The 526,744-nt window shown below is 35.8% G+C and overlaps 1 protein-coding gene, 4 long non-coding RNA genes and 1 pseudogene across 20 annotated transcripts; 2 read left to right on the forward strand and 4 right to left on the reverse strand.

Annotated features, from left to right (window-relative positions):
* Nucleotides 1-279: 279 nt before the first annotated feature.
* LOC309666711 (ubiquitin-conjugating enzyme E2 R1 pseudogene) lies at nt 280-29,122 on the reverse strand (annotated as a pseudogene). The gene is made up of 2 exons: nt 29,076-29,122; nt 280-28,318 (listed from the first exon to the last, which is right to left on the reverse strand). The product of its transcript is annotated as a ubiquitin-conjugating enzyme E2 R1 pseudogene (transcript).
* A 56,366-nt stretch (nt 29,123-85,488) lies between these two features.
* LOC309666976 lies at nt 85,489-113,746 on the reverse strand. The gene is made up of 3 exons (XR_014267441.1): nt 101,403-113,746; nt 100,981-101,187; nt 85,489-89,513 (listed from the first exon to the last, which is right to left on the reverse strand). It is a non-coding gene; the product is annotated as an uncharacterized lncRNA (long non-coding RNA).
* On the forward strand, nt 99,122-475,438 carry TRDN (triadin). 14 transcript variants are annotated; one of them, XM_082474624.1, is made up of 42 exons: nt 99,135-99,361; nt 155,522-155,731; nt 186,955-187,119; nt 188,179-188,211; nt 205,229-205,288; nt 215,316-215,369; nt 218,554-218,613; nt 226,932-227,114; nt 233,358-233,417; nt 269,086-269,163; nt 287,447-287,506; nt 288,314-288,373; nt 331,220-331,273; nt 337,838-337,867; nt 346,885-346,914; nt 347,640-347,657; nt 351,485-351,517; nt 351,637-351,663; nt 356,765-356,791; nt 365,919-365,966; nt 375,613-375,660; nt 391,423-391,599; nt 400,727-400,777; nt 406,149-406,199; nt 416,724-416,762; nt 437,499-437,525; nt 437,955-437,984; nt 439,548-439,577; nt 440,994-441,020; nt 441,405-441,452; nt 443,177-443,224; nt 444,474-444,491; nt 446,518-446,562; nt 448,314-448,334; nt 450,125-450,151; nt 450,894-450,932; nt 451,315-451,350; nt 452,088-452,132; nt 454,757-454,780; nt 467,799-467,840; nt 469,647-469,682; nt 472,497-475,438. In XM_082474624.1, exons 1-42 carry the CDS (start codon nt 99,340-99,342, stop codon nt 472,634-472,636), a joined length of 2,361 nt encoding a protein of 786 aa, XP_082330750.1. In that variant the 5' UTR covers nt 99,135-99,339; the 3' UTR covers nt 472,637-475,438. The 14 variants fall into 14 exon arrangements, 12 of the variants coding, with proteins under 12 accessions (XP_082330756.1, XP_082330755.1, XP_082330750.1 ...); XM_082474619.1 differs by having other exon boundaries at nt 454,760-454,780; nt 469,644-469,682; XM_082474625.1 differs by having other exon boundaries at nt 454,760-454,780.
* On the forward strand, nt 113,758-125,475 carry LOC309667017. Its single transcript, XR_014267479.1, has 2 exons — nt 113,758-119,935; nt 120,242-125,475. It is a non-coding gene; the product is annotated as an uncharacterized lncRNA (long non-coding RNA).
* LOC309666977 lies at nt 188,223-204,501 on the reverse strand. Its single transcript, XR_014267442.1, has 3 exons — nt 196,114-204,501; nt 192,051-195,801; nt 188,223-191,748 (listed from the first exon to the last, which is right to left on the reverse strand). It is a non-coding gene; the product is annotated as an uncharacterized lncRNA (long non-coding RNA).
* On the reverse strand, nt 240,065-299,931 carry LOC309666923. Of its 2 annotated transcripts, XR_014267344.1 has the most exons (6): nt 296,770-299,931; nt 286,651-286,962; nt 265,503-265,563; nt 245,147-245,316; nt 243,858-243,922; nt 240,065-241,840 (listed from the first exon to the last, which is right to left on the reverse strand). It is a non-coding gene; the product is annotated as an uncharacterized lncRNA (long non-coding RNA). The 2 variants fall into 2 exon arrangements; XR_014267343.1 differs by lacking the exon at nt 265,503-265,563.
* Nucleotides 475,439-526,744: the final 51,306 nt, after the last annotated feature.

The following is a 526,744-nucleotide window of genomic DNA, read 5'->3' on the forward strand; positions in this document are numbered from 1 at the left end:
CCCTCACTCCTTTAGAAGTGTTTTTGTGGAGTGCCCTCCCCAATAAACCTCCTTCACACAAACCTCAGTGTCAGAGTCTGTTTTCTCGGGGACACAACGTGAGACAGTAATCTTGTATGGTATTTTCTCAATTGCTTGATTTTTCATTGTAAAATAAATTAATAGTATTTTTAAAGAATCGATTTCAAATACAAAAAAATGTAGAGACATAGTTGGCAAAATCATTCCCAAACAATGCGAACAGATTCTCATAGCAAAGCATAGATTTTACTGTGTTACTTTTGGTTTTGGTTCCCCTTCTGATGCCACAAGGAAGTTCTGCTTCCCACCAGCCAATTTCCTTTCTTTCCAGGTAGAGTTCCTTGTGAGACTTAGTTCTTCTGATTTTTTCTTTTCTAATTTAGATTTTACCCCAAAATGCAAGCTACATAAAAAGGTATTAGCACAATAGAAGGAGAAAAAAAAAACAACTTTTGTTTATTTCTAAATACCCTATAGGAAGTTGTAAAAAGATTCATGCATAACAATAGGATGTAAATTTAGGTAATGATTTGGATCTTCTCCAACCGCAGCCTCAGCTTGGCAAACAACAGATTTCCTTAGAAATTCATTGTAGCTCAAACATAAAATTCTTATTTCACCATGGCTAATTGACATCGCACAAGCATATGTAATGAGTTTTTCAATAAAGAAAGAAATACCTTTTGTGTAGAGGGAGAAAAAAGGCCAACATGGAAGAATATTTTAAGTCTTTTCATTTATATTTGCATTTATATCACTGATCTGAAAAATTTCCAAATGAAAAAGTGGCAGCACTCTGTGACAGAGGCATTGTAGAGTAATTATGGGGGGGGAAACCCCAAGGTCCCCACGTTTAATTATTATAAAAACATTAGCCTTGCAAATTTACATAGTTTCATTTCTTCTTTTGTTTTTTTGACCCAGGGATATGGGGAAAATAATAACTAACATATAATATACAGATAGGATGAGTTCAAAACCACTGCTTTCTTAGCCCATGTGATTTACTCAGCTTGCTATTTTTAAACCATTTTTTGAAAATCTGCTAGCTTCTAGAAAAGACTTAACATGGCTTTAAAAACTAAAGCAAACAAAATAAGAGGGTAGGTAAGAGAGTAAATGGATATGAAGAGAGAGCAATATGAGAGTGGAGTTAATAAACTAGGAATTAGATTAGCAAACAACTTCCTTATGCTGGGCAGTACATTTAATGGAGGATTGCTAATTTGGCCTAAACTTTCTAGCAGCCATCAAAAAGAGTAATGATGATAGGGATTCGATTGACAACCTCTACAATGTAAGGAAAAGCAACATTAAACATTACAATGAAAGGAAAAGCAACATTAACATTAAAATAAGTATAATATTCCTTGTTGCTGAGACCTTTTTCCTGAGACTTACCAAAGATGCCACCATATTGTAATTTTAAAAACTTCAATTACATTTTGTATGAAAATTGTTAAGAAGCAAAAGTTTTCAGGGGAAACCTTTTGCTTCTTTAGCAATTTGTTGTTTTCATAATGTCCCTCAATTTAAGCCAAAGACACAATACCGAAAAGCAAAGTCAGCAAATAAAATTTAAATAAAGTTTACCCCAGATATTGTTAAAGAGAAAATTATTCTGACACTTGTTCAAATGGTCAGGAAGACTTCATTCAAGACTATTGCAATGGAGTATTGTAATAGGGAAAGAGATCAGGCTGAAGTCCAAATACAATTAGGCCAAATGGGGATTTACAGGAAAGGTGCAGGGTGATGGGGATCAGTGGACGGAAACTTAGTAAGAGGAAACATCAAGGGTAGGAAGATTCTTGCTAAACTGCCTTTATAGAATTCTTGCTAAAGGCAGGTCAAGGACTTATACAAGGAGGTGAGGGGATGTGGAACTTGATCAGATATTAAGAGTGGGGGAATTCTTGACAAACTGACTTAGCAGAATTCTTGCTAAGACTGGGCAATGCAGGTCTGGCAAACAAAGGATGGACACAGAAGCCCATCTGTGAGACCTAGTCAAGAAGAGAGCTCAAAGGAGACTAGAGTTTGGTCAAGGATAGAGTCTTAGTCAATAGCTACCATGAGCTAACATTGAAGACTACCAAGATCTGTTCAAAAAGAAGTTTGGCAAATACTTATACTTTTGGTTAGGACATCTGCATCTAAAACAATAGCCTGCGATGAAGCAAATACCCCTGTTTAATACCTCAGGCTAAGAAAAAGGAACAAAGGATAGTTATTTCCCACTCCTCATGCTCCCAAATGGAGGATCTTCCATTAGAGCAATGGTTCTCAAATGTTTTATCTCAGGATAACTTTTTACTTTTTTAAAAAAATTAATTTATTTTATTTAATTTATTTATTTTTGGCTGCGTTGGGTCTTCGTTGCTGCGCACAGGCTTTCTCTAGTTGCCGTGAGCGGGGGCTACTCTTCCTTGTGGTGTGCGTGGTTCTCATTGTGGTGGCTTCTCTTATTGCAGAGCACGGGCTCTAGGCGCGCAGGCTTCAATAGTTGTGGCACGGGCTCAGTAGTTGTGGCTTGCGGGCTCTAGAGCGCAGGCTCAGTAGTTGTGGCGCACGGGCTTAGTTGCTCCACGGCATGTGGGATCTTCCAGGACCAGGGATCAAACCCGTGTCCCCTGCATTGGCAGGAGGATTCTTAACCACTGCGCCACCAGGGAAGTCCCAACTTTTTATTTTTAAATACTACTGAGGACACCAAAAAACTTTTGTTTACTTGAGTTATATTTTCTATATAAGGGACTGAGAAGTTTTTTAAAATTTAGTTATTAATTCATTTAAAATAGCAATAATAAACTTTTTCTATGTTAATATAAATAACATAGTTTCATAAAATAACTGTATTTTTCAAACCAACAAAATTAGCGAGGTGAGATGCATCATTTTACATTTTTTGCAAATCTCTTTTATGTCTGAACTTAATAGAAGATAGCTGGGTCTTCAGATTTGCTTCTCATTCCCTTGGATGCAATATATTGTTTTGGTGGAAGTACATGAAGAGGATCCAGTCTCACACAGACTTGTAGTTGTAAAGGACCTAGTAGCTGCAGACCTCTAAAAGAAAGGCCTCAGGGATCTTCTGACCACACTTTGAGAACCACTCCTAGTCTTTGTATGTCCATTTATTCCCCTCCAGGGAGGAGCTGTGAATTTCCTGATAGATTACATAGAAAAGAAAGTGGGCTGCTTTCCATGTCATAACCAGGAGTGGTTTGGGATTGTCTAGTGCAACTTCTGGGTCTGCTGAATTCTGGGGTACCACTGTCCATTTTGTACAGAGTTAAAGACACATTTTTCAAATGAGCATTTATCAGAGAAATAAAAAGTTAAATATTTATCTCCATCTGTCTGACTGCTGTGCTGATCTCTCAACCAGTTTTGAACACAAGAGAAGACATTAGTGTTATTTATTGATCCCCTTAAATGCCAGCAAATGGAAGGACATATGTTGGGCTGTCCAAAGCCATATTGCCTTGAAAATACAATGTCAGATATAACAAGGGAGTAAATTTTAAAGGTTCCTCATTTGGGATGTTAAGTAAGACTTTACTTTTAGGAATATGTGTAATTATGTATATCAATAATCTAGAATATGCATAAAAATTAGAAGAAACTGGAAAGAAGGCATATACACAAGCAAACAATTTTGAATAGTTTGGATTTATAAACTATAGGAATATAGTTAGTGAAAAGAACACCTGTTCCTTAAATACATAACTCTTCTACACAGATTATGTACCTAGGTAGAGCAGCTCAGAATGAGAATCATAAAAGTATCAAATCTGCTGATCCAAGTTTGACTTGTAATATAGTTATTAAACACCAAAATATATTCTAGTGAAATACTTAATACAGGTAAGCAAAATGAAAATAAACAGCTCAAAATACTGTTAAAAGGACCTCAGCAAAAAAGTTTGTACTTTGAGGCTTCATGAAATGCAAAATCATGTGCTAAGGAAAAATGCATATGTACAATTACTGTGTTTTGTGCACCAAAGAAATAATCAAGCATCTACCACTGTCGTAAGATGGAATTTTATTGACATGACTCAAAATTAATAATAAAATGACACTGAATTATAGCCTTCCACCCAAACTTAGTGTACGTGCTAATTAATTTACACTAAAAGTCAGTCCTTTTTCTGACTTGAGACTATGCTGTAACTTGAGGTTTTTCAACTCACGGAAGTATGACTTCTTACCTACAAAGTGTGGGAGCAAAATACATTTAATTAGACCACAGGATTCCTTAGAAAAAGAATTGTGTCATAAAGTAAATATGGAGGTTTTAAAATGCAAGTTAGTGTTTTGAATAATTAAAATGTTTTCTGCTTGAATGAACAAATGAATGTTCCTTTAATTTATGCTTTCCTGTTAGCTATATCATCACTATTTACAGCTGTTTTCTAAGGACTGTCTGCACTTAACATACTTCCTAAATTGTCATGAGTAGTCCCAACACCATTATCGCCACTATTAATCATAATTGTTAGACCAGATGTTCTTCCCTTTCGACTAGGATCAGTGTGAAAGTGAGGCCATAACGGCAGTCAATTCAGGTGCAAACTTTAAAGGGGTGTCAAAAACTCAGTAATCAACATAAACGATATTTTAATGTACTATTTTAAAAATCATAATAAACAAAAAATCAAAATTTTAAATAAAGATAGGCTGTTTGTTTTATGACTTTGTGTTATTGTGCAACACAAATAACAATCTTCCAACCAGCTGGAGTTTCCCAAGTTCCCGTGCAGGGTGGGTTTGTGCGGATTCACAATGATGTGTAACCAGACTGGGAATTATGGAGCTTTATATGTAGTCATTATATTTTATTGTAAAGCTTCTATTAACTCTTAACCCTTGGTTCAAAATATGGGAGGATATTTTTGCTAAGTGTGCTAGGGATGCACATTTTTGCTTTTGTTTCAGACCAATACGGCTCTGCTGGGCACTGATGGACATCACAACTTAATGTCTTCTTTTCTTACATCAACTGTGTTCCTTGAGAGCAAAATTTCTCTCTCTCCCCTTTTCTTCATGGTTCAACTTCTTCTATGTTGTTTTTCCTTTTTCTCCTTTTCCTCATCTCAAACTTACTCCCCAACCCACTCTTCACTTTCTACTCCATGGGAAAACTACCCACTAATGCCCTTAAATGACATTCATATTGCTAAATCCAATGGGTCCTTTTCAGTCTTCATTTCACTTCACTGCTCAGCATCTCTCAACGTTGTGGATTACTCTGTTCTTCCAGAAACAATCTTTCTGGCAGCCACCATGACACTATACTCTTTGTTTTCCTTCTTCCTTTCTAGCTACTTTTTTTTTTTTAATACTTTTTTTAAAAATTAATTAATTAATTAATTTATTTATTTATTGGCTGTGTTAGGTCTTAGTTTTTCTGTGCGAGGGCTTTCTCTAGTTGCAGCAAGCGGGGGCCACTCTTCATCGCGGTGCGCGGGCCTCTCACCATCGCGGCCTCTCTTGTTGCGGAGCACAGGCTCCAGACGCGCAGGCTCAGTAGTTGTGGTTCACGGGCCCAGTTGCTCCGCGGCATGTGGGATCTTCCCAGACCAGGGCTCGAACCCGTGTCCCCTGCATTGGCAGGCAGATTCTCAACCACTGCGCCACCAGGGAAGCCCTCTAGCTACTTTTTATTGCAGATTCCTCCTCTTCTATTTACCATTAAATATTGGCACTTCTACCAATAAATTTTTTTTTAATATCGGCATTTCAAATGTCATAGTCTGTTGATATTCCCATTCTATACTCACTATTTGACAATCTAGTACTCATCTATAAATTCACAGGTACCTATATACTCGTGACACTACATGTATAGCTCTAACTCAGAATCAGACTCAATTGCTTTCTCTGTACATCCACTTAAATCTCTCATGGTGAAATCATCTCATGGTGAAAGTCATGTCACCATCAATTTATCCAAGACCAAACTCAACTTCCTGTCCCACTTAGTCCTTTTCCATTCAGCAGCTCAAATGAGAAATCAAGGAGTAATCTCTCACACATCTCTCCCTTCCCATATCATCCAGAACTCTCTTCCAAATCCATCCTCATTGCACACCTCTATGGCCTCCTCTCTAATCTAATGGTTTCTGCATCATCAAGCCACTTCTAGAATATTCTAGTAACCCCAACTAGTTTCCCTGGAAAAGTGTTGTCTCCCTTTACAAACTGTCCACACTGAAGCCAGAGTTCTTTAAATAAAATTGTTATCTTTCTTTATTTTTCAAGAGATTAGAGGCCAAAAATACCGGTTAAGAGCATTCTGGAGTTCAAGCAAGATGTAATAAAGGGACAGAAAGGCTAATAAGTTACAGATTCAAACTGTTTTTAAGAAATAGAAGTGAGAGCTCACAGGAACTGACTGGAAGGCATTAAGAAAGGGGATAAAGAAACCCTGGCTTGTAGGATTTAAGTATCTTGCACATGATCTTATGATTTAGAAACTGGAGTCATGATTTGAGCTTAGGTGTGCCAAATTCCATAGCAGAGTGTTTTCAGTACTTCTTGCATTTTAGCATGTAAGTATAAAAGTTTTGCTCTCTTAAAATCTTTTCTTTGATCCTACATCCTCCTTCTGTTTTGGGTTTCCATCAGTTAATTCTCTAAGTCAAAATGCTTCTTCCTCCTAAGAGTTCTTGAATCTTCTCTCACTTCTCTATCCCAATTGCCAGTATCTTAGTGCAGTTGCTTATTATTTTCCATGTGCATATGGTTTCTCTCTCTCAATTAATTTTCTACATTGCTGTAAAATATAAATGTTTACAAACAGCCACTAGCATTTAACAATTCTGTAACAGGATATATGAAGCCATCTATAATGTGATCATCTTTATCTCTCTTACTCTTCCCCCTAAGAAATTTCCGTTTCCCCAGTGCTTTCTTTCTCAGGTTCATACTTTTATAACAGATATTTTTATCTCCTTGCCTAAAATGCCTTTCCAAACCTGATCTTCTTATGGTGAACTTCCATTTGCTGTTCAAGTCTCAATTCTTACTCTACTTTCTTCTTCAGGAATCCATTCTGACAAGTTCCTCTCTTAGCTAGCTTACTCCTCCCAAATGCCCCTGTAGCACCCTATGGAATATATATTTTTATAACGTACTGTCATTTTTCATTTGTCTGACTTCTCCATTAATTTGAATACCTTGAGATCAGAAACTAATAATATTATAGAATGAGGAAATATTACCTGGTCATAAAGAATGGATTCTGGATTCAGATAACCTGCACTCAAATTCCTACCCAGCCATTTTTAATGGTTGGTTAGTTTCATCATCTGAAAACAAAAGTGAGTAATAGTAATATGTACCTAAAAAGCATTTTGTGGACCTTAAATTAGATTAAGTATACAAAATTAGCACAGTGTTCAGTATATAGTTAGTGTTCAATGAAGGTTTGTGCAATAAATGAACTTACACTTTTTTATTCCTCGTATAGGTCAAGCTCTCTTATAGTGTTATAAACAACACAAAGAATTCACAGAAAAATTTTATTTTAAATGAATGCAGAATATGATTACTTTCATGATATATTTTTGATCATGTCTTTGTCATACATTAAGTTATTATTAAATCTCAAATTAAAACAGCGCTAGATAAAAAAGCTGATCCACGGCTGGATGCTGTTTCCAAGAATATGTTAGGAAGGAGTGATTACTATCTATAGATAGGATTGATAGGAGTGGCCTCTATCTATCATGATACACAGCATTCTAAATATGATTGATTATTCTTAATAATTTTGAATTTGTTTTTTATCTTGTTTCTATTATCAATCCCTTCAGTTCTTTGGATCATTTTGTTTTTCTAGGATGCTAAGGGTTTTTGTTTGTTTGTTTGTTTTTTGTCCTTTTAAAAATACAAATTTCCCTTGTCTCACAGCCCTGCTTACTCTCATTTGTACCTAAGTGGTATGGTCCTCTTAAAAGCCACTTGAAATTCACTCATCCTTCAAAAAAACCATTGTGGTAACAAGGTCTGCTCTGAAGGTTAATTTCAGCAGGTCTGAAATAGGTTGGTGCTGGTGTGCTGAAGTCAGATAAACCAACCTGGCCCCTGGTAAAGAGGCATGTACTGATTAACAGTGTTGCTTTGTACCATGGCTGTGAGGCAAGTTACACTCAAGCCCCATTGACCTTCTTTCCTTTTCCTTAAACTCAGCAAGTTCAAAACCACCTCAGGCCATAGGATTTCTGAGGCCCTTCTGGAAGTCTACTGATTAAGCCACATATACACCCCCAATCACTGTATATACCATTGTCTTATTCTTTCTGATAGCACTTACTATATCTGAAATTAGATTATTTGTGTGTGCTTATTTTTTATATTCTGCACTAGAAATATAAACTCTCCATTGCAAAATTTTAAAATACACATAAACTTCCCTTCCTCTGCTTTAATGTCTATACAGGAGCAAGTGGTGACCAGTCAAAGTAGCTCTACAATGGCTGAGCTCTGTGTGGGTAGGAGGGTTGAGGAGGTTGGAAAGGGAGCAGGGCTTCCTTTCCTAAGTACTCCAAAGGTCCTTTCCTAAGTACTCCAGTGGCAAAATCACAAGAAAACTAGAATAAAATGAAGAAAAATAAAACATGAAAAAAAAAAGAAGTGAAAACAAGAAAGAAGGTATTTCTAGGGGAAAGATTCTTCCATATGACTGAGCTTGTGGCTCCTATTCCTGTAATCTTGGGGAACTATATACTGACCCATTTTGCCAGGAGTCAAGAAAATATTTATATCTCACACCTTAATAGACCTGAGACTTCCCTCACCCACGAGGAGACCACAGGCAGCTCCAGCTAGGGAAATCCCTTCCTAAACCACAGTCAGCACCAGCAGGAACAAGTGGTAACCCAAGGCCACAAGATAAACCAAGCAAACCAAAATAAAATGGTCAAGGCTTTGTCATTGGAACCACAGCCCACAAAAGTAGACCAAGACCTGTATGCTAAACCTAAAGAAAAGTGTTTGCCTGAAACAATAAAAGATCTAACTAGGACCCAGAGTTTCCTAAAATAATAAATACCCAGGATGCAAGTGAAATTCACCCATCATTCCAAGAACAAGGAAAATCACAACTTGAATTAGAAAAGAAAACAAAATGACAAACACTGAGATAAATCAGATGTTGGAATTATTTGACAAAGATTTTAAATCAATCAACATGACCATGCTTCAAGAATTAATTACAATATTATCGTAGAGCAAATGGAAAATCTCAGCAAAGAAACAGTGCAGAGATAAACATATAGATCAATGGAACAGAATTGAGAACCGAGAAATAGAACCACATAAGTATGCACAATCAATTTTTTGCAAAGGTGCAAAATCAATTCAGTGGAGGAAGGATATGCTTCCCCCAAAATGATGCTGGAACTACTGAACATCCACAGGCAAAAAGAAAAAAAAAAAAAAATCCTTGACCTAAACCTCACTCCTTATACAAAAATTAATTCTATGTTGATCATGGACTTAAGTGTAAAACATAAACTATAAGACTTTTAGAAGAACAAGAGAGGAGAATCTTCTGCACCTAGAACTGAGCAAAGAATTTTTAGAATTGACACCAAATGAAAAATCCATTAAAAAAAATTGAGAAATGGAACCTCATCAAAATTAAAACTTTTGTTCTCTGTAAGGCCGGGTGAAGAGGATGAAAAGATAAACTACAGGTTGGGAGAAGATACTTTCAAGATGTATCTGATACAGGACTAGTATCTAGAATATAGAAAGAATTCTTAAAACTCAACATTATAATAAATCCAATTGGAAAATGAGCAAAGGAGATGAACAAACATGCCACCAAAAAAGACATACAGTTGACAAATGTTATAGACTGAATAACTATGTCCCCCCACATTTCATATGTTGAAACCTATTCCCCAAATGTAATTGTATTCAGAAGTGGGGTCTTTGCAAGGTAATTGGCTCATGAAGGTGGAGCCCACATAAATAGGATTAATACCCTTACAGAAGAGACCCTAGAGAGCTCCCTAACCCTTCTACCATGTGAGGATACACCAAGGAGAAGACAGCTGCTTATGAACAGGAAGTGGGCCCTCACTAGACACTGAATCTGCTAGTACCTTGATCTTGGACTTCCCAGCCTCTAGAACTATGAGAAATAAATGTTTGTTGCTTAAGCTACCCATTCTATGGTATTTTGTTACAGGAGCCCTGAATGGGCTAAGACAACAAAAAGCATATGAAAAGATATTCTCCTCCATTAGTTATCAGGGAAATGCAAATTAAAACCACAATATCACTATACATCTATCAGACAGGCTAATATTAAAAAATAGCAAGAACAATAAATGCTGGTGAGAATACAAAGAAACTGGACCATTCATACATTGTTGATGGGAATGTAAAATGGTACACCCACTCTGAAAAACAGTTTGGCAGTTTCACAACAAACTAAAAATGCAATTATCATATGACACAATAATTATACTCTTGAACGCTTGTTCCAGATGAGTTAAAACTTACCTTTGTAAAAAATCCTATATGCAGTGTTCATAGCAGCTTTATTCGTAATAGCTAAAAACAGGAAACAGGTCAGATGTCCCTCAATGGTAGATGGTTAAACATATGGTGATACATCCATTCTACTCAGCAATAAAATAGAAGGAACTCTTGACAGATGCGGCAACTTAGATGAATCTTCAGGGAATTATGCTGAGCAAAAAAAAAAAATCCAATCACAAATGTATACATATTGTACAACTCCATTTATATAACACTTTTGAAGTGACAAAATTTTGGAAATGAACAGATTACTGATTACCAGGGGTTAGTGATGGTTATAAAAGGATCCTTGTGATGGAGCTATTCTTATCTTGGTTCTTGTGGTAGATATATAAACTCATAAAATTGTACAGAGCGAAATATACACAGAGAGCGAGAACAATGAGTACAACAAGTAAAACCTGGGAAATCTGAACAAAATTTGTGGATTATATCGATGTTATAATATCAATATCTTGGTTGTGATATTGTACTAGTTTTGCAAGACAACTGTCATGAGGAGAAATGGTAACAGGTACAGGATGTCTCTCTATTATTTTTTACAACTGCATTAGACTTTACAATTGTTTCAATAAAAATTTAAATAAAAAAAGAAAGGTGAAATGTTTCCTCTAAAGGGATCCTTGGATACTTTCTTGCTTTAATGTGCAAGAAACGTTCTATATACAATGTAAGTGTTGCTGATGAGGACAACTGAAGGGCAAGAGGACTGTTCCCCATTTGCATCTTCTTTCTATCCCTTCAGTATAGAGGCCCCATGACAAGGTTATCCTCTGATCTTCCTTCTCCCTTATTGATCCCTTTTTCTCAGGCTCTTCAGTGAGATCTTTTTTCTCCTCCTCTAAATTCAGGTGGTCCCTAAGGCTTTGTTCTCAGATTATTCTCATTCACATTCATCCTCTAAGATGTCTCCTACAGCTTTAAATGTCACTGATTCCCTAACGTATATCTCCAGGCCTGAACATCCCCCAGAACCCCAGACTTTTAGATATAGCTGCCTTCTTGGCATACCCATTTGGATACTTAACCATCTTCATCTCATGATGGCCATCCTCCTCTACCAAACATGCTCCTTCCCAAGTGTTCTCATATCAGGGAACTGCATTATTAATCTCAGTTTAAAAATATTATTTTGGACTTACATTTCTCTCTCTTTTCTCCTTTTTATATTTCTCTCACTTACGCTTAAGCAGCAAATCCTATTGGCTCCACCTTCAAAATGTATTCTACACCTGACCAATTTTCACAGCCTTCCCTACTACCACCCTGGTCTAAACTGTTTTTATCCCTGACTGGTCTAACCACGAAATAGTCTCCCAACTGGTTCCTTACTTTCCATTTTTGCTCTTCTAGAGCTTATTTCAATTTTTTTTCTATTGTAACAGTTTATTCAAGGATATTGCTTAGAAAAGTCAGACTTGTGTAATTTAGGAATATGAACTCTAGACCTACTTTGATTCCTATCTCTGTCATTTACCACCTGTCTGGTTTTGATGAAGTAACAATCTTGCTGAGCCTCAATTTCTTCATCAATAAAACAATACTTACAAGGTTTCTGTAAGGATCATCTGTGATTATATCTAGCACATGGTATCCCTTCAATAAATGTCAACTATAATTGTTATCATTTGTGGTTAACTCATAACTTACGTCAGAGTAAGAGCTCATTCCACATAGAGTTTAGTTAGATTTTCTCTCTGCCAATAGTATTAAAAGGAATGGATAAAACTAAGATTTAAAACAAACTTGTTTTTTATGATAAATAAAAACTTAATGTTTTCTGAATCTTTTTTTTCTTTTTGCAAAAGATTAAATTATAAAATAATTTGTTCTCAAAGATTTTGTTGTTATATGCATCATGGCACTGATCTTTCTGTTCTTTCATCTTTTTAAGCTCATTATTATTACATTTTCAGCTTATAAATCTCTTATTATCTCATAAAGTTTTCTATTTCAAAACACTGATTTTTTTTCCACTAATGTTACTCCATCATTATTGAGCTAGGCTCCAAAATGCAAAAGAAATCCATGGTTAATCTTAGTGCTTATGGAAAATTATTAACTTTTGATGGGATCCAATGGTTAAACAAGTATCAAATTCTAACCTCTATATATCAGAAAAGAAAATATTTTATACCTCCACCTCCATCCCCACAACCAGTCTTGACAAATTTTCTTGATTCTGCTGAATAAAAAATGCACAATCTTTTTAGCGGCTAACATCATCCCCGGGATCAGGAAAACCACACTCTTTATGCCCTGAGCTGTTTCCATAGATATTTATGAAGGTGACTCTAGTAAACAGTAAAGATCCTGTTTCAAAATCATCTTTGGAGTTTACAGAGTTTATGAAGAGACCTATGTACTAGCTCAGCTGGGTCACTAAGAACTTGAAGAAATCATACAGAATATCAACAAATATATAAATATTTTAACTAAAATCTCATCTATATATTCTGGCTAGCTTATTTTATAATTAATTGCCATTCCCTTTCTCTGCTTCGTTTATTCTCTATAAGGTAGCCATTTTACTTATTTATCTTTATTTTGTATTACCTCCCAGGAATATAAATAAGTACAAAGATAGGAATTTTAAATGTTTTTTTCACTGCCATTTCCTCAAGACCTAAAACAGCGCCCAGTACATAGTAGACACTTAATATATTTTTGTATATTGAATGAATTTGACATCACCCTACTTTAAATGTTATAAACATAAATAACATTTTTATCTTTAATAACTAGACAATTCACTTAGACATTGCTTCAATTAAGAAAAATTGGTTATTTTTTCTCCTCCTGCTAATTGGCCATCTAAAATACTTTGCCACTAGAACTTTGTATATATCAAACTTCTTGACCTACTGAAGCAATAATTGACAAAACACTTATAAGACCAAACATAAAGTTATATACATATTATAAATTTTATAGTGGTACAAAATTGATTTCCCACTCCCAATTTCTATCATCCATGAAAATTATGTTGTTAGTGCATGTATTCTTTTTTTCTTATTACTACCAATCTTGAAAATGAAGGCTTTAGGAAAGTATTTCTGAAAATAACCAAATATATTTTAACCCTTTTAGAACCAGAATGTGCTCACTAGTCATTATTTCATAGCCGAGAAGAACATAAGTTGAAAATAGTTCAAAGAAAGAAATGACAGATATGCTGATTCTCATGAGGGTTTACAAGAAAAACGGCAAAAGTCTTCCTGTTTGTGTGGCATTATATCAATATTTAGTATAATTTGGTGTGACACAAATTCAGATCTTCATATTTTCCTTTTCTGAAAAGCCTCTATATTGTTTAAATATCATGTTGAATTAGACTGTACAACTCTCTAAATTAGCTAAGTGGTTCTACAATAGTGCCACTGCATCTAGGCTGCCAAGCAAGTGCCAACTCAGCAGGATTTCTGAATAGTTGGTAAATGAAGCGTCAAAATTCTGGAGTTTAAAATGAAAGCATTTTCTTAACAAAACATCATCTCGGAATTACGTGTCTGTTACAATAAAAATTTTAGGGAAAATCCTTTGATATTTGAAAAAGGGCAAATATTTCATTAATTGATGAAAAGGTAATTATCAAATTTTTTCAATTAGTGTAACACTATGCTACTTGCTATGATAACTATAAAAGAAAAGTATACTGAAAAGAGATCACTTGGAGCCCTTCTTCTTGATGCTTTAAAAATAACCAAATGGCACAGTTAATCAGCACAGGAGGACAGGAAAGATAAGGCTGAACTGCAACAGTCATGCACTCCTCTGGTGACAAGTCCTTTGAGGAAGTTCTAAGATTCCTTCAATCCAGAAAGGAAGTGATCTGATCAATTCCTGCATAGTACGAATTCCTCCCTGATGAGTAGTTTTATTTTGAAAAACTAGAAGATATCATTAAATCATGAAAATGAACCTCTAGTGATAAAGGATCTGGTGCCAGGACTTGGTAGTAGAGAGTGTGTCTAACCCGTGTGCCCCAATAGGTCCAAATCATCACTCCTTCCTAGCAATCAGAAGCTACTGGTAGAGGGGGTTGGATCATGGTGAGGGATAATCAAAATGCTTCCTGCTATCACAACTTGACATACGGAAGTTGCAGAAGGGATAAAATATAACTGAATCATGACAGAAAATGAAATATAATACATAAATACACAGTGAATAATGAAATATGTCACAGTACCATGTCTTTTGTGAAAGTATAAACACACAAACCTTTCATCTAAAGAGAAACCAGAAAACAAAGATAAACTATCAGTATCTCCTCTTGAAGGGAATCTTCTACTGCCACATCAACATATACCTTTCTGATCATAATACTTCTACATGTCATCTCTCTGTGTATCTGTGTGCACGGTGTCCAGAGTATGTGATAAATCTCACATAAATGTACTTAAATGCTACCATTCATACTCTGAATCCACAGACAACACCTGATTAAGTATCTTCTTGGACCAAATAGGGACGGGACAATTATTCGTGCCCAGTAACCCATGCCTAGTAGAGCTTCCAGTGAATGACTTAATCTGATAGACAGTGATATATTTCAGGCAATGTGCTAGGAAATACAAACATGAATATGACATTTCAGTGTTGTCTGACATTCTCAAGTTCTAGCTGAGGGTAGACACAATAAGAAAAAAAATATGAAACAGATACTGAGAAATTCTAAATAAACATATTCAGACTGGAAGAAGTGGTTAATTTGTTTAGAGAAGTCAGGAACACTTAACAGAGGAGGTGATTTTTAAGAAAACTCTTATAGGAGAAATAGAACCATTTAATGTGTACTATATTTTTGTAGTAATTCAGATTCTGTTTGTTTTGAGTGCTTCATGAAATTCTTCTTTCTGCCAACTAAATTATTTATGCTCAGAAAAGATATCATTTTTCTGCTGGAACTGTCTCAATTACAAACATATATTTGGCATATGACAGTTTACCACTTAGAGTTTCTATTCCTGTGAATAGTAGGCCAGTGATATGTACTCACTTGTGATTTTGATGAGGCACAGATTTGAATCACAGTTTTGTGAGATGGGTGCATGGGAATGACTCATACAGCTAATGGGTGCGCCTGGGGACCTCCCACTATCCACAGTCTGACGTGGATTTGTAGTACTTTATTATCTGCGACATCAGCAGTCAATCTTGGGCTGTGAAAAAAAATTTTGTAACTTCATCTAGATATGCTAATAATATAATGAGGCATATAGTAGTGCTTATTTTTAGTAGTGAAATTAACCTTAATAATAACATTATAATTTCTGTCCTGTATTTATTGAATCAGTTAAACATTTGAAGTCATTCCATTAACATGTTCAATTGCATTTTAACGTGTTTTATAGGGAATATTATATATTAAAATCTCATTGGCAAATTTGAGGAGTCACAATAGTCTATATTATTTTCTCAGACAATGGTAAGTGTATCCCATACTTCCCAAACCATAAGGAATCAATATATTCTTGCTAAATGGGCAGGATAAAAGCAGAAACATTTTCATACTAATCACTCCTTTCTGAAGAATCTTCATAATTTAACTAATTGCAATACCGTATAAGGATTGTATGGGCATAAGCAACCAAAATTTTTAAAAAAACCAAAATGCTAAGTAAAGAACTAGTTGTTAAAAATGACAAATTGCTCATTTGGGAGTTTTAATACTTACATATCAGTGAGGACTAATTTGTAAAATGTTTCATAGACTTTGACACTTAGTAACTGGCTAGCCTATTACTTCACTAATGATAAGACAATCACAGCACTCTCTAAAGTATTTATTATGTAAGTACTAAAAAGAGTTCCCATTTGCAATTATTTCACTGTGAGATTAAGGATTCTGAATCTTAGTATTTGAGTTATCAAATTCACTATTATGCATGTTGCTGTAATTAAATTTTATAAATATATTTAATATCAGTAAAAAGGCATTTATTACATTTTGTTCTAATACACTAATTTTCTTCTTAAATATGGCTTAATAATTATGCTGCTAGGATATATACTAATCTAATCATGAGCACAGAGTAAACAAATACCCTTAAATAAATGCGGGATAAGCCATCCCTGTAAGGAAGGCTATTTTAATGGTGTTCTGTTATTTTAATGCCATGAAATATACTGCAGAATCAAAAATTATTAGTTATGTATGATTATTATTGACTTAAACCTAAAATTTAAAACAACATGAAAATGTATTTAAAGTATTTCTATTAAATATATCTGCTAGAGTCACAAGCCAGCTGCTCAGTTCCTCTGGTTCACATATGACCCCTATAACTGCTTTTCTTTCCCAGTCAGAACCACTGTATCTTTCTGGAGTAGACCGTTCTACTAGATTGGGATGATATATAGGCTTTCTTGGTTTGTTTGTTTTGATGTTTTAAAATGTGGACATCAGTTTCAGTTGCTCCTATTTTACACATACAGAAACACACACACACATACAATGCCAGACTTTTGAACCACTTCATGGGTAAGGTTACTTCTGAGGTATTTATTAGAGACCAAATTAAGGTATTCTAATATTCTTCTTTCCTCCTTCTGTTAATCACATGAAAAAGTTAATTTCTCAGCCCTCTGAAGCTATGCAATGTTACACTTTCATTTTTTCTTAATTTTAAAAGGACTATTGTAATCAGACAGAAAATTTCCTATAACATGTAAAGGCTGACTTCCATAGGTTTCTCAATAGTGAAAAGTCATTCCTTTTACTTTCAAACAAAATTTTAAAAAAAGAAATGCTAAGTGTTGAACTAGTTGTTAATAATGGCAAGCTGCTCATTTGGGGTTTTAATCTTTATATGTCAGTGATACATAACTAATATCGTATATAATCACTGATCATATATCAGTGATCTATAACAATATAGCAGGTAACAATGGCTCCCTTTAGTCTCCTGGCACATGAATAAAAATAATAAATGCTATATTTTGTGTATTATAATATATATTTGATATTTGGAAAGGACAAATATGATAAACGTATGACACAGGCGAGTCCAGTCTGAAGGCTATAACTGTAACAAGCAGTTAGAACTAGCCAGTTTTACTTCCCCACTAGCCAGGTAGAGGACACTAATTTTACATTCAAGTCGAAGAAGACCATGAGCTGTGATGGAGTGCTTCCTAGATTTAGAATCAGAAAACAAAGTCTTGCTCCATTTCTGCCATTTGATAACTATGTAACATTGGTGGTACTTGACTTCTTTGAGCCTTTAATTTTGGTTCCATAAATTGAGAATAAAAATACTTCAGATCAGCAGTATAGCATTATATAGTTAAGAGTGTGGATATTGGAGTCACCATCTCTGAATCTGATTCCGCCCTAACTGCGTGACATCAGCTAAATTGCTTCATTTCTCTGTGCCTTGGTTTCATCATCCATAAAATGAAGATAAGAATAATAATCTACTTCTTAGTATTACCGTGAGGACTAAATGAGTTAGTGTATGTATAATTGTGTTTGTGACATAGTAAGTCCTCAATGAACGTTATTATTTTTTTAATATTATTTTTATTCAGAGGGTTTTTGTAAGAATTAAGAAAAAAACAGATATTTTAAAATAAAAACATTTCACGGACTTGAAATGGTAGCATACAACAAAGTAAATTTGACATAGCTATTCTGCAACTATTATTAAGAATCTTTGACTGGGTTTATTTATATACTTACAATATCACATACAGATCCCTTAGCAATTTGTTACACTTTATATTTAATTTTCACTTGGCCCCAAAGAGTTAAAATAGCTTTCAAAGCAGCAACTTTCTGATTTTGGCAACATTTTTCAAAACTTATTATTAATTCACAAAAGTTGGCATTAGACCACGAACTTCTTCAGAAATAATTACAAAGCAGGAGCATTCAGCTGCCTCAAAAAATAAATTCAGCTTTCTTCCTAAAGGGGCGGATTTTAAAATAAAACGCTTTCCTTTTATCTTTAAATTGACTTGGGGACATTATAAATCCTGTTTTTTAAGAATCAATCAAACATAATCTCAATTAACTATACACAGAAATCCCAATAAATAGGGATAAGCTTTTCAAAATTACCATGTTGGGCACCACAGAAAAAGAATCTCCATAGAATTAGATATGTCCCTGCACAATATTACAGGTTTAAATATACAACTCAGATTCTAGAGCTATTATTACGGTCTCAAAGTCTGTGACTGAAACTGAAAGATGCACTTCAGCTGCAAATATGTAGCAATTATCATGAAATGAACTTCATTCCACATTTTTGCTAATCACCATGGTAACCTACATTCAATGGATTCTTTCTGGGAAATATTCCAGACTCTGTCAGACATTTTTAGTTTGGAAGGTTAGAATATTTTTACTTACTTGGTTGCTTATATTGTTTTTAGCAATGTATAATGGCATTATAAAAACAATGCTCTAGAATATTGAAACTGTTTGAAATAATAATAAAATTCTTAGGTTATAAAGGCAAGAAGAATAATTGACTACTAATATTTACTAATAATACTTCATAAATGTTAATGAAGCCATGAGCTTACAATTTTATAAATTTTAAGTGACCTAAATTCAACATATATTTTGACTATTGAAAAAACATACAACTTCACTTACACACTATATATTAAATATATAGGATATGACATTGAGTCCTATCAATAAAATATAAAGAATTTCCCATTCAGACACAGGAAAAATGTCCATTTTGGCAATTAAGTTGTTTGAGAAATGTATTATCCTAGGATACATATCAAAAGAATGATGAATATTGGCACTGGAACGGTATCACCATTCTCAGGCCTATGTATACGGTTTGGGAGGTAACCTATATGTCAGAATCAGAAAACAAAGATGTCAAGAGAGAAGTATAAACTGGGAATTCATGTTTCATATTTTCCATAATGCAGGTAGTAGCAGAAAATATATGCCTGTATATCAGACTGAGTAGTTCTACTTTAAGTGGCTAGTCAACAAACTGATTGTGACCAGTCCATGACAGGGCAGAGGACTTGTGCGAGAATGTGCAACAACACTCTGCCTCTACGTCAAGGAAGTCTTGCTATTAAAAAAAAAAAAAAAAAAAAAAAAAGTCAGCTGAGCTAAACATGTGCTTACTGATGTAGTAGATTTACATTCTGGTACAAGCTTCTTATCCCAGACTGGGAATAGTTTATACACTGGCAATGGAAGAGGAAATGATCATCTAAGGAAAGCCCCAGAGATATTAAGGAAGATGAAGACTGATAAGTGACCTCTGAATTGTAAATAAAAAGTTAATTAGGGGATTTCGTTTCTGTTTTAACATGTAAGGTGTTCAGAAATCATCAGTTCTGTCTTTATAACAAGAAAAAGCCAGACACACTGAAATTGATTTTTCTTAAACCCATCAAAGGATTGAGGTTACAGGACACTAACCCAAAATCTGGAGAGAAGGGCAAATCCAGAGAATCACAGCTGGAATCTGCTTATCTGGACAGAAGTGGCTAGAGCTATAAACATGTAGAAACTCTGAAATGGTAATGTTGACAAATTGCTTGAAGCTGAGTATGGATTAGTGTGAGAGCAAGAAACTCCTGGAGCCCCAGTCTTGGTGGCGGGGGCGGGGCCTTCATATATTCGTAGACTTTAACTCCAAAAAACCCCACCAGTTATTCACAGTGAAAGTCAGAGGAATATCCCCTCTTAGTTCCAGCAGAGGTAGAGGAAGAATAACCTTTGTGAAATAGACCCATGTTTTTTTCTGTAACAGAGTTCTGCTCTCTTGGGGGAAATGATTTTTTTGGAGCCTTCCTTTTAAGGAGCCATGGGAACGGGGTATTCCTCTCATTTCAGCCCTCTCTAGCTTTCCCGTTTCATCGAAAGAGGAGGGAGCTACATAAGAAGAAATACTTGTGATGGTCACAGACCAGAGACAGAGACTCATTAAAAGACTGAGGCTTGATCAGAAGATTATAGAACACTGTTCCTCTTCCACACCTTACCACACACCAATAGGGTCTAGTCTAGTAACAGTGGATTGCAGCTGAACAAGCTGCAAGGCACAGACTGTCTCTGGTGGTATGTAGGGAAAACCAAAGTCAAGAGGGAAGTTAAAGGCTGAATTGTGTCCTCAACCAAATGTATACGTTGAAGTCCTAACCCCAGTACCGCAGGATGTGACTGATTCAAAGATAATATAAGCCTATGCATATCATATGGAAACTTCAGAAAACCAAAGATAAAGGCAATTTTTGAAGAAAGCCAAAGGAAAACATCTTATCTATAGAGGAATAACAGTAGTAATTACAGCAGACTTTGTATCAGAAACTGTTTAAACAAGAATAAAGCACAGTGGAATATTTAAAGTGCTGAGAGAAAAAAATTCACCAACCTGGAATTTCATATCCAGTGAACTTAACCTTCAAAATTGTGAAGAAACAGTCTTCTCACACAAACAAAAACTGAAGTAACTCATCACCAGCAGACCTGTCCTGTACAAAATGTTAAAGTTTTTCAAGCAGAAAGAAAATAATATAGGAGAAGAAATAAATCAAAAAAATATATTTATATTTCTTACTATTAATTGATCTAAAGATAACTGCTTAAATAGTAGTTGCTAAAAATAGTAGCAACTTACTTTGTGATAAAGACATATTGATAAGTGAAATGAAAGAAAACAATATCATACAGGATGAGAGGGAGCCATTAAGTATACTCTGCAATTGAGAACCCTCTGGTATAGAGTTCTTCGAAGGCAGAATTAGATTAGTTAAACATGTATATTGTAAACTCTAGAACAATCACTATAAACTTTTTAAAAAAAAGTATAATTGATATGAAAAGAAATAAAAATAGAGTTCAGAAATAGAACCATGCAGAGATAGCCAACGGATCTTTGACAAAGGAGCAAAGGTAATTCAATGGAGAAAGGACAGTCTTTCAACAAATGGTACTGGAATAACTAGACATCTACTGCAAAAAAGAGTATCTAATTGTGATATGAATGAAGCCTCTCTAAAAAAGCTACATACTGTATAATCCCAATTATATGACATTCTGGAAAAGGTAAAAATACAGAGATCGTAAAGAGACAAGTGGATGTTAGAGGTTTGGCAGAGGATAGGATGACGTCAGCAGGTAATGCCCAGAGTATTTTTAGGTGCAAAATTATTCAGCATGACACTGTAATGGTGAATACAAGACATAAGACTGTAGTATTAAAATACATAGAACTTTACAACATAAAGAGCAAACCTTATGTATCAAATTTAAAAAATCATTTAGGAGGTTGGAGGATCTCAGGATGTAATGCAGAATGTGACAAAAATAATGTAACGGTATCACAAATGAATAAACCAATCTCACTGAAGAGGGTGGGAGAATAAGGGGTTGACTTAAGCAACTTTGGAAATAAGTGGAGACTTCATGGCTAAAGGCAAAATGAACTGTGATGCGACTGTACACTACCTGATAAATTTGTTTCCCGTGGGGGGTATGAGTTAACAATTCTGAAATAATTATTTGCATATGCTGGAATTGAACAATTAAGTAAATGGGTGGCAGATAGTGGAAGCCAAGTTTCTCACTATTGGGTTGGGAGGTTACAGATAAGCAAGTGAGGAAGCTAAAATTAGCCATTTGATAATGGATTTGGGTTAGAGATATCAGTATAAACTCATGCTTAGCTTAATATAGATAGAGATGGTTATTATATAAATATATATAGACATGTGTATGTACACAGGTTAGTATACATACATATATTTCATCTGAAAGGGCCTAGAAGCAACAACACCCTAACAAGCAATAAGAAAACCCAGTGCCCAGATTTTGGTTTCTAATACCATGCTCCAGTTGAAGAAATTATGACTCCTTGGAGAGGTAACTGGTTCTAGGACTGGTTCAGGAAACATAAAAATGCACCTGGGGCATCTACTGGTGTCAGAAAGTAAGGAAGTACTTGGAGAAAAAAAGCTACATTAATGGGGATATGTCTAAAAGACACAGGAGCCAACTGAAGGAGCTCCCAATGGCCACAGCTGAAAAATTGTTAGCAACAAAATAAATAAAGTAGTATTGGATTATAACCCAAAGTATGAAATAAATATCCATAATGATATAAATAAATGAATTAATAAATGAATGGGGGAGAATAGACACATCTACCCCTACAGCAGAATTCCAATTAATTTGTGTAGACTTACTGTACTTAGCACAACTGTCCACTCCTTAAGATCTGGACTGTGCATACTGACTTACTTCTAAAGGGAGAAAGAAAAAGTAACTTAGCAGTGGAGAAACCTGACAAATATTATCAGCCACGTGATCTAGGTTAACATCAACAGTGAGAAGTCATGTTGATACTCTGTGATGATAATGGCACTTTACCTCTGTGATCTTCCTCCCCAAAATCCATAATCCCAGTCTAACCATGAGAAAAACATTATACAGACATCACGTGAAGGACATTATACAATATACCTGACCAGTAACCTTTAAAACTATCAAGTTCATTAAAATCAAAGTCCGATAAACTTTCACAACCAAGCAAAGCAAAAAGAGACATGATGACTAAATGCAATATGGAATCCTGGATGGAAACCTAAAGCAGAAAAAGGAAATTAGGGAAAAGCTGAAGAACTCTGAATAAAGGATGGGGTTTAGTTGATGGCAATGTATCAGCACTGTTTTACTATGATGAATGGACCATATTAATGTAAGATGTTTTTAATAGGCACTTGCTGATGCTAAAATATTTTAGTAGACAATTCAGCAACCAGACTGGAGAAAGTCCAGATTTTTTCAATGGGACTGAACACTGACATATCATAGGGCAGAATTTTGAACTATGAAACTGCTTGCATGAAGCTTGGTGCTTTTAGGATTGTTATACTCGTGCTACAGGAGATTGTATTCTATCTATTTATCTATCTACCTTCCTATTTAAAATTAGAGACTGAAAATATACCTTAAGTAGACATTTTAATAAGTAAAGATCTTTACCCATGAAGAGGGAGAGGAAATTTTTTAAAAGTGTTTTTGTTTTGTTTTGTTTATAATTCTGTTATTATATATTTCAGTGAGTATTACTGGTACAACAGCTAAAGAAAATAATCAGGCAGGGTTTAATGTTGAACCACTCTAGATATTTAAACATGATGTATTATTATAAAATACAGAGATTTAAGTGCTTGCAAAATTGTTGGATGGGGTAAACCAGCAGTTCCTAGGCTGGGGCTCTTGGAATGGCTCCAAGAACAATACAAAACTGACCCACTAGGGAGCTACCATGTTTGACGTCACCATCAGTTGTACCAGTCTAGGTCTGAAGTTGTGGTCACCCTCACAACAGTCTCTAGACACAAGGGAATTAGAGAATAGACAACACCTGAACCTGGAAACTACGGATTAGAGGTTAGGTCAAGTCACTGCTACTGCTACTGTTTCTTGAAAAAGAACAATGGAACAAGGGAAAGCATGGCCTTCCTAACAGGTGATGAGAGCCAGAAATCACAGGATGACCTCCGCCTCATTTGCACTTTCCAGTTTTTGTGGAAGTGCATCTATTTAGTAGTAATTGAGCTACGTGAAAGTCTGGGAAATATAACTTTTAGCTTTCCAACCTCTTCAAATAGAAGACGGGTGAAATAAAGGCTGAGAAAGCCAATCTAAGTATCTGCCATTGCAGATTAAAGACATTAGAACAAATTACAAAGACTACCACAATAAATTCTCAAATATATTTTAAATCAAAGTCAACCAAAAATCTAGAGAATTTAGTTTTGATATACAGCAACTGGAATATAGTAGGAGGTCAATACACATTTCTGGAATAATTTATTTTATAAGTTGTTAGAGAACAGAGGAGCAAGATGTCATAGATTAAAAATAGCTCATTTTTACATTCAATTTTACTTTTGATGATTTTAGAAAATTCTCATGCTCCTTGAAGCACAGAAGCGAGAGGTATTTAAAAGTTTTAAGCGAATAAAGTGCTAAAGATATCATTTCAAATGAAAATAGATAAATTGATTGTCAAAATGGCATCATAAAAATAAAGCAGAAGTTTTGATTAACTTGTGCACATCACAAATTGATGAATTTTCCTCAAGATGTTAAGGAAATGAAGACTGAAAAATAAAATTGAGAAAAATCTAAATTGAATAAAAAAGAAAATAAAAACTTTTGATAATTTCACTGCCATTTTTGGTGTATTTCCTCACAGTCACTCTTCTATATCATAAATATTTTTTAAAATTATGGAATATCCTGTATTATAGTTTTGTATCCATACTTTTTACATAGTAACATATTTAAGCATTTTATAGAATTACAATGTAAAAAATAAGCAACTTAATAGCTGCACAGCAATTTTTATATGCACAAAACGTCATTCATTTTTACTCTTTTGTCACCTATTTGGGTTTATTGCAACTTTTCACTATTATAAAAAAAGTGCTCTCTTATGAACATTTATTTTATCCAAATCTTTTAGTGCAATTAGTATAACATTTCTCACAAATTGCTTCTCAAAGATTTCTTCCTTTCTTATACTTTTAAAGACCATGCTTTTTTTTAAACTTTAGAACTTTATGTACGTTAATCAAATTATCCCTCATCCCATATCACTAAATATTATCCAATTAAATTAATTTTGAGAAAGAAAATGATAGACTTTATAGAGACATGCTGGTCCAAGGCCTGAAGTGAAAGAAGCCAAGGATTTTATATTTGGGAACCTGAATGTAAAAGGTATGGGTTTGAAGAACTGTTGAAGTTTTTCACAGAACTGAGGATACATTTTTCTGAGAGAAGTAAAATTTTTATGGGACTATTGGTAGATAGTTTAAAGCATTAGTCCTGTAGCCAACTGCTAAATTCTGTATTTGATTTTGACTTATGTCAGATAACAACTTTCTTACATCAGATAATGACCTCAAACTTTCAAATGATGAATTTACTCTCATTTCCACCTTTGTGCTAGCATATGCAAATCATTGCCTTTTTATGTCTTTCAAATATATCTTGGAAATATGCAAATAAAAAGCTAGCCACTGCGTGTGTGTATTATATCAGCAGTTCTATCTGCTCAGTTAGTTCAAGATTAAATATGATTTTATGTTGTTTACTTAAACAGTAACTATATAATCAGAACCCTTGCATAATAATTTATGATTGAGGATTTACAGCTTTACAACCATTAACTTATTAATCTTTACAACTTGCTCTGAAGGCTTAACTTGGTAACTCTAAGCATTTGTGATTTATAGATGGAGAAAATGAAATAGGCAGGTGAGATTATTCATTTGTAATAGATATTGACTGAGTTGGGAATGAAGCCAGGATTCTGGAGTGTTCATTCTCTAGTCCTGTATATTGGCTATAGAATCTAATGATTCATTATTTTAATTGGGTTACAATAACATTGCAAATTATCCAACACCTCACAGTCTATCAAATGGAGCACATACCTACAAGTCCTAAAATCAATGCTGTTAACAGTGGTATCTCTAACATACTTTAAATTGAGGGCTTTCTGAAACTAAACTTAATCTATTAAATTAAAACACTAAATGGTAGTGTTACCATTATGTATATTTTACTTCATTATAATAATTGTAAAATTGATAAACTTAGAATACCTCCTTTAAAGACTCTCAAACAGGCCTTTTTATTTATACAATACTATGATACGTAAACACCACAAATCCATGTTGAATAAGAGTTAGTTGACAGTACCAGCATTTTATTCAATATGTAACTAATTAATTGTGACATAGTATAAGACCAAGGCATGGAAGGCTGTTAGATGGGGTCGATCAGAAAATGCCAGATCTAGTGGAGTTATCAGGCTGTGTCATGGGATAAATATTGGGCTGTGTCCAGTAGGTAAGTCTTGTGTCTGAAAGGTGGATATGTGACTTGCAGTATGGAGTTAAAACAACTGATTCAAAATATAGATTGTAATTATCAATAGCTTCCGGAGGAACAGACAAATCTAGAGATAAGTACTAAAAACAGGAGAACCAGAGACAATGTTCCAGATTTAATACAGTCAATGATATATCAGCAGGACAACATATTTGAACCACTTATCTAAAAACGAAGGTTAGATTCTCTGCTGTCTTCTGGACTAATTGATGTTTGGCAGACAAGCATTTGCAGATGTGTTCTATAAATCAGTTCTCAAGGCACTGAACTAATGAGAGAGGCTATTACTATGTTAGTTGCTTCTAGACCAAATATTACTATATAAAACATTAACTTCTGTATCAGTCAGTTTGCTCCAAGAAATAGAACCAATAATACAAAACAAGTAGAAGCAGAACCAACACACACACACACACACACACACACACACACATATACATATAGCGATTTATTTCAAGCATTTGGCTCATATGATTGCAGGGGCTGGAAAGTTCGAAATCTGTAAGGCCAGCTCACAGGCTGGAAACTACAGTCTCGTGACAATTTCTTCTTCCTCAGGGAGATTTCAGTTTTGCTCTTATGGTCTTTCAACTGATTGGATCAGGCCCACCCAGATTATTGAGGATAATCTTCTTTATTTAAAGTTAACTAATTGCAGATCTTACCCACATTTACAAAATGTCTTCACAGCAACACCTAATTTAGTTTTTAACTGAATAACTGGGTACTATAGCCCAGCCCAGCCAAGTTGACATGTAAACTTAACCATCACAACTTGCTACAATCAATTGTAAAATTTATAGTTCCAAAACTAGATGCATGAAAACCTGTCTGTAAACGATTTCTAAATACACGTAGTTTATTGAGGATGTGTGCGAAAGAACTGAGGGGTATATCCTTTTGTAGAGAATATACAAGTGAGAGCGGGGCCTTGCATGGGTTTAATCCAGAGGTTTTAAACCAACGACTCACAGAAACTGTGATAATCGCTAAGCAGTAGCTGGAGACCGTAAGAGATTGCTCTAAGATTTCGCAACAGCATTCTGAGGCATAAATTATTTAATATGACTAAGATATTTATATTACCTTTTTTTTTTTTTTGAGGTAAAATCTGTGAGGCTATACGTGGGGACGCGGTGTCAGGACCCCTCGTTGCCCGGGTCGTCCTCGTCGTGCCGGAAGCAGCCGTGTCTCGGCCTCGCCGTCCTCCCTCGTACTCGTCGTCCTGTGCAAGAGCTCTGAGACCTGGTGGGCGCCGGGGCCTCGGTCGTCACGCGGGACTCGGCCAGTCGTGGGCACCTGCGCGCCGCGCCGCTCCGCCTCCGCCTCGGTCCCCAGAACCTGCTTGCGGGTGATGTCCGCGTGCTCCCGGTCCTGCCTTCGCTCGCTTCCCGCTTCCTGCTTCCTGCGCACCACGGAGGCGTCCACGTTGGCCGGTGAGGTGCTGCGTCGGTGGAGGAGGGAGGTGGCGCCGAGGAGGATGGTCCTGACGTTCTGGGTGGGGGTCCCACCGCGCCGAGGGCAGCTCACCGCGCCGGGGGGGGTCACAAACTGAGTGACGGACATGGAGATGCACAGTCCCCAGTCTCTAGATGTTGGGGTGCCATATCTTGGTCAGGAACCGAAAGGCCGGAGGGAGTAAGGAAGTCGATGGGGCTCTTGAGGCGCGCCTGGAAGTAACCGCCCTCGTCGTAGGTGTTGGGAGGCCCGCAGGTGGCCACCTCCCAGTTGTACCGGTCGCCCCCGTCCAGCAGGGTCACCCGGAAGCCCTCCACCGGCTCCTCTTGCAGTCCCTCGAGCTCCAGCAGCAGCGCCTTCTGTGAACTTGGGCACCAGCGGCCGGGCTAGGGCGGTGGCGGCCGGGCCCGGCGCCGGGGTGCGCGGGGCCGCGGGCCGAGGGCCAGGTTGGCGGCCCGGGTGGGGCCGCCTTCCTAATCCGCGCCGCCTGGGGCCCCCGGGCGCTCCACCTGCCTATGTTACTTTTACAGTAGTTTGTTTCTGTGTTTATAATTCACTCATTTTTTAAGTAATTTTTGTATACTTTTGTTGTATATATGTCCAGTGGCACTGACTCTCTTTAGTGTAAACCCCTGGAAAATTGTGGAGTAGAGAAAATTCGCCTTCCGTCTGCCTGCCTTCACTCTGCTCCTTTGGTTCCTCGTTTGCTCAGACTCCTATTATGTTAATTTTGTTCCCAAGCCTTACAGGTCAGGTTGCCTAGAAGCAAAGCTTGATACAGGGATTCTTACACATGTGTTTATTGTGGGAACGCTCTCAGGAGAAAGTGAGGGAAGCAGGATATGGTGCGGGGAAAAGAATTGGGTCTGGAGAGTGCCTAGTGTGATATCACTGTGAAGTTTTTCGGGAAAGGTACTATAGACTTAGTCCAGCTAGAGGCGGGCAGAGCAGTCGATTGAAAGTCTTTGGCCAGGTTCTACCTCAGGGAGATGGATGGGGCTGGCATGTAGCCTCCCAGTCAAACTGGCTTCCGTTTGGCTGAGAGAAATTCTCCAGATAGGGGAGCAGGTGTGAGTTGATATTTGCCAACACTCACATAAGTTAGGGAATATGTACTCCTCACCTTAAGGGGTATTTGGGCAGGGTACCAATAGCACCGCTAGCATACATTACAATCTTCTCCCTGCACTACTCAGGTCCACTTGCTGATTACATTAAATTTTTTCTATCCCAGGACCAGGTGGCTTCACTGGTCAAGTCTACCCAACATTTAAAGAAAAATTAACACCAGTCCTTCTCAAACTCTTCCAAACAAATTGAAGAAGAGGGACCGCTTTCAAATTCATTTCTTGAGGCCTGCATTAGCCTGATACCAAAACCAGATAAGAACACTACCAGAAACAAAAGCTGTAGGCTAATGTCCTTGATGAACACAGATGCAAAAATTCTCAACAAAACATTAGCAGACTGAATTCGACAATAAATTAAGATACGTACACCATGATAAGTGGCATTCATCCCTTGGATGCAAGGATGGTTCAACAACCACTACATTAATAAAAGAAAAGATAAAAATCGTATGATCATCTTAATACATGCAGAAAAAGCATTTGATGAGTAATGCCTGGGACACAAGCATGTGTAAATCTTTTAACTTCTTTCTGTTCATGACCTCATCCAAAGGGAATTTCTTTATTTAATCCCTGTTGGTCTGTCTGTCTCCATGTTGGTCCCATGAACACACTGCCTTATTTATTAAGTTAGATAGGGCTGTTTAAAAAAAGAGTTAATGGGAATCAGTACTCTAGTTGCAACCATTTTCTTATTCAAAGTAGTGATCTCTTGCTACCATCTTAATATTTACTACCAAAAAGGTAATTGTTGTTGCTTATTATTTATTACCACGAAGGACTCAAGCAATACTAACTGTGTCCAGTTAAAACCTGGTAACAGGCAGACATTGCTCTATACCTTATCTGATCCTGAAATAGGCAAATCTGAATTTATCCAAGCTGCAATATATGGAGTGAATTTGAAGGGGCCTTTTGTGAGGAGCAAGGGTCGAATTTAGCTTTGAAGATGCTCTCTTAGCTCCCAAAAGATGACAATATGTTATGAGTTTTTGGGTAGGGATTCTGTCAATTTCCCCCTTCTTCTTTACACTGTTCAACGGCCTTCTAAAAGCCCACCCAATAAAGCTGGTTATTGTTCTTTTTATTCTTTTGTAATTCCCTCCACCTATGTAGTACCACCTTTCTTTTGGATAGCACAGATCTTCTCATTATTTAGTACCATGAATGATAACAGGTCTAGTAAATCAGGTGTGTCACCTGAATAATTTCTTGGCATCCAAGAGCATAGCTACATAAGATGCTTGAGATTGGAGAACTCCCCTTCACAGCTTCTGTCATGGTCAGTTACTAGCATTAAATTGGGTATCTCTTTTTGATCATCATACGACAACCTAAGAATACATATTCCTGTGCTTCAGAGGGAGGGTTCTATTTCTTAGTCAAGGAAGGAGTGGGACTATAAGAGTTGTGCTCTCAGAGTAAGTCTGGCAAACTCTCACCTTTACCCACTGCATCAATTTAGTTGATTTGCCATCTAGATGAGACTGCTTACAAATGTTTGCAGATAATTGGGCATCTGTGGTCAACCCAAATAATCCCTTCCATTCATCAGTATCTACAATTAGTGATAAGACACCCTTATTTAATCTGAGGATCTATGTAGCAGGGATCACCAGCCTCTGCAGAACTTTTCCATAAAGTGTCCTAGCTTTTTAACAAACAGACTACTCTCTGGATGTCCTGGACATCTGGTCATGGCCCTTGACTACTTCTATAGTCTTTTCGATGATCAATGGTCATAAGCAAGTTACTTTGTGAATAAATATATCTGCTCAGGTGACGACAGGAACAAGAAGAAAAGGCATTCCAGTAATTTTAAAAAGGTTTGATTTCTTTCTGTTCCAATTTTCTAGTTGGCCCTTTAGAGGTTTAGTTTTCGTAAATGATGCCAATAGAAGCTTGGAATTCTCTGTCTATCCACTTAGCTACTTCCCCTAGGGATAAGTCTATTTCCTCCAAAGACAATTGGTAAGACTTGTCCCCAGAACCTTCTATAAGGATTTTACCACTTCTTACCAAAGATGTGTAGCAAGAGACCTAGGCCTCAATTTCTTACCAAGTTTTCTTCCCTCTTTCTTAACAAAAACATTCTTAACACTTACAAGTTTGAAAGATAATCTTGCCACTGGTATCAGTCTGTGCCATAAAATGTTGAATTGTCAAAGCTGACGTATAAATGAAAAATCTTACCCAGCGCCAAACTTTTCTAATATTTAACTATACAAGCAAGCCACAAGCTGCATGTGGAGAGAGTGAGTTACTCACACATTGCTCCTTCCTTCTACCAGGTTATTGCTCTGTTCCATCTAAGTCTACTGCCCTTAGGCGTGGCACTTCAGATCCAGACCTAAGACAAAGTCTGCCTCTCCCAAATACCCTGTACTTGTAGCTGCCCTCTTACATTCCTTACTGTGTCCAGAGGATTCTCATTGTATTTCATGGGGATTGGCTACTTTCCTATTAAGTGGCACATATAAATTCCCTGGTTGAAGCAACTCTTTTGTTTAGCTAGCATTGCTACAGGTGGTTTGCATCTATTTTCCTTCTTTCTTTGTTAGTTCTTTAGTATTCCTAATTCCTGACTCCTTGGAGCTTGTTTGTCAGTGTTGATGGCAGGGAATAGAATCACTCAGTGTTTTTAAGCAGAAAGGAATTCAGTACCAGAATTAAGGTGCTTACAAAATTGTTCTGGAGTGAGAAGTTAGAGGTCAAGAAATGCTACTGCCACCTCGTGGTCAGGAAAGTGCTGCACCACTGCCAACCTCACAGAGGCATTTCACCCACATCTATTTCAATGGTGCAGACAGACAAGGAGGCTCTTGCACGTGGCACATCTGCTGCATTCTGCTTATTGGCCTGCTCCACTAAATAAGGAAGAATGACCCCCACATCCTTCATTTTCTAAACTCTAATGAGGACATCTCAATGGTGGAAGCTAATCTCATCTGGAAAACTAGTTGCAAGGGCATCTGGGAAATGTAGTTTTTAGCCATACAGCCCCTGTGATTTAGGAGGTTTTAAGGAGGATTTAGGGGGGATTAAACAGGAAGAGAGTAGAACAGAGTAGAACATTCCACAGAGGTGCCAGATGACAATACCTAACACAGATTTATTTGTTACACTTTCGCAATCTCAGAAGCTATTTCAGTATCCTGGGTCCACACCTGACCTGACACATTCTTTCTGCATTTCCCTTTCATGTCTTTTCAATAAATTCATATATTTTAAGAAGTGGCAGCTAGCTATTTAAAATTTTTAAAATTAATAATAGTAGATTAGTATTTTCACTGCTGGTGAAATATTTGCATTGTTATTGAGGCTTTCTGGAATCCTTAATTTTGACAGTGACTCTACTGAGAATTTCAGGTCCCATGGCCAGCCGACATGGGAAATGTATTCATTAGTAAGATTTTGGAGCCTCTTCCCTTAGGGCACCCGTAAAACCTGCCCTCTTTGCTCAGTCCCTAGAGCTGGTCCCAATCCATTATAGTGTAATACAAATTAATTTATTATTTTGTGGTCACGAAATTATAAGCACTACTTTTCTATCCTGAAAATAATAATGTACAAAATAAAAGGAAATTAATTTATTCTTTTAATATTTCTGAAAGAGGAGTGGATTATTTATAAAAATGATAATAAAACCATCCATTTCAAAAGTGACAAAAAAGTTTAAAAATTCTTTGGAGTCAGCCTCCAAAAACCTTTTGTCCTGTCCCCTTCTATGTTTTAGTCAGTAGGAACAATCTCGGAACTGCATCCCTTCCAAACTCCAAACCAATAATTGAGAAAATAGTTTAAAGTTCCATTTTTGGAACTTGCTATTTATATGCTAAGTTTGAACTATAACATGGAATAAAAGTTCTTTGAAAATGTCCCCAACATTGTATATCTCATAATAATTATGTTCTGATTTCCTATTGTTTCTTCCCTTGCCCATTCTTTTATCCTTCTTCCTCTGACTCTCCTTGTCTCACCTTTTCACTGTAAAGATTTAAGATGTTTATTTCTATTCTTCAACTGGTATTTTTTTGTTTAGAGGAGATTTTTCATTGCTCAAATAGTCTTTTTTTTTTTCAGTAAATTAAACACTGCTACAAAGCTGGTTTTTTTAAATAAGAATAGAGCTTTTACTGTAATTGTACAGAATACCATGGTAGGAATGTTATTTAAAGCAAAATATTCAAAATATTCAAGATATTGTGACAGGACCAAGAGAGAGACCAAAGAAAAAAGTATAATTTTCTTTTTTTTTTTTGCTTCTGGGGAATGAGAATTTGGTGTTACTAATGGTACTGATTTTTCACTGAGATATACTATACACTCTTTTTTAATGAATTCTTGCTAATTAATATCAGACAGTGTAAACCACAGAGGATATAAAGTGAAAAGTTTTAATCAGCCACTGAAATTAAAAAATCCCATATTTTTAATACAGAAAGTTTCAGGAAGATGAATACTTGTTTGCTTTATTAAATATCCAAAATATGAGTAACATCTAGATGCAAATTTAAACATCCATTATGAACTAGTTGAAAACTGTGCTACTTACCAAACTACAAACAATATAATGAAATGACTCTGGGGTAATGCATTTTTTGTTAATTTCTCCTGAAAAAAAACAAATGCCCTCATTTCAATAATAGTATGTTCAAATGTTCAAGGATATTTTAACTTTTTGTTAAGTGGTAAGGTCTAAGTTATTTGTGTAAGACAGGGGCCACCATGGCATGTTTATAGACTGAGTATAAAAGAGAGACACGGACTTCCCTGGTGGTGCAGTGGTTGAGAGTCCGCCTGCCAATGCAGGGGACACGGGTTCGAGCCCTGGTCTGTGAGGATCCCACATGCCGCAGAGCGACTGGGCCCGTGAGCCACAATTGCTGAGCCTGCGCGTCTGGAGCCTGTGCTCTGCAACAGGAGAGGCTGCGATAGTGAGAGGCCCGCGCACCGCGATGAAGAGTGGCCCCCGCTCGCCGCAACTGGGGAGAGCCCTGGCACAGAAACGAAGACCCAACACAGCCAAAAATAAATAAATTAATTAATTAAAAAAAAAAAAAAAAAAGAGAGACACAAGAACACAGAGTTCAACGCTAAATGTTTTAAAGGCAACCCCTTCCTTTTCATGCTCATGCCAAGCGCTGTGTGTGACACAAATTGGCTTTTTATTGTTATTATTGTGTGTTAAATGAAAAACTGATGCTACAATAGCAATATTAAATACAGTGTTCATTATAAATATAGCTTATCATCGGGAAAGATTTGGATAAACATTCAATATTTATTTAGTCCTACTTTGTGTCAAGCACTAATCTCTTTTACATGCATTATTTCATTTATTTCTTTCAACTATCTGAGTGTGCATTGGAAGGAGGGAAAATTATAGCTCATTCCAAGGTGATTTTATGGCATTAGGATTCCAATGAAAAAGAAAAAGTCCGAAAGATATCACAAAAGTAATACTTGTTATCACACCAGAACTTGTTGTCTCATCTAGCAAGAAGCAATAGATTCTGACTGGGGAGATGCTGTTCCCATGCCTCCTAATGGCAGTTATATACTGTGGGCACCATCGAGGTACAAGCTGTGTTTGCTGCCTGGGCACTTTGGATTCTTTGCTCCCAGGGCCCAGAGGAAAGAAGAGGAGTCACGAGCATGGGAAATTGACACTGATCCCAGGATGAGGTAGGGCTGCTCTTACAAATGGGAGTCAGCCCCGCTGTAACTGTGAATGGACAAGTGCAGCAACACCAGACCAAGAGGGTAATTGTCAAGAGCTTACTGCCTTCAGAAATGAAGGTTTAGGTCATACCATCATGTATACAGCACCATTAACTGGCAAGGTGATAGCCCGGGATGAGGGGATTTTGAAACAAATAATGGAGGAGGGAGAGAATGGGGAACAATGGTGGCCCCCAGATCAACTGCGGAGGCTGGGGCTATCTATTCTTCTTCTCACAAACTTCCCTATTCAAAATTCAAATTGTTGACATTATTTAAAATTTTCCTGGGGAAGAGAGGCCCGTGGGGACAATGGAGGAGATTTCCTTGAATCTGTGGGGTGGAGCAAGTGTGGGCTGTGGAGGCCATGAGGGCGCACAGTCGGGCCTGGCCCGCGAGGAGCAGAGTTCACAGAGAGCCCCAGCTGCTGTGTTCTGACATCTGTTGCCCCATTTTAATGGAAGCCACACTCCCCACAGGCTGCTCCTACCAATGAGAGAGAGTGGCAGGGACTCAAAGGCAGGCCTGTTCCTTAGAGAAGCAGGAATCCTGGGACAGCAGCCTTTGGCTCCTCAACAGCCTTGTGGAAATGAACTTTCCTTTGAACTTCAATCTAAGATGTTTCCACCCAATTGCTTCCTTCCTGTCCTCTCTCCTCACTCAGGGTCAGATTTGAATCCTGATCTGATGGCTCTCCCAGCCTCCCTTGGATCCCTCCCCATTTTCTCTCATAGCTTGCTTCTCACAAGGCCCGGACAAACACAGACACTTACTGGATGAAAACTGCCCACTTTTACATTGAGCAGCTTTTGCTCACGTTGTGTAACGAGCTGACAGCACAACAACCTTATCTTATAAGGCTGACAAGCCTCATATCTCCCAGAAATTAATCAACATTTCAGGCCTGTTGATAAGACCTTTATAGTTTTTGCTGCTCCTGCAGATAATTGTCTTAAATTCTGGCTCATTTCTTTGTTCAGTTCATTGTGATGTTGAGAGGAAGAAGCAGGTAACAGCGTTTAGGGAGGAAAGAAGAGGTAATAGCATGTTGAAACTGAACACTGCTCTTTTAAATCTTTACCATTAGTTCCAGCAATAAGTTAAACTTTGTTTGATTTTAATTCTCTTCTTGACTTACCATAACCATTTTTTACACATGCTTGTTATATGTTTTCTTTTATTTCTATTACCAAATATATGTTTATTAATATCAGTACTATTCTTCCCTAAATTTGGACTCTTCTCCCCCTTTAACTTTCTGATTACCAATTATATCAGTCATTCATTTAACCACATTTATTGAAAATCAATCTCATACCAAGCAAGGAAGTGGGAAGAAGAAATGAATATCAGGTGGATTTTAATCCCAAACATTCTAGAGCTTTTTCATAGCTAGGAGAGACTTCAGGAGAATAATTCTGCCCATTTTTCAGCATGCCTCCTGTTTCTGCCTTTGTTTATCTATGCTCTGTTACCCAGGTCATGTGACCCTTCAGAGAAGGACATGCAACCACATAAGAAGCATAGAAAGCTAACAATTTTGTATATTGGATGAGAAATGAAGGACAATTTATGTAACTGCTACATAGAGCTTGCTATAGTAAGCATATTTTCCCAATCAGAACTTTTTTTTTTGTAATCATGGAAAACTGCTTATTGTGAGCACTTATTACCCAATTGAAATGATTTCTTTTAAGGATAGAGTGTGATTTTGAGTTTTATCCAATTGGAAGCTTATCATGAAGCATGATTGCCTATCTTGATGCATTATATACAATCAGAAAATATATGTTAATTAGGAAATTTTGTTCAAGTATGTTTATGAAATGCTTGGTTTAGAAGACCTTGCATTCAAAATTGAGAAAAACATGCTCTCGGGGACAAGGTCTAAGGCAAAAAGAAAAAAAAAAGTAACATCTATCCATCAGTGTTCCTGTGAACCTGTGAACTTCTGTCTTTGCTTTTTGATCAACATTTATTGGCTTCAAACCCAGATTTTTATCTTGGAATCTGATTTTCACATTCATCTTATAGATAGGATAATTCTTCTTTGCCAAATTGGTACCAGACTTAAGTCTCTTTGTTGTATTTTATTGAGCTTTATTTTATGATAGCTCCCCTTAGCCCCCACTCTTGACCTGGCTGGTCCCTTTTTTTTCTAAATTAAATTATTAAAATGTATAACGTACAGTAATAGTCTCCCATTAAGATTCTACAGTTACTCTTTTACTATACTGGATTTACCACATACATGTCCCTGTACCCATCCTACAATTTATCTTATTTTGGGATGCATTTCAAAGTTAGTTGCAAACATGACACTTCAGCATGCATATCATTAACTAGAGTTCAATAATTATTGTTCTATTTAATTCTTTAGAGATAAAATTTATATACAAGGAAATGTTCAGATCATCAGTGTTTCATTCCAGGAAAATTTTGACAAATGCTTTGACCTCTTTACCTAAATCCCTGTGGGCATATTTCTTTCTTAAATTTCTAGTAGCTAACAGCTCATAGCTCACAGACACATTGACATATGACTAAATTTAGCTGGGGCAAGAAAACACCTTATTGGGAGATAAACTTGGTTTAAAACCAGGGTCACCTTATGGCATCTTGACGGCTAGCCCTAACTATATATGACTATGAAATATTGTCATTTGCCCTTCAACATGGCAGTCAGCAACCTCTTACTCCAGACTGTGAGCTCAACATTTACAGAAAAAATCTCACTCATCTTTAATTCCAAACATTTAAGAAGAGATAAATAAATATTTTATACTTTAATAATAAACATAAGTTGCATATTGATCTACACAAGAAATCTGTCCAAACTGATAATGTATAAAAGTATTGTTTGCTTTCCAAATATTTTTAGTTCCTGAGATCAGATAGCGAGAGTTTTTAGGCCTCAGCATTTTATATATATAAATTTCCAAAATCTGTATGCTCCTTAGTTCCTGAATACATATTCTACCTGTCCAAATGCTTAATTTTTTGACCTATTTTGACCTCTAATATAGATCAGAGAATCAAAGGCTCACCCAGATGAGAGTATCTGCAAAATACTGGTCTAAAGTGGTTTGTCAGCCTAATAACGACAGGTAAGAGAATCTTATGAGAAAATGACTATATTCTCCCACTGAAGGATAGCAGAGCTGCTGCAGGATAAAAATGCAATTCCAAATTTCTGTGGACTACAGTTTATTCAACAGGAAAGGATCAAATGATGGTAGAAAGAAATAGACTCTTAGTACGTCTGGGAGTTTCCGTGAGAGCCGCTTCCTTCATCCCAGCAAAGGCTTTTCTTGACATGTCCTTAGCAGAGGTGTCACTGGGGGTAACAAACACCTCCTGAGAGTCACTTCTGGATTTTCTTAAGCACATGAACTAAAATACACCATTTCATGTTTTCAGAATCACATATGTTGCAATTACTCAGCTCCTGAAGTGCTCTGCCTCTTCACTGTACCACATGCTCACTAGTTCGCAGTTTTGCACCTGCATCGTAACATTGTATCATGCCCTCAGGTGATCCATCACTAGCCTCTACTGGCAGTAACCTCCCTAAGCCTCCTGCAACTGTTCAGAAACATAAAACAAGGTCATACCTAGAGACTGAAATAAAGGTGAAGGCAGATCTTGGCACTCTACACATTCATGATAAGAACCAACCAAACTTTTCTAAGAGGCAAATGAGGCTGTCAAGCCTTAAGTTGACCAATTCTAACTTAAACCAAGTTAATAAAGCTAGTAAGGCTGAGAGCCTGGGTTACTCAGCAGGCTTATGGAAACAGACTCTCGCAAAGCCTTTTTGCAGTCTGATTCTGATGTACTGGATTCTGTTTAGTTGCCTATAGTAGTCTGTTAAGGGTCTTTCCTTCTACCTGCTGTGATATCTGACACTTACATCATCACTAATCCATCACTGAAGTTCCTGGCCTCTTGCAGATTCCAGCTTCTAAGAGGAGCAGGTCCTATTGTACTGATTGACTTTACATGCTCTGATATTCCAGATAACTTCTTTCTGTGGTGCTTCTTTAGTCTTGGTATTTTAATAGTTACCAGCCAGGATTGAAGTGAACCATAATAGATTCCTATATCCATTCAGTCATTCCAATATTTATTGAGCATCTATCACATGTCATGCCCTGAACTAAGATCTGGGACATAATATTAAATACAATTTGGCTTCTATTCAATGACATAATATGAGAGGAGAAGAATATTCAAAAAATAATTACAATATTGTGTGATTAGTGCAAAAATGGAGATATGTATTAAAGAAGAGTGGGAATTAATCTCCTTCACTTGGATAGCAGTGGAAAATGGTAGAGAAGGCCTACAGAGAAGACATACAAACTCTGTCTTTAATGATGAGAAGTTTGTACTGCTGGGAATTGTGGGTAAGATGATAAAGCGCATTCCAAGAAGTTAAGTATTAAAGACATGGTATGAAATTATAGGATGGATTAGAGGAATCTTAAATAATTAGAATATCTAGATTCATGCTACCACATGGCATTGGTGGGTGATGAGGTTGGAAAATTAATAATAATAGCAAATATTTAAGTGGTAGTTTGTTCTATGTATATTACATGTTTTGACTCTTTGCAGGAACTCTGTGAGGTAGGTATCCTGTCTTCATTGTTTTCCCTATTTTGTAGATGTAGGAATGCAGGCAGAGAAAGGCTACATAAGTTGATAAGGTTGTATAGTTAATAGGTTGTAGAGTCAGATTCAAAACCAGGAAGACAGAAATTTTCCCCTGATTTTATTTTCAAGTTCAGCTTTTTATGAGGTAAAATGTACATGTTATAAAATTCACCTTTTAAGTGTTGACAGTCTAGGAATTTCGACAAATGCGTTTGATATTCATCCATATGGTGGCATATATCCGAAGTTCTTTCTTTTCTATTGCTTCAATAGCTTCCATTATGTGAGTTCCATAATCAGTTTATCTGTTCACTGGTGGGTAGACATTTTTCTTGCTGTTTTACTTTTTGATTATTATAAATAATATTATGTTAAATATTACGTCTGATAGTTCTAACATCTGGGTCATTTTAAGTCTGGTTCTTCTGATTGCTATGTCTCTTGACAATGACTATATTTTTTCCCCTTGCTTTTTTGTGTGTCTCATAATTATTTATTCCATGAGGGACATAATGTGTAAACCAGTAGAGATTCAGGTAAATAACATTTAGACCTGAGAAATGTTATATGTGAAGAAGAAATGGGCACTCTTCTCTCAGGCCATTAGTGTGGGTATTGAGTCAATCCAGTAAGAAGCTGAGCCAAATTTGGATTTTGTTTTGGCTTTGATTATTGTCAGTGTACCACAGGCTTCAATTTCCTCTAGCATTGCCTTCTGCTTAGGGTGAGGGCTAGAGTACCACAAGGTTTTATTTCCTCCCTCAGTGATTTTGTTCTACCCTCATTCTCTGAATGCCTGTACAACAAAGGGAGTGCACACGCTCTCTCTCTCTGTCTCTCTCCACATGCTCTTCCCCTACTGCAGCAACAGAATTTTGTAGCCTGTTACTTGGTGTAGTTTAGGCTTCCAGTAGGGATAGACATATTCTCTGTCGTTCCAGTCCAGTCTCGATCTTAAGCAGATCCTCTGTGCCTGAGCCCAGGGCAGGATTTATGCCCCTTCTCCCCACGTCAGCCAAAGTCTAACTTCTCCCCGCGTCAGCCAAAGTCTAACTTGTATCTGTTAGGAGTGTTTTCTCCCCCTTCGCTAGTGGTATTACAATAGGATGCTGGGTCTCAGACTCTTTTCTGCTGCTTTCTCTAATGTAGAGGGATTTTTTCCCTTTATCCTTCCTGTAGCATCAATGGGTGTTCACCTGTACCCTAAAGGTGACAGGGTTTGCTGGCCTTCCCCAGTGGCTTTAGACTTTTGCTCCATATGTGAGAAGGCTGAGGGTAGGGGTGTAGGGTTCCATACCTTTCCTTCAGTGATGGCCAATCTCCTTCATGTCTGCACTACCTTGGGGGGCTCTTTTTGGTCTCCCAGTCTTTCTTACAAGCAATGAATGAAGGTCCATGGAAAAGAAACTATGATGTGTGCAAATTCCACTTGGGTCTAGAACTTCCAGAGATTCTATATTGTCACAGTAGTCCACACTTAATTAGAGAAACTCACTGATTTTCTTTTAACCTAATTTCTTCTTATCTTCTTATACGGTAGATAATGCTTCTTCCTCCCATGCTATCCTCATGTGAGAAAGTCCTTACGTTCCATCTCTTCTTGGATTTCTTCTTGCCTCTCTTTGGGATTCAGATTACGTCATTGCCTCATAACCTCAGCAATCTGATGGAGTCAATAAAAGCTATGACTTTATAGTTAATCCAGATTTTTCTAACTGTTGGGAGAAAACAGTGCTCATTCTAGCTTTCTGCAATCTAGGCACACACCGGGCTCTGTTTTTAAACTATTATGCAACCTATTGTTCAAAAGTAGCTGGGAATTAGATAATTTAGGGCTTACATGTATATATTATATTAAAGAGGTACAATATTATCCTGAAAGGCAGGTAGGAGACAGCAAAGGATTTTAAACAAGGGATAACATAATCAGATTTAGGATCTAGAAAATTAACCTCAACAGCAATGTTAAAAGCACTTATTGTTAGAAGCAGAAAGATGAGTTAAGCCTGAAATAGTCTAGAGATGAGATAATGAGGACCTGAATAAGAGGAAATGGGCTTGAAAAATATCAAGAAGTTTTCCAGACTAAATGACCAATTAGTTTAAGTAAAGGGAGGACAATTCTAGTGTAACTGAACATCCTAATTGACCAACATATTTACTGAGTTCCCATTTCATTATCAAACATATCCTAGTTTGAATGAAAAATTAAATTATATGGTCAACTTCAGCATACGGTGACTGCAAGATTTTCACCTTGGGAAACTGGATTACAGTCATTAATATGATTGAGATATGCTTTAAGTGGAGCCAATATTGGAGGAAAGAGGATGTGCTCAAAGAAATATTACTGAATTCCACATCAGGTGCTGATGTTCAACAGAGAACTGGATATGTGGGTCTGGAGATAGAAGAGAGGCCTAGAGTGGAGATATAGATTTGATGATCATTAGTGGTAGTGGAATTTATTGATATAAATGATATTGCCCACAAAATGCAAAGTTAGAAAAATCAGGAAGGAGACTGATAGAGAATGGCCAGAGAAGAAAAATGGGTGTCAGTGTAAAGAACTGCCATGAAACACAAGAAAGTAAAGAGTTTAAGAATGGAGTGGTCAGTAGTGCCAAATAGTCATTGTGTGAAGTAGAAGGTGGACTTAAAATGACCCAGTGGTTTTTCTAAACCCAGGCAAGAGAGGAAATGGAGAACAAAGCCCCAGAAGGCATATTAGACACACTAAGGAATTCAAAACAAGCACTTTTCCACATACATTTGCCCTACTCATCCCATATATTTGATATCTCAAGCAAAAACGTTATATTTGGAAGACTAAAACTGTATGTGGTAATGGTATATTTCTTCATTTTTTCATTTATTTCTTTTTTCTTACATTTTTAGCTTGATGAAAAAGTTTTACAAAATCACCTAACAAATGGAACTGTAACTTATGTAACACAATTTTATTCAGCTGATTTGATGCATTATTGAATTTTATTTTTTATTACATTTCATACTGTTACAAATACTATCTTTTCAAAACGTCAAACTGTGAATAAAGGGCTAAGGGTGGTGAAGAGCAGGAAAATAAAAGGTTTTAATAGATGGGCAAAGGGGTGTGTTTGTGTGTGTGTGTGTGTCTGTGTGTGCACACTAGTTTCATTGCATTAAAGAGTGTAATTAATTTAGAATTAAAAGTTCTATTCTGGGAGAGTCATCTCAAATTGACCTGTTCATAAGAGTTGATTTTTCAGAATTGAAAAGTCAATATTTGTCCTCAGTGTCCTCTCTTATGAGTGAATTTAAAAATTAGTCGTCTTGCCTTCCTGCATAAGGCAAAATAATTTGATTTCCCTGGATTCATGGATTCTCCTAACTGCATTTTTTCCAAGAATGAGGTTGCTCTTCTGGGGTTTTTTTTGCAGATTTTAAACAATATTTGTCCTTTCTCTATCTTTTTATACTTAATAATGTCCACCAATTTAGAAATATCTCTATTGTTGAAACAAAGAATATTTGTGCAATGTTATTTCTGCATGTCCTTCCAAAACAATAGGCACTAACCTCCCATTACTCTGGCAATGCAAACCTTTCTATTCATTTTCTCCTTTTGTTTTGTTTCTGATTATGTTTAATGTAAACCTTCTATGACCTTTTCTAGAGGCCTCTCAAGCCTAATACTATTGACAGTGATTTTTCTTACCCTTAATTGTGCTCTTGACTTTGGTTTAGTTTGTCCCTCTCTGCTCCAAGCTTCAAGGTTTATTATTGCAAAGTATTTATCCATATGCTGGTCACTTTTTTTCACATTTTGCATAGGCATTCATAAAAACATCTCTAGTTATGCTCTGACTTTTGTTCTTTTTCTCTCTGGGTCTTAGTCTGGAAGGAGAAATGGACTCTAATCTTTCCATTATTTTTGGAGTGGGAAGCAATAAATGTTCCTTTTACCTCCTCTGTAATCCATCTAAAATACTTTACCCTCAATTGCACTTAAACTCTCCTGATTTTTTAGCTGGTATTAAGGAAGGACTGCTCATTTTCATTGATTTCTTTCTCTCTTTGCCCTGACAACCCTTCTTTCTCTCTATTTTCCTCTCCATCAGTTATATATAATTATATCTTTTTCTTCCTTTTCATTAAAGTCCCTTTCTCCCTCCATTGTTTTTAGATCTCAGAGGTATATCTTTCCTTGCCATTACCTTTGCATAGGCTTCCACTGAACCTAATTTGGGAGTTCTAAGCTCTTCCTGCACATTGGAATTACCTGGGAACTTAAAAGACCGTACCAATTTCTGGTACCATACCCAACCAAATAAATCTGAATCTCTGGGGGTGGGTTTAAAAGCTTCTCAAATGATTTTAATGTGCAGCTAAGAATGAGAGCCTTTGATATACTATTCTTAGCCAGTTTGTTTTCATTTGTTTTCCTGTTTCAAGTAAGGGAAATCATTGAGGATATCCTTTCAATGCTTTTTATTTTGCTGGTGATAAAACCAAAGAGCATTTGCAAACAGTACTGATAATCTCCACCCAAACATATATGACATTTAGGTGTTACATCATATTTTCTGTCACTTAATTAGAACTAGATAAGGCAGGAAAAGCAGAGGAGAAAATAAGGTGAAAAAAGATAAATAAGTGGTAGGAGGAGGAGGAGGAGGCTGGGAGACACATAGAAAGTAAGAGGAGGATGCAAGTGTGCCTGAAAGTGATAACATCACCTAGGATTGCTTGTTGCATATGTAGATTCCATCTGTTCCTAACAGACAGGATCAGAGACTCTGGGGGGCCTGGGCATCTCTACTTTAATCATTTTGAGATGATTCTATGCCTCATGAAGTTTGAGCACAATAATAATGGTTAACAAAAGAATTGAAATCTAAATTTAAATTCTAAATCCCTCTAGAAGTTATCACTCCTACTTTTTAAACACTTTATACCATTAATAAACTGCAGACATGAAAAAATTCACTGAAGGTTGGTTTCTCTACAGCAGAAATGCTGTGTATAGGTATGTGACGGGCAGGTGAATAGGTTTGCTTGTGGTTGTACATAGTACCATATTTTGCAGTATTCCCCAAATTTATAAGATCACAGGATTACCTGGACCACTTATTTAAAATTTAGATTTCTGAACCCCTCAATGGGCTCAAAATGAAGATTTTAGTAGGTCGGGAGTGGACTCCAGGAGTGTGTGTGTGTGTGTGTGTGTGTTCCTACAAGTTCCATACATGATTACTGAGATAAGGCAAATCTAGAAAACATTGATCTTGGGCAATTTCAGAAGAATTGGGAAGATCCCTTTGAGCGTTAAATAGATTTAAACCTGTTTTTTAATGCCAGAAACTCTTCTACAACAGGTCATTCATTCAATAGTTAGATATAAAGTATAGATAACTGGTATCAGATTACATACAAACACTACAAAGACATGTTATGCTTTCTTTGGACTTGTGCTTGGCTAAATGGATTAGCTTCAACAGCCAGATCGATGTTCTGGGTGGGACGAAGAACTAACTATGGGCTTTGGGTAACTGGATGGGGAATATTGACAGTCCGGCTTCATTTTCAGGGGACTGTGTGGAGGAAGCGGAAAAGCTATCTCCCCGCTGTGCTTTCAGCTTGAGTCTGTAATATGTTTCCCTCTGTGGAGGCCCAGCGTTCTGCCAGCCTCTCCTCTGCTCCTCTCCCAGCCCCCACATGCCTAAGAAGCCCTCTCCAGACGGGGAGTTCACTTCCTCTAGACTGCGGGTCTGATTGTTTAGCCTGGGGATGAACGCAACTCCTAACAGCTAGTGTTTCATATATGAGGAAGGGGAGGGAATACTGCTTGGCCTACCAGTTTTGCTGTGGATAATGCAGTTATTAATTGCTCAGATGATTGTACTCAAAAGCCAGTTCTCTTTCCACTTGTACTCTTAACTATGAACATCTTTGAATCTGCTCTTACCATGAACGTTTCTAATGGTTTCCTCCTGAGCATCATTTAAGCTGATGGGTTCTTCTACTCTTACCAACCCAACGCCATTTAATTATCTCTCTTCTAAGAATATTTCCTAATTTATTTTATGTTGGTTACATCCTTTATTTTTTTTTTAAATTTATTTGTTTATTTATTTATGGCTTGTGTTGGGTCTTCGTTTCTGTGCGAGGGCTTTCTCTAGTTGCGGCAAGTGGGGGCCACTCTTCTTCGCGGTGCGCGGGCCTCTCACTATCGCGGCCTCTCTTGTTGCGGAGCACAGGCTCCAGACGCGCAGGCTCAGTAATTGTGGCTCACGGGCCTAGTCGCTCCGCAGCATGTGGGATCCTCCCAGACCAGGGCTCGAACCCGTGTCCCCTGCATTGGCAGGCAGACTCTCAACCACTGCGCCACCAGGGAAGCCCTACATCCTTTATTGATTGTAAATACTTTCTGTAATTTTAAGGGATTAGGATGAGAGGAAGGGCAGAAAAAAATAAAACCAAAATTGATCAAATACTGTATTAGTCAATAAGAGAAAGGAAACAAACCCACAGACTTCTGATTAATTTAAGCTGAAGTGAAACCTATTGAGAAGATATCAGGAAGCTTGCAGAATTGCCCTAAATCCTGCAGAACCAGTTTCAGAAATCTCCATTGCATCTTGTGCTCTAGAATCCAAAGAGGCTAAGAAAATGAAAATTGGATATTTTGAGCTTCGATAGTGGGAAGACGGCAGTAAAAGCTTTTTCAAACTCTTATAGTCTATCAGTCACCTTGTAGATTGACCTTCCTCTGTGCAAACATAGACTAACTTTCCAGGGATGCACTCGTTACCACCTTAAAAAAATCCTTGTATATTTAACCTTGCTTTGTGGCAACTGGCTGATCTTCAACAGTAAATCACTCCACTATCTGTTTTTCAGATTTTATTCCCAGGTTGCCAGACTTTGCTGGATAAACTCTCAAAATTATGCTGACTGAAAATTCATGCTAACTTAATTCTGAGTCATGAATTTGTCCATGTTTTTTCCCTTGACCTTCCTTTCTTTCTCTTCATTCTTTGTCCCCATCAGCTGTAACGTAAATGAAGGAGCAGCAAACTGGAATGGGAAGGCCTGATTTTAACTCTAGGTTCTGTTAGTTATTAGTTGTGTGATTTAGGGAAGGACTCTTCATTTCATTCTGTCCCAGTTTTGTCTGTGACATGGGGATAATACTTAAATTACAGGATGCTTTTGATGATTAAAAGAGGTATTGAAATTAGCTTCCAACTTACACTATGCTCACATATGGTAGCTATGATATGCTTAATATGCAAAGCAATCCAAAAATCTTTATTAAAAATACTTACTTGCTGATTTTGTTCTGTGGATGTTCATTTCCAGCTCTTCCTGGACAAACAGTTTGAAATCTCCACTTGACACAAGTAAGATGATCACCTCAAACTAAAATTATCTGTAACAAGTCACCTCATTGTCTACCAAAACTTCTCTTCTTCATGACTTAGGGTAATACTGGTTAGTTAAAAGAGATTCTTCAGTATTACATCACCTTGTTATTTCATTCCCATCAAACTTGTATCATGACATTTTTAAACATCTTTCCCTCCACTTCACTTTGACCAAGGGCATAATATTGTGTCCCGTCCGTTTGGTGCTACCAAGCAGAAGCTAGGAACCTTGTTTTGTGCACTAATTCACCACTCAAGATCTGCTACAATTCCTGGAATAAGCAGAAAAATCTAAGTAATCCAAGCTACCTAATCACTTTATTCATTTATTTTTAATTTCAATAAATCCTACAATTCAACTCACAAGCCCATTTGATTATATTTGTATAACAAATATTTTTATATCTCAGAACAGATAATAGATCATTTTACTTGTGTTTTCTTCATATCATTATTGGAATATCCATCTTCTATTGCTTCATTCTAATAACTGTATCTAAAATTCTGTGATCTTTATTATTAAAGGCTCTCTGGTGCTGACATTACTGTATACTTGCAGAAGACCCCTCTACCCCTTGGGATCCTTGCTTCAGTATGCTAAATTGTATTAAATGTCTGATACTTCCTCCCTAAAATCCTCTCATTAAAATCAGAAAGAATGATTCTTATAAACCAACTATAGAAGCAGGATTTGCTTTTCTTGTGTTCATAATTGAGAGGTAAAAAATTCTGCTGCAATGTAGTGTTTAGAGTTTTCTCTTGTGAGAGTACAGATGGAAGATGCAGCTGCTTTGCTTCAAATCAGTTTCCTCCCATTGGTCCTCTGTTATTCTTTTTCCTGGAGAAATTTCTTGTTTTCTAACAGTGTATTTTTCCACACAATCTAAATTATTTTTGTACAATCAATTCTTGAGTTTTAATTTTAACACTTAGTGATTATACATTTGACATAAGCATTTAGCCAAGAATGGAGGTAACTTGTTAGGTCAGGGACACAGAATCACTGAGATCCATCTGGTTTGTGTCACAGACTTCCATATAACATTTAAGAGAACATACAGTATTTTTACTTCTCCTACTAAAAGTGAGACCACATGTATTTTAAAGTAATTATTTGGTTAAAAAATAAGTGTAAGGGCAGAAGAGATGGTAAAGGTCAGAAGGAGCCTGGGCTTCAATGATGTCATAGCACCAGCAGTGAGCAGCCATCAGTCTCAGGCTCTTGGTACCTGGGGTCGACCAGTCAGGCTACAAATATGTATTGTTTCTAGGTGTTGGAGATACAGAAATAAAACAGACTGAGCTCTCTTTCCAAGCTTCTTAACTAATTGAAGGGAACAGATAGTGAACCTGAAAATAAATAAGATGATTTCAGGTAGTGAAAAGTGTTACGAAGAAGATAAATAATAATAGGGAATGATGCTTTAGCTAGGATGATAAGGAATGGCCTCTCCGACAAGGTACAACTAAGAGTTTGAATAATGGGAAATGGGTAGCTGCGTGAAGATCTGGGAGAGAGAATTCCAGGTAGGAAGAACAGCAAATGCAAAAGCCCTGATCCAGGAAACAGCATGATGTGTTCCAAAGATGAGGGAAAGGGCCAGTGGCTGGAGAGAAGTAGGTAAGGAAGAGTGTGGAAGGGCATGAGGCCAGAAAAATGGCAATGAAAAGATTGCAGAGGACCTGGTAGGACATGACACAGAGTTCAGATTTTTATTGAATAGTAATTGGTAGCCACTTCAGTTTAAAAAAAGGTAGTGAAATGATATAATTTATACTTTAGAAAGATCATTCAGGCTGCTGTGTGGCAGACATACTCTGGGGGCAAGAATAGTCAAGAAGATCAGTTAAGTGGTGCTACTGAAATCCAGGGAGAAATGATGAAGGTGTGGGCCAGAGAAATAGTAACAAAGATAGTGGGAAACCACATATGTGGAATCTATTCAGAGGAAGAGCTGACAGGACATACTGATGGGTAGAAAATAGAGTGTACAAGAAAAGAATCACGACTATTCACCTCTCTTTCCTCACTTTTTTTTTCAGAAGTATTATATTAAATATAGAGAAGTAGCTTTTTCTTTCCTCCTCCCCACTTTTCATTTCTTCCCTAACTGGTTCCATGACCTGTTTTCTTAGCTTTGTTTTTGGACATCACAGTACAAGAATTCAACATTTTTAAAAAAAGCAAATTTTAAAAAAACATGCTTTTTGTACTATCAGCAAAGAAAACCATTTGTGTTTATCAACATTTTTTCTCCTTGAAAGCTTATTTTGGCTCTCCTCTTCCACAATGAATGAATAATGAAGCTTGAGGACAGAACAGTTGCATGCTTAGCATCTCCTATCTACACTGACATTTCTAATATTAAGACTGGAGGTAGGATATTACATTCCTTTTTCAAGTGAAAGCTAATTGTTGGCTTGAGGCTAAGAAAACTACAAGAGAGATAATAACGGCGATTATATTTTGTGTGCTTGCTTTGTGCCTGGGATGGTTATTCATGCTTTATGTATGTTAACTAATTTAACCCCAAACAATACTATGATGTATTTTAGAGATGAGAAACTGAGGCACTGAGGTGGAGAAACTTGCCCAAAGTCACAGAGTTAACACATGATAGAGCTGGTAATCAGTTCCAGGCAGCCAACTCTAGAGACTGTGTACTTTACCACTCTGTACTGATGTCCCTTCTCATCTTGGTGCAGTTTTAGAAATCATGGAAGAATGGCTGCTATTTCTACACCTCTCTAATGATAAGGAGACAAACAACACAGCCTCTTAATCTTTGAGACAAGAGGAAAAAACCCAAATGCTCATTGACTTCTCATGATGTATAATATAGCTAACTGTACATGCTGGCCTTCCTAGAGTCTCTAAAAATAAGTTTATTCTAATTCTCTAGCATAAAAAACTCCTCAACAAATATTCTAAAAACATAAATCTGAGTTCTGGGTGTAGGAAGTGACTCTGGTAGACTTTTGGTATGTTATCACCTTAAAATTTCACAACACATCTCATAATATAAGTAGTATTATCCTGAGGTTATGAATGGGATTCAAAAAATATGAATTTGCATTGAGTCATCAAACAATGAACTTCAGAATTAAAATGACTACTTTGTATACATCTAAATCCCCATGCACTTTCCAAAACAATGTGCTATGTTAGTAGTTAATTATAAGAGACCAAACGCTTTCACCCAGTTTCAAGTATCATACTAAAATGATACTGTGCTTAACTGATGTAAAATAATACTTCAGTAATACTTTGAAGCCAATAACTTTGGTGTAAAAACATCTGTGAGAATAGGGTTATTCCTTTGTTTTTTTTTCCCATTTATATTAAATCTTGTAATAAGAAACTTGAATGGTTCTTTCAAAACAAGACCACAGTAGCATAAAATGATATAAAAGCATGAAATCATTGTTCTGAAGACAGAAAACCACAGAAACAATACATGATCTACCATTTTTCATGATTCATCAATCTAGAGTTCTATTTTTATTTTTACCTTTTTATCCACTCTGATCTCTGATATGTATGTTTTCTTTCCACATGACTGATTTTTCTATATTTCATCCCATAATTTTGTTCTACGGAATTTTCTTTGATTGAGTGGCTTTTGTTTTGTGTATGTGTGTTTTCATTGCAAAGATAGAACCCTGCAGTAATAGTAAACTGATAAATCTAGTGTAATCCTACTGAAAATGGAATTTTCCAAAGACTTGGAAAATAACTTTAACCCAAAAGAATGAGTGTTCTGTATCTGAGGGCGAAGAAAAGTCATACAGTGGTGAAATGTGAAGCTGAACTAGAACTAGACAGAAGTCAGCTTCAGACAGGACTCTGCAAGGTGTGCTGCTTATCTGGTCTCACCATTTTGACCATTAGATTCTTAATTTCAGTTGACCCGTTGGGTTAAGTCCATCAGATCCAGACATCAACATAACTCAGTATTTTATAAAATAAAAATAACAATTAGAAATAAAGTAACACTTTAGATTGAAAAACTATATATAGTTTATATATAATTTGTTTTATATATTAGTTTTATATAGGACCCCTTGTTCCAAGTTTGGAATGCTCTAGCCTGTCCCGGTTTGGCCCTAATATATAGGTAATTCAGGCTTTCTCTGCCACCACCCTGATATGTGCCTGATGATTCCCACAGTATTTCTGAGCATCCTGGGTTGTGATTGAAAAATAATGACATCTTAGACCCAGAGAACCAGTCAAGTGGTTATTTACTCATACTATAGCTGAGTGAAATTTCAAGGCTCTAGTAGCTCCCTGGTTCCACTGTGTGACAGGCAGCTGGGTCAGACTAGTTGTTTCCGTGTTTGGGGACGTAAGTGGTTTCTCTGGATGCACACAGCTCCTGGGAACTTGAACACTGACTCCTCACAGAATTCTCCTGATCTATGATCTCTGGCAATTTTTCATCCACAGACTGAATTTAGGATGGCTTTCAGAGATGGGGCCAAATTATCAGAATCCTACAATTTTTCCTGTCCTCTTTACCCAAATCTCTTCTGTATTCCTTCTCTTCCACGTCTTCCTGGAATGTGTCCCAGCCTTCTCTGCAGAAATGGAGTTCCAGTGCTTTCTCAAAGAGCCACTTTAAATCACATTACTCTCTCAATTCTGCTCCGACTTTCCAGCCCCTAACCAACTTCTCCAAAAACCCTTTTTATGCCTTAAAGAAGAAAGGGGAAAACATCTGTAAGGTTTTCTACTTCATATACATGAACTACATATTTTAGTAGTTTTAATCTTAATTTCTAATTCATCATCAGAAGGAGATAAAAGATGGGCCGAGTTTTCCTAAAGACATTTTTTAATACATTTAATCTGGTAGCTCTTGTGGAATTGTCAAATAATTGTCATATAACCTGAATTTTATGGTAGAATTGTCATATAATAAATGCACATATGTAAGTTATACAATTTGGTGAGTTTTGACAAATACAGGCACCCATGAATTCATTACCACAATCAAGTGAACATTTTGTCACCCTCCCCAAACTTTCCTCTACTTCCAGTTCTGAGGGAACTACTGATCTAATTTCTGTCACTATAGGTAGTTTACATCTTCTAGTATCTTATGAAAGCTAGCCATGCACTATATACTCTTTTTTGTCTAGCTTCTTTCAATGAGCATGATGATTTTGAGGTTCATCCACATTGTTGCATGTATCAATATAGTTAGTTCTTTTATTTCTGAGTAGTATTCCACTGAATGAATATACCACAATTTGTTTATCTACTTACCTATTGATGGATATTTGGGTCATTTCCTGTTTGGGACTCTTTCAAATAAAGCTTCTGTGAACATTAATGCACAAGTTTTTGTATGAACCTATATTTATACAATAGGTTTATTTTTAACTTTTCAAGAAACTGACAAACTATTTTCCAAAGTGCCTGTGACAGTTTGCATTCTGACCACAAGTGCCTAAGAATTTCAGTCTTCACTGGCTGAATGTATACAAAAACAAGACCCGTATATATGCTGTCTACAAGAGACCCACTTCAGACCTAGGGACACATACAGACTGAAAGTGAGGGGATGGAAAAAGATATTCCATGCAAATGGAAATCAAAAGAAAGCTGGATTAGTAATTCTCATATCAGACAAAATAGACTTTAAAATCAAGACTATTACAAGAGACAAAGAAGGACACTACATAATGATCAAGGGATCAATCCAAGAAGAAGATATAACAATTGTAAATATTTATGCACCCAACATAGGAGCACCTCAATACTTAAGGCAAATGCTGACAGCCATAAAAGGGGAAATCGACAGTAACACAGTCATAGTAGGGGACTTTAACACCCCACTTTCACCAATGGACGGATCATCCAAACTGAAAATAAATAAGGAAACACAAGCTTTAAATGATACATTAAACAAGACGGACTTAATTGATATTTATAGGACATTCCATCCAAAAACAACGGAATACACTTTCTTCTCAAGTGCTTCTGGAACATTCTCCAGGATAGATCATATCTTGGGTCACAAATCAAGCCTTGGTAAATTTAAGAAAATTGAAATTGTATCAAGTATCTTTTCTGACCACAACGCTATGAGACTAGACATCAATTACAGGAAAAAAATCTGTAAAAAATACAAACACATGGAGGCTAAACAATACACTACTAAATAACCAAGAGATCACTGAAGAAATCAAAAAATACCTAGAAGCAAATGACAGTGAAAACATGACAACCCAAGACTTATGGGATGCAGCAAAAGCAGTTCTATGAAGGAAGTTTATAGCAATACAGTCCTACCTTAAGAAACAAGAAACATCTCAAATAAACAACCTAACCTTACACCTAAAACAATTAGAGAAAGAAGAACAAAAAACCCCCAAAGTTAGCAGAAGGAAAGAAATCATAAAGATCAGCTCAGAAATAAATGAAAAGGAAATGAGGGAAATGATAGCTGTCGGAGTCCAGCTCCAACAGGATCCAGGATACCCCAAAAGGATGGACAGCGTCGGCGATGAACAACAGGAAGGAGACTGAGACTCGTGGACTCAGCCAAGTCAACAGGAAGGAGACTGAGACTCGTGGACTCAGCCAAGTAAAAATAGCACCATCTCGTGCTTTCTTTATTTCATATACTCATATATAGATTACAGTAGAATTACATAAATCATTAACATACATTGTAATATTATTGTTTTGAGTCGAAAGAATGAATCATTTTGAACCCACAAAGATTTCCTTAAAAGATTACGTAAACCATACCTTTTAGTTTCTAGATTTTCTCATAAGATAAATTCCAAGGTTACCATTACGTACAGCACATGTTCTAAGAATTATTCTTGGTGGTTAACCAACCTTAACACCTAAGTCTAAATATATCCTTATATTCTATATATCCTTAGCCCCCACATAGCTTTTCCTACATGGACATTCCTTTTTTATAATGCCATAAAAATATCTAAAATATATTTTACAATTTCTATTTTGAATATTGCTACTCAAAGGCAATTTAATATAGCAACAAACAATATTAGGATCCCAATAATCTATTAAAGAATAACTTTCCAAATCATTTCTATTTGTCCCTAATCTAGAACATATCTGTTCACCAGTTAATTGATCAAATATCATTAAACTACCATTAATATTGAACCACAAATTATTATTACCATCATAAACACCCTCATATGGCCATATCTCTAGGGAGGATGGTGTTTTCCAAAGAAACATTTCCCTATGTCCAGATTTAGTCACTGTTTCCCAATGTCCCTCTTTAGGCACCGGGCCTTGCCAAACAGTACTCAAAGGGGAAGTCAGGAAATCTAAGATTTTTCCTCGGGGCAAATCCTGCCACACTTAAATTTACATATATAGAAATTATAAGTATTGCTTTTACGAGGAGTGTAGTCCACCTTCCACGTGTGGTTCTGCCTTGCAGTTCCGCACTGGAGCGCCCCATGACCTTGTCATGGCGTTGCAGCGTCTGGATGGCTTCCAACAGATAGCAAAGATCAATAAAACTAAAAGCTGGTTCTTCGAGAAGATAAACAAAATTGATAAACCATTAGCCAGACTCATCAAGAAAAAAGGTGAGAAGACTCAAATCAATAGAATTAGAAATGAAAAAGGGGAAATAACAACTGACACTGCAGAAATACAAAGGATCATGAGAGATTACTACAAGCAACTATATGCCAATAAAATGGACAACCTGGAAGAAATGGACAAATCCTTAGAAAAGCACAAGCTTCCAAGACTGAAGCAGGAAGAAATAGAAAATATAAACAGACCAATCACAAGCACTGAAACTGAAACTGTGATTAAAAATCTTCCAACAAACAAAAGCCCAGGACCAGATGGCTTCTTCTCCTGGTTAGAGACAATGAGTACAATTGATGGACAGAGACTTGATAAGAGTTAGAACATCTTGGACATCACCTTGTGGTCTGTGCTCTGAATTCCTTAAAAAACTTTGGAGAAAAAGAGGATTGGACAAAAGCGTACAACTAGAGTTGTTGGAAGCCAAGAACAGGAGCTAAATGTGCCATCAAAGAAGATTTAAGTGGGATATAGGCCCTGGGAACCAAGAAGCAAGATTAATAAGACACCACAGAAAGAGAATAAGCAGAGAACCAATCTAAAGCAAATACCTGGAATATTGATCATGGAACTGCTTTGTGTTTTTAGGGCAGTATATGGAAGGAACAGTACATTTAAAGTAGCAAGATAGACACTGTAACTTATAGTTATTGAGTGCTCACTCCACATGCCAGATACTGCCCTAAGCACATAAAATGTGTGGTTCTGAAGTGTTTTAACTGGTAGATTTCAAGGTAAGCTTCAGGCTATCTGTTACAAGTATCACAAGCTGTGTGAAACCCTCCATGCTTTGTGAATCTCACTCTTTCCTTTCTAAGAGGTCTCATAAGTTTTATGAGCACATATTTACCTGTGGCCCTTTTGACAATATTGAAGCTTGGAAATGCAAAATTCTATATTGGATTTGACCTGGGTAAGGTGTCTTTCATTATACAATAGTCACATATATTCTTATACTTTCTCTGCATCACTCCTAAGCTGAAGACAACTTAAAGCTTTACTATTTTAAAAATACTTTATGCCAATTTTCTAAGAAAGCTTATTTAGAACTGAACTGATCTTCCTTAATGGAAAAATGCTGGGAAATGCTGGGAAAGAACTGCTCTGGACCTCAATGAAATTTATGAATACATAGAGATTCAAGAAAACCTCTTCAGCAGCAGTGCAGTATCTGAATTTTCACTAAGCATGTCTACAGCCATATTTTCTTGGTATTTAAAATTGCTTTGGTTGATGAATCGAGAACGCAAATTGGCAATATCTTCTCTAGGGTTTAGTTCTTTGAAACTATTTACACAGAAACAAAGGAGAGTGCTAAAAAACCACACTGTTTTGGTTTCTGTTTAAATTTTTAGATATTTTCAGAAGATCCACTTCCACTCTGAGTTCTGAAGAGAGGAGAGTATTGTATCATGATGAAGAGCATGGAGTTTGCAGTCAAATTTGGGACTGCATCTGCTTGAATCTTATTTTTTTTTTTAGCTTTGCAATTATTTTAATTGCACTAGATTTCAAAAATTTATAAAATTTGATTTTACTTACTCTTTATAAGGATGGTGGTCAAATTTCATAATTTTCCCTGCTTGTAAGTAAAATGATAAAAACTATTAATAATCAATGATAAAAACTATTAAATAACTATTAATAATAATAGGTATGATGATTAAGCTTACTTATCAATTACTATGTATATATTACTATGTGTATAAAATGTATTTTCAACGTCACTACAGCAGAGTTACCTGGGCATCACTGTGAAAGAATGAAATTAGGCTCAAGAGGAAAAGAAAAGAAAGAAAGAAACTTGCCCAGATTGATAGAGCTCATATATGGAACCAGGATATGGACTGAAGCTGTTTGATTTCGTATCATTTGCTATAGCGTCTTCTTCATTGACTTGGGCATATAGTAAGCAGGCTGAAGTGGATTTACCAAGAAGCTAAGAAAGCTAAGCTTCAGGACCCCTCAATTGCATGGACTGCTTTCAAAGCTCTGTCCCTAAACCTGTACTTATACCTTTGCATTTCTTTTCTTACAAATCGTTCCACAAATATGCAAGCTTTTGGCCTCACTAAACCTGGATCTGCCTCAGCTAGGCATTCAATAAATGTTAGCTCTTATTATTGTAAGCATTCACTTACTATTATAATAATCCCACTTACTACTTATAATATTCATGGAGTTTGTGCTGATGTTGTAACTTCCCAGATACTCATCTCTTTTCTGCTTCTTGTTTGCCAGCCCCATGTACCTTCTGTTGATTCTCTGTTTACCCAGTGTTCTCCATAAGTCTCCTAGCTATACACTAACTTAAACAGAGATATATACATAAAAGGCTTTGTCAAATGTGAGTTGCAAAACATATATGAATTTTTATTCCTGCTATCAGTAGGCACATGCTTTTGAGAAGTGAGCAGACATTCTGGAGAAATAGGTCCTCTAGTTGCCTTTCTCATTTCACCCCTCACTGCTTCTACAGTCTACCATTTGTGATACGAAATAAAATACTTAGTGTTCTATGAATTTAACATGACCTTGAAATATATATAATTTCCATGATAAAAACATTGAACATCATTGTCATGACAGTAATTATACCAGAAAAGGATTATTGCTTCAGTCATAGGCTTAGTGTATAGCCTACATTAATGATGTTATTTGATAATTATAAAACCTTGTGAGTTTGGAATTTTATTCCCAAATTACAGCTAAGGAAACAATGTCTTGGAGAGATTAAACGACTTGTCCAAAATCACAAAGTAGATGATAGAGTCAAGACTGGAACTCAGATCTGTGACCCCAAAGCTCTTGATCTAGCCTCTACTCTCTCTGGGTTCCCTCTACCCAGCATTGCTCAGACCACTAGCACCTTGGTTCAGCTACATTAAGTATGGGTATAAGTAGTAAATTGATTCATGGGGGGGAAAAACCTCAAAAAACTGAAATCTTTATGTCTGAAGTATTCAGACAAATCATGGAGTTAATTATATATTCTAAAATTATGCAAAGGATCTTTTTAGTTGTGAATTAATCAATGTTAATCACTTGAAAAATAGTTTTTAAGTTCTTTTTTTTTTCTTAGAGATGTGTCAGAGTAGTTGAAATTCTCTTAGTAGGCTTCCTTTTTAAAAATTCCTCTTTTTTTCCTGGAAGATGAAGACTACTTGAGTTATTTTGGTGTTGAGCAACAGTCACAGTAGGTGATTAAATTAGAGGCAGGTGTAAAGCCCTAAGAGTTACCAGGGCTCTGTTTTCTGATCCCTGGGTTATGGATCAGCAGTAAATTTCTGACACTTCAATCCCTTTCTTTTGTGTAAGGGCAAAAGGTACGAATTTGACCTGCTATTTAGAAAGAGGAGTCAATAAAGGAATATAATGAATATTGGATGAGGAAGATATGGTTCCTCCTCTTATTTGAATTCGAAAGCAACACATTCTCAGCTGTGGGTATTTCAAGTGCACCAGTTAAGAAAAATGCAAATAGAGCAAATGAAATGGCAATCCTCTTTTCTTATCAGCAAACAGTAAACCTAGTAACTGTCTGTTCTTTTTCAAAAGACCTTAATCTAGTGATATTAAGTAAAGTTTCTGAAGGTCCTCTAGTGAATGAAGCTCGTTCCAATTTGTTATTTACCTTCTTAGTTTTCTAAAAACAATAGAACTGCAAGAATACCATTATAACGTGGGGGAAACGCTCCAAACCCATCGTGAAAGGGATATTTGACTCCTGAACTACAGGACATCTCAAGTTGTTATCATTTATTTATTTTCAGGTATGGTTAGAGATGCATTTTCAATCTGCATTTTGCTCCATGGATATATATTTTTTCCTCCTAACTAATATATCAAAGTACTGTTTGTAACCTGAAAATTCTTAAAATTTATTGCTTATAGTCATCTGATGGTTTTTGACAAGTCTATGATTTTTCCTTTTCACTTCCAAATACTGCATTAACTTTTTTTTGTAAAAAATGTTCTTAAATGTAAATCTTTGTTTCTTTTGATGGTTTTTACATTCTATGATTCTTAATTTCAGCAGCTTTATATGGTTTGAAAGGCAGATTGTTACTCAGATACGGTGTGATTTCTCCACGGAGAAAAGGATATGTGGTGGCTTATTTAAATCCCCTAGTTTCATCTTACTTTCTTAGCTTCCCAAGTGTCTCCATCCCTGAGTTCAAATAGACTGACTAGATCTGCCTCTTGCTGAACTTGGCAGATACTCTGTCTCAAGCACATTGTGATTTTTGAGGTTTCATAGAATATTTGCAAGAAACGGTAGCAGATAGATCATGTGGGCTAAAATTTTTTTTAAAATGTATGATTTTGGCTAAGGAATATGTGCAGTCAAGCATACATCTTAGTAGAAAGTTACTGCCAGTCAAAAGGAACAGGTATATTGGTTCATGATTTTAGTACTTTTCTATGTATGAGAAGATGCAAGAAATCCAGGTTCATTAAATTTTTTCCTGAAATTTATTTAACTGTCTAAGGAGCCTATTTTGCCTGTTTTCCCAAAGCACAGAGTACCTCATCCTGTTCTTCATCCTGAATTCCTTTCAGGGTATACTGTAGGTCAGGGACTGCAGGGGGTAATGACTTAATCCTTGTAGAACTAGCCAGATGGTAGGCAATATTCTTTGTCTTACAGCATTTTACAAGGTATGTTGAAGGATCCTCCAGTTGACTTCAACTTTGCTTCCTCTATCTGTTGTGGCAGGTCTCCTCCTCATGGTTTAGATAGTTCCGTAACCATTCAAAAGCCCCACTCCTAATATAGAACCCTCCTTGCTATATAAATAATTCTAGAATTTGTAGTCAAGCTATGCACTGCAATTGATTCCCCCTAGAGACAACTTGGCAGCCAGAAGGATTTTTCAAATGTCCACATTCTTCACTCATCTCCAGGGAATCCTAGTGAGTAAACTTTTCTCAATCTCTTTACAAAATAACTAACCATCGAACATGTTGTCTTAGAAAAGTCAGAGTGTTTTCCAATATTTTGAATAGACCGTTTACATTGCAGAAATCCAATGTTAAAGAAACAGTGAACTAGAGACCCACAATGTGGTGTGATTTAAAATTTTAATACTTTTTCTGATTTATGTCAAAATACATTGCATGTCAAAAGACCAGCTTCTGGATTGTGTTACTTTTATCATGATGAAAAATGCCATTAAATGAGTCATTGAAAATTAAGTAATGAAATGATTTGACATATGAAAGAAAATTTTAAAACAGTAGTTTTTCTTCTAGCTGTCACAACTCATTTAGATACCAGTTGTCTGCAATTCCAAATCTCTGAGTTGATATGTCAGCAAATGGCTGCCTGTGGTGGGGAAAATGTCTCTAAGTTGAATATGAATATTAATTGCCAGAGCTGTATCAAGAAATACTTATGATTGGTTTATTCTTTTATTAGAATTATAACTATGCACAGACATTGGAGAACTTGGCAGAAATAAAGTCCCAAATTCAAATCATCCCCAAGAATATTTTAAGTGTGATACTACTCTGAAAAATTTTTCCTTGCCCAAATGTTACATGACATATGCTCCATAAAGTTTCCCAATACACTCCTTGAGACATCAGTATGTCAGGGAGAAGGGGGGAAAGCTAGAAGAGAAATACTCACTTCTTCAAATTGCCCTGCCTTTGTCACTATGTCACAGTCTTATTATCTCAGACACAGGCTATTATGTGTTTAAAATGGCATATTTGGGGCATAGTGTTTGTAGAAGAAAACTACTGTAGTGTTTGAGAATGTGGTCTTGACACATTTTGACAAGCTCTTTTGTAACTATTATGGGCTACTAAGATACCCAAAGGATAAGCCTTTGAGACAGAGGTACTTGAATTTCTTACAATAAAAAACACTACAGCTCTATTAGTTAAATAAAGATATGGAAAGTATTACACATATACACAAAAAGGGATAAATATTCCTTCATAAGCTTTTTAAAAATAATAAAATAGGAAAAATATGAGATTATAGAAATGGAGGCTAAGCTAGTTTTAGAAGTTTTCGTATTTTATGATATAAATTAATTGAATACCTAGATGAAAATAGTTTGCTATTATTTTCAAGCATAGAAAAGCATTTGAGATAATCATACTTATTTTTTATTGTGAAATGAGTGATTAATATATATAAACTACATAATGTTGGATTTTCATAGTATGCATTTAAATCTTTTATCAGATGATTACAATTCCAAGCTGGCTGTCAAGGGCATTATTTCACATTGGAAAAAATATTCCCTTTTCAGAAACAAACATTTCACATTTACAAGGGAAATAGAATATTCTTTAGTACTAACGTTTCCTCCTCCTATCTTACCCTAGCTCCGGAAAGCAGTAAATTTTATTAGCTATCAATAGTTCAAGATAAAAGAAAACTGTCTCTGTTGCTTTGTCTCTCTCTTTCTCTGTGTAGCACCCCAGGGTCTTACACCAGACCTACCCTCCAAAACATAAGACCATTAGAGAGTTTTGCCTAAATCCTTTCTTCCTTGACACAAGGATAATTGGAAGTTCGAATATACTGGAAGGTCAGTTGGGATATGGTTGTAGTGGGTTGAAAGATGGCCTCCCATGGATGTCAGATCCTAGTCACTGGAACCTGTGACTGTTTCCTTATATGGTAACGTGCTTTTGCAGATAGGATTAAATTAAGGAATTTGAGATAAGTAATTATGGATTATCCAGCTAGGCCCTAAATGCAATCACATGTTTCCTAAAAGTGACGCAGGGGGAGATTGATACATACATGGAAGGAAAGGTGAAATGCAGATGGAGGCAGTGAATGGAGTGATATAACCGTAAGTCAGAGAATGTGGGCTTCCACCAGCAGCTGGAAGAGCCTCCAGAAGGGGCCTGCCCTGCCAACATTTGTTTTGGTTTAGTGGAATTGATTTGGGACTATTATCCTCCAGAATGGTGAGAGAATAAATTTCTGTGGTTTCAGGTTACCGAGTTTGTGGCCATTTGTTACTGCAATCTCAGGAAACTAATATACTTGCCATCTATCAAAATATGATATAATAAATATATCATGAGCTCATATTTTACTAATCAAATTTCTGAAAGCAATCTACTGTTATTCAGAATTTTTTTTTCAGAATTTTTTTTTGAACCTCTTTGCCAGTAAGATAGAGAAATGAACAAGAAAATAGAATATTACATGATTAAAATGTACCAAAATGTGATTCCTTTAGAATGTTAAATTAGCGACATAGGAACAGCCATCTCAAAATAAAGTCAGACTACTACTAGAGTCTACTATAAAATTACATAAATATCATATCATCCAGACCAATTTAACTTATCATTCATCATAAGTTCTTGGATTACATAGAAAAAAAAAAGCTTTATCTTTTCATAGCATAAAATATATGTATTCAAGGTTGTAATTTTAGACATAATCTTCAAAACAGTAAAAAATAGTATAATTTATCTCCTCCAATATATATTCTCAAAAAGTTATCTGAAATAAATCGGATTTCCAAATAATTTTTAAAAATAACTTTATAGTTTCTTTAAAATAGATCTGGCAGAAAGATAATGAGAATTTTATTTATAAATGTATAAAAATTTAAAAACATTTATAGAGTATATATCACTTTTTGAAAGATGTTACACAAAATAATATTTGGTAAGGTAAGTTGATAATAATTATTAAAATACTTAAAGAAAAAAATATCAGTTACAGTAGAATTGTGAAACTGAATAAATAACACTAGAATAAAATTCCATTCAGCTTTTATCAAACCTAATCTTCAGTAGTTTTAAGAATTTTGGATATAAATCTTTGCTTTGGCTCAGGCCATGTTTTAATATATTGCAGAAGATTTGATTGATATGAAATGATGGGGTGAGAAAAAAAATACAAAAATTCATTATCATACCAGAATATTTACTGCATTCACAAATACAGAGACTTCAAAATAAAGTACTACTAAATAGGATTAATTGGTTTATTATTACAAGAATAATTATACATGGACAAAATATTTTGCTAGAAATTCTCAGATGATTTCATTCTAAATGAGAAAAAAATGTTAAGAAATCAATGACAGTTAAAAACCATAAATATACAACTTGGGGGAAAAAGAAACAGTTAAAAAATGAAAGGAATAATCACTGTAATTATTCTTCAAGAAAATATCAACTAAAACAACATCTCTTCTCATTTATCCTAGCAAGTTAGCTATAATTTTTGTCTTTTAATTGCAAAGACTCAGTGACAGCAAGTGTGTCATGAGATAAACTCTCTCATACTCTACTTATGGGAATATCATTTAGAACAACATATTGGGAAAGTTATTTGGCAATAGTGCTTAAGAATAATAAAATATTTATATCCTTTGACCCAATAATTCTAGAAATCTCTCCTAAGAGAATAATTTAAAATGCAGATGCTTTTTGCTCAAAGACATTCATCACAGCATTATTTGAAATATTTGAACTTTGGAAATAGTTTTATGTGTTCTAAAACAGGGAGATAGGTATAGTATATTACATTCTTTTTTTTTTTTCTTTTTTTGGTAGTTGTTGGGTGTGGTGTATGAATTAAAATTTGCATTTGGTAGAACAAAATGAATAGTTGGGGTAAAGATATGGATATTACCAAAAGAGAAATCAATGTATTAACAGCAGAAAGAGTCCATAAATGTACTATAGGAATTAGCTAAGAGAATAAGTCACTAAAATATGTGGTTGGTTAAAGAAAGGCCCCCTTCCTAATAGGTTCACTTCCTAATTCCCAGAACCTGTGGAAGTTATCTTTAAGGCAAAAAGTTCTTTGCAGATGTGATTAAGGATCTTGAGGTGGGGGATTATCTTGGATTATGCAGAAGGACCAATCTAATCACAGAGGTCATTATAAGAGGGATGTGAAAGGAGTCACAGAGAAGAAGATACAGGATAACAGAAAAAATGTTTAGAATGATGTGCTTTGGAGATGGAGGAGGACCCCAAGTCCAGGACAAAAGACAGCCATTAAAAACTGATAAAGGCAAGGAAACAAATTCTCCTCTCAAAACTTCTGGAAGAAAGCAGCTCTACTGACTTCTTGACTTTAACCCCTAAGAACTGATTTTGGAATTCTGTCTCCCAGAACTGTAGAAAAATAATTTTTGTTGTTTTAAGCCTCCAAGTTTGTAGTAATTTGTTATAGGAATAATAGGAAACTAATACAACATATACCCAAGCATGTCAGTGAAGTCTTAAATATGAAGATTTCTACTCTTCTAACCAACTGTCCTCTCACACAGGAATATCTTGGGATAACTGAGTATGTGTAAAATTAATATTTGTGCAAGAATTCATTGGGGAGATCATCAGTATTCTGTTTACAAAATATGTGTAATAATGTCTTAGAAAGTCAGGAAGCAGTAGGAAGGGTGAGGGATATCTTGTATAGAAGTCTTTGGGGAACCTCTGAGAATGTGAATAAGCTAAGTCTAGTAGCATAAAGTACTCTTGTAGGCTCTCTGGATTAGGTATTGAATAAATAACTGCTTAAAGTGTATAAATATTTTCATTACTTTCATGAACCCTCAAATAGCCTAGAAAGCGCCTAGAAACTAAACAATTCATTAATTGGACTGTTTACAAATCCATGAAAAATATGATTATAAGGTAATTATATAAATCATTATTCTACTTTATTAAATCATTATTAACATTAAGTGAAAATGCAAGAGACAAAATTATATGTACAAATGATCTCAACGAAATTATAAACATGTATAGATGAAAGACTAAATGGAAAATGTAACAGTAATTCTCTCTGAGGATTGAGATTATCAGTGACCTGCTTTGCTCCCTAATTTTATACTATTTCTCAAATTATCTAAAATTAGTATGAGTTTTAAGAGTCAGAAATTATGATTCAGTAAAGCATTTAATAAATAATTTAGTTTTATTTGTGCTGCAAATTTCTATATATATACTTGCTTTACAATTAATATTTATATTGAGACTGAAGATAATTACAGAATTTATTTTATTAAACAATTTCCATGAAATCAACTTTATAGCCACAAGCAATGGACATGTTAGTAGTCCATATCTAAAGAAAGTTGAGATCACAGGCATCTGAAAAGAAAGTATACAGCAAAATTTTAATAATTAAAATGTACTAAATTCCTGTGTGCCAGATGGGAGAGTCTAAGTATTTCATATAGTCACTTGTTTAATCCTCAGGACAATCCTGTGACTGTCAACTACCCTCATTTAGCAAATGAGGAAATTGAGGGGCAGAGAGGTTAAGTAATTTATTGAAGGTTTATACAGCACATTAATGATAGAGTCAGGATTCAAACTCTGGCAGTGTAACTGTAGAGACGCATTTTAACTGCCCGTACCTCTTAACTCTAAAATCTTTGCAAGTACAATTTAGAGCAAAAATTTAGAAAAATATTTTTTTTTCAATTATGAAATTTTATGATGTACATTAATTTTTGGTGCTTTTGTTTGCATATAAAGTATATAAGAATTGTACAAGAGTTGGTTTTGTTCTTGTCAATAATAAATTATATAAATCCTATATACATGTTTTATATGTACATACATACAAACATACACGTAATATATTTATTGTATCTGCTTTTGGCTATTGGTCATCATTTCATAGCAAATATCATAAAAATATTCTGCAGAGGTAGAAATATCCTGCAAGCTCCACCTGTTTTGTGAACTAATTCTGTACATGAGTGTGTCCCTGGGGCAACCTTACCCATGCAGTGCAAATCAGTTTCTCAGCCCAAGAATTTTTTTTTTTTTTTTTTTTTTGCATTTTGGAAAAGCTTTATCTTAAAAATGTGCCTTTGGACCCAGCTGAGGTCCCATAATAGATAAGACACAGAAGGAGCTGGAAATGCACTTGAGGCTCTGCCCCTGGATCATCATAGCTGGAGGGTGGTTCTTGGTTTTGACTCCTCTGTCTTGATGGATTTTCCAGTCTGTGTGGGCTTCATTGGCCCCTAGACAACGGGGATGCTTCACTCTGTGTCTTTGATCTTGAGAATATTCTCTGCATGGCTGATTTGCTGGTTCTGAGCTAAGTTAAAGCAAAAACAATCTTTTTTTTTTTTTAATTTTATTTATTTATTTTTATACAACAGGCTCTTATTAGTTATCTCTTTTATAGATATTGGTGTATATATGTCAATCCCAGTCTCCCAGCTCATCCCACCACCCGCCCCCCTGCTTTCCCCCCTTGGTGTCCATAGGTTTGTTCTCTACATCTGTGTCTCTATTTCTGCCTTGCAAACCGGTTCATCTGTACCATTTTTCTAGATTCCACATATATGCGTTAATATACGATATTTGTTTTTCTCTTTCTGACTTACTTCACTCTGTATGACAGTCTCTAGGTCCATCCACGTCTCTACAAATGACCCAATTTCGTTCCTTTTTATGGCTGAGTAATATTCCATTGTATATACGTACCACATCTTCTTTATCCATTCGTCTGTTAGTGGACATTTAGGTTGCTTCCATGACCTTGCTATTGTAAATAGTGCTGAAGTGAACATCGGGGTGCATGTGTCTTTTTGAATTATGGACTTCTCTGGGTATATGCCCAGTAGTGGGATTGATGGGTCATATGGTAATTCTACTGTTAGTTTTTTAAGGAACCTCCATACCGTTCTCCTTAGTGGCTGTATCAATTTACATTCCCACCAACAGTGCAAGAGGACCTAAGAATTTGAGATTGGAACTCAGTATACATGAGAATTTAAAATCTAAGAACATGTCGGGCCATTTGAGGCTACTGTACTTAGAAAAGCAGATACCGTCAATCTGCTGGCAGAGAAAGAATCAAGAGGTAGGTGTGCAGAGAACCAGAGATCAGAGGCTTTTGGGAAGCAGATGGGCTGAGAGTTCTGCACTCCCAATTCCTCCAAACTTGCCCTCTCCCTCCATCTTAAACAGACCTCTGCTTTCTGCTCTAGACTCTCAGAAAGTGACTTAAAATCTTTCGGATAAATACCACTCTTTCAAGCTGTGTGGGGTTCTTGTTGCTTGCATCTAAATGATCCCAGATTGAAACAATTATATTTTGGATAAGAAATGTTTATTTTAAAGAACTATAAAAAGAATTTGAAATAATTCTGTCTTGCCAGCAATCTTGAGAATTCTACATTCTGTTTTAAACTATTATAACAAAAAGTTAAATAATATGTCTAAAGATACCTTAGAGGGGTTTTCTGTTGGCTAGTTCTTATTAAGGAAAGTCACAGGTATATGTTTTGTTTTTAGTACATTTTAACATGTATATAGCAGATAATGAATGGTATTTTCACCCATTTTTTTGAGAGGGGGTGGATTTAGAAGTGCTTTCATTGATGTTATTTTTGAGTGTAATGAAAGGTTTTGTGTCATAAGGGAAAACTGATTTAAAAGATAGATTTTTTTTAGACCTAAGGTTATTTGAGAAGTAGTTTAATACATTTTTATGTACTATATATAAACCTTATTATAGAGGTATAACATTTAGGAGTTAAAATTGAAAGAATTTATTTGCTTTATAATGTCCTCTGTAGTTTTCACATCACAAAATTACATTCATATAGAAAATTAGGAAAATATTAGAAATAAAATGAAAGTCATATACATCCCATTCACAGAGAGATGTGTTTATTTTAAATAATTATTATTTTAGTTATTTAATGTATTTCCCATCAGCCTTTATTCCTAAGTAAATGTGTAATCTATTTAATAAATACTGGTAGTGTAGAAATTGTTTTAATCATGCTTTTTTTTCACTTAATATAATTGTGAATGTTTTCTCATATTATTATTTTTTCCTGTACCACATATGTTATTAAAAGTTCTTAAAGATTCAATTCTACAAATGCATATAGTTTTGAACATTTATCTGGTCCAAAACTGGTATTCATGCTGCAATTAACATCACTATATATGAAGAACCATCAACATAAGATACTTTGCTTTTAACTGCTTCCACTGTAATTTTTGTTGTTGTTGTTTTGGCAAGTTTTGTTTTGCTAAAAATTGGGAATGTGTATATCAGAATCCTTTGTCTTATATCATCTAATCCTAGGAAAATTCATACCTATTTTAGACCACTGTAATGTTTAATATTTTCCTGAAAATCATGCCATAATGAACATTTGCAAAATTTGGCATGGGTTTCTATTTATTTTTATATTTAAAAATATGTTTATTCCCTTACCAGTAAGTGTCAAATGCTGTCATCTGGTACAATTTGTGGTAGGCTTTAAGATCCTACTGACTAGATACCCTAATGTTTGCAAGGTAAAAAGATAAGATTAACCATAGTCTACAATTAAAATGAATCTTTTATAAGTATCATATTACTTTAAAAATAGGCTAAAACATATGGAAAATCACAACGCATCTAATCCATTCAGTTGCATTTTATACATGAAACATTGGGACTGTGTACGATAACAAAATAAACTATTGCACGTGAAAAATTAAATTGATATTAGAACCCTAGTGCCTAAGTTTGGCTTACCTCTTCTTTTTTGTTTCTTGGAAAAGATGGTTCAATCAGATAAGTTTTATCGTGTGGCTATAAACTGAATGTCTTGAGTTTAATTGATAGACTTATGGACTATCAAAGGGAAAGTTGCATGAGGAAAATTGGAGAGAATCTGAGAGGTCCCTAACATACCTTTATATTTTAAATAATTTAAGTAGTATTTGATGATAATAGACAATCTATAGGACATTCAATACTGGGAATGAATTAAGTTACCTATACTACCATTGAGTACTTTGATCAGGAAAGTATTCAGTGGCACTTGTTGGAAGTGCTATGGTATTGGCAAGTGGTACATTTACTTTTAAACCTGGAATTCAACAATGGAAACGAATGTTCTACTAAAATAAAGATTGTTAAATGATTTACCCATACTACCAGGAATGCTAAATTATTGATCATAGGTTGCTCAGGCTAGAAAAAAAGAGCTGTAGCATCGCATATCCATTTTTGTTAAGAAATAAAGCAAGTACCTAGCAATTCATAATGGACTGGAAAGAAGAAAATCTTTTCATGCACTTCAATTCATAATGATCCAGTATTTAAATAAATTGTGGTGAAAGACCATGATCTTAGCAACTGGCCTCAGAAGAGAATGATATCCAATTGTAAAACAAAAGGGGACTCAATGTTGATAATACACTGAAAATGACCAGCAAACAAAGGCAAAGAAAAAGGACTAGGAGTCCAAATTGAACCAGAGTAGAGAACCCTGATGCACTTTGGTTAACAGCTATCATCTAGTTATTAGTAAAGGAGAATAAAAGTTTCTATCAGAATTCCATTAAAGAATATTTATGCTGATTTATAGATGCATAATTTTGTAAAATATTTATATACAGAATTATATGTGTGCATGTGTGTATACACACACATACGCAGCTCCGTAATTTCCTTTGCTAAAAAATGTAGAATGTATAAAGCCAGAATTTTGTTTCACTCATTATCAAGACATTTATTTGTCATTTTCATAAAAACTGCAAGTTAAGGAAATATGCCAAACCTTTTTATATCTGAGAGTTGAGCTGCTTGAAACCCACCTTAGTGAGAAAATCAAGATTCCGATGTCCAGAGAAAGCAATACTTGTTAAGCTGCAAATTGTGAAGAGTGCTATATTATGGCAATTGACTCATTAACAAGAACTGTGAGTTCCATGAGAATGGTGAACATTCATTGTTTTTGATCATGCAATGGCCTTCTCCCTTTTTTCAGGCGCTGCATCCCCATATAATTTTGGGGTCTTTATTGTGAGCAGTCTGTGCCCTGTTCTTTTCAAGCATGGCGGACAACTAACCAAAGCTTGGACAAATGGCACCTGTGTTCTGGGACTTCAACTTTTGATTCGAGAGACATAAGCATATGAAAAAAAATCAGAGCACATTCATTCTAACCACAGTCAGAGTTCAGGAAGCTGACTTTCAATAGCACTGGCATAAAGATGTTAGGGAGTTACTGTCAGAATTATAGATTTTATATCACTGTAATACTAAGCGTGCATTCAATGCCTGACCGTTAATTAGATAGCCTTCAGGAAAATGAACTATTCAAAGAAGAAAATAGTAACAACACAGAAAAATGGAGACATAATTAACAAATCCCTAGTTTCAAGGCATTTAAAAATGTTAAATATTTCCTGCCAATTGACATTTTAGTTCAAGAACACTGGAAAGACCCATTATGCAAGCAGATGTTCTGAGCTGGTAACTTTGTAAAAAGTTAATAGGTAAGAAGAGGAAATTTTACTTACTCAAATTGCTTGTTAACATTAATGGACAGATTCAAATAATTTTTGTATGATTCTTATAGTTTCAAGTGTCCCTTTTCTCTTCTTAAATAATTCCCCAATTTATCTATTATGTTAGCTAGCTATTTGTGGTGTCTTTAATACTTTGAAAACAATTTTTCTGCCTATTGTGGACTGTGAACAACAAAGTGGAGTCACTTATGTCAAAGGGATCAAAAATGAAGCTAGAAGGCCATTAGAGAGATGGAGCCTACACACATCCACCAGTGGATGCAATATAAACTTTTGACCTGGTCATCCTCAGGCCATCTGGAACTCATTTTCTTTACTGCCTAGAAACTGCAGCTTAGCAACCAGTCTGCTACTGACAAGTGACAGTATGCCTGCCAGCACCAACTGTTGTTCTGTAAATGTACCCTCCTATGTAATTTCTCCAGAATGTTTTTGTCTGTTAACAGTCTTTATAAACCTCTGTCATTTTCTACACCCTTCAGAGCATATTTGAGTTGGTTTTTGAATGGTCCCTTCTTAATTGCAATTCTTAAGACCCCAAATAAATTCTTTTTTCTTATTAGCAGTTTTCTGTATTTTTAGTTGACAATACATGGTGTCAGAAGTGGGATACAAAGCAACCTGTGTAGTCTCTGCCTCCCCCCCAACCCTGCCTCCAACCTCTGGCAACTCCACGGATTCAAGTAAGGTATCTACAATAATCCATTGTTCCCTATCATTTCCTTGGTGGTCCCAGATTGTGGAATGAACCCTCTGTCTTGGTAGAGGTTCTACTTTATTTGGGTGTCCTCTGTGCTGGCTTCTGTTTTTGGAACTTTGTTTCCCATTTTGGCCTGGTGATTAATTACTCTTGGAAAAAGGAAAGTTCACTCTCTAAGGGTAGGGCTGTGGAGCAGCCTCCTTCTGGAACTCCTACTGGTTTTACGTATAAGAACTATGGGCCCCTGTTCTACGAGTATTTGTCTCACTGGACTGTAGTATCCAGAATGATTTACAATTAAATTGGCCAAGTTAGGCCTCCTTGAAATTCCTTAATTAGTTTATCTGCACAGACAATTATAAAAAAGTGTAAGATGAAGCAGCCTGAATGGGAAGCTTATTTCAGTTGGCATTTTGAGCGCTCAAAAAAGTTGCAATTCCAAAATTGCTTCCCTCCAGGATATTAATTCCAAATTATCTGAGGCTAATTCTGAATTGTCTCAGTGACTGACTAAACTAAAAGAAACTTCTAAATGTTCTCCTAATGCTCCCCTGCTGCTACTTTCTACTCCTGCCAGTGCTGCACCTGCCTTGCTCCTCTAAGCCCCTTCCCCCTCTGACCTACTCTTGCCAGACTTCCCTTTTATAACTCCTATCCAGATGATTCTGAAGCCAGTCTAGACCCTCCTGCCCTAACCAAGCCAGTCTACAGCCCTAATCAGAGTCACCAACTTGTTTCTTACATTGCCTGGACTAAAGCTGAACTCCAATGCAATTGCTAAGGACTTCCTAAGCCCCAAGGAAGATCCAGTGGGTTTTTGCACAGGAATTCCTTCTTATGGCTCGGGCTTATGAGCCAGGATTTTCTGATCTTTATCAATATTAGTAGGGAAGGTCTTGCTAAAAAATGGATTTTGTTAGGTGGTGGGGATGAACCAAATATTTTTACCTGTAAGGGACAAACTGCTATGCGTGAGCCTCTAAATTAACAAAACAGCTTCATGATAAAATTTCCGAGGGCTTCTCTCAAATTATTGACTGAAAAAAAATCCAAAAGTTATTCACAAACCTGATGAATCCGTCTTTATTATAATACAATTGAGTAAGGCTTTAAACACTATTCTGGCATAGATAAAATTAATGATAAAACCTCAACACTTTTAAATTCTGCCCTTGAAGGTTTATAGGAAGACCTTGGACAACAAATTAGAAAATTATGCCTTAATTGGGCCACCATGCAACCTCATGATTTAGTAAACTATGTTGAACTGCTCTCCTACACTTGATCTTAGCCAAAAGGCCAAGAAGCGATTGAACTGCTCTCCTGAGCTATTCAGAAAGATACAAAAAAGAAAGCTGAAAAAGCTTGAAATGCTCAAGTTCAGGCAACCCAAATAATGCATTTACAACTACAACTTTCTGCTAAATCAAACCCTCATTGTCCCCAAAATAAATGACAAATAAAGGAGGTTTGCAATTACTGTAAAAGTCTCAGCCAATGGAAAAAAGACTGTTTTAAACTCAAACAATTACTGGAAAATCAATAGCCTAAAAATGACAGACATTCTCACAAGTTCCTACCTGGCTGTTCTCAACAATAGGGCTTCTCCCAGGACAAGGGGGAGTTTCCCCATGCTCCTAACAAATTCTTTGGGAAAAATTGACTTAACCATTGGGAATGAGGTTACTAAGACCTTAGTAAATACAGGGGCCACCTTGTCAGTTCTTAACCCCATCAACCTGTCTGTTCCCCTTCCTTGGAATACCGAAACTGTGAAAATGGTGGCAGTATCTAACAAACCAATGACTGTTTTCAAGTCTCTTCGAGTCCCTTTTCAATTAGAGACTATTGAAGGGACTCATCCATTCCTCTTAGTCCCTTCTGTCTCCATCCACCTATTGGAGAGAGATTTCTTAGAGGCTCATAAAGCCTACATTTCCTTCTTTCAAAAGGGGGAAATATTTTTACATATTGAAGGAGACCCCGATTCTCACAATTCTCCGGGAGACTCATCTATTAAAATTCCAGTTTTCTTAGTCTCTATGGCTGATTCTAACCCTCTCTTAGATACCATCCTTGATGATCTGGTCTAAGAATGCTATTGCCATTGGTTGCATTTACTCTGTAACACCCATAAAGATTCAGGTAGATGAAAGAAAGCCTCTGCTAAATATTCACCAGTATCCCATGAATGCAGAAGCTATTCAAGGATTCAAACCCATAATTAAAAAATATATTAAACAAGGTTTGATTGTTCCACGTACAAGCTGTTTTACCACTCTCATCCTCTCTTAAGTTTGTTCAGGACTTAAGAGCCATTAACACAGTTATACCCTGATGCTCAGTTGTGTCAAATCCTCATATCCTACTTTCAGCCATACCTCCAAAGAGCACAACCTTTACAGTGATAGACCTCCATAGTGCCTTCTTTAGCATCCCTGTTGACCCCGAGAGTCAATACTTGTTTGCCTTTACCTGGGAAAACCAACAATTCACTTGGACTGTTATATCTCAAGGCTGCACTGAAAGCCCAACTTATTTTTTGCAAGTTTTAAAGGCTGATACTGCTGATGTCACCATCCCTCAAAAATCTTCTCTTTTATAATATGTGGATGATCTTCTTCTCTGCTCTCCTTCAAGGGAAGCATCCTTGGAGGATAGCCTCCATTACCTCTGAGAACTAGCAAAAAAGGACAGAAGTTGTCAAAGAAAAACTCCACTTTTATAAACATAAAGTCAGATATTTAGGCCATTCAATTACTGAGCAAGATCTCCTTTTAGATCCAGATATGATTCAAAGTATTTGAACTTTTCCTTGCCCCAAAACCAAAAGATAAATCAGAGGTTTTTTAGGACTGGCAGGACACTGTAGAAACTGCATCTCCAATTTTTCTGCCATGGCTCAGTCCTTATACTCCCTCCTTATGGCTGATCAGACCAAACCTCTTATTTGGACAAAAGAAATCCAAGGAGCTTTTACCTTATTAAAGGCAGCCTTCATTACCCATCTGCCTTAGGTCACCCTAATAACTGCCCTTTTTTCTTTTTTGTCCATGAAAGAAAAGGTAATACCCTCAGTGTACTTACTCAATGCCATGGGGACCACCATAAACCTATAGGATATTACAGTCAACAAATAAACCCAGTAGCTAAAGGTCTCCTGTCTTGCATGAGAGCCATTGTGGCCACTGCCAATTTATTACAACATGTAGAAGAAATTGTAATGGGGTCTCCACTGACTATTTATGTACCTTATTGCATGGAAGTCTTGCTTAATTCTCACCATACTCAGCATCTTTCCACTAGCAGACTAACCTCCTGTGAATTCTTCTACTGTTTCCTTTTAATGTGACTATGCCCCACTGCAATACCCTGAATCCCACTACCCTTCTACACTCTCCAGAGGATGAAGCCCCTCATGGCTGATGCTGACTGACCAGCTCCTGATGATATGCAGGAGAAGCCTCTTGAAAACACGGAACTGATCTAGTTTACTGATGCTTCCTATTTAAAAGATAGTAGTCAAGACTATGGTACTGGGACAAAAACAGAAATATAGATCAATGGAACAAGATAGAAAGCCCAGAGATAAACCCACCCATATCTGGTCACCTTATATTTGACAAAGGAGGCAAGAATATACAATGGAGAAAAGACAGCCTCTTCAATAAGTGGTGCTGGGAACACTGGACAGCTACATGTAAAAGAATGAACTTAGAACACTTTCTAACACCATACACAAAAATAAACTCAAAATGGATTAAAAACCTAAATGTAAGGCCAGACACTGTAAAACTCTTAGAGGAAAACATAGGAAGAACACTCTTTGACATAAATCACAGCAAGATCTTTTTTGACCCACTTCGTAGAGTAATGGAAATAAAAACAAAAATAAACAAATGGGACCTAATGAAACTTAAAAGTTTTGCACAACAAAGGAAACCATAAACAAGATGAAAAGACAACCCTCAGAATGGGAGAAAATATTTGCAAATGAAACAACGGACAAAGGACTAATCTCCAAAATATATAAACAGCTTACGCAGCTCAATATAAAAAAAAAAAAAAACCCAATCAAAGGATGTGAGTAATAAGTTTGATTTTTAGCAAAAGATAAAACTATTAATATATATACTGACAGTAGGTACAAGTTTGGTGTTGCCCATGATTTTGGCATACTTTGGAAACAAAGAGGTTTTTACCTCCTGAGGACAGAAACTCACAACAGTTCTTATGTGGTAAAACTCTTAGATGCCATGCAACCGCCTAAATCCTTGGCAGTAATTAAAACTCATGGACAGTTTTAAAAATTAAAACTCAACAGACATGGAGGAAAGTAAAGGAAACCATTTGGCTGACACTGCTGCCAAAATAGCAGCCCTCCAAAAGTCCAAAACCATAACTTGTTTACCTGTAAATTCAGAATATGAATTAATTACTAAAATATTAGAAGCAAAACAACTCTCCATTTGGAAAGATTGAAAAAATTGGATCAAACAGAATTTTACACATGACTCCAAGAGAAACCTTTGGTTAGGACCAAATGGTAGACCTCTTCTATAAAGGACCTATAAAGGATGTGAGTAATAAGAAATAAACTGGAAATTTAATTCATAGGAGTCAAATTGATAAATCATTTATGCACACTTTTTCTCATTTATTTCTTTTTTTTTAATTGGGTTATAGTTGTTTTAAAATGTTGTGTTAGTTTCTATTGTACAGCGAAGTGAAGTAGGGTTCCCTGTGTGCTATACAGCAGGTTCTCATTGGTCATCTATTTTCATAATATGATTCCCTAGACCACTAATATGATCATTCAATGGGGAAAACAATTTTTTTTCCAGTCAAAAGAACATAGTTTTATATTTTCACAAAAAATAAAACACCTCAACTTGGTTCCCAGTACAGAGAGAGAAACCATTGGAAACCATCTCTTAAAAGGGTTTGCCACATATACCAAAGTTGTCAAGTTTGTCCGAAACGTAACCCAGGAAAACCCATCCAACTTCCATGGGTTATTTTTCCTTACCATCCAGACCTTTTGAGGTGTGACAAATGGGTTTTATCCAGTTGCCACCATCTCAGGGTTATAAATATGTATTGGTAATGATTTGTATGTTTTCTCATTGGATGGAAGATTTTCCTTGTCACAAAACCATGGCCACAGCAGTAATTAAAGTCTTACTGGGAAAAGTTATTACCACTTGAGGAATACCCTCTGAACTCCACAGTGAAAGAGGTTCCCATTTTACTGGACAGGTGATTCAATCAGTTTGTAAAATTTGGCCTTCTTTACAACATTTCCATGTGCCTACCATCTCCAGTCGTCAGGACTGATGGAACACCCTAATGGAATTATAAAAGTTCAGTTAGCTAAATTTGTTGAGTCATTTAAGCTGTCTTGGCCTAGAGCACTGCCTTTAGTTTTACTTAACCTGAGATATATTCCCTTTGGGAAAATTAGGTTAACACCATTTGAAATCTTTACTGGCAGACCCATGAGATTAGATGAAGGTGTATATGAACTTGTTAAAAGGAAACCTCTTACCCTACTATATGGAACTTATCAAGGCCTTAAAGTTAACTCACAGCTTATAGAGCAATCTTTCCACACTGTGCTCCTGGGAGATAAAGACATACAGCATCATGGTCTCCAACCTGGAGGCTATGTCTATTGGAAATGACATCTTCATAAAGATGCCCTCCAACCTTGTTGGAAGGGACTTTACCAGGTATTGTTAACTAACTCTTGCACCACTAAATCAAGGGACCTTGACTCATAGATTCACGTTTTTCATTTAAAGAAGGTGCCACCTCCTACTTGGACTTCACAATCATCTAGAGACCTGAAACTAAAATTAACCAGACAAAAGCCAGGATAATGAAGCAGATGATATCTGTTGTGGATAGCTTTCCCAAGATTTGGGACTAGGACTGTATAATCCTTCTTTTTATTTCCCTCTTTCCACATACCAATGCTTTTGATTCAAATGTTTTTCTCCTATGGGCACAGTCATATTCTAATTTAAAAAATGAATCCAACTGTTGAATTTGTGGACAATTGCTCTTGTTCAGTACTTCTGGGCTACCTTGGTTAATGTCTCCACTATAAGGATCCAACTGATGAGCTTTAGCATATTTCATTTTAGAGGAAAGAAATGCCAGTGGAACTTCAGAAACTGCAGCTATCACTTTGGAACCCACATGAATGGCCCATCAACCAAACCTTAAATGACTCTGGACATCGGTATTTGTTTTCTCTTAGGGTTACCAAGGTCCAATCTCAGGGAAGAACTAAACCAGAATTGAAAAATGTCACGTTTTATATTTTAGGGGGTACCATTCCCCAATATAAGGCAAGTTCACATGGTTAACTCTGGGTTATGGACATCTAAATACCAAAGCCCCTTTATGTTGGGAACAGTTTAACCATATAAAAATGAACTCATTGAATAGTGCCTGACACCTTGGATGGGCACCACATGTTTCTTAATACATATTGCTGGAAAGACCAATATTATATGATGATGGTTTGGATATGAGATGTGGGAGAAAGAGAAGATTCAAAGATGACGTGCTAAGTTTTTAGTGTGAGCAACTTGGTAATTGGTGTGCTATTTATTAAATTGGAAAAACTGAAGGAGGAATGGGGTTGGTGGTAAGGATTGAGAATTTGTTTTACATAGCTTAAGTTTGAGATGCTTTTTAAACATCTAAATAGGTTCAAGTGTTGGGAGAGTGAGAATAAAATAAATTGGTGCTAAAGATGTAAATTTGGGAGCTATCAGAAAATAGGTGGTATCTAAACCCTTAAGATTTGTTAACATCACGTAAGGAATAAGAAAAGAGAAGTTTAATCATTCAGCTCTGGATGCTTCCAAAATTCTCATTCAGATAGAGGTGATAGAGTGGGAAATTGATGCTGATAAGGTAGGAGCAAATCTAAAGATGTGTGGAGTTCTGGAATGCAAGTAAAAAAAGAATTTCGAGAAAGAGAGAATGATCAACATGTGTCAAACGCTGCAGAGGGATCAAGGAAAATGACTGAGAATTATTCATTGATACTTGGCAAGATGTAAATCATGAGTGTTTTCACAGGGAAAATTTTTATGGAGTGATGAGGATGAAACCTTATTGGAAGGAATTAAAAAGAGAATGAGAAGTAAGATAAGTCAGAATATTCAGCTCTTTGGAATTTTGCCAGCCTGTTAACTGCCTTCAACTTTACATTAACATTTACTTTATTCCTTACTTTATTTTCAGTCACCATATGATCACAGTTTCCAACCAGTTTTAATTAGCTTGCTATCTTGCTTTTTCATTTGAATACTCAAAAACCCCCAAATCTTGTCCAATATAACTACCATTTTTTATTTCTATATTAAGGCAGATGAGCCCTACTGAAGGAAGCCACAGACCTACATAGGCTGGTGCCTTGAAAAATTCATATCATCAATACCATCATTCTCCCTGTGTTCTTCTGGTTATTTTTCTCTCCTATTCTACACATGTATAATTTACTTGGTCTACACATATTCTTTCCTTTTATAATCCTCTCATGAGAAACAAGTGTCCCTTCTTATAATTTATCTGTCTCAGTCTTACATAGCCATTCCTTCCACCTCCTCAGTAATCTTACCCCATTAATTATCTTTTGCCTATATCTTCAAAACCACTCTCCTCGCTGGTTCTCTTCTATCAGCATTTAAATATTCTAAGTTACTTTCCAACATAAACGAAATATTTCACCATCTCTCTTTCTACTCCAATCTTTCACTTGCCTCACAACAATGGCTAAATTTCTTTAAAGTATTTTCTCCACTCATTATGGCCGTATTCTGCCTCCCATTTCCTAGTCAGGTTTCTGGAATCACTTCCTGGAACCCACTTTCATTTTTACCACTCCATTAAAACGTTCTTGTGATTGTAACCAGCAACTTTACTAAATACCATGGGCACTTTGGAAACCTAATCTAATTTGAGATTTTCCCTACCACTTGACACTGTTGAATAGTTACTCTTAGTGAAATGTTCTCCTTCATTGGCTCTTGTAATTCACACAGTTTGTTTTCCGCCTATCTTTCTGGCTGCTCTAACTAGACATCATAACTGGCCCTTTCTCCTTTTAAAAAAAATATATATTACATATTGGTATTTTATAGGGTTCCACCTGAGTTTGCCTTCTTTTATCCCTTTGTTTACTATTGCTATATGACCTCATCAACTCCCATGCCTTTTATTATCATTTCTGCGCCAACTCACAAATGCATCTTCCCAGACATGTACGTCCAATAGCCCCCTTGGCTCCACTTGGCTGTTCCTCTGACAAATTAAGCTCAACAAGAACATTATCTTGTCCATTGAAACCTGCCTCTCCTCCAAGGTCCTCTGTCAGTTACTGAAGCCACGATGCATCCAAATGCTTAGTAAGGAAAATTGGGTAAAAAATATTCCCTTTGTTCATTCTCATGCCTATTCAACCAAGTCCTATTGATTCTATAACACCTTTAAATCTCCTGGTTTATCCAATTCCACCCATCCCCTGTGGATCTACCCCAGTTGAAGAATGCTGTTATCTCTCCCCTGGATTTCTTCAACAGCTCTCTAACTCAATTCCCGGCTTTCAGTCTCAACCCTTCCATTTATTTGTCATGCAAATATGATGCCATTACTCTGTGTTTCACTGTCTCATTTTTTTCTTTTTAAATGTCAAACCTCTTTGAGCTTTATATATTCAGTTTAATTGGGGGGAGGGGCTGGGATTGGCTTTTCCCCTTCATCTCTTATTCTTCCAGAATCTGGCTATATCTTACTTATCTTTGAAATATCAGCTAAGATGTCATTATTTCCTGGGTATTTCTCACTTCTCAAAATTTGAATTTATTCCCTTTGTAGCACGTATCATAGTGAGTTGCGTGAGTTTCTTTAGGCTGTTTACAGTGAAGTTATAGTGACATTAATATACATTTCTTGTTTCTGCCCAACACTTGTACCCATAGAAACTCTCCTGCTCATTCTTCTCTCATAAACGAGTCAGCGCATCAATCAGCAAATATTTTTTGGAAGACCCACTATGAGAACAGGCAATACTTGAAGCTCTAGGAATAGAGAAGTGAAGAAGATGGAATGCCTACAGGATTATGAGACACTCAGTAAGCACACAAACATGTGCATAATTTCAGGTACAGCTGAATGCTAAGAGCAGTCAAACAAGAAAATGAGAGGGTGTTATTTTAGTTTGGGGTATTGTGAATTGAGGCCTGAATGGTGAGGAGAGGGCAACCATACAATGATTTGGAGGAAGAGAATTCCAAGCCAAAAGAACACACTAGTATCTTGGCATGAGAACAAGGCAGGCATATTTGAAGGCAGAAAGGAAACTCTCGTGACAACAGCATTAGTCATAGGGATAAAAAAGAGGAGTACAGAGAGGTATTCAGGCCATGTCATGCAGAGCCTTATAGTCAGGGAAAGAATTTGGACTTTATTCTGGTTGCAGTGAGAAACCATCGAGGGCTTTGGGCTGGACAGTGATCTAGTTTGATCCAGTTCATTAGTTTCTGTGGGGTAAGGGGACCCCCATGTTCTCACACACTAACCTCTCCCATGTAGTCAATGTGTGGGTAAAACTCTAAGTCTTTCTGAGCCTTCAAAATGAAACAGCTGCAAGACTTTGAATTTCTAATTGCTTCTCAAAAACGGACTTTTTTTTTTGTTATATGTTAATGGACTCCTGCCCTCTAGGAGTGAATGTGGGGTAATGGCACAGGGAACCTCACAGGTTTCACCAGTGTTAGTCTAGTGCTTCTTCACAGGCCCTCATCTCTTTGAAGCTGGAACTGTGACTTGTTCACCGTTTTATCCCCAGGCCTAGCACAATACCTGAATAGGACTCAACTACTCTTTGCTGAAGGAAGGAGAATCTGTGGAAGTAGAACGGTGGGAAATTTTAATGTCTCTCCATAGGACTCTTGGATCTTCATGGTGGTTCATATTTGTACGCCCCAGTGACCATCACCCATTTCCTGGAAAGAGAGGTCACAGCTCATTACAGTCTCCCAACATTCAGGACAAATTACCATATCTCCTTGGAAGATTTGAGCTCTCATTTTCTGAACCAGAACTAGGTAACTACTTGCTTTTGTTTGTATGTACTTAGATCTCAATGCGGGGATGAAAAACAAAAACCAAACCTAGAACTAATTAAAATGAACTTGAAGATTGGATGTTTTTTCATTTGCATTTGGAAAAGTGAGTGACAGGATCTAGCGTTCTAGGATAGGATGGTGATTGACAGTAATGAGTAACAATTCGGAAAAGAGAAACATATTGCTAGAGTCACAAAACCTCTTATGCACCAAACATTTTCCCTCTTTTAAAAATTGGCCCTTTTTGCATTATCTTTTTTTGTCAGAAGAGTTGTAGCTGCCATTCTTAGCTCAGTTTCTTTTGCATTCATGCTCATGAAAAATCAGAATTGAAAACCACAAAAGGTCTACATTTATATGTTCAGATGGATGAAAGGCTGAAATCCCAAACACAGAAAGATATTGACAGCTCTGACAGACCCATCTCTGCTTTAACAGTCAAAGATGGTTGCGTGGAAACACTAACAGTCAAAGATAACTCCTTTTGTTAACAGAAAAATAATGAGGAGGAGATGAATTGAAAGGCTTTGTGGCCCAACTGAGTATCACCAAGATTTTTCTAAAGTTTTGGACCTGACATTTTGTCTACTAATTTTCATTCTAAAATTTTTCAAAATGAGCCTCAGAGAAATTTGCTTCACAGGTTGCTAATTTAAGTTTAGAATAGAAAACTGTGACTTTTTCACAATGGTACTTTAAAACATTTAATTATAATTTTTCCTGCTGTGATTGATACCCTGAGTCTTACCTTAACTCTGTCACCACCTTTCTAGATGGAGTGCAGAGAGTTTCAAATCAGCTTTTCAGTTCACTTTCTCAACTCTACTCCCATCATTGTCATAGAGAGAGTATTTCTGCAACAGAACTCTCATTTTTTTGCAGTGATACTTTATGCCATAGTTTGATTAAAACAGAAAGCAGGATGGCTAAAGACTTAATGGCAATTTTTAAGTTTCTGGATGTAGGCTCAGAGTTATGGTTCTGTGAAACCATCAAACTGACTATTTAGAAAAGATTTTTAAAAGTGGTTGTTTAATGGAATTTTTTATGTTCTAGTGAGATATATTGGTAGCCTATAGCAAGCTTTATTTCTCAAAAAGTTTGACTTGTTTGAAAAAAATGGACATTGTCACAGCTTAAGAAGGATTGAAATTCAGCAAAACTCATTTCCCCATATCTATAAATAACTGTTTACTGAAATGTACTCTCTTACAAATTCTATTTCCTTTCTACCTACAAAGCTCTGCCTGAAAAGTGCCCATCTTTCATTAATATTCATTGGAATTATTTAGTTCCCTAATTTTTTTTTTTTTCTGTTTCTTTCTCTGTTCTCAAAGCATACTGTTGCACCTTGAGGGAACTAAGAGTCATTAATTTTTGAGCTACCTTTGAAATTTAAGCTGCTTTGTGCACTTTCACCAAACTGATTCTGTGACTTGTTTTTCTCTGGCTCAAACTGAGCTTACTTCAACAGAAAACAACAGTCTAAATGATGACATTTGTTTAATGAGTTAGCATTTCAGAAGGTAAATAAAACCTGACACCACGTACTCCCCACGCTGGCCCTCATGCTTATTTTAAAAGGCCTGAAAAATTGTACAGTTCTAAGCTGCTTTTAAAGTGTAGCAACGTACTGTGGTATAATTTTCAAATTAATTGATATAAATCTGTATTTTTTATTCAACTATGTTTATCAGATACTAAGTTTACTCGATCTAACCCTCACAGGAGTCCTAGAGTAGCGTGAATTACAGTAGTGCGACGGAATCATTTGAGTGCGAGAACTCTAGGAGGTTTTATTGGCTGCTTGGCATATCCCACACCATAGGAATCACACTTAAGAAAAGAGAGGTTTCATGACAATTTTGTAAGGTCCCCAATTATACTGATTTCCCTAATCTTCCTTTAATTATATCTGTCCTCTGAACACAATAATCACAATTATGTGGAGGGCATATGCTCAGTAGAAGGAGTCAGAGCTAATATCACCCATGGGAGATCACCAGCTGTCATGATCTGACTACCTTCACTTACTCTCGCAAACGGGCAGGTGGAGTGTAGTTCTGTCTCTAAGAGCATGGCTTCTGAGTTTGAACTGGGTTTGAACTCAGGCTTTACCATGGGTTGGCTGGATGACCTTGGGAAAATACTTTCCTCTGTGCCACAGGTTCCTTCTTAGTAAAATAAGGGATAATTATAGAGTCTACCTCATAGAGTTTGTTTTTTTAAAAAATTATTTTATTTATTTATTTTTGACAGCGTTGGGTCTTTGTTGCTGCACGCGGGCAGCGAGCGGGGGCTACCCTTGTTGCGGTGCGCGGGCTTCTCATTGCGGTGGCTTCTCTTGTTGCAGAGCATGGGCTCTAGGCACGCAGGCTTTAGTAGTCGTGGCACACGGGCTCAATAGTTGTGGCTTGCGGGCTCTAGAGCGCAGGCTCGGTAGTTGTGGCGCACGGGCTTAGTTGCTCCATGGCATGTGGGATCGTCCCAGAATAGGGCTCGAACCCATGTTCCCTACATGAGCAGGCGGATTCTTAACCACTGCGCCACCAGGGAAGCCCCCTCATAGAGTTCTATGTGGATTAGATCAGTTAATATAGGTCAAAGCACAAAACAGTGCCTGGTCTGTATTGATCCTGTCTTCATATTTGTTCTTTGTTATCAGTCCTTTTGATATTTCATTCATCCTGAATTTTTTGCATTGATATTAATTCTTTAATACATTAAAAGATTATTTACTTACAGTTAGTCAGTTTTTTGCCCTCTCTTAAAGTTTGCACCCAAGGTGAGTGCCTTGCTCATCTCATCCTAATCCTGGTCCTGTCCTTAAATCATTACCATTACTAGCTTTCTTGATGCCCCTGGTCCAGTTTGAAAAATTCTCATTTATTTTGTTTTAAATATTATAATTATTATACAACCACTATGGAAAACATTATGGAGTTTCCTTAAGAAACTAAAAATAGAACTGCCATATGACCCAGCAATCCCACTAGTGGGCATATACACTGAGAAAAACATAATTCAAAAAGACACATGCACTCCAATGTTCATTGCAGCACTATTTACAATAGCCAGGACATGGAAGCAACCTAAATGTCCATCAACAGAGGAATGGATAAAGAAGATGTGGTACATATATACAAAGGAATATTACTCAGCCCTAAAAAGGAATGAAATTGGGTCATTTGTAGAGACATGGATGGATCTAGAGAGTGTCATACAGAGTGAATTAAGTCAGAAAGGAAAACAAACATCATATATTAATGCATATATGTGGAATCTAGAAAAATGGTATAGATGATGATGTTATTTGCAAAGCAGAAATAGAGACACAGACGTAGAGAACAAATGTATGGATACCAAGGGGGAAGGAGGGGGTGGGAGGACTTGGGAGATGGGCTTGACATATATACTCTATTGATACTATGTATAAAATTGACAACTAATGAGAATATACTGTATAGCACAGGGAACTCTACTTAATGCACCATGGAGACCTAAATGGGAAGGAAATCCAAAAAAGAGGGATATATGTATATGTATAGCTGATTCATTTTGCTATACAGTAGAAACTAACACAACATTGTAAAGCAACTATACTCCAATAAAAATTAATAAAAATATTATAATTATAAAATACATAGTACATGTAGAAAATATATATATGTGATTTAACACAAAGCAAATAAATGCTCATGCAATGATCACCCAGATCAAAAAACAGAACATTGCCAGCATCTCATACCCCACCCCGCATTGTCCATAGTAATCCTTTTCTCTTTCTAAAAGATAGACTCCTTCTAAATGGCAATTGCTTCCTTGATTTATTTGATAGTTGTCCATCTAAGCATGCATTCTCAAGTGTTATAATTTACACTTGCCCAGTTTTAAAATTTATACAAATAGAATGATGCCCATATGCTATGTAGTCTTTTCTGTCTGGCTTCTTTTACTCAGTGTTAGGCTATGAAATTTATTCATGTTGTTGCACATAGTTGTAGTTTGTTCAGTTTCCTTACTGAACAGTAATCCATTGTATAAATATACCACAGTTTTTCCATTCTACTGTTCGTGAGTATTGGGTTTGTTTTGTGTTTGGCTATTACTAACAATACTGCTAGGACCACTTATAGAAATCTCTTGTGGCAGATATGGTACATGTGCTTGCATTTATATTGGGTATGTGCTTCAGAGTAGAATTAGTAATAATATTGGTTTGCCAAAGTGATTTTATACGTTTTTACCTATTAAACTCACTTGTTCATTCTAATAGTTTATCTGCAGATTATTGTATATTTTCTATGTGCACAATCATGTCAGTGATGATTAATGACAGCTATATTTCTTCCTTTCAAATCTTTTAACATTTTGTTATTTATTTCCTTATTATTTATGATACGCTCCAGTACAATATTAAATAGAAATGTATGTGTTTTATTCCCACTTTTGCAAGGAAAACTTTCAACATTTCACAGTTAGATGAGTTGGTTGCTGTAGGTTTTGTGTAATGGTCATTTGTTAGATTAAAGAAGATTCTTAATATTATAAACTCCCACACATACATCAAAGAATATTGTATTACATAAAATAATTTTTCTATATTTATTGAGATGGTCATATACTTTTTCTCCTTTATTTGGTTATAAATTATATCAATGATTTTCAAATGTTAAACCAAATTTATATTCCTGGAGTCAATCCAAATGGGATATGGATGTATTATCCTTTTATATATTGTGGGATTGTTTATTAATTTTTGTTTAGAATTTTTGCATCTATATTTATAAAGAAATTGGCTAACTTGTAATTTTTCTTTCTTGTAATGTTCATGTCTGGTTTGATATCATGGTTATCATGAAATTTTTTATACATAAAAATCACCTGTTAGTCTCAGCTGATGCATCTTTCAAGGTAAACTTTCTAGTCTTCTCTTGCTATATTTAAAACTATTTTTCCATTTTTATCTCTGGTTTTACTGATGTGCCTGAGAGTGGTTTATTTACTTTTTTTTCAGGAAATAACTTTTTATTTTATATTGAAGTATAGTTGATTAACAATGTTGTGTTAGTTTCAGGTGTACAGCAAAGTGATTCAGTTACATATACATGTAACTATTCTTTTTCAAATTCTTTTCCCATTTAGGTAGTTACATAATATTGAGCAGAGTTCCCTGTGCTATACAGTAGGTCCTGTTACTTAGCCATTAAAGAGAGTGGTTTATTTGCATTCATTCTGCCTGAGGTTCTTCAAGCTTCTTGAATTTATGGCTTGATGACATTCTTCAAGTTTGGAAAGTTATCATTCATTATCTCTTATATTATTATCTGTCTTTTGAGAATTCCATTTGTACACCTGATAGACATTCTCTCAATCATCATAGTCTTATACACCATCATTTATGTTTTCCAGTCTTTTCTCCAGACTTCAGCCTTTGGCTGTGCCTAATCTGCTCTAAAACCTATCAAATGAGTCCTTAGTTTCAGTTACTGTGTTTTTTCAGTTCTCTGATTTCCATTTTTATAGTTATTTGTTCTCTTTCAAAATTCTCCATCTTGTCTTTTATCTCCTTGAACATAGTAATCACAATTATCTTAAAGTCAATATCTGATATCTCTAATATCAGAGGTTTTGTAGACTTTTACTGATGCCTGTTGTTTCTGCTTCTGCTGGTTTGTGCTGTGTTCTTTTTACCTGGATATTTTTAACTGTGTCTTCCAACTATCTTTGCAAACACTTGGTAGAAATAATCTATGCCCTAGGATATTACTTTCTTCCAGAAAGGATTTATTACTTATTATTACTTTCGCCAGGTATCTTGGGGAAATAGCTTTTCAGAATTATCTTAATGTAATTTTTAGATTTAATATTATGTGAGGCTGAGCTGCAGTCCCTGTGGAAGACTATTTTGGATTCACCCTTTGGTGAATTTTGGATTCACAGGTACTGCCTTTCAGTGAGGGGTGTTCATCAAGTCTATTTTCTTTCGTGAGAGCCTGTGCTCCAAATCTCCATTTTCCTAGTGCCTGAAGACTGTCAAAAGTGGAGCTCAGCCTAAGCTTCAGTTACCCCTTCTGAAATAACAAATAACCTCAAGGAAAGAGAAGCTCATACGCTGAGCCTCTATCCTCACTGTATTATACCAATCTTCATTGTTTTATTAGTTCTAAAATATAAGCTTTTAAAAATACTTTGTCCAGCTTTTCTTGTTGTCTTGGTGGGAGAATTGGTACAAATTACCTCATCTGACATTACTAGAAGTGGAATTACTTTTCATATATAAACCCATTATAACAGATAAGGAAGAAAACCACTGAAACTGAATGCAATTTCTTGAGGCATGTTTGTTTAACAGTAATATTCTAATTCAATTAAGGAAGCCTTTTGACAAACATAAAACCATTCAAAATAATCCAAGCTTAAAAGGTTCAAGTAAATATTGGGAAAGAGATGTCATTTTATATTTTTAACCCAAGTTCATTTTCAGTTCTATTTCAATCCTTATGTTATTTCCATTATTACTCATATCAAGGCCCTGGCACTATGATAGGTATTAGAGATACAATATGACTATGTGAGCAAGATAGACAGAGCCCTTGCTCTAATGAACCTTAGAGCAAAGTGGAGAAGACACCTGGGATAAAATGAGGTAATCTCTGAAAAGCTCTCAGCACAGTTCTTGCTGCATAATACATGTTCAAATACTATTTCTATTAATACACACAGTCTTTTCCCAACAGCCTGCATTTCCTAGGCCTCTGTGGGCATCTCCTACTGGGTGGAATTTTTGGGGTAAGCAATGGTGTGCAAATAGATGAGGCAGTGGGGGCTTTATAGATAGTCCTGTTTTCTTGAGGAAGCTTACTGGGACATAAAATGATGGTAATGACAAGAAAAGGGATAGTAAAAGCATGCATTTTGGAGTAAGGAGGAGAAAACTTTTGGAAAAAATAATGAGAAGTAAGAAGGACACCCAAAACCCCTCCAGGCCTTGAGGTCCAAGAGAAAATCCTGCCCCTACTTGACAGACTGTGTGAGAAGAGGTGTCTTCAAAGGAAAACCAATCCTTGGGAAAGCACAAAGGTAAGGGGAATACAGAGAAGAGGTTGAGGGTTTTGCTAAGGAGAGACTACAATTTTAAGATGGTATGATGGCACCATTAGTGTGTTATTTTCAAGGAAAATGGAAACAACAGATGAGTCCTTCTTCCCTTCCAAAGTATGCGAGATATTCTGGACCAGGGACAAACTACGTTACTTATTTTCATTTTAAGGAGATTATTCTCTTCCCATCATTATACATTGAGTATAGATTATTTAAATTTATTATTTAACGTTAGACTCATAATTATTAAAAACATATATAGACCAGGTTAAGATATTTCTCATCACCCGGAGATGAATCCAGTGACATGCTTTTTTTTTAAAGGTGATGATCCACTTATTTATGTATTTATTTATTTATGGCTGTGTTGGGTCTTCGTCTCTGTGCGAGGGCTTTCTCTAGTTATGGCAAGTGGGGGCCACTCTTCATCATGGTACACAGTCTGAGGAGGATTCCCGGATGTGACATTCTGGGAAGGCTCATGTCTTCTGAAGTCAGTAATGCAGCCAAGATCCAGAGGACCCACTTCACTTCAGCAACTGCTGAGACAGTCCTAAATAACCCTCAACACCCAGGCTGCTGAGGACTTTTAGAACTTTTCGATCATTTTCATCAGCAAAAGGAAAAACAGCAGAGCTAACAGTAGGAATATCCAGGGGATCCTCTATCATCCTTAAGAACTTGGCTTGAGTTTTCTTAGGTCAGTTATTGTGTAACCTTGTCAGTCATGCATTTTTGGAAGCAGCTATAGCATGACTTTTACAGAATGACAGATGCAGAATGGGTTCAGAAAGCATCATTGAGAGCTCAATTTTGTTGGCCGAGAAACTGTTGGATATTCCTAGCAGATAGTGGGCAAATTCCGTAGTAGATGAGGTGGGAGTGTCAATTAGCCTGCTGTGATTTTAGGAGTATTTGTCTACTAACATCTGCATCTGTAGCTATCCAGTTTTGCTCTGTTTCCCTACCTCCAAAGTGGTAAAATAATGCTGACAAGACAAACTTTATTCGACTTATTTTGAGATGTTATACAAAAAAATTAATTTTGGTATATGTATTAGTCTGTGTGGGCTGCCATAACAAAACCCAGAAGGTGTGGCTTAAACAACAGAATTTATTTCTCACCATTCTAGAGGCTGGAAAGTCCAGGATCAATGTGCCAACTGACCTGGTTCCTGGTGAGTGTTCTCTTCCTGATTTGCAAATACCTCGTCACACTGTGTCCTCAGTGGTGGAGAGAGAGCTCTGGTGTATCTTTCTCTTCCTATAAGGGCACTAACCCTTTCAGACTAGGGCCCCACCCCTATGATCTCATTTAACTTGTATCACCTCCTCAGGGGCCCTACTGTTACCGAACCAGATTTGTTTGCCTGACACACAGCAAGCCAAATGCTGAGACACTGAGGTTTACAGCAGAGAAAGGGTTTATTCATGAGGTTGGCAAGTGAGGAGAGGGGAGAACTAATATCAGATCTGCTTCCCTGATTGTGAGGGGCTTGAGATATTTATGGGATAAAGAAGCAGGGTGGGCTTAGGTGTGGGGAAAGGTGAATGGAAGTAGGGAAAAGGTGAAGTCATTGGTGTTCTGTGCAGGCATATCTGAGTTAAATGCTTCTTCATGGGATGCATGTTCAAAAACGGAGGCTCTTTTGCATGATCTGCGAGGGTAAGGTTTTTGGCCCTCTGGCATCTAAAAGGTCATTTATCAGACACAGGCCCTGTTTTAGGGTTGGTGGTCCCAAACAGTCTTAGCTGGCTTGAACTGGACAGGGATCAACTCCAAATTCCTGGAAAACAACATAAGCCTCCCATTACAATAGTGACTCTTTTGTCAGAGACATTATCTATAGGGGTTGTTAAGGAGTCAAAAAAATAAGGTGAACTTGGTCAGTGAAGGCAAGTTACAAGTGGAGGGTTTTTTTTGTTTGTTTGTTTTGCTTTTTAAAATTTTTTATTATTATTATTTTAATTAATTTATTTATTTAATTTTGGCTGTGTTGGGTCTTCGTTTCTGTGCGAGGGCTTTCTCTAGTTGCGGCAAGTGGGGGCCACTCTTTATCGTGGTGCTCAGGCCTCTCACTATCGCGGCCTCTCCCATTGCGGAGCACAGGCTCCAGACGCGCAGGCTCAGTAGTTGTGGCTCACGGGCCCAGTTGCTTCGCGGCATGTGGGATCTTCCCGGACCAGGGCTCGAACCCGTGCCCCCTGCATTGGCAGGCGGATTCTCAACCACTGCACACCAGGGAAGCCCCACATGCTTTTTTTTGTTTAGAGAAAGGGGTGGGTGTATTTTTACTTGTACATGGGATAGTTGTATTGGTATACATATCTGGGAAGAAGTATGTATGACTGCGTGTGTGTGTGTGTGTGTGTGTGTGTGTGTGTGTGTATTTGCAGTCAGAGTCACAATCAAGAGGAGACATTTATTTTGGTTAGCTTAGTATTCCTCGCTGTCTTCTGACATAGCCTCCTCCTCCTCGGGCAGCTGCTCCTCTCTGTCCCCTCCCCTCCCATATCCTGGAGGTTTCTGATGAGGCTGCCAATTAGTGTACTAAGCCACTCCAACCACAAAAGATTGCTTTGGGGCAATCAAAGTGTCTCATTCTCCTGGTCACAAAGATTAATTGAGGATGTGATTAAACCAGACCAATAAGAGCCTTTCCCTATAATATTTATATGCACACATTGGGAAAAGACAACTATCTCTCTTCTGGGGTCATAATCTTGATTGACCTGAGTGAAGTGGGGACTATTTGCAGCCATGCCCATGTGGAAAATGCCCATTTGATCACATGGGAATGAAGTAAATATGTATTTAACAACAGAACTGAAAACTGGAGAAAGTATTGGTGATACTGTTACATTCCTGGATTCAAAGATATGTAAGACCATCCACCTCTTTTTTAGGATTCGGAATAGACAGAGGAAATTAGGATTTATGGTAAATGGGGTTCTAGTTCAAATCCCAAAAGACTAGATATGGAAAAAAACCTGGATAAGGAATAATGTAGGTAGCTCTGGGCTGAGAGGGCAACTGGATCCTAGTTCAGGTTTTCAGTAATAAAATATGTGAATGTAAACAAGTTATTTAGTCTTTCCAACACTCAGTTCTCTCCTCTGTAAAATGATAAAATTAGCTTCAACTATTTCTAAGATCCTTAAAACTACAAACTTGCATGTCCTAGACACCACTAAACTAATCACACTTTGAAATAAGTGCCCTGCCTGTGAATAGCTGCTTAATAATTTTTTTCTTACAATAACATTTTTTTCTTTTCCATTCCTTTGCTTTTAAGCTTTCTGTTAAAAATAAAAAGTATGATGCTACTAGATTAATCCAGTGGAATGTAAATGCAATCAGTGACTAAATCAAACGTGTCTGTAGTCCACATTTCCAAAGCAAAAACAAAATTATATATCCTTCTAATTTGAACCAGCTGAAGTAACTGCTGATTTTTATAGTTCCAATGAAATAGTGAATTGTCAGAATTGATTGTCTCTGCAGATTATAATGCTGAACACTTATGTACAGCAGCTCCTAAACCAAATTTAGAGGTTCTTGAAGTTTGGCATTGGAAATGCCCCTGTTTGTCCTTCCAGTGGGGTCTCAACCCTCTCAGTCCATCCCTCTGAATCCCTTGCCATGCTCATGGCATGGCTATTAAGTTCATAAGCGGGGCCAACTAGGATAAACTCTAGTGGTTACATGGAATGCTGTATTGGAGAGGGTTACAAGACTGTATCCAGGCTTGTGGGAAAAGATGCTCTGATAAATAAGCAGTGCTGCAAAATGGCACAATTGTCAAAAAATGTGGCTTTTCTGACCATGATGGATATGTGTCTTCCAATTGCTAACTCAATTTTGTATTCCAAATGTTATTTGCCTTTTAATAGAAAACTTTAAATTCAATTTTAAATGATAGGACTGAACCTTTGATTTGTATATAACAGGCTTCCCTACCGGGTGATACATTTTGGGACCAGGATACTTTCTATGTTATTCTTTATATCCAGCCATATATTCAACTTACTGACTATGCCAAGACAGCATGAATTTATACCCCTGGTGTCTTTCACAACTCCAATTTGTTCCCAGCATGAAATACCACTTACATTGGTTTGAAATTCTATTCTAAACTTAGAGCCCACGATTTCTGTGTGGGGTGTAAAGTTGACAAAACACATACTTTTTTCCTAATGCAAATCCTACATGAGTTGGTTTTCAGGTAGTCAGGCTGACACTGGTGGGCGTGTGTAAGACAGAAAATAACTCCTGTTAAATAAAAGGGTATGGAGTGAAGAAAGAGGAACGTATCTATTTTGTTAAATGGAATTTTTAGAGACACAGAGCAAATGTGTTCTGTTTTGTTTTGAAGGAGATTAAGAATAAAAATAAAATATTTAAAATGAGAGCGAATGCACGTTAGGAGGTCAAGGAAAGCTGACAATCTGCTATTTGTGACAACATTTAATAATATTCAGATTAATTATAATATTGGAAATGGAAAACTCTGACTTCAAATGAATAATGAATAGCAAAACCAGACACGGCTCTGAGGTGAAATGTGATTTTCATGAGGATGGGAACATTTAACATTTATACAGCAGTTCATATTCTCAAAGTCATATATCAGTGACAACTGTAAAATACATCTTTAATTTGAATTGATGAAATACTCTGCAGGGGCACATTTGGATGGTAGTACTCTCCCTTCCCCAAATAAAAAGAGAAGAGATTTGGATAAACAAATGCTTAAAAACTGCTTATCAAAATGGAAGTCAAATGCCCTGATATACAATCTTTTGAAATGATTTAATTCTTGGTAGGTATGTCTTTGTAATTCATTCACATGAATATTCATAGTATGTCACAACTCTTCATGTATTTAGCAGTTAAGGGTAATACACATTCTGAATGCAAAAAGATAGATTTATAAACATGTACTGTAATCCTTAGACACTACTTAAAATAAAAGCCTTTTCAATCATGTATTTTCTCCCAAACTGTCATCTCTGTACTGCTCTTCCCATATCCTTGCTTTGGCTTAACTGTAGCTAAAATTTTCCTTAAAGGCCACACTTGCCCAGAGATTTCAGTCCAACTACCTACCTCTCTAATCCAATGCTCAACTATTAACATGGCTCTGGAGAACTCAAAAATAGTCCTGTGGTGGAGATCCAATCCAAGGAATAGGGTTTTAGAAGGATGTCATGGCCAGCCCCAGTTCTACCCCCTTGCAGTTAGGTGTGACCAAGAATTAAGTTCTCACCATGGAGTAGAAGCAGCAGTGCCCCATGCTACTTCCAGCCTTGACCCATATAGCCTTGCAAGCCTTTTCTCTCATTGCCCGCTGGAGTACCAAGAACCAGAACAATTATGGAAGCCACATAAAGGTGACAGAGCTGCCATTATAGATGCCCACTAACCTGGAACTGTTAACCTGAGAGGGATACGTTTTTATTTTTATTTTAGAGGAGGTGTATTTGGAACTCTTTTTGTTTTTCCCTCTTTGATTACACTAATATAAACAGATTTGTTACTACAAACTTATGGTCTATAAACCTCGCTGGCCTCTCAGTAGAACGCTGCACTTCTTTTTTTTTTTTTTTTAACATCTTTATTGGAGTATAATTGCTTTACAGTGGTGTGTTAGTTTCTGCTTTATAACAAAGTGAATCAGTTATACATATACATATGTTCCCATATCTCTTCCCTCTTGCATCTCCCTCCCTCCCACCCTCCCTATCCCACCCCTCTAGGTGGTCACAAAGCACCGAGCTGATCTCCCTGTGCTATACGGCTGCTTCCCACTAGCTCTCTATTTTACGTTTGGTAGTGTATATGTGTCCATGCCACTCTGCACTTCTTAAGAAGCTGCCTCTCTCTTTACTTCTGCAGCTTTCTGAAACCTTTAGAACTTTCTTCAAGATGTCATTCTAACCTCTAACCCTTTGTTTCTCAGCAGATGACATTGGCTCACAGAGAAAATAATGCCATCAGGCATGAATTCCTTTCATTTTTCCCCTTTCATAAGTCAAAAATTATCCGTATTTGTCCCATTTTAATTATTTTTACTTTACCAAGAATTTTATTTCTTTTCAAAAGTACTGTCCACATGAGCTCTAACTTTACCCTTCCATTTGCTTGAAGATTTTTCTGTATTCCTTATCTTTCCTCTCTCCTAGATCATTAATCACTCCTCCCTCATTCTTATATTCCTTCCTTTAAAGGAAAATATGATTGAAGCTTTTTGATCTTAAAATAAATCTCCTACTGTACCTAGTGTCCCCCTCTAATTCCTAATCCATCTCACTCCTTTACTTTTTATATAAGCTTCTGTGAAGTATATTCCAGATTCTCTCTTCATTTTATGATCTCTCATTTGCCCCACATTCTGTAATCTGGCTGCTATTTCTAAGGCTCGTTTGAAATTGTCTTAAGGAAGCTGTAATCATCACTGTTGTTGACCAGTATTTCTAAAAGGTAAATTTGATTATTTCATGTTCTTGCTTAAATACTTCAGTGTCATACTAAATTAGAGTTAAGTCCAAAAATCTTAGTGTGGCTTATAAGACACTTAAGTATCTGGCTCTTTTTTATTCTCTTGTTTTTTCTTGCGGAGCTCCCTCCTAAGTACCCTGTGAAGGGATTACTGAAGTATTTAAAGTTCATTATGTTTAAACCTTTATAATATTTTTGGAGTTGTTCCCTCTTCTTGGAAAGTATTGATATGTCCTCAACTGATCATTTATTTAAATAATTTCTTACACTTTAAGACCCAATTCTAGTATTTCTTACTCTTAAAGCCTTTCCTGTTGCATTAAAACTCCTTTTGTGTCATCCAATGCATAGTGTTTACTGTACTTAGAACTTACCAGGCTGCATTATAATTTTTGGTATACCTTTTTTACTCTCCTACTAGACTGTGAGTTCCTTGAGGACAAAACCTTGTCTTGCTTATCTTTATATCACTAGAACCTAGCCTAGTGCTGAGGACAGAGTAAAGAGTGTGTGTGTGTGTGTGTGTGTGTGTGTAGAGAGAGAGAGTGCACAATGGAATTAATGAGTATGTTATTTCCTTACTTATAAGTAAGCTCACAAAGTTAGTGACTCTAGTTGGTATTCAGTTGTGATATACTGGTATAACAGATTATATCATTGATAATGCAAAACATCAAAATGTAAAGAACAAGATGATGATATTGTGAATTTTTTCAAAATTAGCAAATAGAAATATGCATTTATATTATTTTTAGAGAAAAATTTGTATCTAAGAACTGATCAGCAAATAATTTACCTTTTATAAGAAAAGTATTGATGCTTTTATAAGAAAACAAAAAAAACATAAATCACAAATTGCTTTTGAATAGCAACCAGGACCACAGAGTGAAGGTCATGTGTGATAGACAGACTACAGAGCAGAGAGCAGTAATCTGAGTTATGGACTCCACAGGGGCCACCTACTACAGGATATTGTCAGTCCTCATAAAGAGGACAGTGGTAGTGGACAGAAGCCAGCTCTCAGAGAAAGGAGTCTTTAAGAATAAAGGAGCATCCATGCCTTTCCTAATTGAAGACTGGATTGACGTAGGCAAATTTCTGAGAGAAATGTTTGACAAAGTCAAATGTGTGTGAAGCCTGATATTGGAGACTCAGCTATTCGTGAGTCAGAGTTAAAGACAGGAAAGTTTTTAATTGCACTGGAAGGCCTTCTGTCATTTGAAACGAGCTGGATTACACAGTTTCTAAATAATCAGTTGGTAAAGCCAAACCTATGGAATGACTTTCAGCCTTTGGTTAAAGAAACGAGCACAGGCGAGTTAGAGAAAGTAATGAGGACAGAATGAGATTTTCCATGACACAAATGGAACACAAAACAATTTAAAATAAAGTGAACAGCAACGCTGAGATGAAGTAAGATTAATGAACTAATAGTTCAATTGAGGCTTTTCTTGTGATTCTGAAGACTGTTTATCAAGTGAGCTTCAGAGGAATTTCTAGGTCATGTGATGGGATTTCAAGGTCAGATGAAAGTAAATACAATCCAATGGTCCCTAAGTTCATTTTCAATGTTCCTAGTTTCTTCTATATTTGTTCATTCTAAAGTTTAATAAGCCAGTATTTATTCTTTCCATACGTAGTTTGTTTTTGCTGTTTTTCTTCGCCTACAAAGCTAAAGAAAGGATTTCTCTTTTCTATATTTCCCCTGTAAGCTACTTCAACCAAGGCAGTGTAACAGTAGCTTACATTTGTTAGCTCATGTATAAAACTTTCTTATATTATGACACTCTGTCCCCTACTCCCCCCTTTTTTCCCAAAAGCATTCTAGTTGCTTATTTATTTTTGTCTTCTGTTAAAATGAACCTGAAAACTTAGGCACACATAAAAGTTACACCTGTCATTATTTTAAGATCCAAGGAATGAGCACTTTCTATCCTAATTAAATACCCATAAATTTACTCTCACTCAGTTTAAACATATAATATTATACACATTTCTTACTGTTTTATTTCTATTTAACACCAGTTTAGGTATAGGCTTTTCAAGTATAAGCTGTTCATGTCTGTAAATTAATAAACAGAAGATCTTGAGAAGTAACCCTAAAACTTCGCTTTCTTTCAAAAATCCCTAGTCCTTGAGCAATAGGTGACTGATGATAAATAGCTATTTACCTCTATTTATATCTCTCTTCACTGCTCTATAAAACACACAAATTGGCACTGAACAAAACAATGTAGTATGGTCTTAAAATAATTAAATTTTTTTTAAATTTTGTTTTATTTTATGATTTTTTTTTGGTGGAAACCAAAAATCATCAAAAAACTTCTCTCCTTGCCTCCTGAATCATTTTACATTCTGAAATTCAGTTTGGATGAAAATATCTTGTTCATAGTCAAATACAGAATATGTCTTACTGATTGTTAGTTTATGATTATAGTTGACAGAGCAGCCAGATTTTTTTTTAAATGCTCTAAGAATGAATGTTTTTGGCTGCTAACTTGAATATTTAGAATATCTAGTGAAAATCACAAGGCGTAATGATCAGTATCATCAGGTTGGAGAAGCGGCTTGGACAAAATGAAACATTTTCTAGGAGAACAAGCTTTCATGGTTTGCCATTGACTTATAAAGACCAGGCCAGTTAATAATGCATACAGGAACAAGTGTCCCTATATGCAAAACCAGGATAAGCCTATCTGTGCTGATCCTACAGCAATGGAAAATGTGAAAATACATCAGAAGCTATCACTGAGAAGAGAAAACCACCACTTTTAGGTCACGTTGAAAGATTCCAGTGAACTGGTGTCCCTTTAAAGTGAATACCTGTTTAAAATGAAGAAGACCAAAAAAAATGAAGAAAGGCAAATGTATTATTTGTACTATTTTGTTCTTTGTCCTGAAGAATGAGATGTGTAGCCTTAGAAGAATGTCAGTTGCTTCGCTTTGGAAGGCTTCTCAGAGTTCCCTTTGAAACGCAAAGACATTTTATGAATTGGATTTCAAATAATTTGAAAGAGTTCTAGTAACTTTTCAAAATGAGAAATATACTGATTTCTTAATGTCTAAGAAAATTCATAAACTCATCCAATAAATGGGTTAAAAAGCTTGTTATCCTATAAACATGTTTAGCTAGAATATTTTTACTCTTCGTTTTCCTTCTAGTACGTATGACATGAAATTAGTGATTGGGAATTTAAGAGTAACATCAATCACTGGTCTTGCTCTCTAGTCTTGTTTCAACTTTTTCGTGTGAGTTCTTAATGAGTTACATAAGGAATTACTATTTCATCAGTTAACTACAGTGAAAGACTATGAAAGTGACTGCCAAATGGAGATTCAAAGCACAATGTTTTCTTCAAATTGGAAGCACTGTGGTGATATTGAATGGAGACGCCTTCGGGGGCAAAGTGAGGAGAGCTCTGCTTTTGGGAGCTCCTCTTCCCCACCTTAAAAAGTAGGCACCAACCCAGGGCTCCAGGGGGATGCTACTAGGAGTTTGCATCTTTCCATCCATTGGTGGACCTAATTTGTTGTGGTCCTCCCTTTGCCTACAAATGTCATTGTCTGCAACAAAGTCTCACTTCTCTGGAAAGTTATCAGATTTGTAGTCAAAAGCCCCAAGCCCAGCCCTAGGTGTAGAATCTTGTATAAATCATGAGAGTTACCTGGAATTATTTCCTCTTTTGTGAATTAAGATTGCTTACTTCCTAACCCATTTATTCAGCTGGTATATGAGCACTTTCTATTGTAGGAATTGGGGCAGCAAATACAGAGCTGCCAACACGGAGGCAAAGGAAATAGCTGTTGTAGCACTCTTCTGTGTCTCAAATATTAAAACAACATGTGTGACTTTGTTTTCTGATCTCTGAAGTACCATGCAAATTCAAGAGGTTCTGACAATAAAAGCCAGCGAGTTAAGGCTAAAAGTTTAAACCACAAACATTTGTTAGGTTGAATATGAGAATAAAATAAAAGGTAAGTGTAGTCAACCCCTGATTATTCACAGATTGGCTAGAGTGTGTGATTATCAATGCCCTTTGATTCTCCTCCTTCTAACTGCCAGCTATTGAATATTTCTCTGCTCATTAACACCTGTCTAGTAGTGGGAAGGTGAAATGCTAATCAGCCAATTTGGCTAATTGTTAGCTGCTATGATCCTTTTTATTTTATTTTTTTGAAGTTGAAATAGAGAAAAGTTGAAATCTTTTACTAAAATATGAGCTGTAGGCTTCTAAACTTTATGTCACCTTCCCTTTCTTTTACTTCATAGATAAATTCAGGTACTTCGTTTTCGTGAAAGTATTAAAAAGAATGAAGAATCTAGTAATTCATCAGTTCTCAAGTGTCAATATAACTTCACATTACATATTTCTTATTAGCCAGTGTGTGGACAATCTTAATCTCCTACAGGAAAGCCTTAGGATTTAATAGTTGGAACTTTAAGTGTAGCCCAGTATAAATAACTGCACTTGCCAAACGGATTTAGACCAATAGGGAATCAACTTGGAGAAAATGACAAGACTACCCTCCCCTTTGCCTTGGGTAGACATTACAGGATCCTCCCCACACCAAATAAGGGGATGAGGAATGTTCTGAGCTTTAAGGGCACTAAGAATAAATCTGAGCTATCACGGATAAGATTACTTTCAACTCTTTATTTCATGTTTTCTGACATAGACCCCCAAATCTGTAATTATCTTAGGGAAACCGTAGGGGCTTAGACGGTACTTTCTGGTTCCTTTGCCTTTTCTTGGCCTATCTCTCTTTGGGGCTGGAGAGCTGGTGTGTGTGTGTTTCCCTTAGAGTGCCAAAAAAAAAAAAAGTGCTGAAGAGTCCTAGGGAGATGAAGCTATTTTTGTTCGAAGCTGATACTTCTGCCTGAGCCACAAGTGCTGCTTGGAAAGGGCTCAGGTTGTTTCCAGGGGGTAGGACTCTGCAGAGAAGAGAAAAAGTTCAACAGGACAACAAAGGAGCAGCAGAAACAGCCAGGAAAAGGAAGAGCCCTCACGCTTTCACACAGAGCCCCCTTTCAGAGTTCTCCAAACCTAAATTATTCTGCAAAGGGCCACTTGACCGGAATTTTTGCCTGCCTTTTCCTTTCTCCAACCACCATGACTGAGATCACGGCTGAAGGTATTGCTAGCATTTTCCAATAGTATCAACTAGGAAAACAAAAAAGAAAAAGGTGGAAATTGACAGTCCCATTGATGGTCAATGTGTCCTCTTAAAATGTTGCTTTTAGATAGTTATCTTGATGGATGTTTCTATATGGGATGAGAGAAGTGGGTTTGGGAGCTGAGAGGCTGGCAGATGTGTGTGTTGGGGAGTGAAAAGAAGTTTCTCTGAAATTTTGCATGTGGAAACTGCTATTTGCGATGCCAAAGGCCCCACTAGTTAACAGTTGTCACCCACACCTCTATAAATAGCTATGGTCATGCAACGTTAGGGCTGATATCTTACCTAGCAAAAATTACAAGGTTTGCATGCAAGGCTGGAGACCACGATGAACTTAAAATGTTGCATTTAATGTTTAAACTTAGGGAACTGATTTTGAGCATTTTGCTTTATGACATATCAAATTGGAGATCTTAAATTTGTTTTCCTTTCTAACTCGAGTGTATAAATATGCACACATACACATATAAGATTTATATACCTACAAATTTTGTATGTATGTTGGTGGGTATTCAGAGACAAGGTTTGGAATTGCACAAAATCACTTTAAATCAGTATGGTTTTAAAAATAGAGTAATTAAGCTTTTGATTCTGATTCTTTTCATGCCCTCATGTCTTTTACCTCTACATGATGAATCTATATTAAATATTTTCTGTTTTCATGCTTATTCTGAAAAGGTATATGCTTTTCTGTTTTAAAGCTTATTCTGAAAAGGTATGTGCCACACCTTAAAACATTTTTATTATTCGACCATGATAGCAATCATTTCGCCCAAATATAATATATGCAAAATATATGTACATATGTAATTATATATATATTTTTTGCTATCTTTAAGACAACTAAAGCATTTTGAATACAGGCACAGTCCGGTTCTAGCTGGGGTAAAAATTTGGGAGGTGGATCTAAAATTTGCTTCTGACAGCTGTAAGCAAATCAGACAGGTGGTGCTCTCCACAGCTTCCAAGTCTAATGCCGAGCTGGTTTGTTTTTAATCAGACAACTGAAAAAAGAGAATGTGTGGTTTTGGCTCTTTGGGTAGACATTAGTATGGGCACATGGTCATTTCAGAGTTTAAGATTTTCCGTCACTACTTACAAGGAGAATTGTCTTACTTGCATCTTCCACTAAGAAATTTAGTCTAGTACCCAAAATTAATAGAAATAATTACTGAGAGATTTCTATGTATCAGGTATTTTGCTCAGGACTTTATGTGTATGTACTTATTTAAACCTCACAGAATTCAATTAAGTTAGCATTATTATCTCCATTTTGCAAAAATAGAAACTGTAACTCTGATATTTGGAGACTTGCTCAAAACCACAGCATTGCCAAGATTAGAAGCCAGCTCCCTTAAATCTAGTTTGTGTTTTTTCATTTCTCTAAGAGGATATCAGGTTTCCTCTTTACCAATTTTAGTTCAGAATTTGCTAACTAAATATAAATAACATTTTTTCTTATTCCTTAGATATTCTGCATCATGTGACCTTTAGATGGTCTTAAAGACAGCTATCTATAAAAATGTCTGACTTAGCCCTGCACAAGTTATTAAGATACCTGTGAATATGTTCCCTACCTCTGCATGGGGCGTGAACTGCCAGCTGATTCGGGTCACTTGGCCAAAACATTTTTCACTTGCCTGTGGGTTATGCTCTGTAGACCTTCGCACTTGATTCATAAATGTTTTTACAGGAAAATTCCAGATTATGGAATAGAATTTATGTTTCTGTCTTCTCCCCATGGAGAGTTTAAAGGGTGCTTGGAAGACCTCTTGTTGTCACTTCTAAAAAAAAATCATTGAATTAGTAATGAATTAAAAATGTAAAAATGCCATCTAGTTCCTAGGTGATGGGCATTTCCTACTCCCTGGCCTTAACAGTTCATAGGATCTATGTCATCTGAACATCGCATTAGTTATGTACTTTTTTCCTTTTCTGGAATGATTTATTAATCATATTTCTCAAATGATAATTAGACTGACAACTCAGATGAGCTTACCTTTTAAGGTTAGTACCACAGCCATTCTCTGTGTTCATCCAAAGTTTCTTGCATGCTGCTCTACTGCACACCTTTCATTTTGTCTTCATGATTCTCACTTTTTGTGCCCCAGCTACAATAGCCTTCTTTCAGTCTTTTATAAGAGGTGTACTTTTGTGCAGAGCCTTGGTACAAGTTGTTCCGTCAGCCTGGAATATTCTTTCCTCTCATCTGTTATATTTCTTTTGCTGCCACTTCTGGACACGTTATTGAAATGTAAGCACTGCATCAGTAGCCTGAGACATATACTGATTATTCTTCTCATCCATTGATCACAAAGCAAGCAGACACCTTGTAGTACTCAAGACAGAGCTGGAGTAGCCCCTTAGAAAGCTTAAGTCCACCATCCTCACCTCAATTTTTATAAAACTGAAGGTCATGGAGATTATACAACTCTCTCATGGTCACTGATAATTGGGGGAGGTCTGAGGATAGAGTTCATGTTTCTTGTGGTGCTTACTCAACTATAATGCACGGCATATCTGTAAACCTTACTGAATTCCTCATATAGATTTTCAGTGCATATTCCAAGCTGGCTTACTTCATCTGACAGAAGAAAGGAAGTAACGTTAGATATGGAATTGTGTTTCAGGTACAGAGCAACAGATGAACTAAAATTAGAACAAAGTTGAACCCCAGAGGATTTTAGGGAAACAATATCTTTGATTCTAGCTATGATAAATTAATAATTATAATTATAATGATAATAACCACTGATATTTATTCAGAAGACATTATATGTCAAATGTAACATGACCATTTAATCCTCAGGACAGCAAAATGAGATAGATACTTTTATTATTGCTATTTATGGAATAGGAAGCTGAGGTTTAGAGAGGTTAGAAATTTGCCTGAATTCACACAGCTATTTATGGTGTAGCTAGGATTCACACTCAGATCTCTGACTCCAGAGGCATGTTAAATACTTCCTTTTGCTGTGTGAGACTAATAGTCAGCCTGGTGTTAATTCAGAGGTTGGGAGGGACCTGTACTAGAACCCTGTTCTGGTTTGGCCCCAGCTACATTGGGTAGGTTAGTTAGATCAGGCCCCAGACTGGGTCTGACTCAAACAGTGCTAAGGTTTAGAGTTATAAATAGCCTTCTGCCTTCTCTCCAGAGGCCCAGTTATTCCTAGACAAATGCCAAAGTTAGCTTCCCCTTCTGAGGTTCATATGAACTTTCAACTACCAATTTCATCATCTATTTGACAGAATATATCACTATGTAAAAATACTTTTTGAGTAATTTGGATGACCGTAAAGTTTAGTTAATTCTTAATAGCTTTGTTAAAAACATGGAGACTTTTTAAAAGTTGGTAAAATAGATAATGTTTTCAAATTGCCAATTGACTAACACACAGTCAAGTTATGTTTTACAATAACATTCATATAATTGTGTTCTCTGGGTCCAACTACCTCCAGAATATAGGAAAATACAAATTTTTCTGCAATAGATTAAAGTTGGTAGAGAGCCTATATACAATTAAATTAGCGTTTACTAGAATACGTAGTTAAAGGAAATTCTTTTTTTTTCAAGTTAGAGAAGGGATGTCAAACTCTCAACTTCTAAACTGTTATACAACCTCAGGGTTCAGAAGGGTTATTGTACTATGTAAGGAATTCTTTCCTATTAGTTTAACCACATTTTACTGCTTCTGTCACAAACATTTGAGAGGGTTTGACGTTCAAAATTTAGAGCAAAAATGGTCATTTATTTTATGCACTGCTCTGCTTTGCGTAAGAGTACCCATTGTTGCTCTCAAGAAAAAAAAATTTTTAAATTCACAGCCAGAATGTTTAATAACTGTGCACACGAGTTAGATAACCCAGAGCAACAGATGATGAAATTAAGACAAGGAGAGGATGCAACCTCCATATCTGTGTTTATCTTGCCAAAACCAGAAGTGGCTACTCTGGCCTAAGTGGAGATGACTTGGGGGTGGGGGAGGAGGAAGAGGATGAAGCACTAGGTTCAAAGCTTCATCACTTCTGGGTTACGTTCTCCTGATCAAGAGGAGCAATGACCACATACAGAATATCATTTTTAGCTCCAGGAACACATTTTAAAATTGACATTGACAAACCAGTACATTCAGAGGAGGAGGACCATGATGGTAAGAGGCACAGTGAAATGAAAAGACTTGTGCTCAGGTCCTTGAAGGTTTGGATTTTCTCATTATGTAGCACTAGAGGACAATGAAGAGACCCACGGATAAAAGTCTGGAAGCCACAAAGAGGCAAAATGTTGGTGAAATATAAGGCAAAACATAACCAACCATTGAAATGATATCTAGAACTGACTCTTCTGACTCAAAACAAAGCAGGGAAAAAAAAGAAAAATAGAAAAGAAAACCAATGAAAGAAAAATAACACGGCCTTGGATTTTCAAGCAATAGAAGGATGAGGACTATGTTACACACTACACCATATTATGCAGTCAGCAAAATCTGGGCTGTGGTATCCTCTACAGCACAAACAACCCAGTTCCTTCAGATAAGTTACTACGAGCATAAGGAGATGCCAAGGAATCCTGCAGATGAAAAGAAACATAAGAACAGAGCAACCCATTACAAGGTATAGAATTGTTAGATCATGATTCAAACAAACTTTAAAAAGATCTATGAAATAATTGGAAATTTAATAGGCTCTGGATGTTGGGTGATATTAATAAATTATCATATTTATGGTGGGATAATAATATTGTGGTTATATTTTATTTTATTTTTTTAATAGAATGATTTATTATCTTTTTGAAAAATACCAACGTGTTCCAAAATGAGCATATATGTTTCTAACAAGCAAACACATTTTCAATTTATTCATATTTTGTCAGGTTTTGACAAGACTTCTTATTTGGCAGAGTAATTTCAAATAATGTCAAAAGAAGGATTTTAGCCAGATTCTTATATTCCTTTTTTTTTGAATTTTTGAATTTTATTCTATTTATTTTTTTATACAGCAGGTTCTTATTAGTTATCCATTTTATACATACTAGTGTATATATGTGGTTATATTTTAAAACTGCTTATTATTTGGATATACACATACTCAAATATGGATGAGATGATATGATGCTTGAAATCTGCTTCTACAGAGTATGCCAGAGAATAATGAGGTGTGGGTGGGGTAGGATTGGCCAGGAATTGATTACATTGGGACTGATGATGGGTACATGGAGTTTCATTATAATTTTCTGTCTACTTCTGCAAATATTCAAGCTTCTCCATAATAGTTAGAAGGGAAAAGAACAGAGCTGACGTTTTTAGTGAAGTAAATAACTTTAAGAAAAAAAATTTTTGTAATGCATATAAGGTCAGTGACTCTACTGGCCACCAAATTTATTCATAAGTGCAAATTACCCCCTAATTGAACAGTCTGCAGTTATTGAAATGGAAACCAAAAAATGCTCATATTAGACAGAGGGGTCCAGATATCTACATTTGTAACAACAGACCAGGAAATAATGATTTTCAAATATGTTCATTATAATGTGGGAATCTGTTGCTTAGTTTCATAACATCTCTCAACATTATTAGTGACATGAATTAGAGAAATTAGTGAGCAACAGATCATTTCCGAGATGGTCCATGTGAAAACCTGAGGAAAAGTTAAAAACCTAAGGAGTCAATATGATGCAAGAAAAATAGTCCTAAAAATTGCTATGGTCAGGAACATCATGTTTATTATCAGGGTCTTAAGTGCCAAAGTCTTGCAAGAATATGTCTTTTAAATATCACAGAAATTCTGAAAGGCTGAAAGGCAGATATTACATAAACCTGATCAGTCTGACTCTAAACATCATCTTCTTTACTGCTCAAGTTGAATTTAGAAAAGAGAAGAAAGAGTGTGAAAACCAGTGTCTTATATAGTTAATTAAAAATCAGAGAGAAAAAGTAGTGCAGAACTGAGGGAAGTCAGCATTAAAATAATTAAAGGCAGTGTGATAAAGTAGGAAGTGTGTGGAGTTTCAAGTCAGAAATCCTGTTTAAGCACTAGCTTCACTACTTAACCATAGGTGGTCTGGGAGGGGCCATACACTAGTTGGCTAACCTCGGTTAATAGTGAATAATATGACCAGAGGAAACTTTCCAACTTTTACACGGTCGTGCTAATTTGCAAATTATATATATATTTTTAGCTGTTCAAAGCATCCATGATGCAAAATAGGTAGTGAAAGTGGACAGAAAATATATCTTTGTAGTGTTATCTCTAGTTGGGTTTCATTACGAAGCTTTTCCTTATAGCTTTTGTTATTATTTGTAATATTGACTCTTTCCCCCTCCTCCCGGCCCATCCCTAAGCACACAGTACCCATGGAAAATGTTCTGTTTGTTAGCTTAAATACTTCTTAATTTTTTTCCTATTTATTTTTGGTCATCACTGGGACTGTAATTTAAAAATCATTCTACTTTTACAATACAAAAATGAATTGAGGCTATTCCAGCTATTATTCTAAAGGCTTAGGAATCCTTAGAGTTAAAGCCTCCAATGCTGTTTGCATTAATTTTTAATCAGTTAACAATGTTAAAGATGAGAGAAACCTAAAATGGTACAACTAAGCAATTTTAAAATCATCTACATTGACCTTTGGGTTGAATATATCAGTTTGAAAGAAAATGCATAGATAGTTTAGATTTTCCAGCTAAGTTTCTGGTTTTATATTTGCAGAGTTTAAAGCATTATTATTTTCTTTTCTTCCTTCAAATAAAAAGAAACCCTTTGGGGACATGCTTGATGTATTTTAAAAATGTATATTATCTAAAGTAACACATTTTAGAAAGAGCAAATTAGGGGAAAAATTTCATCTGGTAACTATGCATTATCATCATACAATAATTCCAAGTTTATGGAGTTTAGGTTCTATTCAACTTAAAAGTTCTAGGAAGATCCATCAAAGTTAAGTTTTTTGCTCTCCCCAGTTCCTATTTTCTCTGGATAATATGAGTACCATGCATAATTTCTGATAGGAAGCACTTATTTGAATGTCACATAATAATGTATTGCCCCAAGTGAGGGTTATGCAGAGATAGATGAACTTCCTAGTCCAAAATGATAGTATTTTCCATCTTCAAAGGAAGTTGAAAAGAATATCCTTGGCAAATGTGTAATGAATAAAGTCCTGCTTCTTTCTCTACAAGTTATGCTCTCAAAAGATCTAAAGATCTCCACATCTCCATGCCCGAAGTCAAGCTGTCAAAGGCTCGTGGAATTTATGATTTTGAGAGATCCTTTGGGATGTAAATGAGCTGTTTCCTCATAAACCACAGAATCTGTCTCTCTTATAAAGTAGTTGAATATTACATTTAAATATATATCGTTTAGATAGTTTCTAACTTAGTTTCTGTGACAGGGGCTGGGGCATGTGGTCTTTCCTTAAACAAGTTAAAGATACAATCTTTTGGGCTTCCCTGGTGGCGCAGTGGTTGAGAATCTGCCTGCCAATGCAGGGGACACGGGTTCGAGCCCTGGTCTGGGAAGATCCCACATGCCGCGGAGCAACTGGGCCCGTGAGCCACAACTACTGAGCCTGCATGTCTGGAGCTTGTGCTCCACAACAAGAGAGGCCGCGAGAGTGAGAGGCCCGCGCACCGCGATGAAGAGTGGGCCCCACTTGCCGCAACTAGAGAAAGCCCTCGCACAGAAACGAAGACCCAACACAGCCAAAAATAAATAAATTAATTAATAAAAAAAAATACAATCTTTTAACCTAGAAGAGCAAAGATAATTATTGTTTGGCAACCTGCTTTGTACAGGGGAAACTTGGTTTGTTTTTCACACAGCATGAGGCTAAAGCTCACTGTGATAGACCTGTTTTATCCTTGCTACTCATTTGTTGCATCATTTCCTCTCCGTGACACAGGTTACTGAAATGTTGAGAAAAATTAAAGAAAGAAAGAGCTCTTAATATTTAAAATTTTGTTTTAAAAATGTTTGAGGGCATTAGTGAGCTTGCGGATGTGAAAGAATCAGTTTCCACTTATTTATACTACTTTCAAAATACATTTTTAGCAAGGTTTCCTTGGAAAATTTATTGTTGCCTTTTAAAATAAAATCATCATGTGATTAAGAGAATTTTCTGTTTGTGGTAGACATTTGATACAATGTCACGACAAAAATGGCAAATATTAAGTGACACTCTTTGACATTCAGTGCTAGAGCTATTATTTTTGTCTGTGGTTATTCTTATTTAACTTATGTATAATTGGCTGGGGGAAAAAGAGTGTACTATAAAATCTATAAGTTGCCAAAGGATGGTAAAACTCCATGCTTATGAATTTAAATCTGGAGAAGTATTAGGGGTTGCATTTAGAGAAAAGCAAACAAAGTACATTCATTTGAAATATGACAAAATTTTAGACTCTATGGTATTAACTATCAACCTATAACTAGATGTATAAAGCAGTAGGTCATATAGAAAGCTCAGTTGTAGTTGATATTTTAGCACATGTTACATACCAGGCTGAATGCCAGACAATGGGAACATGAAGAAGAATAACACAAGGTCGCTGACTCTAATATAGTAGATTAAAAAACAAGCAGGAAAGAGGAAAACTAAGAGTAGACAGATTTAAAAACGTATGACTTCAGTAAGGATTTATGAATGATGAGTGTTTAATTTGGTTTAACAAAGTCATGCTGTTGTTCATATATCTTATGATTAGTGAGCACACCTTGAAACTTGCTGAAAATAACTTTAGAATGATAGCGTCCTGTTCTTGACTCTGATCATTTACAGCGCACATGCCGTTGTTGGGAAGGTGAAATGGCTGGCCAAGGGGTAAGGAGATCAAGAGTAGGTTTGCTCAATGTAGAGATGAAGAAAAAAAGAAATGGGTGGTAGGTGAGAATTGGTGGTTTGCGGGATGAAACCCTAGGATGACCAAGGTGTGGAGTTACCTGGCTAAGAAATTTGGTAAAAATCCTCTATTTTTGTTAAGGGACCCTATTGCTCTAGTATTGAAAAAGTTGGATGTCTCACGTGCCTGATTTATTCTAAACTAGTTGTTTATTTTGATCCCTGTTTTTTGGTTTTTTTCCTCTCCTATTTAAGTGTTCTCCCACTGTTTGTATTTCCATTGTTGCTTTTGATCCTCAAACACTCCACTTTGAGCTTAGTTTGTATTCATGGAGCCCTATTTCCAGTTCATGAAGAAATAATGAGATAATGCTAACTGTGAGACAGGTATTCACTAAATAAGTTTCTTCAGGTTAATAATGAGAAATCAGCTATAAAGAATTAATTCTATGATCAGTGTTGTTCTAAGTACTATAAGAACTAGTGTTAATAGGCCGGTGGTCTTGTCAAGGTATCTTATAAGGCCAATGAATTAAACACTGAAGCGAGGCAAGAGGGTTTTAAAGAGGCTAAGGAAAAGCTTTTTTCAAGGAAAAGATAAAGAGACATGATCCTTAGTCTGAGGTTCAGAAGATGTGACCAGGAATCTTTAATCTAGATATAACTAGATTGAAGCAATAAGTTCACAGAACCCTCTAGAGACTTTGTTCATAGTGACTGAAAGAGTTGTATTAGAAATAATATTATAGTTTTGAAAGTTGCCAGATCATTTCGGCTATCTCTTGAATTAGGTAGACAGGTTTAACTATTAAGTTTCTTCCCAGTCTCTCTAGATTTGAAATGGCTTGTAGATCTTGGCTAGAATGATTCTAGCGTGGGTCCCTATCTTTGAGTGACACAGGCTCTCAGTACCCAGGTGTTTTGGAACAGGATATTTTATCTTTGTCCCATCACTCTGTTATTCACCTGTGGATGCAGAGGGGCGAAACTTCTGATATCTTGAAGGATATTCATTCATTTAAGAAGTACTTACTTGTATATATTTGGGGTATCTTTGTTAGGTCTGAGGGTGAAATGTGAAATATATATAAATCTAGTGCTCAAGGAAAGATGAAATAATTGTATAAGTAACTATATGATACAAGTTCGGAAGTTCTAAGTTGCCTAAAGGAAGTACAGATAAAATTATAAATATAAAAATTGTGAGATAGATTTTTTGGTTTCTTATCATTCAAATTTAAAGTAGACAATATTTACACATATGAAGCAACTGGAGAATAAATTAATAGATAACAAATAAACAAATTAGGGTTATGAGATATGATTATCAGGGAAATCTGAGAAGCAGGAGAACAGATGGACTTGGTTGACCAGGGACTGTTAAAAAGGAGTAGAGTTTAACTTAAAACTCGAAAGATCTTTCTAAATGAAAGGACAGGAACATAAAAGAAAAGCAAATAATTAAGTTTTTCACCAAAAATCCCTAGATGCTAATAGTCCCAGGTTAATTTATTTAACAAACAATTATTTGATATATGTTCATTAAATTAACATCTTGCCCTCATGATCTATGCTGGGGAATCAAAGCTGGAGAAGACACACTCTACTGACATTTGGGGCAGGAAAAGTCTCTCCCAGACACTGCAGGACAATTACCATACAGTAGCACCCCTCACCATGATTTTGACTGAACAAACAATCCCAAACGTTTTCCAATAGAGATGCTAAACCACACCCCAGTTAACAACAAACAAGAATCTAAGACAAAAGTGAGCAAAGGTGCTAATAGTTGTGAAGGAGCTAGCATCAAAGTACTCAATTATGAGAAATTCCTGGCTTAGTTATCTTCCAATTTTATACAGAAGATTCTTTTTAGGTCAATATAAAGGATTTGCATTGCTAGGAAGGTTTTCTTAATAGTCGTTAATCAGTTACCAACTAAGAGTTATTATACCAATATTAAAGATAGCCATCTTGTTCAATGATTAGAAAGTTATTTGGAATAGAATGAAATCCTTTCTGAAAAGGAATTATGTTTGGTTGCCTAGATTTGCTATTTGTAATTCCATAGTAGAAAGATAAAAACAAGATAATTTTAAGGAAGTGTGGGGCAAAGAGATTCACAAACTAAATGCAATAACACAATTTCCCCTTGAGAAAAATCAGTGAAAGGTGATGGCTTATTTTCTGTGTCCTTGAGCTAATGAGTTGAGAAATGACAGCATAATTTGAGGAGAGGCACAGGTGGAAGCAGCTCTGATGGGTAAACTGAAAGTCAGTACTTTGCAAATTGCCTCATATAGCTTAACAGAAGCTAAATTATAAACTTGAGGGTGGATTGCATTTTTTTACCTGATAGTCACCCTACATTGTGGCATATTGAATTCTGAGTCTGCTTAGGGACCTCCAATGTTTTTTTAATCCTTTGCTACACTACCAAAAGGGCAAATGTGTTTTCTAATCATGTAGGAACTCAAAGTTATGTTGTTACATAACACTGATCTAGAAGCCAAAATGCACAAGAACACTATCTACAGGTGAATAAATAATTAGGTAACTGTGGCAATTTTTTTTAAACACCTTTATTAGAGTATAATTGCTTTACAATGGTGTGTTAGTTTCTGCTTTATAACAAAGTGAATCAGCTATACATATACATATATCCCCATATCTCCTCCCTCTTGTGTCTCCCTCCCACCCTCCCTATCCCACCCCTCTAGGTGGTCACAAAGCACCGAGCTGATCTCCCTGTGCTATGCAGCTGCTTCCCACTAGCTAGCTATTTTACATTTGGTAGTGTATATATGTCCATGCCACTCTCTCACTTCGTCCCAGCTTCCCCTTCCCCCTCCCCGTGTCCTCAAGTCCATTCTGTACGTCTGTGTCTTTATTCCTGTCCTGCCCCTGCGTTCTTCAGAACCATTTTTTTTCTTTAGATTCCATATATATGTGTTAGCATACGGTATTTGTTTTTCTCTTTCTGATTTAATTTTTTGAATAATATTGTTCCACTTGGTTTTCAAAAGACACGCCATCTCATCCATTCAGTGTGAAAAGAAATAACATGAGTCATCACAGTTTTTTAAATGTTTTAAATTTTTTCTTTAAAATTCTTTTGTAAAATATAGACATGGAAAGCTGCATAAATCATATATGTTTATATAACATTTACTAAACATTAATGGAGTTGACAAACACAAAACCAACACCCAGATCAGAAAACAATACTTTCATCACCTCTGAAGCATAGTCCCATCTGCCCACCAATAGACTGACTCTCACTGACTTTGCTTGCCAGTCAAGACATCTATTTCTCCAGCCCTTCTCCCATAAGGAAAAACTATTCTTACTCTTTCAATAAAAATCTTCTTGCTTTGCTTTATAGTTTTATAACCTCCACATCTATAAACAATATAATTTAGTTCTGCCATGTTTGTTATTTGCATAAATGAAACCACACAGCATGTGTTATTCTGTGTCTTGCTGCCTTAATTCAACACTGTTTGTATGACTCATCTGTTTTGTTGTATGTAGCTGTACTTTATGTTATTCTTCTTGCTGCACAGTATTCCACTGTATGAATGTCATTATTTATCCACTGGAATTTTTTTAATTTGGTGCTTTTATGAGCAATACTGCTATGATCATTTCTCTTTTTTTTAGTTTTATGATGCTATGGTTCTACTAACAATGTATATTTATTTCATGGCACTATGCTCTGTGATGAAAAGGTGAATTAGGCATGAAGAAGATACCTTGTTCACTCAAATTGGGTAGCATGTGTATTATCATTTAGCTTATCAAATTCTATTATTATCTAATTGAAAAACATGGAGAAAGGATGACCTCAATGGACATCTACTAGAAATGCTCCAGCTTGTTTTTCAGAAGAAATTGACCTAGTCCTATGAGATATATATGATGGGTATTTGGAGGAGCAGGGAGAGAATAAATAGAATATAAGGACTTCTCAGAGATAAAGAAGTAATCCCCTAAAGATGATGTGGTACATATATACAATGGAATACTACTCAGCCATAAAAAAGAATGAAATAATTCCATCTGCAGCAACATGAATGCAACTAGAGATTATCATACAAAGTGAAGTAAGTCAGAAAGAGAAAGACAAATACCATATGATATCATTTATATGTGGAATCTAAAAGATGACACAAATGAACCTATCTATGAAACAGAAATAGAATCAGGGACGTAGAGAATAGACCGGTGGTTGCCAAGGGGGAGGGGGGTGGGAGAGGGTAGGAGTGGGAGTTTGGGATTAGCAAATGCAAGGTGGTATATATAGAATGGATAAACAACAAGGTCCTACTGTATAGCACAGGGAACTATATTCAACATCCTGTGATAAGCTGTAATGGAAAAGAATATGAAAAAGAATGTATATATATGTATAACTGAGTCACTTTGCTGTACAGCAGTAATTAACACAACATTGTAATTCAACTATACTTCAATAAAAAATAAATTAAAATTTAAAAAAGAACTAATCCCCAATGTATCTGAGACTGTATAAGCAGCAACTCAAGAATTGTCATTTAGACCTGTCATAACCTGGCATAAAAAATATTCAAAAATATTTATTGACTATTATGTCTCCTCATTGCCAATCGTTGTGCTTGGAGCTGGGCCAGTAACAACAAAAAATAGTCCCTGTTTTCCCAGAGTTTATGCTGACATAGAAAACTTATGTCTGATGACTAGAATACTCATCCTCACCAGGTTCTGCATGTTGATCTCCTTGCTGGCACTGGTGAGGATGATGAAATTCTTCCTGGTTGGGCTCCCTTTTTCTAGGATTCCTAGTACATTCCTATTCATGGACACAAGCATTAGTTAGTCTTGAATGACATTTATTCGGATATTGCTATTTTTCACATTCAGGCAAGACTGAAGTTTCCAGTTCTACTCTTCCTGCTTTTAGATCAGGACCTCCTGTCTTTAAAGGTAGTCTGCTTCAGAAATTTAATTTTATCCATTTCATGTTCATTTTGTCAGCTGAAACTCTCAAAAACGCTTAGAAAGTGTACTGGTTGTGGCCAGGGAATTTAAGCAACTTTCAATGTTTAAGATCCCCACACAATACTTTGCTCTACTAAGCAGGCCTAAGCAACACTTTGTATTGAGAAATGCTCACAAAATGTCTACTGATAAAGAGTAGAGAGAATATTAGTTATGGTATGCAAAATAATGGCCCTCAAAGATATCCATGCCCTAATCCCCAGAACTTGTGAACATATTATTTAACCTGGCAAAAGGGAATTTGCAGGTGTGATTAAATTAGGGACCTGGAGATAAAGAGATTATCTTGTATTATCTGGGTGGGTCTAATCTAATCATATGAGTCCTTGAAAGTGGAGAATCTTTCCTGGTTGTGGTCAGAGGGATATGTGATGTTAAGACTTGACCAGCCACTGTTGGCTTTCAAGATGGAGGAAGAGGCCATGAGCCAAGGAATGTGGTAGCCTGTAGAAGCCAGAAAGCGTAAGGAGATGAATAGCCCTGCAAACACCTGGATTTTAGCCCCTGGAGACTCATGATGGACTTCTGTGACACAAAACCCTAAGATAATAAAGTTGTGTTATTTTAAGCCACTGAGTTTATGGTAATTTATTATGGCAGCAGTAGAAACCTAATATACCGTGTTTATCTGATTACTGCAACTCTCTCTTATGCACTAAGAGACAAATTTTCAGAAGGCTTATAAAAAACTGACATAGAATAACTGCAAATTTTTTCCACGAAAATTTTTTATAAAAGTCACTTTTTAAATTAAAAAAATAGGTTTCCATTTTGTATAAGAAACCTGAGGCTAAAAAGGAGCCCTCTTTCCAAGGTTACAGAGCTCATTATTGGGACAATCAATGTTAATGACTAACTGGCTTATTCCTTCTGTAGAAATGTATGCTGACTTCCTTCCAATAAATGGAGTTTTCTAGTAAGTAATATTTTCCCTCTAATAATCAGCAAATTGAGAGAGGCACTTCATTTTGGTTCATATTTTTCAGAAATGGATAATTGAAAATCTTAGGAAAGAGGGTTATAGTTTGTGCAATATTTATTTCTTCTTAAAATCTCTACAATTAGTCTGCTTCCATTAAATTCTATGCCATTTATGAAACACAAACTATGACTTTTTCTATAATCAGTAGCATATGCATGTATGTATATTTAATTACCTACATACACGCAATATGTAATACATATTGTCCACACTGCCTTGAAAATTATAAAGTAAACTTCTTTAAAAAGTTCTCTTGGTAAAAAAATAAAAAGTAAAAAAAAAAAAAAAAAGTTCTCTTGGTTCTTAAATCAGGACACTTTGCCCTTTTTGGAATGGGTATCCTTCACCTTTCCAGGTTTGCACACACTAGGAAGCTACTTTTTCCGCTGGATAGAAAGCTGACACTGCTGCAGTAAAAAAAGAATCAGGTCAGAGATTAATTTCATGGAAGCCACAGTCATGTCAGCTAAACATGATCTGTTTGAGGTAGGTGAAAGATGTGAGATTACTCCGCTTGCTGTCCAAACTAAAATAAACAGGTCTTCCTTTTATATTCGGATTTTAAAACTTTCCTTCTTTCGTTTGAGACTTCTAATGTATCCTTGCATAAAGTTTCTGCAGATTTTAAACTACTGACACAATCTTTGTGCTGGAACATCTTCCAAATAAAACCCATTAAAGAAAAAAAGGTGATCACATGGTGGGATTCAAGCAGATATTAAAAATGATGTAATTAAAATTGTTGAAGTTGTAAAAGTTAGAAAACTAAAACTTGGAACTAAGTAAACAAAAGTTAGGTTTGCAGGAAAACAAAGTTTTCCTTAGTTTGACCTGAAGACACTGAATGTCCATTAAAGGGCAGAATGCTGGTGGATGTATCTTTGTTGATAAATATTAAAGGACGAATTTTAGAAAGGAAAGAAAGCAACAGCAAAGCAAAATTGTAAGTTGTGAGAAACCATAAATACATAATATTTATAAAGAATTTATACAGTATAAATTCATATGAATAAATACAGAGTGTACATGTATTTATCTTATGATGCAGAGAATAAAATGTGAATTTAAAGTTTTAATTTTAATTAATATTGAGTTCCTAGTGTCTCATGAGACACTGTGCATGAAGCACTAAGAGAAAGTATTTGGTAACTGTGTCATAAAAAATTATAGTTTCATGGTAGAGAGATATTCTTTGATCAATGTATTTAAAACATTTATTTTAAATATAATAGTAGCTTAAGTTCAGAAGCAAGTAATAATATTTTTATTTTAGAATAATTTTGTAAATACACCTCATTTTTCTAAATTTTTCATTTATCCTTGAATTAATATTAAAAGGGTCAACTTGAGGTTATTTTAAAAAATAGCTAGGCATTGTCCCATGGTAACATTCGTATATTCTTTGAATGGTGGAGAGTTTGAAGTGATTTATACACGCTTAAGCCAGTACCTCCCAAACTTCTATGTGTGTATGAGTCACTTGAGGATCTTATTAAAAGGCTAATTCTGACTCAGTAGGGCTGGGGTGAGGCCTAAGAATCTGCATTTCTAACATGCTCCAGATGATGAGGATGCTGCTTGTACATGGACCTCGCTTTGCATAAGAAGATCTAGAGTATTTTAAGGGATGATTAGAGAAAAACTATGCTTTTGGTTTTAGCATCTAATTTTCAGCTGAATTGAATAAACCAATGGATATCCTGTGAGAGAAGACCAGAAGGAGGAAGAATTTTTTTTAATTTATTTTTTATTTGACTCTTTAAAGAGTGCATATGAATCTTTATAAGAAGAAAAGTTCATAATGCTGGGTTACTTGTGTGCCATACAACTCATATTTATTATCTGTATATAGTGCCAAATAGTTTCAAACCTGACAAATCCTAAAAAGAATTTTTTCACCCTTTAATGATATTTCTTTGTTGTTTATGATGACTTAGATTTTACAAAGGGATACAAATTGCATGAACATTTATTTAGATGATTTTTAACACTTAAAAATTAATAATTATTACCAATTTATATTTATTGAATATCACTGGGTGTTTGGCTTTAAGTTTCACACTTTTAAAAAGATTAGACATGTATCTCTTTATAATGCACTGTAAGCTGTCTCTGTGATTACCTTTTTTAAAAGAGTTTCAATCAAACTGAATAAATGAGGTTATTAAGCAGATAAAATAGTTGATTAATAATGTTGATGACATTAATTGATTAGTGCTGAAAGAGATTATGTTTTCTCCTTAAGATGATAGGTTTTGAATTCCTTATAATAATTAGGAAACATAAAACTTGCAAATATATATTTAAATACATTTATTTAAATGAATGCTAGGAAATCTCTAAGTTTATTTCAATTGGAACTAAAAATGTTCCTGATATAAATGTAGATTGGGACTTTCTTCATGTAAATTCTGGCATCACTTGCCCATCCCCAAATCATGCGTCTTTTTTTCTAGCACATATGTGTTGGCACCGTATGAGCCTTAGATTTGTTCAGTGTCTGACATTTTCTAATACCTCCGTAAGTGAAGGATGATGCGGTTGCCTTTCATACTTGTTTTAGGTCATTATTCACCAAATGTACCACTTTTCCTTGTTATTCAGTGCATCTAATTTTACCCTTATCCTGGATTCAGTTATTGATTTTATTTCTATGATGGGAAAGAAATATCATTATGATAAAATAGAATTGTAAGAAAGTAGAATTGAAACAGTTTTCAAGGTCATTTCAAGCAATTTCATGTTAAAATACAAGAGTTATTCTTGTTATAAAATTATGAGCCTGGAAACTACTTCAAGTCTTTCTCCCATCCCTAAGCAGAAATATACTATAAGAAATGTCAAAGAAAATGAGTATCTATCTTATAGTTAAATATTTTCATGCAAGGGTACTCAACATTTTCCTTAACTATTTTTATAATAATACTTGTGTCAAGATGTCCTCACCTAAATCTCTCCTATTAAGATTTAACACAATTGCCTCTTCTATTTTTGAACTTGAAAATAGCAGGTCACCATTCTCTTTATAGTGACCCTTTGTCTTTTAGAACACTAATTTTACATTGTTCTCGGCTTTTTACTTAAGTTGGAAGAGCCAAGAAGAGAAAAAGATGTTTCTCCATATGCTGTACATTATTTTTCAGTCTTTTAGTCGTATTAATTTCTAACCTGTAAATTTCAAATAAAACTATTTTTTGAGAAGGTGTAGATGTGATATTTCAAACATTTATTTACAGACAAAGCAAAGGGACTGACATAAAAATGAACACCCCAAGCCAGTCAGAAGGAATGTCAGCCTTGATGCTGTGTTTGTGCTTACTAACTACCAACTCTGTGTATTGAGAATGTTTGGTGAAAAAACTGTATAAGATCAGACAGTCATAGATTTAAACTCTTACTCTCCCTTGTACTCACAATGTGACTCATCTTTCTGAAGTGCAGTTTTCTTATCTACAACAGAAAGATTATAATGACAGTTTATAGGGTGTATACAAGCATACCTCATTTTATTGAGCTTCACTTTATTGCCCTTTACAAATTTGCATTTTTTACAAATTGAGGGTTTCTGGCATCCCTGCATCAAGCAAGTCTATCAGCACCATTTTACCAACAGTCTTTTCTCATGTATTGTCTCTGTGTCACATTTTGGTAACTTTCACAATATTTCAAATTTTTTCATTATTATTATATTTGTTATGGTGATCTGTGATCAATAATCTTTGATGTTACTATTGTAATTATTGTGGGGCACCACAAACAGCACCTGTTGAAGATGGCAAACTTAATTGATAAATATGTGTGTTCTGACTGCTCTACTGATCAGCTGTTCCCCAGTCTCTGAGACATAACAATATTGAAATTATGCCAATTAATAATGCTACAACGGCCTCTAAGTGTTCAAGTGAAAGGAAGAGTTGCATGTCTCTCACATTAAAACAAAAGCTAGAAATGATTAAGCTTAGTGAGGAAGGCATATTAAATTCCAAGACAGATGGAAATCTAGGCCTCTTGCACCGAACAGTTAGCCAAGTTGTAAATGCAAAGGAAAAGTTCTGGAAGGAAATTAAAAGTGCTACTCCAGTGAACACATGAATGATTGGAAAGCAAAACAGCCTTATTGCTGATATGGAGAAAGTTTTAGTGGTCTGGATAGAAAATCAAACTAGCCACAACATTCCATTAAGCCAAATCTGAGTCCAGACCAAGGCGCTAACTTTCTTCAATTCTATGAAGGTTGAGAGAGGTAAGGAAGCTGCAGAAGTCTGAAACTAGCAGAGGTTATTCATGAGGTTTAAGGGAAGAAGCCGTCTCCATCACACAAAAGTGCAAGGTGAAGCAGCAAGTGTAGAAGTGCTGCTGCTGTTGTCCAGAAGATCTAGTTAAGATAAATTCATGAAGGTGGCTACACTAAACAACAGATTCTCAGTGTAGACTAAACAGTCTTCTATTGGAAAAAGATGCCATCTAGAACTTTCATAGCTAGAGAGGATTACGTTAATGCCTGGCTTCAAATCTTCAAAGGACTGGCTGACTCTCTTATTAGGGGCTAATGCAGCTGGTAACTTTAAGTTGAACCCAATGGTCATTTACCATTTTGAAAACCCTAGGTCCCTTAATAATTATGCTACCTCTACTCTGCCTGTGCTCTATAAATGGGACAACAAAGCCTGGATGACAGCACATCTGTTACCACATGGTTTACTGGATATTTTAAGCCCACTGTTGAGAACTACTGCTCAGAAAAAAAAAAAAAAAAAATCCTTTCAAAATATTACTGTTCATTGACAATGCACCTGTTCACCCAAGTGCAGAGAGATGGAGAAGGAGATTAATGTTGTTTTCATGCCTGCTGACACAACATCCATTCTGAAGCCCATGGATCAAGGAGTCATTCTGACTATCAAATTTTATGATTTAAGAAATACATTTCGTAAGGCTATAGGTACCACAGATATTCCTCTGATGGATCTGGGCAAACTAAACTGAAAACCTTCTGGAAAGGATGCACCATTCTAAATGCCATTAAGAATATTTGTGATTCATGGAAAGAGGTCAAAATATTAACATTGACAGGAGTTTGGAAGAATTGATTCCAACCTTCATGGATGACTTTGAGGGGGTCAGGACTTGAGTGGAGAAAGTAACTACAGATGTGGTGAAAATAGCAAGAGAACTGGAATTAGAAGTGGAGCCTGAAGATGGGACTGAGTTGCTGCCATCTCATGATAAAAGTTGAATGAAAGGAGTTTCTTCTTATGGATGAGCAAAGAAAGTGGTCTTTTGAGATAAATTTGCTCCTGGTGAAGATGCTGTGAAGATTCTTGAAATGACAACACAGGATTTAGAATGTTACACAAACTTAGTTGATAGAGCAGTGGCAGGGTTTGAGAGAATTAACTCCAATTTTGAAATAAGTTCTGTGAGTAAATTTATCAAATAGCACTGCATGCTACAGAGAAATCGTTTGTGAAAGATAGCACTAATAGATTGGCCAAATTTCATTGTTGTGTATTTTGAGAAGTTGCCACAGCCATTCCAATCTTCAGCAACTACCACCCTGATCAATCAACAGCCATCAACACTGAGCCAGGACCTTCCACCATCAAAAATATTATGACTCGCTGAAGGCTCAGATGATGGTTAATATTTTTTAACAATAAAGTCTTTTAAAATTAAGGTATGGGGGCTTCCCTGGTGGCGCAGTGGTTGGGAGTCTGCCTGCCAATGCAGGGGACACGGGTTCGAGCCCTGGTCTGGGAAGATCCCACATGCCGCGGAGCGGATAGGCCCGTGGGCCACAATTGCTGAGCCTGCGCGTCTGGAGCCTGTGCTCCGCAACGGGAGAGGCCGCGATAGTGGGGGGCCCGCGCACCGCGATGAAGAGTGGCCCCCACTTGCCGCAATTGGAGAAAGCCCTCGCACAGAAATGAAGACCCAACACAGCCATAAATAAATAAATAAATAAAATTTAAAAAAAATTAAGGTATGTACGTTGTTTTTTCAGACATAATGCTGTTGCACATTTAATAGACAGTGTAAACATAACTGTTATATACACTGGGAAACCAAAAACTTCGTGTGACTTGCTTTATTGCAGTGGTCTGGAACTGAACCTTCAATATCTCTGAGGTATGCCTGTATATGAAAGTGCCCAACACTGCCTGACACATACTAGGACAATATAAACATTAATTTATTTATTTTCTCTTGTATCGATCAAACAACTTTACGGGAGCTCCAAAGAGTCATACATCTGTGTTGGTATATGTATGAATCATACACACATGTAATCAATAATATATAAAAATTATTTTGTTTCTATTTACTCAGATAATAAAGATTATAATATTCCTCTAACTTACACGGATTACAGTAGGGACAGTTGTTGCATTGTTCTTTTCTTCCCCCTCTCACATCTTGTGAATATAGTGTAACTTTTGTTCTTCTCAGTCTGGTTTTCTTGACAATTTTAAAATTATTGGCATTTTTTTCAGACTTAAAATTTACAGTAAAACCTATAATTATACATAAAGTTTTGACATTTCAATTTTTTTTCACATACTAATCTCATTTTCATATTTCACAAGAATTATGAAATTCCTAAAATAATTTAATTCTTCCAGCTCTAAGAACTTGTACAAATAACTAAGGTAAATTGCATCTTTCTAGGTTTAATTCAGCTTAGCAGGCCCTTGTTTTACTTTTCTGCTGCTGTGTAACAATATTACCACAATCAAAGTGGCTTAAATTATCATATGTTTATTATCTCATATTTTCTGTGTTAGGAGTCGGGGCATGATTTAGGTGGATCTTCTACTTCAAGGTCTCTCAAACATGCAGTAAAAGTGTCAACAATAGCTGAGGTCTCATTTGAGGGTTAGATGGGGGAAGGATCTATTTCTAAACTCACAAGGTTATTGGCAGAATTCATTCCTTATGACTGCAGGACTGGCCTCAGTTTCTTGCTGGTTCCTGGAAGAACCTGTTGTCTGGAAGTTTCTGTCAATTCCTCGGTGCTGTTTTTAAATCCTTGCCACATAGGACTCACAACATGACCACCAGCAAGAAAGACAGTCTCCTAGGCAAGTCAGGTGTCACAATCTTATGTAAAGTAGTAATGTACACATCCCTTCACTTTGCTGCATCCTGTTGGTTAGAAGTTAGTCCCAGGTCATGTCTACACTCCACAGGAGAAGATTATGCAAGGGCATGACTATCTGGAGATGGATATTACAGAGGCCATCTTAGAATCTGTCTGCCACAGCCTCTGCAGTTCAAGATCTGCTCTTCAGTTGAACAAGTCAGAAACCTATTTATTAATCAGGCTTAGTTGAAACACTTAAATCTTATGAGGCTGAGTTAAGACATGAAATATGCTTCTATTTAATTAACTATAAATAGTTTTACTTTTCCAGGGACCATAATATTTGGATTCAGTTCATTTCAGTCCCTTCCAACATTTAGGTACATGGAAAATTTAATTAAAAGAAACTTTAGTGCTAGAAATAGGACAAAGGAATTTTCACAGTTCCGAGGGATGTTTCACTCTGAAAATGTGAGATTCTCACGGATTAGGACTTGTACCACTAAAATACAGTTTCTACAGTGACCTAATTGTGAGGATTGGCCAGTTCTGTACAATTATGTAGTGCTGAAATAACTAGGAAAAATTTTTTTCTTGCTCTACTTTTTCTGGTTACCACATCAAATGTTTCATGGATCATTTCATCAACATTTTTATTTCAACACATTTTCAAGTTGAAATCTGATTTCCTAGGTGTATTTGGACTCCAGGAGTCCCACCTGGATGGTCAGGGGAGCTTAACAGAGTTTTCCTTTTGTCATATACTATGAAAAGCCTTAGGGACTAGACTTTTAACCTTGTTCCCAGAAAGTCCCCATACTTGGATAAAAAGAAAAAGTAGGATTTTGTGTCCTTGTTATGAATTAAGTTCTACTCATCCCTCAGATTTTATCTCAGTTGTCCCTGTCTGTGATTATGTCTACATTATAGGGTCTTACAGCATTCATATGTCTCCTCTGTAGCATTTATCACAGTTGCAATTTTCCATTTGTATGGTTATTTAATAGATGCCTCTGTTACTTACTAGTTTTGGCCCAATGAAGGCAGAGACCATAAGGAAATTTGCTCACTTTCTGATCCCAAGTACCTAGCAAAATGCTTGGCACATAGTAGCCACTCAATAAATCATTGCAGAGTGAATGCATATGTGGGCATCTGGAACGACAGTTATCAGACTGAAAGCTCTCCCTGTGCCACGTGAGTGATGTTATCAAGCTGTAGGAAGCAACAGAGGGGCCCTGATTTGAAGCTGAAACCTGTGTTAAGGAAAAAGAGAATTCACAGTGACAATGGGCTCCTGGCTATGACTTAGCTATGGGGCTCTTTGATGTGCTCATTTTCAACTCTTTCTTATTTAACATTTTAAACACCTTGGCATTTACCAAGGTGTTGTTAGAAATGGCACTTGTTAAACTTTAGTATATTTTTGGATACCTTTAATATCTATTACATGTAAGGAATCATTCTGTTAATAGACAAAATCAACTAGACAAATAAAAATTAAAGCTGTGTGTAAGAGCATTTACAGTTATCACTTAACACTTTATTCTCTGGTTTGCAACATTAATTAATTGACTGATTTTGTGACTTTAACTTATTGAAAGAAGTTATTTTCATGATTTCTAGTATGAATTTTGCTCTTTTTTCCCCAAGTTTCTTATATTTCATCTATCCTTTGAACAATCATGTATTGAGCACCTCTTTTAAAACTAGATATTGTAGGGGCTTCCCTGGTGGCGCAGTGGTTGAGAATCTGCCTGCCAATGCAGGGGACACGGGTACGAGCCCTGGTCTGGGAAGATCCCACGTGCCGCGGAGCAACTAAGCCCGTGAGCCACAACTACTGAGCCTGCGCGTCTGGAGCCTGTGCTCCACAACAAGAGAGGCCGTGATAGTGAGAGGCCCGCGCACCGCGATGAAGAGTGGCCCCCACTCACCGCAACTAGAGAAAGCCCTCGCACAGAAACAAAGACCCAACACACCCAAAAATAAATAAATAAATAAATAAATTTATTTAAAAAAAAAACTAGATATTGTAGAATGTGATAGTGATAGAGATTAATGGGGAGAACAAACAGGAATTTTAATGTAGTATAATAAGAAATATGAACTTTATATAAGAATAATTAAGATTTCTGCATATAATACCATGATATAGCATATAAATGAGATACCAGCCCATAGTATAGCCAGAGACCAAAGTGGGAACATTCCCAGGAAAGGATTCCATTTAGAGGAGTTGCTTGAGGAAAATCTTAAAGAACCAATTACAAGTCAGCTGGGAGAAGAACAAAGGGGGAAGTGATTGATTTCCCAATTTTGCCTCATCTGTGTCTTACCAATTTTTTAATCCTCTAATGTAATTAATAAAGTGTCAATCAAACACTTTAATTGTTTTGAAATAATACTTTGAAATTGGCAGGGTAAATTTCTTCTTTTTTAAATATACAAGTAATATATTTTTAGGTATAAAAGTAAGGAAATAAAGGTAATATTTTGAGTAATGTTTTGTAATTTGATTTCTTTCATAAAAATGTATCGAACATCTTTTTCTTTCAGTAAATATTTTCATCAGCATTTGCTTGGCTGTATTGTGTTTCATTACATTGTTTATTTAGCGAATCCTTTTATGTTGGGTATTTAAATTGCTTACATTTTTTCATTATTATAAACAATATGGAAATAGTCATATCTTTGCTCAGCATAATTCGTAATTAATCCCTTTGTTAATATTTAAATTACTGGTTCAAAGGTATGTGATTTTAAGCTTTTGATGTATATTGACACATTTTCCTCACTTAACCCAACTTTATTTTATTTTAATTTTTTGAGGGAAACTATTGTATTATAGATTTATTTCTTATCCCATTTTATTAGTTCTAATATTTTCCAGTTTTTTAATTGAAGTATAGTTGATTTACAATATTCTATTAGTTTCAGGTATACAGCACAGTGATTTAGTATTTTTACAGCTCATACTCCATTAAAAGTTATTGCCAGATTATGGCTATAATTCCCTGTGCTATAAAATATATTCTTGTTGCTTATCTATTTTAAACATAGTAGTTTTTATCTCTTAATCCCATACCCCTAAGTTGCACCTCCTTCCCTCTCCCCTCTGGTAACCACTAGCTTGTTTTCTATATATGTGAGTCCATTTCTGTTTTGTTATAATCATTTGTTTGTTTTATTTTTTAGATTTCACATATGAGTGATAACATACCGTATCTGTCTTTCTCTGTCTGACTTATTTCAGTAAGCATAATGCACTCTAGGTCCATCCTTGTTGTTGCACATGGCAGAATTTCATTTTTTATGGCTGAGTAATATTCCATTGTGTGTGAGTGTGTATGTGTGTGTGTGTGTGTGTGTGTACAACATCTTCTTTATCCATTCATTTGTTGATGGGCACTTGGATTGCTTCCGTGTCTTGGCTATTGTAAATAGTGCCGCTGTGAACATTTGGGTGCATGTATCTTTTCCAATTAGTGTTTTCATTTTTTCCAGATATAGACCTAGGAGTGGAATTGCTAGATCATGTGGTAGCTTTATTTTTAGTTTTTTGAGGGACCACCATATTGTTTTCCATAGTGGCTGTACCAATTTACATTCCCACCAACAGTGTACAAGTGTTCCCTTTTCTCCACACCCTCTCCAACATTTGTTATTTGTAGACTTTTTGATGATATCCATTCTGACAAGTGTGAGGTGATAACTTGATTTGATTTCCATCTTTTCATGTGCCTGTTAGCCATCTGTATGTCTTCTTTGAAAAAATGTCTATCCAGGTCTTCTGCCAATTTTTTTATTGAGTTGTATGTTTATTTGATATTGAGTTATATGAGCTGTTTATATATTTTTGGATATTAACTCCTTGTTGGTCATATCATTTGCAAATATTTTCTCCCATTCCATAAGTTGTCGTTTTGTTTTGTCAATGGTTTTCTTTGCCATGAAAGATTTTAAGTTTAATTATGCCCCATTTGTTTATTTTTGCCTATATTTCTTTTGTCTTAGGAGATAGAGCCAAGAAAATATTGCTACAATTTATGTCAAAGAGTTCTGCCTATGTTCTCTTCTGGGAATTTTATGGTTTCAGGTCTTATATTTAGGTCTTTAAAAGAACAATTTTTGGGCTTCCCTGGTGGCGCAGTGGTTGGGAGTCTGCCTGCCAATGCAGGGGACGCAGGTTCGTGCCCTGGTCTGGGAGGATCCCGCGTGCCGCGGAGCAACTGGGCCCGTGAGCCACAATTGCTGGGCCTGCGCGTCTGGAGCCTGTGCTCGGCAGGGAGGGGCCGGCGATGGTGAGGGGCCCGCGCACCGCGATGAAGAGTGGCCCCCACTTGCCACAACTAGAGAAGGCCCTCGCACAGAAACGAAGACCCAACACAGCCATACATACATACATACATACATACATAAAAAGAATGTAAGCAGACAAGAATAGCATTAAAAAAAAAAAAAAAAAAAAAAAGAACAATTTTTTTTTTTTTTAATTTATTTTTTGCTGTGTTGGGTCTTCGTTTCTGTGCGAGGGCTTTCTCCAGTTGCAGCGAGCGGGGGCCACTCTTCATCGCGGTGCACCGGCCTCTCACTGTCGCGGCCTGCCCCGTTGCGGAGCACAGGCTCCAGACGCGCAGGCTCAGTAGTTGTGGCTCACGGGCTTAGTTGCTCCGCGGCACGTGGGATCTTCCCAGACCAGGGCTCGTACCCGTGTCCCCTGCATTGGCAGGCAGATTCTCAACCACTGCGCCACCAGGGAAGCCCAAAAGAACAATTTTTAAAATATAATTTTTTTCTCTAAGCTTTCTACCCTGGAACTTTTTCTGAGAAATTTTCTAAAGCTTTTCAAATTTGCATGTTTTAAAGTTTTTTTTTTAATATAAATTTATTTATTTTATTTATTTTATTTTTGGCTGTGTTGGGTCTTCGTTGCTGCACATGGTCTTTCTTTAGTTGCAGCGAGCGGGGGCTACTCTTCCTTGGGTGCGCTGGCTTCTCATTGTGGTTGCTTCTCTTGCTGCGGTGTGCAGGCTCTAGGCGTGCAGGCTTCAGTAGTTGTGGCTCACTGGCTCTAGAGGACAGGCTCAGTAGTTGTGGCACACAGGCTTAGTTGCTCCGCGACATGTGGGATCTTCCTGGACCAGAGCTCAAACCTGTGTCCCCTGCATTGGCAGGCGGATTCCCAACCACTGCGCCACCAGGGAAGCCCTTGAATTTGCATGTTTTAAAAAACATACTTTGATTCTTCATTATTCTGTGATAATCAAGTACACTAAATATAAGTTGTGTTAAGGAAGACAGAATATAAGAAATAACTCTTCATGTATTTCTGAACACCAGTCCATAGATAATGTTTACACTAGTTAGAATTGGAAAAATATAAGTATAGGGAAATCACCATTTACTAAATGCTTGAAACATGAAAGCAATGAAGTCTTGAAGGCCTGACCTAGTGACTCACCACTGGACGATACTCTCCCATGGATTCACTGGTATTTAGTGACAATAACCTAATGGTGAAAGTATTTATATGTCACTTAAGGGCTTTCCCTGACATTTTCATTTAAGGCCCTTTTTGATAGTACTTGCAATGAACTAGTAAGATAGAATGGGTATTTTTATGTTGACTTTTTTTACAGACAAGAAAACTGAAGCTCAGATTAGTTAAATGTCTGATTCAGCAAATAATGATGATAATGATAATAATCCTATTTTGAGCATTTATGATGTAACTGATGCTGTGCTAACAACTTGCTAGATATTGTCTCATTTAATCCTTTTAACAGCTCCATAAGATAGCTACTATTATTGTCATGATCTACACACCAGAAGCATGAATGTTGAAGAGGTGTAATGACTTGCCTGAATGGTAAAAGCTTGTGCTCTTAAATACTACATTTATCTCAGGCTTCTAAGTTCAACATCATTATTTTCACTTGCAGTCAGTAAATTTGGGGGTATATTTTGACAACTTATTGGCACTTACCTCTTTATAGTAAAAGCTATTTTGAAAGCATGGACCTGAATATGTCCCTAATGAAGTTAGATGTTTAGAATATATTGGGTTGGCCAAAAAGTTCCTCCGGGCTTTTCTGTAACATCTTACAGAAAAACCTGGGCTAACATTTTGGCCAACCCAATAATAGGCTGTGAAGTTGTCGAGCAACTTATCAGTAAACAAGAAATAGGATTCAATATTTTCTTAAAAAATAAAAATATTTTCAGGTTGTAAATCAGAACTTACAATATTGGTGTATAAACATCGTTCATAAGATGTCATATCTATATGGGAAGCATGTGATATTTTTGAGAATCTTGCTGAAACAAGACAAATATAATAGGATATTTGTGAATTCAAACACAATTCATGTAAAGAGAGATTGCAGGCTCTGTGGGAGACCACTGATGCTTGCTTGACATAGCAGGTGGCCTTATCCTGAAACTACATTCCGTATATGTTGAAGTAATATTTTTATAAATTAACATAATTTGTGTGTGGAGAGCAAGAATATGATAGCAGTTTTGAGTCTTTTTTGAGGTCCTTCTGAGTTTCTCCATAGGCATATATCAACGTTGACAACCTTATTTATCTTTTACCAACAATAGGGAGTTTATATCCATCTAGCATGGATGCTCCTTTTATAAGTTCAGCTGAGTTAGTCTGTCAACCATATTTACTTTCTGATTTCCAAATTAGCAGGATTTAGAACCACATGCCTTACAATAGAAGCAGAAATACATTAAAAAATAATTCATGAAAATGAATCAGTTAAGGAATCTCTAATTAATATAATAATCCAATAGTACTATAACTGAAATAGTTTGTTTTTAAGAAACCACTGGTGACTGTTTCTAAAAACTTTGTGATGTTTGAAATTATTTTATAAGAAGAGAATTCTCCAGACCCTTTCAGTGGAGGCAGAGGCAGAGCACAAGCTTATCCAGTGCTGCCTGGGGCACTCCCAGAGACCCCAGGGTTCTAGTGCATCTTAGTGTCTGGTCTAGTATTTCACAGTAAGTGGCACATGTACCACTAATAGTACACAAGATGATTTTACATTACATAAAGATTAACATGTCTATTTTAATAGTCATACATTTATTACAATACTTATTAGAACCAATGTGGCTAGTACATCTAACTCATATTTTATAGACTTGATTAGCTAGATGAAGCTATATTTTTTGAAAAACTGGGTTATACATGTAAAAATATTTGTAAATAATATTATAGATTATACATATTACAAAGATAATATTTCAATTAAGATAAAAATATATTATTTAATACATAGTACATGGAGATGGTTATATATCCAGCAGAACATCAGTGAACCCCCTGTTTATATTATATGCAAGAGTAAATTTCAGAATAACTAAAGACTTAAATGTAAAAAATAAAACAAAAAAGTCTTGATCGAAAACCTAGAAAACTATATGTAAAGCCTAGTGGTGAGGAACTTCCTAAGACTGAAAATCTAAAATTTATTTTTTAAAAAGATGGACACAGTCATATTCATATATATATAAATCTATGAGACAATAAATAATACCACAAACAAAGTAAAAAGGAAAACAAAAGCAAAGAGAAAAACATACTGTATTTAATAAAAGTCTAGATTTGGTCAGATGTGTGTATGCATTTGTGTAAAACTCATGTTTATGTGTGGATGGGTTATACAATTAAAATATTTTTCAGATATATAATAAGTAGTATTTGATTATGTTTAAAATAATAAAGCTTAAATTATTAAAATATTTCTTTTTCTGTTACACTAAATGATTTCTTTTTTAAATGTCCCCTTTTTATCTTGCTTGCATTATAAATACATTCAGCAAATTGCTTATTCATGGAAAACTTGGACATAAACTTCAGTTTGGTCACATTGACCGATGACCATGACCTTTGAAAGGATCTATTTTCCGTTAATGAGCTTTTACTGGGCTTGTCTCTCACAGTGATAATTAGCCCATTCTCCCTGTGTCACCGAAAGTTAAAATTGAAAGTTTTACTCAATGACATTAACCATCAAAAATAAAATAGGAGGCTTAGAACATATTGTGGCATAAAAGTTTATTTAAACTGAGGTCAGAATTTATAATTAATTATTTCTTTAGAATGCAATCTTTTTTTTATTAAGTAGGTTTTATTTTTAATGTCATCATTAAATGGTTTTGAAGCATATTAATAGCCTAAAGTATTACGTCAATCATTTCATGCTCTTTTCTAAAATATCAGCTTATTCCTCTCCAGTATGTTCAAAGGAGTTTTGTACAGGCTTGAAAAGAGTTTATATATGCATACATATTTTTTGCATGACTTTAATAGAAATAGTGATTAAAATCTTTATTTTGATAAAGGGTCATTTAGAATGAAACTGGAATAGAAAGCAGCATACTATCTGGCTACTTGGTTACGAGTCACAGTGATGGCATCTTACTGCTCAAATTTAAAACTGTAAACCAGCGGTCCCCAGCCTTTCTGGCGCCAGGCACCGGTTTCGTGGAAGACAGTTTTTCCACGGATGGGGTGTTTGGGGGGTGGGGGGGGATGGTTGGTTCAGGCGGTAACGCGAGCGATGGGGGGGATGGTTCAGGCAGTAATGCGAGCGATGGGTTCAGGTGGTAACGCGAGCGCTGGGGAGCGCTGGGGAGCGCTGGGGAGCGCTGGGGAGCAGCAGATGAAGCTTCGCTCGCTCGCCCGCCGCTCACCTCCTACTGTGCGGCCTGGTTCCTAACACGCCGCAGACTCGTAGCAGTCCGTGGACCGGGGATCGGAGACCCCTGTTGTAAACAAATCTTCATAAAGCTAGTCAACAATGGTATATACATTGCATCCCCTTATACGAGCTCTGAAATATATGTGTATGTGTGTAAATGTTTGGCATATTCATTAATAATTATAAAACGCTAAAAGCTAAGATGTGACCATTATTTTCTCCAAATAGTTATCAAGCTATTCTTGTGACTGTTAATGCATCATTTCCCCCCAGTAAACCTGCTTCTTTTCCTCAATATTCTGTCTTGGTGACTGACACCATCTACCTACTTTCTAGAGCTAGAACTCTAATAATCAAATCATTGGCCTTCCCTACCCTCTAATCCTCCCCTCCCCACGACTCTAACCACCAAAGCAGTCAAATCATGCAGATACTATTTCCTGAATATTTCTGAATTCCTTCCCTTTCTCTCCATTCCTCATACCATCCCCAGAGTTCAGCCTCTTTTCAAAGAAACCTGGATTTCTATAAAATTTTTCATTCAGTTTCTGGGGCTTGCCTCAAATCCTGTGCCCTGCTAACATAAACTTTGCAAAATGCCAATATGATCAAGAGCCTTTTGTGTAAAATTCAGCTCTGACCTACAGTGTTATTTGTTATAAAGTACAGCTTCCTTATTTGGGCAGTCAGACATTGTAAATGTATTTTTTGCCTTCCTATCTCTGTCTTCTCTCTTCATTTTGCTGTGAGTGCCTTTGCCTCCAGCTACATGAATAGAGCTGCAGTTTCTTAAGTATAGCCTCCTTTCATCCTCTAAGCTTTACACATGCTGTCCCTTTGCCTGGCTTAAGTGTCCTTCTCACACTAAGTTCTCACAGTGGCTTGTGTACAACACCTTCCCACAATTAGAAAGCAGAGCTGTGATTGTGGTTCCTTGTTTGTTTTCCTCAACACTCTCTAAGCAACTGGAGGACAGGACTGGGTCTTGTCTGATTTTATCTCTAACACTTGATTCTCATGGTAAATGCCCAATATACATTTATCAAAAAAATGAAAGGGGAGGAAATTATGATAACCACTCAACAGTTAACTTTGTTTAGCAATGTTCTGAGAACTCAGCAATTTATTTCAGATAGATGCAGTGTTTACTCTTTTGATAAAAGCATTAACTCTAGTCTCATTTTCTTTAATAAGATATAGAAGAATATCAGTAGGGTGGATACATTATTGCAGTTGATGAATTTAAGAAAATTAATACCAGATACATTTGAATTGATAACTTCAGTTCATTCCCAATGTTACTTTCAGAAATGTGTGCTTCAAGGTAAATATTTCTGAAAAGATCCAAATTTTTAAACAAAGTTGCAAAGTAGATATACAAGGGAGTTTCCATTTACCATCTCAGCAAGGAGTTCAGAATCTGTGGAAGATGGACAATGGCAATAAGAAAAGTGTAAAAAATGTCAAATCTTTACAAATCAGGGAGAGCAGAGTCTAGAGCCATCTTTTTTATTCTCATAACATAGAACAATGCCTGGAACAAAGTTAAGTGCTAAACAGACATTTGATGGATGAATGTACAAATGAATAAACACAGAATATTGGGGGAATAATTGAATGAATGAGTGAACTAAGCTCATATTATAATATTAAGCTATGAGGTAAAATAAACCAAATATAATATCAAAGTAAGACAGCTTGACAAATCATGACAGACCTTAATACAGAAAGAAACAAGTATAAAAACAAAGAAAGAAATTTTGGAAGGAAGGGAAATAGCTTTAAACATAGTTTATTGTACTAAAATTTTAGTAGAAGATAAGATGTGGATTGAATTTGGTCGGAAAGACAAAATCAAGTGGTTACATTTTTCCTAACGGCCTCACAGATAAGACTAAATAAGGCTGTTCATTCCTAGTTCCAGTTGTGTGTCTGTGATCTTAGTTTAGATTATGTTTACAATTCATGAAAAATCAAATTTGGACAGAAACACAAGCATGCTTCTTTTCTATAATACCTTTCTAATTCCTTTTGTGCTGATTCACCATACAAGAAAAAAAAAGTCAGAATGCATAGGATTATGGTTGTGACTGGATTACAATAGCCCCATGAGCTATCCATTTTGTTATGCATTAGCCTTTCGAATAACAAAGATCTGAGTTCTAGATATCTGAAATTTAAATAAGTGATGCTAAATTGAATAATACATCCTAAAGCCAAATTTTAATTTTGTATTGCTGTATAATTTTATAAATTTAAATTGCATGCTTATTTTAAATATAATCACTGTCCTTTGGCTAAAGTAATAGTCTGAAGTCATTGTTATGGGAGAAATATATAATGACTAAGTTTTGCCTTTGTTGCTGTTTTGAGACTTTTACCCTGGACTGTGGTCGCCAGTCCATAGGGCATATGGAAATCACGAGAGTCTTGTTTTTTGTTGTTGTTGTTGTTTTGTTTTGTTTTGTTTTTTTATTTATTTTATTTATTTTTGGCTGTGCTGGGTCTTCGTTTCTGTGCGAGGGCTTTCTCTAGTTGCGGCAAGCGGGGGCCACTCTTCATCGCGGTGCGCGGGCTTCTAACTATCGCGGCCTCTCTTGTTGCGGAGCACAGGCTCCAGGCGTGCAGGCTCAGTAGTTGTGGCTCACGGGCCCAGTTGCTCCACGGCATGTGGGATCTTCCCAGACCAGGGCTCGAACCCGTGTCCCCTGCATTGGCAGGCAGATTCTCAACCACTGCGCCACCAGGGAAGCCCAAGAGTCTTGTTTTGAAAGCTGCCCTTTCCAAAGTCTACCTTCATAAGTGCTGGGTGGGGGAAGTTTATGAAGTATTACGACTTTATGGAGCTCAGTTTCTCTTTGTTGCCAACAGCATCTTCATTCCTTTTCCTTCATTTGGCAATAGATTGACACAGGGTAACTCCTGGAGTTAGTTGTGTTGGGGAAGGGCAGTAGGTTTAGTTAAACTTGAACCTCTTCTTTTTATTCATACTGACCTTGAAAACATATTCAAATATACTTTCACTTCACTAGAATATGGACAGCATGAGAGCAGGGACTGTATTCCCAGCCCTTAGAACCAGTGCCTGACATATAGTTACCTCAGTAGATATTTGCTATTATTCTTGATACTCTAGTTCAAGCTGATAGAACTAAGTCTAACTATCTGGGTTCTAGTCTTGACACCACTGTTTTGCAGTACTTACCACATAATCTCTCTGAGCAACAGTTTTCTCTTCTCTCAAGTGAGAATGGGATTAGCTTCCTAGTCTCCCTCAGGAAGATCAGTTGATAATAATACATGTGAATTTGGCATTACAAATTCTGAAGTGTTGCACAAATATGATATTGTTAGCCCAACAAACAAATAAAAACTTTTTGAATGGTTATTTATTACCTTCTGACCTACAATTCCCTGTCCATATTGACCAAGACTGGGACTGCCACAAGTTATGCCCTGCAGAAGAATACCAGGTCGAAGAAGCAAAAAAGGGTGTTATCAACCAAGGAACGCATAAGGCTGCAAATAAGAAAAGAGTTATTTGATAGTCTTAGGGATTGCAATTTGGGAAATACAGATCAGGTAAAACCAAGAGTGTTCTGGGGAAGAAAGAGTGAGGGGCTTATAAAGGCAAAAGCCACAAGGTTGTGAAAGTTGTCTGACAAGAATTACGATTGACTCTGATGCAAGAAAGGACATATTTGTCCTTAAGGGGTAGATTGTGATGAGTGATTTAGGGTAAGTGTCCATAAGTATCTGGAACACTGGGCAGATGTTCTAGATGCTTGCTTTAAGACCATAAGTGGACAAAGTTCAGATTCCATCCAGGCTGAGAAGTGCATAAGTCATACACTTCCTCAGCGGCCTCCTGGCTCCTTTTTAAAGAGCTCTCTTACCAATACCAACTCCATTTTGATTTTCCTTTCACAGTATAAATCTAACATGTTCTCTATTCAGTATGCCCTGAGCTCTGGTGTAGCAGTTGTGAATGCTTAGAAGGGACACTTCTATTGATTAGCACAAATGTGTCATTTAGAGTAGCTGGGGCCCTGGCCAAGACCACCATTCTTTGATACTGTTACACTTGATTTAATGTTGAAGAAACATAATCCCTGTCATGATGAAACCTGCTTTAGAAGGTACAGAAAGGGTTGCAACTTTATTCTTAAATCCTTGTGGCTAGGCATGCAGCAAGGGTGAGCAGAAGTGTCAACGATGGTGTAACAAAGCATTATGTTGTTCTTAAAGAGCTGATCAGTTTTGGCCCTTAGAAGTCAGAATTACCAATGGCAATGCATTTTGTTACTTACAAAATGAAAATTCTGTCTCCATTGTACATCCAGGAAATGTATAATTTTAGTACTAAGATCTTTATTAAAACTCTATATGCAAATATTTAATATTCATCATCTCAAATTTGATTATGCTATACTTCAAATAGCCTTTCATAGCCAGCCTTGTATACTAATGCAAATAAACTTTTCAAGTGTGGTTAACAAAGAGAGTGAGGAAAGGATAAGGAATCAAGTGGATGTAGCACAGTTTTAAAAAAATATTTTCATATTTGGAACTTTTCAGTTGTATTTGTTTATTCAACTGATAAGTGCAGTACAAATAATAAATTATTTTAGTCTTTTAAAAAATTTATAAAGAGCCATAAATGCATATAATAATATTCAGTAGACACAATTGTGCTGAACTGAAAATTCTGCTCTCCAGAGTTTATATTTATTTAGAAAGCAAAAAAGGGGCACTAGAGTTAGTTCTGTACTTATGAACACCTCCCAACAATACTTATAATTATCTGTGAACATGATGGTAGTTGCTCTCTTTCCTCAGCCACCTTCTTCACCACCAGACTTGTTAATATTTTTTACACAAAACTCTGAATTTTCTTCCCATCCCCATATGTATGTCTCCACCTAAACAAGACTCAGGATGCAAAAGCGCTGAGAACAGCTACCACCCTCCTGTCCCCCCAAACTTTGTTTCCACCCCTCCCTCATTTTCCCATAACAAAGCCTCCTTGCCCTCTCCTTAGCCCCCACTGCTAGGACTCTCCACCCATTCACTCCATTGTTGACCCATTGTTGGCCCTCTTTGTCTGATCCTAAATCCCTTCCCTGCCCCACTCCTCACCCCCACTGGTGCCCTTTCCAGTAAAACACTCCACCGTTCTGGGGTCACTCCTCCTGGAGAGCTGCAAGCAGTGGCTGATTTTCATCTGTGTTCATCCTGCAGACCCGCTGTGGGTTCAGGGGGAAGGGAAGGCATTGTTTCTTGATATGGCAACAAGGCTTCAGACACTGTGATAATCTGGTGATAAAGGAGCAGATGCAAAATGTGCCCTTGGAACAACGGCCTGGGACTGAGAACACAAAGGGCACAGAGGGGTTCATTCTCGCACACAGCACACGAGTTTGGAGCATCTCCTACATAAAAGGCACCGTGAGGCATTTGATATTCAGGTCGGCACATCAATTCACTAATACTTAACCAGGGCTGGTCATTCCTCTGGGCACTAGAAGTAGACAAATGAATATGAGAAGCTTCAAGGAGCTTACATTCTAGTTGGAGACTCAGAAACATTAACAGGCAACTGCAATATAACATAGGTAGGTCTTAGATAAATGTACAAAGAGGGTGGTCTGAAAGCATCCAGGAGGGACATTTAAGTCACCCTGGAAGTTGATATCTAAGGCTTTCTGAAAGATCTGAGGCTTAAACTGACTAGGACTTGTTCCCATCCCTCATGTAGATAATATACAAACACATTAAAAAGCATGAGGATGTCTACGGTTTTATTTGTATAACAATTCAGCTGCATAATATTAAAAAGGTTTTGATTGGCATACTGAGACCATAACCAACCTTCATAATATTCTTTAATTAAAATAGGAAACACATTTGTGCTCCAAATAACCACCTTATGAAAAAATCCTCTGGGACCTAATGCCTGTTTAGAATAAAGAATAGCACCAAATTATGGCAGAGATAAACAAAAACTGCAATACTGTGCTTTTTGTAATTGGTGGTGAATGCATTAAAAACATTATGGGTTTTTCATATGAATGAAAATGCATGATTTTATCCATTATGCATTCTGAACATTCATTGGAGAAATACTTTTCTGAATTGTTTACATCTCTTGGCTTTATTATAATGGTAGCTATGAATGAGTTGAACATCAGTTGTATACTTTGCAATGCAAAGTCTCTTCAAAGAAATGAACCTGTAAGCCTCCAGGGCTTACATTCTCAGTTATATAACCCCAATTATCATATACATGAAAAAGCGGTTTAATCTCAGTACTTCAGAGTGCCATGTACAGAGCTAAAAGAATGATGGAGCTGAAGTAATTTTCCTCCTACGAGAGACATTTTAAGAAGCCATATTTTTATGGAAACATATTTATCACTATTATCAACAATACATTAAAGTAAGGAAGGTTAGTTATAGAGGGAAAAGAGTAAGCTATTGTGCCTGACACTGTGCTGAAAACTCTATTCTTCATGACAATCCTGTGAGGTAGTTTTAATGATTTCAGTTTTATAGGTGAACACTAAAGTACAGTTGCCAGTAAAGACCAAAGCCAGGATTCAGAGCCAGTACTGTTCCATCTACACCCTACTTTTATGTCACTATGTCATATGCCTCCCCTATGCCTGATTAGTATTTTTTAAATGCTAGCTTAAATTGCTTCCTGATCTTAAAACCACTTAACATATATTTTTAAGTTCTTACTTTGTCAGTTACTCTCCTCAAAGAGAAGGGATTGGCGAACTTTTCGTATAAAGGGCCAGATAATAAATATTTTAGATTTTGTGGGCCAAATGGTCTAGGTTACAACTACTCCACTCTGCTACCTTAGCAGGAAATCATAGAAATGGACAAAAGACAACACATAAACAAATGGGTGTGGTTGTGTTCCAATAAAATTGAGTCCTGCAGAGGGAGTAGGGGGAAAGGTGGACAACTGGATAAAGTCATTTCTGTCTTAGGCTGCAGACTACGCACGTTCACAGAGGAAAGAACAGACACAGTGTGTCCCAGGAATCACAGAAATTTTGGGTTGGCCATAGTATATAATGGAAGGGATGACTGATGGGAGACAGAGTTGCCTGAGACTTGGTGTGTGCGATTCTTTGTACTCATGCTTTTTGTCGTTATTAGGGTTAGGATAGATAACAGAGCCTCAAAGGTAGAGGTGACAGTGATATGATCTGTTGGTTTTGTGTCATCTGCATAAAAGCCCTTTTATTGCACCTAGGACTTCGCTATAGGTCACATTCCCTTCGTGGCACTTACTGAGCAGTACGGTTTTCCTTGAAGAGCATCACTTTTTCGCTCTCAGCTGGTCTTGTTCATTGTAGGAAGGGAAGGGCAGTCCCTTATTTACATTGGCAGAGACCGACTGCCTTGTAGGCAGGTGAAGTGACACCCAAGAGGTCCCTCAGTCACCTCTGCTCCAGCGCCCAGTTCATGCTCCATCCCCAACCTTTTGCTATTGACCTGTGGTATATTCTTTATGTCTTTAAAAAGATAATAATCTGACAAGTCCTTTTCTGATTACTCTCTCCTTTCAGAAGAACAAACACCATCTTTAAAAATAGACAAAAAGAATACTTGAGTGCTTTTTAATTTCTCACTTAGGATTGCAAATCTATTTATGGAAAGTCTCCTTAGCAGCTATTCAGTCTTTCATCAGGATCCATTGCAGGGCAAATTGATTTTGTCCCATTCCCTAATGGCTTGCTTTACAGGTCATAGAATCTGAGGATTATGTGACTATAGAAAGGGCCATATGAAAAATAATAAAATACTATTTCATTAGAGGCACCAGAATAATGAGTTTAAAAAAAGACTTTTATTCATAAGGTCTATGAGAAGTACAAATGAACAATTGAATAAATTAATAAGTGATTTCATTAAAATGTTCTGCTTTACATAATTAAGACAAACTTTATAGATTATTTTCAATTTCATGAGAAATAATTTGTAGGACACCAGGAAATGTTGCTATTTTGCTATAAACATTTTGGTAGTACTATGGAGTCTATGGGTTCAAAAATTGTCATTTTTATGAATAAGGAATTGTAGTTCTCACAGACTGTGTACCTTAACACTTTCTGTATTACAGAGGCATATTCTGGGCTGGGATCATATTCTAGACTTTTTTACTTGTTTGTTTGTTTTGGGTTTTGCAATTTTTAGGCCTTCTTGTTAGAGAATGTGATCTGATCATTTGGCAACTGAGAATTCTTCACGATTGAGTGATAAATTGAAAAGCTTGTTTTTTTAATACTAAAGATATGTTATCTAAATAATACTAAAAAAAGTTCAAATCTATTTTTTGACCTTTCACTGTATGACTTTTAAGCTGTTTATTAACCTGAAAGGATTCACCACATTGTGAGTACTGAGGGTGGTAGATTTTGTTGAGTAAATTTTCTTAGGATCAATCAGCAAATATTACAGCCAGGATTTTATTCTGCTTAATTGCATTTATGCTTCCGGCATTTTTTAATTATTGGAGCGAATTTTTTCTTTCTCTGGGATTGGTGAAGGAAGGGGTTATTCTTTGAAGAAACATTTTTACTGTAAATATTTTAATTTAGCAATCATTAAGTTTTTTATGACATGTTATAATTAAATCATACAAAGCCTATAATCTATAAGAAAATTTTCTCTGAAAGCGTAACATTCATACATGTTGATTCTTTTGGCAAAAAATAAAATGTGTAGTCTTTACTTACATTATAGTTTATGGATTAAGGCATAAAGGATAGAATTATTTAACTGTTAAATATCTGATTAAAAGGATCTAATATTTCAAGTTAGTGAAAAATGAATAATTTGGACAAGTAATTAAGTATCTGACCTAATTGCAATTACTTTGGGTTTTGATGGTCTGTCATTTCATTGAAATATGTAGATGGCATATGCTTACCTAACCTACCATGTCTGTGTGTGTGTGTGTGTGTGTGTGTGTGTGTTTAGCTGTGCATACAAATTTCAAAATACATACACATACATATATTTTTTAATTTAACATTTCTATAACAGAAGAAAAACAATCAAGAGCATTACTACCAGAAGCCATCACTTGAATAACTTCACAGTTACCTTTGGAACTTTGGAACATAAGTGCTCTTTATGAGTCACTGTGGCTTCTGAAATGACTGAGTTTTCCACAGGAAATTTTATATATAAATAAAATACTATATGTATATACACACACATACATATATATATCCAGAAAATCTGGCTTGTGTGAGTATCTTTAATTTTATCTTTATTATTCTAGACTTATTTTGATCTAGAATATCTTTAATTTCCCTGGAGCAGAGATGCTATATATGCCTAAAGCAACATAATTATGATCAGTTTTAGGACTAGGGTATTAACCATTATGATTTTCTCCTGAAAATTGCCTTAGCAAATTTTTTTATGATCTGATTCTTTTTACAATCTGTGGAGTCTTTTTAGGAGGCACATTTCCTCAGAAGTAAGATGCAGAATAGAATTGATACCATCTTTGAAGAACCTCCTTTAATACTGAATCAAAGGCTTTAATATTCATATTTGAATATTTAATGCATTTCCTTTTTGTTATAAAATTAAAGAGGAAAGTGATTTTTTTATGCAAGAAAAATGATCCCTAAATTGTTTCTCACTTCTCTTCTCTTCTACGACGGAGGGAGACATTGGATGGCAAGCATCTTGTAGAGCATAACTGTAGAGCTATGTTACTCAAGAGAAAGCTGCTTAGTAGTTTCTAAAAACGCATGCTATAGGGCAAACACAATTTTATAAAGCTTATTTTACCAAATTTGCTATGACTTGGTAATACTAATGCAGCTGTAATGCTTGAATAAGCTTAGTCAAATAAAGCCTATAAAAATGTTCACTCCACAGAAATAACTGCTCTGGGTGATCTAAGGTCAGAAATATGTGTCTGTCAATAGTAAAATCCTATTCGGATAAGCTTTCCAAATGATAGGTTAGGGAATTTCACTGTTTCATGTAATACTGACAGTTCCAACACCTAGAGTTGACCCTGGCTTTACTCTGAGGGAAGTGGCTCCTCTCTCCGAGTCGTTAGCACCAAAACCAAAGTCAAGTCCACCTGACAGTAAATACCAAGTAGGTTCTTAGAGGACAATGACCTAATTTTCCATTTATTTCTTACTCCTTGAGGTGCTGAGGATATAATTTTATCTCCAGAATACTCAACAAAGTGACTGCTCTTCTGCTCAATAAAAACTGAAATGTTGATGGGTGTGAAGGGGCTAGAAGGAAAAAGTTCAACCATTCATCCTTTTGTTTATCTGTTTTCTTTTTCAAATTGTTTTGTATCAGAACTTTAATTTCCCAGAGAAAAAGTCTTTTATAGTTGCCAATGAGTGGCATCTTCTTCACATACAATTTAAGATCAATTTTAGGTCTATTTGGACAAACAATTCAGAGGATGAAAATGTTAGAGACTAAGCAATACATAATACTTTGAAAACTCCAATAATGAGTAGACTTCAGAAAACTGGTTCTCTTTAACTACTCTGTTTCAGTTTGCTTTCATATCATGTGTGCAGCTTTATCAGCTGTTTCAAAAACCCTATGAGCTCCTTAGAAGAAAGATTTGTATAAAGTATTATTTGTGTTTACCTAATTGCTTGCATTTTTGAAATATGGGCATGGATACCTTAATGTTCTTTTCAGAAATACATAAAAGAGCTTCAAGCTCATTTGGAAGTCTTTTGAAAGGCACAGGAAGCTGCTTTTTTTTCCCTATAGATTAGATGATTAAAAAAAAAAAAAAAACACACAGCAAATCTTCTCTCTCTCTAAATTTTCAGGCTGCATTTTCTTCATGCAATATGTGTATTTTCTTCATGAGATATACAGACTCTGTTCAGAAAGATGAGAGTTTGGGCTAGATTATTCTGATCTGTCTAAACCTTTCAAATAGCTTAATGAAGATTTGGGTTCAAGTTAAACAAAATATAGTAATATCCTATTATAATGGTGTCCAATTCTAAACATATATTTTTTCTCACAAAAATTCTTAAACATTTTACTTTATTAGATATTTAAAAATTCTAGGCAGAGGAATGGATAAAGAAGATGTGGTACATATATATAATAGAATATTACTCAGCTATAAAAAAGAACAAAATAATGTCATTTGCAGCAACATGGATGGACCTAGAGATTGTCATACTGAGTGAAGTAAGTCAGAGAAAGACAAATATCATATGATATCACTTATATCTAAAAAATGGTACAAATGAACTTATTTACAAAACAGAAATAGAGTCACAGATGTAGAAAACAGACTTATGGTTACCAGGGGGGAAAGGGCAGGGGGGGAGGGATAAGTTGGGAGATTGGGATTGACATATACACACTACTATATATAAAATAGATAACTAATAAGGACCTACTGTATAGCACAGGGAACACTTCTCAATACTCTGTAATGACCTATATGGGAAAAGAATCTAAAAAAAGAGTGGATATATGTATATATATATAACTGATTCACTTTGCTGTACAGCAGAAACTAACATTTTAAATCAACTATACTGCAATAAAATTTTTTTAAAAATCTGTGTGTCTGCTTTTAATCCAATTGTGGCAATAGCATTTATTCTGGAGCGACTATAGAAAGTGTCAATTTATACTACTAATGAAAATAAAGGTATTTCATTATGTTTTATTTATTTTAAAAGCCCCTGGGGTACTCAATGAAATCAGTTATATCCCTACTTAATGGTTATATACTCTAAAATATCCTTGTTCATATACATGTACATATGAAAATATTACTGACTATTATGAAAATATTATTGAATTATCACTACTTTTCCATCCAATGGATACAAATTTCCTTATAACTAGAAAACACAAATCTAGTTTTATTTATATTTAAGTATATCAAAAATAAAGCAGGTTGATTCATGAAACAAATGCCTAAAAACTCACGCAGAGAAGTAAACTTGAAAGAAATTTAGGTCTTAGTTCTTACATTTCCTTAAATTTCTGGAAAGTAGCTGATGCAACATGAGAAACCAATCATTTTTTATGACTATAGTTTTAAGCAGAAACAACACATGAAGTCCTTATTATTATTACCGAGTACATTTATATGAAAAGAGTATGAATATGCGGTGTGCTCTTTTTGGGTTGGGGGGACTGTCACACTCTCTTAATGGAAATAAAGTAGAAGCTACTGTGACACCACAATGACAGGATTACTACTCATTGTGGGGTAAAAGCAACAGGAGATGATTAATTTTCAAGGAAGAGTTGATTTCCATGAAAATGTCTGTAAGGAAAAGAAAGTAAAAAACACACATTAGAGCCAAAAAATCATGGAAAGCTAATGATTTTGAAGCACTGAATTTAGAATTTTTTTCCAAATTGAAATAGCAGGTCATTACTCAGTCCTTTTCTATTTCACTGGGTTTGTAATTCAATGACAATGGGGCAATTTAGCAGGAAGACTGCTGGGGCTAGGTAAAGCATTTCAATTATGTATATTTAGCGCAAGAAGAAAATGTGTCAACCCAAATGTAAAATACTAGAAAGTTAATTTCTCAAAAGAACTGAATATAGTTCATGGATCTTATGTTTGTCCTATTCAAATCGTATTTGCTAGGAACCAGTGTCTAACTTTTCTTTGCCTAAAACTGAATCCACAGAATTTGGGAGATTTTCTGTCAATTCCATCCCCAAACTTCAAACTCAGAAAATCAGGCCCTGAAATGATTTATCTTCTTGGATGAGACTTTCTGGGTTCATGACGTCAGGATGGATTATTTTCCTAAAATGAATCTGATTGAATATGTCAAAATCATTGTCATAAAAAAGTCACATCATGGGTCTTGTTAATTAATTTCCATCCCTAAACTATCCTACTATGTGTAGTACACACTGACATTTTGATTTGGGCTACTTGGGCATGTACTGCTAGTATGGCTCCATGACCATGATTTCCTTTAATTTAGTATGAAAGATATAGCTCTATTAAAATAACTATGGTTATTATGCTTAAATATATTAATATTCTTTTGAGTAATTTTTAAATAAACAGAAACATGCACGCTATGGACTGAATTGTGTCCCCCCCCCCCAAATTCACATGTCAAAGCCCTGTTCCTCAGTGTGATGGTATTTGGAGATGAGGTCTTTGGGAGGTAGTTAGGTTTAGGTTAGGTCATGGGGGTAGAGCCCTCATTACGGAATTAGTTCCCTTATACCATGAGACAGTAGAGAGCTTGCTGTGCTCTCTGTGCTGTATGAAGACACAGTGAGAAGACAGCCATCTGCAAGCCATGAAGAGAGTCCTCACTAGAATCTGACCATGCTGGCACCCTGATCTAAGACTTCCAGCCTCCAAAACTGTGAGAAAATAAATTTCTGTTGTTTAAGACACTCCATCTGTGGTCTGTGGTATTTTTTGACGGCAGCCCCAGCTGACTAAGAAAATGCACCATCACATGTGTAAATTGATCCTCAGCACTTTTATTCATCTGCACATTTATTCTGCCTAATCTGGTTGAGAAACCTCTCCCAGATGTTGCACCTTTTGATGATTTATCAACCTTAATAATGTTCGAGATGCTAGTTTTAATTGCCTCATTAGAAAGGAACGTCTCTGCATAATTATTGACATTATTTAGTAAGTACATGCTTTTTTCAGTCAAAGAGATTGCACATCTTTTTCTGTGCCCCACTAGTCTTTCCTCCTCTGTGGAAGACTTAATTTTGTTGACCAGCTAAACTTCCCACTTCTTATGAGATGTACCTGAACAGATGTGTTTTTTTAACTTTAATTTTTTAATTTTTATACAATTTTTAAAGGTTATACTCCATTTATAGTTATTACAAAATATTGGCTATATTCCCTGTGTTGCACAAAACAACCTTGAGCCTATCTTACACCCAATAGTCTATGCCTTCCACTCCCCTATCCCTACATTGCCCCTCTCCCCCTTCTTCCCACTGATAACCACTAGTTTCTTCTCTATATCTGTAAGTCTTCTTCTTTTATGCTATATTCACTAGTTTGTTGTATTTTTTAGATTCCACATATAAGTTATATCATACAGTATTTATCTTTCTCTGTCTGACTTATTTCACTTAGCATAATGCCCTCCAAGTCCATCCATGTTGCTGCAAATGGCAGAATTTCTGAACAGATATGCTTTTACTTCTATCAGTAAACATACATCTCAATTCAACATTTTATCATGTCTTAAAAATATATTTTCATTTGTATTTATTTTTCTGGATAGAAATCACTGCGTACCACACATCCTTCTATATGTAGAAATAGATGTTATTTAACATGACACTTTCTTGAGCTGATTCCCTTAGCAAAACTTAGGAAGTTTTTCACATTTAGTAAGTGTTTGTTGGGGCCGCGCTGTGTAAAAAAGTGCTGTGCTAAGTTCTATGAAAGGGTAAATGACTTGCTTCCAACCTGGAGCTTTGTTGAAAACAAAAGAAGAACTATACAAGAGTTGGGATAATTTCACGCATATCATTGTATTAATCAAAAAATGTTACAGAATCATAGGTAAGAACAGCAGTGTTCACTTCAAAAGAAGTCAGGCATTTGAGGCAATTCTTGAAAGAAAAGTTGGCTTTTAAAAGTGGAGTTTCACTGTGATTAAAAATCTTCCAACAAACAAAAGCCCAGGACCAGATGGCTTCACAGGCGAATTCTATCAAACATTTAGAGAAGAGCTAACACCTATCCTTCTCAAACTCTTCCAAAATATTGCAGAGGGAGGAACACTCCCCAACTCATTCTACGAGGCCACCATCACCCTGATACCAAAACCAGACAAAGATGTCACAAAGAAAGAAAACTACAGGCCAATATCACTGATGAATATAGATGCAAAAATCCTCAAGAAAATACTAGCAAACAGAATCGAACAGCACATTAAAAGGATCATACACCATGATCAAGTGGGGTTTATCCCAGGAATGCAAGGATTCTTCAATATATGCAAATCAATCAACGTGATACACCATATTAACAAATTGAAGGAAAAAAACCATATGATCATCTCAATAGATGCAGAGAAAGCTTTCGACAAAATTCAACACTCATTTATGATAAAAGCCCTGCAGAAAGTAGGCATAGAGGGAACTTTCCTCAACATAATAAAGGCCATATATGACAAACCCACAGCCAACATCGTCCTCAATGGTGAAAAACTGAAACCATTTCCACTAAGATCAGGAACAAGACAAGGTTGCCCACTCTCACCACTATTATTCAACATAGTTTTGGAAGTTTTAGCCACAGCAGTCAGAGAAGAAAAAGAAATAAAAGGAATCCAAATCGGAAAAGAAGAAGTAAAGCTGTCACTGTTTGCAGATGACATGATACTCTACATAGAGAATCCTAAAGATGCTACCAGAAAACTACTAGAGCTAATCAATGAATTTGGTAAAGTAGCAGGATACAAAATTAATGCACAGAAATCTCTGGCATTCCTATATACTAATGATGAAAAATCTGAAAGAGAAATTAAAAAAACACTCCCATTTACCATTGCAACAAAAAGAATAAAATATCTAGGAATAAACCTACCTAAGGAGACAAAAGACCTGTATGCAGAAAATTATAAGACATTGATGAAAGAAATTAAAGATGATACAAATAGATGGAGAGATATACCATGTTCTTGGATTGGAAGAATCAACATTGTGAAAATGACTCTACTACCCAAAGCAATCTACAGATTCAATGCAATCCCTATCAAACTACCACTGGCATTTTTCACAGAACTAGAACAAAAAATTTCACAATTTGTATGGAAACACAAAAGACCCCAAATAGCCAAAGCAATCTTGAGAACGAAAAATGGAGCTGAAGGAATCAGGCTCCCTGACTTCAGACTATACTACAAAGCTACGGTAATCAAGACAGTATAGTACTGGCACAAAAACAGAAATATAGATCAATGGAACAGGATAGAAAGCCCAGAGATAAACCCATGCACATATGGTCACCTTATCTTTGATAAAGGAGGCAAGCATATACAGTGGAGAAAAGACAGCCTCTTCAGTAAGTGGTGCTGGGAAAACTGGACAGGTACATGTAAAAGTATGAAATTAGAACACTCCCTAACACCATACACAAAAATAAACTCAAAATGGATTAAAGACCTAAATGTAAGGCCAGACAGTATCAAACTCTTAGACAAAAACATAGGCAGAACACTCTATGACATAAATCACAGCAAGATCCTTTTTGACCCGCCTCCTAGAGAAATGGAAATAAAAACACAAATAAACAAATGGGACCTAATGAAACAAAAGCTTTTGTACAGCAAAGAAAACCATAAACAAGACCAAAAGACAACCCTCAGAATGGGAGAAAATATTTGCAAATGAAGCAGCTGACAAAGGATTAATCTCCAAAATTTACAAGCAGCTCATGCAGCTCAATAACAAAAAAACAAACAACCCAATCCAAAAATGGGCAGAAGACGTAAATAGACATTTCTCCAAAGAAGATATACAGATTGCCAACAAACACATGAAAGAATGCTCAACATCATTAATCATTAGAGAAATGCAAATCAAAACTACAATGAGATATCATCTCACACCGGTCAGAATGGCCATCATCAAAAAATCTAGAAACAATAAATGCTGGAGAGGGTGTGGAGAAAAGGGAACCCTCTTACACTGTTGGTGGGAAGTAAATTGATACAGCCACTATGGATAACAGTATGGAGGTTCCTTAAAAAACTACAAATAGAACTACCATATGACCCAGCAATTCCACTACTGGGCATATACCCTGAGAAAACCATAATTTAAAAAGAGTCATGTACCAAAATGTTCATTGCAGCTCTATTTACAATAGCCAGGACATGGAAGCAACCTAAGTGTCCATCATCAGATGAAAGGATAAAGAAGATGTGGCACATATATACAATGGAATATTACTCAGCCATAAAAAGAAACGAAATAGAGTTATTTGTAGTGAGGTGGATGGAGTTAGAGTCTGTCATACAGAGTGAAGTAAGTCAGAAAGAGAAAAACAAACACAGTATGCTAACACATATTTATGGAATCTAAGGGTAAAAAAAAAGGTCATGAAGAACCTAGTGGCAAGACGGGAATAAAGACACAGATCTACTAGAGAATAGACTTGAGGATACGGGGAGGGGGAAGGGTACGCTGTGACAAAGTGAGAGAGTTGCATGGACATATATATACTACCAAACGTAAAATAGATAGCTAATGGGAAGCAACCGCATAGCACAGGGAGATCAGCTCGGTGCTTTGTGACCACCTAGAGGGGTGGGATAGGGAGGGTGGGAGGGAGGGAGATGCAAGAGAGAAGAGGTATGGGAACATATGTATATGTATAACTGATTCACTTTGTTATAAAGCAAAAACTAACACACCATTGTAAAGTAATTATACTCCAATAAAGGTGTTTAAAAAAAAAAGTGGAGTTTCAGTAAGACCATTTTTTAAAAAATTTTTTTATTATTTATTTATTTATTTATGACTGTGTTGGGTGTTCGTTTCTGTGCGAGGGCTTTCTCTAGTTGTGGCAAGTGGGGGCCACTCTTCATCGCGGTGTGCGGGTCTCTCACTATCGCGGCCTCTCTTGTTGCGGAGCACAGGCTCCAGACGCGCAGGCTCAGTAATTGTAGCTCACGGGCCTAGTTGCTCCGCAGCATGTGGGGTCTTCCCAGACCAGGGCTCGAACCCGTGTCCCCTGCATTGGCAGGCAGATTGTCAACCACTGCGCCACCAGGAAAGCCCCAAGACCATTTTTTTAAAAAAAGAAATAAAAGGAATTCATCAGAAATCCTTGCCCAAGTTAGATTAGTAAAAACCAATGTATTTTACCTGTAATGTGTTAAGAGTTCAGTACATTTTGTTTCAGAAAGTGAATTCTACTTATGCACTTATCATTGCTTTTCATCTTTAAATTCAGTTTACTATTTGTAGGAAAACAATTATCCTGAATGGGGAGTAACTGCTAAGTTGAAAATGAAAAGTTCAAAAGGTAGGGGAAAAATAAGCTTACCGGAACTAATACAAGAAGAGACATCTGTTACTTGGCAGTAAGGAGTACTGGGAAGTGGCTAGCAGGTCACAGCGAGGGCCCACTGCCCAGGGAGGGAGATATCCTGCCTCTCACTCAACCAGAACACAAGCGAGCACTTCAATATTAGAATCTGACCTTGAATACCCCAAAAAACCTCATTTCGTTTACGACCAAGACAACACAGCCACTCAAAAAATAAGAGTGAGATTTGAGATTTTCTTTCAAAAATGAAAATAATTTTTTTTTAAAAAAAGAATCTGCATATTTAGATCATTCTGACTGATCACCCCTCATGACAGAGATGAAGGAAAATAATTATTTACGTTCCTAGCAGAAGCAAGAGCATCAGTCAGAACTTCTGATGGCTGGTAATGCAAACACAACCAAATTAAAGGAGTTTTTATATTCTCATGTAACTGGAAGTCCAGAGATAAATCTGACTCTAAACACAGCTGGCTCCCTGAACCCACACAGTGGTATCTGGACTCTGCCTCTTTCTATCTTGCAGCAGATTCTTCAACTGGTGGGCTAGAGGGCTACTGGTAGACCCCACCAGCTTGGTAAACCCAGCAGAAAGAGAGTATAACTCCAATAGTTCCATGAAAAATGAGGAGGACTGATTGCCCCATCCCTTCACAGTCTTAGGCAAGAGGGAATGTTCTAAATGGTCAGGCTTGTCTTAAAGACCCATTCCTATGGCTGGGGGTTAGGGGAGTGTTCACTTTCTAATCCCACTACTGGAAAAAGAAATTCACTTCCCGGAAGGGAGGAGGGAGCGAGTGGGTAGCAAGGAGTGCTAGATAACGCAAAAAATAGGTGTATATCTCTTCATCTTTGCAAGTAGATTAGGTGGCCAAATCATCCTCTGAAATATTACAATAATCACATACCCCAAATCTGGGGAAAGAGATGGCAATTTAGGGCTTTCATTGAAATTGGCAGGGGGTCCGTTTCCGGTTTAAGACAAAAGCAATTTTTACCTTGAAAGAGAGTGAATAGCTTTTTTTAAAGTGCTTCGAATCTGGATTCTTCTAAAAATTTCTCTAGGTTACTTCTTATGGTTTACCAATATTAGATATATATCAATTAGAATGTCTAGGATTATTTTGATAAAGATTGTTTTTGTGAATTGTCATGATTTAACTTGCCTCTCAAAATCTATTTTCATTCAGTTTATACTAGAAAAGCATAATTAAGTTGTCACAGATTTCTATGTGTATGATACATAGACATTCTTTTTTTTTATTGTAGTGTAGTTGATTTACAATGTTGTGTTAGTTTCAGGTGTACAGCAAAGTGATTCAGTTATACATATACATATATTATCTTTTTAGATTCTTTTCTCATATAGGTTATCACATAATATTGAGTAGATTTCCCTGTGCTATACAGTAGATCCCTGTTGGTTATCTTTCTTTTTTTTATCATTTATTTTCATAAAGTTTATTTGTTCTTACAGAGGTTGGCTTCCTAAAATCAATAGTTTAGTCGTTTAGGTTTTCTCGTACAACAAGAAAAGAGCACTTGAAAAATTCTCAAAATGAAGCTAATTTTTTTAAGTCCGTAAACTACTGTTTTGCCAGCATGGATTCATCACATCTGTCAGGGGAAATACAACAATGGCAAAAGAGTATGTGATCCTAAAATGTAGCAGAAGCATCCTATTATCTGTTTATTCCGCTAAGTTCACTGCAAGTAAGGATTGCATCATATCAATAGGTTCATGTCTTTCCTGCAAAATAAAAATATTTTAGTGGCTGAGCTAAAAAACTGTATAAAGAAAATTTCATTCCTCACTGATACTCTTATAACTTGCTACCTATAATTTATCTGATAAAAATGGTGTAGGTAATCTAAGCAAACAGCTATTGTAACAGCTGTGCTATCTTCTCACTATCTATCTTAAATATAGTAGTGTGTGTGTGTTCATCCCAAGCTTCTGATTTATCCCTCCCTGCCACGTTTCCCCTTTGGTAACTATAAGTTTGTTTTTGCTATCGATACACAGACATTCTTCAAACACTAGGATTAATAAAATATGCAAGTTAAAAGATGGATTCTTCACTTTTCAACTTTATTTGCTTAAAGATCGATCTTTTCAGTAGAGTTTCTCCAAAATTCTTACTTATATGCATGTTTTCTGGAACACTTAAAAATATAGCAAAGGTCATTCTTGTGACTGGGAATTACATTCTTAATATAATTTTGAAATAACTTTTTTTTTTCATTGATAGTATATACTGCCCCGCTCTCCTTTGCTCTCTAATTTTTGAAGAAAAAATTTAGTGTTAGAGTATTCCACAAACCACATCGCACAGTTAAATGTGAAATTCAAATTAATGCTTTTATGAAATGAATATGCAATATTTTATTTATACCATTCTAGAATATAAGTGTCTTCCTTGAGCATCCTAGAAGAGACTGTATTGTATTATTCCCATAGGAATAATAATGGGCAAGTGGGCATGGCACTTTCCTCATCTGATTAATAAGGCATGATGAGGTTAAGTGAATTGTTTCAGGAGACTTATGATTTATTCTCCAATGCATAACCTGGCTGTGGTTTTTGGAGCTACTACATAAGAAGCCCTAATTTCACTTTATGGAGCAGAGTCTCTTGGCCCTTCAGCCAGATCCCCACTTCTTTTTTGTTTGTTTTTTTGTTTTTGTTTGTTTTGTTTTGAACTGTGTCTCTTTATTTGTTTTTAACTTTTTATTTTATATTGGAGTATAGCTGATTAACAATGTTGTGATAGTTTCAGCTGCACAGCAAAGCGACTCAACCATATATATGCAGGTATCCATTCTCCCCCAAACTCCCCTCTCATCCAGGCTGCCACATAACATTAAGCAGAGTTCCCTGTGCTATACAGTAGGACCTTGTTGGTTATCCATGTTAAATATAGCAGTGCAGATCCCCACTTCTTTTGAAGCTGATTCTGGCTACCTGGCAATCAAAATAATTTGTATGAAATCAAAATGAATGGAATGAAAAAGTAGGCATGGAAAGTACTGTCACATATCCTCGCTGCTCTGCTCCAATTGTGAGACACCAACTTTCAAGAAACATCACCCATATCAAATTTCTCAGTAATATTTACCTCTCATTTTTTCCACCATATCAATAACTAGCTGTTTTCATCTCCAAAGTGCTTCTCAAACATTAAATAATCTCAGATTACACACTCTGTTCTTTGCATATATCTTGACCAGCTGTCAGAGAAGGCAATTTATTTCCCCTCAACTTTATTCTTCTTGGCACTGTGTGGCTTCTATAAGTAAATCTGAATGGAAATTGAAAGTTACAACCTAGTGTGTTTCCATAACAAAGGCAACACATAATTTTCCTTAAGCAGGATAACCTTCAGATTACTTTCAAATTGCTTATGGTTTTGCTGTTGGATACTCAGAATGTTTTCATCACCTTGGAATCTTGATTAATTCTTAAGTGGAATTTGTGAGGATGTGAGGATGAAAAAAACAATAGAAAAGATTAAAAAATTGTTTAGTGTTAACTTTGTCATTTTTATTTGTTTAAAATATTGTACCATAATTGTTTTGGCAGGACTGTATGGTGAAATAAAATTTGGAATTTATATTAAAATCAGTTCTTTAAAAAATTAAAAGTCAGATTTTAACTGTGAACTTGCATTACTTCCTGAATTTATATAGTCTCTCATTTTTCTGATAAAAAAGGGAAAAAATGTAGAAATTCTTACCCCATAGAAAGTTTTCTGTCTTTTAAAAATGGGACCAGGATTCAACTAATTTGTATCAAATCTCAGTAAGTTTATTTGTTCAGTTTCAAGACACCAAGCAGGTGTGTATGTTATTGTCTGCAGAAGTACTTACACACAGTTCACTGAAGTAAATCTAAAGAGCAAAAGCAATTCTTCCCATGTGCTCTATATGGTGATAGTAGGAAGCCTTCCAGAAGTTAAAAAACTGGAGTTTAGCAACATATCAGCTTTCAGGTGGGCCTCTCCTAAACACTTATAATTCATTTACTCTCCTGCGAATCATTTGATTCACTTGTAGCCCCACTTGAGTCTTAAATTGCATTTCAAAGTATTTCTATCATTCATCCATTTTCAGAACTGCCATTAGAAGTGATGGGAATTTGGCACCAAATTCAGTGAGAGGATATGATATGAGTTCTTTCTAATTTTTCCTTCTTTGAGCACCACCTCAGGTACAAACTGTGAAATCTGTTTTTTAAAGTTATTTTTCCATCTTGGTATCATTTCAACTAAATTGAATTCCTGAGCTTGGGATATGTATTCACATAGATTTTCAGAGAAGAAAGGAGATTTATTGTTACTATTATTAATTTATACCTAAAGTTGTTTTAAAATTTTAATTAAATGATTTTACCACTGATGTTTCTCATCAGCTTTTTACTCTTAAAAATATATGCCTAGATTTACCATTGTCATCTAAAAATAGTTGTATTAGTTATGTTTGGTTATTATTAATACCTACTAATATATACACTAGAATGTATTTGATTTTCTTTTCCCTAGTCAGTCTAGAATTTTATGTCATTTATTTTATTTCTATATAGGGGAGGAAAGTACCATTTTATGGGTAAAGAAACAAAAGAGGAAAACTTTATTAACTAGAGTACTTAATATTGCATGTGGTATTTTCATTTCTTCTGTCAACAACTAAAATTTGTCTTATGAACTGAATTTATACTTTAAGTACCCAGTGCACACATCTGTTTGAGGGTTCAAACTTTATTTTTGTACTTTAAAGAATTCAGTTACATTGATAACATTTGAATAATAACAAAATAAGTTTATTTGTTATCAATCATCTCTCTTAATTTTGTTAATGGGGAAAAACAGGATCCATTAATATGAATAAATTACAGTATGTGTCCCTGTTTTCCTGTATTACAAGAAATAAATTGATTAGGAAAGACATTGAGGAAGTCATAGCATTCTTTTTTTGGTTCCCTGAAAATGTCTTAGCCTAATGTATATGTTTATTAAGTGGAAATAAATGTCTGCATTTATCAAGGAGTTAGTCCCTTAGCCTTTGTTTCTAAGGTTAATCTTGCACTTCTAGCCCTTCCTTATAATGATAGTAATGGTTGTAGTCCTACCTGTAGAAGTAGTGGCCAAAGTAACGATGATAGTGATGATGGTAATAGCGAAGATTATTCTAAGAGTAACTCCATTTAGGTGAAATTCATTTTGTAAAAAATGTCAAAGACGTTTCCGGTTGGGAGTGGAAAAACTTTTTTTAATTTTTAATGTCAAAGAAGTTTGAAAATTTGCTTTTTAAAAAATATTTGGGAATGTAATTTAGAGATAAAATTGAAAGTATTTACTTACGTATATTAGAATGTGATTAATCAAATTTTTCTCTTCCCTGATATGTAATTCTTTAATTGTTGTAGACAAAGTCGCTCATATTTAAAGTATATGAAATATACTGTTAAGCTGTAATTTTGGCAGAAATATTTGGATTGTTAGGGGTATTTTTTCTCTTTAGTACTCAGTTATTTACTCCACATCTGTGTAATTTCTGGTTGGTCTTCAATTGTTCTTAAGTGAAACATGATATATTTGTTCCAAATAATCTCTAAGTTTCCTCTAGAGATAACTTTCTATGAGTCAAGGCTTGTCAATATAGTCATATATGCCTGCTCTCCATTGAGGGGGTGCTTTCTAGTCATGCAAAGGCAGCAACTTTACAGAAGAAAAATGAGTTACAAAATTTTTAAATGTTTACTCTATACATAAAAATATAAAAAGAAAAAGTAAACAGTTGAAGGAAAAAGGTGCAAAATAAGGTTAGATAAAGTGGTACTATCCTATATGTGTGTGTTTATGTATAAACATACATGTATACACACATGCAGACACGTAAGTACATTTACACGTAGACACATGCATATATGTATATGCAAATATACATATACAAAATATATACATATACATTATGTATATATGTATATCTGTACACAATTTTATAAACCACCAGAAGGAGGTTTATAGAAAAAAGAACAAAAAACTTCACAGGATAAGAAATATAAATGAAAAATAAACATATAAAAGAGCTTATCTCTAGCAATCAAAGAATTGCAAATGAAGTAGAATTTTCCTCCTGTGTGATTGCACATATTTTGAATACCGGTAATACCCAGGGTTGTCAAGGATAAGGAAACAGAGACTGCTGGCATACACAATTTCCAAAAATAAACTAATTTTCAAATATATACATATATTCTCAAAAGATATAAAAGTGATTATATTATTTGCCCAGAAATTCTATATTTAGGAAATTCTCCTTATACAAAAATCATTAATATGTGCTGAGAAAACTTCTGCCATGTCCCTGGGTAGAAAGCTGTTCGACTAAATTATGCATAGCCACGGAATGACATGCCATGCAGCCACTTAAGTGGTATTTTATGGAATATGTACAGCAAGAAATCATGTTTATTATATATTGCCTAGTAAAAAAAACTAACAGAGTGTGTTGATGACTTGTCAGAAACAAATAAAACATATTTATGTATTTACTTGCATGTACAGAAGAGTAGGTATAAATAGAACAATATGTCAACAGTTGTTTTTACGTGGTGAGAATACAAATAATTATCTATGGTAAATCTATTGTTTAATAAAAAACCCAAATAATTATCTATTTATTTATTTTGCAATTTTTTATATTTTTTGAATTTTCAGTCATGAACTGAAAGTGTAGACTTTTGTAAGCAGGAATAAAAAGTTTCTGGATATAATAAGATTTTCCAACATTAATCTCTTAAATCTTCTATGCCCCTTTCACAAATAAAAATTAATGGCTTTAATAGAGGGTCAATTATGCTGTTAAACCAGAATATCCAAAAGAAATGTCATCCATTTGAACTATTTTATCACTGATTTTGTTTCTCTCCCAGAGGGGATATTTTTGCTTGCATTTAGACCTGACATATGAACCTAAATAAAAGAAAAAGGTGTTAAAAAGCAACTTGACCAAAAAAGCCATTGCCCTTGATGGTATTGGGTATATGAGGCGGTAAGGGAGATGCAAAAATGATTGAAGATTATGACATAGTTTGTGGCCTGGATGGCAGTACTTATGGAACTTGGGAGACGAGGAATGCTGATTATGAGGGCCTATGGGTATCAGGGTGGAGGGTAAATGCTGAGAAAGTGAAATGTGGTAGCGGGCAGAGAGGTTGGCTCTACCACTAAAGAGGTGTATTCTGCCATAGAAGATGCTATAAAAGAGCTATATATACTTATACAGTCTGTGTTTTGTGGGGAAGGGGTTTTTGTCATCAATATTTGACGTGAAATTCCAAGTTGTAATTCTCCTTTTCCAATGTTCGATTAGGAAATACATCTACGACCACAACTGTGGTAGACAGCAAGAATGGATCTGTGCCCAAATCCCCTGGGAAAGTGGTGAAGAGGACAGTCACAGAAGATATAGTGACGACATTCAGTTCCCCAGCAGCCTGGCTTCTGGTCATTGCTCTGATCATCACGTGGTCAGCTGTGGCCATTGTTATGTTTGACTTAGTGGATTACAGAAACTTTTCAGGTAAGATCCATGAAGTTTGGCTTTTCTTTTCTTTTTTTAAATTAATTTTTATTGGAGTATAGCTACTTTGCAATGTTGTGTTAGTGTCTGCTGTACCGCAGAAGTTTGGCTTTTAAATGGAAAGAAACAGAGTTCTCTCCAGCTCTGGCTTTGTTCCTCTTCACCCTGCACATAAGCAAAGCATCCCACAAACATGCTTGAGGGCCGCCGCTAAGGGCTAGTTCCCATCTTCACCTTTCCTTCTAATCTTTGCCTGTTGTTCTCATAGACTTCAAATGCAACCTGATTTGAAGAGCTGAACAAAAGCTCAATGTTATAGTTTCATGAGGAAAACAATTCCAAAGCTTGGTGGATATTTGGTTTGGGAAGAGGGACTTTATCAATCATTAATAAAGGATAATTTGTAGATTTTACACTCGGCTATATAAAACCAAACCAAACCCAAATAAAACACTTCTGGACAAATGGAAAATCCTGTATTTTTAAGTCCCCCACTATCTGGCTCCAAGTTTCCTTCCCAGACATTCTCTTTGCTCCTCCCATTAAAACGTCCTATTTTGATTTCCTAAAAATAAAGAATGTTAAAAGGAATTTCCAGGAATTACTTGTAATGCGATACTATGGCCAGCCATGTGTTCTTATAGATTTGGAGTGAAATAGGAATATCACAAGTGAGGAAATTTAGATTTTCATTATGGCCTATCCAATCTCTGAGTATATTGTTCATCTCTTTGTTCAAGGTCTTTCTGTTTTTTTAAAATTATATTTGTCTATTTCCACATCTGACATGCTCTATTGAGCATGTGAGTTCCTTCAGGGAAGGAATCGGTCAGGTGCTCAATAAGTATAAATGAATAGATGAATGAGTTTATGCTTATGCCTTTGTATCATAAGCAAAAACATTTTATTAGCCTCTTAATGTGCTCGTTCATATTTGCACTGTGCACCCTCCAACCTACCTGTTCTTTCTTCAGTAAGAGTGGAATCGGTAGAACCCAGAAACTATAAATACTGTAAGTTGCATTCTATATACTGAGAGATCCTCTACTTCTCATTATGGTATTTTACTTATTCAACAATTATTATCAAGTATCTACTACATATGCCAGGAAATGGCTATGTTAAAAGAAATGCAAGTATGAATAACATAAAGTCAAAAAACTGTATAGTTTGGGTTTATTGATATGGAGGTGTGACTGAGATGACTCTGCCCCCTGTACCGTTGGTAGCTGGGTTAAAGTGAGCATCATCTAACAGGCAGAGCTACGTCTCATGATGTCAACCAAAGCAAAAGGGCTATTTATCCAGAGCCATAAACCTCTGCTTTAAGTAGGCAATAGTTTTGGTATACTGTGTAATGCAGACTCCTAAAAGAATATACGGTTGAAATGCCTATAATATAAAATATGACCTAGAATTTTAAGTGAAAAACAGTTGGTTACATTACTCTAGGAAATTTCATTTCCCTTGAGCCTATATTGACTGATATTTTTCATCTGTTCTTTTTTAGAATTTCATTCATTCAAATTTTAGAACCAAATATGGTCATATAATGTAGTTCTTCAACTTTTACAGTAGATGTATTTTAAGAATTGTGTGTAAATCTAATATTTGTAAAGATAATATTTTAATAAGTATACTGAATAAATTACTGTTGAATTTGTTCTTAATTATTTGATAAAATGAGCAGCTACCTATAATTAAATTTTCAGATTAGATTACTTAAATGTAAGGCACACAGTCCACAGTAGAGCTTCCTTGGACCATTGTAATTAGGTACTATGGATAATGCCTATGTTCCTGGCATTTCATCTGATAGGGGAAAAATAACCTCTGTATTATTACTACTTCATTTCTTCTTTCGAGAAATGTTTGCTAAGTACATCTTTGTGAAGACTCCTCCTCCAGTTCTACATATTTATTAATGACCTAACCATCTATCCATTCCGTGGAAAAAGAAACCTGCAAGTCATCTGTTAAATCTGCTGGGCACCTGTTCAGTTACCACACTGTATGCCAGCCAACCCTCTTATGCCTCATAAATTTGCTCCCTCCTCTTATTACCACAGTCTCCATTACTACACTTCAGACCTTGATTCTCTTTTGAGGGGGCTAATGCAGTTTCTTCTTGTCTGCCTCATCCAGGTCTCTCCCCTTTAACATTGCCCCCAAGGTATCTTCATAAAACATGAATTTCACTGAGTATTTCTGCCAAGTACAAATTCCTTGGCATGAAATTCAAGTCCTTGGCTTAGCCCTTTATTTTCATCTTGTAAATCCGCTCATGCATCCCGTTTTCCAGCCATACTTCCTATTGCTCTCACCTGTTTTCCTTCCCTAGGAAAACATACACTCTCACTCCTCTCTGCCTCTGCTCATACCATCCATCCTTCCCTCATTCCCTGATCCAGTATAGCAGAAACTGTAAGAAAGTAGTTAAGAATGTGAACTCTGGTGCTGCATTTCCTTGCTATTAAATCCACATCTTGCAACTTTCTAGCTGTTGAGATATCAGAAAAGTCACTTAGTCTCTCTTTGCTTCAGTTTCATCATCTATACCATAGTACCTATGTAATAAGATTAAGAGAATTATACAAATGAATATATTTGGAGTGTTTAGAACAGAGCCTGGTTTATCACAAGTACTGCATACATTTTTTTAAAATTTTATTTATTTATTAATTTTTTAAACATCTTTATTAGACTATAATTGCTTTACAATGGAGTATTAGTTTCTGCTTTCTAACAAAGTGAATCAGCCATACATATACATATGTCCCCATATCTCCTCCCTCTTCCATCTCCCTCCCACCCTCCCTATCCCACCTTTCTAAGTGGTCACAAAGCACCGAGCTGATCTCCCTGTGCTATGCAGCTTCTTCCCACTAGCTATTTTACATTTGGTAGTGTATATATGTCAATGCCACTCTCTCACTTCATCCCAGCTTACCCTTCCCCCTCCCCGTGTCTTCAAGTCCATTCTCTACGTCTGCGTCTTTATTCCTGTCCTGCCCCTAGGTTCTTCAGAACCTTTTTTTCTTTAGATACCATATATATGTGTTAGCATACGGTATTTGTTTTTCTCTTTCCGACTTACTTCACTCTGTATGACAGACTCTAGGTCCATCCACCTCACTACAAATAACTCATTTCTTTTTATGGCTGAGTAGTATTCCATTGTATATATGTGCCACATCTTCTTTATCCATTCATCTGTCAATGGACACTTAGGTTGCTTCCATGTCCTGGCTATTGTAAATAGAGCTGCAATGAACATTGTGATACATGACTCTTTTTGAATTATGGTTTTCTCAGGGTATATGCCCAGTAGTGGGATTGCTGGGTCATATGGTAGTTCTATTTTCAGTTTTTTAAGGAACCTCCATACTGTTCTCCATAGTGGCTGTATCAATTTACATTCCCACCAACAGTGCAAGAGGGTTCCCTTTTCTTCACACCCTCTCCAGCATTTATTGTTTGTTTGTTTGTTTTGCTGTGAAAAAGCTTTTAAGTTTCATTAGGTCCCATTTGTTTATTTTGGTTTTTATTTCCATTTCTCTAGGAGGTGGGTCAAAAAGGATCTTGCTGTGATTTATGTCATAGAGCGTTTTACCTATGTTTTCCTCTAAGAGTTTTATAGTGTCTGGCCTTACATTTAGGTCTTTAATCCATTGTGAGTTTATTTTTGTGTATGGTGTTAGAGAGTGTTCTAATTTCATTCTTTTACATGTAGCTGTCTAGTTTTCCCAGCACCACTTATTGAAGAGGCTGTCTTTTCTCCATTGTATATTCTTGCTTCCTTTATCAAAGATAAGGTGACCATATGTGCGTGGGTTAATCTCTGGGCTTTCTATTCTGTTCCGTTGATCTATATTTCTGTTTTTGTGCCAGTACCATACTGTCTTGATTACTGCAGCTTTATAGTATAGTCTGAAACCCGGGAGCCTGATTCCTCCAGCTCCGTTTTACTTTCTCAAGATTGCTTTGGCTATTCGGGGTCTTTTGTGTTTCCATACAAATTGTGAAATTTTTTGTTCTAGCTCTGTGAAAAATGCCATTGTTAGTTTGATAGCGATTGCATTGAATCTGTAGATTGCATTGGGTAGTATAGTCATTTTCACAATGTTGATTCTTCCAATCCAGGAACATGGTATATCTCTCCATCTGTTTTTTTTTTTTTTTTTTTTTTTTTTTTTTTTTAACATCTTTATTGAAGTATAATTGCCTTACAATGGTGTGTTAGCTTCTGCTTTATAACAAAGTGAATCAGTTATACATATACAATATGTTCCCATTTCTCTTCCCTCTTGCATCTCCCTCCCTCCCACCCTCCCCATCCCATCCCTCTAGATGGTCACAAAGCACCGAGCTGATCTCCCTGTGCTATGCGGCTGCTTCCCACTAGTTATCTATTTTACATTTGGTAGTGTATATATGTCCATGACACTCTCTTACCCTGTCACATCTCACCCCACCCCCTCCCCATATCCTCAAGTCCATTCTCTAGTAGGTCTGTGTCTTTATTCCCGTCTTGCCACTAGGTTCTTCATGGCCTTTTTTTTTTTTTTTTTTTTTTTTTTTTCCCCTTAGATTCCGTATATATGTGTTAGCATACTGTATTTGTTTTTCTCTTTCTGACTTACTTCACTCTGTATGACAGACTCTAACTCCATCCACCTCATTACAAATACCTCCATTTCATTTCTTTTTATGGCTGAGTAATATTCCATTGTATATATGTGCCACATCTTCTTTATCCATTCATCTGTCGATGGACATTTAGATTGCTTCCATGTCCTGGCTATTGTAAATAGAGCTGCAATGAACATTTTGGTACATGACTCTTTTTGACCTATGGTTTTCTCAGGGTATATGCCCAGTAGTGGGATTGCTGGGTTGTATGGTAGTTCTATTTGTAGTTTTTTAAGGAACCTCCATACTGTTCTCCATAGTGGCTGTATCAATTTACATTCCCACCAACAGTGCAAGAGTGTTCCCTTTCCTCCACACCCTCTCCAGCATTTATTGTTTCTAGATTTTTTGATGATGGCCATTCTGACCGGTGTGAGATGATATCTCATTGTAGTTTTGATTTGCATTTCTCTAATGATTAATGATGTTGAGCATTCTTTCATGTGTCTGTAGGCCATCTGTATATCTTCTTTGGAGAAATGTCTATTTAGGTCTTCGGCCCATTTTTGGATTGGGTTGTTCGTTTTTTTGTTATTGAGCTGCATGAGCTGCTTGTAAATCTTGGAGATTAATCCTTTGTCAGTTGCTTCATTTGCAAATATTTTCTCCCATTCTGATGGTTGTCTTTTGGTCTTGTTTATGGTTTCCTTTGCTGTGCAAAAGCTTTTAAGTTTCATTAGGTCCCATTTGTTTATTTGTGTTCTTATTTCCATTTCTCTGGGAGCTGGGTCAAAAAGAATCTTGCTGTGATGTATGTCATAGAGTGTTCTGCCTATGTTTTCCTCTAAGAGTTTGATAGTGTCTGCCCTTACACTTAGGTCTTTAATCCATTTTGAGTTTATTTTTGTGCATGGTGTCAGGGAGTGTTCTATTTTCATACTTTTACATGTACCTGTCCAATTTTCCCAGCACCACTTATTGAAGAGGCTGTCTTTTCTCCACTGTATATGCTTGCCTCCTTTATCAAAAATAAGGTTCCCATATGTGTGTGGGTTTATCTCTGGGCTTTCTATCCTGTTCCATTGATCTATATTTCTGTTTTTGTGCCAGTACCAAACTGTCTTGATTACTGAAGCTTTGTAATATAGTCTGAAGTCAGGGAGCCTGATTCCCCCAGCTCCATTTTTCGTTCTCAAGATTGCTTTGGCTATTCGGGGTCTTTTGTGTTTCCATACAAATTGTGAAATTTTTTGTTCTAGTTCTGTGAAAAATGCCAGTGGTAGTTTGATAGGGATTGCATTGAATCTGTAGATTGCTTTGGGTAGTAGAGTCATTTTCACAATGTTGATTCTTCCAATCCAGGAACATGGTATATCTCTCCATCTATTTGTATCATCTTTAATTTCTTTAATCAGTGTCTTATAATTTTCTGCATACAGGTCTTTTGTCTCCTTAGGTAGGTTTATTCCTAGATATTTTATTCTTTTTGTTGCAATGGTAAATGGGAGTGTTTTCTTAATTTCACTTTCAGATTTTTCGTCATTAGTGTATAGAAATGCAAGAGATTTCTGTGCATTAATTTTGTATCCTGCTACTTTACCAAATTCATTGATTAGCTCTAGGAGTTTTCTGGTAGCATCTTTAGGATTCTCTATGTATAGTATCATGTCATCTGCAAATAGTGACAGCTTTACTTCTTCTTTTCCGATTTGGATTCCTTTTATTTCTTTGTCTTCTCTGATTGCTGTGGCTAACACTTCCAAAACTATGTTGAATAATAGTGGTGAGAGTGGGCAACCTTGTCTTGTTCCTGATCTTAGTGGAAATGGTTTCAGTTTTTCACCATTGAGGACAATGTTGGCTGTGGGTTTGTCATATATGGCCTTTATTATGTTGAGGAAAGTTCCCTCTATGCCTACTTTCTGCAGGGCTTTTATCATAAATGGGTGTTGAATTTTGTCGAAAGCTTTCTCTGCATCTATTGAGATGATCATATGGTTTTTCTCCTTCAGTTTGTTAATATGATGTATCACATTGATTGATTTGCGTATATTGAAGAATCCTTGCATTCCTGGGATAAACCCCACTTGATCATGGTGTATGATCCTTTTAATGTGCTGTTGGATTCTGTTTGCTAGTATTTTGTTGAGGATTTTTGCATCTATGTTCATCAGTGATATTGGCCTGTAGTTTTCTTTCTTTGTGACATCTTTGTCTGGTTTTGGTATCAGGGTGATGGTGGCCTCGTAGAATGAGTTTGGGAGTGTTCCTCCCTCTGCAATATTTTGGAAGAGTTTGAGAAGGATAGGTGTTAGCTCTTCTCTAAATGTTTGATAGAATTCACCTGTGAAGCCATCTGGTCCTGGGCTTTTGTTTGTTGGAAGGTTTTTAATCACAGTTTCAATTTCAGTGCTTGTGATTGGTCTGTTCATATTTTCTATTTCTTCCTGGTTCAGTCTCGGCAGTTTGTGCCTTTCTAAGAATCTGTCCATTTCTTCCAGGTTGTCCATTTTATTGGCATAGAGTTGCTTGTAGTAATCTCTCATGATCTTTTGTATTTCTGCAGTGTCAGTGGTTACTTCTCCTTTTTCATTTCTAATTCTATTGATCTGAGTCTTCTCCCTTTTTCTCTTGATGAGTCTGGCTAATGGTTTATCAATTTTGTTTATCTTCTCAAAGAACCAGCTTTTAGTTTCATTGATTTTTGCTATTGTTTCCTTCATTTCTTTTTCATTTATTTCTGACCTGATCTTTATAATTTCTTTCCTTCTTCTGGCTTTGGGGTTTTTTTGTTCTTCTTTCTCTAATTGCTTTAGGTGCAAGGTTAGGTTGTTTATTCGAGATGTTTCCTGTTTCTTGAGGTAGGCTTGTATTGCTCTAAACTTCCCTCTTAGAACTGCTTTTGCTGCATCCCATATGTTTTGGGTCGTCGTGTTTTCATTGCCATTTGTTTCTAGGTATTTTTTGATTTCCTCTTTGATTTCTTCAGTGATCTCTTGGTTATTTAGTAGTGTATTCTTTAACCTCCATGTGTTTGTATTTTTTACAGATTTTTTCCTGTAATTGATATGTAGTCTCATAGCATTGTGGTCAGAAAAGTTACTTGATACAATTTCAATTTTCTTAAATTTACCAAGGCTTGATTTGTGACCCAAGATCTGGTCTATCCTGGAGAATGTTCCATGAGCACTTGAGAAGAAAGTGTATTCTGTTGTTTTTGAATGGAATGTCCTATAAATATCAATTAAGTCCATCTTGTTTAATGTATCATTTAAAGCTTGTGTTTCCTTATTTATTTTCATTGTGGATGATCTGTCCATTGGTGAAAGTGGGGTGTTAAAGTCCCCTACTATGATTGTGTTATTGTTGATTTCCCCTTTTATGGCTGTTAGCATTTGCCTTATTTATTGAGTTGCTGCTATGTTGGGTGCATAAATATTTACAATTGTTATATCTTCTTCTTGAATTGATCCCTTGATCATTATGTAGTGTCCTTCTTTGTCTCTTGTAATAGTCTTTTTTTAAAGTCTATTTTGTCTGATATGAGAATTGCTACTCCAGCTTTCTTTTGATTTCCATTTTCATAGAATAACATTTTCCATCCCCTCACTTTCAGTCTGTATGTGTCCCTAGGTCTGAAGTGGGTCTCTTGTAGACAGCATATATACGGGTCTTGTTTTTGTATCCATTTAGCCGATCTATGTCTTTTGGTTGGAGCATTTATCCATTGAAATTTAAGGTAGTTATCGATATGTATGTTCCTATTACCATTTTCTTAATTGTTTTGGGTTTGTTATTGTAGACCTTTTCCTTCTCTTGCGTTTCCTGCCTAGAGAAGTTCCTTTAGCATTTGTTATAAAGCTGGTTTGGTAGTGCAGAATTCTCTTGGCTCTTGCTTGTCTGTAAAGGTTTCAGTTTCTTCTTCAAATCTGAATGAGATCCTTGCTGCTTAGAGTAATCCTGTTTGTAGGTTTTTCCCTTTCATCACTTTAAATATGTCCTGCCACTCCCTTCTGGCTTGCAGAGTTTCTGCTGAAAGATCAGTTGTTAACCTTATGGGGATTCCCTTGTATGTATTTGTTGTTTTGCCCTTGCTGCTTTTAATATTTTTTCTTTGTATTTAATTTTTGATATTTGATTAATATGTGTCTTGGAGTGTTTCTCCTTGGATTTATCCTGTACGGGACTCTCTGTACTTCCTGAACTTGACTGACTCTTTCCTTTCCCATGTTAGGGAACTTTTCAACTATAATCTCTTCAAATATTTTCTCAGCCCCTTTCTTTTTCTCTTCGTCTTCTAGGGCCCCTATAATTCGAATGTTGGTGTGTTTAATGTTGTCCCAGAAGTCTCTGAGACTGTCCTCATTTCTTTTCATTCTTTTTTCTTTATTCTGCTCTGCGGTAGTTATTTTCACTATTTTATCTTCCAGGTCACTTATCCATTCTTCTGTCTCATTTATTCTACTGTTGATTCCTTCTAGAGAACTTTTAATTTCATTTATTGTGTTGGTCATCATTGTTTGTTTGCTCTTTAGTTCTTCTAGGTCCTTGTTAAAGTTTCTTGTATTGTCTCCATTCTATTTCTAAGATTTTGGATCATCTTTACTATCATTACACTGAATTCTTTTTCAGGTAGACTGCCTGTTTCCTCTTCATTTGTTTGGTCTGGTGGGTTTTTACCTTGCTCCTTCATCTATTGTGTGTTTCTCTGTCTTCTCATTTTGCTTAACTTACTGTGTTTTGGTTCTCCTTTTCGCAGGCTGCACGTTCGTAGTTCCCATTGTTTTTAGTGTCTGCCCCCAGTGGGTAAGGTTGGTTCAGTGGGTTGTGTAGGCTTCCTGGTGGAGGGGACTGGTGCCTGTGTTCTGGTGGATGAGGCTGGATCTTGTCTTTCTGGTGGGCAGGACCACATCTGGTGGTGTGTTTTGGGGTGTCTGTGACCTTATTATGATATTAGGCAGCCTCTCTGTTAATGGGTGGGGCTGTGTTCCTGTCTTGCTAGTTGTTTGGCATAGAGTGTCCAGCACTGGAGCTTGCTGGTCATTGAGTGGAGCTGGGTCTTAGCATTGAGACAGAGATCTCTGGGAGAGCTTTTGATGTGGATCTGGGAGGTCTCTGGTTGTCCAATGTCCTGAACTTTGCTCTCCCAGCTCAGAAGCACAGGCCTGACCCCTGGCTGGAGCACCAAGACCCTGTCAGCCACACAGCTCAGAAAACATGGGAGAAAAAAAGAAAGAAAGAAAAAATAAATAAAATTAAGTTAGTAAATTAAAAAATTATTAAAAATTAAAAAATTCAAAAGTAATAAAAGAAAAGAAAGTAAGAAAGAAGAGAGCAGCCAAACCAAAAGACAAATCCACCAATGATAAAAAGCACTAAGAACTATACTAAAAAAAAAAAGAAAAGAAAAAAAAAACGGACAGACAGAACCCTAGGGCAAATGGTAAAAGCAAAGCTTTACAGACAAAATCACACAAAGAAGCATGCACATACACACTCAGAAAAAAAGGAAAAATATATATATATCTATATATAAAAAAAAAAGGAAGAGAGCAACCAAATGAATAAACAAATTTACCAATGATAGTAAACTCTAAATATTAAACTAAGATAAACATAAAACCAGAAACAAATTAGATGCAGAAAACAAACCCCAAGTCTACAATTGCTCCCAAAGTCCACTGCCTTAATTTTGGGATGATTCGTTGTCTCTTCAGGTATTCCACAGATGCAGCGTACATCAAGTTGACTGTGGAGATTTAATCCGCTGCTCCTGAGGCTGCTGGGAGAGATTTCCCTTTTCTTTTTTGTTCGCACAGCTCCTGGGGTTCAGCTTTGGATTTGGCCCTGCCTCTGTGTGTAGGTCGCCTGAGGACATCTGTTCCCTCCAAGACAGGACAGGGTTAAAGTAGCAGCTGATTCAGGGGCTCTGGCTCACTCAGGCCGGGGGGAGGGAAGGGTACAGATTGCGGGGTGAGCCTGCAGTGGCAGAGGCCGGCGTGATGTTGCACCAGCCTGAAGTGCGCCATGTCTTCTCCCAGGGAAGTTGTCCCTGGATCACAGGACCCTGGCAGTGGCGGGCTGCACAGGCTCGAGGGAGGGGAGGTGTGGATAGTGACCTGTGTTTGCACACAGGCTTCTTGGTGGCGGCAGCAGCAGCCTTAGTGTCTCATGCCCGTCTCTGGGGTTTGCGCTGATAGCTGCGGCTCACGTCCGTCTCTGGAGCTCCTTTAGGCGGCGCTCTGAATCCCCTCTCCTCGTGCACCCCGAAACAATGGTCTCTTGCCTCTTCGGCAGCTCCAGACTTTTTCCTGGACTCCCTCCTGGCTAGCTGTGGCGCACTAGCCCCCTTCAGGCTGTGTTCACGCAACCAACCCCAGTCCTTTCCCTGGGATCCCATTGAAGCCCAAGCCTCAGCTCCCTGCCCCCGCCCATGCCGGCGGGTGAGCAGACAAGCCTCTCAGGCTGGTGAGTGCTGGTCGGCACCGCTCCGCTGTGCGGGAATCTCTCCACTTTGCCCTCCGCACCCCTGTTACTGTGCTCTCCTCCGTGGCTCCGAAGCTTCCCCCCTGCCACCTGCTCCCTGTCTCCGCCAGTGAAGGGCCTTCCTAGTGTGTGGGAACTTTTCCTCCTTCACAGCTCCGTCCCAGAGCTGCAGGTCCGGTCCCTATTCTTTTGTGTCTGTTTTTTCTTTTTTCTTTTGCCCTAGCCAGGTACGTGGGTAGTTTCTTGCCTTTTGCGAAGTTTGAGGTGTTCTGCCAGCGTTCAGTAGGTGTTCTGTAGGTGTTGTTCCACATGTAGATGTATTTCTGATGTATTTGTGGGGAGGAAGATGATCTCCACGTCTTACTCCTCTGCCATTTTGAGGGTCTCCCCTGTATACATTTTAATATCACTAGTAAGAGATTCATTCCTCAGTTTTCTTGAAGGATGAACTCATCCTTTTTTTCTGAAAGAATTCCAGATTTCCTAAGAAAAATTCACTGTACCATGCTTTCATTTTCTTAGTCCCTTACAGGCACCTGTATTATCAGCAGTTAACACATTGTATTGTTAATATCTGTTTACTTGTCCATCTCACTCAAAAACTTAACCTTATTCAAGGAAGAAATTCTCTTATTCATCTCTGTACATGAGTGTCTGTCACATAGCAAGTTTTCTGCTATATATTGCTTAAAGGAATGAATAATGCTGATAGGTTGATTTTGAAACAATTCCTTACCTTAGGAAGAAAGAAATATTTATCATAAAATTTTTATTTCTTCCAGTCAAACAGGTTTTGACCCACTTTAAAAACTAATAAGTACATTTAATAAAATTAGAATGAAAAATAAAATATGTTTATGAAATGATACTTGTCATATTTTGTAATGGTCATCTATTGCTGCATAATAAATTACTGGAAAAGTAAGAGGTTTAAAAAAATAATAAACATCTATCACTCCACACAGTTTCTGTGGCTTAGGAATTTGGGAATGGCTTAGGTGGGTGGTTCTGGCTTAGGGTATATCTTGATGTTGCAGTGAAGACCTTGGCTGGGGCTGCAGACATCTGAAATTTTTTTTCTGGGGTTGGGGACCAATTGGCAAGATGTCTCACTCATTCGGCTTTTAAGTTAACGCTGGTGTGTCCTCACAACATGGCAACTGGCATTACCCAGACTGAGTGATTCGAGAAAGAGCAAGGCAGAAGCCACAATGCCCCTTATGACCTACACTTAGAAATCCCGCGCTGCCATTTCTGCAAAATCCTTTAGGTCATAACAGCTCAACCCTATTCAGTGTTGGATGAGACTATACAATGGTAGGAATGCCCACAGGCAAGAATCATTGGGGGCCACTGTGGTGGCTGGTTACCACATATTTTACTCTCAGAAAGTTATATTGCCAAGTTATGTATCTTAAGATAAATACTTAGATCTAAGGATGTACCATTCAGTACTCTAGTTGACAAAGAGAGATTGTAATTACAACAGGTGCAAAGAGAAAGGTGGTGTGTTGGGATGGCTGGCAACCTGAAGCCAGATTTCAGAAGACAAATATTCTCCAATGGATTTGAAATTTTAAAAAGTCTCAAAGCTAAAACTCTCCTGGACATATATATTAATTCTTCAAATAAGAAATTCAAATACTTTTTGCTAATTAAAATTTGAATGATCAACTTCTAGAACCAAAAGAGTATAAATTCAAGGACATTGTATAATTATAGCATAAAACCTGTATTAACCACTGGTTGGATGGGATACATCCACTTGTATCAAAATTCTGATTTCTTTTCTCCATTTATCAAGTTTTAACTTGCCTTTTTAATGTTTTTTTCACAGAAAAAAAATCATTTGCTTCATTAAGAGTTTCAAAATGTAAATGATCCTCTTGTGTTTCTAATGCTATTTTTAATTGATACATTTCAAACATTTACCAGGGATTAATATTATTACCATGATGAGCCTTTTGTAGCACATAATAGTCTTCAAAATATATATTTTTAATGTTTAAAAAACAAGGTTGGTGGTACAAGAAAGCATACTAGAAATAGTCGCTCTGAAAGCCAGAGAGAGCACCTGTCCTTGGGCTCTGACACTTGAGAAAAGTAGGTGAATGCTTCCAAGATATTAAAAACTGTTTACAGAGAAATGAAAACCTATTTTCATAAGCAAGTACTATAGTGGATTGAGAAGAATGTTTCTCCTCTGGCCAATCTTCACAATTCCCTACTTTCTGAATTTGATCTGGTTGATCTGTATACAATCTACTTGTGAAGCACTAATAGAATTGGCTTATTTCAAAAGACTTGGGTTCACTCATATGCTTATTTCAGAAGACTTGGGTTCACTCACATCTCTATAACCTACAAGTTAACATGACTAAGAAATTATATTTTCTTGTCTGTAAAATGACACCTTGGTTCCTGGTCTGCAAAATTTGTGACTTTACTTCATCTTTTCTTTCTTTTTTTTTTTTTTTTATAAATTTATTTATTTATTTATTTTTGGATGTGTTGGGTCTTAGTTTCTGTGCAAGGGCCTTCTCCAGTTGCGGCGAGCGGGGGCCACTCTTCATCGCGGTGCGCGGGCCTCTCACTGTCGCGGCCTCTCCTGTTGCGGAGCACAGGCTCCAGACGCGCAGGCTCAGTAGTTGTGGCGCACGGGCCTAGTTGCTCCGCGGCATGTGGGATCTTCCCGGACCGGGGCATGAACCCGTGTCCCCTGCATTGGCAGGCGGATTCCTAACCACTGCGCCACCAGGGAAGCCCCTCATCTTTTCAAATAAGACAAATTTTAGGACACAAAAATCAGATACTAGAAAAGAGATTTCACCTACCCTTCATTTCTTACTAAACATAATGTCAAAATACTATTCGAACAATGCTATGGTCTATCTGTCAGAATTTGATGAGAGTAGAGTCACTGTAAGTGATGTAAAACAGGGAATTTATTTTGTATGGCTTATGCATTCATGGGAGCTGATTAAGTAGTCTAGGTGAGGCTGTTGCAGTTTCTCTGGTACAGGGTCAGAAGTCAGCAGAGTGGAAGATAGTATAGAGGAGAAAAAATATCTTTGTCCTCTCCCTTTCTAAATTCTTGGCTGGGCCCCCTCTAACAAAAGACAAATTAATGAGAGAAAAGCACTCAGATTTATTTAATATAAGCTTTGTGGGACATAGGAGCCTTCCTTCATAAGGAAATGAAGCCCTTAAGAGGCAGTTAAACCTGAGCATTTTTATGCTAGGTTTGGTGATAAGTGAAAAGTGGTGAAAAAATGTGACACGACAAAAAAGGGTCTGAGCTAAGTGTAGCAGATTGGGGGACGCAGTAAGGCCTGTTCATTCAGATTCCTCTGTGCATTTGAGGATAAGGACATTCCTTTCCTCTGGGTGTAGGGAGGGCCTCTCTCACAGGAGGGTTTTATGACCTGCTTTAGGGGAAGGTCAGAAAGTTCTTCTTGCACATGCTATTTGTTCCATTCCTTCAGCTGAAAATATTCAGTATGCTAAGGTGCCACATTTTGGGGTAGCGTGTCCTGAACCCCATCACTGAAAAAGGCAGATGGAAATAGAATAGGGGAGACAAAGGACAACCTGGAACCCTCATTTGACTCTCACCACCTCAAATTACGATGATGTGGGTGAGCTGCAATATAAGCTGGTGCCTTCCACCTGCTGAAGGAGATGCTGAAGGAGGAGGGCCAGTCAGTGGGAACTGGAAGAGATGCAGCCTGCTGCTGTCACACATCAAGACCAGCCAGCATACCTGCTATAATGTGCATGAGAGGTGACAGCGCCTGCCCTATACCAACCTTCAGAGAATAAACAGTGGCTATTACTTCTATTTTGCCTTCCAAAGCTTGTGTAAATTTCTCTTGTACCCAACTGTTACCTGGAACATTCATGTAAGGGAATTCTGGGAAATGTAGTTCAAGTTTAGTGACTTGACAGCACACAAAACCACACCATAGGATGACTATATAATTTATCATCCAAAACAGGACACTTGTGAGAGTGAAATGGAAAGCTATGAATATTTACCTCAGGACAATAGGCACAAACCAAGGTGTCTGATCACCCGGATATTATGTCTTCCGAAACCCCAAGTTGGGGTGGAGGGGCAGAGTAATGTTCATTCCTTAATAACTGAGCCTAGGGGGTCACAAAGGCTGCTAGAGGCCTCGCCCCCAAGCTTCTGTAGACTCAGCCAGGAAGTCCTTCCAGAAAAGGGTGGAGTGCCGTGATAATTTAATGATTCTTTCAGGGTCAGAATTCGTGGTCTTTTGTTGACATTCCTTACAGACTTCTTTGCCTTATTTACAAAGAGACAACTTTCTCTCTAGACAATAAATGCGAACAAGTAGGGTTTCTAAAGAAATGACTACAAACTTAGTTATTAGTGCATGTTAATGATTTTCCTCTAGGTCAGAATGTACGGGAGTAAATTGTAGTAATTCGTGGCTTTTCTTACCTAAAAACAAGGGTCATAATTTATTAGCATCTTCATCCATAAGAAGGGAAAATCATTATATGGCTGTACCAGGGGGTCTCAAAGCACATATAGTAATTCTTGCAGGCATTCCACAAAATATACTTATTTCGAAACAATTTTGAAAGAGTTAGATAAGATAATCTATGTAAAACATACCCGCCTGGCACATAGGAGGCACTCATTAAATGCAACTTGAATTTGCGTCTTATTACCAGGAAGTAAGATCAGTAATCTGAGAAGAGAGCCAGCAAGAATATGATGGTAGGAAGCATCAATTTCTTATGAAAGTCTTGCAGACATCTCCTGATGTGCCTTTTAAATAGACTTTCTAATGAGGTGTGCCATTTATCTACTGCTCTTAAAAATTAATTTCCCTGATATTTTTTTTCCCCTGGCACTTAGCCCAGTAAAACAGGTGCACTGTTTGTCAGGCTATGAGTTTAGAGGCGCAAAATGATTCAGGGAAGACCCAAAGTCAATCACAATGTTTAAATTTAACATTTAATAGTTATGTATATATGTATATGTGTCTGTGTGTCTGTGTGTGTGTATATATATAGAAATGCCTGTGTGACTGCATATGTATGAATATGTTATTACATTTTAAGAGACTTGGAAAACTGGGACACTAAATGCAACATTTTAGACTTTATCAGTTCTCATGTGTACTGAGTTTTCAAGAATCGCTGACATTTTTGTGCTTCTTATTCTGATTCAAGTCTTATCTCAAATCCCACATTTTCTGTTCAATGACCCAGGCCTGTTTCGTCTTCTTGGTCACTACATCTATAAGGATGCATTTCATTACCTAATTCCAATCTGCTTATAAACACCTCAAGGAAACAGAAGTTTTTATAGTCCAATGGTTCCCAGATCCTAATCAGAGTTTGTTGATTCTTCATGAAATGAAGAAAAATATATCCACTTTAAAGATGTGTCCTTAATTCTATTGTTCCTACGTTTTTGGTCTTAAAATTCTCTTTTGAAATGATGATAATGACAGATATTGTTCCTGTTACAGTTTTTAAATGACATTTTCTTACAAAATAGAAAGTTGGCAATTCAATGTTGGGCTCCAGGTTTTTGCTGGTGGCAGATTTCAAGGTCAAGAAATCCAAGTTTGATACCAATGCTCTATACCGCTCATTTGAACCTTAGCAAATGAGACTTTATATTTATAGATGTATCTAGATGGATACAATTATAAATCATACCATAATACCCCACTTTTTGATGGTCCAGCTATTAAACATCTTTTAGTGCTGTGCTTGGATTCACTTCCTTAGAGAAACCTTTCCTGAACTTTCAGTATAAATCAAGTCACTCTATCCTAATTCCCCATTATATCATTTACTCTTTACTCACAGCACTTATTACAAGTTACATACATTTGATTGTGTGTGGTTACTTATTTAATATCTTTCTTCTCTACTGATCTGTTAGGTTTGCAAGGAAAATGACTGTCTATTTTATTTGCTTGATTTTTCTAGTGCTTAGAAGTGTTTAGCACTGTGAGCTCAATAAACATTTGAATGAATGTTGAGATGAAAGAATGAATAAATAAGTAAATAAATAAAGGAAAAGGTGGTAGTGTTTTTTACACTCTGAATGCTAAGTAATAAGCAGTCATTCTTTATAGTTTATGATGATTTTGATAGTGTTAAGATTCACTTTTTTTTTTTTTTTGAAGAAAGAACTCTCCCATTCTTTTTTTTTTTTTTAATTATTTATTTTTATTTATTTATTTTTGGCTGTGTTGGGTCTTCGTTTTCTTTGCGAGGGCTTTCTCCAGTTGCGGCAAGCGGGGGCCACTCTTCATCGCGGTGCGCGGGCCTCTCACTATCGCGGCCTCTCTTGTTGTGGAGCACAGGCTCCAGACGCGCAGGCTCAGTAGTTGTGGCTCACGGGCCTAGCTGCTCCACAGCATGTGGGATCTTCCCAGACCAGGGCTCGAACCCGTGTCCCCTATATTAGCAGGCAGATTCTCAACCACTGCGCCACCAGGGAAGCCCCAAGATTCACTTTTTAAACCTCTATTTCTCTGATTGAACCTTAAGCATCTCAAAGGTAAGGATTGTCTCATTTATCTTAATATTCCTGTTAACCTGCTTATTGCCTGGCACACATTGTTTAGTAAAATTTGTATGAGCTTAACAGGAGTTATTTGCTAAGCATATATAGCAAGCAAACAAGCAAAACTACACAACAGTAATAATAAAAGAACACATGGACTTCAAGACCCAAGTGAAGTAGTTGAATGCAGGCTCTGGGGGCTAAAGCACTGGGTTGAAGTCCTGACTCCAATTAGTAGCTGTGTAACCTTGGGAACATGACTTCCCTGTGCCTCAGTTTCATTCTCTGTAGGCAATAATAGTATCTGCTTCATATGCTTCTGTGAGCATTGAATGAGTTAATATATACAAAACATTTGGAATTTTGAATGGCACATAGTAATTGTTAGATAAATTGTAGTTAGTATTATTTTAATTTATTCTTCATGACTTTAAGCTTATTCAATGTTTCAGAAAAATGAATAGGCATGTTTCAAAAAGCTGAATTGACTACATGATTTCCAGTTTTAAATATCATTTGAATATACATAGATTCTACCAATTACACAATAGTAATCCAATGATTAAAGTATTCTATTTTATTTTCACATTGAGGGAATGTTCTAGCCATTCTGAAATGGTTTATTATTTTTATATGATATAGTAAGAACATAATTCATGGCCCTACATGCTCCACTTTAATGTGGTTAAAAAAACTTTAAAATTATTTCTTTGGGGACTTCCCTGGTGGCACAGTGGTTAAGATTCCGCCTGCCAATGCAGGGCACAAGGGTTTGATCCCTGGTCCAGGAAGATCCCCCATGCCGCGGAGCAACTAAGCCTGTGCGCCACAACTGCTGAGCCCGCGTGCCACAACTACTGAAGCCTGCGCCTGGAGCCCATGCTGTGCAACAAGAGAAACCACTGCAATGAGAAGCCCTCGCACCACAATGAAGATTAGCCCCTGCTCTCCGCAACTAGAGAAAGCACGCGCGCAGCAACAAAGACCCAACACAGCCAAAAATAAATAAATTTATTTTTTTTAATTTATTTTTTTGGCTAACACTGAGCAATAGAATAGCTAAAGAGAATATATAATATAGTCAAGAGTTTCCAAAACCAAACCTTGACTTGATGAAATACATGTTTATTCAATACGTAGTCAGGATATGCTAACTGCTGTATAAATCCCAAATCTAGTATCTTTCTTTTTCACTGGTCTGCTAAATTTATAACATAATGATCCAAGTAAGTCATCTAACTGGAGTACTATGATGTTTTGACTGTTCTTGTGCTACCAGGAAATTAATTCTATTAGCTTGGAAACAAATCTATAGGAATCTATAAATCTACAGAAAACTTGCTTTCTCATTCCTTGTTAATACATGTAACATTAGGATTGTATTTATACTTAAGATATACATCTTTAAGAGGAGGAAGGAAAGTTAATTGTTCAATTAATATAATAACATCCATACCATGATTATTAATAAAATTATAGTAAGACTCTTCAATTTTTATATAGATGCTTGACATGAATAAAAGAAGCCAAAAGTTGTTTGTGATTTTTGTTTCAGAATGTAAAATGCCCTTTATTTGACATGGGTCTAGCTCCAGCTATCTGGAAATATTCAATTTTGCCAGCAAAAAATTGGTTGATTGGGGTCGTATTGAGAAAGAGAGGTGAAATGTACATTTATTTGCATTAATGCTTCTTATTGCCTCAAAAACTAGCAGTTGAGGAACAGCAAAGGACAACTTAGAAACATATTTTGAAACTGTTAAATATTGAAATAATCACACAATTAAAACTAAAGATGCTTGTGTTTAATTTCATTAGGGTTCCACACAAGTGCACATTTCTAAAATACTGAAGTTAGTTAATAGTAAAGATGAGTATGGGAAAATTTCAATTGAGAAAATGTTAAAAGTCAGAAGGAAAAGGCTCATGCCTCAGATGTTGAATGGCAAGGATTGGAGCTACACTATGACTATTCAAATGTAGATTAGAAAAGTGACAGTCATTTCCTTGTGCAGTCAATAAAACAATTAGCTCACCAAAACTGCTTTTAAATCAGGATCCTAGTTTTCTTTTGCTTTAAATTCATCTAAATATCTAACATCTGCAAGTATTTTATTTTTTTCAAAATTGTAATTCAAATGGGTTTTATCTTTTAGAATCTGATGCATTTCAAGAGCTTTGTGTTCACCCTTCATTTTATTTTATTTTTTGCATGATTCTCACTAATGGATGGAGAAGCATGATCATTGCAATCTAATATGGGCAGTATCCAGAGATCAGAGGTAGGAGAGAGAGGGGAAGAAGATGATAAGAGAGATGGAGAGAGAAAGGGAGAGAAAGAGAAAATGACAATGTTTTGGGCATCTATGTTTATCTGGGATGTTAAAAGATAAACGGAGGCATATTCAAAATTTTAAGAATATAAGCAAAAATTGATTTGTATCGGGCAGCACCAAACCCAAAATGGTTAGGAGCACTCTGCTGACAGGAGTTCAGGAAAAACTTTTACAGTGGAGAGGCGGAAGCAAAGCAAGGAAATCATGTGATTGGCTACAGCTTAAGTGTTTGCCTTATTTGGGAAAGGCTAGCTGGCTCTTTGTGACTTGTTGTCCATAGGTTTGATTTCTTAACCTTGAGGAGCTTAAAGGCTTAGGTGTTTTGTTTTGTTTTTTTAATTAATTTATTTATTTATTTTATTTTTGGCTGTGTTGGGTCTTCGTTTCTGTGCGAGGGCTTTCTCTAATTGTGGCAAGTGGAGGCCACTCTTCATCGTGGTGCGCGGGCCTCTCACCATCTCTCTCGTTGCGGAGCACAGGCTCCAGGCGCGCAGGCTCAGTAGTTGTGGCTCACGGGCCTAGTTGCTCCGTGGCATGTGGGATCTTCCCAGACCAGGGCTCGAACCCGTGTCCCCTGCATTAGCAGGCAGATTCTCAACCACTGCGCCACCAGGGAAGCCCAAGGCTTAGGTTTTGTTTGCTGTCAAAGGCTGCTAAGGTATTAGAGTCACCTCAGTCTAATGGCCTCCTTGTTTAGTTAATTTAACAGAGAAGTACAAGTTATTGCTTCAGGAAGATCTTGTTTTATAAAAGGGCTTATCACTGTTAAAGAAATATGTGTGTCTGGGTGTGTATGAGAGGAAAGGGCCTCGTGAAGGTATGCTTTCAATGTGACTCCTTCCTGTATCTTCACAACCTCCCCTCTATTCCCTCCTTCCTTTCTACATGTTTATGTGTTTTCTAACTTGGAAAAACCAGCAAATTTCCCTCACCTCCCTATATCTCTATTTAGCTACAAACCTTTTTGTTTCTATCCCTCTAGCCAAGCCCCTCTAAGAGACAATCTGACACTATTCTATCACTCTGCTGAAGTGTCTCAAATACACACTTGACTTCTTAATGAAAAAACTTGAACAAATGAACAAAAGAACAAATTGCATACTTAACATCTTCGTCTTGGTTAAACTTTTCAGCACTAGAACTGTTGACTGGCACTTGCTTATTAAAATCCTGTCCTCTTATGACTTTTATAACTCTTCTTTGACACCATGAGCTTCTTGCCCCTGTTAGACAATATCACCTTGTTCCATTGCTTTAGCTGCGATGACTTTGTGTTGCCCATACAAGTGATGAGTAAGCTGCCATCATATTTAGCCTGCTTATCTTTAATATATGCCTCTCAATCTAATAACAGGATCAACCCTTCTCTAAAATGGCCAGATAGTTAGATTTAGAGGCTAAAAACAGTGACACAGTTCGAAACAGTTAAAGCATGCAAGGTAAGTTTTAGGAAAATGCATTTTTCCCACCATGGGAGTCAGTAAGCTATTTTATTTTGAAAAAAAATCAGCTCATCAGCATTTTTATTTTCCCCTTAATTGACCTACTCGCCTAGAAGTTTGCTTATAACTGACTTTCACACATAATGACTTCCCAGTCCACATCTTTAACCCTAATCTCTCTCCATTTTCCTAACTGCGTTAAGACATTCAGTTGGAACATCAAACTCAAAATTCCTAACTGAGCTGGTTATATTGGGTTGGCCAAAAAGTTCGTTTGGGTTTTTCCACTTGTATGAAAACCCAAACGAACTTTTTGGCCAACCCAATATTTCTTTCCAGGTCGGCCTCCTAGATTACCAATCCAATTTCCAGTTTCTTAAGTCAGAAAAGTAGGACTCCTCACATACTTTCCTCTTTCCCCACTACCCATGAACGTTCAGTGATCAAAAAGAACTCATTCTACTTTCCAAACATCTGTTGATTCTGTTCTATACTCTGTACCTTGTCTCTAGAACTCTTGCCTTGGTTTCCCCAAAATTGTTACACTAGCCATATATTTTCTCTTTGCCTCTAATCTTGCCTCTGCCTCCTTTCTCATTCTGTGGCCAGATTACTGTAAATGGCAAATCTCATTTTATTATTCCCCTATTTAAAATTTTAGATGTCTTCCTTTAAATATAAATATGTATATGAAATAAATATATGAAATAATGAAAGTATAAGCCAAAATTAACAAAATTAGGTAGCTGTCAAAAGAAGAGGACAGTATAGCAAGGGATTAGGATAGCAACAAAACTTTTCTTTCTTTTTTTAAATTTTATATTGCCCTTTTTTTTTCATATATTTATTTTATTTATTTATTTTTGGCTGCGTTGGGACTTCGTTGCTGCACGTGGGCTTTCTCTAGTTGCGGCGAGCGGGGGCTACTCTTCACTGCCTTGCGCGAGCTTCTCGTTGCAGTGGCTTCTCTTGTTGCAGAGCACAGGCTCTAGGTGTGTGGGCTTCAGGAGTTGTGACTCGCCGGCTCTGGAGTGCAGGCTCAGTAGTTGTGGCGCACGGGCTTAGCTGCTCCGCGGCATGTGGGATCTTCCTGGACTAGGGCTCGAACCCGTGTCTCCTGCATTGGCAGGCAGATTCTTAACCACACGCCACCAGGGAAACCCAAAACTTTTCTTAATATGTGCTCTTAAATGGTTTTGACCTAGGGAACTTGTAAATGTCATTTTATAATTTTAAAAATTTTAAATAATCACTAAAATTTGAAAACGCACTGAAGCAAATGAAGCTAAATCTATATCAAGTTATTTGCATAACCAGAGAAAATAATTACTTTAAATAACTTTAAAACATACAATTCTGACTCTCTGTCCTTAGTGTGATATAGTTCAAGGAGGAAAAGGAATGAAAAGAGATCTAAAACTCCGTTCACTGCTTTTATGGTTATTAGTAGTATTGCTGTCATTTTATTTGAAATTGTTATTGGTATACTGTAGAAAAAAATGAAGTAATTAATTAAGTTGATATCATTAAGAAATCAGATTTTCAACAGAAGAGAAGAAATGTGAGTTTAATAGCAAAAATGGTGGGTGAAAATTCCAGATTTTATTTGGAAATATCAGTGTAAACACATGACTTTGAAATTGCATATTTCTTGGCCAAATCCAACTCAATGAGCACCCCTGCTGACCAAATTTTAGTCTCAAAATACCATTTCCCAATAAAAGGAGCTGCGATTCCTTCAAGAAGTGGCTGATTCCATACTTGGCAAAAGGTACAAAACTTACTTTGGACATTTTTTTGTGCCTCAAACAAGAAGCTATCAAACAAATTATGGAACAGACATGCATGTTGAAGTATTTATCGATCTGGGATTAAGAATTTAAGTATCTAGGATTTGCTTTAAAATATTTACTAAGCTAGAAAAAAGAAAAGATAAATGTGGGAGAGAAGAAATATAAATAAAACGGGTAAAATGATAACTATTGAAGCTAGGTGTGGTGGATTTGTATTGTGTCATTTTGGCTAGGATAAAACCATGTTTTCTAGAATTCCCTCCCCTCCATAGTTGTGGGTTTGTGTGAGCCAGAAGGATCATTGTGTGAGAGATTTGAGAGGCAGAGGCAAGCAGGACCAGGGAGGTCATTGCAGGGGACCAGGTGCAGTTGCACACGCCTGGTGTCAGTGATCCCTTAACTCACCTTGTTGACATGGGACAGCAGCTGCTCCTGCAGCGACCCCAGCACCTGCCAGAGCTTCCTTTGGCTTCTTCACTCCTGGCCTAGGTACATATTTAGCTCCATGAGAAGGGTGACAGATTCTCCTCTTTGAAGAGGGAAGTTTGGAGGTCGTAGGACTGATGCAGTTTCCAGTGCGTTCTCTCAGCCCTCACAGGCTCCAGATTCCACTGCTTCCTCTACTTTTCGCCCATGTTTTCTTCCTGAGTGCCTCTTCTTTTGTCTTCAGGCCCCAACACCACAGACATAAGTAAAAATCTTTCATAGTGTGATGAATATTAGAGGTACCATGGGAATTTTATGAATCCAGCTTTTTATTTTGCCATATTCTGAGGAGTGTTCACTGAGGGTAAGGATAAAAGGTTACAGGGAATTTCAACCTCTGTATATGGTCTATGTTAAAAATCTAGTGGAAGGAAAATCTATGCAGAGACACTTGATTTTGAAGTTAAATCATTTATGTAATTCAGGGCAGGTGATTACATACAACTTTTTTTAAGTTTTTATACTTTTAAAATATAACATCTGTTATTGAGTATGGCAATATCCTGGTACTCACTCATTTGTAAAAGAAGGCATTTAAACATAGCAAAATGAGATTTCATCATACTGTTTTCTCTACAGAAGCATCTGAAAGATGCCCTATAGAAGCATCTCACAAATTACTCATGACTGAATTATCTGGTCTGAAATGAACCGACCTAATATTTATATTTCTTGCTAAATCACACAATGTAAATTAAATAAATATAAAAATCATTTTAACCTATATATTCAATTTCAAAGAAATTTTGCAACATAGATTAAATTTCATATTTTTGTCCATGCGAGAATCCTTGAAATAACATTACACACTGCATATAAAGTTATTTAATGGAAAGCATGTACTACAGCAGTTGAATTTAATTTTCATTGGCCTCCACTCCATTTCATTATTATTTTTACCTTTGCTTCTCCCAAATCTCTATCAGTTAGCCAGGTCCACTCCTATTAACTCTTTACTGTAAATTATTTTAAAGGGCTACTATAAGTGGTTTTAAAGAGAGGCTATTAAAAAATGAGCCTCTCAAAATATTTCTTGGGTGGAAAAGTTTTTTAGAAAAGCTGTTTTAGGGCCACAATTTTTCACTATTCTGGTTACAACGAAAGTGACTTATCAGATACCAAAATAGCAGGTGTTGTCTCTGGAACTGAAGCAATCTTACAAACATACAGCTATCTTGTGAATTTTTCAAGAGAAAATAATGGGAAGATTTTGTAATTCCAATTAGTGTGCCTTTTACGAACTTCAATTGGAAGGATGTAAATACAGCTTAGAGGTCAAATATGGAGGAATAATGTTGCTGCATCAAACATTTCTTGAATTCTTGACTTCCTTGGATGTGTTACTTCCTATTTCTCTTGTACTGGCATTACCTTCAATTTGAAATGAAATAGAGAGTATGAAAACAATAAAGCTTTCTCTTGTGGGAGAAAAAAGGCATAGAAGAGACTCTAAGATTGAAAGGCTCTCCACTGGGATGATAACAATTAAAGATGACAGTTCTGACATCACTGAGTTCAGACAAGTATGTTCAAGGCAATTGGTCTAACCTATGAGAAATTGGAAGTGACTTCAGACTGGACCTAAAACACTTTACAGTACAATGTCTTGAGTAAACATCACTTTGATGAAGACATTGACCTTTATAGTAGATGTAAAAGTACATATTTTTGTTTGTTATTTCTTAAATATCTGTGCCTAGCATTATCAATGCTTGAGACTCCGGGGCACAAAGATTCAGAGGGCTATTAAATTCACTGTGAGTGCTTTTTGTTTTAAATGTGTCCTCGTTAAAAATAAACTAAATTAAATCAGTATTTCAACCTTATATCCTTAGGAAATAGTTGACTGTTATGAATGATGCCAAATCTCAAGTCTAAACTGTTTAATAAGAATTTGTATTCTCTCAGCTACATTGCTGCATACAAGAAACTTACTAACATAATGGAGACAAACATAGTGGAGACAACCATTGTTTTCAAATCATTTGATTTTTTTTGTCTTTTGTCTCATTTTTCTTACCTGCATATCCCTTCCTCCCCTCATGGTGGAGGGCATGGGGATGGGAAAACATATCTGTAGCTCTGTTTAGCACTGGTAAAGTTCTAAGGAGTTCTGTTTACCCTGAACAAAGACTAAGTAATATCACAGTACTTCAAGCAAGAATTGTCATGTAACTCAGAGCATATTAAATGATGCATAATTTGCTAATATTTTTCTTAACTTGATCAAAATTTCACCAACAGAAACCAAAGTATTCAAACACTTACGTGCAACAGGAAGGAGAAGCTAGTCACTTAAAATAGTAATTTAGGTCTGGAAAATCACTACTATACATTCTGAAACAGCATCCCTCACATATCAAAATTAGAAACATCTAGATAGCAAGCCCAAAAATGGCAGTATTATGTTAATTATATTACACTTAAGATAGGATATTGCATACAATAGATGCAAACTAATTGTCTTGAAAGAAGAGTTTTATATTTTTAGTCAACTCCATATTGAGTACCACCGTGTAAGATACACACATCAACATATATACAAGTCGAATTTTTTCTAACTTAGGTAGCATTTATGACACTTAAAAAAAATCCTTAGCTCAGTTTAGATCCAAATATTTAGATGTGAATATTTTCTGCGAGGTAAGGGGCAAGCACTAGTTGTTTCATGAGGCCTTATGAAAGCAGTGTTTGGATTTCACAGACCCTGCCAATGTTGCCTGTGAGGACGCAGTGACTAAGGGTAATATTTATCGCAGCCTACATTGATAGAGCACTACCATAAGTTTGAATTAAATGATTCTGAAGACTGAATTAATAATTACCTAACATTTACCATATCCTTTACTCTGCTTTAGGTGCTTTACACCAAGAAATTTATGTACAATGAGGTTGAGTGAAGCTCAATAAGTACCATTTGGCAGAGGCTCGTGGGCAGAAGGGTCAGAAGATGCCTGGGACCCCTATTCTCTGGCTGTCCTGTGGAGTGGCTCAGATAGATACATATGGGGCAGTCTAGAGTTTCACCTCTGAGTTGCTCTTTCCTTTGTTAAGGAATGCAAGAGGGCAGCCTTATAGTTGGGAGGTAACTCCTTTGGGAATGGATACCATGCAGTAAGAACTAAGGTCCCAAACACCCAAGGGGTTACTGGAAATGACAGTTGTGCAGCATTTGGAGACCTTGAGAAAAGGTGAGATCATACACAGAGCCTGCTGCTGAGGGGTGGGGTAGCCTCCGGCCCCAGCTAGCAAACTGGAAAGAGCCTCTGGGTCATTCAAGATTCAAAGTGGGGCTTCCCTGCTGGCACAGTGGTTGAGAATCCGCCTGTCAATGCAGGGGACACGGGTTCGATCCCTGGTCCGGGAGGATCCCACATGCCGTGGAGCAACTAAGCCCGTGTGCCACATCTACTGAGCCTGTGCTCTAGAGCCCACGTGCCCCAACTGCTGAAGCCCGCGCACCTAGAGCTCGTGCTCTGCAACAAGAGAGGCCACCGCAGTGAGAGGCCCGTGCACCACAATGAAGAGTGGCCCCCGCTCATCGCAACTAGGGAAAGGCCACGCACAACAACGAAGACCCAACGCAGCCATAAATAAATAAATACATACATACATAAAAAAAAAAAAAGATTCAAAGCCAATCTTGCATGTTTCTCCACATTGACGTTTATTAATTACCAGACACTGTACTATGTGACTTGAATGTATTATCTCATTAATACTGATGACAACCTTGTAAGTATTGTTACTCTTACTGTTGTTTTACAGTCCAGCAAACTGAAGCACAGAGTACTTTGGTTTTGTATCACAGTGTATAATACTGTTTGCCAGAACTGGGCATATTATAAATTGAGGTCTGAGAAGGCTGAATATAGAGATAACAGGCATAAGGGGTTGAACTCTTAGTTTAGAATAGTGACTTTGGAAAAGCAGGGATGTCAAAGAAATTTACAGACATGGCGAAAGTTAATCTTCTTAACATCACACAGCATTTAGGTGGGGTGAGCACTAAGACTCAGTGAGGTGAATAAAGCACTCACCCTGAGTGCCAAATTTAAGAGGCTCCAAAAAACTCAGTAGTTAAGATACATAATATTTTAATACAATCCCTAACATTTAAAAACTAATGCAACAATCTGGGATGAACAAAATATCAAAGTTTAAAATAAAGACAAAAGTATTGTTACTGATTTTTCCTTTTGTCTCTGGCTTCAATATGGCGCGGTTCAGCACTAGGTAGGAGAGCTGCACTTGACTCAAGTTCTTTCATTTTTAGCCTTTGCCTTCCTCGGTGAGTCAGTCCTCGTGGTTATAAGATGCTATAGCAGTTCCAGGCTTTATATTCTCATGCAGCAAAGTCCTTGTTCCCCCTTTTAACAGCAAGAAAAGCCCTCCCAGAATCTCTCATCCAACATCTTACTACAGAACCAATTGTGAATTCATGGTTTTGTTTGTTTGTTTGTTTTAAGTTTTAGTGTTTTTTTGTTTGTTTTTAATTAATTTATTTATTTTTGGCTGTGTTGGATCTTCGTTTCTGTGCAAGGGCTTTCTCTAGTTGTGTCAAGCGGGGGCCACTCTTCATTGCGGTGCGCGGGCCTTTCACTGTCGTGGCCTCTCTTGTTGCGGGGCACAGGCTCCAGACGCGCAGGCTCAGTAGTTGTGGCTCACGGACCCAGTTGCTCCGCAGCATGTGGGATCTTCCCAGACCAGGGCTCGAACCCGTGTCCCCTGCATTGGCAGGCAGATTCTCAACCACTGCGCCACCAGGGAAGCCTTGTTTGTTTGTTTTTTGATTGCAGATTGCATAGTAGTTGAGTCATACTCTGGATGGTGCAAAATCTGGCTCCATTACTTACTAGCTATGCAGCCTTAGGTATTTTATTTAAATTCCCTCTGTCTCAGTTTTATTATATTTAAAATAGAGATGTCTACCTCATTGGGTTTTTGAAAGGAAAAAGTGAGTTAGTATACATAAGGTTCTTAGGATGGTACCTGGCAGGTAATATACACCCTAAAAGTGTTAGCTACTACCATTTTTATGATGATCCGCATTTTAATGTATGTAATTTAACTCATGGAAACGTGAAAGGTAGAAAAGTACGATTAAAAAAGAAAACATCTATGAAAGGTTTAGTTGCATTGTATAATATTATCCCCACTATTATAATTTGGATGTGATGTCTGAGAGAAGGAATAAGAATTAACTTGAGGACTACTATCTTTTTAAAGATATATCTATATCCATATGTATATATGTTTTTAAAGTTGTTTTCCATGTGACTGAAAATCAGAAGCTGGTCTCAAGATAGCAAAATATTTTTTTCATGACAATAACCTGGTTTGACTATTTTAGAACCAGGCAATATACATGTCTGCAAAGTGTATATATAGTGCATTTAAGCATAAGGATAATTAAACTGATATCTAATTTGTTGGATTTTATTGTTAAGTTTCTCAGTGAACACTTAGAAAGAAGAGGAATGGGGAAATGGTCTCAATCTATTCAGATCATAAAAATCCCATTTGCAATACTCTTCCATTAGATATAAAATATACTAGTGCTAAAAATGCCTTTAATGGTACCAGTACAGTCCAGTTCCTTACATATAATTCTTTTAAAATCCTCAAATGCAATTATAAAATTCCACTTCATTTCCTTTCTCTAAGGTTTAATCTCACCTTTCAGACTACCATATCTTGCTCACATGACACTCTCCAGAATGCAGTGAAATAAGTTCCAAAGAGTAAAGTTATGTTGTCACTGAATCATGGAGGTAGGTTTCCCTGAGACCAGTTGTAACTTGGCATCCTTGTGATGGATTGTGAATCCTCCGAAATTAAAAATTTCCCCAGAAATCTCATCTCTAATATTATTTGTCCCTCTCTATGGCATCTTACCCATCAGCATAAAAATGGAACATTCTTCCCACTTGAACAACATAAGCAATGGAAACCCCACTATGATTCTAGTCCTTCAACTATTGCCCAATCTGTCATTTACTTTACAGTAAAATATACTTACTACCTCTAAATTCTTCCCATTTAGTCTTGAATGTATTTCACTGAAATTGCCCTTTGAAGGTCACCAGTGACATCCTCATCATTAAATCTAAAGCTCTATTCTCAGTCTTCATCTTTCTTGACCTATCAGCAACATTTGCCAGCTGCTCACTTTATCCTCACAGAAACAATTTCTTGACTTGATATCTAGTACATTATACTCTTTTTTTTTTCTGCCTCTCAGTTAATATCCCTCTGTGTCTCTTTGTCTCTGTCTGTCTCTCTTCTCTCCTCAGAATCCATTGCTGGTTCTTCCTCATCTCTCTGACTTATCTCACTGTCTTGTAAATGTTGGAGTGTTCCTAGGTCCACCCCTTAGTGATCACATTCAGTGTCATAGCTTTGAATGCTTCCTATTCTTTACTGAATTTCCAAGTTTCCGTCTTCAGCTAGAACTTCATTTTTGTAGAACATATTGAGCTATACAGATGTCTACATCTCCACATAGAGGTCTAATAGACAACTCAAGTTTAACAAGTTTAAAACTCAGCTACTTAAATATTCTGCGCAACATACCCTGTTTCTCTCCAGTCCTCCCCATTTCAGTAAATGGTATTTTCATCCTTCCAGTTTCTCAAACCAAAAACCTTGAAGTTATTCCATACCCCTCTGTTTCTCTCACATCCAACAGCCACACTGTCAGTCTATACATTAATTCTATCTTTTAGATACACTCAGAATCTGATCACACCTCACCACACAAACTGGTACCACCCGTATAGAAATCACCATCTTCTTTCCCTTGGATTATGAATTATTTCATTTGGCTCCTTACTGATCTCCCTGTTTCCAACCAGGCATTCTTTCAATCCTCAACATGGCGAATGAAGTTACATAAATCAAATCACTTTTTCCTCTGCTCAGACATTCCAATGACTTCCTATCTCAGTCAGAGTAAAAACCTAATTTTGGCATACTTAACCCTTAGAAAGTATAATATGTTGATATAATTCTAGTCCCTTAAGATGTCAAAGGGAGAAGAATCCCTAAAATTTAAAAATTTTAGTTTTTAAAATTAAGGAAAACATAAATCTAAAAATTTAATTACAGATTGATGAAAAATCAGGTGTAACTTAGACCATATTTCTAGATATATCACCTCTTCAATCAGATCTTAAAGGCTACCCTTAACCCTTCAGAGCAACTTTCATGTAACTTGAATGAGAATAACAACATGTTGGAAATCCCTAATATGTCTTTTTTCTTGCTTGCATTTTTATTATTTAATCTTTTATTTCACAAACAGTTTATATCTCCTAGGATATAAGAAAGGGAAGATTTACAGACTTCAGTTTTTCCTAATTCTATCCATTGAAGTTACTAGAAGTAACTCAAATGTGTTAAAAGAAGAAATCAGGAAAAGCAGCTTTTCTTAGTTTCTTTGGGAATAATTACAAAACTTCTCTTTGTTTTTAATTACTTTTAGCAAGCTCTATTTCCAAGATGGGCTCAGATCCTCTAAAACTTGTACATGACGCTGTGGAGGAAACCACGGACTGGGTCTATGGCTTCTTTTCTTTGTTGTCTGACATCATCTCGTCTGAGGGTGATGAAGAAGATAATGATGATGGAGACAAGGATACTGATAAAGGTACAAAGAGCATAGAGATATATCTAACTGCTGGGACCGATGATTGATACGCATTACAATAGTTTGCTTAAGTTTAAGCACAAATGAGCACTTGGGTCAGGCTAAACCAAAATGAATACACTTCAGAGTGCAAATAGCCTATCAACAGGCTGCCAAACTCAGTAAGTTGGTCTCTATATGGCTTTCATCTTATAGCTTATCTGCCATTATGGCAAAGATGTCAAAATTAAATGCTACATTAGAGTAGCAATATAGTAGAGAGGGACTTATTATACAATCCTACAGAACCACAATAGAAACTCACATTTATATGCTTCTTTGGGAACAAAAAATGGCTGCTATTTCCCAAGTTTGAAAACTAAATATACGTATAAATATGTTATACATATAATTCATATTTACAGTCAAATAGAGAAAGCAATCCTACTAAAATCACAATGAAAGTTATTTAATTGAATCAAATGGAGGTGTAGAACGCAGGGACACATTCTAAATGCCACAACCATTATGCAACTAACCTATTTACTCTCTAGAATGTATTGATGATCAAAAGGAAATAACAAACTTAAACCACATGTAAACTGCTGTTGAGTGGACGTGAAAAGAACAAAGCATTGTGATTCTGCTTTTTTAGATGGCATTTTTAAGATCAGCCTTACTCATCAGAAATTACATATTCAGCCTTGACTACCAGGAAAGCTCTTATTATTTTAGTCCTTTCTATGACTTTGTCTGAATTTGTATTTTTTGGCTCCTGTGAGAGGTCGAGATGAACAATAGAGGACTGAAATGAACATGATATACGAACTATAATGTATAATTTGGATCACTGCCACAATTTTATTGAACTCATAAAAGTGAAACTATCTCAAATAAATGTACATAGGCAAAGTGTATACTTAAAAATTGGAATTTGGAAGGCAAAGTAAGATATGGACTACTATTATCAAAACTAATAGATGGTTTTTTAAAAATGAATGAAAGAAAATGGGAAAATAGAGAGGCAATATTATGCTCTGCTGAAAGTTTTTCTAATTTACTGTTTTTGCCTTGGTTTAGGAGAAGTAGAGGAGCCTCCCTTGAAAAAAAAAGGTTAGTTGTGTTGACCTTTGAAAAAAAGTATTTTTCTTTTATGGTAATATTGATTTTCACCATAACTTAAATAGATTTTACTTTGTTATAGACAATTTGTTTTTAATGTAGAGTTTTTGTTTAATGGTTAGATTAAGATTTATAGTTAGGAGAAGAAATACTCGATTCTTTCCAATGAAGCTAATCCCATCATTTTTAAGTTGATTATTTAATTAATGCCTTCTTCAGTCGATGTGCACATCAATCTACACACTGATCAATGTGAATTTGAATTGCAGGAATGAGGGGTGAATTCTATAGTTTTCTAAATGGCCCAGAAGGTGAGGATGCCCGTGATCTTTATTATTCTCACTGTGGCCAGATATATCGATTTTAAATTTTAATTCTTTTTCTTATGTTATTGTCAGTATTATTTTTCAATTTCAGGTGATATCTATTGGACAGGGTAGCTGAGATAGTGTGGAGGGTAATAATCTTGAAGGCACAGGTATATGCAGTCAGTATGTATTATGTGTTATCCCAAAGCAGCAGAGTCATCTGGGTGAGCTTGGCTGTGGTTTACAGGGATTCCTTGAAGGAATAAGCAACGTCGTCAGTCACTGAATGGAATGATCATAAATCCAAAAGATGGGAGCAATACGACTGGGAAAAAGGGGTTATAACTGTGGGGCAAAAGCCTCAGAGATTTTTACAGGAAGGGGTAGGAATTATGTCTAGAAGGAATAATAGGGAGCAATGGATACCATCCTGAGGTATATTTGGTATGAGATAGAAACATAAAAGCCAGACTTAATACAGTTAGTTATTGCTGCACATGTTGGGCATTAGCTCTTGGGAATATTTATGACAGAGGAGAACTTGCTGGCCTCTGTTTCTATCTCCCTAGACCTACTGTGAATGCAAACAGTAGGATCCAAATTTGGAGCTTCGGCCTTGCCTGACAGATGATGATAACCTCACTTCTTGGGATAAAATCTACTTAGTGTGTGTTAATTTGGAAAATTTGAATCTGTAACTTGCCCAGTAAAAGGTGAAGTAGTGAAACTCAAGTGTGGAACTGCCATTCAGAAATGAAAGTGTTTATGAAGCTATTGAGAGCAGAAAGGATGGGTTGCCCTACTCACAAATCCATGATGAGAACCCAAGAACTCAAGACATTCTTAAATCATCAAATCCAGGTATAGAGAATCTAGATTAGTTTATAAACTTCTTGAGGTAAAAAGCAGAGTCTTTTTATAGCTGATCTCCAATGGATACTGCCCAGAACATAGTCAAAGTTTAAGCTAATGAGTTACCAGTCGTGGTCTGGAACTTACAGCTTGTATATATATTTATTCCATTTGGATATAGAAGAGTGAAAAACAAATATTTTCTTATTTATAAATTAAATTCTACAAGAATATCATATAAGATCATATTCTCCATAAATCAATATCTAGTATTTAATATAGAATCTGTTCATTGCTCTTTATTTGACTTTCCTGGTGGGATTATTTTAAAATTAAGTTTTATGAAATGATTAGCATAAGTTGCAAATGCACGCAAAACTGTTTAATTATTATTTTTAAATTATTGTATTGCTTTATCAAATCAACAGAAAAACTATTAAATAGTTGTTTAAGATACTTTTAAAAAATGTCAGTAATGATCATTAGTTAAAGCAGTCTAAGGGATATATATATTTAAAACCATGTACACTAATGTCTAAAAGGAGAATTGACTAAAGTCACCTGAATATATTTTCTTAATATTATTATTTACAGAGTTACATGAGAAAATGGACATTTAAAGCAACATCTTATACATCCTACCTTGGGTACAAAGGCTGTAATAAACATTAGTTATAAAAGAAATATATTTAATTACAATTATTTTTTATTTAAAACCTTTTCTTTTGTAGAGTCATAGAAACAATGAGTTTTAAATCAGTATGTGATATTTTACAAAGCATTTCTAATACATATTCTGCTTTTAAAAGCATATGTTTAATGTTATTATTAGGGAAGAGATTCCATGAGCTTATCTCTATCTTATGATGAATTATTTTATAAATTCTATATTTTAAAGTAGTGGTTTAAGAAGTTTTTTAGGTTTTTTTGATAATCTAGAATTATATCCTCTTAAAATATTTGATTTTCACCTGTCTAAATGAGTCTTTATTAGTCTCTTCATTAGTACTCTTTCCCATTCAGACACATTCAATAATATTTAGCCATTTCATATTACCTAATTATCAGGCTGTGACATTGTTTATTCGACTGTCCTGTGTCTATATGAAGCATTTTATTTAAATGTGCTTAAAATGTTGGTTTCATTTGTTCAGTTATTGCTATTTTTACCAAAATAAAAATTTAGCTACCTTGTTATTTATGGGTGGAGTTTGCAGTTCTAATTTGATATGGAATAACAGTACAGTCAAATAATCTCAGGGTTGCTGGGTTGATTATTAAACAGATTATTAATATGGATGAAATTTTTGAATCTGCTCTTCTGTGGCTTATGTTGTTATATATAAATATAGCTTTAGGGTATTAAGTGTAGTACCTAGTGTCTTTACATTCTTCATGCATACTTACTTTTCAACTTGTCAAAATTTTTAAATATTAAATTCTATTTCAAATACTCCGTGATGCAGGCTGAAGGCACTGAATCATTGTAAAATATTACATTTTTATTGTATAATTATTTAAAATGTAACTATGAAAACCAATACCATTGTAAATTATATATTCTGGAACAATTCTGTGCTATGTAGGGTGGGTGTGCTTTGTTTACCTAGAATCAGCCTGTTGAGTAGCATTCTTCACACCAGGGTACATATCAGGGACATGTTGACACCACATTTTCCAAGGGATAAACGAGTGGGGATAGCATCAAAGGAATCAAATTACATTTGTATGCTTTCCTACAATTGATCTGCCTGAGAACATATCCAAGGTTATCATAGTAATTCTTCTATGTTATGAGATAAAGAAGTGTCTTTCACACATCTTCAAATTGCTAGAATGCCAACCAAAGAGACCAATAGGCCTTCCTGTCCTATCTTGCATATGTCTGCTAAAGGAGAGGCATGGTGCTGATACTCAGGTGTTCTGTGTCATGATGGGATGTTCTGAAGTCAGAGATAAGGTAGAGTGGGGAGATGGGAACAATGGCAAGTTTCATTTAATGATTTTGCCTTTTATTTAGCTGAATAATGTGAAAGAGTGCATTGCTCTTGAGGGACACTCCCTTGAGAGCAAAACAGAAAGAACATCCATAGGAAATACTGAAAGCTAAAAATGGCTTTTAAAAATTTAAATGTAAGCAGTTCTTTTCAGTTATTCTCAATATTTGTTCCTAGGAAGTGTCACTGGTTTGAAACTACTTTGAAACAATCAAAGCAGTGTAGCTTAGTGACACTAATTCTTTTAAATATAACTGGGATATTTCTAAGGCAACCAGACTGTTAAAGATGCATTGAATAAACCCATGGATGTCACATTTCTGTGATTCATTTCAGACTAATTCTGTATTGTTCAAAAAGAAATTTAAAACCTACCTTATGTAATTAATTATATTATGAAATATTTAATCTAACTGATGTCAAACCTTATCATATTTCATTTAATATAAAATGTTTAATATTTTGTACCTCCTATTGACAAAAAATTAAATTATATACTATTTGCAGAACCAATTCACTCTGTGCATGTGTATATATATATATATATATAGATAGATAGATAGATAGATAGATATAGATATATATAGATGTGTGTATGTATATATATACATAATATATTATGTACCATTTATTCATTATATGTTTTTTATTATATGTATTTTCTACCTCTTACTAACAAAAAAACCCCACTATATGCTAGCTGGCTGCTCAATAAATATATATATGTAAATGTATAGATTTAATATATATTCTACTTTGCCTACAAATTATAAAATTTTATCATGATATCTAACAAAATTATTGGAGTTATTTCTTTTATATTTGCAACTTTAAAAATTATTCCCAAAGTAAAACATCAAAATGTGGTATCCCCCTAACATGCATATTTCAGGAATATCAAACTTTTAAAAATACTCCTAGCTCCATAAACAACTAAAAATTTTACTTATATGGTACCTGACATTAGTTCAAGTAAAATAATGTGCAGTGGAATATTGGTTTGTCTTGTTTTCTAACTTATTGTAAAATAAACGTATTACATTAAATCCAAATAATTTAAATATTTTCATCTACTTTTAATAACATATCTTCCAAATATGTTGCAAAATTTATTACTTTCATAATAATTTCCTCAAAATACACACTAAAATTTTTTTTGAACTGAAAAGCAAAATTATATTTTTTTGAAAAAGAGTAAGTTTGATTTACGTGAGAAATTTGAAAACAAAGGCTGGCTTTGCCCATTAGTTAACATGGCAAACATTTTCCATAAATTAAGTGAGCGGCAGCACCAAAGTTTAGATGAAATATACCTAAAGCAAGAACTACAATTGAAGCATAAAGCAATATCATTTTATCCTAAATTATTACATTATACAATTTTTATTGAGTTATAATTAACATACAATATTATATTAGTTTCAGGTGTACAAAATAGTGATTCAGTATTTTTATGCATTATGAAATGTTCACTGCAGTAAAACCAATTACTATCCATCACTATACAAAGTTGCTACAAAATTATGGACTATATTCCCTATGTGTACATTACATTCCTGTGATTTTTTTGTTTTATGGCTGGAAGTTTATACTTCTTAATCCCTTTCATCTATTTCGTCTGGCCCTCTCCCCCCACCCCCCACCCCCCAGCAATCACCAGTTTGTTCTCTGTATCTATTGGAATATAAAAAATAAAATAAACAAACAAAACAAAGCAGAAACAACAAAAAACAGGCAACCAAATTAAAAAATGGGCAGAGGAGCTAAATAGTATATTTTAAAACGAAGTTAAAAATATATGTCTATTCAGCATAGGCAGCTTAGCATTTTTCTATTTCTTTTTCAAAAAAAAGATACTGGTTTCTCACAAACCTAATATGATTTTTCTTTCATATTTCTATATTAACATTCATGTGATGAGGACTTTTCAGATTATGTAAACATTCATAAAAGTATAATTTTTACTGGGGATAGAGCTTTTTAATTTTTTGTACTAACATTTCTAAGTGCAGAGTAATGGATATACTTATCTCTTTTTACAGTTTATTCTTACTTAAACCTTAGTCTATAATAAGTCTGTATATAAGAATAATCATTACAGCATTTATGTTCTTTGAAATATGTAATTTTAGGAGACAATAATAGTCTCTTAACAAGAAATTACATTTTATAATGTCACTTTCTGACATCTAGCTTTAAAGTTAAGAAAGAATACTTTTATTCCTTCGGACCCATACATACACATTTTTTGGGGAAGGAAAAATTGATCTTCAATTTTAGGGACATGGTGGCCTTATGAGATATATACTTAATATATATATGGTGGCCTTATGAGATATATACTTAATATACTTGCCTTTGTGGAAAGAGCCAAAATCCCCTGTACATTATGTTGAATTTACTTGCTTTCCAACTACTTGCTCTTTGAACTAAGGAACCATCTTGAAGTTTGAACAGGACCCAAATATGAAGGCTGATAGTCTGTGAAATTGTTCCTGATGCATGCCAATGGCAGAGGAAGAAGCTCTTCTTTACTTAGAGCAAAACAAATTACATTCTACTTATAATCGCATTTTAAGATTTCCCTAAAGCCCCTGGGGTTGAAAAGAGCCCAGTAAATTTAAACTCAGTTCTTTCATTGTGTGTTTTTCTCACTTTATTGAAATCCACCTTAGCTCTTTGCAGTCAGGGTGAGTAAGGAAGAACCAGGGAATCTGAGCATCATAAATATTCAAGACTTTAGGATTAGGCCATTCAGAAGGTTGTATCACGTCACTGGGAGTAAGATAGATGGACATGTTTCTGTGCCAGAGATTTCATTACATCCATCTTTGCTGGCAGCTTCGGTGCCTTACCCCAGGCAGAACTTTAAGTGTCTGAAAAATACTGCGAGTGAAAAAAAGAGGGAGAATGGAAAGGTGACTAAACTTGTTAAAAGTCGTAGCCTCAGAATACTGGTTACCAGGTTGGCCCTAGTAACACTGTTAAGTAGATACATTAATCTTTGGACTACTCCTCTAAATAAGTCTAGATTAAAACTCAGCTCCATAACTGCACTGCTGCATATTGCCCTCAGGCTGCTCAAGGAACTCATTGCTTTATCTTCTGGTTGTCTTTCCCAATATTAATCAGACCTGTGAGGACAAGGGGCAAAACGCAGAGAGAGCAGACAGTGGGGCTTGGTGATGGGATCAGAGTGAAAAAGGCTGAGGAGAGATCTGATGAATGATCCAGAGACTTACTTCTCTAAGGAGTTGCAGCTGTAGTGAACCCTGGGTCCAAAAGAGCTCATTTCTATCAAGGCAAGCAAACTGGAACCAGAGTGATGGAAATAATACTGGTAACACTGGAGCCTGAAGGAGCAAGCCGATGAAAGCAAGGGATTAAATTTTGGTGCCAACATCATGGAGAATAAAAAGGCTGAGACAAGACTTCCCTGGTGGCACAGTGGTTAAGAATCTGCCTGCTAACGTAGGGGACGTGGGTTGGAGCCCTCGTCCGGGAAGATCCCACATGCCGCGGAACAACTAAGCCTGTGTGCCACAACTATTGAGCCCGCGTGCCACAACTACTGAAGCCCGGCATGCCTAGAGCCCATGCTCCGCAATAAGAGAAGCCGCCACGATGAGAAGCACGCGCACCACACCAAAGAGTAGCCCCCCACTCTCCGCAACTAGAGAAAGCCCACGTGTGCAGTAAAAAAGACCCAGCGCTGCCAAAAATAAAATAAATTTAAAAAAAAAAAAAAAAAGGCTGAGACAACTCGACTCAGGCCCAACCATTTTAAGTAGCTCCTGTTGGAGCAAGAATAATCTCAAGGTTGCTGCATTCCTATCTGGAAATAAGATTGGGTGTGTAATTGAGAAGCCTGTGAATGAGAAGCTGTTAGGTTTATATGTATTCCAGATTCTTTTCAACTCTGTACGTTCTGTTTTTCAAAATCACGAGATTTTGGTCTCTTGTGGAAAAAAGTAAGTCCAGTTAAGACATCATTGGAATCTGATGCACGGAGTTGAGAATCACTGGTAATTTTTCTGTTTTTCTTTTCTTTTTTTTTTTTTTTTACTACCTAACATGTAGAACAAAAGAAATAGAAATTTTGAACCCTTTCAAGTTAGGTGGAATAGCATATCCCACTTTTAAATCCTGTCCCAATATTTTTCTGTTGAAATGAACATGATATTTGACTGTCAATATTTTATTATAGGCATAATTGTCAATTATATATGTCAATTTATAGTTGACATATTTTATATAAACATCTGTGGATAAGTTAAGGCAAAGTATTAAAAATGTGCAGTGTTTTAAATTTTATTATTATTTAGCTTTGCAGTGTTCCAGAAAAACAATATTTAAAAACTGTAACTTATTGGCACCCATATTGATCACTGTGGAAAGAAATGCTTTAAAAATGCATTGGTGGGCTTCCCTGGTGGCGCAGTGGTTGAGAATCTGCCTGCCAATGCAGGGGACACGGGTTTGAGCCCTGGTCTGGGAAGATCCCACATGCCGCGGAGTAACTAGGCCCGTGAGCCACAATTGCTGAGCCTGCGCGTCTGGAGCTTGTGCTCCGCAACAAGAGAGGCCGTGATAGTGAGAGGCCCGCGCACCGCGATGAAGAGTGGCCCCCGCTTGCCGCAACTAGAGAAAGCCCTCGCACAGAAACGAAGATCCAACATAGCAATTAATCAGTCAATAAAATAAATAAATCTTTAAAAAAAAAATGCATTGGTAACATGCCTTTAAGTTTCCTCCATGTCTTTTCATGGCTTGATAGTGTATTTCTTTTTAGTGCTGAGTAATATTCCATTGTCTGGAGGTACCACAGTGTATTTCTTCATTCACCTACTGAAGGACACCTCGGTTACTTCCAAGTTTTAGCAATTATGAATAAAGTTCCTTTAAACAAACAAAAAAACAAAAAAAAAAACCCTACTACCTTTTGTACAAGTGTTGCAGTTTACAATACCTTTCACATACATTTTTTTTTTCACATACATTTTTAAATTTCCACAAATAGTAAAATTCTGCAACTTTCTCCAGCATTTCTAATAGAAAGTAAAAAGGTTGAGAAATGCAACATTTTACCGTCCCAAATTTTCAACCACACTCATTTTAGTGTTTAAATCATTTGTACATCGTGTCTTAAAGAACAGGTGAGATACTATCCACCACAACTTTCTATATTGTGCAAGAGTTGATAGCTTATAATCTTGCTTAAACATTTATTTTTTAACTCAGTATATATTTATCGAGTGGTTAGTATATGCCAATTATTATTGAAAATTTACTGTGGAACAATATAGACATAGTTTTTGCCCTCATCAAATTTAGAATTTAGTGAGGGAGACAAGTAATAATAATAATAGCCAATATTTTACATGATGCTTATTAGATATCAGGTGCTGCTCTGAATCCTTTACATTTTAACTTATTTTAATCCTCATGTAAATCTATGTGGTAGGTATTATTATTAACCTCATTTTACAAATGAGGAAGTGAAGTTCACACAACTAGTAGGTATGAGAATTAGATTTGATTGAAGCAGATTGACTCAAGCATTAGTTATCGTAAACACTAAGCTGCATTTTAATACATGCCAGCGATGACAGTATTTTTGTATAGATCTTTGAATAGCTTATGTATGTCTAGATTTTCCTAACGAAATGCATTTTTAATTACACTAGAATACTCTTGATCTATGCCATCTTTTGTACGACAATTATTCAAATAATCATTTAATGACCATTGCAATCCACAAATAATGAATACTCTAAATAATACTAATTTTTAATTTTTTCTCAGCAAAATAATACATTATTATATCTGCTTCTCTTGTTTCCCAGCACTTCACAAGTCTAGTGCTGAGACTAATACCTCTCAGAGACATTGGACTCTAGCCCAATTGCTTATTTGGCATTGGACTTTAGGAAAACAGCCTGATTTAGGAGGGTATATTTTTTGGTTATCACCGTTGAGTTATAAAGGATGAAAACCAGAGTTTAAATTCTTTGAGTTCCTTTAATTTAAAAAAGCATTAAATTGAGTTATTTGTAGTGAGGTGGATGGACCTAGAGTCTGTCATACAGAGTGAAGTAAGTCAGAAAGAGAAAAATAAATACCGTATGCTAACACATATATATATATATATATATAGAATCTAAAAAAAAAAAAAAAAAAATGGTTCTGAGGGACCTAGGGGCAGGACAGGAATAAAGACGCAGATGTAGAGAATGGACTTGAGGACACAGGGAGGGGGAAGGGGAAGCTGGGACGAAGTGAGAGAGTGGCACTGACATGTATACACTACCAAATGTAAAATAGAAAGCTAGTGGGAAGCAGCCGCATAGCACAGGGAGATCAGCTCGGTGCTTTGTGACCACCTAGAGGGGTGGAGTGGGGAGGGTGGGAGGGAGACGAAAGAGGGAGAGGATATGGGGATATAAGTATACGTATAGCTGATTCACTTTGTTATACAGCAGAAACTAACACAACAATGTAAAGCAATTATACTCCAATAAAGATGTTTAAAAAAATAATAAAATAAAATAAAGCCCAGCATGATGAAGTATTGGTGTTAGAATGGGAGATGAATAACAATAAAAATCTAAAAGGAGACTTCTACTCTTTTCTCCACTTCTCATATTCACACATACTTCCCTACAGATAGTGAGAAAGGGGATAGGGGAAAATCAGGACTAGTGAAAGAAGTCAGAATACACTTCCCATCTTCTATGGAAGTAACTTGCCCCTTCTCCTGAGTGTCCCTCATATCATAATGGACAGAGTAAACACTAGTGGAGAAATGATACATTAGGTAAGGTTACCAATAACTCAGGAAAACAAAGAGATCCTTTTCATTGCTTCCTGACACATTGAGCTAACTGTCACTCTTTCTCCATTTATTTTTCCCTTCTCCAGTTATCAAAATTCAAATTGACAATTGTACCTTTAAGGACCTTGGACAGTCTCACACTTGGATTGAGATACTTTGACCTCTGTGCTTTCTAAGCCACAAAACAATCTTTGAGGTTTACTGTTACCAAAATGGCTTATCATTCCAACTAGAATCTGTTGCTGAGACTTATCATGTTCTTAGGTTGGACTCTCTAACCTATTGGCAAAGCACATACATTTGGAGGTAAATAATGACTACTTTGACCTTCTTTGTCCCTTGTATCCAGAATTGGTTCAGTTTAAGTGAACTGTTCTTAAAGAGTGCAAAAGGTTAAATGAAATTTTTTGCTACTGTACATTACTGTTATATTGCATAAGGTAGAGGCATTTACCTGTCTATAAAATTATTGAATAACTAGAAGATAGTATTAATATAAGAAATGTTATTTTTCTTTGAAGTTTGCCATAAACCATAGGGCAATAAATTTCTATTTACTGACTTGACTATTTTACATTTAATTTTCCATTCTTACACAAATAGTTCTCTGCTGGCAAGAGTAATTGAGAGTAAAAAATTAGGCATCATCTGCTTATGAGAAAAATATCCTTCTGAAGTCTAAATTGGTATCATGCTGTTACTCAGTTGGGCAGGAGCCTGAGTGGTCATCATTTCCTGGCTAAAGTGTAAGGAGACAGAACTAGCACACTGTGTAGAGGCTACATTGGATTCTTTGGACATCTGATAGCCAGAGACAGTGACAATAGTGATGTAGTACAATCCCCAAAGAAAATGTAATGTTGCAATAAAACATGCAGAGACATTTAATTTATCCTTAAGTTTGAATTGTAGGGGCAGAAAAATTTTCCTTCTTCCTGTCTAGGTTCTTTGGCTGGTCTAATAATTAAATTGATATAAGACAGATTAACAGGAGAAAAATAAACATTGTTCATACATACGGGAGCCCCATAAAAATATGAGACTCAAAAGGCAGCCAGGTAATTGAGACTTATATATAACAGCCTGAGCTAAGGAAAAGAGGAGGGGTCTGAGTATACAAAAGGAAGGAAGGCTCTTCACAGGAAGGGAGAGTAGACGTTTGAAAAACAAAGAGTGTCCTGTTATGCAGATAAGTTTCTTGGTATCTCTGGTAATAGCTCTCTCCTTGGTACAGGCCCCCTTTCCAATGTAAATTTAGGCAGTTGAGGGGAAGGTAAAGAGCTTTTCCTGCTGGGCTTTGATTGCATTTAGCTGAAAAATAACCCTTATGCCAAAGAGACATATTTTGAGGTAGTGAAATCTGCTCCCCTTCAGAATCATCAGAAATAAATTTCTTTTGTCTTCTACAAGCAAAGAAATGTATGTGTGTATGCCTTTACAAGGTTAGCTGTGCTTGTCTGCACTTACCTGTACGGAGATACTAACAGTCTTCAAGTGATCATCAGTTAAAAAATAGTTGATGCTGTTCCTGCAAAACAACGTCTATGTAAGTCATTATATTTCATTGTGAGCTGTAGAGATTTGTCTGTGTGTGCGCATGCGCGCGCGCCTGTGTGTAGGTGTGTGATTTAATCCACAACTCCCACTTATAAGAGATCTGAGTGGATCTGCCCAGAGCAGTTGGGCTGTCTTAGTTTATATAAAGCTGAAGTGCAGAATCAGGAAAATAAAAAGTTGGGACTATATTCTTGAGACTGTGAAATTGAGCAGGACCCTGGGGGAACTTTCGAGGTACAAAAGCCCCAGCCCCGAAAATTCTGAAAGAGTAGAGGAATCTCAACACGTGTTTCCTGCCAGGATCCTTGTACCCAAAGCACAGAATCCCCAGTGCCTGCTTTTGTTGATGTCTATAGAAAATGCTGGCTGGTCTGGACACATTTGACCCAAATTCCAACTGTGCACGAAAACTTCAGAATATTTTAAAAATCCAAATATTTTTTCTCTTAGGAGCAGGAAGAAAACACTCCTTGAAAGGGTGTTAGCGAAGGGAGGTGAGGGTAGGGAGAACCTTAATTTGGATCCTCTTTTAGTTGAAATGCAACCTTTAAGAGACTTTTGACAACCATAGACCAGAACTTTATGTAAATTTCTTCCCTATCTATCAGCTGTTTTTGGAAGAAAAACCCATCCCTGCAACCACTTCTTAAAACTGTCTTGATTTTTCAGCAATTTAAACTCTAATGTAGTTCTGTGTAGAGAATGTCACTGTAGTTTTGGGTGTATAAGTGTGTGGGTGCTGATAATTTTGTATTTTCATTGGGAGTGGAAAAGGAAAACAATTCAAGGTGAAAAAATTATTCTTAAATATTCATTTTTATAAATTTTATTAAAGAATTTTGTTACAACAAAAAAATAAAATAAACACTCTGAAATATAGTCATCATTTTTAATTTATTTTTATTGAAATATAATTGATTTACAATGTTGTGTTAGTTTCAGGTATACAGCAGTGATTCAGTTTTATATATATATATATACATGTTCCTTTTCAGATTCTTTTTCCTTACAGGTTTTATGAACTATTGAGTATAGTTCCCTATGCTATACAGTAGTAGGTCCTTGTTGGTTATCTATTTTATGTATAGTAGTGTGTATATTGTTAATCCCACAAGAAAAATCTCTAATAAACAACCTAACCTTACACCTGAAACAACTAGAGAAAGAAGAACAAACAAAACCTAAAGTTAGTAGTAGGAAAGAAATCATAAATATCAGAGCAGAAATAAATTAGAGATGAAGACAACAATAGAAAAGATCAATTAAACTAAAAGCTGGTTCTTTGAAAAGACAAACAAAATTGATAAACCTTTAGCCAACCTCATCAAGAAAAAAAGGGATAGGGCCCAAATCAGTAAAATCAGAAATGAGAAAGGAGAAGTTACAACCGACACCACAGAAATACAGCGGACCATAAGACACTACTATAAACAACTATATGCCAATAAAATGGACAACCTAGAAGAAATGGACAAATTCTTAGAATTGTGCAATCTCCCAAGACTGAACCAGGAAGAAATAGAAAATATGAACAGACCAAGTACTGAAATTGAATCTGTGATTTAAAAACTCCCAACAAAAAGAAGCCCAGGACCAGATGGCTTCACAGGCGAATTCTATCAAACATTTAGAGAAGAGTTAACACCTTCCCTTCTGAAACTATTCCAAAAAATTATAGAGGAAGGAATACTTCCAAACTCATTCTATGAGGCCACCATCACCCTGATATCAAAACCAGACAAAGATACCACAAAAAAGAAAATTACCAGGCCAATGTCACCAATGAACATAAAAATTATCATTTTTTAAAGTCTAATTCTCCTTTACTTTCATCTATTTTTATTTTTGCTTAAGTGAAACTTATTATGAAGTGTAACCAACATTCCTGGACTTACCTCCCGCTTTAAGGTTACCTGCCTTTCTTGTATTTGGGGAAAAGTGGAGGGAATATGTTTCCCTCCTGCCTTTTCCTGAGTGGTGATCTGCATCCCAGTCTTTTTGAGATTTGTCTTCTTTCACTTTATATTTTTCCCCTCCAGGACGGATCCCTGCTCATTACAATTCTGGTTATAATCTAGAGCTCATTCCCTTTTGGTCGGCTGCTGCTGGGTGCACAAGAGCTAAGGCTAAGGGGAACCAAGGTTTCTTCTACTACTGTTATTTTTTCTGTTCTGTGATGTGCAAGCTTTCACCTACCTACCTTGCAGGAAACCCCACCATGAACCAACATGGATTGTCTAATTCCATAAACCACCACCTTGTCTAAACAGTGTATTTCCCCAGTTAAGTTAGGCTAGGAGGCTCTGACAGGATTACCCAGGCAGAATGGCCTTTTGAACCTAATCCTGAAGAAGATTCTAACTCGTGTCTGATCCTCCTGTATGAGTTCTAGAATCTCTCTTTTATTCCTCTGAGTAGCCAGTGGATATCTGTGTAATATAAACACACATACACACACATACACACACACCTCTAAAGGAAAAATATTATTCTCAATGACAGATTTAAGGCCTTTTTCAATCACAATAGATGTAACATTTCATATAAATTTTTAATATTGAAAATTTCGTCCCATTTCTATATTCAAATTAATCCCTATCAGGAGTAAGAAATTATTTCTTAAGGATGATTCCCTTAGCACATGCAAAGACTACTCTAAATCTTTGGCATTTTACTTACTTTATCAGGCTGAATTATACAAGGCCCCAGTCTTCTCCATCGCTTGTGTTTGTTTAAATAGGAGGGAGGAAGCAGAATGGTATTGGCAGGGGAGAATTTTGAGGGTTTTTTTAAATTAACTTGTAGAAGATTTAACCCTGTAGATGACCTGAAAAGGTCATTTGCCCACCCCTAGGACCAGACAAGTACTGTCTAAAACTAGTATAATGTGAGCCACATATGTATTTAAAATTTTTTGAGTAGCCACATTAAAAAAATGTAAAAAGAAAAATATGAAATTAATTTTAATAACATGTCTTATTTAACCCCACATATCAGTCAGGGCTCAACCAAAGAAGCAAAAGTAGGAAATTATGCAGACATATTTACATATTAAGACATCTATTACAAGGAATTGGCCTGTGTGATTGTGGGGACTGGTTGAGCAAATGAGAACCCATAGGACAGGCAGTCAAGAAGTGAAGATCATGGGCAAGCTGGAGCCCACGGGCATGGACCAACGGTGTCATCCACCCAAAGAATTTCTTCCCTCTCCCAGGAAACCTCGAACTTGTTTCTGAGACCTTCCAGTGGAATCAGACAAGCCCACGCAGATGATCCAGAACCACCTTATTTAAAGCTAATAAACTAGGCATTTTAATTACTTATGCAAAATACCTTCACAGCAACTTCTAGATTAGTGTTCATTTGAATGATTTGGGATAGTAGCCTAGCCAAGTTGACACATAAATAAAACCATCACACTCAATATGTCCAAAATAATATCATTCTGATATGTAATTAATATAAAAATTATTAGAGATATTTTACATTCTTTTTAATATTAAGTCATCATAATTCATTATGTACTTACACTTATAGCACATCTCAATTTGGACTAACCACATATCATGTCTTTAATATGTACACATGTCTAATGGACACTGCATTGGACAGTGTAGGCCTAGACAGTGACAAAGAGTGATTGGACTGGCGCTCTAAAGATACAAGTTCCCAACAGGAGTCATTTCACAATATCTAAAGACATTTTTTATAGTCATGACTGGGGGTGGGGATGGGGTCTAGAAGCATCTAGTAAGTAGGGATGCTGCTAAATATTCTACAGGGCACAGAGCAGCCCCACTCCACCTCCAAGTAACAATTTCCCCAATCTAAAAAGTCAGTAATGCTAAGATGAAGAACCATGCTTTGGAGTAGGATTTGGAGACATAGGGAGGAGATTAATAATAATAATGAGGAGGAGGAGGAGGAGGAGGAGAGAAGAGGGAAGATGGATGTTTCCTAAGCCCTTGGGATATCTTTCCTTGTACCTTGAAGCCTTTTTTTCACAAATGTAATTGAATATCTTAACTCTTTGGTATCTCCATTGCCATTTTCAAGGTCAAGGATGGGATAAGGGTAGAGGAGTGGCCTTATAAATAGTATGACTGATTACTGGGGAAAATGAGGGGAGGAAATCTTCACAGTGGTGATTATCTCTTTAACTGGTGAATGAAAGTCAGTAACTGTCTTTTCTGAAGATATTTAGGATTTTCCTATAGTTGGTCTTGAATTTAGACTTCTAGAAAAATTATAAAAATGCAAATTCAAATCTACAAATGGAGAATTTAGAATATGTACAGTAATTAGCACCATCTCAGACCATCTGTGGAATAAAGTTGTGATAAATAAATAAGTAAAACTCATTAGCATTTTTCTAAGAAAAACCATGGTATTTAAGATTAAGTCACTTTTCAGAGGTAGTAATCATATTTGTAAACTCTAATCTCAAATTTAGTTCTATCCAAATTAACTGCAAATTCAGAATTAACTTTATTTTCTAAGCCTTGGCAATGTATGTTTACTGAAACTAGCAGCAAACTGAATATATTTGTTAAAACCTGATATTTAGAAAAAATGTAACAACTAACATTCTATGAAATGTGTCATATCTACATGCAGTAATTATTGGTTAAATGCAATGCCAAATTCTGATTATAAACATAGCTTAGAGTCAATACTTCTGAGATATATTTCCTATTAGATAGTTGTTACAGTTCATTTCACAAATTCTTTTTTTTTTTTTTTTTTTTTTTTTTTTATTAATTTATTTTATTTTATTTTTATTTTTGGCTGTGTTGGGTCTTCGTTTCTGTGCGAGGGCTTTCTCCAGTTGCGGCGAGCGGGGGCCACTCTTCATTGCGGTGCGCGGGCCTCTCACTATCGCGGCCTCTCTAGTTGCGGAGCACAGGCTCCAGACGCGCAAGCTCAGTAGTTGTGGCTCACGGGCCTTGTTGCTCCGCGGCATGTGGGATCTTCCCAGACCAGGGCTCGAACCCGTGTCCCCTGCATTGGCAGGCAGATTCTCAACCACTGCGCCACCAGGGAAGCCCCATTTCACAAATTCTTAATTTAATATGTAAAAACTAAATCTTCCTAAATCTAAATGACATTTTTTACTAAGGAGTCTTAATATGCATTGAGAGTCATTGAAATAAAACATAATTATAATTTGTGATCAGATTTAGCACTGAAAACAGTGGCAACATTTATTGATTTAAGTTGTTAAGCTTTTTCAATAACTAAAATTTAGGTAACTCCAATTTTTTCCTAATTTCAATAAATGAGGGATTTATGTGGCAATATGTTACAATGACTCTTTCCTTTTAGATACCTTTAAATTTGTTGGCTAAAATAATTTAGACTTCATGCTGGAATTATAATGTTTCGGTCATAGCTATGATTTATATTTTGCACATTTTCAAAAAGAGTTTTTAAAAGTATATCCTATTTTTTCCTAGAAATACACAAAGAAAAGACTGAAAAGCAGGAGAAAACTGAAAGGAAAATACAAACTAAAGGTAAGTGTTAAATTTTGTGTTTATTCTTATTTTTGTTCAGGATATATATTTTGTATATTTACATGAGAAAATGGAAAGTTTTCATCTTTAGTGCTCTTTTGCTTTAATTGTTGATAGTGTTTAAGTAAGTTTACTTCTAAGTAAACCCCAGGTATAAATATATAATATTTAATTATTGGAATCAAAATAACTTCAAAATGTGTTACAATCTTTCAGTTATTTATTGATGCAGTGGGCTTTTGCTTACTGAGATAGTACCACAAACATATTTTTTGACTTATTAGCAAACATTTTTCCTTCTTTAATCAGTTAATATAATAGATCAGAGTTCAATTTTTTTTAACTTGAATTTTTTTATGCCATGCTATACCTTTAAAATCTTTGTCATAGAAATGCAGTCATTATACTAGCTCACTGAAGACTGCTATGGCCCCAGAGCTTGCTTACGCAGCCTCAAGGGGTAGATGGGCAATGACAACATGATGATTAATATCCTTTTCAACTCAACTAAATCTAGTAACTGAAATCTTGCATTAGAGGGATATTACTAATGGCCAGCAGTGTCTTGCTCATCTTACAAGCGTCACTTTTCTAGGAGTGACCCATGTAGTCATAAAACTTAAAAAGAAAACTCACAGGAAGCACAAACATTCAATAGGACATGTTTCTAAATATGCCCAAGTTTCCCCAATGGTCAGTCTCACATGATACTGGGTGAGTTAAGGCAAAAGTAAAAATCTCATTATTCCTGTATTTGTGTGATACAGCTGAAAATGAAAGAATTTTCCTAGGATAAAAATTGAATGTTGTCTAATATTTATTATGTCAAATACTGACTAGTACAAAATTACCTGCACAGACATCAAAGTTGCAAGTAATAGTTTCAAATAATAGAAGTTCTAATTAACCTGAAATTATACCAATATGTGAATCTACATTAAAATACCATGTTTTCTTTTTTTAATATACTTCATGAACTTCCTCTTTGTGAAGAGCTCAAATCATTCTGCAAATATTATGTCTTCAATCCTAATGTTTGAATTAGTTCCAGATTGGTCAGCCAATCCTTATACAACCAGGGACAATGAAGTTTACTCAACTGAAACCTATTTATATTTGTACTTAGGGAACTAATGTCTTATTTCTGTTCCCTTTCCCTTTTTTCGTTCTTAATTCCTTTGGTCAGGGAAATTGGACACAGCTCTTGGGTATGGATTGACTAAGCTAGCCATCACTGAACTGGTTATGTGTTTCTATCTGCTGGAGGTTAAACAGAAATTCAACTGGTTGCACATGACTGGGGAGTCTGCTGTTTTATCTTGCAGACTGTACTACTAATTTAATAGCAATGCTGCTGGAGTGGATGTTGTGATGCAGATGGTACCATTTGCGTTTTGGACTTGGCTCTATTAGAATCCTGCTGTTAAAGACTGAGCAGTGGGCTGTAGAGTGGATTTATTAAACTAGTGAGTCTTGCATAATTAAAACAGTGAATTTGGCTGAAGTTTAAAATAAATTCCTCAAAGGCTGGGCTAGAGATTAGTACCTGAATATATTTCCTGAATAGATCAAATATAGTTTGGGAAAGTGAATGTTTCTCAAGAAAAAGAAAATGGAGCTTCAGCTGTTCAACAGTGAAATGGGCTTCAGAGATACTTTTTTCCACAATTTTTTGTGTGAATATGAACAAAAGAGTTCATTTTACTGCTTAGTTTCCTCATCCAAGTAGAATAGAATAATGCCTGCTTTCTATTCCCAAGTAGTTCAGTGAAAATAAATGTGGTTTTATAGCTGTTCCTATGTCTAGATAAATACATGTTTTCTCTATGCCACATTCTGTCAGTTATGGTTATATATGATGGATAGTTAGGAATATAAATTGTTATCAAAGCATTTTGAACTCTTATAAGAAAAGATACACTATATCCAAGGTAATAGTAGCCCGAAATGATTATAGACAAGCCAGCAAATATCAGAGTATAAAGAGATCTATTATGCAGAAGCTGATGTATTAACTTCTATTGCACAAAATGTCTTCATCCTCCCGTATTCTTTGTCCTGAAAATTAACATCACGATTCACCCAAGTTATTCAAGCTAAAAAGCTAGGAGTCATTTTGGCTAGTAGTGGTACTTAATCCTGACTGGACTTTAGAATCATCTGGATAGGTTTAAAAAAATATATTCATGTGCAGATTCCATCCTGGTTCCATTAATGTTTGGGAGGTGAGGCTAGAATTCAAGTCAACCTCTTCAGATGAGTAGCCATCTCATTAATATTCGCAATTTAACACCTAGCCTAGAGTTCAAGTATATCCCACAGAGGTTCTCTTTGACCAACCAGTATGTTAACATAACATACCTGTATGTCTTTAGGTGGGATCTGCACCAATCTCCTCCACTCTCATCACTACTGGAGTAGACCTTGATTTATCTGCTTTATCTCTGAAGGCATTTGAGTTACAATCCCTGCCACAGACTTGTTGGTCACTTTCAATACCAAAGTCCAATCCTGCATGGCCCTTTGTCATCCTCTCTCTTAATTATAATTTAGTCTATTCTCACCTCTCCTCTCCCATTACTATCCCCTCTACAGTCATCTCCCAATTAGGTTACGACAGTTACTTCTTAACTGATTTCCCTGCATTAACCCCTGAAAGCCATGCTAATCATGCTCAGGGCTTAAATCCATTTGTTGTCGTCACAGTGCTTTAGAGATAAAAGCCACACTGTCATGACATAAAAGGCCCTCATCATATGATCACTGATAGATAGCCAGTGATCAACTTTGTCCACTTTACCACTTACCTTCCCTACTCTGCAACCTCCTCATCAACCCCCTCCCTTCCCAACTCTCCCCCTGCTCCCCTCACCACCTCACTCCACATCCCACCAACACCTCCCATGCCATAGGCAGGCCGAACTTTTGGGCAGTTCCTAAGCCAGCACTGCTGCTGTCTCATAACTCTGTGCTTTTATATACCTGTTCTCTCTGACTATCGGCCACTTGGCAGGCTTCTGCTCATTTCTTTGATTCTCAGATGGAACATCAATTCCTTCAGTAGGCCTCCTTTACTGTCCCTCACTCTGTGGGCATTCAGGTACTTCCTCCATGCTACAGTTACATCCTTGCTTTCAGCCTTTAAAGCGTTTTGACACCAAATTTTAATTGCGAGTATATTGATCTAGCTCACTGAGGGCAGGAAATGTGTTTGTCTTTTTATATGTTCTAGGTTGGTGTTGACATTTACGATTGTGTGTTTCCTTATTCGTGAACAAAGAGATTCAGGCTCAGTGGTCTCTCAGCTTCCTATCAGCTCTGAATTTGTGTCCTTATATTAAATTAAAAATCATTCTAATATCTAGCAAAGTGCCAAACAGATGAAACGCACTCAATGCATGTTGAAATAATTAATGAATTAATTAATAAAGCATTCGTTTTCTCTATTTTGTTAATATTTACTTGATTTCTATGGAGAACTTTTCCTTGACAATCTGTGTTTATTTTCAAGTGTATATAATTATGTGGCTTTAATTGGGCCATTGTAATGTCAAATTTATTTGGTCAGAGGCAATTGAAGAATTTGACAGTGAGCTCCATATTAAAACAAAAACTATCTGTAACATGTAATCAGAAACACCCACAATAAATGTATAATAGTAGAGGTTAAAGTAATACAGATTAATTTGGACAATTTGGAAAGTGCAAAAAAAGAAAGATACAAGCAAAACTCAGTTCTCCAGAGAAAAATAGTAATTATTTTTTCACTTTCCTCTGCTTTTTCCCTCCATGTAGTTACTCTTTTATTGCATATTGTCTTGTTTCTTTTTCAATTGCAAATTTTATTGTTGGTTTTGGGCACCGTTTAGGCTTCTATTTAACAATTAAACATGTCAGTATACTCGTAGAACAGAGTAAACCAGAAAAGACTAGAACCTGGTGATAAACATATAACTAGATGAGAGAATTTTGTCTCTCTAGGACGACTCCTAGACAAAAGGAGGGCCTTTTAGGCATTCAGAACAATAGGTGTCTGCTACATCCACCTGGGTTATCAGGTGTTTCGCTGAAGAACTGACCTCAGGCATAGTGAGGAAGTTTACACGGCAGAGCGTGTGCTGATGAATGGCATGTAGTTAACATCTGAGCGGGCCAGTTGGTGGGAATGGGGGAGTGTCCTGGCAGACAGATAGTGTAAATAGAAAAACTTGCTATAGCTGTTAGGCAATAATACACGTTAATTTATTTATTGCACTTACTTTGTGCCAAACACCATACTGGGAACTAAGAATGCAAAGAAGAGTAAGACCCAGTCCAATGAGAGATCTAAAAACCAAGTACACAGTCACGTCATCACGTGGTGGATACTCCACAAAGAGATGTCCTGGACGAGAGATGCTGTTTGAAGAGACATCTGGCTGCCCTAGTCGCTGAGTAGGTCTGACCTCAGTTTTCTGGAAGGGCCTTAGTTTGGGATTTAGGTGTGCACTCTGGAACTTAAAATGGAAGATATGATAGCTAGGTGAGGGGTCGGTCCTCAAGGAACCAGGTGGGAACTTGGTTAAAGGAGCACAAGAGAAGCCCGGTGACTAGTGTTAGTGTTCGTTTCCTAGGGCTCTTGTAACAAAGTACCAAAAGCTGGGAGGCTTAAAATAACAGATATGTATTGTCTCACAGTTAGAGAGGCTAGAAGTCCAGAGTCAAGGTTTTAGCAGGGTTGGTTCCTTCAGAGGGCTGTGAGGGAGAATCTGCAGGCTTTTCCCAGCTTCAGGGGTGTTTGCTGGCATTCACTGGCTTGTAGATGAATCACTCCAGTCTCTGCCTTTACCTTCAGATGGTGTTCTCCCTGCATCTCTGTCCCTTCTTGCTGTGCATATTTGTCTCTGTGTCCAAATTTCCCCTTTTCATAAGGACACCAGTCATATTGGATTAGGAGCCCACCCTACTGACCTGATTGTAACTTGATTACCTCTTGTAAAGACCCTATTTCCAAATAAGATCACATTCTGAGGTACAGGAGGTTAGGACGTTGGCATATCTTTTCTCGCTAACGTAATTAAACCCATAACAGTATCACATGCACAAAGTCAGCGGAACATTTTTAAAAAGGGTTAATAGAGAACAGTCATCCTGATTGACTGGTTTAGGATCCTTTCTGAGAAACAATTATAGGACCGGAATCATAGGCTGGCAAGGCATAGGGCTGAAGATGAGACTCAAAAGCCAAAGAGGGCAGGATGTTAAAATGTATCTAAATATCCTGGAGCCTCTGTGAAAATGCTCTCAAAGCCCACAGGTTAATTGAGTCAGCCTGTGTTGTATAAATTTACTTTTGCCTTCTCTCAGCTGTACTTAATTGTCTCCTTAAAGTACAAAATGTATTTTATTCTCTTCTTTGGCTGCTCTGAGTGATAAACCTGGAAAATGAGAACAGAAGGCCCTATACAAAGCTATGTATCTCCTCCTGCATAGCGATTGTTCACTTATGAGGAAATCATTATGGTTCTGACTATGGCCACGTAGCCCCAGGTGAAGGGGAAATTACCCATACAATTAAATCAGACTTGAAAGTAAAACTAATCCTTCAGAATTAAAAAAATCTATTTTGTGATTGAAAGCATAGGTATCAGATGAGCTTTGTAACTTTAGGTAATTTGCCTAATCTTCACTTTAATACATAAATAAATGTATTTTTATTATGAAAAAGAAGTGTGTGCATTATTGTAGGATAGACTGTAGATAACATGCTTGGCGAATCTAGTCAGTACACTTCGGCTCATAAGAACAAGTCTGCACAGGATGTGGGATGGACAAGGCAGCATAATCTTGTGGGGAGAGTACTAGTTTAGCAACATAATAACTGTATTCTTCTTCTACTCTGCCATGGACACTTATGCGGCTGTATTTTCTTATCAATGGACAAAGAACTTCAGGCTAATTGATCTCTTAGGTTCCTATCAGCTCTAAAATTGTGTACTTATATTAAAGTAAAAATGATAAATTCTTCCTTTAAGAAGAATGAATAATACAATCTTTGAGAAGTTTATCTACTCAAGAATGCTTTTCTACTGAGTTCATCATTATCATATAAAGTGTGTAGATCATTTTGTCTTAGCACAGAATGGAAATTCGACAAATTGAAATTACAAAAAAAGAAAAAAGAAACACAGAGATATACACTAACCAAGAGTACATCTGGCATTCTTGTTTAGTGGTGGCTGAAGGAGAATTTTTTTTAATGGTTTAAAATGAATAGGTATCTTGCTCTTTCATAAAAAATGATGAATTGAAACATGGGTGTATATGAATTTTATGAAACTGTTTAAAATGTTGACCTGTTTAAAATTTATAGACCACTTCAGGGCTAATACCTCTCTCAACAGCAGTGCCAGAAATCTGAGGAATAGAGAAATTAATTAAAAGAAAAATCAGCAAAATCTATTACAGGTAGCTGTGCTCCCCAAAGTCTTTTCTAATGCAAAGGTGTAGTTGTTACATGCTTATCTATCCAATTCCTTTGGCTTCAGACACTCAAGCTTAGTCCAGTCCAATAGCTCTGACGTCAAGTATGAGGTTCCAGAGTTTCACTTAATTAAATTTTCTTGCTAACCATCAATTGAAGAATAGAGTAGCCTATCCAAATCAGTACTTTAAAACTTTTGATGCCAAAACTTTTGAGTTTTGAACTCAGAGCAGAGAGATCTGCAAAGGATTCTGACAACCTGGCCCCTAATGCCTGCTGCTTGGCCCCTTGCGTGTGTTTTGCCTGATAAGAACCCAGGGTCAGGCGCACTCTGAGCTCTGATACACTTCAGAAAAGGACACAGAGCCCGCCTGGGGGGTTGCCAGGGCCAAGAGCTGTGAAAGCACAGAGTGCAACTGGCAGAGTACTGGAGAGGGAACATATGGGGAGGGCGAGAGACGCGCTTCGGAGTTGAGCTGAGCTTAGTGTTCTGGCCGGGGGGAGGTCAGAGTCTGGGCAAGTGCGGGAGCAGCAGGGCCACGCCAGCTCAGATGCCAAACATCAGGGCCGTTCCAACTTGTGTATTCCATTTGTTTTTAATTATCCGCATGCCGAAGGGAATTTTGTTTTTTGTAAATAAGGATGACAAACAAATGAAGCTCTAGCAGGTGCAACAAGCTTATTTTGTCCTGAGCTAAAACTATCCTAGCTAAGATGTAACTTACCAAACAGAGCTGGTGACAAGGAAGGTACTTTTTTCTTCTTTCATGTGAAAACTTCTGTGAGTTCTAAGCAAAGAGATGCATGAGCAAATGTAATTGTTGCAGCAAATTATTTTTGTTTTAGAGGGATTATTAAGGCAGTTATTGATGGTGGCACTATTTTGATAAAAGCAATTTCAAAGCTTAGTGTTTGAGCTCAGTCTTGCCAAAGTTTGAAGTTTCCATCCAAGAAGCTTCAGTGGCTCCCTGCCATGTTGAACAGCTCCCTAGAGCATGTGGTCCAGCTGCTTCACTAAGCAGTATTATGGTACCATTTCTGAGGAGGATAATGAAATTCCAGCATACAGCACTGTGTCTGTGAATCAAAACTTAGACTGCGAGGAACCGGATTTTTCCCCAGGGTAACAGGAATAAGGCATTAATATGCTAATTTGAGCCTGAATTCAGACCCCTTGCTCTTTTGATTTTGTATTAATTCTCCCATTTATACCCATGCACACGTCAATCGGAAAATCCTTTAGTGGAATGGACAACCAGCTGTCGGAGGTGGCTGAGGTCTGGTCCTTCACAGAGGCAGAGGCACAGATTAGGTTTTCTCCTGGGGGTCTTGCCAATAAGGGTTTCGAAAGCACAGCTTATCTCATGCAAACTTCCTTTCCCCTAGAGAAACTTTAAAAGAGGCTTTGTTTTCGCCAAGATTTTCTTTTGCTTTTCAGCTTAATTAATAGTGATCCAAAGGAACCAAAATAAGCTATCTGTGGTCATGTGTGAGTGCTGATGTCCTACTCTTATTTTGTGAGATTTTTATATTGAACTTAGAAACTTAGAAAACCCAGAAGAGCCATTGAATGTGGAAAGGAAAAATAATGTCTAGATGATCTATGATTGTTTTTTCTCTTCTGTTTTTCACTGAGTTTTAATTATTTAAGAAATCTTAGCAAATTGTAAAATATTTAAGTGATTGGAAGCAAGCAGTGCGTATTATATCCATACAAATCATCAGTAAATAGAATTGTACTAGAAGATGAAAATAGCTCTTCTTATAATATTTTAGAATTTCCCTTGTTCAAGAATATCTATTAAGAGTCCACTGGGAGTCAGACACCATGTGATGAGCCAGGATACAAAAATAAAATAATACGGCATAGCCCCTAAAGGGAGTTCACCTTCTTGGGAGTCAGATTTATGAACAATTGCTGTATTATTACTTAATTGATAAGATAGAATTATGCACATGGTGCAGTTGGCATATGGAATAAGTAGAGATCAACCAACCCTCTGCAGAGGAAGAGGCATTTGAGCCAGGACTGAAAGGGTACATGGAACAGAGGAAATGTGGGTGTGGGAAATCTAAGTGAAGGCACAAGCAGACAGAGGTGCAAAGGCATTAGGAGGGCATGTGGCATGTTTATGGAACTCCAAACATTTTGTTATAACTGGAATGTAAAGTTCAAGGGGAAATTCCTGGTAGGTAAGATTGGATTGATAAGCAAATGTCAGATCAGTAAAACAATGCAATATTTTTATATTTGATATAGCACCTACCATGTGACAGATTACCATGCTAAGCAATGAGGGAGATACTGACACTTGTATCAGATCAATGGTATGATCAGATTTTCATGTTAGAAAGGCTACTCTGAGACTCAGAAAAATCAAAATCTAAGTGTTCAAGACACTATTCAGGATATTAGTGTAATAATATTTATAATAATAATATGCCCAAGAAGGACATCATAGTCCCGCTTTTGAAATTGTCTCTTTCCCCTTTCTCCTTCCTACTCCCCTACTAGGTTAATTTCTTCTCATCTTTCACATTCTTAAATATCATTTCTACCAATGGACCTTCCGCAAGCACACAGACTAGATTAGGTCTCATTTTATTCATTGATATGCTACCTGAATATTTTGTTCACAGTAATTACTCTAACTGCAATTAACAACCTTTGGGATTATTTGTTTAGTATCCATCATCCATTAGCTTGTTGACACCATAATGTTAGGGATGAAGTCTGTCTTGCCTAGCCAAGTCTTTAGCACATAGCTGGTGCTCCTTCTATATTTTCATGTAAATAAATGATAAGTAGGGAATGTAATATTGGATAGAAGAAGACGGGTAAAAGGAATATTTAATAGGTAGGATCGCAAAAGCTTGGCAAGTGGACAAAAATGAAAAATAAAAGATGAATCCTGGATGAGTCCCAAGTTTCTAGTTTGGATAATTGGAGGTGCCATTAATAAGAGTTACGACTGAATTATGGGGGAAGATTATAACTTAAATTTGAGCCCTACTATATTAATTAATTGAATCATAGCTCATACTGAATTAAATTTTGTTTTCTTTGAAAGGGTTTGGTGTCATCCTAGTCTCATTCCAGTACATTTTCAAAACCTATTTGCATGGAAATTTCCTGTAGAAGATTAACATATACTATCTAGATTGAGTGTTCTTTGCCTCAGGTTCAGAAGATTATCTCTGTATTTTTGTCTTCACAGTTTTGGTGTTCCTCCAGTATTGAGCTGGGCTTCTTTGGCAGATAGCATAATACATTTTTAAAATTTTCCATTTCATTAAATTGAAGTTAAAAATTTGGAAAAGTTGAGGGGTAGTCTTTGCAATCAGACCTGGTTTTGGTATGAGTTGTCCTTGGTTACAAAATAAAAATAGAAATTTAAAATATCTATAATTATTTTAACATTTAAACCTGTGTAAAACCTCATGCTGCTTAAAGAAAGATTCCCAAAGGCAGTAGATAAGTTTTTGACATCAAAGACTGCCATGCAATCGTCTCATCTTTTATTCTTTTTATTTAAATAAAAAATATTGTCTGTTCCTTTCCAGTTACACACAAAGAGAAAGAAAAAGACAAAGAAAAAGGAAAACCTGAAAAGAAAGGTATGGAGTTATTCTTATTGCGGTTTTTACTCATTGGTCTGTCACCGTTTGACCGTTTCTTCTTTATGTCCGAATTTAGATGACCATGAATTAATTTTTTAAAATTATATTATGATAATTTTCCTTAGAATTGAATGTGAAAAGAACAATTTCTTGGTTGAAGGAAATAAAATACTTAAGACTCTCAAACTGTTACCAATTTACTTTCTGGAAATGTATCAGTTTTTCCCGTGGCAATTCTGAGATTGCTTTAGCCAACAATGAGGATATTATTTCAGAAAATAATTGCCAATTTGATAGGTAAGGAAGTGTACTCCATTACTTTAACTTGCATTCTGTGATTATATATTAGACTGGACTTAAAACTTTTTTAGTTTTTATTTGTTTAGAATAAGCAATGCACACTCATTGTTTAACACATAAAGGTACCTTGCAAAAAGCTTTCTCCTGCCTTGCCCACACCCTCTGATCCCATTCCTCTTCTACCCACACATACACACAGTAAACCGCTTTTATGAGCTCTGTGTGCATCTTTTCAGAAATTCATTATGCATTTAGAAGACAATATACATTATTGTCTCTCCCTATTTTTACACAAAATTTAGTCCTATGTTCTGTCTTTATAACAATATACCCTAGAGATCTTTCCATATCAGTAAATAGATATTTCCCTCATTCTTTTTAAAAAGCTGCATAGTATTTAAATAGAGATATTTTCTTCCACTGTATCTTTTAATTGCTTGTTGTTTGTAGATTGAAGGATCTGAATGCGATTTTTAGTGATACATATTTCTTGTATAACCCTTCACACTCACTGCCCATTTCTCCTGCTGATACATGTATGTGTCATTTGGGTATACATCACTGATCTGTTACGTTTACAAATATATTTCTTATATGGTTAGTTTTGTAGTTAATGTAAGGGTTTCTGTCTGTGTGAATAAACATGTGTGATTGCATGTGTGTGATATATGTATGTGTTTAAGTTCTTGAATTTTTATGGGGCTAGATATGTTAATATTTTCTTTTGGTATTTCTGCTCTTGAGTCTTCATCCAAGGATTAATTCAGTAATTACTAATATTCCTCAAGTTTAAAAAATTAGGTTCATATTTCACATTTAACTTTAATTCATCAAAAATCTATTTTAACATATGATGTAAAATAAAATTCTAACTTAATTTTTTTGCTCTTGTTTTAGAATGGATCACGTCTAGGATATTGAGGCTAAATTTCAGCTGATTTATGTATCCACAATACACATAGCCTACTGAGAAATTTTATTTTGTGAAACATTCCACTTAGCTAGAATGTTTTACAATGCTTGGGAATCAGATGAGTTGAAACATGCTTCATTCTTCCTTATTCTAAACTCACATTTGAAAATTTGAATTAAATAGTTGTTCTTTTATTAATGTTTACTTTGTGATAATATCCATGAATTTCAATACAGCCATCTTCTTTGTTCTAGAAACAGGTGTCCATTTCCTACCTGCTATTGACTTATATAGAATTATTGGCATCAGGTTCTGTGTACTCTGACTAAATGAAATAATCTGATATTTCTTGTTATTTCTTTCCATCTTTACAATGGCTAAACACTTTTCATTGAAAAATAATTGAGAATTTGTTGCCCCTAAATTATACATTTGAAGGAAATTTGTCCAAATTCAAAAGCAGAAACAAAACACTTGTGTCCTTTTATTTACTGTATACCAATTGAAGGAGTTTGCTTTTTATGAGATAAGTTATACTGTAGCCCAATGACCTTGAGTGAATTGTGCCCTCCTTCAGCGAGTATTGTCCAAGCTGTTACTCATAACCCCAAATGGTAGTGGAGATGACTATGGGCCAGGCTGAGAGATGGAAAGGCTGAAACTCTGGAGGGGAAGGAAACTGCCCTCTTGGTAACTCTGCAGCTGCCATGATCTCATGGACTTCAACTGGACATAGTGCCCTAAGCTTTCTATGAGGCTTGCACCATCTCTCCATAATTCTGGGGAAACCATTCATAGACTGTATTTTAAAAGAATAATTATTTAAATACATATTTTAAGCACATCATTTTCCTTTTATAATACAAGTAAAACTGATTGACATTAATATTTGTATTATACAGTTAGAGAAATGAAAATAATTAGGGCTCCAATTTTTTACTCTAATAATTTGGCTCTTTCCTTAACCCAGCTATTTTAATTAAAATCTCTTATCATTTAATTTTCCATAATTTCTTTAACTCTCATTATTCTCTAATAAATAGTATATAAATGTTGAAATATGTATGGTGATTTGGGAAACTACTAAACCACACAGTTTAATACATTTGAAATATGAGGATAACCTGCTCATGCTGTTGTACTTCTCAGAACTCCTTTACTTAAACCATTAAGAGACACAAGATTTTACTAGTCTATGTAAGTAAAATAGAAGTTGATAAAATAAATTTATATTGTTTTATAAACAATTATTGATTATTGTTATTAATCTATTACATAAACAACTAGAAGGTATAATGTTTCAGGTATCATGTCAAGTGCCGTTCAATTAAGAAGCTGCACTCAATCAGTAATCTTTGATGGTTACCTTATAACCCATTAGTGGTTCTCAACCGTAGGTGCTTCCCTTAGGAAGTATTTGGAAAAATTTTGGTTGTTAAAATGTCATTGGAGTGGAGGGCATTTGGTAAGTGGGGACCAGAGAAGCTAAGCATTTTTTCAGTGCACAAGACAATCCCTCATACTGAGAAATTGTTCCTCCCTAAAAGTCAATTGTGTCCTTGTTGAGACACAATGTTCTTAATCAAAGCTGTAGTCCTGATAATTATTTCTTTTAATTGTAAAAACAGTGCTTCCTCCTGATAAAATGATGTACCTTTCAACAAATTCTTATAAAATTACTGTTTGTCTTTCCTGAAAGCTATCATTCTAAAATTCTACTTAGAATGATCACTTTAAACAGGAGGGTGAGACTAGCTTTCAAAATGCTTTCTAAGTCTTAATGCCAAGTCTTTTAAATTAAGTTTTATACAGTTTTTATTAAATTAGTAATATTTTTTTCCTGAATTGGGCTCATTAATGTCATCAATCTTCAAACTAGCTTATGATTTTGGTGGCTATAATACTGAGGTAAAGAAAAAGCTTGAAATCTATTAAGAGTGTGTACTAACATAAAATTTTCTGTTTAAGCAACTCACAAGGAAAAAATTGAGAAAAAAGAAAAACCAGAAACAAAGACAGTGGCAAAAGGTAAATTATACTTTTTACTTTAAAAGATTACATTTTGAGTAACAGGTAGCTGGATGATTGTAAGCATTCAGCATTTCCTTTACATAAAATTTAATTTGGCCTTACATTTAAAATTTAATATCTAAAAGAATAATAAAACTGAATACTTAAAATAATAGAGCATCTCCAAATGTGAGAAGAAAATGAAGAGCTTTCCCATATGTGGGGGGCAGAATTTTGGCCCCCATTACCTTCATCCCTTGGTGGCATCCCCTTAGCTAGGTTACATTACATGGTAAAAGGAGTTTGCAGAAGTAGTTAAGGTGGATCTAAAATACGGAGATTATCCTGAATTATCCAGGGCTCAGTGTAATCTCGCGAACCTTTAAAAACATAGAGATGTGGCAGAAGAGAAAGATTTGAAGTGTCAGAAGGACTTGGGCCCCCACTACTGGCTTGAAAATTGAGGGAGGTACATGGAAAGTGTGAGAAGGGAATGAATTCTGCCAACATGTTGAGTAAGTGTGGAAGCCAACTCTTCCCCAGAGTATCCAGTAAGAAATGCAGCCCTGCTGACAATTCGATTTTAACACTATGGACCCTAAGCAGAAAACCTATTTGAGCCACATTATGGCAAGACTTTTGAACCATGGAAACCAGGAGATATTAAATGGTTGCTGGGTTAAGCAGCTAAATCTGTGGTAGTTACTATAACAAGAGGAAACCAGTACAACATATCTGGTTTACAGTTTGGATCAGTATTACACCTTGAATTTAATTTTAGAACACTAAAATTAAGGATTTCTTTTTCCAAGAAGGATAATGCATCAACTTGATCAATATTTTAAGCATTGAGGGCCTTAACTGTCTTGATAATACACCAAAGAAAAAATCAGTTAGAATATCAATGTAATGTTATAAACTTTGGAAGATTACATCAGCTAGTTTTTATTCTAAGTTTGTCTACAAATCGTTTGATGTTAGAAAAATACAGGTTCTGATAGTTCAGTCTTATCTACTAAATTCAAATTGCTTCCTCATATTTTATTTATACATATATATTTTATTGAAGTATAGTTGATTTATAATATTATATTAGTTTCAGATATACAGCAAAGCAATTTAGTTATAAATATATAAATATTTTTTTCTGATTCTTTTCCATTATAGGTTATTATAAGATATTGACTATAGTTCCCTGTGCTATACTGTAAATCCTTGTTTATCTAGTTTTTATATAGAGAAGTATATCTATTAAATCCATACTCCTAATTTATCCCTCCCCAACTTCCCCTTTGGTAACTATAAGTTTGTTTTCTATGATGGAGTCTGTTTTCTGTTTTATAAATAAGTTCATTGGTATTATTTTTTAGATTCCATATATAAATGATGTCATACAATATTTGTCTTTTTAATATTTTTATTTTAATTTTAATTAAAAATTTAATGTTTTTTATAGAAGTATAGTTGATTTACAATATTATATTAGTTTCAGGTATACAACATAATGATTCAAAATTTTCATAGATTATATTCCATTTAAAATTATTATAAAATATTGGCTATATTCCTGTATTGTATCCATGTACCTTATTTACTTTACACATAATGGGTTGTACCTCTTACCCCCCTGCTCCTATCTTGCCCCTTCTCCCTTCACTCTCCCAACTGGTAACCACTAGTTTGTTCTCTATATCTGTGAGTGCCCCACATTTTGTGTTTTTAATGTCATGTTTTACATCTTCATGCTTATACCTTAACCATTTATTGCAGTTATAGATGAATTTATGATTTTTTTGTTTTTTAATCTTTGTACTAGCTTATTTAAGTGGTTGATCCACAGCCTTTACTATACATTTGCCTTTACTAGTGGGATTTTTCTTTTCCTATAGATTATTATTTCTTGTAGCTTTTTCTTTTCCACTTAGAGAAGACCCTTCAACGTTTCTTTTAGGGCCTGTTTAGTCTTGATGAACTATTTTAGTTTTTGCTTTTCTGAGAAGTTCTTTATCTTCCTTCAATTGTAAATGATAATCTTGCTGGATAGAATATCCTAGGTTGTAGGTTTTTCACTTTCAGCACTTTAAATATATCAGGCCATTCTCTGCTGGCCTGCAAAGTTTCTACAGAAAAATCATCTGGTAGCCTTATAGGGATTCCCTTGTACGACTCTTTGTTTTTTTCTTGCTCTTTTAGAATTCTCTATCTTTAATATTTTCCATTTTAATTATGATATGTTTGGGTGTTCATCTTCTTTGGGACCCTCTGTGCTTCCTGTACTTGGATATCTGTTTCCTTCTTCAGGTTCAGGAAGTTTTCAGCCATAATGTCCTCAAATACATTTTCGACCCCTTTCTCTCTTCTCCTGGGACCCCTATGATGTGAACACTGGGTTGTTCAATGTTGTTTCAGAGGTCCCTTAAACTGTTCTCATTTTTTTTAATTGTTTTTCTTTTTGCTGTTCTGATTGGGTGATTTCCATTATTTTATTTTCCAGATCTCTTATGCATTCTTCTGTATCACCTAGTCAGCTGTTAATTCCGTCTAGTGTGTTTTTCATTTCAGTTATTATATTCTTCAGTTCTGATTGGTTCTTTTTTATATTTTCTAGTTCCTTGCTAAAATTATCATGGTGTTCATCTATTCTTTTCACTAATTCAGTTAGCATTCTTATTACTAATGCTTTGAACTCTTTATATGGTAATATTTATCTCTGATTCATTTGTTATTTTTCAGAGTTTTTTTCTTGTTCCTTCATTTAAAACAAATTCCTCTCTCTTCTCAGTTTTCTCAACTATCTCTATGAAATTAGGTGAAACAGTAACCTATCCCAGTCTTGAAGGGGTGTCCTTATGTGGGAGTGCCCCTATAGTCTGCATGTGCCAAGTGGCTTTGGTGGGAGGGCTGGATCTGATGTGAGCATGAGTCTCATCTTCCGCCATGGTGTGCTGGCAGCTCTCACCATGGTAGGATGTGGAGCTGTAGATGGAGGGTCTAGGGCCAGAGCCAGGTGTGAGCCTGGGCTTCTCCTCTGTTCAGAGGCTAGCACCGCCCTATTGGGGACTGGATCAGGTCCCAAGTTGCTGGAGGAGAAGCCCTGATGTTTGGGACCAGGCTGGCTCTGTTCCCTCTAAGTGTGTGCTCTCCCTGCTCTGGGCACTGGCACCTTCAGCACAGAGCGGAGCAGTGCTGCAGCAAGAGGGGCTGGAGTGTGTACTCAGCATTATTCAGGGTGCAGGCTAGGGTGGTCCCAGCACCAGTCAGAATTCTGGTCCACTCCCCATCTGCTGCCTCCATAAGTGCCAGGAATGACTGCTGTCACCCAATTAAGAGGAGCCAGCTCTATCCTTTATAGCCATGCACTCTCCTCAGCTGTGGCAGCCTTTGCCCTAGGGTAGAACTGTACCACAGCGCAAGCTTGGCTAGAGTGGGTGCTCAGCTTAGGCTGGGGCATGAGCTGGGGTAGTCGCTGGAAACCGGCTAGAATCCCAGACAGTTCAGTTTGCTTCCTCTGCTTTGTTTCAGGAGTAAGTGAGCATGTGTGTGCTCTTCCAGAGCAGAGTCTAGGTTGCTTACAGCCCTGCTGTCAGTCCCACTGGTTTTCAAACCAGCTAAGGGGACTGGTACTCCTGGTGTCGGACCCGAGGACTGCAGTGACTGATATGTGTTTCGAACTGCTCACTCCCCAGGGGGGAATCTGCAAGCCTAGTTAATCCTGCTCCTCTTCTGTGTCCCCTCCTAGAAGTACAGGTCACAACCTAATTGCTTCTCTTCCTACCTGATTTTGTGTGTATCTTTCTTAGAGGCTTGGTTGTAAAAAAGTCTTTCTGCCAGTCTCCAGTTTGTTTTCAGTGAGAATTGCTCCACATGTAGATGTATTTTTGATGTGTTCATGGGGGCAGGTGAGCTCTGTGTCCTCCTACTTGGCTATTTTATCTCCTGCTCCCTCCTCGTATTTTAAAATATAGGTTTTATGTGATCAGTGTATTTTAGAAATCTAGTATATTTTCAAGGTACTAAGCATGTAGATAAAAGTTGGAATGTGTTTTCAAAATTTAATGTGTTTATCTACACAATGTAAAATAATTAGATATTTGAGGCAGATATATTTTTTACTAAATTTTTCCGTGAGGTAACCAAACATCATTTTATTGAAGTTAAGATGGATGAATTGAAACTTAAAGCTAGTAGGGATGTTAGAGATTATCCCAATTAATTACCTAACTTAACAGATGAAGAAATTTACTTCTGGGGAGAGAAAACAATTTGTCCAGATTATAAAGCTAGTATGTAATTAAACTAAGACAAAACCCCAAGTGAGTATAAATCAAGTATTCTTTCCAAAGATAATTAAATAAAGTCCTTCAAGCATCCATTATTCCTTCAACAAATATATATTTAATACCGTATTAGTTATTTCTTGATGTGTAAAAAATTACCACAAATTTAGTGGCTGAAATCAACACACATATATTATCTCACAGTTTCTGTGGGCCAAGAATCTGGACATGGCTCAGCTCAGTCTTCTGCTTTACAATGTCTCACAAAACTGAGATCGATGTGTTAGACAGGGCTGCAGTCCCATCTGAAGTCTCAGCTGGGGAAGAACTATTTCCAAGTTCATTTAAATGACTGTTGGCAAGATGCAGTTCCTCAAGGCCTGTTGCATGAGAGTTTCAGTTCTTCCTGGCTTTTGGCAGGAGGCCATCCTCATTTCTTGCCACGTGAGTCTCACCAATACTGCTGGCTTCATCAAACCCAGCAAGAGCGAATCAGCTAGCAAGAGAGCAAATTAGCTAGCAAGACAGAAATAACAATCTTATGTAAAGTAATCATGGAAGCCACATACTGTGGGTTAGCAGCAAATTCATAAGCCAGCCCATATTCAAGGGGAGAGGATTATACAAGGGTATGAATACCAGAAGGTGGGAATCGTTAAGGGCCATCATGAGTCAGTCCGGCCTGCCGAAAATCACAAATACTTTAATAAGAATATAAGTGAGAGAGGGAGAGAGAGAGAGAGAGAGAGAGAGAGAAAGTTAAGCAATTGGTAGTTCCTTAATGAATGAGAGTTGAAATGGGTTATTTCCTAACTCCAAAAATGTATAGTATGTTAGTATGTTTATTGGGTAATGCGGTTTCCCTACTTTAAGACATTTTGATTCTGGTTCAGATGCTAACAGGTATTACTAATTCCAAAATTGGATCAAATATGCTGATGTCATTCTTTTGGTTAGACCATTTGTTTTCCATTTGATAAAAGTCATAAATTAAGTGTCTTCCTAAACTGAGCTGGGTGATTTGAACATGACAATTCTTTTTTGCTTTTTTGTTCCTAAATGAACTCCTAAGTGCAAATGTCACTTAAATTCTTTTTGAGAAAAATCAGGAAAAGTATTTGGCACAAAATTTAAGAACACCTACCCAGTTTGATAAAAATAAATATAAGTTGAGTGTTGCTTTAATTTTATGGTATTTTCCACATTATATCCACATCATTGTTGAGTTCTCACCCATTTTTGTTTTTAATGTGAGGCAACATTATCTGTTTCAACGATGAAGATCACTAAAAATGTCTAAAATAGATAGAGAAGATTTTGTGATTTTTATACTTAAAACCACTGATAAAAATGAATTTGTTTTAGATGTAGTCTTGTGTTTAAGAAAATTACCTTTTCTCACTTATAAATTATAATGGCACTAAAAGTAGATCTTAATTTCACATATCTTTAATTTCATAGTACAAAGCTAAGGTTAAATCAACTGCTACCTACAAGAAGTGGGTAGGTGCCATTTAGGGTAACCAAAATAATAATTTCATACATAAATAGTATAAGCAAAAAAACAGTTGGCAAATTTTCCAGGTTGTTTCAAGCCCATTTCTAAACACATATTTACATATGTAATCTATATGCCAGTATGTTGTACACATGATCTGGATATAGTGAAACATTTACTGTTTTCTCTTCTTGATCAAAATTGTTCATTCATAAACATTTATTCTTTGTTTTCTCTGAAAAAAGAAATGTCTTTTTCTTTTTCAAATGTCTCTGAAAAACATAATGTCTGTGCTAGACATTATGTTGCTACAAAAATGAATAATATAGTTCCTATCCTCAAGTTGCTCTCAGTCTGGTAGGGAAGACAGATATGTGAACAGCCATCTGTAATACAAGATAAATAGTAGGGAATAACGTGTACCTAAAAAAAAGTTGAGACAAATTTAATCTTGGGTGAAGAAATGATTAATTCCAATGGCAGAGTCATTTGCTGCATATGAATTGAGCACAAAGGGATTTAATATGTGTGTAAAATATGAAAAACATAGACAATATAGCTTGGTAATATTTGACATGTGGAAAATACATGAGATATTTTTAAAAAAACAAAGTAGTCTATTGGAGGAAGAAACTTTTGGAAAGATGCTATGAGAGGAGAAATGATGAAACCAGGTATCACAGGGTTTTGTGGTTTTGTTTTGTTTTCATTTTTTTAAAATTGGGTATCACAGGCTTTAGTCAACTCTCCTCAGATAGGAATACGGTCCCGCCAATCTTCAGAGCACTGGCAGCAGGCTCTGAGCCTAGGTCATGCTAGGCTCTCTGGAGGGGTTTGTTAGGTGAACATATGTGGATCGTATGACTCTGAGGTGCTATTGGCCATCTCAGAGGAACTTTCTCTCCAAGCAGAAGTGAATAAATATTTTGGTATGGGGTCCTGGAATGATGTTGATTTAAAGTCATTTGCACAAAGCTGATGGTTTCAGTCATAGAAATGTATGTGTCTGCTGTAGGAAGGAGCAGAAAGCAGTAAAGGAAACTTAGAAAAGGTTTAAAGGGAGTAGAAGAAGATCCCCAGTTGATTGTAGTCACAGAAGCCGCAAAGATGTTGGAAATTTGTGGAGTAATTGGGTGATTCTTCTACGAGAGTTTTATGGTCAGTAACTTTGGGAAACAGTGGGTAGCATAATCTCCCTCCTTGAAGATTCTTAATGCACTTTAGCTTTGAGAAATTCCATAGTAAAGAAATCAGTTTAGCTTAAGTGTTTCCCAATTTATTTTGATAGAAATATTCCCTACCCCTAACACAGCATCAAGATTTCCCTGCAAAGTTTAACAGTGCTTTGGGAGGTGTTAGTCCATTCAGTTAAATGCAGTACCACAGGTGATATTGTGGTTTCACAAGCATCAAGCATTAGCATTTTCATTCTTCTCTTTGCAGGACTTCATAATATTATCTTGTCTTAGTCTCAAATCCTAGCTTAGTGTACTAAAGTCAAGAGACTTGATTATAATATTTTCTTCAAATTCTTCAACATGAGTGACAATAACGGCTACCCATTATATGGGCAAATGACGTTAGAGGGTCCAACACTATAGTAGACTTACTATGAAGTCTAGTGATTATGTGTGATCCCATAGAATAATGTCCAATATGCAACCTCTATTATAAACACTTTCCACGAATGTGTACCATATTATTATTGCTTTTTTAAAATAATTGAAAGATTCGCAGACTGATTAGTTCACATTCCCAGTTCCCTTCCCCCCAATACATGTAATAATATCAGAATAAGAATATGAATGTATAGAATATATGTATATGTATCAATTCATATATATTCACATATATGCTAATTTATAGCACTTTCTGTTTTCTAGGATATATTTAAGGGCTTTAAAAGTCACCTGAATTATTATTTTTGAATTAAGATAAGCAGGAGCCAACATCTTAATTTTGCTCTCTTTCCATCTCTTTAAAGTCAAATCATTAGAGACTGAATGTCTGAGTTATCCCTTAATGGATTTCATTGTTTTGTTTCTATTAGTCATTACCAGTGCAAATAATTTTACATTTGCCTTCATAATAGTTACCTTTAAAAAATATTGTGTTGACAATTCAGTTTCTTGAATGACTTTTAAGATATTTCAGTTGTGGACAAAAATGATCATATCGTTTTAAAAGGTCTCTTATTGGGCTCTTTGGTATGGACATGGCTTTTCACTGAACATGTCTATATATATACTTCCCTCCAGAATCTAAATGCTTCCTTGTTGATATACTTAGTTCCTGACTACCTAAAAACTAATGTTTTCATGTACAAATTAAGAAAGAGTCCAACTTTCAAGTTAGTTACATTTTTTTAGTACTCTAACATGCCACTTCATAAACTATATAAAAATCAAATGATAGTCACAAGTATTTATGTCAGTGACACAATTTTTTTGTTTTTCTGTTCTTTCTTTTAAAAGTGTTCTTAACAACCAATGAAAGATGAAATGCTGCATTGGTTAAATATATATATATATATAATTCAACTTTTCTTTAACTCCATACAGAAGAGAAGAAACCTAAGACTAAAGAAAAGACTGAAGAAAAGATTAAAAAGGAAGTGAAAGGTGCAAAACAGGAGAAGGTGAAGCAAACAGCTGCAAAAGTAAAAGAAGCACAGAAAACATCACCTAAACCCAAAGAGAAGGACAAGAAAGACGCTGCAGTGGTGTCCAAGCATGAACAGAAAGGTAAACATTCAGAGGAGGTGGCCAGAGGTTCTAGGAGAGTATTGGGCAAGAAGCAGATGCAGTGAAATTAAAAACTGAAAAAAGACCAAGATCAGACTTTAAATGGGAGTAAAAGACTTGTATAAGTGAATATACCTGAAAGGAAATACAATAATTTGGGAATTAAAATTTATTTATAGAAATACTAAACTGTGTTCACATATCTAAAGATGCATTTTGAAGCATTTTTAAAAGAGGATTTGAGTTAGTATCTGAAGTTATTTAAAGGACACGTACACTTTGTCCTTTGTGTACTCTTTGAAGAACAGCAATCCAGGAAACTGACAATTCTCAAGGAGTTTATTAAGGGGTGTATGTTCAAATCATATAGAATAAGTATCATAAAAAGTGTCCATACATTCCTGTAGCTCTGCAAGAGCATATAATTTAGAATATACATTGAATTATTAAATCCAGTTTGTCCGATGACTAAATTTATCACCTTAGAAAGCTCTGTATCTTACATATTGTGCTGCTTTTCGATAAGAGTGATGTCAAACTTAACATACGTACTTCACAGAAATAGAGCATTTACATGGAGGTGGAATGTAAACCTGATATTCTTTAAAGAAAGGTGCTTGTAAGCATAAAAGGGTGGAGTTTTAAGAGGTCAGCTGAGGGCTGTATTGTCACACACCTCCGGCCCTTGTTGAATCTTTCCTTCCCTAAATCCACTCCTGGCTCCAAGTTGCTACACAGTCCTGAGCTTCCCCACACAGCATGTGGGATCTGCTCTGTATAGACTATTCCTATAAATGTTTTTTAGGGGTGTTGCAAAATAAAATTTGTCCTTATTCTGAGAGTTTTAATAATTTTATTTGAGGGCTAAAATTAAGGAATTGTTTCCATAAGATTTGCATTAAAGAAGTTAAAAATATTGTTACTGAGTAAGCTATTTGGACAGTGACACTGATAATTTTCCCCACTATAAGGTACAAACAAAATATGAAATTTGCGATCTATACTCTTTTTGTTTAAGATTCTACATACAGGTGAAATTATATGGTATTTGTCTTTGCAATCCACTCTTGTATATTATCTTTGAATCACTTTTTCCCCTGAATTCACAAGTAATATTTGGAAACATTTATTTATATGAGGGAAAAGGTGTATTTTTTGAAAGTGTATTTTAAAAAGGAAAAGAAGGATGGAAAGAAGAAAGGAAGAGATTTTTTTTTTTAAGTAGTCCACAAAATTTTTAATTTAAGTAATTTTCTTTTATTTCAAAGTAATACTGATATTTAAAGCATATGAGTGGAATTAAATCTTTGGAGCCCAAAAACCTTTCTTCAATTTTAAAGATGATTATATTGCCTTGAATCAATTAAAAATATTAATTATCATCTCTAACAAAGCTGTATGTTATTTATACAATAATTTGGGTAGGAAAAATATAGTAAATAAAGAGAAAATATTTTGAATGGACTATTTTATTGTGATAGAAGACAGGAAAATTAATCTTCTGATTCACTGATATGCTTATTTAAAATTATTATCAAGATCCTAAAATACTTCGCATTTTAGATTGCCTTTTAAAAAAGAAAATAATCACACAAAAAAAGAAAATAATCACATGAAACCAGACTAAACGTACCAAGCATATTTTTATTTTTTGTCCATAAATACAGTATGTAAAAATTCATTCCAGTTATATATGGGAGTACCAAAATACTTATCTAGCAACTAGGACTATGAATACACTTTTGGATGTTCATTTTTAGTATCTTAGTTATTTGGGGGCCATATTTTATTGATGAAGACACGTCACTAAAATATTTCCAAATAATATGTATTTTCTGGGTCACATATACTATATTTTATTCCTATCAGTAATCAGTATTGACGATAATGTTATATTACCTTTCTATTTTCAATCTACTGTTTTCATATCAAGAGCTATTTATCTGTTAAAAGACATTCAGATATCACTTAGAGTTAAATAAAAGCACAAATGTGATTTTATCAGCTAAACAAATGCATTTGCTAAATTAAGGCTCTCTATTGAGAAGAGCTACCATCAATTAGATAAATGTATTATTAGGTAAATAATGAAAATGTTACCTCAAATAGCTGATCAGACACATAAATATGTCATTTAAAAAAATTTAAGCTATGATTTAACAGCATTTGTTTATAAAAAACCTAATCGCATTATAGTTTTTTTTTTTTTTTTATTTAATTTTGGCTGTGTTGGGTCTTCGTTTCTGTGCGAGGGCTTTCTCTAGTTGCGGCGAGCGGGGGCCACTCTTCATCGCAGTGCACGGGACTCTCACTATCGCAGCCTCTCCTGTTGCGGAGCACAGGCTCCAGACGCGCAGGCTCAGCAATTGTGGCTCACGGGCCCAGTTGCTCCGCGGCATGTGGGATCTTCCCAGACCAGGGCTCGAACCCGTGTCCCCTGCATTGGCAGGCAGATTCTCAACCACTGCGCCACCAGGGAAGCCCCGCATTATAGTTTTAACTCAAACATGATAAAGACATAGTGCTTTCTAAATAATCTACTTGTGAGGTGACTTTGATTTTGAGACTCTTGTATTGATGATTTAGTAAAATTGTTGAGTTGGTTCTCCTTTAGGCAAGGGATTATTTATTTGCTTAGACCTAATGAATTTGTTAAGTTAGACGTAATAAGTTAGACCTAATGAATTTGACATTCTTTTCCTATAGATTCCTAATAGTTCTTCTTGAATAAATAGCTTCTATAGGTCTTTTATTCACTGGACACAGATTTTTACATGCAGCAATACACTTATTGGCAATTATTTTATTATATAGTATACATGCATATACATTCATATATGGTTATTTTTAACATTGTATATAGAAACACTATTTCTACTAAAGCATCAGGAATAAGGTTCATATATATGTACGTGCCTACTGTAAACTTAAACACACTCTTATATATTACATAATCTGGTTTTTATGGACCATTCTTAATCCGTTTAAAGTAGGGTAAGAAGGGTCAGCACGATCAAGCATGGCTCTCTGATTTTCTGGTGGTCTATGGCAAATTTGTGGGGAAGGAAAAATTCAAACCTCCCCGCTGCTATGCTCATTCTTTCTTTTCTTCCTTCTTATTTTTTTTAACAACTATTTGTGGCAAGCGGAGAAATTGTAGCTAATGTGAATCTGCTATAGAGCACCAGACCACATATGCCCCATTCTCATTAGAGGTTTTTTAAAATTTATTTTCTGTTAACATTCTACACCCTGAATGCATTTTCTCTCAGCTGCTACTCCACAGGGAATACCAATAAGGCAGCAGCTGAATGACATCCATCACTGCTCCCCGAGGATCAGGAAGGGGAGACATGGACAGCATGTGGCATTCCTAGAAAGATGTTCATTCGGGAAAGAAGTACTAAGAAGTGGTGACGAGATATGAAATTACCTTATGTGAATTATTGTCACATAACAATGAAAGAATGATAGAACAGTTCAGATTTTCTTTAGGAAAAAAATGTCCTGTTTGAATATTTGAGTTGGATTTAAAGAAGCATTTCTTTAAAATGAATTTTCCAAAATCAGGAAGACTTGGTTTTGCTTTATCCTTAGACAGGTGTAGCAGACACACTGGGGACTGCGCAACACATACCTGCCTAGAGTTCTTACACATTGTTAAGGTCAACACACAAGACAGGTGGAAATGGGCATCCTAGTTTAAAATATTTAAAAATTCTTAACTTTGGGAATTCCCTGGTGGTCCAGTGGTTAGGACTCCATGCTTCTACTGCAAGAGGCACGGGTACTATCCCTGGTGGGGGAATTAAGATCCTGCATGCCTGTGGTGCAGCCCAAAGGAAAAAAAAAGAAAAAAAGAAAATTCTTAACTTTAAATATTGTAAAAATACTCTCTATCTTCCTATTGATATGTTGGTGCCATTAGAATGCAACTTCACAGCATTATTTAAATATAAAAGAAACCTCCTACGTGGTGTAACTCAATTTTCTAGATTAAAATTATTAACCTTCTTTGAGTTCATCAGAGATTTTCTTTTTTAAATTTGAAACTTGTAGGACTACTGGTGCATTAATTAAACAAATGACTTTGGATCCAGAAAATATTGGTATAAGAAATATAAGCATTTTACTTTGGTAATAATTTGGTAATAGCGTCATTACACTCTTAGCATTCAGTTAAAGAAGAATCTCTGAAGCATGAAGATTTTAATTAATTCAATAAACTATTCCACATGTTATGTATATAAACATTCTATCACAACTTGGGGCAGAGCACAATATTTCATTTTGGGGGATAGTCCAAACCCTTCAAATTTCAAGAAGTCCCTGCATTCTAAACTTCTAAGGTACATACTTTCTCCATTGCTGTTGCTGAAGGCTATGGTACCACTAGAAACGTTGTGAGAAAAGAAATTTTGAGCAATTTTAGATCAGTGATTCTGAAAGTGTGGTCTAATCTGATTCCTCTGGGGAGTTAGTCAAAAATGCATATTCCTAGGGTCCAGACCTATCGAATTGTAAGGGTTTTTTTTGCATGACTAGGCCAAAAAAATCTGCATTTTAACAAATTCCTCATCTTTTTGATATTTAAATTGCCCTTTGAGAACTACTTCTAGAGTTGTAGGAAGGGCACATCTAAAATGATCAGTCACATTAACTACTGAAACAAAGGGGAAAGCCTGCTGATTTTAGGAAGTCCTCCTTGCCCCACCTCAAGTTTGCCATTTAAGGGAAATGCAGTTTTTCATCTTAGAGTCAAATGGCTCATTCCACAGTTTTGCTAAGGAAAAGGGTTATGCCAAGAAAAGAGAAAATACTCTCTACCTTAATCTTCTCTCCTGTATCATAGGATTCCCAGGTCCTGGGATCAGAAACCCCTGTTATTACTGCCAGTACATTGAGGAGCAAATAAATTCTTGGACTGACCTGAGAGCTAACTCCCTCCCACTCCACACCTCGCACGTGGGAAAGTGTGACCCAATTCAACAATCAAAATCCATGCAAATTTTTGAAACTTTATGCGTTTTGGCCTACTCATTTAGGTACTAATGAAAAGAATTATATTTTTACATCTTCTGCAATAAGTACATTTTTTTCAAAGGTGGAGTCTCATAATAAAATGGATTACTCTAAAAGTACTGTAAATACTCTAAAAACAATGAAGTTTACAAAAATCCTTGTGTGTGTATTTATATAGTAACAGGTTTCGTTATTTCATAGGTTTGATATACATAATTTAAAGCACTTAAGGGTATGTCATGTTGTATAAATTCAATAAACTCTCTTGATCCTAAAGCTGCCTTTGGATTTATTGAATTAATAAGATGCAGGCTTTATATAAAAAAAATAATAATAATAAGATGCAAGCTTTAAAGAAGATACGGTAAAAGCTTATAGAATGATTCAACTGAAATTTGGATTGTAATGACCTCAGCAGAATCTAAAGTTATATGAAAATTTAAAGTTCAGTGCAATGTCTTTAATTTAGAAGGAAATGAAAAAACGAACTCCCGAAATCATTTTTGACAAAGTCTGCCTCAAAAGCTCAAATCCTATGCTGTTTCTCTTTTTTTTTTTACTTTTTCCATGGACCATATACTAATCAAGATCATAAGATGATCTTCCAATAAAGATTACCCAATCAGTTACCTTAAGAATGATGTTACTTAGTGCTGTTAAGTCTGTTCTTCTGGATTTCCTCTTCTAATTGAAGAGAATCTCCACGTAGAAGACCCCTGACAGGTTGCAAAGGGGTTAGCCCTCCTGCTTGCCTTTTCAAGAAACATTCTGTGGCTTCATTTAGACAATGAGGTGAAGGGTTGGGAGTGAATATTTGGTAAAACTTTCCAAGTTGGAAACAATTTCCTCTTGTGAAACTTCTGTTTCATTGCTGGAAGTATATATACAGACAATGAGAAAAATTGCTTAAATATGATGACTAATAATACATTTGATGAAAATGGTTTTGATTTTTAAAAACAACCACTACAATATTACTCTGAGCTAGTCTGTTTCAATTTTTAAGGTTATTCTCTTTGTATGGAATAAATGGAAACTTAAGTTTATTATTTTTCCTGCATGTTCATATATGTGCAAATTATTCCTTCACAGAAAATATTGTAGTAATTAAAATAGAATTATGCTACTTTGTTTGTTTTGTTAAGCCATCTTTCCCTAGGAAAAAAGAAAGGTGTCAATGACATTTTTTTCACTGCTTTTTTTTCTTTCTACTTTTGTCAGATCAGTATGCATTCTGTCGATATATGATTGACATATTTGTCCATGGGGATTTAAAACCAGGTATTCAAACAATCCTTGTATTTGTCTGTTTTAATAGTCTGTTTCTAAGGTTGTCTGTTTTTTGTGTACTAAACTGTTATGCTCATTTTTAAAAAACATTTCATAATGCATGTGCAGATCTAGAATAAAACCAATGAAAACCAGAAGTAATAACTGGCATTAGGACCTTTAATATTACTTGCTACGACTGCATGGCCTGCTGCAAATGAACTCGGTTGAAAGCAAAAAAGTGCTAATATCTTTATATACAAAAAATGCTAATATCTTTAATAATATCTTAGAGTGAAGAGGTGAATCATCTTATTTTATTCTTGGTAAACTTAGACTAAAAGACATGTGACAATGAAAGCATTCTTCTTTTTTTGGTAGTGAACACAATTCCTATTAAAATCCATCATATTTCAAATATTTAATCTCTTTTGATTTTCTCACTTGCATATGATCTTGGGTTAACCACTCCAGAGAACTGCTATTGATGGAGATAGTCAACCTTGGAGTTAATAGTCAACACAGTGGGGAAGTATTTTACTTAAAGGAATTTATCATCTCTCCTGTCTTTAAATGGTGCCCAGAGTTTAACAGGGGATTCTTTACTAACATCTTAAATAAGAATTAATTTGATTGCTTGTACTCTTCCTTTTTCAGATTTAAAAACTGATAGTCTATGTTCATGTTTGGGGAAACATTTCTAGGAAGATGGTATTGTTAAGGGAGGAACTAATTTACATTAGAATAATTGAAGCTGATTGTTTAAAGCAAACTATATTTTGTTTTCTTAACTATTTTTATGGAAATCGTTCTAAAATGTACGGGCATGTTATATCTAAAATATATATATGACACATCTAGGTCCTGGAAAATTAGAAGATCGTGAGAACTTTGGCTCTCAGGAAAACTTAATTTTAGTAACTTATTCAAGTTAATTTTCCTCCTCCTCCTCCTCCACTTCTTTTTTTATTTTCTTATCCTTCTTTTTTAACCTTCTTATTGGGTTAGAAACTGAAATGAGGAGAAAAACACTGAAAAATAAAATTACTTATTTGGTAGAAATGATTAATGTTAACGTATGTGTATAGTATCATAATAAAATTAGATGGAAGCATTGAGGAAGGTAGTTTAATATAGTGAAAAGAGAGGGCTTTGGACACAAATACAGATATAATTCTTGACCCCATCCCTTTCTAGCATTGGACCTTCAGCAAATCATCGAACTCCATCTGATCTTCAGCGTTCGTACATTGGGATTACAGTAATGAACTTACAAAGTTGTTGATAAAGCATCTAATAGATGCACAACAAAGTGCTATTATAGCTTTATTCTCTAATTCATTTATTTCACCACAGCCCGTCTGGGCGAGCATCCCACATAAAGTTAACGTATCAACATTGACAAGTCCCTATCTCTATATACCATTAACTCAGTTTTAGGTAGCAGGTTGTTGCCCATTTTGTTCAGCTGTGATGGTTTAAGAAATTCATACTCTAAACATATTTTGCTTTTTTAAGAGACCAAATCTTGAAGATATCAATTAACTATTTACTTACACACAAGATGAATCTATGTTCTTGATGAGCATGAGTTTTTAAATTCCATCATCTGAAGAAAATAATGTGGTCTTTGTTCCACTTAAATTATTCATAGTAGCTACTAATTGATTATACAATACAATTTCTAAGAGAATCACAGGGCACAGTGCATTAACCGTGCATTATCACAGGCAGTGAGGGATGTTCACAGTTTTGGAGTCACAATGCCATTCGTTTCTTTCTGAAAATTCAACAATGGATTAAGGTCAGAAGGACCAGAAAAACCACCTCTGCATGAGTTAAGGAGAATTTTGCTGTTGTTGGGGAGGAAGGAAACTTTCCTTTACCCTCCTAGGTTCTTCTAGCTGCTATAAGCATTGAATTGACATGAGAGAGCTTAACAGGAGAAAATCAAATTATTTCATAAGCATAGGAACCCTACACGAGAGGGTCAGAGACAGAAAGGTACAATGAGGTATACATTGCTATCCTGAACTAAGAAATGAGATAGGGGCCCGAGGCTCTCAAAGGCAGGAGCGTAATTCACAGGACAATTTTAAAAGGAGCAGATATCGGTCAATTAGATGTTTGTCCTGCCATACAGATGGGGCCACTTACATAAAGTTCTGGTAATAACTTATTTTTTCTGGGAAAAATCCCCAGTTTAAGTCCTTGTAGGTAGTTAAGGGAGGGGAAGTAGTTTCTCTTGAACCTGTAGGATCTCTGTTGCCCTAGCTCAAAATAATCCATGTGCCAAAGTGGCACATCTTGGAGAGGTCTGTTTTGAACCCCCAGGGTTCCCTCCTTTGGAACTTCCCCAGGAAGGTTCACAGTTCAGAATTTGAGTTGGTAGATTGCTCTATCTCATTGAACCAGTCTTTTGGTCCTGAGAATAGGTCATCTCAGTTAAACAGTTGTGTCTCATATCATGAGGCTCCTAAAGTTAGGCCTATTGTGAAAGCAATCAGATATTTAATAAGAGACAAGTATATAGAAACAAAAGAAAAGTAATAGTGATTGGAGTAGACTATCAGCCCAGTTTCTGAATGCAAGCAGTTGAGAAAGTTTCTAGGCATCCAGCTTGAAGCACCTTCAGATGGAGTGGGGGCAGCCAGTGACAATCTGATAGTTTTTTTCAGGTTTGCAGTTTGAATATGTCTAGTGATCTTTCTGATTGGCCATAGCAACAGGCATGAAGATTGTCAGTGCATGAGCTGTTATGGTGATTTCTCTGAAGTTTATATCAAGTTGTCCAACTTTTTGCATGGCTTTGAAGAAAGGGTAGTTTTAGTTCTCAGTGATTCCGAATCAAAAGGGTGGGAGAAAAATTGGAAACCTTAGTTTGGAGAATTGTAGCCAAATATTGGTGAAAACTAGAAGAATTCAGGAGCAGTCAAGTTTACACGTAGAAAACAAAACTTTAAAAGACAATGGACAGCAGTAGAATCTAATAACCATAAAAGTGTGTCACTGAAACATAATTTTCCTCTCTAAAAATCACCCTCCTATCTATCAAATATAGACAAATTAAGACTAATCTGTTTGCCAAATAAGTCTAGTTTCAATAAACTTGGTCTGATTATTTACATAAGTACAGTAAGAATAGTGAGTGGTCATATAGACTTTTAAACTGCTTTGTTGGAACTTTTCATGAGAAATCTCTAGATTGAACTTTTAAAGGCCTCTTGAAGCCAGGATAGTCAAGCCAGGAAATTGTCATCAGCCTTCGCCTGAAACCAAATATAGATTTGGGTGAACTCCTCTCTTCTCAAGGTCCCCAAAATATCTTGAGATTCCTGCACTTGCCAGGAAGTGACCTTCCTTACTCACCCGGTGAGGCTGTTGACAACCCTGTAAGTAAAGCACCAGGCTGTTTCCCAGGAGCTTTACTGGTTCCCTAAAGCAAATCTTAGCTCCTTAGAGTGGGCTGGTCATATCTGAGTCTATGTATGTATCTCTCAAATATGACACTCCAATCAAAGCCCTGGTAATATAACCAATGTTTTCAATTTTGTCCTGTTAGAAAGAGAAAAGATTCTTATTGAAGTTATGCAAATAACTATACTGCCATTAAAAAAAAAATCCTTAAAATGCTAAGAGTTCCCAAGTTCTGGAGGGATGAGGTAGGGAGAAAAAGATAAATGTTTTAATTCTGTTTATGATTTACCAAATTGCTGTAAGTCATAGGTAGCGAAATTTAAGAATTCTTTGTATCTGTAAGACAAATGATTAAAAAACAGTAACATTTTAGACAAAAAAATCATAAAAATTATAATCATATTCGTCAGCTCATTCAGTCCTATGTAATTTATTCATGCTCTGATTGAGTCTAGTTGTTCCATTAGCTGTGTCAACCTTGCTTGATGATTGAGGGTGATAGGGATGGTGATAATTCCAAGAAGTTTACAAGGTTTTCACTAAGGCTCAAATGATTTGCCCAGTGAAGTGGACAAATCACTTGATGACCAGAGACTGTGAAAGGTATACCCCAAGTGAGAAACACATTTTCTAATAGTTTCTTTGCCACTGTGAAGGCATCAGCCTTGTACCAAGAGAAAGCTTCAACCCATCCTGAAAACATTACACAATAACAATAATACACTGATAACCCATACTAAATTGCAGTTGAATGAAGTTCAGCTGCAGATGTTTAAAGGGTTCAGTGGGAGGAGGTCTGAGGCCTCTGACAGGTCAGACATTGCTGGTAGACTGTTTTCACAATTTCATAGCAGTCTCCCAAGCCATGTGTATTTACAATTTGAGTAATATTAAATGCACTATGGTGGGTGAAGGAATACAGAAACCAAAAAATGAGGTTTGCCACAGAGCCACAAAGAACCAAGTGGCCATTCTGAGTTTCCCGTAGCCCTAAATGTTTATATAATTTACAGCTATTGTTTACCCATTTTTACTTCTCTGATTCAGGAGCAACTATTAGCATGTACAAGGACATTGGAATGGCAAAATTCTGGCAAAAAGAGGTCTTTTTTTTACATTAACATTCTGTGGATTGGCAAATTTATGAATATATTTCATAATTTCTAAAGACGTATGCTACTTTATAGTACAATCCTTAGATAAAGCAGAAGACATGTTTACTAAGAAACCCAAACATCTTTAGTTTCTCCATTATAAAAAGACAAAAGTAGATAAAACTATGTTGAGTAATTAATGCTCAATATTTTATCTTATTTGGAAATGATCTAGGTATTCAGTGAATTTCCATTATTTAACTTAATTTAGCAAAACTCTAAGGTTTCAAGTTACCAGAGAGATTTGGGAAACTATTTTAAGTAGGCATATCGTAAAACAATCATTGTTTAAAAGTTATCTAAAAATTCTTATTCATTTATATCCTATAATTCAATACATTTGTTCTTAACAATCATACTTAGATTACTCATGAAAATTTTAGGAAACATTAAAGCAATTAGCCGTCAACTTAAGTTGTTTCTGTTGATGTTGTTTGTCTGGTAAATTTAGTACAGAGATAATATGACCTTATTTGACTTTTAGTAAACCCCAGTAGAACAAACGTATAATACTGTGCTTAATGCTGATAACTCTGAAGGCATGTCTGTGTTAATTAAATGAACAAACTTAAACTAGCTTTTATTTACCAAAAATTATCATAGCTCTCGTGAACCTGAAAAACATTTGGGTTAGTTTCTACTATATCTTTGAGAGTATACTTAAATAGCGCTTGTGTGTTTTTAAGCCAGTTAAATTGAGCTCTTTTATAATTAATTTTGGTAATACCACTCAGAGGCAGAAAAATACCGTGTCTATAATATACATACATAAACATATAGATAGACAGAAAAGAGATACCTTATAGTTTTCATTAAAAGTGTTTTTTGAACCAGAATTTTGGGCAAGGGTGCTTATACAGCAATTTGTATTTTAAAAGCCCCCTTTCCATTTTTTTAAAATTCAGTATTAAGAATTGGAGATGGTCTAGATAAGAGTTCCTAGAGAGATTACTAGCCTTTTGAGTTAAATAGGGGAGGTTTTGGGGGTTTATGGAAAGGAATGGGTGGAATGTGAACTTCCTCTAGAACCGAATTTCCAGTTTTGCAAAGATTTGTAAGATCGTAGGCTGATCAACCATCCAACTACATCATCCTCAATTTGCTTCTTTATATCAGGGAGACTTCTGACTATGATTTAACTCAAAAAATTTTTATGTTCTGCTCAGGCAATTTTGTTGGCATGTCCAATTAATATTGCTTGAAGGGTAGATTGTTTTACAAAACTAGGTAGGGGAAACATTCCCCAATAAGATACAATGGCCATCCCCATAATACAATCAGGTAAAAGAGATGCAATTGTTTTGTGTAAGGCCTGTTCAAATATATCAATTCTCCTATAAAATCTTATCTTAATTCCATTAACTCTTACATTACTAATTATAGCCTCCATTAAGATTTCATGAGTAAGTTTTGGTTTTACAATACTGGGTGGGGGAAATTTTCCCAGCCAGGCATAATACTATTCCTATAAAACATTCAGGTAAAGTTGGCATAATTTCTTTACATAAAGCTTTTTTAAAGATTCAAATTTTTATAATCCTATCAACTCTTAACATTTCTATATTCTTTCAATCTAAATGTAGCCTGAGTCAGAACTTCATCAGTGGGTATTGGTACCAGTTCATAGGGTTACCATGTCAAGGGGTTCCTGGAAACTTCTATTTTCTATCCCCAGACCATTTTAGTCACTCTTCTGCAAAAGGCTTTGGGCCCCCAATGAGGGGTTAAGCCAAGGAATCCTGGCTCCCTTGTCAATCTTTAACTTGATTAACTGGCCTGTTGCCCTTAGTGATTACTGATCACAATTCTCATAGTAATCGACACCTTTCAGCTTTTCAGATTTCTCCAAACTGGTATAAACAGACGAACTTATTTGGATTTCTTTAATGTTGGTGGATGAACAGGGGGCCACTTTGGCCACCCAGCCTTTGGTAGCGCTATATTAGTACCTTTATGGTAACCCCATCAATGTCTGTTTTATTCATCCTGATGCTGGATGGCTTTATTAAAGGTTCAGGGTCTTGTTCTACCTGTCCAAAAAGAATTTTGGACAAGGAATGCAATGGAAAACACACAGAGACTGAAGCATAAAGAGAAACAAAGAAGCAGTTTATTAAGAAGCGAAAGTATGCACTCCGAGAAGAATGTGGGTGTCCTCGCAAGTGAGGAGCGCCCCGCGGGTTTTCTGATTTCCCTTTTTATTTCATCTTAACCTTTGAATAGGCATGAGTTTTTTCTATTAGGTGCAGAATATTCATTGATGAGAAAGTTGAGGCGGGGCGATTATCTCATCCATCCATTCTTGTGCACTGGGCTCCTGAAGCCACCACACGTGCATCCTGAGAGCTATTTCCCCTTAAGTTTTCCCTTACCAGTTGAGCGCCACCCTGGAACGTTGTATAGTGGTCATTTGAAGCCTGGACATTTTTACTGCACATGCTCGGTCTTGCTCCGCGGGCTTTGTGATCAGGGTTCCCTATTCAGATGTCACAAAGCTTAATCAAAATCTAATTTATGTTCTTGTGGCTGATGCCATTCTTCCATGTTTCATGATCTCATTAAGTGCAAGACAATGAGGTGGCTTTGCCTTTTTGCCTAACGCCTATACATGAGTGTTACCGGAGAGTAGGTTCTTGTCTCATCGCAGAAAGTATTCAGAGAGGAGACAGGAAAGTCAAGAAAGCAAAGCTAGGATTTATTTAAGCGATAGGATGCTCTCAAAGGAAGAGCAGACAGTATCAGTTGAGTAGCTGTGCTGTTTACAAGATGTTTGGCTTCCTGTCATTTGGCCCATGTCCCCTTTCTCTGTTTATATCTAGCTATCTGCCTTCTCTAACATTACCCCTTCAAGGAGTCTGGACCCTTAAAATCTTTTAAGGGGTAAAGGGTTGGTCCAACTTCTGTAACTGGGTCGACCTGAGCATGGGCGTTGTCCCTGCTGCCTGTGGGTGCAGATCTCCTTGCTGTCGGTCAGAGACAGGGGTCTTGGGGTTTTTACAGTGGTGGAGATAGAGTGGGGAGTAGAAGGAGGCAGCAACCTTGTCCAGTGGATGTTGATAGTCCTCATCTTCAGGAGGGATGGGCTGAAATCCTTGTTGCATCGTCATTTGAAGTTGGAGTTTTCTGAAGCCATGGGGTTTTTTCCCTTGGCACCTCAGGTTTCGATACAGCAGCTGTTAACAGGGAGAAATTGGAGTATATCTGAGTATAGTTATTAGTTATATTAAACATTAGTCCTGAATATTGTCTAATCCCTATGCTGGCTTTCTCTTGTGTATTGTTAACTATTATTGATATTATGCTTTTATTGTGAGTTTTAGTTTTCTTTATTCCAGTCACTAGGTTCTCCCACCAGACAGTGACATTCCCTACATATTGGATATTGGCAGTCTGGTTGGTGTCTGTTACCCAACTGTGATTATTGAAAACTAGAGTTTGATTGTAGTATGTTTCATTCAGCCATCGTAATTCTTGTCCCTGGATGCTAATACCAGTAAAACAGAGGCTAGCTTTGCCTAAAAGCTGAAATATCCTTCCCTCCGATTTGGAGGAGGGTATCTGTTCCAGAGAGTTTGGCTTCCAGTTGGTTCCTGCCCCAGTCCTTCCTTCCTTACCACACTGGGTGGTCAATGAGAACCCAGCATATTTTGCTGTCAGCCCCATCAGGTCCTTCAAGAGGTGGGGAGTCCTAAAAAAGACGTACGTAGGTCCTCTGGGGAGGTGTGGTCGTGGGGCAGATCCAGCAGTCAGATGAGTTAGTTCCTTTAGCAGTGACATTCATGGTGTCAGATAGTGGATGTTTGTAAGCTGGAGCTGTGACGATGTGAATAACAAAGAGGACCGTTAGGATGGAGACATGACTTCCTGAGAAGCAAAAGAGCAGAGAAAAAGAGAGTTTACTGGACAGGGAGGGTATTGACACCTGGAAGGGAAGTTATTAGCCTCTTTTAGGGTGATTTTTACAGGACTGACAAACTTTGTTTTCCCTGGGGTTCCCTGATCCCAGACCTGTGGATCTATAAGTTGTTTTTTGTTTTTTAATTTGGGGGAAATACTTTGGGCTGGACTGTCCATAAGGCATAATCCAGCCTTAAATAGGCCTTGGTTTTAATTTTTAGGGCGAATAAGACTGAGAGAAAATCCCTTCCCAATAAATGAACTGGGGCATTTAGGCATGACAAGAAACTTGTGAGTTACAAGGGTCTTTCCCCAGGTGCAAGTGAGAGGGGTGGTGAAGTGTTTTAGCCTTGGCCTTCCTTGTACCCCAACAACAGAGCAGGTTTTGGGGGCAAGGGGCCCAGTGTGAGAAGTCAGGACAGAGTAAGTGGCTCCCGTGTCCACTAGAAAGTGGACAAACTGACCTGCCACGTCAGTGGTCACCCATGGTTCCTCCCGTGTGATGATCACTGTCTTCTCGGGAGCCTTGGGAGGTCCCAGGTCCCGTCAATCAACCACTGCCATGACTGGCATGGGGGAATTTCCTGCTCCCTTCGGAGCTGGGGACATTCCCTCTTCCAGTGGCCCATCTTCTTACAGAGTGGGCATGGCATCTTGGGTGGAGGCTGGGAACTGTTTCCCGGGTATTCCCTGCTCCAGTGTTTGAGGCTCCCATAGCTAAAACAGGTTCCCTTTCCTGGCGGGGGTCTTCTGGGAGTACTTTTGGGGTGACCAGGAGGTGGTTAGGTCTTGTCATGAGAGCTGCCAAAAGCCTGGCTTGCCGTGCTTCCTTTCTTAAGTCACGCTGTTCCTTCCTTTCTTCCTCAGCCTGGTCTCTATTGTTAAAGACACTGAAGACCATATCAATAAGAAGGTTGAGAGGGTTTGGGGCCCCATGGAAGCTTTTGAAGCTTCTGATGGATGTCTGGGGCTGATTGGCTGGTGAAGTGGGTTGTAAATACAATGTGTCCCTCGAAAGTGTTTGGGTCTACATTCATATACTCTCTGAGGGCGTCTACCAATCAGGTCTGAAATAGGGCTGGATTTTTATCTTGGCCTTGGGTTATCTCCTTAACCTTACAATAGTTAACAGGTTTAATTATGCATCAATTCATCCCTTCAGTAAGGCAAAGGATTATGTGGTCCCTTCTAGTGATACCAGGCTGACCTGGCTGATAGTCCCAATTCGGATCCCAGCTGGGAACCATTAGAGGTACTGCTGTCATGCCCACAGGGTGCTGATGAGGTTGGGCAACGTATAATCCGTCAGCATGTTTGACCGTGTGCCCAAATACGGGGTCTTTTCCTCGGTGTGGCAGCAGTGGGAAAGGACAATATTTAGGTCCTTCCAGGTAAGATCAAAGGAGAGAGTCAGTCCCTGGAATTCTTTGGTGAACCGGCTGGGGTCCTCCCAGAACCTGCCCAAGCGAGTGCGGCACTGCTTGAGGTCAAAGAAAAAGGGGTGTGGACTCGGGTAATTCCCTGAGGCCCGCCTACTACTTCCTGAAGGGGGCAAAGCAGCTCTGGCTGCGCTTCTGGTACGGAAGGGTCAAGAGGCTTATAAGGCAGGTGAGGGGCTGAAGATGGTAAAAGAGTGTTGGGGCTTGGGTCGTCTGTCTGGGGCTTGTGTTCCTCCAGGGGTGCCACTAGAGAGGGCATTTGTACAGCCTGAAAGGCTCCCAGCTGGCAAGGTTCCCTAACATAGGACTTGCATAGCTCCAGGTTCTCTCTTAGGGCCATAAAAGCCTGAACCTAAGGAACTGCTACCCATTTTCCCTGCCTTTGGCAACAATGTCTAACTGTAGGATGGTGTTATAGTTGAGGCTTCCATTCTCTGGCCAGGCCTCATCGTCCTCAATGGGGCAAAGCTGTGTTACAAAAGAAAATGAGCTTTTTCCGTTTTAAAGCATCTGGAGAAAACTTGCCCCAGTGACTCAGAACGCACCTGAGGGGTGAGTCCTTGGGGACGGAGGAGGTGTGTCCCATCGTTCCTTCGGGGAGAGGCCGCTCCTGTAACAGAGAGGAGCACCAGCCTTAGGAGGGCCCATGGGGGGTCCCTAAGACAGGGCTGGTTCCAGGCCTCCCAGTACACGCAGCCCATCGGCCCTAGCCTAAATGGGGATTAGCTACCCCCCCTTACGGCGGTCCTGCTGGGGCCTATGTCCTATCCTGGCATCCTTGGTACCCAGGATGAGTGACCTTCCTCGAAGGCGTCTCTATAGATTTTAAGTCCAGTGATTAATCCCTGTGTTCCAGGGTATGTTCCCCTGGAACGGACAGCCTCATTGTTCTAGGACCTGTTTAGTCAGGGAACAATCCTTTCTCTAAAAGGGTGGTAAGTTTATGAAAATAGGCCCTGGGCCTTCAGGGAGGTGGTTGTGAAAAAAGCGTCTCTTTTCCCTTCGCTTTTGTGGGCAGCGCCGCTGGGTCTCAGTCCCGTCGCCCCCTCCATCCAGTGGGCTACGGCGGAGTGGTGCAGGGCGGGATGCGGCAGCACCAGGCAGAGGCACTACATCTGCCCTTGAGGGGACAGAGGGCCCGGCGGCCCTGTGAGGACACTCCCAATCCCTCAACCCGGAGGAGGCAAGCGCAGTGGGGACACCGGTCACCGCCGGGGCTCGTACCCCCTGGGCGTGGCCATGTGCGCTACCCACCCCTGGGCGAGGCCCCTGCCTCCTAGGGCGAGGCGGGGAGCGGGGGCAGGGACAGGCCCAGTTTACGGGAGGGGGCGGAGCCCCGGGAGCGCGCACGGAGGCGGCGGCGAATGCTGGCGGCCTGGACGCGGCCCCAGCACCGTGAGCCCCACCTGCGACACCCAGACCGCCTGCGGCCGAGGGAGCTCCCGAGGGGACTGCGGCACCGCCTCTGTGCGAACCCTCCTACAGTCTGAGTGAGGCTGCATTTTATATCGCCACACAACTGAACCCGAGGACCGTTAGTTTAATGGTGGATAAGGCAAAGCCAGAGGGCAAAGCTCCTGTGGTTCGGGTCGCTAGCTGCCTGTGAGACGGGCTGGAAACTTTTCCTGACTTGCCCTGCACAGTGAGAAGTGCAAGACCTCCCGGTGAGGTTGGAAAGTGCCTGGCAGATTTCTTTCCCCCCATTTCCGGCCGAGTAAGGCGCAGAAGGAAGAATGGAAGGAGTGAGAGAGGGAGGCAGAGACGGTAGGCGGAAGTGCACCGATAGTAATCCTGTAAGGGGAGCCGCCGGGAGGGGGCGGTGTTACGCTTTTACCTGTGGGCCGAAAAGCCTTGCGTGGCAATTGCCTCCAGGTGGGCGGACAGGCCTATCCTCTCTTCAGTCCGTTCCACGTCTGACTCATCCTCTTGCGAGAGAGTTCTCGTGGTGAGTGTCCTAGTGGCTTTTACAGCTGGACCCACGGGCACATCATGGCGACAATTGGTCTGAAAATGCGACAGTGAGAGAGAGAGAAATGGCGGGAAGTCAGGCAGAGCCTCTCAAGCGCAAGGTAGGCAAGAGGCTGAGGCTTACCGAATTCTCCTGGCTGTTCCTCGCCAGAGATGTTACTGGAGGGTGGGTTTTGTCTCGTCACAGAAAGAATTCACAGGTGACAGGGAGGTCAAGAAAACAAAGCGAGGCTTTATTTAAGTGATAGGATGCGTAGGATGCTCTCAAAGGGAGAGCAGGCAGTATCAGATGAGTAGCGTCTCTGAGCTTTTTTGGCAAGCCGGTTATGTGCGGTGTAGATATGAAGGGGCAGAATATTCATTGGGGAGGGAGGGTTTTGGGGTCTTATTCCCTGATTTTCATTCCTGAGGGGAGGAGGGATTTTTTTCCATATTTAATCTTGGCGGGGAGTGTCATGGCATTGGTGCATGATGGGAACTTGTTATCTGCAAGGCTAATTTTATTGTAATGAGAACAGTCCCGCCCTTTCCCACATTTCTTTGTGTGCCTCCAGGACACTTATCACCGCATAATGTGTGGTTTCCTGTCAGTCTGGAGGTTCCTGTTTTTCTTTGTCTGCTCAAGGACCCCCACTGTTTATTATTTACAAGATGTATGGTTTCCTGCCATTTGGCCCATGTTCCCCTTTCTCTGTTCACATGCAGCTATCTGCCTTCTCTAACATGAGGCTGTCCTTGGGCCCAGTCCTATCTTTCCTGCCTCAATCCCATTTTTAATAGCCATCTAAAGATTTCCACACTGCAGTCCATGCAGTTTCCATGAGTCCTGTGACTCTTCTCTTTCTGATTTCTCTTTGTTCCATCTCTTTCAATACTTGCTTTATTGACTTTATTTCTTAATAACTCTTTAAAAAATTTCGCCTTGTTGGGAAGAGTCCCTTGACTCTCCCCTCAACCTCTTTTCATTATCTTGTTAATTAACATAATATTTTTATTAGCATCTGTAAGATCCATGAGGGAAAGCTGAGACTGCTTCTTGAAAGTGTTTTTGTTTTGTTTTTTTTAATTAGGGAAGTTCTTAAGGCTAGCCATTATATTTCTTTGATTCACTTTTTAATTTGGTCTTTCCATAGGTACCAATAAAACATCTGTTTATGATGACAGCTCTCTAAAAATTTACCAATTTAGAAGTTTTTCCAATTCAGAGGACCCATAATTGGCAAGTAGGATCTTAATAGTGATTCCAACCAATAAGTCTTTCTATGGTTTAACCAAAGATGCAAGAGGTGTCCCCAAAGGAGAGTGCAAAGAGATGCAGCCCTCATAAGATCCAAAAAGTTCACTCCAAAAATAATCTAAGAAAGCAAAGATCTTTGTTGCACAGGCAGTAAGGATGATGTAGTGCCTGCACTAACAAAGCAAAAAAGGTTGAGATGAAAATGGCTCCTTTTCAATGGCTCCTTAACAACTTCCCTATAGGTTGTTAAGGGAGGGGCAGTAGTTGTCTCTTAAGCCTGTAGGATCTCTGTTGCCCGAGCTCAAAATAATCCACATGCCGAAGGGGCACATCTTGGGGAGGTCTGTTCTGAGCCTCCACACTACTAGCCATACAGAAAGGTCCCTTCTAAAGTCATACGTAAACATTCTCTAAACAGTCATGAGTTCAAATCTCTAGCACTATGTAATATTCAAACTCTTGAAAATAATTCCCAAGTGCCATGGTTTTAGATTTCTTGATACCATTTATTGACTTTCTAGTTGCCTTCATAATTTATTTCATCTACCTACATTCATGATTTTGAAGGTTTGTTGCCATAATGTATAAGAAATTAAAGAATATGTAATCATTAAGATGCAAAAAAAAAAAAGAAAAAAATATGTAGATTGGTATATCTTATCTGGGGGAGGGGAATGGAAGAAGTTAGAGAATGGAAGCCTGTATGGTATGCCCATTGTTTCATATAAAAAATTATATAAAGCTTCATAAGTGTGCAGAAGGAAAATTAATAATATTATTTTTGTTGGTGAGACAATACATAAGATGAAGTGAGAAAGCACTAAATATGGCTTGCATTTTGAAAAATAAGGAATGAGAAACAAGGTTTAATCTGGGCATATTAACTTAGAGAAAATGCAAGTGATAGACTTTGACTGACAATTACAGAATAAAACAATTCCTGCCAAGTTTATTGCTCTGCATGTATCCAGTATTTATAAAACATTTGTGCTTCCATCTGCTTCTGTTTGGGATTAGTGGAACACCTGTTATTATTTAGTTAGAGTTCATTATTAATTATTGGTAATGAGTTTTTAAAACTACAACTTGATTTTTCCCTCTGGGATGAAGTTTCCTTTTTTTTTGGATAATACTGTCCCACCCTCAAAAGTAGCCCAAATTACAGTTCAAATTTGAAAAACCTTGTTAAATGTGCTAATGCCATGATGTCTCATATGTTGCTTTTTTTTTTTTTAAAGATTGATTGATTGATTGATTGATTGCTACGTTGGGTCTTCATTTCTGTGCTAGGGCTTTCTCTAGTTGCGGCAAGCGGGGGCCACTCTTCATCGCGATGCGCGGGCCTCTCACTATCGCGGCCTCTTTTGTTGCGGAGCACAGGCTCCAGACGCGCAGGCTCAGTAGTTGTGGCTCACGGGCCTAGTTGCTCCACAGCATGTGGGATCTTCCCAGACCAGGGCTCGAACCGTGTCCCCTGCATTGGCAGGCAGATTCTCAACCACTGCGCCACCAGGGAAGCCCCACATGTTGCTTTTTTATCTCATCAAATAAAATACTTCTGACTAATATTGTCCTAAAATGTTTTAGCTATCTGAAGATGAACTGAATTGCTCTTTCTCTACAGTGAATATGCAGTATCCTATGGCCAGAAACAATCCCCACCTCAATTACAGGGACCATCTTAATTAGGCAGAATGAGCTATAGGGATCAGATCATTTTGTTGTATCCAGTTAAAGTTCTCTTATACTGACGCACTCTATATTAAGTTGAAAAATTAAGAAAATTCTGTTTAAACCTGGAAAATTAGTGTATGCTACTAAGGCCAAAACTATGAGCAACTGGAGTAGACAGATGTCTACGATGTGTAATTTTAGGGATATTATGGACATTGAAGAGCTCCTTTTTTCAAGAAATACTTTCTCTGCTGCCCTTCAATAACTAACAACCCCACCATTAGATCTCCTGGATGTGTAGATGTTCAATGTAATAGGATGCATTTTGAATAGCCCCTGACCTACTTTAGGGAGGAGGGAGGGGAAGAGGAAGAGAGGGAGAGACTGAGAGAGAAGGAGAAAGAGAGAGATCCCATCTTCACATGGGGGCTGTCCTGAAGCTGATGACCCCCACTTTTCCTCTAGGGCTAAAGTGTCTAGTTGTCATTTTCTTTTTTTTAATTTACTTTTTATTTTTCAATTTCTATTGAGTTATGATTAACCCACAATATTATTATATTAGTTTCAGGTGTACACCTTAGAGATTGATATTTTTATACATTATGAAATGATAACCACAATAAGTCCAGTTACCATCCATCACCATACAAAGTTTTTGCAACACTTTTGACTATATTCCCTATGTGTACCTTACATCCCCATGACTTGCTTATTTTATAGCTGGAGATTTGTACCTCTTAATCCCCTTCACCTATTTTGTCCATCCCCCAACCCCCTCCTCTCTGGCAACCACCAGTTTGTTCTCTGTATCTATGAGTTTGTTTCTGTTTTATTTTGTTTGTTCATTTGTTTTGTTTTTTATGTTCCACATATAAGTGAAATCATGTGGCATTTGTTTTTCTCATTCTGATTTATTTCACTTAGTATGATAGCCTCCAGGTCCATCCATGTTGCCTCACATGGAAAGATTGCATACTTTTTTTTATGTCTGGGTAATATTCCATTGAATATAAATATATATATATATATATATATATATATATATATATATATATATATATATACCACATCTTCTTTATCCATTCACCTATTGATGGATACTTAGGTTGCTTTCATATCTTGGCTATTGTAAATAGTGCTGCAGTGAACATAGGGGTGCATACATCTTCACAAATTAATAGTCTTATAAGAGAACTATTAAAACTGGTCAAAGCAGACTTTGGTGGCAACTCTGAGACTCAATTTACAGTGTCTTTTGTCTATTTGTTTTTTGTTTGTTTTTAGAAATTTATAGTACAGATGGTCAAGATAGAAGCCTTTAGATTTATTAATCTTTATCAACTTTCCAGTAACTCCAATCTCCTTTTCCATACTTTGTGGCTAAGCACATTTTTCTTAAGCGACAGCTTACTGATAGTTTCATTCATTTAGGTAGACTCTTTAAAAGAGACATCATGATTTTGCTAGGCATTTTCATACTCCCTCTTCATCAGCTTCCACTTGGGCCAAATAAATTGCATGCATTACTGGACAGAGTCAACCAAATTAAACAAGAGACACATTTCTATGAGTAAGAAATCACATGGCTCACAGACCCCTTTATACTTACTATAGATAAAGAAATCAATTTAAATGTCCAGTACAAGGACCAGGGCTAGTGTGCTTTCGCGTAGTAATTTTAACACTTTTTTTCAGATTTTCATCTCTGTAGCCATTATGATTAAAGTTCAATACAAGCTAAAGTTTATCCCTTAGAAGTTATCCCACTATTGAAATTCCAGCTACTGTCTGACTTTTACTTGAGCCAAGAATTTATGTCAAGGTAATTTATTCTACTTTCTGTGTCATTTATTCTCTTAAAATTGAAGGTATTCACCTATCAAAATCTTTTCTGACTATAATAAGGTATTCTTCGGCAGCCCACATTCCAATTCTATGGGTTTTAAGTCCATCGCTAGAAAGAGCCTCAAGGAATAAGTTAGTACTCTCATTTTATTAAGATCCTTTTCTTGAACTTCAGTGGTGCTTAACTGCATTTTTGGTTTGATCCTGCTGAGACGAGGTCAAATGTAATTGCATTATAGTCACTGTTATTCAATGGTTTAATCTAATGTATTTCAGAGCTCAATTGGCTGTATTGGAGAAGACTAAGTAAAATTTAGCCTTGCTCTACTCTCCTTCAAAAAATCCTGCTCCTAAAAAACATACTCACTGTAGTTCCAAACATCTAATTATTTTCACAGAACAAAAGCTTTGGGAGTTTTGATGTTTACTCAGTAAGCTTTTGTTGAATCCTCTCTATAAGCTGATAATCCAGAAAAGAGATAAGACATAGTACAAATAATTTTATAACTAAGGAAAACTTGATAGGTATGCAGTAGAGGTTCAGAAAATGTACAAGCTAATCTCAGGATACTACAACAAATAGTTATCTCCACTTATCATTTGGACCTCTTAATGTTTTTAATAGTTTAAATCATTTAAAAATTGTTCACAGAAGTAAGATTAAAGGAATGGTGAAAATTGTGATAAAAACTTAAACATAGCAAAGTTAAATGTTTATTTCATCAATTCCCTGGTTTTGAAGGTGTGTACACTCCAAATTGGAAACATCTTCCAAAAGGAACTAAAACCCCTCTTCAACTATCATGCATAAACCTACAATGTATCCACCTTGTAGAAACCAGTTCCAGATTTCAAACACATCTTTAATAGACTCTAGGATGTTATTACTTCAAATTCTTTCAGAACTTGCATCATCAAAATGCAACAGTTGAATTTCTGAAATTTTTGATGGCTCATAATTTTGTTGGAAAGACGATGTCATCTTGATTCCATAATTGTAAAACATTTTTATTTTTAGATTTATAAACATTAATAAGAATGATAAATCCAATAATTTAAAAATTTATACATTATTAATCCTTCTGACTTCCTTAGCATTTGTACACTTAAAGAACATAAATTTTGGCACTCAGATTTTATAAAAGACGAAAGAGTACTATAACATAACCTTTAACGAAAGAGATGTTTCACGTTCTTGTCACAAAATATTGCATGATAAAGTCCCAGTTGAAGAACTAACCGGATGAGAATACCGTATTCCCTTTTTGTCCTTTGAAATATATTGTTCACTCATTGATTGTTGGGTTTGAGAAAATTCATTGTCATGTGAAGATTCATAGTCTAAAATTTCACTTGAACAGTCAATTTCAATTTCACCCTAATCATTAAGGTTTAGTGTACTGCTGTCTGTCTTTTTGCATTCATCTTCTGATTTACCCAATAAGTTAAAAAGCTTTGTGTGTCAATATTCTTCTCTTTGCAGTAATGGATGGAAAATAAAAACTCTAAATTCTAAACTGTATTAAATGAAACTAAAAGTAGACCGTAAAAATGTCTCCAGGCTTTATACCATCTTGAATGATGATGCAAAACTTTAGTCAACACAATGAAAAAACTGAATGATGAGATAATGATGATTTATCTTACAACTACATCATCCTTCTGGACAATTCCATCATTATTCTATTTTCTTAAATTTTTTTCTCCTTAGCATTGTTGGGAATAATTGATGAGTAATGATGAAATAATTCCTAAGTTGATGAAATAGAAAATGTTCAAGATATGAGAAAAATAAGATCATGAATATCACATAATGTATGATTTTTAAAACTGTCCAATGGTGCTACATGATAATTACAAGATAGAAAGAGTTTTATTGTTTAAAAATAATTAATTTTAATTATTGTTTAAAAATAATTAATTATAGATCTTCTTTGGAAGATCTGTAAGAAAAAATAAGACAAGGAATATTAGTCTCTACAAATAGTGAGAATAGCTCAAAAAAGAAACAAAAAAACTAAGATTGGCTTCAGTGGACCCAGATAGTACACTGGGAGCCAATGGAGAGAATGTAAAGGTGGGGGGCCACACAAGCCAGGATTTAAATACTTTGCTGTGGGGTTTTTTTTGGGGTCTTTAGTCTGGAGAATTTCTTTATAAAATTCATTTCTTAAGATTCTTAAAATGATAATATATGCACATGTCCTTCCCCAAATTTTTTTGCTTTCTCTTTTACTATGGAAATTTACTGCAAAAAGATAGTGCTCCTAGTGTGAAAGTAAAGAGAAAATCTTATGGAAGAGGTAAAAATTGAAATGGACCTTGAGAAATTGGTAGGATATGCCTATATCAAGTTAAGGATAAAGACATTTAAGGCTGAAGCGATAATAATTAAGGCACAGAATCACAATATATTGAAATGTTCTTTTGTGACTGTCAATTCTTGAGTATTTACTTTTTGCTAAATCTTATTTAATCCTTATAACACTTTTAGAGTAGTGTGTTATCATTCTTGTTTTATAGATGAGAGAACTGAGGCAGAGAGTTCAAGTGTTTTGTCCAGGTCATACACTGTGTGGACAGAGAATTTAAACCCAGGTCTGCCTAATTCTAAGGCCCTCAGGATTAAGATGAAATCTCTCAGCTTCCCAGACTTAGGGAACTGTCAGTGGTTCACTCTGATTGGCACTCAGGGACCTAGAAAGAGAAACAAGATTGGAAACGTTGTGCAAGATGGTTCAGAGAGAATGAAATAGGAAGGACCAATTAGGGTAAGTCCGAGGAGAGGAAGTAAATCTTGACCTTGGGAGGTGGTATGAAGGTAACTAAGTTGATTTTAGAAATATCACAAAAGTAGACTTGTGGGATTTATTAATATTGATACCATAGGAAAGGAAAGGAAAAGCTTATTCAGAGATTGTTGGCCTGGAAACCCAAAAAGATGCCCTAAATAGGAAGTAAAGGAAGAGAGTGCCCACTGGAGTGGGCAGAGCTGGAGAAGTAGGAGACTGAATTCACTTATTCTTAAAGCCACATATGGTATTCAGTTGCAAAAGGGGAATAAGTGAAAATTCCAATCCAGATGTCATTTGATAAGCATCTGCTAAATACTAAGGTTCATTCTATATACTTTCACATACTTTATTCATTTAATTCTCACAGAAAGCTCTGAAGTAGGCAGTTAGAGAATCAAGTGTGGAGCTTCGGGGAGAGGTCAGTGGTGGAGATGAGGTTGCCAGGAGACAGAGTGAAATAAGTCAAAGTACAAGCACTGAGTATCTTCTGCGTGCTCAGCAGTCCCAAACTGAGCACAATAAAGGACATAAGAATACTAAAAGATGATCTCTCTTTTAACAAGTGGTGTGGATGATTATTTGAAAGAGGAGAAAGGAACTAATTAGTAGAAAAAAGTTTAAACTTGAGAGATTGCATAACACAGGCACTAAATGTTACAAGTTTCAGAGGAGAGACATCTGTGATTTCTGGTGTCAGGGGAGATAATGTCCATCTAGAACTTGAAAAATGGATAGTATTTGACTAACTGCTGAAGAATACATAGGGCTTGCTTTGTGTATGAATGAAAGAGAAAATGAATGAGGACATAGCAGGGCATGTGAAATTGATATGTTTATATGACAATGATGATATCAGACTGGATAGGGGATAAATTAAGATTAGAAAACATTGGGGCATAAGAAGTGATGTTTGTGGTGACAGATTACAGACACTTGGTCAATCAGGCACGGCTGATATCTGGCATGGAAGAGAATCTTTGAAAGATTTAAAGTAGGACAGTGACACAAAACCAGTATTTCAGAGAGTGTGATCAGGCAGCCCTCTGCTTAAGGTATTGAAAACAAGAAAATTTGTGGAATAGTGCTAAAGCTGTTGAGTCTAAAACATGGTTTGGAAGGAAGTTGGGGCATATTTCACAAGCCATTTTTTCATGGGGGTGGCAATGGGAACTGTGTATAAGTGACTTAAGAAATTAATATTGCAACTCAAAATGCTGCAAACTATCTTGACAATTTAAGTTCACACAAGAGGTAGAAACTTAAATGAGGTCTCGATATGAATAAGAAAAGTGAAATATGTGTGACTGTTGGTCAAAACCACAGTGTATGAAGGAAAGTGCTAGAACCAGACCTGTTTATAACCTAACAGACACTAATTGCTTCCTTTTCTTCTTTGGCTGATTTCTGTTGTCTTGCATTGTTTTATTTTGATTCTTCAGAAGTAGCCGTTTAATACATGAACATTACAGGCAGTGAGAACAGGTGGTTAGGCATACAGACTCCAGAGCCAGACTGCATGGTTTCAAATCTAGGCCCTAACACTTGCTTGAAATTATAACTTTCGTCCAGTTAATCAATCTCTTTAAGTCTCCATTTCCTCCCCTGTCAAATGAGGCGGATAGTGGGATTGTTGCAGAATACATGAGCAGATGGTCAAAGTGCACTGAAAGGCCAAAGCTTTCCAAGCACTTAGTTTTTTAGAACCACATCAACAGCATACTAGACCAATTTTGCCCATTCTAGTCATCTGATGTCTTCTATCCTTGGTTCTACTATCTATATAATGTGGGTAATAATACATAATTTATAGTGTTATACTGAGGTTCATATGAAAAAATCCTGCATTATATGCATTAATGAGTTTGGTTTAAGTGTCAGATGACACTTAAACCAGATGAGTTCTACGAACCATGTTAGACTCTGTAGATATAGCAGTGAACAAGTATGTGTGATGCCTACTTCTCCTTTAAAATAGGATCATAGATACCACTTTATAGGGTAATAATGGAATAATTCATGCATAGACACATATACTTAGAACACAACCTGACTATAATATGTACTATTTAGATGTATAGTGGTAGCAGTGGTGCTCAAATATAGCAAAATTATGGTTTTCTACCCACCACTTCTTATTATCTTTCCGATTTAATTATCATATATTATTATCATCCTCTCCCTAGCAAGTCTTCCTTTACTGCCCTATATACACCTTCAAGAAACATTTTCCTTTAAATCCTTGTTGCCTCATACCTTGCCAGATACATGCTATGTTTATTGAATTGAATTCACGATGTATAATATTTATGTCACTGAAAAAAATTATTGATGATCATCCCAGAGCAACCCTCTTTATTCATTCCTAGAAATAATCTTGTTATTTAGAAAGATGACAGGTTTCTAAGCATTGCAAATAGGCCTTGTGTAAAGATTCTTAAAGGAGTTATTGGTAGTATCTCTAGAGACGGAGTCTCAGAATTAACAAAGCTGGGTTTGCTGTGTGTGTCAGTAAACTGCAGGGAGCATATAGAATTACACAGCAGTGAGAAAAAAAGAAAGAGAGCCTACACTTCATTACGGGCGTGCGTAGTTCCTGGACTTGGCCCCATGAAAGTTGCCTTCTGATTATTTGAAGTATGGGGAATCTATTTAAGATAAATGTATCCAATTTTCATAGTTGTCTCAATCAATCCATTAAACATTCTAGTCATTATAAATAGCTAGAATGTGCAGAAATAGATCCAAGCACTTCTGAGTGGCCGTGATTCCTCTGATGCTGCTCCTACTCTCTCAGTCAGCTTCATTGTGATAAAGGGCATTAGGTTTGGGGAGAAGGCCAGTAAATACTAAGAATTCTCTCCCCACAGTATAATGTTCATATCACTTTACTTTCTCTTTGTACATGTAAGGAGAACAAACTGAAGACCTAACATTTCATTTTTCTTGCTTTCTCAGAATTTTATCTCCAGCCCTTTTGAAAGAGGTGTCAGATTCTAGAAGAATGTCTTTGCTGTGAGGGTACTTTCATTACAGTGTCGTTTTGGTCTGGCCTTGTCACTATTAATGGCATGGACCTGCTGTCAGATAAGAATAAATTCCTTCTCAGGTAGCCTACCGGGACTATTCAAAGCTTGTTCTAAAATAGTCTGAAAAGGAACAAATAATACAGAGTAATTTGAATTGCTGAATGAGAAGCAAGGAAAATTAGGGCTTAATCAAAGAATTATCAAACTAATTAGGTGTTATTTATTAATGTGTCATGTCTTTTAATAATCTTATCTGTCGTTTATATGCAAGAGCGCAGATTAAAAAAGCATTCTAGTGATTATATAAATATATTCCCCTAGTGCTATTCTAAGGTTCATTTGGGTGGCCCAGAAGACAAAGAATAGGGTATTTAGGGCTTTCTAACCATTCAACTAAATGCATAGTTCTTAACCCTTTTCTTAAGCAAGTCTTATTTTATTTTATTTTTTATTTCTAAAAGCAGCCCTGTTTTAAACATAGAAATAAGTATGCCCCATGCCTATTTTGATATAACTAATTATAAACTAAGTAGTTTGATATCGCTACTTTCAGAGAGACCTAATTTGGTAAACAAATATTCCTTGTCCATAGCTTTTATTCCCGTATAGGATGTTTGTGCAAGATGAAGACAATAATGAATTTTGCAATATTAACATTAACGTTACAAGCTGAAGACTGTTCAACCAGTCACTCAGGATTTTTTGATCAGTTCTATGACTGCTATTCTAGCCTAATGTATTTTATGTTTTGGTTTTCTAAAATATTCTATGTTGAGGCACTAATACTGTTATTCCCACATAGTAGTAATAATTATTCCACATTTGAAGATAATATGTTTTGCCTATTTATCTCCTCATCAACATCCAAGTTGATATGCTGAAAGTCATCCTATCAGTCAGTCTCCCAGCAGTTACTGAACCCCTAGTATGTACTCAATGCTGGTGGTCGTAACATGAGTTTCAAAGTAGAAGGAGGTAACGATCTAGTCAGAAGTTATTACACATAAAACAATGAACAGTATAAAGAAGCTTGGGGAGAAAAGTGGAAGAAGGTACTAATTAAAGACTAAACTATATGATGCAGATTATATTCACTATAAACACCTAGAGAAGAAAGAGCCGCAGAGGCTGGAACAGGCTTGATAAAGGTGAGGTCCTAGTATTTCATCAATGTTTATCTTCAGCTTTATTCTGATTGTTATTATTAGTTGCTTACGATGAGTTTAGTATTTATCCTTATTTAGGTGGTCAGTTTTTTCAACCCAAGAGGGAAAAGGTAGTGATATAATTAGGTGTACTTTTTTATTTACAATACCTAGTGAGAAATAAATACAGGAGAAAAACTGAACAAAGTAACGTCTCATCATGTAGTTGTTATCTATACCGCACTGTGTCCTTCCAGATTAGACCCCGTGATACTTTAGTGTCTGTCCTTTGTCATGCACACTTAATTATTTATATTACATTTCTCAAATCCGCACTGCTCTCTTTTATTCAATATTTCTGCTTTGTGGTTGACATGGTGCTCTCCTGAAGAAAAAACTGTCACCTATAAACCAGTTTTTTTGCAACCACTCACATTGTTTAGGTAACGAGCACGTGTTTGGTAGACAAGGTTTGTAACAACTGTAATCTCTTAGAAATAGACATAGAAAAAGCACCAATACTCTCATATTGAAACATCCGGTGAAAAACAAACTGATGATTTAATCTTCTCTTATATGGAGTTTACATAAGATGTAAACCTTTTCCGTTTTCTATTCAGGACAATGATTACAATAATAATGATTTTTCCCCAGAGGATTATTTTTTGTGTAAATTATAAATAGCCTCCTGGCAGACACTGGATAAGCAGTGTGTATTTTTTTAAATGACAATATCAATTATACACAATTTAAAACAGGAAGAGAAGTTGGATGATTTCCAGATGTGTCATTCAGGTGAGAATATATTTGTGAATTTAATTGTGGTGTTAAGCCTATTACATAATAATTATTAACATGTCCCCATTTTATCCTTTATCTATTAAGCACAAGCATTGAAATATTTAAATTTATGTTATCTGCCTGTAGTTGAAAAGATATGGAGTTTTATCATCTTTATTAAAGCACCCAGTAGAAAATTCTCCACTAAAACAAAATGTCAACCCCTTTTTTCTCTTCCTGAGGTAAATTCCAAAACCAGAAGATTCTTTATTAATTGACTCTAGGTTCTTCCTTAGGCTTTTCATATCTCTTTGAAATGCTTGTTAGCATGGAATACTTTCATGTGTTAGGGACAATATAGGGGAAAAAAAGGAAAGAAATTTTCCTACAGGTGTATATAAAGGATAGGACAATGGCAGCATCCCTTCCCTTTGCCAAGTTCTGTGTGGTGTGGAAATAGCTATAGGGGGTGGTTGAAAGGTATCAGACTGATTCTATTTTGTATGTATGAGATCTCTGTATAAAAGAGAAGCAACACTGTTTTTCAAATGCCATACAATAGCTTTAAAAAGTACCTCCCTGTATTTGAAGATAAGGAAATACACAATGAACCTTGAAAAACATGGCTTGCCTAGAGCTGAAGAAAAACTCAGGAAGTCATCCAGACATTATTCTGTGTCTACCCTTAAAAGAGTTTTGAGGACTATTAGAGATGGTGATGACAACATTGACGATGGAAAAGATTTACCACTTACTGAGAGTTAACAGTGTACCAGGCACTGTGCGAAGTGCTGCACATGGAATTCACTGAATTCTCACCAAAACCTAGGAGGTGGGTTTAAGTTCTCCACCTCATAGATTAGGAAATTGAACCTAGAGGAAGTTGCAAAATTTGCTCAGATAGATGGATATTGTCTCCAGCACTATAGGGAGAATTATAAATATTTTTTGAAAAGGGGGTCACTGCCTCTTAGGTTTTCTTTTTCCCTTCCTTTTCTTTACTCTGTTTTGAGTGATGTAATTTAAAACAAACACACAATTTCTATTTCCATTATAGTGTAAATTTGACATGTACTCCTAAATCTTGCCAATACAACTGCCAAAGGAAGCAGGCAATCTGCCGCTAACTATTAGCTGCCTTTGTTGGTTTGTCAGTGAAGGGAATCTGGTATAGAGAGTGTAAGCAGAGTGGACGGTTATTCCATACTCAGGAGATCAGATGGCTTCTCACCAAAATTGCTGGAGGAATCTTGGATTATGGTTTACTTTTAAATTTCCTGGGTGTCTATTAAGCTGGCCATAAGGCCTGATAAAATATCCAATTCCATCATTAGATTTTTAGGTGAATTTTATCCTTAGTGGTTAGAGTGACAGCAAATTGAGATGGAAGAGAACATAGAGTAGATTTATCTCTAAGGTTGTTGGTAGGTCCTGATGTTATTGAGAATGAAAACAACAGATTCTAGTAGTTTAGGAATTGATTTAGCAATTGACTGTGCCAGCTATTCTCTGTCAATAACATCTTTGGTAGAATCCTCAAGTCAAACAACCAGAAAAGATACGAGACGGAAGGAGACATTATTTATTTTCCATGTTTAGATAGTTTACAAAAATGTCAAGCCTCCTACCTCTTAAGAAGTGAATTTGTTACTCTACTTGAAAGTTATTTTAATGCATTTTGTAAATGTAATGATTTTGCCTTGGGAGCCATCTTTTCTCTTATTTTCTCAACTTTCTGTTTACTACTCATAGTCCCAATGATCAATAATTTGTTGTGACTTGATTTTCAGTCTTTGAATAAATCAATAAAGTGTGTTGGATCTCTGAAAAGTAAAACCGAATATAAAACCTGAAGTATTAAATTTTGACTTGAGAGCTATGATATATTGAATGTACTCATATTTAGGGATATGACATGTTATAATGACCTGGTTGGTAAACAACAACCTTATTAGAACTGATACTTTTGTTTTAGTAGCAATGATCAATTAAATTAAGTGAATAATAGCTCATTATTCATTAGTCTGAAAGTTAGCATGTGATGGGGGTAGGGGCATGCTTAGGGATATAAATAAAACTTGAGATTTTTAACTCAAAATTTTATTGAAATTTTGTAATTTTTCTTAAAAATTATCTGTTTTTAATTCTATTCAATTATGTCCTTAAAATTTTAAACATAAATATAATATTTTGAATTTAGGTCATGGAAAAAATTGATTTCTAATAAGATAAGCCACTTTTACTTCTGTCACTCAGCTCACTTAGAGAACAGACATCTCCATTTTGATAAAGAATGTTAAACATGTTTGACATTGGAGAACAGCATCTCAGAGACCTAATTTGAATTAATTGTAACTTCGAAAATTGAATTGACATAACTGATGGTCGAAAACATGTGTTATTTGTATTTCAAATCATCTTCAAATGAAACAAGGATTAAAACATCCATTAAAAATATCATTATGCCATAATATAGGATACTGCACTTAAGATCTATTTTCTTTTAATTATTATGAATGTCATTGACTATAGAATTCTAAAGCATAATATAACAACATAACATTTGTACTGAATTGAAATTGTTTAACATTATTCTAGATTTCATCATATATTTTGTTCATTGCTTGTCCTTCTTTGCTATCTCTAAAATAAATGCAAACAGAAAGACAACATGCTGCTGTGCAGAGCACTGCATTGGGGATCCGCACTCATGGATCCTACTTATGTGTCATTTAGGTGAATTTAGCAAGTTGTTCATTTTCTTTGGGTTTCAGTGTTCTCAGTAAATTCTTGTTTCTTCTGGCACTAAAATCCTATTCAAGTTACATATGTAGGGACAGACATAATTCTTTAAGCTTGAAATATACCACAATGGGTAATTTCATAGTCTTTCCACTTAAGGGTAACTGTAGATTCAGAATATATTGCAAGTGTTATATTTTGATTGAGCTGTTTAACTAATGAAGCTACCTTTCTTCATCTTTGAACTTTCAGCTCAGTTTTTCCCACTAATCGTGGATAAAAGTGTTAATGTTTCACTTTCATTGAAAGATTGGTACTCATAAACAACTTGGCAAAGAGTCTCACAGAAAGAAAATGAATACTTTGGTCTGGAACTATAAATAATTGAAAAACAGAAAACCAAAAAATAAATAAGTAAAATTTTATTATTTTTAATATTTTGTTGAAACTATTTTGTACTCTACCAAGAACTAAAAATACTGTGATTTGCTCTGTTCATATTCAAACACTCTAGAAACAGTATAATAGAGTAGCATTTAGCAACATTCATTTATTCATTCATTCATATAATCATTCATTTTCTCCTTTATTCATTTTCCTTTACCAAATATGTATTGGCATTCCAGATTCTGTTCTCAAGTTGCTCATAGTCGAATGAGGATAAAAAAAAACAAAAACAGCAACAATAACAAAAAATCCCAGCACAGACTTGTAAATAAACAGATGTATTGAGAATCAGACAATAAAGTGTGCACTGGGTACTCTGGGAGCATAAAGGTTGTGAAGGGAGTGGGTCGAAGGGAATCAAAGAAGAGATAAAAGACATTTCATTGGATGACTCCATGGCAAGTAGGATATTTGCATCCTAAGTACATGAGATAGTTTTTATTTTTATAAATTGAGACTGCAGTCCATCTAATACGCCTCATTAATCTCTTTTCCTATCAGCTTTGGCCTTTGTACTAAAAGAAAAACATACAATTCATATTCCCTATTTGTCTGTTTCTTCCATCTTTACTGTCTGCCTATTGTCTCACCTTATGAATAAATATGATTTACTCTGGGGTTGACAGAGATATAATTTGGATAGCTAGAAGGGACTATTTAGGAAAAGTGAAGAAATAGTAATTCTGAAAGTCTTGAAAACCTTCCACTTGACAGTCTATCTAGAATTGTCAAAATGAGGTCAGGTAACTAAATGTGCTACTTGAGGTCAATTTAGTATCTAATTAAATAGAACGTGACCACTGAAGAAAACTATGAGACTTTTCATCTTAGGAAGTGAATATTTAAAGATCTTCTAAGAGTTATGAGTCATTTATGACAATAGATAAAATAATTAGCATTTATCTTCACCTTCCAAATAAATATTCAATAAATAGAAAAATGAAATGGAGTGAAAAACCTTTATCTTAAATGCTCTTGAAGCATGACCTTGGTTAGGCCACTTTTCCTTCTAGAGACCATTTTTTTCCACCTGAAACATTAGGGTGTTGTAATAGCTGATTTCAAAGATCTCTTCCACACCCCAAAACTCTATGGTTATGATCCTGTGCATTTATTTTTGTTAAGTCCCAGACATCAGGTATTCTGTCATAATCAGGGTACAAGGATAAATGGAACAATGATATGATCTTGAATCAATCTTATTTCCTTTCTTTAGTTGGCTTTTCCATGGAAGAATTATTTCTACCTTATAAATTGGAGATGAAGAAGAAAACATACTAATATTACCTTTATCATTTTTAATCAAAAGAATGTATGAAATATGTATTTGGCTACTAGTCCTTACTTTTCATCAAAGCAAATATGCAAATATATAATAACACATGGAAATATTAGGGAAGCTTTTTATCAGGATGCAAAAAACCTTTCCAGTAGAAACATTTTGGCCTGGAGGATGCTCTTTGATCTAAGAGCTTGAAGCTTATGGTGTTTTAAACACCCTGGAGTAGGGTTGCATAGCCAATTTATACTAAATAATCCATTTGCTTAAAATTTTTCTAAAATCATGAAAAAAATCTTGAAAATTAATTACCAATATGATATATTTTTGCAATAATCCAACAAAGTAACTATGGCTTCTACTTCAGTGTCTTCTATATAAGTCCTCTGGCAAAATTGAAAACTACATAATTCAAGTGACATCAATGACTAAGTAATTAGTCCATAAACAGCATCTAGCTGAGTAAACAGGAAATTTCCTGCCCTTATCTGAGTATAACATTTCTCATTCATTCCCAGTTGCTCAAGCCAAATTGTCAGTCATCCTTGATTTCTTTCCCTCACTTACCATATCAAATTCATTTAAAAATCCTATTGGGTTTGTGTCAAAATGTACTCTGAGTCCATCCACTTATCTATAATTTATATGTTTTTCATTGACCATATCTTTAAAACTGCCACCCGTTAGTCTAAATAGCATTCCTTATTACCCTTCCTTGATACATTTTTAATAGGATACTTATTTCCATTTTACTTATTTAGTTGATATTTTTTCTCTCTGCCCAGCAGAATCTCAGCTCCACAAAATAGGTGATTTTGTCTATATTGGTCACTGCTATAACTCCATATCCTAGGAAAGTGCCTAGTATTGAGTAGGTACTCATGTACATTTTTTGCGCAAACAACTGAATCTCCACTGCAACCACCTAGACCGAGCTCATGTCATCTCTCACCTGGGTTATTTCAATAGTCTCCAATTGATCTTCTGCTGCCTCTCACAACCTTTCCTCTGCAAACATTGTTTCTCTTCACACAGCAGCCGGTGATCTTTTAAAAACCTACATGTCATACTAAAACACTTCAAAAGCTTTCTGTTGCCCTTAGAACAAATCCAAACTCACTGGAACAGCCGAGAATGCTCTGATATGAGCTTGCCTCTGCTTTCCAGCACCAATGACCTTTAAGCAAGCCAGGCTGGCTCCTAACTTGGGCATTTTGACTTGCCTTTCCCTGCCAGGAATCTTTTTATTGGACCTCTTCTGAGGTTTGCTTCTTTGTATTCAAGTCAGAACTCAAGTGTCTCCCCCTTGGAGACAGAGCCACTTCATACATTATGCACTTGTCCTGCAGTTTGTATACTCACACAAAGGCCCCCTGCTCTTCTCTCCTCCTCAAGACTCGGACTGGAGCTGCAACTGACCAGGGGAAGAGCTGCCTCTTAATTTTGCACAAGCAAGCCCTCCTGTTCAGGCTTTGCCACCTTGGGCAGCACATACCCAGAAAGGAGACTTTTTCTAATTTGCACAAATCTTCATAGGTTAGTGGAGTCCTGCTCAGTACTGACCCCATTCTTCCTTTTCTAACCAACTTAGTGTCATCTCTTTCCCACAGTCATTGTCTGCCTCACCACTCTGTTTTGATGTCCCTACCTTTCTGAGGTCTGAAATTATCTGTCTTGCTTGTTTATTGCCTGTCTCCCTTCATCTTTAATGTAAGCTCCATAACAACAGGGTCCTTCTTTGTCTTCCCTATGGTCCCTCACTGATTTCGTTTGTACCGTTATGCCCAGGAACACTCACAACAACCCAGCTGGAAGAGACATTACTGTTCTCGTTTTACCTTGAAACAATTGAGACTTAAGTTAATGATGATTGCCTGTTTATGTATACCCTTCACAAGATTGAGTGCAAGGGATGCAAAGTACATGTTTAGAATTTATCAGTACATAAGTGGGAGGTATAAAGATGCCTGTGACTGGAGTAAAAACCTTGATCCATCCACCCCATACAAACTCCTGAACTTCAGATTCCTAATTCCTCATTTCATAGTCAAATTCGCAAGTCTGGGATTATTATATGAGTGGTGTCTTAATTTTGTTTTAAATAGGGTGGGAAAGGGAGGAGTGGTTGGTGCTCTAAATTCCTCTGGTCCCTTCTCTCCATTTTGTAAGTGGTCCAAAAATCCAAGGCAGAGAAAGAGACACTCAGTAAGGAATCTTGAAGATCAACGTGTCCCTATTTTAATAAGGACGCTAGCATAATTACATGTATCAGCCTAAAATATAAACCGTATTTTCATTTTATTTTAGTATTTGTTCAATTCTAAACTTTGAAAATATTATTCTACATGTTACAAAAAATGTCAGTCTAGGAACCTTGTGCCAATAAATAAAAGTAATACTATTGCTTTAACACACTTGACAATAATTTTCTTACTAAATTCAGATCTTCCCATTTTATGTTCAGTCACAGATTCACAAATGCTTTTTTTTTTTTTTAAACTCAGTGACAAAGTGACATGAAGTCACTGACGAGTTTTATTTATTTATTTATTTATTTATTTATTTATTTATTTATTTATTTTTGGCTGTGTTGGGTCTTCGTTTCTGTGCGAGGGCTTTCTCCAGTTGCGGCCAGCAGGGGCCACTCTTCATCGCGGTGGGCGGGCCTCTCACTATCGCGGCCTCTCTTGTTGCGGAGCACAGGCTCCAGACGCGCAGGCTCAGTAGTTGTGGCTCACGGGCCTAGTTGCTCCGCGGCATGTGGGATCTTCCCAGACCAGGGCTCGAACCCGTGTCCCCTGCATTGGCAGGCAGACTCTCAACCACTACGCCACCAGGGAAGCCCCCACAAATGCTTCTAATGATGCTGACAGAATGAATTGGGATAGGAATTTGTAATTATTCATACTTTCTAATTTTTCAAGATGTAAATGAATTTTAACTCAGCAGTCATTTACTAGGGTGACACCTTCTCTGTCACGAGATCTATGGCCATTCATTGTTTGCAGCACAGGAGGCCTTTCAAAGAGTTTGTAGTCTTCTGGGTGTACTCAGTACCTCCAGAAAAATGCAGTGGAGGCCCAAGGAAAAAGTAACTTTCATGCATTCACATAAAAAATCTCAACATTTGTTTCAAGATTTAGTTGCTAGACTTTAGTTGCCTAGAAATGGTTTAAACCAGGAAATCTCCTTTGATGAAAAACTAGGTAAATTAAACTTTAGTATAGTGAATTGCTTTTTCCTTCACATTACCTGAATTCTGCTCACTGCCTCCTCCTTGACTTGAGATTCTGAGTAATTCCATTCATCATTTCTAGCAAAGTAAAGAAAACATCTGTAACTTAGAATATTAGAAGGAATGCACACTGTATACTATCCCCAGTGGAATTTGACTAAACAATCATAACAACTTGGGTGACAAAAAACTCAGAACAGTAAAATATTGGCAGCTTACAAACACGCAATTCAGGTATTATGGAAATAAGCCAGCCAAAATCGCTCAAGGAACAAAAAGCCAATTCACTATGTTTGAATGTCAGAGGGATTTTCGGGTAATAGCTTGTAAAATGAAGGGCACCTTTAGAGTTCCAATGTAAATTTCAACAACCTGAATTCTCTCTTCAGAGAGTAACAATCTTCAGGAATTCCAAAGAAATATATTCCTAATAAAATGATAAGCCTCTTTCCTGTAAATGAGTTCTGCTATTTCTGTCATGTTTAATTTTATCTGTTGTTACGTCTTTGTTTTCTTACTTCAAAAGTCTGTTTCAAGTCCTCTTGTGTAATTAGATGGAATATAAATTGTAAATACATTGTAGGAAAAAGAATATTTTGAGTATTTACTATGTGTTAGATGCTTCATCACTTAATCCTCACAACAGCCCTGAAAACTTTCCTCATTTTATAAAGGCCATGAGGCTTGGGTACTTCATGAAATTTTCAAATTCACACAGACTGTAAGTGATGGAGCTGAAACTCTCATATTTATCTATTTGACTGCAACCATGTAGTCTTTATACTAAACAACCTTGCTTTCATTATAAAATTCTATTATTAATATAACATTATATTCATATAAATCCATAAATTATTATATTCATATAATTTTATATGATATTGTATACGTTCATATAGCAAAATGGTCTCTGATTTCAATAGCATTCTCTGACATTATTTGAACATAAAAGAAGGCTTTTCTATAAGTCAGTACTAAAGAGTCATGTGTCATTCTCAAGTATGACATGCCTGATTTGTTTTGGTGACCCCTAGCAAAACAAAAACTTTTCCTGAGCTAGTAATTCCCCTGCCAGGGCTACCTAGCACTGTCACTATGGAGGCAAATGGACATCTGGCTTTTTCTTTTTCTTGTGGTGCTAATTCCCGACTGCACCCACTGTGTCACCATCATGCAGTTAGCGATTTTAGGGAGTGTAATATCGCTGATTACAGTCGTAAAGAATTTCTGATATAAACTGGATATTTTACTTTATGCTGCAGAAGCACCAGTTTGATCGTTTTAATAGTTCTATGAATTTTGGCATCCAGGCCTTTTTGTCACCAGGTACTCTCTGTCCGGAATCCCTTCCTCTATTCCTCCATTCTTTACCTGGGAATCTCCTTTTAGGCCTTTAAATGCAAGAATCTTTCTGTGATATCCCCTCTGTGTATATTATTTCCCATCTTCACACTGTATTATAATGATCTGTCTGTAAGTCTATTTTAGCCATTATATTGGGAACTTCTTATAGGCAGAGTTGGAGTTTAATGGTTCTTCAGTGCTGGGATATAATAAGTGCTCACTAAATTTAAAAAAAAAATAAAATAATGACCTCATAGTTCCTCCAGGAAAATATAAGACTATTTTGTAGTCTAAATTATGAATTATTCCCTGGGGAAAGAATTGAATACATTTAAAAATAAATTCCTAAATTGCTTATCAAGACTATGATTATACATCACTACTGTTCAAGAAAGTATTTGACAAGAGAGAAAGCAGTTTAGTTTGAACAGGCAGGATTCCATGCAGATATTTTTGAAAGCCTTAGTATTTAGAAACGATTTATGTATATTCATGGTCACTTGTATTTTAAGCTTTAGTTATTTAATTGACTCCTTCCTCAATCTTTTGATAGATCATCCCTAGGTTTTGCAAACTACAAAATACCATCCTATTTTAGAAACAGTTTTTCAATAACAGCTCTCAAGAAAGATTTGGGAGTGAATTTCCCCAAGTATACATCCATTTGACTTACAAAGACGGTGGAAACTGGGGTGGAAGCTCCACGCCTGTCTCTCTCCTGCTGCAGAGCCCCTTATATGCGATGACCCCTTACATGTGATGACCCTTTGCCTGCCTTAGGCAGTCTGAGAGGAGCTTTCGGCACCTCAAATCCACTTCTTAGGAGCTGAGCACCTGAATCCCTGTTCACTTCAGTTTAAAACTGCAAAATGAAAATTATACCTACATCCTAAGCATCTTGTAAAGATTAAATAACTTAATACATCAAAACTGTTTGGGATCGTTCTAGGCACATAGTAAGCACTATATAAATGTTAGCCAGGGAAAAACAATGTGGATCAAACTCCTTTTTTAGTGTGCCCATCCTTACCTTTTCTTTGCTTACTGAAAAAGGAAATTCCATGTTGCATTATGTTTCCATCAAATCTTTGCTTTCATGAGGAAAATAATTAATACTAATATGGATGGATACTTTTCTAGGTATATGGCCTGCATGTCATGGAACAATATGCTTTGCTTTTGTGCATACTTGAACATGTTCAAGAATCAACCTGGATGGGTCTAACAGCTAGAAGAAAGTCCTATGATGAGTGGAGACTAACCTCTTCTACTCAGCTTGACGGCCTGGAATCCCTCCCTTCTCGCCACCACAGAAGGTGGTGTGTGTGTAAATCAGGTTGCTAATCCACAATTCACCAAAGCAAACTAATTTTGACAAATTCTAAAAAAGGAAGACTTCCAGTAAGCAGGCAGGTCTGCTGACATTTAATAATATCTAGTTGTCAGTGAGATTTTAGAAGGTGCATATGCCCGCGTTGATTCTTGGACTTAAAAGAAACACACAGCAGGAGTTTATGGAATGAAAATGAATGATAAAACATTTTGCAAGCATTTCATATGAGATCATATGTTAGTTAATGTTTACAGTTCATGGCCGGGATGGTTTTGGTTAATTAAAGAAATCACTTGGGATAAGGAAGTACTCAGAAACGATTGTGGGTTTTTATGGTTCATAATAAGCCCAGAGACTTGAGGGAGGCTTTCAAGTTTCTATAAAACTGAATATATTTTCCCTTTGGCCCATTATTTACTTAACTGCAGGTCATTTATTTTGGCAGGAGAAAATGTACCTGTTCAATATCAAAAGGCCTATGAATTTTAACCTTCTTTTATTGCTTTATTATATCATTTGAGAATTTTTAGCTAAATGAAAAAAATGGTGATTTTTCTATATATTAGGATTCCTCTTAGCTTCTGTGATTTTAGTTTCCATAATTTGAAGTGCATATTGAAAATAAATTGCTTTATTTGATTGCATGTAGGTTTTCCATTAATGAAGTCCAGTAGATATATTTAACATTGTGTATACATCTAAGAAAAGAAATATTTTCAGAAATGGCTCTGAAGATAACTGAATTTTGTATGTATCCACTTAAAGATCTCACCTAATAACAATTTTCTTATCGCATAATAATATGAATTTATACTTTGGATTATGAATTATGCATGTTGAGGACAGATCTAGCTATTTTAGTTGTGTATATTAAATTTATTAATACTTTTTGTTCAATACCTACTCCTGCATTGTGTGCACAGGACAAAGCCCAGCCATACCACCTCCATTACCAACAGAACAAGCTTCTGGACCCACTTTGGCATCACCACCTCTTGAAGGCAAGTATTTTATTTTATTTTTCGAAAGATCATCTCTATTGTGGATAAAATAGAATATAGAGAAACAAAGCAAAATAGTAATAGCAGCAACAACAAAATCCATATTTTCTCAAATAGTTTTAGTATGTCTAAGCTACAGTTTACTCTTCCAAGGAATTACAATTTGCTCCTTTTTAGAACACCAAAAATTTCCTCCTAAGATTTTATATTGGTGACCATCAGCTTCCAGAAGGATGACCAGCTTCATACCCTGGAAATCAACCAGAAAGTATAGGGACAAATGGACAAGGATATGCCTTGCAATTCCTGTACATAGAACTCAAGAAAATATTATATGGTCATTATCAGGAATTATACACTCATGTAACGTATTCTCTCCTCTATACCTTATTTATCTTCTGTCCCCTAAACCCACTCCCAAATGAATCTCCAATAACTACGAGAAAACGGCTGAGATTTTCATTTCGTCTCATGTATCCTCCAAACCCCTCCTATAAAGATGACCCAAACCCTGTTGATTATTTCTTGTTTCTTAGAAAGATGGTGGTAACTCTGTACCTTGGAAATAATATAGTGATTAACAGCCTGTGTTCTACAATCAAACAGATCTGGGTCCAAATTCTGGTTCTGCCCTTTTCTACCTGGATGACCTTAATGTGATACCTAAACTTTCAGGCTCTTTATTAGTAAAATACTGATACTCATAATACTACCACAGAGAGGTGCTGTAAATGTAGAATAAAACTATAACAATTGCAATTTTTATTATTATATTTGATATTGATGAACTTTGAGGAATTTCTTTAACTGTATTTTATTGGCTTAACACAACTGTCCCCAAAGAATAGTTTGTAGATCACCAGCATTAAAATCAATTGTAAAGCTTGTTTAAAAAATGCATATTCCTGCCACATCTTAGATCTAGTGAATCAGATCTGGCAATTCAGAGAGGGAAATCTATATTTTTACCAAACTCTTTAGTTGAGCCTTGTACACATTAAATGTTAAGAAACTTTGATTTATGTTTATGTGTAAAAATTATTACAAATCCAACTGTTTTACACCAAACATCTGAATTTGGTAGCCTGCTTCAAATAGTTTATTTATTTATTTATTTATTTATTTATTTATTTATTTATTTATTTATTTATTTATAAATTAAATCTGAATGCCTTGGTAAGAGATGCATTGTCCCATTGACCACAGACCCAACAACCGATTGGCTATACATTTATATTTTGGGCAATACATTTATTTATATTACAGTCAGCAGCCAGGGAAGGATTTTAGTAGCTGAGCAGGTGAAGTTTTTCTAAGTTTATATTATAATACCAGCATGTTCTGTCTACTTTTCTGGCCAGATCCTGACCAAATTATGCCTGTGGCTATGCTCTCTTCAACTCACATTTATTTAGAATATTATTATGTTGTCTTTACTTATATGCATTTCACATTTGACATTTCAGAACGCTTTAGACATTATTAATGATTAACAAACCTAAGCTTGCAGTTTATTTTTGCTGAATTAGTGAACAGCAGGACTGGGACTCTAGCCCTGGATTTCTAGTTCTATACACAGAGATCCTTCTGTCGTATTACTCTGCAGACTTTGGAGTTGGAGGATTCTAACTTCATGTCTTCTGAGACATCAGCAACTTTGGTAAAATGAAGACATGACATTTTGTGCTTTAGATTCCATGCAGTTCTGTGATAGAAGTGTCATGTTCTGATGTCAGTCAAGAGTACCCTAGCAATGTTTATCAAAATCTAATGTGCACACAAATCACCTGGGGATCTTTGACAATGCAGATTCTGATTTGGTCGGTCAAGGGTGGGGCCTTAGGTTCTTCATTTTTTTTTTTTTTTAAAGCAGAAGCTGAATCAGTTGGTTTGGGACTGGGCCTGAGAGTCTGCTTTTTTTTTTAACCTTTATTTAATTTATTTATTTATGGCTGTGTTGGGTCTTCATTTCTGTGCGAGGGCTTTCTCTAGTTGTGGCAAGTGAGGGCCACTCTTCATCGCGGTGCGCGGGCCTCTCATTATCGCGGCCTCTCTTGTTGTGGAGCACAGGCTCCAGACGCACAGGCTCAGTAATTGTGGCTCACGGGCCTAGTTGCTCCGCGGCATGTGGGATCTTCCCAGACCACGGCTCGAACCCGTGACCCCTGCATTGGCAGGCAGATTCTCAACCACTGCGCCACCAGGGAAGCCCAGGTTCTTCATTTTTACCAAGCTCCCAAGTGTTGCTGCTGCTACCAGTAGGTCCAGGACCTCATCTGTATAGTAAATCCCTAGGTGATTTAGGAGGAAGGTGGAGAGCAATTGAATAATCCTAAAAATGCTTTCAAGTTAGTATTAGTTATCTAAATGACCTATTGTTGGCCAAATGTCCTTCAGAATGACTGGAATGGCACACATGGAGAAATTCCGACTGCTAGTTGTCTGGGAAAAAGCAAAAGGTTTCAAGCCACATACCTAAGCATTGTAGAAAGGCTCAAAAGAGAGCAAGAGAAATGTCACTGGGAATTGGGGGAAGGTTATATTATAATTGTAAATTGTAATAACCTATTATATAGTATGTAAAATATTTTGATTTGGTCAGCTACAAATTGAATGAATTAGCAGTTGCAAATTTCAAATAAAAATCCCATACAATCTGCAAGTTAGTACTGTGTCAATACCAATCTGAAGAACAGAATTTGTTTGGTTATTAGAGACCATGATTTAATGAAAAGTTCACGTAATGTCTCGCTCCAAGAGTCCAAATCAACAATGCTTCTTGAATATTTAGAGAACAGTCCAGATATAGTCCAAGGTTTGAAACTTTTGTCTCCCATCCAGCTCAACTAAAGACACATTTATTTGCCCCACACGGGTCTTTTATTTATTGATTTTTGAATGTGATCATCTTGGATAGGGTGAGCTTCCCACTGTCTCCATTGACTTTCACCCCTCCTTCTCCCATTCACTCACTTGGGTCCAGACTTCCTTCATGTGTGTGACAATTATGTAAAGACAGTTTCTTCTTAACATAATAATTTCTTTAATTCCTGGTCAACCTTGGTGTCTTAGTCTGCAAGGGCTGCCATAGTAAAATACTACAGACTGGATGGCTTAAACAACAGAAGTTGATTTTCTTACAGTTCTGGAGGCTGGGAGTCTCTGCTCAGGGTGCCAACATGATTAGGTTCTAGTGAGATCATTTCCTGGCTTGTATATGACCACCTTCTTGCTGTGTCCTCGCATAGCAGAGAGAGCACTCTGGTGTCTCTTCCTCTTCTTAGCAGAACACCAGTTCTGTTGGATCGGGGCTCCACCCTTATGATCTCATTTAAGTTTAATCATCTTCTAATCCAGTTACATGGGGGTTAGGGCTTCAACATATGAATTTTGGAAGGACACAGTTCAGTCCATAGCACTTGGTAACCTCTAAGCTTAGTTAATGTATAAGTAAAGCAGCTTAAATGTTTGCCTCATATAATTTAAGTTGTTTAGTTTAATAAGCTGTTTAAATATTTCTTTTTCAGTAATCAATGATTTTGCCTTTTTCATTTCTGTGATACCTGATTTTCCAACACCGTAAATTCCCAACTTGCATCATGTTCTGTACATGCTTATAATTGATAAGAGTTAAATATTTAAAATTTCTTTCTTAACTGAACTCACATATAACTGAGCTTATACTGAAGGTAATAAAACAACAAAAACTCTAAGTAGTCTCATTATTGACTACCGACGTGTATCATTTATCTAGCTAGTAAGTAAATGACTTGGAAAAAATTTATAGTCCGAGAGAGAGAGGGAGAGATCAGAGTTATATTTCTTTTGGCATTTGGACTATAATAGCTTATGTGACTTGAGATAATTAGACAAAAAACTGACAAGTGACCATCTCACTGCCCAAATGTTCACAGAACAAGAGATAGCCTATAAATAATAGTGTCACCTTTAAGTTTCATCAGATTTTAATTCCGTTGTTGTTGTGAGACAGACATAAATCAGGGAGCTCCAATTCCCCAGTTTGAGGCAGATTTTGATAGATTATTCAAATGTTTGACTCTAGTTTACCTCCTGGAAGAGGTTCATAAACTACCCTGTAGCAAATGTTTTGCCTATCAGTCTGTCACTTGGAAAAGAATGTGTCATTTGTTAAGTGGGACCCTTAGGTTCTATTGTTATATTTAAAGAGCAATTTTATTTGACATTTCATCCTGGAGCCCAATACTACAGTTTAAGTAAATAACCTAACAATGTTGCAGGATTACAAGGCTTTTGTTAGTAGTATGCACTTTTTATCTGCAGAAAGTCACAGTCTGCCCTGAGTTTGCTGGTACTAAGCAGCTTCCCAAGGAGTCCACGTTATCAGGCGATGCTGAGATCATGGGCTTTGTCAGGGCTTGCAGATGTGCTGCCTGTGCCTTCATTAACATAATTGATTAGGAACTAGGACATATTTAGTATTAATCAAGCTGTGTTTAGTGAGGCTGATTATGCACAGTCCTTGATGCACTATTTTAGTCTGGGACTTCCTTAGGACCAAGTTGCAAGAAAATGGCATTATGTAAAAAGGAACTTACATGTGGCACTAACTTATGCTCTTTGATTTGAGGAATACAGTTATAACAGGTCAAAATGTAGGAACTTAAATGTATTTTGCATTTTAATGTTTTAAAGAAAAGGAGGGCTTATATATAGACTAGATTATTAAGTTTGCTCACAGGAGATTGGAAACAATTTAGGATTTTATCAGCAGAAATCTAAAAAAAATCATGGCCCTTGTTATGGGTGAAAGCATTCTACACATCTCTGAAGCCCTTAAAAGCTTCCTTTGTGCTTTCATAGCACTTAAAACAGTAAGTTTCTCACAACACTGGCTTCATTCTGTTAAGTATCTGTGCACTTCTTATCTTGGGTCACTTATCTAATGCCTGGAAGTTGTGTCTGGCCTTCCTAGAATTTCACTCCTCTCCCCATACCGGACACTTTGTACATGATAATGAAATTCTATTGCTTTGAATCTTTGGATATAAAGACTAATTGTATATTAAATCAGTTGTTTTCTTTTGACTCCTACTACTGTATGTTTTAGAATATGTTTGGCGTTTGGCCAGGGAAATTGGCTACAATAACATTGAAAAGATCTTGTATAATGACCACCTCAGGCAAACATTTTGGTCATTGTTGTCAATTTGCATTTGATTATGGACATAACTTAACTGGAACTAACTTAAATAGAGAGCCACCTTCAATATAATAGTAATTCTTATGATCTTTCACAACAGTGTTAAATTTTGTGACGAATTAATTCTTCTGTCTATTGTGAGCTCTCACTGGTGTTGAAAGGCTTGCAAGTTCAAAAGGCCACTATAGTTACCCATATATTCCACAAATGAGACAGATCTATGTGAGTACCTCGCCCCCTTCATCAAATGGTGCCTTATTATATTCACATCACAGGTGGTTTCAACCCTTAGCGTGAGAGCCCGTTTATCAGCAAATGTTTGTCAGAACTGTATTTCTTAGGAGAGATTAGTTCCTGACTGCTCTCGGAGAGAGTCCTCAGTGATTAAAGAAGACAGCTTCAGGCAACATTTTCCATCCCCTCCCCAATCATCAAAAAAGCTGCTTCATTAAATCTTTGTACAAGTACGATTACTGGATATCATCCTGTTGTTCTGTAATCAACAACATTGGAAATTTTTTTTTCTTTCCTCCTAGTCAACACAACCCCCTCCCCCACTACCAAACACCACATTTTATGTTGTTGTTGATCCCTGAAGAATTAAAGACTTCCATCCACATGTGATTACTGGACATTTAATATAAAATGGTCACAGCTCATCTATTGTGGCAAAGATGTGGAAAGAAGAAGTTATGTGATCTCATATTGGGTATATATCTTATACTTAAATTCCTTTTAATATTCCATTACAAACATATAGTTTGCATTAATGGAGCCAAAAAATTAAGGTGAATGAATACTGTATACCCTATCATCTTCTTGAATAAACATGTAACTGGTACTAACTTAGTATTGCAGTCGTGAATAATATAAATGCCATCACCCAACAGTGGGCAAGAGAACTCCAGAGAGAAGACTAAAATCCCAGCTTCCAATTGCAACTTTGACACTAATCAGTTGTATTATCTTTGACAAATCGATTGACTTTTTAGGGCCTCCACTTCTTCACCTGTCAACTGTGGGGACTGAACTTAAATGGTCTTTTCTACTTTCACACCCAGATATTTCAAGCTTATTTTTTTCAGGCTGGTGCACTAGTAGTAAGCTGCATTAAGAGCAGAGTGAAGACTCCATGGCTTGGCACAGTGTTTAAATAGCTACCACAGATGTATAAGGAAGGTATGGCCTTGGCTTAGATAGAGATGTCACACTTGGGCCAACCAGGCATGTCCCTATAAAATGGATAATACTATGAAGCATTATTTTCTGAAGTTCAGAAGTGCATGGTACAGATACTAAGGGCTATAAAAGTTAGGAGGAAGATGAGATACGAGTGAAGCAAGGCTATGAGGTGAAATCACAAGATTTGCATTGGGCCATACAGAGTAAGTTGGTAGGATTTGTGTAGAGGAGAAAGGAGCAATATAGGAAACGTATTATAAGATAATTTCTTACCATAGGGTGCATTCGAGGATGATGTTCTACAGGAGCTAGTAACGTTTTATTTACAATTCTATTAAACTGAGAACTTTATTGTCTTAGCTCTTCATTGAGACATATCCTGAGAAGCAAAAAGCATAAAATAATAAAGTTGAAATTTGGCCCAGGTTCTTATTCTGTTAACTCTATGACACAGTTAATCTTGAACTTCAGGGCAGTGCAATATTTTTCTTTGTTTTGAGGTGAAATAAACTCATATCCTTGGGCAATTTTTAATGGGATTGACCTTTAGTTATAAATTTTGATAATATAGGTAAACCATACTACTTTTAGTACCTATTTTACTTAGAAAGTTGCTATGAGGAGTGAATGAAACAAGGTATATAGCAACTTAGCACAATTAGGTACTCAGCCATTAGCTACTGTTACTATCATTATCATTTTTTAAATCAGGAAATTTCTCTTGTATATATAGTAAATCATTAATTTTTATGTTAGTTCTTTATTGGTATCTGTAAAGATAATACGGTAATCTCATTAATGACATTAGTCAGTAAACGTAAAACTCTATATTTCTTAATATAGGACCCCAGTCATATCCTAAAGAATTTTGTACACACAACTGAATCATTTACACCTCCTCACAGACTGCGTGAGCCTGCTAAAACAACTGAACAGAGGGGTAGTATGATTAGATTTGCATTTTAGATCATTGTGTCAGCTCTAGAAAGTGTGGATGGTGAGGGGTGGGGCTTGGGGGTTTGGAGACAAGAAAAACTTAGGAGGCTACTGCTCATGGGGGAAAATTATGCGACTTTTAAACAATCATATTTAACCCTCAAAACAATTCCAAGCAGTGAATATGATTTATATCATTTTACAAAGAAGATCAGAGGAATCAAGTAAATTGCCCAAGATAACACAGTCCTAACAGTGGTATAATTGAAATTGGAATCCAGGTGTCTCACTCCCAGGCTCAGTCTATTCCATTATCGTAGACTAGCAATAAAAGTTAGGGCTGAGCATAATTGCTAAAGTCTTATCTGACCTGGATAAATGAATGGCACTTAAGAATAAGAACAGGTTTGGGGAGATGATAATGAGTTCAGACTTGCTAGGTGCATCAGGGTCCCTGGAACATTCAAAATGGGTGATTAAGAGTATTTAATGAATGTAGTATTTATAAAGGTTTGAGCAGAGTTATGGTGAAGCACCCCAAGGCTAGCCAACGCAGGAAGCCTTTACCAGCCCTAGGCCTGAGGAGGCAGGGGAATAGAGTGGTTTATAAACCCCCAAACCTTGTAACTCTAGGAGAGAGATGCCCAATCAAAACTATGTCCTTTAGTAGAAGAACATATCATGAACAATCTGTAAAATGATATATATAATATTCTCAGTGAGCCAGGGTGGGTAATTGGAGAATAAATGCCCAGCTTTCTCTTTTTTTCCTGCTCTGTTATCTCTTGATGTTGCTCCCATTGGCCAAACTAACCTGAATCCAGAGGTTGTGTTAATCCTTGGTTAACACAATCCATAAAGGTCAGGGTGGATATTGGACCTGGAGAGAAAATGAAGACTCTGCCACATGTCAGGCAGCGTGTTGAGTGGGATTCACACAAGTGGTCATCTCCAGCAGACAACTGAAGATAGAAGTCTGGAGTTCACAAATGAGAGAGATGCAGAGGCTGAAGTCATAAGCTTATTCCGAGCATAGCATTTCCTGAAATATGTTATGAGGAATTCTAGTTCTATGATATTCTTAGTGAAAAAAATTTATAACACAATACTTTGGGTCCACATAATATTTTCTTTTTGGATAGTCACAATGTATACAAGTATGTTAAATTAAAAGAGCCATGAAATTCTTGTCAGAAAACTGTTTAATTCTTTTTAAACTCAGTGGTCACAGAAACATTTCTTTTCCCAGTAATACTTATTGAGCTCCCAAGGAACAATTGATCTTAAAAATACCCTGTATCATACAAATCTTAGTTTTGGATATAACTGAATGGCAGGTCAGTCATAAGTGTGAGTGAGGTTTAGTGCATCCAAGAAGGAAAATGTGGGGAACAACATTGTTTTAGTCAGGGTTCTCCAGAGGAACAGAACCAATATGATGTATTTACACACACACATACACGCACGCACATGCACACACACACTGTGGGGAGGGGAGGAGGGGGCAGAGAGAGAGAGAGAGTTATTTTAAGGAATTGGTTCACATGATCATACGATTTTGAGGGCTGGCAAGTCTGAAGTCTATAGGGCGTGCCAGAGGCTGGAGACTCAGGGAAGAGTTGATACTTTATTCTCAAGTCCAGAGACAGGCTAGAGGCAGAATTCCTTCTTCCTTAGAGGACCTCAGTCTTTTTTCTTAATGCCTTCAACTGATTGGTAATCTACTTTAGTCAGAGTCTACTGATTTAAATGTTAATCACATCTAAAAAATACCTTATAGCAACATCTAGACAGGTCTTTGACCAAGTGACTGTTACTATGGCCTAGTCAAATTAACCATCACAAACATCATCAGAAGACAGACTAGAAAGCCAAGGATGAAAAGATAATGAGGGAGGAAAGGGAACAACAGGGCCAGGAGCCCCAGGGAGAAGGATAAGGCAAAACTGGCCAGAAACCTTTAGGCTTGTCAATTAGAAGATCATGGTGACCTACTTCTGCCCCTAAATTTTCTCTCTGCCACATACAAATGAGGGTGTAGCAATCAGGAGTTCTGAACTAAAGATCCAGTTGTTCATATTAGTTTCTTAACCTCTCTGAGACTCAGCTTCTTCAACTGTAAAGTTATATTTTTTGAAATAAATGATCTCAAAAGTTTGTTCCATCTCCACAATTTTATCATGCTTGAGGCTTTTATTTCACTCATTTTTCCCCTCTACACATTTATTTCATTTCCTTTGTGTTACACAGGGGCTAATCACTACTTCTAGGGGAAAAATGAATCCTCTATTTTAGAGTCTTGAAATGTTTCCAATATTTTGTTGTTTTTGAACTTTTTTATTTTCAAATAATTTTAGATTTACAGAAGAGTTGTAAAGATAATATACAGAGTTCTAATACACTCTTCAGCAAGCTTCCTCTAATGTTAGGATTTTGTATAACCATGATTCACCTACCAAGACTAAGAGATTAACTTTGGTACACTAGTAACTAAACTACAAACTGTATTTAACTTTCACCTTTCAGTGATTTGTAAAAGTGTTTTTTTAATTATTTCTTACATGTGTGATGAGGACACAAATATTAACGTAAGTATTCACAGCTTTTCTCCTCCACTTTATTGCCTAAGGAATATTCTAGGTATGCTTGGTCAGCTCCTGAGTGTTTATGTTCTGCTCAGGACTCAGGATATGCTGGGTGAGCAAAAAAATTGGAAGGGGCTCAAATAATTTAATTAATTCATGTTTGAATAGGAAAAGTTATTACCCAGAAGAAAATATAAGATTTAGACAGTGAGAAAAAAGGTCAAGAGAAGGGAATAGGAGAGTCAGCATGGGCTGAAGTAAGTTTTTAGCATGCCCTTTGGAGAGAGAAGCTTTTGGGAGGAAATGCTGTGATAGATTGGGAAGCTCCAGTAAGGAGAGAACCTTTAGAACATTTTGCTTTGGGTCATACAACATTAGCTATTTGAGAGACTTCAAAAAAGATTTAAACTTATCTTCAAACCTCACTGGAATTTTAGACTCTCATTTCTTTTGATTGCAGCACTGTGCAGAGCTAGGCATGAGGTAACACAGCTCTGTTGGGGTTAATATGTTATTCAGCTTAGTATCATGGAAAAGTAGGTAAGTCTTAACAACTGACTGTTGAGAAATTAGGGGGGGAAAAAGAAACACAAAGACAAATAGGTGGAAAAGTGTCAAGAAAAAGGAAAATGTAAAGAAATATATTCCACAGATTATGAAATATAAATACATTTTAGTAGACATTAAATATATTTCATTAGAAACTTGCATCTCCAAACTTAGAACTTTTCTCTCTTGTTATAATAGTCTCGATTTCCCATTATTGATTAAAAATAGTTTTTGGGGAAATCATTAGCTTTTTCCCATAATAAGAGAAAGAAGTTTTGTTTTTCTTCCCCTATACGTCTGACAGTATGGCGAGGGATGTCTGTCTGATTTGACTGTCTAGTAGCAATAATTTTTTATTCTGGAGATCAAGGGATGACATCCAAGAATCAGGGAAGGGTAAGGAGCTTTCTGTTGATCAGGGCCAGCTTCCTTCTTAAGAGATCTTTCATAACTTTCATTCTGGTATTAAAAATTAGGGGTTTTTTTCCCTATATTTTGACAAAAGAGAAAGTTAGGGATGAGAAGTTTTGTGAATAAGAGTGAATGTGATTTTTAATAGCTTTCTCGTTATGAAATTCTAGTTGGAACCCTCTTGTGCCAGCAAACTTTTCTCATGAAGTATTTTATAAGAAAGAACCAGGTCCCTCCAAAGCTCTAGTTTACAAGTACCAGTTTTTCTTTATAAAACATTTATTTGCTATTTGTGTCAGCTTGACCTAAATGTTTCTTTCTATTATATAAGTTTACTAGAATTCCCAGTGAAATTATTGATCTCTCTAGAACTGATGAGAAAAGTGGCTACATCTTTAAAGCTAGATCTGTTTTATCCAAATGGAGTAAGGGGTCTTGGCAATTGTTCACATAATAAACAGTGACAGATACTTGTTTCAATTATGTGAGAATTTTGTGTAAAAATTTTTAATCTACTAGAATAGACCTTATACTAGGAAGAAGACAAAAATTGTGTTAATGATTTGGTATAATTTATGAAAGATGAGGGAATTTATGTAGTCCATCATTTGAAATAAACCTGAATTCAATATATTAAAACAATTACAACTAGAAAAGTTGTATTCTTTGAATGGTCATTTATTTCCTTTATGAATATTGATATCTATTAGGCATATTTTTAAGATAAAAGGCTTCAATTAAGAATCAGACTTATAAATGTGCCCAATATACCCGTAACTTTTGGTAATTGAGTCTTTCTAATTTGTTTAGTAACTCAAGCCCTAAATTCTCAAAGACCTGTTATAAAAATAGCCATATCTTTGAAATGATAGTTTAGGGTAACGTATATTTTGATTTTGAATGATAACCAACTTTCTCCCTAAATATCAATAATTTAGTCACAAAAAGGAAAGGCTCAATTTTCTGATGTTTCTAGTCATTCTTGACATTTTAAATGCAACAAAGTACTTTTGCAATTCATTTCCAACTACAGAGAAACTTAGAAAAAGCATATAGATAAAAATATGAAAAAAGTAATTATATGTAAATAATATGATTTTGAAAAGGAACAGCTATTAGAAATGAATCTTATATTTATATTTTCCTTACCCTTGTAGAAAGACGCATTAGAAAAGTTTACAATAAAAGATCTTGAGCAAGCAATGATTCTACATAAAAAGTAAATCTTAATAGGGTTAGAAGAGTTTTTAGAAAATCTCCGAATGGCTGCAGCACCCAAAAAAGAAAAAAATCCAAGAAAAACAAAAAAGAAAATGCAAAATGCTCTCTTTGGAGCTATCCAGAGATGAGTTGTGTGGATGGAGAGCTTCTCACTTGAGCATAAAGGTCAATAAACTTTAATTGGGCATTTGCTTTCTGAAATGTAAAAGCACTGAGAGGAAAAATAAATACCAGAAAGAAAAAGAAGAGCTGTGGCCACCTTCATTTATATAAACTTAATCCATTCGAAAGTAATGCAATCACTTATCTAAAAAGCTTTTATCATTTTTGAAAGGTTTGGGAGAAATCTACCTTATCCACTTTAAATATGAAGTTTAATTAACATAAACTTTTTTTTGCAATTTGAAATGTGTCAAATAATCTTTCTCTTTGCATTCCCTTTTGCATACTAAATTCAGAAACAGAAAAAAATTGGCGTTATATCAGAGAACTTTGGCTGTGAGAGAGCTGAAAGATAAGTGTCACAAAGAGAGGGTAGAAATTGGCACTTTTCTGTCTGTGCCTCAGTTCGTTTGCAATTTTTTGTTAGAATAAGTCTACCTCAAACTTCTTATTCCATGTTGTAGGGGAAAGATCAGAGTTTGCAGTGATCCTTAGTTTTAAATCCTTGTTCTGTCACTTATGTGATTTGTGAAGTTGGGCAAGTTACTCATCTTTCCTGAGCCCATTTTCTCATGGGTTGAAGGATGTGTTGACTTTTATCTGAGAACTAAGTATATGCTAATGCATGTAAGGTCATGTGCTGTATTCTGTTATAGCATTCTATTACAGTATAATTTCCTATCACCTTAAAATCAGTGTGATTAAACCAAAACTAATACATTTTTTTTTTGCCTTGCTCTGATCACATAAAATAACTATTGAGATCACTTCTCCACAATCTTTTTTGAAACTTAAAGAACTGTATGTAGTCTGGTATCTTGAAAAAGTTTGAATTTACACTGATTAGCTCTGGAGTTCTTTGGGACGTTTACTTCATGAATGGTATTATATCACTAAGAGTTGTCAGCCTTTATCTGCAGGACAGGACTGGGCACTCTGCAGGCACCTCAGTCCCTCCAGCCGGCATTGATAGTAACACTTGCCATACTCAGTTCAGAATTCATATACCATTTTTCCCTGGAGCAGCTTTCACACTTTTTGCTCTTGGGTTTGGGCCTCTGCTGTCTCCCTTAGATTCCGACTTTATTGTCCCTAAGTCCATATTGTAATTGTAAACTTTATCCCTTCTTAGTCTCATACCTAAAATTCCTGGAAGGAATAGTTTAAAACTCTAGACCCTGGCAAAGGGTTTGACATAAGGTTAAATAAACATGTGTTGATTAAGTGAATAAATTGTTTATGTAAAAGTCTCTGGGTAGTCAGTAGAAGATGCTATACCAAGTTCTGGTTGTGAATTTTTTGTTGTTAGTAGCTGATAATGAGAAGAGCTGACTTCGAAGAATAATTCAGCATTCACTAAAGGAAAAGTCAAGGGAAAGACTGGATTCACGTTCTGAAAAACCAGTTTAGTTATGCCAGATAACTCAAGTGAAGTCCTTGAAGAGCTTTGCTGTTATAGCAACCTAAGCACAATGTAAAGTGAGGTACTCCCACCATGTTTCTATAATGTTACATTCTTTCAAGAGTCCCAAATAAAATTCAGAGGAAATTTTTGGGAAAAAAGAGGAAAACATGAAGAAGGATATTTGTATTGAATCCTTTTACTTTCTTAGTCTTCTTCATCGCAGTGTGATCACAAAATCCAGTGGGGTACTTGGCTCCAACCAGTCCGCAACAGCCAAAGTTCCTCTTAAAACATAATTTATCACGATATAATTACTCTGCTTGAAACCTCTCAGCAGCCTCCTACCTTACGCACAATAAAATGGAAGATTCGTATCATGAACAAGATTTTGTGTGATCGGGCCCTGCTACATCACTGGCCACCCCTCTTCTCCATCCTCCGCTCCAGCCACTCTGGTCTCCGTGCTCTTCTTTGAATATAGCTCGAACACCTCTCTTTCAAGGTCTTGGCAGATATTTTTCCTCTGCAGGAGAAGTCTTCTCCTCAATAGCCAAAACTCTTCTACTTTTTTTCAAGAATCTTTTCAGATGGTGCTCATTCAGAAAGACTTACCCCGTTCCACCTTAAAAGAAAAGGCCACTTCTGATCCGCTCCCACGTGCTCTAATCCTCTAAACCAAGCTTTATTTTTTTCTGACCCTTATTATCACCTGACATTATATACACATATATATGTATTCATATATTCATGCATACATATGCATATAAACATATTCATTTTTAAGGCTTAAAAATGGACTTTTCTCTAGCTTTAAAATTTTTTAAGCCATAGCAAAGCCAGAGAATGTACCACAGCTATTTACAGATTTAAAGCTTTTTACGTTAACTGTTCTCAGAAAAATTAGGAAATAAATACTTCATTTGGGGAATAAAGGAATAGACAGGTGAAGAGGGACTTAACTACATTCTACTCATTCCCCTGACGTTTGTGGTTGAAGACAGAAGATTCCCTTACAGTTAGTTGCATTAGGCAAAAACTACTAATTATAGCAAAACTGAAACTGGAATCCACTTCATTCCAGCACAGTGCCCCTTCATAAACATGTTAATTCCTACTTGAGTATTTTTTTCTTAAAGTTTCACAATATAAAATATTCCTGATACAGCCTCCCTCAACACAGAAAAATAAGAATTAATGTGCATTTACTCAGATCAATAAATGTCACACTTAGAAAAATTACTGAAGAGTATATGTAGGCAGATTTTGATTGTTTCTAAAATATAGTAATAGCTAGTTATTGCTATCATTATTTTTTTTGAACATCCACTTTGGTCCAGGCACTTTTGCTCAGTTTCTTCACAATAAGCCAGCAAGGTAGATTTTACTAGTCCATTTAAAAAGAGGTAAATGAAATTCAGTGTGTCACAGCACATTGCCAATGTCACAACCAGAAGGGGTCAGAGACAGAATTCAGACCAAGGTCACCCACGTTAGCACCAGTGCTTTCTCTCTTGCTCCATTCCCCTCTGTAGATAACAATGGAGAACTCTGATAATCATTGGTGTAATTGAACTTATCTGTTTATGTGAAATTTTCCATGATCATACTGTGACTGGGGTTCCAGGCCAGCCTCTGCCACTCTTTACAAACAAGGTGACAGTGACGAGGTGTGCTAGAATGCGTTGTTATGAAGGAAACCTGACTGGGACCAAGAATACATCAACCCTGGCCAGAGAGAGTTAGAAGAAAAGCATGTGAATTTTGGATAATCTCTACACTAGAAAGGCAAAAAGGGGAGGAACAAACATAAGATGAAAATGAAGCATTTGCATTTGTTTGCTCGGTTTGCTAGGAACAGGCATCTTCAAAAGCTTTACAATTATAATTAACTATTGTGGATTCTCTGGCTTTGAGATGGCATAAAAACATTTAAAAGCAAGAGAAAAGCCCATTGTAAGGGCTTAGAAAGTAAAAAGTAAGTCATTTAATTTTTCTTTCATCCGATGTTAATTTATGCAGAAGCTAATAACATGTTTGTGGCTCAGAGCTGCTCATTGTGGAGAGGATTTCTCTCTCAACCAGTCTTTCCTGTGATCCCTGCCAGATAGAGCCGTCATTTCCGGGCTTATGACACTTTTCTCAGAGAAAGGCAGTATGCTGAAAAGTTCACACTCTATAGACACACTTAATTGCGAACCCTCTGAAAATCAATGATATAAAATGTCCTAACTCTTCTCTAGCCTTTACTAACAAAACAGCAAACAAATTGGAGGAGAGTCTGAGGAGGAAATTGGATATGTGGGTGCACAGTCAAGTGGAAAGGGAGGAGTATTGTTGACTGTTGAAGGAGAAAAAAGTCAAGGGAAGGAGAGTTTTCATATAAGAAACATGGGTTACTTTTATATCCCAGTAGGATATAATTAAATTGTTGTGCCTTTTATAAATGAAAAGCTTAATTTCACTGCTGCCAAATCACCTAACGAACAGACAGTCGTGCTTGAAGAAATGCGTGAATCTTCAGAAGTTGATGTTTTAAAATGAATTAACCACGAATAAAGTTAAGTCCCATAACGACAGCTTAAAAGTCTAATTCATAAAAGTGTTATTAAAGTACATTATTTATACCTGCTTTTTGTGGATTTCTGTTCTTATTCATGACTCTTTCAGTGTATGGCCATAATCACAGACAGAGTGTATAATGGAAGCATTAATCAATCTGAACTAAGGCAAGAATACTGTATCACCACAATAAAGTCCCAGCTATATTAATATAAAGGGTAGAATTTATTACACAAGACAGTTCTCTTTTAAAAAAATGAAAAGAATGTCTTCCATCTTCTGGCCTCAAATACCTACTTTCCTTTTGAAGTTTAATATAAGATTAACTAATTGGCACGAACTTTTAAATGAAATATTTATTCATCTACATTATGAAACTTAGAGACTCGAATACTAAGTTGTGATCTTATCGTGACTATGGCATTGATTTTTAATACAGGCTAAGAAATATTTACAATTAATCTGTATTTTAATTAACTCCTTTCCTAGCACATGACATCAGATGGTGATGTTTAGCAAATGCCAATTCAACTGTCTGGCATATGCATTTATTTAGATAAGAATGAAAAGGCCTTGCTACATAAAATTTCTCTCAGAGAAGCTGAAAGTAATGATACTTAAATCAAAAGTACATTTATTCAGAATTTTAAAGATGTTTTGCATATTTAATATGTATAAACCTTTAGGAAAAGGCAAAGTAGAATTCCATTGGTCTATTTCTAACTCTAGAACTATCAAAATCTGACTTATTGACTTTCTACTTCTGACTGGATGAGCTGTAAAGGTACGCTGTAGACACATTTGGACAGACTGTGAATATATTTCTCCCTACAACACTAACTTATCTCTAGGAGTCATGAAAAGAGGTTCTTTGTAAATTATACTTCTGACACTGAAAGAAAGTGTTGGCTTTGATCTCGTAGGTAAAAAATCTCTATACCTAAGGGAATGAATTAATTCCTATATTTAATAAGATGCTGTCGTTAGTAGGCAACTTAAGCATTGATACTAGAAATACACATTGAATTTCTTCAGCATAGTGACAATTTCATACTAGTTCTGGGTAATGAACATCTTTGAATGCCTGGCATTTATACTTGAGTTGGAGAGACAAATGACAAAGAGAAAAGTATTTCAAATATAAGGTAAATCGCATTACTAACGGAAGATAAAAATCAGTCAATTTCCATCATTAACTGTGCTTATAGCTGCCTCAAACCTAACAGTACTGAATATTCCATTTCAACAACTGTGTACTTCTACATGACTTTGTTATTTAAAATGAGAACACTTACCAGAAAAATGTCCGGGGCTGTCTAGCTGTTACATGGCTATTGCTGGGCAGCATTTGAGGTTCCCTCTGCCTCTCAGACCAAGGGTTTCTTAGATCTCTGAAACAGCAATCTTCCATAAAGAAGTCTAGAGGTACCACAAACTGTCAAACTGTTCTATGTGTCATCCAGACTTAACAGCAACCTCTGGGTGCAAATATAGTCTGAGCACGCTGGTTGATACGGCCACTCAGAAAGGGCAGTGGAAGTTATGTCCCCAATATGGTGCCAGATAAATGTCACCAGAATCCAAATGTCTGTTGACAAGAGGCAGATCTGAAAAACAGTTAAATCAAAATAGATATTGTTAATGGCCTAATGTATTATTTCTAATGAAACTGAACATATGAAAAGAAAACAAAAATTATTTTAGCTTACCTGCAGCATTTTTTCTCAGAAATTATATTTTAATTTTCAATATTAATATCTTACTTTAGGCACTAGACAAACAATTGTTTGGTTCAGAAAGCTCGAACTATCTTGTTCATTTTTTGTAAACAGTATTAGCAACCCACAATTTTATGCACTTACTGTGAGCCAGGCGCTCTGCAGAATGCTTTGAAAACATTATGTAACTTTGAAGGAAGTACTGTTACTTTACAAATGAAGAAAATAAGGCTTAGTGAGATTAAATCACTTGCTCAAAGTCACAAAACTAGCTGGAGGCAGAATTGACTTTAATGGTAATCCTTCATTCAAAACTTCATTTTCCTTTTGTACTAAATTTTCCTAAAGGAAACATTTTAAATTTCTTCTCTAGAAAAAGAAGAAGAAAAGAAGAAAGCTGAGAATAAAGTGACTTCCGAAACAAAAAAGAAAGGTAAGGAATTTAAAAGCTAACAAATTAATTAGTATCCATTTGTAATATTACTGGTAAAGCTACTGTTTTCTAGGAAAGAAATCCCCTTAACAATTTTATTGTCATTGTTACTAACAAACAAATATAAATATTCCAAAAAAGGTAGAGATTGATAAATTTTTAAAAGAAAATTCAAGCCTAAACACTTTTAAAATTTGTTACTGATTATTTTTTTTCTTTCTTAGGAGTGGTGCTCAATTCTACTTCACTACTTTACTTGATTACATATATGAATATGAAGATTACTATCCAATTAATTTAGTTTAATAAAATTGTCTATCAAAAGAGCAAATTATTGAATGTATGGGAAAGAAAGTAGTTAATTGGTTTGCTATGTTTTGTTCTTTTTTGAATGGTTATTTTCAAATAGCGCATCTGAAGTCCCAAATGAGCCCAAGAGATTTCTCAGCTTCTGGCATGCTTGCAGTGGCCTGATAGCCCAGGGAACATTCAATATATTCCTTTTAATATCCTTTAGAAAAACTATTGAATTATATCATAATTAACAATGCCATCTAATGTTCATACTGTCATGAAAAAAAAATTTTTTTTTTTGACCTTAGCAAAAATTTGCTCCTTCCCAAGGGATAGCACACCAAAACCACTGTTCTGTTACAGAGGGGCTAGTTCACTCATATTTGACATGACTATGACTCTGTATGTAGAATCACTCTATACAAGATGAATTGGATGTTAATGACAGTAAAATGTGCCCTGAAATATATGATAATTAAACAGATGTTTATAATTTTCTCATTTTACTACTAGAAAAAGAAGATGTCAAAACGAAAACTGAGAAGGAAACTGCCATGGATGTAAAGAAAAAAGGTATTGTACTTTCTTTGCTTCCTTAGTCAGATTATGTTCAGGATGTTTGTTAATAAAGGAGTCTTGGGGCAATGTAAACAAATTGAATATAGGTACTTAAGTCTGTCCATGTCCAGGCTGTCAAAGCATAACTTGCACTAGACAAAGTTAAACAGGCAAGGCAGACTTTATTCAAGGCTATTGCAGTAGGGGAGAGAGACCAGAACTCATTCTGAACTCAATTTCACTGAAACGAAAAGCAGGAGAGTTTTTAAGATCTGGAAAGGGATGGGAGGCTTGTAGGCCATCTGTGTTTGCTGATTGGCCTTACTCAAAAGAAGAGAAAACTTTCTCTTATTTTCATGTCAAGAGTGTAGTTTTACAACTTGGAGCAAGGCACCCAAGGGAGTTAGGTTGCTACTCTCCCACAGAAACTAGGAGATAGAAGTACTATCTTTCTTGATGATTACATTTCAAAGGGACGGCTCCCAGGCCTCTGAGAAAGGCACACATGGGTTGTAAAACTGGCAGGGGGCTTCTAAGAAAATTTATATCTTGAAAGATCAGAGAGAGAATTTACAAGTACAAGTTTTCTAAAGTAAATGCTCTAAGAAAAGGGAGGTCAGGAGCCGAAGGACAAGAAGATGCCTGTCTAAGTTTGGTGAAGGTGAAGAGAACTTTAAGGCCCTCTTTTTCAAGACATAATGAAATTGAGTTATACATGGTATAACTTCACTTTGCAAAGATAAGAAGCAAAGAATGCAAAGATAATAATGCATTCCATTAAGAAACAGCTTAGATTTTTACTTTATATTTAGTTCTGCTTTTACTCTTATTCAAGCATGAATATCTGCTTTTATTCAAGTTAAGCTTAAATCTAGGTGTAAAGGTATGTAGTTAGTTGTCTCAAGTATTATGGTTTGGTGATAAGTATTTTCACCCCAAATATTTCCTCCATTAGTGTCAGTGATGCTTGAAATTCCACCATTAGAGATATTCCATTCCTTTGAGTTATGAAAGAATTGTCCTCTATTAAAATGCAAATCTCTTAGGGCCTGTGTGCATGGGGTAACAAACGAATTCCTCTCAGCTATTAACGCTTAAAGTGAATGAGATTTCTAGATCTTCCCTGTGTGATAATAAGCTGAAAACATTGTCATAGAAAATGAGTCAATAGATAAGCTTAAATGAAGGTGAAGTTGAAGAGAACTTCAAGGTAGGACATGGTGTGGAGAGAGCAGACTGGGCTGGATGCCATTAGTGAAAACTTCCCTTCCTAGGAAGTAATAGCATACGTTGGAAAAAAAATGTGGTGAAGGACGCTGAAAAAGAAGATCATAAGATGACAAACTAGACATTGATTACTCTTAGTAAGTAGCAAATAGGAATTACAGGAAATCCCTACATCATGCTATAAGTGGGGTAAAAATATTGTAAAATACTAAGAGTTACATGATTGCATGGCTCATAAAATATCCAGGAAGAGACAGACATGTGTTCTCTTGAGTTTGGGACTTGATTACTGATTACTTTGCATTTGAATTATTATTAATTTTATTATTGAACATTCATTTATTTTGTTTATTTAAAACATTCTTTATTCTCCTGGTGAAATATGTATCTTACCATAAGAAAGTGAAAACACAATTCTGACCACGTGATGATGCTGAGAAACTGGCTGCTTGGGTCATTGTATCTGTGACAGCTATATGACTGAGTGCTAAAGAGAAACAAGTTTTTCCTGGGCCATCAGTTTTACTAAAGTATTTGCAGAGGAAAGTTTTGAATTGTAATTGTCAAAGTATTTATCATAGGTGTGAAAATGCAAAATCATGAAAAATGCTTTTGGCAAAACACAATGGTGTGTGTGGTGGTTGTTTTGATTTGAATTTTGTTTTTGAGGGGAAGGGCACAACACTTTTCTGTTCAGAGAGTGATGGGAAAATCTGATACTTCTCTGCTACTGGGAGACCTGTGTTATTAGCCCAGCAGTCATGTCAGAGTGAGATTGTGCACCACTGGCAAGAGGAATGATTATGCCAGTATCCCTTCCTGCAAGGCCAGTGCTCAGCCACTGAAGCAGAGACTGAACTGGGTGATTGCACAGCACATCAGGGGAGGGCTGCTCAGCAAGTGTTGAAAAACAAGCTTGTCCTTCTTGGAATCAGTTTTCAGTCTGTTTATATGTCATTTTTACTTTTAATTACACAAAAACCGTTGGCTCTTACAAATCAGTTCAAATTCCTGATTAAAGTATGCATAAATTATTAGTTTGCAAGCTCTTAATTTCCAAATACTCAAAATTGTGTGTGTGTGTGTGTGTGTGTGTGTGTGTGTGTGTGTGTGTGTGAGAGACAGAGAGATTCAATTAGTGTTGATTTCTAACTCATGGTTCTTTTTATTCTCCAGCTATATTTTCATGTGAGAGCAATATTGTTTAGAAATAGCCAGTTTGAAACTTATTATGAAAATAGTAAAAATTTCTAGAGGTTACGCGAGAAAATTGAGAATTACCTGAAATCTTGAAGAGCCGTGATACATATGTTATTTCTTCCTAAAGTAGTCAGAGGAATATGGCAGAACATCTGATATCATTACTGTAGTCCCAAATAGTAGCAAATTTACAAGACGTAAAATATGCCTAGATGCTTATTTAATATATGGGTTTTATCGTGGCATTTTATTACATTTATAATAACTTGCACATTATTTATGATTATAGAATATATAATGTATTTATATGTTATATTATTATTTCATTTTACTATATTTATATTTTATTATTATATAGGTGCAAATGAATCTAAGGCTTAAGTTCTATGGTTTGATAAAAGAGCCTCTGCTGCATGAAGCTTGTAAATCACACTTTGTTAGTGATCTGTTAGGGAAAATGTGGGTGGGTTTTTTTTTTTTTTTTTTAATCAATTTATTTATTTATGGCTGCGCTGGGTCTTCGTTGCTGCGCGTGGGCTTTCTCTAGTTGCGATGAGCGGGGGCTACTCTTTGTTGCAGTGTGCGGGCTTCTCATTGCGGTGGCTTCTCTTGCTGTGGAGCACGGGCTCTAGGCGCGCGGGCTCAGTAGTTGTGGCTCGTGGGCTCTAGAGCGCAGGCTCAGTAGTTGTGGCGCGTGCTTAGTTGATCCACGGCATGTGGGATCTTCCCAGACCAGGGCTCGAACCCGTGTCCCCTGCATTGGCAGGCAGATTCTTAACCACTACGCCACCAGGGGAAGTCCCGTGGGTGGGGTTTTATAGGATATAAAATTGTCAGTCCATGAATTGAAATTGGGTAAGTGGTACATTGAGATTCATTATAATAATTTCTTGTTTGTGTATATTTGAAATTGTCCATGGTGAAAAAAAGCCCAAAATGTCGTTTAAAAACATTGAGAGAAATGAAAAAAAAAAAAAGTCACCAAGATATTTTTACAATGTTATGAGGTATGTTTTACCCTGAAGAGATGCTATGAAAAAAAAAACAAACAAGAAAGGAAATAAAAACTTTTAAAAAACATGTTCCTATGTTTGTATCAGACTTCCATGCTAGATATACAAACCACTCTAGATGATATAAGCAGAGGGACTTCTGTACAGGGAACTGGATGCACACACAATTGTTGGAAGGACTAGGAGAATTGATATCAGGAGACTACATTGGATTATTGAGCACCGAGGACTATCAATTGGCCAGGAAGCTGCTTTGTTCTTCAAATCTGCCTCCACACCTGCCTCTTTGCACCCACAGACTAGATACTGAAAATGTTGAGGCCAACCTCAGCCACTTACTCACATCAAAGCGACCTTGTTTGCTAAAGCATTCCTGCTTTTCAGTCTCCTATAGGTGCATCTAAATGATGAAATTAAACACGCTGGGAGTCTAGAAGACAGGTTTTTGGCATTCCAATTTTTCCAACTGGAGGGAGGGTAGAATGGAAGTAGAAAGGGGCTATCCAAGGTATCTATAATAAAGACACTTTCTGAAATGTTTTAGAAGATAAAATTCATATACGAAAGGGTTTTGAAGACCTGAATTGTACAATGACTAAACCTATCTTTGAGTTCCCCTAAAAGTTGAAAGAGATGGCTCAATCAAGCAACATGATACAATTTGGCAATTTAAAGTGCTCAAAAGACACACAAACGTAGTTTACGTTGTTCTTTACCTAAACTGTAGCAGCATGATTTTTTTCCCCAAGAATTAGCTAAATAAAAGTATAAATGATAAGAAGGATCCTGAAAAACCAGACTAGCTTTTCTGAAATAAGCTGCTAGAAAAGGACTAATTCACTCATTCATTTATTCTTGCATGCTTTCCTACGGGAAATAGTCACTAAATGCCTATTATATTGTGCTAGGGGGTGAGTACACTTAAAGGTGGATAAACCAACATAAGCCCTAGTCTAACGAGACCTGCAGTTTGATACGGGAGGCACACACTGACTAAGAAGACATAATGTCGACAACTCGGGGTCAGGGACACGGAGGAAACAAATTTGGGGCAATGACAATGGAAACAATAGGTGGGGACAGCGAGCTATTTAGATAGAAAGCTTGTTACAGCAGGCTCTCTCAGAGACATTTAAATTGGAATCCGATGTATTGGAAGGATCCAGCCATTGGTTAGGACATCTTTGTGTGATGTGTGAATATGGTATGTGCATGTGTGTGTGGTATGTGTCTATGTGTGATTTGTATGAGAAGACATACAAGGGGTCAGGATATGCAGGGACATGTGCAGGTGTTTGAATTTATTAAAATTGTAATGGGAAACTCTTGAAGGGTATCAGCAGTGGAGAAAATATTTTGATTTGTGTATATAAGTATATTCTCATTTAGATAATAGGTTAGAGGGAGAAAAGAGAAGAGGTACACCAATGAAAAGATGGTGTCGTTTATTGAAATGGGGAAGCCTGTACGGGAACAGCTGTGATGGAAAAAATTCAGAGCTTCCTTTTGAGTGTGTTGTTTCAGGTGTGTGTGATGCATCATCCAAACTTTGTATCAGGAGCTATTTTAGGTGCTTTACCCATACTAACTCATTCAATCTTTATGATAAATCAGGAAATAAGCTATTATAACCCTCATTATACAATTGAGACGTAGTAAATGTCAGGGCCAGGACATCAACCCAGGTAGTGTGGCTCCACAGCCACATGCTCTGAACAGTCAATTAGAGATATGGGTCTGGAACTCAGAGGAGACTCTGAAGTGAAACCATAGGAAGAGTTATCCATATAGATGACAGTTATTGTGCTGGGAGTAGATGAGATCACCCAGAGAGATTGTGTCAGAAGAAAAAGAGAATAGAATACAGAATCAAGACCTGGGGAATTCCAACATCTAGACATTAGGTAATGGAAAATAAAGTAAGAGGGGCTGAAAGGAATTGCTAGAGAGGTTAAAGGAAAAGCAAAGGAGTTTGGTAATAGAGACATTTCAGAAATGGATGTTTCAAGAAGCAAGAAGTTATCAACTTGGTGAATATTACTTAGAAGTTGTAATGTGAGGGCAGAAGAGACAAGCACAGAGAAGAGATAAAGCTAGATTGGAATGGAGATCCAAAAATGAGAAGAAAGTAGTGAATTTCTTTCTTTTTTGGTGTGTGTGTGGCTGTATAAGGAGTAAAGAGTCTTCTTTTGTTTTTTGTTTAGTTTTGCTTTGGGAGGTGAATTTAGTGCCTGATAAACATAAACAGAATGTGAGAGATTGATGCTTAAAGGGATGAAGTATAAGTGGAAATATAAGAGATAATTTAGAATTCATTGTTTGATGAGCTCATGGGGGGGAAAAATAATCTGCATTTTTCTGAGATAACACCACAGACACTCCAACAGTAAAAAGTTGGTGTTTTCCAGTTATGAAGAGGAATTCATCTAGATCACCTTAGAAAGATATACAATATAAGATTAAGAGGCTGTTGTGATAAAACTAAAACTCCAATACTAAATACATTCTGAATTGAAAGGCTCAGTTTTAGAAAAAGATATATCTAAGTGTTCTTGATGTTCACTGAATGGCAAAAGGTAAGTTTGTGAATGTATTGTAGCAATGTGTTTAAAGAATCATTCATTCAGTTAAAATACCCCATTAGAGCTTTACATTAAAATATCTTTGTGGCGATAAGTTTACCAGATCAGATTAATCCAGTATAAAGCTCATAAAGCTTGTGCTGTTTAAATGATACAATCATATCTATTACCATAGAATATTTTCAGTTACTGTATGGGACAGATACTATTAAATTCTGAACAAACTGAAACCTTTAGCTACTTGATTCCTCTATATAGGATCTTCTTTAGTCATTGAGAAATTGCAAAAAATCCTTTATAGAGGCTTATAGCTTTGAACATATCATTAAGTTCTATGCCTACCAGACATAGACTATCACCTTTTTACTTTATGAAACTTTTGTAATAAGTTGTTCTAGCTACTAGAGCTCAAAATAATTTACATGGCAGATTACAGACCATGAAAATACGTTGATTTGCATTTAAAAGTAACTTTTTGAAATATTTATATGTACAGATATAATTGGCAAGATAATATATAGTATCTTTCATATGTGTTCACTGTTGAGTTTCAATTTAAAAGAGCAAACTTCTGTTTTCCAAACTTGTATTTTGAGAAGATTATAGCTTTTTATGCTCATTCCATCTTTTTCTATTTGAAAAGCACTTGATTGTAGAAAGTTATCTTGTATTTGAATTTTGTATTTGGTACATAAGCATTTGGGCAAGATTTGACAAATGCATCAGCTTGTCATTATTTGTTAGACACTTTGAAATCTAGAATAATTTTTGGGGGGATTCTACATATTCTGTGGTAATCTCCCAGTTAATATCAATTATAATATATAGGTACTTCACACACTTTTTAGTGATATTGGGCAATTATATTAATGCATATTCTAGATGAAATTATTTTAAAAATTGTTCACCAGGTAAATAATCGGGAATTTGGCACAAATAGGACCTGATCTAATTAGTAATTCCAAGCCTTGATTTCGGGGCGCTCCAAAATTACAGGGCAACGGTAGATTACTTTCAAGTTAGCTTTTAGTTCCCAGACAGACTAGATTGCAAGTCTGAGTTCAGATGATGGCAGCTTGACTATATTAAAAACATTTACAATGCTTGAATTTCTTTGAAGGCAAGAGAATTCATTTTCAAGTGTTTTGTAATCATAGAACTCATGTAAGACAATAGTTGCTTATTCTTTTGAGGGTAAGAGATTTTGTAATGAAACAATACAGGAAAGTCGGCTGACTTGTTACTTACTGTGATCCTTGATTACCTCTTATATCACATCTGGATTAGCCAGATAGAAGCTAAAATGCTTCAGAGATAGTAAGAGGGATTTAATGTCATAATGTGCTGTGGGATCTCTGAGATAATCCCCCATGTTCTAGCTTTGGGTTTGAACAATGCGAAAGTGTGTTTGGGCTCAATGCAGAAAGGACATAAAGACATTTTGGTTTAAAAAAGAATTTTAAAATTCAGAAAGGGAAAATGTTCATATTAAAAATTATTCAGGCCTGGAAAAAGTAAACCAGTATACAAAGTGACTATTTTAATAGGCTTTTTAATGCTTATTATGGAGAATCCAGACCGCCCTCTCACTGAAGACAGAAACAAAATCAGCCCTCATACTTGAGTATGAGGGAGTTGTATTATGATTTGTGAAGTAGTTTCAACAAGGAGGATTGAAATACATACGAGGAAGAATGAGTAAATAGACTATGACTATTTCTTCCCTGTATGCATCCATAATGATATTTAAGTATTTCCTGTACCCATATTAGATAAATTATTTTAATTGCAGTTTATATTCAGAATGAAGTATTTTCTGAAAAAAATAAGAAACAAAATAATTTAACATTAAAACAAAGTGGTCTCTTGCAAACACCATAAATTAAATTTTAATGAGAAGATTACACAGAGTGGTACAGGAAGTGAGATACTAGAAACAAGTTTTTCTTTTTTTTTAATTTTAATATATGGGAGGATTTTGACCAATTTATTGGGGAATTACATAGCCTGAGTTTCCCTTGTGGCCTGAGATATACATTTAAGCATATAGAAGCAAAATATCCAGTAATTTTTTGGTATTATGTATCCTAAAAGCCTACAAGATTTTTCTTTCAGTAAAAGTAAAGCTTAAAAAATTTCCAAATAATATCTCCTTCAATTCCAGCCTCTCCTGGGATTCCAAAAGAATATTTTAAAAATAATTTAGCAAATTGTGCCAATATGAATTCTTTTTATCAAGATATTTTAAAGTAATAGTAATAACAGTTAAATTTATTCACTGTATTCTCATTTAATACTTACAACAACTCTTGAGGTAGGTATTATAATGCTCATTTTATAGAAAGGGAAACTCAGGATTGGAGCAGTTAAGTATCTTGGCCATGCTTACCAGTTAGTGCTGGAGCAAAGGCAGTAAGAAGTTCACCAAATAAAGCTCGCTGTCTTTAGCAACCTGCAAACTTTTTTTTCCAACTCTAGGAAACGCCGATTGTAGATTGCCTTAGTGTCTTTTTCTTTTCTTTTCTTTTCTTTTCTTTTCTTTTCTTTTTCCTTTTCTTTTCTTTTTTCCCTAATTCCTTTGAGATCATATTGCAGACAGGGATAAGAAAGGAGGAAATAAAGAAGATATACTATAAGTCTGATTCTCTTTTTTCTTGTAGAAATTATGCTTTCCTTCCTTCTTTCACTCAACAAATATTTAATAAGTGCATAACATTTGCAAGTAAATCTGCTAAATATTGGAGATAGGTCAGTATAAAAGACGTGGCACTTGCTCTCAAAGACCTTAGAAAATAGGCAAATAGACATTTATAATATACCATGTCCACTATCACAATAGAGCACGTACAAGGGCTCACACTAAGATCACGGAATGAGTATAGAAATTGTGTTTCTTTTGGTAGATTGGTATCCGTTAGAGATTTAGAACAGGGATGCTACAGACTTATGTAATAAGGTATTTGACCTAGATGCATTTAACATAGTTTTAAACAGGCTGGAAACTGGAACTCATAAAATTTTAACAGTGCTTTATCACTGAAGATACTTGCTTTCACAAGTGGCAGACCATCTAAAATAAAGAATTTATTGGTTTATCCAAATACAGTTCTAGAGTAAAGTGTCTTCGAGTTCATCTTGACCCAGGGGTCCAATGATATCATTAGGATGAGATTTATCTCTCCTCACTTTTAGACTCTGTTTCCTTGATATTGGCCCATGTGATTGCAAATTGGCCATATCAGATACTGCCTGCCCTACATCCTCTCTTATTCATGTCCTATGAGAAAAAGAATAGATTGGCTTCCTGAGAGCTCAAACAGAAAACCTGAATTGAGTCATATTGGTCCTTGTGGACCGGTTCCTGAGCTAACGTTTGTGGTGAGAGTAAGGGAATAATCTGATTGTCTTAGCTTAGGCCATAGGTCCTATCTTTTAAGCAGAACAATTAAATAAACTTTGTCCAAGATATTTGGACTGAAATTGGAAGGGTGAAGTTGATTCCCTCAAAGTTAAATTAGTATAATGAAACCACAATAAAATGGAATTGTTACTACATGGGAAAAAAATCCAACAACGTAAGAGTTCTTTTCAAGAAGTCATTTTTTAAAAATTTATTTACAGAATAGTATAAGGGACAACTTTTTTAGCTACCATCCATGGTGAAAATACTTAAGTATTTTAGAAAAGCAACTCAGCATAGGATAATGTACTATAATATAGGCCCCCCAAAAGCAAATGAAATTGAAGATTTCACTAATCAAAATATTATGGTCTAGAGTAAAGAGTGAAATCTTTCCACTATACCTTGTAGTTTTAGAATCTCACTTGGATAAGAGTCTTTAATTTAAGCAAAGATTTTTTTAAATAAACCAGATTATATTCAGAAGGGAGTACTTTGGAAATGTAGATATTTAATATGGAAATGAGAAACCAGAGTGGGTATCAACATGTTTATAACTTTGATGTGCCCTCTTATTTAGGTGTACTTACTCTTTATTATCCCTGAGGGTTGGGACTCAATAGTTGAAATTAAAAGACACTGTGGAATGGTCAAGATTATATAGGGAATCTTTTCAGTCAGTGAAGTCTACCATTCCAAGTGTTCAAGCAGAAGAGTGGGTATCTCTCTGAGATTTAATCCTATAAGAAGAATAATTATATTAAATTTAAGGAGACTTATAAGACTGTATTTTTCCAAAATTAAATATCAGGCTAAATGAAACTGATGTCTGGATTAACTTTTGAAATGAAGTCTTTTTATTATTGTGATTTTAATTTGGCCATTTGTCAAACTCCTAGCTGATTATTAAAAAAAAAAAAAAAAAGACTCATCAAGAGTTGATTCCAGAGTAAATGTTCACTGTCTTTAATTGTATATAACCTAAATTCACACTCTTTCTACTGTGTATCTACTGTAGCATAAAACATTATTCTGAATCTAATCAGAGCATGTTTTATTAATGTCTGAATAAACCCAGGACACTATGAGAAAAGGAAATAAAATATATAACATATATTGAAAAATGATTAATTGCCTTCAGGGTAAAGAAATATCTTGAAACATCTCAGAAGTAAAACTCCAATGACAATGAGCTTAAAGTAGAAGAGACAGTACAACAATTACTTATGATGCAAAAGTCAGGGAAAAAAGCTTTCAGACAGCAAAAGTTTTCAGGCTGGAAAATAAGAATTGTGATTATGTTTTAGGAAGTTTGTCTTTTACTTATGAAGGAGGCATGGAGGAGCATATATAATACTTCTGTAATCAAAAGAAGCTTTTTTTTTTTCCAGAGATGATTTCAGTTTCAGGAAAAAAGTGGAGCAATTATCTTAGTCAATTATAGTCCTGTTAGCTGTATTAATCTTAGAACATAAAGTCAAAAAGATGAACGAATGAAAAAGCTAATGCTAAAATACATCAGAAGCAGAGGCAGATAAAAATAATTGTCCTGAAAGATACTGTGGTGATGTAGAGGTGGGTAGATACTCAAGTTATACAAATCAAAGAACAAATAAAAAAAACCCAAAAAAACCAAACATGGCATTGAACATGTGAAATAAGTTTATCAAAGAATAGATGAAATGGGCCCTCTTCTCCCTAAAAATAAGTATATTCACTAAATTTACATTTATATTTATATTACTAGGAATTTATATTACTTGTTATTATTGCTCCACTATTCCTCATATGCAGTGCCTTGGTGGACATTTTTCAAGTAAATAGAGTCTTTTGAACTGGTGCTGCCAAGTGATTCTATAACTTTTTAGGAATAGAAACCTAAGAGTTTACTGTCTCCATTCTGAGGCTACTATTTCCCTGTTCCCCTTTTTACAATTGTTCTTCACCTTTTCACCCTTCTTCTCTATCAGCTGGATACCTTGCTTCCTTGTTCCCTTAGAAAATAAAAATTAGAAGACAGATCTCATGAGCTCTGACCATGGAATCCACTGACATTCTTCATTCATCTCCTTATGGCCTCTGCCTTCTTGGCTGAATACAATACAATACAATACAATACAATACAATACAATACAATACAATACAATACAATACAATACAATACAATACAATACAATACAATACAATACAATACAATACAATACAATACAATACAATACAATACAATACAATACAATACAATACAATACAATACAATACAATACAATACAATACAATACAATACAATACAATACAATACAATACAATACAATACAATACAATACAATACAATACAATACAATACAATACAATACAATACAATACAATACAATACAATACAATACAATACAATACAATACAATACAATACAATACAATACAATACAATACAATACAATACAATACAATACAATACAATACAATACAATACAATACAATACAATACAATACAATACAATACAATACAATACAATACAATACAATACAATACAATACAATACAATACAATACAATACAATACAATACAATACAATACAATACAATACAATACAATACAATACAATACAATACAATACAATACAATACAATACAATACAATACAATACAATACAATACAATACAATACAATACAATACAATACAATACAATACAATACAATACAATACAATACAATACAATACAATACAATACAATACAATACAATACAATACAATACAATACAATACAATACAATACAATACAATACAATACAATACAATACAATACAATACAATACAATACAATACAATACAATACAATACAATACAATACAATACAATACAATACAATACAATACAATACAATACAATACAATACAATACAATACAATACAATACAATACAATACAATACAATACAATACAATACAATACAATACAATACAATACAATACAATACAATACAATACAATACAATACAATACAATACAATACAATACAATACAATACAATACAATACAATACAATACAATACAATACAATACAATACAATACAATACAATACAATACAATACAATACAATACAATACAATACAATACAATACAATACAATACAATACAATACAATACAATACAATACAATACAATACAATACAATACAATACAATACAATACAATACAATACAATACAATACAATACAATACAATACAATACAATACAATACAATACAATACAATACAATACAATACAATACAATACAATACAATACAATACAATACAATACAATACAATACAATACAATACAATACAATACAATACAATACAATACAATACAATACAATACAATACAATACAATACAATACAATACAATACAATACAATACAATACAATACAATACAATACAATACAATACAATACAATACAATACAATACAATACAATACAATACAATACAATACAATACAATACAATACAATACAATACAATACAATACAATACAATACAATACAATACAATACAATACAATACAATACAATACAATACAATACAATACAATACAATACAAATGTTCATACTTACAGGAACAATTTTTTCACTTGTGCACAATATGCTATTTCCATCTGCTAACTCAGGAATGTTTCTCCAGCAATTCTTTCCTCTGCAAATTCATTTTGACTTCTTCTACTGGTCATTCCCAGTAGCCTACAACGTGCTATAACATCTCTTATACATTAAAACACATGTCCTGTTGTTGATGGCAGTTCGTCTCAGATTATTGTCCCATTTCTCAAATCCCCTTTGGAGCTAAACTCTTTATGGGTTTTCTACACTCTTCTTCCAGTCTTTCATGTACTCACTGTATTTAGGCTTTTGAACCCACACAATTCTTGTCAAGGGCGCTACTGACCTCCACAATACCACATCCAAATGTGAATTCTCAGTACTCAAGAGCATTTGACAGTTGATCCCTCTTTCTTTACTCAGCCTCTTGGACAATACTTTCTCCTTTTAACATTCTGGTCGCTCTTTCTTGGTCTTTTTTGCTTGTTTCCTCCCTTTCTTTCTGGCATCTAAAAATGGAAGCAACCCAGGGCTCAATCCTATGTCTCTTTCTCTGTATTCACTTCCTATGTAACCTCGTACAGTCCCATGGTTTTGATACCATCTTTAAGATAATGAGTCTCCAATGTATGTCTCCAGTTCTGATATCTCCCTAAACTCTACACTCATCTATCCACTTTCCTATTCCACATCTCCATTTAAATATCTATTAGACATCCCCAAATTAATATGGTTTATAAAAAACAAACTCAAATTTTCATATACACATACCCTAGAATGTGTTCCCTACACTCAGCTCTCTTCCTCTTATCAATAAATTATCATATCATTCTTTTTTCTGCTTAGGCACAAATGTCTCTAATCACTAGTGACTCCTTTATTTCTCTTCCTCAACCTATTATTAAATCCTGTCACCTTCACCTTTGACATAGAGGGCCCTTTCTCACTATCTTTAAGAACTACGCTCATTCAGTTACCATCATCTCTTATTTCTGTAGGCAAGGTCATACTGTAACAACAACAACAACAACAACAACAACAGAAAACCTAAAAATTTCAGCAACTTTGACAAAGTTATTTCTTGTTCATACTACATGGTAAAAAGGGGCTGAACTCATTATAGCTGTTGAGGCACGCAGGCCAATGGAGATCATACCTCCCTCTGCTTCAACCTTTACTGAGGCTTCCATCTCACTCAGAGTAAAATCTAAAGTCTCCACAATGCTGTAAAAGGCTTCATGAACTGATGGCTGCTGATAATTCCAGGGCAGCCCTTTTGTGCAGCAAGGTCATTAACTTGAGGTTCTAACCACATGTTCTTGCCATTTCTAATCATTTGTTTCTTGAATAAATTTCTTTCATTTCCAATAGTTTCAGCATTTGGGTTTTACAAGTACGTGCAAATTTTAATTTGTGGTTTCAATTGAATTTTAGCTTCACTCAAGTTTTTATCAAAAAGACAGCTACAATCAACATGTGATGTCTTTTAGCTAGCAAGTGGTTTTAATACAATCACAGACAGAAAGCCAATTAATGTATGAGTTATTCTTCCTTACTTGTAGAGAGCCTGTAAAAATATAATGCAGATGAAAAAAGCCACGATTATAAACCTTTTCTTCTCACCCTGCTCATTTGGTGAATGATTCTCCTCTTTAATTTTGATCACATAGCTCAAATGAGGGTTCAAATCATCATCACTGATGTACCTGCCACTCTACCCGTGAGTGTGGATGCATGATCCAAGCTGAACCAGAGTCTTGTCCATGGACATTTTACAAAGGACAAAAGAAAGATGGTCTCTTCCTTTAAGGTGGTCAGATTAGGTAATGTGAGTCCAGGAAATGTCATTGGTTATGTTTACACCCTTGTTGTGACAGCCAATCTTGAAAATAATGCTGACACATAGAAGCAAAGGATGAAGGTAGAATTTTAATGGTATTTCAACCCTATGATCCACGTGTCCCTGGAAACTACCATCCCCTGACCTCCTGCCATTAGGTTATATCATTTAGTTAATTCCTCTGTTTGTCCGAGTTAGTTTATGCTGGGATTCTTCCTCTGTTTGTCCGAGTTAGTTTATGCTGGGATTCTGTTATTTCCAACCTATATGTTCATTACCAAATGAAATTTCCATACAGATTTAGAATAGGTATAGCATTATAAAAACTATATCAAATCAAGCAGGTAGATAAATTGTATCAAGGATTTTGTGTTTGATGGATTTCAGGTTGCTGCATGAATTCTTATAAGAGGAAAATAATTTTTCTCTGATATTTCTTAGGTGCTTGTTTATGGTAGTCTGCTTTAGAGAGTGGAAAACAATACGTATATACTTAACCAGACTTAGAAAGGAAACTATATTTGTCTATTCAGCACTTGCTTGCCAGAAAACATCATGTTAATGTAATTAAAATTGTTTCTTTTTAAAAGTAGGGGTGACTCTCATTTGTTTTATTTTATAAATAAAATAGAAAACAAACCCAAATGATTCTTTTAATTTTATTCTGAGTTTAAACCTGCCTTTCTTTTTGATTTTCAATTTGAAAAGATGTCATTTTATAGCTGGAGTATAAAATTAACAACATGTTTCTCTCTCCAAACTATTAATAAACACAGTGAGTCAGCCCAAGACAAATTAGAGATAATACAACATCCCATAATGCTTTTACATTTATTAGCTTCTCTAGTAACTGCAGTTAGAAAGAGCTCACTATCCTTTCTGTTACATAATAATCTGTACTTTATTCCTGTTATGTCTTTTTGCTATTTTTTTTTCCTGGCAGCCCCTTGAAAACACATATCTTCTCTGTTATAATTTGCACTATCTATTATAGATCCAGGAGGTGTTAAAACCTATGATGACTGGCATTATTGAGGTAAACAGAGGAAATTAGAGGGGTTTGTAATCTAGAATTTAGCCTTAGGAAGTAAGTACTGAAAACATCAAATGCTTCTTTTGTTAGGTCTAAGTTTTGTTACATAACCTTGCACAATTTTATTCAACTATTTTATCTTAAATTACTGCTGTGTAAACTGTGAGCAATAATGATTTGCCATTACAATCTTCATGTGAAGATCATGGGGACTTGAATTATTTTAAAAATATTTGGAGTACCCACTATTTTGTGAGGAATATTTTAATTCTGATTCATCATGATGAGTTCAATTCAAACTAGTTTATAATTTATTGGATTACTTTCCTTGGGAGTCCAAGGGGAGGAATAAAGGATATTATCATGGCTTTCTCTCTTGATCTCTTTTTTCCCATCTCTCAGCAACTTATTGCTTACCTATAGTCTCATGTAATCTCTCTACACCTTGTTGCAAGATTATTTTTTGTAAGCTTAAGGCTTATATTGCCTTTAAACACTGAATCCCAAGGAAAATCATGTAACTCAAAATTCCCAGGGAATATACTGATTGGCAAAACTTGGGTCACATGCTAGATGTGTGGGCAGAACTGGGTTATGTTTCCCTCTGGTGGCTGAGTTCCCCTGAAAGGGGCAATATAGGTTAGGTCGAAAGAAGATGGAGAAAAGTCCATATAAAGCATGGAGAGAGAGCAGACTGGGGAAGAAAGGGAAGTAAAATTGGGAAGCCAGGTACTGATGAAAAAGGAAGCTGATTATTAGCTTTGAGGGCATACCTAACTTACACTTCATTTGGCAGATAATGGAGAGCCACTGAAAGTGTAAAAACAAGGGATTGACATGATGATGTATGTGTGTGTGTGCATAAATGTGTGTATACATAACATACAAATATTAACCTGTCAGGTGGGAAAGACCAAGAGAAATACTAGTTGGAAAACGATCTTAATAAATAATATGGAGTTCAAATCTATTAAAATAGTGCTGGTGAGAGATAAGGGGGGACCTGACCCGACATGATGTATTCAGAGAAGATAGCCATTCAAAACACTATAAAGGAAAATGACACACTGTATGGCAACCAAGGTTCAGAGCAAGACAAAAAAACCGTATCTGCTAAAACATTATTTTAGCAGATAATGTTCCCCAGAGAATTTTGAGGTCTCTGTTATTTCCTCTCTTTTAACTGGAAGAAGAATATTGTAGTAAATGAATATAAAATAATTACAGGGAAATGGATTTCTTCTCGTTATGATGACTTTAAATAACACGCTTGTTTTCATGTCAATATTTAAGTTGGCTGTTTAAGTCAGTTTTGTTAAATAATGTTTTGGGGAACCAAAGAATATTTCCCTTTTCTCGTTTGTTGACCACAATTAAAGTTCTTTTCATTAATTTTTAATGTGATTTCTTTGTTAATCAGGTTGCCTCTAAGCTAAAAAAAGAAAAGAAAAAAAAAAAAAAGAATAGAGACCATATCTGTTTTGTTCAATACTGAATATGCAGAACCTAGAATAATGCCAGTATAAAGCAGATGCTGAATACATTTGTTCAATAAATAAAGGAAGCATCTTCTGTCAAAGAGAAGTATTTTTAGTTTTATTTCCTTTAAAAAGGATTTGCCTCCTGTCAGTGAGGCAAATCACTTTGTCTTTCTCTATTCACTTTTGCTCACAGTGGTCATGTAGAGAAAAGCTAAATATTGTATTCCCAGTCTCCTCTGCTGTATGTGGAGTCTTAATTAGCTTCTCAAACACATTGCAGATAAAACCTATTAATCCTCTGACCTTCACTGAATTCAAAAGTTTTTGTGTTAATTGTTTTAAGAGAATAATAGACAGTTTTGCTGTTAGAAAAGTCATGGCATCTCCTCTAGAAAAACAGTAGAACCAGAAAGAAGACTTGAAAGGATACTCGTATCTGAGCTGCCACCCTTTGCCATCATTACATGACAGAAGGAGAGTCACTTCTAAACTTTATGGAAACCATTTGTTTTCTTACAACTATAAAAACTGACTTTAACAATGATTTCTGTCCAAAAGCAGCACAATAGAAATTAGGTTGCTTGAGATAGTTGTAATTTTATATATTAAAGCCATAAGAGAAGAGAAACTAACATTTATATCCACACATTATTATTGCTTGCATTATTGCCTTAAAACTTCAGGATTCCCCTTTATATGAGATTGGCCCATTCACATCAACATTCATTTCTATTATAATGTTTTAACCACTCAGGTACTAAAGACAAACGGACGAAAATTACCACCCACATTTCACAGATGAGCAAAGAGAATCACATATTCATTTTTTTTCCAAGAGTAAAAGATCCTACTGCTTATACAAGAAGGGATCAGAACTTGAACTCTGTTCTGATTTCAAAACCAGGGTCAAAGCTTCAGTGATTGTCAGCAACTGGGAGCAAGGGGGTGCTTCAGGATCACCCAAGATCAAGGTGACATACATATCAGTTTGCATCTGTTGTAATGGTATAGTTATTAATCACACTCCCTTTCATTCTCAAAAATATTCAGTATAGACAATTGCATCCCCATCTAGGCAGGTTTTTAAATCATACTTTCCCAGAGATTTAGATATGTTGAGCACCAGACTCTATCACCCCCTGAGAAATTATGATTCAGCTGGCTTGGTATGGGGCCCATATGTGATTCTAGGGTGATTCTTTGCTGCCAGATCTATTAGTCTGCTTGGGCTACCATAACAAAATACCATAGACTGGATGGCTTTAACAATATAAATTTATTTCTCACAGTTCTGGAGGTGATGAGGTAAGATCAAGGTGCCAGCAATGTAGATTTCATTCTGAGTCTCCTCCTGGCTTGCAGGCAGCCACCATCTCACTGTGTGCTCAACATGGCCTTTCCTTGCTGCATATACATGGAGAGAGAATGCTCTCTGGTGTCTCTTCTCATAAGGGCACTAACCCCTTCAGATCAGGGCCTAACCTCATGACCTCATCTAACCCCGATTACCTCCCAAAAGCCCCATATCCAAATATCAACATTTTGGGGGTTAGAGCCTCAACATATGAATTTGGTGGGGGGAGGCATAAGCGTCAGTCCATAACACCAAATAAAGAAAGCACTCATTAAGGCTCATGAAGGAAGTAGCCATGAGCAATGAAACAGAATACTCTCCTGGGAGTTGGAAGACTAAATGTGAGGTCTACTCCTGCCACTGGCTGCATGACCTTGAACAAGTCCCTCATCATTCCAGGCTTCTGCTTTTTCTTTTTAAACCAAGGAGTTGGAATAGCATCCGTGGCTCTTGGTTGAGATTGGGGGCCAGCCTGAGGAAAGGAGTATCTTGGGAGAGGACACTCTGTCAAATGACACGAGATTCCAGTAGGCACCTCCATGGAAGTTGGGCGTGCATGAAGAAGTTTCTCTTTGACCATCACTGCTTTTAGAGTGCCAGTGTTGGTGATGGAAGAATGTCATCATCATCGCTTACCTTGAAGCTGGAAAAAGAGAAATTTGAAAACTTGGGTAGATAATCCTTCATTTCTCTTTCTAAAGCTAAACATTTTTTTAAACTTTATGATTGGTTTTAGCAACTTCTTGATTAAATAACTTGTCTGTCAGCTGCTTGGTTTGACTACCCACAGACAAACAACACACACAATATGTGGAACAATAGCTGAAGACATATTGATGATGTGAGCACAAACTGATTTTTTTAGTCCCTTTCCTACTGAGTTTCTGGAAGACAGTAGTGTGCGCATCCACCCTTCCTTGCCAGCTGGCTGGTATTCCTAGACCAGGAAAATAACTGCCACAATTACCCTACCCATTATGACAAGTTGCCTCTGGTCGAAATTATTACAGCATGTCCTTATTAGTGTCTGAACTCCACTTGCATTTGTGCATTACACCTACCCAGTCCTGGATGAGTAATTTTACTTGTGAGAGCCAAATAAGCAGAATGTAGAAATAGCCTTGGACAAAAATAGCTGCTGTTACAAACGTGATTTAAGGGCCGAAATGGTTCAGATCATCATCCTTGGTGTCTTTGTTTAACAGAGGCGGCTAGGAGGGGTTATTGGTCTCAGAGGTGGAATATAGCTGTTGCTCTGTTGGAAGAAAAGTCGCTCCTCTGGCAACTTTTGTCCAGAAGGTAAATAATGTAATATGAGAAACTGGAGAGGTGGTATGTGCGATAGGCAAGTTCAGCATTGAAAGCTCTTGGCAGGATTTTTCTTTCTGCCCCTTGTCAGCTGTCCTTTAGCATAGGTTGAAGGCAAGCGCTTTGCCTTTGACATTGCGCATTTAAATGCCAGCCTATGCAATTTACAGTACAAAAGGGCAAAGATACATGGGGGAATGAGGGAAAAAAATCTTCTCTCTTCCCATTGGTTGACCTTTTGGTTCTGCTTTATATAGACATTAAAAGAACCCCTATGACCATATTTCCAATCTTCAAAACAATCACAAAAATAACTCCTCATACAGTGTTATTTATATACACTGCTCCTCCTAGCCTTCATGCATTAGAATATAAAGACTAATTTTCACCCCTAAAGACAGCCATTCCTGTCTCAGCTGAAAGTAAAATCAAATTGGATTCTGTGATGCTGGTGATGGGGTCAAAAAATTAATATCTGTAAAAATGTGTAAAAATAAAACCACAATTTCATATATAGGAGTTTAGGCCAACAATACTTGAATCTGAAACGTATGTTTAACCTGCTTACCTCAGGTTAATTTAGAAATTTTCAAATTTTAAGAAATCAAAATGAAACAGGTATAAAAGTAAAAGTAAACTTGTTGATGGCATTGGTGCAAGGCAAATCTGCACTCTTGACAAATGATTTCTGTAATTCTTTCTAGATGTTCGTTCACTCATTCATTCATTTGTTTATGTGTTCACTTATTGAGTCTTACCATGAGAGTCAATCTTCTAGATGCTAGGCAGTAACAGTGAAAAGACCAAGCTCTTGCCCTTATAGAACTTCCCAGTCTCGTGAAGGAAACAGACAATAAGTGGTATGTGTTATAACATCTTTGAGTGATAAGTGCTAGGAAGAATTATGAGGGTAAGGGAATAGAGAGTTAGGAAGGTGCTATTTCCACAGAGTGGTCTGGAAGCCCTCTCTAGGGAGCTGCTATCAGAGCAGAGATTTGAATGAAGTGAAAGAGTGAGCTGAGCACAAGGCAGTGGGAAAAGTTCCATGTGAAAGAAAGAGTAACTGAAAATGTCCCAGAGATCACGGGACTGTAAAAGATGCAGTGAGGCTGGAATGGCATGAGCAAGGAGGGAGTGATAAGAGGTAAAATCACCAAGCTGTGGAGATCTGGATTGTAAAGGTTTTTAATCCCAAGTCCAATGGGGAGCTTTCAAAAGATCTGAGTACAGATCAGTTTCAGCAATTACAAAAGTGAAAAAAAAATTAGAAGGAATGATAAACATACTAGTCATATCCTCTGTTGGCTAGAAAAGTCGTTTAATTTGCCTCTTGCTCTGTCCCCTTGCCTCTAGTGACACTGTAGTCTCTGAATTTTGCATACAAAATTCTTCTCTTCAGAAAAGGAAAAGGCTAGTGCCATCTGATGGCCACACTTGTGAACATCAGTCTCTATCTTAGAGTATTTGCAAAAATGAAAGCATTCAGGACTAAGGGTAAGGAAGCTTTCAATACTACTCATCACCCTAGGTAAATGTATCTATTGAGTACACATAAAACTAGAACGAATTTAGAAACTCTGCTAAAATAGTGGCTGATGCTATTCTGTGCTACCTGCAATCTTTTAGTTGAGTCCGACTGATAGTTATTTTTGTCTATATATGTAATTCCATTCACATAGTGGTTATCAGACAAATTCTTATTCAGTTGAAATTAATCTAATGTATATTCATCAGTGACATACCATCTACCTTTCCTAAGTATATGACTATACCCCTTGAATCCAGCAAGAGACTATATCGTGTTCTATTTATTGTAGTAGTTATTGTTGGAGTGTGATTATTTGGCTAGCACACGGACTTTTTTACATAGTGTTCACCTAATAAATATAAATAAATATAAATAAATTTATAGGAAAGAAATAACTATGTTTTAATGTTACATAGAAGTTTATCTCAAGGGCTGTGGACTCAGGCTGCCTGGATAAAGGGCATCCATATGACCTTATGGATAAAACTTAGTTTCCTCATCTGGAAAGACACTAACAGTTCTCACTTCATGAGGTTTTTGTGAAAATTAAATGAGAAAATGTAGGTCAGATGCCTAGTGCAGTATCTGGTATATTATAAGCAGTCAATACATAGTTCCTATATTTATCATTATTATGAGTTTTATTTATTCTGCTTGATATTCTGAAGGTCAAATTATGTTTCATGGAAAAGTTACGTATGAAAAAAATAAGTAGCTCCTAAAGATGGTTTAGTTGGATCATTCAATACGCATTTGACTGAATACCTTCTTTGTAGTAAGCACTGTTCTGGCATGTCCAACAAACATGCGCTTTACTAAGAAGAATTGAAAACTCCTTGGCGGCAAGCTTCTGGGGGCTTAATCACTATGTTTCCAGAGCCTAGAGTGGCATCTGGCACAGAGTAGATGCTCAATACATATTTGCTGAATGAATGAATGAAAAAGAACTCCATAAACATTAAAACTCTCTAGTTTTACTTCTTAGTCATGTAACTATTAAAAAAGGAACTTGATATAAATTAAGGTTTCTTGTACTTAGATGTATGCAAAACTGGAATGTGTGCAAAATTATATTATTGTCATTATATTTTTCCCTAGGAGAAGGATATCAGTATTAATGCTATCCTGAGGTACTGATTTTTCAGCAATGATCAAAAGATTCTTGCATTACTAATTGGGAGAAGGATTCTTAAAGAGAGGAATTTTGGTACAACTATTATGCAAATTACTCAATTTGTTTATATTGGCTTTTTCCCTAATATGTACATGTGTATTAAAATGTAACTCACACGTATACTTTCTTATTTCCTATTCAGGCAAAACTCATCTCCACAGCATATGCACTCAAGGATTCATTTTTCTGAGACTTAAGAAAAGTTGATATTTGCGTATACATTTACTATCTATTAAATAATCTCAAGACAGCATCAACTACTTGCTAATATTCAACATATGTCCATGGAAGTGCCCCTCTAAACAGTGAACTTCAGATTATCAGAGAAATGTGAAAATTGTTATACTCTAACTCACATATTTTCCAAGTACTCCTGCAGATCCTGTACAGTGATTTCTTATATAGTACTTATTCTGCATTTTAATCATGCTTCAGTGGTCTCTAGAATTTTTTAAAACTCTGAATAAAAACGATCTTGTAACCTTAATGTTAACCTTGATCAATATTTCAGAAAGTATTAGGAAAGGATTATTTATTGTGACCTAGGGGAAGTGCTAATCACAAAGACCCAGCATGGGTTCACCAAAATCAAATAAGGCATGTAAAATTAACCTTAATTCTTTATCTGATAGTGAACTGGAAGATTAGAGAGATTATGTACACTTGGTGAATGTGTAGCAAATCTTTTGAAAAGGTGCCTTGTGATACGTGATTAAAAGGGAGGAAAAAAAAAAAAAAAAAAAAAAGGGAGAGAATGGACTGAATACAAGGGACAGCTAGTAATCCTTTGGACTTGTACTTACCAACTCAATAATAAACAACTCTCAACCTGGCAGACATCTCTAGGGATGTGTAGAGACCTGCACCATTACTTGAGAGTTTCTGGATTTAGTTATCCTTGATAAAAAGATCGAATTGTGGCACTATTACGTATTTCTTTATTTGTAGGAGGCTTATTCATGACTCATCAATGGTTTATGACACATTTGCTATCATAATAGGCCAGGACATCTTCAAAGTCAATAACATTTATAACAATTTTATGTGGAAGAATGCTTGCTGGGACCTATATTCACTTGCCAGCTGGCTATATCAAACACCACTCTGTCTGTTGTTGATTGCTTTCCGTACAGTGCCCTAGTTATTCTTGCAGAGTTTACTTTTTTCAAGGCTGTGAAGTCATCAATTCAATCGTATCAGAAAGAATTAATGCTTCTTTCTGAGTGCTTTAGTTACTCCTAAGTAATCTCAAGTCACAGCATTGTACTCTTAAAAGAAAATTCTCTCTCTTTTTTTTTTTTGTAATCAATATTGTCTGGTACGTCACCAAGTTATTATTTCAGATATAGTCTCAATTAAAGTGGTGCCCATAATTTGATGGTTTGATGTCAGAAAGTACAGGTATATACAGGTCTCTGCACTTGAAGCACTTCTGATAATCCCTTTAGGAACAAATGCAGGATGGTGTGTCCAAGCTTCAACTCAGCACACTGTTCCCTCCCTCAGCTCTTACTCCAAGACCCCTGATTTAGGAGCCTGGGGTGCTTATGTTATTGCCATTACTTCCACCAGCGCCCTTAGCACTGAGAATTTGTTGAACACTATGCGATAAAACCCTTAAAATGATGTTTTCAGACGTCTCATTGCATAGGTTACAAACTTTGTAAAGATTTTTATTTTTTAAAACACATTCCTCCATGAAATACTATTTATTATCTCTTGATTTCTTAACTCGTTTACTCTTTTTTTCTGTGCTACTTTCTATGTAATGTGATTTTTTATCCCCCAACCCCATCCCCCATCAAATAAACATATACAATGATATGTTTTAACTCAGAGAATTATTAAACATTTTAGACATTTTTTACATTCTAGGCTACTGGAAGCAGTAAAATTTTAAATTAGCTAGTTACACACAATAATATCACAATTATTATTTTTTCTTTATTTCTTCTTTTTATTAAATTTATTTTTGGCTGCACTGGGTCCTCGTTGCTGCGTGCGGGCTTTCTCTAGTTGTGGCGAGCGGGGGCTACTCTTCCTTGTGGTGCGCAGGCTTCTCATCGCGGTGGCTCCTCTTGTTGCGGAGCACGGGCTCTAGGCGCGTGGGCTTCGGTAGTTGTGGCTCACGGGCTCTAGAGCGCAGGCTCAGTAGTTGTGGCGCATGGGCTTAGTTGCTCCACGGCATGTGGGATCTTCCCGGACCAGGGCTCGAGCCCATGTCCCCTGCATTGGCAGGCAGATTCTTAATCGCTGAGCCACCAGGGAAGCCCTTTATTTCTTCTTATGGTTTTTCACATTATATAAACTTTAAAATATTTTTCTGATTTATCATTATAATTTAATTTTTTTAAATGGTGTTATTTTACTTAAACTCCTAAAATTTTTACCACAAAATTTCCATTCATGGAAGTTATTAAAAGGTTTATGTTAGAGTTTTGTTAGTTTCTGGCTGAAGCCTTTTAAAAACAGCACACGATCTGTTAGTAAAGAGATGTAATCAATAATGATCAGATACTTTGCTCAAATATTAGGAGACCAAGAAGGATGTTTACAACCTCACCAGGAAGCCTTACCACAATGACTGGGGGATTTTGAAACCTAGAAAGAAAAATGTGACGTTTCTCAAATTAGATAGTCTATGAGCACTGTTCAGCTAAACATTCTGTATTGATAGAAACGTTCCATATCCACATTGTTGAAAATGGTAGCTACTAGCCACATGTGCTTTCTAACTCTTGAAGTATGACTGGTGCTATTGAGAAGCTTAATTTTAAATTTTATTTAGTTTTATATTTGAATAGCCAGATGTGGCTAATGGTGCCCTATTGGCCAGCACAGCCTACTCTTTTAGTTTACTAGGTCCTTCCTTTGCCCTCTCCCCACTCCTTTATTTATCTGAGAACCCAGACAGGAAATAAATTGTAGTTTTACTTAACACAAGGGTCAGTTAGGATTCCTGTGCTTCCTAAGAGCTGGGTAAGTTTCCATGGAGTGCTGGTAATCTCGCTCTTGGGGAGAAAAGTATAGCACTGAGTTAGCATTTGTTCATTTCCATGGTGTAAACAATCCCACCATGACCATTTTGAAGCCACCAACATGAAATCACCCAGCTGGAGAAATTTCTGAAAATTTGACTAGTGGCTCTCACAAGTTTGTACGAACTGGCTCTAATGTACTTATGCCCTGTGAAAGTCCAAAGCCCTCCCTTTGGACCTTTGCTTCAAAATCCCAGAGCTTTGTATGCTCAAGATCACCTCTGGCTGTGAGCCCTGTTCTTACTTAATTGGTTCAGTTAGTAGGTTGGCTTGTTAATCCTCTTGATTCTGTCCTTTATTCTCACCACTACTTGTCTTTAATTTCCACAAAATCCATTCACACAAACTATTTATGTAAAGAGTTGAATTTAAAAAAAAGGAGTTTATGGATGGTAGAGCGTGTGTGTGTGTGTGTGTGTGTGTGTGTGTGTGTGTGTGTGTGTGTGTATGATCAATGGTAACAAATACAGATTGAATATTGGCTATCTTTGCTATTTAATGCCCTCTGGATATTGTCTGTTGTCCTTCCCCAGGTAGTCACCAGCCTCAGGTCATCTCTCTGACTCCTTTCCGACTTTTTTTCCTCACTTGTCCTCACCCCCTTACTTTTGGATTGCCCCCAGGAATTCTAAAATTCTCATTGTCATTAAAAGCAGTTTAGGTCTTTCCAGTCTCCTAGACTCTCCTTTTTAGCATCCAAACTCATCACTTTGCTTAAAGGACCCCAGGATCAACCTTCCTTATAAAGCAGTTATTCATAAATTCAATAATTATTTACTGAATACTGATAATGTGCCAGGCACTCTTCTGGTTGTAAATATCAAATCTGCCCCTCTATTACATTAGTAGTGAGTGTAATCATTGTCAGAATGCCTAGCACAGTGCAGAAATATGTTGGCATTCAATAGATATCATTTTATTATATATATTTTAAGCAAAATTTAGAATTATTTAGAAACATTAAGGGAAAGAAATAGAGGATGTGATCTTCAGAAATATTAAGCTTTTCATTTCTTTATTTCATCTATTCCCCATAATTACACATCCTATTCTACCCCAAAGCCTTTTCAATCATGATATTTATGACCCTCAGATGTATAGAGACAATGATGTAATCCACTATCATTTTAGCAAGTTGTGCATTTTTAATTAACACAAGCATATCTTTCCATTGACCTGTATTTGTTTGTTGTTGTTGCTTCTGCTGTAAATTTGCTAGCTGTACATTGTGGGTACACAGTAAATATGCACTGAAAACACTTTCGGTTACAGTGAATGAGAAACTACAATAAATGAAAAATACAGTAAGTGCTGTAGTTATGCTTAATAATATATTTTGGCTTATTTTTTTTCTTTGATCATTCTTTCAGTTTTTACTCTTATATTATTTGGTAAATTTTGCAAGTACATTGGGCAGTATTTTATTGCCCCGATGCTAGGTGCTTGCGGCAGAAGAGGGGATATACAGTGTTCTGTGTTAATACTCTTGCTCATCCAGCCTGTCTCTCACGCCTTCCCACTGTTTTAGGCCTCCACAGCCTCTGTCCTAGTCCAGGCTGCCATTACCTTTAGTCTGGAACACTGTTTTATACTTCCTCACTGGTTCTGCATAGCCCGTAATTTGCACCACATATTTTGCAGGGCGTGGATTCATAGCCTACACATCTGGTTATTTTACTCTCCACTTTAAACCTGCTGAAGCTTTACTTTGTCCTTAGGAAAAAGTTCAAATTTAAAGGTTTCAGTGCCTCTCCTGCTCTGTGTCTAGTTTCATCTCTTGATAACTGCTTCGCCACACAAAATTCTCTCCAATCATTTAAAGGCATTCCATTCTCTGTAACCCTTTCTGTTCTTTCAGAGGCTTCTTTTTTTTTTTTTTTTAATAAATTACTTTATTTTATTTATTTATTTTTGCCTGCGTTGGGTCCCCGCTGCTGCGCATGGGCCCTCTCCAGCTGCGGCGAGCGGGGGCCGCCCCCCACCGTGGTGCGCGGGCTCCCCACTGTGGCGGCCCCCCTGGCGGCCCCCGGGCGCCCCCCCCCGCCCCGTTGCGGAGCACGGGCTCCAGGTGCGGGGGCTTCAGTAGTTGTGGCACGTGGGCTCTGGAGCGCAGGCTCAGTAGTTGTGGCGCACGGGCCCAGCTGCTCCACAGCATGTGGGATCTTCCCGGACCAGGGCTCGAACCCGTGTCCCCCACATTGGCAGACGGACTCCCAACCACTGCGCCACCAGGGAAGCCCCCAGAGGCTTCCTTCTTTGTTGAAAACCTTATCTTCACCTCTCTATCGCTTATGTTTTGAATAACTTTTATTCATATTTTAAGTATCCAGTTATTATTTCCGTAAAATATCATCCCTTCCTGCCCCTCTGGATAGGTAGGTATTTTGTTCCAAGAGTTCCCGCTATGTATCCATCTCTTACAATGGAACATAGTGCACAGCGCTGGGTATTTAATTGTATCTCACCAGATCTGAGTCCTATTTTTTTAAGTAGGTTTCTCTATTTTAACTGACAGAGCTGGGTACAATGTAAAATGAATATCATGCCTCTGTTCAAAATTAAGGAGAATTAATAAATGCTATCCATTAACTAGGAGATTTTGTTTCTCAGCTGGTATTCAAAAGTGACTAGGAAGAAAGCATACATTTGCAAGTATCTATTATGTTCAAAGTATTGTGCTCAGTACTTTACATATGTCACCTCATTTAATCCTCACAGCATTTGAGCCTTTGAAAACCTAAGCATGCTCAAGGGTATAAAATACTAAATGGCAAAGCTGGGATTCAAAGCTTGACCTTTCTGAATACAATATTTATGTTCTTTTTACCAATTCGCATTGCTTTTGAGGGTCTGTGAAAGCTGAATTGCTGACTACTATCCATTTTGTTGGCTGAATTGAGGAATATATATTAAAGAGCTTTGTAAACTAAATATTCTCCACAGGTACAGGGAGCTATGGGTATTCCTTAAGCATCTATTGAATACATAACTAAGTGACTATACAGTATTAATAGCATCATTAGTGTTAGAGAGAAGCAAAAAATATTTATTCTTTTTATTTCTAAGAGTAACATCGCCCAGTGTGTATTCCTCTGGGATACAGAGGAATGTTATATTAGAGAAGAGTTCTGTCATCAAATATGTTTAGGAAACAATCAGCTTAAATTGGTTTCTCTACTGTAGAATTTCAGTGTGGAATATGTTGTCATTTTAAAATCTTAGAAAGGTAACATCTTGTCTACATGCTTTTCAGAGTTCTTGACCCTGAACTCTTTTTGTGGATAAGAGCATCTGTCAGAACTAGTATTCTATGGATCCCACTTGTAAATTAGTTGTAAAATTACTCATCAGAGAATGTTACTCGTAAAAATGTGTTCTGCCATGTAAATTCAAACAAGGATTGTGGATGGATATTTCTGAGATGGTAAAGTATGGAAGTTAATTTATATATGTGGGTCGCAAAATCACTCATTAAGTTACTCCTCTAAGAAATAGATATGAGAGTTTCCCACTTTATATTAGAGGATATAAAATATGACTTCTTATTCACGTGCTTAATTAGTATTATGCATACTGAGATGCTTCAATTAAATTCAGAAACTTTGATGATTTGAATATTGTGCATACAGTGTTGTGATGAACCAGATGAACAGCACAGAGCACATGGGAATTACACACTTACTATCTGCCATCTTCTAAGCATTTTCAGAGTATTAGCTCCTGTCTTAATGTGAAACCAGGTACCATTGTTAATACATTTTAAAGATGAGGAAACCAAGCAAGAGAGCTATTGAATTATTTCCCAATGTCACACAACTAAAAATTGGTTGGGATTGGATTTGAAATCAGGCTGTGTGCCTCTAGGGCTTATGTTATTAACCCCTATGTGATACAATAGTGCCACTTTCTTATTGATTTCTGATGGTGAAGTCTTTGTGGAAAAAATAATTTCTTTGTACAAAAGTGTACTTGTATTGCTATAGTTTTCAAGATTTACAGCAATTTTGAATGAAGTAATCACAAAAGGTAGCAGTCTTACTTTTACCCTCCTTACAATTCATTTTTACCAAATAATTAATACTTTACCATGCTTCTCCCATGTTCTTTCATCCTTTAAAATAACATGTTTTTATTCAACAGATTTACTATTTTAGTCCATCATTTAGATTGTGGGGGGTATATTATGCATATCCACAGAGAGGGGATGGCATGAGGGAAGAAAAATGATGCATTTGGAAAGTCTGTCCTCACGGCATGTGTAGATTAGGGAGAGAGAGAGAAATGTATGTGAACAATGAAAGCACACATAGAAGGTATAGATGCCTTAAGAAAAGTCCTGGTGAGGTGCCATGCTGGCTCAAAGGACAGAGAGAGGACTTGCACTTGGGGGATCAGGGAAGTTTCCAGAAAATGATGGTATTTGAGGTTGGATGAAAAAGAGTACGCAGTTGGATGTGAAGATAAAGAGAGAAGCAGACAAGCACAAATAAAGGCATGGGGAGAGCCCCAGTGCTACTTTCATGTCCGGAGTTACTAAAACGTGCTGTATTCAGTTGGGTATAAGCAGAAAGCAACTTTGTTCTTTCAGTGACTACCACTGCAAACCTCTCTCTTTAGACTTGCTTTTCTCCACCCCCTGGATGAAATCCGAAAAAGACCCTATATTTTTCCTGGTCATGCTCAGATAATAAAACAATGGTCTTTTCCCCCAAGCATTTAAAACTTCCAAATCCAATGTAATATCAAAGCTCCCAACATCCATCCCAGTTAAAAAGTTTCCCATTGCTCAGCTTGAGCTTGCCCTGAGCTTGGAAGCCTGTAAGTGGGTGGGGTGTCCTGGGCTTCCTGTCCCTTTTCCTCACTCTGTTCACAAGCAGCTGATTACCATAACCTCCAGGGTAAGAGCAAAGGGGGCGGAGCAGGGATGAGGGATACAATCTAACTTGACTGTCTCAAGTGTTACCTGAGTTTGGTGCCTTCTGTCCTAGTGTCAGATGTCCAAAACTGATTTGCACACCAAAGATAAGTTATACCATTGACAAGTTAATTTAATAATTCTAACACTAAAATTCTTAGTTTAAAATTTTCATGTAATTGAAACAAATGCATGTTATTTTTAGGACTGTGCCTTTTTCATTTTATCTTTTTTGGGTAAAGGAATATACGCATTTTAACTTTAGGAATAATCAAGGACATAGGGGTTAACTACCACCTGAAACCATCATGTAATTTAATTTTTAGAAAAGAATGCCAATGCCTGCTCGAATGGGATTGGGAATGCCACAGTTTAAATTCTCTGAACATCAAATATATGTATTACTACCTTTAGATCTGTTTCATATCTAAACTGTTTAAAAAAAATCTTAATTTAAAATCAACTATATGGCCCCAATTGTAGGATAACTTATGAACATTTGTGTGTGTAGCATGCTGTGTTCTGCATGCATTTCTTTGTTATTTGCCATTTGTTGAATTCAAAGGTACCATTGTCCTTATCAATACACAAGAGAAACTCATTCTCTGTTTTCAGTTATTCCTAAAGTGTTAGCTCTCAGGAGAGACTCTGAAAGATTCTGTTCCTGTTTTTGAGCCCAACAAGTTCCTTTTAACTGAGACAGTAGTTTATAACACTGAATGTAAATCACATGGAATGATTTTTCTTAGACCAAATTAATTTGTTTCACTACTTTGACAATCTTCTAACATATAACAAAATCTAGATTTAAAAAAAATTGTCTTTAAATGATCTGATTCCAAAATTACTAAAATACATTAAAGACTTTAAATGTTTAAAAAGAAAAATTCTGAGAACAATTCAAAGATTAAATTCACATAAAGGCAACCAAACTCAATAAAAGTAAATAAATTATAAATCCAAAGTTAACTAAAAAAAAAAAGAGTAGAACTAGATTTTATTCTTCTATTTTTGGTTAATATACTTGTTGCTATTATTTGAATATTTTATAAGGGTTGATATTTTAAATATTTAAAGAATTTTGGGGTAAATATATTCTCTATCAATATCATTGTTTTTGTTTATAATTAATATTCTTGTAATACAATACACTAATTTACCATGATACTGCAATATTAACACTATTTCTGTGCCCGAGATAAGTAATTAAAGGGCAGCCTTGGAATCCTTCTTTTCTGGTCTTCTTGTTATATGAAATAATGCATTTCTTGCTTGTTTAAGTCAAATAATATAGAATTTTCTATACATTACTCTATAGAAATTAGCTGTTAGTACTGCCATTGTTGTTATTTTTTTAAAACCCAGAACCGTTTGTATTAAAAGATTTGCTTACGGTTACATATGGCTATCAAGAAAAAATGACATTATTTTGAAAAGAGTTGATAAGGCTTTCTATGTTGGAAACATGCTGGACTAGGAATCCCAATATTTATGACTTAGCCTAGGCCTGCCTGCCTGTCTGATAGGGTTATGACATAGATCAAGTGAAATAATTTATGCAAAGGACTTTGGAAATTCTAATGATGCATACAAATTAAAAATTTCATTCAAATACAGAATAGTTCAGAGTAAGATTTTCAGTATGTTGGTGAGGACTTTCTAGAACTTAATGTGTTATACAATCTTGATGTCTGTGAAATACACTTTTGTTGAATATTTATGCAGAATATTCATAGGTTTTGATTTTTTTTGCTCTTCCATTATTCGATTTTGGCTTTTTGCTTAGTTTTAAAAAATTTCTGATTAAAATTTTAATCTGTACATTTGCAGTTATCTGATTTTCTAGAAAATCCAATAAATGAAGGATGAGGAATCAATAAAATTTTTAGAAATTTGAGTAGACATATATAGTCCAAGGACTGATGTAAAGAGTCAAATATGGTCACAAGATAAATCAGTATTTTAAACATTTCAGCACAAAATACTGAGGCACCACCACTAAGTTTCTGCTTACTGTTCAAGAGATAGAACATCCTTCATGGTATTAGTCATCTAATGAGTGTTCTCTGGTTCTAGTGCTTGAATACTTGGGTTAGATACATATGAGGATTGCAATTAGTATGGGACCACTGGTGGAATGATCAACCTTCCTGTGATAGCGTTTTGCAGTAGTTTGCCATGATATCAGTGTGTTTTTGAAACTAAATTGACTTTTAAAACTTGCCATCGTCATGTGAGCTTGTTTGAGAGATATTTGATTATTTACTAGTCTCTGGTCTGAGGATTTAACATGGTAACCTCTATTGCATCCTTACTTTTGGCCTCCTCCCTCCAGCCTCATCGTATAGTACCGGAACTCATTCTGTCTGCTTTTGAGATTTCTTGTCAATGTTAAAGTTCTCAAAAATATTTCATGCTCCATAATCAATTGTAATTTCATTCTTAACATAGATTTTTCAAACTCTTCTTTGGTTTCTGAACTCAGATATGTACAGTAGTTCATATTTGTAAAATTTCCACTGCCTTCACATGGGTCGTGTGGAATCCAGTCCATCTGTGAGATGCTGGGGATGGGCTACTTGGAAACCTTATAGCTCTAAGAGTGGCTTTCAGTTCAGTCATTTGTTAGAAGAAGATTAATACCTTGCCTTTTACCAAAGTATGTGGGAAGGTGTTTTCATGTACTAGCACTCACTCACTTGCTCTCAAATGCTTCTGTGCCCATGGCTCCAGTAATTGAATATTAACTCCCTTATTTGTGCATATGAGCGTGGATTTTGAATATTCAAAGGTAGAGACCGGCTGCTAAAGTAACCTATTATGCTTCATTGGATGGTCCCAGGGAAAGCAGTACATTTGCTGCAATATGTGAAAATGTGGGCTTCAGAGCAATGTCAGTCCTTAGTAACCTCAGCTTGTCATTTTGCTGTTAAGAGAACCTCTAGGCTTCCTGCTAAATATCAATTTAAGTTTAAGTCTGCATGCTTGACATTGGGGACTACTGTTCCTGAGAGATGTACATAATTCCCTTTAACATTGATGGAAAGGAGAGCACGACGTGGTGAAATAGCCTTCTTGGGAGGACAACATTGTGAAGCTCATTTATTTCTCTAGATCGATCATGTGCGAACTGACAGTTAAAGCGTTTGAACTCTTAGAGCTGTGACACAAATTTGTACTAAAAAACAGATCATCACACATTACAATAAGTCCACAATCCCTAAAATTAGGAATAAATATGGACTGTTATCTATGACTCATTCAGTGACATTTCATCTTAAATATGTAGTGCATATTTTCCCATACATCCCAGAGGTAATAAACAGCAAATAATATCACCTTCATGTTTAAACAAATAATTGCATACTTTACATATTAGATTAGGGGAAAAAACCTCAAACATGTGGCATCTATTATAGCTTCAAAAATTAGATCACTTCATCCAAGTATTTTGTTCTTCATGAATGTTAGTAAAGGCCCAAGGAGAAGATTGAAATCTTGATATCAGATAGAAGAAAATAATCAAATATTGCTTTCTGTCTTTATTAGATCTGTTAACTATTTACCAAATGGTCCTCTTTAGTTTTAGAGAAAAAAAAGGTTGCCCTATAATCTTGATATATCAGAATACCTACATATAATATTTAATAGCACAATTTTATGCATTAGAAAACCTGTCATTTCAATAATAAATTTCATTTCAAATATCCTTTCCCATTTTTCCCTCAACTGTCATTTTTTTTATCACAATTTACTGCTTGTATTTACATTTTTTTCAATTCTTCTCTCCAGTAGTTTTTTCTCTTTATCCTTTTCTCTCTCATATTTTTCCTTTAATAAAATTCCATTTTCAGTTAAATTGAATGTTTTTGAATTTGGACGTCTTCCTTGTACTCGTCATTGATCACAATATTACCCTTACAGGAAATAGTTGGGCGTTGTTGGCATTTCAATAGGGTAATTTTGATTTCCAGAGGAAGAGATGCCTTTCTCTCCACCAGTGCTTTTTATTATTCCCTCTCTCACATCTTGGGATCTTTCTACCTTAATAGCTTTTCCACTTCCCAGACTTTTTAATATTTTTCTCTCCATCAGGTATTTTTCTTCTCTCTTCAAATAAAATAGGAGTTTCCTATTTTGAAAACAGCGTTTGCTTGATTCTCCCGCTACCTTCAAGCCACTTTTTTTCTAGTGCCTTTTACAACACTTGTCAAATAAATGACTTACACCCTCCACCTCGATTTAGTCACCGCCCACCTTAAGCCCCTAAAGACGGATGTAGTGTAAACCCTGACAGTTGGTTTTTTTTTTTTTTAAATGCAAGTGCCTGACTTAAGCTTTGGTTTCAGAGTCATCCACTTCAAACCACTTCCTAGATGGCTGTCTCAGATAGGCATCTTGCCCCAGCCCCCCACCTTCCATAGTCCAGGCTTCTTTTTTTTTAGAGATTTTGGTTTATTTTGATAACTGACCACTTGGGCCGCTTGCTTTTTCTCTTCCCAGGCTTTAAATTCCCACTCTTACGTTTTTTATTCACCAACAGTGAGTCTGCAAAACCCTAGGCCCAACCCTTGACCCCAACAAAGGCAGAACTCCAGGCCTGCTAGCTCTCGCTTTCTCTCCGTCTCCCCTCAAGAACTTGCTTTGTGGCCTCCAGGTGTGCCATGTAATTTCCAGGACCTATAAGTAACCTTTTTTTTTTAATTGCTGAGGGTGTCTTGCAATCATAATAAGAATACAAGGCCCTGTCCATATACAACATAGGTTACTGATAGGCTGAGACCAGCACAAAACAATAGGCTTCCTACTATTTGCATCCCAATTCCAAAATCATGTTCAAAAATGTTGCCAGGGACTCTCTAGATATAAAAACAAACTCTCTTTGTGTTCAATCCTGAGGTTTATTTCTTCATTTTTTAAACATCCTCTTCCCTTGACCTTGCTGAAATTAACATCTGAATTTTTCTTATACATTTTTAACCAATATTTTTCTCAAGCCAACTTGAGGGCTTCTGTTTGTCCCTTGGAAAAACTGTTCCTTCTTGCTCTCATAATGTTAATTTAACCTCTATGTGGATGATGTGAGAATCTCCATATCTCTTCAAAGGCCATATTTTTTTTCCCAATGTCTACTTAATATTTTCACTTGAAGTTACACCATTGTCTCAAACGCAATACGTATTTCTGTTATAAACTTCAATTAAATTATGTTAAAACAAATTCTGTTTATCAGGTCCCGAACCTGTCGTATTTGAATAAACAGCCTTCTTTTTCCTCCTCTGTACATGTCAAACACATCTACAGAGGAGGAAAAAGAAAGCTGTTAAATGTCTAACTTATTTTTTTCTTTCCATTTCCATGAACACTTGCCTAGTCTTAGACATTATCATTTTACAACTAGAGTATTTCAGTGACAATTTACCTGGTTTCTATTCTACCAGAATAAGCCCTTTCTCCTGACAATCACGGAAAGTTTATCTCTTCGAAACAATGCTGTGTAACTCCCTTGCTCAAAAGTGTAATGGCTCTTAATGTTCTAAGAAAAAAGTACATCTCATTCACTGAGATTTCAAGGTTAATTTTTTTGACCATAATTTACTTTAAACAATTTTTAAATTTTCATTTTTACTTCTCATTAACACAAAGGAGACCCTTGCTCCCCAGCCAGATTGATCCATAATCCATGGGACTACTTAATCAGTCATTCACTTTGTAACTTTCTTTCCCTCACCCCTTTGCGGCTCTATACTCTCCTTCAAGCCTTACCTATTTCCTGCCTCCTTTAAAATTGCCAAAGTCCAAAACTCAGATGACTATACCCTTCATTTGGCATTTTTGCTGTAGTGTCCCTAACCAGACTGTGGGTGGAAATAGTCCTTACATTTAAGTATGGTGCCTGCCCCTAGTAAGCATGAATGCAAAAAATACTGAAGCAAGAATGAGTGATGGAACTCAGTAATTATTTGGAGAAGTATTTTCTCATTTAATAAAATTGAGTTGTTCAACCTTAAATTGTCTGTAAAACCCGAGGACAAAGTTTAGCTGAAAGTGTTTCTTTAAAAATATAACCCTGAATTCTTCCTTAGATTGCTTTGATTTAGGACTCTGTTAAGGATTCCTTCTTTTTGGAAATCATGCTAATTTTCCAGTGTAATAGATCTGCATTTTATAAACCCAGCCATTTTTTCAAGAAATGTAGATTCTCTTTGAAGCTGATTATAACATCTTCAGATTTTGACATGTGCAGTATTACAGAGAAAAAAAGACTCAGTGAGTCTGAACAGTTTTATGAGGATAATTGCTACCTATTTGGTTTAGAATTTCAGGCAGATAACAATGACTTTTTTAAACACATTTTCTCCTAATCATTATTCGTGTACCCATGCAAAAACATTGACTGGATGCCTTCTTAGTGCCAAGAATTGTGTGAGAGAATGAAAATAAACCATGCTTTGCTCTCAGTTTTTGCTTCCACTATCCTCTTTTTTTTTTTTTTTACATTTTTATATGGTTACTTTTATGATTAACAATTCTGTTTGTTTATAACATTCCCAAATTGGGTAATGAGATAAAAGGGGTATGTGTGTGTTTCTTATTGTCTAGAAAAGTGAAAAACAGAATGATAATATTCACAGACACTGTTTACTAATGTTAGACCAATAGGGGCTGGTGGTTTTTAAGGGCTGAATTAGATCATGATGCTCTATGATATCATTTAGTGAGGAAATCACTCCTTATAGTATGTATAAGTTGTGAGTTAAGTGACCTACCAACAGCATATCACTTAATTTTTAAGACTGAAATTTTACCTGAAAAATATGGCTGAACAGTCAGAAATTTTGTTTTTTTGACATGTATATACATAATATATATATATACATAATAAATATATATACATAATAAAATAGCTTGTTTTCTAAAATAAACTCTTGACTCTTTAAATTTCATTTTGTTTCACTTCACTTAAAGAGCCCAAATCGATCTTAGATAAGGAAATAAATCACTCATACTGGGAATGCAATAATTTTTCCAAATCATAACATTTATTTCAATAAAAAGTCAAGTTTCTACTTGAGTCCTAATTCTTCTAGGAAGCATATGTTTCTCCTAAGAGAATCAGTCCAGTTTGGTGGTTAAAATGCTTGCTTTTAAAACATGATCAAAGAAAAGGGGGTAATTATTTTATGGTAAGGGAGGACTACCAAGGTAAACCTCAATAATAAAAATAAATAATCAAGAAATTTTCCATCAAAACATGATATAGGTAATTTTTTCAAATTCTCGTATCTTTGTTCATAGTCACGGATTTTGGAAAGGTGTTACAGAAGTGGAAAGGGACCTGGAGTGATCATCTGGGGCTGCCTCTTTGCTTTAAGCAGATGCATTGAGGACCCCTCGAAAACAGATATCTATCTGGCAACCCCAGGAATGGGACCTCACATCTTCCCATGGTATCACATTCCATTGTTTTATTAGCTGTATGGCAGAAGGCTTTTTCTTAATCTAAATGGAATCAGCCTTCCCTTTAACATGCCAAATATTTTTTAAAGTGAAAGGCCAAATCATGTGTCTCATTCATACTTCTTTTTATTAAAAAAAAAAAAATTTCCTTCTTTTAATTGTTTAAATAAATCTATACCTTGATCTTCAACTCTAAATTCTGAATTGTTAAATGTTTAAGAAACCTGCCATTCTTAGACATTCAGAGAGCTAGATGATGCCATGAGGGGAAATGCCCGTTACTCTAATTGTAAATATTCTCACTGATGTTTTCCAGTTTCTTTTCTCCCTAAGCTTACTTCTCTTCAAATAATATAGGAAAAATGTGATTCCATGTGTAGAAACTGTAGGTAGATTTTGACTTATATTTAATTTAAAACCTCAAAATTATTTTTTTCAAATTAAGAAATATTTAGAATAGTTTTTATGGAAAACATAGTCTGTGCTCTTAAAGATTAAGAAAAAAATCAGGAGAATATTTTAGCAAACCTTGAAGAATCTTTTTTTTTTCTGAATTAAACTCTATAATGCTATGATACTAGGTTAAAGGCTATTTAGATTCTAAAGCAAATACAGTGTACAAAATACATTCCTCGATCAGAAGATTTTCTGGAAAAAAATAGTCTAGCTAAATTATGCTACCTATTGTAAGCAATGCTGCCAGCTTATTTAGATTCTTAACCTCTAGCAATAACAGATTATTTTGATAAATTATTCATATTTCTGCACTGTGCACCTTTTGCAATTTGCATATCTGGCAGCAAATAGGCTCTCCTTTCAGGCTTCAGTCCCCTTGGTCAGACAGGATGGCCGAAGGCTGCTTCATGATTAATTTCATCTCAGTGGGGTTATTATCATACTGAAATTAGCAATGCCCCTGAAATATGCTTTCCTGGAGCTACAGGCACAAGAGGCTTAGTTAGTTTAAGAGCTTTTAACCATATAGTAAATTTTAGCTTAATTGTTAACCTTTCTCTATTTGGGGAGTACCTACACCTAAAAATAATACTGGATTTTACAAGACTAGAAAACAATAATTTAGAGCTTGATTTACCAGCTCATTGGATAGCAGGATAATTTGTCATTAGTTTCTAGTATCTTATTTAAAAAGGATGTATACTTTGGAACGATCAAGGCGGTTTTTATATTGCTGGTTCAAAGTTTACTGCTGAATCAATAAATATTAATTTTTCTTCCGGTTTGTGTAAAAGTCATTCAGCTTTTCTATATTTAGTTTTCTCACCTAAGAACAGTCTAAATGCCTTGTACCATGGCAGAAGTAGCAAGAGATGGCTTTTAAAGAAACGTTTCTGGAAAATATTATAAATTCAGTGATTTGGGGTTGGGAAGAACTGGAAGATTGCTTAGAAAATATTTAAAATGTAAGTATGGTTCTCTACAATGCCATTATTGTTCATCTGCTGTCCGTTAGTCAAAGACCAATACTGGACTCACAGTGCAGCAATCTACTTGCTGTTAAAGTTATGTGAACCCTGCATTTGAAAACTCAATGGATTAACCATTCACATTAAAAGAAGGCAGAGTATAAACAGAGTCCTGTAGATGAAAAGTTCATGATATTAAACTAATATTTAAACCTATATGCAAAAATTGATTTCTTAACAAAATATTTGCAGACTCACAATATTTTTTCAGTTTGTTAAGTCAGACTGTTTCATGCCTAAGGAATCAGAAGACACTAAAACATTTGGCTAATCTGATTCATGACAATTTGTTTATATAAATACAACATGTTTCAGGAAGCTAAGAATACTAAGTATTCTGATAATTTCCTGCTAAAACATTCCTAGGAGACGTATACTGACACTTAAATCTAGGTCCATCCTGTCTCTGATTTTGAGCGCCAAAATATTATTTATGGATTTCAGAATTATTATAAACTTCAGTTGAATTTTCTTATTGTCCTGTGTTCTTATTTAAATCACTATTTTATTTCAAAAACATAACTATAAAAATTATCAAATAAAAAATTGAAAAAAGGAAAAATTATTTGATATAATAAAATTTTCATTTGGGCTGCGTGTAGTAGAGGCAGTGAGTAATACAGAGGAAATAAGACTGGCCATCACTTGATAATTTTTGAATGGGTGTTGAGAGCACCAATGAGATTGGAGCTTATTATACATTCGTTATTTTGTTATATATTTGAAAATTTTCCTAGTAAAAGGTTAGCTTCATTTGCAGTTGGCAGTAATCAAAAGGAGAGAGAAAATTATGTATACTGAAAACTTGTCTGTAAAGGTTTAATTTGTTTTCACTCTTGTGTAGTTTTTGTCTGGCCTTCTTAATGTACATTTATGGTCTCAGAGTTGCTTCCTTCTTAAAGCGTTGGTTTTGAAAATGGAAATACTGTATACTAGCAGATGTCAAATATGATCACCCCTTCATGTGTCCTCAATAGATTAGAGGCTGACAGAGGAACCGAATGATCAATGGGAGAAGTTATTAATAAGGCCCTAAGAAAAGCTCTCCATAATTCACAATTGGGTATACCAGGTGGTCCAATAGAATCTTAGGCATGGAGAACTCGTTTAGAATCAGTGGTCTAAGAAGACATTAAAAAAAAAAGAGAGAGAAAAGATAGGTGGAAATTTGACTATAAAAATGCTAAGGTACTTTACTGACAACTATTTTTAAAATCTTTTTTTTTCTTTTTTTTAAATCAGAACTACTCTACAGTTCCCTGATTTGTCGAGATCTTGAAGTAGTAAAACACCTAGGCAGTTTAGGGTACTTTTGATGATCTTTCCTATGTATTCTTGTATCCTTTCATCCACCTTTTCATTCACCAATTATTTATTAAGTACCCACTAAATGCTAGTTATAGGGTAGAGTAATACTTAGAAATATATTAGTTAGAATTCACTATCTGTATGTAAATCTTGATTAATTCTGATTTGAGACCAACTATTCTAGATGTGACAAAGGTAGCACTAACATGATAGTTGCATGTTCCTCCAGGAATAAAAGAAATTAATAATAAAAAGATCATAGGTGGAATGGACTCAATTTAATTTTGACAAAAGATATTTTGTCTTAAGAAATAAGTTTAGGAATAATATAAACCATATATGTGGATAAATAATATTTCTTTTATATAAAAACAGGATGAAAAATTACTATTTTTGTATCATGATTATAATACAAATGAATAATTATCTCACCAACAAGAGGTAAAGCATGAATTAGAAATTAAACCTCTGGTGTTTGGCCAATGAAACACTGATTCTTTGCTTATGATTCTTGACCAAGTTATTCTGATGCAATCTTGTTATTTTATAATTCTAACTAGGATTATAATATTAACCTGTAATCAACATTTGATGATAATTAAATGAAAGATTATAATATATATGTGTATCAACTACTACATTTACACCTAGCTTAGTACATACAAATAATAGGTCCTAAATAAATATGTGATAAATGAGCAAATAAATATTAATACCTAAAACAAATGACCAAATCTTCCTTCCCATGTTGTTAAATGATAATTCAATTATTGAAAACTTAGTAAAGACAATCATGAACAATTATTTAGTGAAATGTGAAATGATCCATTGTTTTTAAAATCTTTATTTCTCCTTTATTTTCATGCTAATGAATCAAATAATATATTTAAATGTCTATGGTATAAGTGAGGTTTTCTTGGTACCCCGTTTCTTTAAAGAGAACATTCTGAACAAAGAAAAAAAAAAAACAACCAACAAAACCCCCCTAAGACAAGAGGGAAGAAAGATTCAAAATGAAACTTGCTCATACTCTCCCAACACATATTGTTGCCCAGGGCCATGGTTATAGTTGATGGGCACCACAGCAGTGTAGGGAATGACATCTTAGGTCAAAAGCTTATCCTGGAATTTGGTTGTTCTGGGCTTTGTTCTCGTATTAGTTACTCAGTGACCTTCAGTGAGCCACTTTATTTATGTCTTAATGCTCCATGCATTTCAAAGGGCTAATCATACAGAAATAATATATGAAGAATTCTGAGATTTACAAATTCAGGTGCTAAGGGCTTCCTTGGTGGTGCAGTGGTTGAGAATCTGCCTGCCAATGCAGGGGACACGGGTTTGAGCCCTGGTCCAGGAAGATCCCACATGCCACAGAGCATGTAAGCCCATGCGCCACAACTACTGAGCCTGCACTCTAGAGCCTGCAAGCCACAACTACTGAGCCCACCTGCCACAACTACTGAAGCCTGCGCACCTAGAGCCCGTGCTCAGTAACAAGAGAAGCCACCTCAATGAGAAGCCCACACATCGCAATGAAGAGAGTAGCCCCAGGTCACCCCAAGTAGAGAAAGCCCACGTGCAGCAACAAAGACCCAATGCAGCCAAAAATAAATAAATAAGTAAATTTTAAAAATCAAATTCAGGTGCTAAACGAATGCAAAGTATTCCATGGTCAGTTAACAGTGAAGCAAAATAGTTTTGGGAAACTTTATTTTATGATTTTATTTGGTTCAGTTACTTTATTTCTGTCTCGGTAAGCCGAATTCTCAGCGGTTCTCCTAATAATTGTGTTCATTTCTTAACAAAAATTCTGAGTGCCAAGGGCAGTGTTTTTATGTTTGTGTTTTTATAATTTTTCCTTTTTTTGTTGTTATATATCCTTCTGAAATAGTACTTCATGGTAATTTATTTATGTCTCTTTTTTTTTTTTTCCATAAGATCCTGGCAAAGTCCCAGAAGCCAAACAAGGGACAATAAAAATTGCAGCACAAGGTAGGCAATAAAACACTTAAAAATTCTATTGCTTTTTTAAAAAAAACTTACAGTAGCACTTTATTGACAATAGCCGAAGCTGTTTATTGCAGAATAGCACCATCTGCTGGGTTATTATAGAACACATTTTGTTGTTGCATGAAGATGCACATTTCAAGAATTTATTTAGTAATTGGAGAAAGTGCAACTGAGAGTAATGCCACATTTGCAGAGGAGACACTGAATGACCCAAGAATTCATATCTTGACTCCAGGTTTGTCATTGAGCTTTTACTTGCACATCCAAAAATAAACCATGGTTTAATTGATACATAGAAGATAATATGATGGACACATAGAGATACCCAAATATATAAAATTTCCAGTGTTTTTAGTTATGCATTTTAATTTGTGTCATACTAGAAAATTCAGTCAGAATGTTATTAAATTAATACTACTTCATCTGTATATTGAGACTGCAAAAATCAGATATGACTACAAAGTAATCATCCTAGCTTTTATGAGCCATCTGAGAAAATTTGTTTTATCACTCACTAATATCTTTGGGACATCAAAAGTGGTTTTGTTTAAGAGAACTTTAGAAAATATATTGATTCTTTAAATCATCAGTTTGGGAAAAGTACTTCTTTAAAATAATTTTCCTGTAATGTTATTTTTTAACTATCACCTGAAATCACACCCTTTGAGAAAGCTACTCTAACTCCATTGTCCACTTTATAGAACACTCTTAGGAAAGAAAAAGTAAAATATTTACTGGAGAAAATCTTTATTTTTTCTCCTTTGCCACATTATACCGCATTGACCAATAAAGGAGATGCATTTAGGTGGTGGTACGTTTGTTTCTGTGCAGAAGGCCCTGTAGCAGACTTCTCAGCACATGACATGATTCCATCTGAAAATTTTCTGTTACATTTAATCCTGGACCCAACGATATACAGAATCATCCTAGTAAATATTGATAAAATGGGTTGACTAGCCATTTGACCCAATCATGTTGTTTATAAAGTATATGTGCTAGAATGGTGAAGAACTATGATACAAGGTTTTAGTTTTCATTTGATCATTGGGTTGCTCAACAAAACTGATTCTTCTTTAGAAGAGTTCTGATCAGGAATGTCATTAATATCATGGGAGGTAGAAAAGCAGGGCAAATATTATCATCACTTTTGTGTTTTCTATTCATGAAAACGCAGCTCAGAGCGGATTCCTTAAGTGAATTGACTACCTAGTTCAAGAATTATTGCAGTTAATGCATATATATTCTCATAAATAAGCACAATAGCCTGGCACAGTCTGTTTTTAACTGAGGCTTCTGAAGGTCATGGTAGGTGTGAAACTATGACTCGAGGCAGGCACTTAGTGTTACTTCAGCCTCCTATTAGAGGAGTTCAGGGGAGAAAATTGAAGAGGTATCTGGAAATCTGCTTCAGATTTGAGCTTGGGGCCATGGGCTCTTCACTTTTACATTCCAAGTACATTGGATTAGGCAGACTCAGAACTTAACGCTTTCAGAATAAAGCATTTATTGTTGAGTGAATAATCAGGTAGAGTTTCGAAGGCTTGTAAAACTATCCTTTTATGAGATTAGATGAAAGTGCTGATTGAGAACAGTGTACAAGGCAAGAGTTAGGGGCTATATATATATGTTCACTAAATTGTAATGACACATCAAAGCAGGGACACACCAAACAGGGATAAATGTCACTTGTGTTGTGCACATACTCAGTAGACCTTTTGTAGACAAGTTTTATAACACCACAGCTGCATAATTAAATTATGCATAGAAGTAATTAATATTTGCAAGTACTCCATGTGGAGACAGCTTAAACACAATGGCAATACTGCTATAGCAGAGACTGATAATTTTGATAGATACAGTGACAAAATTGACAGTGATGTTTATAGTGGGGTAAAAGTTAGAGTATATCTCATTTATTTATTTTTTTTACTTTTATAACAAAGGAACTATTTAAACCCTAGTTTTATATAAATTATGTATATATGTACATATTAATTATAATTAAGATATAGCATTCTTTTTTGGAAGTACTTAAAAAATTATTTTAACAAAGAGTTTGGAGGCACTGAGAAGACAATGACATAAATGTCTTTACACTACAGGAGATTACAATTTGGAGATATGAGAAATTTAAGTAACAACACAAATTGAATATCTTGTAGTGCTGAATTGAATTGTAGAGATAATAAATGCCAAAGAATTAAGACAAAGTGATTTTCAGTAAGAGGGATTCCTCATGGATGAGGGGTGACTTGAGTTTGTAGCATGACTAAAAAATAAACTGGAAGAAAAAAAAGCATTGCTAGTAAGTGGATGACTTAAGTAGATATAAAGAGTTAGCGATAATTATGAAAGGTTGTTGTCATTATCAAGACATGAGACAATAACCTTAGCTAGGATGGCGCAAATGACTTTAGAGAAATGCAAATAAGGTGAACATTTTGAAGACATAATATTTGATAAACTATACAGATGAAACAAGGAAAAAATAAAAATGGTACTGAGCTTTCGAGTGTTGGTGAATAGGATCATTGTAATTGTCATAGTGATAAGTCCCAGAGGAAGGAATGAGCTTAAGGGAAAAGAAGAGGATTCACTTTTGGGCAGGTTTATGTTGAGCAGACGGAATGTTATCCAGGCAATGATTTTTCTGTAGCCAGTTAGAACTTAGATGGGATATCAATCTAGTTAATAGATATTACACAATAAGTTGTGGTGCAGGAATGGAATATAGACCAAAATGGGGAAAGGAAGGAGAGAAATAAGGAATCTTTTTTTTTTTATATAAATTTATTTATTTTATTTATTTTTATTTTTGGCTGTGTTGGGTCTTCATTGCTGCGCGTGGGCTTCCTCCAGTTGCAGCGAGCGGGTGCCACTCTTCATTGTGGTGCGTGGGCCTCTCATTGCAGTGACCTCTCCCACTGCGGAGCACGGGCTCCAGGCGCCCAGGCTTCAGCAGTTGTGGCTCGCGGGCTCCAGAGCGCAGGCTCAGTAGTTGTGGCGCACGGGCTTAGCTGCTCCGCGGCATGTGGGATCCTCCCGGACCAGGTCTCGAACCCGTGTCCCCTGCACTGGCAGGCAGACTCCCAGGGAAGTCTGCGCCACCAGGGAAGCCCCAGGATCATCTTTTAATCAGTTAGGTGTAACAGCTAGGAAGACACCTGTTGAGAATGAAATGCCCGAGTGAGGACAGGAACCATAATGGAACTCGCCTTACAAGATGGGTCTACATCAAATATTTCCTAAATTCCCATCTCAAGATACTGCAGTTGATACTCTGGTGTGGTGCTGCCACTTACCTCTCATGATGTACCAGGGTATTGGATCTTACTCTGTGCATAAATCTAGGGATGTGCCTGTGGAGTCCTGTGGGTGGGTGGGTGTACATTTGGAAAGGGGGACAGTACACTGAGCCAGGAAAATGGTATCTCTATTTCCTTTCAACTACTGAGATAATTGTAGATTCACATGTTATCTTAGTTTGGGCTGCTATAACAGAATATCATGGGTGGCTTAAACAGTAAACTTATTTCTCAGTTAAAAAAAAGATGGGTCTATATGCATCTGTGTTAGTGTATTTCAGCGTATTTTTTTTCCTTTTGGTCTCAAAGCAAACATTAAAAGTATCCCATCTATTAGAGAAAAAAAAGAACAAAATAACTAAAATATTAGCCATTGCAGTCTCAAGATTGCTTTGGCTATTCGGGGTCTTTTGTGGTTCCATATAAATTTTAGGATTATTTGTTCTAGTTCTACGAAAAATGTCATGGGTATTTTGATAGGGTTTGCATCAAATCTGTATATTGCTTTGTGTAGTATGGACATTTTTACAATATTAAGTTTTCCAATTCAAGAACATGGGGCATCTTTCCATTTCTTTGTATCATTTTCATATTGCTTTATCAGTGTTTTATAGTTTTCAGAGTATAGGTCTTTCACCTCCTTGGTTAAGCTTATTCCTAGGTATTTTATTCTTTTTGATGCAATCTTAAACAGGATTGTTTTCTTGCTTTCTCTTTCTGATAGTTCATTATTAGTGCATAGAAAAGCAACAGATTTCTGTATATTATTCCTGTATCCTGCAACTTTACTAAACTGATTTATTAGTTCTAACAGTTTTTTGGTGGAGATTTCAGGGTTCATTACAGTCTCATTACGATGTGAAAAACAAGAGCTAAATAGTTAAGAATCACTCCCACTCAGTAAATCAGTCATCCAGCCATTGTAATCCAGTTAAATAGATTAGAGTCAGGTGAGCTGAATTGAGTGCCAGCAGTGGGACACATGAACAAAAGTTACAAAACCATTCTGGAAACAGTTGGACCCTGAAACCCTGGTTTTGATTAACTTCTGGGCGGGAATCCAGCTTGACAGATCACATGGCTTTCCAGATGACAGTGAGTAAAACCCACCAATCTTCAAGGGATACAGGGCAAGAAGTAAAGCCAGTGTCAGTTATGAAGGAATAAGTCAAACTCCTTGGTTCAGCTCTTTTCTCTGTTACTGTAAAGTTAAGGGCTGAAATTATTTAAGAATGTTAGAATGGGGAAGAGGAAAGTGTGTAATACCCACATACCTGCACACCCACGTGCACATGTGCACATCGTTCTTCTTGGATTATTTAGGAGTCAAAAAAATTCAAAGTAGCTGCAAAAGGTTTTGCCACTTCTTTGAGAAATTTGTTTCAGAGCTTTTCTTCTCTGTGGAATTCATAAGAGATGATGGTTCTTCAAAGTGTGTTCATGTTCTCAGTCTTCTTTCTGGCATTGGTTGCGCCTCAGAAAGAGTGGGTTTATTGCTCAACTGATGAAGTTAGGGATCAGGGCCACTCCCTTGCCAGAGACCCTCCCAGGACCCTGGGAAGGACCACAGCAATTTTTAATTTGTGATTTTGTGTCATTTTATTTTGTTTTTCTTGAAAGAGCCCTCTACCTTCACCCTTTGACCCAACTTGAGAGAGGTTATGATTTAAATTATGGGAGATATCTGGAGATAATCTCCCATAGAAAAACAAAGTAAATTCCTCTTTTGCAACATCTGAAAGGACAACACCATTTCAATTCTTGTCCTTATTCTACAAGCTCCAGGTAAAATTCAAGTGAATTCCAGAATCAAATGTATACATGGTGGGTGATTTTGAAAATTATGGTGCTTCTTGAAGGAAATTCTTATTTGTAAAGCAAAGAACTAACTACAAATAAGTCTATTGAGTCAAACTCAAAGGGTTTGCTGAAATAATGCCTGGTGGCTTTGAAATCTGTCCGAGATTGTCCATATCCTTTAATTCATTTTAGTTATCTTTATTACTCTCCTCACTATATCATTGGAATAGGCAAATTTCTTAACTTAAAAACATTATAGATATAAATCCTCTCTACATTTTGTATGCTATTAATTAAAACTCCATTAAAAAGAAACAAATGTGACAAAGTAGAATTAATTTGCTTGTAAATTTACTTTTTTACTCTGAAAGTAATGGTATATTAATAACATTTAGAAAACAGATTTTAAAAGGCCTGTAATACATTAAAATAATAAATTTAAATATATTCCCTTTCAGTCTTTTGTTCCTGATTTTTATACCCAATTCTGCTTCTTGCTCACTATGTGAACATGTGTAAATCATTTGATGTCTCTAAGGCTTAGTTTCTTGCTCTGGGCTGCCTTTCTTAAAAGGTTGTTATGAAGACCAAAGAGAGGATGTACATGAAAGTGTTTTGGCAATTGTAGAACAGAATATAGATCCAATGTAGTCCTGGATGTTAGTTGAAAGTGGTCCCCCAAATTCACAGGAGGAATTACCTTAAGGGATGTACATGACCTCTGATTCAGTTAATGTGGCGTAAGACATCATAGGTTTGCTTGGAACAATTCCAAGATGACTGAGCCTCCCGCAAATGCTCCCTTCCAGTAACACACATAAACTACAACTTGGATCCTAGTTTAGACTCATGATCTAGGATTAGATGAATTCCACCACAGAGGAAGTCAGAATTCAAAGGTAATTAAAGTGTGCCGTGCCTTTTCTCTATGTAAATGATGATATGCATTTGCTAAAAGGAGGGTGGGATTTTCATTAACTTTCTGAAATGATACGTTTTATACACTGTTATTGTAACTATGTAAAATAAACTGGTATATAATTCTTCGGTAACTAGGCACAGATAATTTATGGACTCCATTTATTTTCTGTGTAGATCTATTCCTTTTATTTTAGAAGTGATTGTGGTTTGGTCAGATATAACAATTTCAAACCTAAAATGGAATTATGCTAAACACATACTTATTATTTTAGCTCCTTGTCTGTGTAACAATATATTTTTATTCTCCTTTTTTGGTTTTATGTTTATATCTGAATTAAAAGAAAAACTTTATATGAAATAATATTTTCAATTTATTCTCTTATTTCAGATTTGGATGAATTAATTTGTGCATTGATAACCACTAAGTTTATGAATATATGCAGTGCATCCTCATATTCTCAGTTTTCTGAGGAATGGTTATTTAATATGTTTTAACACTATTTTCTTTCCCTTATTTCAGCAGCAACTAATAAAGATGAAAAGAAGGAAGGTATGTTTTATGCAAAGTTCCACTATGCTTTTTGTGTGAACAATTTACCAATAATCAGAGTTGAATTTTGACTGCCAGCTTGTCTGTGTTTACTTTGGTTCTATTATGTGCATACATTTTGTGTGAATGTGTTTTTTCTAGAACATCACTTCACACGAAAGGGTGAACTACTTTTTTAAAAAGTAATTTTAATCTGATCTTTCTCAATATACAGGGGGTAAAACACAACCTCTCAAAATCCCGGGCCTCCTATTTCATTAGCAATTTTATCAAATTTCAAAAATACGTAAAATACAGACCCATTTTCTCATATTGACTACTTGTATCTCTGACACTGACAAGCAACTGATGTTATTTTGTTCATTATGTTGAAAATAAGTCATAGTCCATCACTTGCACTCCACCTCCTTTTGTCAGGATGTCTTGATATGGAGTCATTTATTCCCTGCTGTCAAAAAGAGACTGCACCTGATGGACTTATACAGGCAAGACAGATTTTATTCAAGACTATTGCGATAGGGGTCAAGTCTGTTTACAAGAGGAGAAATTGAACTCAACTGCACTGAAACAAAAATGAGAGTTTTAAAGTTCTGGTGTGAGCTCGTAGAAAAGCACTGGAGGATGTTGGTGGGTTTGGGGTGGGAGCTGGTCAATGTGATGAGGCCATCTGGGTTTTTTAATTTCCTATGAAATTAGGCTCCTACCCTTCCACAGAGACTGGGATATAGGACTGCTATCTCCTTTGATGATTATGTTTCAAAGTGATGTCTTGCAGATCTTGAGAAAGATATTTCTGGTTGTAGAAGATTTATGTTTCAAAGGGACAGAGAAAGAATTTACAACTGCCAGTTTTCTAAAGTAAATGCTCTGCTAAAAGGGTGATCAGGGGCCTATAGTCAAGAAGAAAACTGTCTAAACTTTATTCAAGTTGATGGGAATGTTAAGGCCTTCTAAGTCACTGTGAATCTATTTAGAGATGTTTCTAATGCACAGCTTGACTACTCTTAGATAGGGTCTCTAGCTATCACTAGTGTTTATTAATCTAGGCTTATTTTCTCAGTAAAAATAGCATGTAGATACAAGCAATCACTTATGACTTTGAAAATGACAATTATATTCTAATTAGTGTTCATATGATCTGAGTAAAAATAAGAAAACAAGTGTTATATTTTATATTTAGTATCATCAGAATTTTACATAGTCGTGATAGCTTGGGAGTCACATTCTGTTTCTGTTAAACAAGAATCTAAGAGTCAATAGATCTGAGAAGGAGAAAATATTTTAGTTGGTTATTACTTACCTAGGAGAAAAAAAACAGTATCATAAAAGTCAACTAATACATATCACTGTATTTATTATAAAGGCATAGAAATCAGTATTAATTCCCCATATACACATAGCAAATATTTCAGTGCATTTTGGAAATTATATTATTTATATGATCAACATTGTGGTGTGTATACAGAGACCTTACAAGAAAAAAGAGTAAGTTCCTGACACAGCTTTTGACAGATAGTAAGTGCTCAAAGATGTTTATCTTCCCTCCATCCTTCCTTCTTCTGAATAAAGAACAATTTACCGTTTGATTTAGGTAAAGGAGTAATATGAACAGTTATTTGTCCACTCATTGGCATTCAAACCAAAGTATTAGAAGACTTTTGGGTATATGAAACAGTAGTCAAATTACAATTCACAGCTATAAGCTTTATATGTATTTTTTTTCCCTCATTGCTATGCTTGGTTCTGTTTTTCCTGAATTATGTGGCTTTTTTCACTTTTCTGCAAAATTGTCCATATGCGATGGACAATTTTTGGAAGAGCCTGGGGAGCCCAAGCAGAGCTTTGCCCTTGGAGATTCAAGTAATCCAGTGTCCATCACCAGCTGTGAAATATATAAAACATATACTCCTGACTATTTCTTAATATTACCATCACTATCATCATCATTATTATTAAATTGTCATTTCCAAAGGGTTTCATAGATTATCTCTCATCTCTTGTTTGGAAAACTTTTTAAATTGGTAAGATGATGATATTTAAGATAAAAACTATTCAGCGTAATTTTCATTGCTCTCAATGTATAGTAGGAGAATAGGCTTAATGGCCAGCTGTTCTAGGCAGTGGCTTGATTTTACATTTCACGAGTTCCTATTTCCCTCTCTGTATCTTCTTTTAAGCAAAGCAGAGGAGGTATATGGACTTAAGCTTCTTGGTTCTTGTTTCTTATTTTCGATGATCTCAATAAAGATTATAGAAATCTTTTCCGTAGAGGCAGGAAGCACATTTTTCCTCAAATGAGGCAAGTTTAATACAAATCATCAGGTGGCATACAATTTGGATTTTCAGTATTTTATTTTACACAAAGTTTATTCACGTTCAACCTTTTTGGATATAGTCAAAGATACTAATGGTTGACAACTTTCCTGAAGAAAAAGAGAATAAGGGGGGTTTCAGGGATTTAATTAGAATGCTCTTGAGAAGTTTTTGTGGTGAATTTTAAAACACAGAAATAAAAGTGCATATGAACTTTTTTATGATAAGCAGGCATCAGGCCACAAAGAGCTTCTTGCATTAGTGGATTTGCTGTTCATATTAAGATCTTATTACAGCATGTCTCATCAAATCTCTTTCACAAAACTTAGCAAGAGAGACCCTTGGCTCCATTGAGCTTTGCCCATCAAGTTTACTGTTGTTAGCAGTTTTGGTGTCAGAGCAAGCATATCTTAGCCTAAGTAGAATAACGTTTCTGAATAAATGTTCAGCTGAGGTCCTTCTGTGATGAGACTTTTTTCTACTGAAGTTGCCACTCTTTCTCCCTCGGCAGACACTTTCCTTGTGATTTATTAACACGTTCTTACTGTCCATCAGGTTCTCAAAGTCAAAGTCTTAATCAAATTATAGTTTTCTTTATAAACATACGCTTATTCCTTTATTTCTTCTTATAGAGTCGTCCCATTCTCTTTGCAGACACCAGGACTCAAATTGTAGTGTAAACTTTGACTCCTGTTTTTCCTTTGCCACTAAAATTTAGTCCTCCGGAATTTTTAATTTGACTAAACTCTCTTGTCTAATCCATCCTAAAGTCATTAGAAAAGCTAATCTTCACTCACAGCCTACATTCCTTCAGTTGCGACCTCACATCCTTGTTTGTGACCTCATGTTGGTCTTACTAACCTCTTGCATGAACCAGGGAAACGATCTTGAAAATCAGAGGTTCTCAAGATGTGGTCAAGGACTACTGGAAGTACCTGAGACCTTTTCAGTGGTTCTGCAAGATCAAAAATATATTTATAAAAATATGGGTTTATCATTTCCTTCTCACTCTCATTCTCTCATGAGTGTGCACTAGGGTTTTCCAGAAGCTACATAATGTGTGATATTGCAACAGAATGAATGCTTAAGGAGATATGCGAATCCAACTATCTTTGCCAGACATTAAGGAGATTCACAGAAGTGTAAAACAAAGTTCTTCATCTCATCATTTTTTTGGTATTGGAAAATGTATTTGTCATAAAAAGTATATTTATGGTGACAGGTAACAGGTTTTAAATTTTTTTAATGAATAAATATATATTTATATATTTTAAAATATTATTAACTGTATTTTTTAAAATTATAAATGTCGTAGATACAGCCTACATAAATAAAAGCTGTTTGGGGTCCTTTACAATTGTTAAGATTTTTAAAGGAGTCCTGAGATAAAAAAATTTGAGTATCTCTGACCTAAATAATCATTCTGCCTGTAATGTTTTCCTTACATATTTTCTTCCAAAATACTGAACTGACTTCATGAAACACTTTATGTCGTTACCTATTTAAAATAGTCAGTGGCACCACACTGACCACAGAACATAGTCTACAAGCCTTAACCTGTAATTTAAGTCCCCACAGAATGTTTCCTGACCTCCTGTCAAGCACATATCAAGGCAAAGTCAAAGTCAAGGCCTGACAAATTCCACCAGTAAAAATACAATGATCTCTTTTGAGATTGAGACAATTTATTACTTTCATGGCCAGCAAAAGCAAGGGTATCTAAAGGTGCCAGCTCTTCATTGTCCTTGTCCCACACACCAAAAATTCAACACACCAGATAATTCAACACAAGTTAGGGACACCTTTTTGCTGAGGACTCAAATCTGGACTACAGCCAGTGGTCTGCAGGTCTGTTCTCAAAGGGTTCTCGGCAGGGGGACCCAGGAGGGAGGTGATGAGAAGTTGTCTCATGACAACCTCCAGGAGAGACAGAGAGGCATGTGGAAGATGACCTCATAGGAAGTCCTCATAAGCCTCCCATCCCCTTACGTTCTTGAAGGATCACAAGACATCCTGCCAGACTCAGAATTAGCTGTGGTTCAGATCTTTGCCTGAATGGCATATATGGCTAGTGCAAAGCCACCAGGGCACCGTGGTGGAACCTGTACCCTACTCTCCCACCCAGTTTCTTCCTTTATATATTATGTATTTCATCCATACTGTCACTTTCAATTTTACATATACAATGTGCTGTCTAGCCATTGTCCCTGCTATTATCATAATAGATCTTACCCTTTCCTTTTCCTTCTATGAATACTCAGTGTTCTTAGGGCTCAAGATAAATTCTCTTCCCTCTAGGACCAGGGTCCCTGACCCCCCGGGGAACTGGGCCGCACAGCAGGAGGTGAGTGGCGGGCGAGCGAGTGAAGCTTCATTGGCCGCTCCCCACCACTCCCCATTACTTGCATTACCGCCTGAACCATCCCCCACCCACCTCGTCTGTGGAAAAATTGTCTTCCACGAAACCCGTCCCTGGTGCCAAAAAGGTTGGGGACCACTGTTCTAGGATGTCTGTCTGACCCTCCCAATTAAATATTTTTTCTCTTTCATTTATAATCTCCCTTCAGAGTTTTTGTGTACTTCCTTAGTATTGTTTATTTCATGCCCCTTGTACTTCATATTACTTGCACCATTTTCCTTCTATTCTACTTGACTTTAACACTTTTGACTAAAGGGACCATGTCTAATTCACTTTTATCCCCTACAGGAACTAACACATTTCCTTAGTTTGTACATTGCTCAACAAATATTTATTCTGTGAATGAATCAGTAATATCTAGGACTCTTAAGATAAATATTATAGCCACAAGAAGTAAGAGTAGGCGCTAAAATTTTCATATCCCAGGCAAGAAAGGATTTTTTTTTCAAATTGGGAGTTGTATTATAGTGAGCTTTTTAGGTCTGGGAATTTATAGTCAATTACTAACAATTTTATCTTAAGGGTATATGATCATTAGCTGCTACTTGAGTTGCACTAGCAGATCTAGGTAGATCTCATTCAGCTAACCTCAGCTTCGTTGATGAAATCCTAGGGGTTGGAAAGCCTGTGGGTGTTTTTTTTTTATAAATTTATTTATTTTATTTATTTATATTCGGCTGCATTGGGTCTTCGTTCCTGCACCGGGGCTTTCTCTAGTTGCGGTGAGCGGGGCCTACTCTTCATTGCCGTGCATGGGTTTCTCATTGTGGTGGCTTCTCTTGTTGCAGAGCACGGGCTCTAGGCACGTGGGCTTCAGTAGTTGTGGCACGTGGGCTCAGTAGTTGTGGCTTGCGGGCTCTAGAGCTCAGGCTCAGTAATTGTGGCGTTTGGGCTTAGTTGCTCTGTGGCATGTGGGATCTTCCCAGACCAGGGATTGAACGCATGTCCCCTGCATTGGCAGGTGGATTCTTAACCACTGCACCACCAGGGAAGTCCTCAAGCCTGTGGGTTTTTCAACACAGGTTATCTTCTGAAGAATACAGCTCCATTGAGAACTAGCCAGATGAGATTTATTATTTACTGTAACTAGGGCAAGACCAAGTAGAGTTGAATGCATGTGAGAATTAGTCCTAAATTCTAGGGCTTCATCATTGAGATCTGAAGAGGAATCATGCTGAAAAACAATGCAAAGTTTCTGTTATTGTAATTGAATAAGGATGCCAATTGGCAAGTGACACACACACACACACACACATGGCATACTTCATTACCTGATTTATTAGACTATCAGAGAGTTAATTTTTCCCTTCAATATGAATTGGTATTTCATTTTCCTCTGGCATCATTCATGAACATAATAGACCATACCTGATACATCGCTAAAGTTGAGTAAGTGATGGATTGAACAGACTGCAAACACATCACTGCTTTTCAATCAGCTGCTGTGGGTCTCGATGTTCTTAATAGAAGACTGTTGTTCAGATTATTGGGCAGATGGCCTTTAGGGAGGTATATTCACCAAGTAAGCCTTTATAATATTTTTAAGCCATTTCAGCAGAGTGCTGAGAGGGAATAATGAAGTTTAATAGCATGAGTATTAGGTGCTGGGACTAATAGCTCTTTAGGGTCAGTATGTGATCTTTCAATTTTAAGCATTATATTTTTTGGTTGCTCAGGTATTTACTTGTATAAGTCTGCTGCTCTGTTGACTCCTAACCAAAAGACATGAAATTATGATGACATTTTAAGTACAGTTCACTACAGCTCCCAGTTCTTACAGCAAATATATTGAACTTTAAAGACCTGCTTGATTAGATCATGACTTATTTTTTTACATTTCTACTTTATGAAATACTTTTCTTTATCTCAGTAAGTGATGTACTTTACCTGACCCTGGACTTCATGTTATTTTTATTCTTTTATTACAGAACAATGGATATCTAATATAATATTTATCAATTCTTATTACCAGGGAAAAGAAAAACAGATTAAAAACAACAGGCATTCCAGACTTACATATATTGTATTAAGCTTTTCGCCCCTACCCCATGCCAGCATCTAGTTGAAAATAGGGGGGCTGGAAATAATCTTGTCCTAATATGCCACATTTTAGCCTCTGTTCAAACATTCTTCCCAAGCGTTACCTTCAATTGTATTTCAACTGTAGGTGCCCACCGTAATATTTCTGTGTTTTGCATATTGGCTGTACTCTGGGCTCAAAAGATTGCTCAACGAGGATCACAGAACCTCTTGGACAGGCAGAAATCCTATCCCAGTATACTGGAGCCAAACTAATTGATAAGTCGTGCTAGCCATTGAACTATCCACTTCATACTTTCATCTGTTGTGGTATGAGAATCTGTGTCTCCAAAAGAGTGGCCACTGCATATTATTAATAAATAGCTAGACGTATGAGTAAGATGATAGATGACATTTATCACATTCTTATATGGAATTGTTTTATATAATATTTTTCTAATATTTGAATTAACTGCTTACCTAATTAGGATAATTACTCATCAAGGAAACGAATGAGAAATTGCTTGCAAAGCACATTTGTTTTAGATCATGAATTTGGTCCACTTCATTATAGTTCCTGATGAGAAAATGAATAGCAAGAAAACGATTGGGTTTTTGGGGTGAGGTGGCAGGTATTAAAGAAAAATTTAGTCAAAAATTCTTTTTACTAAGCCATGCTGGACACAATAGTGTTTAATAAATGTTTACTCAATAAATAAGTGTTTTGTTTCAAGGATATATTATTTTAAAAAATAAAGTTTGTTTTTCTCTTAAACGTGAAACATAACCCAATTACAGAAAAAATAGAAATTCAGAAAGAAGACGTTGCAAAACATCATTTTAATGACCATGTTTTTCTATTATGTGGATATACTATGAATCCCATGAACAGTTCCCCTACTGTACGAAGGGTACTGGTTAATATTCCCCGTATTTAGCGGTATAAAACAATGTCACAAACAAAGCATCTTCCTATAAGATTTTCTTATGACAATTTTGCATGTTTCTCCTTGGAAATGTAGAAGTTGAACTACTGTGTCAAAAAGTATGCTCATTTTAATGACTTTCTAGATTTTTTTTCCCAAGTTGCTCTCCTAAAATGTGTTTTCAGCTTCTACTTCTGTGGAAGTAGGTTATTACTTTCACCACACTATTACTGTTACTGATTATCATTTTCTCATAAAACAATTCAGTTGACAATCTAACTGCCTTTTGTGAACAGTCTCCTACTCACTGTCATCTTCAAACATTTTAGGTCCATTACTTCATTGTGGAACTATAATCATGATCCATCTACATCACTGTAAGGCACACAGATTCATTAACTTCCAAATTGTTAGTGAATATCTATTGCTCTAGGTTCTAAGCCATATAATTGTCAGCCAGAGAACAGTCTTTTGCAAGTATAAATTCATAGTTCATTATTTTGGTTCTAATTTCAGTAATATTCAGATAATTTCAAAACTAAGTTACAGAAGAGGTAAAAGAAAGAAAACAGAATATACAGAATGAAATATTCTAAGCAAAAATTTAAGATGCCTCCATTCTAAAATAAGCAAGTTAAAAAAAACACTTGTTTTTAATTTCAAGTGATAGGAACAGACAGTTTCATGGTATAAAAATACTGGAAATCATACATTTCTCAGATATAGGCTGAACACCCAAAAGACTAAAAATTGAATAGATGGCTTTTGACCACTGAATGCGTGTTACTACATAGCAGTTACTAAATAAATGATATGTTCGTCAGTAACCCATGAGCCATCATCACCTGTTTCTTTTTCATTACAATACGAATAAGTTAATGTTTGTATTGGGAATGCATCAATTTTTTCAAGGAGAGTACAATGCATTTCACCAGGATTGCTATAGATCGAACAAATGAATAAATTGCCAACTAAATTCATGGATTCCAACCCATCTCTATAGAAACAGACAGTATATCTGCCCAGTTTGACTTTTTATTAAAAGGTCATTAGCTGCTATAGACACAATGTAATTTCTATGCAAATTAGATATGGATATTTTCCTTTGTATTTTTTCTATATTTTATACATCAAAAGTTTCTCACTTCTTGCCTTAATCTAATACTCTTCCTCTCAAAAACAGAATAATTTCGCTTTAAGCCCCATATTCTAGAAATACAACATGCAGTCAATCCATTTCATTGAAAATGATTTCAGAGTGTATGGACATTTTGTTGTGAGCTTATCAGTTGTTGATTTTTCTTATCTGCTTTGTCAGTAATTTATATTTGTATTTTCAGATTCCAAGAAAACAAGAACAACTGCAGAAGGTATTGGGAATATTTCCTTTTTCTGTCTTATATTTAATGAACCCCCAAGCAGCATTCCTTTTTAAAGGAGTCACACAAAAGAAAAAACTAAATATGGGATAAAAAAGAGAGAGAGAAATATTGAGAAAAAAAGAAAAAGAGAGAGAGTCAAATCTTTCCTGACAATAATGCTATGAGAAATATTTGGCAGTAATAAAAATAAATATTGCCTATGTTTACCTTTCACAGTAATTATTTTCAAAGAAATGTTTGCTGGACAAGAAATTGAACGATGTTCAGTAACAAGCATTTACTTTGCTAGAAAGCATAAATTTAATTAATCTTGGATATACCAGCATCGATGGAACTGAGTAGTTCCTTTAAGTCTTGAATAAAATCATAAATCATGTGGCAAGTATACCTGTGTCTTTTGTATTTGTTCCTAAGGGTTTATGTGTACAGGGTGTTTATGTGTTCACACACATTTAAGAAGACTACAAGATATAAATCATTTTAAATAGTTAAACAGTATAATCCTAGGTTCATTGTCAAATAATGCTTTACAATTAACTTATGGAAACACCTATGATAATCAGCAATACCTCCGAGCAACACTGAGAAATTTAAGGGGAGAGAATGGGGGGAGGCGTTGGAAACATTACAGTCTAATCAATGTGTTGAGGGAGTATACTTTATCTTTGAAAGTTTCATGAGCAATGGCTTTCTGTTTATATTTCTTTCAACAGAACTACCCAAGGGAAAAAGTAAGGAAAGGCATGCAAATTATATATTTTTTCTATTTACTGCTACTATTGGCCTGCTGAAATACTTAGACTTGCGGTTTTGAATCTCCCTTTTCTATGCTTTATGCATGTGAACTCAATTTTTTTTTTGTCAGAATGAAAGAATATACAACCTGGGGAGGGGGTGGTCAGAGTGGACTGAAAAGCATGGCACTCTTTCTTAGAGTCCTTTTTCAAATTCATGCAATCGTCTAATAACATTATCCACAGTCTTAACCAAAAAATATAACTTCATTCCATTAACCAAAACTGTATTATGTTAGTGGAAATTTAGTCTCTGTAATCTGGTTAGTTCTGTAGCTAGAATATAGAACAGAAGTTCTTTTTCAGGTTAGTTTTACAATCTCTTTTCTGTTTTCTTTGTTCTTGAAATCCATAAATATTTTGGCATGTTCACATGATATATGACATTTTGTCCATAACAATGTCCTTTTTCCCTACAAGCACTATGAGCTCTGTGAAACTGCATTGTTTGGAATGCATAACTTAGGCAGCACCCACTGTTGCTATAACACATTATTAAAGCTTGCTTGCTAACAGTTCAGTAAAGCTTGATGCTTTGAGGTTGCGTCTTTTGCAAATGTATACTCTTCTCTGAAGAAAAACAAACAGAAACAAAAAATATCAACTTAACCTTATTCAATTAGCCATTAATAATCATTCCATTTCCAGGTATGCAGAGCTTTAAAAAATCCTAGTGAAATTAAAAACATGTTTTAAAATATATACCAATTTTAAAAAAAGATTTACATGCATTTTGGTCCTGCAAAGGTCAGGACATTGAGACCTTTCATGTCATAAAAGTGCTCTAAAATGTCCTATGGAGAGAAGCATGAAGTTACACTACAACTCAGCCAAGGGGAACAATCTATCTATAGAGAAGTATGTGATATTTCAATCCCAGATTTATGTGTGTGCACAGCTGCTGATGGGCACTGGCACACTGATACAGAAACCACTCTATAAACCATTGCACCAGCAGGGAAATGGAGGACAACTGGAGATTTGAAAAATGGTATTAAATAATATATAGGTAACCTTAAGGCCCTTGCTTTATTACAGTCTATATGATTTAAAATTTCCCACAGATACACTGCAGCTCCTTGACAATCTTCAGAGTATTGATATATTTAATAAATAAACATGCCTTCCCAGGCATTCATTTAACATTCCAACTGCTTTCCTCCTTGGGAAGTTCTGTGGATTGACTTTGGCAGTAATAAGGACAAGAAAAAGAATTTTCCTCTAAACAACTACTAATTCTTTTCAAATTAACTTATTTGCTCTAGTTTATCATCTGGACCTGCTTTTGTTGTTATTGTCGCATCTTTGAATTTGCTGGATTCAGTTGTTGTTGTTTTTACTTTAAGATTGCTTTATTCAATTATACATCTCCAACCCTATATTCTTATTTTGCTTTTGCTTTTCTAGTTACCACAACTTAAAAGTTGGTTGTGTTTTTGTTTTTTTTGCAGTCTAAAACAAATCATGGTAGGGAAAACAGGGAGAAGAGTACATGGGACCTTCCTGTATGTATTTTTGCTAACTCTAGTGAGCTATGATTTTTTCCAAATAAAAAATAAAAATAAAAAAATCAATTATAAGTATGATTTGGCAGTCCCTGTAGATATAAGCATGAATTAATTTGTATTTATTTATTTATTTATTTTTGGCTGTGTTGGGTCTTCGTTTCTGTGCGAGGGCTTTCTCTAGTTGCGGCAAGCAGGGGCCACTCTTCATCGCGGTGGGCGGGCCTTTCACTGTCGCGGCCTCTCTTGTTGCGGAGCACAGGCTCCAGACGCGCAGGCTCAGTAGTTGTGGCTCACGGGCCTAGTTGCTCCGCGGCATGTGGGATCTTCCCAGACCAGGGCTCGAACCCGTGTCCCCTGCATTGGCAGGCAGATTCTCAGTCACTGCGCCACCAGGGAAGCCCTGTATTTATTAAGATAATTCAATAATTACATCTTGAATTATCCCATATAATAAATGCACTTGACAGCCTTTTCTTGCACATCATCCCAAATTTGCACGGGTCTTTTTCTGCTTATACAATTACTTCCTGATATGATTGGAAGACCCTTATTTTAACTTTGAAATCTCACAGATAACTGGTAATTGATTTTGATGCATACCCAAAGCTACTATCAGTATTTTTTTTTTGATTGTTATTACTTTACAAATTTCTTAGAAATGTTTTGATAATTGGTGGTTCAGTTCGGCAATAAATTAAGCAATGCATTTAATTACTCCATGTTTTCCAGACAGTTTTTGTTAATGTTCTTACCTGTGTTTAATTTTAGCTAAGTCAGGTATGCTTCTTACCTTTGACTTGTAACACTTGGTCAAGCCATTCGTTTTATTTGTTTTATTGCCTGCCTGCTATCTTGGGAGTGAATAAATTGCTCATTATACCTTCACAAGTACAAGCGTGGTAAACAAAATTGTACACTTGAGAGACTGATGAGATAACCATAGGAGATTCGATGACACTCTGTGTTTCTAAAATATAGTTCTTAGGGGCTTCCCTGGTGGCGCAGTGGTTGAGAGTCTTCCTGCCAATTCAGGGGACGCGGGTTCGCGCCCTGGTCTGGAAGGATCCCATATGCCGCGGAGCAGCTGGCTCCGTGAGCCACAACTACTGAGCCTGCGCGTCTGGCGCCTGTGCCCTGCAACGAGAGGCCGCGACGGTGAAAGGCCCGCGCACCGCGATGAAGAGTGGCCCCTGCTTGCCGCAACTAGAGAAAGCCCTCGCACAGAAACGAAGACCCAACACAGCCAAAAATAAATAAATTAAAAAAATGCTGGCTTCACTCCTAGAGAGTTTCATTATAAAAAAAAAAAAAAAAAAGAAATAAAATAAAATATAGTTCTTAGAATTCTTCCAGCATAAACATCTTCTAGTCTCCAAAATATATTCATTAAATGAAACGAAGAAATCTCTTTATTATTTTTCTTTAAAAAATCAGATAATAATGTGTCTATGTTAAAGTATTTCTTGAAAATCATTTAAATTAATTTGGCAAGCTTGTCAAGTCAAAATAAGTAAGAATAGAAATGTAGAAAATAGCACTTCATGTAAAATTAGTAGCTACACTTCATATAAAATTAGTGCTTATTATAATACAAATGTCAGCTTAATTTTGAGGCCAGAATGATTCTTCATCTCATATAACATTGGCAAAAGTGGGTTCTTAAAAAGGAACACTATCTGAAAAATACTCTATAAGGAGCATTTGTCCTAAAAACAAGGGAAGTGTGTTTTGCTTCCCCCTGAAAATTCTTAGTCTATTTTTAGCGTCTTAAATCTGCCTCAGCAAAGACTTTGTCTTAGCTAAACAAATACCTTTGCAATATAAGAAAATTTCACCTTAGGAGAGAAAGTCCAGAGGAAATCTGTTCATCCTTATCTGAGAATTATTTTAAAACAGCTGTAATAATTATCCTTTATGCCTACTTTTTATCCCAAATTTATTTCATGTTGATCTAGTAAGAAAGGAAATTAAAAATTTTTCCATCCTTTATAGACCCTACTTTATCTTTCTAGTTTATTATCCATGAAAAATTTTAATTCCTCTAATATTCAGAATAATTTTTATTGCTGTTCTGTGAGGGAAAACAGAGGAAGATTGGAAAAACTCTTTTTAAATATACGTCGGCTATTAGTCTTTTCATGGCAGCTATTATTGGTGCAATACAGCACTAGACATATATGTTTCTTTGTGTTAGGACAATTAAGTAGTGACACATAAAATTAGAATAATAATAATAACAAAAATAATATGTTTCAGAACAGGAAAAGAAAGAAAAACATGTAGAACCAGGTAACTGTTTTTAAATTCCTCTATCCTCTTAATTTCAAGATATTAACTTGCAATTGAATAATGAAATGTGATCAAATGGTATAAAGTGTTGAATTTTTTTCTTTTCTTGTTTGATACAGCAAAGTCACCAAAGAAGGAGCATTCAGGTGAGTCAGACTGGGGTTGCTGGGGTCTTTCTACCTGATGTCCAAGGTTTATTAATGATGTACCCTCAGACGGGGGTAAGGGCCATGACTGGAAAGGGCAGGAAACCCTTCCATCATATGAGATGTCTTTTTTCCAAGTTCTTGTCGTACAGTTAACACCAATGCCATGTTAGAAAATGGAGGCCAAATAGTACATTACACTCTTGCTACTCAATGTGTGTTCTGTGAGCCAGCAGCATTAGGAGTGCCTGAGAGGTTGTTAGAAATACAGAATCTCTGGTCCCACCCCAGATCTACTGAATCAGCATCTGCAACTTCCTAAGATCCCCAGTGCATTAGTCAAAGCAGTGTTTGAGAAGCACTATTTTACAGTTTAGGGTAGAAAGCAAAAACAAAAACAAAAACAAAACCCTTTCTATTATAAGTGCATCTGACATTGCTTTGTTTTGAAAATATGAAATATTCAATTCCAGCAAATATTCTGTCTCTATTCAAAATGTTATTTAATGACACATCTTGAGTACTCAGGGGAGTTGCAATGAGAGTAGAAGTAGATTTTGTCTTCAGTCAATTTATATTCGAATGAGGGGAAAAAAGTGAACTGACAATCAGACAAGCAGAAAAACACATATACAAACAAACAGAAACTAAGAACGCATTAGGTGTAGATACCAAATGATTTCCTTAAAGGTTTCTGGCATTTAACTTGCCCTATTTGTTGTTTCAAATGAAAATAAATGCAACTCCTGCTCAAGGAACTTTACTGATTGTGTGTGTGTGTGTGTGTGTAAGCTGTCATAACCTCATATAATGTCCATTAATCACTCCTTCCATCATATTTTATTTAAATGGAAATAGCATTTACATTGGCAATACATTAAAATAGCAATTACAATATTATGTAAATAACCATGCAAATCTAGCTCAACTATACTCCCACCCCTGTCACAGACCACAGCAAACTGCAGATTCGAAACCACATTTCTTATTCTTCTTCCAGGTTTGTAAAACCTCCTCAGAAAACCCAAATCCATTTAGGAGTTTCTCCAGCTAGTTCCCATAGCATCATTTTCTTTTCTATATAAAAACACTTAACATACTCTTATAATCATATTACCTTTTCTTTTTTCCACTTTAAATAGTCAGAAATTAGAATATGAAGATTGTTTTTTATATCTTTATCCCAGAGTGCCTATCATAATGTCAGGAACATTTTAGGAACTTGAAAACGTTTGAGTGGATGAAAAGAGAAATATCAAATAGGATAATCATATTTTTAAAAAATATAAATATGAATGACTTTTAAATAATTTACAATATGAAATAATCACACATTTCACACTTCACATTAACATTGACATTACTTACCTTTGGGAAGGAATGAATGTTTTTGTCTACCTTACAGTGAACAGATTATGTGTTTGGGGGTAACATTCCCATAACTGGGCCATAACACATATTCTCACTTATGTACATATGCAGAAAGCTGAAATAGAGCATACATCAGAGAAACGTATAAACACGGGGAGACATAAAGAATGACTATGGGTATAATCAGTTTTAAGAGTTTTTTTTTTTTTTGGTTAAATGATTTTATTTTTATTAAAAAAAATTTTTTTTATTGTGGTATAGTTGTTTTACAATGTTGTGTTAGTTTCTACTGTACAGCAAGGTGAAGTAGAGTTCCTTGTGCTATACAGCATGTACTTATTAGTTATCCGTTTTATACATATTAGTGTATATATGTCAATCCCAATCTCCCAATTCATCCCATCAGCCGCCCCCTTCCACTTTCCCCCCTTGCTGTTCATACGTCTGTTCTCTACATCTGTGTCTCTATTTCTGCCTTGCAAACTGGTTCATCTGTACCATTTTTCTAGATTCCACATATATGCGTTAATATAATACGATATTTGTTTTTCTCTTTCTGACTTACTTCACTCTATATGACAGTCTCTAGGTCCATCCACATCTCTACAAATGACCCAATTTCATTCCTTCTTATGGTTGAGTAGTACTTCTTTGTATATATGTACCACATCTTCTTTACCCATTCATCTGTCGTTGGGCATTTAAGTTGCTTCCATGACCTGGCTATTGTAAATAGAGCTGCAATGAACATTGGGGTGCATGTGTCTTTTTGAATTGTGGTTTTCTCTGGGTATATGCCCAGTAGTGGGATTGCTAGGTCATATGGTAATTCTATTTTTAGTTTTTTAGGGAACCTCTGTACTGTTCTCCATAGTGGCTGTATCAATTTACATTCCCACCAACAGTGCAAGAGGGTTCCCATTTCTCCACACCCTCTCCAGCATTTATCGTTTGTAGATTTTCTTTTCCTTTTTTTTTTTTTTAATTTATTTATTTATTGGCTGAGTTGGGTCTTTGTTGCTGCGCGCGGGCTTTCTCTAGTTGCAGCGAGGGGGGCTACTCTTCATTGCGGTGCGTGGGCTTCTCATTGCAGTGGCTTCTCTTGTTGTAGAGCATGGGCTCAGTAGTTGTGGCGCACGGGCTTAGTTGCTCCGCGGCATGTGGGATCTTCCCAGACCAGGGCTTGAACCCGTGTTCCCTGCACTGGCAGGCGGATTCTTAACCACTGCGCCACCAGGGAAGCCCTGTAGATTTTCTTATGATGCCTATTCTAACCGGTGTGAGGTGATACCTCATTGTAGTTTTGATTTGCATTTCTCTAATAATTAGTGATGTTGAGCATCTTTTCATATGCCTCTTGGCCATCTGTATGTCTTCTTTGGAGAAATGTCTATTTAGATCTTCCACCAATTTTTTGATTGGGTTGTTTTGGTTTTTTAAATATTGAGCTGCATGAGCTGTTTATATATTTTGGAGATTAATACTTTGTCCATTGATTTGTTTGCAAATGTTTCCTACCATTCTGAGGGTTGTCTTTTTGTCTTGTTTATAGTTTCCTTTGCTGTGCAAAAGCTTTTAAGTTTCATTAGGTCCCATTTGTTTAGTTTTGTTTTTATTTCCATTCCTCTAGGAGGTGGGTCAAAAAGGATTTTGCTGTGATTTATGTCATAGAGTGTTCTGCCTACGTTTTCCTCTAAGAGTTTTATAGTGTCTGGCCTTACATTTAGGTCTTTAATCCATTTTGAGTTTATTTTTGTGTATGGTGTTAGGGAGTGTTCTAATTTTATTCTTTTGCATGTGGCTGTCCAGTTTTCCCAGCACCACTTATTGAAGAAACTGTCTTTTCTCCATTGTATATCCTTGCCTCCTTTGTCATAGATTAGTTGACCATAGGTGCGTGAGTTTATCGTTGGGCATTCTATCCTGTTCCATTGATCTATATTTCTGTTTCTGTGCCAGTACCATGTTGTCTTGATTACTGTAGCTTTGTAGTATAGTGTGAAGTCAGGGAGTCTGATTCCTCCAGCTCTGTTTTTCTTTCTCAAGATTGCTTTGGCTATTCGGGGGTCTTTGTGTCTCCATACAAATTTTAAGATTTTTTGTTCTAGTTCTATAAAAAATGTCATTGGTAATTTGATAGGGATTGCATTGAATCTGTAGATTACTTTGGGTAGTAGAGTCATTTTCACAATATTGATTCTTCCAGTCCAAGAATATGGTATATCTCTCCATCTGTTTGTGTCATCTTTGATTTCTTTCATCACTGTCTTATAGTTTTCTGAGTACAGGTCTTTTACCTCCTTAGGTAGGTTTATTCCTAGGTATTTTATTCTTTTTGTTGCAATGGTGAATGGGATTGTTTCCTTAATTTCTCTTTCTGATCTTTCGTTGTTAGTGTATAGGAATGCAAGAGATTTCTGTGCATTAATTTTGTATCCTGCAATGTTACCAAATTCATTGATTAGCTCTAGTAGTTTTCTGCTGGCATCTTTAGGATTATCTACCTATAGTATCATGTCATCTGCAAACAGTGATAGTTTTACTTCTTTTCCAATTTGTGTTCCTTTTATTTCTTTTTTCTTCTCTGGTTGCCATGGCTAGGACCTCCAAAACTATGTTGAATAATAGTGGTGAGAGTGGGCAACCTTGTCTTGTTCCTGATCTTAGAGGAAATGCTTTCAGTTTTTCGCCATTGAGAATGATGTTTTGCTGTGGGTTTGTCATATATGGCCTTTATTATGTTGAGGTGGGTTCCTTCTATGCCCACTTTCTGCAGAGTTTTTATCATAAATGGGTGTTGAATTTTGTCAAAAGCTTTTTCTGCATCTATTGAGATGATCATATGGTTTTTATTCTTCAGTTTGTTAATATGGTGTATCACTTTGATTTATTTGTGTATATTGAAGAATCCTTCCATCCCTGGGATAAATCCTACTTGATCTTTGTGTATGATCCTTTTAATGTGTTGTTGGATTCTGTTTGCTAGTCTTTTTTGAGGATTTTTGCATCTATATTCCTCAGTATATTGGTCTGTAATTTTCTTTTTTTGTAGTATCTTTGTCTGGTTTTGGTATCAGGGTGATGGTGGCCTCGTAGCATGAGTTTGGGAGTGTTCCTTCCTCTGCAGTTTTTGGAGGAGTTTGAGAAGGATGGCTGTTAGCTCTTCTCTAAATGTTTGATAGAATAGTTTTAAGAGTTTTAATAGCTAAACTTTATTATCCAATATTAAATTTGACAAAATACAATAATTTAAATTTCTTGAAATCATTATCTGTTCATTTCATGGTGTGATTACAGTGTAGCAACTTAGCTGTAATTCACTATGTTTTTAGAATTGAAACAATTGGATAATTTATCAATTCATTTCCTTCCTTTCATACCATTTTGTAGGCTTTAAGGAAACTGCATTGGCATATATATAAAACCAATCAGATTCTTAAATAATTTAAAATGGAAAACAAAATGAATGAGTCATGAATGAGCATTCTGTGTTGGGAGAAGGTATATGAATATCAGAAAAGAAATCTATGGTTCATGGCATATATTTAAAGTTTATCAAAGAAGATGGCACAGCGTTGTATTTTTTCTTCCTCAGACCTACATTTTTCTCTAGTTTCCAAGGTTATAATATAGTTTTTTGAAAAAAAAAAACCATTTTAGAAAACTATTTTAGAGAGACCCAAGGAGACTTGTAACTGACTTAGACCTTATTATTTCTTGTCCTTAACAGCTCCAAGTGAAAAACAAGTTAAAGCAAGTATGTTGACTAAAACTTGAGAAAACAAAAAGCATGTTTCAGCAGCTTACTTATTTAACTTTCTGCTGTAGACAGTGCTAATGCTAATATTTTAGGCTGACTTATCAAATGTTTCTTGCTCTGATTATTTGTTGTGTTAAACTGATATGCATAATTACTCAACCTTGTCTTTTCTGTGAATCAATTCTTATTAAAATTTATCTATAGAGCTTTAACTTGTAAATGTTAATTTGTCCAGGTCATAACCTCTTTTTTGAGTTGTTTATATTTTTGTTTCCCATTTTACAGAATGATAAGTGATGTTTTCAGTTTCTTAAACACATTAGAAAATTTTCCTAGTGATTAATCACTTGATCAAACCAGGAGGCAACATAATTTGTCTACTATGAAAGTTATTGTGCCTTTAATGAAAAGGAAACCCCCAACAATTTTATTAAGTACTGCTCTTGCAATATCATAATTTTCTTTTAAGGCTTCTATCCTCAGATTTAGAATAAATATTGACTGACAACTATAGTATACCATGGCATTTGCATCAATAGTGGCTTTGACAATACGCTAAAGGATAAATGCTTTTTTCTTTGTTGGTATTTCTCAATTCGATGAAGTATCTAACAGATGGCCATTCATGAAAATTTAGGCATAATGGCGTATATTTGAGTTTAGAAAAAATATTCTTTTAGCTTCTCTAAGCTTTGTATATAAGATTTAAGATCAAACCTCATTTCTGTGCATTATGTAAATACGTTTATGTTTTCCTTTTGATTTAGAGTTACATAAGTATTAATGATGGTACTAACAAAAAAACAAATGCATGTTTTATTTACTGTCAGGTTTTTGAGACAGGGTATATCATTGGTGAATATATCAGAAAAAAATTGGAAAATATAATATTGAGTAGCTTGGTGTCTTTTAAAAAAAATTACAGTTGGAAGTGTTTACATAGACATTGTAGACCTTAAAGAAAGGTGTAACATGAATCTAAAATTCCAGTTATATTTTCATGACAATTTTTAGTTGAATATAAGCTGATTAGAACTTCATATTACAGAGTACTTAGTATGCTAATACTTAGTCTGTAGAAATGCATAATCAAGAAAATATATAAAACAAAACTGATAATTTTGCAGAACTGGTAGAGGACTCTAGATTGAAGATTACTCTGAAAATGAAAATTTTCTTCCTAGAAAAATGTGACATTTAGATAAAAATATTCATTTGCAATAAAAAAAACCCCTGTAAGTTCTGCTATCTATGAAACACTATCCAATCAAGTTTTGAAGAGATCAGCATCTTTTGCAGGAAATTAACAAATTTAGATTGCCAAATCATCTTAGACCCAGTATAAAGGTTTCAAAAGAATTAATATTCAACTCCTTGTACGGGTGAACGATTTGGACTTGACATGGGCATTATCTCCCAGTACAAAATTTAGAGATAATTCATAAATTATTTAAAATCTCTGCTAGCAATGTGACCATCCATTTCCCCAAATAAGAACTGTTTTTTTTTTTTTTTTGGTCTTGAAATCATACAACAGAAGAATATTTACATAGCTTTTATATACAGTGAGCTATTTATAAAGTTAATGCCTAAGGCATATCATTACAAATACTCTTGAAAATTCCTTCTGTCACCCACGTAGTAAGGACACAGTTTTGTGTGTATAACCTGAATATTTAGGATATGATTTTACATTATCTTAAATTATGAGAGCAAATGAGAGCGTGAGATGTATAGTTTAATTAACATAAATTAAGTATTTATGTGATACAATTTCATGGTACTGAATTAAAAAGCATAGGTGAAATTGACAGGACTAGAGCAAGTCCATGGAAAAAGTAAAAGGTAATTTGTCTTTAGTACTCAATTAAAGGAGATAACAAGAATGTGAATTGAACTTGTGGTGTGGAACTGTTTGCTCTAGGTCTTAAGAAACCAAAATCACTGTAAGAAAAACACTAGAGGACACAGACTAGTTTGGGAACTGTATCAGTGCAGGGTGGATGTTCTCATGATACCATGAGCTTGAAGAAAAGGGAAGCCCTTCATGTTCAATGATGTAGCAAGCACTATGGAGGGGCACGTAATGCCTCCACATGTAAAGTTATTTGTCAGGGATTATGTGGATGGAGGGAGAGTGACTTTGACCAACAGGGATGCCAAACCTAGATTTACTATTTCCGCAAGTCAACACAGATTCCTTTATCATAGTGTGTACAAAAATGCCTCAATACACGCAGTTCTCCTCCCTGCAGTCCACTGCACACACACTCCCTCACGCCCACTGCCACATTGGATAGAGACAGAGGGGTTAATGATATGATTAGTCATTTCCAAGGAGGAAGAAGACCAAGATTCATGGGCATTTCAGATCTTTAACACTCCTCTTGGTGAATCAAGAGGGAATGTAGTAGACAATGCTTAGCAAATATATTTGACCACATCACCCTCTTTTTTCCAAAGAACACTTCAAGGACCAGTATTCCTCAAAACCTTGGGAAGCACTGCCATACATTACTTCGCTCCTCATATCGAGGACCATAGGGCTTTGATCATGTATTCCAGGTGCATGTTTGACCAGCCTGTGGTCATTTTGAATTCTGAGTGAAACAGACACCAAAGACCAGGTCAGGGGCCAAAGTCTAGTTATTTTTAATTGTGGGCCTAAATTTGAATTAAATGGCAACGGTCAGACATTTTTCATTCCTTGGTTTTAGCACTACACTAGATTTTTGTGGTATGCTCAGCCACCAAGCCTGACTCTGCTTATCACCTTAACTACATTTCAATACCTAAATTTGTGAGTCACGTATCTATCTCTTGATCTAGTAATATATGTCAAGATCATTCAGGAGAAGCCAGTATGCAGAATTTAAAAATAAAACCCCTTTGGAATTATTTAGTTTTATGATGTTAGAAGACTATTTGGGGACAGCTTATGTTAGTTAGAAAGTGGCATGGCTTTTTGGACATAGTTTAAATATTCTGTCATGGAAATTGCTGGGGGGAAAGATCTATGGGCCTGAACTAGTAGATCTGATATCAGGGGGGTGTGTCTAGACCACAGGTTCGATGACATATATGACAGGTATCTCAGTTGTTTAGGGCAATCTGGATTTATTCATATTATTCTGGAATAATTATTACTAACACCTTCTTTCACCTGCTTAGTTTGGATAATAAATTATATGATCACTACCCAAATCACAGATGATGCTGACTGAAAGAACTCAAAATAGTACTGATACAATGCCAGGGGATGGTTTGGGGAGGTTTAAGTGCCAGGAAAACTAGACTGTGAGAAACCTGGGACTGACTTAGATGTTAGGCCAAGAGGTGCTTCTTATTCAATCCCACGTATAGAGCCAAGGTTGGTGTCCTGGGTGCCAGCACAAAATTGGAAAAATGTCATGGTTTGGAGCTTAAGAACATTTATCAAGTTTGGTTCAAAGAGATCCAAGCTATATAGATGAGAACTTGCAGAAGTAGAATCTGAGTTCAGTTTAGACATTAGGAAGTAGAGAGGAGGAGGAGAGAATTTCAAATAGAAAATCAGGAATAAATTTTAATATTGTGAAAGTATAATAATGAGTACAGCAAAATAACACTATGAAGTATGACTATTGAGACAAGTACTTTGTGACCTGAGTCTTATTAATAAAACAGTGTCATGATAACTGTGTTTTCAAGGGAGCATGGTATTGGTGCAGATCTAAACAAGTTTTCCAATAGGACAAACAGGAACAAAAAGAGACCTAAAATGATTCCACTTGAGCAAAAATCTGATATAAGAAAAAGTAACCATTTCAATAGTTAGAGAATAGAGAGATTATTTTAAAATGTTGCTAATGTAGTTGGTATTCATTGCCAAAAAAAAAAAATGTAATTTATTCCTACTTTGTACAATTCCAAAATATCAACTCCAGATGGTTCAGGGACTTAAATGGTAAAAACAAAACAAGCCATCAATTTAAAGAAAAAAGTATAGGAAGATATATGTATATATTTTCTTGAAGTATGGTTGGATCACAAAAATTATATATATAAATTCAAGCCGTAAATAAAATGTCTAATGTACTAAAATGATTACAGTAAAATTTAAAACTTATCAATAGATGCCATAAAGAGATAAAAGACAAGTTACAATTTTGGAAAAGATATTTGTAGCATATATAAGTAATTAGAGGTTAGTAATGAAAAATAAATAACTCTAAAACTGAAAAAACAAAAAGAGAAAGAACTTGATAGACTAATGCATAGAAAAAATGAGCAAAAGATATAAGTAAGGATCAAAAAGAAAACAAAACAAGACACAAATTGCCTATAGACATATCAAAAATATTTAACCTCTTAGTAATAATGAGAATGTACTTAAAACCACGGTACTATTTTACATATATCAAATTGACCAAAAGTGGAGAAAAATGTTCATTCTGGTGATGGTGATGATATGAAGCAATAGAAACTCTCACATACAGTGTTGGTGTGAGTGTAAAATTTGGGGGAAAAATATGGCTTTTATCTAGAGAAGTTAAACAGAGACACATGCTATGTCCTAGCAATTTCACTTCTAAGAAAATTCTTGCACATTGCACCAGGATTCATATACAGGAATATTCATAGCAGCATTATTTTACAGTAACACATACAGGACATGACCTAGTGTCCATTGGCAGGAAAATGGATACATAATCTGTAGAATATGTATAAGTGGAATACTATACAGCAGTTAAATCAATCAACTACAGTTCCTCATATCAACCTGGCTTGTATAAAAAGTTAAACTATTTATTTAAGTAAACAATGAATCAAATAGGGCAGTGAAAAAACCGATAAATCATGAGGGGCACTCCACCATTGGGGGGTAGAGCAAAGGTTTTTATAGAGAATACATGGAAGCAAAGCAAAAATATATATTTAACTGACTATAACATATATTGTCTTATTTGGGAAAATTTAGTTATTTGGCTAAATAACTAAATAGTTTGTTTAGCTTGTGATAATTGCTTTTGAGTATCACTCAGATTTGAGATAAATCTGGTTGACTCTGGCTTTGGTTTGTTTAAGTAGACCACCAAAGGCACTAAAGCTACCCAAATCTAATGGCCATCTTGTTAAACAATTTTAACACTGCGTCTCAGCATACGTTTTAAAGGAAGCAAGTTATAAGAATTAAGAAGTATAAGTCAATTTATATAGTTATATCACTAAACAATATAATTCAATCTGTAAAAAATGGCCTTACCTTTGTTTAGAGATAAATTCATGTAATAAAAAATGTACAGGAAAATAAAGAAATTATTAATACAAAATACAGGACAGTGATAATTCTGAGATGAAGAGAGAGGTATGCAGTGGTAATAGAACAAGTAAGAGGTTTCAAAGTCTTTGGTGATATTTTATTACTTAAGTTTACAGGGGGTTACAAAGATGTGCATTTTTTATTGCCATTCATTAAAATATGCACATATGTTATCACATATGTTATATACCTTTATGCCTTTCATTTATATTATATCTTTCACAATTAAACAATCTTAAAAAATAGAGAATGAGAAGATAGAAGTGGTGACACTGAGCATAGCAGCTCTCTGGAGACCATGGTGGACCACAGAGAGATGAGGTAGTTGAGGTAGGGGACACGTAGGAGTGAAGGCCGCGGTGGTCTGAAGTTATAAACGGTGACATTTTATGTTTCTGAGCTGATGTGAAAGCATCAGTGAAGTGGAAAGCAGATGGAGTAGCAGATAGAAGCAGTACTTGCAAGTTTAACGTCATCGTCTATGCAAAACGAGTTGGGATGCAGGGCAAATTTGGAGGAATTGGTATTAAACAGGGAATGATGATCCTATGGGTCTGGAAAGAAGACAAATGGTGCTGCTATGTGCTGGTGAGGTGGTGAAAAGATGAGATAGCCTAGTCTGCTTCTACTTTCTCTATGAAGATCCCAACAGCAACTTGCTTTTATGTTACAGGATGTTGGAAGTTTGAGAAAGGAGGGGTATTCATGAACCACTTGTCTAGAAAAATGAGAGAGTAGCTTCAGTAGGTCTGTGGTAGTATTGCTGCTCAGCGCTGAGCACTCTGTTAAACACTGTGACTAGACGTTTGAAGTCAGATCTGCAGCAGGGTGGGGGCCTTCCTCCGGTTTGGATGGCGGCTCAGGTGGCAGGCAGAGCGTAGGTTTGGTGTTTTGGCACATGTAGTGGATTGAATTGCATCCCCTCAAAAGATATGTTGAAATCCTAACTAGCACAGTACCTGTGAATGCAAGCTTATTTCAAAAAATGGTCTTTAGTGGTGTAATCATGGTAAGATGAGGCTACACTGGATTAGAATGGGCCCTAAATCCAATGACTGGTGCTCTTTTAAGGAGAGGGAGATTTAGAGACACAGACACGTTCAGAAGGAAGGCAGCCGTATGAACATAATGGGAGAAATTGGAGTGATGCAGCTACAAGCCAAGGAATGCCAAAGATTGCTGGCAACCAACAGAAGCTAGGAAGAGGCAAGGAAGGATTCTTCCCAAGAGCCTTCAGAGCAAGTTTCAGAGGGCCTTGGCAACACTTTAATGCTGGACTTCTAGCCTCCAGAACTGTGAAAGAATAAATTTCTGTTGTTTTTAGCCACCTAATAACTTAAAGGCAGCCCTAGAAACTTAATATACCAGATGACTATGAAAACAAACAATAAGTGAATGAGTTAACCATGGCTTATTTAAATATAAGCTTGAAAGAAGAAAAGTGAGGACATAAGGAAGATCTGGAGCATTGAGAAACTGGTAAGATCAAAGGAATGAAAGTATTGATGGGGTCAGAAACTACTTAGAGGAGGTTCTTGAGTAAGAGAACTATAACAGGAAGAGTGGTGCCAGGGAATAGGAATTTTGAAATCAAAGTCTTGGCAGCAAAGAAAAAGTCCAAGATCCTTTTTCTTGGTAGTGATCAGAGAAGTGGGGTCTCCAGTTTTCAAAAGTGAGAAGGTCAAGGAAATGAGAGATCTCATGGTTGTATGGACTGTGTCTATAAGTGACTCCCAATCCTGGTTAAATAATAGAGTATCTTGACAAGCTTACGAATAGACAAATAGCCAGGCTTACCTTATCCCAGACTCATTAACTCAGAATCTCAAAGCTCTGTAGTCCTCCCCAGATCTACTACGTCTGAATCTCACAGGCTTATAAAAACTCCCCAGCTTAGTCTAGTGTGAAGCCTGGGTTGAGAGTGGTTCCTAATGAAAAATCACAGTAGTAATAGTGGAGCAGATAACTATGTATAGAAATATTCAATAATTAATGGGACACAGGCATAATGCTGGTTAATGGCAGCAATAGAGCAAGACAGAGTCGGGTGCAGCCTGATACTGTGGACTTCAAAAGCTGAGATTTGGAGGAAGCAAAGAGATAACAATCCATCAGAAGTAATAAGAAGTAAAGAGAAGTCATAAACAGCATTTATTAATTTAGTTAAAAAGCAGAAGTAAATATACGTCACTTCCAGACACTTTGGTATATAAGGGAAAAATAAACTGTCTCTATTTTGGAAAACCATTTGTAGGGCATGTAGTGTCCTTAGGGAACTAGTTTGGTTAAAGGAAGAAAGGAAAGTGCACATTTTGAGAAGAGGCTGAGAATTTAGGGATGTGTGCTATGATAAAGAGATGACTCAGTGGAAGGACTTTGGAAAAGAGTCTGTTTTTAGGAGAAATACAAAGCCATATAGACTGTTTTCTGCTGGAAGCCTAGACTCATGGTAGTACCTGAGGTGAACAAGGTTGGGGATTTCAGGGACATTAGTCCTGATTGCATATTAGGGGAAGTGTGGTAATTAGTTTCCAAAATATGGCCAAGACCAGCAGCATAAGCATCACCTGGGAACTGGCTAGAAATGTAAATTCTTAGGACATGCCCCAGACCTACTGAATCAGGCCCATATCTGTGTTTTAACAGCCCTCCTGAGTGACTCTGATGCATGCCAATTTTGAGAACCACTGGTCTAAAGTCTTTCCTCAAAGCTATATAACAGCCAGGGATCTGCTTAGTCCTGGAGCTCCAGGTCTTGAAACAGCCTGAAGAAGTCTTATTTACTTGACTTCTTGCCTGGGCTCAAATTGTGAAGCTGGTGGTATCTAATATGGTGAAATTAAAACCTGAAAGTGATGTGAAGGTGTCCTGACATCTGATCTCTCTCACAGCCCAAGGTCTATGGCACAGGGAGGACAAGGGGGCATGAAGACCCCCGTTTACTGGTTGTTCCTAGAGCCTCAGCTGCTGAGTGAGTGCGTATGAGTAACAGGGATTATATACACGTACTCGTAAGAATAAAACGAAAAACACAAATACAGATGTCCAAGGGCAACAGCCTTGAATAATCAAAAGCTAATAAAATGAGTAAATAAACTTTGTAAAAATTCACCAGCTCATTGTCATTTTCTAATTTTCGTATGGATCAAAGAAACTTCCACTTTAATTAGCCTTGATTTGAGGTCTAACATTTTGCGCTAGGACCAGCATTTCAGATTATGTTTTTGGAAGAGCTCTCCTATCTTCCTACCTTCCACACTAGATATTCAGAGAAACTCCAAGAAGCCATTTTGGCCTTTTAAATTTTTTTTCTTTTTCTCTCTCTTCAAAGCAATATTCAAGTGGAATTTTCTGTAACATTATGGCTAATATTATATAATATAAAGCAAATTGATTGAGGTCAATTATGGCTTGGCATCCCCATAGTTAAAGGCTAAACAAAGAAGGCCTTTCAAGTGCTCTTCCCCACAATTTATGCATCATTTAAGATTTGACTATAAACTAATAAATTAGTATTCCAGTGTAATTCTGTGGAATAAGCCGCCTTTTTTATGGTCACTACTTATATAAGCATAAAATTTAGTACCACCAGAATTGTATCTTGAAAGAGAATTTCTGTATTGTTATTTAAGGAAGTTCATTAGTTACAAAAAAATTCAAGCTCATTCTAGTGTGGTTTTCTCTGCTGCTTGCTTTGCTCTCAGGTGCCACATACGTTTTATCCTTTGGGCAGTTTTAGTCTTGTCTGACTTAGAATACTATAAGATATTGACCTCGCATGTCTGATATCCGTTTCTCGTTCTTCAATCTCTGAATTTACAGAAACTGAACGAGCCAAAGAAGAGGTTGGTGCTGCCTCAACTAAAAAATGTAAGTGCAGCTTAAAGAAAAAGATGCCCTGACTATAACTTCTTTATGCTAAGGTTTCTAACTCAATGTATTGTTTAGTGCTTATAGAAGAGCTCTATTTATTGATTTTACTATTTCACTGATACGGAAACCCACTTTGCACAAGATTTGTAGTACCTATGTTAACAAGGCTTTGTCTTCAGTGCTCTAATGCCAATAGTTTTATTCCTTTAGGGTCATAAACTAAAGCTAGTAATTATAGTCCAATTGTAAGTTAGTTTTTGAAAAATTGAAGAAATGCTGCTGTGTAAGCTCAATGGGATCCCAGTCATCTGGAGAGCATTCAAATTCAATATACTGATCTATAAGGTTAGTGTTTAAGCAAACAAAACTTTGACTAGTAGAACTTACATGAACAATGTTCACTTTGTGCAAGAATAGTATCAAATTTAAGTTTGAATTTAAGTTTTCAAAGCTATTCCTCTTGTCATGTCTAATCAGAAGCAACTATTATGTGAATATTGACTCCTCTCAGTAGACACTCTAAAGAATATCTTTAAGAACACTAATACATGTTAAAAATATTCAATATGATGAAAAATTTACATATTCTCTATTCAAAACAAACTGGAACAATTTTGAAATTTGTGATTCTGTTTTACAAATAGAAATGAAATCAGTAATGTATTCAATGTCTTTGGAAGAATCTCAAGACACAGTTTAACAACCCTATCCTCAACATACACTCACACACACACACACACACACACACACACACACACACAACAGGAGTACCCTTTCACATACACGCCACTAAAATGGCATAACATTTTTCTCCTTAAAAAATCTCTTATTGCATATGCTCTATAAGAGAATATATATCAGGACTATAGGGAGTTATAAAATATATATGCTACATATCCACATTCTCAATCCCAAGTAACATATATATGGATATAAATGAATACATGGATATAAATTTATATATTAGTTAATAAATTAAAATATAAATTAATATACATTAGTTATACAAATTAATGTATAAATTAGTACACACATACGTATGTCTAATGAAAGACAAAAAATTAAATGATACTTAAAGGAAAATATAAACTGTACTGTAAGATAATACTTAATTAGAAGCAATTGAATTATTGAGATTAATTGGTTCCCTTTTTCAAATACAGCTCTATTTATTATTCTGAATTTATAGTAGATAGGAATAAAATCTGTCTCCTCGATAGTTCTTTTCTTAGTAATGTAATATTTGTGATGTCATTTTTGAGGTAAGTGATCACGATACATGTTTCATTGACATCTTTTACTAGGTATCAGTTTTTCCATAAGTGGCAGAGCCATGAATTTATTGGAAGTCCATATTAATATATCTCATTCTTTTATGGTGTCTTATTTTGAAATCAATTTTGCTTGTCAACATTAAATGGAATGTGTGGGTAAAACCTGGGTGCTTCAGGATGGATAATGCCATGGTATCAATGACAAGGCTACGAGTCTAAATACAGATTCAGAGGAAGTCATAATCTAGGCATGGATACAGGGTATATGGATCTAGTAAGTGAATATAAGGTCAGGACATCTGTATGTGTTGAAAGCAAGAACAAAAGTGAGACAAAATTGTGTTTAGAATCTTCAGCCATAGGTGAGACCAGTGGATGTCCAAATAGCAATATATGGGTTTCATCTGGAATTAGATTTCAGATACTGAGCCTCAGGGAATCCTTGATCGTGAAGATGGTCTGGAGACAGAGTTAAAAAGAAAAGATTCAATAACCAGTAACTGACCCATGCACAGACTCTGAATCACTTGGAGGCTAGATATTAGGGCAGAAATACAAGCACACATAATTTGGAGTTTAATCAAGTCAAATTGGAGTGAGCAGAGATACTGAATTGATATTGAACCATCAGTTAGTGAATTCACTGGAATATTCAACCAAGAATGGTCTCTGAGTTTAGAGTAAGGCCAGACATATTGGTTGGGATTAAGTAGACCTGATTGCTAGGCTTGGAGTGAAATGTAAGGAGAGAAATAACCTTTTATGAAATTAAACTATTGGCATTAATTACTTTGACTCTAGTTAGTCTTAGATCTCATACCTCAATCATTAATTTAAATATGACTCTGCATATTAGGTTTCCTCTCAACTGTAGAATGAACAGAAACAAGTGTTCCTTCCAAAGCCATCATAAATATTTTGAAACTCAGGTAGAGCTTTACCAATTTGACAAGTTACATATAAAAGTCAAAGGAGACGCTTCTCATTTGTCAAGTAGTTTTCATTTCTCCTCCTCCTCACTGACAATCAATCACACATGAAAATATATATTACTTCATCATACATTTAGTAACCAGTCCCTAATCTCCACAAAACTCAGTATATGTTACAAGATGTCCACCTTTTAGTCCCTTTTAAATAAGTAGAATAAGAAAGTGATTTGGGTTTTCTTTATTTGTTTTTAAGATACTGCAAATTGTTATTCTACATTGAGGCTTGAATTAGGAACCATGTGTGCAATGTTAAGTGGAAATTACTGATTTTCTGATTGTTTTAAAATTTTCAAAGTTAAAAAATAATTTAATATTTTAAATTAATTACAGTGTGCCAATTTATATGTAGTATAATTATTTGATCTTAAGCCTGCTTTTAAGTCATATTTTCTTTGGAGATATATAGTATTTAACCATCAATATGATAATCCTCTTACTGTTTTATATTTGATTTGCAGCTTTCAAATCATTTTCACTTTCATTCAACATATATTTATGGATCACATACTATGTGAAAACTTAAGGAAATATTCAGATGTTAATACTATTCTTGAGCAGTTAAAGATAGGGAAAAATATGAATCCTTATTGAGTCCCTGAGTTGTTTGGACCTCATTTTTTGCTATCAGCTAAAGGTTTTCCATATAATCATAGTTCATGTTTGAAAGCCAATAGGGTAAAGAGATAAATACAGATAAAGAGCCGTAGGAGTTTAAAAATTATTCTTACCTGAGGAAAAGCAAAACATTTATTATACAAGGTGACTTTAGAGTCAAGCCTTAAATAACAGATAGAATTTTGTTATGTAATAATTAGTTGGAAGTGTATCTTGGGCATAGGTAACAGAGGAAGGCAAAGTGGTGGGAAATTGCAGGATGTGTATGAGGAATAACAAGAGTCTCAAAAACACAGTATGAATTAGTACAACCTGTGCTAATAATGCAGTAAAGGGGCCTGATTTTAAAATTGGACTCTACTGCATGGGCAATAGGGAGTCAATGAAAAATTGTAAGTATAGGAAATAACAGTCAGGTATTTGCTTTAGGAAAGGGCAGGATAGTTAGGAAGCTTTGGCAATAATGTAGGCAACGTGCATTAGGACCTGATATTAGTTATGAGATTGGAAAGAAGGGATATTTTATAAGCACTATTATAAAGTAGATTCAGTGGAATTTGACAATCGACCAGCTTTGGAAGGGAAAAAGTCAGAAATTATTTAATGACAATAATAAGTTTTCAGACTGGATGCTAGAAGAATATTGTTGGTATTTATCATAAAAATGAAGAAGAAAGATAAAAAAAAGTTTGGTGAGAGAAGACAGGATTAATTTTAGACATATTTAAATTATAGTGCTGTGGCACATGCAAGTAGCAAGTAGGTAGCTCTAAATGTCAAACTAGAGCTCCAGAGAGTGACAAGACTGGAGATATATCTGTGGGTGTCCTCTGCGTGGGTTAATGGTGGAAACAGTAAGAATCCATGAGCTTTTTCATGAAGGGATGTTCTCGAGAGAGGACAGGTCTGGGATGGAATGCTAGAGAACATTTGCAGGAAGAAAAGCAAGGAGAGTCAAAGAGAAAAAGCAGAAAATAGTGACTAGAAAGATCAGAGGTTAAAAAAATGTAATTGTTATAATTTCATAGTAACCAAGGAAAATAAACCCTTTCAGTGACAAGGTGGTTGTCACCAAGTCATTGGATTTGTCAACTAGATAATTATTAATGATTTTCAAAAGAGAATTTTCTGGAGAGTGGCACAACTAAAAGCTAAATGATGACAGATTGATTGAGGGATGACGAAGTGAAAGATACAGGCAATGATGCTGAAGAATATCGGTTAGGAATAAAACGATAAATAGGATAGTAGCTTGAGGTTCTTGTTTAGTCTATATCCATTTCTGTTTTAATCTCCGAGGTAAAGTGTTTATCCTCCTCTTCAAGACCAGTCTCTCCATTTGGGTCCTTCTTGATCAGTCATCCATGCTATCTTGTGGCATTATGTTCTTTCACCTTATTGACTTTATTCCTCATTTTGGAAATATTATTCTCAGTTTAAAATTACTTTTTTCTAGATTCCCATATCTCTCTCTACTATTTTCTCTCCTCTATATCTTAGCCAGTCTTCTGGATGTTGGAGTCTTAACACTGCTTCTTATCTCCCACAAAGATGAAGCTTCTGTTTCTACTGTGCTTCCAATAATAGGGCTAATGCTGAAGACATTATCATTCCAGTCCTCACATTATTAGATGTCTCAGTGGCATTTACCACTTTGTCTTTTCTCTAAGCTTCTCTACTGTTGGGTGAGCATGACAACAGTCTCCTAGTTCTCACCATATTCTCTGAGCTTTATTTCTGACTTCTTTGTGTGTTTTTTCTTTGCTTCCCCTTAATTATTGGTGTTCCCCAGATTCCATCATTAATCCTCTGAACTTCTCATTCTATACCCTCTCTTCGTGAGATATGTACACTCTCAAGGTTGAAACTCTGCCTTTTATCCTGAAGATCTCCAATTCTATGTCTTCATTTCAGGACTTCTCTGGCAAAGAGCTTTTCCCTGAAAATTTCAGGCTTGTATATTCAAACGTCAAATAAACACCTTTAAATTCAATGTGTCTTAACTTATACTCTTCATTTCCTTTTCCCAGCTTGCTTTTAATTATCATTGGTGAAACCACAATCCACCCTCCACTTCCCTAGAAATCTGAGGGTGATTAATTTTCTCTTTCTAGCCTTCAGGTGATTATTCAAAGAATCTTCAAGTTCTGCTGATTTTGTTTCCTAAATATTTCTTGAGTTTACTTCCTCCTATTCATAACTATGACTTCTATGTTAATTCAAACCTTCATTATCTTTTTCTTGAACCACTGTAATGATCTAAACACTGTCCTCACATCTTTATTTTTATTTCACTACTATTCATCCTAGCAGAACCCCCTCAACATAAATTATCAAAGTCATAAAACTGAATAAACCACACTTAATTTAAAACTCTATTTTTTTCCCAGTTTTTTATAAAATAAAGTCCAAACTTGTTAAAATGATGTAAGAGTCCTCCAAGATCTGGCTCCTATATCCTTTTCCAGCTTCATCTTCAGATATTTTGTATGCTACAATAATACCATATTGTTTATAATTCCAAATTTACTAGAAGTAAGATTCAGGGAAAATGATAGCCGGAAAAGATGGCCTTGTGAATAGATTGAGTTGTTAGCATTGTCTGAGAAGTGATGAGAAGCCTCTCTTTCCTGTCTCTCCACCTGAATATGTATCCAAGATTTAAGACTTTGTCTTCCACAGTCAGTGATTTATTCCATTGTTTCAGTCATTGACATCTCCAGGCAATAACCCTTGGGCAGGTAACATTACATTCTTACATCCTTGGAAATAAGAGTTTGTCATGCTAATCCTATAGATGTATATGCCAGAAGTAATGTATGTGTCATATGGGTGATATTTCAAACTGCACAATATTTCCTTACCACTCTCCACTCTTTACCAGAATTCTAACATACCCCAATTCCATGGAAGCCTCACTACCCAGGCAAGCCCCTATAACTAATGGGCATATGTTGAGTGGTGTTAAGGGGAAAGAAAGAATTGAGTCTTCGAGGAAAACATAGTGAAATAAGAGCCTAGAATGAAGCAAGCGATGTCAGCATCACAGCAGATAAGATGCTTCCTTTTCTCTCCCCTTCAATCTACAACCTGTGAAACATTAACAACTCAACAGAAAGCCTCTGCCCAACCCATCAGAATGCCAGAGAATTCCACATATCTGTACATCTAAAGGTGGATGGACGGGAACACATCGAGGAGGTAGAACTGGGGAAACAGTGGAGGCAGTCCCTGCAGTCGTGGTCCCCTGGCTGTGGCAGCGAAGCCTGCAGCCCCAGAGAACCCAAAAGCAGCAAGGGAAGCAATACATAGGACTCTAGCCTCCTGAATGTAGTGGTGCCCGTGGCCACAGATAACCGGGACCCAGTTCCTCCAGCCACAGAGCCATCCACGACTCCAGCCCCCTGTTCCCTGCCTGCAGTGCTGAAGCCCACAAATCTGACAATACCTGATATAGAGGCACTTGCAACTCCAACTGCACCCCACCCACCCCTTGGAGCCTGCAAATCAGGAGAGCCCAGATGTGGCAGAAGCACCCACCATCCTGATGCCCCAGGTGGTGGTGCCAGCAATACCAACAGCAGCAAGGTACCAATTACCCCAGAGGCACAAGCAACAGTAACAAGGGCACTGGGTGACACCTCTGATAGAGGTGGTGGAGGGCAGAAAATGCTGACTCTCAAATAAAACCAGAGGCAGCACAGGTGAGAGAAACCAAAAACTTGTTCTATAGTGCCACCTACTGGAAAACAAAAGAAAGCCTTCTAATTTCTAACCTGTTGAATCCTTAGGATTAAAAAAAAAAAAAAAAAAGCTTTACCTGAACAAGAATGTTATTCGCTACTTCAAACGCACTGGCAGAGGAACAACACATCAAGCACCATGAAGAACCACAGTAACACAGTATCAAAAAAAGAAAATAATTCTCCAGAAACCAAACTTAAAGTCACAGAATATTGCAATCTAACTGACTGAAGAAACTGAATGAACTACAAAAAAGCTCAGAAAGGCAGTTCAATGAGCTTAGGAATAGAATTAATGAACAGAAGGAATACTTCAAGTAATTGAAACTCTAAAAAAGAGCCAAACAGAAATTCTGGAGCTGAAGAATTGAATAAATGAGATGAAGAATGCATTAGAAAGCATTGGGAAAAGAGAATATGATATGGAAGAGAGAATTAGCAAACTCAAAGACAGAAAGCCAGAGAAGATACAAAACATCATAGAAAACCATCAAACCAAAATGGCAGACAGAAACACAAGGAAAAGAGGACACCCAGAAAACAAAAGATAAAATGGCAGAACTGAGTCCTCCTCTGTAAATAATTATCCTAAATGTCAATGGATTGAATTCACCAGTCAAAAGACACAGAGTGGATGGATGGATTAAAAAACAAGACCTAGCTATATCCTACCTCTGGGAGACTCACCTCAGCTCTAAATATAAACATAGGCTAAAGTAAAGGGATGGAAGATGATACTCCAAGCAAATGACAGTCAAAAAAAGTGAGTATATTCTGTGCTCATGGATTGGAAGAATGAACATTGCTAAAATGTCCATATTATCTAAATCAATTTACAGATTCAATGCAATTCCAATCAAAATCCCAAGGATGTTTTTCACAGAGATAGAACAAAAAATTCTAAAATGTATATGGAACTACAAAAGATTCTGAATGGTTAAAGCAATCCTAAGAAAAAAGAATAAAGCTGGAGGTATCATATGCACTGGTTTCAAACTATATTACCAAGTTATAGTAATTAAAACAGCATGGTATGGGCAGAAAAACAGATACATAGATCAGTGCAATGTAATTGAGAGCCGAGAAATAAACACACACATATGTGGAAAATTTTACAAAAAAGGAGCAAAGAAACCTGGAGAGCCACATGCAAAAAGATGAAACTAGAACAGTACCTCATACCTTCCACAAAAAAATGAACCCAAAGTGGATTAAAGCCTTGAATGTAAGACCAGAAACCATAAAACTCTTAGAAGAAAATATAGGCAGTATGCTCTTTGACATTCGTCATACATAGCGATATCTTTCAGGATGTGTCTCCTCAGGCAAGGGAAACAAGAGAAAAAACAAATAAATGGGACTCATCAAACTAGAAAGCTCCTGAACAGCAAAGGAAACCATCAAAAAAATGAAAATGCAACCTGCCCTACCACCGAGTGTGAGAAGATATTTGCAGATCATATATCCAGTTAGGGGTCAATATCAAAAAAATATAAAGAACTCATACACCTCAACAACAGAAAACCAGAAAACCCAATTAATAAATGGGCAGAGGAGCTGAATAGAAATTTTCCAAAGAAGGCATATAGAAGGCCAACAGGTACTTGAAACGATGTTCAACATCACTAATTATTAGGGAAATTAAAATTAAAACCATTAGCAATTATTATACTCAATGGAGAAAAATGGAAAGATTTCTCCCTGAGAATTGGAACAAGACAAGGATGTCTGCTATCAGCACTTCTATTATGCATTGTACTGGATATTCTAACCAGTGCAGTAAGGTGAGAAATAGAATTAATCAGTACAAGAATAAAAAAGTAAAAAATAAAACTATTCACAGGTGAAATTATCTGCTTGAAAAATTCAAAAGAATATACAGATGAACTATTACAACTGAGTGAATTTAGCAAGTTTTATATAAAAAAGTCATTTTTTCCCTTGCTCTGTCTCTAGTTCATGTCATTAACTTTTTGAAAAGGTCATGATCATTTACTCTGTAGACACTTGATTTATGTAATTGTTTCTTCAGAATATTATTTAATATGTTCTCTATATCATATATTTGATTAACCTGAAAGCTTAACCTTTGGCTTAACTTGATTCCAGTTGGCTGCTTTGGCAAGAATACTTCAGAGGTGATACAGTTGTACATCACACTGCATGTCATGAGGAAGCACAGAATGTCTGGATGTCCTATTGTGAATGAGTGGCTCTAAGTTTCCTCAGTGGGTTAAGTTGGTGACAATCACATTTCTTCATTTCCAAGTTGCAGTTTTCCCCATGCAACTCTTGGGGGTGATACCTGGGTATGACGGCAATATCCAGTTCCCCATTCATCCTTCATCTAATAGTTGCTAATGTCCTCTGAAGATCCTTACTTGAATCAGTTATTTCAGTACACTGATTTTGTATGAATCATTTCTATTTCTTGGATGTATAACAAGATAAGCAGATAATACTCCACCGAGAGTAGTTAGATCTCAGTAGTTCATGGGAAACAGCACCTAAGTGATAATTCTTATTTCTTTTTTGGTTACTTGTGATTTGGAATGACTTCATTTAATATTTAAGCAAATCTCAAGCATGACTACACTGTCCTTTGAGTTGATTAAGCAACATTAAGCTTGAATTTAAAGGAGCATCTAGTTGACATTTTCAAGACGCTAAGTGGCTCCAGCAATTACCTGGAATGTAAGGCGATTAATCATAATCCTGTCAAGCGGAATTCTTCATAGAGCTTGTTTATCAAAGCAGAGTATAAAAGAACAAGATAGAAAACTGTGTGCAAAGACTAGTAAGAAGAGGGCAAGGGATTATTTTTTTCTCTAATTCTTTAAGAGTAGATTTATAATAGTAGGTTTCAGTTGGATTTTAGAGAAGTGAGAAATATTGAAAAAGCTTTAAAATAGGTTGTTTAGAAGAAAATTTTGTCATTGAATGAGTTACAAAATGCCTTTTTGAGCAGAAGCAGCATTTACATCTGGAATTTTATTTAAACCTTATCTCTGCTTTGCAGCTGTACCTGGAAAGAAGGAAGAGAAAACAACCAAGACAGTGGAGCAAGGTAAAAAAAAATGAAGGAGGTTGACATTATCTTCTTTAGAAAGACAACAACATGAGGAGGAAAGCACTGGATTCAGACAGGCGGACGACAATAACCTTTAAATCGATTGCTCTCTTTCACTGTCCTTGCATGTTCTTCTGTGCCAGGGAGAATGTGAGGTGGCAATCTGGGTTTTTGTTCTTTTGTATAACTAAACTTTGAGTGTAAGTTCAGAACAGGAAAGCTCCACAGACGGCTTAATTACAAGAGAAATGCTGAAGATTGTTGGGAATAAGGAAATCTTCCAGGGCAATTGGTAGACATTTTTTTCTGTTTGTTTTGTGGTTTTAACACCACCTGACTGATCATAGTTTAAAGAATAGAGGTGACACAATTCTGTTTATGCAAAAACAATTTCTACTGCTTGAAAAGTAATATGTTAAAACAAAGCAAAAAACCAGCAATACAGGTAAATTACTTGCGTTTATATTACGACTTCAACAGTTGATTCTCCCAAGAGGTCTAAAATTTCAGTGTTATAAACCATAATGCCATAACTAATGCATTTTCTTTTTTTTAATGTAGCTATATAATAAATATATCATTCTAGAATATGCTTGAGAAAAATGCTACATCAGAGTAGAGTAAAAGCATTTGAAGTGATGTTGGACCTCTGTCAGAGCTCACAGTGCTAATAATTTTAATTTTTGTTCCCCCCCACTCTTCGGCTTTTAATATATTATAATATTATAATATGTGTTATTTATTATAATAAATAGTTGAAATCAGAAGTAGCAATAATTTTGTCAAGAATGAAATCAAAATCATTTCTCCTCTTAAATTTGAGACAAATTCCTAATATCAGAAATTAGATATTTTTACATAAATATATCAAGAAAATCCTTCAAACCCTCACATTTCAGATAAGTAAACTAAGGTTAAAAAATTCATCAAGGATTTATTTCCTTTGGCTTTTCAAAAGAAAAATCACATTAAATCACATTGAATAAGTTTTCAAATTCATTTGGCTTCTGTGGACTACCTGGACTTTAGAATTCATTAAAATGTTTCTGTCAACTTCTTTTTGAGGTGGATACTTTAGTCTCTGAAATATAAAGTAGAGCTCTAGGAGCACGGATCCCAATTTCAACTTGTTGACTTAGACAAGGTTCTGAGCCTAAATCTCTTCTCTAAAAAATAGAGTTAATTATACCTGACCTGCCTGTCTGACAAGATGTGGAGTTCAAACAAGAAAACGTATGTGAAAGGATATGAAAAAATATAAACTCCTAGTTAAGTATATAGTATTTACTTAGGCATTTTCCCTTATAAAATCAGCTTCAATATAAATGAGAATCAAAACTCTTTGCTTTCACTAAGCTTCATAGTTTTTCTCCCCTCCAGTATAAAGACGTTGGTTACTCATCTTACAGCATTTGCAGATTGTTTTTATAGCCACAGCAAATTAAGAGAAGACTGACTAGAATATAAAATGTCCACATTAATAATAGTACCTAACATATAACTGATTAAGCACAGATTGTTTATGTCTTCTTACCTTCATGTTGGTCTCAGTTTCATTAATTCTATAATGTTGCCTCAAATAGTTTGGAGACTGGAAATGGCTCTTAGGGATGTGAATTTACTCCTTCAGATGATTTTATAATTCATTCTTTTATTAAAAATACTTTCTATTTTATAAACACTTAGGCTCTTGGCTTATGTAAAAACAATAAGAGATTCTTTCAATGACTTTTTATATTGACTTAGTAAATCATTTCAGTTTTAAATATTGTAAAGCAATGACCTCATTTTTTAGCTACAAATCATAAGAAATAAGGTATTTGGATAGCTTACATACTTTTGTGATGGTATATCTATGACTAATAATTTATATGAAAATATATATTTTGTGATTGTAATAAATCAAGGAATTTATATGAGAATAAATCAATTACCTTCTATAGATTTCATCATAATATTCCACTATTTATACATAAGTTGATGCTTTGACTATTGTGTACTTCTCTTCCTTATATAGTTTTTAGTTATTTTCAGAAGTATAAATAATCTAAAACTAGTTCATAATTCTTTGAAGTACAGTTAGTTTATAAAGAGTTATTTTCATTTAAGTTTGAACTTACTGACTTGTACTAGGGAAAAACTATGATACTCATAATTCTTAACAGATTTCAAATACACTGTGTGATCTATGTAAAACTGTGTACACTGAACCTCTGAACTTAGTCTGCACTATAATTGTACTTGGGAAACATCGATTAAGCTAAACTTTACATTATGGAAAATTCATATAGTGAAAGGTGAAATAAATTTTATGTTTATGTAATTTAGTGAACTAGACCTCATAACGTGTAAGAATTAGAAATTTAGTTAATCTAACCTCTTTAGAAGTCCAAAAAAGTATCTCTGTTTTATCTTTAATTCATGATGGATCATGTGGTTTTTAGTTATTCTTCTCATAAAGATCTTAAATTGGCTAGACCAGAATTTTGAGTATTAAGAAACTCGTTATAAATTTTCCCACACTAAAGCAACACACACACACATACACACCCACACACACCACAGACACCATTAACGATTTCTCTTGTTTAGAAAGCAATTACCTAGAAGCATCAGGAGACACAAATATGTTCCACAATACATGTTGCTCTCCTTATAGTGAGAGCCAAGGAATGCCAAAGATAAAACATCACAATATGTGCTGCTGTATGAAGATTTGTCTTTATATATTTGTATATTATATCTAGAAAGAGTACATCACATTTCATTAAGCTTGGTTTATTTATTGTTTGATATTTAATTTCTCATTTTTAGTGTACTTTTTCCTCAGTATTACTTTTCAAAATTGACCTGTCCGCCTAAATCCAATTTCCCTCTCTCTTTTTCAATCTTGTTTTCTCTCAGAAGAAAAGTTTTCGTAGTATTTGCTTGTTACTAGCCAGAGGATCAAAGCAGTCACTCTAGGGAAGCATCCAGTGACTTCTTACTTACTGTGGCAGGGAAGGAGACCAGTCAAGACAACTAACTTTAATGATCTGAGTTGTAGATTGGAGTCCCAGCATCTCCTTGTTTCTAATTTTCTTCCTTCAAAGTGATTTCAATCCAACAATGAAAAGGTGAAGAAAATAGTAATAAATCAAATCATTCACATATCATCTTTCTTTTTCTTTCATTCACACCTGTGCATGATATCACTTAAAGCTTTCTTTAAGAGTTTGTTCTAAGGGCCTGTAACAGTGCTGGCATGTAGGAAGTGTTCAATAAATACTTGTGGGTTGAATGAAAACATAGAGGAATTGTTGAAGAAAAGAATACTAGGTGATCCAGATATCAATGATCTGTGCCTCTAAATACTGTACAATTAAGATATTTTAGTAAATGAAATGTGATTTCTGATAGCAAAGATTGCCAAATATTTCAGAAACCAGGATAAGTGATTAAATCATCTAATTACCCTCATTTTAAAGTAAAAAAAGTAGAGCAAATTAATAATTAAATATGCATTATTCATTAATTATATCATTATTATGATCTTTGTAGATGGTACTCTTACATAACAAAACAGCATGTGGTGTAAACTATCATATGGATAAAGATATTGAATAAATTAAATTTAGCAATTGCACCTTCGATATTGTAAATTAAAAAAAAACTTAAAATGAGAGAGAAAATTTAATAATTGCCCAATTAGGCCAATGTATGTCTAAATATAGAAATGTAAGGCCTTATCCTCACTTTTCTTGGTTTTACATTATAGAACAGAATTAGATGATTTTCTATTCCTTTGAATCATAAAAAAATTTATGTTCAACAAAGTTTTTAAGTAGTATGTTCCTCATATCAGAATAAAAAGGCTCTTCCTTCCATAGGAGAAGGCTGGTCTAGAAAGACTTTTATTTCTAGGATTCTAAGACTCAAATGTTAAGGGAAAACACACTTTATAAACCTGGATATTTTAGTATCCCAAAATTAAACTGAAAATTTCATTACAGAAACATTAGTTATAGTTTTCCATCCTCTTAACAATTAAAAATCACTTCAAAATCCACTTAAGTACAAACATGACAAAAATATTCATGAAAAATGATTAAAGAGAATTTGAGTACCTATTAACCACCAAGAATAAATTTGAACACAATTAGTAATCATTTTATTAAGGGTAAAATTGGAGCATATGGATCATAAATGTATCAAATGCAGTTCATTTCCTCTAATAAAACTTATATTTTACTTTAAATTAAGAAATCTTTTAAAATTCATAAGTGCAGTAATTTGTGTCCACTTGAAGACTTTCTGTTTTTCTTTGCCTTTGTTGCTATTTTGTAAACAATGGTACCCTACATAATTGTATTAGTGTTTTAAATTGTCACAAGTGAAGCCCAACTGATATTACATGCTTTGTGTGTTTGTCATTGTCCTCAGACACTTTTCAGATTCTTCTATTCTTTGTACATGTACTAGTCTATTTAGAATCTGCTATGTGTATTTGTTGTAGATTGATCCCATACTTTCAAGTGAATGTTAATAATATCTAAGAGTAGTGATTTCTCTGAGAGAAACTTATTTATTTAAATAAATGTTTATACTTCATGATGTGTCAACACTATAAAAAAAGAGAGAAACAATTTTACATTTAAGATCAATGGAGTAAAACTGAAGGTGTAGTTGATACATATTGTATTTAATTATTTGCTTAATATGTGATTATAAAATAACCTATTTGCACATGTGGACTAAGTCATGCTGTTGACCCTCAATAAATGTTAAAGTATAATAACAATAGTATTGATTCCTGTGAATTCCAAACTTTTGACAATAGTTTGTGCTCTGGTTGTTTAATATTTATTGAGCGCCCACAACAGACTAGGCGCTGGGAATGGGTGTGAGGAGTATTGAGTGGGCTTTGGAGAGAAGATGGTCTACATACAGAGCTCATGCAACGCTTGTAAAAATGAGTGTACTCTGCTTGCTTACATATTTTATATATTTTCAAGAGAACTTTTTGCAATTTTCCACTATCTCACTTGCTCACATAACACATTTCACTACTACTTCTTACTTTTATTTCATTTAATACTTTTAGAATGTTCTCATAATCATTTGATCTCATGTATGGAAATTTCTTTCTAGTCCCTTCTTTCTCACCATGTTCTTCCCCATTCCCTTCATCACTTTAATAAATAGACAGGTATAAATCCTACCTATCACAGCTGATTCACAACACACTCAAAAAGTTTGTATTGTTGCATTGATCTCCTACAGGGTATCACCTCCTGCCATGCAACATTTGGTTCATGTGATTCATTTATTGGTAGGAATGTCATTGAATGCTAAAGAGAATTTCAGCCCAGTAAAGGAACAATGTGTGCCAGTGAGGTTGGCAAGATTTGGAGGCAATGCTAAAAGATGTGCATTCATGCTGTACCTTTCCCTCAGAAGTTAATGGTTCTTGTATTCATGATCCATTTTCTCTAATAAACTAGTGTGTAACTTGATCACTCTCATTTTATGCAGGATATACTATAGGCAAGTACAAGTCACGCAGAGAGATAATTGTAATGCCCACATTCCAGTTTCCGTCATGCATAATTCTGCTTTTCAGTTATCATGAAACTGAACCACTCCTCTGCCTAATGTGACCTCTGTGCCTATCTTTTTCTTTCCTTTTCTTAGAGACTGTGGCCATTTCATGGAGAAGAACAGTAAAACTATAACATTACCCCAGGAACCTCCCCCTGCACTTCATACTGGGGTCACTACTTTTACCACCAGGTTACCTTTTTAACTCTGGAGTCAGAGGAACTGGCTATTAGATGAGCTAAATTAAGTTACCTGACGTTGCCAGAACAGACAATGTACGTAGGGGTAGTGTGTCACTCCTACTCTGTCTATATTCTACCCCTTCCATGATTCATCAAAGTAATTTCTTAATGGCAATTGTATCCATCTTTTAGGTTCTTAAAAGCAACAAACTTTTTACATCATGCATGTGCTCTTGCTTCATCGATCTTATAATTCTAAAACTTTGTCTTGATGTAATGTCCAACAATCTTTATGTAAACTAATGGAATGCAGTTATAAACCATTTCCTAAAGCCCAGTCAAATCAAATTGTAAATATGAAGAAAAGTTGTCATATGATTTCTGAATTTAATGACAATGCACTTCAGATAAAGTGTATATTTTTGATCATTGTCTACATCTTAATATTAGGTTGATGGTTCTTTAAGAAATCCTTAAATCTGTGAAAGACCATTTTCATCCTCTTTATAATGAAAACTCTTACAAACCTTATTTTTCCTCAGAGAATTTTGATCATCATTACCAGGATTTGGCAAGTAAAAACTATTTTAATTATTCAATATAGATATTTGAAGATTACAATTTTGTTCTCCAGAGAGAAAAATTGACTTTTGTTTGTTCCTTTGACATTCTACGCTAGATTATATAAAAGACTGCGGAAATGCATTGTAGCGTTTACCATATAACACACCAAGAAAACACCTCCTTGCAAGTTCAAGGACATTAAACTGCTAATTATGTCTCTCTTTTCTATTAATATTTACTTTCACTCCTGCTTTTATTCTGAAACCACATATGGTTTTATTCTCTTTTTTCCCTTAGGGATTTTTAATAGAAAGTATATTATAAGCTGCTCTGTTACAAAGCTAAGTGGCCAGAACAAAGATTGTTTTGGGAGAATTTTTTTATCCCTTTTTTACTGACTTTTTTCTTTCATTTATAAATTGATTTTCTACTAAAGGCCTACTTAGGAAAAAAAAAGAGTTGGAATACAGTATACACTATCTTGAATAAATTGCTTAAAATCAATTGCTATGTCATATCCTGGAACAAATTAATGGAGTTTAAGCTACAGTCTCTAAAAATCAAATTGCAGATATTATCTTAAATCATTAGCCCTACATAAAAATGCATTGTTACTTTCTTCTAATTGTAAATTAAAGTACACATTATAGGTCAAATAATTTCAGGAATAAACATGAAAAAATTTTTCATCATTCTACATAAAATTTACTTGCACCTTATTGATTATTACTGCCCCAGTTTTTCATAGAATGATGATGTATTATATGCTAAATAAAAAGCAATTCTTAAAACCTGAAAATTCAATAAGATACCCTTTGGAATTATGAAATGGCAAAATATAAGTTAGAAAATTTCTTCATCATTGTGACTTGCAAATTTTGGGTTTTATTTCACTTGATTTTTATAAAAGAAAGAGATACTAGGTCAGATAACTCATAAAAAGCATCTATAGTCTCATTAAAAGTCTTGGCAATAAAAATCATGGTCAACAATTCTTAGCTTGGAGTTAGCACTTGTATTGCTGGTCCTTGAAAAGAAATAACTGATAAAAACTAATAATGGTTAGAAATATTAATCTGCTTCAATAATAGAGTACAGTTATCTCAAAATAAAACTTAAGGCTTGGTCTATCTCTTCCAATAATTTATTCTGTGACATTAGGGTATTTACTGTTTTTGTAAATCTTCTTTTGTAAGCCAACATTATTTTACTAAGCATTCTCTACAGAACTTTCCAGTCCTAATATTGTCTAATTCTCATTTGTAAGAAATGTCTCCCATGCCTGAGACGTTTCCACTTTGACCCAAATGCTGAATAATAAACTTACTTTTCTGATTGCAAGTACAATCTGTACCAAAGTATAAACAGAAATGTCAGATTCAGATTCTAAAGTGAAAATATTTCTAAGTATTATATAAATCTACTAAATAGAATTCTAATATTTGAAGTATTTACTTCACTTGAATTTCAATATGTACACTTAAATTATACTTAAGTTTCAAAAAGTACATCGCTGGAGCAAAGCATACTATTGAATATCCAATGAAATGACATGAAGGTTCTCTAAATATTAATCTAGCTACAAGGATCACTAATAATGGAACACAGGATGCAGAAATTATGCCCATGACACACATGTACAAAAGAATTTATAAAAAATGAAACAGAAGAAGATATTGTCTCAGGAGACAGGAGAATGTGGATAACACAACTGTGGTTGAATTGTGGTTTCAGTTTTGGAGTATTTCCAAACAAAATAACAATGATTTTCTAAGTATTGTCAGTCAGTTCAGTATATATCATATTCTCTTAAAAGCAAAAGTTTAATTTCATTGATACAATGACTGAAAAAAATGTTTGAACTAAGGATCTTTAAAGATTCCTTATCACTGGAAGGATATAAATTCAAATTCTCTAGCAGGGTACTGCTGGTTTCTTTATCACCATCCCTGGCTGTGACTTTCCAGCCTTGGCTCACATACTTCTCCCCCACTTTGTACATCCAGTGAGGCAGGCACATGAACTTTCACACTCCATTTTTTCTTATGTTGTTCCTTATGTTGGCGATGTCTTTCCAATTCTTCCTTGATGACAAATTTTATATCCAGTTTCAGGATTGATCACAGGTGCCAGTACCTCTGTGAGGTCTTTTCTTATTGCATCAGGTAGAGTTTGTCAGTCCTTCTGCTATGAGCTCAGAGCCCTGTGTATGTGTCTGTCACTGTACTTAATCTGTCTACGTGGATGCCTTCCAGCATAGACTGAACTCCATGAAACCATCTTTTTTTTTTTTTTTCTCAGCTCTGAACCCAAAAGAGACATTGAATAGATATTTATTGAATGAATCAAGTTTACCTTTTCAAAATACAAAAAACTGTATTCTTCTTCTAACATATTGTTCCCAAGTGAAGAAACTTAAATAGACCTGGGGTTCTTGTTCTGCAGGGGGATCACTTTGTCACACTGCTAAGCACTGGAGGAAGGACAGTTTCTAGTTTGTTAAAATGGCATTAGCTTTGGCTTTTACTCTAACCAAAGCCTTTTTGAGAGTCTCAGACCTCAACTTTCTTTTATATGCACATATCCATCACAAAGTTTAAAGTGCTGTTAAAGATTTCTAAAAAATTTCATTGAAGTTTAAAATATTAACAAATCAAATTAAACAGTGTATATAAAGAATTATATACCACGACCAAGTAGGATTCATTCTAGGTAAGCAAAACTGGTTTAACATTTGAAAATAAATTGATGTAATTCATTACATCAACCAGATAAACAAGAAACAAAATCATCTCAATAGATATAGAAAATCATTTGACAAAATCCAATGTGCATGTATGATAAAAACTCTCAGCAAACTAGGAACAGAGAGAAACTTCCTCAACTTGATAAAGAACATCTGCAATAAAACCTACTGCTAACATCATACTTAATGATGAGGCACTAGAAGATTTCCCACTAAGATAAAAAACAAGGCAAGGATGTCCCCTCTCAGCACACTTATTCAACATTGTACTGGAAGTACTAGTTAATGAAATAAGACAAGAAAAGGAAAGAAAAGACATACCAGTTGGGAAGAAAGAAAACTGTCTTGAATGATATGATCATCTATTTAGAAAATTCTAAGAATCAATAAAAATCTCATAGAACTAACCAGTGGTTATAGCAAGGTTGCAGGACACAAGGTTAATCTGCAAAAGTCAATTGTTCTTCTGTGTACCAGCAATGAAAAATTGGAATGAACAAAATAAAAAATGCAAGACCATTTACATTAGTGTCAAAAAGAGGAAAGACTTAGATATAAACCTAAGAATAATTTATTCTATGTTCATGGGTAGGCAGACTCAAAATTGTTAAGATGTCAGTTCTTTACAAAGTTATCTATAGATTCAATGCAATCATGATAAAAATTCCAATGGATATTGACAAACATATTGTGAATATCAACAAACTGATCCTAAAGTTTATACAGAAAAATAAAAGGCCCAGAATAGCCAAGACAACATTAAAGGAGAAGAACAAAGTCTGAGGACTGACACACAAGACTTACTATAAAGCTACATTAGTCATCACAATGTGATGTTGGTGAAAGAATCAACAAATAGGTCAATGGAACAAAATGAAGAGCCCAGAAATAGATCCACAAAAATACAGTCAACTGATCTTTGACAAAGGAGCAAAAGCAATTCAATGGAGAAAGGATAGACTTCTCAGCAAGTGGTACTAGGACACTCACAAGCAAAAAGGAAAAAAAAAGAATCTAGATACGAATCCTACATCCTTTTCAAAATATTAATTCAAAGTGGATCATAGACCTAAATGTAAAACATAAAACTATACAACTCCTAGAATAAAACATAAGAGAAAATCTAGTTTATCTTTGGTTTGGAGATTACTCTTTAGATACAACACCAAAGACACAACTCTTAAATGAAAAGTTGATATGTTGGGCTCTTTTAAAATTAAAAATTTCTGTCCTGCAAAAGATACTGTCAAGAATATTTAAAGACAAAACACAGAATAAGAGAAAATATTTGTAAAATACATGTCTGATAAAATACTGTTATCCAAAATACACAAAGAACTCTTAAAACTCAACAATAGGAAAATGAACAAATCATTTTAAAAATTGGCAAAATGTCTGAACAGATACCTCACCAAAGAAGATATACAGATCAGAAATAAGCATATGAAAAAATGCTCAACATCATACATCATTAGGAAATTGCAAATTAAAACAATGAGATACCACTACACACCTATTAGAATGACTAAAATCCAAAACATTGAAACATCAAATGTTGGGGAGGACGTGAAGCAACAAGAACTCTCATGCTTTGCTGGAGGGAATGCAAAATGGTACAGCCACTTTGGAAGATTTTTTAGTGGTTTCTTATGAAACTAAATGTACTCTTATCATACAATCCTGCAGTCATGCTCTTTGGTATTTACCCAAATGAGTTGAAAACTAATGTACACAAATATTCCAGCTTTAATCATGGTTGCTAAACTTGGAACCAACAAATATTTCTTCAATAGGTGAATGGATAAATTCTGGTATGTCCATACAAAAGAATTTTCTCCAGTGTTAAAAAGGCATGAGCTATCAAGCCATGAAAAGATATTGAGGAACATTAAATTCTATTTCTAAGTGAAGGAAGCCAATCTGAAAAGTTTACATATTATATAACTCCAACTACATGACTCTCTGGAAAAGGAAAAACTATGGAGATAGTAAAAAGTTCAGTGGTAGCCAGGGGTTTGGGGGGAGGGAGGAATGAATAGGTAGTGCACAGGGAATTTTTAGGGCAGTGAAGCTATTTTATATCCTACTATAATGGTATATGTATGTCATTATACATTCGTCAAAATCCACAAAATGAACAAAACTAAGAATGAACCCTAGTGTAAACTGTGGATTTTGGTTGATAATGATGTATCAATATTGGTTCATCAACTGTAACAGACATACAACATTAATTAGGGATTTGATGATGGAGAAGGTGGGGTGTATTAGGGGAGGACATATGTGGGAACCCTCTGAACTTTCCATTCAATTTACTATAAACCTTAATCTGCTCTAAAAATTATAATAGTTCATTAATTTAAAAAAATGGTATGGTAATCTTAAAGAATTAATCCACTAAGTGAATTTCAAAATACTATACTTTGAGATTCCATACTATGAATAACAGAAGCATTTATTTCAAAATCCTATTTATTTTTTATTATATTAATAATTTTTAAGTTAATGTTCTTCTTATATTCAATTAGATTTAAGTTTTCTGTATACATCCTCTCATAAAATGTTTCATGTTTGAACACAGACTATAATGATAAATTTCTCAAATCGCACATAAATGTGTTTGTAGAAAAAGATTTCTAACTGAGAAAAGAATTTCAAAAGACAATACAGAATATATACAATATTATGATTGTCATAGAAAATAGAAGAATATGTTACATTTAAAATGAAGAGATGATTAGGGATTTTTACAAAAATTAATTGAAAATTAAGTATATAAATATAGGTGTGTGAGATTATTAAACACTGGAAATTCACCATCCAAAATTTCTTAGGTAAAGAAAGTAAAATGCTATGTGAAGTTAGGTTGAAATATATATCATTTTTGGTTTTTATGCATGAAAATTGTCAAATACCGGCGATTTCATTTTACTTTGATACCTTAGCCAGGTTGGGACTTCAAAATTGGGAAATAACTAACCATGAAAGGCAATTATGATTATTAGGCCTTTGTGTAAAGATTTAATAGTTAAGTTTTCTGATAAAATGTGATCAGCACAAATTTGGCAAATTTATTAATTTATTCAATGAATAGTTATTGACTTCCTAGTATGTGCCACACGACATGGTCCCTGCTTCTGGAAAAGAATTTGGAAAACTATGGCAGACTGGCAGTTATGAAGAACATTGCTGTGAGGTGGTGATACAAATTGCTCACTCTTCACTTCTAGAAGCCATCTGTGGTGCTATCAACTTTATAATCCATTGTGCTCCCAGCACTGACTGTAGTAGTTTAGCTCTAACTTTTATTTTGATGGTCCAGGTTCAAATTTCCCACTGCTATTTAGTAGTCATGACATTAGGCAAGTTATTTACCTCTCTTAGATCCTATTATCATATCTATAAAATCTAGATAATGTCTACCTCCTGGAATGGGTGAGGAGTTAAGAGATCTGTCTCAGTCAGCTCTGGCTGCTATAACAAAATATTATAGACTAGGTGGTTTAAATAACAGAAATGTATTTCTCACATTTTTGGAGGCTAGGATGTCCAAGATTAGGTGCCAGCCAATTTGGTTCCTGGTGAGGGGGCTCTTCCTGGTTTGCAAAAAGATGTTTTCTTACTATATCCTGCTATGGTGCAGAGAGGGAGGGAGAGAGAGAGAGATCATCTTTCTCATGTCTCTTATAAGGGCACTAATCCCATTCATGAAGCTCCACCCTCATGACATGATCACCTCCTAAAGGCCCCACCTCCAAATACCATCACGTTGGGTATTAGTTAGTCTTTAACATATGAATTCCAGGGTGAAACAAACATCCCATTCATAGCAAGATTTTATGTAAAAGTGTCTAACCATACAAAACAACACTTCATCATTATATGTGAATACAGGAATGACCACGACCTAGCTTTGCCTGCCCTCAAGGAAATTACAGTCTTGTTAAAAAGATATTTTTCTTGGAGCTTCTCTGGTGGCGCAGTGGTTGAGAGTCTGCCTGCTAATGCAGGGGACACGGGTTCGAGCCCTGGTCTGGGAAGATCCCACATGCCGCGGAGCAACTGGGCCCGAGAGCCACAACTACTGAGTCTGCGCGTCTGGAGCCTGTGCTCCACAACAAGAGAGGCCGCGATAGTGAGAGGCCCGCGCACCGTGATGACGAGTGGCCCCCGCTTGCTGCAGCTAGAGAAAGCCCTCACACAGAAACGAAGACCCAACACAGCCAAATAAATAAATAAATAAATAAATAAATAAATAAAAATTTAAAAGGTGCTAATAATTAAAAAAAAAAAAAGACCAGCGCTCATGATCAGTCACAAGCAATTTCTCTTTAAAAAAAAAAAAAAGAAGATTTTTTTCTTGAAGAAAACAAGGGAACTTAGACATCTTAAGTTGAACATGATTACATGAGAATAATTCAGAGCTAATAAAGTTTTCTTTGAAAAACAGATTCTTTAGGGCTTAGAAAGCAAATTATATGCCTAGGGTGTCCTAGTTTATCTCAGCTCCCAAATATATAAAGGAGTGCTTATTTTATTTTTTAAATAATTGCATATTGCTGATCTTTCTAAAAGAGCCGATTACAGATAAAGTAAAATGTACCCCACTGAGGTACAGTCCAGAATTCTGAATAGTATTCTCTTCTTGCAGCCAAGCTACACAGCGTAAAAGCATCATAATTATAAAATTTTATCAGAATTCAGTCAAAGGAAAAGAGTATTTAGGTGATTTCAGGAAGTCCTTCAGCTAAGGTAATTTGAAGACCTATATTACTATAGGAAACAGTTTGTCAAAAGGACTAGAATACTTAGTCCATTGGACAAGACTTCCATCTCCATGGTGATTGCAAGATACACATTAGACAAGTTCTATATCTGTTAGTTGTTTTGAATTCCTATGCCATGCTCCATGTCACAGTTTTAACATGCTAACACAGCCCAGCTTGCCTAGAACAACACAGTGCTTGAGTAATTGACGGAAGCTTCTCAGAGATGCATATACAAAGTGTTATATAGTATTATATAATTGGTGCTTTCAGAACTCCCCAACTTTCCACATTCTGTATTGATTATTAGCTTAACTTTCAGAGAACATTCTGAATTCCCTTATTTACAGTTTCTTGAGAAATACCTTACCATAGTCTTCAAGTACTAACAACACTGTTAAGATGTCATTCAAAGAAATTTTATATTATACTCTTTAATTAGAATGTCCTGTTAGAGATAGAGGATAAGACAGGTTGCAAAATTATATTCTTTTTTTTAATTAAAAAAAAAAGACTAAGAAATACAATGAAGTTCCAAGTTTTTTTTAAAAAGACACCAACATATAAATATAATTGAATTGGAGATGTTTTAAATTGAGAATTTTTAAACAGATTTTTAAAGAAAAATATTTTAAAATGTTAAAAATATGTGTGCCAAGTTATTTAGTCTATAGACCAGGAAATGATTAAATGCATCACTAAGGCAAAAAGGAAGTTAAAAATGGCGTCCTGACCAAGTCATACTTAATTACAAAGTTAATGGATAATGTCCTGAGTAAAATTAAACCCTGACAACATCTTTTCAGGAGCATTCAAAGTTAGTATTGCATAAAACATCAAAATATTATATTTTTTCTCATGGGGATTATAAACATAGAATGCTAAACCATTTAGACAACTTGAAAATTCTTTTCTCTGTATTTATTTATGAAACATATTTTGGAGTTTGAAAAAGATACAAAAATGCTATAAAACACCTTTTATAAAATATCTCTGATTGTCAAAATTATGTCCAAATGAACATAAAACAATGACGGATGCATGTAGGGCATTCACATATTAAATATTTAAAAATCATGCAACTAATCACAATTGAATCACTCTAGGAACAAGGTAGTATCACTTTAGGATGCAACAGAGATATTATAAAACAATTTTAACATGTTTGGTGCTGTGTGATGTACATTAATAGTCATGATCTGAGGAATTATCTGTCATTGAACTTACGGATAGAGCTCTCCATATGGTTCTTTAAAACTACTCTTTCCATCAGAAGAAAAATCCAAAAAAAAATTGATACTTTGATCTTATTCATTATGCTCATGAAACAGGCAAATTATATATCTTCAAAAAGAGGAAAGAAACACAGTTTTTGAAGTGATACTTTTGAGCACTTCAGTAGAGCTAGCTGGGAAAGAAAGGTTAAGAATTTTGAGTTTGATTCTTCACACAGCCAAGAAATCTGGACTGCCTGATGATTCTGTTAGGATCTTTTACACCTTCCAATTTCAGTTTCTTTTTTACAGTCTAGCTACACTTGACATTGACATCAAGCCAAAACACTTCAAGAGAAATATTTTTTTAATATCCTAATGTCACTAATAATAAATTGATATTGAATTTGATCATTCAGAGAAATGAGTAATAACTAATAGATCAAAGATATTATTAATCAGTACCATTTCCTTTAAACACATTGTTTTTGGGGTTCAAAATATTTATGTGCTGAGGAGCAACTCTAGTGCTGATTTCTTTTGTTACAAGATTGTCCATTATTTCAGTTTTTTATTTTGTCTGTTTCATAGCCCTTTTACAAAAATCTTGTAGAAGGAAACACTATTATTATATATACATTTTATCTTTTAGAGGATAATTTAGAAGAAAAAGTAAATGCTATTTTCTATTTCTTTTTATTGGTTAGATATTCAGGTCCCTAACTTTAAAAAAAACCCCGGAGGAGATCTGAGGAGATGGCGGAAGAGTAAGACGCGGAGATCACCTTCCTCCCCACAGATACATCAGAAATACATCTACACGTGGAACTGCTCCTATAGAACACCCACTGAACGCTGGCAGAAGACCTCAGACCTCCCAAAAGGCAAGAAACCCCCCACGTACCTGGGTAGGGCAAAAGAAAAAAGAAAAAACAGAGACAAAAGAATAGGGACGGGACCTGCACCAGTGGGAGGGAGCTGTGAAGGAGGAAAGGTTTCCACACACTAGGAAGCCCCTTTGCGGGCGGAGACTGTGGGTGGCAGAGGGGGGAGCTTCAGAGCCACGGAGGAGAGCACAGCCACAGGGGTGCGGAGGGCAAAGCGGAGAGATTCCCGCACAGAGGCTAGGCGCCGACCAGCACTCACCAGACCGAGAGGCTTGTCTGCTCCCCCGCCGGGGCGGGCAGGGGCTGGGAGCTGAGGCTCGGGCTTCAGAGGTCAGATCCCAGGGAGAGGACTGGGGTTGGCTGTGTGAACACAGCCTGGAGGGGCCAGTGCGCCACAACTAGCCGGGAGGGAGTCCGGGAAAAAGTCTGGAGCTGCCAAAGAGGCAAGAGACTTTGTCTTGCCTCTTTGTTTCCTGGTGCGCGAGGAGAGGGGATTCAGAGCGACCACTTAAAGGAGCTCCAGAGACGGGCGTGAGCCGCGGCTATCAGCGTGGACCCCAGAGGTGGGCATGAGACACTAAGGCTGCTGCTGCCGCCACCAAGAAGCCTGTGTGCAAGCACAGGTCACTCTCCCCACCTCCCCTCCCGGGAGCTAGTGCAGCCCGCCACTGCCAGGGTCCCGTGATCCAGGGACAGCTTACCCAGGAGAACGCACGGCGCGCCTCAGGCTGGTGCAACGTCATGCCGGCCTCTGCCGCCGCAGGCTCGCCCCGCTCTCCGTACCCCTCCCTCCCCCCCGCCTTGGTGAGCCAGAGCCCCCAAATCAGCTGCTCCTTTAACCCCGTCCTGTCTGAGCGAAGAACAGACGCCCTCAGGCGACCTACACGCAAAGGTGGGTCCAAATCCAAAGCTGAGGCCCTGGAGCTGTGCGAACAAAGAAGAGAAAGAGAAACTTCTCCCAGCAGCCTCAAGAGCAGCGGATTAAATCTCCACAATCAACTTGATGTACCCTGCATCTGTGGAATACCTGAAGATACAATGAATCATCCCAAATTGAGGAGGTGGACTTTGGGAGCAAGATATATATTTTTTTCCCCTTTTCCTCTTTTTGTGAGTGTATATGTGTATGCTTCTGTGTGAGATTTTGTCTACATAGCTTTGCTTTCACCATTTGTCCTAGGGTTCTGTCCATCCGTTTTTTTGTTTGTTTGTTTGTTTTTCTTTAAAAAAATTTTTTTCTTAATTATTATTTTTTATTTTTTATTTTAATAACTTTATTTTATTTTATCCTATTTTATTTTATCCTCTTTCTTTCTTTCTTTCTATTTTTTGTCCCTTTTATTCTGAGCCTTGTGGATGACAGGCTCTTGGTGCTCCAGCCAGGCGTCAGGGCTCTGCCTCTGAGGTGGGAGAGCCAAGTTCAGGACACTGGTCCACAAGAGACCTCCCAGCTCCACGTAATACCAAACGGCGAAAATCTCGCAGAGATCTCCATCTCAACATCAAGACCCAGCTTCACTCAATGACCAGCAAGCTACAGTGCTGGACACCCTATGCCAAACAACTAGCAAGACAGGAACACAGCCCCATCCATTAGCAGAGAGGCTGCCTAAAATCATAATAAGGCCACAGACACCCCAAAACACACCACCAGATGTGGACGTGCCCACCAGAAAGACAAGATCTAGCCTCATCCACCAGAACACAGGCACTAGTCCCCTCCACCAGGAAGCCTACACAACCCATTGAACCAAACTTAGCCACTGGGGACAGACACCAAAAACAACGGGAACTGCGAACCTGCAGCCTGCAAAAAGGAGACCCCAAACACAGTAAGATAAGCAAAATGAGAAGACAGAAAAACACACAGCAGATGAAGGAGCAAGGTAAAAACCCACCAGACCTAACAAATGAAGAGGAAATAGGCAGTCTACCTGAAAAAGAATTCAGAATAATGATAGTAAAGATGATCCAAAATCTTGGAAATAGAATAGAGAAAATGCAAGAAACATTTAACAAGGACCTAGAAGAACTAAAGAGGAAACAAGCAATGATGAACAACACAATAAATGAAATTAAAAATACTCTACAAGTGATCAATAGCAGAATAACTGAGGCAGAAGAACGGATAAGTGACCTGGAAGATAAAATAGTGGAAATAACTACTGCAGAGCAGAATAAATAAAAAAGAATGAAAAAAACTGAGGACAGTCTCAGAGACGTCTGGGACAACATTAAACACACCAACATTCGAATTATAGGGGTCCCAGAAGAAGAAGAGAAAAAGAAAGGGACTGAGAAAATATTTGAAGAGATTATAGTTGAAAACTTCCCTAATCTGGGAAAGGAAATAGTTAATCAAGTCCAGGAAGCACAGAGAGTCCCATACAGGATAAATCCAAGGAGAAGCACGACAACACACATATTAATCAAACTATCAAAAATTAAATACAAAGAAAAAATATTAAAAGCAGCAAGGGAAAAACAACAAATAACACACAAGGGAATCCCCATAAGATTAACAGCTCATCTTTCAGCAGAAACTCTGCAAGCCAGAGGGAGTGGCAAGACATATTTAAAGTGATGAAGGAGAAAAACCTACAACCAAGATTACTCTACCCAGCAAGGATCTCATTCAGATTTGATGGAGAAATTAAAACCTTTACAGACAAGCAAAAGCTGAGAGAGTTCAGCACCACCAAACCAGCTTTACAACAAATGCTAAAGGAACTTCTCTAGGCAAGAAACACAAGAGAAGGAAAAGACCTACAATAACAAACCCAAAACAATTAAGAAAATGGGAATAGGAACATACATATCGATAATTACCTTAAATGTAAATGGATTAATTGCTCCCACCAAAAGACACAGACTGGCTGAATGGATACAAAAACAAGACCCGTATATATGCTGTCTACAAGAGACCCACTTCAGACCTAGGGACACATACAGACTGAAAGTGAGGGGATGGAAAATGTTATTCTATGAAAATGGAAATCAAAAGAAAGCTGGAGTAGCAATTCTCATATCAGACAAAATAGACTTTAAAATAAAGACTATGACAAGAGACAAAGAAGGCCACTACATAATGATCAAGGGATCGATCCAAGAAGAAGATATAACAATCGTAAATATTTATGCACCCAACATAGGAGCACCTCAATACATAAGGCAAATACTAACAGCCATAAAAGGGGAAATTGACAGTAACACAATCATAGTAGGGGACTTTAACACCCCACTTTCACCAATGGACAGATCATCCAAAATGAAAATAAATAAGGAAACACAAGCTTTAAATGATACATTAAACAACATGGACTTAATTGATATTTATAGGACATTCCACCCAAAAACAACAGAATACACTTTCTTCTCAAGTGCTCATGGAACATTCTCCAGGATACATCATATCTTGGGTCACAAATCAAGCCTTGGTAAATTTAAGAAAATTGAAATCGTATCAAGTATCTTTTCCGACCACAACGCTATGAGACTAGATATCAATTACAGGAAAAGCTCTGTAAAAAATACAAACACATGGAGGCTAAACAATACACTACTTAATAATGAAGTGATCACTGAAGAAATCAAAGAGGAAATCAAAAAATACCTAGAAACAAATGACAATGGAGACACGACAACCCAAAACCTATGGGATGCAGCAAAAGCAGTTCTAAGAGGGAAGTTTATAGCAATACAGTCCTACCTTAAGAAACATCTCAAATAAACAACCTAACCTTGCACCTAAAGCAATTAGAGAAAGAACAAAAAAACCCCGAAGTTAGCAGAAGGAAAGAAATCATAAAGAGCAGATCAGAAATAAGTGAAAAAGAAATGAAGGAAGCAATAGCAAAGATCAATAAAACTAAAAGCTGGTTCTTTGAGAAGATAAACAAAATTGATAAACCATTAGCCAGACTCATCAAGAAAAAAAGAGAGAAGACTCAAATCAATAGAATTAGAAATGAAAAAGGAGAAGTAACAACTGACACTGCAGAAGTACAAAGGATCTTGAGAGATTACTACAAGCAACTCTATGCCAATAAAATGGACAACCTGGAAGAAATGGACAGATTCTTAGAAATGCACAAACTGCCGAGACTGAACCAGGAAGAAATAGAAAATATGAACAGACCAATCACAAGCACTGAAATTGAAACTGTGATTAAAAATCTTCCAACAAACAAAAGCCCAGGACCAGATGGCTTCACAGGCGAATTCTAGCAAACATTTAGAGAAGAGCTAACACCTATCCTTCTCAAACTCTTCCAAAATATAGCAGAGGGAGGAACACTCCCAAACTCATTATACGAGGCCACCATCACCCTGATACCAAAACCAGACAAAGATGTCACAAAGAAAGAAAACTACAGGCCAATATCACTGATGAACATAGATGCAAAAATCCTCAACAAAACACTAGCAAACAGAATCAAACAGCACATTAAAAGGATCATACACCATGATCAAGTGGGGTTTATCCCAGGAATGCAAGGATTCTTCAATATACGCAAATCAATCAACGTGATACACCATATTAACAAATTGAAGGAGAAAAACCATATGATCATCTCAATAGATGCAGAGAAAGCTTTTGACAAAATTCAACACCCATTTATGATAAAAGCCCTGCAGAAAGTAGGCATAGAGGGAACTTTCCTCAACATAATAAAGGCTGTATATGACAAACCCACAGCCAACATCGTCCTCAATGGTGAAAAACTGAAACCATTTCCAGTAAGATCAGGAACAAGACAAGGTTGCCCACTCTCACCACTATTATTCAACATAGTTTTGGAAGCTTTAGCCACAGCAGTCAGAGAAGAAAAAGAAATAAAAGGAATCCAAATCGGAAAAGAAGAAGTAAAGCTGTCACTGTTTGCAGATGACATGATACTCTACATAGAGAATCCTAAAGATGCTACCAGAAAACTACTAGAGCTAATCAATGAATTTGGTAAAGTAGCAGGATACAAAATTAATGTACAGAAATCTCTGGCATTCCTATATACTAATGATGAAAAATCTGAAAGTGAAATTAAGAAAACACTCCCATTTACCATTGCAACAAAAAGAGTAAAATATCTAGGAATAAACCTACCTAAGGAGACAAAAGACCCGTATGCAGAAAATTATAAGACACTGATGAAAGAAGTTAAAGATGATACAAATAGATGGAGAGGTATACCATGTTCTTGGATTGGAAGAATCAACATTGTGAAAATGACTCTACTACCCAAAGCAATCTACAGATTCAGTGCAATCCCTATCAAACTACCACTGGCATTTTTCACAGAACTAGAACAAAAAATTTCACAATTTGTATGGAAACACAAAAGACCCCGAATAGCCAAAGCAATCTTGAGAACGAAAAATGGAGCTGGAGGAAGCAGGCTCCCTGACTTCAGGCTATACTACAAAACTACAGTAATCAAGACAGTATTGTACTGGCACAAAAACAGAAATATAGACCAATGGAACAGGATAGAAAGCCCAGAGATAAACCCACGCACATATGGTCACCTTATCTTTGATAAAGGAGGCAAGTATATACAGTGGAGAAAAGACAGCCTCTTCGATAAGTGGTGCTGGGAAAACTGGACAGGTACATGTAAAAGTATGAAATTGGAACACTCCCTAACAGCATACACAAAAATAAACTCAAAATGGATTAAAGACCTAGGGGGCTTCCCTGGTGGCGCAGTGGTTGAGAATCTGCCTGCCAATGCAGGGGACACGGGTTCGAGCCCTGGTCTGGGAAGATCCCACATGCCACGGAGCAAGTGGGCCCGTGAGCCACAATTACTGAGCCTGCGCGTCTGGAGCCTTTGCTCCGCAACAAGAGAGGCCGCGATGGTGAGAGGCCCGCGCACCGCGATGAAGAGTGGTCCCCACTTGCCGCAACTAGAGAAAGCCCTCGCACAGAAACGAAGACTCAACACAGTCATAAATAAATAAATAAAAGAACGTGAATTTCTAAAAAAAAAAGAAAGAAATATTAAAAAAAAAAAATGGATTAAAGACCTAAATGTAAGGCCAGACACTATAAAACTCTTAGAGGAAAACATAGGCAGAACACTCTATGACATAAATCACAGCAAGATCCATTTTGACCCACCTCCTAGAGAAATGGAAATAAAAACAAAAATAAACAAGTGGGACCTAATGAAACTTAAAAGCTTTCACACAGCAAAGGAAACCATAAACAAGACCAAAAGACAACCCTCAGAATGGGAGAAAATATTTGCAAATGAAGCAACTGACAAAGGATTAATCTCCAAAATTTACAAGCAGCTCATGCAGCTCAATAACAAAAAAACCAAACAACCCAATCCAAAAATGGGCAGAAGACGTAAATAGACATTTCTCCAAAGAAGATATACAGATTGCCAACAAACACATGAAAGAATGCTCAACATCATTAATCATTAGAGAAATGCAAATCAAAACTACAGTGAGATATCATCTCACACCGGTCAGAATGGCCATCATCAAAAAATCTAGAAACAATAAATGCTGGAGAGGGTGTGGAGAAAAGGAAACCCTCTTGCACTGTTGGTGGGAATGTAAATTGATACAGCCACTATGGAGACCAGTATGGAGGTTCCTTTAAAAACTACAGATAGAACTACCATACGACCCAGCAATCCCACTACTGGGCATGTACCCTGAGAAAACCATAATTCAAAAAGAGTCATGTACCAAAATGTTCATTGCAGCTCTATTTACAATAGCCAGGACATGGAAGCAACCTAAGTGTCCATCAACAGATGAATGGATAAAGAAGATGTGACACATATATACAATGGAATATTACTCAGCCATAAAAAGAAACGACATTGAGTTATTTGTAGTGAGGTGGATGGACCTAGAGTCTGTCATACAGAGTGAAGTAAGTCAGAAAGAGAAAAACAAATACCGTATGCTAACACATATATATGGAATCTAAGAAGAAAAAAAAAAAGGTCATGAAGAACCTAGGTGTAAGACGGGAATAAAGACACAGACCTACTAGAGAATGGACTTGAGGATATAGGGAGGGGGAAGGGTAAGCTGTGACAAAGTGAGAGAGTGGCATGGACATATATACACTGCCAAACGTAAAATAGATAGCTAGTGGGAAGCAGCCGCATAGCACAGGGAGATCAGCTCGGTGGTTTGTGACCACCTAGAGGGGTGGGATAGGGAGGGTGGGAGAGAGGGAGACGCAAGAGGGAAGAGATATGGGAACATATGTATATGTATAACTGATTCACTTTGTTATAAAGCAGAAACTAACACACCATTGTAAAGCAATTATACTCCAATAAAGATGTTTAAAAAAAACAAACAAACAACCCTGGATTTATTGAAATTGAATATTTTTCTCTTTAAATGAATAGTTATTATCTAGTAAATTATTTAAAATTTAGCTTGCTATTTATAGCTCTTTTGATCACATTTTGTGTGTGGTATTCATTTTTAAACATCTGGCAATAGCAAAATTGATAAAATTTATTACTACCAATATATGAATATATATCAATATAGGCAAATTATATGAGATTGGATTTAAAATATGCAGGTAAAAAGTAACAGGGGACATCAGTTTTTCTTTTAATTTCATATGTTATTAAGAAAACAATTTTTAACTTTCTGGTTTATTTTGCCCTTGTATATTTAGTTTATTCACTAAATCAAGTTTATTTATGAGAACAAAGCAAATAAGATTTGTTTGGGGCATTTAAAAAAATCATGTTACTGGTTGTATTGATAGCTTCCATTTGTAAATGAGGCTTCAAGCTGATTTGCTTCTGCAACACTTGCATGTAATATGTACTTCGCCCATATTTCCAACTGTTTGCAAGACATTTCTTTTTTGGGTATCTTGTTGACACATGAAGCACAATATATTCAAAACAAAGATAACGTCTTCCTCCAAAGAACTCTGTTACCTATATTCCATATGTAAACTGATGGTAGATTATCCTTCTGTGAACCAAGTAAGAACTCCAGGAGTTCTTTTTTTGTATGATCCTCAGCTTTTAAAAAAACCTGAACTGACATCCTGCACCCTGATATACTGTTAAATTGTTATTTCCTGACCAGTGAAATTCTAGTCAGCTGAGGAACCTAAACCCAAATGCAGTAAAAACCTTCCCCAGTTTTAAAAGTAGAATTAATCATTTCTCTGTTATCTATATAGCTCTACTGGAGAACTTACATTGTGCATGGTACAATGTTTTGTTGTTTATTAGCTGTTTCATGTACTGTTTCTGCTTACAGACCACCTCAAAACTTAGCGATATAAAACAACAGCTGATTTTACTTTGCTTATGATTTAGAGGATCAGGAATTCAGGAGACCCCCAGAACTAGAGAAGCAGATAGAAACCACATGTTTTTTCCTGATTTAGACTAGGAAGTCACGCAGCAACACTTCTACTGTATTCTTTTGGTTACAAGTGACTCACACACCCAAACTGACAGACTGTCCACCCCATGCCTCCCCATTCTCTCTTCTGTCCTAAAATGTATTTTCAGCTTCATTTCTGTTGGTCTAATTCCTTTCCAGCTTTCAAGCTCTTCTTCAGTACCACCTGCCAAAGCCTTTCCTGATTCCATCATTGAGCTACCAGAGCCAATACCTTTGTGTTTGAGTTCAGAGAGACATTAGTTCAAATCCCATATTTCCTGTTTAAGGGCTGCATGACCTTGGGAAAGTTATTTAATCCCTTTATGTGAAAAGTAGCAATAATAACAAGACCTACCAACCTAAGAGGGTTATTGTGAACGTTGAATGACTAAACAGTAGCGAACATTCCCTGTGACACATAGTAAGTAAACAATGTTAGCTATAACTCTTATCATATCTTCTTTTTCCAAAGCCCATAGTATTTTATTTGTACATTCTTGTATCTACCATAGTCTGCCCCTTGTAATAATTTCAGGGCTTATTTTCTATCTTCTGTATATTTAGTTCAATATGTTACAAGCAATTTATCCCAGTAGACACCTGTATCTTGAATACCAAAGCAGGCCCCTCTGGTTCTTTAAGCCTCAGTAAACATAACACATAAAGAACTTGCCATTTTTTCTCCATTATTCCTTGTAACCTTTCCTCCCTATGATTCGTCTTGCAGAAATTAGAAAAGAAAAATCCGGGAAGACTTCATCAGTTCTGAAGGATAAAGGTAATAGAGTCAAGTTAACATAACACAAGAAATTTATTAGCAAAAATATCTAAATGTGTCCACAGTACATTAGTCATCTTTGCAGATTTGTGGGTCAAAATTGCACAGGACACCCTCATATATTTGAAAACTTTTATTTATTTACCTGTCTGTTAAATACTTTCCTTCAGTTCACTATGACTTAAAGTGCTCTGGTTATAATTTCTGAAAGAAAAAAACAGAAAAATGATTTTTAAAAAAGAATGGAAGGGATAAAAAAAGATTAGAAGGAAAATAAAGAGTATAGGAAGGGTTTGCTTCCATGCCCTCTGGTTCTCTCCTTTCTGTCCTTCATTAACTATATATTTAGTGCATAATCTTTCCAAACACTTGCTAATCATTGGCAAAACAAAGATGGCAAAGCTAGGAATAGAGAGGAAGACTTGGGAATTGGAGTTCTGAATTCTGCTGTCTTCAAAGACTCCTAGTCATTTTCTGTCTGCTTTAGTCTTATCAGGTTCCTTATTGCTATGAAAGAGCATGACATTCTTATTTAAATACCATTCAAATCCCAGGCCTCTTTCTAAGAATAATGTCCACATAAAGTATCAAGCCATCTCTATCGACTTCCTAATCAAGTCTGGGGAATCAGAGAGGGCTTTCCTGAAGAGTTATATTAAATTCAAGTATGATGCACGAGGAGTTAGCCAGACAAAGGTGTGAGGACTGTTTGGGAGAAGTACAGAAGCAGGGCATCTGCTCTTTGCCAGACACATTGCAGTCTACTTCATATATTTTGTTTCTGCAAGTTGTGCTTGATATCACCATTTCAGTAAAGGAGGAAGCTGAGGTACATGTAATTTAAATTACTCAGTGTCACACTATGGGTAAGAGGCAAAGGCAAGAATCAAAGTCAAGTCTGTTGGATTTTAACACCCATTTATTTCATTTTAACACAGATACTGCTTGCTCCTTAAAATAGGGCCCTTGTATATGTATTTTTCAAAGCACCTTTGCTTTGAGTGCAGAGCTCATTACGTAAGTTAGAAAATCTATTTGACGTAGACACATTGGATATGCGATGTGGAAAAATAGTCTTAATCCTTTTACTATTGGGGTGACATTCCTTAATTCCCACACAGGAGCTCAGTCCATTTTTCACCAGTGATTACTTGTTCTTTGAGAAAGACTCCTTCTCACCTCCATTCTCATTTTATCTGACAATTAACAAAAACATTGTCCTTGTTTGTGTGAGAACTAAAGGTATCATTGAAACACACTACCAGGAAAATCCATATATACATGCAAAATCTAAACCTTCCCTCCTTCCAATGCAGTATGAAATATACTTATTTTGGTGAGCACTTATTTCACAGGAATACTTGGACCATATATTATTGTCCACTGTGAAAACAACTCAACAGAAATTTGGGTCTTACCTCTAAAATGACCTTTCAGGTAATGATGATTATCAGAAATTTAAACTACTACTTAAAGACCTCACTTGTGCTGAAGCCTAAACTAATTGGAAATGGTACTTGTAAACATCTGTCCCAGAAAACATTATCTGGGAGAATTTCTATCTTTCTTTCTTTCTTTATTTATTTTTGGGCACATGGGCTCGGTAGTTGTGGCTCACAGGCTCTAGAGCACAGGCTCAGTAGTTGTGGAGCACAGGCTTAGTTGCTCTGTGGCATGTGGGAACTTCCCAGACCAGGGATCAAACCCGTGTCCCCTGCACTGGCAGACAGATTCTTAACCACTGCACCATCAGGGAAGTCCCTATCTGAGAGAATTTATATCCACACCGACCCCTTTACTAAGTAGGCTCCTGTAATTTCTATTATTGTTGTTGTTGTTGTTATTAATGTACAATTGCAGACAATTTCCTAGGGAACACTTTTTTCTCAACGTTAAATTCTCTACTATTTGCAACATGTCTCCACGGTCACTAGAAAATCATTTATATAAATGTCTACTACATATCATTATTGATTTGGAACTATTTAAAATGAACCTCTTTTTTTATTCAAGCTGTGTTAATGCCCTCAAATATCTTTGTTATATACAAGTTGGGTACAATTTTAGAAGAATTATATTGTCACTTTTCCTTTATTTTCTGAATATAATTTTCATTATATACAAAAATCAAAGAAAAAATTGTAGTATTACCTATAAAATTTCAGTGCCTTTAACCTCTGCAGTGTTATTGTTTCTGGAGAGGATTATTGAAGCTTGCTGCTGAACTGTGGCAGAATCAGAATGCAGCAATTCCACTTGCTACATAGCCTCTTATTTCACTGGAGCAGCTCAAAGATTGCCTACCTTTGCTGGTCTCTTACAGACTCCACCTGCATGTATATATTAGAACCCATACTGAAGCAATGCTACATTTCGAAAATCAGAATTATTACACGGAAATCCTTTGAGGCTATATTTACTGGGGCTGTGATAACCATGAGTAAATTAGACATTTAAAGAAACATCATTAGGCTTGTGTCTTTATTTAAGGAGGTATAGAGAGGGCTAGGGATGATTATTCCAAAGAAAAAGAGCAAGAGAAAGACACGTCTTGTTGCCTTTTGCTGCTGGTTCAGCTACTGACTTTCCTGGGCTAGTGGACTCATGTAAGCCCTCTGTACACACTCAAGAGGGCAGAGCTCTGCTTATGCAGCCCTGACCATCCAGAAACCAGACAACCCTATTAGTCAGCCCTATTATTGGTTATATTCCTTCTGGCATCCACCACTATCCTCTCGCTGCTTGCTTCTTATTAGTCTGACTTATCTGAGGTTGCAAGATTCACCCATGGTCCAAGAAACTGCAGACCAAATCATAACCAGGCAACAAGGAGGTTAATTAATTACCTTCTATTGAGAATGCAATAGTAGCACCCTTAGGATCCTCTGGCATTGGCGTAATATGATGGACATTAGAATTATTGACTAGCTTTGTGACTCAGGCTTGCATATGTTTGGATCTAATGCCAGAGAATTCAGAGCAGAGCTTATCTTCTTTCATATTCTGATGCTCAGGACCATGCACCTGATGATTACCCCAACTTCTCTTTGTCTTCACCATGCTTTTTCTTGGCCATTCCCACTCATCAAACAAAAGCTAGAGTAAGAATAGGGTAAGTTGGCTGATGACTTTGAAACTGATCCCCAATGATTTATTCATCACGAACACTCACCCTAGTTCATTATTGCCTTTGTCTCTGGGAGTGGTGTAAAACCTGAAATGATCCTCCTATTTCTTTGTAAACTTTTTCTCCATTACAGCCTCCTACCAGATTATTTTGAGAGTTCCAAGAAATATCCCAGCACCTTTAAACATATTCTAGATCCTGATAATCAAGATTCACAAGCCTTCCTGTAGGCTCTTGGTCAAATGCAACGAAACTACCATATTTGTAAAAACAACACACACACAAAATGTGCTCTCCAATGCTTTGCTCCTGACAAGATAGATGCATTGAAAAATGCCTTAATAGCTGACCTAAATCAACGGTGTTTCAATCCTTACTAATACAGAAGTGCAGAATTCCCATATAACACTGTCTCCACGTTTTTGGTCATATTTGGTATCCTTGGGTAGTTAGGGACGCTCAGACCAGTCTGTGGACTTCTGAAATCAGGTCAAAACCCCTTGAAGTCAAAAAGGACACTGAGAAGAAATGAGATTCAGGAAAGTTGGTGCAGGAGATGACCCAGCCTGGGAGCGAAGGTATCTTCCTACTAGCAAACTTGGAAATAAAAATTATTTCTATTTTCTGAGGACTTTCTTCAAATTTAAGGTGATGGGTTTATGACCTTCAAATACCCTATAAAAGTATATCTGTTTTTCCACCCCTTCCTTCTTTCTCTACCAGAATCGAAGCAGTCTACAGGGCCTCTCTTTAGGTCTTGTTCTTTATAACTACTTTAATCTCACACAGTCATGTACAGACACCCATTTAAATCAACATGCTGAATCTTGAAATGTGAAGTTCCAGGCGTTGTGCTCTCCCACCCCACCAGGAATCTGTCCCCACCACCACTTCTCATTTCACGATACATTAATTCTTTTGGTTTAGCCAAATGCAAAGCAGTAAATTACCCCCATCAGCCTGAAAAAAAAAAAAAGTTAGTGAAGTTTCTCCGTGTGTCTATTCAATTCATAGTTCTTGATTTCATCTTCACATGCTGAAATACACAGAAAAATTGATCTTATTTGTTCTTAGCACAATAAATAGCAACAGGGACACTCCTTTGCCACCAAAGCCACTTTTAAAACGTCTACAAGCCTATGGATATTTAAGGCTCTAGTTTATCTATCAAGAAAATCTTGCTCTGAGGGACACAGCATTTTCTGTGGAACCCCAGAATACATTCTTGACACTATCCAAATCCACCCGAACTCAGTGGATTCTAAGTGATTGCTTGGAGCGGCATGTCCATCCACAAGCACCACCACCGTATTTTTTGCCTTCCATCCCAAACCTCAGATGAGAATAGAAAAAAGGGCTGGAAGGATAGATTTCTTTCTTTCCCTTCTTTCTCACTGCATTATTAATCATTTTTGTCAGTACAATAGATACTGAGATTTAATGTTGCAGAAAAGGCAGAAAACTGGTTTTAGCTTTTATTTTTAATAGGTTAAAATATATATTTTATATTTTATCATATATTTTATCAAATTTATCATATTTTATCATATATTTTATCAAATTTATCATAAATATGATAAATTTATCATATTTATCATGTCTTCCAGACCCATATATATGTGTGGAAGACATGATATGATCAGAATCATTTTGTATTTGAACCTGGCAGGATAAATGAAGTTTTACTTGATTTGCTTTAACTAAGGGCCACATGTTTAAGACATTGGGAGTTCACAGATGAAACTGTCTCAAAATTTATTTTAATCTTATTCTTGAAATTTGTTTGACTTGAGTCTGATGACTAAAACACCACATTTACATGATATATGCAGAGTTTTCCATTTGATTGTTTATTTTTTTGAAAAAACATAGCCTGAAAGAAATAAACTAAGTTAATGCTGATTATAACAGTTTTGGAAGACTTCTAGATGCTGAAGTCATGCGTTTTTTAAAATTACAGATAAAGCAAGTTCCTATTCATCCAAATACACGTCCCCTTAAATGAACAAATAGATTGTACCTCATTCAACAATTTACATTCATTTTAAATAGAAATGATTAGAGAACAGCTTGTTGTACTCTATACTGCTGTTTCTTTGTCTATGATTAAAATTATTTTTGAAAGAAAACATCATATCATTTCCATCCAGGTTCACCTTACCGATAGCTCATTGACTCCATTGTATATGTCTTCTTACATCTTTTGATCTTGGTTTCAAATAAATGTTCAATGTTTCTTTCCAGAGCCTATTAAGGGAAAAGAAGTGAAGGTTCCAGCTTCCCTAAAGGAAAAAGGTATTACTCTATAATGAAATGTGAAAACACGTTGATCTGCCTATTGCATATTCAGTTATTTGCAATGAAGTAGTATATCATTATTTTTCATATTCTCAAAACTCTAATTTTTATATGCCCTCCTCTGTTTTTGAGCAAAGGAAAAATTCTAAATTGTACTGTGAAACAACAAAGGAAAGAGTGGCTGTGTCAGAAATACTAAGAAAGCTTTGAAAAATGCATATGCTATTCTGATTCTATGAGTCTGTAGTGGAAAATCTACATTTTGTAAATATCCCAGGGTAAATCCTATTAGGAATAGCCATGGGAAACCAAAGATTTAAGATACAAAAGAATACTTAAAATTTCTCAGTGATAGCTTGCCATTCTGTAAGTTCAGATACAGTAAAATCCTAACAAATTTTATAGCTAGGAGTAACTTAGCGATAAACTATAGTCCAAAACCATCATCTTGTAGGTAAATAAAACTGAAATAGTCAAGAAACTTTTCAGTTGTTGTAATTTGCCCCAGAGCCAGCCTGAGAACGCTGATCTCCAAATTAAGCACTGTGATCTTGCTAAGGCATCTTATTGAATCTCTGGCCTTCCTACTATACTAGGCTCAGAGGAATGTGGATTCTGATATGCCATGCATCAAGTTATGTTCCCTAAAACATAAGTAAATATGTTAAGTCCAGTGTAATACATTTAGTTTCTAATTATCCCAAGACATTCTATGGGTGTGGTGTCGTTCTCCGAACTGTCTAATATTTCTTGTTGTCAAAATGAACATATTAGTGAACCAGTAAAACCATGAAATATACCTGCTATGTTGAATGTTCAAATAGAGCCCGTTTCTACATTTACCCAGAAGAGAAGATCTACGTAAACTATTGACAAATATACAGGGACTTAGTGGTAAAAATTCCAATTTGCTGGAATTTTTATTAAAAAGAAAAAAAACTTTTGGGTGAACTTTTATAAGCATGTGCTGGAGTTGGAGGAGATGTGGGAGAGTAGTAGGAGGGGAAAGCTGACAGAAGACTCAGTGAGAGCAATGAAGGATGCAAGGAAAGCTCCATTAGTCAGTGTAGCAATGTATAAAAAAATACCCTAAAGTCATATTTTTCTAACTTTGCAATTAAATTTAAATTAAACAAAATTGTTATTTAGTGAAACATGAGAGTATGGCATGATTTTTTTCTCAGCCATGTATGTACTTAATTTTTTTAAAAAAGTATTTAAAGCAACATGGACTCCAAACCTATTAAAGCATTTATGTTTCACTTCAGAGAAATATCATCATATCCAAAACTTTATTTTTATTGTCACCTAGGTAGTAGTTATTTTGGTGCTATATACAATTTTATGTTTTTCAGGCATAATATGTAAATTAGGATATTTTGCTTGCAAGAGAATTTTTATATGTTATGTTAAATGTTCAATAGGCAGCAAAACGTTGTTACATTGTATTATTTGAAGAATGAATTAATTGTGAAGACTAATGACATTCCTTTGGATTTAGCTAAACTAATTTATTTCTTTAAAAGAACTCTAGATTTCTTCAACGTGATCTGACTGTTGATTGCAAGGGACATTTATATAAATATCTAAATTGAAAAGATTTGATGCCATCAAGTAATTCAATCATTCAATGATGTTACAATTCTTTTGCCAAACTAAGATAGAAATATCAAAAATGAGGGACAGACAGAAATATTATAAATTTCTGCATTTTTATTAGGGAGTGCAGTGCAAAATTTTCCCCAGTAGAAATGTGTGTGGAATGTATATATGAATGAAAAACAATTTAGGTTTCCACTAAAAACACGTGATGCTAATTTGAGTCTTTGAACACTGGAAATATCTACTTAAGAGTTTCCTCTCTCTTCTTTCATCCTTCCAGGTATTGTTTTTTCATCATCCCATTCCACATGGTCAGTGTAGCACCAGCCAGTGCGTGGCCACAGATAATGGTGGTGGGGAAGGCAGCATTTGGAAAAGATGCATTTTTTTAAAGTTATATTCTCATTTCATTAATATTGAATTTTCTACTTTACTATATGTTTCAAATAACCACTTGAGTATATTTAACGTGTTTTTTCTTTTACCATTTAAAGCAAAAATGATCTCTCTTAGTAATGTGCTGGAATATTATTGGTGCTTTGCAATTTTATGCATTGAATTTCATCATTCGTTTTCCACCGAACAACCAAAATTCAGGCCTGTGGTGCTGAATGTGAATGACAGTCCTAGGACATTTTGATAGAAAGTGTAACACGACATGCAGACTTTCACTTTCACCTCTGAGAGGTGGTGTCACTTTAGGCTTTCTTTCCTTAAAGGGGGTCACTGTCGTCTCACATATATCAGGACAGCTACAACTCAAAAAATTCTTGCTAAAAAAGAAATTAATTTTAAAAGAAGTCTTGTTAGATTAAAAGTTTAACATATCTTCTTTTAGTAAACAGAGGGAGTCTTAAAAGTCTTCATTTAATATCCAAAGAGCATCAAACAGAATGATAATAACATCATGCACACTTAAATGATAAAATTCACAAATACATAGAAATTAAACAACATATTCTTAAAAATCCACTAGGTCAAAGAAGAAATTAAAAGGAAATTAGAAAATATCTTTAGACAAATGAAAATGAAAACACAACATACCAAAACTTACGGAATGCAGCAAAAGCAGTTCTAAGAGAGAAGTTCATAGCAATAAATATCTACATTAAAAAAGAAGATGAAAGTTTTCAATTAAACAACCTAACTTCTTACTCCAAGGAACTAGAGAAAAAAAGAACAAACTAAGCCCAAAGTTAGCAGAAGGAAGGAAATAATAAAGATTAGTGAAGATTTAAACCAAATAGAGAATAGAAAAATCAACAAAACAGAGTTGTCTTTCAAAAAAATTGACAAAAATAACAAAGCTTTGGCTAGATTAAAAAAAAGAGTGAAGAGCCAAATCAATAAAATCAGAGTTGAAAGAGGAGACATTATAACTGGTGCTACAGAAATAAAAAAAGGATCATAAAAGACTACTACAAATGTTTATATGCCAACAAATTGGACAACCTAGAAGATCTGAATAAATATCTAGAACATATGATAGCCAAGACTGAATCATGAAGAAACAGAAAATTTGAACAGACTAATAACAAGTAAGAACATAATCGAAAACCTCCTAACAAAGAAAAGTCCAGGACCAGAAGGCTTTATGGTGAATTCTACCAAACATTTGAAGAAGAATTATTGACAATTCTTTTCCTGAAGAATTGTCTAAATAAAAATTATACCTGTAATAGTAGCACTTTTACTCTAAGTAGCAACTGACAGTCTAACACTTTTCCGGTTGTGCCTGTCAGGCCAAAATGCCAAGATGATAGAATGAATGGAAAGGGGTTACATTTTGGAAAGAAAAGTAGTTGAGACTGACAGAATTTTCTCTTAATAATTGGCTTTCCAAAATTAATGTATCCAAGTACTGTGAATTTTATTTCCTTCATCCAAAAAATTAATGTACAGCAATAATAATGTGCAACTATATGTATGTAAAATATATGGATAATTATAAATGTAAAGCCCCAATATTCCTTCCTTGGTATTCTCTCCATTTACGCCCTCAAGAGGATGACTCACTTTCACTCTGCATGTTCATTTTTCTTGTCACTCCAAGCCACATTATGCAAATATTCTAATGTGCTTCTCTCCTTCAGGGGAAATTTTTAAAAATATCATAGTATTGTATTTATTAAATAAATAATTAATTAGTTTAAATATATTTAAATAAAATTATTTTATTTTTTATTTTTCTTGTTCCCTTTTTAAAAAGATTTAAATGTTTAAATCTTTAAATTTAAATTTAAAAAGTTTTTCATATAAGGTCATCTATTATTTTTATATATTTAACCAGTTGTAGGATGATCCATACCTATGACCTCTGACCTTTTATTCACGTAATTGATTATTCTCACTTCAAGTTAAAGAAAATGAATTCTGGTGCTCAGAAACATAAGTAAGAAAAAGTGACTCTCTCTTGATAAGGGAAAAAAACAAAGAATGTCTGCTTATTTACCTTGGCAAGTGATTTTTGCACAACTTTCTGAACCATTTGAATGCTTTAGAGTCAGCTGGTTCATTACCTGAAATATATCCAACCAGCTCTCCTGCCATCTTCAAATAACATCACAGGACCTTATTCTGACTGACTATTCTCTGTGCGACCTACAATATGTTCAGCCTCCTCCAATTATTTCTTACTTCTTTCAGTGCAGACTCTTCATGTTGGGAAGCTTCAGGGAAGGATAGACTAATGAAGCACACATAGCAAGGCATAAAAGAAAGATTAGATAAAGACAGAGTGACACTATCAGGAATGTGAGACATTGTATTTAGCATATACAAAAGACAAAGGATCACAAAAATGAAATGATGACAGAATGAGGCACAGAAAATGTATGCATTTATTCTGTGCTGCAAAGAGAGAATGCCCTCTGGCTCATTTTGTGTTTTTACTGTCCACTCAGCAAACTTTCTTTGTGAGCATCAAAGTCCTACGGGAATCTTGCCAAGGAAGGGTTGCAGAATCAGGACTTAGTCATAAAACATTGAGTCAGGCATTAAGTGTTTGTATTGCGAACTAGAGCTATTTTAAAACTATACCTATAGAAGCTTATAAAGCATAATTGCTTTTCTTGTTGACCTAATGGGAATGAGAGGTGAGAGAGAGACAGACAGACACAGACATAAACGCAGAGAGAGAGCGGGTGTGAAATTACCAGATAATTATCTGAGGATAATGTACACCAATGTTGTGCATCTGGTGGGTCCATTCTAAATGACTTTTCCACCCATGTAAGGCTTTAGTTAATGGGACAGGGATTCCACTTTACATTTTGGTCTAAACCATCTAAAACTGAAGCTTATAAATTTGATTTTCTTGGCATTTTGAAACCACATCTTAAATTGTTTTGTGTCAATAACAATTTTTGAGTGTTAGTATAATATTCTGGGGATATCTTAGTCACTGAGGCTCCAAAGATGAACAAGACAAAGTCCCTGTCCTCAAAGATCTCACAATACTTGGGAAAGAGAGCTGGGAAAGAGTAAAAGTGAAGTGGCCTCCAGTGGTGACTTAGACAAAGCAAACCAAAGTTTTCATCCAATCAATGGTATCTATGATATAGGTATTAGTACATGAGTGCTCAGGAAATATTTGTTCAGTTATTCAATCTAATCTCAGCCACATACATCAGCTAATTATCATTGCTCCCATTTCAGAAAGTGAGAAAATTAAAATTTAGAGTGTTTTAGATGCCTCACATTAGACCATTTGGTTTTTCAATAGGGAAAAAAATTTTAAACTGAGGGATTTTTTTGTTCATTTGGTTTGTGTCTGTCTGTTTTTCTCCAGCTGCAGTGCAAAAAATGATCTCTTGCTTCGGATGAAGTTGGGCAATTACTTGAGAACATCATCACCTTGCCCCTTTATTATGCAGGAAAGGATTCCTCAGTTTACAAAGATAACACTGATTTAGAAACTCAAGCAGGAAAAATAGGAGCATAGAGAATGCATGAGGTTTCACAAACATATGAACATGGTTCAATAAGAGGAAGGAAAATATTAAACAGTCCATGGAATATTGAAGGAAAGAAATGTAGGCAGAGATAAGATGAAAAGTTGTGGGGTAGAGGCTGTCAGGTGTTGGTTCTCTGTGTAACTTCACCCAAACTCAGGACAGTTTTGTCTTTTGGAAATCTGTGAACTGAAGACATTTCAAATCAAACTGAAAGATAATCAGAGCTTGTCTTTCTCACAGTTGTGTTTACCAGGGTCACAAAATAATGTGTCCACAGCAGATGAAATCAAATGCTACCTATTAAAACAGACCTCTTATTTGCAAAACACTTTCTCTTAAGACATAGTTAAGAAGAAACATGTGTTCCCTGACGGTTCTTCCAAATCCCAAATTGGGTAGCGAGCTGATTGGAGAGACAATAGTGCTCTATCCCATCCAATAAAACCTCATGCAGAAAACAAAATATGAAAGTGTGTGTGTGTGTGTGTGTGTGTGTGTGTGTGTGTTTTGCAAACCATTTGTTGTTAAATAATACAATAAGGACACAGTAAAGTGTAAATGTGTATATGTATGTAATTGTAATAGTAGTGGATTTTCATCAAAAAATGCAAATGATTACTCAAATGATATAAAAATCATGGGTTTAGAATAAATTTATGAATGTTACTTCATTTAATACAACTTTAATTGCTTTATTTAAATATATTTATATTTAAATATATTTTATTGAACATCTTGGTAGAAAAATATAAGAAAAATCATTTCAAATATCAGTAAAGAGACTAACATACACTGTTGGCTTTGTGTCTGACGCTAAGTGCTTCACACGTAGTGTTCAATTTCATTTTCACAGCAATCCTTTTTTTTTATTAATGTGAAAATTGAAGCACTGGAAGTGAATTGCCCGGGTCACACAGCTACCTGAGGTAGATTTGGGAGTCATGCCTGGCAATATGACCTGCCTCCTTTGCCAGCAGGCTTTCCATATTCCCTCAGACCAGAACTCACATACAATTGCCTAGGGAAAACAATGCTGAAGTTCCTTTGTATATTTTATATAAATAGGTTTGGTGACCTGCTTTTAAATGTAAAATCTTCCCACGCCACTAAATATTGAATACTACTCCAGCAGTGAGTGAGATAGCTATCAATTTTCTATCCATGTTCAGTATATTTACCTAGTTTAACCAGCTTAATTTAGGAAACTGTTTATACGATTCATGATTTAATGACTGGCTGGAAAAAAAATAGAAACCTCTGTGGCTTTATCGTTCATGCTAATTACAATCTTAATGACTCTGTTAGTAATTTGTACCTATAAGATATAGCACGTGGCTTACTATGTAGTTTTTATGCATGAAATATTTAAAAACTTTCACTCTGTCTGTATCAACAGTAGTTATAGCAGTGTGCGTACAAGTGTTTAAGGCTTTGGAGTTGGGATGAATCAGTATTCAAAGACCAGTTTTTCCACTTACTAGGGAGTACATACTTAGACAAGTATTAAGCCTTTATTATCTGTAAAGTGGGTGTAATAGCAGTATTTAGTTCATAGGAGTGGTAAATGAGGATTATATAATTGTTCATTCGTGCAACAAATTTTGTGCAACAGATATTTATTGATCCCTAGTCTGTGCAGAGCACTGATCTAGACACTATCATACAGCAGAGAAAATGAAAATTCACCCCAGGACTCATGAAATTTGTATTCTACTGGGGTTAGAGAGCTAATAAAAATGAATATTTAATATTATATAAATAAATTATAGATAATGCATATAATACACTTACTTAGTGAGTGCCATGTATAAAATACAAAACATCATTAGTTGCAAAACCAAGAATTATTATTATTATATTTTATTACACATATAAGGCTTCTATGTGCTGAAGAAGCAATTTGATAATGATAACAAAAAAGATTGGGAAAAGAGAAATCAGTGGCATTCAGCTTCTAACTTGCAAAATATTTAAAGTGGAGATATTCTTAAAAGAATGCACATTCTTGGGATTTATATATTGCATGGATTTCTTTCTTTTCAATTTATAAAGACAGAACAGAGACTCCTAAACAAAGTTGATCCCCACTGCTGCCCTTCTCTAATTCAAGCACATGCATGTTGAAGTTTTGGTTGGCCTGCTTTACTTGAGAACACAGTGTTGATGACACTGAGAAATCATTAATGAAGCTCCCCTCCCCAGACCCACCAGCAATTAACATTTCATAAGCGAAATCAACCGCCTGGAAAAGTCAGTGCTGCATATGAAATGGCAGGCTGTCTGCTTCAAACACTCAGCTTGGGGATTGCTTGATTCTATGTTTCTGCAGTGCTTGTGAGTCGAGCCCAGAAAAAAGGGCTCAAGTGAAAAATGTTTATGGAAACCAGATATTTTATTATACAATAAAAATCGATGGTTAAAAATATTTAGCAGTATAGACGGGGTGAAAATACAAGTTCCCGTTCTCTTTTCCCGGCTTCCAGATCTCAGTCTTCAGCATCAAATACTGCCCTTAATTTCCTGAAACTTCTCAATGAAGACTTTTGACTAAACTTAAAAAAAAAGTATATATATAGACATATATATTGTTGTTGTTATTTGACTATATATACATATATAAATATGTCTATATATATATATATATATTTGTCATTTTTATAGGACTAAGAACAGGCATCCATATGTGACTCAAAAATTAAAGACACACTTCAGTAGAAATGCTGTCTACAAAATGAGGGCACCAAGTTCTTAGGGGCCAAGTAGGCTAATAAAAGAGATGTCCACCCTAGAAATCCTCACCTATCAATTCCTGCTTTGCGTATTCAACGGTAAAGTTCCAGTTCTGTAAGAACAAAAGAAAATTACCTTGAGAGATCATGTAATTTAAGTTCATGAGCATAATTTTAAAATAAGTAAGCTTTTTCCACACATCACTCTTAATTCTTACATCAATTTTACAACATTATTTTCTCCATTTCAGCAATGACAAAATTGAGGATTTAAGTAATGCCCAAGGTCACAAAACTAAGTAAATGAGCTTGCTTAAAAAACCAGATTATAGATCCAAGAGCCTCCTTTCCACGCTTCCCAAGAATTCATAAGTTGTGTGGTTATCATGTTAGTGTTGTTTACATAACACCAAAAGTCAGTAGTTCTCACATCGTGAGAGGGTCCACAGCCACATGCATGTTGAATGATCATAAGAGTGGTTATAAAATTTCATGAACAAGGTAGAAGTTGGTTCTGATTGTATTGTGCTCATAGCTGATAAAAGTATTCCCCACAACTTTTATTTTTTACAGAAGATCTTTTGACAAACGTTAAGTCTAAAATGATTCCACTTCAAGATTACATGGCAATGTGATTGACAGGGGAGAGGACCAGGTGTAGAGTGAGAAGCAAAACTCTTTCAAATAGACAGCTCTACATGATGAGCAAAATGCCTGTGGACCCTGTCCTAGAACACTGAATATTTATCTCTAACTCTAGAAGCATGAATCAGTTTCTTCTAGGACTACAGATACACAGGAGGGAGCATTTCATATTTCTCTATATTTTTTGCTCTATATTTCATTGTCTATATTTGTTTTGTTCAGTCATTCATTCAACAGTATTTATTGATCATACACCACATGTTAGATATTTGACCAAATGCTGGTATTTGAGTAGCAAACAAGGCACAACTCTTGCCCTATGGAACTTAAAATCAAAAGAGGGGATACAGACAATAAACAAAAATTAATTAAAAATAGTATAACAAAATTTTATACCACATTAAGGCACATAGAAAATATTAAAATAGTGTATGTCCTACCCGGTTAAGTGAATGTGTCAACTAAAAAGAGAGAAATATGTGCCAGGGAGTGTGGAAGTGCAATAATATAGCGCTGATATCACTTTTTACAGGATGTGCATTCAAGTGGTACAGGAAGTAGGGTGTGAATGGCTATGGAATTCTGTATTACATAAAATTCTGCAGTTAAGCAAATGAGCTTTATAAAAACTTGTAACTCTAGGAAATAGACTCCATTAGGCTAAGACCCAAATAAAGCTGGTTAGCACTACCCCTGACACAAAGTCTGTACTCAGTAATATCCCAACCAAAAGCTCAGTTTTTCTGCTGTTTGAAGGGAGGAAAAATTGTAATGTACCAGAACCCTTCTATTAATCAAAACAAGACTTTATGCCAAGAGAGGAGAACTATGAGGCCAAGGCAAAATTGTTTAAATAAGAGAAAGGACTGGGGAGCATGAAAATATCAGTTATTGCAGTTGTTGGGGTCGTGTCATGAGTATTACTTGGATAGCTCAAAAAACTATGTATTTATCCTGTACTGATATTAAGTTAGAATGCAGAGTTTCTAGACAAAAGCCATTGTCCTAGGAAATAAGAAAGCACAATACTTTATTTTAATGTGTTTATACTATTATACTGAAGTTAATCCAATTTAATTTATTTTATAAAATTAATAACAAATACTACTAAAAATAATAATTATACCAGTTTGAAATGATTAAATTAACCACCAGGTGGAGCTCCATGAATTCAACGTATGTAGTCAGAAGTAGAAAATTGCTTAAATTCGTCAAATTAGGAAAAATTACAACACATTTTTTTTCTGAACCGTTTTGGCTAATTTCCTTATTTGCAATGCTCAGAGAATTTATGAATTATAAGAGATGGGCTCTTATTAAAGACAAAATGCCAAATTACTTGATTAGTATAAAACTTTTTAGCAAACTGGAATTTAAACCAATGTCCTTTGCTTAAGTTACTTTATAGTTTACTACAAATACATATTCCATTGTGTACTGATAAAAGTATGTAACTATAATTGAAACTGAGAAGAAATGAGAAAAATCTATTAAACCTGCCTATTATTCCATTTAGTACGGATTTTTTAAAATGCTTATTTTTTCCAATTTGTTTGTTTGTGTGTGTGTATGTGTTTGTCTCACCCCAGAACCTGAAATTAAAAAACATGAAAAGATGTCCAAAGCAGGTAAGGACACTTTGTAAGATTTACATATAAGTATATATTCTGTTTATAATGAACAAGGCCGGTGTTACAATCAGGCTGTGTAAGGCCTTGAAATGCTGAAAACATTGAAAAAATACTCGTGTACCACAAATATTTTAATTGTAATAAGCCATACACAAAAGTGTGCTAAAATTAATATAGCTTCTATTTTCTGTTAGCAAATTTCGGATACGTTTGTCAAAGCATTGGAACTGTTAACATATGCTGCTCCTTATTTATCTACTGGGCAATTGAACATTGTTTACAAAGTGCTAAGGGGATTCAGTTTCAGAGAATTTAGCCAGATAGTGACAAATGTCTAAATCTTATTCTTATAATTCGTTGAACCTTATGGAATCACCTGTACTCGAACATCTTTTACCTCAAACACAGTAGTTTCATACAGTTCAACATAACAGATTCAACTATTTTCTTTCCCGCTAATTAAATATCCAAATACTCTTTGGAGGCATAATGGAATACTTTTACAAGAGACTTCCTGCAAACAGGTTCTTCGAGAAAGGAAGACAAGAGATTAGCTGGTCACTTTTAAGACAGGTGTTAAAAGTTAGAAGAAGAAACATCATAGAATAAAGTGCAGGAAAAAAAAAAAGACTAAAATTCCCGAGGAAAACTCCAATTAATTACAGTCTTTCTAGGGCTAACCCTATACCAAATATTTTATATCTATATGAAGATATTTACATGTCTGTATCTACATACGCAAAAGAAGGTTATATCTATATCTCTCCCTATAGTGAAAGTGATACTATGTACATGCAGACATTCATATCGTTGGTGTTAAAATATTTTCACATAACTAATTTTTACAAATTTTAACCTACATTTAAGTAATTCTTGCTTCACCCTTCTCTGTATAGGTTAAATATTAACCTAAATTATTGTCACTTCTACGAAAAGTATTGTCAACATATCAAAAGGGATTGTTTAAGTGTTTTTGTATTTTTAGTGAATGAAATAATTTTAAGTGACTTTATAAAATCTGAAAGTATGCATTCTCTGGAAGATAAATGGAAAAATCAACAATTTTAATCAGTAAGAAAAATGCATGATAAAGACAAAATGATACATTGAGTCTTAACATCAAAAGTTATAACTGAACTTTAGATATATCTGAAGAAAAGGAAAAGCTATGTATATAAATTACTTTACTGCTGTTAGCACCCTTACTGGAGTCAGCGAAAAATCGCTGGCCAGATAAAAGGTGCATGATGTCACCCCTTCCTGTAAGCATAGCATTGTATTTTATGCTTTATTTTACTTTTGGTATATAATGGAAAATAGTAATATATGCACTATAAATTTCCTAGTATTGGTTGACATTAAATAATTATGCCTATTTTTATGTTATATTTATATTTCTCTTCCTAAAAGGAAAGAGAAATCAGCACTAAGGGCTATTTTATTATAAAATATAATCAATTAACAATTTATTGACAACATATATTATGCTAATATCACTGCCATATGTCAAGAATTGTGCTTGGTGATACAAAGTTTAGAAACAAGTGATAAGATATTGTTTCCATCCCAAGAGAATATGATCAAGGACATAGACATGAACTATTGAAAGATGGCTACCAGATAATTAGTTACATTTGTGAAGAGTGCTCTAGGAGTCTAGAGAGAGGGGACATTCCTGTAGTCTGTGTCAATCAGTGAAAACTTCAGGGAGATGATGGATCAAGCTGGGATTTTAGGAATATGCAAGAGCGTCTGAGGCAGGAAGGTGATTATAAAGCATGGTGGAAGTCAGCTTTATAGTAGAAAAACATGAATTTGACTCTCTTGCTAGGGGTGTGACCTAAATTACTTAACGTTTCTGAGTTTTAATTTTTTTGTCTATTGAATACTCACTTGGTAGGGTTGTCATAAGAAATCCAGTTGATGTTTGCCATTTGGTTCAGATTCAATAAAAGGGAACTCTATTTAGGAGTTAGCCCGGAGGCAGGGATGAGCATGGCATAAGCAGGAGACAGTGAGGGGAGGATCAAGGACCAAAGGAGACTCCAGGGGCTACATGAGGAACAGAAAATGGCAGGACTGCAGCAATGACGTCTGGCCATATGAGTAAAAGATTACTTTTATAGTAATCTAAGTGTTATAAAGGTGGGAGAAATTGATAGGGAGAGGTACAGAGAGGCAGCATTAAGGAAGTGAATTCTGTTTACTTTAAATATTATTTATAGCCATGACTAATATTCTGTGTGGAATTATAAGGAATTAAGTTTTTTAAATATCACAGGACCTAGCAACCCATTGAAAAATACTAATAGCATCTTGTTATATACCCTTTCAGTTATATGAATACATACAATCACAATCATACTCTCTGTACTGTGGTATCACTGCTTTTGTAATTGTCAAGCTGTTTCACAGGAAAAGGCTAGAAATTGATGACATTAGCTATATATGACTCCAAGGTCTCAAGCACGAAAAGATGAAGAAGGTGATGAAATGTAGAAGTTGCAAAGGAAATGCAGGTGGGGTGGACAGAGGTGTCCTAGAGACACTAGGAAATCGGGAATATTCACTCTGAATCCTCACATAAGGTTTTGTATCTATGAGCTTAGAGGTTTAGAGTTAGAAGCCAAAGGAGAAAAGGATTTCTTCAATAAACAGGAATGTAGAGAGAAAAGAGAGGGAATGAAAGGCAGCTTCTTGGAAAAGTAAAAGAACTGGTAAAAAGGAAAGTGTGTTACCTGAGAGATCGGGACACACAGTGTATCAGTATCCCAAAGCCCGGACACTTTCAAGAAAAAGTCAAAAAATCAGCAATCTCAATGTCTCAGGAAAGTCAAGGGTCATGATGACTGAGAAACAGCCATTATATTTGACAAAAATCTGTTATTTTGTGACCAAGTGGAGAGCATTTTTAGTATAGTGGTGGAAGTAGAAAGAAACTTAGAGGAATTAATAAGAGAATTTATCAATAATAAGTGGACGCAGAACAGCAACTACTTTTTTCAGGAGTTTGCTGTTAAAAGGAGACAAAATACTATATTCCAGCAGGTGGAATCAATGAACTAGGTTTGTTGTTTCCATGTTTATGATCAGGGGGAGCATTCCAGGGAGAGGAGGAGCATGAAATCCAGAGGGAGATATTAATTTGGAGAGAACGGCCCCAGATATGACAAGTGTTGGGATACACACTACAGGTGGAGGACGTTAGCTTAATTATGAGGAAGAAAAAATCCCCCCCCCCCGAGCTTTGAAAAAATAATGAAAGGATAGATTAAATTAAAGCTGAGTGTACATGAGGACGCTTCTGGTGAGCAATCTTTTCTCCTAAAATCTCTTCTGCAAAGGTGACCACTAACACGTCCGTTGCCAAACCCAGGGGATAGTTTTCTTGCTTCATATTACACTGACCTCTAGATAATATCTGACCATGTTCGTCATCTCTTACTCCTCAAAAATAAAAAAATCTTTTTCTTTGACAGAAACAAACATTTAACTCACAGAGTTAAAAATAAAACAACAACAAAAGATGACTACAATTTTAAAAACTGAAGCAACATTGTAGCAATTATTTATTTTTGACATGGCATATTATTAGCCTCTAAATTCTTTGTTTTTTACCCCCTAATGAAAACGATGGCAAACAGGGCATGCATTTCATTAGGTAATTGGAGAATAGCTAAGTGTTCTTTTCGGGAAGCAATGGACATTAATTATAAGTAGTAATGTAATTAAAACCAAAAAAGACTTGCATAAGCAATAATTTACTTTTCTTATTTATCAAGAAAATTGATATTCATAAACAAAATCTTCAGAGTTCTGTAACTGCATTTCTAACTGCCTCATCAAAATCTTCACATCGTTAATCTGCCTGGACATCACTTTGTTTTAAAATTGAACTCAATATCCCTTAACATTCTCTTTTCCTTTTGTTTCTTATCTCAAAAAATGGAACTCGTGACTCAGAATTCAGTTACACTGACTTAAACATCTGAATCATTTACAGCTTTCCCTTCTCTTTCAGAACCCAACATCCAAGTAAGTACTAAATTATATGTTTCCCAAATTTGGTCTCTCCTTTTTTTCTCTCCCGGTAAGACCCTAGTTCTAGTTCTCATCATCTCTTGCCTGAATAAATATACAAACCCATGACTTAATCATCTTGTTTCCATCTCCTCTTCAAAGATCTACCAGAAGCCTATGCTAGTTACATTTTCTAAATGGGTATGTGTAGGGGCACAGTGTTAGGTTCATTGCCACTGCATTATACTGCCCCCAGCGTATTTCTTCATGTGGCTTCCATTTATCTAATCCACCACCACAAAGACATTTTAAAAAGATCACCAATTCTGTGGATTTTCGTCTATTCAGTGACTTTTCAATATTTTCCTTTCATGTCAGGTCCATATCAAAAACATCTTACCTGTTTAACTTCCCTCCATTCTTGGCAACTTACTTTCCCACCCACCCCCTTTTCTCTGTCTTTAAACACACAACATGAGTTATCCAGCCTTGGTCTGTTTGCACATGTTTTCCTCTAGCATATCATGTGATAGCAATGTTTGTTGAATGGGTTTCTTTTAACTTTGTGTCTCAGCTCCTATATTATCTCTGCTGTGAGCTGTGCAGCCTTTTCCTTCTCAGAGGAGACAGAAAATCACTCAAAAGCCACCATAGCCACAGCAGATCAACAAAATTATCCTCATAGAAAGGGAGGCGTTGGTTAATGATTATTTTAAAAAACCTATTTTTGACTTGTGTCTTGGATTTGCAGTATAGCACATGCAGAGATAGTTTTTTAAATGTAAAAGACCAACAGAGGCAGGATGGTTTAGAGAGAGGAACTCTAGGACAATAGGTATGGAGTGATTTAAAACAAATCACTTAAGTTCTGAGTCCTTCATTCTTTACCTATGAAATAGAGTTCCCATCAACAATGTATTCCATGCTAATCTAACAGACTTATTGTGAAATCACGTGATATAATGTATGTGAAAGTGCCTTCAAGAGCTATGAAAGCAGAAAAAAAATAAAAGGCCATCATCCATATCCTTGCTATTCCAAGGGTGGTCCACAAAACAACCTCAGCATCACCTGGTTGCTTGTTAGATACGTAGACTCTTAGGTCCCATTAATAACTGCTGAATAAGAATTTGGATTTTTACCAAGACTCCAAAGTCATTAGTATGCACATTAAAATTTGAGAAAGAAAATTATAGAATTCATAGACATCTAAGATTGCCCTTATCTCCAGGGAAGAAAAATATATCAAGCTTCTCTCTATACATTTAGCTAATGCAAAGTGTACATGTGTTTTTGAATGGTTGCTTTCTAACTAGAAGCAAGGTCCTCACAATAACTAAGCACTGGTTGACATTGTCCATCCACTATCTCATTTGGGTGATTTCTGAACTTTGTTCATCCATGAAATGACTGAGGAATCAACCCTTCCTTTCTCATGACACAGCACAGGCAAACAGGCACTGCTTGTACCTGTGTGTTCATTTGAGCTTAAAAGGAATAAATACACGTATTTTGCTTGAAGTACCTGTATGTCAAAGGTAAACTGTCTTTTTATTTTACCAGCTGGCTAAGATATTGATACAACAGGTGAATGACTTAGTGAAAGAAAACAGGATGCCCTTACACCTATCAGTCATCAAAGTATCTCTGGCCTATATCTTTTAAAGAACTTAGTTCCAATTGGTTACTCTATTTAATTTACGTCTATCATAGTATAAAATAAATACAGTTCAATATCTATTTAAAATTTACCATAGTGATCCTGCAAGAGAAATACGTATTAACCTTATTAACTGGATCTTAATAGATAATAGAGAGAATTTACATTCTCTCTTTCTCTCCCTCCCTCCTCTCTCTCTCTCCCTACTTCTCTCTCACACACACACACATACGTGTTCGTGTGTGCACGTGCACACACACACACAATACTTTATGTACATCTTTAAGTTAACCAGAAAGCATTGGATATTTGAATATGCAGGGCTCCTATAAATTGTAGAGATAATTAAATCTCAGTTTCATTAACTAAACTAAGTTATAGTAGGATCAATGGCTAAGTTTAGTTTAATAAGTATTTATAGAATTTCTACCATGCATTAAATATTTTGCTAGGTTTTAAACTCTCAAGAAATATATTTTATCTAGGCAGAGATCAGTAAATAAAGAGCTAATACTAGCAAAAAAAGGAATAAGTAATTAAAATCAAACAAACAAGAAAAAGTTGTTCAGAGTGAATTCTGTAAACAGAGGAAAGTTTTATTTTTCCAGCCTATTGGTTCAGAGAAAAATTCCCAAAGGAGAGAATATAAGAGTAGTCTCAAAGTATGTGTAAAGATTAGCCAGGTGAAGAAAGCCTGGGGAGGATATTGCAGACAAGAGAGAGTAGCACAAGCCTCAGCTAGAGGAGGGAAGCAGTGAGGAATATTGAGAGCCACGAGTATTTCACCTTCACTTCAGCAAAAGGTCTGCGTGGAGGATAGGAGTAGGTGAGGCTTGAGAGGAACAGCTGTGTCCCGAGTAAGGGTTGTGTCCTTCTTCCTAAGGGAAATTGGGAACAACTACCAGAGTTTAAGCAAAATGAGATACAACTTAAATTAGAATTTCAAATTGCTCAGTCTGGCAAATTGCAGAGACTGAAGATAAAGAGGATGTCAATAGTTTCAGGAAATCGGTTGGGGGCAGGAGACTATTGCACTGATACCTCTAGAGTTATTAGATTTTTATAGAGCACTGGTAGGAAGGAAAAGAAGAGAGTTATTATAGAAGTATTTAGGAAGTAAAATTGCCATACTATGGAAAAGGAGGTGGAGTGGAGAAAAATTCAGGATAACTCCCACATTTCCGTCTTGGGATAGAGTGTGGACAGTAATGTCATTTTCTGTGATTGGAATTTTCAAGAGAAGTGCAGATTTAGCAAAAGGAAGCTATATGTGTTATGTAAAGTTTTGACATATTTATTATGCAAATTTTTGTTGAGCAGTTATTATATTATAGGGAATATTGAAACGGAGCAGGACCCTATGGTCCTGGCCACCCCCCCCCATGTCCTCAGCCTGCCTTTTGTCTGTGGAAAAACTTTAGCCAAAGAATAAGTTTAATTAGAGAAGTGAGAAAATGCAGAAACAAAGGAAAGCAGTCAAAGGAGACCAAATAATAACAGTTTAATCATTAAGCAAAGTCAAGGACCTTTAGTTCCTCCTTAAGGACTATAGATAATATTCTGAGCCATATCCTCTGAGCTGTCTTGTAGATACTGAAACCCCACCAGGTGGAAGAAGTTAACTACATGATGGCCAGGCTGTAGCCATGACATAAGCTGCCACAATTCCAAGAACTGGCCTCAAAGAAATGGGAACAAACCCTGGAACTAAAGACTAACTGTACTTAAAACAACCAAGATGACGCCGATCAGACCACCACATTACTGATTGCAAGATGGCTGTCAGAACTGACTGTGCTGTTCTGCTCCCTCCCTCCGCCAATACAACCCTGAAACTCCCCTTTAAAAGCCCCTGTCCCCTGAACAGCAATCGGGAGTTGGTTCTAGGACAGGAGAGTCCACCCTCTCCCCCGGTTGCCAGCCTCCGAAATAAAGCAAGCTTTCCTTTCCTACCAACAATTGCCTCTCGAGAATTGGCTCTCGAGTGGCAAGCAGCCAGACCTGGGTTCGGTAACAATTTGGTAAGTGCAGACATCCATCGGTAAACACAGTCAAGTTCCTGTCCTTCTAGAACTTATAATCTAATGGGGGTAGACGTGCGGGAGAGACATGTCGAATTAGAGGTACCTGTGGGATGTGCATTGAAGTGTGTTTACCAGGCAGCTGGGGAGAAAACACAGTAGTTAATTTGGAAGTTTCCAGCAAAGATGTGCTGGCTTAAATGATGAGAGTTATTGACATCTACCAAGGGGAGCGTGATGGGGAGAAGGAGCAAGGACTGAGGAAGCAACCAGGAAGGACACTGATATGTACAGAGTGGATGGAGGGGGAGAGGGAGACTCTGAAGGAGTTAAAAAAAAAGAGGAGAATTCTCTTAGAAGCTCGAGACATTGTCTCAGAAACCAGGGAGGAAAGAATTTCAAGGAGGAGGAAACTGTCAAAATGTCAAACATAGCAGAAATTTGCAGTAAGATAAAGACTGAAAAGTATTCTTTGGAATATATAATATGGAGTCACTGATGATCTTATGAGCAATTTTGGTGGCACTCAATGGGTGGAAAACCAAATTACTATATTTTGAGGCCTTTGGTTGGAAGTCAGAAATTGGGGCTAGAAAATATACATTGTATACTTTGTATACATTGTAGACTATTCGTTTGAAATCTTGTCTGAAAAAGGGAAAAGAGAGTGCATTTAGTTAGGAAAACAGCTGGGCAGAGTAAAAAGAATGGGAGCTGTGACATCAGGGAAACTGTAGTTTAAATGGTTCCTAATCTATCAAACAGATTTCACAACTACTGTCTTTACAACTTTACAGGGTTACAGTATCTATAAAGGCAATAATACATAGAAAAATGCTAAAAACTAAGGCATACACTAATTCCATTGTTAAACATCTGAGAGATAAAGGAATTTATGTTCATAACACCTAAAGGATTTCATTTTGTTTAATTACCATGGAAATCAAACAATTTCCTTTTCAATATAGATCTCTCATTTGTTATTTAAGTTTACTTGTGTAATATTTCCCTACTTGTGTAATAATACCACTTTTAATTTTAAAACCTTGAACTAAATCCTTCTGCCTTTAAAGACCATATAATTTTATACAGTTCAGCTAAGAGTAAAAATCAATAACATTATTGTTATAGAGTTTTTCTTTCTAACTGTAAAGGGAGAAGTGTTCCTGCAGTATAAGTTATTTCTTACACTTGTATTTTGCAAAGTATTTTGCATAGAAGACTAGCCATAATTATTGATACATGAAAGAGTTTTGAGGTTAAATAAGTCTGGGAAAACCTCTTGGAGTTCATCATAGATATGAACACATTATGAAAATCTGATAGTAAAAAACCTGCTGAATGTTTTTTCACCCAATGTTTCTCATATTTATTCAACCATGGTATCTTTTCTGTAATATAATAGTGGTGTTCAGCTGAACACACTTTGAAAAATGATGTCTTACACATTTACTTACTTAAAAGATTGGGGAAACAATAGAGCAAAGATGATAGAATTTTTAAAATTAATGACAACATATATTAAAAAAAGAAGAAAAACTAAATAAGAAAGACTGGAAGCAATGTTTGATTGTGTTGCAATTAGAACGATGAAGATATGCTAACATGAATAATAAATTTATGCCCAGGCATTGCTATCTCAAAATTTCCTTTTATTTTTTTCCCCATAAACAAGAAGACAAAAAATTCTACTGTAAATTCTTGAGGGAGGAAGCAATCATTCTCTTTTGGGATAAAAAATTTATTAAAATCATGCTGACATGGAAAATTGAGTAATTGCTAGCAAGTGGCATTGGTGTTAAATACTTCATAAATATCCCTACAGATAGCCATGTAAATGCAGTAGGTCAACCATTGTTTCTATTATAAACTACTGTTTGCTGATTAGTCACTAGGTATGTGTCATTATAATATGCTGAGAAGGATTATTACCACAAAGAAACTTACAATAAATCAAGAAAATTGAAATAATTTTTACTATGTAAGTCCAAGGGCATTTATTGAATGCCAACTAATGCAAATCCTGGAAAATGAAAAAAATAACTAATATTGGTGGAGCAATTAATCAATTAATCAAGAAGATTTATTCACATACATACATAATTTGATCTCATAAAATCTTGTGATTTAGGTTTCATTATTTTGCCCAAGTTACAGGCAAGGAAGCTGAAATAAAGATGAACTGAATTCCCAGGTTACAAAATTCATAGGTGGGATGACCTAGCTTCTTTCAACATATCAGTGACCACACTCGTATACTCAACTTGATTTCTAAGGCAGTGAGCAAATGACTTACAATGTCACAAGTTGTCCTCTTTGACTTCAAGGTAACATAAAATGTAGTGTACATTCCTTTTGCCACTGTATCGCGGATATAGCTTACTGCCAAATTTAGAACCTCAAATATAATATTATCATTCTATTCTCAGAAAAATATAAATAGAGATGATGGGAGCAGTGGTGGAAAAAAAATGTTGGAGTGGTGATATACCTATTTTGAACTGAATTGATTATCTAAGTAATCCTTAGATAAATCTGGATGATACTAATAACAAATCAGGGCAGTAGACCATATGTTCCTTAGGGCAGGATTTTTGTTGGTTTATTTCATTCTTACTTGTGCCTAAAATAGTTCCTATCACATAGTAAGAGCTCAGTAAATGTTTTTGAACGAACAAATGTAGTAAGAGTTTAGTTATTCAGTCAAATGGACCTGGAAGCCTGTCTAATAATTTGTTAAAATGAGAAATTGAGCTCATGAGGGTTACTATAAATTTAAAGTATTCTATTTAAAATGCTTAGTCTGGTTCTGGGCACAAAATAAACTTTTAGTGTGTTAGCTATAAATTATGCTAATAGGTTCATGAGACAATTTTTCAGAATTAAAATTTGGTACAGTTTTTCAAAATCTGAAAGAGATGAAATCATTGGCTTTCATTTAAGCAATTTTTATTTTGTGGAAAAAATTTTATTTTGTGGAAAAAAGATACAACCCTTTTCCTGCTTGACCTTTGAATGTGGACCACTTCTGTACTAAAATCTTCGCTTTTTATTTATAATAATAACTTGAGTACTGTAGCCTTAAGTTTTTCTGGTGAAATGTATCTTCTAGAGATGAAATATTTCTTAGCCAATTCAATCAATCAAGCACAGTCCCATTAGTAGCTTCTGAATCAACCTGTGATAGGTACAATTTTTCTCAGCTGGCTTAAAGGAGAGATGCATGGTCTGTGAATCCTAGGAAAGTCCTCTCTATCAAGAGAAAAAGGAAGAATAATGATAGCTTCATTTAAAATTACTAAACACTACTTATGCATGAGTGTAAACAAAGAGCCAATAATTAGATATTTCATCTCCTTTAGATATTTCTTCAATGGTATGCATTTTAGACTCCTTCAAAAGACATAATTTTTAGTTTTTAGGTTTTTTTCAGAAAGATTTTCTTCTTTCTGTAATTTATGGGAATAAAAAATGCTTTTTTTTTGCCTTTTATATAAAATTGTCAATGAAAATTCTCCTTCCCAATTTCAACCCACTCTAAAAACTAATTGAGGAAGAGATTTCAGTGTGGCAAAAGCAATTCACTAACCAAGACTTTATTACTTGCCATAGAGGAAGTTGATGATCTGATTCTTCTAAAATAAAAAAAAAAAAACAAAAAACACAGCTCCAGAGCTTTTTAGACACTTGCCTTTAAGAAGACAGCTCTATTAGAATGGTTTCTGTCTCCAGGCTAATTTGTGAGTTACTCTGACATTACAAAATTTACAAAAATTCAGTTTTCCCCCATGTAAATGTATTGCTTACTTTATATCTTTTGTGCTATTCTAAAATATAGCTTTATATTAGCTGTATTAATTATAATTAATTAATTATAGCTTTATTAATTACTTGAACCTATTCTCAATCTCCTTTTTTCTTTCTTCTATGAATAAACATGCTCTTATACTATTTGTAACACTCAATATATCGTACAGTTTTAAAAACAATGCTCTTAGCTAATTTTTGTTTTGTTTTTTGATTTAGTAGATTAACACAGTGATATTTATATATAGAAATATTTCTCAAGCCAGTGATGAAATGTTCCACACTTGTGGGATGCTTAAAAGTGGGTGTATATTTAATAACTGAATCATATTCCAGAGGAAAATATTTCAGATCTCTCTTGTGGACAAACATCAGGAATCTTCCCTTTCCTTTCATATGCTGTTCAAATTTAGCTCCCAATGACACAAAACATCTTAAGAAAGGAAAATGAGACTGTTTATGTGGGTGTAGTAGAAATGAAAGGAAATAATATTAACTACTATCTCTTCTATTCTCACATCCCTGATTTCAGAACAGAATATTCTAGAGCTCCGGAACTGAGATTAGTGTGACCAATACCTAACATGGCAAAAATAATGGTTCCTTTGGGGTCATGCCTCCCTACTTTAAGAGGCCTATCCGATCTCAGACATTTTACTGTGCTCTCCTCCTCACAAACCCTCCACCACTAAATCGTGCCCTAATCAAACCCTGACCTTTAAACTAAGGATTGAATCTCACTGAGCCTACATCATACTGGGGGCTCATTTCTTATTGTCTCATTTTTTCCTAAGACCCACTTAAAGGATCAGGATGTGATGGAGAGGTGTTTAGGGTAATATAGTAAATCTTAATAATTAAAACATGCTTGTGCCTGGTGGTGCTAATCAATTTAAAATGCTCTCCAATGCATTTTATATTCCAGGCCAAAACTACACAATAGTCACAGCTAAACATAGTGTAATTTTCTCCTTTTCTTAGATGAAATGATCACCACATTAATAAGAAATCCCATGCACAGACTTTGCCATGTTTTATTTTCATGTATCCCAAAGCAAGGTGATCACAATACAATTGTGAAAAATATCCTCTGTAGAGAAAAAATGGAAGATTTCTGTTGATAATATGTTTTATTGAAGGGTCACAGAGTTAAAAGAGCTCTCTCTTTTTTGCAACCCTTTCCCAAATATTTTAGCAGCATCTTCGATGAGTCATCAGTGAGAATGTATTTAGTGTATGCATTACTCAAGAGAGCAACCCTCCATTGATACAGAGTTATCACTTGTTCATTATTATTGACTATGTGTGGAGAATGAACAAGTGCAAAGGATACTAAGGTGATAGTGGCAGTCCCTGCCTAGTGAACTTAACAATTTATTTGGGGAAGGCAAATGAGTAAATAATTACAGAGTATTGCAAATAATTACAATATACAGGGATAATAATTTACATTGGATAAGGAGAGTACAGATTAGGGGCATTTAACCCATCATGGAAAGAGGTCAAGAAAATCTTCATAAGAGAGACAACAGCTGAGCTGTCTTAATAAATGAGTGTGGTATGGTGAAAGGTGATAAGAAGGGGGAAAGGACATCAGATGAGAAAGGAAACTGGAGGGTGAAAATGATATATTTGAGGCTATAATGGAGGCAGAAGCTGAGGAGGAAATGAACAAATGGAAGTACACTCAAGGTATACTTAGGAAATGGAATGAACAGGACTCTGAATAGGGGTGGCAAAGCATGGAGAAGAATGTTGGATGACTTCTAGCCTCCTGGCTGGAAATGTCGGCGGAAGGTAATACCATTTACCAAGATAGGGTACTTGGTTACAGGAGAGAATAATAGATCATGATTCAATTTTGAATTTATTAAGTTTGAATTTCCTGTGGTATATACATTTTTCTTTAGAAAGTTAGATAGGTGGATCAAGAGTGGAATGAGTCCATTTATCTCTTTATAGTCTTCTCCAACTTTTTCAAAGGATATATGTCATATCTGGAATTGATATAATTTTCTATGCCCTTTGAAAGAGATGAACGTAGCATGGCATTTCAACCAAATCTAATTTCTATGACTGTCACCAGAATTAAACTCGTCCATAATAATTCAGTCTCAATTAATAGGTAAGCCTTATAGACTAAATATTCTTGGGAGAGTGAAGTGCTTAGCATGTACTAAATGCTGAGTCAACACTTGCTGAATGAATGATTGAATAGTTGAATAATTACGGTGTGATATCAGCACTATATTAAGTTCTATATTAAAAAAAGACTTCAAAGTAATTTTTCTGATTAACCTCCTCTATCTTTCTACTGCTTCTCTCTTAACTTCCTTTAATCTCTTATACATTTGCTGCTAAACAGTTTCATCAGCATCACTTTAATCCTTTTTGAGCATCAAGAAGTAGGACCCAAAGGGTCCCTCACCACACAGTTGAGGCAAAATACGATAGCTGTCTGGGAGGCATTGTGAGAACAGAATGGTCAAAGCTAGGATGCTTGAATAACTAAAAAGATTCCATAGAAATTTATTGTTAGTACAGCCTCAAGAAATTTAACAAAATAATTGGTGCCTAGAAAACTTAGCACAATGCAAAGCCAATGAGGCTGAAAAAAATCATTTCTGTATATAAATTTCACTGGGTTCATGTAACCAGGAAGCTGCATAACCACCGTAGACCCTGAAGAACTTTCCAAACACTATCTCAATATACTGCCAAAGTATTGCTGCTTTTAAATTTAAAGGATGCCATGAACAATATTTTTTACTTCTTATCTTTCAGACTGCATTTCTCTCCATTATAATATGAAGTAAATTTCTTGCAGAAATTTAGTTCCAATTGTTAGAGGCAATTCTTCCTTACCAAATGGTTTCTAGAAGACTAAACGCTAATTTTCAAAGCCTTAATTATATTTTATTTCCCTGATTTCCAGCACTACATAAATAATGCTAACTCTCACATAAGTTTTCATTGTCTCTAAAAATATATTTGTGAACATTAGATAAATAATAATATATTATTGTTTCAACCAATAACTTTATACAGTACATTGCCTCTATAGGAAAAAGAACTTTTTTTTTACTCAAATTCATATACAAATCAGGAAAGATTACCGTTTAGAGTTTTATAACATATTTTATATATTTAACACTTATACTTTTCCATTTTAATTTTGATAATTAAAAGGTTAGAAAACTTCATGAAACATGTAGCTGAGTAATCATGGCTTCTAGTAAAATGTGGTATGATCTTTGAACTGATGCAGGCATTCCATAAAAGTCCTTATAATATTTCCTTGCTTCCTCCAAATGGATTGCTTATTCAATATGTATGGCAGAAAGTTTAGATATTAATCTCAAAGTCAATTTAAAAGGTAAAGTGCCTGTTAGGTAGTTCTTTTGGCTAAGATATACATCTACAACAGAACCATCTTCTGCTCTGTACTAAATATCTGTGTAAAGAAATATATCTGAAACAGACTCACAGGTCTTAAAAACAAAGTTTGTTAATCTGCCTTAGACCTAAAAATGTGCTTCCACAGCAGAAAATCTATCGGGAATTGAGTAAACAGACTTACTAAAGAGCAATAAAACTAAGAGGAATTAACGCTGCAACATTTCAGGTTGATTATCTACACTGTGTCTCCCTTTTAAATGACTTACTATTTAGATTTAAATTAATATTTAGTGTAAATACATTATTTTAGATCTGGATGAGCTCTTAAAAATCACGTAATCTAACTTCTTACATTTATTTTCATTTTGGAAGAGGAGAACAAAACAAGTTAAATGGCCATGTCAAGGTTCCACAGTAAATGAGTGTCTGAATGAGAATTTGACCCAACACTTACTTAAGATATCTTTATCTACTGCTTGTTGCAGTGTGCTATGAAATAAGTAGTTTCTGATTGTATAGGTCAAAATTTTATTAATTTTGTCTGATGTTAGTTTCAAAATTCCTTAATATATATAGATGTAGATAGGCTATTTATTCTTTTATGTATATAATTTTAAACTGCTATGATTTTTATCATTCATGTGTCTAATATTTTAGAATATTTTGGCTCTTAATTTTTTTCCTTTTACTTTTTTTATTTGTTGACTATGACCATTTATTCTTTTAAGTCTATGCATTGTAAGGGTAGAAATGGGAAATACTGCATTGACATTTTGTTTTAATACAATTCAAAATATTTAGAAAATACAGAAAGTACAAAAGCTATAATAGAAACAGAAAAAACTAAAATCTCCATAAATAAAATGAACAAATATATTTATGTATGTATATACTTATTATATTGCTACTTACTATTGAAATGTATTCTGTGAATGTGGAGCCAATTATCACTTCCATGAGAACATCAATGTTACAATGATTTGGTTTCCTTTGTAAAAATAAAATATTCTTGTGTTATATAAATTAGATTTCACATCACATACTTTACAGATCTCAGTCACAAACATCTGAATATACTATTACTGTCATCTGTATTGAAAAGTTGACACCCTATAATCAACATAAGCATGTTCTGTTTTTAGCTTTATCCATTTATGTCTCAGTAGATTGAAGGCTTTCTCTGATTTTAATTAAGCCATATTTGCTGAAATATGACATACGCGATTAGATGGAACTCAGAATTGTAAAAAATAACCATAGTTTTTTGTTAAATGAATGCTGTTAACAAATGTCATGGTTATCAAACAGTGGTTCTCAAATTTCAACATGTGTCAGATATACCTGGTGGGCTGGCCCATGCCTAGAGTTTATGATTCTGAAGGTCAGGGATGGGGCTAAGAATTTACATTTTTAAGTTCCCAGGTGATGCTGCTGTTTGAGAACTACTGCCTTAACAGAATTCTCCTCCAACAAACATTCTACACTTGTCCTTATGCTTATTGCAGCCTAAATATGGACCTTAGGAAATATATAGTCTTAGACCATGTATAAACAGACATTTACATGCACTTTATTCATTCATATATCTGCAGATATGTTTGCCTGTGAAGTTTCATCAGATTTTAAACCGATATTATATACTCTCATAACTGAATGTATGAGATCACGAAACTAGGAATATAAAAGAGCTAAAGAATATTTAGGACCGACATTAGCAAGATGGTGATGTAGGAATTTCCAATGTTCATTTCCTCCCGAGACATATCAATTTGAACAACTCTTTGTGCATGAAAATACCTTCACAAGAGTCAGGGGTTCCAGGTGAGGTCTTAAAACACCTGGATGAAGCAAAGAAATAAGTAAAGACACACTGAGGAGAGTAGGAAAAATAGATCTGCATTCCTGCCATTCCCCTTCCCCAAGCCCAGGCAGCCCAGCTCAGAAAAAGACACCATCCTCATGGGAGAAGGAGAGTGAAGTGAGCACCGAACTTCACCACAGACCCCAGAGCTAGTCTGAATACTAAATGGGATTTAGCCAGATGAAGAAGGAGGAAGAATGTTCTAGACAGAGAGATAAACATTTAAGACATCCCAGAAGAAAAAGAGACCTTAAGATGGTTTTTAGAAATACAATACTTCAGTATAACTTGAACATAGAGCACAAAATAGTACAGAAGAGGGTGATGAGATATGCAACAATTAGATTCATCAGTAGCCTTATAGAGCAGGCAGAGGCAGCTGGAGTTAATAAAGGCAGTACGTGATTTACACTGAGATATGATATCTGAAATAACCAGACAGGCATCCTAGAAAATCTCTCTGGCTTCAGAATTGAGAGAACGATGGAAAAAAGCCTGTGTCTGCATGACCAGTTTGGATGGTCTTGGTAATTTCAAAGAGAAACAGTGGTGGATTGGATTAAAGTATTGTATTGTTTCCTAGGGCTGTGGTAACAATGCCAGAAAATGAGTGGCTTAAAACATAAAATTATTCTCTCACAGTTCTTTAGACCAGAAGTCCAAAATCAAGGTTTAGGCAGGACTATGTTCTCTTTGAGGTTCTGGAAGAGAATCTGTTCCATGCCTTTCTCTCAGCTTCTGGTCTTGCTGGAAATTCTTGGTGTTCCTTGGCTTCTAGGTGAATCATTCCAATCTCTGCCTTTGTCATCACATGGTATTCTCCCTGTATCTTCACATCATTTTCCCTCTATGCATGTCCATTTCTGTGTCTCTTCTCCTCCTTTTATAGGGACACCAGTCATACTGGGTTAGGGCCCAGCCTAATGACTTCATGTAACCTAATTATATCTGCAAAGACCCTATTTCCAAATAAGGTCACATTTATGTGGTACTGAGTATTAGGACTGCAACATTTCTTATAGGGGGACACATTAAAACCATAGCACAGAATACAGGAGAACAGCAGAATAATTAGACAGTTGTTAGAGGACTGCAATTGAAATTGAACTTGGAAATAAGTATATATGGGAGGGCACATGAAGAACCAGCTCTGAAACCCAGATTTCATTATTGAACAGCTTTGTGGGAATAGATAGTTGTCCAGTATCTATCACAACCTGATTGTAGGAATTAGCAGAACTTTTAAGTCAAGATTTTCTTAACCTGGTTGGGTTTGAAGAGCATAATTGAACATCCTTATATTTGTACACAATTTGTGTGTGTGTTTGTGTGTGTGTGTGTGTGTGTGTGTGTGTCCTCTTATTGAACTGTGCTTGGTCCATGTTGAGAGCAGTAGGTGGAGTCCAATGAAAACTGTTACATAATTAGGGTAGGGATATTGTTGAAGATGTTATCTGCTATATTATACTGCATTATAGTTTTTTTTTCTGAGAACCCATAAAACAAATTTATCTCAGGTAATATTACCAAGAATTGTTTTGCTTCTCTTAAACAGCTTATTTGCTTACAACTTAAAACAGTGTGAACTGTATAACTGATTGCACATTTTATCTTTGTCTGGGTACCAGAGAGCTGAGAGGTGAATAGTCATGTCAAGTCAAAGAAAGCCTGTAGTAATTTTAACATTTTTTTGTGTTCTAATGTAATTTCTGAATTCACATATTCTCCTACATTCATTGGCTCAACTTCTCCATTTATTTACCTTCTCTTGTTTTCATTAATTATTTCATTTATTTATCTAATGAACAAACAATAATTGAGTGCCTATCACGTAACCATGTATTGCACCAGCTCTCTGGATTCAATGATGGATAAACATGATCTCTGTTCTCAAATATCTCACAGTCTAGAAGGGAAGGTATTCACTTAAGTTAATATTTACAGTATATTGTGAATAAGATATCAAAAAACAATGATCAAGATATCAAAAAAACAATGTTGGCACATAAAGGGGAAAAGTTTTCCAACCATATCAGAAAATGCTTTCTGAGGAAGAGATAGCTGAGCCCTAAATAGAAATTAGCCAAATGAAAAGTGAAGGGAAGAAAACTCTGATAAAAAAAGAATCAAGAAATAAAAATCTCTACATAAATGGTGAGATATTGTATGTTTGTGAAGTAGAAGATTCAACATTAAGATGTCAGTTCTTCCCAACTTGATCTATAGATACAATGTAATTTCCATCAAAATCTCAGCAAGTTATTTTGTGGATGTTGACTAAGTGATTCTAAAGTTTACATGGATTGGGAAAACACCCAGAATAGCCAACACAAAACTGAAAAAAAAAAGAAAGCTGGAGGACTGACACTACCCAACTTCAACACTTACTATAAACTGCTACAGTATTATTACTATTTCTTTCTCTACCTTAAGTAGTTTTGTTGTGCGCATAGGCTGGCAGTGCTCATCTGAAGACTTGAGGGAGCCTTCCACAAATTCCCCAAACTTTTTTTAATCTTTTTTTCTCCCTCTTTCTAATCTCTTTAGCTTCCTACTTTATATTACTCTGACCACTGATCTCTAGCTATCTTGGTCTCTCAAGACTCCCAGTTCGATCTCATAAAATCAGCTCTATTCCTGCGCTAACAGCCTTCAGTTCTCTCAAGGAATTAAGCTGGGATAATCATAGAGCACACCTCATTTGCTTTTCATTACTTAAAAATCACTGTCCTTTATTGTCTGATGTCCAATATCTTTAAAACCATGTTTTATATAGTTTTTTCTATTTCCTAGTTTCAAGTGTGAAAACTAATCAGGTGCTTGCTATTTTATTTAACTAAAAGTGAAAGTCACTAGGACACTTTTGACAATGAAGAGGATGGGATAAATGTTTATCTTATTACAGTAGAGTATGTTATGTAGATCCTTCCCAGAAGCCAAATGAATAGGAATTTAAAAAGAAGAAAGTGATCAACATAGTTACGTATGTTCATTGATACTGGAAAGTAAGGGGGAATTAGTGACCAGAGATGCCTGATAAATATAATGTTGGGAATAGAAGCTAGATGATAGTGAATTAATGATTAAATGGGAGTCAATAAATGGAAAAAACAAGTAAAGGTAACATTCTTAAGAAGTATAGTAGAGCAGTTATGGAAAGGTATTGGATGTTATTAATATAGGAATTCAGAATCAAAGAAGGTGCTTTGTTTACTGTTAAAATCTGTGTTGAGATAAAAAAGAAAGAAAGTTAAAATTTACTGTGGATAGGGCAGATGTTGGCAAATGATGGCCTGCAGACTGGCCACCAGCTTCTGTAAGTAAAGTTTTATTGGAACACAGCAATTTCCATTCATTCACATAATGCTTATGGCTGCTCTGTGCTACAACAGCAGAGCTGAATAATTGCGACAGAGATCATATGGCTCCAAAGTCAAAAAATATATATATCTGAACTTTCACAGAAAATTTGCCAACCCCTGAACTAGGAATCCAATATGCAATAAAAGCATATGGTATATTTTGGGTCATCAAGAATTCCAGATTCAGCAGCAGTCGCTAGTTAGTATATTATACTGGGACAGATAACATGTTGATAATGTTAATGGAAATGAAAGCAGTAGTCTTGAATTTTTCATCTTGGATAATGAAAGGCTAAAAGTAATTCTCAAAATAAAATTGTATGTTCCATCTTAACATTAGATTAAACAGTTAACATTGCACACGAGTTTGTGAGCAAATTTTTTAATGGTGCAATGAAATTAAACTGTTATTGTTTTAAATGATTTTTCAACTAGTAACTTGGCTTGGACATTAAATTACATATCCTGTAAAAATTTCAATAAAGAAAGATGGTTGGGGTCTATAGTGTTTGATTTTCAAATATATAATATTCTACCATATACAATGTTGATCCAATAACAGTGGAATGACTCAGTTTTTAATAATTTTTAAACTTTTTCTAGGCAAAGAAGTCAAGCCCAAGTCTCCACGTATGTTATACATGCCAAAAACAAAAAACAAATCTTAAATGCCTGCTTTACTCATCCTCTGATTCTATTGTTGAGTGTTTTGCATAAAGTCAAAGGCTTAACTATTTTGTGCAGATAATGTGCTGGTTATCTTACTTGTGTTTCTGAGAATTTGCTATGCTGATATTTTCCTTTATCCTTCATTCACTGGGCATGATTTCATTAACTTCTCATTAAAAATCTTAGTTCATGTTTCCAATTTTTCTCAAAAATTCTTATTGTGATTGATAATGAGGAACCTTTACTTGTGTGTGTATTAATCTGCTGCAATCATAAGAAGAAAGTTAATATGGAAGATTAAAGAACAATAATATGTAAAAGAAATATGCATGAGTACAGGAAATAAATATTTTTATATAATCGTTATTACTAATGTTTACTCATTTTTAGAGCCACAAATAAAAAAAGAAGATAAGCCAGGTATGTACATTTCATTCCATATTTATAATGAATAGCATACTTTTTTGCAAATGTGTTCTAGTGCAAATATTATACTAAAATTTTATTCTTGAACAACTTTTTAAAATAAAACAAATGTAACATATGTTTAGCTATACTACCTGTTCCTAGAAAAAACCCTATTTACAAAGTGAAACCGCTGAGAAATTTATATAGTTCAGAAGAAACAAATGACTATTTTTCGCTGATTACTATAGAACACAGACATCCTGTCAGAAGAAAAGCTGCCCACACTCTTCTATTTTTTGGGGGCTCCTGAGTCAGATGAACATTTCTGAGGGCCATAGCAGGCAGCAAACAGTTTTCTAAAAGAAAACACAGCAATGATTTTCAAAACAGTTAAAATTTTGATTCTTGTCTCCCAACTGTATTGGTGTTATGGGGCTGCTGTAATAAAATACCAGAAACTAGGTGGCTAAAAACAACAGAAATTTATTCTCTCACAGTTCTGGAAACTAGACATTCGAAATCAAAGTGTCAGCAGGGCATGTTTCCCTTGTAAGGTGTAGGGAAGAATCCTTCCTTGCCTCTTTTGGCTTCTGGTGTTTGTGAGCAGTCCTTGGTGTTCCTAGGCTTGAAGAGGCATCTCTCTAATCTCAGCCTCTGTCATCACATGAACCTCTTCTCCCATTGTCTTTATCTCTGTATCTTTTCTCTTCTTCTTTAAGGACACCCGTCCTACTGGATTAAGGATCCTCTCTACCCCCATATAACCACACCTTAACTATTATAGCTTAAAACAACAAAAATTGATTTCTTCACAGTTCTAGAGGATGGAAGTCCAAAGTCAAGATAGAAGCAGAGCCACATTCCCTTTGAAACCTGTAGAGGACAATGTTTCCTTATCTCTTCTAGCTTCTGGTGTTTGTCAGCAGTCCTTGGTGTTCCTTGGCTTGTAGTTGGCTCACTCCAACCTCTGCCTCCGTCATTACACAGCCATCTTCTCTGGTGTGTCTCTATCTGTGTCTTTTTTCTTCTTATAAGGACACCAGTCAGATTGGATTAAGGGCCCACCCTACTCCAGTATGGCCTCATTTTACCTTAACTAATCACATCTGCAAATAATCCTATTTCCAAATAAGGTCACATTCTGAGTTATTTTCTATTAGGACTTCAACTATTTTTTTGTGGCACACAATTCAAGCCATAACACGGTCTAAATTTCTGAATAACAATTACATATATTTAAGAAAAACTCTTCCAACTCCTATCATCAAGTCATTTATCTTATGTGGACATTAGGACTATTCTCCACAACAATAATCTTGAGAAAACAGAAAATTCAGGTTGAAATCCATTAGCAGTAGCAATAACTTAGTGACAGACAAGTACATATCATGATTTTAACTACTGTGTGTTCAATAGTCCAGTACTGACAAGCCAGTAGGAAACTAAAACAATTTTTACTAAAATTCTGCTTTTTCAAATTATAGTAAATGAAATAAAATAGTGTCCAAAAATGAATTTGTGCTCTAGTTTATTTTTTCAGATTTAAAAATTTCTATCTTTTGTTTTCCCCTTCAGAGTCACAAGTTAAAAAGGAAGCAAAACCAGGTAACAATATTTTTATTCTTAGTTACAGAGCTAATGTTGCTGTTATTTTAGTACTAAAAAAGGCTTACTATCCACCAATGGGGAGTTACACAGGGTCTCCCAGATCCTCATTATTTACCCTACTCCATTGCTCAATATGGTTTCACAGTACTGGATTAGGTAAGAATGGGGATATTCCACAGGCAAAAACATCTAGAATATGGCTTTAAATGAACCTCAGCAGAGACTCCAGGTTTCAGGAGACATTTCTTGGAGTTCTTCAAAGCCTAGTATAATCATGTTTAATCTGTGGGTTTATTTTTGATAACACACCAGAGTTATAAAATCATGAAATCATAGGCTACTGAGATTTGAAGGGAAAGAGGACAAGAACTTACCAAGCATCTGCTAGAGCTGAGGAATAGCGTAAGATTCCATTTTCATCCCATCACTAGGAGAGACATGCGACATGACAATTATTACCCATATTTCATATCTGTGGAAACAGTTCAATTGTTCACAGTTCAGAGATTGTCCCAGACTAACAATCATTTTATTAAGAGGCAACATTGATCTAAAATAAGGGCAATCTTTCCAAGTGTACACTGCTATTTAATGTGTAAGTCCTAGTTCTGGTACCAACTAGTTACTCACCTGAGGCAAGTCAACAAAACCCTCAGGCTCTATGGATGCTATTTCTTCATTATAAAAAATTATGTAGCAGGATTCTTAAATAAAAACAAACTCAAGAATCCAAGTCTAGATGTATATACAATACTATCTTATTCCTTTAATTCTTAGCAGAGCTTACCTGACAACTGATCATAAGCTTGAGTCTAGTTTTTCTTGTAAATAATGTATCTTTTTAATGTATCAAGGCTTAAAAATGCCTAACTACTATCTTATTATTTATTTTCCTGAGTACATTTATTTGCTGCAGATGAGTATGTGTTACCAGATATGAACACTTTGCATTTTACCTCTTTTTTTTTTTTTAATTTATTTATTTATTTATTTATTTTTGGCTGTGTTGGGTCTTCGTTTCTGTGCGAGGGCTTTCTCTAGTTGTGGCAAGCGGGGGCCACTCTTCATCGCGGTGCGCGGGCCTCTCACCATCGCGGCCTCTCCTGCTGCGGAGCACAGGCTCCAGACGCGCAGGCTCAGCAGTTGCGGCTCACGGGCCCAGTTGCTCCGCGGCGTGCGGGATCCTCCCAGACCAGGGCTCGAACCCGCGTCCCCTGCACTGGCAGGCAGACTCCCAACCACTGCGCCACCAGGGAAGCCCTCTTTTTTTTTTTTTAATCAGAAACCCAATACCATTTAAAACTTCTATTTAGGCCTAGTAATATTTAAAACTTTCATTTATTATTATTAAATACTACAATTTTGCAGGTGATTTAATTGAAATTTTTATAATTATGAATGTTTATTTTCTAGCTTCATCCGAAAAAGCTCAAATACACAGTATGTATCTTAATTTTATCTATAAAGTTGATATAGAATTTTTACAAAAAACTTAAATATCTTTAATAATATATATTTGCAATCTATGCCTCAGTATTTATACTTTATTACAGGCTATGCTTTGGAAATTATAGGTGCTTAAATGTAAATAAGAATTCTTTGTATATTGTTTTCATGCAACCAAAACCTTTAAGTTTTTTATTTAAACTGCATGAAATGAAATGAAAATTAAGGAACAGTTTTTCTCCATGGACACATTTGTAAAAATCTGTCAATTTTTTTCTACTAAACAAAACACTGGACCATGTCACAGAGAAAATACGCCATATGTTAATTTATAAAGCTTCTAAATATCTGAAAAGATTTTCTTTTTGTTATTTTCAGAACAAGACATAGTGAAACCAGAAAAGACTGTTTCTCATGGTAAACCAGGTATTTTGCAGGTGTTACTTGTACAATAGTATCAAATTGTCTCTCAATGTTCTAGTTGTAACAGGATGATGAGCTTAGAGTCAAATCTGAAGTTATTAAGGATGATTCATAGTTCATGCTGAGAACTTGACCTGCCAGATATAACTACATAGCTCGTGATCCTTCCCATCAGAGACTTAGCTTAGCACAAAGCCCATCTTTGCCAGCATTCAGATGAATGGTCTCTATATTTCATTTTGTTTTGATCTGTTTGGGGCAAGACATCACTAGAAAACTTGTAATTCAGAATGGCTCATTCAAACATGATCATCTTGAATTCCAAAAATCCCAAGAAAAGGAAATCAATATTTCCTCCTGCTTCCCTTCATCCTTCCTTCTTCCCTTCATCTTCTTATTCCTGGTCCTACATTTTGTAGAAAGTAGAGGTAAGCCAATGGGCTTTGCTCATAAGGAGAAATAGAGAAATTACCAAGACTAGCTTAATAATTAGTTTTTATTTAAGAATAGAAACTTTATTTAAATTTTAATTTAAGCCAATTAAATATGGATTTAAATTTGAGGTTGTGTCAAGCCCCAGTTGTTCTGTAGAATATTGTCCTTTATTGTTTCCCTGATGTTGTGAATATAGTTAGGCCAGAATCTTTACAAAGGTAAAAGCATACTTTCTTTAAACGTATCTTAGGAAACTTTTTGCTTATATTTTTAAAATTTTACTTTAGACAATCTGTTTTCAATGGATTTGAGTCAGTTTGATTTTACTTGTTTACGCTTTAAAGAATATGAGACACCAACAACAGAAACCATAGAAATAAATAAAGCAGAACCAGACTATGGGGAGGTGAGAAAAGCAGTCTGTATTGACATAAGCAAAACTTTAGAAACAACTTTTAGAACCTCCTGATATAATGAATAGTAAACCCTGTTACTTTCTTTTCTGTCCTAAATATCAACCATTTTTGAGGTGAAATACTGAGAGGAGAGAGTTTAGTCTCCGAGTGTATAACAAAGGCATTGCCCTCTAGCCACATCTTTCTTTTATTTCAGTGATCACATTCATACTCTAAATTCTGTTTCCCGGTGAAACTTTCTAATTAGGATATTTGACTAACTGATTCATTCTCACTGCTGAATACTTGAAAAGTTTAATTTTATATAGAATAATTTTACTAATCCCTCTACTTTGACCCAAATCTATTTGACTATGTCTACAAAAACATACAACACAGAAGACATCCCATAAATGCACCACCTTTGCCCTTCCCCAGCTTTGCAACATAAAAACTTGGGTTCCCAGGCTAATCCTGGGTTCTCAGGGAGGTATCTTGCTCAAGAAAGATAAAAAATTGTTTCTTCCTATTCCCATTCAATAATGAAAAGGAAATACATGTTTTATGTGTACTTCAGTGTAGATAAATACAGTGAAATACAGTGAAGGCAAAGGATAGAGTATACTTTTGTTAGGGGTTAGGGGACCATTTGAATTAGGAAAACTTTTATGGCAAGAAAGCTGCAAAGGACATATGCAGCTGGACAAATTTTTTTTGTGCTCCCATCCGATTTGAATAAAATATATCACTTGCTGTTTTATTGAGAAAACAGCTAAGTTTGTCTCAGTATTGGTGTTATTTCAAAGAAAATACAAAATATCAAGGTTGAAATGTGTCACTGTTTTGTACTGATACATTTAAAATTTCCACTTGTGTTAATATTTTTTCTTATCACAGATGAAAAAGTTGTCAAGCAGGCAAAAGCTATCACAATAGAAAAAACAGGTAAATGAGCTATTTTAGATTTTTCTTCTATGTATCAGTTTTATGTTATGTTGGCACACACCCACACGTGCACAAACACAGACACACACCTTTACTGAAGTATGTGCGCTCTTAGTGCCATAAATTCTAAGATTCTTGATTCTTGTAAATAACTAAAATTTATACTCAATAAAAATTAACAGTGGAAAACTAGGGTGACATACTTTATTTTTTTAAAGTATGATTGACCTAAGCTTACAGATAATTCACAAGGAAATTTATGTCATGCATTGATTATCATGTACTATTTTTAGGTGTTTAATCTCATTTTCAAAACACATTTCCTCAAATTTTAAAATCACAGAAATCTGAAACTGTCTGCTGTTCATGTATTAGATGGAATAATTTCCATTCATGAGAGCTCTGCAGAGACTTATATGACTGTGTAACTTTTTAAAATCTGCCTTGAAGAATGATCAATAGAACATATAATATCAAAGCAAAAATATCAAACCATCATTTCATGTGAGAAAAAAAAGGAGTGTACACACTCTTGAAATTCTGAAGTTCTTTCCTAAAAGGATGAACAAAATTAAGTCTCCATCTCAACTGACATCTTGAAACACTGTATCTCCTCCATTTGATCCCAAGATGGAAATCCTACCTACCTCCGCCATGAATGGAGTCCCATTTCTTACTAAAAATCATTCCAAAGGAAAAGGCCTGTGAAGTAATTTCTTTCTTTTAACTGAGATAATCATGATAGTTGGGATTTGAATACAGTTCTCAGAGGAAAATATAATAGATTTCAGGAGATAACTAATTATTTATAGAAATTATAGACTATATTTCATGAGTAAGAAACCCTATTTTCACATTACCCCATACAACCATTGTACTCTATTCCAGTCATTGCCTAAGCTCATAATTTTAGTTAACATTCCTCTAACTTGCACCCTAAAGTGTTAAGCATCTCACTTAGTTATATGGGTATTTGGAGATTATGAAGAAACTAGCCCAATGTATTTGTGTCCCAAATATATATTGTTTCAAATTTTACATAAAATTTTGTGCATCTTAGTTTTTCAATAAGCAGTGTGTTTAATGTATTTGCTGACAGTGAAAAAATAGTGTTCAGAGAGAATGGATTAAGCTTAAGATAAGATGAGAACTTAAAATGAAGAAGGAATAAATACAAATGCTAAAGAGTTATTTTTTTTCCATGGTTTGTATTCATCATATGTCATTTGCTTTCTTTCATTCTCCACAGTCAAACCCAAACCAACAAGTAAGAGACGAAAATAAAATCTGGAAAGTATCGCTTGGCCATTTTAACTTTAACAATTTGCTCGGGTTTTTTTCCCAATTGTTATTTTTAGCATTGCCCAAGGCTAAAGTACCTCTATAGGTGATAAATGAACGTTATTGCTACAGCTTTGATTTAACATCTTTATCTTTCACTACTAATTAATAATTCAGTATAATTATACAGAAGAAATCTTTGTGGAAGTTGTATCACTATTAATACTAAAAGAGTGAGTCCATACAGGCTATAAAATAACACTAAGAAGTTAGGGTAAATGGGCAATCTTTTAAACATACATAATGAATAACAAAGGAAAATGAAATGATATACAATTTTTGGTGTTATGAACCACATACTGTTTTTAATTTGTTTCCTATAAGCAGCATTAATTATATGGTAGGTAGTTTTTGGTATTAATGTTATTCATAATTTTATGAATTATAAACGTTTTGCCATTTGTTTATTAAAATCATGGAATTTTCTCATGAGTATAGATTTTAAAGATTGTCCATTTTATTGTTCAGGAGTCATACAGATGTTACCGGTGTAGAGAGTTTAAAAGGTGACTATTGGGCTCAGAAAAGTGTGAATATTTGCCCATTGTCACAGGTAGTAAATATGTCCAAAACTGTGTCAAAATTGTGATATTGGTTCATACATATATTTGTGAAACAGAGGCTTGGGTGAAGATATGAGTGGCTTTTGTCAAATAGTCTCTGGTTCATGTATGAAAAATGAATTGACAAGGTCCAAAGATGAATTTGGTGAGACCACTTAGGAGGTCATATTAGTGATTCAGGAGATATGGCAAAATATATGGAGCCTAAAAAGAACATAGTCACCTCTCAGAACCTATTGCATGTATTTTGAATATATATTTTATATTATTTTTACTTTAATTTATTATACTTTTGCAGTGTTATTATGACAGTTTAATAATTTGAATATTGGCTTCTTTTATTGTGCATGCTTATTTAACACTAAAATTTATACAACTTAAGTTCATGGAAGTTCATTCTTGAATGCTATCAATCCCTAATTTACAAATATCCAATTAAATTTTATGACAACATAGATCCCACATCTCCCCACTTACTTCATTGTTGGTGCAAGATGATGGGGAGGAAATAGTAGTGCTTTCAGAGAATCTCCAAATTCAGGATGAGGGAAGGAAAGGATAGGTAAACCAGAACAGTTCAGGAGGACTAAACCTGGAAGTGATTAGTAAGAACTAACACTTGGCAGTGATCTGCTGTATTTCCAAATATTCTCAACTCCATTCAAAATATCCTACCCTACATAGCTTTATTTGAAATTCCACTTTTGGTGAAAGAGAGAGATCTAAAATTTACTTTAATTCAAATATTTTTCAAAGGGCTGAGAAGAACATCAATTCCACATTTTGATTACAGTTGTCATGTCCTAGATTTACTTGAGATTCATCTGTGAGAGTTCTAACTGAACCTAAAAAGAGAGGGTGTTCCAGAAAAATGAAAATACAAAGTGTTTCACTTTCTGGAATAAGGCAAGTCTAGGTTACATTTTCAACAAGAAACTAATGACTAGCACCAAATTGCTTCTGACCAGCACCAAATTGCTTCTGATGTGGCAAGAAAGGAAGTAGGAGTCAGAGAGGTAAAAAGGGAGCTTGTAAAATGCCAGAGGCAAATGTATTCTGGTTTGAAATATCCTCAAAGAATGATTCAACCTTCAGCAAAGAAAGAAAAATCCTCTTATTATTATTCTCCTTTTTGTCATATTCTATTTTCTTCTTATACCACATGGCCCTAAGAGGGCTAGCGCCTTTGAAGTATCTTACAGGATGTCCTGAGAATGAACCTGACCTTGTTTATGATGTGTTTCTATGGCAATATGCTTTCTGTGTTCCAAGTTACATGCAAATGACTTTGGAGGCATGCTGAGGATCACCTGCAAATATGTAAATACTAAATCGCTTGCTATGCAAACAACCTACAGAGTGTCAGTTAATTTTGATTTCTCTCTCTAGAAAAAGCTGAACATCAAGAAAAAGAATCTCCATCTATAAAAACAGGTGTTTTTGCCTTTCTGGTTTATATTCTGTCCTAATTCACTATTTTTATTAAATTTGAAAATTAAAGCAAAACATATAAGTACCTTTCATTTTATTTCCTGGTAATTTTTAGTCTTGTGGTTTTGTGGTAGAATCTAGTTTATCTGATATAAGGGCTGTGGTAGTGCTGGTAAACATTTTGCTAGATATTATAACAAATATATATGGATTGCTAAACATTCTATTATAATACAGCAGTATTAACAAAATAGTATTTGCCTTCACGGTTCATAAGACCCTTCCAAAATATTCAGTATTTCACTGATGTCAATATTAATATCATTTATCATTACTGGTAATGTTGATTCACTGTTGATATACTGTAAAATATCCTATCAAATTGCACATATAACATTTCACTGAAAACTAATCATGAATTTCAACTTGGTTTAATTGCTTAAAATAGAGGTTATCCCATTCTATAATAGCTTAATACTTTTAAAACTATTATTCAATTTTAAAAATATATTAATACTTGGCATGGTTCAACACTAAGGCATATAGGAGGCTAACTGTAAAAATATCCCTCCCTCTCCTCTTTTTTCCTATTCTACCAGTTCCCATTCCCAAAATATCCAAAAATGTCTGATAGGTAATGATTGTTATTTTTTAATGTCTCCTTCTAGCAGTATATATAAAAGACATATACACATACGTATATACAAATTATATATATATATATTCCCACTTTTTTTACACAAATCATGACATACTATAAATAGCTTTGTCCCTAGGTTTTTCTATTTAAGAATGTATTTTTGAAGATTTTTTTATATCAGTACATAAAGCATTTCTTCATTAATAGTATTCTATTGTACAGTTGTATACAGTTTACTTAACAAGTCTCTGATTGACCTGTGTTTAAGTTATCTAACAAGCTTTCTTTAATGATATACAATAATAAATATACCTACCTGTCTAGTTTTGTAAATTTATCTTTGGGGTAAAATTAGTAAATTTTTTTAGTGCAATGATATATTCAATGTCATTTTTATAGACATCCCTAATTGTTCTTTAAAAAATTATATTAATTTGTATTCCCACCGTTAATGAATTAGTTAGTTGACCTAATTTTGGATGATTCAAATTCTTCGCAATCATGATGAAATGTTGTCTAGTTTTTTTATGAATAGATATTTACGTGTAAAACTGCATAACTAATGCTTTTAGTTAATAATTTCAGAAGACAAGGTATTCTGGAGAAAGGAATCATGTATTTAGATAGTATAGCTTTGTGTTTTTCACCCACCATTCACTTATCTTTCCTGAGATTTTATAAAGTCAACTTCTTTATTCAAAATACTGTATTGGAAGAGTTTAAATAGTTAATATTAATTAATATTAATATGTATTCTGAAAAGACAATGGCAGACTATACCTTTTATGCCATTCAGAAACAGTAAGGAGTTCAGATTATCCTGAGCATTCATTTTTCATCAAATGAAATATGAGGCTTTACAGGGATAAGAAGAGACCAAGAAGACCCTATACTTTCAAGCTTTACAACTTCTTTGAGGAATTCATTGGAATATGACTTAAAAATTACTCAAAATGCATTGCCTACTGCTCATTTTAATATAAGTTTAGCCTTTTCCTATTTTAACTCAAACAAACAGAATTAGGAAATATAAAGGGCTGATATTTTACCTATAGCTAGAAAATGATCACTGACTTTTTCTTTTATTTTCTTTCTTTTCTTCTTTACTTTTTAGACAAACCAAAACCAACTCCAAGTAAGTGTACCATTCTAAAATTTTAAGAATTTGCTATTTAATTAATTTTAATTTTATAGTTTCTTTAAATTGTACATGCAGTAAAAATTAGTATGGTATTTCATTAATGCAATAGATATTACACCATTACCTATATAAATGATTCTTACTGACAAAGAATATTTGTGTGTATTGTATTCATTAATCCTTGAACATGTATTTATTGAGTGCCTGTTAGATACATTACTCTACACCAGGGTATGTGAAGAAATGCCTAAAATGACTTGTGTTGTCATTATCTGTGTAATTAACACAGTTACCATAACTAATGCCTGTGCAAAAAAAAAAAAAAAAAAATGGTGGTTGCATCTCTCTTTTATGTACTTTCAGTTTTTTGTTAGGGTGTATTGAGTAAACACAGTGTGGCGATTCCTCTTATAGTCACTGCTGGGTTAAAAAAAAAGTTCAGAACACAGAATACCTGTCTTCAATTATTTAATCTTAACACATTAGCTTTTTATTTTCATATTTTTTCAAAAGCTGAAGGTGAGTTGTTTTAGTATTTCAGAATCACTGTTTTATTGTGGCATTTCAAACGGTAGTAAGAATGCAACAATTTATGAAATTTTTGAAAATTTATGAAATTTTATGCAATTTCATAAAAATGAAATTGTTTATTTAGTACTATTAAATTACGACCCAGACATTATCCTGGGGGGAAATATTTGCATATCAATCAAGAGTGTATCTAGAAGTTGTGCCTAAAGTTTTTAAATGCCAAGGACTAACCTGTTTCCTTAAGAGTGTTACGACAGATTTCTTAGAAATGCATCTACGATTTTCTTCTGAATGGATTAGATGCCAGCGTTAAACATTAAATGTTGCCTTTGGGTTGGCAAAAATCTCTAGTATATTTAGTTTGTGTAACTGCTACTAATATGAAGGGTATTATAAAAATTAAGGGCTGAAAGTCAAAACTAGAATACTAATATGAAATATCAGCATAATTATTGGCAAATACTGTTTAGTTTATGAAACATTATTTTACATCTTCATTCTTATAAAATGTTTTAACTAGTTTTCCTTGAACTTTGAAAATAGCTTCCAAAAAAGTTATATTAGACTGATAATTAAATGTATCCGTTTTATAGAAAATATTATCATTTGAACTGATTTGTGAGAAAAGATATATTTTTTAAAGCCTGCCATGTTATATTTTTAAAAATAATTGTTCTATGAATTTACTAAAAGAGCAAAATGAAGGGTTGGTTCTACATTATCATAGGCTAAGGCAAATAACATTTTTATGTTTTGTCTCACTACTCTGACTGTAGTCATCATGAGTTGAGTTTACTTTTGTGATATTTTAAAATCTCATCTCTCAACACCACCCATTGCACTCAGTACCACATCTTATACATGAAGTTGCTTTATAAATATTTAATAAATGAATGCATGCATGCACATGTGCAGATCGTGTTAAAAATTTATGTAATGGAGATTTATAATTGTAATTGAGAAAACCACCCAAAGAACTTCAGATTGATTCTTTCTACCATATATGAATCGACTGTTTAAGATTAATTTGTAGAGTGGTTCTATTTCCAGAATAGATTCCAGTTACAGTTTTCAGAAATATTAGTTACCAGTATGTCTCTTTGCCATTTTGAGTATGTGTCTGTTGTCATTATTATTGGAATTTAATAGGAAATACATGCAGATGAAGTTCAATTGTCTGCTACTGAAAAGCAAAACTATTCTTTCCTTTTATTTTTCTTCCTTTGTTCTATTTTTTTTTTTTTTTTCTAAAGAGGAAACATCAGAAGTAACAGCATCAGGTAAATATTTACTTTCCCAGAGGAGGTAACAGAGATTTGTGGGAACAGTATTTAAATTTGAGTCTCTGTCTAGCTGTATAACATTTGGGAAAATACCTTAACAGCTCAGATTCCCAGTTTCCTCAACTATTAGACCAGGCATAATGACTTCCCAAAAGACTTGTTATAAGTATTAAATGAAATAGCATATATAACGTTCTCACTACATACTTGGTTGTCATCATTAAATATTGGTTTCCTTCTTAATCTTGTCTGATAAATATAGTTGAAGAAAAGCATCAATCAACCAAAACTCTGTTTTAAAAAGCATGTGTCCACATTTTGCCCGGAGATATGTTGTGACTCTTACATTTTTTTTACTCAGCAGTTTATTTACTGAGCATCCATAGCACTGATCAAATTCTCATTTCCTACAGATAACAATAAAAAATTTAGATTTTTTTCTGTTACTCATTTAAACTTATTAATAAATGCATGGCTTCCTCTAGCTTTACTTCAAAGCATGTAAAAAACAAAAACAAAAGGAGGGGGCTCTGCCTTACAAAGCCAAGTAACCAAGGGTAACAAAAATAATTATGTTTTCACACATGGGAGGGAGACTTTTTCTTCACATCTTGAAAAAGTAGAGCCTTGACCCCCTTTCACTTATGGGATTAAATTTCAACTCCAAATATTTACTCCAAGATTGAGTAAGAAAATTATGTTTTTTAAACCAATGGTTTCTTGTTATTTTACCCCCTAGTGAAGAAGAAAATTGAAAAATCTGAAAAGGAAAGTAAAGGTAAAGACATCTTAAGACATGTATATCAAATTAGTGATAAAAACACAGGAATTCAAAAATATGTAATTACACAAATTATACTACTTAAAAACAATTCATGAAAATATGGACACTGATTTTAAAGCATGTGTCAGAACTGCAGCTCATTTTCGGGTTACCCATGCAATGGGTGTATGTATTGCATTATTATTAGATATCTAAAGGGAATAGGAATTTAGATCTCAAAGCAAACTCCACCTATTATTGCTAAATTAGCACCATAAAGTTCTTTTCATATAACTCCTGAATTGTAAATATTGACTACAAAATATGTAATTCCAAACCTTAGGAAGACCTATGAATAAATATGTATATGACTCTAATTACCATTTTATCTCTATAGAAAAAGCAGAAATGAAACATCTTAAAGAAGAAAAAGGTAATTTTTAAAAAATTGAAAGGCCCTGAAGTCAAAATATTTTGAGTCAAAATTTATTTCAATTTTAAATAAAACTTTTGTTTGTGTATGTGATGAGTGCTGGTCTGATTAAAAAAAGAAATGTGGTCAATAATCGTGGCTATGTGGTAATGGCAGTGTCAGAGGAGCAATGGATGGCAGGCCACTCCTTCAGTATGCAGTCATGTGTTGGGTCATTGGTGAGCAACTAGTTAGAGGCTGCATTGTAAGTTGCTTGTTTTCTTAACATTAGGTTTATTTATTTAGTAAACTACATAATATAATATGATAATCACTGATTTCCATGTAGTTATCTAAAAAACTTGCAAAGGCCTTAATCATCAGAGAAATACTCTATCGAGTCATGAGGAAAGCATTCTTAGCCATACCAGAAAGATTGTAAATAACAAAAGAAGACACTTTTTTTCTGGTTTATACCTAAATTCAGTTAATCATAATGACCCATTGTCCATGGGCTCTAATTCATTTCAGTACCCTGAAATCACTGATTATGTTATATCTTTGTTTATGCAAACAAAACAATCATTTATTTTTATTAGATGTTAGTAGAAGAGAAATTTTTTTTAAAGCCCCAAGAAAATATTTACAACATTTAAATTATTCTCATGTTGCTAAAGCTTAGAGATGAAGTAAACCAAAATTTTATGAAAATTTTCTTTAAAAATTCATATTTTAATTTACATTTTCTTTATATACAGTGCCAACTAGAAAAGAAGGTCTTCAATTATACAATGTGACAAAAGGTAATCTTGAACTTTGTAAAGATTCAAATGCTATGTTGATGTGGAGGTGCCTGAATTACGTTGGTGCTTAATATTAACACTAAATTTTTTTAAAGCAAGGAAGTCTAGCAGATATACACTACTGCTAACAGCAGAGGAAGTGGACAGGCAGGAAACCTCGCAGAAAGCTTACATTTCAGTGGAAAACTAGGAAATGTGGAGACATAGAAACTATTAACAACCTAAACCTTCACAAGATATTTGAGTACATACCAGAAGAAAAATTTCTTTTATTGCAAAAGACTTTCACAGCATGACTACAGTCAAGAATGAGAGAGTAGTAAAAAGAGGAAGCCGAGATGCTGAGATTCATTTTATCTATGACTACATAAAATGTAGCTAATATCATGTATATATATATATATATGTATATTTTTAAACATCTTTATTGAAGTATAATTGCTTCACAATGTTGTGTCAGTTTCTGCTCCATAACAAAGTGAATCAGCTACACATATACATATATCCCCGTATTTTTATTATTTATATACTGGTCCTTGAAATTAATTCAGTGTAGACGCAAAGTGGGTAGTAGAAGGCAGATGCCAGCATGCACATGGCAGGTAGATGTTCTTTACCTAAAATGAGAATGACCTATTTTGGTGATATTATCATAAAACTATAAGAGTACAGCTGAATTATGTAGTCTGGGTCATAACATTTTAGGTGAACCTAATTAATCCAAAATGTAACAAAACGTAAATGCTTTAAATTTTAAAGTGCTAAGTAAACATGCCATAACTGAGCAAGAATTTTCATTCATAGTAAATACATAGATCTCTAGTGTGTGTGTACCGGGGGTGGGGGGCAGGGGTTGGGGAGGAATCTTGTTTTTCACTGGTTCCCTGTTGTTTCTTACTGTAGTATGTATACTTGAAATGGCAGGGCATATCTAGACACAATTATCAGTAATATTAAGGGGTAACATTTAGAATAAGAGAAATATCAAATTTGTACAAAGATACAGGAACACAATTTTTATATTGGAACTTTCTGCAAAAGCTTGATATCTTTTAAGATATTTAGCCAGAAGAATGAAAAGAAATGGATTATTTCGAAAACCTGTAGCTATATCCTTTCCTATTATTAGCTCAATTTCCTCCTTAGTACAGGACCAATTATCATTCCCAGTTTAAAGCTGAGTGAACGCTAGATGAAGGGAAGTCTAACATCTCAGTGTTTACATAATAGAGACAGGAATTGCCTCCAAGTGGATGTGACGTCAAAGACTTAAGCCCATTCAATTACATTTCACTATCCTACCACACTGTGGCAAATATAAGGGAAAGCTTTCTACCAATCAGAGCAGCCCAAAGATAAAACGTACCCCACTTTGTCCCCAAGGAAGTGGTCTATTAGTGCTAAGACTAGAGGGCTGCACAAGGGATTCTAGGGATTTGGACATTGGATGGATACTCCTTTCTTATTCTATTCTGTGAGTCCATTATTTCTAAGATCTTCATATTATGAACACACAGAAGGGAAAAATTGTTACATGTGAAAGCATAAGTCCAACCTAGAGCTAGTTGAGAATACAGGCACATTCTTATTCATTCCTTCACTGAACGAATGGTTCATTGCATCTCAATAAATGTTTATTTTATTCCTTTCTGAGTTCCTATCTCTTTAGCCAATGCTAGTATTTTTAAAGGAAAAATTATAACATTAGCTTTACTAAAGTATTTTTTTGAATTATTTTGTTTGTTTTGCAATTTTATACATGTGCTGCTGTAATATCACCGAAAGCATAAGTATCCCCCCCACAAAAAAAAAAAACCTTTCTGTTGGCATTAACCTAACTTTTCTAAATTTGTAATTCTTAGGTTTATATCAGAAACTCTACAAGTCTCAAAGTAAAACATGTTATGCAGATTCCTTAAAAATTATATTTTCAAACCTAGCCCTTTAAATGAGACTAATGTTAATGGAATATAGATGTTACCAATCCTCTTTGTTTCAGAAAGTTAGAATGTGTGCTATAGTATTGGGGACAATCATTCCACTTTATATCTTTGTCCTACATTCATACAGTTTAATGGAAAAACATATCTGAAGAATTATAATCCCTCATTGAAACTAATAAATAAATGATTATGAAAAATTAAGCTGATTTTGCATGTTGCTTTTTAAGATTTATATTTTATAGTTTAATTGGTAGTTATTTGTCTTTATTCATCTGTGAAAGGAAAATAATTCTCAATAATATATTTTATGGAATTTGGAAACTGTAAAGCAAATATTTAGATTAATTACATCATACAAAGCAATTTCACTGGAGTTAGGTATAATTATAGTTAAACCAAAGCAATTTAACAAAGATCCTGCTGATTTTAATGAGTGTTTAAAAAGCATAAATATGTTGTGAAACCTGCAATGATTAATAGCTTTTTTGATGTCTCACATAAAAGCAATTAAGTTATTCAAAGATCCATGTTATCAGGCAATAGAGAGCTACATTTCTTCACCAACTCCTGAACAATAAGGAAGAAAGTCAAAAGATATTAGATACATTTATATAGCCTATTGATGTATAATTTCTTTGCCTTTTACCTGAGTTAAGCAAGACTTTTTTTCTTTATTTTTAGCAGAAAAACCTGCAAGAGTATCAAGTAAGTACTGCTTGTATTGATGATAAATTCTCTTTGGCACACAGTATGAATTTCAAGCTGAAATTCATGAAATATTTATTTTTTAATGTGTTCAGAGATTGAGTCATTTCATACTAAACCCTCTGACAGGAATTTGATAACTTTTCATCTTATTTATGTTGAAAGTAAAAAAACTAAACTACGTTATTTGAAATGATAACTTGTAGCAGAAATACATGTTCTTGAACCTGAAGATTAAAGTGACTTGCATTCAATACATCAGTCTTTTCAGTGATTGAGGTAGAATGGAATAAATAATCCTGCTTCTGCCTTAAACCCTCAATCACTAAAAATTTGCTACAGAGAACATATGGTTGAGCAATAATGTTTCCTTTGCTGTTGTTTTCTAATGCTCATTAACTTAATTATAATTATATATCTGAGGAGAATACATAGTAAGGAATGGATCTAATCTTGTATATAACATAAAGAGACCAAACTCTCAGAAAATACTCTCTGAAATGCCACAATCTGGGTATGGATAGCTCAAATTATACAGGATACAACTATAAATTTCCCTATAAATTCTAAAATTCTGGGAAATAGCAAATTTCCTTCCCATGTTTCTGGATTTAAGAAGACAAATCATTTTAAATCAGTGCTATATAATGTAACGTCATGTGAGCCACATGTGTAGTTTTAAATTTTCAAGTAGACACATTTAAAGGGTAAAAAAAAACAGGCGAAAACAATTTTAATAATTTTATTTAACTCTATATACAAATATTATTTCAATGTGTAATCAATATAGAAGTATATTGATAATTTACATAATTTGTATTGAGCCTTTGAAATTGTGCGTGTATTTTACACTTAAGTCACATTTCAATTTGTACTAGTCACATTTCAATTCCCTATAGGCCAGGTGGTCAGTGGCTACTGCATTGGGCAGAGCAGATCTCAGTGTTTCTTGAGTGCTTCTGCTGTGTTCAACATTTAGTGAGTACTGAGGACAATACAAGACAATTGGTAAAGGTGGTACTTGCCATATATCTCATTCAAAGTTCTTTGACTGCAAGTAATAGAGCCCCACATAGACTTGCTTCAGGCATTTAAAAAAAGGAAAATAATTATAAGGGTACAGAATTGTCTCACAGATTCAAGGGCAAATCTTATATTTCATGCTCAGGAAAGCCCTCTGAAACTATCCCACTCCGTACCCTTCCCCTACAGCCAAAGGTAGTCAGGACAGACTTCATATAGGAGGTAACTCCAGGATTTGTATTTAAAAATGGTTAGGATTGGATAATTGGAAAAAGAGGGCATAAAGAAACTCACTTCTCCTGTGTGTTTCTCCATTACTCTCACGCTACTACCATACTCCTAACACTTCTGACACCACACAAGTAGGATTGTTTTCACACCAAGTGATTCTCTGTGACACCAGCCAGATGTCCTACAATTCAATTCATTTCTGATACTAACTGGAGTTAGCATATCATAGGTTAAGGACTCAGTCCCATGAGACTACTCCTCAAATTCAGATGCCAGTCAAAAATAGTAGGTCCCCTGGTTATCCACAACTTCTGTCCTACTTGGCTACAAATTAGACTCTCCCATGATATCCCTCCCTTGTATTAAATTATTTGGTAGAACAGATCACAGAACTCAGGGGAACGCTTACTTAGGTTTACCAGTTTATTATATAATAAAAGATATGATAAAGGATACAAATGAACAGCCTGATGAAGAGATACACAGGATGAGACCTGGAAGGGTCCGAGCACAGGAGCTTCAGTCCCTATGGAGTTGGGGTGCACCATCCTTCTGGCATGCAGATGTCTTCAGCAACTGAGAAGATTCTTGAACCTCGTACTTCTAGGACTTTTATGGAGGCTTCATCACATAGGCATGATGGATCCTTAACTCAATCTCTAGCACTCTACCCTTCCTGGAGGGTGGGGTGTGGGGCTGAAAGTGCCACATTTCTAATTTGGCTTGGACTTTCTGATGACAAACCCCTATCTAGAGGCCCACCAAGCATTGCCAAATTAGAACAAAAGACTCTCCTGTCACCCAGGAAATTCCAAGGGATTTATGAGCTTCATACCAGGAACTAGGAGCAAAGACTAATATATATATTTTTCTATTATTTCACAGTGGGCAAACAAGCATTGTGTATAGAGGCAATCAAAGGAAGAGTTGGCTGGAGTTGAGGGCTTGTGTTTTTAAAAAATTTTTCTTGAAATATAGTTGATTAACAATGTTGTGTTAGTTTCAGGTGTACAGTAAAGTGATTCGCTTTAACATATATATATACTTTTTTTTTACATTCTCTTCCATTATACATTATTTCAAAATATTGAGTAGAGTTCCCTGTGCTATACAGTAGTTCCTTGTTGGTTATCTATTTTATATATAGTAGTGTGTATATTTTAATCCCAAACTCCTAATTTATTCCTCCTCTCTCTTTCCCCTTTGATAACCATAAGTTTGTTTTCTATGTCTGTGAGTCTATTTCTGTTTTGTAAATAAGTTAATTTGTATCCTTTTTTTAGATTCCACATATAAGCAATATCATATGATATTTGTCTTTCTCTGTCTGGCTTACTTTACTTAGTATGATAATCTCTAGGTTCATCCATGTTGCTGCAGATGGCATTATTTCATTCTTTTTTATGGTTGAGTAATATTCCATTGTATATATATACCACATCTTCTTTATCCATTTATCTGTCGATGGACCCTTAGGTTTTTCCATGTCTTGCCTATTATAAAGAGTGCTGCTATGAACATTGGAGTGCATGTGTCTTTTTGAATTATGTTTTTCTCCGGATATATGACAAAGAGTGGGATTGCAGGATCATAGGGTAGCTCTATTTTTAGTTTTTTAAGGAACCTCCATACTGTTCTCCATAGTGGCTGTATCAATTTACATTCCCACCAACAGTGTAGGAGGGTTCCCTTTTCTCCACGCCCTTTCCATCATTTATTATTTGTAGACTTTTTGATGATGGCCATTCTGACCTTTGTGAGGTAGTTTTGATTTGCATTTCTCTAATGATTAATGATGTTGAGCATTCTTTCATGTGTTTGTTGGCAAACTGTATATCTTCTTTGGAGAAATGCCTATTTAGGTGTTCTGCCCATTTTTGGATTGGGTTGTTTGTTTTATTGATATTGAGCTGCATGAGCTGCTTGTAAATTTTGGAGATTAATCCTTTGTCAGTTGCTTCATTTGCAAATATTTTCTCCCATTCTGAGGGTTGTCTTTTCATCTTGTTTATGGTTTCCTTTGCTGTGCAAAAGCTTTTAAGTTTCATTAGGTCCCATTTGTTTATTTTTGTTTTTATTTCCATTTCTCTAGTGGGTGGGTCAAAAAGGATCTTGCTGTGATTTATGTCATAGAGTGTTCTGCCTATGTTTTCCTCTAAGAGTTTTAGAGTGTCTGGCCTTACATTTAGGTCTTTAATCCATTGTGAGTTTATTTTTGTGTATGGTGTTAGGGAGTGTTCTAATTTCATTCTTTTACATGTAGCTGTCCAGTTTTCCCAGCACCACTTATTGAAGAGTCTGTCTTTTCTCCACTGTATATTCTTGCCTCCTTTATCAAAGATGAGGTGACCATATGTGTGTGGGTTTATCTCTGGGCTTTCTATCCTGTTCCATTGATCTATATTTCTGTTTTTGTGCCAGTACCATGCTCTCTTGATTACTGTAGCTTTGTAGTATACTCTGAAGTCAGGGAGCCTGATTCCTCCAGCTCTGTTTTTCTTCCTCAAGATTGCTTTGGCTATTCGGGGTCTTTTGTGTCTCCATACAAATTGTGAATTTTTTTGTTCTAGTTCTGTGAAAAATGCCAGTGGTAGTTTGATAAGGATTGCATTGAATCTGTAGATTGCTTTGGGTAGTAGAGTCATTTTCACAATGTTGATTCTACCAATCCAAGAACATGGTATATCTCTCCATCTATTTGTATCATCTTTAATTTCTTTCATCAATGTCTTATAATTTTCTGCATACAGGTCTTTTGTCTCCTTAGGTAGGTTTATTCCTAGATATTTTATTCTTTTTATTGCAATGGTAAATGGGAGTGTTTTCTTAATCTCACTTTCAGATTTTTCATCATTATTGTATAGGAATGCCAGAGATTTCTGTGCATTAATTTTGTATCCTGCTACTTTACCAAATTCATTGATTAGCTCTAGTAGTTTTCTGGTAGCATCTTAGGATTCGCTATGTAGAGTATCATGTCATCTGCAGTGACAGCTTTACTTCTTCTTTTCCGATTTGGATTCCTTTTATTTCTTTTTCTTCTCTGATGGCTGTGGCTAAAACTTCCAAAACTTTGTTGAATAATAGTGGTGAGAGTGGGCAACCTTGTCTTGTTCCTGATGTTAGTGGAAAAGGTTTCAGTTTTTCACCATTGAGGACAATGTTGGCTGTGGGTTTGTCCTATATGGCCTTTATTATGTTGAGGAAAGTTCCCTCTGTGCCTACTTTCTGGAGGTTTTTTATCATAAATGGGTGTTGAAGTTTGTCGAAAGCTTTCTCTGCAGCTATTGAGATGATCATATGGTTTTTCTCCTTCAATTTGTTAATATGGTGTATCACATTGATTGATTTGCATATATTGAAGAATCCTTGCATTCCTGGGATAAACCCCACTTGATCATGGTGTATGATCCTTTTAATATGCTGTGGGATTCTGTTTGCTAGTATTTTGTTGAGGATTTTGGCATCTATGTTCATCAGTGATATTGGCCTGTAGTTTTCTTTCTTTGTGACATCTTTGTCTGGTTTTGGTATCAGGGTGATGGTGGCCTTGTAGAATGAGTTTGGGAGTATTCCTACCTCTGCTATATTTTGGAAGAGTTTGAGAAGGATAGGGGTTAGCTCTTCTCTAAATGTTTGCTAGAATTCGCCTGTGAAGCCATCTGGTCCTGGGCTTTTGTTTGTTGGAAGATTTTAAATCACAGCTTCAATTTCAGTGCTTGTGATTGGTCTGTTCATATTTTCTATTTCTTCCTGGTTCAGTCTTGGAAGGTTGTGCATTTCTAAGAATTTGTCCATTTCTTCCAGGTTGTCCTTTTTATTAGCATAGAGTTGCTTGTAGTAATCTCTCAAGATCCTTTGTATTTCTGCAGTGTCAGTTGTTACTTCTCCTTTTTCATTTCTAATTCTATTGATTTGACTCTTCTCCCTTTTTTTCATGATGAGTCTGGCTAATGGTTTAACAATTTTGTTTATCTTCTCAAAGAACCAGCTTTTAGTTTTATTGATCTTTGCTATAGTTTCCTTCATTTCTTTTTAATTTATTTCTGATCTGATCTTTATGATTTTTTTCCTTCTGCTAACTTTGGGGTTTTTTTGTTCTTCTTTCTCTAATTGCTTTAGGTGTAAGGTTAGGTTGTTTATTTGAGATGTTTCTTGTTTCTTGAGGTAGGATTGTATTACTATAAACTTCCCTCTTAGAACTGCTTTTGCTGTATCCCATAGGTTTTGGGTTGTCGTGTTTTCATTGTCATTTGTCTCTAGGTATTTTTTTATTTCCCCTTTGATTTCTTCAGTGATCTCTTGGTTTTTTAGTCGTGTATTGTTTAACCTCTGTGTGTTTGTGATTTTTACAGATTTTTTCTTGTAATTGATATGTAGTCTCATAGCATTGTGGTCAGAAAAGATACTTGATATGATTTCAATTTTCTTAAATTTACCAAGGCTCGATTTGTGACCCAAGATATGATCTATCCTGGAGAATGTTTCATGAACACTTGAGAAGAAAGTGTATTCTGTTGTTTTTGGATGGAATGTCCTATAAATATCAATTAAGTCCATCTTGTTTAATGTATCTTTTAAAGCTTGTGTTTCCTTATTTATTTTCATTTTGGATGATCTGTCCATTGGTGAAAGTGAGGTGTTAAACTCCCCTACTATGATTGTGTTACTGTCAATTTCCCCTTTTATGGCTGTTAGCATTTGCCTTATGTATTGAGGTGCTCCTATGTGAGGTGCATAAATATTTACAATTGTTAAATCTTCTTCTTAGATTGATCCCTTGATCATTATATAGTGTCCCTCTTTGTCTCTTGTAATAGTCTGTTTTTTAGTCTATTTTGTCTGATATGAGAATTGCTACTCCAGCTTTCTTTTGATTTCCATTTGCATGGAATATCTTTTTCCATCCCCTCACTTTCAGTCTGTATGTGTCCCTAGGTCTGAAGTGGGTGTCTTGTAGACAGCATATATATATGCTATCATTAGGTCTTGTTTTTGTATCCATTCAGCCAGTCTATGTCTTTTGCTTGGAGCATTTAATCCATTTACATTTAAGGTAGTTATCAATACGTATGTTCCTATTACCATTTTCTTAATTGTTTTGGGTTTGTTATTGTAGGCCTTTTCCTTCTCTTGTGTTTCCTGCCTAGATAAGTTCCTTTAGCATTTGTTGTAAACCTGGTTTGGTGGTGCTGAATTCTCTTAGCTTTTGCTTGTCTGTAAAGGTTTTAATTTCTCCATCAAATCTGAATGAGATCCTTGCTGGGTAGAGTAATCTTGGTTGTAGGTTTTTCTCCTTCATCACTTTAAATATGTCCTGCCACTCCCTTCTGGCTTGCAGGGTTTCTGCTGAAAGATCAGCTGTTAACCTTATGAGGATTCCCTTGTGTGTTATTTGTTGTTTTTCCCTTGCTGCTTTTAATATTTTTTCTTTGTATTTAATTTTTGATAGTTTGATTAATATGTGTCTTGGCGTTTTTCTCCCTGAATTTTTCCTGTGTGGGACTCTCTGTGTTTCCTGGACTTGACTGACTCTTTCCTTTCCCATATTAGGAAAGTTTTCAGCTATAATCTCTTCAAATATTTTCTCAGTCCCTTTCTTTTACTCTTCTTCTTCTGGGACCCCTATATTTCGAATATTGGTGCATTTAATGTTGTCCCAGAGGTCTCTGAGACCGTCCTCAATTCTTTTCATTCTTTTTTCTTTATTCTGCTCTGCAGTAGTTATTTCCACTATTTTATCTTCCAGGTCACTTATCCGTTCTTCTGTGTCAGTTATTCTGCTATTGATTCTTTCTAGAGAATTTTTAATTTTATTTATTGTGTTGTTCATCATTGTTTGTTTGCTCTTTAGTTCTTCTAGATCCTTGTTAAAAGTTTCTTGTATTTTCTCCATTCTTTTTCCAAGATTTTGTATCATCTTTACTATCATTACTCTGAATTCTTTTTCAGGTAGACTGCTTATTTCCTCTTCATTTGTTTGGTCTGGTGGGGTTTTACGTTGCTCCTTCATCTGCTGTGTGTTTCTCTGTCTTCTCATTTTGCGTAACTTACTGTGTTTGAGGTTTCCTTTTCACAGGCTGCAGGTTTGTAGTTCCCATTGTTTTTGGTATCTGCCCCCAGTGGCTAAGGTTGGTTCAGTGGGTTGTGTAGGCTTCCTGGTGGAGGGGACTAGTGCCTGTGTTCTGGTGGATAAGGCTGGATCTTGTCTTTCTTGTGGGCAGGACCACATCAGGTGGTGTGTTTTGGGGTGTTTGTGACCTTATTATGATTTTAGGCAACCTCTCTGCTAATGAGTGGTGTTGTGTTCCTGTCTTGCTAGTTGTTTGGCATAGCGTGTCCAGCACTGGAGCTTGCTGGTCATTGAGTGGAGCTGGGTGTTAGCGTTGAGATGGAGATCTCTGGGAGAGCTTTCACTGTTTGATATTACATGGAGCTGGGAGGTGTCTGGTGGACCAATGTCCTGAACTCGGCTGTTCCACCTCAGAGGCACAGGCCTGACACCCGGCTGGAGCTCCAAGACCCTGTTAGCCCCATAGCTCAGAAAAAAGGGAGGAAAAAAGAAAGAAAGAAAGAAAGAAAGAAAAATAAATAATAAAGTTATTTTTTAAGAATGTTAAAAATAAAAATTTAAAAAGAATAAATAAAAAAGAAAGAAAGAAGAGAGCTACCAAACCAAAAAACAAATCCACCAATGATAACATGAGCTAAAAGCTATAGTAAAGAAAAATCAAAAACAAAAACAAACAGACAGACAGACAGAACCCTAGGACAAATGGTAAAAGCAAAGCTATACAGACAGACTCACACAAAGAAGCACACACATGCGTCTACAGTTGCTCCCAAATTCTACCACCTCAATTTTGGGATGATTCGTTGTCTATTCAGGTATTCCAGAGATGCAGCGTACATCAATTTGATTGTGGAGATTTAATCCGCTGCTCCTGAGGTTGCTGGGAGAGATTTCCCTTTCTGTTCTTTGTTCACACAGCTCCTGGGGTTCAGCTTTGGATTTGGCCCCGCCTCTGCGTGTAGGTCTCCTGAGGGCATCTGTTCTTCGCTCAGACAGGACGGTGTTAAAGGAGCAGCTGATTCGGGGGCTCTGGCTCACTCAGGCTGGGGGGAGGGAGGGGTACGGAATACGTGGCGAGTCTTCGGCGGCAGAGGCCAGCGTGACGTTGCACCAGCCTGAGGCGCGCCGTGCGTTCTCCCGGGGAAGTTGTCCCTGGATCACGGGAGCCTGGCAGTGGCGGGCTGCACAGGCTCCCGGGAGGGGCGGTGTGGAGAGTGACCTGTGCTCACACACAGGCTTCTTGGTGGCAGCAGCAGCCTTAGCGTCTCATGCCCGCCTCTGGGGTCCGCGCTGATAACCGCGGCTCGCGCCCGTCTCTGGAGCTCATTCAGGCGGTGCTCTGAATCCCCTATCCTCACGCACCCCGAAACAATGGTCTCTTGCCTCTTCGGCAGCTCCAGACTTTTTCCCAGACTCCTTCCCGGCTAGCTGTGGCGCACTAGCCCCCTTCAGGCTGTGTTCACGTAGCCAACCCCAGTCCTCTCCCTGGGATCTGACCTCTGAAGCCCGAGCCTCAGCTCCCAGCCCCCGCCCGCCCCGGCAGGTGAGCAGACAAGCCTCTTGGGCTGGTGAGTGCTGCTCGGCACCGATCCTCTGTGCAGGAATCTCTCCGCTTTGCCCTCCGCACCCCTGTTGCTGTGCTCTCCTCCGTGGCTCCGAAGCTCCCCCCTCTGCCACCCGCAGTCTCTGCCCGCGAAGGGGCTTCCTAGTGTGTGGAAACCTTTCCTCCTTCACAGCTCCCTCCCAGTGGTGCAGGTCCCGTCCCTATTCTTTTGTCTCTGTTTTTTCTTTTTTCTTTTGCCCTACCCAGGTACGTGGGGAGTTTCTTGTCTTTTGGGAGGTCTGAGGTCTTCTGCCAGCGTTCAGTAGGTGTTCTGTAGGAGTTGTTCCACATGTAGATGTATTTCTGATGTATTTGTGGAGAGGAAGGTGATCTCCATATCTTACTCCACAGCCATCTTGAAGGTCTCCCCAAACTAATAGCTCTTAAAAACCCTTGTGTCTATAGCTCCAATTCAGTGAGTATAAAGAGTTATACAAATGCCAGCCCGTAACATCAACATGTTCAAAAGATCAAAATCGTAGCTGCACAGACAAGAATTCCTATTTGTTCAATGACTCTGCTACAGTGGACACATCTGCTTTAGACGGACGGTTGGATTTCCTAATATTTATGGTGCCTTTGGAATCTAAGTTTCTATGTAAGTATAGGATGGAGTCTACAATTTGAAACTCAAGATAATACATTTTTATTCTTCATTATTTGGAATATGATTGCCTACATTACTTATAGTGGCTAGGCAAACAGAACAGATATTATACTTTCCTCTTCATTGTCATTACCATTTCCAAAGGCAACTAGGTAACTCTTCTATTCGTCCACACTTAAGGAAAACAGATTGTTGGAAGAGCAGAGGGCCACGCTTAGAGGAACATCTCTGCTCTGCACAAGTGCATGGCTCATGTGTAACTTTGACTCTGTCTGAGCATGCCAGCAGATACTTGTTGAGCAATATAATGCATAGGTTCTGGAATCAGAGAGTACTGAGTTTAGAAGGCCATTCTCAAAAGGTAGAATGGCATAGTGGTTAACAACACAGTCTCTGGAACCCAAATGCTTGAGTCTGAATCCTGATTTCCCCACTTACTAGCTCTGGGACCTTGACTTTCTATCCTTCAATTATCCCTTCTGTAAAATGGGAATAATAATAGTACCCTCCTCACAGATTTGCTGAGCAGGTGAAATGTGTTACTATTTGTGCTTAGTACAACTGATGGCACATTATAGGTGCTCTCTTTGTGACATAAATGTAACTCCTCATTCAAGTGGATCTGACTCAGGCAAGTTGGGATTCATGCTCTAGCCCTGCCACTCACTCATTTTATGACCTTGGGCAGCACTTAATCCCTCTCTGCTCTATCTATACAGGAGATTTAAAATAAGAGCACCTACCTCAGAGAGGTGTTGTAGGGATTGAATGTGCTATACATGTGAAATTACTTAATAGGACCCAGCATATGGGAAGTGTTAGGAAATATTAACTATTATTGCCATCATTAAAAATGATGTCTCAGGACTTCCCTGGTGGTGCAGTGGTTAAGAATCCACCTGCCAATGCAGGGGACACGGGTTCGAGCCTGGGAAGATCCCACATGCCACAAGCAGCTAAGCCTGTGCACCACAACTACTGAGCCTGCTCTCTAGAGCCCGCGAGCCACAACTACTGAAGCCCGCACGCCTAGAGCCTGTGCTCCGCAACAAGAGAAGCCACCGCAATGAGAAGCCTGCGCACCACAACGAAGACTAGCCCCTGCTCACCGCAACTAGAGAAAGCCCGTGCGCAGCAACGAAGACCCAACGCAGCCAAAAAACAAACAAAAAAAAGAAAGTGATGCCTCAACTCTCCCGGTTTTGTCCATTAACTCAATACATATCAATTCTAAACTTTTCCAGACATCTTGCCTTCTCTGTCTTGCTTCTTTCTAGACATTTGCAATTTCATGACTGGCCAACACCACAACTGAACTCAAAGAAAACGAAACTTTTCATGATCCCCAGCTAATAAGTGCCTCTTAGGATTCCCTCCTTGCTGGGAATGGCTCCACTACCTTCCTCCAAACTCAAATAGTGGATGGTGCTATCCCTTAGTGTATTCATCTCTTTCACTCACACATACCCAATTCTATTTAACTCTGTATAGAAAGCCTCATTTACTCTCAACTCCTTCAGTGACTCCTAGTTGCAGAAATCATGGTTTCTAGGTTAACTATTAAAATGCATTCCCAATTTCTTTCTCTGAATCCATTCTCTTATGTTCTAGTCTTATTTTTACTAAGTACATCTAAAATATTATTTCTCTCTTGAACAACTTTCATTTGCCGTGACATTAAATATAGACAACTCAGCCTGATCTATAAACACCTTGCACATGACAATCCTATCCAACCTTTCCAGGTGTGGTTCTCCTACGCTCCTCAGCGTTTACTGTGCTCCTCAAATATCCTCTGTTCTTTGCTGTATCTAGTCTTCCTTCATAGTTTTTCTAACTACCCCTCCCCAAAAAGCAAGTCACTCAAAATTCCCCTGGCACATTTTGATACTTATTGTATAATAATGACTGTATCCATTCAGAGTCAAGTATTTTGTCCAAACCACCACTTGCCCAATCAAGGCACAAGTTACAAGAGTAAACATATTTAGTGCTTTTCTCCTTTTTTTGTATTCTGAGTGGTGACAATCTCATGAAGTATTCCTAGGTCAGTAAATTCCTGTTACTGTTAAGTTGCTTACACAGGGATTGCATCTCTACGGCAACTGCCCTAGGCTTACAGTTTACCTTGTGCCTCTGTTCTCCTTCTGGTTAGCCTGAGTGATTGACGTGTGACTCTGTTCTTGCCAGATTTTATCACCTGTAGCTAGTTTACTCTGGTTCAGAATACTGATTTTGCTAGAGAGAGGAAGCTAAGGTTGTTATTCTATCCATATTTATTTCCCCAGGAGTAACAAATAGATCCAGAGAATAGGTGCCTTAGTTTTAAGTGTGCTATTACTTACAAAAGTAAAATATATATTTCTTGTACAAGGACCTTGTAACATTTTAATTTTGTAAACATCCTTCATAGAAATTAGCAGATTTTGACTATACAATTAAATATAGTTACTATTTGATTCATCTAAGAACTGATATCTTTTAAAAAATAAGTATTATTTTACTTAAAAATATCACTTAATCATTCCCTGATTTATAATTGTTGATAGGACAGTTTTAGATCACTTAATTCAGTATTTAATTGAGTTAAGCCTGTATTTAAATATTTTAAAAACTAATCAGGTTGAAACTTTAATAATTCACCATAAAAAATGCTAGCATCTTTGTTTCTTTTTCCCATTTTGTTCTTTTACATAGTAACATCTCTTCCTGAAGGTCACATTTCTTCCCTATTAGAGAAAATTTGCATACTAACCTATTTTATCCCTTTTGTATTTGTGGACAGCTGGTATGCAAAATCTGAATAAACAATACAAAAATGACCCTCTTTCCAATCATGGCAAGTGCTACAAAATTGATATAAAAATTTAAAGATCATTTTATTATGTTGTATTAGAATGAGCTCCGACTTAAAATTACTCCCGCATTATTCCACTATGTACCTTTTAAGTAGACTGCACAAAAGACCAAGCGATATACATAATGCACCTGAAGAGTCATCATTTATATATTTGAGTTTTGTTAGCTTTTAATGCCTTTTCATTGCCTTTAAGATTGTCAGAAGTCAGTCAGCTAATAAAATACGTGGGTGGAGATTTTCCTCTTGATCTGCCATATGTGTATGAATTTATTTACCTCAAATTCCCGAAATTCCAAAAGTGATTGTGGTTTGGGGAAGCAGTTTTAGGAGTCAGAGGAGGACAAGCATGTTTGGGAGGGTCACTGCAAGCTCTCCTTGCCCTAGCCAGACTTCGCCGGCCTGCTGACCACACTCCTGGCGCAGCATCTATTTCCTTCCCACCCTCTGCCCAAGTCAGAGAAGTTGCCTTATTTGTCAGAAAGTTCTTATTCGTAGAGGCACTTCATGCTGAGTTTATAGATTGAGACCCTCTATCTCTTCAAAATCTTTAAACACAATATTTCCTCTTTGGGAAATCTGAGAAATAGATCATGAATTGATATGTCTTTCTTTACTCTCTAGGAAAAGATTCTAAAGATGTACCAGCTTCAACGAAAGCTAAAGGTAAGATTGTTATCTTCAGTTCACTATGAGTTTTCTCTTAAGTCTGTAATATTTTTTCTGTCTGTTTTATTTAACTATTCTTTATCTGGTTTTCAGCTTTACCTAAGCAATGTTTAGAGGTAGACTTATTTGTAAACAAACAGTTTTTGTACGTTATTTGGAAAACATATATATATCTCCATATATTGAAGGCTAACTGGACACTGATTTATTTACAAGTAATTATTGAATAATTTGTTGGCCAATCTGCTTACAAGAGCAATATTTCAAAATTATCGTTTCACCAAGGATTGGGGAGATGTTATTTGACAGCAGGAAGTTCACATAAATGTTCAAATATGAGATTGATGTGTTTATTAAGAAAAATTAAGATAACTTGCCTATACTAGCAACAATAGCATAGAGGAAAGATGGAAGGAAGGAAGGAAGGAAGGAAGGAAGGAAGGAAGGAAGGAAGGCAGGAAGGAAGGGAGGGAGGAAGACAGATCTCAAACCTCAGAAAAATTTGCTACAACCAGATACATGACCTTAGGCGAGTATTTCCAGGACTAAATTTCCTCATCTGTATTGTAAGGTTTTCAACTAATTTAATTTAATGCATTTTTTTCCTGAAGGGTTTCCTGGCTTCCTAGTTTGGCTGGTTATATGATAGATATTTACTGTTCTACTTCCAGACTTGCTTGTGGACAATAAGAGTTTGCCTAAGAGATGTTCTTGTCATCAAAATATAAGTTTTGTGGCAGTGTCTGGAATTAATTAACAGTGTGGAAAATAGCACTTTGAGAAAAGACACAAGAGAATAGTTTTCTGATTCTTATGAAGTGATTTACACTCATCTTAAAATATTTTTGAATACTAAAATTTTTAGATTTTTTAAAAAATTGAATTATTAAGAACTATAACTTTTAATATATATTTTTTTATTTCTAGACCATAGCTTCTCAAACAATTTTATACACAAATCATTTGGAAATCTTGTTAAAATGAAATAAGTTGAGGTTGGGGACCAAGAACTGTGTTTATATCAGTTTCCCAAGTGATGCTGAAACTACTGGTACATGGATCACACTTTGAGAAGGAAGTTTTTTGAACTCATTTAGAATTTGATGAAATCTAAAACCCACTTTAGATGAAACACACACACACACTCATATCTTAACATTTCAGAGTTTTACAGGAAACTCGCAAAAGTTTATCTGTGAACACCAGTTAAGAACTTCTAACCTGGGAAAGGGGGTTCAAATGGATAGTGGCAAATTATCCTTTGTTAGATATACACATGGTACTTATCACTCAAGCAAAAGAGTCCTTGAATCACATGAGAAAAGGAAAGGATACAGAATACTAGCCTGCTGCTATTCTTTCAGGACAAGGATGATCATTAAAACTTAACGTCTCTCACAAATTTAAAATTATTTTGACTAAAATATTTGTTTCATAGCCAGATTCCATCCTTACCATATTATAACTCTGAGCATCAAAGACCTCTTCTGAGAAAGGAATGGGTGTCAGCTAGCCCTCCATTAACATCAGGACCAGTTTCTATCTGAACAATTGCCTGTAACATTTCCCATTCTTTTCTTTCATTGCCACCTCTTCTATTCCTGGCTCTTACTTACTAAATTTTGTAGTTAAAGGCTGAACAGAATCTGAATAAGAACCTAGAGTGTATTCTAAGGAGGGCAAGTAGCTCCTGTTTCTTTCATACTGTGCATTTTTTAGACATTTTTCGGTTCCCTACATATCTGTATAATAGCTGTGAATGTACAAGTTATTTACTTTCATATTTTTGTTATCTACTAGAAGAAGCTGAAGATGTGCCTTCCACAAAGAAGCAAAAAAGTAAGTTTTTTAAAAAGATTAAAACTACTGAGGCATTCTGTAGATGGTATATATAAATTGAAACTTTAGACTCCCTTAAGAAGACCAGTATTAGAAGAAAAAGATTTTTAGCACAGATGTGAAGAATAACATTAAAGTAGGTCTCTTATATTTCAAAGAGAAGTTCTGCATTTTTTGCGTCAGGCAAGTGGCACATATTTGGAGGAATTACAAAGTAATGATGGAAGTGGCACTTAATTGCAAACCATTCTACACAGCTCTGATCCTGAGCACTCCAACCGAATCTGTGCTTAAATGTGTGCTACTGTCTACTTTATAAAAAGACAGCTGAAGTGATATGCTGAAATTTTTTACATCAAAAAGAAAAAAATGTAGAAATAGGTCTCAGCAATTCAATTGCTTAGAAACTCATTCTAAGAATGAAAGTTCTTTTGGATTGTTCTCGATATGTGGCAGGCTCTTAATATTCAGTCTTTGGGATCGTTGATTTTAGAATGCAATCAATATTCATATGCAGTTACAAAATTCAATGTCCAAGATTCTCATTATTTCAGTACTTCTAAATTAGATATTTTTCTTCAGATGGTAAAGCAATACATCTTGAATTCACATATGCATAAAAGTCATTGCTGGACAGACTAAAGGAAGCAATTTTTAAAATAGGTGTAACCTAAGTTTGCTTCACATAATGCTTTTAAAGTAAAAAATAGACATTTATCTGAGGAAATGATGTCAATAATGTTCTCTGGGCTTTACAATGTTTCTTAGATGTATTTCTGAAGGAAATTACAAAAATGCCCTCTATAATAGAAAATGCCTCCTGTATTAATACTTGAATTATTGAACAAATATTAAGTGCCTACTATGTTCTAAGCACCGTTTAGATTCTGGGGCTTCTGCAACAGATAAGAGAGATACTCATTATAACCCTTCATATAATCAGGTTGTGTGGAATATAAAGAAATAAGCAGTTTTAATACTTTCAGATATGGTTGCAAAATCCATAAAGTCAATCTGGGCATGTGTCTGATTTATATAGCAATGCTTTCCCAATTGTTAACCTACTCATAACAAATTGTGGCTTTATCACATAACACTCAAAATCTCTTATTTCATAAATAAATATTAAAACATAATGAGATAGGTGGATTATATTAATGTCAGTTTCCTGGTTGGGATATTATAGTATTGTTTTGCAAAGATGTTAACCATTGGAGAAAACTAGGTGAAGGATACGTGGGCTCTCTCTGCATTATTTCTTACAACTGTATGCGACTCTACAATGATCTCAAAATAAAGGTTTAATTAAAAAGAAGTAAGTAAATAAAATAATTCCATTATTTTAGTAAAAAAAAGTACCAAGGTATCAATTACTTTAAGTTCATTTGGGGATTTACTGTAGCAAAACAATATTTTCTATTTTCATCTTACCATGAAGCAGTTCTATAGTTTGATATTCATGAGCCTTTTATATAAGATCTAGAATAGGCAGCTATGATGATATTTTCACTAATAACTATTTGACATCAATAAAATAAATGTCAGAACAGTGCCTACAGATCAGAAGGGTCAGCTGGAAAGTAGCCTGTTGTTGATGGACTCTTCCCCTTTTAGTACTGGTGCTGCCGTTTACTGCCATCCTTCTGTGTAACCGTCCAACCCCCAGGGGGGAGGGGGGTTGTGTTCCTGCCTCTGTCTGAGGCTAGAACAAAATAGAAAACAATTCTGGATGAGATAGAGTGGAAAGGAGAAGAACTAAACTCAAGATTTCTCCAAACTGTTTTCATCACTGAAAACCCAATGATTAAAGTCAGTTGACATCATGGATGGTGAAATCAGAATAATCCCTTGTTGCTTCCCTTGGCTTCTTTCTACCCACACTTTGCTTTATTCTACTTCCTAAGCCCTTAGGCTCACATGGATTTGGCCAGCACGCCCCTCACCCCCATATCCCACATACTGCTAGCTGCAATTGTCATTCTCTTTCCTGGCCATCTGCAAGAAGTCTGTGGTTGGTTGACAGAATGCAAATGGATAGGATGGACCACACTGAAGTGTCAGTAGGGATCCGTCATGGTGAGAAGGGGCTAAACTCACCATCTCTTAACAAAACTGCTACCTGGGAGCCTCGGCTCACTGGGCCCAGAGCTCATGCTGTATCCGATGCGCACACTGCCTCGCTGGGCTTTAACTCCTTTCCTGTGTTGTTTTCTACTCTGACAACAGAGCTGCTACCTGGAGGCACTGCCCTAAAGAGTAACTGTGCCATCTCAGGAGAGTGCTAGCCTCCAGAGTAAGGGCAAGTGGAAAACCTCAAGACTTTACGAATCACAAGGCTCTCTGTGGTGTTATTAACACACACACACACACACATACACACACACACACACACACACACACACACACACACACACGAGTTGGTTACTTTGCATATTGATAAGCTCATGTTTTGAAACCTGTTACTACATAACAGTTTTTCCAAATACTGTGCACATCCTAGATTCCTATAAACTGAACACTTTGACTTTCCATGCCAGGCTTTTTTTATTATCATTTTAATAATGGCTTATTATGTGCCAGGAAGGATTTCAAGTGGTTCACATATATGAACTTATTTAATTTCCACAATATTTCTGTGAGGTCTTTTGTTGTTGTCTTGATTTTACATGTGAGGAACTTGCTGGTTGTTGCCAAGGCTGTCTGGCTGGAGAACCCATGTCCATATGTATTGTATTAGACTGCCTCACAGTGTTTTACCTCTGTTCCTAATCACATTCTGCTTGTTTTAATAAATCATCATCCTCTATTCTTTAGGCCCCATCAGCTTCTTCCAGTGTGTCTACTTGGATGGCTACAATGGCTATGGATTTCAGTTTCCTGTCACTCCTGCACACCGCCCTGGAGAGAGCTCTGGCCAACCAAGTTCTCCAGGAGAGAAGCAACAAAGACAATAAGACACATATACACAGCCCTTACAAGTGCTTTAAGACTTTGAAAATAGGATCTTCTGTTTGTCCAGAGTGGCACGTGCAATTGAAATCATATAGTCCGGGAAATTTCTTTGAAAATATTTTACTCTTCTGCCTGGTGTAGAAAGAAAGAGTGAGCAAAGGGATTGAATAATAAGTAGACAAGTTGGAGGGTCTGGCGCTCAAGAATCTGTCTTTTGTTTGTTGCTGGGTGTGGGTACTTATATTTTTCCATTTCCACTCACTGTAGGGTTGTTCACAAATTAAGTTAAATTTTACTTAATAATGGTCTTTTAAACATAATTGATACAATGACAAAATGAAATTTCTGGCTTCAGTTAGATATTTACTTTTAAGTGAAAACACGGACTATGCTTTAAGTTTAAAGGGTATAGGAGCTTATACAAAAGCTGCTCTTTTGCGTCATGTAGGTATCTAAACTCAATTTACCCAGTAAGCTGATGTTTAATAGTTTTTTTTTTAACATCTTTATTGGAGTATAATTGCTTTACAGTGGTGTGTTAGTTTCTGCTTTATAACAAAGTGAATCAGCTATGCATATACATATATCCCCATATCTCCTCCCACTTGTGTCTCCCTCCCACCCTCCCTATCCCACCCCTCTAGGTGGTCACAAAGCACCGAGCTGATCTCCCTGTGCTATGCGGCTGCTTCCCACTAGCTATCTATTTTACACTTGGTAGTGTATATATGTCCATGCCACTCTCTCACTTCGTCCCAGCTTACCCTTCCCCCTCCCCGTGTCCTCAAGTCCATTCTCTACGTCTGCGTCTTTATTCCTGTCCTGCCCCTAGGTTCTTCAGAACCATTTTTTTTTTTAGATGTTTAATAGTTTGATTTGATTTCTGTCTGTCTCTATTTTAGTTGTGACTATGCTCTAAAAATGAGTAACAGTTGCACCAAAGAATGCTTTAAGTTCCTTGTGATGCTCTTTTAGAGCTCAGAATATCTCTGACCTTTAGACATGATAAGATGGAGTAGAAATGTTTGATGAATCTTATCTCTAAGATTTGTCTTGAATTACTATTAGGACATTCACTCCAGTGGAAACACACTATCCAATTAGGCAAGTCTGGTGAATCATTTGTTTAAGTATAAGCAAATGAGATGTAGAATTGTCAGATTTCTCCAGACTGTGCCCTAGTGAAAGTGTCACCTGGGTGAAATTTTAGATCAATCACTAAATTTGGGTGACAGATACAAGAGTATTTTCATTTCATTTTAATAGGATCATTCTATGGAGTTAAACAGGTTTTATTTCTCAAAACAGAAAAATATGAATGTCGTTAGAGGTGAAGGAATACGTTTTAACCGTAAGTGCTTCATGAGATGTCTTACTTATTTTTTAGGTAATTGGTTACCAGTGTCAATGAAATGAATGACAATCTTTAACTTATTTGATGATGCATCACTGGGAATAACTACTATAGTTTTGCCATCCTTTTGTCTCCCAGTGATGTAAACACTTGTGTTTTTTACCACATTTTTCTATCAACTCTAAAAGTCATGCCAGGGAATTCCCTGGTGGTCCAGCGGTTACGACTCTGTACTTCCACTGCAGGGGGAAGGGTTCCATCCCTGCTCGGGGAACTATGATCCCGCATGCTGTGTGGCGTGGCCAAAATAATTAAATAAATAAAAGTAGAAGTCATGCCACTGTGACCTTTATCATGTTTACAGTTGCAATTCAACTTATGACACATTAACTCAGGAAATAAATTGAGTTATTCTTTCTGGCTTTATAATTATCTTCAGCAAAGTCTGAAGTAGCCAAAGCCGACACTAGCCAAGTCATTTATTTTCAAGGGCTGCAACTAAGTTCTTTAGGTCCAAGATGTAGAACTCTGTTTTACTAGAATATCATTAGGGTAGGGCATCAGTAACATGTTAATTATTAATGAATTTTCGGTGACTTTTGTGAAAAGTTGATCTTGGCCACAGGCTGATGGACCTAAGTTACACCACAAAAGCCAATGGTACAATGAACCAAGATTAATGACACTCCTTACGGGGGGTGCCTGGAAGTGTGTAACTTCCGTACTGACCAGATGGTACCATCTTGTAAAGCCTCTTCATGTAACAATGGAAACTTGTGGAAAGGACAGTGGATGAAGCTTATTGCTCAACTGCTGCCCCAGCGTGTCCAATTTAATGACTAAAGGAATAGAGAGCAAATATGACAGTTTTCTCAATTTCATAGAGAAGAATGGTTTCATTCTTTTCCTTCAGTGACTATTGAGCATTTACTCTTTCTAGGGCACTGTGTTAGGCACTGGACTATATAAGAAAAGTATCAGAGACAAATTCTTTTCCCAGTGCTATCCTGACACAATATGTGGCCTTGGAAAATTTGCTAAACATACTGCGCTTGTTTCCCTGTGTATAAAATTGGGATTTCAGGACAAACAACCTTATACCTCACAGACGTACTGTGGAGACTGACAAAATATCTTAATGTGGATATGACATAAAAAAAATTTTCTGAAATAATACTTTTGGCCGTGGCACTACTTTTCCCTCTGAGTGCCTTTCTATATTATATTGTTGTTTCTTTCACGCTCATTATGAAAACTGTTTGATAAAAAAATAAAATATGACAATTTCTTGTAATTAGAATTAGACGAATGAATTATGATGTTAACAATATTAATAATAATTGTTAAGGTTTATCTGCTTAAAGTTACAATGATAATAGCACATGAAAAATACTAACTAAACTCTCATCTGTTCGTACGAGTCCATCAAATAAAGTATTTCTAGCCCTTTCATGTTTGTGCTTTACATTTTAAAAGGAAAAGATAAATGGTTGGTTAAAAGTCATTGTCTTTACTAGTTCACTCATAATTCATGTCGTATTGGTCGTGAATATGTAAGTAGTTAATAACTGTTTTAGTTCTTCATTTTGTCTAATTGATATGAGCTACCCATCCCAACTCTTTACTCTGCCCCACACTTTACCTCTTATTAATAGATGAAGGTCTATAGAAAATAAATAACTACCCAAGGTTTTAAATTTACGTTTAGTTTTCATAAAGCCTGATAATGGGGCAAGACTTTTTAGAAATAATTCCCATGAAAAGTGCTGGTATATTGTTTGCTTCTGGTACATCCCTGTCAAAACGCCTCATGGAAATATTGTGGAAACTAAAACTATATATTGAGGGACTCATATTATTTCTTTGAGTTATTTTACTGGAAAAATCAAAGAGAATAGCCAATATTATTGCTGATTGAAAACTCAGAGACAATCTAGCCCAACTGGCAATACAGAAAACAAACCTAATCCCTATAGAAATGCATAAATTTGCCCACTCACCAACCGCGTCAAAGCCAGGCCTAGAACATTAGTCTGCTAGCTCCCAAATGCCTTTAACTTTGTCCTTAGGGTGCTGTTACAAATCTTGGCTAGTTTATCCAGCATCTCAAAATTTATTTTTAAATTATAATCAGTGTTAGAAATGTAATCCTGTGTGCAAAGACTTGCTTTTTTCTACATGAGAGCCTAAAAGGACCTTAAGGGTTTCATTCCTTTGCTTTAGAGATAAAGAAACTGAATCTCAAAGATGTTAGGTGACGTGCCAAAGGGATTGCTAACTAGTAACAGAACTAGATTGAGAACCGGAATCTTCTGTTTTCTAATCCGTTGCATATAACTCATGCTGTGTGACTCCATATAAGTCTCCACCATCATCAACTTCCTATGTAATTTACACACTCATTAAGATGTGGAAACTCAGCACAATTTTCCAGGAACTGGCTTTCTAACAACACTCTTTGCGCTACTCCTTTCAGGCCAGTACTGCTGCTACCCTGTACCTGTTCCCCTTCAATAATCATATATGTCCATAAAACATTTAGAAATTTCTGTAGATGCTTCCCTTTGTGTATAAAAATAGTTTTATTTTTCCACACAATTTAACTGTAAAAAAGTCAAAAGTCACTGAAAGACCCCAAATAAAAAGAAAACAACTCTCTTTAAATTAATCTCAATGCATCCAAAGATGCAGGTTAACAAAATAAGTAAGAAAAACAGATGCTAACAAAAACACATTTAGACTCTAAAGGAAAGCTCAAAATAAATGATGAATTAGTGCATATTAATAATTGAGTCATACAAATTTCAGAAGAAGTGCACGTTAATAAAGTGGTAATAGCAAAAAACATTATTGGTTTCTCACATAGCCACGTTCAGTTCCAGGTCATGTGCCCTCTTCAAGATCATCAATTTCTGAGTCAATTCTCCATGTTGAAATTTTAGCAAGAACTAACTGCTTGCCTTAGGTCATTAGGGTATTTTACTTTTTTCCCCCACTACATCCAAAGCTCTCTTAAATAAGTTAATAAGAGGTTGGGATCCCTCTGAGTAGGATGGATCCCTCAGGATCTCTCTGAGTAGAGTTTCCAGGTCAGATATGTTTTCAGAACAAGTCTGCTGTGGTAGAGAGCCCTGTGGCCTAAGGGTCCTCAAAGTTGAGGTCAGATTCTAATTCTAGAGTAACTCTGGTCATTCATCTCCTCTGTTCCTCAGTTCTTCATCTCGAAATAAAAACAAATGTTCCTGCCACACAAGGTCATTCATCTTTGGTGAGGAAAGTTACAGGAAAGTACCTTGGAAAGTAATATTGTTAAGACCTTTCAAACTCCCTTCTGGTTTTGTTATTAAATGGTCCAGCTATGCTCTGAACTGGAGACCTAGCGTTGCTAAGTGTCATGAGCTAAAGCATCAAATGAAAGCCAGACCGGCATGAGACAAACACAAAAATGGGAACATCACCACTGGCAAAAGAAATTTTGCTTTAAAAAAATTCACTGTTTTGTGTTCTTTTCATGGAGCTGCTATAAATCAGTGACAGCAGAATATCCTTCAAACCACTGAATCGGAACACACGGAGCTTGTAAGATATCTGTGAAAAGGTAGTGCTCCGAATGTAAAGCTGAGACAGAACACCAATTGACTCATGTACCCTAGACACTGCCACAGAATTGAACATTTGTTAGAAGGTCTGAAGGTGTTTCAGCAATGTAAGTTAGTGAAGGCAGTGTCAAAATAAATACTACTGCATCTTAAAACAATTAACATATGTCTTGGCTTAGAGAAGAACTCTCTCTCTCCCTCTCATATTCAGAATTCAATGGCAAATCATTTGTATATTTGTATATATTTGATGCCATCATGGACAGAATTGGGATGATCTGAAAGGAAAGTACATTCTTTAAAAAGGAGGCACTATTTTATAGAAAAGACAAGACAGCTCTGAATTCCAGCAATTTTGAGGGACAAAGGTAGCAAACAATTCAATTTTTTCATCTTTGGAACATCTACGCGTGAAAAAATATTTTTAAAATTGGGAATACATTAATGTTGCTCAAAGTCAAAATGGTATTAAAAGTATACATCGAAAGTATCATCTCACCCCATCCTTGTTGCTTCAGTTTCCCATCCACTCCTTTACTTCCCACAGCTAATCACATTGACAGATTCTTGTGTATTCATCCTATGAAAATACAAATGTAAACTAATACGTGTTCTCATTTTGATACTTCTCTTACACAAACAGTACATAACATAAACATTGTTCTGTACCTTCCTTTCTTCATCTAATGTATCTTCAATAATTTGTTTATGTCAGTATATACAGAGCTTCCTTATTAATGTAGACAGATATAGATAGATAGATGTATTTTATGCACACATCTTGAGTGGAGAGCTGGAGGCATCTATGAAACCACCACTCAGGTCAAGATATAGAACCTTAACAGTGCTGCAGAAGCCTCATTCATATCTCATCCAGTTAATATCCCCTGGATAACCACTATTCTGACTTTATCATCAAAGAAATGTCTTGACTGTTTTGACCTTCATATAAATGAAATCATAAATTATGCATCTTTATATCCAGTTTCTATTCTACGTAATTATCATTACACAGGTTAGACTCATTCATATTGTTATTGTTTACATTCTAAAGAAGCAGTTTATTCATTTTCATTGTTTTATAGTATTCATGTATGTATATACCAAAGAATTTATTTATACATTCTATTGTGGGTGGGTATTTGGACATCTCCAGTTTTTGTCCAGTGTAATAGCACTGCTATAAATATTCTTGTTAGTTTCTTATATTGCATACATATGTACATGGGTGGGGGGCGGTTTATAGCTCAGAGGTGAATTGTTGACTTATAGAGTATGTGAATGTTCATTTTTAGTTGATAATTCCAAACAGTTTTCTAACTGGTTGTAACAGTTTGCACTCCAACAACAGAGTACAAAATTTCCAGCTGCCTCAATCCTTGCTTATACTTGCTATTGTCATTTTGTTAATTTTAACTTCTAGTGGGTATGTAGTCATACATCATCACTCTTGTAAATTGGATTTCCCTGATGACCAATGATGTTGAGAACTTTTAATATCTTTATCGATCATTTGGAAATCCTCTTTTATATAAAACTTGCTTAAATTTTGTGGACTTCTGTTAAGTAGATTTTTGTCTTTTGTTTTTAAAGGAATACCTTTGGCTTCACATAGGTCTAGTTTTGAGTTTTCATATTTTCTTTGTTTCCACGTTTTGCTGAAGATACAAGATTTTGGATCTTTTTAGTTTGTTCATTTATTTTGTTCTCGTAGTTGTTCCATGTAGTTTCCATGAAGTGTCAGGATTTGGAACTCAGCATACACCATGTTTCTATTAGAACCAGAATAACATTCATTTAAAGAAATTAAAATTATTTTTGAAACTAGAAAATAAATTGAATTAAATTGACAGTTCTAAATGGCAGTACTCTATGCTAATGCCAGTATAGTGTTAAGTTTTTTGATGACTGAAATATAATGCACAGACTTTTATAATTAATAATCATTTGTTTCTTTTCAAGTTAAGTTTCATTTGGTGTGGATGAGGAAATTAAGCAAACTTTTTTGAGAGATGAAGAAATTTTAATTTGTTAACTGTTACTTTAATTCTGAGGTTGGTTAGGCAAAGATTTTCCAATGGGTCATTTTGAATAACAAAAGTCTGGTGCCTACATTTCAGATATCTGGAAATAATGCCCACTTTTAATCTCATTATGAGTCATATAAAAATATTTTAAAGAAATCAAAAGGTCATGATTCACATCATTAACACCCTCAGCTTTAAAACTGCACCTTTGATGTAAAGCAGTCTTTAGTTCTTCTTAGTGCAAAGGAATCTTTGCTTGAAATTGATGATAAATCCCATTCACATTTCATTTTATTCAGTTCCATTAGAGCTTGTAACTAACCCCTTGTCTAGTGAGGAAAGAACTTATCACATGTATGCCTAAAATGACTTAGCTAGACCACTTACCTCTGCTAAAGCTGTTCAACATGAAACGGCTGAAAATGACTTAAATCCATGTTGTTAATATCCATCTTACTGAAATTTGCAATTATAAATCCAATTACAGAGTATTTTTTTCATCTGTTGAGTGGGAATTGGTAAATGTTATTTGTCTCATTGGCTATTTCCTATTACTTTCTACTACAACATTATGCTAAAACAGAATAAAAATAAAGCATATTTAGTGTGATGATTGCTTAGAGCACATTTTGAGAAATAATATAGAAATCGTGCTTTACATTTTGTGTACAATGGCCAAAAATAGCACATTTTATATAAAATGGAGTGTCTACAGTAGAAAATGGGACCACAACATAGTTACATTTTCTGTAATTTAATTTCAGTGGTACGACCTTTAGTCAAGTAATGAGCAGCCTTTTGAAATAGAGAAAATAATTTTGAAACAGAGTGAAAGATTTTTATTCCTTGATTACCAGGCCAATTTTTTGGTATATAAAGATACTTTTCACGTATCTAAGAGGGTAAAACTCAAACCAGATTAAAATAATCACAATCTTTCCATAGTAGATTAATAATAGAATATAGTAGTAATTAAATTAAAAATCAAAAGAATCAAGATACTAGCTGATAGTTAATGAGGAGATAGTTTGTTTTGTAAATGAAACATCAACTTGATAATGACAGGAACAAGTTACTTTGTCTTTCAGAAATGATTGGTTACATTAAATTTTTAAAAAATGAATGTTTAAGAAACTTATGCATTTCTTTTGTTTGAAATATTTGTTTGGTTGTGCTGGGTCTTAGTTGCGGCAGGTGGGCTCCTTATTTGTGGCTCCAGGGCTCTTTAGTTGCGGCTCACCAGCTCCTTAGTTGTGGCACACAGGCTCCTTAGTTGTGGCATGTGAACTCTTAGTTGCAGCATGCATGTGGGATCTAGTTCCCTGACCAGGGATCGAACCTGGGCCGCCTGCATTGGGAGCTTGGAGTCTTATCCACTGTGCCACCAGGAAAGTCCCTGTATTTCTTACTTATAAAATAATATTGATTTGAAAAACAATAAAGTAGTTATGAATAGCTTTAAATGCCTAGAGAAAAATATTGTGAGTATAGAAATTTTGAGTTTGAAGAGCTAAACCAGTAATTTGACAAACAGGATAACTAAAGTTCAGAACACCTTATTGATTTGCCAAAGATCACAAGCTTGTTCCAAGCAGAACTGAAATGTGATGTGATTTTTGATAGCATATAGTTAGCAAAATGAAAATCAAGTGATCTACCTAATTTTACTTTCCACAATAATATTAATTTAACGATATGAGTATGATTAAAGATTTGCTATATTTTATAAAATTTGTTATTAAAACCAATTATTTATACTGTGTTTAAGATGTTCACTGCTGGGAATTCCCTGGAAGCCCAGTGGGTAAGACTCAGCGCTCTCACTGCCGGGGTTCGATACCTGGTCGGGGAACTAAGATCCTGCATCCCACATGCCGCACCAGGCAACCAAATAAATAAATAAATAAAATTTCTTCAGTTTCTTCTGTTACATTTACTGTTCCCTTCTGTTAAATAATTAAATGATATGTTCTTTATTTTAAACTTTAAGACAAGGACCACTGTAGTGTTTTTTTATTGGTTACAATTGTGCCTTTTTCCTAAATAATCTTTCAGATAGGAGCACTCAGTCAAGTGGTATTTTGCAATAGAGTGAGTGTGAGGATGATAGCCATGCCTATCTAATCATCCACTTGTGATGAAACTTCAAGTTCCGCTGAAACTCACTCCAAAATCAGGAAATGTTACGTCAACATTTGGAAGATAAGTATTCCTTTTTTTTAATTTTTATCTTTTTGGAGCCTTCTTTTTTTTCTAATTTTTATTTTATATTGGGGTATAGTTGATTAACAATGCTGTGTTAGTTTCAGGTGTACAGCAAAGTGATTCACTTATACATATACATGTATCTATTCTTTTTCAAGTTCTTTTCCCATTTAGTTTAATACAGAATATTGAGCAGAGTTCCCTGTGCTGTACAGTAGGTCCTGTTGGTTATCTATTTTAAATATAGTAATGTGTATATGTCATTCCCAAACTTCCCATTTATTCCCCCCCCCCCCCCCCACCTTTCCCCTTCGGTAACTATAAGTTTGTTTTCTATGTCTGTGAGTCTGTTTCTGTTTTGTAAATAAGTTCATTTGTATCATTTTTCTTTTTAGATTCCACATATAAGTGATATCATGTGATATTTGTCTTTCTCTGTCTGACTTACTTCACTTAGTATGATAATCTCCAGGTCCATCCATGTTGCTGCAGATGGCATTATTTCATTCTTCTTCTTCTTTTTTTTTTTTTAATGGGATCCTGGAATAGAAAAAGGAGATTAGCAAAAATGAAGGAAATCTCAATAAAAGATGGGTAACAGTAGATAATAATGTATCAATGTTGATTAATTCTGACAATGTGCACATTAATGTAAGCTGTTAATATTGATAGTAGGGAAAACTGGGTATGTGCTATATGGGAATTCTCTCTATTATCTTTGAAATTTTCTGTAAATATAAAACTATTCTCAAATTAAAATTTTATTAAAATTAATTACATCAAAATAAATCTATCAATTCAAAGTAATTCATATCAAACTCCTCAAAGGATTCCCCCCCCCCCACTGGCAATAAAGCCAATTAAAAAATATTTTTTTTAATTGGAGTATAGTTGTTTCACAATGTTGTGTTTGTTTCCACTGTACAGCAAAGTGGAGTTCCCTGTGCTACACAGAAGGTTCTTATTAGTTATCTATTGTATACATATTAGTATCTATATGTCAATCCCAATCTCCCAATTCACCCCCCACCCCACTACTTTCCCCCCTTGGTGTCCATACGTTTGTTCTCTACATCTGTGTCTCTATTTCTGTCTTGCAAACCGGTTCGTCTGTACCGTTTTTCTAGATTCCATATATATGCGTTAATATACGATATTTGCTTTTCTCTTTCTGACTTACTTCACTCTGTATGACAGTCTCTAGGTCCATCTGCGTTTCTACAAATGACCCAGTTTTGTTCCTTTTAATGGCTGAGTAATATTCTATTGTATATATGTACCACATCTTTATCCATTCATCTGTTAATGGACTTTTAGGTTGCTTCCATGTCCTGGCTATTGTAAATAGTGCTGCAATGAACATTGGGGTGCATGTGTCTTTTTGAATTATGGTTTTCTCAGGGTATATGCCCAGTAGTGGGATTGCTGGGTCATATGGTCTTTCTATTTTTAGTTTTTTAAGGAACCTCCATACTGTTCTCCATAGTGGCTGTATCAATTTACATTCCCACCAACAGTGCAAGAGGGTTCCCTTTTCTCCACACCCTCTCCAGCATTTATTGTTTGTAGATTTTCTGATAATGCCCATTCTGACCAGTGTGAGGTAATACCTCATTGTAGTTTTGATTTGCATTTCTCTAGTAATTAGTGATATTGAGTACTTTTTCCTGTGCCTCTTGGCCATCTGTATGTCTTCTTTGGAGAAATGTCCATTTAGGTCTTCTGCCCATTTTTTGATTGGGCTGCTTGTTTTTTTGATATTAAGCTGCATGAACTGTTTATATATTTTGGAGATTAATCCCTTTTCAGTTGGTCACATTGTTTGCAAATATTTTCTCCCATTCTGAGGATTGTCTTTTCATTTTGTTCATGGTTTCCTTTGCTGTGCAAAAGCTTTTAAGTTTAATTAGGTCCCATTTATTTATTTTTATTTTTATTTTCATTACTCTAGGAGATGGATCCAAAATGATATTGCTGTGATTTTTCTCTGAGTGTTCTCCCTATGTTTCCCTCTAGGAGTTTATGGTTTTGATCAATTCTGAAAATTTTAGTCATTAGCTCTTTCCAATATTTTACTGCCTTTCATCCTTCTGAGACGCCAATTACAGATACATTAGACCACTTGATTTTGTCCCACACATCAGTGCCACTCTGCTCATCACTTTTCGGTCTTTTCTCTTTCTGGGCTTCCATTCAGAAATTTTCTATTGCTGTCCTTACAAGTTCACTGATCTTTTCTTCTACAATATGTAGTGTGCTGATAAACACACACAGTGATATTTCATTTCACATATTTTATAATTCTTCTTTAAGTATTCCTTTTTGTTATTTTTATCTTTCACATTTTCTTTATCATTATACTAATTTTTAAAATCCTTTAGCATATTTAATATAGCTATTTTAAAGTCTTTTTCTGCTAATTCCATCATTTCTTGTCATTTCTGGGTCTTTTTCTGTTGACTGATCTGATATGGGGCACATTTTTTTGATTCTTTGCATGTCTAGTAAATTCAATTAATGCTGGATATTTTTTGCCTTGTTGAGTTCTAGAATTTTTGCCTTCTTTTAAAAAAGGTTCAAGTTTTTTCTGGAAATCAATCAATTAAGTTGGATCAGCTTTTTCCCTTAAGGCTTATTCTTAACTTTCATGATCCATTATTTTAGTCTTCTACTGTTTGTAGTCTCCACTAAATGTTCTGGATGTTCTGTGTGCAGTCTCCACTCTAGCTGGTCAGAATGCACTGAGAACGCTCAGGGAATTGCTCAGGTTACAATGCTCCAGATGTTATTTACCCCGATTATAGAACTCCACTCTACGTAAGCATACATTAGTATTCAGGAACTGACTCCATATATATTTATTGAAACTCTTTTTCTTTGTAACTTCTCCTCTCTGAGAGTCTACTGTGCAAAGACCTGTCATTTCAGTCTACCTGAACCTGTTCTCTTCTCCTTAATGCAGCAAACCTGCCATGTTCTGCTTGGGTTCCCCCTCATTCACCATTGTTCAAAAAATTCCTCCAAACAGAATAATGTGGTGATCACTGTTCTTATATCATTTGCTTCCTTCCTGTCATGAATCAGTGTTCTGCTAAGCTTGTTCTCCAATTTCCAAAGACAGTTACATCATACAGTTACTCCAGTAAGTTTGGAAGTGGAAATACCAAAAACCCATTCACATTTTTTACAGAATGTCAGCATCACCAGCCCAGCCTCTGTAGTCCTAAATTTCTTTCATCATAGCCCTATGAAACCATCTCAGGAGGGAAATGACTTGGTTAACAGGATCACAGACAGAAAGTGATATGAGGATTGGGTATAAAAAGATATGAGGGCTGGGGGAACAGCCAAGGTATGCTGTTTTTCAGGCTAAGCTTATGCAAGTCATTAAGGTATAAGAATGAGATGAGATAAAAATGGATTCTCATTCATACAGCACCCCCAGTTTTCCTGTGGGGTAGGAGCGGGGCTAGAAACAAAACTCAAAGTAAACATTAAAATTTGCTTTATAAGAAGAAAAGAAATTTAGAGATAAAGTCACTTGGTGGTAACTATCTGTACCCTGAGATGAATTTATTGTTTATTAAAAACATATTCACTTAATGGGAATAGCATAATTAGCAATTTTATAGAAATTAGAATGCTGAAGAAAAGTAAATGGCTTTTATTAGAATTTACTGTATAATAGAAATTAAAAGTAATTGGTTTAAATATGAAATTTTGTGAAAAAACTTTCTACATGGTGCTATTTTTTCAATAATTTCACTGCAATTTTAACCCTGAGATAATAAATTAAGTAATAAAACGCTTTTATGGTTGCATACTAAACAGAAGGTGACCAGGGGGCAAAGTGATTTGATCAATTAACCAGAAGTTTTTGTCAGATCAGAATCTATGTATGAGACTTTAGCTGGTCATGAGTTTCCCAACATCCAGCATCACCTTTTAATTTTCTTGGGCATGGGCCAAGGCTTATGCCTGCCCACTCCTCTGCTCTCACAGCCACGTCTTCATGCTCTCAAGCCCACCTTCCTTTCCTGCTTCTGTCTTCCACCATTATTGCTTCAACTTCAACAAACTTGAAAGAGGAAAATGGTAAGGACATTTTCTTTCAGAGATAATTTGTATTTTTTCCCCAGAGCTAAGGAATCAAAAACTCTGCCAAGAATTAAGTCCAGGAACAATAAATTATTTTAATGAAGGCAACTTACCTGTGTTCCAAAAATAATGTTGTCTTGGCAGTTCCCACTCAGCATCCTGCTGAAGTGACCTTGTCACAAGGAAGCAGGTCAGAGAATCTAGCAGCCCTTCCTAATACAATGCTCAAGAGCGTTTAAGCTTTGGCAGCAGATAGAACCTCCTAATGTGAAAGACCAAAGGAATGTAGAAAGGGAGCAGCAAGAATACACATCCTTATTGGGCCTTATAGATTGTTTTCCAAAAGAGTAAGTATTCCGAAATATCTTCCTTCAGTGCTCTCCTACTTGGACTTTAACTTTTTCAGCTATGTATAATAATCAGCTTTAAATTTATGTTAGAATCAATATTCCCATTCTTCTCAAGAAGTTCCATCCATCTATCCTTTCAATCTTAGAGACTCTGTATTGCACCTTAACTTTTTCTCTCAACTTCTGGAGATGCTACATTCTCTTGTCTGTGCTGCCCTTTCTAAAGCAGGTGCCATGGTGAAGCATTTTCCTACTGGTTTTTTTTTAAAGAAAAGGTAATTTAATCAGCATGTGTCATTTTCTGCTCCCTTGCAATTCATTGCCTCTGATGCCATCTCCTAAAAACACCTTTCCCCCCTCATTTTGTTCAATTTCTACAGAGCTGTGGGGAAACTCTATTATGCTAATGATGAGACAGATAAGTGGTTTACTTAAATTAAATTAGCAAACACATCCAATTACTCTGCGAATTTAACAAGAAAAATCATTATCAACACAGAAGAGATAAGGCCTGTTGTGTGTGTGTGCTTTATTCTTCTTTGGAGAAAATTTCATCTGTGCCAAAAAGCTCCCATCGAAAGGATTAATGGTTGACTGTTTAAAGTCAACTTCTCTAAATTGAAAGCCAGCACAATAAGAGAGTGTGTTGACTACACTTTTCTAGTTGACTTCTTATACGTGCAAATACATATTTGTAATGTCGGTTCTCTGTGCTATTCCTGTTAAGTATTCTATTAAAATAAATTCATTCTTTATAAAAAAAAAAACAAAACGGAGAGTTTGTGATTCAGCCTGTCTCTCAATTAGAGGGCTATAAAGTTGTAACCCAGACTGGTGGCTTTAACTATGAGAATTATGTCCCCTAATAGCTACCCTATTGCATTTATCTGTAAAAGCCAAGCATTGTCTCTCTTTTTAAAGAAACCACTAAACATTTCTTATATTATTTTTATGTTACCTAGGAAATAAAATTCAGAGATTATAAATTATAGGTCTTCCAATAAGAAACCTGGGCAACAATCTCACATCAATTCATTTTAGAAATATTTGATGAACATTAGTTGTGTGCCGGGTGCAAAGCACGGTTGCTAGGGCTGATGATACCCCAGTGAGTAAGCTGTAGTTCTTGCCTTCAAGCATCTGAAGTCAAGGAGGAAAGATGGATCTGTAAACAAATGTGAAACAATGAATCGAAGCCTATAAAATGGTCACACACACTCTGTTGTAGGAGACTAGACGAGTATGTGCTGAATTCTGTCCTCTGTGGTATAAGAAGAAGGATTGGGAACCTTTAAAGGGAGACCTGACAGTGGTAAGGTGGAAGACAAGACAGTAGAAGGCAATTCAACGAAAGCGGAAAGTATCAGCAAAGGCTCGGGGTTGGGAAAATATGTAATTTGACGACATTTTTAAGGAATAGAAAGAAGCACTGTATGGAAGTATAGGATGAGTGGTAAGAAACTGAGGCGCATAAAGTAGTGAATCAAAAATGGTACCAAGGTGTCCGCTTTGGTGACTGAGTGTGAAATTCATGATGAAGAAAATATTGATTGCCATCTAAATTTCAGAAAAAGACTACATGATATCACTCAGAATGTTTAACTAAGGAATCTATGATATCTATTGCCTGGCTATCCTAACTATGAACTTAAATGAGAGCTAATATCACACTATGGTCTACTGAGACAGACACAAATTAATTGCTTTTGATTCTAAGTGATGTTTCTTTCCAGAATTCCTGAGTGTTACAGACAACTTGTCTTCATTTACTTCTTTCAAATGATTTCTCATGGAAATTATTCCTGAGGATCCAAACATTCTCCTATTCCTACAACCAGAACTGAACTGACTGGAAGAATGAATAAAAGCAAACTCGCTAAGGTGTAATTTATGTAAATGCTAGCTTCTCAAACATATTTATGGGCCGTACTAATTTCACAATGCTGCTATCTTATACCAGTGGGCTATTTACTACTTTTTAGCTGAATAGCTCAAAACCTTGAATTTTCTATTATCTGGTTTAATAGTTTCCAAGTAAATCTTCAGAAGAAAACTATTTGCAAAGATATTGATTCTCAAGCCAGGAATCTGTCTGTGTCCACACACTGTTCCTTACACCATCCCATTCCTCCTGAGCCACTACTTCCCACACCAAATTCTGACAATTCTGTCTTGCCAGTGTCCGTCCACTTCTCTCCCCCTCCACTTCTATTTCCTTGGTTCAAATTACCTACGTTCATCATCTGGTAACTATAGCAGTGTTCTAAGTGCTCTCTCTACCTCCAGTCGTGTCCCCTCAGTCCATATCCCATACTGTCATCAAAGTTAAGTCTTTCACTTGAATGTATAATTATGTCATTCTCCTGCTGTTTCCCGTTGGTGGTTTCCCATTGCCACTAGAATATAGTGTAAAGTCATCAGGGAATACACCACCCTTCACTGTCTGTGTTCAAACTTTTTGTGCAGATTGATCTGTTACAGCTCCTTGTAGCCATTCCCTCTTACTCTGTGTTTTTGCAAAGCTGGAACGTGTTTAAGCTCCCACCAGCATAGCTTGACACCTCAACCTATATATTCCCCAGATCCTCTTTTGCTTAACTCCTACTTATCCTTTAAGAATCAGTTTTATATTAAGTGCTCAAAGAAACCTTCCCTTATCCTCAAGAATAAATAAATTGACTCCCCAATATAGTTGGTCCTATAGCTCCCTGGATATGCTGCTCTCACTGCACTGTGAATTTCTGAGAACTGGGACTATATCTTATTCATAAAAGTATATCTCCAGTGCCTACCACAGTGACTGATACATACTCCCGAAATACAATGAATTTTTAGTAGTGGATTTGGCCATAGCATTTATTCTTACACACAGACATATCCCCCAAATTCTTCCTTATGGCTCTGTCTCTCACTCAAACCTGGTTGCCCAGCATATGCTGATTTTCGAGAAATAATTGTGGGGATGGTATAAGAAAGACTTTGGGATATCTTAAAAACTAACCAAATACCAGGTATTGTCAGTTTTCAAAATTATTTCAGCTCCACATACATAACCCTTTGACAAAGTCTCTCATCGCAACCCTTACTGCCCTGAATTGCTCCCGTAGCTCTCTCACACCTTCTGAGCAGTTAGCCCTTATTTCTTCTCAGTTCTAAAAAATTCAGTCTCCACTTTTTTAGAAGTCAAATTCATCTCTCTTTCTAGGCTGATTTAAGTTCAAACCTTCACCCTTTTCCTGATCATTTTTCTCCCGTGTCTCAGAGGTCCCCCATATGTAACCTCTCCATGTATGCAGAGTATTATGCTCTTTCCTGTGCAGATGGAGGGAAAATCAGAATGCCTTAGGCATTTCTGTAAACCTAAGAGGACATTCTAGCCCTGCCTGAATTATTATATAAGATTAGATATTATAGGTAAGTTTTCTTACTTGAATTTTCTATTCTTTTTCTTCATATTTAGCATAGTTTTTATACACTAACAGAAAGTATATATAGTTATGTCTAAGCTTTATATACCTACAAGTCAATCACTGATATCTATTGGATTTTGAAAAGTGATTGAAAAATATTATGTAGAATCTCTGTGCAGCATTTTGCCTTGCATTCTATCTATCACACAGGCATGGACCCAGGCCTAAGGTACTGTGGGAGCTCAGCTTCCTGAGCTATTTGGGAGTGAGGATAAAATCGAGGCTAAGTAAGGATGGGATACTAAGTGCCCATGTCCTTGTCCAAAAACTGCTTGGTGATTTGGGGCACTAGTATCTAAAACAATCCAGTCTTCTGGGAGAAGTGTGGCCATAGAAATCCTGGTGGCCAGAGGCAACTGGCATCAGGAAATCAGTAGCAAGATTGAGATCTGAATCCCTTCACTGTAGGGCTTTAGCCCAATTCACTGAGGCAAAAAATGGGATCCAGGTCCCTAAGAGAGGGCTGCTGAATACCAGGAGTAGCATTAGGTTTTACCCTAATTGGGCCAGTTCTCCTGAAGTTCTCATATCACCAAAGGTACATGGAGTGCACTGGCAGGGAACAACTCTTGGAGGACGAAAGTTAGAGAAACCTGAGATTTCATAGGCCTGGGGCAATGACAGTAATTCCAGCTCTAACCACTTGTGATGTTTAAGATGCTGTAATGGGTTACGTTGGGTCCCCTCCAAAATGCTACATTGAAGTCCTAAAACCCCAGTACTTCAGAATATGACCTTATTCGGAAATAGGAACTTTATAGAAGTGACCAAGTTAAAATGAGATCATTAGGGTGGGCCCTAATGCAATATAACTGGCGTCCTTATAAAATGAGAAATTTGGACACAGAGACAGACATGCATAGAGGGAATGTACAGAGACTTGCACACACACAGGAGAAGATAGACACCTATGCAGCAAGGAGCAAATCTTCCCCTCACAGTCCTCAGAAGGAACTGACCCTGTCAGCACCTTGATTTTGGACTTCTAGACTCCAGAACTGTGAGAAGTTTCTGTTGTTAAATCTGTTATGACAGCCCTAGCAAACTAAGACAGATTCCTAGACTAAGATTTGGAATAAACCTTCTGCTTCAGTTTGCTTTTGAATCATGCAGAGCCTAGTGGAACTGAACCTACATGGAAAGGGCATCTCTCCTTTAAAACGTTTATCATATTTTTGGATATCATGTACTGTAAAGTAATCACTTACCTGCCAAATATTCTTATTCTGAGACAGTCTCTTTATTTATTTAAACATGTGATTATATTGGTGATTGATGATTCTTCATTGGGCTATGTTTGTTTAATTTACTTTTGGTGTAATGAGATAGTCAGCATCCTCCATTATTGCAGTTTATTTTTATCTTGTTTTTGTTCTTTGTGGCAGTTATCAGCATTCAACTTATGTTTGCTGTTTATTTTCTCTTCACTAGGATATAAGCTTCATGAGAACAAGATATTAATTTTCTTTCCTGTCTCATATTACCAATAGGGCCTAGCACATAGTAAGCACCCTATAAATATATGTAAAATGAATAAATACATTCATGATTGTATTATTAACCTTTGAATGCGCTGGCCCATTAATATTAAGTCAGACTCATACCAAAGCATATCAATATACTGCTGTCTTCTTTTCCTGTTACTAGAGATATGATGAGGCTCATTGTAAAGGCAATAAATAAATAAATGATTAAAATTCTCTTAGAAAGAAAGACTCATAGTAACAATGACAAATCAAAGTAATAGCAAGGACTGTGAAATGGTTTTATTTGGTTATAGATTTTGCAAGGATTCGCATCCCCTCAGCTTCCCTTCCCCATCCCTCCATCTCCTCCGCTTCCCTTCCGCATCCCTCCACATACATCCTCTTTGTGTGTATGTCAAATCATCATTCAGTGTCTACATTGTTATATCCATGAAAATATTATTTATAATTGAATGTTGTATTTTACTATAACTATACAACACTGATTACTTCTATTTCCTGCTCAGTTTTGTTTGTGTCTATTGCTAATTCTTCCCTTACCTTCCAGCAGACTCTTAGTACAATTTTCAACGTCAATCACATCAGACTATCCATAAGTTATTGTATAATGTTTTTTTGCATTGTGTCCTGCTTGAGGACCTCCACTCTTCTGTCTGCTGCCCAGTTACCGGTATGAAATGTCCTTTGCTTCACCCTTGGAATTCTGTTTGCTTTTCCTCTAAGTTGGATTCCCAGGCTTGTAAACTCTTGTCTTTTTCTTTCCTCATTTATTCTCCAATTTTGCTGGAGCATATACCCCAATAATTTTGTCAGATTGTAAAATGACATAAAAACAAAAGCTTAGTGATGGTAGCCTTCAACATGCATGTCCTTTGAGTCACTCCAAATGTACTGGTTGCCTTCCATGTCTAGTACATAGGATAACATCTTGGGCTTTCCTTTTTTGTTATTCTGGAAATTCCATGTGCTGCTCTGCTCTGTTGATCTTCTGTTCCTGTATTTTGTGGCTCACTCTCTCTTGACTACTGCCTTATTTTGTTGAAGGATATCTTCAGGTACCTCATAGGCAAAGGGTACAGAAATACATATTTCTTAAAACTTGCATATCTGAAAATATATGTGAGGGAGTGCTAGGGTCAGTATCTTTAAGTATTTCCTCTGAGGTTATCAATTTTTCTGGAGACTATTCTTTCATCTCTTGCCTGGGGAATAAAGTTCTGGCTGCCAGCATTCTAGGAGTTGAAAAGAGGGAAGGAAGCCAAGATGCAACAGTGAGTATGTATAAGCTCAGTTAATGACCCCGTTTTCAATGGGAAACCCATGGCTTTAACCATTTCCATAGATCCCCAGGACAAAGACTGCATGCTCTCTTCTACTGAGAAAATAACATTCCGTTATTCTGCCAGCGTTGGAGGGGAGCAATCATACCAAGGCATGGCGTCTGAGAGGGATCTAGAGCTCTAACACTCACTCAAACAGCTTTCTCTCAAATCTTCCTTACCTTAGTACCCCCACTACTCCAATTTCTGGAGGTATTTGGGACTGGCATTTACTGAGCATTTTGAAAATTTTTCAAAAAAAAAGTTATACTGACTGAGTTTTCCTTTTCTTTGCTTAAGATTTGTCTTCTCCATTTTGCTAATTCCTCTTTCTCCCTTCATCTGCTTTCTAGTGTCTAAAATTCTGTTATTGTTTCTCCTCTTCTCGATTTGTGGCTTAATATATTAAACAAACAAGAAAAAATTAAAGGATTTGTTAGAGTTTGATGGGGATTCCAGACTTAGAAGTATGTAATCAAAATGCTCCTAACCAACAAGAATAAAATTATCTGTGTCTTAATATAATTTCTATCTTTTAAACATTTGAATTAACAACACTGACATGTTCCAGCTTCCTATGGTAAAGATTATTGTGTTTAGGGCTATGATTATATACTGACAAACATCTAGAAGAAAAATTAAATACTCATTATTTTATCACAATCCTAAATGACCTGTGTGATTGTGATGTTGACAAAACAACTATGACTAACCAAGCATTTCACTTTTTGTCTGGATATTTTGGTCTAAGTTAAATGCAGACTTTGTTCTTTGAGCTCTTTGACCTTCATGAAAATAAGAGTGATGTTATCACCTTCTAATGCTTCTGTCTTCCCATCCCCAGGAACCTGATATTTTCATCCCTTTACTATTAAACTCTTAACTCTTTATTTGCAGAAATAAATGATAAGAAAGAAAAGTACTTAATAAAAGTACTAGCCACTTAGATTTGCATTTAAAGTAAACCTATCACAAAATATTTTAAAAATCCAATAAGGGTTGAGGATAGGTAGTGGTGTTGTATGCAAAATTTCCTCTCTGCCTCTGTAATCATGCCACATAGATCAGTCTTCATAACTGAATATATCTCTGTAAATATTACAAAACATTTATGTCATAGGAGTACCTATGTGTACCTTGGAGCGGTAATGCTGCTTTTCTGAACTTTTGAAGAAATGTAGTTGGTTTTGAGGGGTTCCCAACGCAAAAACTCCCAAGAAAAGCTTAGGATAGAAGCCTAAAGTCAGGGACTAATGCTTTACATTATTTAGTCAAGAAGAGCTGAGTTTGATACATAGTGAGGCTCTACTTTTCACCCATCTAAATAATAAAAATAAACATGTAAACTTACTTGTTTATAGATAAGTGAGTTTATCTCTTTGGTATGGGAGACTTTCCCAGAAATAGAAAATGAATTAAGACAATATGAAACCATTAGCGCTATCTTCTACTTTCACTGGGCCCACTACGGATGTTGAAGGTGCCAGCATTCTAACAATCAAGCTTTGCTCTTGTTCCATCACCCACCTATAGCTCATTTAAGTTGCCATTCTGGCTCTCTAAGCTAATGTAGAAAATCTAACCTTAGATTTTATTGATTTGGTCCAGCCTTTACCTTCTGTTATAAACATTTTTGTCTGATACTCTAATTATAGTTGGCTTTGTCCCACATTCCTTATTTCAATTATTAGCTTCCTTGGAAGTCATTTAGAATTTACTGAAATATGTTGTTTTTGCATCATCCAGAAAGCTGTATGCACAAACTTAGTGCATATACTAGCAAATATGGTAAAAATGAATGAAATTGTGGGTAACATTTTCAAAATTTAAGGCAGGTGTTTCATATTGCCTCTTAATTGGTTAATTAGGAATTCCATCCACAATAATACTGAATAAGTTTTGCTGTTTATTCCTCTTCTTTTCATTAGTTTTAGAGAAATTCTTTTCTATTAACATTGACTTCTGCCCCATGTGTCATCTATTTTGCCAATCCTTTAACTCCAAATATATTAGAGCTCTTTGAGGCTTAATAAAGAAGACATATGGTGCTTTTCATCTCCCAGAAAAAAAAGTCATGGCCTCAGTACAACAGTAATGTTTATACATCACAAATACTTAATATACACAATGAAAAATATTTTCTCCAAGAAGCTTAAAGGAGAGAAGAGATGAGTGAAATGAAATATCATTTGTACTCTTTCTTTGTTTTCTCCAAATTTATGGTTTTAACATTTTTTATTTGAGAGAAAATTACCATGAATCTTAAAGATGTTAGAAACATCACTTCATAAACAGCACCTTTATAATACAATAGCAAATGTATAAGTAGATTCTCTATACATTCTACAGGAAAAAAAAATCAAACACATAAACAGGAGAACAAATAAAACGAAGCTTCATCCTCATACTGGAATAATCAGAACACGGAAAATGGCAGAAAATCAAATTATATGGAAGTTTAGAAGTAAAAATCAGAAAGCAATATAGATAGAGCCAATTTTGTAACCACATCAGAGTAGAGAGTCAGGATAATATTGTGGAAAAAACAAAGAGGAGAAGGCCATAGAGGTGATGGAACACAGATTAATCACCCAGAAAGAGAAAGTCCCACCTTAAAGGCTTATCTGTTGAGAACATGTCTGATACTTGGTTGCCCAGAGTACCAACTACTGGAGAATTGGAGAAAGTGAATAAAAATACAGACACATCCCAAGATACTGCAAGTTCGGTTCCGGACCTCCACAATAAAATAAATATCACAATGAAGGGAGTAACACGAATTATTTTCTCAGCACACATACAAGTTATGTCTACACTATACGGTAATCTATTAAGTGCACAATAGCACTATGTCTAAAACAACAATGTGCATACCTTAATTAAAAAATACTTATATTGCTAAAAAATGATAACCATGATCTGAGCCTTCAGCGAGTCATAATCTTTCTGCTGGTGAAGGCTCTTGCCTCAGCGTTGATGGCTTCTGACTGATAGGGTGGTGGTTGCTGAAGGCCGGGGTGGCTGCGGCAGTTTCTTTAAAAGAAGACAGCAATCAAGTCTGTCCCATCGATTGACTCTTCCTTTCACGAATGATTACTCTGTAGCAGGCAATGCTGTTGGACAGCATTTTGCACACAGTAGAACTTGTTTCAAAATTGGAGTCAATTCTCCCAAACCCCGCTGCTCCTTTATCAACTAAGTTTATGTAATATTCTAAATCCTTTCTTATCATTTCAACAATCTTCACAGCATCTTCACCAAGAGCAAGTCCATCTCAAGAAGCCACTTTCTCTGCTCATCCATAAGAAGCAACTCCTCATTCGTTCATCATGAGATTGCAGCAATCAGTCACATATGGAGGCTCCACTTCTAATTCTAGTTCTCTTGCTGTTTCCACCACATTGCAATTTCTCCCTCCACTGAAGTCTTGTACCTCTGAAAGTCATCCATGAGGGTTGGAATCAACTTTTTCCAAACTCCTGTTAATATTGATATTATGACCTCTTCCCATGAATCACAAATGTTCTTTTTTTTTTGGCTTTTTTAAAAATTAATTTTTATTGGAGTATAGTTGCTTTACAATGTTGTGTTAGTTTCTGCTGTACAGCAAAATGAATAAGCTGTACATATACATATATCCCCTCTTTTTTGTATTTCCTTCCCATTTAGGTCACCACAGTGCATTAAGTAGAGTTCCCTGTGCTATACAGTATGTTCTCATTTGTTGTCTATTTTATACATAGTATCAATAGTGTATATGTGTCACTCGCATTCTCCCAATTCCTCCCACCAGCCCCGCTTCCTGCCTTGGTATCCATACATCGCAGCGAGATCTTTTTTGACCCACCACCTAGAGTAATGAAAATAAAAAGAAAAATAAACAAATAGGAAGCAAATAGTACCTAATTAAACTTAAAAGCTTTTGCACAGCAAAGGAAAACATAAACAAGGGGAAAAGACAACCCTCAGAATGGGAAAAATATTTACAAATGAAGCAAATGACAAAGGATTAATCTCCAAAATATACAAGCAGTTCATGCAGCTCAATATCAGAAAAACAAACAACCTAATCAAAAAATGGACAAAAGACATAAATAATCATTTCTCCAAAGAAGACATACAGAAGGCCAACAATCTGGTGATAGTGACAGATATTTATAAATCTTAGAGTACATGAGGCTACATAACACAAAACAAGTATTAAATATTAAACATTAAATATATTTTATTTAAAGAATTTTTATCAAATTAATTTCAAATGCAAATTTTTCTAAATGATTTATTGACCTTTATACCTATCTATGACACTTTAAATTTGACTAAATACAATGTAATTTCAGGCATAAAATTACGTCATACAAATGTTAATTATATAATGTATGTAACAAAATTATTGGTAATTATGTGACGAGATAAGGCAAATTTGGTTGTTATTGCACCAAATTACCGATTTGTTAACAATAATAATTGTAAATTCAATAAAATAATCAAGGTAGGCCGTTACATTTTTAGTGAGCTCAGAATGTGAGTTATGTTACAGGGGAAGACTGTGGAATGTACATCTGTGGGAATATTTTGAACTAGGAATAGAAACACCAGTCAGTAAATAAATCATTGTACTTTGAATATATTTGGGCATTTTCTGCCAGTAAGTAGGGGAGGGGTGAGGTGACCTCACAAAGTCCCTTAGTATTAGATCTGATGTTTTACTGTAAATAATTAATGAATTTATTTTGCTTCCTAGATAAGTTTGACCATCAGTTGATAAATCAGGCTATTTTTTTTTAAGAGTACAGAAGAAAATGCATATTAGAGCTATTGACCTGTGATTCTACAAAATATAGTTGAGCCTTACAGCAGGCTTAGATTTTACATATTTAAGCTTTCCTGTCCTCAGGCAAACACATGTTGGACTTTAATATTTTATCATTTTTTTCCTGCTCTGCATTTCCCTTTATATTCATTTTTTATGTTGACTATATTAGTGAGTTTGCCAAAACAGGAATTGCAAGACTCAGAAAGAGTATTAGGATGAGCCCCAAAAGTATGTGGTATTTGAAAAGCTGGTATTACTTAGCAGTTGAAATAGAACACCACTTTCCAAAGTCTGGGGGCTTGAAAATAAAGTTGGTAAATTTAAAAAGAAAAAGTTTTTTCTTAGTTTACCTTCAGCTCCTTATTGTAAATATTTGGGCATATCTGCAATTTCAATAGGAGATTCAGGCTCTGTTTGCTTCCTTTCTGTTTTCACATATGACAACAACATAACTTTTTACTGTACTTTAGAGTTTTTGAAGTCTTTTCACATTATTTTATTTAGTCTCCAGTCAACCTTATCAGTTCAGTAGGACAAGTATTATTCTGATCCTTTAAAGATGAAGAAACGTAATCATAAGACCTCTACAAGGGCATATAGTAGGTATGTGACAGAAGTGGAACTAAAATCTGGGGCCTCTGAGCCTTAGACAAAGGCTTTCTCTCTATATTGCATGTTAAGACAGACTCTTAAGGCAATGCAATAAAATGGTAAGCTATAAGACCTCCCTGGCATCACTTTCTACTATAGATGATCCCTGAGCAGATTAGTTTATAATGATGGTGTTGTTGAATGGCCATTATAGGTTGATGGAGAAATTATCTGGGTTAGCTACTATCAGTAAAATGTGGGAAGTGAAGTAAGCCAAGAATACACTGGGATTTTAACCAGATGATGGTAAGGTTTTAGAAGATTGAAATGACACATAAACCTTTTAAGGTTATTCCCTCAGCGGGGCCCTCACCTTATCATAATGGAATTACAATGGGAAAAATGCACAAAATAAAGTAAATATGACATCACAAATGGTCTACTTAACTCTATGTTGGGGAAAGAATTGGAGAGGAGTTTGGGAAGAATCTGTACCACAGACAAAAGGTAACATCATGAGAAAAAGAATTAAATAAAGAAAACTTATTCTGAGATGGCAAATTCCAGAGAATTTACGATATCATCTACTGCGTGGTCAAATATACTCAGAATCAATGTGTAGACGGACTGTCACATTATCCGATATGTCGCTGCTTGAGATACACCTTTAAAAAGGTAGAAAGGGAAAGAAAATTCTGACACATGCTACAACTTGGATGAATCTTGAGGACTTTATGCTAAGTAAATAAGCCAGACAAATACTGTATGATTCTACTTACATGAGATACTAGAATAGTCAAAATTATAGAGACAGAAAGTAGAATGGTGGTTGCCAGGGGCTCAGGAGAGGGGGAAATTAGTGTTTAATGGACACACAGTTTCAGTTTTGAAAGATGAAGAGCTATGGAGATGGATGGTGGTGATGGCTGCACAACACTTTGGATGTATTAAATAACAGTGACCTGTACACTTGAAAATGTTTAAGATGGTAAATTTTATGCTATGTGTATTTTATCACAATAAAAATAATTGAAAAAAAATAAATAGAAAAAAATAGACAGAAGTATGAAGGACGAGAGCTGCTTTCATTTCCTTCCTACATACAGATATTAATAAATGATAAGATATTATTTTTTTTAAAGGCGTAAAGGGAGATTCTTACTCTCTAGGTGCAGGTGCCCTGTGGAGATGGTCCTAAAGTCAGAGCACTTAAAGCAGCCTGCTACCTGGATCATTCTTCATTCCCCTTAATATATCTCTGAGAAGAGCTTGGATCCCAGGGTAGGAAGAGAACAGAGTCATGTTGAAAAGTGCTAATGTTGAAAAGTGACTGTATGAACATACAAACTGGCATGTAGCCTCATTTGTCTATTCAGTGTGCTCGAGTGCACTTTCTAATTGGCACAGGGGCTACTTAAATGGTAAGCAATTTTCACATAATGCCACTTTTAACAGGGCGGAGATATGCCTTCCATATAGTTCACATTCTTATTAACAATCTCATTTCAAGTTTGTCACTTAGGTATTTATCTAATACTGGGTTTTATTAATTTATCTCTCACTAAACCTGGGAACATTTACCTCCCCTCCCAACCTTGAATGAGTTTTACCATCTTAAATTTACTCTTCACTTTGAAGAATGAATGAATGAAGTTTGTGTCCAGCTTGTTAAAGTCAGAGTATGGACGCCCTTCTCCATTAGATCATCTCCCTTTCACTGCTCAGTCCACCCCAGGAAAGATTACTGAAAACTCCTAGCTACCAAATCCAATAGACACCTTCTACTCTTATCCATTCTTTTTTTTTCTTTTTTTTTTTTTTTTTTAAAGATTTATTGATTGATTGATTGATTAATTGCTATGTTGGGTCTTCGTTTCTGTGCGAGGGCTTTCTCTAGTTGTGGCAAGCGGGGGCCACTCTTCATTGCGGTGCGCAGGCCTTTCACTATCGTGGCCTCTCTTGTTGCGGAGCACAGGCTCCAGACGCGCAGGCTCAGTAGTTGTGGCCCACGGGCCTAGCCGCTCCGCGGCATGTGGGATCCTCCCAGACCAGGGCTCGAACCCGCGTCCCCTGCACTAGCAGGCAGACTCTCAACCACTGCGCCACCAGGGAAGCCCTCTTATCCATTCTTGCAGACACTTTTATACTCTTATCATGATCTCATTGGAGAATTTAAATTTATTAAACATCTTTTCTTTGAAATCTTTTCTCTGTTGATTCCTGCCCCACTTTTCTCTACACATCTTCCATCTGGCATAAGAACCTGCTTTTTGTCAATCTTCTTTTGGGCTCCTCAGGTTCACCCAGCCCCATAATATTAATATTTCCCAGGGTTTAATCTTCCTTTCTCATTTCACACACTTTACCTAGCTGAGCTCACTCACAGAGATTCAAGTTGGGAGAAAATATTTTAGTCCAGAAACATTCACCACTTTCATAATCCTTGCCTGAGCTAAGCAGGTATTTTTCCAGTTATATGCTGGAAAGTCCAAAGATACACTATTAAACTCACCATAGTTCCCTAATACTGTTTCTCTGTCCATGTATCCAAATTTATTAAGTATTGCCACTTTTATCCTGGTAGGCCAGAAGATATTACTCTTCATGTAATCAAAATAAGTGAATATTTTTACTCCTTATTTATTTTATCATTTGTAAAGTTATAGAATACTTTTAAAGTTTTCACAAATAGTTAATTTTATTTTTTCATGTTATATGTGTGCTTGCTAGTCAATATTTAGTTAATACATATCTGATATGTGGTAGAGTTTAGATTGAGACTTGAGTTAATTATAACTTAACAATGAGGTTTTTAAAGAAGTAGCTAAACCTCATCCACCTTAAAAATTTTCAACAGCTATGTTATGGAAAATAAGCAAATAAAAGCAAGATAAACAAAACTTTAGTGTTCTCTAGACCATATTGCCTCAGTTTAATTCTTAACATCACTCCCCAGTTAGGCCTCTGAAACACAAGCAAAAGGGTCTAAACTGTAACAATTTCCCTGGGTCACCCAGAAATTTTATTTGGACTTTTCAGAGAGGAGCCTGAGGCAGGGATTTGCAAGTACATGATTTATTGAGGAAGTGCGCTTCAGGATAAAGCTGTAAAAAGTGAGGGGGAAGAGCCAAGTAAAGATGTGGTCCCAAGTAAAGGCTTGTCTCAACCTGATGGTGAGCAGCAGAGTGGCACAAAAAGGCTCTAGACTATAAGTTGTTTTATAAATTTGTCCCAATTTAGAGAAGGTATTGTTGAGCTTTTGTACCCCCTTGTCATATAATCACCAGCTAGATGAGATGATGGTTACTCTCCAGGCTTCTCCACATGACGTTGCACCCATCAGTCAAGGGCCAGTCCAGGCAAAGATCACATGTGTCAGACGTTAGCCACCATCATAGGCACTGGCTGCAGTGAGTAATGGGTTACGGGTCAGGGTACTAATGATATCCACTGCACTCATCTGAGTCAGAATAAAATCTATAAATGTGTGTTAATTAGTCCATTCATTCAACAAGTGTTTATTGAGGGCATTAAACAAATGTTATGGAAGTTGTGAGGGAAAAATAAGATGTGATTCTTATTTTCAAAGTGCCTATAAATAACATCTTGCCCACAAAAGATAATCAACAAAGTTTGAATTGAATTGGAGAGGACAATAAATATGCATGGAATGAATAAACACAGTCATTAAAACACCAAATCCTGTGGCAGCGTAGTGACTGGAGACACAGATACAAGCGGAAATGAATGAGAATAACTACATAATTTTCATCCTAGAGGGTTTGGAAATTTGAATTTGAGACAGAAAGGAATTCTAGGCAGAGGGATTAGCATGAGTAAAAGTACAGAGTAGGGTTTAGGAGCATTGTGTTTGGGTGAAAATAGGAGGTGTCTGTTCTTGTGAGGTTTAAATGGTTTATGTTTGGGAATAGTGAGAAATTAATGTGGAAGGAAAGACTGGAGCACAATTCAGATTGTGAAGGGCCTCGAATCCAGGCTGAGATGCTGAATCTTTATTCATAAGCAGTGGGTAGTAAGAGACATTTCTGAGGAGAGCAGATATAAATGTCATTTTAAAAGGATTACTTGATCATAGGCAAATATGAGTACGTACTTGAATTATTTACAGTTTAATAGCATGAGGTATGTTGTATTTTTATATACCACTGAGGAATACTGTAAGATTTCTAGAACCTTTAAAATTAGGGAGAAGAAGTATAATAACGTACATTGTTAAAATAAGGTGGCTCTAATATAGAAACCAGAAGATCATTAGGATAAATACATCAGTGTCCAATAACTAAGTTAACTTCAATATCTCTCCTCCACCACTTTTTAAACTGAAGCCTCCATTTGCATTTAGTGAATACTCATGGTTGAACAATTTAGGGCATGTGTTTTTCTTTCTTTCACACCCCACATCCAATCCAACAGCAAATCCCAGGTTTAAAGCTTACAAAAGCTATTCAAAATGAAGATTTAAAAATGTAAAACTGAATTCTCCCTGTTTCCAAATCATGCCCAAATTCTAGCCCAATTTGCATAGTTTTTCCTTTTTTTTTTATTGTGGTAAACTACATATAACATAAAATTTACTATCTTAACCATTTTCAAGTGTACAGTTCAGTGATTTAAAAACATTCATTTTTGTTGTGCAACCATTGCCACCATCCATCTCCAGAACTCCTTGCATCTTGCCAAACTGAAATGCTATAACCATTAAACATAATTCCCCATTACCCTCCCTTAGCCCTGGCAACCACCACTCTACTTTCTGTCTCTATGATTTTAACTACTTCTAAGCACCTCATATAAGTAGAATCACACAATATTTGTCGCTTTGTGACTGGCTTATTTCACTTAGCATAATGTCCTCAACATTCATCCATGTTGTAGCATGTGTCACATTTTCTTTTCTTTTTTAATATTTATTTATTTATTTGGCTGGTCCAGGTCTTAGTTGTGGCATGAGGGATCTTTGTAGTGGCATGTGGACTCTCCGCCTTGGCATGCATGTGGCATCCAGTTCCCCGACCAGGGATCGAACCCAGGCCCCCTGCACTGGAAGCGTGGAGTCTTAACCACTGGACCACCAGGGAAGTCCCATATTTTCTTTTTTTAAGGATGAATAGTATTTACTAGTATGTATATACCACATTTGGCTTATCCATTCATCCTTCAAAGAACACTTGGGTTCTACATTTTAGCTATTGTGAATGATGTTGCTATGAACATGAGTGTGCCAATACCTTTTAAAGACCCTGCTTTCAGTTATTCTGAGTATATACCAAAAAGTGAAATTGCTGGATCACATGGTAATTCTATCTTTAATTTTTTGAGGAACTGTCATACTGTTTTGCACAGCTGCTCTACCATTCTACACTCCCACCAACAGTATGCAAGAGTTCCAGTTTCTCCACTTCCTCACCAACACTTGCTATTTTCTGTATTTTTTTGATTAGTAGCCATCCTAATGGGTATGAGGTGGTATCTCATTGTAGTTTTGATTTACATTTCCTTGATTACTAATGATATTGAGCATATATTCATGTGCTTATTGACCATTTGTATACATCTGTCATTTGGTGTCTGTGGGAGGATTGTTTCTAAGACCCCAGCAGATACCAAAATCCACGGATGTTCAAATCCCTTAAAGTGGGGTTGTCATTGTATGTAACATATACATATCCTCCTGTGTACTTTAAATCATCTCTAGATTACTTATAATAACTAGTACAAGGTAAATAGTTGTAAGTACAATGTAAATGCTATGTAAATAGTTGCCAACATGAAGCAAATTCAAGTTTTGCTTTTTGGGACATCCTGGAATTTCTTTTTATCAAATATTTTTGATCTGTGGTTGGTTGAATTCACAGATGTGGAACCTGTGGATAACAGAGGACCTACTATATGTCCTTTGGAGAAATGTCTATTCAAGTCCTTTGCCCAGTTTTGAATTGGGTTGTTTTTGTAGTTGAGTTTTGGAGTTCTCTGTATATCCTAAATATTAAAGTATGCAAATATTTTCTCCCATTCTGTGGGTTGCCTTTTTATTCTAATAGTGTCATTTGATGCACAATTTAAAAAAAATTTTATGAAGTCCAATTTGTCTATTTTTTCTTTTGTGGCCTGTGCCTTTGGTGTATATCCAAGAAATTATTGCCAAATCCAGTGTCATGATGCTTCTGCCTTATGTTTTCTCCTAAGCGCTTTATAGTTTAGGCTTCACATTTAGGTCATAAATCTATTTTGAGTTAATGTTTTTATATGGTGTTAGGTAGAGCCAACTTGATTCTTCTGCATATGGATATCCAGTTTTCTAAGTACCATTTTTGAAGACTGTCCTTTTTCCCTTCAATGGTCTTGATTCCCTTGTCAAAAATATTTTGACCTGGAGTTGTGAGGATTTATTTCTGTACCCTATTTTATTCCAGTTGTCTATGTGTTTATCTTTATGCCAGTATTACACTCTTTTGATTACTGTAGCTTTGTAGTAAGTTTTTAAATCAGGAAGTGTGAGTCCTCCAGCTATTGTTTTGGCTGTTTGAGATTCCATATGAATTTTAGGATGGGTCTTTCTATTTCTGCAAAAAAGAAATCACTGGAATTTTGATAGGAATTTCATGAAATCTGTAGATCTCTTAGGGTAGTATTAACATGTTAACAATATTAAGTCTTCCCATTCATGAACATGGAATGTCTTCCCATTTATTTGTCTTCTTTAATTTCATTCAGGAGTGTTTTGTAGTTTTCATTGTATAAGTCTTTCACCTCCTCGGTTAATTTCAAAGTATTTTATTCTTTTTGATGTTATTGCAAGGGGAATTGTTTTTATTCCCTTTTCAGATTGTTCACTGTCAGTGTATGGAAATGCGACTGATTTTTGTGTGTTGACTTTGTATCTTGCTACATTGCTGAATTCCACTATATACTTTAAATTCAGAATTTGAATAAAATACTTTATACCAACACTATTTGCTAATGTACTTGTGAAAAATCGGATCAGTATCACTGAACTTGGTTATAAATTGGGAAGGAATCTAAAACAGTAATTTGAGTGTTATTACATGAATGTACTATGCAATTTTATCATTATTCCTCTTATTAGCAGACAATTAACACTACGTAATTGCACTGTTCAATCAGGATGGCAATGGAATGGAAATGTGAATGCAGAGAACTGCAGTTTCTGTTAAGACTCAAACATTAGTTCTGCAGTTACTAATGTGTAATGACAATCTAGTGTCATAGTGGACCACTTACTCAAAAGTCAGAAGAGATGGGTTTCTAGTTAACAATTCAATTGAGTTTAACGAATAAGATGCTGAGAAACCATTATATGCTTGCACTGGATTAAGAACTGGGTACACTAAAAATAAGACAAATATAATACCTGACCTCAGGGGTCATGTAACATAATATCATTTATCAAATTATAGAAAAGTGATGTGTATTACACAAGGCTAAGTAGTCATAGTGGGGTTTAGAGAAATTGTGTTTGATCTCTCTAGAAGTTCATACCTCCATGAGGAAATGACATTTATTTAAGGTGAGGTTAAAAATAAATAGGATTTAGGATGAGCAATAGTGCCAAGAAAAAAAAGAAAAGATCCAAAGACAAAATAGAGCATTTAATAGGAGGTCAGAAAAGAACACAAGAAAAACAATACCATGTATATGAGTTCAGTCCTCAGTGCTTTGACTTTTTCTCTCTATACATTCATTTCCCAGGTCGTGATCTTTCCGATCCAATAACATTGATATACTGACAATACCAGGAATTATATCTCCAGGCCAGATCTTTAAACTTTTAACTCCAGTCTCATAGTCAACTTCCTACTCAACGTCTCTACCATGATGTCTAATAGTTATCTCAGACTTAACCAGAAAGTAACCAAACTCCTATTTTCTCAGCACTCCCCATTATAATAAGTGCCACCTCCATTCACTCAGTTGCTCAGGGTGGGAGATTGTGGGTTGGGTGGCAGCCATTGAATGGGAAAAGATATTTGCAAACCATATATTTGATAAGGTGTTAATATTTAAAATATGCATACAACTCAACATAGAAAAAACAAACAACACAATTAAAACATGGGTAGAGGACCTGAATAGACATTTTCCTAAAGAAGATATAAAAATGGTCAACAGACACATAAGAAGATGCTCAACATCACTAATCATCAGGGAAATGCAAATCAAAACCACAATGAGATACCACCTCACACTGGTCAGACTGGCTATCATCAAAAAGACAAATAACAAGTGTTGGTGAGGATGTGAAGAAAAGGGAACCCTCACACACCATAGGTAGGATTGTAAATTGGTGCAGCCACTATAGAAAACAGCATGGAGCTTCCTCAAAAAATTAAAAGTAGAACTGCCATATGATCCAGCAATTTCACTTCTGGATATTTAACTGAAGAATACAAAAACACTAATTCAAAAAGATATATGCACTCCAATGTTTATTGCAGCACTATTTACAATGGCCAAGACATGGAAGCAACCTAAGTGTTCATTCATAGATGGATAAGTAAGATATATATAGATATATGTATCTATCTATCTATCTATATATATAAATATTATGTTATAAGTCAAATTTATCCAAGAAAAAAAGAGAAAAAAGAGAGGCTCCCAAATTATAAAAACTTCAAGACATGCAAAACCTGAAAAAAATATCTATCATTGGAAGGCAAGCTTTAGTTATAAAATATATACCTATAGATGAATCCCTTAGCTGGAAGAAGAGGGAATGCCTCCTTTTTTAATAGCTATTCAGCAGAATCTAATGCTTTTCTCTCTTTTTCTACTCAGTATATCCTAAGATCCTTAACAGTATCACTCCCTTGTGTGGCTGAATAAAAAATGATGGTAACTTGGTTGCTCTGACTTCATGCTTTCCCATTTCTGCGTAATCTTTTAAAAACTGACTTCTTCTGACAGCTCTGCTGGGAGGCATAGAAACCTAAATAAACAAAGGGGACTAGGAAGCATACAGACATAGAAAGCTCTGACATTTTGCGAAGAGGTTGAAAATTTAGCTGCACAGTTCTTGTGTGTGACAAAGTAGGCTTACTCTAGTTGGTGATGGAGAGAGAATGAGGAAGGACCTTCCCCGGAAATCCAGTGGGCCCAGTGTAAGACTAAGTTATGATGTTATTCTGATTCTTTATTGCTCTGTGTCTGTGAGTTTCAGATTCTGCTAGAAAATTAAATTGTGAGTGCTGACCTACTGCTTAAGATTTTGTAAGAAATGACTATTGACTATGATGACCTCTGCAATAAGGCAATGTTGTTTCAGCATCTAGTCTGTGATATCACTATTATTATAATTGTTATTATTAACAATTATTAACTGTTTATTCTATTAATACCAATTTCAAAGGGATCTAATTAGTGGAAAATTTTAAACTTCTGCTTGTCTTCATTTTTCTTTTGACTTTTGTGCATATCATTATTTATTACTACATATATCAGAGTGTGAATTGATAAGAAAAAAGAAAAAAGCTAACAGGACTGGTTTTCTTTTTGCTGTTGAAAAGGGGCTTTTTGAAGGACAATGGTGAAAGTTTTCCTTAAAATAATTTAAGAAATATAAGCATCTAACAGGATAGTGTTTAGCACAAAAGCCTTCCAAAGCACTTCCACAAATATGTCTTCACTTTGCCACATACAAAAGAAAACTGGAATTTGTTCACAATTATGAATAATTCCTTAGCAGATAATACATTTGGTACTAGGACACAGCACTCCAACCTCTCTGAAAAATGGCTTTATCTACCTGACCACTGACTTATTAGAAGCAGCAAAGTATTCCATGAAGCCAGCTTGATAATGACAGGCGGGCTGTCTTGGTTTGGCAGCACCTCATTTAACAGCTTATATTCCTAAGGTATGGCTAGGCAAATTCTGTAGCTCTCAGTTGACACTAATATATAACTGGCAAACTCTCATTTTAGAAGAAAAAAATACCCTCGTTCAATTGACTTTGGGGGGTGGGGGCTTATTATGGCTACATACCAGTGAACCATCTGTTTTGAAAGTTTCTTTTTCGGCAAGGATGCTAGCACTGATGGTTCAGGGCGTTCTGTCATCATTAATTAATCTCCCATCGCTTGTTGTAGATGACTTGTTACCTTTTTTTTCTTAAACTTTTTCCATTCAATGGATATTTGGCCTCTAAAGTGAGTGAACATAATAGATCAAATTTGATATCTCATCATAAAGCCATATTAATGCTCCTTCTTCCTTGTGACATGTCTCTAATTAGAAATTGTTTTAAAAAGCTTTTATGTCAGTTAGAGAGCATATATTTGCTTTAAATCAAGGATGACTTTATAATTTATTATTTAATTGGAATCTTTTGAAAGTAATGAGTCATTATTAATAATTATGCTAGGAAAACAAGCACAAGCCAGGACTTTTTATACTGAAAACAAAAGAAGAAAGTAGAAAACTTTGTCCAATATTGAAACTTACATGTTATGGCTTACAATCAAATTTAGAGAAAGTACCCGATACTAAAATTTTGTAATTTTTCCCTACAAATATGTGCTATATACTAATGTAGATGTTTTGTTTTTGCTTAATATGTGCTATCATTTATTCCACTTGTAAATAATTTTTTGTGACCATTAATCAATGAATAAATGAACGGACTGAGAATTGCTGAGTTGTTAACTCAGGGTCAACCTCCAACTGTACCAGTCACTCAATGAGAGATGTGTCACTCTGAGCATTTCTGCTACTAACAATAGTAATTAACATTACCACTGTGTAGAACTGAGTTATCACTGAGTTATCATTTATTGAGGGATTAAATGTCTAAAGCACAGTGCTAAGAATGCTACATATATTACTTTATCCCAAAACTCTGACAAGAAGATATTATTATTCCCATTTTATAGAGGGGAAAACTGAAACCAAGAGAGATTATAAACTTCCTCAGGGTTTCACAGTTAATATTCAGAACTGATTCCTATACAAGTCTTTCTGATTTTAAAGTCTCTGTGAGTCATCTAGGCTTTTATTTATAAGATAAATAAAATTGTATAGGAGTAGACCATCTCTAAGGATTTCAATATTAGAATTCGATAATTCCCTTTCTATTTAGCACATGCTAACACATCTTTGATCTATACTTTTAGAAATACAGAAATCTCAAGCACTTCTTTTATTTAATAGAGCAAAGTGGACTTAAATTTTCCAGCAAAGTTTGATTTTGGATATAGTCAGAATGATGAAGTGTTTCATTCAGTTAAACTGACAGCTTAGACCAATGCTACTTATGAAAAGAGCAAACAATTAATTTAATTTAGAATGTGGAGGGATAAATATTATTTTAAAGCTTAGACATAGTGCCTTTAGGATTCCGTTGAGAGTTACTTTGAGTTTACTTTGTTTTTAAAATGATAAAAATTCTCTGTCATTTTAAATTCTTTTAGAGGCATATTTCACAGAGAATTAAACAAAATACTGTACTGTATTCAGCTGGTAGTGTTATTCCTTGACTGCCTATAATATAATGGGGTTAATGAGGCAATTTTTTTCTACTGTTTATTACTATTTTATAGTATTTAGTTTTACATCTGGAAACTTCTTTATTTGAGAATTTTCATTATTTTACCTGTTTTATGTAATTTAATTTCTTTAACAAACATGTACTCATTGACCAATTTATGCTAGGCACTGTTCTAAATGTTGGGAAACAGCAATAAATAAAACAAAGCAAAAAAACCTGCCTTAATAGAACTTATATTCTAATTAATAAAGACTCACCTTTTAATAATAATTACATATATAGCTTTATAAACCAGAGTTTCACCTTCTTCATAAAATCTTTTCTGAGAAACCCAAATCATATTATATTTTTCTTTCTAATCATTTACACATTGTTTGAATTAGAACACTTAGATATGCTGGTTTAAGATTTTTCTTATATATGTCTTAACTTTCCAGCCAAATAAACTCCATGAAGATGAGACTATGTATTAAAACTTTATACCCTTTCTAGCAGTGAACACCTTTGTATGTGTTTCTTTATGTTCATGTATTTCTTTGACATCAGTATCCTAAATGTTGAGTTGAAAGATAGGTGCATCTCAATTGTATAATAATACTACCAGTTGACTTCAAATAAAGCCACACAAATTTCTACCAGTCATTCATGTGAGTACTCATTTTCTCTCACTATGACCATCAGGAGATATTAACAAGCTCTTATTTTTCCTAATATTATGAGAAAAAAAAAACATTTTAATTTCTACTTCCCTGATATCTTTTTCGTGTTTTATTAGGAATGTTTACTTCTTTTCACAAATTTCTGTTTTTATCCTCCCTCTTTTTCTATTGGGGTGTTTTATGTTTTACTTGTTGACTTAAAGAGGTCTTTATTCATTTTGGACATTGACTCTTTGAAATGTATGTTGTAAATATTACTCATATTTTGTGACTTGTATATACATATTTAGTGTATGATATCAGTGCAATGATGTTTTCAAAAGATCCGTTACCCATCCCTCCCCTAAAAACACAGTTCATATTCAAAGCATTATATGACAAAGCAGCTTATTTTATACATATGTTCAGTTCGAGGGGTTTTCATGACATATTTTTCAGGAGTGTTGATCCCTTTTGGGAACACCTGAAATCTATTCTTTAGGATCAGCATCCCACTTCACAGATGAGATAAAGGAAGAATTTCTCTCTAGCCTAAAACAAATTTAATTACAGATACATATCCTTAATAATTGCCCTTCAAACTGAGTAGCACCTTGCCCCATCTCTACTTAGGCCCAGTTGTCAAAATAGCATTTTAGGAATTCTATTATGTAATATAATATCAAGGAATTATTATATTTTAGGAAAACCCCAAACTACTGGGTTCTTTGACAATGCATTTTTCGAATCAAACTGCTATCCCCTCCTACCCTTCCAAAGCTGTCCTGCCCAAGTGATCATGAGAGTATTTATTTCATGGATAATTCTCTGTCCTTCTGAGTTAACTTTCTATTAATTTAATTCTATGCTCCATTGAAATTAAAATACACTTCAGTTTGTGTCCACACAGTTTGGGATAGTACTTCCATACCAAAACCTACCCTGCCTCAGATTCCATCTAGGAAATGACAGGAGGGGGCCAAGTCAGGCTCTGCATGTATTACCCTATTGTTAAACACATGGCTTGTGTTCAGTTTCCCAAAATTGATCCCAGCTCAGGTTTTCTCTTTCCTTTCCTTTCCTTCCCCTTCCCTCCCTTCCCTTTCCTTTCTCTTCTCTTCTTCTCTCTTCTCCTTTTTCTTTCTTTCTTCATCACTGACAAGCCAGTCTTTAACTCATGACTTCCCACATAGCACTAACCAAGCACTAACCAAGCAATCAAAATACAAGTTCTACAGCAGTTTACAAATAAGAGCCAAGCTGTGGGACTTCCCTGGTGGTGCAGTGGTTAAGAATCCACCTACCAGTGCAGCGGACATGGGTTCGAGCCCTGGTCCGGGAAGATCCCACATGCCGCGGAGCAACTAGGCCTGTGCACCACAACTACAGAGACTGCGCTCTAGAGCCCGTGAGCCACAACTACTGAGCCCGTGTGCCACAACAACTGAAGCCCATGTGCCTAGAGCCCGTGCTCCGCAACAAGAGAAGCCACCGTAATGAGAAGACCGCTCACCACAACGAAGAGTAGCCCCCCGCTCGCCGCAACTAAAGAAAGCCCGCGCACAGCAACAAAGACCCAACGCAGCCATAAATAAATAAATAAATTTAAAATTAAATAAATAAATAAGAAAAAAAAAGAGCAAAGCTGGGCCACCAGAGCTCCAGTAGAGAAAACACAGCAAAGCCAGATACATGACACAACATCCCCCTTACATGTCTATCTAAATGTCTTCTTTTTTGCTGTGTTAAAAAACCCAATTCTTAATCTTATATATCTAGGAAGTTGTCCACAGCTTTATTGTGGACTCATAATTTGTGTTGGTCACTTTATATATAATACTTTCGGAGACAATATTGGAAACTCACGTGGGCAAAATAACAAACTTTTAACATATACTTAAATTTGCATTTTGTTTCAACATTGTAGCTTATCTTATCCTGGGAATGTTTCCATTGACATTAATCATTTTTTCCTCTTGATGCTCTGTCAAAATTTGTCCACTAAAAGCCCTCTTTCCAGAATGACCAAATTGTCCGTTTTAACGCTAACTCAGAAATTACTGAGTCTCCCTGCTTCTGAAAACAATACATTCCAGGATAATCTTTATTTTTTATGTGCCAAGACATGAGACCAATTATTTTCCAAGTGGCTGTCAAGAGAGTGTTAGAGATCCAAATCTAGGCACCAGTGAAGCATAAATCCCGATGTTAGGCAAGTGACCTTAGAAGAGGGAATCACTTTGTTAATAAGGTAAGAAATCCAAAGATCATGAGTTCACGGTGATGTTTCCATTTGACCTTTATTTTAAAAATTCTTTTTACTTGATCTAGTGTGAATTTTTAGAAACAATCTTTTCTGTTTAGAACTAACATTTTATGATTTAACATGCTATATATTGTTATACTAAATCATGTTATTAAATTTCAATATTGAACCCTAATTTTCACAGTGTAATCTCCATTTGTTTTTTGCTTCATTTTCCAAGATTTCTGGAATTCATTCAAAATTGTACAGGTCCTGATGATCTTTGTCGTCTGTATCATCTGAGAATATCATCAACTGCCTGAGGTAACACATACACACACACATAGCCTCCATTCCCATAGAGACAACTCTAAAAAATTATAAGGTATGGAATATATAATGCTATTAAAAAAGATTCCCCCTACACTGAACATTAATAAAAATACTAATAAAAAGCAGAGAAATGTAGACCAGTATTGGCTCCTAAGGTTTTGTTTGAAATCCCAAGGTAGCTTGGTCTAATTTATTCCCACTATTTAAGTTCATTTTCCTCTGCAATTTTCCTTTGTTTATACCATTAGTTAGTACCATTGTGGGTTGTTTTTTTTTTTAATTTTGAGAGTTATGATTTATTCGGTGGACATACTGAGGACTTCAAGCCTGGGAAACAGCATCTCAAGTAGCCCTGAGATAACTGCTCCAAGGAGGCAAAGGAGGAGCTGGGATATATAGACGTTTTGCAGCAAAGGGCAGGTAGTAGGAACAAAAGATTACTGTTAACTAAAGAAAACTAGATATCTCAAGTTAAGGACTTTAGAGCCTTCCTGTGTATGGGAAGATGCAAGAGTTTTGGCTCATTGAAATCATTCCCTTAATATGCACCTCAGCTATCTGGGGCCAGTATTCTTGTTTTCACATCCTGAGTTTCCTCAGGGCTCACCGTTGGGAGAAGCTGCAGTCTGATGGCTGCTAGATGGCAGGTATTCTTTATTTCCTTTCTGAGTTCCCTCAGGGCTCACCAGCTCACCTTGGAGGGCTGCAATCGCTGATGACTGTGACATCATTTGCCTACTGATATGGCAAGCAATATTTTATTTATTGTTTATATTTAATGGAGTTCAGAACCAAATTGTCTACGACAAAAAAATAAGTACCATTGTTTATTTTTTGTTGTAGACAATATGGTTCTGAACTCCATTAAATATAAACAATTGTTCCGTTCTTTGTCATTGCTTGAGAGGCTCTCAATATATTCAAGAGTATTATAAAATACACTTAAATTACTATCAAGAATGATAAATATATGCATATATATTTACACTGCATAATATAATTTGAAACCCCCTACAAAGTAAGTTACACAGAATAAGTTCTGCAGGTCCATTTATTTCCACGTTATTGACTTTACGTTAAAACCAACTCACATAAGACAAAAGAACAAACAGATTAAAGTACATTTTCACATGATTCTGTCAACTTTGCAGATACTCAGTACCAGTAATTCCCAGATAACTGTGTAGCACCTAAGAGGTTAAATAAAATGAAATATGGTTCAACATTTTGATGTAGCAGTCTGTCTCTACTCCTCTTTGTGGTTATATCACAGACTTTGAGAGACAAAATTTAGAGATAGAGATGCTACCTTACTAGGGTCTCCTGGCTCCCAGCTCAGTGACATTTGACTATGCCAGATGGTGGAAATAATGAAAAAAAAAAAAAAAAGAAGAGATGGCTTAAAGCATAATAATCAAAACTTTGAGTGGTGAAAAAGAAAATGCTTAAAATCAAGTGCACCTGGGTCTTCATCTGATTAGTTCCATTCTCAGGAGTTTTCAGTGCTGTTCTCATGACCTCAAATGCTGGACCATACTCACATCAGATTGGTTTCACACTGTTCTCTGCGCCTGAAAGTCTCTCTCTCTTTTCTTCTCCCAAATTAGTTGTAATAATAGTGGGATTTTAGGAATCCTCCAGATTCCTACTGAAGTGTAAGTAGATTTTTATATGTAGACTGATGGGTACTCAGTCAGATGCTTATAGTTTGACAAGTTCCTGTAAAAGAGGGATTTATTAATTTTTTAATTAATTTTTAAATTTATTTTTTATTAATTTTTTTAATTTGTGGGGGGAGTCTTGGCTCTTGTATTAGCTAATATTGTTGTTGAATTAGGATATGTGTGGACCTCAGGATTTAGTTGAATGTGAAACTAAATTCTTTTCAAGGTAAAAATTATTTGATGCCTGTTATGTGCTGGATGAAGGGCAAGATTTTGAGCTACACTGAAGTAATGGCATGAACCCTGCTTTCAAAAAGTTGTTGTATAACTGATTCACTTTGTTATAAAGCAGAAACTAACACACCATTGTAAAGCAATTATACTCCAATAAAGATGTTTTTAAAAAAAAAAAGTTGTTGTATTTTGTTTTACACAAACTTTGGAGGAAATAACTAAATTTACTTAACAAAGGAGTTTTATATTTCTCTAACTCTGATTTGAGAGAAGCTTATATTCCATAGGATATTTGACTTTGCCATAGAGATAAGAAATATGTTTTCCTTTGAAGAAAGAACTTTCTTTAACGATCTCCAAGATCAGAGAAGACTGGTTCCTGATTCATCTTGATGTTCTCAGGCAGAATAGGCTGATTTCATGTTTGGTTCTTGATGTGCCTATTGGGGGATATATTAAAATATATACCATTTATTCTTTGAGCATACTATTAGCAAATTTATTTATGAGGCCCTGGGGTTTAACAAGACTTTCAGAATTTACTGTGACATGCCAATGCCCTCTGAATTTCTGGAAGGATAAAGTCCAACTTAGGTGTATGATCAGAACAAACTTCCTCAATCAAAGCTCCTTTAGACATGGATGACAACCTTCTTATGGAAGATGATAAAGAACCACCCCTGGAGGTTTAACGGGTGACAGCAGATCAACTGCTATAAAGTATGAACAGCAATTTGTGGAAGAAAAAAATATGCCAGTAAAATCAAAGAACTGCGTGAAAATAATTGTTAATATCACAAATATAGCTTAATAAAATTTTAGCATTCACATAAAAATGCAATGTGCCTTTCCATAGTAAATTGAATTTTCACAAATCACATTTCCATGTACAATGAAGAGATCCAAAGTTGTTAAAGTTTTCTAAGACCTATGTGCCATAATTCTTCAACCAATAATACGTCACAGGCTTTGATAATGAGTTTACATCAAAAGAACATCTGTGTGGTCATAAAGAATTTTTTTCTGGAAATTAAAAATTCAAAGTTCAAAAGTGGCTCTTTAAGGACAATTATGTGAATAACATTGCTTGGCTAGAGTGTGGCACTTTAAATAGACGATAATATCAAGATTAGAGTGTTTGGAGAGTGTTTTTTACATGGTTATCATTAAACAAATGCTAGTTGAACTGAACTAAAAATCCAGTTCACTACACTAATATCCAGTCTTGATGGTACAGTCTCCAAGCTACAGAACTTTTGATAAGCACTGTATGAGATTTTTACTAAATCTCATCAAGATCATCACAAGAATACTAATGTACAGCATTACTGTTCCTGTTATCTATTGTTGCATAATAAACCACCTGAAGATCAGTGGCATAAAAAGTAGTCATTTTATTATGCTTATAGATTTGTGGATCAAGAATTCAGATGGGGTGAAGTAAGGATGACTGTGTCTGCTCTGCAATGACTGGAACTTAGCTGGCTTTGGGCTAGAAACTTCTCCATTCTCATTTCCAATATCTGGGCTAGAATGACTCAAAGTTTGAGCTGTTGACTGGCATCCCAAGTTGCTACCTCTCAGTGTACTTGGGTTTCTCATAACATGGCAGCAGTGTTCTGAGAGGGAGAAGTTGGGTTCTTAGCAAGTAACAGGTTAATAAAGGAGATATTAATCTTTAAACAGTTAAAGTATGAAAAACCCAAATTATTTTAAATGCATAATATTGCAGTACAATATTTCCCAATGTGGTATGGTATGCATACTACAATTGACATGCCCAACTGTTTCAGATGAACATTTTTTATTTTATAATTTATTATGTATTTAAAATTATATATATAGTGATATTGATATCACAGTGTTAATTTTATAGAAATCACTTCACTTAGGCCTTAACTCTTAGGATGATTCTCTGTAAAAAAATTAAATTAATTTAAAATAAAATCAGAGATTTCTGATCCAGAGAAGATGGCATAGATTTGTTTCTCCCTGCTACTCTACACTAAATACAGCCATAGCTATTGGAAATAACACAACAAGCAACCAAATGAGGATTCTGAAAAGTGGGAAGAGGAAGGTGAGCTAATTAGGGACTCCAGAACTAGCAGATTGTCTCTCAACTACCAACATAGCAACAGAAGTCATTCCTGGTATACAAATTTTCCCCCAGATCAAACGGGAATTCCACTACAACCAAAAAGTGGCACCAGCAATGAGGAATCAATCAGGAGGCCCACTGACAATAAGCAGCCAGGGGGAACTGGTCTCATTTAGTACCAATTCTGAGACTCCTTTCACTTACCTAGCTAAGAATCACTCATCATACCAAGAACCCAGGAGCATCACAACTTGATTGACATCAAAACTTAAATGACAATCATCTGATGACAATGCCAAGGTATATCAGATGTAGGAATTATCTGACAAAATCATAAAAATATGTCAGCAAGCATTCTCTTGAAACAAATGAAAAAAAAAGCTCAACAAAAATAGAAACTATAAGAAATAATCAAATGGAAATTATAGAACTAAAAATATAATAACTAAGATAATAAAGTCCTTAATGGTTTTATCAGAAGAGTGGAGACTTGAGGATACGGGGAGGGGGAAGGGTAAGCTGTGACAAAGTGAGAGAGTGGCATGGACATATATACACTACCAAATGTAAAATAGATAGCTAGTGGGAAGCAGCCGCATAACACAGGAAGATCAGCTCGGTGCTTTGTGACCACTTAGAGGGGTGGGATACGGAGGGTGGGAGGGAGAAGACGCAAGAGGGAGGAGATATGGGGATATATGTATGTGTATACCGGATTCACTTTGTTATAAAGCAGAAACTAACACACCATTGTAAAGCAATTATACCCCAGTAAAAATTAAAAAAAGAAAAAAATGGTGGTGGAGATTGGTTGTGGTTACATCCAGGAGTTCCAATTGCTTGGATGCACAGCTTCACTTCTAATTGATTTTTAGCTAAATAACTCATAAATAGCAGTCAAAGGGAACATAGATTTTTGAAGAAAATGTTAATCTTCTAAAAGTTTAACACGTGAAAAAATTCAAAATATTTTAAATATAATATATTGTAGAACAATGTTTGCTGAAGGGCAGTATGACATATTCTTTGCTTTCACAGGAGATCATTTATCAGTTTACATATTTTAATGTATTTAATTGTCCCTCTTATATATTATATATGGCTTTTCACATTAATAATTTTATAGAAATCACTTAGTCCTTAATTCTTAAGGTAAGACTATGTAAAGAAATTGAGTCAATTTAAGATCAAATCAGAAAAAAAGTATTAAGTGAATTACAGTGCAGGTTGAATTTACTGAATTCAAGGAGAGTGTTGACTGTCTCAGGCACTTTAATATTTATCCCCTTTTCTTCCACAAAATTTAGAAGAGTTATGACACGGTTCTTGGCAGCATAGTACTTTACCAGGGTATCATGCCTTTTGTGAGAAGCATGAGAAATATGAGAGTCAGAGTCTTGGGGAAGATGTGCTCTAACCCATTACAGACTAAAGGACAGGACCTGCTCTCCTCTCTGCTATGTAAACACAGGAGTAGTGCCTTCTTAGGTTGATGCTGGTTTTCTCTCTAAAACTGTAGTTTAATGTTGAAGAATTATAGTGTGTCAATAGCAGACCGTTTTTCAGAGCCAGCCCTAAGCAAAATTGTGAAATAGATAGTTATCTTTGCTACTTTTCCCCTCCTTCCTAATAATTATACTCTCTACCTGAAGCATATTTCTTTCTAGTCCCCATAGAGCAGGCTCTCTTAACTGTCACTAATTGAGAAAGCAAGATAATTCCCCTTAAAATATCCACTGTTCAATAGTAACATCTCCCAGGAGTATTATAAAGATTCTTGCTGACCAAAAGAATCTTCAATTCCCAAAGAACATTTCCAGAAGTGCAAGTTAGCACTATCATGAGTGCTTATGTACGTATTTTGGGGCAGAGAAACTTCCTTAGTATCAGTGAAATTCTACAATATAGATATTATGTACTGATAAAGCCAAGTCTAATTGTATGATTTTTCATATATTTAGCTTACTTTCCATCCTGAACGGATAAAAAGCACGCCCGTGTACACAAACACACACACGTTTAGCTGTGGAGAAGATGAATCAGATCCACGTAAAACTACTGAAAGCAAACAAGACTGGTATTTCAGAAGGCAAGACAATGATTAAAAAGAGAGAGAGAGAGAGACTATTTCAAACGTTGCTGAAAAGTCTAGGAAGATGAAGACTGAAGTTTGGATTTATAACTATGGAGGTTATTGGTGATCTTGACAAAAGTAACTTTAGTAGAGAGGTGGAGACAAAAGACTGGATGAGTTCAAGAGATAATTAAACAAGTGGAGCCCACAAAAATTCAAATATTTTAAGAGAGATTTATAAAGATTTGTGATAGGGGACAGTAAAGAATTGGGCAGCATATGAAAGGAATATGATGTCAAGGGTTTTTTGACTGTTTTGCTTTAAAGATGGGGAAAACTATAGCATATATGTTTGTTGATGTGAATGATCCAGTAGAGGAAAAGACAATGATGCAAGAAGTAAAACCTCTGAAGTCCTTGAGTAGGGCAACAGATGCCAGGATCTCGAGCAGACATGAAAAGATGTTAAGAGTGTGGATGATCTGATCCAAAGACATTGGGGAATGAGTAAGTGTCACATTTTCAAGCCACCGAAACAGAACTAAGGATCAGATAGGCCACCCCATAGAAATAAATTCAGAAACTTACCGCATAAGTTTGATTCCAAAATAGTGTGTAGTTTAGAGTAGCCAAAGATATTTTCTAAGCCCACTGTGAGTGAAACAAGGGCCACTGTAGATACATCTTCTTGCATTGACTAAGGGATAAATTTGGACAACTCAGTTGGAGCTAGGATGGGTACAAATATTCCATGGCAATATTATTCACTTACCAGTTCAACTACCACTTATATGCATAAATCATTTCCCACTTGGTTCACATGCATATATAGTTTTAGAGACACATTTACTATGTAAATAAGGTATACCTGTGTTAAACTCTGCATCTCTTAATTTCAAATCAGCTCTATTTTATGTATTCAGAATCATTCTTCATGGCCTAGTTCTAGTGCAGTACTCCCAAGGGGTAAAAACTGAATTATCCTGACCTTGAGAAAAAAAACCCAGAAATTTGTTTAGCTCTATTTTTCAGCCAGATTTTTTTCCTTTCTTTACACTTAAAATTTCACTTAAAAAAATACACCAGATAGCCATGTAACAATTTTAATGACTATGAAGATAATATCTTCTTAGTGATTTATAAAATAATTTCACCAGTTCTGTAATAATGCAAATTGGAAAACTGTGGAAGTAATTTACTCTTCTAGGTTTTACCTTCTTCAGACATTAGGAGACATAAGCTCTGATGATATTAATACATTTAGAAGGAAGTTGCTTACCAAATGCATGTTGTTAATTTTGTTACATGGTTCAGCTTCATTTGACTGTATTTCTCCCCTAAGGATGGTTTTTTGAAATGATGCCCCACAGCTATGAGCAATTCAGATTGTAAAATCTTATAATGCACATGCTTGTAATCACAAAGTAAAAATTTTTACACTTTTGAACCTTTAGAGTACATGTGATGTATAATCTATCTATTTCAACCCTACTCTTGAATTCATTTGGTGTATTCTTTACTAAAGGTCAGCAATGTAATACTAATTGGGTCAAATTCCCTTGAGCACATTCTCATCTCCTTCTGATGTACAACACAATAAAATAGCTTTCATTGTAGATACAATAAAATTTTATAAAATGAAAGAAGGACCATAACATTGAATATATATAAATTCTGGAATGGTCTTTCCGCTGGGATTCTTCTTGTGGCTTTTTTTTTCCCTTGCTACTGTGGGTTTATCTGATAATTTTAACAAGAACATTCATTCTTTTAAAGGAGGACATAGGTTTTCTATTTTATACCTCCATTTTATCACCCTTTAATAATGAACTATAAACTATCTATAATTGTCCACTTACAAATAATGCTTAACTATTCCTGGAAAAAGCATAATACTAAAATCCAGAATTAATTCATTCACCATGAATAATAAGGATTTCCCTTCCTGTTAGCATTTGTGGAATAAAGCACTTAGAAACAAATTCGAATTCATTTCCTTTTAAAATTTTTATTGGTAATAGGGAGAAGCTCCTTTTCCACAGTTTTTATGTGGGAGGCAGAGAAGGGGCTCTGCATACAATATCATTTTACCTCATTCTCCATGTGGCAAAATACCTTTCTTTGCTCCCTGCTCTTCCTGCCAAGGACCCATGAAGTATACTTTTCCATTTCTCTTCCCTTAACCAAAACACGTCAGCCTTTGACACACTCACACACACACACACACACACACACACGCACACACACATATACATATACACATACACATACACATACACATATATATATACATACATTAGTCACATTCATATGTCTTCCAGGTATGTAGACTGAAATACGTAAGCTTTCTATATAACATGTGAATTTGGTCAAAGACATCCACCATGGTAAACATGGAAATTATACAAATGTAGATGGTACTCACATCCATGAGCCATCCCTAAGAAAAGAAATCATCTTGTCATGAGCAGCCTCTGTGCTAAACAATCTATATTTGTTATTCTAGTTAGTCCTCACAACTGTAGTTATGAATAACCCCATTTTATAAATGATGAAATTAAAGTCAGAAATGTTACGCCATTTGTCAAGGTTTAAGTAGCCCAGTTGGTGAATCAAAATTTTAACCCAGGTCTACCTTACTGAGAGAGCTCACAATGTTCCCATTTATTAATCCATTCAACAAATATGTATTGATCATATATTATGTGTCATGCACTGTGCTAGGTGCTGAAGTATGTGAATGAATGAGACAGACATGATCCAGGACCTCAAACACTTATCACCTAGAAGGGTCAAATGTATTAAAAAAACAAAAAAACTAGTAGCACAAATAATCACTTAAGACAAAATTTGAAAGTGATAGCACAAGGACAAATCCTGCCTGCAAATATATTAATTTGTTCTGCATGGTATTGGCCTGGAGAGTGTTTTTATTATTTGAATTAATTAGTAACATTTAAGATTTTATACTAAGACATACACAGGCACATACACATATACATACAGAAATCTGGTTTCCCGGTTTATCTGAAAAAAATCAAGTATGACTCACTGGGCCAGCATTCCTGCAAGACAATGGTTGGTTAGGGCTGAGGAGAGTTTGGTTCTTTAGATGATCATAGGCTCTCTGAAAAATCACATTCTCTACCATTCCCTACTGTCACCTTATTCCTTAACAAAAGCTTCCAGGCACTGTAGGTTTTTGAGCTATGATCCCTGATTAGATTACAGTTTTGGTAAGTGTTAGGATCAGGTAAGATTAACCCAAATGAAATTACATGTTTAAGTGAGGTGAGCAAAATTCTAAGATGACCTCCAAAGCATTACACCTCTTGAGTGTGGGTGGAGCCTGTGAATATGATAGGATGTTACTCCTTTGATTAGGGTAGGCTGTATAGCAAAGGTGAAGGGATCTTGCAGATGAATAAAGTCCCTGATCAGTTCACTTTAGTCAAAAGGGAGCTTTTCTTGGGCTGGCTTCTACTAATCAGGTCAGCACTTTCAGAGCGAGTACAGAGTTCAGAGACTCAAAGCAGGAGAGCTACACTCCTGCTGGCCCTGAAGAAGCAAACAGCCATGCTTTGGATATAGCCATGTGGAAGGGAATGGTGGGCGACTTCTAGGAACAGAGGGTTTCAGTCCTATGGACACAAGGAACGGAATTCTGCCAACAACCGGTGAGCTTGGAAATGCACCCTGAGCCTTAGATGAAATCATATCCCAGACTTATAACCTCATTGCAACCTTGTGAGAGCCTAATAAGAACACTCAGCCACTGTGCCCAGACTCCTGACCCTTGGAAACTGTGTGTTGTTTTCAGCTAAACTTGAGGTAATTTGTTACACAATAGGAAACCCACAGATATGTTTTAAGTATACAAGTGAAGAGAGCATTAAGGATGAGAAGCCGCAGGTTATGGAAGACACTATGGCAGAGAGGAGGGAGGGCAGTGGTAAAGGTGTGTGTACATGCAGGGAGGGTGGACAGGAGCCGCTGGGGCCCAGAACATTGTCTAGGGCCACATAAATCCTTTTGAATGGCATAGACAGAGCCTGACCTCAAAATATCATCAATCAAATCTTCAAGTGATTTGACATACATATCCTGAAAAATCTTCAAGAAACTTTGGTGTTTATGGGTAATGATGAGCGTTGCTTAGACCCCTGGATTATTTAATCAAATAATAACAGCTACCTCAAATTTAGTAGCACATCAGAGCAATGGTAAAAGTCAATATGAATCAGTAACAGAAAGCAGTTCAATAAATAATTTCCTGAAGAAGTTATTATCTTTTAGAGTTTTGAGAAAACAAAATCTTACTCTACTTCAAAAATAACAAAACTTAAACTTAGTGTATTATGTTTATTTATTTCACAAATAAGTACTGAATTATAATTTTATTGTATGATCTGGGATGAAGAACAATAGCATTTTTCACATCAGAATATTTGATGAAAAATAGTAAATATATATTCAAGTATTTATGTTTCCTGAAGGGACATTATTTAGTCATACAGTCCCAAAAGTGATTAAGCTTATATTTATTTCATAAAATGCCGCTAATTGCTTTTCGATATGAGATTCAAGTTCCCAGTCCCCAAACTGATTAATAGAAGAGAAAGAAAATCAACTTTTTGATACACATTACCTAGATAAACCCCAAGTAGTATATTAGAAAGTATAAATAGATATGAAATGTCAGAAAGCAGGGAACCAGGAAATAATATTTGAACTATCTTTACACTCTCCTTTTCTTTTCCCTTTCCAACCAGTTATTTGGTATATGCTACAACCCAGACATGGTGCTAGGTCATGAGAAGAATCAGTAAAGCATGGTCTCTAGCTTTCAGAAGCTCACAGTGTGGTGGATTTACGGCCCAAAGTCCCTGGTTTCTGAATGGTTCATTACAGCTGAACAAATATTAGGTGATTTATTTCAGGGGAAGCTATCCAGCCTTCCTATTCCTGAATTTGGAGAAAAAAATAGATTCTATTCCAAAAGGAATACATTATTCTTTGAATTATTAGTATATATATACATATCATGTATTTCATGCATTTCTTGTATGTGCACTTGTGCATGTTTAAATCTGAAACTGCCCAGGAAACCTGCTTTCTTTATGCTCCACCCAAATTTACTGGCTTAGAAACATCCCAGCCTTGGTTATGGAGAAGTACTTTATCATATTTTTACTTTTCTTTGTATAAGAATCAAGTTAAAAGGAAGGAAAGAGAGAGAGAGAAAGAGGAAGAAAGGAAGGAAAGGAGGGAGGGAGGGAGGGAGGAAGACAGAAAGAAAGGAAGAAAGAAAGACAGTTACGTAACATGAAACAAAAAGTTGAAATTGTTGTGTAGGTTTTATAAAAAAAATCAAGTTCAATTAATCTATTCATTTCTTCCATTCCATTCTGTTTCGTTAGATTTAGCAAATGTTTGGGGATTTTCTAAGTATCAATATATGACACTAAGAATATAGAGGTAGGACACAGTGCCTGGCTACCAAAAGCTTGCAGTTTCATATGGGAAAAAGTTAAACAACTTCAATACAATTGAAAAAGTGGTAATATCAAAATATACACAGGATGACATTGAGGTCCATAAGGGAAGGTCTAAACCAGATTCAAAACGTACAGGGAAGGCTGCCTGGAGCAGATTATATTTGAGCTGAATCTTGAAGAATAATTAAGAGCTATCCAGTTTAAAAAAAAAGCATTGGAGGAGAGATAACTTTAGTGATTGGCATATTAAAAGGCATAGAAGAAAGAAAGCATAGTGAATTCTAGGTCCTGCAATTCACTATGAAGGACTGAAGTGAGGGGTGCATACACAGGAATGCCGAAGGAGGAGACTTGTCTCATGAGCAGTACAATGAAAGGCATCCCGTGCTGTGAAAGAATCTCAATATTATTATCCTTAAGGCTCAATGTTATTATCCTTAAGGCTCAATGTTATTATCCTTAAGCCTATAAGAAGTGTCAACTCTGATTCTTTTTTTTTTTTAATTTTTATTTATTATTTATTTATTTATTTATTTTTTATTTATGGCTGTGTTGGGTCTTCGTTTCTGTGCGAGGGCTTTCTCCAGTTGCGGCAAGCGGGGGCCACTCTTCATCGCGGTGCGCGGGCCTCTCACCATCGTGGCCTCTCTTGTTGCGGAGCACAGGCTCCAGACGCTCAGGCTCAGCAGTTGTGGCTCACGGGCCCAGTTGCTCCGCGGCATGTGGGATCTTCCCAGACCAGGGCTCGAACCCGTGTCCCCTGCATTGGCAGGCAGATTCTCAACCACTGCGCCACAAGGGAAGCCCCAGCTCTGATTCTTTGTGTCTAGATTTACTAGCCTCAGGAGGCAAACGACAGAACATGACCTTTCAACGTTCATTTTCATTCCTGGTTATATAAATTACTCTCCCTATTTTCCATTTTCCCACGTTTAGTCTTCTACTTTGAGAGTACTGCCATGTAATTGCTCTTCTGAGTAAAATATAGCCATATGAAAAGCAGGTTTTCTCTAAGAGGAAAATGCAAAAGAATTCAATGAAAGGAAGAACAAACAGATTGAGATGGTTTATTTGTATCTGGACTCAGATCCTATCTGCTTCTTGTTTAAAAGCCTCTGCTTGCTCTCCACCTTCCAGAGCAGGAAGGGTACCTCCACTGCTCCCCACCTCCCTAACCCCACCCACCATCTGACTTATTTACCCCCGCAAGCTCGTTACAGTTTGCTTTTCCTGTCTTGCCTCCACACTGTCCTCACTGAACTTCATTTTATAACCATTCTTGGTGGGTCACTATTGCCCAGCAAGAAATATATCACACACAGGTCCTCTTTTTATGACTTTAACCATGCTTTTCCCTAGGCATAGAATGTCTTTCTCCATTAGTCTACCTGGAAAATGATTTTCTCAGGCTTCAAGAGCTGGCACAAACATTACCTCATATCTGCAGCTTTCTGTAATTCTCTTTTTATTCCCAACCCTCTAATCTTATTCAGAAAAAATTGCTTCCTCATCAGGCCTCCCATTGTATGACTCTACCACTTTTCATGCTGCATGACACTCACTGGTACTTGTGCTTCTGTCTCCCTCATGGATTATAAGGCCCTCAAAGATAAAAACTGTCTCTTATTCATATTCATATCCTAGCAACGAGATGGGACCCACTAATTGTTAGATGCCCAATGAGTACCTGCTGAGTTGAACTGAAACGAAAGCTTGTCGCAGAGGAAACAGTGAGTTCTCTATGCCCATGGGTTTTATTTATTTTGATAACCTATGGAGAAATCAATCATGCAACAATTTGTAAGAATCACAAAGGAAGCCAAAGGAGTTTAACCCTACAGTAATCTTATTATTTTACAGAAATGAGCAGGAGTGGATATGCAAGTTACCTAGATTGGTTTTGTTGTATGTATTTAGTACTGTGATTTCCCCATTATTTGATAAAATAACTTCTTAAAAAGGTACTCACAATTAAAGAGCAAATTTTAAAATAATAATAATAATGTAATTGTTATTAAAACCTATTTTTTTCATTTAATAAATATTTATTCAATACAGAGTTAGCTGAGGCACTGGCCTTGAGCTCTTTAATTTCTCATGGACCAAATCATTTAAATCAGGGCAATAAATTATTTTAAATAACTTGATAGATATCAGCAAAGAGCCAATTTTATTGTAATGTCACATGCAATAATTATTTAGAATTATTATATAAAATAAAAATGTTTTTTTAATCAAAACTTAGAATGGCATACTAAACTACAGGAAAAATACTTTCTTAAAGTGAGATGAAGAAATAAAAATTTCCTATTTTTCAAGGTCAAGGATTATAAACTCTAAAGATTCATATAGAAAAGGATAAATCAACATATCCCTCTATGACATTCCTGAAAAATATCTATTTGGACATCGTAAATGAAAATTGAGCCATCATTAAATAATGCCCTGGATAAATCTCAACAAATTTTAATCAAAGCTTG

Source organism: Balaenoptera physalus (genome assembly GCF_965194825.1).
Source record: "Balaenoptera physalus genome assembly, chromosome: 9".
Classification (NCBI taxonomy): domain Eukaryota; kingdom Metazoa; phylum Chordata; class Mammalia; order Artiodactyla; family Balaenopteridae; genus Balaenoptera; species Balaenoptera physalus.

Excerpts from the sequence above, each read along its gene's own strand:
- TRDN (XM_082474620.1), top strand. The coding sequence starts at position 99,340 with ATGACTGAGATCACGGCTGAAG. Across the intron at positions 215,370-218,553 it reads AGGAAAACCTGAAAAGAAAG|CAACTCACAAGGAAAAAATT; the intron begins GTATGGAGTTAT and ends TTTCTGTTTAAG. Across the intron at positions 233,418-269,085 it reads CCATGGGGATTTAAAACCAG|GACAAAGCCCAGCCATACCA; the intron begins GTATTCAAACAA and ends TTGTGTGCACAG.